At 40.3% G+C, this 496,593-nt stretch overlaps 11 protein-coding genes across 30 annotated transcripts; 2 read left to right on the forward strand and 9 right to left on the reverse strand.

The window, feature by feature from the left end:
• Positions 1 to 5,250: 5,250 nt before the first annotated feature.
• SNRPD3 (small nuclear ribonucleoprotein D3 polypeptide) lies at positions 5,251 to 9,517 on the reverse strand. Of its 3 annotated transcripts, none has more exons than XM_074920954.1 (4): positions 9,446 to 9,517; positions 8,171 to 8,320; positions 7,262 to 7,454; positions 5,251 to 6,423 (listed from the first exon to the last, which is right to left on the reverse strand). In XM_074920954.1, the coding sequence occupies exons 2-4, from the start codon at positions 8,294 to 8,296 to the stop codon at positions 6,362 to 6,364; spliced, it is 381 nt and encodes a 126-aa protein (XP_074777055.1). In that variant the 5' UTR covers positions 8,297 to 8,320; positions 9,446 to 9,517; the 3' UTR covers positions 5,251 to 6,361. The 3 variants fall into 3 exon arrangements, with proteins under 3 accessions (XP_074777055.1, XP_074777054.1, XP_074777053.1); XM_074920953.1 differs by lacking the exon at positions 9,446 to 9,517 and adding an exon at positions 9,128 to 9,410; XM_074920952.1 differs by lacking the exon at positions 9,446 to 9,517 and adding an exon at positions 9,099 to 9,409.
• Positions 9,449 to 19,318, forward strand: GUCD1 (guanylyl cyclase domain containing 1). 2 transcript variants are annotated; one of them, XM_074920951.1, is made up of 7 exons: positions 9,449 to 9,712; positions 10,003 to 10,008; positions 11,571 to 11,655; positions 13,123 to 13,288; positions 14,047 to 14,138; positions 15,728 to 15,969; positions 16,437 to 19,318. In XM_074920951.1, exons 1-7 carry the CDS (start codon positions 9,676 to 9,678, stop codon positions 16,526 to 16,528), a joined length of 720 nt encoding a protein of 239 aa, XP_074777052.1. In that variant the 5' UTR covers positions 9,449 to 9,675; the 3' UTR covers positions 16,529 to 19,318. The 2 variants fall into 2 exon arrangements, with proteins under 2 accessions (XP_074777052.1, XP_074777051.1); XM_074920950.1 differs by lacking the exon at positions 10,003 to 10,008 and having other exon boundaries at positions 9,452 to 9,712.
• An 863-nt stretch (positions 19,319 to 20,181) lies between these two features.
• Positions 20,182 to 48,373, reverse strand: UPB1 (beta-ureidopropionase 1). Of its 3 annotated transcripts, XM_074921124.1 has the most exons (11): positions 48,189 to 48,299; positions 39,675 to 39,777; positions 36,908 to 37,079; positions 35,295 to 35,382; positions 34,495 to 34,589; positions 33,056 to 33,217; positions 28,907 to 29,076; positions 25,479 to 25,560; positions 24,594 to 24,636; positions 23,341 to 23,495; positions 20,182 to 20,505 (listed from the first exon to the last, which is right to left on the reverse strand). In XM_074921124.1, the coding sequence occupies exons 2-11, from the start codon at positions 39,686 to 39,688 to the stop codon at positions 20,422 to 20,424; spliced, it is 1,065 nt and encodes a 354-aa protein (XP_074777225.1). In that variant the 5' UTR covers positions 39,689 to 39,777; positions 48,189 to 48,299; the 3' UTR covers positions 20,182 to 20,421. The 3 variants fall into 3 exon arrangements, with proteins under 3 accessions (XP_074777225.1, XP_074777223.1, XP_074777226.1); XM_074921122.1 differs by lacking the exons at positions 39,675 to 39,777; positions 48,189 to 48,299 and adding an exon at positions 37,770 to 37,870; XM_074921125.1 differs by lacking the exons at positions 36,908 to 37,079; positions 39,675 to 39,777 and having other exon boundaries at positions 48,189 to 48,373.
• Positions 48,374 to 61,434: 13,061 nt separating this feature from the next.
• ADORA2A (adenosine A2a receptor) lies at positions 61,435 to 91,186 on the reverse strand. 3 transcript variants are annotated; one of them, XM_074921290.1, is made up of 4 exons: positions 91,084 to 91,186; positions 85,792 to 85,953; positions 74,420 to 75,302; positions 61,435 to 67,339 (listed from the first exon to the last, which is right to left on the reverse strand). In XM_074921290.1, exons 3-4 carry the CDS (start codon positions 74,767 to 74,769, stop codon positions 66,379 to 66,381), a joined length of 1,311 nt encoding a protein of 436 aa, XP_074777391.1. In that variant the 5' UTR covers positions 74,770 to 75,302; positions 85,792 to 85,953; positions 91,084 to 91,186; the 3' UTR covers positions 61,435 to 66,378. The 3 variants fall into 3 exon arrangements, with proteins under 3 accessions (XP_074777391.1, XP_074777390.1, XP_074777392.1); XM_074921289.1 differs by lacking the exon at positions 91,084 to 91,186 and adding an exon at positions 88,333 to 88,431; XM_074921291.1 differs by lacking the exon at positions 85,792 to 85,953 and having other exon boundaries at positions 91,084 to 91,157.
• Positions 91,187 to 104,800: 13,614 nt separating this feature from the next.
• SPECC1L (sperm antigen with calponin homology and coiled-coil domains 1 like) lies at positions 104,801 to 172,111 on the reverse strand. 4 transcript variants are annotated; one of them, XM_074920672.1, is made up of 16 exons: positions 172,004 to 172,111; positions 156,574 to 156,763; positions 150,952 to 151,111; positions 148,437 to 150,070; positions 146,437 to 146,644; positions 139,559 to 139,632; positions 138,857 to 139,032; positions 136,878 to 137,041; positions 135,127 to 135,218; positions 128,007 to 128,097; positions 126,095 to 126,178; positions 124,019 to 124,175; positions 120,466 to 120,568; positions 109,284 to 109,400; positions 108,418 to 108,477; positions 104,801 to 106,276 (listed from the first exon to the last, which is right to left on the reverse strand). In XM_074920672.1, exons 2-16 carry the CDS (start codon positions 156,724 to 156,726, stop codon positions 106,187 to 106,189), a joined length of 3,363 nt encoding a protein of 1,120 aa, XP_074776773.1. In that variant the 5' UTR covers positions 156,727 to 156,763; positions 172,004 to 172,111; the 3' UTR covers positions 104,801 to 106,186. The 4 variants fall into 4 exon arrangements, with proteins under 4 accessions (XP_074776773.1, XP_074776774.1, XP_074776775.1 ...); XM_074920673.1 differs by lacking the exon at positions 172,004 to 172,111 and adding an exon at positions 171,493 to 171,553; XM_074920674.1 differs by lacking the exon at positions 172,004 to 172,111 and adding an exon at positions 171,342 to 171,408.
• A 3,686-nt stretch (positions 172,112 to 175,797) lies between these two features.
• BCR (BCR activator of RhoGEF and GTPase) lies at positions 175,798 to 282,215 on the reverse strand. 3 transcript variants are annotated; one of them, XM_074921554.1, is made up of 25 exons: positions 280,567 to 282,215; positions 280,065 to 280,446; positions 272,287 to 272,309; positions 231,711 to 231,850; positions 221,479 to 221,583; positions 220,775 to 220,960; positions 217,039 to 217,146; positions 215,242 to 215,302; positions 214,265 to 214,317; positions 213,784 to 213,924; positions 203,764 to 203,885; positions 202,376 to 202,544; positions 200,863 to 200,982; positions 199,885 to 199,960; positions 199,222 to 199,326; positions 198,353 to 198,427; positions 197,082 to 197,179; positions 196,276 to 196,407; positions 188,627 to 188,686; positions 188,394 to 188,503; positions 187,444 to 187,583; positions 185,834 to 185,968; positions 185,135 to 185,240; positions 183,939 to 184,101; positions 175,798 to 183,571 (listed from the first exon to the last, which is right to left on the reverse strand). In XM_074921554.1, the coding sequence occupies exons 1-25, from the start codon at positions 281,582 to 281,584 to the stop codon at positions 183,482 to 183,484; spliced, it is 3,918 nt and encodes a 1,305-aa protein (XP_074777655.1). In that variant the 5' UTR covers positions 281,585 to 282,215; the 3' UTR covers positions 175,798 to 183,481. The 3 variants fall into 3 exon arrangements, with proteins under 3 accessions (XP_074777655.1, XP_074777653.1, XP_074777654.1); XM_074921552.1 differs by lacking the exon at positions 272,287 to 272,309 and having other exon boundaries at positions 231,711 to 231,895; positions 280,069 to 282,213; XM_074921553.1 differs by lacking the exons at positions 196,276 to 196,407; positions 272,287 to 272,309 and having other exon boundaries at positions 231,711 to 231,895; positions 280,069 to 282,213.
• Positions 282,216 to 288,388: 6,173 nt separating this feature from the next.
• RAB36 (RAB36, member RAS oncogene family) lies at positions 288,389 to 303,414 on the reverse strand. Of its 3 annotated transcripts, none has more exons than XM_074921234.1 (12): positions 303,341 to 303,414; positions 300,686 to 300,838; positions 299,880 to 299,968; positions 298,638 to 298,726; positions 296,031 to 296,096; positions 295,222 to 295,323; positions 293,483 to 293,547; positions 292,839 to 292,890; positions 291,395 to 291,476; positions 289,686 to 289,776; positions 289,023 to 289,142; positions 288,389 to 288,793 (listed from the first exon to the last, which is right to left on the reverse strand). In XM_074921234.1, exons 3-12 carry the CDS (start codon positions 299,946 to 299,948, stop codon positions 288,729 to 288,731), a joined length of 801 nt encoding a protein of 266 aa, XP_074777335.1. In that variant the 5' UTR covers positions 299,949 to 299,968; positions 300,686 to 300,838; positions 303,341 to 303,414; the 3' UTR covers positions 288,389 to 288,728. The 3 variants fall into 3 exon arrangements, with proteins under 3 accessions (XP_074777335.1, XP_074777334.1, XP_074777336.1); XM_074921233.1 differs by having other exon boundaries at positions 303,270 to 303,358; XM_074921235.1 differs by lacking the exon at positions 296,031 to 296,096 and having other exon boundaries at positions 303,270 to 303,358.
• A 982-nt stretch (positions 303,415 to 304,396) lies between these two features.
• Positions 304,397 to 408,394, forward strand: RSPH14 (radial spoke head 14 homolog). The gene is made up of 6 exons (XM_074921252.1): positions 304,397 to 304,595; positions 306,336 to 306,438; positions 306,636 to 306,754; positions 405,369 to 405,594; positions 406,934 to 407,067; positions 408,047 to 408,394. The coding sequence occupies exons 1-6, from the start codon at positions 304,397 to 304,399 to the stop codon at positions 408,286 to 408,288; spliced, it is 1,023 nt and encodes a 340-aa protein (XP_074777353.1). The 3' UTR covers positions 408,289 to 408,394.
• On the reverse strand, positions 314,339 to 388,787 carry GNAZ (G protein subunit alpha z). Of its 3 annotated transcripts, none has more exons than XM_074921251.1 (4): positions 388,227 to 388,787; positions 362,717 to 362,879; positions 361,598 to 362,424; positions 314,339 to 316,399 (listed from the first exon to the last, which is right to left on the reverse strand). In XM_074921251.1, the coding sequence occupies exons 3-4, from the start codon at positions 362,318 to 362,320 to the stop codon at positions 316,055 to 316,057; spliced, it is 1,068 nt and encodes a 355-aa protein (XP_074777352.1). In that variant the 5' UTR covers positions 362,321 to 362,424; positions 362,717 to 362,879; positions 388,227 to 388,787; the 3' UTR covers positions 314,339 to 316,054. The 3 variants fall into 3 exon arrangements, with proteins under 3 accessions (XP_074777352.1, XP_074777350.1, XP_074777351.1); XM_074921249.1 differs by adding an exon at positions 385,099 to 385,234 and having other exon boundaries at positions 361,598 to 362,879; XM_074921250.1 differs by lacking the exon at positions 388,227 to 388,787 and adding an exon at positions 387,504 to 387,610 and having other exon boundaries at positions 361,598 to 362,879.
• Positions 408,395 to 418,163: 9,769 nt separating the features above from the next.
• On the reverse strand, positions 418,164 to 447,530 carry SLC5A1 (solute carrier family 5 member 1). Of its 3 annotated transcripts, none has more exons than XM_074920883.1 (15): positions 446,874 to 447,530; positions 444,605 to 444,676; positions 436,897 to 437,001; positions 434,505 to 434,564; positions 434,045 to 434,149; positions 428,644 to 428,749; positions 428,344 to 428,424; positions 425,699 to 425,919; positions 424,598 to 424,733; positions 423,860 to 423,967; positions 422,643 to 422,793; positions 421,862 to 422,030; positions 419,608 to 419,823; positions 419,205 to 419,304; positions 418,164 to 418,387 (listed from the first exon to the last, which is right to left on the reverse strand). In XM_074920883.1, exons 1-15 carry the CDS (start codon positions 446,958 to 446,960, stop codon positions 418,164 to 418,166), a joined length of 1,941 nt encoding a protein of 646 aa, XP_074776984.1. In that variant the 5' UTR covers positions 446,961 to 447,530. The 3 variants fall into 3 exon arrangements, with proteins under 3 accessions (XP_074776984.1, XP_074776983.1, XP_074776985.1); XM_074920882.1 differs by having other exon boundaries at positions 419,199 to 419,304; XM_074920884.1 differs by lacking the exon at positions 423,860 to 423,967.
• Positions 447,531 to 484,576: 37,046 nt separating this feature from the next.
• On the reverse strand, positions 484,577 to 494,358 carry YWHAH (tyrosine 3-monooxygenase/tryptophan 5-monooxygenase activation protein eta). 2 transcript variants are annotated; one of them, XM_074921179.1, is made up of 2 exons: positions 493,935 to 494,358; positions 484,577 to 486,013 (listed from the first exon to the last, which is right to left on the reverse strand). In XM_074921179.1, exons 1-2 carry the CDS (start codon positions 494,028 to 494,030, stop codon positions 485,366 to 485,368), a joined length of 744 nt encoding a protein of 247 aa, XP_074777280.1. In that variant the 5' UTR covers positions 494,031 to 494,358; the 3' UTR covers positions 484,577 to 485,365. The 2 variants fall into 2 exon arrangements, with proteins under 2 accessions (XP_074777280.1, XP_074777279.1); XM_074921178.1 differs by having other exon boundaries at positions 484,577 to 486,022; positions 493,944 to 494,354.
• Between the last annotated feature and the right edge of the window lie 2,235 nt (positions 494,359 to 496,593).

The following is a 496,593-nucleotide window of genomic DNA, read 5'->3' on the forward strand; positions in this document are numbered from 1 at the left end:
GTTGTGTGCCCAAATCTGTCTGCAAATCCTGGTCTGAAACTCTCTGTGGCTTGATCTCCATCTGTCCTTGTGAAGTAACAATGTCTTCACACCCTGTAACAGTTTGTAACAGTTCTGTAAAGAAAAACACATGAAAGCAACAGTTGGGCACTTTACAGTATGGAGCCACGAACAAGCTAAAGGGACAGTTCCATGTCCCTGCAAATCCAGGCATTCCCATTGCCTTCCTTTTGCATCACCAGCACGGTGGTATTGATATTCCCACTGAGTGCTCTGTCCCACTCCTGTTAATGTTTTAGGCACTACAGGACAAAATGTGAGGAGTTTTGCCTCACAACAAGCAGTTGTGCTCTGAAGTAGATGTATTAGCATCTCCCCACTGAGCTGGAAATAGGGCAAACCCGCAACCAGACAACAGATTTTAAGTCCCTAAGCAAGGGAAAATGAAGAACAAATTAAATGTTCGCTGCAAGCAGTTCATTAAGCAAAAGAACAATAATAGTGTTTTTCTGCCATTCTTTTCATTTCTTCCAGCATAACTACACATCTTCTGGATACAATCTGTTTCTTTGCCAAGGCTTCAGCATTCTCCCCTGAATTAATGATGCTGGAAAATCTCCACTTTTCATAGACTCCGATAGTCTCTGCTGAGCAGCAAAGGGCTGCACAATACTTGCTTATGCAATGACTGGTCCTGTGCCAGGAATAATAGCCTGTCTACTAGGAACAACCAATTCACACAGAAAACCAAAATGCTTTTCTCATTAAATGTCTGAACTAGGTGGAGTGAAAACACCCTGAACCTACTGGTCATATTGTACACTAATGTCAGCCTCCACGCTGAGTTAAATAATCCCACAGCCTAGTCTTTGAGGAATAGTTGGCATGAGCAGAGAAGGGTGGCACTTCCCTATTCATTACCTCCAAAGTACTCTTGACACTATCAAGAACTGTTCTTACAGGATCAAGCAAACAACAGGACACTTGAAGCAGTTAAAATGCAACTTGATCTGGGAAAATACTTGCAGACAAGCACTGCTTTGGCTACTTCAGGACCAGCATGGTGTAGTCATATGGTAGTTGTTCTGTCCGCAGGTGTGATCTGTCCCTGAGTGGATGAGGAGGTGAGCAGTATCAGCTCACTTGCAAAGTAATCTGCAGCACACTGCCCATATCAGCATTTGTTTCAAGGCTATTTTTGACCATGCTTTAAATGTGGTGTATCTGTATTTCCTCCCAAAGAAACACTGGAGGCAGGAGGGTCCCATAGAGTTAGCTTTATCTAATGTGAAAGGAGAAAGACCAGGTCTTATTGTCTGAAATCAGTTCAGGTGCAATAAGGTGCAAGTCCGGATATAAATTTTTGCCTGTCAGGATGGAAACATCAAAGAATCCTGTGAGAATCCTTCCTCCATTTTGACCAGTGGCTGAGAAATAAACCACCAGATCATTGACACTTTCTTGTAAACCTCAGAATTCCACCCTTTGCTACCTTACCAAATCATTACTCCACTGGGCAGTCAGCCTTCCATCCTTGCTCACATTTTACTGGCAAGAGGAAATAGGACATCTCTACTTTAAATGAAAACTCACTGTGAAGCCTAACTAGCAGAGATACACACTGGAGAGTTACCCCGAGCACCAGAAATTCATGTTTTCCACTCTGTTCTGCCCTTCTAGAAGAGGTTTTCTGGAGGGCATGGGAGATCTAGGGGCCACATCCCTTTACTTCTGCCTTTCACTGGCAGAGATTAAGAGGCTGCTGCCTCTCCCACAGTTTCAAGAGTTGGTATAAACCAAGTTCTGAGGCTCTGGAGAACAGGGCTTTTAAAATGTGGCATGTAATTGCACTCAGAGACACCATAGCTTGCCACTTATCTACATGGCATCCCTTTCCAGCCTCTCTCACTCATAACAGACTGATATTTTGCAGGGCACCCTTGGAAAATGAACTAAAGAAAAGTACAGCTTTAGGATCAAATATGTTATGTACACCTGGAGAGCAGAACTGCGTATGTATAGGATGAAAGCACCCCAGTGGCTAGTGAGGAAAACTCCTACAGTTCTGTGCAAAGCAGTTTTTTCAAGTGATACTTTCTCCAACCATTTAACTCTTCTCTGCTGTTAGGGTCTCCCCTGTTCTTGTACCAGAGCACAACCTTGGTGTTGACTCAGGAAGACTGGGTGAATTTCTACCTGCACCTCTCCACACATCATTTTGCATGGCTGCAGCGTAGCTTTTCTGTCCCACATAAGTACTTCAAAGGCACCTACATTAATGATATCAAAGAGGCAAGTTCACGTCAAAGCTTCAGGCCTGTAGCTTGTCTCTCTGTCAAAAGCAGAAAGCTATAGTGAGCTCTGAACCCACTGAACAAGGAAAAGCTTACAAACCCACACACAAAGCAATGGCAAAGGATGAAAAGAAATGCTGCAATCTGTGACCGAAAAAAAAGGTGACAAATAAGGGCAGATGTTAAAACCAGACAGCTGCATCTATCCATCTCTCCGTCACAGAGAAACAGATTGCTTAAGTTGCTGAACTCAAGGAATCTGCACAACCTACCTAAGTGCACATGCCCAACTAGCCAAGTACCAGGGAAACACACAGCATCAAGCAATGGCTGGAATCACCTGGGTTATCCCAGCACTTCGGGAAAACTGAAGAGGAAAAAAAATAAGGTGTATTTTTATGCTAAAGTTTGTAATAGCACTGAGTTGATAGATTTTATAGCAGAAGTCACCTTTCTTATATTTTTTGCTTCCAGAGGGTTCTGATTTCTTTATTTCATTCTCTTACCGACAGAGCCATCTAGCGGATAAGGCATTATTTGTTAAAAGGAAATTTTGATTTACCGCGCTGTAAGGATCGCTGGTAGGCTCTTCAAAACAGCCTGTAACAAACTAGCATATCAGTTAGTCTAGTCACAAATTGCTAAGTGCTGTTTGTCTTGGCTGGGGCTTAAAGGCCCACCAATGTGAAACTTCAAACTTTTCAACGCTAATTCACAATATCTTTCTGAAGAGGGTAAACAGTTCATCCTAGACTCAGACTTAACCTGAATTCATAGCGCAGAGCTTTTCGTTTATGCAAAATCCAGTATCTTCTTCAAAGCTGATGTGGATTAGAGATGTTACATGTTTTAAGTAAAGCTTAAAAGCTAAGGCAACACTGGTTGGAAAAAAATCTTTTTAGAAGTTTCATTGCTGTGTGCTCAGCAGACAGTCGCAAATACAGGTGGTGAGAAACATCAGAAGGGGTAGACACTTCTCAAAGCAGATACACTGCCGTTTGTTCTATCAACTCAAATCTACTGGGGAGGGTTATTGTTTCTTTCTGAAATTCATGGCTGTCCCCCTGCCCTCAGTGCTGTGGAGGGAACAGAAGCTTGGCATTGCACAGGAACTTTAAAAAGAAATAGAAAAGGTAAGACAATTATAATTAGTGAAAACAATCCCCAACAAACCTGCTACTGCCAGGCAGCTTTAATTTGCTTATATAGGATATAACCATTACACTCTTTAGGGTTCCCTTTAGCGTTTCAAAGCCTTTGCCATTCCAGTAGCTGTCTGTGGTCAAGTGTGGTGCCATTTCTCCCCGCTCTCTGCAAAAGAAGCTGACATCTAACCTTCAGAAAAGGCTACATGCTATTCTGCAGTCAGAAGGAAATAGCGAGATGCAAAGCCAATGGGCCAGATTTGGAGTCTTGCCAAAATGTTGAATCTCTTCCAAAAGATAGTTTTAGTCAAGTCCCCCATCTGTGGCTTACTTCCTTTTTCACATATTAATAGCTCTTTCTGGAGGCTTTACAGAAAAAGTCAGCAGAGCTTTGAGGGCTAGGAAGTACCAGACAGTCCCGGCAAAAAAGATGTAACCTCTTGAGGAAACGGTGAGGGTTGCCACAAGGAGACCCTATAGAAGCCAGACCCAAAGGAGTTTTGGCAAAGTGATTTCTCTTTGCTCAAACTGTGAGAACACCTCTTGTCTCTCCTGTTACTAAACAAGGTAACTGTAACTTCCTTTGTCACCCACTGCAAGTTAGCCATGGCCAGGATGACACCCTTTAGCAGAGCAGTTTACCATCCTTAAACACACACTCCATCCTATACTAGTTTCTATTTATGGCAATTAACTCTCGCACTAATCAGGTTCCAATTAGGTGTTTGCTTTGGAAGAGAAGGCAGTTCCAGCTGCTGAAGAAACATCCTATAAAACCTTGCAGCAGATACTCAGAAAGCAATCATGTATTATGCCATTCCTGTTCTGCCTGTTCGTGGTAGCATAACCCCCCTGTAAGAAAAGTCTGACTTGATTAGCAACGTAATCACAAGTCTGATATATTAAAAGCAATAAAAGACAGTCAGATGTCTTATTTGCAGTATGCTATTTCAAATAGTCATACTACCTACTAGGGAAGAGATCATCTCACCTACCACCATACAGCAACATGCAAAGCAAGTGGCCGTCAACAGAAATGCCTGGTCTTACCTCCCACCCCATTTCCAGAGATCTCAGGCATTATCAGGGGATACTACAAGCACACACTTCAATTTTTACCATGAAGCTCATGGTACAGCAACAGGATGAAATTATCTTGTGTTGAAAAAAATGTCAGTCTCGGGGGCATCTAGTATAATGACTCAAAATGGACTTGAGCTTCATGTTGACTTTAAGATGGTCTTTCTCAAATCAGTCTGGTGAAGTTTAGAAGCCTTTGCACGAGGAAGAAATTCTGTTTCCTCTCCCACAGTAAGAGCTAGAACCAAAGTATTAAAGAGTTCCAGAAAGTACAGCTATTACTCCTAGGGATAAGGCTGTAGTTTCTATACAGACCAGTTCAGTTTTACTTGCCTGTATCTTACACAGGCACAGGCTCAGAGGGATGTGACCTGATCAACTATCAGTCGTGATTCTCTTCTGAGTGACTGTCAATTTGAAGAATGACACATTTTCACAAGAAAGTGTTTAGTATCATTGCTAAAACCCCAAATTGCTCATTTTAAGTTGGAAACACCGTCTTCAGGAAAGCATTACTGATACATGAACATGACTCACATGCCCTATTCTGAAGCACAGGGATTTATGAAAACCATCTTGTCTTTTGGACAAGTTCCTTAGTCTAGTCATAAGATGATACCACAGTGCTTTTATAGCTAAGCTCAAGTGTATCTTTAACACATTTTAAGAAGGTTTCTAATGCAAGTATTTAGGATTACTACCCAGAAGAACATGTAGCAGGGTTCTCCTAGTGATGCGAGACCAAATAAAGCTTTATTTACAGACAATTCAACAAATTAATACATTAGTTCAACTGTCATGTCTGCACACAAGGGATTCTTCACAGCATCAAAGCATGACTAGGTATTTTGTAGATGTACAGACTGACAACTGATTGTATGCAAATACGTGATTAGGTACAGAAGCATTACATTTAAACATTTCAACGATTTAAGTCAGTAAGAACAACCACACCATACTTTTAGCAAAATAAAGTTACAATTACATTTGGCTTCCTGCACATCAGCTGATGATCTATATGACTGCATATAGATATTAAGACCAAAAGCTCAAGTTGATCCTAAGTTTTGTTCAAAACATTAGCATTTGTACTGAGTTGTATTTAACGCATAACCATTTATAAAACTTTCTCCATACCCCTGCATTACCTTTCAAATTTACAATACATTTCAAATTCATCCTTTCAAATGCCTATTTTATAGTGTGTCTTCTTTTCCCAGGCAGAGGGAAAAACATACTAAGAGAGTTAGAACAGAACTTTTCACTGCAAATATAGACTCAGTCTATCAAAGTTTTGTGTTCCTAATAAAAAATTCTCCCTGTATCCAAAGAGAAGAATAAGAAATGCAAGAATACAAACTCAATGTACAGATCTGAAGATAGACCTCTATCTGTTCTAGGTCCACATAAAGTAAAAGAACATAGTGCTTTGCTTCTCTGGAAGCTGCTGCCTCAGTTTTGCTGTAATTTCCATAAATGAAGCTGCTAATATGACTTTAAAACACAATATTCAAAAATTCTTCATCAAGAATGACTTATAATTCTTTAGAGAATGAATGACAACAGGACTAAAGAAGAAAAATGAAACATGACAATCTTTAAGGGTCAATGCATCACACAAATACAAAGTAGTAAAATCTAGATATAAAGTCCATTACTTTCCAGACAAAGCTATTTTTAAGTTTGAAATCAATCTATAATGTATTTGCCCAAGAGAAGTCCAGTCATGTAAGAGCAGACAAGTTTTTGTCAGAAACATTTATTAAACAAAACTGATACCAATCCACATGTAGTCAAGTTAATACCCCCTAATAAAAAAAAGAATGTTGGTCAAGACCAAAATTATCTTCGCTTCTGGAAGATGTTGCCACGGCCCATACCACGGCCTCTTCCTCTTGCAGCCACTGAAGAAAGAAAACATCAGGGATGAATTTGACATAACCTCATATTTATCTCAACAACTGACAAGAAAAACAAACAACACTCAAAGTCTCTTGCTTAGAAGCAAGGAAACAAAGCTATCCTATGAAGTTCAGAAAGTGGTGTGACAGCAAAAAGTTTTCTGCAAGAACCAGAACTAATGGTTACAGTCCTGCTACTTAGAAGAGATGCAGTGAATATTCATACACTTTGTGTTCCTAAGCTGACACACAAATCTGTGTAGACCAAGACACTTAAAACCCCACACTCTGCCAAGGTTTTGCAACAGAACTCAGTACATTTCAGCAGATGTTACTCCCCCACATAACTTTACTGCATTTGCTAAAGTTAACCAAGGACTTTGGGTCCTGTGATTATTACTCCATCTTGTTATAACTAGATCATTCCCCTCAGGCACAGATGACAGTGAACTACAGAATGGCTAATAATTACAGCTTCCCAGTAGTTTATTATCTGCATTTGTTTTTCTACAAAAGCTTAACGAGAACACGTGAATCCTTCCAAAGAGTGAGTGCCCACAATCACTGGAAAACAGAAGATGAACTTTTATATAAAGCCTCAGTTTAACAGGACTACTCACTGTATCTAAACTATTGTAGCATCAGTATTACACATTCAGATAATTGAACAGTTTGAGTCCTGACTCCCACCATAAGATGAAAAACACATGAACCAGCAATCTTTCCAGTTCTTACAGCCTGCACTTCCTCAGTGACAGAGATGACAATTTTCCAGTTTTTCTACAGTAAAAGGTGGCGGGGGGGGGGGGGGGGGGGAACACCACAAGCAAATTGTACACACCTTGAGCTTTGAGAATAGCTGCTTTTCCTCGCCCAGCTCCAGAACCCTGGTTTTTATTCTTCATGCTCTTTAGCATAGGAGCATTTTTCAACATATCTGGTAAAATAAGAAACCGTATCTTGCTACCTCTGATGTACACCTGCTCAAGCTGTGCCACTCGTCCATCTCTGTATGTCACTGTTATGTTGGACATCTGGAAAGCAAAGATCAGTCAGTGCTCACAGAGGCCTCTAACACGGTTCTGTATTCCTATTTCTCTTGCCTGCAGAAAATATAGCCAAGATTGAAGTACCAAAGTCAAAGACTTTCCAAGCATGCTGCTTTCTCAAATGGAGCTGTGACACAAGGCACCCAGGACCATTTAAACATACTCCTAAGCCTGCTACTACTCAAGCAGGCCCAGGGCTTCTGCTTTCTCCCCAGACTGAAAATTACTTTTATTAGCTTTGTTTTTTCATATTGAATCAGTTTTAATAAAGCTATTCTAGTCCTAGCTATTAATTTTGATTTTGAGAATGACTTGCCTAAAGTCAACACAAATTAAGCCCTCTTGGGATGCCTAAAGTAACATACATTAAGAAAAGCTTAAATTTCTTAAATTGAGGTTTGTCTGTTCTTACATTCAGTGACTTTAAATAAAGAACACCAGCAGAAACATTGTTCACAGAACAGAATCTTAAGAACCCTGACATTATTGACAGGAATGCCCAATGCTACTCTAAAACTGGAAAGAGTAAGCTCTGGCCTGAATCCTGAATCCATTTCACCATAGTAAGGTAGTAGTACAACCTTCTTTCTCCTAAGACTAAAAAAACCTGTCTTTTAATCACACTGCCAATAAGCTAGCTATCAGCCTTTCCAGGCACTGACCAGACAGCCTTTTCTCCACCATTCTGAAGAGAGGCATACCTGACAATTCATGTTGTCTTCAGCTTCAATAAGTTTGCCTCGGTAAACTTCTCCTGTGTTGGTCTCACATGTCACAATATGGCCCTCAGCCTCATGTAGGACTTTAATTGGCACTCCAATTGACATGTTTGCAGTGCTGTGGCTCTACACCTGAAACAAGAGAAAAAATCAACACAATCACAAAGAAAGTTGTAGACTAAGTTTTATCTACACAATCTGTGATCTTCCCCGGGGTAAAGCACCGATTTTCTCTCTTGCTCAAATACACCATATGTTTTAACAATGCATTAATAAAATTCCTCTAGAAAGATGTCCGTGGGAAAAAAAAAAAAAAAAATTAAAATATCAGCAAAAGTGAGTCTTTTCCAGGTCTCTCCTGACCTTGGAAATTCAGTTGTAAATACCAGATAACAGATCACTTGTACAGAGAGGTGCACCTCAAATACAGATAGCCCTAGGTGCATCCCATAACGTACAGGCAGTCTCACTGCCCACGAGCTAAGCCAGACCTGCGGGTAGCACAACCGCACTCGCAGACCGCATCACCTACGCGACAGGCCCTACTACAGGGGAGGCCAGCCCACGCCACACGCCGCAGCCCCGGCGAGCGCCCCGCACAACCCTCCTTCAGTTGAAGGCCGCCAGCCTCAGCCCCACCCCAGAGACAGAGTGGGGTCCGGGCCCGGCGGGGGGACCCATGCCCGAGCGGCCGAGCAGAGCCCCCGAGGCCTGCGCAGCCCAGCGGCCGCCCCACCGCGGCTTCGCCCCCTCGGGCCCGGGCGCCCAAACGAGCCCGCAGGCCCCAGAGGATGCGGCGCAGCTCAGATGCTTCCCCACAGCGCCCGGAGAGCGAGGAGGGCCCTGCCGCTGCCGGGGACACGCCGGCCACCGGGGAACGCCGCTGGGGCCCGGCGCTGCCGCCGCTTACCAACCGCCAGAGGCCAGGCCCGCGCTCACCCCTAATGGCCTCCTCCAGCTTCCCGCCGTGCACCGCGCGCCGGAACCGGAAGTGGCGCGGGGGGGCCCGGCCCCTTCCCGCCCCTCCCGGCCCCGCCACCGCCAGGGCGCCCGGCGCTGCCGGGCCGCGTTGCCTCGGCACCACGGTTCCGCCGCAGTCTTGTCCCGCCGGCCGGGGGCAGCCCCGTCCCGCCGGCGGAGCCCTGCCACCGGGGCAGGGCTGGCTACCGGCACGGCCCGCTCTTCCCCGCCCGTCTCAGGTCGCGCCCCGGCCCTCGGTCCCGCGTCCCCCGCCCGCCATGACATGCCCCTGCCCACCGGCACACCCGACTGCCGCCGCCCACACCGCCGTGACGGCGCGGGGCCGGCGCCCCGGGGCCCGGCCCCCCGCAGCCCCCGCCTCCGCCCCCGCCCCCGGGGCTGGAGCCGGAGCCGGAGCCGGGAGGAGCCAGCGCCGCGCCGAGGCATGCCGGGCCCCTGGGCCGCGTCGCCGCCCGGGCCGGCTCGGCGGGGCCGGCAGTGAGCGGGCGGCAGGCCCCGCTGCCGCCATGAAGAGCCCCCGGGAGGCTGGGGAGCCGCCGCCAGGTCAGTGCGCCCCGCCGCGGCAGCGGGGCCGGCCCCGGCCGCAGCCCTCCCTCCGCGGGCGGCTGCTGCTCGCCTCCGGGGAGCGCGGGGCGCCGGGCGGAGCGCCCCGACGGCGGGGTGGGGGCCGGGCTGCGGGGGCTCCGCGGCGGGGTCTGCCCCGGCGGAACGGGCTGGGCGCCGTCTCGGACTGGGGTAGGGAGGCCTGGGTACGGCCCTGCCCGCGGCAGGCAGCTCTTGCTGTCCCCTCGGGAGGCCCGGGCGGCCTCCGCCGTGCTCCCGGAGCTGCGAAGCTGCCGGTTTTGCCAGCAGCAGCAAAGTGGAATGACTGGCTCCGTCTGTCAGTTCGTTGCGCCGAGGGGCTGGCAAAGGGGAGCGGTGCCTTCAGTGTTATTTGCAGCCACAGCGTATACGGGCTCGTATCTTATCTGAGGACTGCTGACAGTCATCACTGAAAAACTCAGGGTGGGCTGGGAAATAGGATGCCTGGAAGCTGGACATCCAAGAAAATTGTTAACCTTTGAAGTGTTCATGTAGAAAACATGTACCTCTTCAGTTAACCTTGGGACTTGACAGAGGCCCTGGGTATTAACAAAAAGGGAACAGAATCATAATATGCCAAGAAAAAATGACAACAAAACAGATCCTGGTTTGAGGAGAATCTGGGAACTGTTTGTTTTGGGGTTTTTTTTAGGATACTTTAGATTAAGGTGCTCTTGATTAATTGGAAAGATTGAATATACCAATGGGTGTGCCCATCTTCAAAGTCACAATTAAACAGTGGCAAAACTATGAAAAAATAGTTGTTAAGAGTCCAGAATATCTGTATTGGCTTGTCCCTGCAGCTGGCTGTAGCTTTGTTAAAAATAATACAAGATTACAAACAACATTATATTAAGTTTTATAAATAAAATAACAGCAAAACTAGACCAGTCCACATGATGTAAATGCATTTTTATTCCCGTTTTAAAATGTAGTTGACCTTGTGTTAACAAAACTTTTCAAAGGTCTTTTCTTGATCAAAGGTAAGATTATTGAGAAAAGCTCTGATTAACTCACTTCAGTCAATGTTTAAGTATCAATAACAGGCACAAGACTTCTCAAGTCCTTCAGGTGGTAAGGGTGTTTCTGACAGTGAAACCACCCCATTGCCAACCCTATACAAATAAAAACTGAGGCGGAGGAATGGAGTTATTTGTATTCTGGGCCTTTTCGGTAGAGATTTTTCTTTTTTCCTCTCCCTTTGTTGAGTTATTGAGGGAGTTAATACAAAAGGCCAACTGGTGCCATTTGTGAGCTTTGTTACCTGAAATTACTCACATAAATTACAGTCCCTGAGGAAAAAGACATCTGTAGAAGAGACTTGTATCTGTAGGGCTTTTAAGAGATCGATGCCTAGAGATCCTGGTTGTGACTGTTTTCTCACAGTTGGTCTGACTCCTTTTGTGGCACAAAAATACATTCAGGCACAAGAGAAAGGATTAATACCTGTGCCTTACCTGCTATTATTTAGGAGGGTATATAGCTTACTTAGGGGCTGACAGGTATGTCACCCCACCAAAAAGAAAATGAAACTTCCAAGGAAAAGGGGGTTGGCCATATGGCAGAGCGATCCAGGTATGGAACAGTAAAGAAGTATGATATTAAACCGAATGCTTAACTGTATAAAAATACCAAACCTATATTCCCCTAAGGAAGAAAAAAATACCTGCCAATCAGATAAAGTAAAAAGTTGTTTCTAAGTTTCAGCCACTATAGTGCTGAGAAGAAGCTAACTTTTAATGCTGAGGTATGGAAAAAACATTCCTGTATGGATTGACATCTTTCATGTTTTACTCACAATGGGATGTTTTCACTACAGTTGACTGCATCCAGCTGAAAGTGCCAGTCATTCAGCAGTTGTACCACTGGGACTGTGGGCTAGCCTGCTCCAGGATGGTGCTTCAGTAAGTGACTGTTTTGGTTTGAACGGGTGGGAAATCCCATCCCATGGGAGAGGGGTAGCGGGAAGCAACGTCCGGGGAGAAGAGGTGTGTTGAAGCAGCTGTGAGTTTAACTTGGTTTTATGAGAGCTCATATTCTCAGGTACTCTTGGAGAATTACTGCTGCTTGGGCCTGGCACAGCTCTTCAGCAGGAGCAAGGGAAAATAGAAACTAAGAGGAACTTTAGATCCTTTTGAATAATTGACTGTTTTGACAGATGCAAAATACCTGATCAGCTCGAAGAACTTTGCAGGTTGGCATGATAAAAAGTTATTCCTCTTTCTTGTTGTTAGAATTCAGAACTGACACTTAGCACAGCAGTTCACCTGATTCCTTTCTGTGTTTTCAAGTGACGGGTAGGTGTACCCCAGTTTATGAGTATATGCTCCCTCTGTCCTGCTGAGCCCACAATCTGTGGGATGAGGTGGTTTTGTTCCAGGAGTAGTTTCAACTTCAAAACAATGCACTGTATTGCCCTTTGGGGTTTTTTTTGGTTTTGTTTTGGTTTTTCTTTTTTTTGAACTAGTAGCTGTCCTGCTGAACTCCTCTTTCCTTCCACAGAGGAACATGAGCTTAGGTGCAGGAGAGATACCTATTTAGATGTCCACTTAGTAGATATGAAGCAGAAGATTTTCATTTCTCTCCATCCCTTCTGCCAAGACGTTAGTCCGTGTGCTGGTAATTTCCCATCTTGACTACTGTAACCTCTGCCTCTTTATTCCCTTTACCTCTTTGCCACTCCGGGCTGCCCAAAACTCAGCTTGCAAGATTAATCTTCTCACCCTGCTGATCCGACCTTGTTTGCCCTGCATCCTCAATTCCAGTCCTGTTTTTTTTCCATTTACTTCCATTTGTTTTCTGACGTTCAGAACTGTCACTGCCTCTCCCCACCCCTTTGCAACCTGTCCCAAGCTTCCTTCTGACTTCATCTTCCCTTTATTGCCTTTTGTGCCATCAGTGCCTAAGACAAGCTTCCTTTGAATATTTACCAACTTCCTTTACAGTTCCTCCTTTTTAAATCCATCTATTGTGTGAAGCAAGTTTTAGTCTTTAACACTTCTGTGTTTGCTCTAATATGCTTGTACATTTAGACTGTAAGCCCTTCAGGACAGAGTTCTATACTTGCTTGGTATAGCTTGCCTATTGTACAGCAGCTGTACACTTCTAGCACTATAAAACAGTCAAGATACCCATACATTTCCAATTTTTAAAAAAGTCAGAAATAAATCCAGTTAAATATTCCCTACTCCCTTCCCTTCCCTTAAATTTGTGGCTCCTTTGTGGGTTGGGGTTTTTTTGTTTGTTTTTTTCTTAGCAAAGCCCATTGTTTCAGTTTGTACGTCCTGTGATGTGGAGGCTTGGGCTACAGCACACATTTTGCTTCTTCTAAGATCTGTGCTTCTCTTCCTCTGCCTTTCCTAATACTGTAGGTACCTGAATCATTTGGACAATGATGAATTTCAGAAAGCCATCCAGGAGCTCCAGTTAACAAAGAGTATCTGGACTATTGACCTGGCCTACCTAATGCGGCACTTTGGTGTCAAGCATAAATTTTGCACCCAGACGCTTGGAGTGGACAAGGGCTACAAAAATCAGGTTAGTATTCTTATCTACTGGAAGACATCAGAGGGTTGTAAAAGCCCTGTGTGTCACGCTTTAAAAGCTCTGTTTTGTTACTGACAATTAACTACAGTTCCTGTTAACAAGGTTTACCTTTTGCCAAAACTGGCACAAATCAGTTCCAAAGGCGAGGCTAGATGTGATCCCACATATTTTACAACTTTGTTTCCATAATATGATTTTTTTAAAAAGTTTTCACCTAACGCTCATAAAAGGTTTCAGCCTGTTTGACAGCCTTGGAGACTGAAGCCCTCTGTTTATCTACAGAACAGGTACAGCCTGGGCAGCAGCAGTGCTAGCTTCCACACTTTCCCCACCACCGTGCCTCAGCCCTGACCTGGAAGAACCACCTCTAGAGGTGAGAGGGGAACTCAGCCTCCATGTCCATTGCGAGCTTGACCTCTTCAGAATTGCCAGCAAGGGGGCCAATGAGTGCCTATGGTGGCAATGGCTTTTCTAATGCAAGCTCCTGCCCAGTACAAACCAGAAAGGCTTCTTTCATGTAGGCAGCTGAATAGCCACTGGATGGAAATTACAACAGTAACCGACCACAAGTGAATTTAAACTTAAAATTTAGAGCAGGAATCCTTATCCTGTTATTAGTGAACTAAAGGAGAGATCTCTTATCCCATAGCCAGATCTCCAATTTACGCAGGCCCTTGCTAGCAGGGATTGTAAGTGGTGGATTACCTAAGGTAAACATCATTCCAGTTCATAACCTGTTATCTCCACAGTCATTTTACAGGAAGCACTTTGACACAGAAGAGAATCGAGTGAATCAGCTCTTTGCACAAGCCAAAGCCTGCAAGGTGCTGGTGGAGAAGTGGTAAGCTTGTTTTCTTTCCTGTCTCTTGGGAGATTCTGTGGGTGCTATGCTTTTCTTGGAGTCACCAAGCTAAACTAATAAGAGAGACTGAAATCAAGCCCTGAGCCTTTTCTGTGAATTACAGTGTTTCTACTATACCCATCTCAAAAAAACCCCCGTGGACATCAAGAGTTAATAATGAAGTTTGAGGAAAAATAGGCATGACACAGAATAAGTGATTTGAAAATGCTGACAGGAGTTGACTATTGTTTATCTTTTGAATTTGATTATCCACTAAGATTACCCAGTAGGGAGTGCCTTACAGCACTCTAATTGGCCATTGTTGGAATTAAGGAGAGTGCTACATGGGCACATAACCCACTGTTCCCAGAGCTATGCAGACATTATAGTTCTTTGTTCCTAGACAGAAGCACAAAGAAGAATCTAGCCTATGAGCTTTTGCTAAGGGGAAGATGAAATAAGGAACCTCTTCAAAAGAACTGCAAACCCAGGAGAAGGGGAAAAAATGCAAAATTCTTTCACAGCTGACTAATCTACATGGGACTAAGTGTCCATGTTCAAAGAGTTGCATCCCTTTTTATAGGGAAGTTAGGTTTGGATCTTTGTTGTTGAATTTGGCTAAGGGATTAGGAGTAAGAAGAGGGGGTACAAGGCAACCATAACAGCATTTGAATGCTGCAATGCAGCTTTCATTTAGCATTGTTAAGTGTCCTTTTAAACATACACAGAGTCTGTATGGCACCATCTGCTTAACTAGAGCTGTGGCAGGACAGTCAATCCATCCTGCTTTAGCAGTCTTAAAATCGTGGCCTTGATCAACAAGGCAGGGACAGAGTGATATCAACCTGTGCAGCATTGAGGCTTGTGGCAAAGAGGAGAAGCAACACTGGAAAAAGATTAAAAAGCATGAGTTCAGTCAGGTAGTGCACAGCACCCCAACATCTGGAACGTATCCAGGGGATGAGTTTCTAATGCATATGGAATACACCATCTGCCTCAGTGAAGGACAGCTTCTAACCGATGAGATTCTAGGTTATGTTTGGGTAATACTCATTCTCTGTAAGAGGTACTATAGGAATGAAGCCTCAAAAGCATCAGGGAGTCCAAAATTGGAGCTGGAAGAAACGTATTCCTGTGTGACAGAGGCAAATTCGGGCAAATCTTAATTTGGTTGAATGATTATACAATCTTTATCAACTGAGTAGTTAAAAGATTTGGTGCTTCAGAGATAAGCAGGAGAGAACACTTCACTTACGATTCTCCCACAACAGAAGTCTCTCAAGTTATGAGCTCCTTTAATACTCTTCTCTGGGGCATCTGATACATTCTGAGATTACATTTATAATAATGCACAATCCAGAGCTGTTGCTTTGCACTTACAGTAGCAGCAATGAGATCAAAAGGCCTTGAATGACATAGGTTTGTCAGGCTTTGTCTGTAGCGAAACCAGCAAAAAACTGGACCTGTGATATAAAAATAACCACGCCAGCTGGGTGTTGCAAGTACTGTCCATCATCATGCACTTCATTGTATACCAGTCTCTTTCCTAAACTTGCTAATAAGCATGTCTGATTTTTTTTTTTCTGCAGCACAGTAACTGTTCAAGACATCCAAAACCACCTGTCCCAAGGTCATGTAGCCATTGTCCTAGTGAATGCGGTCCTGCTATTGTGTGATCTTTGCTCAAGTCCTGTCAAATACTGCTGCTTCCTCCCCATTGGACAGAAGTGCTTCTGCAGGAATCCTGACTACCAGGGCCATTTCATTGTGTTATGTGGCTACAACAAAGCCTCAGGGAGTATTTACTATAACAACCCTGCCTATGCTGACCGTGAGTAGCCTTTTGGGTAGATTCTCAGCCGTGTTACTAACATGTCTGTAATACAAAGCCACAACTGTACTTCCCCTAATATACATATATTTCAAGCATTACTAACCAATTTGTCAGAAGGGGTTTTGCCACATTAATTAAATTAGTGCTGCATTTTGTGCTGTGGTTTACTTGAGGCATTGAGATACACATTCTAGCAAACTTGTTTGGCTTTCAGATGGGTCAATGAGAGATGTTGAATTGTTCAGAATATAACAGGATGGCCAGTTTAATATCTATTTACAACATTGTCAGTGAGCACCGCCTTTGAGATAAAAAGATCTACCTGAGTAAAGCTGTAACCTAAGCTATAGGTCTAGTCTGTGTACCAGTTACTTTTCTTTGTAGAGGCTGCTAGATCCAGTATAAAAGCCTTTCATGAGCAAATTCTTCTGAATTTTTACTACCACTTTGTTCCTTCTTAACAGGAACATGCTGCACCAGCATCAGTAACTTTGAGGAAGCCAGGACAAGTTACGGCACTGATGAAGATATTCTGTTCATCTACACAGACAGCTGACACCCACACCTGATACTTCTGGTCCTTTCCTGTGCAGCCTGCATGGCAGCTGGCTGCTTGTCTCAGGACTCCCCCTGCAGAGACCGTGCTCCGGAATTGCAGTGGGATCTTAAACAAGGGAGGCTTTATAGACATTGATAGGACTATACTGCAATGCTGTCTTTACCTTTTTTTTTTTTCCTGATGACATATTTGATTTTGCAATGTATGTCTCACTTTTTTTTTCCCTTCCTCATTTTCAATATTGCACATTTGACAGCAGTTTTAAAATACACGCCCAGGGCCTGTTCACTTTGAGCTTATTTTCAAATTAAACACATGAGAAAAAAGCACCAAATTAATGAATTTTAACCCTTGGTAATACATGCATAGGTTTAGGTAAACAAAACCAGGAAAAAAATAATAGGAAATACCTGTTTCTCTCTCTGTTAAAGCATCAAGGGCTGATCTTCATCCTAAATCTAGGGATTTGAGGTTCAGCAGGATGTTATGGAAGGAAAAAATACTGACTTAAGCCACTTTTAAATAACAAAAATGCCTTGCTGGCTTACCAATAGAATCACAGAATCATCTAGGTTGGAAAAGACCTTGAAGATCACCTAGTCCAACCATTAATCTCACATTGACAGTTCTCAACTACACCATATCCTTAAGCACTATGTCAACCCCAATAGTGTCTTGAAGTGTAGGAATGAAACATTTACTCAAGGAAACTTCCCACATTCACCTTACACAGTTTTAGCATTTATGCCACTGCATAAAATTTTGAATCGTAGCGATTGGTATTGTTCCTTGTACTACAAACTCACTCTCGTTTGGCTAAATCCTCTAGGATGACTGCTCAGAGCTCTGTATTGCCCCAAAAGTTTAAGTGAAGACATTTTATTTGTACCTAAAAGCCTATTGCTTTTTGCAGAAACCTCTGAACTTTATGCCACCTACTTGTGCCAGTTTCTGCAGAATCCATTCTAAATATAAACTTGTAAACTTATTAAGCAAATACAGAAAATGATCATGCACAGTAATGGTATACATTTTTGTGTAAATTGTAAATACCTAACAGCATATACTGGTTTGTAACTAAAATGCTGAATCATAATTTGACTCAAATTTTGCTATTGGCATCAGTTCAGTGACCTTTTAAGAAGAGCTGAAATCAATTAAGAAAAGAGGGAATACAAACATCGCTTCGCTACAAGTAAAAAAGCAGGAACTCAGATTTTCTGACTTGTATACTACAGCTATATTTGGATTAAGTTGAATTTACCGTATTCAGACATTATCAACTGAAATTGTTAGCAGTCCCTTCATAATCCTTCCGTGTATTACCTGGCTTTTAATTACTTTGCTGATGAGCACTGTAAAGTGTAGGAAATAGCCACCTATTTCAGATTCATCCATCACAGCTTTCTGCAAGTCTTGATCTCCAGTTCTGCCTATGTTGAGGTGGGTATAAAAATCGATGTTAATAATGATGTAAAGCTAGCAAAATTTTATTTTGCACTTAAGACAGAGATCTCACACCTTTGGCATGGCTTTAGGAGAACTGTTAGAGTTCTAGAACTGTGTGAAATAACTGTGTGAAAAAAGGACATTGTTATTTAGTGGTGAAAATAATGGGAATCACTTTCAGCACGGTAAATTTTTCTAAGAGAAAACATCAGTTATCTTACTGAAAAGTATCTGGAAAGTGTTCAGTAGGTATGCATAGTAGAATCGAGTGCTTCTTTGTACAAAGGCTAAAAATAGAAACACATTTAAAATGCAGTGTTCTGAACAAAGAACAAGAAATTTTCAGTGTATCAGGTTTTTTTAATCATTGCTGAAGTTGGAATACGTTTTGGCATTTATACTTGCATAACTAGTAAAAATTTGGATGTGATTTCTGAGCCGCAGAACCAGATCAGTGCCACTAGCAGAATCCCAGAAAAAAGGTACAAACCCTATTACAGAGAACGCCTTCCAACTCCTCTGAAGTCACCAGGTGGCTGCCAATCTAGGAATTTTTGTTTCCAAGTCTAAATTCACAATGTTTGATTTAGAGAGATTATACTAGCTATGTTAATTAGTAACAGGTATGTAAACTACAGACTGATAGAGTACTTCCTTAACCCGTGCATTTTCAGGTAGGTAGTTCATTCAATACCATTAAACTGCCACAGGATTTATTTTAGAGCAGGCTTGGCTAGGTAAATAAAAATAATTCTTACAAAAGATTTGTAATTGCCATTTAGCCTCTTACAGGTTCAGTTACCAAATGCAAATCTTGAGCTTATACATAAAACATGCATTTAAGGGCATGCTAAATGTTCTGAAGTGCACAGATAGGTGTTACAACGTTGACTGTTAAACATTTGGTACCCAGGGTTTAAATACTTTAACAAAACTGAAAAAAATGATTAAGCTAATACAGACAAAAGGGGAGTTCCACCATTGCAACAGGATCTCTTATAGCTGCCAAATGGAAGATAGTTATGAGAGGTGAAAACACAAGAAGCAGAAGCCAAGTGAAAAGACAGAGTATTTATATGACACAAAATTCAGATTAAAAAGCAGCTCATTGCACAAGCATTCAGAACATCTGCATATTCTGAAACTTTGTTTTCCATTACAGGATTGTCTATAAAAATACTCATTATGAAAATGTTTTGTCACTTTGTTTCCTTTATGATGTCAATAGCAAAAGAAGGGGTATTTTACATGCAGGGATTTTATACATAAATATATTTTTATTTGTAATTAAGCCATTCTCAATAAAGGTTTAAAGTCACAGATAACCCTGTAACATAATGTAGCAAGTGCATTTATTAACTAGCTTATTGTGGAAAATAATTTGAAAATTTTTAGAGGATGTGTTATATTTAACTATAAATGACACAGTTGAAATTGTAATTTGGAAAAAAATTTAAGAGTTCAAGTATTTATTTCAGCTCTAAATTCATAGATGCTAGGCTGTAAATTGTATTCATTCTGCACTTCCTGAACACCTGCTGCATCACCTGAATCATACAAAACAAACTTTCAATACACGCTAATAGCTGAGAACAGCAAATGTATTGCTATCTATATTCAACACGTGTTTTGTGAACTCTGCAACCACTGACTATTCTACTGGAGTGCAGCTCCAGGGAAGCAGTTTTTGATACCCATTCTCATCCCTAATAGCATCTCTGTGGCTTCCTGTTCACAATCGAAGTATGCAACTGCACCAGCCTTGCCTGCATTTTAGCCAGTGTTCCTGTTTTTGCCTCACAACCCAGCACTGAGCGTCTGAAGCACTACTTTTGCACCTTGAAGGAGCCCAAAGATGCTCATCCAACAGTGGTTGTAATATGTTGTGTAAAGGGAGATCGAAAGAACCAAAGTGGTCTTGCTTTACAGTACCCACAGATCTTCAAAGTAGGACATGCTGAGACATTACTTAGTTCTAACAGAACTGCATCAAATAGTTTATAAAGAAACTTATGAAAACAATTTATGCCTCCTTTTTCCAGAAATTATGCATTTGGATAAAAACTTTAAAGCAGAAGTAGATGCACAATGCAAAGCTTAGATAAAATTTATGTCTTCTGAACTCATCATTTCCATCAAACTATATCGCAGTACACAGTACTAAATAAACTGCATCATCACTTTATATCCGTGTATTCCTACTGGATATATTTCTAGTAAGGAACAAAAGTTTGGACTCAGTGTAAATGACAAAAAAAACCCACACCCAAGAAGCCATTTTTCAATTATTTTATTTAACACGGTTTTGAATCCTATTATTTAAAAGTTACAGTTAATTAAAACGACAACATTAAAATAACAGCTTGTGATCCACAGTAAAGCTATCATTCAACAGTACCTTTTAATTTGTTAGTAACATTTGATTGTAATGAGATGCTCTCTTACTCTTTGATTATATTGGGTACAAAATAAGGCTGGACTGCTTCAGTGAGCTTCTCTGCATACATTTCATATCTACCAGTCATCTGGAAAAGAAAAATCAAAGCCTCAGTTCTTTCAGTGAGCTATGAAAGTACTTCATTAGAAAATATTTACATCTCTCATTTTTTTATGACAACACATTAATTGCCCCAAACAGTAAAACCATAATTCACTCAAAATGCAAGACCTCCAGCACCTTAGCACAAACATACTTTTATAAAAGAACCTGCATTGCGTGCCTAAAACTATTCTTCTATACCAAAAAGAGAAGTGCACATCTCCACTCTAAAAATAAAACTATAAAATGAACACCTTCCTGATTTGCAGCTCTCCTTCATGGACAGTCATGTCTGCTGACTAATTACTTAATGCTATTCTGGTTATCCTGGATAGCTGAAAGTTGAACGTGAAAGGTGGGCTGACTTTCTTATGCATAAACAATACTGGGTTTTTTAGGTAAGCTATGTCAATGAAGGCAAAGGAATGTATCTGTAATTATGTCTTCATATTATGTCCTTGACAACAGATGAACCCTGCTGCCAGCAATGTTTGCTTATGTGCCACTGATGGTATTTGGGTTGCTCACTTTATCCATTAATAATACAAAATATTATCATTGCTTTGGGTGATACAGTAAGCTAGGAGGCTGAAATATAGCACTTCACGTAGTCCTATCATCCTCTTCTGAAGTGCAGTCTACAACACTGGCTCTGAGAGGGGCTAATTGCTTCTTTTTTACCAGAATGTAATGAGGACAATATGTTTAACTATTTTGCTGCTGTAAGTTTAGCAAAGCCATTCTGCTTAATATCCCTTTCGGGCATCACTGAATGCAAATAGCAGATACCAGAGCAGGTTAAAATAGCTTCCTACTTGCTATCAAGGGTTTCTGTGGTGGATAACCTCTGACTTCGTACTTCCTCATTCCCCTCATATCAAGAACTACCTCTCTCTTGGCCACAAATGAAAGGAAAAGGAAATAGATATCCCCTGTCACATAAACAAAATTCACAGCTGTGCCTTATGTGCCAAAAGACCAACAATAGCAACCCACACCATCAGCTAAAACTAAGGTGCTGAAAGTGCAAGACTTGAAGACAACAAAACATAAGCAATTCTATACGAAACAGCTAAAGGTAAGCGTTTTGCTTTTACTGTTTGTTTTTCCTAATCAATATAATTGCTTTTGTTCGGATACCCCTACTAAGCTGTTACAAGCAATGCTCCATGGGCTTCCTAACACACTAAATCTCTACTCTGCTATAAAGGCCTCAGATTTCAGTGGCAAAGCAAAACTAAATGCCTGACTGATTTAAAAAAAACCAAACCTGGGAATCTCTTAGCACCATTTAATTCCACAATGAACAACCATATACCTACCACACGCATCTATAAAACAACAAATGCATTCTGTCCAGAAGACAACCTGAAATTACTTTTTAACTTTAGTCCCTATATATGGATTGGCAGCATTAGCAAAGAAATTCAGCTCTAGCTAATAAATGACTCTGTTTTAATTTAAAAGTTTATTCAACATTTCAAATCCACAGAATATTTGTATTTTTACATCAAAATGAAACCAAAACACATTATATATTGCACTATAATGTAATGCACAAAGTGGTTTGAAATAAACCAGCTCTAAAATAAACTTCTGCTTGCAGTAACATTATGTGCAAAACCTGACACTCCTTGCAAATTATTACTCATTTTAAATACTAGATTATCACTGAAGAACTTACATATATTATGACAGTTGCTAGTCAAGAGTTGTGTTCTACTTTGTTAGGATTCAAATCACGCTGATCTTAAAAGTGGACAGGAAAAAATTCTCATCTCTAGCAGTACTGAGGACTACAATGAAAGACCTGTCTCGACAGAAGTAAGCAAGACGTTTTCCTCATCAACAAAGCCTATTTGAGAAGTTGCAACCTCTTTTCTCCTTTTGTTTGCCTCCTTTGTTGTTCCAACAGAACATTTGTGAGGCCTGTTGTAAACTTGATCAGATTAAAAGAAGAAACTAGAGTGTTGTTTGTTTGTTTAAAATAAAAATAACCTGGTCACTCCACTAAACCAGTATACAAGATAGCACCCCACATAGCCTGTACTGGCACAGCTGAAGGGTGAGCAAACTGCAGTGTTGAGGTGGAAGTTTCTTAACACTGCTACTGGACAAATTAAATCAAATTACGCCCTCAGGAAAGATGATCCAATTTAGCTTTATATCAGAATATGAAAAATAGTAGTAAGTAAGTTTGTTCAAGTCATGTGGAGAAGCTTGCAGCTGTCTTAATCTGATTTAGATAAATTCAAAGTTTGTTAGTATGCTTCAGAGATGAATGTACACAGTACTTTGTCTGCGGCTTCAACATGTCCACAAATTCAAAGAATTAAGACTGCAAGAAGTTTGGATTCAGAAAGTTCTCAGATGCTTAAAGATTCTTGTGGTTTTGGGTTTTCACTATATTTCACCAAAACTGACACATAAGGCCTATAAGAATATAAAGAACTACCATATTAGGTCAGATCAGAGGTCCATCTCAACCAAGTGACAAATGCCTATATACTTTGCATAGGGAGAGTGCACACAACTTTCCCTAGCAGTCCTCGGAGCTCCTGGCAATCCACACTTAAGGACCAAAGGCTGTTTTTCATTTAAAAGCTATTGGGCTAGTTTCCCTGAATTTGGCTACTCCTTTCTGGAATTCATTTATTCCTTTGGCCTCCAGAACATCTTTAAATTAGTTCAACAATTTAAGCTCCGGACTGTTACAGAAAAAAAAGGCTGACTTTTAACTATTGTAAGATTATAAAATCATTATGAAAGCTTGTTTGTTCTAATATCATATGTAAGTTTGTTTATTTATAAGCAGGCTTACCTTAAAATTCCATTTGTCACTGACTTGTCTGCAAAGATTCAGATCCATCTCTACCACCAAAAGTCCATCCTGAGTGCGAGAGAGTCCTGGGGTCCTGCTGCCATCTGGTGCAGCTACGTAACTTGAGCCATAAAAATGGCCCAAGTCATGGTGTGCTTAAAGAAATTTTTAGAAAGAATGTAACACCATCTTCAAATAAGCATAAAACTTAGCATGCAGTGTCCCTGGCTCAATTTCTTGTGGATGCCCACTCACTGTGCTTTAAGCAAGATCTCCTGAAGAGTCACAGCACAATCCTAACGTAACTGCAGTTTTGACCAACAGTTACTTTCATGCACAGTACAGCCTTCACTTATATCAAATTAACAGGAAAATACTCACGGCATTGCCTTTTAAACAATGCATGATTACGCTTTCCCATTAAAGTCTCTGAAATTAAGTAAAGGGTTTGCTTTCATTGTTTTTTTTTATTTAGAAATTAAATTAATTCTAATTGTCAAATCATACGTTTCCAAAACAGCTGGTAGAGATGCACCCATTCAGTTTTCAATACAAGGTCAGAAGTGAAAACACTGGGATCTGAGGCACGGAAAAAATCTTACTTCATATTGCACAGCTCTTGAGTTGTGCCAAAAATCAGCCCATCTGTTGTACTACTAAGCAATGGATACCACTGACCTTTTTCATGCAGCTGCTACAAATAATTAGCTCAAAAACTAGCTAAAAAAAGGCTGAGGCCCACTCCAGATGAAGCCAGTGCAGGACAAATTAGAGTGTTTCAACATACAAGTGAAGTGCATACAAGCAAGTCTCATGCTCTTCTTTGAGAATTCTCAACTTCAACTTCAGGTAAATCTGTGAAACGGGGCAAAATGGCTTGGCTGGGGATTCAGGCTAGGGCTATTACTCTTAATAATCTTAAAACTACAAAGAAAATGTCATGCATGTACTGACAACACAGGCTAATTTGTGTGATTTCTGTCCTCCAGTCCTACAATGCTGCACTGACTCCAAACTTCTCAGTCCTCTGAAAGTATATAGAAATCTTAGGTATGAACTTCTGGTGACCACGTACTGTGGTACCATCAACTTTCATAGGAAGTGCTTCTTCTCTCCAGCTTACAAAACAGCAGTCTTAAGTAAGCTAGCAACCATAGCTGTCATGGGGTAGACACCTGCAGGAGAGCTATTGTTTCTTCAGCCTTTCTAGTTAACAATTATTAGCAACCACCAAATGTGATTTCTGAACATACCTTTTCCACCATCTCCAGAAGTAAAGGCATTTTTGTAGTATTCCTGTGAAATAAAAGCAATCTGTAGGTGGCAGTATAAATCCATTTAATTCAAGAAATCCTTGCTAGTCTACCATACTTAGTATGGAAGTTTATATACATCTATTAAGATTTTTTTTCTGTCATACTATCAGCGCTGTCTCAAGGGAGTCATCAAAAGGGCCTAGTTCCAATGATGGACAGGCTAGAAAACAAGATCTTTTTGTATCACTGCCTGTTGTTCATATGCTATGGGGAACATGCCTGGTATCAGTTTCAAGGGTCTAAAGAGGCAAAAGAGACATTTAACCAAACACACCTTTGCAGATCACAAAAGGTGGCAAATGTATCCATGTAACAACCAGAACAAGTCTGGATTTTTGCAGGGAACCTTGTAAAAGAACACAGATGTAGGACATTTGGACTAATTTGAAGGCAAGAACAGCCTATTGTGTGCAGTATTAATTTTCATTATAGAATTTCAGCGTCCAGAAGGAGGTACTATTTGTACAACAGCAAGCAGTTGTATACCATTGACTTGAGGATATTTCATTTTCAGTCACTTTGGCTGAAAGAATACTGATTTCACCATAGAAACTAGAAGAATTAGCAAAAGGGTGGGTGCCTATTACAAAGACAGCAATTGAAGAACAGGAAGCAGCTGCAACCAAAAAGTAGGCTGCCAGCAACAAGGCAGCTCTCAATCTCTTTGCCTCTGTCCATCGTCAAATTATATCAAAAACACTAATACAGTAGTTTACAGGAGAGGAATCTATGCATTCTAGTGCTATTCAGTTCATTCCCTGGAATTAACTCATGCCACAATACCCAAATTATGAAATGAAGTAACAAAGTGATGATACATACCGTGCCTACCCTGTTGATGGGACATGTAAAGCAGTGATTAGCAATGGCAGCATTTCTTGCTTCAATTGGCCACAGTGACTCACTGCAGTACACAAAAGAGGAGGCAGGTATTCACTACTTGTCTACTTCAGAGATAAATTTAGATTATGATTTGTCTCAGACTGTACATTTTCTGTCAAAGAAGCCGAAGTTAGCTGCTAAGAGATGATCTTGCTCTTACAATCCAAAATCTCCCCACAGATTCAGCCAAGCACTATAATTATTTTCAGGTAAATACGGCTTTGTCATGACAAAAAAAAGAAACAAAAAATTAACATATCTCAAGATTTTCAAAGCAATTAAAATATAAAATGTTTTACTCTCCAAATTATGCAAAGGATTTACACACGTGCTTTCATATTCCATTAACTTTCAATATACCAAACATTATTCTGCAGCAAAGCTGTAAGTGATTCTTACAAGATGCCTCCTTTTTTCCCATAATGGTCCAGGAATGGCTTTTGCAGCAGCGAATGAAAAAAAATAGTTATGGGAATAATAAAAAAAATGAAAGGAAAAGAAAAATCCATTTCCACCAAAATTTCCTATTTATGTTATTTCAACCACAGTTTTCATAACACTCTCCAGTAAGTCATTTTCACACAGTGGGTTGATGAAAAAAAAAACATGTTTAACAAAAGCATCTCAATAATTTCCCAATAATTATCTATTAAACCAGTCACTAAATTTATATAAAACCAAGAACTAAGAACGAGTAACAAAAATTCCTTCTCTTTTACAAGCCTCTACCTCTTTTCCAAAGGGGATTTAATTCTAACTGATGTTTAAAACTGAAATAGTTTTTTTATTAAAGAGTTCAACACACAGGGATCAGACTAGTTAACAGGAGGAGGTCTGAAGTACTCAGAGCACCAAAACAAAGGTGATACAATCTGGCCACTCCTGTGGCAGCCGTACCTGCCAGATTTTGAGTACCAAGACAAGGTTGCATGCATCTGAGTCATTAATCTCCCAGTCAGACTCAAGAATCTTAAGAGGTGGTCACTGGACTGATTGAAAGGACTTGGTTTATTGCCTCTTTTCTCAATAGCTTTGAGTCTGACAGCCAGCCCTTCTAAGAAAAAGGCATTTTATTGAAAACCTCTAGAAAATTACAATTTCACAGAAGAAGAGAGACAGGGAAAAAAGGCTACAGCTAAGAAGTGACCCCTGAGACAGTTTTTTATACAGGCCTCAAGAGTCCTCTTCCTGCAATAAAAATTATATGCTTAAAAACAACCAAGTGAAAGCCAGTAATTAGGAAAGCCTGAAGCACTCAGAGTACCAATGAAGTCCTCTATGACAACAGAGTAATTTCTGTTTGCTCTCCTGTTAATGGGCTATAAGTGGACAAACATCACAAATATTATTCCAGTAGTGACATAAATGCCCCAAAAGCATTGTTTTCATTCAACTCTTTTCAAAGGACATTTTTCAACACTACTCAACCTAAATAATCTTGTATACCAAAATCTATTAAAGGCAGCTTGAATGACAGAATACTGCATCTAAGCTACAGTTCTACTCTCCTGGTTTGTAAATACATGGTTCTTTGCATCTGAACTGGCCATGGGTATGAAAATTTTATGCCTCCAGTCAGTTTTTCACTATTTCCATCCTATTATGAAAGCTCAAGGTCCTCAGAAATTTCTAACTGGTCAGCAACAAAAATTGGATTAATGTCCTTGGACCTTGTTACAGAGACAGAAAACCTCCAAATTTACACTAAACAGGAAAAGAGGATTGGGTGAATCCCGAAGAAATGGAAAATGCTAAAAAATATATTCCTTGTATATTTCTAACATCTTGTATACCCAGTGAGCAAGTCTATATTGCCTGAACATTTCATACATTAAGATTTACAAAACTGACACTAGAAAAATCTGTTCCTCTAGGTTTAAAGAGACAAAAATGAATGTATTCTGCAGTTAGTCCACGCACACAAGCCCAGCTGAAGGGAGAGCAAAGAGAAATGACAAAGAATTTTTAGTATAACAAGAGAACAGTATGCATTCTTTTTTTATTTGCTACTGGACATTTATATTACAGTATCATCAGTGTCAATGAAATATGCTCCTGTTAGCTTCCTAAAACTTATTTTTGGAGCTGGAAACTCAAAGACAGTTCAGCTAGCCCAAAATATGGTTTTTTTAACTCACAAAGGAAATGTTTTTGTTCCAAAGAACTCTGCAAAGCCGCTTTCCCCCCTCCCACCCCTTACAAAGCTAACCACCTATAGTGAAAAGGGTTAAAAATATTAACATTTATAATTAAGCATAAGCTACCTCAGTCATATGTACGTAAACATCATAAAATACTAAATTACTTTTCAGAACCTAATGTTATCAGGAAAAGAAAAAAAAAAAAAACAGAAAGGAAAAGCACAGTTGTTCTATCATGCGTTAAGCTGATGTGTAGACACATTCTGGAATCCCACACCTCAATTTACAGACAGTCTAATTTGGAATTTGAATGTATTGAGTAGTACAGCAAATAACAGAAAACAATGAGAATGAAAGGAAGGCATGGTGATTTTGTCAAGAGTGGTATAAAGAACCACTGAAATCATTTCTACAAGGTTTCTATCTAAAGACAGCCCCCCACTGGCCTCAAAGAAATGCAATTGTTTTGTATCACATTATAGTATCCCAAGCAATACACAGCCTGTGTCAGATTACGCTCTGGAAGCATGTCACATTCAGAGGTTATTATATTGAAATGTGACTGATGCTCATAATGTAGAGTCAAAGAATATTCAAGATCTAATCCACAAATTAATCATTATGGGCTAGCTAAGAAGTGTATTTCTTAGCTCACTGAGCTGGTTTTCTTTTTTCTTTTAGGAAATCAAGTCAGTAGGGTGCAATTAATGTAATCTACAGAAGATTAATCTCAAGGAAAATAGTTTACACTGGTTCAGTCTGGTTCAAGAGGCCTGATAATCAAAATTGCCAACAGTTTTTAAAAAAAAAAGTTTCTGAGAAAAGGGTTTCTCAGCTTGGCTCTGAAAACTGCAATTTGATACTATACTTATTGGCTCCTATGTGGACGATGTAAGTTGGCAAGCTAAGCCTGAATGAAATTACTACTGTCTATCATAAAGCAAAAATATTACAAAGATAATATAAATAAACTCTCAGTAGTTTTCAGAACACCAGCTGGATGCTGGTTAACTCTGTCTCAGAGATGAAAGATCTGGAGATGTACAACTAGAATTCTGGAAGAGAATTAGTGACTGTGAGCAGGCCAGTAGCTCAAAACTCCAGATGGTGAAGACTGCATATTCCTTTGTGAAGGCAAAACAAGGAGGTGATACCTCAGGTTCCAAGACCTCAGAGGTTCAGTTAACCCAGAAAGTGTGCAACGGCCTAAATCAGTTTGTATTTTACCTGAGCTTTCCAATAGTGGCTGAAGGGTTAAAGATGATCTCTGCTCCATTCATACTAAACATGAGCCAGTTCAGAGGATGATGGCGCCCATAGCAGATATTCACAGCAATTGTTCCAAACTGTGTCTGAAACACTGGGTGTCCTGTATTTCCTTCCATATAGTAAGTAGACTACAAACAAAAAACCACAAATGTAGACATCTTAAAAAGTGAAAAGAAATACCTCCAACATTGCTTTGACACATCCCAGTTTCTGATTGGCTGCTTCAGGTCATTAGACCACAAGCAATGACAACAACTTTCATTTAGTACATAGCTGCACTGTGATGGGTGTTCAGCAAAAAGTGGCTCTCTTAGGCTGCTGAGATCAAATTCAAGCTTCTGTTTCCCTTCGCGCATACTACACCTAAGCACTGTCTGAATTTGACAAACACTTCTATTAATGCTAGAAACTTCTATAGAACCTTAAGAGAGATTCACAAATTGCCCAACTACAGGCAACTCTCTCAGTACTTTCATTGCATAAGAAAATTTTCCTAAATCATTACGATCCTTTGATTCTGATAAAAAAGATGAACACTGTTTAACGAACAAATAATTCCTTTACATTCACCTGACATGCAGTAATTTTATGAATGCTATAAGGAAATATCAGTGTATAGCTAAGACTGGTTATTTAAATTTCCTATATGCCTATTGCTCTAAGCAAACACAAGGCTTGAAACTACCACCAGGAAAATCACAGTATAAATCTAGAGAACACTCCTTAAAGAAACTGGAGCCAACTGTTGGCTTAAAAGATCCCATTTACCATATGCTGTGACCTTTCATCTTAACATATCAAACATTTCTAAACAATTAGAAATGCCCTAGTTCCTGTAAAAGGCACTAGTAAAGAGAACGATAGGGCACTGTTTAACAGCTATCAGAGAGACAAACATTCATGGAGATACTCTAAACGAAAACCAGAAGTGGTTCTTCCCAGATAAAAGAAAAAGGTATGTGGGGAGTCACTGACAGTTGCCTGCTTAGTGCTCAGTGGTAGTCAAAAACCCAAGAAAGTCTCAGACATCAATAGTAAGGGTATTGAAATGGAATAGAAAAGATAATTTTGCTGGTTTATAAGAATTCTGTGTGCCAATTGCTTGAGTACTCTGGGCAATCCTAGTGTCTGCATCTCAGTAAGGATCTACTAGAGATGGAATAAGCAAAGGCAACTGAAACGATGGAGGGGATGGGGCAGCTCCCTTGTGAGAAGCAACTGAAAGGGCTCTTCAGTCTGCAGACAGGAGGCTGAGAGCGATATTATGAATGAGATTTACAAAATCACAAAGGCAGTGGATAAGAAATCCCCAAGCAGCAGCAGCAGCAGCGGGTATTGACTGAAATTGCACTCCTGTACCTCTTTGCAACCAAAGTAAGTTTTTTCATGCAGTAGGCTGTGCACTTCTGAAATTTGCTTCTTTGTGAAAGCAGGTATTATCACCAGGTTCAGAAGGGATTTGACAAGTCACTGATAAAAGAACCACAGATAAGAAATAGACAGGAACATGCCACCCAACATCCCTAATACAATGACTGTGGATACCAAGGGAGCACAGAAGTTGTAGAGTGGACAGACTTATTCCTAATAGTACCTTTTTGTGACTATTTCAGAGACAGAAAAGCAAGGTATATAATCCATCAGCCTGACCCAATTGGGTGTGTCTCTTACCATATAAGAAAGGTGTGTTGTAAAACAATTCCCTTTTTATTGAAACAATCTGAAACTACCATTGGTCTTGAAGGAAGCAGAACCACATCAGGCCTAATGCAAGTACAGTTACAGCTGTGGAACAAACTAGGCCCTCACGTAAGTGTAGGAGAATGGAATGATAGATATAGGGAGATCATCTTCTGAAGCCAAGGACCAGAGGTTCAGTATGCTCAGTAAAAGTGACATCTCATGTTCCTTATTTATTATCAGGTCTCATGAAACTGCACAATGCCTTAGGCAGTGATTTTATCTCCTTTCATGTCTGTAGAGAGCACACCATGTGGTGGGCACTCACACAATCCTTTCTCAAAACAATTCTGCTGATTGAATATATCTCCATTTCTTTTTCTATTCTCAGTTTTCTTTTATTACAATAGGAGAAGAAAAACAAGAATGCTGTTGCTTCAGGGAATTCATCAGTTCTTATTTCTCTATTCCTCACCAGAGGTCACAATCATCTCCACAGCAACAAACTGTGATGTCTCAAGAAGGATTGATTTTTGTTTATTTATATGCCCTCCCACACATGGCTGAATGTTGCAGACCAATCTCTTTCCCCTTTTCATTTAGTTCTCACCAATTCAACAAGGACAATTTTAACAAGACTCCTTTCCCTATCTGCTCTACAGAGACAATCTACAAAAAATAATTTAAAATTCAATGCTTCCTTGGGGGTTAATTTTGTTGATAAAGAAAACAACATTAAAGTAATGGAGATTAGCATAATCCTTCCCTGTAGTCTTAGTGGTTTCTAAAACTTCTCTATCAGAATTGTTCAGCTCAGAAGAAAGGACCTAATGCTCTGTTAATAAAACTAGCTAAAAAGAGAATGCTGTTTTAGGTAAACAGTACTTGCTTCTATGATGAGGTAGATGCAACAAGAAATGTCAAATCATTATAGTATACCTGCAAGATATACATAGATTGTTTTGAGGTAATTCTGGCATTTAGGATTTTAAGAACTAACTCCTTTTAGGAGCTATGCAAAACTCTTCGTGAAACTATTTATACTTCATGTGGAAAAGTAAAAATATTTTCTTTTTTTTTGGTGCCTTTCATTACAGCTTCATAGCTGGAAACAAGAAGTTTCTTGGAATCTGTTGATGTTCCACAAAACACTGTTTGGAAAACTGAAAGACATCGTATTTTAGCACAAGCAACGGGAATTTATTTTTTGATTACACAAGCCACAAATCAAGAATATGGAAAGTAACCAAAATTCATTTTTATTAGTGCTTCTATTTTATATGGGTTTGTTAGTTACTGTTTTGATAGCTAAAAGACAGACACGATAAAATAATATTAAATGTAAAAATAACTGTTAAAGATAGAAGTCAACACTGGTGACTGACAGGCCTGTGCCAGAAATCCATTGTGTAGAAACCTATTAATAGCCTCCTCTGAAGAAACACAAACCAGTCTGATCAGGTCTGGGAACTCAGGTCAAAACTTCCAGAGGTCTTTGAACACAAAGTTTCAAGACACAAAAAAACTTTTTTAATTACTAGAAAAGCAATTTGGATTCTGAAGCCTCAGTTTAGTGGCTGGGACATTCAGATAGAGAACAAAAGCAAGTGCAGGTGTATAGCAGCTCCCAGTGCTTAGAAGAAACGCCTCTGTTAATGACTCACTTTAGCTGACAAGGAGAGATTTAGTTAGGTAAGACAATGTATTTTTAGACTTTGGTTAATTTTTAATCCTGATCTTTCTGCTTGTCATAATTATATGGATGGATAAACACATTTCAGAACTACCAGTTTTCTTCTGGTGTTGCCTTTCCTAACAGCTCAGTTTCTGAACCTGATTCTGGCGGACAGCCTAAAAACTGCTGAGGGCTTCAGTGGAAGTAATGTGATTAGTAAACAGAAGATGCCATAAACCAACTATTCAGTCAGAAGTGTAATGAATTAAGGGATTCTGCTTAAAGAAACATAAGCAAAAGAACTGTCATTTCCAAGACAACCTCACAGAAAAACAGAGATCAAGACCATAAATAATGCTCACACCTGAACCATGAAACAATTGCCGTCCAAATTAAAATAAGTTCAACATGCACCCATGTAAAATCTAAGCCAATCATGCATAAATAACATAACAAAGCTGTGACTTAAAAACTTTTGTTTTAAAGATCCTTGATACTTTTGTAGTTTCCATCAGGCCAAGAGTACATGACAAAATTCAATGTTATTTGTCATTTAAGAGTCATCACCTTCTGTTCTTGATAAATTAACTTACTATAATTTCACCTGAGAAGAACTGATTTGACACCTAATGAACAACATTTTCTAGAAAAACGTTACATTTCCTGCCAACATGACTTTGATACAACACATGCTGACATGAACAAGAACTGCAAGGTAAGACTAGCTTGATAGTCACAATATTGCATCTTACCTCATTGAAATCTCCAATCCTTGGAATGTGATTTTTCCTACTTTTGCCAAGGACAGCTCCAGAATTAGAAATGACCACTGCAGCATTCCACAGAGTTCCCCCGTGGATTTCATCTCGCTCCAAGATTGGAGATACCACAACCATATTGTATTTCCTTGCCAGCTATACAAATGAACACAATTTTTCTGTTACACACAAGCCTGCATAATTTTCACTTTTTGTTCATAAAGAAGGACTAAAAAAAATTTCCATCTAGTACATTACTTGACTGTTACCAAGGGCTAATGCTTAACTCACACTGGCATGGCAACATCACTACAGTTCCTTCATCAAAGATGGATACATCATCCCAGAGAGCTTTCCACCTGAATCCTTCGACTGGAAATGCAAAGTACCAACAGGAAAAAGCATCCTAACAGCAATGGTAGAACGATGAAGCCAACCTCTATCTACTCACAGATATAAGAGCAGATAGCTCCCATTCCATTCTGGTATATACCACATAAAAAGACACCACAGCTAGCTGAAAATAGTTATTTAATTTTTATTTTTTTTTTAAGTAAAATAGCAGTACATGTTAACTGTAAATGTTAAATAAAATAGGTGTGAGAAGTACAGCAACTTCTGATTGCCAGTTTACTAGAACATTGTATCTTCCTACAGATCACTTCTCCAAACTTCCACAGTGTCATTAATTCCATAGTGAGAAGAAAAATGTAATTGCCTTACAACAGACCAAAGATATTATGCCGTCTACAAAAACTTAATAGGTCAGTGCATATCTGGGCAAATTTGACATCAAAACAGTCTTTTGTTGTTTCAATCACTTGTAAAAGAAAATAACTGAAATTCCTTATTAAACAAAAAGTTGCAAAACAAAAATAAACTCTGCCGCCCTTGAAATTAATAGTTTCTAGAAAAATAAGAGCCAGACAGTAACAAATCCCCTTGGGTCCATAAAAAGCCCTTACATTTTGTGTCATTTCACAGGAAGATGCAAAAGATTTGCACTGAAAGTGTTACCTGTTCAGAAAAGGCTACCTATTCTTCTCACACCTTCATACAAGATTTGTTTAATGCTCAACTGTTCTAGGCAAAAAACACCTTTTAAATGGAAATTAAAAATATCTGTATGAAGAATCATTCCTTCCTTGCAAAATTCAGCAGTTAAATGGGCAGTTTCATATGCCACCCATGGTAAATGGTAGGCTAAAGTAGTTTAAAAAATAAATATTGAGCACAGTTGCTGTTGTCCATTTCTACTTCACTCACTATCATAATATTTGTCAAGCAAGTTGAAAATTTATTTTTTATGATTTCAGTTTTCTCAGTGGTACAAGACCAGTACATAAAGAAGAAATCCACGTTAATCAGTGGTAGCTATGGGCTGGGGTTGGAGGCTGCATGTGGGATTTTTTTTTGCTCGGTTGTTTTTTTACCTCTTGACAGAATTTTGTTGTTGGCCCATCCTCTGCTGACTCAGCAAATTCAGTCCAAGGAAGCTTCTCTCTTGTACAAAAAGCAAAGGGCATGGCTGGAAAACACCAACGCAAGACCAAATTTACAAGAATGTTCATGTCACTCAAGAAACGCACACTGTTTGCATGAATACAGTTAAAAAATTAAACACTTTAGAATGATTCAATCATTTTCATTGCAAAAGCTATTTAAAAATATTTTTAGCAAGGGCAAGGAGTTTTGGGCCCACACAGAGCAAAACTGAAGAGAAAGAATGCACTTAGTGGAGTCTTACTGGAGGTGAAAATATAAAGAATTTCACCCCAGTCACTAGTGTACACTTTCTGTGAATAAACATTTTTCAGAAACATTTCACAGACCTTCATTTTGAGTTTTTCCTCTACTAAGCTTCAAAGACTCTATTTTAATTAAAATTAGATTTTTAAAATTTTAATATCTGTCTAGAAAAAAAACAAAGTTTTAGGAGAAAAAAATGAAGGATCACAAAGGATGACACGAAGAAGGAGCACACCTACAAATACCAGTGTTGCAGCATACACCAGTCTTCATTATACCAGACTTCATGTACATCTTTCCTACAGTTCTGTTAACTGAGACCCTCTGCTTTTTCCTTTAGAAAGCAAATCAATAAAGTCCACTGTTACATCTTAGAAGATGTCTGCTGTTTACTTACAAGACATAGTTCTAGTGCAGGATACCTGTTAAAATAGAAGGAACTTGACCTCTTGACAACCTAGAAGGAAGCACAGAAAATACTCACTCCAAGCCTCCTGGAAACAAACTATGTTGACTCCACATATTGCAGCTACTTCCACAATCTCCTCAATTCGTCTGTGCAGTGCAGCCACCTGATTGTGAGAAGTGTTACACTATAAATAACCCACTTGTATATTAACAGCCTGGTTTTGCAAGCTTTGTTTACATTAAATTTATCTTGTTCTATACTTAGTCCCATTGCTTTCAGGGGGAATAACTCAAGAAGTTATAATCCCTGAACACTGATAATAGAAAGAGTTAGATATGGATTTTTAAAGGCATTTAGAAGCTGAAAATAAAGAAATCAATCCAATGGAATTCTAATACCATGGTTACAACATTTAAATATATGGCAACTCACTGCTGACTGATTTGCAAATAGTTAAAAACCTTAACAGAATCAGCAAAAATTATAATTTTGCTGCTCATTGTAAACAACCTACTGTATGATCTCAAGTAAATCTGGATTCAAAGTCAGGTACTCAGAATCTTAAAACATTAGGTAAGGACAGCCTATTTCCTCGGTTATCTCTGAATCTTGCTCACACATGTGGGTCTTGGACATTCTCTAGAAGTTACTAACTGGAAACTATTTCCTAAATCCCTCCGTCCTAAGAGCTAAATAGATTATTACCAAGAGAAAACATCAAATCATTTATTAATTAGTCAAAAAACATTAATTCAAAGTACTTTTTTCTTGAGTATTCTACTTAAAGATAAGCATAGGTATAGCACTTTGCATTGATACTTTCAGGTGTCAATGTAAAAAAAAAAAAAAAGGATGTAAGACAAGTCAACAGTGACCTACAAACTCAACGACTGTATACTGATTTACAGAAATAGTTAACTAGTTATTTATAAGGTAAAATCATTAATATAACTCTGTCTTTTCAACGGATGCTACAAAGAATCCACAAACTTGATTAATTTACTGAATTAACTACCTTCATTTGTGACAGGTAATCTTTTACAATTATTTCAGAAATGTTCTCTCCTGTCACTGTAAAAAATTACTGTTCTAGGAGATTTTATAAATGTGGTATTTTCTTTCGCTTTTTAAAAGCTACTCTGAGGAGGCTATTTCTATACATATGTGTCACCTCACTGCTTTTGTGTCCAAGATGTTAAGAGATGATGGCCACCTCGTAATAAGATTTCATTTATTGCTGTACAAAGAATAATGAACACAGCTTTGTTTACTCTAATGGATTTCCCTATAATGGAACATTTCTCAATTAAAACAAGAACTGCACCTGTGGTTTCCATGGGTTCATCATCTCTTTTGATTTCAGGTAAATGATTTTCTGTTTCATTTTGGAGGCAAAGGATTTTCATGTACAAAATCAGTGACTAAATATTTAGCTTTGGAAAAACTGCAAACAGGTTGGGCAATTCACTAGGTAAACACAAGAGATGTTTCTGAGAAACAATAAAACTGAATGTGTCATTTGAATTTCTTATAGTATGCTGTATTGAGATAGTGATGGGTCCCATATTGCCAGACAATCAGCAGACATTTCATGATGGAGCTTCTAACATCAACAACTGAACTGTGTTATTTCTCAGTCCAACAGAAGAGGAGTTACACACAAACGGCCCAGATCCCAGTTTGTGTACCTGGACTGCCACTGCTGTTTCTGTGGGAAGTGGAATTTTATTCTGTACCAGTCCCACTCGAACAATACGTGGCCTCCTCAACTGCTCTGGAGCAGCGTCAAATCCATAGCCTTGTAGATCAAAATCTCTTTCCTGAGCTGCTGAAAGAGCAGCAGCTGGCAAATCAAGTTTTCTGGATTGAACAGGAAACAAAGATATTTCAGGGTGAGATGTTCTCCTTTTCTGCTCTGAATGCAATGAACCAAAAGGATCACAAACACTGTCCTGCAGAGACACCCAAGCTCTCATGCCCCAATACACAACTACCAGACGAGGGTACAGTCCGACGGTGGCCAGGTCACGTGCAAATCCCTCTGCTCTTCTCCACGGCAGCAAACTCCTCCCAGTGCCTTCCACTATGACTGTGATTTCCAAACACTAATACCTCGCTACAGAAATCAAGGACCACGTATGTCCAAATTTTAATCTGCCACCCCCAGATTATATACACTTTCCCTACAATGTATTTTTCTTCATCAGATCCCCACTTTTCCAGCTCCCTCACCCCAAAGCCACGACCTCCCTAGTCCCCCCACCTCTAAACCATCCCCCTCAGGTCTTTCGCTCCAGCCAGCCGCCTTCTCACACCACTTCTCTACCGCCCTGCTTCCCCAACTTGGATGACCTCCAAGCTACCCCAGTTTCCTCACCACAGCCTACCCTCACCGCAGTACCGCATCACCACAGGACCTACCCTTCTTCTTCCTTTCAGGCCAGCCCCGTACCCTGCACACTCCTCCTCAGACTGACTCCTTCCCCCTCCCTCCCGGGCTGGGCATCCCCGCGGAGCCCGAGGGGGAGGAGGGCACCGGACGGGACGCACCTCGCCTCGCCCCCGTAGAGGACCCGCTTCACCTCGGCGAGGTCCTGTGCCGGGATGTGCCGCTCCAAGCAGGACTCCAGCGACTCCAGCGCTCCCGCCATGGCGCGCTCCGGCGCGGGACGAGGCGCGCGGACCCTCGGGCACACGCGCCCGCCCGCGCGCCCTTTACCCCGGGCGGCCGCCGGGCCCCGCCCCTTTCTCCTCAGAGAGGTTTTGGCGGGCGCCGCTCCCCGCCGGCGCTGCGAGGGCCGCCGGGCTTTCCCGCCGTGGCGACAGAGGCCGGGAGGCCGCAGTCGGGCCGGAGCCCTTCAGCTGTCGCAGGGCCGGTTGGGTTGTGTGCCTGTGCGCTGGCGGCTAACCCTGAGATGCCCCAAAGGGTTAAAGAGCTTAAATTAGAGGTTCAGTCCTCTACAGCTCCCTGAAAGGAGGGTGCAGAGAGCTGGGGATGAGTCTCTGTAACCAAGTAATAAGCGATAGGACAAGAGGGAATGGCCTCAAGTTGCACCAGGGAAGGTTTAGACTAGATACTAGGAAGCATTTCTTTACAGTAGAAGGGGTTGTTAGACACTGGAATGGGCTGCCCAGGGCAGTGGTGGAGTGCCCATCCCTGGAGGGGTTGAAGAGCAGGGTTGACCCAGCGCTGAGGGAGCTGGTGGAGTTGGGAACTGTCAGGGTGAGGTTCATGGTTGGACTGGATGATCTTCAAGGGCTTTTCCAACCTGGACGATTCTGTGGTTCTGTGAAATGTGGCAGTTCACGGCTACCTGCCACTTCTGGACCAACTCCTCACCCTCATCTAAAAGCAGAACACCTTTAGGTGCTTTTTATAACAATACCCTTCACTAAAAGGCTTAGGAATAGGAGGTCATCAGATGGCAGTGGATATGTGTGTGCCCATTTTAGTTACAGTAAGACTGAACAGGAGCCAGTAATAAAAAATAATCTTGTATTTAACATGGATTTGAGGCCAAATATAATTGGACGTTCAACCCAAAACCAATGTTAATGTCAGACAAAGGATTGAACAAATTAAGACCTTAATCTGGGACCAAAAATGGTCTAAATAAAGGATATTTCTGTCTGCAGGTACCAAGTGGACACCCCGTTTAAACCAGTTATTCCCACTGAACTATTGTCTATGTCTTCTTCAAAACGCAGCTGAAATTCACAGCATGGCAACTGGTTTTCTCATTCAGATGAAGCATTAAGTCCAGGGATGGCTACACTTGTCTAAATATATCACACGCAGTTTAAGCACTGCTTTATGTATCTTCTGGAGGATGTAACAACATTCAGCACTTAGCATTCGCAGTTGTTGGGTATTTTGAGTTAAATATTAAGCCTTTTATGCTAAATAAAAAAAGAATGTCTGGAAGAGAGTGTCTAATATTTAACTTTAAACAGAAAGTGTCCAGGGATAGTCTGGTTTCATCAAGGCATTTTGAGATATGTGATTCTTTTGCTCTAATCCACCCTTTTTAACCCCAAAACTTGCAGCGATACTCTGTATGCCAAGTGCACCAAGGCAGGCATGCTGCTCTGCTACTTTGTGAGGGGCAGGAACTCTTTGGAGTAGCTCCTAAGGAGTGGGGTAACTCTTTTAGACAGCAACTGGGGAAAATCCTTTAATCTTTGGGGGAATTTTCAAGATAACCTAAAAGCAGGGATGATAGTATAAAGCAAAAAATGGTGAATCCGAAGGAGAATCAAACTCCTCATTATTTGAAAGGAAGGAACTTTTTAATAGTCTGGATAGATAGTACAACGTGTAAGTGTTTGCCCTGTACTCATCAGTGTAGCATTTCCCTGTTCATGTCCAAGGGCCTAAAAACCTGTTCTTAGGAATTATTTTTCTTTCCCAAACACATTTCTGAAGGGCAACGATAAGCCGTGACTGATACTTACATGGTATTTTTCATCTGATGATCCTAATTTGCTTTAATGGCCAATTTTAAAGGTCCATATCAGTAACATCTTGGTCTGTTCATGGCTGGCAGATCTTTAAACACTGCAGAATGGGCGATCAATGTGAAAAACAGCTGACAATACAGGAGGGAAATTCAGAGACCATGTAAGTTCTTTTCTGTATCAGCATACCCAGGATGTCAACAGATAAAGCATTTCTGGAGGATTCGTAGAAACAAACAGAAGGGCCTGAGTTTCTCTGGGAACTGTGCAAGTTATTTTCTGCCTGGACTGCAAATTAAAGGGAAAAACAGCAGGTCTATTTTGTATCCAGCTCCTGAAGAAGGTCACATAACTGAACTTTTCTCTTCAAGCTTCTATTCTTAGTGTGAACTTTCACTGACTTCTCTATTGGTGCCTTGTTTGTTTGTAATTTAGTAAATTGTACTACATGTAGGAAATGGACTTCACGGCAATAAAATTGAAGCCCCTGAAAAGAATACTCACAAACAGTCGAGACCTGAAAAAACAGTACATTTCCTGTGCACCATATCAACCATCCTGCAACAACGCAGTGAGGTTCAGAGTGCGTGAATAGGAAATGACAAGCCTAGAATTACTAATAATGATGAAAGGAGATCAGGCTATTCCATAGGGACTACGCGTATATAAAGGTATAACTCTAGCCAATGCAATAAACCTTCAAAGCACAAAATGTTAATGTTGAGCAGGAAAGTAACCTAATAAAGGAAGATGCCTTCCATATCCCAGACAAAGCATATTAGAGAGCTTGGGTTTAAGTCTAAATGTTCCACCTCAGTCATTCCAATTATCTGTTAAGTATGATGCTTGAATCCAGATCCCAGTTCTGGCTTTGACTTCTTCAAACCTCTGCATGTAAACTTCTTCCCAGTTCTGCATTACCTGGACCAAGTAATTATTTCGGGAAATAGCTGAACCTTTTGATATGAACCCAGGGTGTAATAATTGGCTTAGAGGAAGATAAGTATTTTAGGGAACAAAAGTTCTTCAAAATGAGGGAAAATTCCTACAAAACAGTTCTGAAGTGTGTGTGCTTTTCATCTCTATTGCCCTCAGTCAGGGTGGTCCAGAAAGTCGGATATGGAAGTCAGGACCACACAGTATAATCTGAACTGAAAGCAGTTCTTGTGTGTTTCTGTGTTGAAACCCTGTGTTGCACAGATACCATCTCAGAGCTAAAACTGGCATTTGATAATACTGGTCCACACACTCTGTGCTGCAAGACTGTTCCCAAGAGTTCCTGTAAAAGCCCACAATAGCACCCTGGCATTAGTCAGAAGCACCCTGGAGAATAAATTTAAGAGACTAATATCTAAAGTTCAGGCTAAAATTGGGAAAGACCCAAGAAAAGATTTAAACAAACAAACAAAGTCTTTCCACTGTAACCCAAGATAGGAGCAAAGGCTGAACAGCATCACGTATCAGAGCCAGTAGGCAGGACTGTAGGCAGGACTGTAGGCAGCATTTTTGTCTTTCCTTCTTAACTTAGTGGTGTGTACATGCACTCCCTCTGAAACACCCAGCTTCTTACAAACCCTGCTACTATCATGCGAATCATGTTTCCAGACACTTTCTTCTCCTGTTGTTCCTCGAAATGGGTCACACAGAGTTCCCCAGAGCAGCTAAATAAATTCATAACTCATGTCCCTAATGCAATATCTGTCTCAGATCACCCACAGGGTCATGCTGCTTCTTATTAACACTTCTCAAGGGATTTAGGTGGACGTGGACCCAGGTGTGTCCTGCAAGGCCACATGATATTGATGCTCTGTCTAAGCTTGCTTTCTAGATGCTGCAATACCCTTTAAAATGACATTCGACACTATCCTTTTCCAGTAGCCACAAAATAAAGTACTGAATTGTACTGCAAAATAGACCACCGAAATAGATCTTTATATTGCTTCACCTCAAATACCAATTCCCTGGCTTCATATGGAGATACAAAACAAGCATCTTGGAACACACCTGATTCAAAACATTTTGAGTGTAATAGACAAGCAGTGAAGGACAATTAGCATAATAAAAGTTGTAAGAGAGGAGACAGGTCTAGAATATAGAGGGAAGATACTTAATACACAGCTAAAAGAAGGACAGTTGGTAAACTTCCTTTCTGTCCTGCTTTCGTTTATACATTGAGACAAATGAGCTTTAAGGGTGCTGGGATATAGGAAAACCAACATTCTCTGTTTTAAAGTCACTCATTTGTACCATGACCTCTTGCTAATAACACTTAACTTTGGTGGGGTTTTTTGGAGTTTGGGGCAGGGTTTTTTGCCCTTACACTGGTTACAGACAAAGAGCTCTTTTTCTAGTTCTACTTAAATACTTATGAGCATTCTTATCAGTTTTAGAAATGGGTCTGTACATAAACTTAAGCCAAGGAGAAGTTGAGGGTTTTGATACAGATGAAAAATTCGGTCTGCATTTAGATTCCCTGCCTTTTCTGTGGACTCTGCAAAAGCCACAGGTACAATCACCTGTAGAGTAGGAGAGGCAAATTATAAACCTCATACAGTTGGCTCTGTGTCATCTGCTTTTGGCTTCCTGCTGTTCTCAGTGCTGGGTGAGGGGAAGTGGCTGAAAACTGTGGAAGTTTATTATTGACAGTACATCTTGTTTGCTCTCAGGCATGCCTGGAACCAAAGCAGCCCCTAACTAGCCCCAAGTTTGTGGAGTGAAATGTAAGTTTTCAGTCACCTTCCCCTCCCTCCTCACGTCCCTCCCACAAGAAAAGCCCAGCTCACAGTTTTCAAAGAGTTAATGTACCTTTGGAAGAGTCCTTCTGTTGTTAGTGCTATTGTCTTTCTAGCTAGAAATATTCCCTGTGTTTGCTTTGACTAAATCACACCTGGAAACATATATTTAAACCAGAAGAGAGTCACAAATTGACCATTTTTGCCAATTAGAAATTTAATTTTTCCTTGGAATACGGCTATCTCCCTGGTGCACAGGAAGTGCATTAAAGAAGTAATAAACACTTATAAAACACATTTAATGACCTAACATTTAAGAGCAGCATTCTTGTTCATTACTGTAACTTTCTGCTAAATTACCACCACCAAGATTGCTCATGGGCTCAAAAGGTCAGTGTTATTTTTGCTGTTGAAATCGTGGAGTCTGGGAAACAACTGTGTGTAAATTGCTGATAAACTGGAACAAAGACAGAAGAGAAAAACACTGAACATATAAGAATGCAAGTAAACCAGCAGGAAAGGAGGGGAGGGGAAGAATCTCACGGACAGTTTATTAAAAGAACAAAAGAATAAAATCTGGCGCATTTGTTTTCCACGGGTCCAGGAAGCCCGGTCTTTAAGCACCTACTATAAATAGAGTGTTCTAATCCTTCATCAAAGTGGGTAGTAGTCTATACCAAAATGAATGAATTTTAGGTGCAATCTGGGAAGAGGAAGATGTTCCTCCCCTTGTAGTAGGAGAAAGATCTTTTGTTTCAATCCTTGCAGAAATTAGATATTTTGAAGTGTAAGATCTGGATAGATGAGGCAAACTCTGGAACACGATATTTCTATACTGCCAGATTCCTGTCAAGAATATTGTTAGAGAATGGAATTAGCAAATATTTAATCTGAGATTGAATAATCTGATTTTGAGAAAGATGGTCTTGAATTTATCACATGGCTAACTTGAAAATCCTCAAGGAGTTCCCCTTGGAGTGGAAGCTCTGTGGATTCTATGAACTTTGAAAAAGTGTTTGATAGGGTTGATATCTTATAGAAAGTAATGGGAATTTATATGAGATTCTGGAAAGGACAATTTTCAGTCATTTAGCTCTCTATAAAGGATTTATGTGTAAAGTAATCCCAAAAAGCTATCTCAGTGCCATCCAAGTTAAAACCAAATGCAAAATACAGAAGCCTTATATTGCCCTTAAAAAAAAAAAATCACAAAAAAATTACTTCATGCAAAAAACTGTAAATTGTTTCAGGCAAGATTATTAGATGGCCCAAACCCCATTATTTTCTAGGTGAGACAGCTTTGGGTAACAGCTTGGCCAGCAACGCAGTAGCATTAAATGATTCAATAAACCACTGTGGCTCTCAGCTGTGTGGGTTTGGGTTTGAGGTTATTCAAAGCAACTCAGCAAGGGGGCTGTTTCTACGGCCTGCCCACTGAACGGAATGCCACATGGGTAACTTTTAAGATACACTGAATGTTCTTCAGGCAGGTCAAAGCCTGCACAGGGCAGTCAGTGAAGAGCCACATTAATCTTTAGTTTCACACTTGCCAGCACAAAAGGATTAACAACATCTACTAACAGTCAACATCTTGCATATCTGGGGAAGCATTCAAGCTGTGAACCAAGAAATTATAATAAGGTCTGTCTCTGTCACAAAGCATAAGACCCTTCCTACCACTAGGATTATTATGGAAAACCTGTTTGATCTCTACATACAGGCACCATCAAAATAGGACCTCCAGGGCCAATTGCATGGGCTGGCCCAAAGACATTCTCCATATTAAAATGCTTCCCTGTCAGTCTCTCCCTACAGCTATTTAACTCACGGTTCCCACAGACCAGAAGTAACTAGGGCTGCAGTGTGACTTGAGTGGCAGGGAAGGGAAGAAAAAAGGGGGCATCAGTGGGATCACAGTGCTGCAACATGACGTGGGAGCAGTTTTGTGCTAAGAAGTGGAAAAGTGGGACTCAGCCCTTCAGCTGAATTTGCCCAATGAGCTGATGCATACCCCCAGACACTCAGGAGCACAGTCTCGAGATTTAAGGCATTCAGGGGTTTTATACACAGGAACTTATGTTGACACCCAGCCTGGAAACTTCTGCTTCAAAATATTTTGATCTGCCTTAGAATTTATTTTGAAGTAATATATTCTTATTCCAAAGTGAGAATATCCATACAAGATGCTAACCAGAAGTAATATTTCACTTGAACTGCAGACTCCACTGCAATCCAAATCAGTTGCCCAGTGTAAACAAGCCCTTTTTTCAGAGAAGTGGGAAGACAACAAACCATGCCATCTTTTAAGGACAGCTCATGGAAGGGACACTGTGAAGCCTCAATGGCACATTTGTGTAGCTGAAGGCCAATATCTGGCTGACAGCAACATGTGAAATTGGGCAGACGGTTGCAGCCGCACTTGGCAAACAAATAGTAGTAACCTAAGCATGACACTATAAATGATGGTTATTGAACTAGTGTCTTCTTGAAAAGGCTAGATGCTGGCAAAAGGGCATGAGGAAGACAAAACAGAAGTTTAATTAACTTAACAGGAAAGCAAAAATATCTTAGATAAAAGGAAAATCGCAATTTCTGAGCCAAGTATTTAAAGGGTTCTCAGACCTTCCCAGGCCAAAGAGTGTCTGTATGTAATGCTGACTTCCTTCCAGCTCTGTCTGTGCCAGAAATAACTCTTCAGTGGAGTATATCTCATTAGTGTACCTTTTACCAAAGCCATTCTTGCAAAAGAAAGGGAGACTTGCTGCTGACATGCTGCTGGCAAACGAGGAAGAAGGAAGCTGCATTTATGAAGAGTGTAACATACTCTACTGTCCTTCTGCTTGAGCACATACGAATGCTTGCTGACATGTGCGCTCTCTCTCCTTTAAAAGTCTTTAGCTCATGCCATCACAAGTCAGCAAGCATTCGTGTGCCAGGGCAAGAGTGGATCTGCAGTGACCAAGGGGACAATGGAGGACTGATTGGTCTCTTCAAGATCTTAGGTATCTTCAGCATCTTCAAATGCCTTGATAGCAGTTTACATTGCTGATACTCTTTCGTGTCATGTTGTTCCTAATCACTGCAGCATGAACCTGGAGTCATCAATTGTGATGGTCACACAGCATACTGATATCTGGCCAGCTGGGTTGTAAGCACAGAACAGACTTGCATGTTGCCTGAATACACAATAAGCAACTTTTGACTTGAGAAAGGCGCTAAAAGAATCATATTGCCTATATCAGTGGTTCTCAGCCTGTGGTCTGCAGACTCCTGGGCGGCCACGATGTCATCACAGGGGGTCCACGAAGGCTGAAAGCAGGGGTGGGGAACGTCCAGCCCAGAAACATTTGGTCTGGCCTGCGGCAAGCACTGCACCTCCTTTTCCCACACCCCCCTCCCCTCAATGCTCCTCTCATACTCGAGGCCCCCACCCCCCCATGTCACACTGTGTCACTATGCTTGGTGGGACCCACTTTAACTAGGCCGTTTTTCTCTTGAAGACATTTTCTCAACCCAACAGCCCTCTTTAGGGCCACAACAGGGATGAAGTCTGTTCCTCCAAGTGGTGGCCCTGGACCCATAAACAAAAATATATGGTGACTGAACACAGACAAACAAGAGGGGAGGTGAGAAAAATTGTAAAAACTTTTAATCAAATTTTAATGTAGAAATTGGCATCAAATTTGGAATTAACACATTAAAATACCATAAAATGGGCCATTTGAGCAAGAAGAGTGTTGATGCTATTATTTTAAATTCATAGGCATTCATTGCAATGAAGATATTATAATAGGAGTGTGTTGTGCATTAACAAATCAACTTATTTCCCCTTCTCTCCAAATTTAAGGAACCTTCATGAGAAAATTGAAATAAGTATTTGGTGCAGTCTAGTGCTTTAAATCTTGAATTAAGTCTTGGACTGTGGCCACAAAAGGTATTTAAAGGGGGTCTGTGGTGAAGGAAGGCTTGAGAACCCCTGATCTATATGGTTATGCATTCATCCACCAACTGGCTGTGGTTTGCCTGACGTGCTCCAGTTCAGGATCTGAGCTTTAATTTAGAAAGAAAAATACATTTCTATCTTTTGCAGTTTCAGTGAAAATAATTCACATGTTAATGGAATGGAGCAGATGAAATAGTGTCTGCTGACATCCACAGAGAGCCTGAAATCAAAGCTCTGAGAAGAGTAATTACCTTCCACCCAGGTATCTGACTGGGCTCCATGGAGAAGGAAGAAGGAAAGACACAGACATTTCATTGCTGGACAGCAGTCTATAGATACTGGAATTTAAACCAGTTGGACAGAGATGAAAAGACAAGATGGATTGGAAGCACAAAGGCAGCAGAAAGAAGGAAGGAAAGAGATTGTGGAGGACATACTGGTGGAGATAATTTTCCTGCTGAGCAATAGTTAGTGTACAAATAACTTCTGAGGAAATTTCTAACAGTAACTGTAGTTTTTTGTTTGGTTTTCAGGATTTTCTGTTTACCAACTAGACTCCATACTGGACCTCTGGTCCAACCTCACAGCAGAGTACTGTGGGTCCAGAGGAGAATACAGTACTAAATTTATAGCCCCAACTATCATTAAGAATGGAATGTAGTCCTTTCCAGGAATGAGTGAGACACTCCTCCCACAGATGAAGAGAGGGGCTTTTATCTTTTTCCTTTTAGACACAAGGCACCCTTCTGCCCCCCCCCCCCCCGCATGCATATAGCCATTTCCTGAAACATTTCAAATTTGTTTTCCTTACGTTATTTGTGTCTACAGCCACCAGCTGGTCTGTGTCAAAGCCGATATGTTCAACATATTATTCCATTATCCTATTAGGTTGAATATGTCCTTCCTCCCATGAGAGCTGTTAAGATATCAGCCTTACAGAAAAGATATAGCTTTAGTCCCAGTGTTACCTCCTTTCTTCTTCTGAGTAACACACTATCCTTAGTGATCATATGGCTTATAGCTAACTTTTTAGCCTACCTTGATATTTTGTGTTCATACATGCAAGAAATAACACTTAGCCATTTAATATCCAGATCTGTCACTGAACAAGCCTCACACATGTATTAAGTGTGTGTGTGTGTAAACTCTGAAGGCTTGAAAGAGACATTGCCTGATGCTTTTTTTTTTTTTTTTTTTTCAAATGACAACTTCCTATATTGTATTAAAGATCTCTAGAATTTGAAATGATCACTTCTCCTCCATCAAGATACCAGTCATATTTCCAAAACTGCTCTCTTGATCTTGAAACGTCTTGGAAAACATCTCCAATTCAGGTCAATGACATTTAAACTGAGGAAATGGTCACCTTTGGTTTTCCTCTGCAGGCTCCTCATGCCCCTGGGAATGGGAGAGCAGAAATTCCTGGCTGGTTTCCATGACCCCAAGGACTGAACATTCCTTGCTTGAGGAGCCTTCCCAACCCCTGCAGCAACTACAACCAAGGCAGCTTTTGTCAACAAAGATTACTCAAAAGATGGCGTTTAAAGTTGGTAGGGGTAGAAGCAATGGGAGAAGAGAGAGAGGAAAGCACCACCAATAGGGATGGAGGCAGCCAACACACAAACAAATGAGCCTAAAAAGACATGTAGGATCTCCTGGGAGAATACTTAAATTCACTAGAACAATATAAGTACTAGCTCTTGCTTTTCTCCAAGAAGCAACTCTGGGTGAGAAAGACCCTGAACAAGGGGTCCTTCTTTCTACACACCAGAAGGAAGTGTTTTTGGAAACAATACATAGCCCTCTTCATTTGCATGCCTGGAGATTTCCACTTACCTCCTGCCCTGCATTTTCACAGGATCTCAGAAATAACTGGTGAGGGAACAACCATCCCCAGAGCCATGTGAACAGGAGGGAAACATAACACACACTCCCTGGACAGATCATCTGCAAGACATGGTCAACTCACAGATGTAAGAAAGAGGAGCACAGGGAATGAGTGACTGTGGCAGGGGTGTGTGATGGATAACTGGGGCATGCGGGGATAAAGAGCTGGGATAGCACATTATCCCATAAACTGCTAGCCCAGAGCCTCCTTACCAAATCAAATCTCTAACTGATCAAACAGGCTATTCATAGCACTCGGTGACAATAAAGGAGCTTTTTTTTTTTCCTTTATCAGTGGCAGAAAAAAAAAGGCACTACTTGGCAAAAGGCAACGCTACAAAACATCTTCCCCCCAACACACACACTACTTGATTCATCTCCAGAGCAAAAGGGAGCCTGCAAAGGCTTCATATCCATGTTTTACTACCTGCTTACTCACCTTTTACATCTTTTGTTCCACAATGGGAAGCAGTCACAACCATGTCACTCACAAACATCCCCGGAGCTGAGTAAAATAAAATAATTTTTAAAAGCCTCCATCAAGCCAGCTGTGCCCTGGGAAGCCCCTCTAGCACAGCCTCCTTCTCCTGTGTTAATCAGAAAAATCAGTGAAGAGCACATATATGCTGTACCTACCCATCCATCTTCCCCTCCTCACCCTGACTCAGCAGAGCATTGTCAGACACTTCAAACAGAGGTAAAGGTGTGTGAGTAGGGTCCACATGGCTCCTTCAAGAGGCACCAAAATTCCTGACTGTCCCAGGAGGACAGTGTTCATCTCTATTACTGCTGTATCCCCTCCAGCTATAGTTTTTTTATGATCCTGTAACACAAGGGTCATATGTTGTCCCCAGAGAGGTGGGCAGTGGAAGGTGAAAATTAACAGATGTGCACCTAAAACATAGAAAGCTAATGAATAAACTGATGCTAGGACAGAATGGTAGAGGTTAATATCAGTAGTTCCCATGGAGAGTGGCTGGTGGATCACCATTTACAGATGATGGCAGAGGGGCTTTTAAAGATGTTCACGCCGAGGAGCAGTCACTGTGAGCAGCAGCAGTTCCCAACAGAGGAGAGCAGCAGTGGTATGTTATTGTGGGATGGGACAGCTGGGGGATGCCAGAGTGTCTCTTACATGTGCTGTGACTCAGACCATACTCAGCCTCTTTTCTAATACACAGGGGTGCCATTTTTCATTTCCTTCCTTGCTGGATTGCTTTTGTCGCCATAAATCCAGATGTTCAGGCTTCAGGAGGGAAGAAGCAATTACACCAAAGGGCTGCTCAGCATTGCAAAACAACACCAAGTTAGGCTGTGGTCCTGAGGAATTGCAACACTTAAGAGATTCCCTTGGACATTGCATTCAGTGTACAAAAACGTGATACGCTATCACATCTGCTGGTCCATGCTTCTCTGTTCATGTTATGTGCTTGATTTCATGTTAACTATTACAGGTCTTCAAAGCTTTCTTCTAACACAGTGTAATTTTCCACTGTAGGCAAGTCCTTTTTAGAAACCACCACCAAACTGCCTGGGAAGCTTTGTGTACACAAAGCTGTAGTTTTTGGTGAGGAAGTTCTCCCCAGATTCCTCACTTCTTACAGGTACAAAGAACCATTCTCTAGTCATGCTGAATCACAAGATCTTGAATTATCAGTCCTAGAAGAATGCTTATTTACAACACAGTCATTTAGCAGAATGATGGAATAAAAAGGTGAGAGAAGCAGCAGCATAAAAATACCCTCTGACTGACCACAGTTAGTGCCCGGACCTGAAGGCACAGATTACTGGACAGAGGCTGGAAGCAGCAGTAAGAGTTGCCTGCAAATGGTATTCATGACGATTGTGCAATTTAACCCAGCTATCATGAAGATGGATGGATGTAGCGTGCACATGTATTGCTGCCTGCACCAAACAATGGCTAAAGCTGGGCAGAGGGAAAGATGACATAGTGCAATTTGCAAATAATTAGTATGCCTGTGGCCTTTCTTCACCTTTCCATCTCCTTATGCATTAGACAAAATATTCCTGTCCCAGGCAATAACCCTTCCCAGTTCAAACCTCCACATCCCACGCTTTCCTCCTGCCTCTGATTTTAGCTTCCCTCACCCATGTATGCTTGACCTACTCCTATGTTCTCACTTTCATACACTCAGACAAAACTAAAATGACTACCATTTTGTCTCTCAGCTGCCTGCTTAAAATTCACAGCTTCCATATGGTCTGGATGAACTCAGACACATGGTCCAATTGGTGCTTGCTTTTTCTGTTATTCCTTTGTCTTCTTTCTGTCTAATTTTTTTACATTGTATTCTTTTTTAGCTTGTTCAATGTGTACAGCTGCTAGCAAAGCAAGGGCCAAACTTAACAGCAAAAGAAGTATTTAAGACAATTTCCCTTCTTAAATGCAGAGAGCTCAATTTAACCCACAGAAAAAATCTCTTTGATGGTTCAGCATCAACCAGACACAGGAAGCACTGAGGCGGCTACTCTTGAGCCTTTACAGAGAACTGGAACACAGTGTTTTCCATTCACGCTATGGACTGTTCTGCCACATCACCTCACTGTTTGATCCTTGACAAACAGAGGGAAGCATTGAAAGTCACCTAATACCCAGCCTCTCAGGATGACTTACCTTGTTTAACAATGAGCCCCTTGGGTTTATTGAGCTTCCACGTCTTGTACATGCTGGGACATGTTAACAGTTTAACTGAGGTGAAGAAAAATAGCACTTTTATGAGTTGCCAGGCCAGTGAACAGCCAGAGCGAGAACATCTTGTTGCTCCTGACCAGAGCTGCTCACCCTTCAGGGGCACCTAACTGAAGTACCGTAACAAAGGATCGATTATGTTACAGCTGAGAAACACACTGATGTCTTCCTGAGCACAATTCCAGAATGTTGTCTGCATAGAGAGAGAGATGAGGGGAAGACCCTCCAAAAGAAAAAGATAGCCTCATAAACATGAAGTGAGAGGCCATACTGACCCGTTCAAGGCAAAGAGAAGAGTTTCCACCCAGCTTGCTGCAAGCACTCTGGCAAGACACTGTCCAGTTCAACCAGCCAGAATGTTTCCAGGCTACACCAGAACAAATAAGGACCTGGGTTAATAACCTTAATAAGGCCAACTTTCAGAGTAATTTAGAGGCACTTTTGCTCTTATGTTGCTTAACTGCTTTTAAAAATGCTTTGTGCCCTCTTCCCACCAGACTTCTTAGCACCTCCCTAAGGGCCTTAGACCTAAAGCTGCATCAAATAGTGTCACCCTAGGGAGGAGTATCTTGGTGAAGACAGTTGAGTCTCCATCACTGTCTCATTTAAGAGTGGGAAAACTTGCCTGAAGTAAATGACCAGAGAACTCAACAGAACAAGCTGCTTTACAGACCTGAGCTTTCTACCCAAAACTGGACAGGGTTTTATTCCCTCTGGCCTCCCACAGGATGACACAGCACAGGTGTTACCTAAACAGGGTAGACCTCTTGCATGAGTGTCCCCCAGTCTAGTCCATCCTCTGCTGAACACCAAAACTGCAATGTCTGTCCCTTCTCAATGGTATATTACACTGGGTCCAAACCCAAATTCATGTGCACACACAGGCTGCGACCACAGCGCCGCAGAAGCCCGCAGAGATACTCACAGGGTGCTCTCAGATGCACTGGGCCTTGCATATTAACAGCAATAATTGTATTTGATATGGGTCCTTTACAGAGTCATCTATAGGCTGGACAGCTTCCAACATCATCTCCACCCTGGCAAAATACTTAATCTGAGTGGGGACCGAACTAGTTGGGAATCTGAAAGCTCACAGACAGCAGAGGGAGCTCTCACTGCTCCCTGTCCTCCAGCTCAAGCATTCTGTCCGAATTAAACAACCAAAAATAAAATTGACCCTCAGTGGTCATCAGGAAAAATGGAGGTACAGCTATACACACACTGCACTTGCAGTACAAATGCTGCTGAATTATTACACCAAGTTAGATGCCCAAATCTGGGGCTTCAGAAGGTCTGTGTTTTGCAGGTTTTCCCTGATGTACATACAGCCTGGCCATTAACAGCCTGCACCAAGCACATCAGGCACAAAACACAGCAATCAGAACACGCATTTAGTCCAGATTCTGGTTTGTATCTAGAGTTCCACTGGGGATGTGGAGATGGAAGCGAGGTCTGGACAGGTCTGCTGGAGCTACCAATTTTGGTTTCACCTTTCCTGCTGTGCTGCTGGAAACCCCCATGAAGGCTCCCACCCACCCTTGCACTGGGACAGCCTCCAAGTGTTGAACATGGGGGCAACACTCAGCTCCCCCATGATGTGTGAAACCCCTCAAGACAGTCTCTAGAGACCAGACGGTCATTTTGTGAGCTGAATCATATCAAGTTAGCTGAAACATTTCTGTAAATACCAAATGTTAAGGAGCTAAAGAAAGAAACAGTCAGAGGTGAAATGTCAAGCTTATGCTATTGAAATGCAAGGCAGATGCTTCCTAGTCTGTTTACTGGCACATTACCGGTGGTTTCTTGTCTGCAGTTGACAACACAGGGTTTCTGTGAGGAAAAATCCAAGTCCCCAGGCTTCAGAAGTTACCTTTTCCTCACCATGTGCTTCTCAAGTTAGAGGAACAGCAATTGCCTCTACTCTGCAAACAACAAGCTCTTTAAACAGCCCTTTTCTGCTCCCCAGCAAGCAGAAGGAAATGCTGTAAGTGGAAAGGCTTGGTGCTGCCCCTATTTCCTGATTCCCAACACCAGACAAGAGCACAGGAGTCTGTGAACAAGGAGAATTTCCCAAAGAGAAAGTGTCACAGAAGGAGTGAGGCTGGAGGCCTTCCTTCCACTTGAACAGCAGTGCTGTCTCCATTGGCTGAAACGCACTGCATATGTAAAGGAAAAGTGCATATACTGAAGATTTAAGTTGTGGTAGCACCTGGAAATCTAGGATGAAGCCATCATCTGAGCACTCACTCAGGGTAACTTTTAGGAACAAGGATCTACTGAGACCAGCATGTGCCAATGGGATGGACACAGCTGTGCCAGTGAGCAGCTGGAAGGGAACACGGAGAGGGCAGCTGGTGGGAGTCCTGGGACACGGGGCAGGTGCTGGGGCTGCTGCAGCATGGGGAACCTGTTGGCAAGGGACAAAAAGTGCTTTAAAGCCAGTGGCTAAGCAGATCTGTTAGGATGTGATTCTTAGGTGAAAGGTAAGAAAGAGGAAGCCAGGAAGGCAGAGGTTACAAAGCTTTTGCTCCCCTGAGGATGAATATAAAAATGCAGAAGTAGGCATGGAGTGGAAAGCAGATCTGCCAAGACAGCAGATGCAGGCAGAGCACAGAGCAGGTCAAGGCCCAGGACTGTAGGTACCGCTGCTGTGATTCCAGCACGATCCTTAGGAGCAAGCAGCCCAGGCTCTTGCCCACCTCTCACCCTGGGCCCCTCTACCATATCAGTAGCAATATCTCAGGTTCATGGCATAAGTGCCTACAAACTGTAAAGACTTTCTGTGTCAAAGACTCATCTGGTACAAAGAAAAAGGCAGTGTCTGAGTCAAAACCTGAGACTACCTCGGTGGCACTTGAGAAGTGCAAAACACAAAAGGGAATGTGGACTCAACTGAAAGAGCAGTCACCTCCACAGCTCTCATCTGCAGCCTCTTGGAAATTTCTTACTAAAAAGGTCCCTGCTTGCCTGCATACCTCCTCTTCACCCAACTGCTCAGTCTCTGACCTGGATTCTCCCATGGTGGTAATCTTTGCTCCCTCTTCCCTTCTCTCTGCGATATAGCTCCCTCAACGAAAAAGCAGGCAATCTGCTAGTATATCCTGGGATGTCAGTGCAGAGAGATGACCAGCCTCAGTGCCTCTCCCTCACACACCACAGCATGTGGCTTTTCGGGAAGCAGAACATCAGGCAGAAGGGAAGAAAACAGAAAAGAAACAAAAAGCAAAAATGAAAAAGCAGAACAGATGCACAAGATGAGATGGAAAAAATACCCCCAAAAAGTAAGGAGGAGAGAAGCACTGCAGCCACCTTCAAAACACAGCACAGGTAGAAGCTGGGGAGACAGGGAGTGTAAACAGACACAACACACTTGGCATTTACAGGAACAAAAGGGTTTTCTTCTATACCTCCCATGATCTCTGCCAGCAGTCCTGCCCTCTTCCCCCCACCCACCCATGCAAATACACCTTCAATTACCTTACCTCAGGAACATTCACTACAGGAAGATGCCCTGAGTGTATCAAATTAGTGCTTTACGAAAGCCCATTCAGGAAATATCTATGTGATCCTTATTCAGTTAGCAGGAGGGGATGGAGTCGGGATGGCAACCGAGAAGGGGGTTTTATGCAAACACGTGTCTTGGGACTGATGGGCAGTGCTCTGCAGGCACAGTGCAGAGGGACCACATCCTGCCAGCTCTGTTGTGAGTACTGATGCAGCCTCGCAGTTGCTTTTGTGGACCAAACCCATCATATTTTAGTGTCAAAAAATTTCTAAACCTAAATGGAAAATGCTGGGATGAACAACTGGGCCAGGAGGGGACATCCCATTTTCATCTACATGAGACACCAAAGACAATGAGCCTCAGATGCCTTTGGAGGGTGTTTGAACTTCAGAGCTTTGGTGGGAACTTACGGCATTGTAACAAGCATCCAAGTCACTTGGAGCAACAAGGATCATAGCACTCCAAAATGTTCCCCCTGTAGCTGGGGTTGGGAAGAGGTGAGATTTCCATGTGCAATACACAGAGGACTTGACTGCTGCAAAATCCACCAGTCAACTAGCTGAAACAGCCCACGACACACTGGTGCAGCCCTTCAGCACATTTCCTTAGGTGCTGTACAGAGATCTCATCCAGAAGACACAGCCACAGACTCAAGAGCTCTGCTTCTTGAGGCAAGGCATAGCAGAGTTTAGGAACATGGTATCTCACAGAAATGCCCCATTCTCCTGCTTGTGTTGCCCCAGGGAAATGGGATGTAACACACTGCCAGCAGCTGTGAGCAAACAAGATTGTCCACACGGCAGCTGTAAGGCGAATGGGACTGGAGAGAGATAAATTCCTGTCTCTGACAGTAGCTAATGGGCTCCAGGCAGACTGGCAGCTGCAAAGCACCCAGTTCTCTGCCCTTGTTCAGCTGACCAGGCACCTCTGGGACTGTACTATGAGCTGGTGAAGAAAAGAGGCAGAACAAGTCTGCTTCGATCTATTTTTATACTGCAGATCCATCTGCTCCCCTCCACAGCTGGCCAGGCCTGGAGCTCAGCTTAGATCCTCCCAACAGAAGCCTCTTTATCAGGCATGGGAATCCCCCACCACTATCAACACCATTTGGGTTGGATTGCCCAGGCAGAGGCTATTTTGGGCACCACAGGTGGCTTCCCCATCTTGCTGAGCACAGGGATGGAGCCAGCAGATGCCTGGCCACAACACTACCCAGCCATCCCGTCAGGGGTGAGCGCTGAGCAGTGTGGAGGCTCTGATAAGCCCACAGCATCTGGGGGGATGGGACACAAAGCAGAGGCCAAGAGGAAGAATTCAAGAAATGGGTTTCACAAGTGAGCCAGAGCAGTTTCCATCGACGTGGGAGACCCTCAGAACTGCTTTTGAGACCAAAAACCAACCAGGTGGAGCAGAGCTAATCAGCAAAGCACTGACCCCACATCTAGACCCAAGATCTTCCTTCCAGTGTCCTATTGCCTAGAAAGCAACTCCTACTCTGTCTGGGCAAAGCAGAAACCTCCTTTTCTCTCCTTTCCTCTCTGTCCAGGCAGTAACCTCTTTCTTTGTGTTAAGGTTCAACATCTGCTTGCTCCTGTTAGAGAGAGCTCTAAACTCTGTGCTTCCCCCTGACACACACACAGCAGAAAGCTCTCCCAGCCTCTCCTTTCTCTGTTATCTTACTGCAGGGATGCTATTTCCTCTGTTTATTTTTATTGTCTGGCTTGTTGGCCTGGAGGGTCTCACCTGCTGGAAAACTGCCATTACTTCTCCATCTGCAACAGTGACCAAGGATTAGCAAAAAAATAGCCTTAGGTCACTTCTAGTTTCCTTAGGATGCCTGACTATCAGCAGAGGCCAAAGGCCACAGATGCTGAGAGCGAGCAGGTTCCTGTGCATCTTACCTGGAAGCTGACATCAGCAGATGCATCTCTTTAGGAAGCAGAGCAGGGACACGTGTTTTACAGCACTGGGATTCATCCGGTGTAGAGAGAACACAGCCACCTGGAAAACACCAAAATCATGGCTATATCCACAAGGACCTCCCTTCAGAGAGAGCGGACGTGTCTGTGCAGCAGACAGCGCGCAGCCTCTTCCAAGACCTGTTTGACACGCTGGCTTCAGCCTTCGGTGTCATCCACATGTCACTGACATCCTGACCCCAGGATGCAGCCTCATGCTTTTGACGGGAAGAAAGCATTAAACTCTCCCTGGGAGGATTGTGTGTCCCACATAATGCTTCCAAATCAAAGGCTGATCGAAAGGTCCTCCTGCAAGGGAATCAGAGACTGCTGTTAGCATACAGAGAGCACATCCCTCCCTCCAGCCGCACAGTGAAAATCTACAGCAATGTTGTTGCTACAGTTCTGTTGAAAGTCCAGGTAATGCTGAACTATGGAAAGGAACAGACAGCCCCTGCATCTCAGATAAACTTCTTGTGCTTCCCGGGTCTGGCATACAGCAGGAAAGGAGGGATCACCTGCAAATATAGAACTTAGGGTGGAATGGAACTTGCATAGGAAGCAAGTGCTCGGAGAAAGCAAAGCTATAAAGGTTTCTGATTAAAAGCCTTGATTCTCAAGCATTGGCTCAATCCATAAGGAATAGGGGAACTTGAGTTTAATTTAGTTGCAGATGAATGTTACATGGGTTAGTTCTGCAGACTGGAAGGCCTCAGTGCAAGTTAGGGATATTACTGTATATTTCCTCTGGAAGGAAATCAAAATGCTATTTCTCATGAATTCAGAAAGGACACAGCTGTAGAACAAGCAGCTGACTCTCAGCTTTAGTTGTGGCATTAAGTTACCAATGGTGGGAGAAAAGACTATTTCTGTTTTTCTAGCGCAACCTTTAGCATTTTGAGCCTTCTGGAATTAGAGGAGGATCTTGAGGAGGGTCTAAGATTTTTTTTATCTCCACCCTATTCTGTTAGTGCTTTTGGCATGAATATAAAGAAAGGCAGGAAACATTTGGAATACTGGACTGCTCCCAAATGGCAGGCACCTCAGAAATGAGGCAGCCAGTTGTCCTTTACTTGAAGGTGCTGAGTGCTCATGTAGCCCAGCACCCCGGTGCCAGTGCTGGGTGCTGTCCTCCTGAGACTCTGCCTTGGAATCAGCCATAATTTTTGTGAATTAACTGCAGCTCTCCCCCGTATTCTTTCTGGGGAGCAAAAACATTAGCCCTCTTCTCCCCAGTGTCTTTTGAGTCTGCAGAATGACTCCACAATCCAACGTGTTACCGTCACAGAACAGCTTCAAGTTTAGCAGCACGATTCCCAGTTGTCTGCAAAGGAGCCCTGTAGATCACAGCCCCTGCCACCGGGACTAGCTGAGAAAACCTGACTGACTGCTCACAGTTCTGGCTATCACAGGAGATGGTATGGCAGGGATTCACTCGGCAGCAGGCAAATCTCAGAGCTACCATTCCTGTCACCTGCAAAACTGGCCACATCCTCTGCATGATGGAATTGTTTAATATCACAGGATCCAGCGTGCATGGCAGGGCTGCTCAAAAGACATTAATACAGGAAGCAATATCGTTCAATGCAGACTTAAATGCTTGACAGGTTATACAGTAATGTGAAAGAATGGGAGTCCTCTTTGCCCCAAGATTCACACCACTGCGAACAGCTCTTTTTCTTTTTCTTTTCTCAGTGGTAAAAGGCTGTATCATCATGGATTCAATATGACCTTCATCCAACCTGGATCAGCATGGTTGGAGTTGCTGGGTCCAGTGCACCTGCCCTGCAGAAGGCTTCAGCATCTGCCACTGCTCAGCCCTTCAGCACACCTCCAAAATAGGAACTGGGCAAACAAAGCCAACAGAGTGCATTGCTAAGCAGAACATTCTGCCGAGTCCCAACACCAGGACTGCGTGTTATAGGGCACTTGCCAATTCCTGAGTCAACTTTATTTATTATACACTAGAAAGGTCATGACGAATCTCAAAAGATAAAATCTGTGTCTGTCAAGCCACCTTCCTTATTTTCATTGGCCCAGACCCTCATGTTCCACACCAACAATAACAGGACATGGGTTCAAGAGGCACCATGAGTGCAGCTTACCCTGAGATGGCCCAGGCTTGTTTTGCATTCTTTGTACAACTGATCCAGGCTGCTCAATTCTCTTTATTAGGACGTCTTTTTTTTTTTTTTGCCCCTGTATGCAATCACCACACTGCACAAGAGCCTTGCATCTCTGGGAACGTCAAAGCACAGGCACAAACTTTCACAGCCCAGATGATGCCAAATGCCCAGATGATACAGCTGCAAGTTCTCCAGCAACATGAAGTATCCAACTGAGATATGCTTAACTCCCATTTAGAAGTCCTGGACTAATACCAGCCCAAAAGACATCCCCATGACCTTACCAACAGCTGAGGCAGCAAGATACCCCATGCACATGGATTTTCTCCACTGTCATTATGAGCTGTTATCTAATCTCCTTGCCTTAGGTAAGGCAAAAAAATCAGAGCTGCCCAGGGCTCTGGGTAAATCCCTGGCAAACAAAGCCTGAGCAATACCAGCTCCAGTGCTGTCAGTGTCCAAGCTAGCAGGTTTAAAGACTGCCCTGGGCTCTGTAGAATTTGCAGTTGCCTCTCTGGATTGCAGCTGGACCCTCCCAAAAACCGCAGTCCCAGGTTTGGAGTTCAGTGCAACAGGCTGAGACCACACAGTATGGATCTGCACTCCAAATAACCTCATCTTTACACAATATATTCTGAACTTGCAGATTGAAAGCTCTTTTCCCAGTCCTTGCCCTTCACTTGCTGAAAAATCACCATGCTAGGCTCAGACCCAAACTTGGCTTAGATAATTTTCTTTGACATGTTGCAAGGACTCCCAATTCTTGAAATGAGTTTCTGATTCTCTGAGATCTGGGTAGTACTTTCCTGGTACTCTGCAGGATCTCAGCAGTGGCTACTGTGGTCACACAGCAGAGAAATAATAGCGCTTGTAAGAGTGGCACATCTTACAGCCAAACCCCCTCCAACAGTCTCACCCACTGGGTCATTTCTGAGGAAACATCTCCAGTATTCAGAAGTGCCCCACTTTTTTCTCAGAACAGCACTGGAGAAGGTAAATCAGGGAGGAATACAGCTCCAACCTCCAGTGAGTCGCATCATCTAACCTGAGGTGCTTATTTGCAGGATCAGAGGTGGATTCCTCCCAGGATCACTCTGAGCTGGCAGAATTCTCTCTCCCTCCCCTGAGGGAACACACAAGGAATCTCAGTCCTCGCTTGGTCACTTCAGCCAAATGCAAGACAGTGGGAATCTTTCCTGTGAAATTAAACTGTGAGGTCCACAGGGCCTCAGAAAAGGTGCTCAGAGCTTTTAACTCCCTGAAACTTCTTCAAACACATGATGGTCAAAAGCACAGCAGGCACTTACATGTACTATTCTCAGCAGCAAAGGCTTCCTGTTTGGGGGCAGAAGTGACAAGGAGGATCCTGCTGCTTTAAATACTGTGAAAAGCTTTTTAGCCAAAAACATTATCCACCCATTAGTAGGGAAAACACCATCCTCCACAGCCCCATCCTACTTCACAATTCAGAAATGTCATCAATTCTCCAGGGCTGCAGGAAATATTACAATATCGAGCTATAATATCGTCAGACAGCTCTTAGTCTACAGCAAAAGCCCTGCAAAGTCTAGTTTGTCTGGGTGACTAAGCCAAAGTGCCGATCTTTGAGCAGAGATTTCCAGATCAGGCCAATTGTGTTGCTAAACTGGGAGGTCTCTCTGTTCTTTCAAGTACTCACTTTCTTCCCGGGGCCAGGTACGGTCATTGTTCCCCCTGGGCTCCTGCAGATGCCCATTGTTCCTCTGAGCTCCTGGCCTTTGATGCTGCAGAACAAAACACCCAGTGTTTGTGAAAGGAGGGAAAAATCAAAAAGCTTTTCAATTACACAGTTGGTTGACCAGCTCGGGCACAGCTGGCCCCAGAGCACCAGGGTGCCAGCACCTCACCACAAACTGGGGCCTCCAGCCCGGCTGCAAAGGGAACCAAAAGAGGGAATGACCAGTAGTTGATGGTTATCTGGTGAACTTTCATTTCATGACTTCCCAATTCCAAATGCCTCGGGATTGTACAGAGTTTCACTAACCTCCTCACACACACATTTAGTAGCTGCCAGCTGGAAACAGCTGGAAATTATTCCTGCTTTATTCTGACAGCATTGCTCAGAACTGGCTTGAGAGACACCATGGCAGCATCTAGATTCACTGCCTCCGTTTCCACACAAGTTTGGCTGACATCAATCAGGCTGGGGCTAGCTCAGCCTGAGAGGCATTGGCAGAACAGGAGAGAAGTCTGAAATTGTGATGGTCTTACGAGGAGGTCTGAGGTGCAGTGGCAGGGCCATGTGGACAGGGAGCCAGCAGGCTGGGATGCCCCAGTCACACTGGCAGAGTTGTTTCTCGGTCTAGTTATGGACCCTTCAGGTCCTGTTACACTGTTCCTGACGCTGCAGCAGTTTGGGCAAATACAATGCTCTACCTTGTGGTCAGTAGACAGCTGTAGACCTTTTCTCTTATTGCCCAGACGACATATCCCAGGATGTCAGAGATGTGAGGGGTCTTCGAGCCCATCTGGGTCTGTCACCTTAGCCCATGCTGGTATCTTCTGCAAAAGAATAGGCAGCGCCAGGGACAGAGCTCTCCAGAAGGATCAATCTACAGAAAAAGCTAATAAAATAATAAGAAAACACTTGCACAGAAAAGAGACAGCCAGCCAGATCTTCCTGGGACAAAGGCACTCACACTCTCTTTTACAAATATATTTTATTATTTTAATGCTTATTAAGAAATGTAACCAAGACAGACTCAGCAGCACCAGCGGCTCCTCACTGCCCAGCAGTCTGATGACTTCACAGATATGAAAACTTCACAGATTCAAAAAAACCTTTGGTCAACGCACTTTAAATACATTGGCATGCACAGATTCTTCCCCCCCCCCCCCCCTTCCCTCCCCTCCCACTGGTAACTGACAAACGAGGTAAAACAACAACTATATTCATAAAACATTTAAATTAAAAGAGTAATTGTTTTATAGTGACAGCGTGTGCAGCAGGGTGTTCATAGTGTCTTGGTTTGCAGACCACAGAGACAACCGCTCCACAGGACAGGGGGCAGGAACAGCAGCTCCTGAGACAGAGTGTTGGAAGCAAAGGATGTTCTCAGATCAACAGGTTCCAGTCTTGATTTTAACACATCCTTGTGTGAACAGTCCCAGCAGACAAGACAGACAGGGAGTTACACACAACACTGCCCCAGTTTGGGGATTCTTAGTCTGTCAGGGTTAGTCACCTCTCATGCAGATGAGGAACTGGTGTGATTTTAGTTACTCTTGATGTGTTTTACTGTAAAGGAGGCCAAAAGCTCAGAGCTAGAAAGAGAAAACTCTCTGGTATGACTCAGTGCAGTTTGAAGCCCAAAACAAACTGGGAGAGAACTGACTACTAGGCAGCTAAACTTAGCAAACACCACTAGAGAGTATTCTAGCGTTTAAATGCATTGCAGCACTGTTACAGCATGCTCATCCTTCCCACAGAACACGGCTGGATTTATTTGGTTTTACATAGGGCTCATGTTCATGAAGCAGAAAGGCTTTTGTTACACCTGGACACACTCCTGAAATGATACAATGCATCTGAAAAGAAAATAATCGATAAGAACCACCTCTACCTCAGCCACATATAGAGCATATGAATTCAACCCTCGGCACACATCAGGCAAGGTTGCCCCTCTGCAGTGACACCAGGAGAGCCGTAAGATGTATATCCTTTACTGAGTCCTCCTTCAGCAAGTCATACCTTGGTCTCATGCCAGCACCGCTCCCCTGAGACCATCTGTGCAATCCCCAGCACGTCCCAGCACATTCCTGCTCCCCTGAAATCCTCCCAAACACCAACCCTACAAATGTTCCTCCACCACCACCACCTCCTATCTAACCCTAACCCTCCAGTCTGCTCCCACACCTTAGAGAGTTTGTGACATCCACCAGAATCCCCTGGAGCCTCTTTGCAAGGAATGATCAAGGATTCCCACCACTCCATATAACTCCCAAGTCCATCTGCACAATAAGCCTCCTGGTACCAGCTGGGATCAGCGGCAAAGCCTTCCTGTGTACAGTAACCCCAGCTGTCCCACCATGCCAGATTGCTTCTCTGTTCAAGAGCTGCAGCTCAAGCTTGCACAGAAGTTTGAAATATTACTGATCCAAAACAAACTCTGCAGGACAAAGCTGTAAAGTGCATTTATTTGCACATACAAAAAGCAGCGCCCTGTTGAGGAGAGGGCCCCAAGAAGAACTCTTGATAAAATTACTCCTGGCAATGGATCAAACTTTACTTTCTCCAAAACCCCGTAAAGCATACAAACACTGGAGTCTAAGAGTCTTCAGGGAATGGTGAAATTCATGGAATGCCCTCACACCAAACGAGGCACCACATCTCTCTATGGGTCTTCAGCCATTTTTAGTAAGAAGTTCCAGTACAATGAAATTAGTCTTTTCTTACTCCAACTTTTACTCTCTGGAGGCACTTCACCTTGGATTCCCAAGCAGGTCTTCTCCAGCCACTCCTGATGGTCACCTAATTCTTTCCTTTGTCTTGGTACCATCTTTGTTTATTCAGAGCAGCTATATTTCATTAGCTAAACATTCTCCAGCTAGAAGGAAAATGGGGATATGAGTGGTGAGGTTAGGAAACAATTATTTCACTTTTTCTCTAATGCTCCCTGCCTTCTGCTGTTTGGAAGACGGATACTTTTCTCAAGAGTGCAGAGCACTGCCAGGAGAAGGAAACAGCACATTTCACTGATGGGACCCTACAGCTACTTTTTTTTTTTTTTTTTTTTTTTAAAAAAAAGCAAGCCTTGAAATTATGATCCCTAGGAAACAAGAAATAAGAAATCCAAACCTCTGTTCAAAAGCCTCATGCTCCCTGCTACAACTGCTTTGGAAACATCTTCTGAAGGTCCATCTCAGACATGTGTTTGCCAGAAGGCACACAGCATGTGGTGCAATTGCCATCCTTTCCTTCCTGTGACTACAGACTTCCAATTCTATAAAAAACACGCTGCCTCCTTACCCCCACTGCATTTCCTCCTGCACACATCCCCTGGCCCCTTCACACACCCTTTTCATTACAAATCTGGATCACTAATATTGAAAAGGACTGGACACACTTAGGGGGCATCTCAAACAGCAACAGACCTAATCTCAAGACATCTGGAAACTCAGTAAGCTCTCATGGTGATCTGATTGGGAAGGAAAGTTTTCCAGAGGGACAGTCCTAAGTTTGTCACATCAACATAGATCAACTTGATTCTTGTGGCAACCAAGCAAGAAGCTGCCATAATTGAGTGCGAAGAAGCTCAGGAAACAATAGAAAGCAAGCAACCCACATCAGCCGTTGAAAGTCTGATGCAATGTGGCATAAAACATCCCTTTACAATGGCAACTAAAGCTCAACAGGAGACACTTCTACACTCGCGTGTGTTCCAGCACATGAGCAATGCTGGTATTTTCCCACACTTCCTTCCCTGCTCTGCTTCTTTGTGGACCTAATTGTTATTGACATGAATACCGGATGTAATCTTGTGTTATTCTTAGAAACATTTCAGCTCCCAACTGAGGCCTGAAGAGATCAGATCCCCATTTTCCTGAGTTCCTCTGCCACTGTGACAGAAGGTCCCTCCCACAAATAATCTACAGAGGAGCCATCCCACAAATAATCTACAGAAATATTCCATCAAGAAAAATTAACAAGATCCCCAGTCACCCTACAGAGGAACTACCTATGACGTCAGTCACGGGGAAATGGCTTAGTGTTTGTTAATGGTGCTGGAGTGATAATCCACGCCTCTGACGTTAGACTACGTGGAAGAGCTGTGCCAAGAAAGCAGCAATTCAGTTAAACTGTGAAGTCCATTGTTCCATAAACTTGCCTGCCTTTCTGCTAAGAATTGTGGTGGCAACCACATCTTTTTATCTACCTCACAGTAAGCTTTGTGCTAGCCTGGAACAGTTACATACTTGAACACATTCAAGCATTATAAACTACTCACCTTCGCATAGGGAGACTGGCAAAATGAAAATTATCCTCAAATAAAACTGACTTTTCATTTTAATAGTTCACAATATTTAAAATAAACACAGAATAAGAACACACAAACCTTAACCTGCTCTTCCTCAAATATCAAAATCCAGTTCCCCTTTTCTTTCTGAAAAGTACATTATTTGGCTTCGGAAATGTTAGAGGACAGATGCGAGGAGGAGCCAGGTTCGGGGGATGATATTTCTGATGTTTTCAGCTAGGGAATAAGCCTCAGATCCCTGGAATTACCAGACTTTTAGTTTTCCAGTAGGCTCATTACTGCCTGTCTCTCCAGAAGGCTGTTGGTATTGGACATGGATTATTTGTCTGGAAACAAAAACTAGACAATCCTTAGGTAGAATTCAAGCTGATGTGGCATTCTGCTGTCCTTGAGCTACCAGGCTTCATAAGCAATACAGAAAATTATCCAACTGCTGTGAAAACCTCTAAAAACAAACTACATCAGTACATATGCTTTTTGCAGCACAGATTTGCGTGTTCTTTTATAAGATATTACTACTGATGCCTTTCAGCTTCTCGGAATAGGAGCATCTTCTAACCAGACAAACCCAGCTCCATTGGCCTCTGCACCACAGGGACACATTGAGCTTCACAGTAAAGCACATCAGGAAAAAACCTGAAGTCACAGGAGAAAGCCATAGGAGAAGAGGTGTTTAAATAATAAATTCCAAAAGTAAGTTTCAGGTATGTGTGTGTGTTCCTCCCTACCCCAGGAAATTAAAAAAAAAAAATCCCACAGCCTTTTGAATGAGGATGAAAACTACCAAAATCTGGAAAATTAGCTCTCCTCACACATATTTGGCGCCATGGACGGCCTCTGCATTCTAGGAGCTCAGGAGGACAAGCACAGAGACGGGGGGGAAAGCAGACAGTGCCCACCAGCCTACAGACAGCTCACACACCCAATAGCTCTTCACAGCACCTCAGGGCATGACGGTCCTGGTGACACAGACCACAGTCGGCCTGCTTGTCTACCACCTGCAGCACCAACCCCTGCTAACAGCCCTTTTGCTATGGGAAATCCATATTACAGACTCCGTTTTCATTATTTGTTAGATGAAGTGGAGAGCTATGAGGTTATATTTGCCTTGTGCATCTGGAACATTGAGCGTTCAGGGAATGGATACAAGTTCTTGCCCATCTTTTATAACTTAACATAAAGTAATCTTATCAAGACAAGAAAAAAAAAGTGTTTGAGCAACCCGTTGCAGTATACACTTTGAAAACATGAACTGAAAGACCAAATGCCATGGTCGAAGGTATCCAAAGTTCCCAACAGGTAAATCCTTCCCTCTCTGCGCAGCTGCTGGCATCCTTCCTGACCAATAGATGTTGCTATCCCCCTTTTGCTTGTTGCAGGCCCAAAGTACTAAAAGGCCCCTTCCCTGTTGCTCTTTGCAATTCAGTGAATACTTCCAGCCATGCTTTTATTTCTGTTGGTAAAGACAGCATAACTGACACACAACCACGGATACACGGTACAGCATTATGTCACGATACGCCCTGCATCGGCAGAGTCTCCCAGTGCTGAACTCGGAATGCCATCTTTGACCTTGGCACTGCTTTTGGTGACAGGTCAGTGATAGGTAACGTGTCCCTCCTTCCTTAGTCCGTTTCAGTGGTCTCTTGGCTTTTCTCCAGTCTAGTATTTAGGATCACCCCAACAGTCCTGGGTAGGGACCCCTTTCTCCACAGCGATCTGAATACACACCTTTCCCCCCGCCCCCCAACCTCCCTTTCTGCCATGGCAGAGGTCACCAATGGAAAAAAAATAATTCTACCAGGAAGACACTGAAAGTCTCATCAGGAAACATCGGCTGCTGCAAAGGCTGCTCTTTCCAGATCTGAGTAAGACACCTGGGCATCAATTAGCTCTTCACTGTGAAGCTCTCTGTTCATGCATGCCTCAGAGAGAATCCCGTTTTTGCAGGAATGTGGGATATGCCCGTTCGTCTCCATGTCCAGAGCATTTCCATTCTGGTGCCATTCCAAGCCAGCTTTGCATTTGTTTAAGTTCTGCTTTTCAGGATCCCTGTGGATCTCTCCATTGGTGTATACCTCTAATGCATACTCACTGATTCGTATGCTGGCGTTCTCTGCGTCCCCACCATGAGTGGAAGTCCTGGAGCTGGCTGTTCCTGCCTTGAATGGCTCCTTCCGGCCCAGGATATGCTGGCTGATAATTTTACGAAAGGTGTATCGGAACTCCCTGATTCGGTAGGCATAAATAAGAGGATTTACAACTGAGTTGGCATGAGACAAGATAATTGCCAGATACATCAGCCAGAGGGGAGCATGTGCACAATTTGGGCAAAAAAGGGTAAAGCAGTTAATAATATGTAGTGGAAGCCAGCAGACTGCAAACAACCCAACAATGATGGCTAAAGACTTAGCTGCATGGACTTCCTTCTGCAAAGTGGAGCGAGAACGTTCCCCGTGTACCATCTTGTTCTCCATCTGCTTGAGCTGTCGTCGGGCTGCCATGAAGATTTTCAAGTAGATACCAAACATGAGGAGGAGGGGTAAGAGCACACAGGCAAAGAAGTTGTAGTAGACCATGTACTCCATGGTGACCACAGCCTCAAAGAGACATGCCACCATGCTGTTGCTGCAGTTGATGGGAGAGGACCTATTGGAACCCAGCTCTTCAATCTGGGAGCGGTTGTGCCACCCTAGCATTGGTGTCAAGCCAATGATGAAAGATAATACCCAGCAGATGGCAATGATACCTTTAGCTCGAGAGCCAGTCACCAAGCCATTGTACCTATAAAGCAGAGGAAAAGGGAATTACATCAGTATCATTCAACAAGCCCCTGACTCCCAAGCAACTTCCCAATGGCCCAGAGGACAGGAGACAGCAAGGAAGGGCACCTGCTTCTTCAGAGGGGCCTTTGAACTGCTGTGCAGAACCCACACGGCACAGCACAGCAAGGACTCCATGGTGACATTGTATGCCACCTAGTTCCCTCTCCTTCCCTTTGGGCACTGAATAGGTGACATAAAAGTAGGGAAATTAATACAGTTTTCATCTGTGTTCCTTCGCTTCACCAGCCCACTTGGTGTCATGCATATAGATCTTGCAGCCTGGATAATCAACAGCACTGCTCTGACCCTTGGTGATGAAGACCACCATGGCTCTCTTGCTGAAGGCTGATGTAGTTCCTCCTTTCTGGCAAAGGAGCAGCCTTGTAGCACGGAATGGTTTGTTTGAATTATCAGCCAGTTCCCAAGGCCTCACAGGTTACTGCAAGTCCTGAGCTGACTCCACCAGTTCTCCTCTCTGAAAATGTAAATCAGGGCAACAGTTTAACATTTCAATGCAATTTCCTTCCCTTGGTAACTCTTAGCATGGAAAGTAGATGGCCGGATTCCCACATTGTCCAGTGTGGGTCCCACACTGTACTTGACCCCGTGTCTCTGCGATCGGACAGCGGTAGCACTGGGCTCCCAGTGTTTACCCAAAGCTCCTCCTCCCTCTGTCCCCAGAATTCTCTCAGCAAACAAACATTTTAAAAAAATAATCCAACAAGCCATAGAAATCTTTCCATCTCTCAATGAAGTAGTTACTCCCACAGGTTCATGCTCCTATCCCCATGCAAGTTCAAGACAGGGGAGGAGAGAGGCTTTTGCCAGGTACAGTACAGAATGGAGATGCTGCGCGTGCTTTAAATCCCTGCTGATAGGCCTTGGAAAAAAACTGGCTCCACAAAAGACCCAGCAGCCTTGAGTCTCCCTTCCTCAGCTGCATTTCAACATCTGAAAAGAGGGAGTGGATGAGGGAGCCAGCCACACAATTCCCAGTACCCAAAATACACTGAAATCCTCCTTCCAGAAATGAGGGAGGGATTCAGCTGATTCTGAGAGATAAAAAGGTTTCTCCAGCAAGCAGGGGATCCTGCTCAGTGCTTAGGGGATGCTAAGGGCACAGCATAGATGGTAGCAGGGAGTTGCTCACATTCAGACCTCATCAACACAGCAAAACAGCATCTGTGCTTTGAAAAGTACACTCAGGGACCAAGAGATTGGCTGAAGGCACTTGAAGCTTGGAAAAACAAAAAACAAACCCTCAAAACCTTGCAGCCCTGGAATTGGCTACATCTTGTCAGAGGAATTTTGAAATTGTGCAGCTGTTATCCCACGACTAGAGATGTCCCTTCCCTTCCACTAAAAATATATTCATTACTGCTCCAGGCAAACACGCCCCCACTTCTCCCTCCCTCTTACCCTCTGGGGATTCCCATGCAACAAACTTTACAAGGCTTAGGAGCAGCACTTAACCCAAGCAGCTGCCTGCTTTCCAGCTGCAGTGTACTGTGCTGGCAGTGGGAACTGCCAGCCTATCGGGGAGTGCATTTCCATAATGCCTTGCCCAGGATGTCCGAGGGTTAATGCCAGAAAGCTCACAGCATCTCCTGACATAGCGTGTGTCACTAGGTTGGCCAGGTACCCACTGGGAAGTGTGAGTTCACTTGGGAGAGCTTAATTTCTGGGATCCACATGAGACACCTCTGGCTGACTTGGCTGAGGCAGGGTTATTGTCCAGATGGACTTTCTGGACTCGTTCCTTTTGTCCACTTGGAGATGTCACCAGGCCAGCGTTGAAGAGTTCGTGCACCTGTCTGGCCAAAGCTAGTCTCTGTATCCCCAGCGCTGCATGGCTCCACGTGGCAAGCTCAGGGCTTCCAGGAAGCATCACATATAATGTGAGTTGCTGGCACCTATGCAGGAGACAGCCTGCTGAAGGGAGCTGCTCACACCTACAGCCATGTTCTGCATAGCTGGCGGGTGACTTTGTAGCATGTCTGGTGTGTCCAGACAGCACTGGATTATCTGTGCACAAACAGTTCCTGTGTTTCCTGGAAATACTCAACTTGCTACACAAACAACAATTTCCACTAGTGAAGTTCCAGACAAAGAACGTTAGTGCAGAGCACAAGGACACTGTCAGTGGAGGTGGGTGTGGGTCAGAGTCACCTGACTCCTCTAGAAAACAAAATCCACTTTTGCTAACACATGAAAATGGGGAAGTTTTCCCCAAAATAATTTCACTTGCCCTGTTGCTCTCCCAACCATCAGGCTGGCAAACTGATCCCAGGAGAACAGCTGCCCCTGGTGAATGTACGACTCATCTGTGCTGGCCAGAGTATACATGGCTGAGGATGTGGCACTTCTGGGTCCTTGGCCTAAGCCTTGTGTCATCGAGACAAGGATTCCTGCACAGAGTGCAGCACCTCACCAGTCCGAGTCATACACTCTGAAGCTGAGTGGAAGACAGAGCTGGTATAAGAACCACAGGGTCCTCACGTAGAAGTTAAAATCCTTCCATACATTGCATGACATGTAGCTGGCCTAACTCATCATCACAGCATCCAACCAGCCTGCTGCTTGTCTTCCAAACCCACCTCTGGCTGACAGCACTGCACATCCTGGCCTGGTGGCTCTGCCAGGAGTGGAACACATTTCAGCCACCTTTACTGCATCACACCAGAAAGCCTCTGCTCAGCGGTGGGTGCACTGGGCTTTGATCTGAATTCCAGCAGCGCTCAATGGTTTTTAACAAATCACTAAAAAACACTGTTCACTGAACACATCCGCTCAACAGCCCGCACCTCAGGCAGCTGCAGTCACAGGGGGCAAGACAAAGGAGGATATTCTATCCCTATTACATGTACCTGGAAATGAGAGACACTGACAATCCCAGATCATCCAGGAAATATTGTGGCAGAGCAAGAAACCAAACCCAGATCTTCTCATGCTCCATGTGAACAAGCCTTTCCCAGAAAACTCAGTCAAGAAGCTTTCTCCCCTATTACTGGCTGCTAAGTGATAGTAGTGCTTGTCTGTGCTATGGAGACAGGGTAAGGTGGGATCCCACAGCTGGGCACAGGGCTCTAAACAGCAGGAGCAATAACAGCACCTTTCTTATGCCTGTGGCATGATCAGCTTCCAGACTAAAACATTGGTAAGTGCAAGTTCCACTGTGGCCTGTGAAGCCATAGACAGCTGGAAGTGTTGTGGTGGAACATGGCTACTTTCAAAGCCACACCCATGATTGTTCAAAGGAGGAAGTGAATTATTCTTCTCTCCTATTACGCTGAATCTGCCCATAATCTATTTGACACAAACATGAGCACATGCTGGAAATGCTTGTCATAAAGTCAAAAGGTTTATGGTGAGCAGGGAAAGAAAGAAGTCTGGATATGGCTCAAAGTGACAATAAACCACTAAATCCCTGATTCACTGATTCAGATGCTCATATATGACTATTTGAGAAGGCAGCCCTAGAGATTTAAAGCAACAGCTGAAATACTGTTCTCAGCACAAAGGTCCCCACCGCATCCTATACTTTGTTCAGGGTTTGTGTTCATCTCCCCTATTCTTTCCACTCCAGACTTTGAGAAGCCAGTTCTTCATGTCCAGCTCCCATAGCCTCTGGCAGAAAAGCATCCCAATGCCATCTCAGAGCTGTAGTTTCAATCACCAGTACATGGGATAAATCTGTTCCAGTGTCCCAAACGTCAGGGAGATGCACCTTAGTAATATTTTCCCAGAGAAACATGCTAGTAGCTTAGGCACTCATCTCCAAAGCAACTCTCAGCAGAGGAGAAAGTCTGAACTTCAGCAAGCTACTGTAGCCAGCACTGTATGACCTGCATATGTATTTATGCCACGGGTGAATACTTAAATCCAGCATACAGAACAAGCAGCAACCTGAGAAAAGTTTTCCATTTGGCTGCATGAGGAAAAATTTCTCTTCTCTTTCCAGTGCATCAGAGCTACCTGTCCTTCACCATGGGAGTATCTTTACCACAAATGCCTGCACAAGAACACGTGGCTGGGCACTGTGCCCGTGGAGCATTTGCTGGCACCAAAGAGCCTAGAAAGCCACAATTGTTCTTGGCCCATGACTTCATCCTGGAGCTCAGACTTGCAGCCAGTTTTGTTTAGAACACCCAGGGGTTTTGTATCAGTGTGCACAGGTTTTCAGGTACCTGCCACATTAGAGACAGTTTGGATTTTATCCTAGACCAAACAATGGCTCAGACTCACTTCCTTGGGAGTGCTTTATTGCCACTTGCAGAGCGTTACCTTTATATAAAACCTGGCAGAATTCAGCAAAGTGTTGGAGAAAGTTTATCAAATTCTACACAGTGTTTTAATCATTTGAAAGGTAGAACCCATAAGATATTCACAAATATTATGCATTTTTAAATTTTACCTATAGATGTCTTTCCTTACTGCAATTTTTGGAGGGAGAGTCTTTTATCCACAGAAAAATCATTCCAAAGGTAACTCTAATAATGTACTGACATGTCCAAAACCAAGCCATATCAGAAATCCCACTCTTCTGCCTCCTTAATACTGACAGTTTACTTGTGTGAGAGTACACATCCACCCATGTATCCACTGAGATATGTGTTTACCTTCCTTAGGACAAATCAGACATGAAACAGGTGGAAAAAAAAAATAAAATCAAAAATAGATTTGCCCGTTTCTGGTTTTGCTGGAGTGAAGGAAGTCTGATTTATTATTTTTTTTAAGAGCATTCATCTAATGAATACTAGGAATGCCTGGTGTTACCTTGAGGAGGAGAGAAGAGGCTTTCCTAGACATTAAGGCATGGGGTGGAAATGCTGCATCTTTAGTGGCAGAAGTTTTCTTGATGCATTTTTGACACAACCAGATATTAGAAAAAGAAAGAATTGGGGATGTGAGCAATCTGAATCATATCACATTTCCCTTCTCAGCTAATCAGCTTTCACTTTCTCAGCATGTCTGTGGCTATAAATCTAAGACTTATTCATCCATAAATTCTTAAGGGGAAACACAATTGACAAGTTCTTTGCTCCTACTGTAGAAGGACAAATGAGCAGAGGACACGGAGGGGGGGCAGGAACCCATGGATCTACCTGCAGGTTTCTGCATCCAATCAACTCCACTGTTTCTGGGGCAGAAGAGGGTGTGCTCTGTTTTTTCAAAAACAACATCGCAAAACCGGTACCTTGCCCAGCACTGATGATGTCTGATTTTTCTAAAAGACTCTTTACCTTGGCTATTCCAAGAACTTAAATTTTCAAGACAATATAGTTACAGTGGTAACCCCCAAAATGGGCAGAAATCCAGATTTTTAAATCCTTTTTCTGGCAAGTCATCCTCTAGCAATAAGAGCGCTTAAACTGTCAGCAAAAGCTTTCAGAGTTAGCTCATGTGAGATGAACTAAAGACATTAGCCCTTCTCAAAATAATTTCAGAGGCAAGCTCCCAAGGGCTACTCTACCTATGTTTCTTTGTACCATTTATCATTATTTTGGTTTATAAAGTGAAACCATCTCTATGTAGAACTGCAGAAAAGTAGACATAGTCCAATTTATAGGTAACTAATTTCGATAGAGTTTTCTCTGCAATAGAATGGAAAAGTTGTTCCTTACAACTACATCAAAAGTAGAGGCTGTAACAGGTACAACTGTAGATTTAGAAACCAACAATTAATGGTAATGTTATAGCAGCACAAGCTTGCCAAGGCAAGGCTTCAGGAAAGACTATGCTGCACTGGTCCACATGGAAAGGTAATCTCTGCAGCCCTAAGGAAAATAATGCTTTCTATTTTTTAATGGCAGGTTTGTGTTAATTGACATAAGTGCTGGATGATCAAAATATTCACAAGAGACAAAACTAAATTGCACAGGTCAACACATGTGATTTAAGCTGAACAGGAGTGAGGATGTCCAAAAATTCAAACTTGGGAGCACAACAATCAGAAATTTGTTCCATTTTTGCAGCCACATTTGTTGTTCAGCATAGGAAGCATGTCTCTCCATTCCTGAAAGCATGCTGCATCCTCCTAAGGACAAGGCAGGAAAGAAGGAGACTCCTACACTTTGCCTGCACTGGCCTCTCCCGGAGCTTCTTCTACATCTTTTGGGCTTACTAAATGACTCGGAAGCACTGTCACATAGCATTCAAACCCAGCCCACAAAACGCAATGCTGCTTTGCACCCACAGTCAGATGTATCCCGTCACAACATGCTTCTGGAAAACTGAACCGAGTAGCAGCCTCTCTGCATGTGGCAAAACTTCCCCTCATCCTACGTCAGCATCCCTGGTTGCACACAAAGTAGCAGCTAGTCATACTCAGCTTTCAAGCTGAAATATTGAAACGTCCTTTTCTTTCTTTAAACTCTGGAGTACAGACCACAGAAACACCTTTGGCAGCTGTGGGTTGAGACAAGCCTCTGCCTTGACCTAATACATACGTTGCTCCCAGAGGCAGTGCCTAAACCAGCCAAATGTTCCTCAGGCCCACTTCTTCCTAGCCTGTTGCTTCTCCTCCTTTCACATTTAATGGACGCCCAAGAGAAAACCCCCATCCACGCTCTCCACATCCCTGCTGCTACAGCTGCAGACAAGCCCCCCATTCTCCCCATGGAAAGGAGACAAGTTGACTTCACTCCCTTTCTGCCCTCCACCATGTGTTGCTTTAGCTCCACTTTCCCACAGTGATCCTTCTGGTGCTGTTGGCTGCAGCTCAGAGTGCAGGTTATTGAGGTTACTGCACAATCCTGTCTAAATATGGAATGGCAGCTCCCAGGCAGCGCCGTCGCGATGCCATGGGCACACACCATATGAGGACAGAGAAGAACTGGAAAAAGAAACAACCAGAAAATCCAGCAGCCAAGGCAGCCTTCTAGACCTAGAAAAGTTAATGGTTTTTTCAAATTACAGGAGAAGTGCTGCTCCTCATTTAACCTTTTGTTCCTCAATTCATCTCCAGATCCCTTGTTTTTACTGATGTCCATCCCTCGCCAACCTAGCCCCCTCCGCCCCCAGCCCAGCCCGTGCCTACCTGAGGGGTATGCGGATCGCAATGATCCTGTCGATGGCGATAGCAAGGAGGCTGAAGATCGAACTCTGAGTCAAAACCAGGACGAAGCAGGCAATGAAAAGGCAGCCATAGAAGAAGGCACAGAAGCCGGTGCTGATGGTGATGGCAAAGGGGATTGCCAGCACGCCCACCGCAATGTCAGCAGCAGCCAGGGACACCACAAAATAGTTGGTGACGTTCTGCAAGTTGCTATTCAAATAGACTGCCCAGCAGACCAGGATGTTCCCCAGGATGGCCAGCACTGCAATGACCAGTTCCAGGACGATGTAAGCTACGTCTGAGAGGAAGTCTTCTTTCCCATGTACTAGCATGGTGAGAACGACCAGGCCAATGTGAGAACGTGCCAGAAAAGCTCAGCGTTCATATCTGCAGAGCACTGAACAGCCAAGACACCTCAAAGCTGTCAGGGGTCTGAAGAGCACTCAGCTGCCAGCTGGTGAAGGTTGCTCACACACACCCTTTTCTCCCCATAGCTGTTCAAGATCTTTACAGTAGCAGATGTCAAGAAAAAAAACCAGGGCTTGCCAACTCCAGCAAAGTGGATTAACCAGATGCAGAACAATTCAAACTCCAGCAGACAAATGGACAGGAGAATATCTCATGTAGACATACGCTGCTCCCCAGGCCACAAAGTCCAGCAGGCAATACAACACACAAAGTATGGCAGTCTCACATCAGCTGCAACTTTTGGTTCCCGTTGACAATCATACTGCTAGTCATGGCTTCCTGTCATCCACATACCTACTAGCAACATCCTCTGGTTCTTTTTCACCTTTTCCCACTAGGACATGGGAAAGACTCCTTTCAGTTGAAGCAAACATTCAACTTCTTCACTTGTAGTTTCCTTTAAAAAAAAAAAAACAAAAACAAACACCAACCACACACACTAAGTAATCAGCTCTACGGAGGAGATGGAAAAAGCAAAATCTCATTAAAGTGGCATATTAAATTGATAACGGATATTAAACAGACCTAGAAGAATACATCATTGGCAAAAATCTCACATTTTGTCTATCCTGAAAGCTGCAGGGCCAAACCCAAGGTTCAGGAAGGCAGTATTTCACAGTGGTGATGAGAAACAAGGGATGTTTTGTTTTCAAGGCTACCAACTGAGCTGGCACTTCAGCAGCTGCTCAATAGTCTGCCCTGAAACACGAGAGCCCCACTAATTATGCCTTGGCAAGTGCTGTGGCTGCACAGAGGAAAGGTGGAGGAGCTTTTTTACATACACCTGTCTCCCTCTGATCACAAACACGAGACTTGAGCCATGCTGCCCACCCTCATGTACTTTGCCACAAAAGTGTGCTGCACCAACACGCTGCTCTGCGGTGACACGAACCTCCATAAGGGAGTTATGTTCCTGGCAAGTGTGGTCACCACTCTGTTGCCATACCCAGTCTTTCCTCCAAGTGCACAGATACTGGAACGTGATCAACAGGAGGGAGAATAGTTTGAGGTATGTCAGACAGTGACATCTTTGAGGGCTTTCCTGCTGAGTACGCACACACTCTGCATGGGTCTTTGCAGGTCCCCCTCCTGCAACATCATTGTTTTTATTCACGTAAATCTTTATCCTGTAAGCAAACCGTTTATTTGTTATACCTGCATTGTCCATAGTGTTTATTGCATCTGCAGATTCGGGTCAGCATCATTCTTCAACTACAACCAGCCAGAAACACATCCACCATGAGGCACCTCTCCCAGAAACACACACAGGCACAATGCCAACGTTATCTCTCAAGTATACACTCATGTTCCTGCAGTATCATGCACGCAAATCTGGGACTAAAGTGGGTGCCACTTGCAAAGCAACGCAGTCCCTACAGCTGCCATTCCATATGAACAGATACACATCATCTATGTGCTTACATGTCTCACTCGCAAGCTAATCTTATGGGTCACCTCATACCTCTGCTTTCAGACATGGGTGCACTATACCACGGTTTCAGCTAAAAATATAGCAATGGAGAATAGTTCCCTGAGCTTCATGAGCCACAGTCAAGAGGTAATTGTTTGCTGTCCTACACTGTCACTTCCAGAGTGGGTTTTAAACCTTATTTAGCAAAGTTTAGCAGTAAGATTTTTTCATTAATTTAAGAAAATATCTACTTGAAACATCAGTGGGTTGGGGAAGAGAGAGACACAGCATTAACTGATAAATCACTTGAGCCCAGTTTCAGACGCAACGTGAACCTCCAAAACAAAAGATTTTGGGGATTCCATCCACAGGTGATCTGGTGTGGTCTAACCCACCAGGGTTTCATGCCTTCACAGTTCACTCCGTTTTCAAGTCAGAAACCTAATTTCTCAGGACAAAATAAAAGGGTAAAGACAGTGATAATAAAAGAAAATATGATTAACTTGTGATTCACATCTGATCTCAGGAAAATAATCTAATTTTAGACCTTTCATTGATTTAGAGCTCTATTGCTAATGCTGCATTTGAGAGGAAAGTGAATGATTCTTGGTGGTTTGGATGTGCTTCAAAACCTAGCTTTTCTTCCACCTTCAGCAATCTTGCTTATGTGTTTTGTTTGGTTTGTGTGGAAGAAATCAACAGAAGAGATTAGTTTGTGATCTAGCTAATAAGAGGAAGATAAAGATCATCCATTTAATCTTTTCTAAAGAACAAAAAACCCCAAGATATCGCTGTATTGTCTATTTTCCTTTAGCAAAAACTGCAGCTTTCCACTAACCTCTTAAAGATTGCTTCTACTTGCTTGAATTTCAGGGATGTCAGTGATATGCTCCTACACTGCTCTGCTAGAATCTCATAGTCCATTACAAACCCCAACAGGTTTGTTTCAAGGCAGTGATACTGAAAATTTCCCCCTGCAGCCTGACTTCCAGGGAAGGGGATTAGAATTAATATAAAATAGAAATAAAGAAAATCTGGAGGGAGAGAAAACAGAAAGGGCAAGATAAAAAATAAACCACATCATGCATGTGTGTGAGCAAGAGAGGGGGATAAAAAGACAGGAGAAAGGTGGCAGGAACAAAAACCCCCAACCAAACAAGTGAAGAAGTGGGCAAAACAGGTCCATAAGAGAAACACCGTACGTGCCTGTCAGTTGTATGACACACGGCTCTGCCTGAAGGCTCTGAAGTGGCTGCAAGCTCCCACGTCCCTTAGCATCACCGCAGCAGAGACAGCGACGGGGTGAAAATCTGGCAGCAGAGAAGGGAGCGTACATGCCCCCATGTCCTAACATGCTCACGCATTCCCATGCAGGTCAAGCTTGTGACAAAACTCCAGTGTCAGGACAAGTTTAAAAAAATTAACGAATTACTGTGACATATTTGGGCCAAAACTGCTGCTATGTAAAATAAAACCACCATAAACACCCCCACAAGCTACTCTGAGATGAAGCCAAAAGGCCTGAAGAAACCATTTTTTGGAAGGAGCCAGCCTAGGAACTGGTCAGGTTAATCCTGATGCTGAGAGGATTGAAAGTCCTGCTATGTTGCTCTTGCACCTCATATTCATACCACATACACCTCAGTGAAGAGGATCAAAGCGAAATTACTGGGATATTCTTCCCCATTTCAGAACTTCCTTTTGTAGTATTACGAATTCATATTAATCACAGATGCGTTTCGTTTCACCTGACTTTTTCAATGGCTCATCTCAAACTCATATTCCAACAAGACTTGGAAAGAAGTAACAAACCTACGCTGCGGAGGTCCCCCACATACTAATTCTTCAGCACAAAGACAAAGCTGGAATTGCCTACAGCTCTGCATGTATCCTGAAAAACCATGATGCTGGAATCTGAAGTTTAATGACCACATCACATACTGCTTTCTGACACAACAGAGCTTTTAACCTTCTACTTCAACTGTTCCATGGTCTGATGTTAAATTTGAATTTTTTATTTCTGAATTTGTTTAGTCCCTTGTTCCTTATCCCCCTTCACAAACAGTGGCCTGACTCTTCAATCCAAGCCCGAACCATTTATTCCAAAGCAATCCATGAGATATTATGTCCAGAAGAGGACAACATGTCCTTCCACCCTCTGCTCTCAGACGGGCCAGAAAACACTGAAGGGAGTTCTGCAGAGCCAGCACATCTCAGAAGAGAAATAACCAGAGCTGAGCAGGTGTCCCAGCCATGACAAAACAACATTTTGTGTCTGCTTCAGCACCAGTGCTTCGGCATTAACTGACATTAGAAAAAGCACTTAGCCACAAAACCCCAGCACATCAGAGGCCTCACCTGCTGCTTACAGAAGGTGCCACAACCTGGGAGGTTCCCGTGTTCAACCTGAACTCACCCATTTCACCTCATTCATCTCTTGCAGTGTCAGCCTGCTATAGCCTTCACCTAACATGATGACAAGTCTTTAATTGTAGAAGTATTTGCAACTTGCTTTAAAACAAGAACAGACTCAGTCTTTCTGCTCATACAGCTAAAAATTTCCTGCACAGGGACAAAATGAAATACAGACCACCTAGAGAAGAAGACTTATATCCAGAGGCAATACAGGATTTATTACAGAATCATCTACTTCACGGAAGACCCAAAAGCTCAGCAACCAGGTTTGACAAGACAAAATTAATTAACAACCTGCTTTACTCACCAGGGAAGTGTATATTTAACATCTCAGGCCCTTGAGGGATCAATATTGCAAGCTTCTTGAAACTTAAGAAAAATAACCTGTATCATACAACCTGCTGGACAGCTACAATTAGTATTTCTTCTTAAGCCTGTGTTTTATTTTGTTAATTGGATTAATTCCTTCTTGATACCCTGGGCTATGTTCCGGCCTTTTCCCCATTATTAAATAAACCTTTTTTGCCACTCACAAACCTGTGCAGCTGTTGCTCTGCTCGTTTTTAGTGACTTGGAACACTCTGTTCTCTCTTGTATTTCAGCCCCAATGAAAAACTGCTCCTTGAAAATTCAATAAAGTTTCTGAACAGCATGTTCCCATGAGGCAATTCACCACTAAAGCCTAAGCAAGCTTTTGTTTGGCATCTCCAGTTGGCTTTGGACTAAGGTGTTGCCCCTTCACTCTCCTGAGTGCCAAATGCATCAAGGTGAGCCCTTGGCCACTGCTTGGTTCACATCACCCACGTCAAACAAGCTCACTTTCTGCTCTTCGCCCCTTCAGGCTGAGTTCAGGCATCCTGGTTTTGGTTGCCCATACTCTGTCACACTGGTAGAGGGAATATGCTCCCTCTATCCACGTGCTAGGATGACATATATGACAATGCCTGTGACACTTCAGTTTGACAGCTACTCTCAGATATTAGCAACATCTCCAGAGGATCAGCAGCCCTCTGGGCACCCACAACGTCCATGGGCACGTAGGTGACAGGCTGCAGCTTCCCTGGGCTCCGGAGAGGATTGGTTTCTCCTTATCTGCTTCAGGATGGAGTAAGCAAGGCAGCAGGTAGCTTGCAAGGCCTTGGGGGAGTCTTCATCAAAGCTCGCTCCACAGATCACAATCTAGCATCTCCTTTTGACAACATGACCCATTCCAGGTACCAGCCATGTACCGATTGCCTAACTCCCTTAGGGAAAACCCTTGGATTCACACACGGCTGTACACAGAAAAATTGTGCTGCTAAATCATTTGTTTCCTACTTTCTAAAGCCTGGAGGGGCAGATGCTTGTCAAGTTTTTATCCTCTCTTTGAAACCCCTTCAGCTCTAAGAGAATCTCCCTATCTTTAAAATCAAAGACTCTTAAGAAATCTTGTCTCTCTCCATTTCTTACAGGATCAAGTCACAATAAACGAGCCAATGTGCTCACAGGCAGTACACAAATTTGCAAAACAACTCAGGCTGTAAACCATAATGAAAACAGCTGTCCTTTCGGGGAGAATGATAGGGAAGGCAGCAGTAGCGCTTTTCTGCGTTGCTCCATGCTTTCCTTTCTGAAGTTTGGTATTTTATATATACTTCACATGGAGCAGCTTCCCCCTGCCCCTGACTGCTCACACGAAGCCAGTGCACTTGGAGCTGTCAGAGCGCATCCTCGCTCCTGCCTCCTATCGAGGGATGAAGAGATGTGGCTGGGCAAGGCAGGAGAGAGGAAGGAGGCATCACCCATCCCAGACGCATTTTTTCTGGTTCCCCTATTTGCTTTATTATTGGCTGCTGGCTAAATGATCTTTTAGGTCATCTGCTTACAGTAATAGGAGGAAATTAAATATTAATAATAGACTATTTCCCTCTAGACTGCTCTTTGTTAACAAAGGATACAAGTGAAACAAAGCAGGCAAAATTATCAGCACACCATGCTCTTGCTTTTCAGGTACCTGGAGCACTTGCAGTTTCCCTCAACCTTCCCCAGAGTTACAGATGCCCAGTGTCCTGCACATCTGCCTCTGTGGACACCCATATGAGTGCAGAACATGGTGATGTCTGGAAAGCCTTGTTCTATCCAGGGGCTCCACATGGCAGTCTGACCCTTCCAGAGGATCATTTTCAGACTTTATCCAAAACATCATCTGAGCCCCTGACGCTCTGACTGCAAAAAATGCAGGGCCAAGGATCTTTTGAAGCACAGAGCTTGTCTCCATTTGGGGAGTGAAGTCTTCCTCCAGTGTAAACCCTACAGTGGGGTAACAAGGTTCCTGGACTGGCTTTGCAAATTCTCCAGAAATGCTGAGTAAAATGAGGGCTTCAGCTTTGCTAAACCTGGTCTAATCTCCTCCTATAGGAATGCTGCAGCTCTCCAACATTTAAAAACTTCACTCCAGGCAAAAGAAGCGTCTCTTCAGAGATCTGTACTGCCCCTGATCTTTGTCTGTCAGTTCAGAAATGGAGAAGAGGGACAACATTTCTGCTTTATATTTCCATCTCTGCTGCAGTCGAGGCCAAAAAAGAAGGCTGTGCTCACAGCAAGAACAAGCATGGTGAATCTGGGTGTAAAGTCTTTATTGACTAGAGGATTACTCAAAACACCCATACCATTGCAGTGACAGCAACAAAAAGAATCATAAAATCCTATCCTTCAAGCCTGTCCCATGTCTTTCTTCTCCTCCTGTTTATACCCCATACAAAAATCACAAAACAAAAACACCCAAGAAGTGTAACCCCACTGAACAACAAGAAAAGGTCGTAACACAGATGGGCTGGCTAACAGGAATGGCTAATCCAAACCCACTATTTCAGCTTTGCCTCCTGCCCTCCAAGTGCAAGAAGTAGATTAATTTTTATTGCAGTAGCGGAAGAGAAGACTGGAACAGAACGCATTTGACCATTTTTTTTTTCCTAAGTGGATGTTATAAATGTTTAAAAGCAAGAATAAAACCTCACAGTAATTATTCCCATTCTAATGGTCACAAAAAGCCAGGGAGGGCAAAACTAAGTAAGGCTGAATGACCAGCAGTTAAATAAGCCAGATCAAACAAACAAACAAAAGGGAAAAGACTCCCCTGTGCTCACTAGAGTAAAGTCTCACTGGGCAGCAGGCATCATGATATATTGCCAAAAGGCATGAAACATGTTGGATTTTGGAGCAGACCATTTGTAGCCAGGATTGATGATTTTGATTTACCTACAGTGGCATTTCCAAAAAAAAAAACCAAAACCCCAAAAACATTTGGATTAGCTTTTATAAGACAGACATGTAAAAAAGCATAATTAAAACCATGTACCATGGCCAGAAACAAGTTACTGCCAATATCATCCACAATGTCTCTGAGGAGCCAGTTTTCCTTTCCTGTGTGAGGGAAGAACTCAAAAGAAAACTTTGCCTCCCCACAGCCCTACTAAAGCCAGCTGTGTTCATACATAAGGAGCATTTCCTTCAAGAACAAAATAAGAGAAATGAGGAAACAGGATATCAAGAAGAGGTAACCCACTGAGGAATACAAGCAAGGGAGGAATTTGCCCTGAAAATATTTATCATATTGCTAATGCATCCATACTAGTATATTTTAAAATAAGGCACTAGACTTCTCTCCAGATGTGACTTCACCTCCCATTTCTATGTGAAGTTTCCAGACAGGCAGTTGAGAATCGGGTACATCTGTTAATTTTCCTGCATTTTTATCCAGTTGTTCCCAAACTCTATTTGCCTCCTCTAACAACAGGCCCTGCTCGCTCTCCTCCGAGCACCATCCTTCTGCAGGGTGCAAGTAGTGTGTGCGTAAGCTCTGCCAGTGAAACGAGAACTCTCTCTGCTCCAGTGCAGGGAGTGCTGCTGAACCAGGCAACCAACATCCTATTGTCTACAGCTGAAGGAATATAAGTCTTGCCATCTCTATGTAATTTAAAATTATTCCCCAGCTGTCCTTCCCTATCCTGATGAAGGCACTGTATGACTTGAACAGAGATGAGCAAATTCTACCTGCCTCTGAGCCAAAGCAAAGCTGTCTCACTGCATTAGCTCATCCACAGCTCGTATGCTGACCCCTCTGAGAGAGGGTTATTACATGAAGCTCCCATTACCACCCAAGTGGTTTGACTCATACCCACCCACAGGATGAAAAGCAGTCAAGCCTCCACTGGGTTGCTAACACAGCTCATCACATCCTTCCTCCTCAGCTTGCTCCCTCCTCTTATCAGTTTAAGCAGTGACACAGCAGCAGCACTCAGCCCGAGCTCCACAAGCCTGTCCCAACACCCCCAGAGCTCCCCCATCCTCTGCCCCGTGCAGCCCACCTCACTGACTGCCCTTGGCTCCGTACGGGCTGTCCACTGCAGGCTCAGTCACAGGGATCGACCACGTGCTCCCCGTGCCCTGCAATACCGCCCAGTTTTGGCCAACGCAAGAACCTCTATTTCCCCCCACGCCTCAGGGTGCTTCCTGGCCCCTTGCACCCCTGGGCTCTGCACCAGTAGGTTTTACCCAAACCATTTCACCTCAGTTTGTCAATCAGCTATCAGTGAAAAAGCATCTAGAGTGACAATGCTGTGGTGTGTGTTCATCCCAAAAGCAGGCAAAAGCCACAATAACACATTTTCTGCCTCTAGTTTGTTTCCAGCAACTTTCCCTCTTCCATTTTTTAAGGTACTTACCCTGACTTGCTAATGGTTATTTGATCTGTGTCACGCCTCATCATTCCGATAGTGTTTCTGTCTCAGTCTCAAAGCTATTTAAGACATTTTTAGGACTCTGACACCCCCTGTGGATAAGGAGTTGACGCTCTGATGATGTCGTAGGACCACATGCCCTTACTTTGTCCCTCCCTCTTCTCTTTGCTACGACTTGCACCATACTTCTGTTACTTTTGCAAAGTGACTTGCATTTTCACTATCACAGTCAGTCACGCCAGGCCTTTCTGGAGGTACTCAAAGGGACTTTTTTTTTTTTAAACTCCTTGATTATAATCTGATTCATTAAGAACTCTCCATTGTTACTGCTTACTGATCCCAAAGTCTCAGTGTTTAGCTGGTGCTCTGAGGACTCTAACGAAGCCCTTCCTTCATTTCCTAAGTCCTTGCACTGTGGTAAAAGCACATCCGCTTACAAGTACCAGTTTGTTACCTCTGCCCACTTCCTCCCCTGACTGCTCAGGCCAGAGACACTGATGGCGTGGGATGAAGAGAGCACGCAGCTGCTGGTGAAAATGACATTTCTAGTCATCAGTTTCTCTCCTTCTACATCAAACCACTGCACTGGAGAAGCAGTAGCCATTCGTAAATCACTTTAGAAAACATTTAACTGGCCTTGCTAGCTGTTTATAACTCAGCATGCTTGTCTAGAGGAAGCAGAAAGGCAAGGAGAGCAGCAGCAAGTACCCCACCGCAATAGAGACATTTCCACCATGCTTGGGAAGCGGCCCTTTTCTCCTATGGAAACTTAGGATATTTTACAGTTTCTGCACAATAAAAGATCATTAAAAGCTCCAGCGGTAAAGAAACCTGCAATCATTTCTCAAATGCATGACAACCATGATCCTCACACCTTGCTGAACAAGGATAAACCAAAAAAAGACTCCCAAGGCAAATTCCTTAAGGACTGTGGCATTTGACTCCAAATGCAAAAGATGTTACTCAAGCAGAGACAGATCCCAGGGAGGTGCCCAGAACAGACGTCCCCAAGACTTTAGGATGGTTTCTCTCAATTAGACAGTGTCCATCTCTCGCCTGCTGTAATCATACAGCTATGCTGATCTGCGGCTACATGGAGGGAAAGAAAGATTTCCCTTTAGGAACGGGGTAGGAAAGACAACAAAAACTGTCAGTGAATCCTCTTTCCAGTCTTCAGCCCACGAATCCAGCTTCTTACCTTTCTATATCCTGCAAGAGCTGACCCCCTACAGTCGTACCAGAGAGAAAGAATCACATAGCTACATCAAATCCGCCAGAATCCTTGATGTCTATGCATGTTATAACCCTAAATGAATCATAATGGTTAAGCAGAGTTTGGATCAGCATTTAGCAAGACATAAGATGACATAAGCCAAAAGATTAATGCTTTTAGGTGTTTGACAAAGTTAGGTGCCTCAATTCTAACAGGTCTAGCTAAAGAGGCCTGATTTCTAGGAGGGAAGCACTTTTTGGAAAGAGGGTATTTTAAGGAATCCCTGACTAAATGGCCATTAGCACAGGTAATTTTTTTTTTCCCAAAAATCTGGGCTGCAGAACATTTAAGAAATTTTTAAAAGTCCCCATGCTTCCCCACACATGCTCCAGGAACTGTAATGGTGCTGGTGCCAGCCCAAGTCAGTGTGATGTTAATATTTTCCATCGTCCCATTGAACCTGGGCACTGATCTGTGGATCAGACGTATGTGGAAACTGTAATTATTCAAATCAGTTTCAATCACGTGCCTCTCTTCTGAAGACTGTAAAGAGCCACATACCTCTTAGATGTCTTTTATCCTGGGAAATGTTTCCTGTGGAAAATCCCAGTTCATGCCCATGTATATGGATCCCATAGTGCAACCAAAGTTGTTATCACCACAGAATAGGATATTTAACAGCCTACATTCCTTAACTCCTTAGCCTCAACAACTGATTCATACCAGGATCTGACAATCCTATTCTGGAGAAACCTCAACAACCAAAATGATATGTCAGTTTGTAGAGGACTTTCCCAGTACAAGAAGTGGGATGTGGGTATTGGCCAGTGTTACAGAACAGGCAAAGAGAATAGAAACACTTACGTGCCCTTAGGAAGGAAAAATAAAGGGGGGAAAAAGGGGAGACAAGAATCAAGAGGAGAACATAGTAGTCTAAAACCAAACCAAAATATTTCCAAAGAAGCAAAACCAGGAGAAAAATGGGAGAGACCCTGAGATCTGAATACTAAATGAGGAAAGAAACCTCTAACAGGGAAAACAGTGCAAACCTCACCACTACCAAAGGGACGCATTAAAAGAGCAGAATGAGACCAAATTACACTTCCCTCTGTTCAAGAGCATTACTTACTCAAAAGCATGAGGGACTCTGCCCCGGGAGATGGGCAGACGTGACCCCCAGCTGGCCTGGTCTCAGCTGAGCTTCAAACGGCTCCACCAGTGAACGATCCCTCTCCTGCCCTCCTTGAAGAGCTGCTGAACAAGGAGCCACAACTGCCGCCGTGAGCGTCACCTGGGATAAACATAGGGGACAGGGAGATAGAGAATGCTGTATCGCTGCTAGCAGGCAGATAAAACAGCCCCAATCTGTGAGCACTAGAGGCCTCTGAGAATGCCTGAGTGCCTTCCACCCTGGATTTGAATGCAATCCCAAATGCTAATCAACATACAGACAGGAGCCCAGCATGTCATTTGTCACGTCTCCAAAGCTCCAGGAAAACCCCCCTTTCCTCTCCTTGTATCAGAGAGGGACAGGAAGATTCCCTCATCCTCTGTATGCCTTTCCCTCCCCCTGTCCCTGGCTCAAACCATCCCTGCAAGAGGTTTCACTCCCCGCTAACTTCTCCATTCTCCTAGATGCATTGTTTGCAAATGTTCCCTAAAAATGCTATGTAAAGTATTCTTTATTCTTGTTTCAGGTCTTTCCACATCCCTGTGTAACACCTGGACTTTATCTTGATACCTATCAGATAGTGATAAACCTACTGCATGCAACCCCTGACTTATCACCCAAGATAAATACAATTTGTCTTGTAGCTGTCATTTCTTTTCAAACCCTGCCTTCCACTACCACATCTGTAGTTGTAACAAACCTATATGGGCTTGAAATGTGTGACTTTTTTTTTTTTTTTAAAAAAAGAAAAAACACAAAAGAAACACCAAAAAAACCCCAACCCATCAGCTAGAGACCCAAAACTACATAAAATTTCAAGCGTGGCCTTCCTGGCACTAGATTTATTGCTGCTTTGTGGGCAAGGAGGCTCCAGTACTCCTGCTCTTGATTATTTTCTACAATGGCATTTGCATATGCTTTACATAAGATACATTGTATATCATGCTACCTGGTAATTTTTGGTTTTAATGATCAACCAACAGGCCCAATGATGAAAAGCATCCTTTCTCCAGAACAAGTCATAAACTGAACTGATAAGGTTTGAGTTAGTTGCTTAAATATAAGTGAATGGTGAGGTCTGAAGTGCTCTAAGCTATCACCTGAGCCTCTGCTGTCACTTTAGGAAGGCACACGCCTCCCTCAGGTCCTGTCCTTTTCTCTGCCAGCCCCATGGAGATGTCTCACATAGCACTAGATGTCTGTTTATAGCACCCATATCAAGCCCCAGGCGTCCGAACAGGAAGGGACGAGGCTTGCACTCAAACACATGCCACAGCACGGTTAATGCTTTTGCCTAACAGCAGTGATCACCCTGAACACGTTCAGATTTCCAGAAGCCATCTTGTGGCATTTGGCTTTTCTCTGAACTCTCCTGAGCACTTAGTGGCTCTTCGGCTCTTTTCATAACCTCATCGCTGTGAGTTATCCAAACAACTCGCTCCTAACTCTGCATCACCACAGGGAGCTGTAGCACAGCTTTACCTACCCAGTCCCTCCCATGCTACTGCGGATCTCCAGCCATACCAGGCACAAGGTAGTCAGGCTTCGTAGGATTTGCTCCTTACAGAACACAGCTTGAGGAGTGAGAGAGATCACACCTTTGTTCACTCACATTTACCAGCTTTCTGAAGCACTTCTAAATACTCCTTGCTGATCCTCTGTGGGTTGCCCACTGTGGTCAGAATGAGAAATGAGTTACAGCAAAGAAGGTTTCAGCTGGACATCAGGGTGTTTCCTGCACGCCAGGAAAGCAAGTAACCTCCTCCACCTCAGATCTTTAGCAGCAGGATGGAGAAATAGCTGTCAGGAATGGCAAAAGCACAGCTGATCCTGCCTTTGGGCAGAGGCATGGATTAGATGACCTCGAAGTACCTCCTGAGGATATTTTCCATAATTGAGAGTTGTATGTGCCATCTGTCTATTCTGATCTACAGAGATTTACTTCATGAAAAAAAAAAAAGTGCAATACAACCAATAATTACTCCTGACACAGATGCAACCTTTGTGAGGGGAGATACATCTTCCAATTCTATAGAGGACATTGAAGCCTCAGAGGTTAAACCACCTTCTGTGTATCTGTCCAGATCCTCTTGCCCGCCCAAGGCAGAATGCTGCTGGTTCTTCGCCCCTAACAGACTAACCCTCAATATTCAGCTACACGAACATTTCATTAAGTAGGCAGCCTTCTCTGCCTTTCTAAAATGAGCAGAGACACAAGGAATTGGTGCTGTTGTGCTCATGTAGCTTCACCAACGCTGTTCAGGTGCACTGATGCAAAATCAGAAGGTGATCCATGAGGCAAACAAGCTTAAATACCAGACTCTGATGAAAAGGAGTAACTCTCCATTGACTTGAGAGAATCCTCCCCGATTCCTTGACATGCAGCTTAAGATCTCTTGGTTTTTAGTTTAGAGTCCAACAAAAAAGAAAGCTTTAATAGCCTGTCTCCATTTCCAGATGGAAAGCACACAATGAAGCAGGTCCTAGAGAGTTACTCACCACCCTGATCAGATGGAGAGAGTGAACAAGAAGAGCTGAAATCTGTTCAAGCTGAAGACAAGGACAAACTTTGCAGGACACCAAGAGAGATGCTGATAGCAGCCTCTGAATGGAAAACACCTCACTCCCAGCTGCGCAGAACTTCTAGAGAGCTTAGCCACACTGAGCCTTGTCCCATCTCACGTGTGAAAATGTGGGCGGAAATGTCAAACCGAAGCGAAGAGCTGAAATATAGTGAAAATAAATGTTTTGGTGGAAAATCTGTGAAGCCTTAAGCATCCTATATAGATAAGAAATCATACAGCCATCAGTCACCCAGGCAGAAAGGAAGTGGTAAAGGGGAAGATTTTCCCTCCACACCAGACAGAAAAGCTGCAGGCTCAGGACCGAAGGGGATGTACTCGGCCAGCCAGCCCCGATCCTTCACAGAAACACAGCTGAAAGGAAGAGTTAAGATTCAAAACAGTCCCTCCAAACCTCCTGCTGGACGGAGCTTTTCCCAGTAGTTCTCAAAAGGGCTTAACCACATGGCTCTATATAAAATCCATTATTGAAGATTAAACAAAAAAGATGAATAGCTTTCAGAAGTTGATTACATCCAAACGCAATAGTGCCAGAAGCCCTTATGGAAACATCCTATTAAAATATCAGCAAAAATAGAAATGCAAACACAGAAGACCTGGCAGGAGACTTTTCAGCTCAGACTTTTAGTGCCTTTTGCACTCGCTGATATAAGGACAGAGGCTAAAAACATCATTACCGGGCTGATATCCCCTGACCTGGCACAGGGTGATGCCGATTCTATTTTTTTTTGGTATAAAAATGCATATGGAAAGAAGAACAGGTTAGGAACATGTCTAAATAACATAACTTATCACCTGAACATTAAAAAGAGAACTGTTTGCCTTGTTTTTTTCCCCACAGCCTGGAATAGGTCATTTTATTTTATATATACACATACATGTTTGCAGTTTGTACCCACGTGTTTTCTCTACAAATTCAGAGGCCCATAGCTTTCCTTGTTAATTCAGAATTTAATCCATTTGGCACATTAGACAGGATTTCATTTTCATAGTAATTTTGAGATACGTGATTACATTTATATCGACTTTTTTATTGAGATTCAAAATAAGTTATTTCTTCCACAGATTTAATTCAATTGAAATATTTCTCACATCCCCATTGGTCACTTTATCTAATCTTTTTGTACTTCACTTGGGCAATATGCTCTGGGGGGTATCTCTAACAGCAGGAGCTGGCCATGCTTTCATTCTCTCTGTTAGTTTCTCTTGTGCAGAAGAATGAATTTATCAATTATTACAGTTCTTGAGTTACAGAAGTCTGAGACTTACGAGCCAGATAAGAAACCCGAAAACAAATACATCCAAAGATCGAGTTATCTAATAGTTGACCATCTGTTTAGGAAAATAATTTTAAGTAGTTATGGCAATTCTATTAACTGCTATTTACTAAGTGAGTCATGTTGTTCTCTTTAAATTAACCCTTCCTGCCTCCTCTGCGGGCCTTCTGCCCCAGGCAGTTTTGAAGAGGGTGCTCACCCTCCTTTACTAGTTTCAAGCTGTAGCAAAGCCTGCGATATCCACACTCAAAACTTACTCCAAGCTCATGGTGCACCAGGACATACAGGAGCATTTAAGCAACTGTGGTGCTTCTAGGTGGCTCTTAGACCATGCAGCCAACCATGCAGGAAAATCTCCTCCGGGGAGCACCCCCTGCGAGGGCAGCCCACAGCAGAGCCCCCACAGCGGATCGGGCTTTCCAGGACAGGCCGCCTGCACCTCCCTGAGGGCAGGTCACCCCGCAGCCCTGCCCGTCGGGGCACAAACCTTCTCACACGTCCTCCAACAGCTCCGGAGACAACCGGCACCTCGCAGCCGGTTCCCCTTTCCTCCGCCTGCCCTCGCCCCCGGCACCGAGGCGCTAGGCCCCGCGGACACACTCGCAGGGTCCCAGGGCACAGCAGAGGGGACACGGCTGACACCCTGCTGCTGTCGCTTGGCCCGGACAGGCAGGGTGGGGGCGAAGGAACGGGCTAAGGTTATGCACAGGTTTAGTGCCATCTATTCAGTCCTTGCCCTCTTCCCCTCAGCGTGGCTGTGAAGCGCATGGAAAACTGTTCAGTTCAACACTGCAGAGAAGTTTGGGGGCTGCGGGGTGCTCCCGGGGAATCGCTGCTTTATCATCCAGCACAAATACCAGTTGGAGGGCTAAGAGGAGGGCTGGGTGCAGGGGGGCAAAGTCCAGCTCCTGATGTTTGAAGGAAGATCCGTGGAGCAAACCTCTCGGAGCGCTGGGGTGTGTCGGGGACTGACAGTTGGGAATCAGCCCGGTGTGAGGGGCAGCGGCTCCACGGCGGAAAAGCCGCCGGAGCCGCGGTGGGGGGAAGCGGTGGCAAGGAAAATCCGAGCCCATCTTGGGGCAGGGGTCAGGCAGTACCGAGAGGCCAGCGGGCGGCCACTTTTAAAACTCGCGGGAGAGGCAGCGGAGGGACCGGGGCTGCCGCGAACACCGCGAGGGAAGTCGAGCCGCCCACCGCCGGGCTCGGGATGCCCCAGCGGGGCGCCGCGGCCGCCCGCACCGCCCGGGCGGGAGGAGGCGGCGGGGCGAGACCCGCGAGCCCTCCCCGGCCGGCAGCTCCCGCCGCCCCGAGCGCCGCAACAGCACCGGGGCAACAGCACCGGGGCACCCGCCGCACCGGGTCTCCGCCGCGGCGACGCCGGCATCACCCACCTGCCCTCGGGGCTCCCGCTCCGCTCGGCTCCGCGGGGCTGCGCTCGGCCGGGAGGCGTGTGCCGGCGGCGGTGCCGGCCCGGCGGGCGCTGCCCGCTCCCGCCCCGCCGCAGGACGCGGCAGCCGGAGCGCGGGGCGGCGGAGGCTCCCCCTGGAGGGCGGCGGGGGCGGCGCGGCGGGGCGGGGGGGCGGCGGCGGCCCCTGCCCCGGCGGGGCGAGGAGGAGGCGGCGGCCCCCGCCGGTCCCGCGGCCGCAGGAGCCGCTCCCCAAGGGCGAGCCGTGGCCGAGCCGGTGGCGGGCGCCCGGCAGCCCCGCGGCTTTACCTGGCGGGCACCGGGCACCGGGGGCGGGGGGGGGGGGGTTCGCGCCAACGAGGAGAGCCCGGCCCCGCATCTGGAACGGCGGCTGAAAGAGGGATTGCCACTTACTTCGGAAGTCCAGCTCTTGTCTTGAGGGACCTGCAAGTGAGAGAAACGGGCTGTGACTGTGCGCGATCCGCACCCAGTGAACGTGGGAAGGGAGAGGGAGAGGAGGAGAGGGAGAGGAGGAGAGGGAGAGGAGGAGAGGGAGAGGAGGAGAGGGAGAGGAGGAGAGGGAGAGGAGGAGAGGGAGAGGAGGAGAGGGAGAGGAGGAGAGGGAGAGGAGGAGAGGGAGAGGAGGAGAGGGAGAGGAGGAGAGGGAGAGGAGGAGAGGGAGAGGAGGAGAGGGAGAGGAGGAGAGGGAGAGGAGGAGAGGGAGAGGAGGAGAGGGAGAGGAGGAGAGGGAGAGGAGGAGAGGGAGAGGAGGAGAGGGAGAGGAGGAGAGGGAGAGGAGGAGAGGGAGAGGAGGAGAGGGAGAGGAGGAGAGGGAGAGGAGGAGAGGGAGAGGAGGAGAGGGAGAGGGAGCCTTCCTCCCTACACTGTTTTAAGCATCTACTTCTCTCCAGGCTGGAAACCCACCCAGTGGGTTTTGGCCTACAGCTGTACGAGTGACAGGGCGCAGTGCTGCATGGAGGTACCCTCAAAGGTACCTACAAAGAGAAACGTCCCCTTTCTTCTCCTCTCTGCTTAGCTGTCATTACTGCCAGGGGAAGGGAGATCCTCTGCATTACTCTTGAAAGTGTTTAAAGAGTTCTCAGTAAATATATTAAGTATTTTTTAGAAGTTTCACATTTCCCACTGAGCAGGTCTCTGTGGATCCCACCAGTGTGCACACACGAGTTTCCTGGCCGGAGTCAGGCCCGCGGTGGCCCTTGGGGCCGCGTGTCCCCAGCCATCCCCTGTTCCTCCGCAGGAGCAGACTTGGGGAACAGTCATGACTCATCTCCCAGCAATTCTGAAGTGGGGAGAGAACCTCCCAAGAATTTGAACCCGCTGCTCTTTGTGGATATCTTCTATGTTTTTTTTATTTCTATTTTTCAACTTTACATTTTAGCAAGTAATTTATCTACACTTTCCTATTGGTTGGACATTACAAACAGGAAAAACCACCAGCATGACTCCACACTTCCCTCCAACTCCATGGCAGAGCCCAGCCTATGAAAGACCGATTCACTTCAACGACAGCCAGCCCAGGCCCCTCTGTGCAGGGCCTGCCACAGCCTGATGCTTGAGCCACACAACAGAAGTTTTTATTTCAGGATTCCCAACCCCAGAGATGCTTTGCTCACGCCACATCTGCCAGAAGTGGATACACATTACTTTGACCCACAGGCAGCTGGCTTACCCAGACTTCTCTGGCAGCAGGACCATCAACAACGTTTGATTTTTTTTTTAGTGTATCAATACAGTAGGAAAGAAGTAGGAGAACTGGTGCCACTCACTCCAGAAGCAAGTTCAAAACCTGTGAGCATATAAGCATTAAAAAGACAGGAGGGCAGGCTGGTACCCGGGCTGCCTCAACCATGCAGCTATGAATTAACAGAGCAGAGTGGAGGCCAAAGTGCTGCTCCAAACACAATGGGAATCCCATGGGGAAAAAAAAAAGTAATTCTTCCCAGGAAGTTACAGAAAAGGCTGGAGTAACCTACCACACAGTAAGATGTAATGATTTTAAGGACCACATATATTGACTAGCCAAGTTAAGAGAAAAAGCAAAAATGGGAGACTATGAGAAATTTATAAGCCTCATCAAAACATGCTGCAATATTGATAAATTTAGAAGTGCTGCCTGCCTACATGAAGTTTGTCAGAGCTTTTTGAAAAATGCTGACACTAGAACTGAGCACTGTTTGCATAATGGTCTCACTTTTGCCCTGTACAAGAGGTAGTGTTTGTGCACTCCTAGTTGATGCTCCATGGTATTTTATGTTCTACAACTGTATTTGAACAAGAGGGGCAAGTGTCATGCTGTAGCAATTAGCTGTCTGCCAGGATCTGCTGCATCTGTTCAGCTGCTCCTTTCCAAGGTAGCGTTCCCTTTATTGTAGAGGTTGCCTCTCATCTTTGGCCCACACCCTCTAAAACATCCAAATGTCTCTCTCCCACTGAAATCAGTGAAAGCTGGGAAGCAAAATACTTTCAAGGAGCAGGGAAGCAGTTTCTAAATATGATTTTGTTCCTCAATACATTAAAAACAAAGTTGCTGAAGTCAGCTCCCTTTATTAAGCTGTCAGGCAGGTTTCTTCCAACCATCCCATCCTCAGCACATCATCTTACAGGTTTCCTGAGTCACAGATGTTGAACTAGAAATGCTTCACTGGATGTTTCTGTTCACAGCTACAACTCTTTGATTTTTGCAGCTAATCAGTTTTAAGATTACTTGATGTAGACTATGTGCTTTTTCTTGTAAATCAGCAAGTCATACAAGATCCAAAGCAAATGTCCAAGTGCTTTCACAGGGCTGGCTGATAATGGCACCCTGAGGAGTTCCTAATGTTTCTTAGAAATTACTTTTTTTCCATAAAAGCATTCAGATACCACTACCAAAGCCACCAAACCACTGGTTCTCTCCCTCACCAGTCATTCCAGTTTGGATGGCGTATCAGGTCCTCATTGTCACCTACAGATCTTCTCTGTGCAGTTGGAAATTCTGCAGTGTTTCGAGATGTTAAAAATCAGTATTAACACGTGCCAGAGCAAGTGAGCCAGTATCTCTATTAATTTTGCATGCTCATGTCTCACTTCTGCACAAGTAAATGTGTTTATAATGAGCAGCTGCGGGTTTATGTCCTGTTTAGCAGTTGGATAGCTTTCATTACTACACTAAGATCTGAAAAGATCTATTGCATTTCTTTTGAATTAAGAAATTAATTGGTTTTCTATTATTTTTATGCTATTGTCTCTGTCAAGTATCAGAACTGCACTGTTCTTCAGATCATATTTCTTGTGAATATTCAATGTGTATTGTCCTTACCAGTAGGTATTTCTACTTATGCCATCCCTTGCCAGCAGCCAACAATGACAGTAAATTGACAGTAAAGAATACAATCAGCTTTTATATTTTTTCTTTGTTTTTATAATATATGGAGGGGTGGCAGTACAAGAGAGTGCTAACTTCCTTTCCCTTCTTAGTCACTCATGAAGGAAAAATTAGCATTATTGTGACTGTTGTGGCCAGTTACACTTTGAGAAGGGACTACATGCAGAAAAAGGTAGGAAGAAACTACCTGGAAGCTGAACAGCTTCCAGCAGCCATGGGGAAGGTACTGCCACACACTTAGGGCTGGCTGCTGGCTCAGGCTGTGAACTGAAAGAAGTCTGGGACTGCTAGGGAAGAAATTAAGCTTTCTGATTCTCCTGTGTACAGCCAAGAAGGGCTTTTCATTCCTGAAAAGCAGAGTTACAGTAATGTACAGTACACTATCTCCTAATTGAACAAGCCAAACTCCTCAATTTTGGGCAGCTGAAAAGTGGTGATATGAGACTATTTGCACTTCTCAGACTTAACAGCTGAGCTCAAGTAGTAAATTCTAATCAATTAGACTGTGTAGAACAAATCTTGAAATGCTTCCTTCAAAAAGATGAGAGCAAAGTAAATACGAACTTCACATTTGAGACCTACTGTGAAACTTGCCCTTCTCCTTGCTGATACCGCACAAGCGACAGTCTGCTAGGGCACGTCACTGATGCTGCTGTAAACACAAAACAGACTCATATAATGACTATAACCAAAATCAGCCTGCCACTCTGGTAAGCAGCAAGATAGTAGGAAAGTCATACCTATGTACTGAGGCTTCCATGTGAAGGACTAAAAATGATCAGTTTTTCTAGAACAGAATTTGGAAAAACTAATGTTTTTTAAAATAGAAAAACCATTTTTCTTTATGAAAGAGATTACTCTGTTTTGGAGCTCTTCTCCATCATGAAACTTTTCAAACCAAACTGAATCATCTGATACATGCTAAACTATATTTAAGGGATACATAATTTGCAAAGAAGCATCAAACTGAGTATTGCATTAGCACAGGACACTTCAAATGATATGTTCTGACTTTCACATAATCCCACAAATACTGCCTGAATTTCCTCAAAAGCAGAGAAAAGCACTTGTGTTAGTCTAAGAGAAGGGATGGAGGTGGGGTTACTTGAGGTCCTTTGGAAACACTAGCAAATCCTTCAACGTTAAAGATAGATTTATATATAAATAAAAATCTGTATGTTTGTATATATATGCAATTATTTCTCTCACATTGTTCAACATTAAATATTTGTTAGCGATTTTAAAATCAACATTGGGGGGAAAAAAAAAAAAGCAGCTAGATTTTCTGAAGAGAGTGTCCTTTAACAAAGTTACACATGCAAAATTTTGCTGGAAATGCCCATGGCTAACAACTTGACGAAGGACACTCCTCTGGGCAAAAGACCAAAGCCTTCTCACAAACTGTTCAATACCAGCATAGGAGGAGTTCAACTTCTACCTAGGCTTAAGGAAAACAAGCTAAAGTCAAGGTAAGATATGTGCTTATAGGGAAATGCAAACCATATTCCCAACAATGTTTAAATCCTGCCATTTGCACTTAGATCATTAAAAAAAAAAAAGGAGGATTTTCAGTAATTTCATGTCATGAGTTGGACAAGTCCCTCTAAAAGGCACTGCCCAAACAGACCGTGGCTTCATTTCTCTAAATGCTATTCAGCATGACAGACTATGAGATGGAGTTCAATCTAAATTTAAGCACTCTCTGTAGACTATTAATAGAAGAAAAACTGGTAGCATGAATCATCATGTGGGAGCTGCAGAGCAACAGCTATTTATTTTCTATAATATATAGAAGTTACCTTTATACAATAAATGAACTGTTGGATTTGCAAGGCCCAGCAGAAGTCGTCAGATGATTCTCCTTCACTTACACTATTCTCATTTTATTCTAAGGAGCAGTGAGAGGGCAACCCTTATTTAACTTGACAAAATACACATTTTGTATAACCAAGCTCTGTCACAGCACTGCTCCCCACCACTCCCTGCTAGAGAATAGTGAGTGCTGGAAATTCTGGTGCAAAAGGATGGAACTTCATAGGTTTATAAAGTTAAGTTAGTGTTTTAGCACCCTGTTCCAGTGCCAGTATAATATCTGTACCTTGGGCCAAGAGGAAAACTACAGCATGCCTTCCCTTTACGTTTCTCCCCCGCTGGGACAATATTCCAGCTATATTATTTTGTTAGACCAGCTATTTGGAGAAAGATTTTTTGGAAGGACCGAGCACCTAACAGCTCCTGAACTGCCAAACTGTCGATGCTCAGCACCACTCAGGATCATACTCTCCAATGTTGCCATTTTCTTTTCCAAGGGATAGCACTGGGGATGTGCACTGCAGGCCGTACCCTGGGCTCTACTCCATCGTGGTTGATGGGACTCTGAACGTGGCCCACAGAGACACACAGTGTTAACACACTGGCATTTTGGTGTTCTGTGGGATATTTATTTTTGAAAAATATTATATTGTCAACAGCTCAGTGAAGTTGTCTCCAGACTGTTATGTCTCCTCCTCAAGTTTCTTTCATTTTTAAGAGCTTAACTTTTAGGCTTCTGGCATGGGGAAGGAGCCTAAAATGGTTTAAGAAAAGGAAGCATAAACAAGGGAGTGAGTTATGCACAGCACTGGAGAGAAGCACAAATATTTCCTCACACTATATAATCAATGCAAATATCTAGCAGTAGAAATACGGTGATGAGACACTACTGTGTTCAACCCTATTTTCATAATGAGATTAAAGTGGTTCCAAAGAACTGAAAATCCTGAAGGGCAAAGAAGATCTAAGAAAAGTTGACAACATATTTTTCAAACAGGGCATTTCATATACAGAAGTTCAGTTCTACAAACAGAGTTCAGTAAAACCATAGTGACACAGAGGGCAATGGCAGACAAAGACAAGTGAAAACCTTAACTTATTCAACTTAAACACCCTTATGGAGCTAGTTTCACATTATTAACAAAATTATCTAATAAGAGTTGGAAGACTATCCATGAAAAAAACCTTTGGTTAGGGAATATTATTTCAGTAGATATGGGAAAGAAAAGTTGCAGCTCTACAGACTCTGCAGAAACTACTGTTTTAGCATACCTCAGGCCTGTGTCTGTTTCGCTGCTTCTGTCTTGACCTTCTGATTGCCAATTGCAGGTGTACAAGTCACTTCTAAAATGCTGTCATACACTTGCTACAGAAGAGAAAAACATCTATTTTCTGACATGAGTTTATTACACTGCACTCTTAAAACATTTCCTTTTTAAAGAAGTATGAAAGCTGAAGATTCATGCTTAAAACCAGGATATAAATCAATTTTGAGAACTAAGAAAAGATTTCTAAAACCACTCAAATTCAAGGAGACTTTCACCCCAAGAAAGGAGAAGCGAGACTTTTTCTTGCAGAACAACATTACTGAGACAAAGACCTTTCTGGATTGCTGAACAGTCAGAAAACACCACACAATCTCAAAAAAAATATGTAAGAAATAGGCAGAATAAAAATACCTATACTAGTCAATGCATTTAAAAACAACATTTGCAATAAATAGGAGCTCAATCCAAACCTCAGGATCTGATTTATTACAGAGCACTTGAAATTAAAGTTCTAAAACAGCATTTGAAAACAATTATCGTCCAGGATGATTGAGATCAAATCAGATTTAAAGTGTTCTAGTCTTTATTTCCACCTGGAAGCTTTATTTTTAGGCATTTGCTTTAAATACTATGAACTGTTCTGAAGATTAAGTCCCCAATCCCTCCCCAGCCCAATTCCTTTAGAGAGAGAGGGAGCAAGTGAGCACATACAGGTACAATTGCCTTACTCGGGCTGGGTTAAGTAACATTCTACATAAATCTAATCCTGCAATGTATTACATAAATTGCCTAAACTGAACATACTCTCTGTAAGTCCCTTTTCTGCTATTCATATTTAAGAGTAGGACAATACTGGCTAAGCAGATGCCTTAAATATGTACTTCTCTCTCTACAGTATTCACCATTTTATTGTTTAAAACCTTTTGGGGGTCGATACTGTAAAGGATGCTGGTATACCAAAAGTGACATGGCTTCCAAAAAATCATAAGGTTATATGCATGCAAATCATTCGCATGCACTTCTCATCCATAGCATATAAACCTCTGCAAACTACTTCCTGTAACATTTACTCCTGAAAACTCATGGTGCCAGAAATGGCATTAAAATACTCCCTTTTGTAGTGGCTTCACTCAAAAAAACAAACACACATTTTGCTCTTTGCAATCTTTATTTCATGAATAATTAAGAAGAAAACATGGCAACACTGGCAAATTGAAGGCATACATACTAAATACTCATACAGAATACATTATGGAGAAAGTAAATGCCCAGATCTTTAGTGGTCCTTGCAAACTAAAAGCATATTGGTCCTCCAAAAGGTTTAGCTTAAAATACGCTTGCTGACCTTTCAAGTTCCAATGATTAACAGCTTGTGCCTTTCAAACCAGAAACAGGGTGAAATAGAATTTGAACATACTTCCAAATTCTCCTCAAATCTATATTTCTCAGCTCTAACCAGAAGCAAACAAAATTATTTTTTCCTCCTTATCTTTTAAATATATACACTCATACACCACCCTAAGTATTCAACACGCAAGCACTCCTTGAAAAGTGTTCAGTTTTGTTAAGAACCTGCAGATGTACATATATGTATACACACATGTATATAAGTGCATATATATATGTACATACGTACATTTATGCAAAACCTCTCTATATATGTAAAATGTCCATATATGTCAATGTGTGTGTGTGTAAACCATTTGAAAGGGTTCTGGAAAAAAAGTGCTTGTTGTCTAGATCAAGATTTACTAACCCATACATGTACTGTTAGGTCAGTCTAACAGTTGTGTTTCAAGAGAGTATAAAACAATACAAACCAGAAAAGTTGGATGGATGATAAGAGTTTTTAAGAATCACTGCTTTTTACATCATCTTTAAAGGCCACGGAAAATGAGCTTTAAAAATAGCTATTTAGGAAATATTATTACTGGCTGCAGTGTCATCTCAAACGAGGTTAGTCCTTATCCAATACAGTGCTGTGAAGTTAGACTGAGACCTCAGTAAGATTCCGTTATTTCATGGAGTCCAAAGTTTGTCACACTCACTGTTCTGTCAATTCTGCCTCACACCTGAACTGAAAGTACCCTGGAGGGTACCAATTAATGCCCTTCTGACTTTGATCTGGAGAGTTGTCCAATATTAAATGGGATCGCCGATTTCATATACATTGCACAACTCTTGATCATTACTGACCTAAAATGAACTTACAGTCTGGAGGCTAACTAGTCTATGCTTTGTTTAGTAGTGTTATACTTTCTTCCCATTAGACAACATACAGAAAAAAATATTTCTGTTCAAAAAAACCCCTTCAGATATGTATAAAAGTGCTACTTAAAAATAGTAAAATTGACTTACAATACACGTAAAAACAAGTTTCTAACAAACTGAAATGTTGTAAGTTACAAGGATTAATTACTTGAGTATGTTACATGTACTTGTGCCTTCCTTACTGAACTGATTCCCAAGTAATCATCCTAATTGAACATATGCAATAATTGGAAACCAGTAAAAGCCTCCAGAGGAATTTCAACAATGGAACAATAACAACAAAAAAAGAGCCTCTTTCTCCCCATTTGTTGAAATAGTGTTCAGAAACAAAAAATTGACTATTCCATTATTGCAAACGCAGTCTACTGTCAGAACAGGTCAGTTCATGAACTGTGGAACCAGGACTGCAAATGGCTCCTCTGCAGCAGGAAATGTCCACTGGGCTTCCTAACTACCATATAAATACACTAGTTACATGCAATTAAAATAATACATATATCACTAGAATGAAAATGCATGTGATACGCTGCTACACTGGAGCAGAGTAGGTTTTAAGCCTTGACTTCCCCGAACAACTTGTTCATATTCTTGAACTCTATGCAAAATACAAAAGCCTTAGAAAAGTGCAACAAAACTAGCTTCATTCCATTTCCATAAATACAATTGCATAAAAATATTATTAAACAAAAGCATACTTCCCAGTGGAGAACAAACGTGCCACATTTCAGCTCTGATTTTGGCTAAACTGAAGCCCCCTGAAAATAGGGGATTAAAATGAAACCAGCTTAATTGCATCAGGCTGCTGTAATATTCTGCCAAAATACCCTACCATTTTGCATCCACAAGCTCTGCTGGAATTGATGGGAAATTTATGTGCAATTCTGTGGCAGACAGTGGCCTAAAGGTTAGGGACATTCCAAGTAAAAGCTAATGTCAGCTGGAAGGAAGTAATTTGATATTCATATTTTTTTCTGAAGTTTCAGTGTGAGGAAATAATTCTGTTATCACAGAATTTAAGGAGGCTAGGATAATGACCTTGTCAAACTGAGTTCAAGGGTGCTGCATCCCAGAAACTGGCAAGCACAAATACACAAGGAAAAAAAGACACTCGTATCAATATCCTAACAGAAATCAGAACTGTACAAACCTTGATCTTTTAAGTTATTTAGCATTAATTATCAAAAGCATACTTGCTACATATTCCAGATGCTTAACATCTTGGCTTTGACAATTACGGTGTACTACAACACTGATACTGAAATCAGGGAATACAACAGAAAAAAACTTAGATGGATGATGGAGTGGGAATGCTCAGCAAGGCAGACAGTCATTTAAAACCCAGTCAGCCACTGTCCTTTGAAAGCAGAAACACTATTAGAGATATCTTTCTAAGTAGGGACAATAAAATATTTTTAGGAGATGTCTATGAACACTTAACTCACCTAAGGAGTTGATAATTTGGGGGCAAGAACACCTGATGGACACCCTGGGGTGATGCAGGCTATATGGGGAATAAGGAAGTTGTGGGAGAGATTAAGCAGCTCTAACATGTTTTGCCAATCAACACACACTAACTTGGGAAAGCACAGTGGCAGGTCCAGAACTTGTGGATGATGACTACACTTTAATACCACTTCTCACCACATAATTTCTCAAACTGGTTAATATTACCAAGTATTCATAACACTAATGCTAGCTTAAAGAAAGGAATTCCAGAAATAGAACTTGGCAGAACATAAAAATAAAACAGAAATAAATATTTACCAAGTCAAGAGAAGGATCACAAACAAACTATATAGTTAAATCAATCTGTACATGAACACTACTATTTTAAAATCCTGTTTCTTAGGCCACCTCAGCAAGGGTCTTATTCACAACAGGGAAAAACAGTGTAGAGGTGTACAGCTGGATTTCCTTCCCATAAGAATTCTGCCTCTTAAGAGCTCCTGCTTGATGCAGCCTGCAGTTAAGCTGTGATTGTATTAGTTGCAAGAGGCAAATAAGAAGTCACCACATGAGTCACATGAGCACAGTTTTAAAGGCTTAACTTTAGCCTATGCATAGCTTCACACCAGCCATCCAAAGTGAGCAGCTTTGGAAGATATTGTCACATACCACCTGAAAACCAGACAGCATTCCTAAACCAGTCACAAGCAGAACACAGAAAGTAAGAAAACCACCTAGAAGTTCTCCGTATCTCCAACTTCCAAATAATCTTGTTTAAAACTAGACTATAATAAAACTTGTACCCTGGGCCAAAACTGTACAGAGATAGAGTGAATTGAGTAAAAGTAATTTTTTTTGTGATGCAAAAGATGCAACAGAACCCAAATGTCTGAAGTATTGAATCAGGGAACTGAAAGAATAGATAAGAACTTAACATTGAGATCATTAATGAGATGCCAATGAGAATTTTTCACCACAACTACAAAATTCTTAAGGCAGATCCTCAGCAGTTTCAACCACTATACTGCATCATTAGAGCAAGGGCCACACTTATTTATCCTTAGGCATGTAAAACCAGAGTACAACTGCTGCCAGTGATATAAGCGTGAGTTTGCACCAATATATTAAAGCCGAGTTCATTTAGCTCTGGCAAATTAAGTGGCTGCTACAGCATGATGATGGACATTACAGAAAAACACAAACAGCGGAAATATTTTACAAAACCAGAGACAAAAAATTATCAGAAATGCTACATGGAACTTGAGGAATATATTTTATGCAAAAGATACGAAAAATTTACATCAGAATATGCTGTAATTAAATACTATATTCTGGATAACCTATCCACAAGTACAATTTTAAGAGGGAAAATTTCACTCACAACTTTTCAGAAGCATGAGAATGAGAGATCTTTGTGAGGGCCAGAGATTCACACCAGAGATACTAAATTAGTGTTTAAATATAGAAGACAATCAAATCAAACTCAATCAAGCAAAACTAACTGAAATCCAAATCAAGTGTAAACTATTCTAAAGTCACCTTAGTTCTGTTATTGTTAGATACTCTGTATCAAAATCTCTCCGGCAGAATTTCACTGAATAACCAAAATCAAATTTTTCCTCCTATCCCTTCTCTTTCAGTAAAGAAAACCCAAACTGTTCCTTCGGTTCATTGCTGATGATGTTGCATTAGGATGACAACTAGCCAAAGTGAATACATATCTGCTCTAAACTGACCTCTCTAATCTATGGAGCTTTTCAGTAAATAGCATCCAGAAGATGATATAGCTGTATCTGCATCGGTATGTTTGACAGCTCCATCTTTTTGCCCACCCAACTCCTACAGCTGGCAATGAGTAACCCTGATATACTACAGCACAGGCAGTTGCAAGGCACATATTAAAATGCAATAATATAAATTGATGATAAAATATTTGTCCTTTTTTTAGTACATTCAGAAATACTTCCTGGATTAAAAAGAAAGTAAATCAGCATAAACTTGTACTTTGTACGTACAAAAAACCCCAAGCTGTTTCAGGATTAACTATGAGTAGGAACCAAACAGAACAGTATCATCCACGTCCAGAAGGGCTACAGCTATTCTTCCTCTTGAGAAATTAAATGTGGTTTGAACCTTCAGAAAAAACACGTTGTAGAGTGCAGCAGGGCATTATGTTTGTTTAAGATCTTCCATTGCTTCATTATCTCCACTCGGACACGTCTGCAGCATCTTGAATGTAAAGGCTCAGATAAATCATTATAAAGAAACTCTTCATGAAGCCAAATATTCCTTTACAGATAATGAATTCAGCAGAAGTTTATCAGACAGATCACGCCAAGAAGAAGTTTACAGAGCTCTGAAGTTCAAAACATGATCATTTTTATAATTACTAATATCTTTTCCCTCCCTCTCTATGAAGACTAGCAGCTTATCTTTTTAACAGAAAGTATCTAGAAAATGTGATTTTCCCTTTTTCAAAAGGTTATGCCATTAGTGTTATTTCAGTTAAGGACTAATACAACATTTCAGGTAAATGAGGTTAACCATTTGATGAAAAAAAAATCATCTTAAAGCTTAAATTACCTTAGCAAAATAGGTCATGAGTGCATTTAGAGCAACAAATGCTATTCTTTTCATTAGAAAAATGTTTTCTTAAAATCTAAGGCAATGAATACAATAATCATAGAGAACGATGTCAGTTCAAAGAACGAATAGTTTTTTAAACAGAAATTGGCAAAACCTAGAATTTTGTAGTAGGAGATGGAACAGGAGGCAGCAAGTGTGTATTTCCAATAAGTCTATTCTTATTGAAACTTATTTGAAGAAATGAAGTAAACAAAAATTTCTGAATAAATATACGGAAGAGGAATTTTATTTCAGCCTTTTATTAAAATCTGTTACTGAAGATTTTTCACTTGAAGCCTCTCTTGCAACAATTGTCTTTAGTTTACGTTGGCTCTTCAAATGCACTAATTAATAATCTGAGGGTATCTAGCTACTTTTGGGGTTATAAAGAATTTTAAGAATGTATTAGACACTGCTGCTCTGAAAACTTCTCTAAAGGCCCTCACCATGGATTAAGTAATTTTTGTAATTCTCACAGGCACATATTAATGAAAGAGTACATTTTTATACAATGCTAGGTGCTACAGACATGCTGAATTATTACTCTTCAACATGGGCTATGTTCTTCAGATGTTAGGTTTTTGGATTTGGCAATAATTTTGAGTTAAATCTGTGCTTTTATACCATGATGAAGTTTCACAGATGCCAAGCAGTTGCATTCACTGAGTTAACATCTATGACATTCAAACTGTCCTTAACAGTCATAAGCACACCACAGGAATGGCAGATTAATTTTCTTTATAACAGGGTTACTGTGTAGAAAGAGCATGTGCTTATAAATAGCAGTTGTTACAGAACTCACTTCTAAAGTAGGCTTCTGCTTAATATTAATGAGATGTTCACCTGTGGCTTAACTGCTGATAAGTATTCAGAAAAATAAGAGGCAGAAGCAATGACAGGGTGAAGTCTTCCCTTGATTTGACAAACAATATTACAACAAACAGCTTATGACAAATGGATACATGAAATCATTCTGAGCCATCAACATTCTGCACAAGTGCCAGGATGTATCAATTCAATGATCACTAAGGCACTTACTTGAACTCTGTTGCCCGAGAGCTGTTACATGAATTCAGGTACATTTTAGGAAAATAGAAGTTGGGCAGACTAAAGTTTCTCAGTTCCTTCCTTGTGACAGTGAGTCATTTCCACGCAATATTCGAGACTACTGGGTGTACACACATTACATCAGTTCCTCTATAGTTCTTGTCAGAGAATGTCTCACCTCCTGTCAGTCAGATGAGGATGTGCAAGATCAATGAAGAACACACAGAAAACATGGCAAAGCTGGATTTTGAGACAAACTACTTCATTATTACATCTTATTGAAAATCTCTGCAGAGGAAATGCTATCCCAGTCCCAAAATTCTACCACAGAAATCCACGATGTATGCTTGTATTGCTGTAGAGTAAAGCCTGGTGTGCTATACAGGTAAAGGAGGAAGAGGGGAAAGAACAAGCCATACAAAGGTTGATTATTGATTCATTTCTGGTATAATGGAAGCACAGGGAGTTTGGACAGATACCTTGAAGTAGAGAGTACCCTGAAAACCAGGAGCTGTGTGTGCTAGACTTCACAATCCATAAGATAAAGTTGGAAGCCACATCACTGTGACAGAGGTAGGCTTATAATGAAGCTTGAGAATGAAGAGTTCTTCTGTGCCAAATTTTTCGAGGTATTGAGAGCACTTTTCCACTCAATTTGTCATTATGGAATAAAAGCTTGTTTTCCTAGAATATTGTGCACACTTTAAAGGTGGGAAAATAGCTGTAAAGGCAGTAACTAAATTACCATTAAGAACTCTACTGTACTGGGATGCCATATGCTGAGGGTAGAATATTCAGACTCTGTGGTATGAGGATGCTACAGAAAGTTCAGTAATACGATGCCATGTTATCCTCTTCCTTCTCAAAGCTTTATCTGTACATTCAGTCTCCTATATGCTAGAGGATCCATTCATCTCACTCTTCTATGAAAGAAAGCTTCAGGAAGTCTGGCTGGAAAGGCAGCACATAAGTAGTCCAGGCTCTTTAGGCTACATAATTAATCTGAATAGCTTAATATCTTGGGTTACTCCAAGTATTGTGTCAAAAAGTTCTTGCTCTTGTTTCCAGGCTTAGTAGCTGAAGCAATCTGAGGCAATCCAGGATAGTGTCACTGAAGTTTGAGGGGACTCAAATGTTGCCAGTTTTCAGTGAAATGGGGATTAGCATTTCAGCAAGTTTTCCATCTGGTAGCTCATGTTGGTTCTATCCCATGGATCTGCTGAATTATTATGGTTTCAGGTTTCAAAGTATTTGTAAATTGCTGTAACATACAGCATGACATTCTGCCAGTCTGGACGCTCAGTTCGCACCATTTCATTGATGTCCTGTCACAGAAAACAGATTGATCAAAATCAGGAATGATAACCTTGTAATGTGATAGCGTTTTTACAAATTCCTGGGAATGGTAAATCTGTAAAGTTTTGACAATTTAAAGCATTGATGAAGAAAGCTCTGTTTTCTTCCATGTATCTTTGTATTACTTACAAAGTGTAAACAGCTATGAACAGCATATCTCCAGATAGTTATTCTGTTGATTTAAGATTGAGATGTCTAATGCTGTGCATGCTTGAGTTGCCCCCCGCTTAGTACAGTTAGTAAAGTAGTCAAGACTTCAGTGTTCACATACCCCTACACCAACCTCACAAGTCAATACAATCTATCTAGGAATGGTGAGTCTCAGAATCAAGTCCCAGAAACTAATCGAAGCTGAAGTTCAAAATTTGTATCAGAGTAAGAGTCAAGCATCAATAAATAATGAATCCCATTTTACAGTAGACTACTGAACTTTAGATTATATATAAATTTGAGTAAAGATGCAAGGAAGAGGGATGTTTACTGCCAATTTGGGTATATCCAAGAGACAAAATGATCAATTTGTGTCTGATAGGCCAGTTGACATGTGTTTCATACTAACAGTATACCAGATTGTCCATGAATAATCAGAGTAAACAAAGCCTGATCTACCCTTTTCAGCACATGTACAGAGGAGAACAGTAATGTAGTTTCTAATAATTTTTGTTTACTGTAAGGGTCTGTATTTTGTAAGCTTTGGGTCCAGGAACCTCCAGAACTTAAAAGAGAAAGTCATTTCTTTTTAAGCTTTCCATATGACAGCAGCTGAACACTTTCTTATTCAAGGAACAAATAAATTCCCCCTACACTGCCTCTACTATTTACATACAGTAGTATTCACACCCTTTTTCACCCTCCAGCCATTTAACATGGGAAAAAAAAAATCCACAAACTTATCCATCGTGCACACTGAGTATGCAGGCATGTAAATAGATACTAAATCCTTAGGATGGATACAATTTGCACTTCCATTCAATTTGCTTTTTTAGAGTATCTGTAATTAAGTACATTACGAAAAGAAAGGACAGACACCATATAGACTAAAGATTAATTATGTAAGAATTACTGCAGTTATTCTTCACAATCTATTTCTTACATCAGCACTTCACAAGAAAATTCCATGTTTCAAATCACTGACAGAGTCAAAGTACAAAAGCCCAACAGTTGCACTGCCACTGTCAGCAAATACAATCCTGGAGGGGTAGAAGTGCTGATAAGGAACAAGGAAAGTGTTATTTTTAAAAATGTCTGACTTTGTTGTATTATTAGTTGCTAACGATGGCAACTTTGTTAGAATTTAGGTTACAAAAGTATCACTTAAGTATAATTTCTGATACTGGCAATTTTAGCTGAATTTTTGTGATTACTCACAAGGGTTTGGGATACTCCCAATTCCAAACCTTCAGAAATCTTCCTTTTTTTAGTAAATACTATGCTATTGAAAACTAATATTAAGCTAAAATTTGTGTAAGAAAGCCTATAATAAACAAAAAAATGAAAAAAAACCCCTTATATTTACAATTATGACAAATTAGAAGTCTAAACTTAAGTAAATATTGACTCTCATATTACACTGAGCGAAAGAACAAAGTACATAGCTTGATTTGCACCTCCAGAACACCAAAAAACCCAAATAATTTGAAAGTAGGTCAGACAGGAGAGAGCTAATGAATTCTTGAAGATTGTATCACATCACTATTTCTCAAATTACTCTCATACAAATCCATTGCCTTTATTATTATTTCTTATGATATTAGATGAGTTTTGGTGAATCTTCCTTTTACAGCTTAAGGGTTTATCTGCTATAGGCTATCATGCTGTTGCCTTTGTTGCAGCTGCTGGACTACAGGTCTGTATCTCAGTCACTATTTAATGCAAAAAACATGTAAGCTTAAACTGTTGATGACAGCGGCTTTATTAAACAAAGCCAGTGAGGTAGGGAGTATCTTTTACGTTTTTCAGTCAAGTATGATACAGGGGCAATAACCTCTAGCTGAGCTCATCTGCTGCTATTTTTAAGGATAAAGCATTAAAACCTTTCAAAAGTACAAAATAGAAAAATTTCATTTTTATAAATGGGTCATAATTCATTCAGTATGCATATAAAACTCACCAGAGTAGATTTGATGCCAACACTTTCAGCTGCCTGAAAAGCCAAAGTGAAATTTCTTCTCTGCATGAGATATAAAAACATGTTAGAAACCAAGGAAATACTACCTCAAACATAATAAAAGTGATATTAAGAATGTTCATAGTAATGCTGCTACTTTTGCATCAAATTAAGTCTATAATTTGACTACAGTAATATAGAAATGAACATGTCCTAATATAATCCAAAAATTTACAGAAAATGTTTATTCATTCCTCATTCAAAAGACAATGCTGAAAAATGATAGTGAAGAATGACTGAGCTAGAAAATGCTAGAGTAGATAATTTATTATTTTAAAAGCATAAATAAATCTCTTCATGTATTAATGAAACTTTTTTTTGATGTATTATCATTAATAATATATCTCCAGATAACACACCAGTAGGTATTAACTGTAGCACACTAGAATACATCCAGACAGACTACTCTGCAGTCTAGCTTACCTTTATTTGATACATCTCACTCGAGAAGAGTCACTTATCAGTGTAAGAAATTAGGATGAAACAACATCCTTGTTAAACCCTTCTTGCTTCCAAAAACTGAACTGAAAACACATTCGAACTGTTTGGGTTAAATAAAATGCCTCAGACTTAAATCTATGAACTTCTGTTATTTTTCTTATATCTGATACAAAGTTCTGTTTGATCCAAAGATCTCATAACATTAAAAGGTTATAATAAGAACAGCAGTAAGGTAGTCTGAAGTTTTTCAATTAAGGTTCCTAGTAATACTGGGGTTTTTTAGAACTGAAATTTCTTCATTCTTCTTTATTAACTCATATTAATTATACAGTCTCACAATCCCAGGAATGGGATTTTTAATGTCTTACCTTGTCCTGGCTGTTTAGTTCTTGATAGGGAATATGAGCTGGGAGGTAAGTATGGAGGACTGCACAGAAAGCCAAGCCATCATTCCAGCTACTGCTGAAGTTTGTTATGTCAATATTCTTGAAGGGAAAAAAAAATACAAACAATATTAAAATCATAATCTAACAAGTACTAGTTCTAAGAATCCACCAATACTTACGGGTGTGGGGGGGGTGGTGGTGGGGGTATTGTTTTTTTGTTGTTTTTGGGTTTTTTTTAGAACACATTTTAAGTAACCAGCAGAGAAAGTGAACAGCCTAATACTGAAGTTCTGTGGTAAGAAACCCAAAAGCACTACTACAGAGAACAACAGAAACATTTAGTGATAAGAAAATCAGTTATCTTATATATTAATTTCAGGTAATATTAAGCTCTGTCCCCCCTCCCCTGCCCCCCCAAGTACAAAATGCATGTGTTGAAAGGTGTTAAATACGCTAGAGAGGGTAAGAGCATACACACCAAGATAGAAAAGCAAAGAAGTTAGAGATGTACACCTAAAATCCCTGCAACAGAAAGTATCTCTGTTATTCTAAGATTTTACTTTTCTGCTTCTACTGCATTAATATCCAGACAAAATTCCTAAGTGATGAGGACAAATATTTTCTCATCTAAACAAACAGTTTCTATACAGAAATATACACAAACAAGATCACAAACTAAAATTAAAGTTCATTTGGAAATAAAGATGTTCCAACGGATTTATCACTGACAGTGTCAGGGAATCATTACTTTTGGGATTGAAACTGAAACTGAAAACTGCAGTCTTGCACTTCTTGATCTTTTAACCAGTAGGAAACTCAGTGGCACTACTGGTAATGCATCTCCTGAGATTATATATATTATTGTAAAAAGAGTCAGCCAGGTCCAAGTTATGAACAAGATGCCTCAGTGACCTTTTAAATTATTGTATACTTGGCTGTTGGCAGTCAAACAATGGTGAAGAGGCTAAGTGGATAGCAGTCAGTTTAAACTCTGATTAAGAAACAGCCAGTGACAACATGTCAGAGTTTATCTTTTAGACCTTTATGGAGAAATATAAATATGGTTTAATATCCACCTCACTTAACTGGGCTGAAGCAGAAGCTAACCAGCTCCCCTACTTAATTTATAAAATTTTAATGTAGCAGGGACCTTAACCTCCAGTCACAGAACTGCAGAAACAATCACACAAGTCAACCTTTCACCTCACAGCAATTTAATAGTCATCACCTGTCTCTGACAAGACTCAAAAACCCATCATTCCTAATGCAGAAAACTCCACTCAGAGTCAGTGTTACTGTGCCACGCAGGCTGAGAACAAAGGCAGTTGTATTTCTTGTCAAACCAATGACTTGGATTACAAGTGGAAAACAACTGCAATCCCCTCCAACAGAGGAAAAAAACAAAACTAAAGGCAATTTCTAGAAGAATGTGAGGGAAATCTCTATTTCCTGCTCAGCTTTAGCACTTTTTATACAAAGTCCACCAAATGCAGGTTCAAACTCTGATGACGTAAGCGTACGTGCTCAGGCTCACAATGCCCAAGGCAGTGGTCCGAGCCTCGCCTGCCGTCCTGCTGCCTGCTTGCAAACGGAAATGTCATTGTTGGAGACCCCCAGTCTGTGGGAACATGTTCTTCACACAGCTTCCTCAAGCCACAGGGGTGGGAAAATTTAAAAGAAAAAAAAAAATTTAAAAAAACCGAAGCTCTCCCTCCTTTCTCCTCAAGAGAGGCAGGAAATTGGATTTAAATTAATGCTTGGTTAAAACTTATCCAATGTTACTTAAATTAGGCAAGCAAATGCAACACACGGACTTTAAGGAAAAAAAAGGAAAAATAGCAGATTGTTAAGGCAAATAAATTTTTACTTGTGTCTGCTTAAAAACTTACTTTTTGAAAATTTATTTTCCCTACCCCATAACCAGCAATGCCTCCGATCACATCTGTATCAATAAGATGGATAAAGGCAGGGAGAGGAGTTTCTAATTGTCACAGTCATCTGTAATAAGCTAGCTATAAAATTCAAATGTGAATGATCCTGTTTCCTTTGCTATACAATCTCTTAAGGGAGAAAAACTCAGTCCTGGTTTTCATCCTTTGCTGAAATATTCTCCCTCCTTCCCCAGGATGGCCAAGTGATATGGGAAGGAGAGGGGAAATATATATGTTGGCATTGTCACAGTTAAGTTAAACACACATCTGCTCAGACATAGATGCATGCAGAGACTTTTTTAAATCATACTAGTTAAAGCTACTAAGAGCATTAGCAAATTTTTAAGTCTCAGGACTGCAAGGATAGAGAGATTCCTTCTTAAAGTAAGGACTGAAGCACTGCTGAATCTGATCAACAGTTTCTAGCACACCAGTTTCTAATCTAGTGAGTTAATGCTGCATATATTTTCAACATTAGTACCTGTTGATTTGCTATTATTGCAGAATATACTCTATTTACCATAGACCAGGAGTCCATTAAACCAGTCACTGTACAAATAAAGTTTGATGGTACCTTGTCTCTCAGAGCTTACAATGCCTTTTTCATCTCCCAGATTGCTCCACACATTTCAGAAGAAGCACAGCAATATTTATCTGAAAATTTAAGAGTCTGAGCCTAAGCACCAGCATCACTGAAGCACAGATGAGATCCCAGAAGGGTACACAGCCTTCAAAGTGAGAACAGCAGCTTATACTGGAAGTGAGGGAGCACAGAGAAAGGAGATGCATCAATGCAATACTGTTAAAACAATCAGCTGAAACAGTGACCTTTGCAACAGTCAGGATGGACATCAATAGGCAAGAATGCATTAGTCAAAAATAGAAAATAGGATGCTGCAGTGATGAGTATGAGATAATCAGAACATGCACCTGAGGTTTGACCCTGTGGATGAAGAAGGCAGATTTGTGCTCAGAATATATGAAGAAAGAAATTGCAAGGTATGAAAGAGTCTGGATGCACTAGAAAATAGACCTACAGAATGACTGAGGCTGAAGACAGAACTGTTTACTTGATTTAAAAACAGGAGCAATGCTCACCTCCAAAATCTAGAGACATTTTTCATAGTTTTATAAGTATACTTGCTCACCCCAACAAGTGAGCAAGAAAAACAGGATAAAATTGTGCTGAAACCAGTAAATTAAACTAAACCAAGAGAATGTCATCTTCCTTTAAACATTATAGTTGTATAAACTAAAAATTTCACTTTAAATATTAGTAGCCTGCATAGAATGTTGAATTTTGAATATAAACATTGGAAAAAAGGGCCACTTAAAGTTCACTCACAAGTTTGTTGGTTCTCAAAAAGAACTTGGAATATCCTATTTTTCTAAATCGTCCTGTAGGGTCCAGCTTTTATTATTAAGACAACAAGTAGAAAACAAACCCATCACCCAAGAATCTTAATGTATCCAGAGAAGCTGATTTAAATACAGCGGAAGGAAACAATTAAAAGGGAACGGTTTCTGTTTCCAATTGCTCTGAGCATTATGAATTATTATTACCTCTCAGACTAAAAAAGTATAATATTGGTCAGACACTAAAAAACAAATCTAGAAACTCGACAGACTGTCATTTAAACTGAAAATTTAATTTTTTATGTAGGGCTCTGAGCACATAACTGGCACATTTAAATACAGCACAACTTTATTTCCCAAATGCTTTTAACTACTTGTGGTTTTTTGAAAAAGCTTGGTCAGTATAATGAAATCAATCTTGCATTAAGCTCTTATTTCTCAAAGAATTGACAGTAAACAGAACATCAGCCTAAAATCTCTGAAATAATTTCTTCTTTGTTACTGCTTTTATTAAGTAATTGGCTCTATTAAGAGAATTCTGCTGGAATCTAATCCGGAATTTTTCTTCAAGCCATTTCAGACCACAAAATATTAAAGCAATTGAAGGATATACTTTAGGATAAATTGTCAAATGAGAAACAAGCCTTTCTAGAGATAGGTGAACTATAACAAGATTTATCAGTCCTTGTCTATTAATGTTTAATAATTAGGGTAGAAGTAAAGTCACATCTAGTGACTAGAGATTTTTTTTTTAAAAGGCAATTCTAACAAAAGGAGTTAAGTAACAGGCTGTTGCTGTCAAAAGATCCGTGGAAGATATTTTCCAACCAGGAATAAAAAAAATAGAGTTAAAAATTTGTAAGAATTTTCTAGAGACGGAGCAGAAGAAAGTAACATTTTACATAATCAAACAGACCAAATTCTATAGTCCATTCTACAGCCATGACAAAGAGGGGGAGAAAAGATGGTAGGGGAACACCCAGGTGGATCCACAACTAAAACCCATTTCAAGCATGACTCAAGCTCCTATTAAAGTGCAGAGTAGGAGCAGTCACCACAAAGTGAGTATTTCCTTGCACTCAGAGGAAAAAAAAAAAAAAAAGAGTAAGAAGATTCTTCCTGAAACAAGGTTGAAATTCAATAGGAACAAAACGATCCATCAGCTTAGGCTGAAATACAATAGTGGTTAAAAGGTAAATGAACTGGATTTGAACATGAATCAGAAGTGCATCCTTGGAGTAAAGAAGGCAAATCTATCCTGAGCTGCATCACTAAGTGTGCAGCCAGATCGATGGATGGGATTCTTACGCTCTTCTGGGCCCTTGTAAGTCTGCAGCTAGAATACCATAGAGAGCTTTGGTCCCCCCAGTTCAAGATAGTCACTGAGAAATAAAAAAGGGTCCAGCAGAGAGTTACCATGATTAGATGGTTAGAGAACTTGACAGACGAAGAAACGTTGAAGGAATTTGGTTTATCCAGTCTAAAGAAGCTAGAGAAAAGTAATCAGTCTCTTCAATTTCCTAAAAGGCAGTTACAAAGGAAGGAGTCTTCACCATGAAACAATGAAGCATTGGAATAGGTTGTCCAGAGAAGTGGAGGAATCTTCCTCACTAGAAACATTTCAGACTGCTTAACAGGGCTCTGCATAACGTCAGTCTAAGGCCTCTTCCCAACCTCTGACTTTTCTAGAATTCACAATTTCAAAGTGTTTTTAACCAGTTCAGTGTTAATTTTAAAATTGCAATAATCCTAAATTAACTGAGGGTCTTCTACAGTCAGTGAAAATACCTTTTTTTTCAAAAAAAAAAAAATCATCAAGAAACAGGTATTAACTATTATAACCCAGTGATTCAACTAACTTTTTTTTCCCCTCAGAAAACTCCACAGCTAAATAAACCCACAAACCAAAAAACCCCAACTATAGAAAACACAGTTTCTAACCTACAAAGTAAGAACAAAGTTATTTTAACTATCTCTTCGGCAGACATATCCACAGCTGTCTTCAATCTCCCTGAACTATGTATAGTACAATTTGAGCAGAGGAGCACGCTGCATAGCAGCTATTCCTCCATCCCTTGCTCTGCACAAGGAGGAAAGGTTCCCACACCCTAACTCAGTTTGGCTCACAAATGAGTTAGGACATGGAGAAAATAAAAACATGTGTTCATGTCTCTGTTGTATTAGTTAATGAAATAAGTGGGCTGAGAAAGCAAAAGCATTAATATGATTCTGTACTATAATATATATTAAACCATTAAAACAAGATTTGAAGTTTAAGTGTACAGACCTTGGCAAGCTTCTTCCCATGGCAGAAAATTACTATTAAAAAGCTTTTAAAAGCTTTTAAAGACACATACACACACAAAATAAAAGAGTATCTGTTTAAAAAATGAGAAAGGTAAACGACAAAACAACTCCTATCTATGCTCCATTAAATCTGGATTCACTGATTCTCAAGTCACAGATTACAGCTCAGGCTATCAGTACTTCTGACAGTAGGTGAGAACACAAAAGTATTTCTGGAATAGCCTTAACAGCAGTTCCAACTACTGCCTCTTCAATCCTAACTTCTGAAAAGGCAGCAAATGGCAAATATAAACCATCAAACCCCTTAAATATTGACTGTTAATGTTTCTTTCCATACCAAAGATGTTGTTTTTTAATTTCAGCACAAAATAGAACCATAAAAGGAGCAGTCATTCTCAAAAAAACACAGTAATAGCTTTGAACATTAACATTTGAAGCACTTACAGAAATACAGACAGCTTAATAATTTATTCTAAATTTTGTCATAATTAAGTCTAACAAGTTGACATTTCTCTTGTATCAGAATCCAATCCAAACAGAAAAAGGAAGCATGTCCTTCCTTAACTCAACAATTTTTGGCTAAAGCATCACAGCTTAAAGCAAGGAGAGAAGTGTTTTGGCAGCCTGACTGCTTTGATGAATCAACCAGACAGCACCAGGGAAAGCATGAACACTTGGGAATTATTATTTGAACACAAGCTTACATAAGCACATAGTCTTGTTCTCTTTTTGTGCTTTTCAAAAAAATCAATATAATATTTTGAGTAGAATATGATCTAGCTTAGTGCTGATAAAGATATGTGTATATAAGAACAGGTTTTAAAAAAAGCAACCCAAACCTTTAGCTTTGTTGTTCTACACTTACTGTTGAGTACAAATGAAAGCATAGCTTGATTTCAGGGTGCACTTAAAATGAAAGCACTGCTTGATTTCAGGGTGCACTTAGCATAGCATTAGGTATACATACATTCATACTGTTCAATTTTGTTGTTTATTGCTGCCATGTAGATAGGAAGTTTTACATTTTTTGTAAGACATGTAGCATGGATCTGTGTAAGAGGTAAAAATTAGGTCATCTTTCCAGAAAAAAGCAGCATTGCATGAATTAGAGGATAGGTACTACAAGGCTACATTAACGAGGTCCTCCAATGTATCTGTAATTAGGAAGCATGGAAAGCTTTAAGAAAGGTTAAAAAAACCTTAGTCTATTCTTGCTGCTATCTTGTGACAATTGCTTTTTTGGTGTCAGACTTCTGGAAGTAAATGATCTCTCAGAATGCTGCCAAAAAAAGGAAAATAAATTGAAATATTGCTATGGATAAGAACGGGTAAGGATGTGTGTATCCTGTTTATTGGTCCACTTCTTAACATGAAACATGCATGCTCACATCCTTTTTTGGGCTTTTATTACTTGTGTAGTCAAAATGAAAGTAGCTGTGTTCCAGCTAGGGTAAATGCTTCGTAACAGCTGGATGGGATTACTTTATGCTTTGAAGATATCTGGTATTTATGACAGTTTTATGACACTGCACATATTTTAGAGGAGCCAGGACGATTCTCTTCTCTCTGGAAAATGCAACACTTGGCACTGTACTCTGAATCAGTATGTCAGATCCTGAGCAAAGTGAACACGTGATCGAATTTCAAGTATTTTGATCATGCCTGTTCATCTGGAAACTAAAGGTGATTCTCTCCTCCTTTATCTAAATGCTTAAAAACCCCACCCTTATCTTAAGAGAACATCTTCCCTCTTTCACAGTTTAGGGATCTGTTCAGCCCTGAATATAATTAAACTCAGTAACTTAGTGAGTGCAGAACTATGTAGACTGAACAGGCTCTAGATGAAAGTTAATACAGAACCTGCCTGCTGTTAGTTCTGCAATGACCTTCGGAAGATCACCGTTCTCCAAACCTAAGCTTCAAGGACAAATTCTGCTTGCAAACAACGTTCAGACAGCATGTATAATAAAAGCTACAATATAGTAAGAGAAAAAGCCATATGGTTTTTTACATCAGTAAGAATTTCTTATTTTCATTGGCTATTTTAACCTTATCTTTATTGAGGTACTCTTTCAAAATATATCAGATTTGGAACACAGTTAAATACTGTTTAGCAACTACATTTCAAGAGATCTGTTCATTTATTCCCTTCCAAATTTGCTTGAATAAACCAAGAAAACTGCACAATGAAGTAATTTATTATAGTTTAACAAGGTTAGGTATTACCTTGTTTATCATAATGCATTCACAAAAGACAAAGTCTTAAGATACCTTTAAAAATTCTGCCATGTGGAACTATATATTTGTCAGAAGTGTAAAGCACAGTTTGGCATAAATGCCTGTGAAAGTGTGAAGGGCTTTAAATAAAATCCTTCCACTACAATGGGCTGAAATTAGAGCTTTGCCACACTATCATTTTTTAATTGTTTAGCAGTCACAAAGTTACAAGCTTCTAAAACAGAGATACTTAAAACTTTTAATCAAAACCTTGAAAGTAATTTCCTAGAGGGGATAGGAGAGTAAAGTTATTCTTCTTCCATTTAACTTGAGCAGACAAAAAAAATCCTAATGTACCAAGCAATTAAACAGCACTGTATTCTCCACAAGTATCTTGTGAATAAAGGAAACCTTCTCTCTATGAAACAGTACAGACTTAGGTGTGTTTTGTCATTTGTGTTTTTTTTTCCCCCTCCTTTAGTATTTTCAACACATGGAATAAAAAGCAGCTCAAGAACTACAGCTGGCCTACAAAGAATGACTTCCAGCCGTATGCCACTGCTCATTAATAAGGGCATGCCAATTGTCATACCTTGGTTTTAATATTTTAAGATACCGGCAGGTCACCCATAACTCTATACACTTGAAACAAAATTTTTGCAATTAAGATTTGTATCTGGCTATTTCTGTGACTACTATTTATTAGTTCATATATAAACCAAAGATTCAACTGTCCTCCAATATCCAGTGCAAAATACAATCCCAGAAATGAAAGGTAAAACAAGGCCAGGAGCAAAAAAGGCTGTTAGAAATGGGGCTTTAACTCCATGTGCATGGTTACATCTTCCCTATAAAACACCAACAGCTGAAATAATTTCCTGTAAATATTTTACATAAATGTATGCATAAAAACCTACAGCTTCACAGGTGAGACATCACCTCCAGGTGACAAGGAGAAAACAAGACCAGAAAAGTGACTGTTGTTGGCAACTGATGAAGAAGTAAACATGTTGGCAAAGACATACTTGAAAAATACTGGCTCACAGGGCTGAGTTTTACTTAAATATAGGTAGTTTACTTAGATTTGCATTAGAAACAATTTGATATAATATGAATAGGACAAAATTCCCAAAATAATTCCTCTGAAACAAAAGCCTTCTAAGATGCCCTTTTGCTTTTCCTTGTTTCCAAACTGCAGTTAAACTTTTCCAGGTCACAACTTGTCACAAACTCAATTTGCAAGTATTTTTCCTTCAACCTCTTATATTTGTAACTAACTAACTAACTAATAGGTAACATTGACTTAAATTGGTAACAGGATAGAAATTGGTAACTAGATAGAAAGTGGACCAACTGCTATTCCTATGGAGGGAAAGGCTGGGGTATTTAGGACTCCTCAGTTCTGTGTGGCTCACACAGCAGCTCTGAGACAGAAGACGGCTGGTTGGTCAGCATGCAGGTAGCTCTACAAAGCATGTGCTGGCTCTTGCCCAGATGCTAAGCCAAACAAAAGTAAACAGTGGCATAGAAGAAAGTAGAAGTTATAATGATGGGAAATGCTGGGGATAAAAGAGAACTGTAACAGAGTATAAGACACTAGGAGGAGCTGGATGTAAGAACAGGCACCCTGTCAGTACCTGGGTGACAGGAAAGGAGGAAGTGAGCTAGAGTACCTTAAGTAGAATTGAATGAGGAAGGGGGATGTTCATGATTCTGATGTTTGTTTACTGCTTGTCAGTTTTGAATCCACGTACTTTTAAAATAAAATGAAAACGTAAGCAAAGTTCCAATTAAAAAAAAAAATCCTTATCTGGTATTGATAACATTGTTGAGACACCAGAAAGCTGGATAAGCACTATTCACAATGAATACAACGCTAGATATGTTTAAAACTTTAGAATACCACTAACATGGTGTTCAACAGAACGAAATTTCAGGGGATGCTGCAAATAATCAAATTCTGTACAACAGAAACAAAAAATGAGTGTGCCTAAAGCAAAAGACATTCTTCACCAGAAACTAATTTAATATAACCTTCTGATATTATCTTACTCTTTCAAAAGAAGGCATGCACCGTTTCTACAGATGCTATATTCTATGGTTTCTCAGTAGCAACACAAGCAGAAAACCATATTACAATTGTTGAGGCAAGTACAGTAAGTCTCAAAACCCATTCTTCTACTAATGTTTATAAAACTCAAGTAATTATAAGCAGCAATCTATATAAACAAAAGCATGCCCTTGCATGTGCACACAACTCTAGAATAAGAAGTTTGGAATACTTTCTATTACTTTTCCTAAACAGATAAGAAAGCTGTCAAATTCATCTTTCATTTCAAGACAATATGGGAAAATATTTTTGCATTCAGTTTTAGAGGATTTATAAAGAAATATAACATCCTGCCTTTTTTAAAACGTGGGGAAGGAGAAAGGTTCTTTCCACAAAGAAGCTTATCCTCAGAAATAGCACAGTTTAGTACTAGACGTGCCACAGGAAGAGGGGGGAGGGCTTATATCACAAGCCTGTCCATTGTACTGAAAGACGACTTTTCCTATGGATGGGCGATCATCCTGTTATGCGGCTCTCAACTTCCTCCTGCATTGTGAGTCTCAAGTCATGGAAAGAGTAAAGTTCTTAAACTGAGGATTGTGTTGGGAACTCCAAACACTTTCAATACAAGTTAACCAAACAAATACATCATGGTCAGACTATTAACATCCTGGTTTAGTTTGCTGAAGCCACTATTCTTTTGAAAAAATAATGTAATCAGGAGAACTCTGGATAGTTATCTTGTTAGTTCTTTTGGCTTGTGATAACATTTGGACTAACTGAAAAAAAACCCTCTGGAACCGCAGTAGAAAGCCAAGTTCAAAATGCAAGACAATGCAACCTTCACAAAACAACTGTCCCTAAATAAAGACTAAATGGAAGCATGCTGAAGGATCAAAAAAACTCTAAACTAATTACCCACCCCCAAAAAAAAAATTCTCTGAAATTTGAGAAATGGTACTCTAACTGCATTTCGGAAACATTAAATTAAACCTTAAGCTGCTAAAGTTTCACTTACAGTTTCAAAAGTGCAATCTGTAAAAGGCTGTTTTAAAGTGCCTCCATAAGAGGTCAGCTGCCCCCTTAAGAAAAAAAGCTGTTACTGACATGGACTGAAGTGACTAAAGAGCTATTAATGTTAGTTAGGTTAGGACTCACAGCATGTGTTCCAAGAAAGAGTACAGTACATACCAGTGCCATTGCAATCTATGCAGTCAACTGTGGAGCAGCCTGGTTTATGCCACTGGCAGATTCTAATGTGTTGCAGCTAGAAGTATGCTACGTTAAACAGCTCTACAGTTACCTGATATCCTTCTGTTTTTTTCTGGCACCACTTCAGCAAGGCATTCCTCTTGGATCCTCCATATTCTCTTGCAAGGGCAGACAAGGGATCTTTCCTCTCTTCCCTAGGAACAAGGCAGAAGAGCAACTTAGAGCTTGTAATGTATATTTTGCAACAGAAATACATATTGCAAGAGTTCATAAAAAAAGGAGACAGTACTGTCACAATGAAAATAGTAGGGGTACAGCACTACTGACTGAAAAACAGGATACACAGAAATACCTGCAGAGATTTAATTATTTCAGAGTAATTTTTGCATTAGTGAATCATCTTTCTTTTTCCTTTAAACTTTGTTTTCTGCGTCTTTCAACCTCAATGATATTTTTTCTAAGCTTTCAGAAAATTAAAGTCACAACATGGTAAGTTCCAGCTTGAACCATTAAACTAACTCAAGTGACTTTATTTTGTATTTAGAAAGAGAATAAACTGATGCTATCGCTTTTGCATCTCATGGTTGATTACAAATGTCACCTTGAAACAACAAGTTTGCACATTAGCAGCACGGCGTTACTAACAGAACACTTGCCTGACATCTAGAGTTCTCAAAAAAGAGGAAGGTGATCTAACTAGGCTGATCTCCTATTTGATATACTGGCACAATAAAAGCTATCAATTAATTTCACTTCCAGTCTCTCAAGCTATCTTAAGTAATTTTTTCTTTAAGGAAAGATAGAAGAAGAAAACAATCATATGCAAGTTGGCCTTTTTTTCACAAGTCTTACATTGCAAGCATCTCTTTACCAGGCTTCAGAAATGAGTGCTTAGACTAAAACTTTTGTAGTGGCCTAGTTACACGATTCAGTATTTCTACAGATACTCTAGTGAACAGTCTGACAAAAAGACCAGGTATTAGACCATTATGGAGTTTAGTTACTGGATGTAAAGTGTACCACCATCTGTCTTGTTTTTACTAACTTCCATTTGGAAAATTAAAATAAGAGAGCTATCAGTGAATCCATACTCCAAAGATTTCCTCATCTGCCAATTTTTTTAGAGTCCTATGTAGATGTAAGCAAGATTCTCACAACATTCACAGAGATGATATCCTAAATTAATCCTTTTGGATATTTCCAAAAAGACATACAGATTGTATACATTCATTCTCAAATCTTCAACTCTTTGTTCTTTATAACACATTTGGTGACTGCAAAGAGGGGTGGAATGTGGAAATACATAGTATTTTCAGTGGATTCTCTGATGCACATTTACAGGTAGCAATTCTGCACGTTCTGCTAGGGGAAGAGAAAGCATCCAAGGAAGGTGGATTTCTTCATGCATGTGTGCTACCAACAGAACACCAGTGACTATTCCACGTATCAGCATCTGTCACTCAATGCATAAAAGAGAACATGTGCCAACATACAATGAAATGTTTTAAGACACTAATCTTAATTATATGTATTGCAATTTGCTTGGTGAGTCATCATGGAAATAAAGATGGCAAGATCTCCAAGTTGCTTACAAAGAGAACATTTGAAACATCCATGAAAATATATGCACAGTGAAACAAACAGGAAACAGTGTGTGCCCTTCAGCGTGAAAGATAGCAGTATGAGCCTTCAAACCTAACTGTTAATCGCAGAGAGATTTAACATGACAAGAAAGTTGCTAATTGTGTTTTTAAAAGATGAAATAAATTATCTGAACAGGTTACTGTATCTAAACTTCATAGGCACCACACAGCCAGAATTATGCTTCAAGAAATTCTGTACTTCAGTGCTTAAATCAGTACATATTTCAACAATCCAAACTGGTGTATTTTTTCATCAGTGATTGAAAGGAGTAACAGCAGGATTGCCTATTCAATCTACAATGAAGATTATGCAACGCTACGAGAACTTTAGAACAGAGATTTGGGACAATATACGAGAACTCAAATTAAAAGCTCCCCCTCTAAACATACTGTTTAGTCATGAGGGAGCTGTACAGCCTGTTCTCAAACTCCTGTAAGAGCACATAGTTTATATCAGGTTCTCACAGTTATGAAAACACTGCTGAAGAAAATAAATTAGCTTAAGTTGTATGGACACAATGAGAAATGGTTTGACATATAAATCTTACAAGTTAGTATATTAGGTCAACTGTATTCCAAATCAAAGAGCCAACAAAGTTTCAACTAGAACAGGGAACAGTAAACTGCAAGTATTTGTTTCGGTGAACTATACCAATAATATTTTACAACAACTTTCAGAAAAAGGTAGGGGAAAAAAGAGAAACCTGTTCACATAAGAGATTGAAGTCCAGCGAGATTCTGAGGATAGTTCCAAAGAGCATGCTCACCACTGCACACCCACTGCTGCACATTCCACTGCTAAATCTTTCGCAGTGCTTAGCATTGCAGTCAGGGCGGGTGGCTTAGTAATGATAACATAATTATAACTGTACAATTTTACCATGAAATGCCATGCTATTTGCTACAGTTTGCAGGCTGCCATCAATGCAATTTTATACATTACCAATTCAAAGTTCATATATAGGTGTATTAGTCTTTTTTTAAATTTCTGGATGAATTTGATCTAAATTTAGGTGCTAACACACACAATATTAATTGCTGCTGGTGAAGTTCCCACAGATCCAAACTCAATTTAATTTCTGCACAGTCAAAGGAGAGCAGCAGAGGTGTGTCTCAGCTGATTTCAGAGAAATAATTTTCAACAGCACTCACAGCTGTAAATAACTTCACAGTTTTATAATGTAATTATTACATATAGCAAATGTCTCAGAACATTAAGGGTTTAATATTTCTGCTTTACAAAAGCTTTGTCAGGAAGTCCTGTGTTAAATGGTCTTGAGAAAGTAATTTAACCTCTGTCTGCCAGTTTCCCAATCTATGAAGCAGGGCTAAGTACATACTTCACTTTAATTACACGAGGCTTAAATACTTTGAAGTCCTTTGACTGCTAACACCACAGATAGGAAAAGTTTTAAATTTATCACAAGCTTATCTTTTTATGTTACTAAAGAAAGTGGGTTGCCTGGCCATTTGTTACTTAGACTTGCATTCTGATTTCATCTGTGGGACAAATAATCCAGCCTATTCACACATGGTTATTTAGATGACTTGGCAGTGTCTGGAATCGAGACCTAGTCATGTTGCCTTTGGTCTTCAGCTGCTATTACAAAAGTTAAAGTTGATCATGTGGTCTCCCTGGGTCCAAGCCATTCTGAAAGATTTGTTCAACATGCCATAAGGTCATTTCTTGAATTTGACTTCATGGTATTTTGAACTGATATGATGCTGTTATTTAGTGACATGATTTAGCTTGGTTTTCTAGTGGAGCGTAAGTTTTGGTATTAATCTCATAAGCTCCAAAAAACCTAATTTCTAGTCTAACCTTTAAAACATATATTGAGCTGCAGAAAATACTTTCTGAAGCTCACAAAGATTACTGACAATTGTTATTGTATAGCACTACAGACTGCAGTCATAGTGCCAATATTACATACTAGATATATGCAGACAGATAGCTATGAAATCCACATATTTCAGTGTGCCACAAAAAATGGTTCTTACCTTATTCGACTTCTGGTTGTAGGGGTGACTGATGCTGTAGGAGAAGATGAGAGTGACAGCTGTGGTGAGGTGGTACCCATTGCCATAAGAGATGCTGGAGATGCTCCATCAGGTGCAGTGATATCCCGCTTGATTTCTTCACTACTCCTTCGAGAGACTAAGTGGGAAATGCCCATGTATTTATCATTAGCAAATATAAAAACTTTCAAACTTATTCTTGCTCTCTGACAAGCATTAGTTCAGAAACCATGCATAGAAACCTATGTTCAATACTAGGCTTCAACATTTTTCTTGATACTTCCCATTTAAGACATATCAAGGATTTAGAATGCACCACCAACAGTTACAATTAAGCCTGTATCTTGAAGCAAAGAAAATTTGATGAATGTATCTTAATGGAATATCGTTAACTCCATCTGAAGGATTTAATGAATGAGAAGGAATTTTAACATCAAACCATTTAATTTTCTCTAGTCCATGCAGTTATGTTGCTAAGCTTCAAGTAGTTAAGAAAAAAAACCCAAACAAACAAACCTGAAAACCAAATCCCAAAGAGTTTAGAGACGACAGCTGCTTTATTTCCACTTAATCAAGAATTGGCATGTATGTGATGCTCTGGACATTAATTAAATATCATCAACAAGTATACTGAAGATTGACCAGAGACCATTCAGCCACATTCCACAGAGCTTGATTCATTTAACAAAGGACAAACAATTTTTATTTTGAATGAAAGCACAAGCATTATACTCTGCAAAACCAAATTTGGAATGGTTATGTATTCTCTGCATGGAAGAGTTTCCAGTTAGAAGTATGAGGTTTGCCTTTTATACCTAAATAGTCACCATTGTTTATGTTTGTGCAAATCAAAGGGTATAACTCTCCACATGTATCAGAAACTTTTCTAATGACTTGGGGCAATTACATTAATTTATAAATACCAGACACAAGAAGCTGAGAAAAAACACTTTTGGGTAGACTTTTTTTTTTTTAGGACAAATCAGAATTATCCAAAACACATTTTCTTCTTGAAACCATTTACTAAAATACAGTCATTTAAAAAAGTATTTCTCTCAAATTAGTTCTGCCTAGTTTAGAGAAAGTATAATTTTCACAATACCACATTATTTGTGCTATAAATCTTAAAGATTAGGTTTTAGAAGCCCCTGCTGATACTAAGATGTCAGCTTGATAACGAACTAACACTGTACATGAACTTCTACTTAGCAAGTCTATTTTTAAAAAAAAAATAAAAATCAAAGTTAACATCAAATGTACAGCAACAACTATGAGTAATTCCAGGGAATATTTGTAGGTTATGCCAGTCACGAAATGGACTATTTAAAAGTGATTCACTGAAAACATTCTTTTGTTCTACAGAATGGGTAGCTTTGCTAGGTAATATGCAAAAATATTGACAGGAATTAGATAATGTATAACGATGCATTTCTTACTAAAGAACAATCCTCCTATTTTAAACCATTGACAATAATTCTTTCCACAAACAAAAATGGAATTGCTTAACAGAGAAGGACAGTACGTTTCTTTGCCTCACTCAAAAAAACCCCAAACCCCTACATCTAAGCAGTAAAAAGTAACAGCCAGGAACAGTTTCTTTCCTCACATAAACCTTGCACACCAAAATTATTTGTAATAATTATTTACATTTAATAATAATTATTAATTTTATTTGTAATAATTTTGGTGTGCAAAGGAAAAAAGACATAGAAATCAACTGTTACATACATGATTCATACTCATCCATCTGGTATGTTGGCGCAAGTTTGTATACGAAACAGTAAGGACACTAGATGAACAATTAAAAAACATCTCTTCAGTTCCATTTGATGCAATAAAATAGAATACTATATTACCACTGGACTTTAGTTTCTTTCCCCAAATACTTCACTAGAAAATATGAACATGGAAAAATAAGCTATTCCAAATATCCAAATAGAGTTTTTTTGACAAGAGCTTTATGGTCCGAAGAACAAAGTTCTCTTGACAAAGTAAAGTAGATCTGTAAGTACAATGTTGAAATGAAAGTTCCTAATAATCTAAAAAAAGTGATATTACCAGAAATAGATTTGGCACTTTCCATAGCAGGTACTCTTGGCAAAGATGCTGGCCTGCTGGTAGAAGATGTTCTCAACAAATGTTCTGGACAAAGACAAAGAAGGTGGAAGATCATTAACGAAGATCCCAGTTAAATTTAAGACATTCAGGTATGAGTCATGAACAGTCTACCAGTGCCCAAGTTTGGCTGTTTTAGTGAGAACTGATTTTATCTGTGTGAAAGAGAAGGCCTAAATTTGCTCATTACCAATAAAGTTCACTAATCCACTTGGCACTCGTCAAAAAAAAATTGTTTGTTAAACCAAAAGGTTGAACAAGGAATCCCCATTTAGCAGCACATGGCCAAAAATATTCAATATGCCATTCACAATGTGGATTGGTAGTGCAGATTGCTTTGTCCCTTATGTGATTTCCCCCCCCCCCCCCTTTGATTTGTTGGGTTTGTTTTTTTATTTTTTAAAATAAAAACACATTTGGGTTTTTTTACCTCCTCCATGCAGTGGAGTCTAAAAGGTGCCTTTACATATTGTACAGAAAGATTAGTTCTGCCTACTGCCAAAGAATAAAAACAAACTACAACAAAATTAATTTTCTGTAGCATCAAAACTATTTACCATCCTTGAAGAAATTCCTTCGAATAAAACCTTTAGACTGTAAACAAAAGGTTTACATACTCCCATGTAGAAACACTTAGAGGGCGCTAATTTGAATACAAAAAACACGTGAAAATGAAGAATGAGGATTAAAAAGAGTGAAACTCCATTCATTAGTTGAAAATGTGATATAAGAAACATACATTGCTACAGAGATACTTTAAAAATATATTTGGTTGTAATTAGGAATTCTGTCTGGCACACTCGCTCTTGGAATGCAGTCCTGCTCCTGCATTGACTGACTATAATGAAAACAAAAACCATGTACAGCATATTGCTCCTGTTTTGTTTAAGCTTATGTCTATGCATGAACTTTGTAACAATTAAGAATTCTAAACTATCTTCTTGGAAAGGCATTTCAATATTCCTAAAAATATCAAAGTTTCTAAAATTAAAACTCCAGCTGCATTGTACAAATAACCTCAATATGCATTCAACAAAAGCAAGAAGGAAATCTGGCACATACAGACTATTATGAAGTGCTACAAAAAAACCCCCCAACCCTTTAGAAATCATCAGACCTCGGGAATACCAAATTGAGAGGAAATATTCAGCCTGGAGTCATATGGGGATTATCTTGAGAAACATCTACAAAAAAAACCCTCCCTAAAGCAGGCATAAATCAGAGAGCTCCACCCAACACATGATAGCCATTCATTCTCACAGGAAGAGCACATTGTGAACAGCGTTTTGAGAGACAAAACAAAGTTCACAGAACAGTGAAATATTGGGAAACACATAAATCAACATTCAATTTAATTCCATTCAGTTTTTCATCTGGCGATTCAGTACTTAATAAGTTTATATTTTGTTATTCAATGCAATGCCAACCAACATCCTTGTTTCATTTTGGGGGAAAAAAAAAAACCCACAACCACACAATACATAATGTAACCCCAGAGGTGTGTATTTTTAATATCTGGAAGACAGCTGCAAGACATGTGTCTCAAATCATCTTATCTTGATTTTGCAAGTCATCTCAGTTTATGCCCAGATTAAAAACTGTCAGAACAATGCTGAGTTATCAGCGTGCAATCAGGGTTTTGTTAAAAACAAGAAAAGGCATCTTTATGATATGCCACCATGTCTGATGAAATATAAGTAATAAAAACTTGAACACAAGATATTCTATGAAGCCATTTTGATAAAAGTATATAATATGGTAATGCTTTGGATACTAAACTATATAATTTTTTAAAAAAATTATTAATAGCACTGCTAAAAACCAAGTTTGAATGAACTTGAACTTGAATCAATACCTTGAACAGGGATTTCTGCATAGCTTGGTCTTTTGTCTGTCAGAGTAGCAAGGGGTTTTGAAGCTGAGATCGGTCCACTTATAGAATGCCTCTGAAATGGACAAATACTTGTGTCAAACATAGTTTGAAGATTTAAAAAAAAATATGGAATTGCAGAATCAGTTTTCAAAACTCAGATATGACATTATTACTGATCTAAAAGAACAAAAAAGAAGAAACCTTTAAAAATACTTAGTGAAAAAGGGTGTGTACTCTTTACCACTTGCTTTTGCCAATCTGAATATATATAAACACACTATGCATCGATACTGTAACATTTACTTCTTTAAACAGAAACATTTTCCTTAAACTAATGTTGCAAATTGAGTTTGTGGCAGTTTTTGCATTAACTTTCACCTTCATTTAAATTTTGTTTGTACAAACCTGTTCCGGTTAAACTTGATGTGTTTATTTAAACTAATACAACCCCCTATATGTAGCCAAGACTTTAGTGCATAATTTCTGTTATTAACATACGCCTTTATAGCTTTGTGTCTTTTCCTGGAAAATTAGGATAATGGTGGATTAGGTGCAGTGACACAAACTACCCATTGCTAAGGAAAACCTACCGAAAATTTTTTTTTTTATTATTCAGAATGTCAATACCTTTTATGACCACTTATTTAATTGAGATGCTGTGAACAACTAGAGAGATAATTTTTTAAAGTATTTGTCAAATATGTAATAAAACACAAATATAATTACCTTTTCTTTCTTGGGTAACTTTAATTTCTGTTCTGCTCTAAACTAGCTACAAATTGATTTTTTTCAAGTTTTATGTAAAATGTTTAGCAACGCACGTCTTCTGGCAGCTTAAAGTGCAAGTACATGACGACAGATGTGTTAAATCCTGCACAAACCAATTTAGCATTGAAATAAGCATTTTAGCATCACACAAGTGAACGGTACAATGTAATAATCACCCTTACAGTTACTGATACTCAATCAATCCTGCAGACTCAGGGAAGGCTGTCCACAACTATTTTTTTAAAAATTAATCATTTCAAAGAGCCTTTTGCAACTTATAGTACCTCCTTACTCACACTGTACTTTCTATTAGTTTTCAGTATTTTATCACAATTGGTTGAGTAATGTGTTTATCCTGAAAACTCTTTCAGCTCTCCATCTGGACCAAGATTACGTGAGCCTTATCTTCCTAAGATGATAAGGGTCAGATGTTTCTCATGCCAAATCATGTAGGCAAGACAGACAAATTCAGAATTGTGATTACAAAAAGTCAACAACATATACTTTCCAGCATCCTTTAGCATGGGCAAGATTACAGGGCTACTTATTAATCATTTGTAGCCAAACTAAAGTTATGTTTTTGTGCTAAAAATCAAATGGAGAAAACAACTGCCAACATACAGCATGAAGAATTTAATCACTTTATATATCAAAAGTCCTGCATATACACTACAAAGATAACTCCTTTAAATATGGAGATGAAAAGTGACTGCAATTGTGAGCCGTATCAGAAGTACCTACAATAGCTTCCCATAAGAGCTGGTATTTCAAACTTGCACTACCTTTAAAGTTCACTTTACCCACTTAGGAATTTTTTTTTTTTTTTTTTTATGTGAAGGACAAGGACTGTACCAAAGTGAGAGCCATCTTGTTCCACACACATCCCTTCACTTTTCCCCAAGGAAACAGCTACAATAGTTAGATAATGAGGTTAAAAGGAAAAGATTTCATTTGGTCAAGTTTGGGATTGTCATTACAAAGACAGGATAGTATAGAACTTCAGCCAGGAAACCAAGGTATGCACAGTACAGGCAGAGTGCTGGATAACCATATACCTTTATCACTTTCTCAGCTTCCGGATATCACTTAAAAACAAACATCCTTTACGGATATTGTCAAAAAGTGGTCGTATTATTCAACTGATAACTTGCTGTGTACTGGTCTTGTCTCCTTGTTATGAAATGAACTGTTTGTCTTTTTGCTCCTGTTGACACTGCAGAGAATGCTTACTTTCACTGCTGCTAGTTCCTTTTTACATATCCTACTATTACAACTACCACTAGTAACATACAGAATCACAGAATGGTTTGGGTTGGAAGGGACCTTAAAGATCATTTAGTTCCAACCCCCTGCCCTGGGCAGGGACACCTTCCACTAGCCCAGGTTGCCCAAAGCCTCGTCCAACCTGGCCTGGAACACTGCCAGGGAGGGGGCAGCCACAGCTGCTCTGGGCAACCTGTGCCAGGGCCTCACCACCCTCACAGTAGAGCATTTCTTCCTTATATCTAATCTAAATCTTCCCCTCTTTCAATTTAAAACTATTACCACTCATCCTATCCCTACACCTCCTGATAAAGAGTCCCTCCCCACCTTTCCTGTAGTCTCTTTAAGCCCTGGAAGACTGCTCAAAGGTCTCCCCAGAGCCTTCTCTCCTCCAGGCTGAACACCCCCAACTCTCTCAGCCTGTCCTCATAAGGGAGCTGCTCCAGCCCCTGATCATCTTCATGGCCTCCGCTGGACTCACTCAAGAAGATCCATGTCCTTCTGATGTTGGGGACCCCAGAGCTGGACACAGCACTGCAGAGGAGTCTCACATGAGTGGAGTAAAGAGGGCGAATCCCCTCCCTCGCCCTGCTGCCCACCCTGCTCTGGGTGCAGCCCAGGACACGGTTGGCTTTCTGGGCTGCGAGCGCACGTTGCTGGCTCACAGGCAGTTTTCCATCCACCAATACCCCCAAGCCCTTCTCCGCAGGGCTGCTCTCCACCCACTCCTCGCCCAGCCTGTGTCTGTGCTTGGCATTGCCCCGACCCATGGGCAGGACCCTGCACTTGGCCTTGTTGAACTCCATGAGGTTGGCACGGCCCCACCTCTCCAGCCTGTCCAGGTCCCTCTGGATGGCACATCCCCTCCCTCCAGCGTGTGACCGCCCCACACAGCTCGGTGTCGTTGGCAAACTGCTGAGGGTGCCTCGATCCCACTGTCTGTGTCACCAGCAAAGATGTTGAACGGTGCCAGTCCCAACACCCACCCCTGAGGAACGTCACTTGTCACTGCTCTCCACTTGGACATTGAGCTGCTGACCGCAACTATTTGAGTGTAGCCATCCAGTCAGTTCCTGATCCACTGAGTGCTCCATCTGTCACATCCACATCTCTCCAATTTAAAGACAAAGATGTTGTGCAGGACAGCGTCAAAAGCTTTGCACAAGTCCAGGTAGATGACATCAGTTGTTCTTCCCTTATCCACCAGCACTGTAACCCCATCATAGAAGGTCACCAAACTCTTCAGGCACGATTTCCCCTTAGTGAAGCCATGCTGGCTGTCATCAATCATTTCCTTATTTTCTGGTGTACAGCTTCCAGGGGGATCTGCTCCATGATCTTATTGGGCACAGAGGTGAGTGACTGGTCTGTAAGTTCCCCAGGTCCTCTTTATTTCCCTTCATAAAAATAAGGGTCATGATTCCCCTTTTCCAGTCAGTGGAAGCTTCACTGGATTGCCACAACCTCTCAAATATGTTTGATGACATATAACATAGTGATGATATATAAAGCAGTGACTAATACACTGCAAATTAGAGGAAAATGAACCAGCCGAAGTTTATCTAGTTCTATATAGTAGTAGTAGTAGTGTACTAGTCTCTCAGAAAAAATTATCCTGAAATATTTTACAAGTGTTAGAAACTTTCTGCTTGGGCAAGCTTTTGCTGAATTTGCAGATCAGGCATTCCTCATTTCAGTTGCAAAACAAAATACATCTCATGTACAATCAAACATATACAGATCCTTTATAAATACATTTCTTCAACTTGAAATGCATCCTAAAACTCACTTAACTGCTAAAGACCATTTGTCCTTTACACCAGTGTTCAAACTCCTCAACACTAAACAAAAGGATCAAATGTTCATTGGTATCACATGCTTCTGAGGCCATTCATGGAGGCTACTAATGGGACAGAAACCACTATAGATGCTTTTGCAATCTGGGATCCTCTTATTCACCCTACATTGAGGTAGATCCTCTTACTCATTCTACACTGAGCAGAAAACAGTAGAAACTTTAAGGACCAGATTCTATGTGATGTATGAAGAAAGTTGTTCAGAGTTAAATAACATGTTTCTACATAGTAATCTTTGTATAATGTAAGTACAGTAACAGATAAAGATGCTAGGGTCATCAACAACTACCTTCTCACAGCCATTTCTAGTTTGAAGATAAAGTTTCTGGAAGATTCCTATGACTTTTGTAAGATGATTTTTTCATAAGATGAATAACAACTCCAGAAGAGGAACTAACCGAGACCAAAAAGTAGAGGATAATAAACACCTTACAATTCAAATTTGAGACAAAACTATGGCAGGATGAACTATTCCCTTAAACTCCAAATGATTTGCTTCTGACTCTTCATCATTGTGTCTGTTGTTGGCTATGGAAGGAAACATGACCTTCAACCATGACCCAGGTACCTATTCTTCATCACTTTGCAATTCAGTAGGTACTTCAGTAAGTACTTCATGCCACATGAAGAGTAGTTCAAGTACACATGGCAATTTCAGAACACACACAGTTATTTCTCATACTAAGTAGTTAAGATATGAAGTCTTTGACACAAAATTGCATGGAGCCTGAGAGTTTATATGCTCAAAGCAAAGCAGGACATTCAGTGATGGCCTGTAAATCTGAAACCAGTCCTCCAGCTATAAAATAGAAAGTATGCAGGGAAAGCAGTAGATCTGCTTCCTTGTACTAATAATCCTCCCTAGGCATCTGCTTTGGTCACTCTCAGTGGCATACCAGACCAGCTAAGCTTTGGGCTAACCCAGCAGGGTTGTTTTTACATTCTGAAGAACATTCTCTTCATACCTCTCTTCCTAAACTGTTTTGCAGCATTGCTAAGTACTATGGTAAATAACAACTATGTTCTGCTGCAGGCTTGGATCTGAAGCCAGAAAGGGGTTTGTTGGTTTGTTTTCAGTTGCAAAAATGTATCCAAGAATCTATCTCCTCATACATACACATATTACTGTAAAGAAAAAAAGAAACAAAACCTCTCCAAGACCGAGGAAATTCATGACACAGTATGACATAAAAATTAAGCGATAAGCATAACTTGGAGAGGGCACATGATGCATCTGTACTTGGAGAATCTTTTTTGCAACCAGTCCATTTTATAATATCAAAATTGTGCCACTTTCTCAGCAGGTATCTCTATAAATATTTCCCGTCATAGCATTTAAAAGCAACTGAGATAATGATCACCCAGAGATCACCCCTTCCATCTTTCCTCAAGATCCTAAACCATGGATAACTTCTGTAAGGTGGGAGCCAAGAGGACAACTCACATAGTGACTAGTTATTAAAGTCTTGCTTTTCAATTGCAAGAGAGCAAAAACCACAGAGAAAAAAAATCTGTATAGAACACAACAGTAGAAAACAAGGTAGTAACAAAGAAAAAGATGATGAAAATTCATTTCAATCCAAACCCCTTCTCCTCGAGCAGAAAATATTCTCTAAATGCAATTTACATAATTAAGGTCACAAAACCCAGTTGCCTTCTGGATAATTACAAATACTTTTCAGAAAACCACCTATCTTCAAAAAGACAATAGAAGCTGTTTTCATTTACAGACCCTCCCATTTGTTTTTCAGGCAATGTTTCCCACTAATGAGTATCCAGCTGTTAATGACTTGGTTCTATACCAGAAGTTGAATTCAAAATTCAAGTAATTCTGGCAGGTCAAGAACATCAAACAAGAGCTGTAAACCTGAGCAGGTTTGCAGTATTCCAAGAGATTACTTTGGTTCACGGTTAATTTACAGGTAAATAAAGTGAAATAAGCCTTAGGCTTCATCAAAAAGTCTTCTGTCTGCCAAAACTTTAGTCTAGCCCTTTAGAACATGAGATTATTTTCCTCTTCCTACAAGAGCACAGAAATAAAGAGAAATATAAAGACAAATCAACAGGAACAAAGCATTTGTCAGAGAACTTGTCACATTTAACTTCTTTAGAAAACTGCTGTCAAGAGTGACTGAGCTACAGAAGCAGCAGAAGCTCTCACAAAACCGATTTAATTCTTTCTCTTTGCTTTGAGGCTATTTGTTTCATGAAACCCACTCTTAAATTAATAAAAGCTGCACTAGTCTGAGCACAGGAGAACTGTCAGTCTGTTCCAGGTATTGTTCCTTGAGCACTAAAGGCCAATAGGGATACAGATCCTTCAGTTCCCACAGAGGATTTATTACCATAGCATTATGCTGACCTATAGTAAAAATCAAGTTTGGTACTCCTAGTTAGCAATATCTTGAAGGCAACATAAGAATCACTGATATTAAGAGTAAAACATATAGTACATTCTTTGATCTTTCTTTGTGAATCTGGAAAGAATCTGGTCCCATCTGCTTTGTCCTTAAACTTGTTGGCTTTTGCCAAAATCTCACTTCACACAGCTAGTGAGATAATAAAACCAGCAATGACCTATAAAGCTGAGCATTAGAGTACTGATGATGCAATCTTAAGAGTAGCTAGGCTCCTGCAGCAGCTGAATAATGGACAAAGCTTCAGAGGGGACAGGACAAAATACATAGTACATTCACCAACAAGCCAAACTCTCGGTGAGTACAAAATGAACAAAGATAATCAATTCACAATTATTTCATTCCTCTCTGGCCAGGTCTGATAGCAAAAGCCCATACAACATGGGTTACATTTATACTGATGACTGCTGACAGATTCTGCACAGATCTCAGTCCACTGCCTGAAGGGGGATTACTGCTGTTTCCGTGCCAGGCACAGGACTAAGAACTGACAAATAGCAACTCTAAAACTAAGGAATGCAGATAAAAGTTTTCCTCCCATGCTTCTCAGTAGCACAGGAATAGTAGTAGTTGTGAATATTTAACAAGAACTTTCAAATTATGCCAGATCTTGTATTTACAACATGGTTCTCGGTGAAAGGCTCTTTTGTTAGACTGAACATTTTAGTAATTACTTACTTGAGGCAACATTTTATCTTTATTTCCCCACAAAGTCAGCCAATATTTGTACATTACCACCTGTAGTTCCACATGCTCTTCTTTACAAACAAGGATTAAGTGCAGTCATAAACCACATACCTGCATAGGAGATACAGCAGCAGCTGGGGGAGTTTTCATGGGACTTGGGCTCAGGGGAGTGCGAGGAATCGTGGCAGCAGCAGGGCTTGGAACTAGCAGAAACACAGAAAAGAAGCCATCGTGAGCATTGCACTGTTTTGCAGTGAAACAGGAGACTGGCTGTTACAGCAAATTCTCACCCCGTACTTCACATTACTAGTTTTATCAGATCACAACTTTCAGAATTTCAATTAGTAACTGACTGCAAAATCGTTTAAAAGTATGCCTACACATTTACTCCTCTGTAATTACATTCATTTTCTGTCTTGAATATATAATTCACAGTAAAAGCATAAGTCTACTGGGGGTGGACAAGGCTAAGGTGCAGGGTACTATTACCTTGGCAGATGTAAATGATGGCATTACTAGTTCTATGACCTCCAAATAATTAAGGAGATGGTAGCAGGCTCCTGCCACTAAGAAAGATAAAGTTTATCACCTGCTCCTCCCTTCTAGTTTCCAATCAAAGTCCGCAGGTACTAGATATTATATCCCTGAAATTTTGGGATTAAACGACATGTTTAGAAATCTATGGAAACAGACAAAAACTGAATTGGTGAATTAGTCATCTGATTATTTAACAGCATGATCAGACGTGAATGTTGAGGAAGGCAGCAGATATTAGCTTGACATATAAGATTAAAAAGAAGGGAGAGGGTATTTATCATTTTACCAAACAAACTCTGGCACGAAAGCACCTTTATCCAGCAACAGATTATAAAAACCTAAATTAACACTAGGAAAGTAAAAAACTGTAATTACCTATGAACAAAGAGAACAAGCATGGAAATAGAACCATTTACAGAATCGCCAAATAACATGGAGATGTTTCTGTACCTTTAACAAATTTTCAGGTTATAAGCAATTAAAAGTAGATTTGCCTTGCACAGTATGGTACTGTAAGTGTCTCTGGCAATACAGTCTACTTCAGGCCACACCTTTTTGCATCAGAGACTTAAAGAGACATTGTGAATTACATTCAAAACCCAAAGACCCAGCAAGGGAAATATTTTAATCCATACAAGGTCTCACATGCAGTCAAAGCCAAAACCCATGTGTTTCTTATTTCAGGATAATTACTTCAATTCACATTCTGCTCATCTATAGAGGAGGACAACAGTACCTGTCTCTACAATCAGAATTACAGTAAAGTCCATTGTCTCAACAGTGAAATTCCTTTCATTTTAGAAAATATTCTCTGTATCTTTTAATAGGTGATACTGGCTGGACTTTATTTTTAACTTTCATCAGCACTTTTGACTGTAAGAATATAAATTATTAAAAGAAACAAATTCAGCTCTAGTTATTACATGGCTTTTAGAATGCTTAATTTGGCACATTAACTTCACATTTTAATAGTCAGGCTGAAATCAGCTGTGTTTCCAGCTATAATTATGTGTAATATGTGTTTATGTATTTCTAATACAAGGGAGCATTGAATCAAAGCATCTAATCTAGTATATGAGTCATTGGCAACGCGACAATAAAGAAAAAATAAAGACAAGACAAAAAAAGGATGCTTACACTTAACCACAGTGAATGTTCTGTTGTGCAATCCAGTTGAAGTTGGTTTGTTTCAGCCATCACTTATAGGTCATGACAGTACAACAAAATAACTTACCTTTGAATTAGCTAAGCCATTAGAAGTGTCCATGTCAACATATGCAAAATCCTAGCTTGGCACAGCCACTACACTGATTGAAAATAATTACCTTGGGAGGCACTGTCAAATGACTTGATGAGTGTTTTTACAGTAGGAGTTGGCTCTGAGGATGTGGATGATCTGCGACTCAGGCCCATTCCTTGTCTCAGAGCTGCCAAATCTCTCTCTACAGCATTCATGTAATTGTACACTCGACCACGTTCTTCCTCCTGCCTGAAATCAATACGCAGCTCATTTAAGACATTTAAAAAACATTTTTAACATGCAAAGTCTGAAAAAAATCAACACAAATTTGAAGCCAAATTAAAATCTATGGTCCAAACTGGTCATTACATTAATGAAGTTTTCTTTCCACTGTAATTTAGGAATAAATTATCAACCTAAATTACCACTGTAAATTCTTACTGTTTGTCAGCAAGAGAGCTTAAGCACCAGGTGAAAGGTCTATCAAATCAATACTTGAAAGTCTTTATTCCTGCTCCCATCTCTCACACACACATATAAACATGGATAAAAAAAATATAAAAATCTAGCCTTAAGGATTTCACCATTTCACATGAAAATAATCCTCCTGGAGGGGAGAATTTTGTTTCCACCTGCATGAACAGAAAGCAACTTAAATGCATACTAAGGAGGTAAGAATACATTTCTGGCATACATTTTTAGGCAGCATATGAATTAATTTTTTTTTAAAATTAGGTTTTTAGTACAGAATATTTATGGTGATTATTGTATGCAGTGTCACTCAAGAATTGTTTGAAGCAACCTTTTTTCTACAGTCTGCAATAATTAAATATTGACTGATTTTTGCTTCAGACAGTGTAACAGACTTTCCTAACACTTTCCCTCCAATACAGTAGCTACACCACTTCCAAGGAATCTGATTCAATTGTGTCTTTGCTCTTCATCTGCAGTAAATCAAAAGTGAAGAGATGCTTGTGTATAGATAATAATGAATATACTGACTGGAATCAGCTAGCCAATTCTACCTTCAAAAGTGCAACTGTAACCTCAAAGGTTCCCTTGCAAGCAGTAATTGAACAATTACAATTCTGGCTGAAACGTATTTACTAAGAACAGTTCATATTACTTAGTTTTGTGATCTTACTTCAGATAAGATATCTTAGACCCACCACTCATTCATCCAGGTAATCTGCTACTTTCAGTACAACCAGTCTGCTCTTCCTACCATCAGCCTTTCCCCAAGTTTCATAGCCTGCATTATCTCATCCTGCTGGATGCTGGGTTAAGTGTAATGTATCCTATAAAAGCCCATCCACATGGAAAAGAACTGTTTAGTATCTACATGTCACAAACATAATTACTGTAATTGGAAGGTACACGTGTATTCAATCCCTAGAGACTATGTAGTCAGGACTCAAGTGGTGTTGTCCAAGATGTTCCTATGCTATGGATTTGAGGACTTTAATACTTCTGAAAGACATAGAACACAGTTTCTAAATAACTCTAGCACCTAATTCAAGTCACAATGTATCACAGTTTCAATTTTTTAAATTAAAAATGTTTTTATACACAAAGCATCTCTAATTACTCCTGGAAACAATTATCAGTAGAAAGAAAACAGTACAAGTTATATGCAGAACTAGATGAAGGTTTTTCTCAGATAAAAATCCAGCTGTATTTTTAACCATACCAAAAGCTTTGGCAGCACTAATAAGTATTACTGATGGTACAGAAAGGTAAGCACTGCTTGTTTTTCACACTGAGGGGAGTTAAATCATGTCCAGCTGTTAAATGGGAAAAATCCTTCACTTCAACCTGCAGAAGCACCAAACTGAATATTCTTGCACGGATTAGGTAAACAGTATAAACAAACAAGTACTGCTCTTATAAGTTTACCTATTTAAACCCCTGAAAGCCTGAGTAAAAGCAGCTTGTGAAAACACATATCCTCACAGCGAGAGGATTTACAAAAATTTAGAATCTCAATAATAGTTAAGATACTGGATTTCCAGAATTGTACCTTCCCCTACAAAAGAGACAATATCCCTGCTGTCTTTTGCATACTTGCGTGACTTTATTTCCTCCAACTCTTTAGTGAGCTTCTCATTTTTCTCCTGAGCTTCATGTAATCTACGCTTCAGGTCTCCTATCTCTTCCTGGGCCTCAGACTTTATATCATTTGCTATAACCACTGCAGTCTGCAGATCAGCCTGGAACTGACGCCATTCTGCTGACTCCTCCTATAAGTAAATAAAACTTTAAATTGAAAGCAGCAATAAAAATTTTGAAGTCAAAACCAAAATTTATCCTTATTATTCATAGTTTCCCTATGTTGTTACAGGAAATAATTTATAGGCACGATAAAGGCCCTCATGTCTGGCATTAGGTACAACCTAACTTACAAGTTAAATTGAAGAAGTTTTTCTGGAAATAACTAGACTTTTAAGGTCGTGATTTTCTTTACTAGAAACAAAGAAAATGTTCAAAGTGAAGTGGAAAAAAAATTATTATTAAACTACACATCAGAAGACACAGGAATGTTTTCTTCTAAGCCCAATGCCACATCTTTGCAACACTGAAAATTTTTCAGAATTCTTTAGTGTCTGTAGGTTAGTAAATATATTCCCATATGATGCCTGTCTCTCAGAAGTAATTATTTTAATGGTATTATATTTAATCATATTACCTTTTCCACAGTTAAACATGCACGACTTATGACACATTCCCTGTTTACCTTTTTTTTTGAGTTCTAAGGTTTTAACCTACCCGGAGTCTCCTGTGAAGATTCTTTATCTCTCTTTCCATGTCATGCTTTTGGTCCTGAAGTTTTTTAACTGTATCTGGAAAGAAAGTAAAATTCTCTGTAATATATTAGTCAGGGATCTATTTACTTAAAAGAGTAACTGAAAAAACCTGTAAACGCTTTTAGAAACTTACACAGAAAAAACATTTTTATAACCAGTGCCATCTGGAGAAAAATACTATGAGCAGAAATAATTTGACATAACATGTCAATAGGTACATATTTCTCCATGACTAGTGAATGTGAACAGCATAAGCAAACTCAATTCTTAAACAAAATCCAGTCTCTTCTCTACCCTTTACAATCTTAAAATGACAAAGCAATAAGAAAGAGCAGATAAATTAGGTAGGTAATTTAACATGGATAGATCCTAAAAACATGGATGCCTGGGGGCTTTTCTCTCTTCAAACCTAAGCTGCAGCTACACGAAGCCTTTGATTCACAGTTTACACCCTGCTACAAAGCAGCTGACATTACACTCTCAGCCATGCCTTCAATGGGGATAAAATTCTAGTTGTCCCCAGGAATCTTTACGTTCTTGTCTATCAAGCTACTATCTGAAGCTGAAGCAAACTATATTTACAGCAAGGGACAAAAAGTCTATGAGATCATATTATGGAAGAGATGGTCCCCTAAATCTGCCAGCAGCTGCACAAAAGGGCATGCAGCTTGACCACTACCAACTCCTCATGTGGCATCTGCAATTATTACTCATTTCTTACTTTATTCAATACACAAGGACAATGTGATTGACTACTCCATTCTTACAACTAAGCAACTAATGAAGAACAACAACACAGCATAAATTTCTAATTAGCGTGTCACTTCACTGATGCTTGGATTCTAGGATGTTTTATTTCTACAGGGTCATGTAGGTATTTCCAAATTGTAAAAATGATGGGCCAACTGAACACGTTTTTTTGTTCAGGTTCATTATTCCAAGACCTGCTGTGAATAATTGTTTTTCCTGTATATTAGCAATGCTCTTTCCACAAAAAGATTGAAGGTGCCCAATATATTTACGATGTTCAAAATACAAAACCTTGACAAAAATATAAGGAACTACATAGTAAATGTAGGAATATTCAGAGGATAGGTACATATGTTCATAAAAACAGATAGATACAGTAAAGTTTTGTGGCTCTCATTTTCTAAGAAGAAAAAACTTTCCAGTTCTTTTATTTAGGTATCAGGTCTCAGGAAAACCATTAAGCCAGGGTTTATTCGAAGTTACTATTCTACCAGTACCTACCAATGTCCTCCCAAGTAAGCCTATACCTTCAGTTCTCCTGTTATTTCGTCTAAGGGCTATTCTTAGCAATAAAAGTGAGGCTATGGCAGGATAAATAGAAAACAGTAAGCATTACAAAAATGTTTAAATCAGATGTAACAAAGACTAAGAACAAATTTAAGTTGATTCATGCTAATGTGTACATTCAGGAGCTTCAACTATGCTCATAAGAACACTTCAATTTTTCAGCCATGGAATTCCTTTTGGTTCTTCTTCATCAGAAATTCTCAAGTTTTGCCTCAACAGTCCCAAGTACAGAGGCTTTTAATGCCACAGCTGATTTCTTTACAAGAATGATATAAACCTCAGTTGGCCTGAAAACATGACAACATTTCAGGCTTGGAAAAGTTGAAACACTAAAACTGGACAAACATTTCTGTATTTACCTCCTCCTCAGAAGACTGCACATTTTAAGATGTGACCAACTGATCTTTAAGCTTTGAAAATAGGCCTAACAGAGCAGACCACTCAAATCTTATACTACTATATAAGCAAAGCCCTCCAATTTTTAGCTTGTGTCTGTATACACAATTTGTTTGAACTAAAGTTAGCACCAAGATACCACCTTTAGGTCAAAGTTATAGAAGTCATTCCTGTTCCCCACCCTTTTTTCCCTTAAACACATTCTAAAAAAACCTACTGCAAACTAGGTAACTTTCAACAGTGATAGTAAGTCAACATGCCCTAGAGTTTCTAGTAGCATTCTGAAACAAAATCTAGCAGATTACCATTTTCTCTTTTAAAGACAGTTCAAAGAAAATGTGTTTTTAAAAATAAAATTTGCTCTACTACTGAAAGCAAGCTACAGTTCAACTTAAAAATAACCACAAACCAAAAACTATAAATGCATCCAGAGTTAAAGCTTGTGTAATGCCATTGTTTTGAGCCTTTGAGATATGAAATGCACCATTAAGTTTTAGTACATTTATGCTTTGAAGTAAAACACAATGGTCTGAATATTCTGCAGTTACTATAAACAATACAGAGCACTTTGCAGAAGTTGTTGGAAACAGCTCTCCCCCAATCAATCGAAGAGATTTCAAAAACAAAGAAAACACTACCAAATTGCAACTGAATTTGAAAAGTAGTGAGAAATTAAGACTAAGATACATGATTACACCTCTTACAGCCTGAACTCCATTCTTTGCATTGTATCAATTACAGCCTGAAAATTCAAGTAGTCCAAATAGGCTCATAGCCAGCATTTCTCTGTACAGCTGCCTTAGAGTATCCTTCCTTTCTGCATCCTCACAACCTCTATGATGCTTCTCTAGCACACAAACCCCTTCCACCTGTAGGTGATGCAATTTTTAGTATGATAGGACAGGTAGTTTTCTTCTACCATTATCGAGTCCCCTCCTTTAAGAAGCATAGACAAGAAACAGAACCAAGATAAAAAGGAGAGGCAACTATTGTTTAGGGTAAGTGAAGAACAAGGAGACTGTTCTGATGAATGAATAGGATAATCAAAAGTGGCAAACAAAACAGCAAGCTGCTTGTATTTTACTGCATGATTCAATTAAGTCTCCATTTTACAAAATTATATTGATTTAAATCACAGTTTGACAAGGCCTTGCTTTTTAAAACGTAGAAAAATTAATTATGGAAATGCAGGCTACAAATGGTAAAGAAAAGCATTACAACTAGGGCTGGAGGTAGGACGAAGAAACTAAGATATCATCTGAACTTTGTGAGGCTGCCAGAGAAAAAGTATCACTGTATTCTGTATCTGTAATTCTTACTAATTCGAATTAGCAGTTAGAATTTATCGCTATGAAATAAAACCGAGTATCAACATTCAACTGTTTAATTTCAATAGCCTCTAGGGGAAAAACAAAAAAAAAGGAAAAGAAGACTTGTAATATCCAGATATACATAGTAGTTTCAAAACATGACATTACAATTCCTGATAAGAAACACTAAAACAAGTAATCCCAACACAGGGTAATCCACAATGGGCATCTTGCAGTTTCTGTACTAGTTACATTGGTTTGCCTTATACTAGGCTAGTACTTTAATTTTTTAGCATAGAAATGGCTATCTCAGTATAATCACAGCTACCCAGAGTAGTGCCAGCATTACAGTTAATGTAAGAATTATAGCTTCCTTATAAAAGGAAGAGGCACTGGTTACAAATATACCAAAGCTCAGGAAACTTGCATATCAATCTTGCTTTTGAGCTCATCACACAGACAACAGGTCTACATAGCAAGCAAGCTGAATTTAAGGGTCCAACATTAGTCCCCCCAAGTAATAGCCATTAGAAAATTAACATTCAAGTGACTTTTTCAACACTATGGTAAAAAAGACCTAAATATAAATGTAGAAATTCAGTTTCACAACTGCTGTCAAGATCCTTTTCAAAGTGAGATACAGTAGAATTAAAAACTGTCAGTTCCATAAAAGAACAATTTACTCACTGAACATTAGAGATATCAACCTTCTTGCTCACCTACCTTTGTCTAAAAGATTTACTGACTTAGTCACAGATTAAGAGAATGGGTATGCTTAGCACATGTACCTTGTGCTAAATAAATACACAACGAATACTTTCAGTCTTCAGAAGAAACATCTGACAACTGATAAACTAACCTAAAAATATCCATTTTCTGCAAATCAGGAAAGAAAGTTCTCTAAAAAAATTTCCCCACAAACTCTTTATTAACTGCTTGAAAGAATAACGGTTTTTTTCCCCCTTAGTCATATAAAATGACTAATATGCCATCTTAGCTACCCGACTACTGGGAGTTTTCCCGGTCAGAACGGAAAAGCAGAGGAACCACGCCATCTAGCGCAAGGCCCGCCGGCCCTGCCCTGCCCCAGGCCCTCCCGTCCTCCCCGCTACCTACATACTCATCGCCACTACAGGCTGTTTCATCTCAGCTCACTAGGGAGGATATCAAACATACAGGTTAAGATTTCTTACACTTTTTCTTACAGAGTACTAAAGTGCTATGATTAAAACTCCTTACACCACCAGCAACAAGTTCAGCTGCTGCTGACTACAGCTCTGGTCACATCTGGATGGACATCAGAGACATACCGTATTTTTTTAATCAGTGCAATTTGCATCCCACTGTCCACATCAAAGAGATCCCAGTTTTTGCAGGCAGATATATTAACAGCTAAAATGTGACAATTCAATAATCAGATTACTGTAAAAAATGTTTCATTGTATGTTCATTATGCTTCTTTTTGGTGTTTGGAAAGCCCACAATGAAGCGTGCCCTCAGCAGCAGTGCTAGAGCACTTCACATTCCTATATTAGTATTTAGTGTTAATTAACCATGAAGTTGAGCGAACACTCACCACCTCATTTATAAAGCATCTGTCTCCTAACTGTAAAGTCTGTCTTTCATGAATTCTTTAAGTAATAGTTTTCTATCACTTATCATTTATCAGATATCTTGCCATCAGTTTCAATCACCCTGTAACTTTGCATTAGGCAAATTTTCTCCTTAAGGGGTGGGTTACATTTCCTCATATTTTAAAAATCTTAAATAAAAGCTGACTAAAGAAAAACTTTATGGATCTTTATTACACTTGGTTATTTAGGCTGAAAAAACACCATTTTTACAACTAGTGCTTTATATTACCTAAATTTTCCACATTTAAAAGCATAAGCACTGTACATTGGCCTGACAGAATATCAGAACTGACCAAAAGTCTGATCAGCATAACTTACTACTAAGATGTGCTTTTCTGTCATTTTAATACAAATTATTAAAATGATGTCTTTTATATGTTGTATGTACTATCTCCAAGTCCCAGATTTTCTGAGATGCTGTTCTTTGCTGTCACAGAGGCTACCACCAAGAAACTCCTGTACAGGGTTTCATTATGAATCCATAATGAACAGTGTTTTAAAGTGGTCCGAGAAAAATATGCTGTTTCTTCAGGTGTCATCCTTTCTTACCGCCACTAGATGTCACTGTCCCTCTTGCCTATAACTAAAATACTCATTTTTCTTCCCTAAAGGATCACATCAGGCCATCAGCTAGTACAGTTGAATTTTCCAACCTGTTTCAAGAGCAATGAGTAACCAAGACTGTCGCAATTTTTGTTGAAAATTTCTGCCCAGGCAGACCTCTGCCTGAATTTTTACCAGTTTAAGTGAAATATCTGAAAGCTGCTTTGTACCCCCATTGCAGAAGCATCTAAAAACTAGACCTGCCTTGTCATCAGGTATTACTAGGCAAATACCTAAATGTTTACTTGACTATGGTGTTGTTTTCTGTATTAATGTATTTCTGATAATGGAAAAAGCAATGCAAAGAAAAGTGTTCAACATTTTAAGACTTTGCTACAACATTACTTAAGGAACAAAGTCACAGCCACTGATCATGTGCCTCAGCTCCTGCTTTCAAGTAAATGTCTGTCTTTGGTTTTGGAACAGAAAGAGCAAGAAAAAAAATGCAGAATAAAAACCCAGAGCAATTTTGTAAAGAGAAACAGTGATTATCTTTCAAGATAAAGAAGGCTTGCTTAGGGAAACCAAGCTGACAGCCATATGTCTGAAGACACTGAGCTTCAGCTGAATAAACAATTTAGCTTGCTTAAGACACTATTTTTCCTTGATAGCTGACCAATTTAAAATCCTTTCTATTTCCCTTGCTGTTAAGAGGGATCATGCTTTGGGTTTTTTGCTATCTTGTTTAGTCTCTGTATACCGTGAAAGAATGGCAGATAGCTGAATTCTTTAAGTAGCACTGTGCAAATACAGCCTGCCAGCATACAGTTGCCCAAGTTCTCATTTAGATGGAGACTAATTGCAGAATTCCAGACTGTGGTAGGAATGTCTGAGCAGATCTTGGAGATCAGAGAGGGAACTAAGGCACAGAGAGCTAGACAAGTACACAGCAAACATGAATTTCATTATAAGCCCCAACCATTTCTTGTACAGTGGCAACAGTCAACAGATAAAGTTTTACTCTAACTTGCTTGAAGTCTGTCAGATTCATTTCTAAGTTCACAGATCAGTTTCATGATTTGAGCAAATATGCACAGAGAGATATATAACACATCCATATTGCCAAGTCAGCTCTAACACTTGTAACTTTTGGGGCCTTCATTCACCCATTTTTTCCACTAAAAACACCTTTCTTCAGATGGGGGAAATCATTAATCAAAAACATTCTCAAGCTACCTGGTAACTTCTAAAATTTGGGCACTCAAAAGAGAAAGTACTCTTAAAAAACACACCATCAAAACATTAGATCAATCATCCAGTCTCTAAAATGCACAAGGAGCACACTATTATTAAGTCTGTAATTACATATACTTCTACTTTGAAAAACAATTTGAAAACAGCATTATCAGATGTGATATTCTCAATTCACAGATTTTCATTTCCACACCATTACCGGGACTGGAAAAGCAAAGCCAACCTGATTTTTTTTTTCCCCTAGTGTATAAGGGTTCTGCAAAGCCCTGTCTGACTTGAATTCAGACATATGAAAGACAAGTGAAAAGATTTTCATTCTTACAGCATTCTACTTCAGCTGTTCTTCAATTACCATTTCTCTCACAATAGAAACCCATAACACTTACTCTCCAAATCAGATATGATGAGATTGTCATGAAGCTTCACAGCACGATGCTGCTCTACTTCATCCTCCAACTCAAAGATAGTTTCTTTCATGTCACTTCTCTCAGTCTCTTTTTCATCTAGTTCCGTCCGAAGCTTTTCTAGAGTCACATTCAGATCCTCAATTTGTTTCTTGGCTTCTTCTTGGAACACTCTGTATTCATCTTCAACCTGAAAAAAATGTATCTTAAAAACTAAAGTGGTTGCATTTTCAAACACACTTGTAGTTTTGTAACTACCATACTTACAATATATGTCTGCAACCATAAAAAAGTATGGGATAAGAAGTCAATGTAAGCCTTTAAAAATGTGTTGTTCTAGTGCAACTATTTTCCTGAGCCAAACTCTTATGCCCAAGTTGAATCTATGAGCATTCCCCAATTACTCTAACAGCAGTATCCTGTATTCAAGTGAAGCAACAATACCATAGTACCAAGGCTCTGATTTCATGAGCAGCTGATCCAATTTAACATCTAGCTGCCATGGAAAAGGGAGGAGGTTGTGGGGGGAAGCTCTTTATCTTTCTTCCTCTTGCCAAAAAAGAGCCGGCTCTCCTGTGCGCATCAATTTTAGCGTTTGGTGGACCTGTGAGATGATTCATTTCCTTAACCAAGTAGCAGGATTCACATTTGTATGAGAGTTGAAGTAGTTCCAAGAAGAGTCTTACAAGCTATTGAACTGAATTTTAAAAGTAACAGGGAAAGGAAGAGGTAGTAGACTTCTCCCTTTCAGGAGCAGTGAGGCTATTTTATCCTGCCTCTGAGACTGCAATGTAAGTAACAAGAGGCACAGTAACACATTAACCCAACAGCAGAAATAGGCTGTCAGAAAAAGAGAAATTAGGTTCTGCCTTCGGGTGGGTCACCACAGTCAGGCACCAATTTTAATAGACAAAACGCCCTGCTTTAAATCATGTTTCAGTATTTTTTATTTTAATAGCACTACCCAACTCAAATGACTAAAATTTTTTTTTCTCCCAAATTAAGGTTAATTCTAACTGGCTGGTGATCATGACTAACATGTTGATTTGCAACTAATATATAGTGCAGACATTAAGTTTGACATAGATTTTTCTCATGAGAAAGATATACCTTTACATGCATACTTAAAGTTATTAAAAATTTTTGTTTCTTATTTTTACATTAAATTATGGTAGATGCTTTTACTAGACATATTTACTAGATAAATTGTTGTATCTGAGTCAAAACAGCTGTTCTAGAACTAGAAATACACATTTCAATTCAAAGCCCAGTCAACACACAAGCTGCTCCTGGATGGATCATTAGTACAAAAACCCTATGCATATTTGCCATATTTAATAATTGTTTAAAAGCTTATAATTTTTTAAAATTTAAAAGTAAAATATGTATTCATTAAATTAGGTAAAAATGTCTACCTCAAAATTACTCATTTTTTGATTGGAGAGAGAAGAAACTTTTCTGCTTTCTTTATCATTAGTTTATTCTAAGTTAACTGAATGAATTTGAATAAGCTGAAACTTAAAATATTCTCTCAACACTTGTGAAAGGTCCTACGAGTCATCGACAGCTGGGTTATCACTTCAAGCTTTGATTCCCAGTACTTTCTCAGTGACATCCTCCTTCTACTAGTTCAGCACTAACTCCTTGAAACTCCTGCAGAAGGCATGTAACTTAATCACAAAATTCATACAGTATCTTAAATACTGTTCAAGTTTGGCCCTTGAAATATGTTGCAGTTCACATACCAACATTTTTAAAAAGTAACACAACGGTTACCCTGTGGCTGAATGTATCCATACACCTTTTTTAAAAAAGGTCCTCACCATTTTCATAACAGAGGTTAAAAGAAAGTAAACAGTCCTAACATTACTGTAATCCCATTAGCGTCATAATTAATCCTTTACTTCTAAAAGAACTACAGTGACAACAGTAAGTCATGGTGAATATGGGATGTTAAAATACAAGTTTGTTTTAAACACTACCTTAGCAATGGCATCTTGCAATCGATTGGCATCGTTGCGAGTGTGTGCCAGCTCTTCTTGCAGACTACTGGCTAATGTCTCCGCTTTTTCTTTATCCAGTCTGACACTCTCCAGCAAATCTTGTATATCTGATTTATCTCCAGAGTTGTGTATAGAATACAACTCAGCCACTTTCTGCTTTTCATGCTCTAACTGAGCTTTCAGCCTGTTCATCTCAATCTGGTCACTGGCTACTGTGGCTTTGTACTCCTCTAACGTAGATGCTATTGCTGTTTTGCTTTTCTGCTCTGACTCAATAATCCGTTCCATGTGGTGGTTTCGTTCTTTTAACGCCCCTATCATTTCTTGGGCCTCCTTGTTGTCTTGTTCTGCCATCTTCAAAGTGTTGCTCAAGTGCTGCTGAACACCTAACAGCTGCTCTCGCTCAAACCGAGCATTCTCTGCAAGGTCCATATAGCGCTGCTCTAACTCCATGTAGCGACCGCTTTTCATATCTTCATCAATTACATAGGAAATGTGGTGTTCATCTAAAAGGGACCGAAAATACTCGATCTGACGGCTGAAGTGTTCTAACTTGTCACTTTGCTGGCACAAAGATTCCATAAGGATTACTTTTTCCTCTCCAAGTCTTTCATTCTCACTGTTTAGTTCTTGTGTTATTTGTTGCAAATCAGCAAGCTCTTGAAGTGTGGCTTGGAGCTCTTCAGCTGTACTGTGTTGATTCTCTTCCATCTGATGTATCCGTTCTGTCAGACAAGCTACGGACACTTCACTTGCATTGCCACTGCTTCCCTTCCTAGATCTTTCTATACTTGGTACACCTTCAGACTCCGAAGATGATGGAGCATCTAAGGCATCATCACTTGATGTCAGTGGCTGATAAACTTCACTGCACTCACTGTCTAAATTATCCATGGAATTACTATGTTGGTTGTCCATCAAAGTGTTTTCATCCTGACTTAACAAGTCTTCCATTGATCCAGGCGCAGAACCTTCCACCGAAGATGTCAAAGTACCACCACCATCGCTGTGGTTGCCAGCTGTAATCTCCGGACTCAAAGACTGATAGCCAAAGAGTTTTTCAGAGTTGTCCAGCCTTTGTTCCAAAGAAAAGCCTAATGCATTTAGTCTGTCTTTTAACATGCGATTCTCATTCTTCAGCTGGTTGAGCTCTTCTCGAATGGCAGTGTTTTGTTCCTGTAACTGTAGCAACGTAGACTCTACATCAGTTGGCTGATGGACAACAATGGCCTCTTTTTCTTCAGATTTTTCATCACCTTCAAGCTGATCTTCATTAAGCCCCAGCTGAGCACGCATATCCCTTAGTTCATTCCTCAGATGCAAGATTTCTACATCTTTAGTTTTTGCTAATGTCAAAAGATCGTTCACCTTTGCTTCCAATGCAGCTTTGTCACTGATTTGATTGTCTGATTTGGACTTGCTCATTCGAATATCCGATTCTGGATTGGTGCGACTACGGGAGCGTTTTGCCAGTAGTGTATCATTGGTCCCTGGCCCAGTCAAAGGCAGCTTTTTGCTCTGGCTTAAACGAGAACGATCACGTATTCTTTCTCTAGAAGAGCTTGACTCTTTATTTCCAGATGAAGTGCTACGCTTAGTTGTGGAACTTGTACCTATATGTTTTTTGAAAGTTGGAACATTAATTTAAAATACAATATCTGTAACACAAGATTGTGTATTTTGTACCAGCAATACAGTGGCTGATTTTCTGAATCACACTGGTAAATACATTTCATAAAATACATATATACAACTTTAATCATGAATCAGTGAAGTTATACTTTAATTGATACATGCTTTACCAATTGCTATGCTTTACCAGTATTTTGAAAACAAGTTAGACCTTAAAGTTTAACATTTGTAAGTTTCTTGTCTTCAACAGCTTCTGATAAATTGTACAACTGCAGCAGTGTTATTCCTACAAGTTAAGGTTTTTTTGCATTTTCATCTCATTTCATGAAGATGAGGATAGATTATTAGTACTTTCTTTTCAGATGCTTTACAGCTTTGCAAGCAGTACTAGATTCAAAACATAGCAATGGAAGACAAGAAACATTTTCATCCATATTGCTAACACACTAAAATAATCTCACTTTTCTAAACAGTTTCTGAAAGCTCTCTTACTTTATTTCTATAAAGCAATACAGAATGCCCAAAATGTTAACTGCAACAAGTGATCACATCTTAAAGATTTAGTGCTTGTGGCATGGATTTTTTAAGACAAATGAAATGATTTTGACAAATTATGATTCTCTAGATTAATAGTATTACCTAGTTTTATATAGTAGTTGCCTAATTGGTACTGAAAAAATTAAAAGGAACACCCTCCAAAAAGGCAATTACATTATTAAAAAACAGAAAAAGAGCACAGGAGGTGTACGATTTGGCCGTGGCCTTCCTGACTGCTTCATTAGGCAGCTTGGATCCTCAATAGATAGTAGGAAAATAAAAAGCCACCCAACCACCATCTTTAAGCATCAACATATCCATTTACCTGCAATAGTTTTGGGTTTATTTTCCAGACTGTTCATGGTCGTCCCTGAAGCTGAAGATGCTGTTGAAACACAAGTGTTCTTCTTTGCCTTGACACCATTGGTCATTGTCACTCCACCACCACCGGCCATCCCTGCTAAGAGGTCATCATTACTCTTAGTCTGAAAGAAAGGGAAGAAGCAGCTTTAAGACAGCTGTCTGAGAAGTCTGCATAGCCAACACTTCTTCTGTTAAAGATTCCATCAGTTTAAGAAGTACATATTTGACTAGTCATGTGTCTATGGAAGAATGTTGAAAAGTACAAATGCACTACTGTGCAGGGTTGGTAAGCTGAAATTGAACTTAAGTTCCTACATATGATTGACAATAGAAACTGAGTCTTCCCCTCTCACAGACAAAATGATTAATGTCTCAATACCAAGGAGGAAAAAAAAAGTTAAGGAAACACAACACAGTGTAACACTTCTCAGTTTTGACTGAAAGTTTGCTTAAGCATAAAAATGAAGACAATTCTTAGATAGTTAAACCACCAAATATTAGGAAGTTTGTATAATGTCCTTCAATAGAATATGATAAAGCTTTTTTTGGCAGACAGGTTCACAACAAAAAGACCCAACCAAAGAACAATAAAAATCAATGCAACACTAATAAAATACCCTTTCTAGCTCAAAATACGAAGCTACAAATCACTAGAGACTACGACAATATTCAGGGGGAAGCCACCCTCACAATATATCCTTCCCTTGTTTTCATGCTCTTTACTAGGCACTCTCAGAGACAGGATGTTTGTTTGATGGACTTTTTGTCCAACCTCAGATGATCATTCCTGAAACTACTGTTAGCCACAAAAGGTGCCTGGAATGTGACACAGCAGTAAGCACAGGAGTCTCAAGAACCAGATTCCCAAACAGAGAATACATCTTTCTGAATAAAGCAAACTCTAGAAATAACCACATTCTTAAGTTTTAATTGGCAGACTTTACAACTCTTTAAAATGCAATTTTTCAAATGGCAAAACAAAGTATGCTAAACATTTTTCCCATTATAAGGGAAAGGAAAATTAAAAGAAAACAGCTGTGTTAGCAGCATTCCTTGAGTAACTATTATTCAGCTGGATAACACATTTGAAGTCTCAACAAGCATCCCAGCTAAAAGGTAGTGCTTAGGAATTAGCCAGTTGCTTTACATCATGACTTTCAAATTCCACAGGTTTATAATTCTAGCTCCCATGCATATTCATGTTAAAAACAATGTGCTGCACATTATGATTCTATACATTAAAAATGAAGGTACACTTGTTTAATAAGTTTAATCTCACTCCAGTCTACACAGTTTCTTTTTTCAAGTGTGAATTTCAGAACAGTTAGAAACACCGATCACGATACTGTGGAAAGGGCATGGATGGGATTTGTGCCATTTATGAAGAGGAGCTGCAAAACAAAAGGGAGCTTGGGAAGAGAACATATCTGTTCTGCACGCAATTGTTAGAAATACATATAATCTACAGACAGAAACAGGTTTTGTAAAGGTAAAATCCTCTAGGACAAGAATGCTTTTATCAAATCATTCAGGGAAAGGTATAGCCTTCTAAAAAGGTTTATAAAGGGCTGGATGAAAACACAGTACTCTGAAGCTCTAGTTTGATGTGCATCTAAGATGGCTTTTCTGCTGTGAAAAGGCCACTGTTGTTCTATCCCACTCTTCTCCATGTGCTTACGCACTGTGCTGTGTAAACTGAAGCCTTTTCAAAAGGCTCCTTCCTCCCAGGAGCCAGATCAGTTCCTTGATCTGCTGTGTCACACAGCCGTGCAAAACAGCAGATGCAATGTGAGTACCAATGGGAAAATAAAAATGTTGGAGGGCTACAAAGTCAACAAAGTCCACATTACTTGGGAGGAGGGGGGGGGGGGTAAGAGTTGAGCACAGACTAGTACTGTATGACAACCCTCCATTAACCTGTAATCTAACCAGATTTCATATCTCATCTAAACTAATTTTGTGGGCATGGGGTAGAGGTGGTGGGAAACAACCCTGTGATCCAACTACCACCTACACCAAGGTATTACAAAAAGGCATAGAACTGGGGTTTTCTATTTTGCTCCTGAATCTGTCAATCAGTCAGCAAAAGCAATAGTTCAAAAATGGACTATTAGCTGTCAGCATTTTTACCCTGTTGAAAGAGTGGGGAAATTAGATTAGGCTTTTAGACACTTATAGTACAAGCACATGTTATCAAGCCAAATAGGTCAAGATGTGACTCAGACTGAAAATAAAAAAAGCTAAGTAAAATACACACTTTCTGACATTAGTCATCTCCAGTCCTTGCTGAACAAAGGAATTTAAGACAGCCATTCTTCTTCCGACTTACCCATAAACTATTTCTAGTCTAGGTTGGAAGGCACTGCCTCCTCTGCAGCCAATTAGTAAACAGTTTCTCAAAACTGTAACACTATACTCTTGGCAAAGAAAACTATTTAGCAAAGCTTTGGAAAAATTACAAACCAGCAGCTCTCTTTTCTTAATGCTCCACAATAGCAACCATTCTTGACTTTAAAAATCAAAGTATTATTGTAGCATATATTTTTAACGGAAGAAAAATCAATGTCGTATGTTTATGAAACAGCTTTTTCCTCAAGGAAGAACAGTTTCTTCCATTTACTGAGAACAGTGCAATCCTTAGTATTAAAACAACTACATTAAAATAGAAAAAATTAGAAAAGATCATAATTAGAAATGCTCATCCAGAGCTATTTTGATTTTCTATATAAAAAACCACTTTGTAAGTATACAATTCATATTCCGCTTTCCCTCACATCTTTCTTTCAGTGCAATGAAATTTGAATGATCACCTCTACCATTCATTTCATCTTAGTTTCTCGACATGTATATCTTTCTTACTGCACCTCATTCAAATCTATTTTTTTTATATATATCTAATTATTCCTACCTGGGATCTTCTTTGATGGTTGCTGTTGCTTCATTTGAGTGCTTCAAACAACAAACTTCACAACAATCTGTAATTAAGTTACGGCATTTTGCAAACAGAATACTGAAACCTAGACACATGAATACTGAAAAGACATTCTAATTTTTAATATTCAAATGTTGGTGTCCAAGTCCTGGCTTTTCAGGGACACTGGATTTTGCAATTCATTTGTATGAAGTACAGCTGCAATCTAATTACTGCTGTGTTAGCATGATCACAAGCTTGTAAGCTAAAGAAGTCAAAACCCAACGATCTTAAAAATAAGATCACACTGTTATTTGCAGAGTATTTTTTCACAGATTAAAAACTAGAAGTGTCTGGAAATTAACCTTCTCCTGTAATAATGTGTGTAGGGTGCTGGGGGGTGCTGAACATTTACAGAAGTCCTGGGCAAAGTGGGAACCAAAAACCTACAAAGAAGTAACTGACAAAAAAGCATTCTGAAGCTGACAGGCAGCCCGACCTCTGGAACAGCATTCAGCTGTATAGAAGGGTGGGTCTCACTGTTTCTTCCTGTGTTCATTGTCCACATGCTTTGAAAACTCCACAAAAAAGGGACAAATCTATGGAACAATGTGTAGCAAAGCTGAACACTGGCCTATGGTTACATCATGAAGGGACAGAATAAAACCAGGCTATAATCACAAAGTAGCTTTCAATTTTGCAACATTATTACTGACTGAATTATGACTGGTATACTACTGTAAATGTATAATTCTACTCCTTAATATTCACCTTTCATTCAATATGTAATGCAAAGTTTTCTGTATCTATATGCACACTTATTTTGAGGACCAAATATATTAGTAAGCTGTGGCAATTAAAGTTATTTAATGACAGCTTTTTTCTTTTTTTTTGGTAGAAGAATATTAAATTACATTCATAACACACGCAGCAATTCATCAAGAAAGATGATCCTACAATCACTATGAGGAAAACAATGTGACAAATGCTTCAACAAGATCAAATATAATGCTATATAAAAATTATTTAAAAACTAATACAACCTGTTATTGATATTGCTTTCAAGACAGTTATTATAAATGTGACTTGCCAGTATCTGTAAGCTGAAAAACCACATACAACAAAGTTACAAAGTTAGTTGTTCAAGTAGAGAACACTCAAAGGGAAGAGTTGTCATTATTAGTAAGCCACAGCAGCAGCTTTAACAAGACATCCAACTGTATGAGTAAGCCTGGCTGTAACATAAAACTGAGATAAGTCTTAGTAATTAACAAAATTTTTCATTGTGCCTCAAACATCCAACTGTCATAAATTCTAATCCTATACCCAAACATAGCCAGAAGTGTTAGTAATAGAAGTAAAATTGTGAAAGCATACTGGGTCAAATTTCTTCAGTGTTAGATCATCCTCCTCCTTTATCTCACTGAGATGTATGACATAAGAAATTTGATAAGTCAACTACAAAGCACTTTTGTTTCCATATTCTTTGAGAGGTTCTAGAAATACAAAATAAGTAGTTTCAACTAGGATCAAAAGATTATTTAAAGTTAAGAAAACTGCAAGAAACATTGGATGGCAGAGAAAAGGGGGGGCACCAGGAGAAAATCTAGCTCAAACCTGGCTTACAAGTTCATCAGCAAAAGTATTAACTATTCTTCCATAAAAGAAAGCAAGAAGAAAAAAGAGAAAAGGAACACACCTTTTAACTTCAGTAATCCTGCACAGCTATTACAGAGAGACCTCAACCCTTACCACTTCTTTAATTTTAGGTCTTTATTTGCCAGTTATTTAAATGGCTTATCTGGCTTCCCACAGGTGACAGTGGTTCAGGTCCCAGTTGCAGACACCAGCCCTTCTCCTTGTTCTGTTCATTTGCTCCAGGGCAGCAGCAGGAGCACCCCAGCGCTGCAGGCTGGGCTGAAGAAGGGCGGGAGGAGGTGGGTCCAGCCATGGTTCCATGCCAGGAGAGGGAGGCAGACCAGGCAGGCTCACACCATCCATCCAACCCAGATGCGTCAATCCCAGGTGAAAGCTCCACACCAGCACACCTCTGTATATCTTATTTTTCTTGGTTGTTTAAAACTATGCTCTTAAATCCACTGCCATGTTTTGCTAATACAAGAGAAAACCTCTACCTTTGAACTTGTTCTAGGAGCAAGAATCAACTTGTGAAAATTCAGCTCGAGCAGCACTTCACACAAAGCAAAGGCCAAAACAGCTAGAAGAATGCAGCTGCACTGACCTGACATGGATCACTGATATCAAAAAGTTTCTCATGTTAGATACCTCATTAGGGTTTTTTTTCAGAATTAGTAAATAACTCTTATCAAATCCCATTAGTCACTGACGCACCATTCAAGCATAATACATGACACTACTAATAACATTCATCAGAACGCAACCTCCACTCCAGTCCTTTTGCAGAACAGCCAAGTTCTGCAAAGTATATTGCTTTCCATCACATCACACATTGCAATATGAAAAATACAGCACAAATGCCACACAAGGTCCTATCACCCTGCCCAGCACTGTGTAACTATACAAATGCCCTTCAGTTATCCACATAACAAACCTTTAGTCTAAGCTGCATTAACGACATGCCTTAGAATTCTACTCTTTTTAAAGCGTTATTGTAAAAATTCTAAATAATCAGAATGTTCTATTGGTTATTACCTTCAAAAGAGATGCTGATGTCCCGGTTTTAGAGAGTTTTGTTACTGCAGACACTGAGGAGCCGTTTTCTGGTTTGGCTTTTTCAGTTGTTTGAGTTTTATTTACTCCAGGCACTTTGGGCACTGAGCCAACACTCCTGCTTGCTTTCTTCATTCTGGGCTGTCTGTTTATGATGCATTTACAAACAAATCTACAAGCAGAAAGAAAAAAAATTTAAATATAAAATACAAAAGAAAAGCGGTGACTTTTTTTTATAATGCTCTATTTAAGACCAGAAGCCCAGAATAGCAATAAAGACCACAAATTAAAGCCAAACAGAATGCATGTGACTGACCAATGGTTTTTGCTTTTTTTTTTTACAAAGGAATTTTTACCAAGAACTAAGCACTTCCTACAGCTCCACTCCAAATTATAGCATTTTTTTTTCAGTTCTCCTTCCACAAATGGCAGTGAACCGCGGATATTTTATAAGTGACCCACGTTGCCGAGTTCACTCGTTAGCTAGCAAAAGAAAGGCTTATTAGGGCAGCAATGTTCTTTATTTCTGACTGTGGGAAGGAAAATACCGTGGGAGTATTCAGGCAGCAGCCTGACTACTGAATTTGAGAACAACACTGAATTTGAGAAAAGATTACCACCAGCTTGGTAACTAAAGTACTGAGAGTAACAGCAGTTGCAGAGAAAAAAGTCTTTTATAAAGATTAAGATAAGTTGAAAAATGTAGATTCCCTGAAGCTATTATTATTACAAATCACATTAATAAACACATGGGATTTTACAAAATTTAATACTTATCATATGATTATGAGGATTATCTCCGAGAAGTAACTACACTTAACCCACCGCATTCCACAGTCAGGACACTTCAGCATCTTTACCTTGCCTTCAAGTTTTCTCAAAGAGCAGACAACTGTCAACGCTGTCATTCCAACCACGAGCAAATAAATGAAACCCCAGAAAACAAAGCTGACTTTACTCAAACCAGGAGCAGCCGCAGCAGACGTGAACACTGCAGTTATCGCAAGAACTATTCTGAAAGACAACCTAAGAAAGGGTAGACTAGCCCACAGCCATAACTACAAAAAAGACTAGGCACACTGGGATCTTCTTCCCTCTTGCAGGAGTAAGATAGTTGGCAGCTGTTTTCTTCATCTGCCCTGAGTCAGAAAACACATGATGGAAGATTAAGAGGAAACTTCCACTCCCCTTTCAGTCTTGCAGATTCTGGGTGGAAGTAAGTGATTGGGTTTAGCTGAGCCCAATATCCTGCAGCTGATTAGAAACATGAAACACATCTAGTTTGTTTCCATCTCTTAAAAAGTGAAGCATTTCAAAGGTACAAAAAGCAGAATGATGATTGAGTGTATGCAACATGCGACACAAACAGTGATCAGGAGTACTAATTCATTTCAGCTAACAAAATTAACACCATACACTTAGACACGCTCCTTCCTCCCCATCACCACCTCAGCCGCACACAAGTATATTTCAAGTCCAACTTTGATAAAAAAGTCAGTAAAACTCCAGGAGTTTCAACTCTTCAGACCCCTAAGTGCTGTTAACAGAAGCAACAGGAAGTTTCATTTTAAGACACTTAAAATATTTGTTTATAACTTCCAGATTCCCTTTAGCTCTGAAAGCTGGCGTGAACAGACACAGAAAACTTTTGTTTGCTGTTGCAGTTTCATCATCAGAATGTCAAAAATGCAGCGGTCCTCCCATACGGCTACTAGTAATCAGAACGCCTTCACAGAAGATTAAATAACCAAGAGATAATTTGAAATGAGACACTCCTAAGAAAACCAAAACCCAAACCAGAAAAGTCCCATGAAGATAATGTTTGCTATACACACATAATTTTAAGTGGTACAACTGCCTACTAGATTCCAGAAGCAGATACTAATGTTTACAGGTAGGACCAAGTTGCCACACTTACATTTCTTACCTTTTTCATGTTTATGAATTGAATGCTTACTTGTGCTTTTGATCTTATTCAATTGAAAACTAAAACTGAAAAGACCAAAGAGGAGAGACTTGTTTAGTAAACTGCCATCATTACTATTGAATGGTATTTTTGATGTTCTACGGACTATGTAAAACAAGTTGTCCATAACGTGTTTGAGAAATAATAAAAATTTCTGTGCACAGCCGGTTGTGAAACTGACTGTATTTTTAAAATTACCTCAAAACAACCCACTATACGATTGCAACAAACCCAGTAAATCAGAAGTACGGCTTTTGACAGTTCATAGAGCTAGTAAACCAGTGCTGTAATGAAGGTTATGGTACTGGCAACAGTATGACTATCACACGTTGGGGCAGAGCTTAACAACCCTGTCTGGCAATCTAGATAAAGCAGTAGGCCCAGCTGGCCTGCAGACACCCAGCAATGGCCATTTGCAATACACATTTATCAAGTCTACAGAGCACATTTGTCAAGTCTGACACATCTGACAATATGCCAGATATACCCTACACACATGATCTTTGCATGCACAGTAGAAGACCAATGCATTTGGGATCTGCTTATTACAGCGACTAGTATAGTAACATAACCCACTGGATGTATCATCTCAAGAAATACCAGGTAATGTCAGCTTTTACAGTACAAACCATTTTTACTCTTACAAATATATCACAGAGGTCATCAGTGACAAAAGACTGTGTGAAGTCAAATGTTTCTCATCTGTAACGGTTTATAAAAAATGCATGTTTTAAAAGTGTTTTTGAAAACATACAACAATACTGCTTCAATTGCATAGCAAAATGATGTAAATAAGTGAAACTGAACAAAGAAACTAAATATAATCCTCACCTTTCATCACACCATTGCTTTAAAAAAAATCAGTAAATTTGACATTGAAAAACACTATTTGTGATTGACTGAAACTCAAAGGTAGAACCTTTCCAGAAACTTCAAAAACACTTAAGAGGACAAGGAGGGTTAAGCATCACTGTTCCTGTTTTACTTCCAGAGAAACTAAGCTCTAGTAATTACTTTCTTACTGAAAGACCACTGTGTAACTATAGTTTAAAAAATGAGAAAAAGATATAAATGAGTCCAACTTAACTTAAAATATGGACAGAACATTAATTAGTATTACAGGTTCCAAAAGCAGCTGCTCACTCAGGCTCCTAAAGTGAATTTATGACCTCTCAGTGCCAATTTCTCCTCTCACACCTCCTCCAGGAAGGAAGAAGAGGATGGGGTTTCAGCACTGAAAACAGAAGACATCAATATTGTTGAACTGTAAGTGGAAAAAGCCCTGCTTCACCGAGTTTCTCACAAGGCAGACATCACAAATAAAGACTACCTTTATGCTTCTAAAGATGACCACCACATTCCTTATGAAGACACAGTATTAGGAACCAACAATAAATCTGTCTCTGCTGAACACTAAATTTTAAAATAAGAAATAAAATACTCACTAGCCAAGTGATTTTTTCTGAAGATTAACACAGAACACTAATAATTCAAATAAGAGCTAAAATATTATTTCAGTATTATTTTTAAAAAGCAAATGCTGCATATAAAACTAGTTTATATTTTGTCCTAAGAAAAAGGATGGAATTACTGAAGACTTCCTTTCCATTTACATACACCTCCTGCCACCTCAATGGAAAAAGTAAAAAAAAAGAGCGAAGTAGAAACTTAACACTAAAAAGTTCCAGTGGAATTAGGAATTGTAACTCTACAAGACAGTCAAGAGAGACTTCTGGAGGTCCCTCATATCACATTATTAAACAAAACATTCATCTATCAACACACATAAGACGTTACTGGAAAACAGTTGATAAATGCTAACACTAGAGTACCAATTGTAAAATTAATCAGGATGGGAAAAAACCAAAACAAGTCCAAAATATCACATAGAAAACTGCATCTGAACTAAAATGTAACTATTCGCTCTAACCTGTACCCCTTCCCAGATGTCTCTCTTTCCACAGCACACATAGTACAGGAAACAAAAGGAAATCTTGTTCAGGAGTGTGCTCTCCTTGCTCTGGTGGAAGCATGTGAAACCAGTCCTGCATTTTATACCAACTGCAAATACATCTCCATAAATAATAATTTAAAAGTGTTTTGCCCAATAGCATAGCTCTGCTCTTTACTGTAAACTGATATGATACATCAACCCAGCCAACATGAAATGCTTTCAGGGTTACTCTTATGTACTCTTTAGAAACCTGAAAACTGAAGAGGAGGTGTGTATGATGTCTTACTGTGATTATTTTAATCTCGTCCATTATTTCATATACTTATTTATGCTGATATTGCTGTCACAAAAGTAAGGCTCAATTACAAGACTACAAAAAATAGTTTCCTGTGCCTATAAGAAGGTTAAGCAGCAAAGAAGGTATTAGCCTTTTGCCTTTGGTTGAAAACACAAAGTTATCAAGAGGTATTAAGCAGTTTTATCTATTAAGAAATTGTGAACTATTAAGAAAATTAAAAGATAATACTAAGATTATTTGTAAGAGTTCTAGAAAAACAGAAACAACTGATGCCACAAATTTGAGGCTACTGAGCAGTTTTAAAACATCAAATACCCAAGACAGGGGAAAATAGAAATATTCACATCTAAAAGCAATGGAGTCCGTACACTTTCACTCTCTATTTGCACAAGTTCTTTGGTTTTGATATATTTAGGCTGACAATTCTGCCCAAATAATTAGGGAATGACATTTTTAGGTCACTTATCCGGTCCCAAAAGGCAAAACTGTGAAGAAAAGATTATGAAATATAGCCTCTTCAACCCCCTGTAAAACACAGATTCAGAACTTCCCCATCTCTGCAGGCAAGACAGCATAGTGACCAACAACTTAACATCTGGGATATGAAATAAGCTACATACTAAGAGACAAAAGTTCTCTACATTTATAATGACCATGGCTCAAACTTTCAGCCTGTAAACTGCACAAGCACTCTAAAACAATGTCTCTTGCCCAGTAATTCCAAAAACATAATCCGTTAACCACTGGATTCCAGAAGCCCAGAGCAAGCAGTGCATTTGTTTTATTGCTTAAGATCAAGACATCAGTTTTAGTGACTTGAAAGTTTGCTGATGCTAGAGGGTTACTTAAGATACCAAGGATAACAGGAAACTGCATGGAATTACACAAGACCCTTATGAGACTAACCAGACAATAAAAACAGCAAATAAAATTAACACAGGTAAACACAAAGCAATCTATTTCTTGGGGAAAAGTAACTTCACAGCTTCATATATAAATGTGCTCGGGACTCATCAGTATTGCTCAGCAAGACTTCAGTGTTTTGATTCATAGCTTCATTAAACTATTGGTACAGTGTTTCAAATAAGGCAAAAAAAAGCAAAGCAATTCCAGGAATTATTAAAAAAACAGAATAGAGGACAAGCCAAAAAACACAAATAGAATTTTTTTATCATCTACCCACACTTTAATTGGTATGTGCAGTTCTGGTCTCTCAACCTCAAAAAAAGGGTTTCTTATAGACCTGAAAAAGGTTTAGCAAGGGGCAAAAATGAGATTAAAGGTATGTAGAAGACCCATGAGACAGCACACAGGGAATATGACAAAAGCCTATCAAATCTTGAATGGCATCGAGAAGGCAGACTGGGACTGGCTGTTAATTGTCTCTTCCACTGCTAAAATTAGCCACAAACAAATACAGTTAGAGCTAGGTTGAAAGTAAAAAAAATAAGCTGTATGTTTAATGCAGACTGAAAGAATGCTGTGGCAGTCTCCAGGGGAGACTGGACATGCACAAGGTAGAGAAATTCCCTAATGGATGCTAAATAGCTAAGCACAAAGGGCTCAGAAACCCTTCTGAGCCAAAAATAATTGCAGGGTGGGAAAGCAGTCAGGTAGGAGGGAAGATTTCAGTTTTGGTTGTTTTTTTTCCTGAGGCATCCGCTCACAGCCACGACTGGACGCAAAAGCACCAGGTGGGATGGATCCCTGCTCCAGTCAGGGCGGTGTCTGCTACGTTCTTATGCCATGAGGAAAATATACAGATGTCAATGATTTATGGGTGCTGGAATTTTAGAACAACGGCTGCAGGTAGTTACTTAGAGAGAAAAGGACTTTCATATTACTTTCTGCGTAAAAAATTCAAAACGGCTTTTACAGTCTTCCATTACAAGTTGTAGAATTACAAAAATAGGAATTTGGCCTTAAAGTTATGTTATTCATCCACTGTTTTCAAGCCACATTTGCTATTGCTACTTCTCCTTTAAACACAGGGGTGGAAAGACCAGAGATTTGGGCAAGAATTGGCTGTTATACACCTAAATTTCTCTACTCCTTCTTTGGAGAAAACTTCAGAGCTGTAACTGCTGTGAGCAATGTGTAACCGTTGCAATACTTAACATTCCAGACAAGTGACAGGAACATTTACAGAAGAACTCCTAAACTTAAGAACTGTGCTCTAAAAGCCTTTTCATAACAAATTAAATAATGTAGTCTTGTTTTCAAGCTCCTACTTTAAACAACCGCTATTTCAAAACACTACCGAGGAAAGAAAAAGCAACTGTTCATCAACTAAATCCAACTGATTTCTTCCTAGCATGGGGGAATCTGTTGCACGAGGAAGGTGCTCACTGTCCAAAACTCAGTTTCAGCACTAACTTCTACATTAAATGCAACTTCAGAAATTGTTTTGGTTTTAATTTCAATTGTAGTTTTGGAAACCAGAATAAAAGGTTAGGTAAATCTATACCTTATTGATATCCATCCTAGAGTTGATTAAAAAAAATATTCTAAGTGGGCTAAGTACCCCATTGCACACCCATTAGCTATGGCTGCTCACACTATAGACAAGAATACCATCCACATTACTATTATACAGGCTTTGTTTCACTGGTGTTGATAATACATGTCATGAAAAATATTCTTATATCTGAAGGCAGTCTGTGTGCCCCTCACAATGCAAGCTGAGATAAACCTCAACAGGCAGAATATGATAAAGGAAACAGAAGAGGGAATATAACATGCAGAATATTAGTACCATAAACATGGACAACACTAAAACCTGGGTTTGGCAATGTTGTCATTTTTTACTCCTTTTGGTAAATTTCACAGTTGCATCCAAATTTTGAGCCATGCATTAACAGATGATGTTATATATCCTACTTCCTGGATAGTAATTCCATCTCTGTCAGATTTTAAAGGCTTAAACAGACTTAGCAGAAATATCAACCTTCTCTGTAAAACCCGTAGGTTTATATTCCAGTAAAATATAACAAACTCTTATTTCGGCACTGTCGGTTTTCTGAGGAAAAAAAAAACACAATAAATTTCCCAGCCAAAGGACTGGCCAGCTTTAACTATAAAAGCAGCTAGTCTAAAAAGTCATACTTAGTTAACCACGTCAACTGAAAATGTTATATATCATCATTGCAAGCACATTCTAAAGCGTTATTACAAAAATCAGTAACCCTCCAGTTACAAAGGTGTATTTAGTGTCATATAACCCTACGTATATACTGCATTCCTTAAGCAACAATCATAGAGTCCTCTGCACACATGGAAATTTTCCTTGCACTGCCAGGGAAGTAAGTACTTTCAAAACCAGTGATGTATAATTTTAATACCATGTTAATACTATGGAATTTGGCAGAATAGCACAACAAAAGGTGCACAACTAACACAAGAGCTTCCTGCTGTTTCAAAATGACTAGCTCACCAGACAACATTTCATTGCAATGTACGCTGTCTCTGTCTAGCACAGCGGTTCCCAAAAGTGCAGGCTAGAGCAGGTAACCAGTGCTGACCTTTTCCCTTTTGTCCACTGAAAATGTTGTCAGCTGAAGTCTTGTATCAACAACTGCAGCAAAGTTCACAGGGAGAAGAAAGGCAGGCAGCAGCCTAGCTCCCATCAGAAAAAAAAGGGGAAGAGAAAGGATGTGCAACATGCTGTTTTCAGGAGCTAGACCAGCAGCTCTCAGGTAAAACCTGTAAGATAAGTGAAGAACTTCAACCAGGTGCCATGTTCACTCAAAACACTCCATTAGATCTTCAGTTTGTGTAAAACTCAAAGCCCCCAAATGATGTTTCCAGCATGTTTACAATGACAAATCTGTTCTTACCAGTTGTTGACTAACGTATTCTCAACTTGGGGACTTCCTATTGCCTGGTTTTCTGGAACTGGGAGGTGACTGGGTGCTCACTATGTCCACTTCACCACTAATCTGGTCTGGCAACATTCCTGAAGCCATTGCATCAAAAAAATAGAGAACAGGAGAAGCATACAGAGATACATCCCCTTAGGACCTTCCCGGCCCCCAGGTGCTTATAGCTGTGACATTCCCAGCCCCAGAAGGACTCTCCTGGTCTCAGTTGGACCAAGGGAATGGCCTGGAAGGGAATGGCCCATTCACGAGCTAGTTTTGCTAAAGGCTGGAGGAGGGAATTGGCTGCTGGGGATTGCTTAAGCCAGTCATGAAAGTAATTTAATTGTACCCTGTCACCAAAAGAGGCAGTCCCACCCTTTCCTCAGACCTCTCCCTTCTTTCAATCCTGGAGATCATAGTTCATTTTTTGATGAGTTGGTCTTTCAGTCAGATCAGGACTGATCTGACTCACCTTATAATTGCTAGATACTATGCAAAGGAAGCAGCGGGATGGTGAACTGGGAAAAAGAACGGCGGCTCACCCTTTCAGAGACTGTAGCCCCAAATTCGTTTGAATTCAGTCTCAGGTTGTTGGACACTCAACAACAGCCGTGATTGCCTTATTGGCATCCAACCACCACCACTTTCCAAGCCACATTATTCTGTGGAGCCACATGGTAAGATAGATGAGGCAACAGATGAACTGTGTCATTTTTAAGCAATTGACACAAGACAAAATTGGGCACTGACCACTGCAGAGGGTCTGAAGATTGGCTACCTATGGGTTTGAATTCTGTGCTCTGACGCACATGTTCCTTTACCTCCAAGACCTGTCTGCAGCACATTCATTACTCAGTTTAAATCCTTCAGGCTTGGCAGACAGACAAGAGACAGAACTGCATGCAAATCTTTCCTAAGAACCTTGGTATCGCTAGGAGAGGAGCATTTACCTACCCCAGTGTTGAACCCCAAGGACATACATTTGACTCATATAGGAAGAAAGTCCTTGGGACTGGATGGAGAGGCTTCCATCTGTAGCCACTATTTTTTTTTCCTCCCCCAGGAAAAAGGATAAGATGCTGTCTCTTCCACATTTTTATTCCAAGCCTTCTGGAAAAGAGTGAATCACTAACCATTTCTGGAATCCCTGTTTCCTTGGACAGTTTGGTTGCTGTGCAATGCAGGACTCTGCCCAGGATGGGGCCTGGGAAAGCACCAAGAGCCCAGGACCAGCACAGCATCCCTAACTGATGTGACTCTGATGTGCTGATACCACCATGGAATGCCAAGCGCCTAACGCTTTAGCACTTTCCCACTGTGAAACACTTTTACAGTATTTCTTTGAGAAGATCCTATACCTCCAGGTTTTGTGGTGAGCCATGTTTAGCTGAAGGCCTTGGAATAGTTTTCCCATTCCCTCCAGAAGAATGTAGTCTTTTTACTAAAAAAGGCTATGCTGAAGTCTTCATAGCTATTTTTTTTCCTTCAAATATCCTTTACTTACAACACTAATAAGTTACAGACTTAATGGAATTTTCTTCTCTAGATAAATACTATTTATTTACAGGTATATATAAGAAACATTTTCAAAAAACTGTCAAGAACTTCTTATAATGCATATTTGTATAATTCTATGATTTTAATATAGCAAATTTACTTCTGAATGTGAAATGCAAGTAGACTGAAATCTCACATGCACATTTGAAACTATAATCTCTACAACATTTTTACTATTTTTCCTGAGTGAGCTTTCGAACAGAATTTATACTGTTTACTAAGAATTTGAAAGTGTTGGGTATATTTCAGTCAGAGTTAAAATGCAAAAAGTAATAGGTACAAAGCCTAGAATATCAGCATACAGAAGATCAAACCATGAAAGCATAATCCAGAGCATATGGTATAAACAGCAGGTTTTGTTTCTTTGTGACAACTGATGCATAAATACAATAAATTGATTCCTGCCATTAATGACAACCTTTTAGGGCTGAAAATAGTGGTAACTTTATAAGCAGGAAACAAAAGAAACTTAGGAGACTCACACCAGATATATGAATAGATAGTGGTCCAAAGATATGGGACCAAACCCCTGTATTTTAAGTCCACAAGAATGAAGAGGCTGCCAACACCATGGAGCAGCACAAGCCACAGGGACCTCCGGCAGCTTCACTAGTCTTTCCATTAGCTTCAGTGTGTTAATATAGTACTGATTGCATCTGGAGCAAGAAAAAGAGCAGTGACCACAGCAGCAAAGAAAGAGGGATAGGCCACCCCTGAAAATCCATAATGCTCGCTTAATTAAGCGGATTTATACTGGTAAAGGATATTATCTACCTCAAAACAAGGATACTTCGCTATTAAATCAGGATTCTGGGTTCTATTCCTACATCTGTCCATTTTCTTCTATGGCTTTGACACAACCAGTTCATTGTACCTGAGCTCAGTTGTAACTCACAGTAGTATCTACCATAGCAAACTATCAAAATGTTTCGAGAACAGCTTGACAGCATCCTTAAACTTTTTCAAAGTCATAGGGATGCCCATACTTACAGGTTGAGGAAACCCTCTCCTATAGTTTTCTACAAGGATAGAAAGAAAAATAGCAACAGTTGTGGGGGAAAAGTTTATGTTAGAAAATATTAATTTTAACTTCTTAATTCTTGATGAAAAATTCTCAGTATACTCAAACGCAGTGATGTTGCCATGTTAAAGGATGAATCTCATATCTACAAATCATAAATCAAGAATAATTTGTTCTCAACTTCCAGCAACTGTACCCATTCAAGAAGGTCATTGTTTCCCAAAGATATAAGTGATTGTCCATTTGATATAAGTGAGTGAAGATAAAAAGTAGCTTTGTATGATTCTACCATTGCGAGGAAAGATCTTTTTTTGTCACAGAAACAAATAAAGGCAAAACTAGAACTTCAAGTGAGCAGAGTTACTCAGCCAAATTTGTGGTAGGAATTGTGTCTAGAAGGAACAGTTTTAATTATTTTTTTTCTTTTCCTCCAGAAAAGCCCATAGTCCTTCAGGGACTTGAAGGAAATATTTGCCATTAACTATTTACAATACTGGTTACTTCTTAGGGAAAAGCAAACTGAAACAGACAAAAGCGTGATTTGCACAGAAAGAAAGATTTTTCACTGCACAACAGATGCTACTTTAATGCATACCCGTTATCAAACCTCAGTGCCATTTAGCTTGCTAAATAAAAGAAACTTCAAGCTCAGGACAACTTTGAAACTCAGTAAAAGTAAAAAAAATAATAAAATAAAAAATCCTATGGCTAAACAGACAAAGTCAAGCTCTAATAGACCATTTTTATAAACTTGTCTGTGTCAGTTAAGACTTGTCAATACGAAGACTGCCAACATTTTAGCAATGAACAGTGAAATATGTTGAAGGAGCCTCTCCAGCACCAACCCTCACACAGCAAGGAAATTCTGTAACAGAAGTTTCAAGAAGGCTCCATCTGCCAAAACCACTGTGTGCTTTTAATTAAGAACACATATAGAAATGTATTAAGAACACAGAAACTTTCAAGGAGTGTTAAGAACGCCAGCCTCTTGGTCAAGCTTTCCACCCACCCCCCCAAATGTAGATCCCATAGGAAATCATTATTCACAGCAGGTACCTGTTCAGAACACGTATCCCACACTGGCTAAGTGACCAAAGTCAAGGAAATGTTTTTAGCATCAGAAAAATACCGATACTTTCAGGCTGATGTCATCAAATACATCACTCAAGTACTTCAACACTACCTTTATTATTTTTCAATACTATTTAAATAGTAGATGTTTGATGCTCAGTTTATTTTCCTGAATAAAACTGCATATATACCAGCTAGTTGCAGGTGATCATTAGCTTGGCTTCATTCCGGCAAACAGTCCTGGAAAATAAAATCAACTGAGGATCATGCAAGACTTACGTTTCATAAATGTCAAACCAAGTCTTGAAATAAGTAAAAATGAGTTATTTTCTCTCTCGAAATTTTGCTTAAGTGGCTTTACAACCCTTTAATATGTAACAAATGGCTAGTTCTAAATTATGGTTTTTAAAAAAATTTTGGTACTGAAATCTTGCAGATTGATCCCCTTTAACAACTCTTCTTTCACCTAACAACAGTTTATTCTTGTATTACTCTTTTCTGCAATTTGGAAAGCTACTAGTTCTGTCACTTAGCTGCAACACAGTGTCAGTTCTTTGCAAAATTAAGGTATCCTGAGATATTCACTTACAAAGATGAAGATCAAAAGTTGTAGCACCTTTACAGTAAAGTCCTCTTTCCCAAAGAAAATCATGCATGTGTGTGTGAAAACTCTAATGATGAATTATATGTTAAAAGATAGTATCCTATGATTACTTGCAGGCTGCATTAAACTGTTAAGTGCTCCAAATGGTGGCTTCTCTGATCATTTCAGCTGGAATAAGCTCAAAAGAAACAAGTAATATGTTCCTTGTGACTAGTCACTTAAGGCTATGATTAAGTATATAACTCTGCTTCTAACACACGTTTTTTCTCCCTTTTTCAGTATAAAGACTAAAAATAAGATCAAATGGGGTGATTTCTGAAGCCAGGAAGTAAAGCATAACTTTTCTTATGCTGTTTTTCCCACTGAGCAATAGAGATTTAGTCACATTAATAGCATTATACGCTTCTAGAACTGGATCCCAGTTGGCAAGACAGGCTCCAACATCGCAAGATCAAGGCAAGAAAAAAAGAACTTCTGAACTACGTTACTAAAAGATCTCATAAGGAGTTTCCATTGCATGCCTCCACCTTCTGCGAATATACTTTCCTCTTTCATACTAACAGAAAAGCAAAAATGGCACAACCTTATTTCCCTTCATCATATTTGTAAGCATATATTTATTCATACCTAAAATGTTAACTGTACATCACCTCATCTATTCTGTACAATTAAATCTTTGCAGTATAAAAATAACTATTCCAACATGCACTTAGAAACTTCTAAAACTCCTTGGCCACCCCTTACACTAGAAACTAACACAGGCCAGAGATCATTCTCCAGTCCGGAGGCAAACCTGCACTGCTTGCTTTGTGGCTATACAGCCCAAATCGCTTTCCCCTCTCCCCCATCCAGAAAGGGTGGCCATGTCCCAACTCTGAAGAAGTCCTGGCATTTGCCACCTTTGAATGATGCCCAGGTATGGCTTAGGAAAATGCTAGGTGGCCTAGCTAAGCCATACCAGCGGCTATGCTGACAATTTACTAGCACGAACAATCACATGCCAGACCTCAGCCTAACACTCGTGTCTTCTTTGATTCGCTACTATGTCCACAATCTCCACTGAAGAAAAAGTTTGCTCAAGCCTCTCCTCAAGCCTGACATGGAAGACGCCAAGTAGCATGCCTGGAAGGCCACAAAGATCACACTGTCCTAGAACACAAAGAGAAAGGGAAAATACCACAGAGCTGATAAGCTGCAAAACACAATAAAAAAGTACAGTCCATGAGAATTGGAAAACCCTGCACAGAAGTTTGCCCACTGTGACATTCCACCATCATCAAATTTTAATAAAAGTCCTTTATACTGCTAAAGAGAGAACACAGATCTTTTTCAATGATCACACCAAAACTCACATCAGCAACACACATTGACTTGAGCACATAGCACTGGGAAATGTGGACTGCAGTGTTTATTTAGATGACACTGTATTTGACAGAAGTGATACAATAAATTGGAAAGATTTAAATTAAGATGATTTGAGATGTTTTGCTCCCCACAATTACATCATGTATTCAATAAAGAAAGAAAAATAGACATGGGTCTTCAGACATAGAAAAACTTCTGAAACAAGTTTTCTCTTATTTCACATAGTCTACCAGCCTAGAATCTGATTTTTCCATTACCTGAAAATTAAGTGGCAGTGTTAACAAGAAACAAGAGACTACTGCCGTCTCAATTTTAATCTCAGACTGTTTACAGTGGCCAACTCTTTTCATTTTTGTTAGCAACTACCTAACAACAATCGACTAGGCTGGAGGGGGGAGGAGAAATTCTACTGAGCTACTACAGAACTGTATTGTGATCCACAGAGTGTTAACAGCAGCCACTGACTTTAGTTTGCCTACGTTTCAGCAGCCAAAGTCCATACCATTAATTAAGCAGGAAGCAGCAACAGAAGGTTTATGTTTGCTTTTGGGGTGAGCAGAGTTTGCACAGACTGCGTCCTTTGACAGAACCTACAGCTCTTCAGAACACTTTTCACTCAGTTTACGAGACCAATCTTCTGCTACAAGAGAGCTATGTTTTCCAGATCCTAGCACAGAGACACTTCATGCAAGCACAGGCGGTGAGATGCTGTTGTAGAGAGAAGCGTGAGGTTTGCTGAGCATCAGCACTGTATTGTTTTTCTCGCTGAGGACACAGAGTATAGAAAACTCTTAGAACAGGCTGGTGACTCTGATTTTGGCCCAGCTATAGGAACGTGCTTTTCTCCATCCCTGGCACTACCAGCTCATGTACGGCTTGCAAGCAGAAATAGTGTGAGGCACAGGAAGGCAGACTGAAAGCAGAAAACTGGAACTTGTAGGATCTTTCAGCTATAAAAATGCAGGAAAACTGCACTCCAGATAAACGTGAGACAAAGGTCCTCCCCACCGCACCAAAACCTAGATACAAAGGTGCTCAAGGGCAAGCTCTCTACCTTTCTCCTCAGGAAGCTCCCACACGCACCACACCATCCCTCTCCGCAGAAACAACCCAGCAGCGTAAAACAAATTATTTCACCGCGAGACGCAAACCCGGGCAAACCCGAGCTTGCCTCAGTAGCCGGGAACCGCGAAGCCCTCCGTTACCTCGCCGCCTCCCGGCCAGGCGGGCGAGCCGGCCTCCCCCGCGGCACCCCGGGGCGGCTCTCGCCGGCAGCGCCTCGAGGGGACAGTCACAAAATGGGTGACAGGGACGACGCAGCGCGCTCGGGCAGCGAGGGGAGGGAGGAGGATGCGGCCGCCGGACGAGCGGGCGGCCCCTGAGGCGCGCGGGGGGAGCCGAGGCGGGAGCGGGGCGGCTGTCACCGCCGCGGCCGGCTGAGAGGGCGAGCGGCGCGGCGGGGGCGACAGCGCGGCCGGCGGCCCCCCGGGGCACAGGGGGCGCAGAGGGAGACGGCGGCGAGGAGACCGAGCCCGGGGACGAGCAGCGCGGGAAGGGGCTCCGTGAGGCGCTGCGGCCGGCGGGAGCGAGGCGAGCGGCAGGAGCCCGGGACACAGGCCCTGCCGGGGCCTGCGCGGCCGCGGGCGACCCCCCTGCCGGGCGGGCGGGCGGGCGGGGGTCGGGGCTGGGCTAGGCTCGCCGGCGCTCGGCGCTTACCGGGCAGCCGCCTCCTTCCCGCTTCTTCGCGGCGCGGCCCGAGCCTCGGGGGACCGCGCCGGGCCGGGTCGGGCCGGGTCGGGCCGCGAGCGCCGCCGGCGGGAGGGGGAGGGGGCGCGGAGGGGCGCGCGGGGACGCAGAGACCCCTCCGCCCGCCTCCGCCCCGCCCCTCGCGGGCGGCGCCACCGCACTGCGCAGGCGCCAGCCCCGCGCCCCGGGGCCGGGGGGGGGGGGAGTGCGCGGCCACCGGCAGCGCATGCGCTGTCGCGCCCCCGCCCCGCGCGCCCCGCCCGGGCGAGGTTCCTCGCGCCGCAGCGCACCTGAGGGCGAGGGGGCGGCGGCGGGCCCGGGGGCGCTGCCCCGCGGGGAGGCGGCGGCGGCAACGACCACAACCGGTTGGGGCTCCCCTGGCGCCGCCTGCGGGGGCGGTGCCCGGGTAAACCGCCGGCGGGGCGGCGCGGCGGCTCTGCCCGCCCCGGCTGCGGCGGTGCTGAGGGGCTGCGCTGCCCCTCGGCTGCGGCGCCGGCGGCCTCGGCCCAAGGCCTGGGCTCCGCTCTGGTAAAAAAACGTTAACTTTTTTTTTTTTTCCCCCTGGAATAAAACCGTAGATTTTAACCGTCAGAGAAACCTTAAGGAGGGAACCCGCGAGTGTGCAGCAAAGCTTGTGGGTGAGAGCGCGGCGGCGTTAGAGCCGGGACTGCCGAGCGGCTTTCACCAGCGCGCGGGAGCGGGCGGCCGCCGCTCGAGCACTGGGCGCGCACAAGGCAGGTAGCGACACCCAGCCGGGGGGGCGGAGGGGCTGTGCGGCTCCTAAACCTCCGCCTTACGATACAGTATTAGTATAGCTTTTCATTTGAGCGAGAGGTAAATGTTTAAATGTTGTGTAGAATAGTTTTCTTAAGTTACAAGAACTGCCGACAAGCTTCCAGGTTCTAGCCTCCTTAAAAGACTACATGCACTAAGCGTTGTTGTTAGACAGGACGTGTGACTGTTGTTATGAATAACAACCAACTGCAGTTAATAAACCCAAATTACAGTGTTGGTGCTTTAGTGGGAGGTACAGCAGTCTGTATTTACAGGCATTGGCTGGAAAGTGCTATGAACACTGTAACTAGGAAAAGGTGCTGATTTGACATATCCCTATGAAAGTTTCCCCATCAGGGTTTCTGTTTAGCTCAGACCACGAGGTAAAGCCTCTCTCCCGGCAGCAACTCAGCTGTTTTATCAAAAGAAACACTTCAATATAAGATTGCATTACAGCTTCTCCCTTGAGGTACGTTCCTTCCTAGAATTTGTAGGGCTGCAGATCAGTGAGGGGGAGTATGATTTACAGTCCCCTTGTTATCTCGGGTAAAATTTAATTTTTAATACTGCAAAGCAAAGTAAATGACATCTATGTTTCATCAGAATTCCCTTTAAAACTGAGAGGATGTATTGTTCCAGATGTTACACCATAGTTTGGTTTAAATTGTGGGGAAAATTTCCTATTTAAGTGTCTTACAAAGTGAGTCATTTTATTTAGCTGTCCTTCCCAATCCATATCTCTGTCGGTCTGTCTGTTCTTAGCTGGCAGGATTCCCCTGCAAGCTGTTGCACAGCCACAGTGTATTTGTTTGACATTGAAAGGCTCCTTTATTCTTAAGTAATATTTTTGACGTTTGTTTTGTAACAATATGACCAGTGTCATTCCACTAGGTTTTCTGATCCATGATGTTCAACAAAACGTCATCCTGAGGTTCTACCTTTGCTTTGAATTTTAAGAGTTATTTATTACTAAAAAAGGGCATTTCAGTTACAATCATCGGCATTAATTCTGTATTAGGGATCTGAAAAATGTCTGCGTTTGGTTTGTACAGTCTGTTTACATGGTAGCCCACAAAGGAGCTCAGCTTTCTGTTTTCTAGCAGGAAACAGAACGTGGCTCGTTCAGCTCGATGAATTAATGAACAGGCTGTGAGCTGACAGTGCACATGACTGGTGTCCTAGTTCAGGAACTTGAAAGGTCACTGAAAAAACCTGCATAATATTGCAGCATTATATCCTGTAATGTGTGCAAGAGGTTTCAGCTGTCTACTAGGAAAACTTTCTTTGTGGTTATGTTCTGGATTAGATTGCCCAAGAGGATTACAGAATTTCCATAATTGGAGGCTTCTAACAAAAGAGCAGACAAATGTCTCTCGGGAGTGGGGCAGGTACAGCTGATCCCGTCTCAGACTGGCAGCTGTATCCTGCAGGGCTTCTGGGGAGCAGCTGCCTCAGGGCAGCCTGCTCCAAGCTTCAGGAAGCAGCATGAGAACTGCCTGGAACATGAATAGACACCTGCTCAGGTGTAGCAATTTGCACAGAACATCCATGGTTATCATGCACTCAAATGCTCTTTCTCATCCTGCTCCAGCCTTAAGTTTCATTTGTTCTTTCTTGTTACAGAAAAGTAGGGTACTGTAAGTGTTTAGTGGAAGACTTTGCACAAGCTTGCGCTCTGCAGTTCATCTCAAGCCAGTGGTGGTGCTCACTCAGGGTCTTGAAGGAGGGAAAGCAGCTGGGAGAAGCAGGTGAGAAGCACCAGCCTGGTAGTCAGTGAAGAGCTCGACGTGGTAGAAGCGTGGCTGTGTGAGCAGAGCTCCTGGTAGAGCTCCCACCTGGAGAAGGATGTGACCAACACAGGATTCTCCACCTGGGGCAGGGTAATCCTGGTTATACATACAAATTGGGGGAAGAGAGGCTGGAGAGCAGCCCTGCAGAAAGAGATCTGGGGCTTTGGGTTGATGACAAGTTCAGTATGAGTCAGCAGTGTGTCCTGGCAGCCAAAAGGGCCAACAGTGCCCTGGGGTGCACTGAGCACAGCACAGACTGTTGAGGGAGGTGACTGTCCCACTTGATACTGCACCGGTGCCGCCCCACCACCAGTACTGGGTGCCTCAATATAAGAAGGACATCGAATTATTTGAGTGTGTCCAAAGGAGGGTGAGCAAGGTGGTTAAGGGTCTTGAGGGCAAGACTTGCAAGGAGCAGCTGAGGTCACTTGGTTTGTTCAGCTTGGAGAAGGCTGAGGGGTGATCTCATCACAGTCCACAGCTTCCTCAAGTGGGCAGCGGAATGGGAGGTGCTGATCTCTTCTCTCTGGTGACCAGCAATAGGACATGAGGGAATGGAACAAAGCTGTGTCAGGCCAAGTTCAGACTGGACATCAGGAAAAGGTTCTTCCCTGAGAGCATGGTCAGTCACTGGGACAGGCTCTTCGGGGAAGCGGTCACAGCCCCAAGCCTGGCAGAGTTCAAGGAGCATCTGGACAACACTGAGCCATAGTTTTAGGCAGGTCTGCGAGGAGCAGGGAGTTGGACTCGATTCTTATGGGTCCCTTCCAACTTGAGATATTCTGTGATACCTTCCAGGCTCACTCAGAGGCATCTAGTACCATTCAATGTGGTTGCACTACAAAGCTATGCTTTTTAATTAAGTAAGAACCACTTAGCAGAAGAAAGCTATCTGAAAAGTATTTTGAAAATAATTATACAGATATACCACTGTTAGGAAGTATTAGTAATAGTCACTGAGTTTCCCCTTATTTTCCCAAAGTAGGGGTAAGCGTGACATTTTCTTCTTGACCTGTATCTTATTTCAGTGTAATTTTAAACACTGTAAGGTCAGCTACATTTTTCTCCACTTTGGATATTGCCATTGAAACATGTCATCTTTGTGATCCACACTGAACGAAAATCAGGTAGAGAACTTTTGAGCAGGTATCTTTTTATTATAGAGGTTTATATTTTATATTAAATTTAGACTATATTAAAACATACGTATACTTTAATTACATTAATCATTTAAATAACATTTTATTTAAATAAAGCACCAAGAAAGCTTGATTTAAATAACTGATTCAGTTTCCACATTGATTCCTACAAAACCCACCTACAAATTTCATGCAATGTTTGAAGAGGCCAGAGCCTTTCATTCTAGTGCGGAGGCCTGCACACCAATAAAGCATCCATGGTTTGAGACTGGCTCCATTTTGAAGCAGTACTCCTACAAAAGGGTTAACACGCATCTGAAAATGGACTGTTTTGCCCAGCTACTTCTCTACCTTACATGTAAACTATTTCCACATTATAGTTTAATTCAGCAATAACCCTGTACTAACCTCTAGATTTTAAGCTTTTCTCTTGTAAAGCATGAAATAGCTTTTATTTTGAAACACCAGTTAAATTCCATACCTCTAGCAAATTCTGTTGAATGCATTCACACATTCAATTTAATGTAGGCCCAGTTTTTAGTTAAATAAGACTAAAAGAACCTGACAAACATAGATACAGGAAATTTTATTTAACACTGTATACAAAGAAAGGCTACAGATGCCTTTTTTTCCCCTCCACATACAGTTTTTGGATCCCTTTTGCATACCACTTTTCTCAGAAAATTTAAAAAAAATTATCCAAAAGGACAGCTTTTTCCTCCCTTTTCCCCTCTCTTTAGGCCTAAACTGAGAGATGCTGAGCAGTACAGTTTCAACACCTTTCAATATTAAACTACTAGGACTAGGTTTTATTTTTTAAAAAGAGAGCACTGTAAGTTACTGAAGCACTAGCAACAGCAGTATAAAATGTCAAAACCCAAATTCCTAATATGGTAGTGTTAAAACAATGCTAACAATATTAACTCTGATGAAACCCAAAATTATCCAAACAAGTTGTTTGTCTTCTACACGATAATTTAGGACTAATTATATAATTATATTTATATTTAAATAGTCTTAATTCCTTTCCTTGGAATTCTTCATGGATTATAAAAACTTGTAATGCTAGAGGTAAGAACAAACTGCACAACTTACATAGGCAAGAGAAGGCTTAGTTTTATTTTATTTGCTGGACAGACACAGAAAGGACAACATTTCAGAGTGTCCATGTTTAAATTCACCCCTTCATTGTGGTGCTTCTTGGTCATCCAACACAACAATTTCTTAACCCTCTTTTTGCTGCCTTGGTTAGTAGTGATATCCCATCTCCTCAAACGTCCCTGCATAGGCATGTTTTATCCAGGATTCCAAATACATTACCCTTACTGAGTGCCTTCACAAGTTTTCATACGTCACTGTGAAGCCCAAAACAAGATTTCTCTTAGGCTGTCGGAAGCAGTAAAGAAGGGATTAGAAGATGCTGTTGTGACGAAACGTCCTTTCGCTGTGGGGGCTTTTACATGAAAAACTATGTCAAATGTAGTAGGTGGTAGATATGGATCAATTTTCAGCTATTTGTGTAACACCTAGAGTTAGTGTAGTCCCAATTTCTCCCAAAATGGGACTAAAATGGAGGAAATTTGAACTACTCTATGTAGATTGGCATTTGCTCATTCAATTAAGCATAGGAAGAAGGATCTGGATGAGGATTTTCCCATTAACTGCTTTCTGGGCCTCACTCAGACTGCCCCAGGGGCGATGTGAGCACCTAAGGCCCAAGACCAGCTGCTCACTGACGGGCTCTACCCTGTGGTCCTTGGGTTGGGTTGTCTGCAGAACGATGCCGCATTCTCCTTCCAGGCAGGAAGCTGGTTTGTACACAAGCCTCCCCTTTGTAAATCCACAGGGATGTAACGTGGCCTTGGCATAGAAATCATTCTGCAGATTAGAGAAATGGCTCATCTGTAGGATTGTCTTAGGTTCTCAGAAAATCTCGCTACCAGGGAAAGACTGCACAGTTACACAAATGAAAGCTCTAGTAGAAAATAACAAAGCTTTCCCCATTCTGATGAACCATGATTTGAACATGACTGATTAAGACAAAGCAGTAGAGCAAACAGTTCTGCTAGGCTTGGGTACTCTCTATTCATATTAATTCCCAAATATGCTTGAACAGGTGTAAATAATAGCATCTCACTGCACTTGCTAACCAGTCCTACATGAACCCAGAGCTTTAGCAGTACCCGGCCCATTCTGCACCAGAATTGCAACCATTTCCAGACTGGAAATATTCTATTTATCTCCAGGGATAGCTGTGCTACAAACTGAACCTCCTGGTGGGGTTGTTTCTGCAGTGCAGAATGATGTGCTTTCTGTTGGAAAAGGAGGGGGCTTTCCTACAGCAAGGTGAAACATGACAGTAGGAAATAAATGACATGGACAGTATTCACATGGTTCACTTGCATGGTTTTCTTCTAACAGTCTCCTGCAATTCTACTATGAGATGGTAACACAAAGAGAATCAACAGAGGAGGAAAACTAGGTCATTTAATAATTTTCTAATTCTTGGCAATAGCATTTATGTATCTGCTTGACCTGGAAGGCCTAAATCTAGTGATATGGTCATAGGCGGAGGAGAATCAAGATTATGTGCACTCAGGTCTGCTTTGGTCCTACTACTTCAACCATTTTGTGTTACAGCATGTTGTGACATTTTATCCTTGCAGCCTAGAAACAGACTTTTAGCTTAAAAAATAGTTTAACTTTCTGGTTCGTTTCACTTTTCCCTTCTTTGCGGTGGTGTTTCACCTACAGTAATATATGGACTGTATTGCTCCTCCTCATCTATTGCCACAACAGTGGGGAATAAGGTAGAAAACAAGTGCTAAGCTTTGCTTTCTTAGCACTGAACTGTGAATTTTCAGTGGCAAGAAAGGGGTTGCAGCACATCAGAACTGGGAGGCTACAAAAGCTAAATTCCTGGCGTTCCTATATTAATGTTTATTTACTGGCAAGACAGTCTCTGCTTACAGTTATCTAGGGCACAAGCCGCCTTCTGTAATGTGAAATGAGAACTTCTCTACTTCCACACGATGTGATCTGAGTGATGCCTAATTATGCTTCTCTTTTCCATTTGTGTTACCTTTATTCTCTAAAACCTCATTAAGGAGTAATCATTAACTGTAAGTGCTTCCTTTAGAGCTTCTGTTGATTTTGAGGGCAATCCATGTATTTAATTCTATTCAATCAGAAAATTCAGAGAACACACACGAACATTCACTTCATTCTAGTTCAGAGTGGAGAATTGCTAATACTAGTCTAAGGGTCCAGTATCTCAGTTGCACGTGCCTTCAGTTAAAGGAAGTGAATGTTATCAGATTTATTTTTCTGATAACAGTACTATGACAATGTTGGCAAAGTTTACAAGGAAAAACATACCTGGACTGCAAATTTAAGAGGGCATAAACAAGTGACTAACTACACCAAGAATTCGATTAATTTGATCATATCTACTTAGGAACTGCCTTTTCAGATTTTTCTTCTTCAAGGAACAGAAGCAAATCCCTTACATCTAGCATGAATGTACTCGCCTCCTGCTAGGTCTTCTTCTTAAAGCATTTCCCATTTCTTACTAAAATTTCCATAATAAGAATGCCACATCTGATAATGTTATCCCAGTAGATGACCAAGCACTGAAACAAAAGGATTAACCAGTGAGGAATCAGAGAGGGTTGTTTTTTTGCCATCAGATTTTAAACATTTTTAAAAGCCATGTTGGTCAATTTACATTTTATACATCCTTGAAAGAATGGCACGTTAAGATAAAAGAACACATTGTGATGCCTTCCAGTGTTACAAGGGTGACAAACAGATATGGAGATCCATGTATGCTTTAAAGAACAGTACATTGGTTTAAATAAACTCATAGAAAACTAACATAAACAACCGTAAAACAGATTTTTAATCAGGTAAAATGAATAAACTGTAAAAAGACTGCATCTCCCATAAACATACTCTGTGGTTCCACCACCTCGTGGCCAACAAAGAAGTTGCAGTTTTGCTCCGTAGGGTGCATGCTGATTGCCTTGTCCTAGCAACTGAAGGTCAGAACCAAGGCAGGCAGTGGGCATCAGCAAATATAGTCACCACACTGCTGTATTTTGCCCTTAGCTGATACATTGAAATATAGCAGCATTAAAATACAGCTTGAAATAGCTTAGCTACTACCTCAACTTGTTAAAAATTGTGCAAGAATAAAGAACACCAGCAGCATTTTAATGGATGTGTTTCAATTTGGTTTCAAACACTCCCCTCCCATACAAAGCACACACAAACACAAAGCTGAAACTGATCTAGTAACTGTTATTTCTTGACCATCTTTGAAAACTTTTCCCATAGTTTGCTTTACTTAACTTTTTAAAATTTTACTTAAAAACCTATTCAGTGTTAAAAACATCCATGATAATTCTAAAATAGTTTGTAAATGCCAGGAAACTGATGCTTATTCCTCTCTTTAAACTGGAGATACACAGACTATCCTAAACACCTGAATTTCTTTAGTTGAAAATATTAACGTTTCAGATTCCTGTTACTGAAAGCTACATTTTTAGAAAGGTCTCTCCAATACACTAGAAACTGAAAGAGCATAAACTCCCAGTGCACATGTAAAGGGTAATTTTTTACTAGTTTGCTCTTATATTGTACCTTTTTGATACAGAAAATGGAAGAGTTAGGTTTTCTGACAGAACTCGTAAGGGAATACGTAAGAGTAGAAATCAGGCGGCCTCTCTAAAGCCAGGTTTTGCAATTCCCTTTTTAAGTATGATAAGGCTTATTAAAAAAATAACAAAGTAAAAAAAAAAAACCAAAACCAACCAGCCTCCCTGGGAAAAGAACATAAAAGCCTTTTGGAAATACTTAATTTCTGAAAACATAAGACTATTTGAAAAAACTTAATTGCAAAATTAAATGAAATTCAAGAAATCAGTTCTCATATTTCAAATGAGTCCATGACTTCATCATCAGCATATCTTTTCCAGCCCAAAATTACCAGCTTTGGGAAAAACATATTCATACTTAACAGAAATAATTAATGGGTTAAGTTAAATTAACTTTTTTCCCTGATCCACATGCCTGCATGTTAGATAATGTTACATTAGAACTGAGCATTGTAATGAGAGACTAAAAGCAACCACCTGTAACAGTAACCAAAGCAAAAGCAATTTTCTCATGGTTACATACTATAGATCAGTACTTTAATATTAAAATCAACTTCTTATATAAATAAAAATAAAAAAGTTGGGCAAAAGTAAATTGGCACAGTCATTATGGTATTGCTTTCCAGTTTCAACACTGCAAATAGCAGCCACAGATTCCAAACACCAAATGGAAAAGGCTGTTACCCAACCACCTGGTGTAGTTTGGTTGGGTTTTTCCTTTTAAATCAGCAGCACTACTGCCTCAGATACATCAAACAACAGCTTGGAACGGGTTGGTGTGCAGCTTGCAGTAAAAGGATTGCTATAGAACTGCAATGTAAAAATGAGAACAAATACATAAAAACAAAACCAGAGAGTGTGGTTTACTGCTCTGCATGACTTTCCTGAAGTCAATGTTCTTCAGGATTGTGACTAATTTTTACCTTCAAAAGAGAAAAAAAAAAAAAAAAATAAAAAATCAAAATCTTAAGCTTTCAAGTTTCCTTGCCTTCATTCCCTCCCTCCCCCAAAAAAGCACCTCCTACTATAAACAGTTTTTCTGTTTTACGGGTTCAGAAGTTGGAATGTAGTGGAAATACATACAAGAGAGAAGGAATTTCTAGTTGTACATTACATTACAAAGAGGTTTGCTCCCAGACCTAAGGAGGGAGGGATACTAAGCAATATTAAATTCCTATAAGAATCCTTACAAAGCATGCAAAATATTGATATACTCACAAAATCGAAATTTATATTTGTTCCTTTTTGAATTTGCAACTTCACAGTACAATAATTTCTAATATTATGCAGCAGTCAATTACAAAGACTACAAAATCATTTCCCTTTAATTTTTTCTTTCCATTTGTTTGAAAGACTCCTTTGTTTTTTGTTTTTTTAATTGAGAGGTTGCAGATCACCCATCAGAAAATGTGAAATTCAGCATCACAGGGGTTGCTTTCTTTGTCATATTTTCCCTAAAATGATGTCGACAATCTACCAATCTTTCAAAATCTCCCTCCCTCCCCTTCTCATGCTGATTCCTTCCCTTGTCTACAAGCTGTACTTTTCTTCTCACCAGGATGATGATGGACTGATGCCACTAAATGGATGCTGCATACCTGGGTAGGAAGTAAAGGAGGCTGGAGTAGTTTATGAAAATGGAATTGCTCCCACCCCCCAAGGTGTTTGGCACAACTGCTCCACAGCCAGCGTACTGCGCTCTGGATACCAGCAATGAGATTGTGTTCAATTCTCTAGACAAATCCTGCTGCCCTTTACAGCTGCGTAGCCCTGAGGCAGGGAAACACCAAGGTTGTACTTGGCAAGACCTTCTGTACTGCTGTATGTAGTTCCAGAGACATTTCTTCACTGCTCTTATTTAAAATAGGGTTGGAATTTCTAGAGAATACACAATGCATGCTACTTGCTAGATTGTCCATAAAGTACATTCTGATACATTTCATCCAAGTATTTGTGTCTATCAGAAAAAGACTCTTGTAGAAGCAACATACAAAGCCTCCAAAAATTCAAGTATCAAAAAGAGATGTTTTGATAAAACTTTGGAGTGAGCCACCAGCCAAACTGACAGCCATTGAATTTTTTTTTTTTTTTTGTCCACAAATGCTTTAATTATTTTTGCAGTGATAATGTTTTTTTCTTCAGAGTGTTGGAAATTAACAGTTTTCCCAATTAATTTTCATTAAGTTTGGTGGGGTCTAAGGAATTTAGCAATCCTGCCGGGATAATATTGGCCCTGCTTTTTATATGCAAACAACACAATCTCAAACAGAACCCCTGGCTAATCCTCCCTGCTTCTCCTTAATTTGCTGTTACTTATCTATAGTGTAACGTCACTGGGTCTGGCTCCCTTAACCCCAAAAAACGCATCAGAAGTGCAGCAGAGGCAAGAGCAAGGCCTCTCCTTCCCTAGAGCTGTATAAACATTTGCAAGGGAAAGGGTGGATGAGAAAAAAAAAACAAACAACAAAACCAACCCCCAAACAAACCAACAGTTCTAGTTGTATGCAAAACTGTTTCATTTCTTTAGAACCCTGTTCAAATCAAGACTTGAATTTCTGAGGAGGAAATCTTAGATCCCAGACCCTTCCCTTCTCCTCTTGCAAAGCAATGCTAGTTTTGTGGCCTAGAACAGTACTTTAAAAACAGCAGTTATTAAAGACACAGTTGTGATATATCCTTTAACTCCCCCTCACCCAAAAAGGGGTATCCTATCAAGTGGTCCAGTAGAAATCTTGCAGTTCCTTTATGATAAATTAAATCCATAAAATGAGGAATACCTTCTGTCACATTCCCAACAAGAATAATAGCCACACTCTGTGGTGCATTTGTTCAAGTGTCTATTGCTCCTTCTAGTGGAGATTCTGCAGAGCTCCATCTCCAGTTCAGTTCTGGTCCTACCAATCAAGAGTACAGATTTTTCTCCTCAGCTTGTCTCTGGTTAACACACAGCAGAAGCACTGAGGGCCATAAGTCCCTAGGACAGGGACAGGCCAGCAATGTCTGAAGAAACACCAGTCGTCTTGTTCTCAGGTGTGGCAGATTTATGCTGAGAGCAGTTTTTTTGTGTCCTGTTGGTGTCCCAGGCACCTACACCTCTGTGGAAAAGAGAATGCTTTGCCTCTTGCTGTCTGGGGTAGGGATAGTCTCTAGCTGCAGGAAGTACAGAAGAACTTGAACCTGGAAAAAGAAAGAAAGAGGTAATAATAACACCCTTTTAACTCCTCCTCATCCTGGCTATTTGAGTGTTGGCAGACATGCCCACAGCTCTCCACAGGAACATCTTGCAGTTATGTATTTCTTTAAATACAGTGTATAGAGGAAAGATACAGAATGTGCACATCCTGACGTTTTTTCATGAGAAGCTGTATCGTACAGATGCAAACTGAATTGCCTAAAGAAATGCAGTTCTATAAACAGTCTAAAATGTCTGCGTAAGGGTGAAAGTTGTTTAAAATCCTGTCAGGAAAACACAAACGGATGGCGGAACCAGGCCATTTCCCAGATATTGCCTTCACAAGAGCCAGTGGCACATTTAGGATTTTACCTGGGACATGACTTCTAGTGACCAGCTATCAGTCATTGTGATAGGCTGCGTTGGGTTAGCGGGGATTTTACTGTCCTTCTCTGAAGGTCTGAGCAGTGTTGGTCCAAAGACAGTTGCAAGATTATGCAGGGACATCTTGTTAACGCTTTCCCTCTCAGCAACCCTGGCAGAAGAAACAAAGAACAAGGCAGATATTTATAAATACGTGAGTTTGGAAGTGTCCTTAGCTAAGAAACCTTATTTATTCCTTTTGTAAAAATTTTAGATACATTCATCAACCACTCTCCGTATGTGCCTAAATGAACTTTATATATAAGCAAATACCTTGATGTGACACAACCACAGTCTCCACGGACTCTACAGACATGATTTAAAACTTGGAAGAGGGATTCCTGCCTACTCTCTGGCCAGGCAGAAGTGGAACAGAAATAAAGGAATGTTTTTCATCCCAGCTTTATAAATGAGAAACTGGCACGAAGGTTAAAAAATTTACTCAACAGCAGACCAGTCTGCAGCAGAAACACATGTAAAACCCAGATTTCCTGGATTTTAATCCAGAACCTCAGTCACAAGATTATTTTTCATCTCTCCAGTGACAGCCTCTGGTATGTATAAAATACATATGTAAATTAACTCATTGTGCATGTGTTAAGCAAGCTTTCTGCATTACTATCAAACACATGGAAATACTCCTTCACAGGTACAACCGTATTACAAAGACATAGACAAGATCAGAAAGACTAGTCGAAGCAAGGAGTTGACAACTCCAGTTAGCAGATGTGCAAAGCTGCAATTTTTAAAAATACACTATTAGATTGCAAACACCTTCTGTGACAGGGCTCACAAGTCCTTAAACATGGCCAAAGCTTCACAATTTATACTAAAACCTTTCCTAATCTTTGTCTCCAGATGCAGGTGCAGTTTTGCAGTGATAGCGCACCAGGAATTTGCATTTGCACTAGACAAGCCCCAAGACTTTTGTTAGCCCTTTCTGCCACTTCTAATCCTGAGTGGGAATAGATTCAGGATTTAGTGCCTCACTAAGTGAGTATGAGACAACAGTTGTCTGATGAGCATTCATAACAAGTCATGCTTCTTCATTTGCGTGATTCAGCACAAATTCAAGGAAAAGGCTCCCCTTTCCAAAACAATGATGTTTACACATTAAATAGGTGTCTAAAGGATCCACAAGTTACCTCTTTAAATGGTCCAGAAGGAAAAGGAATGTCACAAGGTTGGGTTCTGGAAGCGATAACAATAGATTCAACATACAGCTTTCCTTGGCAACAGGATCTGAAAGTGCTACAAGACAGAAAATAACAAAACATCACCACAGGCAGTGAACAAGAATTTGACTGACTGTATAATTTCCCAGAAGAACAAATATGGATGGTCCCAAACGGACTGTAAATCCACCATAGGCTGGAAGGTCAGACTGCACATCAATACCCCACAAGACCTCTTTATGTCGCAGACACATAGAGAATCCTTTTCTCTCAAGCAGATCAAGCGCTTTCAGATTTTCAACCGTTATGATGGTTCTCCCCTACACCAAGCCAAGACAGGGTACACCCGCCCCCGCCAAGGGGGCGTCCCCGGAAGGCCGAATGGGCCAAACAGCACACACAGCCTCAACAAGCAGGCTGGCAGTCCATTCTTTACCTCCCTTCAGAAACCTGGGCATTGTCAGCTTACAAAAAAGCACAGCAATTGCCCATCTTCAAGTGCATAGGAAGATGTTGGCATTCCAGTGCTCGTTTCTGAGCTCCATTTCTCTTCCCTAACAGCCTGCTCCAGGCTTCTGTCCAACACTAAATATGTGGTTTGTATTGCTTTAGGAGCAGCCTCCTACAGAAGAGTTTCAGTTACCAAGGGTTATTTCTGCTACTACTTACCAATGCCCTCAGCAAAGTTGGGGTACAGTTCGTCTGTGAAGAGGGGTTCAGGCAGCTCCCGGAAGTACAGTTTCAAGGTGCCTGCAATGGCATTAACATCCATCTCGCTCATCATCACTGACACATCTTTGTTATCTGAAACAGGGAAGAGGGGAAGCAGAGTAAAGAAGCTGCTGGCCTTGCATCCGTTCTTTTTTTTGCCTTAAGTCTCTTTGTTTATCCTTTGTCTTTGCCAAAATAGCTGAGAGTTTTCCTGTTTACATTTCTCCAGTTGAAATGAGCTACCTTCTGACAACTGAGAAGTGCTGCACAAACAACTGCAAAGAGTTTATAGCTCTGCATCAAGTTGAGGGAACCTCACACTACCCAGGGTTAGTTATGCTGTGCCAGCGACCGGGGCCTTATCTGGTACAAGCCCTGCTTGACTGTATTTATATGCATTTCAACTTTTGTTAGCGACAACTGTTGTTATTCCAATTCCCTGCCTCTAACAGTTTAGAGTAAGAGACTCGGAGGCTGTCTAACTCCCCACTGAGTGTAGCTAAAGTACACAGGCAATACAGGGCTCACATTTCAGTTTTGTTACTATTAAGAACAACAAAACCACCCCCTTTCCCTAAAACAAACAGACCAACCAGCAGAGCCAGTGCTGGTTTCATGAAGCTTAGTCTAAACCAGCATTTATTATAAATGAAAAAAGTTGGTTTTCAAAATGTGAAACACCCTTACTTGCACTAGTAAAGATTTGGTAGCTTAGAGGGATTGAAAAGAATATACAAGAAGGAAGAACTTTGACAAAATAAATGAAGAAAAAGTGCAGGGAGGGTGAATTTGGGCAACTGGCACAGGCCTCATGACTGCTTGCATCAACAGGGAGCCAAGTGTGGTTTGAGCAGTCCTTGGACCATCATGTGGAGGCTGGAAGTAGGACAGAATTTCACTTTTTGTACCTCAGCAGCTTGGAGGTGTTTCATCTGCCTGATATTGGATGCCTTTTGGGACATACATAGCCTTTTTTTAAATGCAGGACCAGTAAGGAGCCCTTTTCTGCTCAAGATCAAAGAAAGCTTTACAAAGGTTGGTCAAAATGATCTAATTTTACAATCTGCACACACCAATCTAGACAGAGTTAAGAAGATAACTCAGGAGCCCTGACAACCAACTTCAGTTTTGTAAACACCCTTCCTAGTAAACCTGCATTGTTTTTGCTGCCTTCCTTTCACAAAGCATTCTTAATTTCAGGGACTTACATTAATTTGGAGACCTCACAACTGTGAGGAAATTACACCTTCCGATTGCTGCGCTTCCCCTGAGGAAGGCCTCTGCCATTTACAAAGATTTGGCAAGGCAGGCAAACCCACCATTTCATGTGTGCTGGGAAGAACAACAAATGCCCTATTTCTTGTAAGGATCCATCCCATCTTGGGTTATATCTGTAGCTGAAGAATATTCATAAAACATGCAGCCAGGGTTAAAATTACTCTTGTGTGAGAATTTCTACTTATTAATACTTCTTGGGGAACATAAGTTTAAAAACAGCATAGCCACCTGATCGGGGGCTCATGCAGGTTCTCACAGTGCAAAGGAAAAGATCAGACACAAATACTTACTGACATCAAAGGCAGCTTTCAAAGCCTGGATATCGGTTGCAACCCCAGAGACACGGTAGATGCCCACCTCCTCCATCCCACGCCGCTCTATCTCCTCCACACACTGGCGCACTATGTAAGGCACCTTCGATCTCTCTCTCCTTAAGAAAGCCAGACAGAAGAGTTCAATACAGCCCATGCTCTCCATGCTCGTTACCCCAGCCAGCTAGGGCTGGCTAAAATCACCCCAATGTTTTGCTGTGCAAAACTCATCTAGAAAATGGGGTCGGAGAGAGTCTGAGCTGGCAATCCAGACTGAGCTGAAACACTCCATTTAAAACTGGAGAGGGTTCTCTGTCTCAGCCTGTCTCTGGCTGTTCTGCAGCTGCCCTGAGCACTTGAGCTTCTGGCTGGATCCCAGTGCCCTGAAAGTCTGCGACTCCACACAGGTAACCAGAGGATTCCCAAACAGACCTCGGATACATAGCAACGCTGTTGCTTTCCAGTTAATGCAGTTCCATAGGGAGGAAGTCCCACACTTCCCAAACTCTATAACAGAACAAACAGGTTTCTTTGGCAAACGATTCATGACAAAAGATCAGGGGTTAAAATAATATGACAGGATCCAAAGAACTTGAACATTTCCGATTATGGAAAGGAAACATCACTGTTCATTGGCTATGGGAACCTGTGACCAAGTCAGCTAACTACAGAGAAAAGGGGTAAGGGGTATTTCCGGAACTCAGGGAAGTAAACACCCTGGGTTTCAAAGCCTGTGTGCACACTGGTTTTTACCCCTGAAAAAAAAAAGCAGCTCAGAGAATTTACAGCATCTCCTTTCTGCAGCCACAGCCATCTACACTACTACCCGAGTGGGGCAGACTGGACCAACAAATCTCGCAGTGGGTGCAACCCACGGGCCAGTTTGCTTTCCAAAAAACAACAGGGAGAAATGTGACCCATCAGCTCACTTGGTGACAATAGCGATCTTGACCCCAAACACCCCAGTCTGTTTCCGGGACGGCATCCTTTTCAGGCTAAACTCCCGACTGGTGAACTTCACCGACAGCTTCACTTCAACCTGAAGAGAAGAGAACAGCTGTTACCTTTCAAACATTTTCTTTTCTATGCTGCAATGAAGAGCAAAGAAATAAAGCACGTAAGAGGTACAGAAGCAGTGCTAACTTCTGTTTTCCATACTTACTCCATTCATTGAGATGACTGTGCGTTGCCAATCTTTGTCCTGCAATGCCTGTGGGTCCAGCTGAAAAACATGGAAGTTACCCATGAGCTAGGAACAGAGAAATCAGCTATCCTGAAAGGCTTCTGCAAGTGAGCACAGCACTACCACTTTCAGCATGTTATTTCTTTTCCACAGGAAAACACACATTCCAAGGTTTCCCAGGTTTCAGGTAATGGCACACTCAGATATTGTGCGGTTCTCTAAGCAGGGGCAGTGAGGACTCACACATATGGAAAATACAGCAGCATGGGTGCAGTGTCTGCTCAACAACAAAGGCAACCTCAGTGAGCAGAATCAGTGTTTGAAACCCAATAACCTCAGCTTTCACAGGAAGACAGACTGCATCCATGGCTGAGGCACAATGGGCACGTTAACAGACAGCCAAATTTGTCCCATTCCATACAGCCAGGAGTCAGAAAAGGGGAGGAGAAATTTCTGAAATAACTGATTTGAAATAGAGGAAACCGTCTCCCTCTGCAGTTTTCTAGAGATAGGTGAGGTTGAATGAGTGTGAAATTTCTGCACTGAAATACAAAGCCAGGCTGGAGCACTTCACAGCTCTTGGCCACAAAGCTAATAGCTTCCAGGAAGGACTACGTTCCACTGAAGAAAAAAAGACATAATGACCCTAACAGTGAGATCAAGGAAGAGAAATATGAAACGATCCACATAGACACAAGTAATTTTAAACAAACCAAACCCCTCTCATGACCTGACAGAGAAGAAATAGAGAAAATCGGCCCAGAAATCACAGAAAGTCGTTTTACTTCAACCTGCCTATCCCTTTTCATTTCAACTTAAGCATGGTGGCAGGAAGAACACCCGGCCCCGCTACTGCAAGAATTCATTAAGCAGAAACAAGTCCTGGAGCAAAGCCCTGATCTCCCGTTTTCAGCTTTGCTTTGAGTAGGCAGTTGTGAGGCTAGGGAGCAGCTGACTCAAGTACTCAAACATCCCGCAGCAATTCCAATACTGCCTGAGAGAGTCCAAACTCATCTGAACGTCTGGAGAACAGCACTCTGCTCCTGCTAGACTGGCAAAAGAGAAAAGAGCTGTCTGCATGGGGACTTGTGTCAGCAATCAGAACCAGCCAAAGGAAGCAGGCTTCCGTGCCTCCTGCGATGGCTTTGTAACACTTGGCTCTTGAACAGAGACACAGTAAGACCAGAAGGAGGCAACTGCACTAGACCCTGTGTTTTGAGTTTACTGTTGTTAGCAAACAAAAAGACACTCAATAACTAGAGCTATTTCTGCAGCACAGCTCCTCCCTCTCACAGAGTTCCATGCAAAAGCAGTTCTCTGACAGGCAGGGGTAAATGTTGAAACAACGGCAGCTGCAGTACATCCTGGGAGATTTCAAATGCAGTCATGCTCACACTCTCAAATCATCAACAAACTAGCCCAATACAGCTGACAGCTACCGAGACAAGTCCCCCTACATCCTTCCCCCTCCCCAAAAAAGTCAACCAGCAGAGAGAAAAATTCCTCCCTGTTTGCTCACACTGCAGAAACCCCAAGAAGCAACAGAGAAGCAAGTCAGGCCAACCTTATCTCTGCGCACTTTGTTACGGACGTGAGCCCACAGTGGGATGCTGCCAGCACACACATGCTTTCCTGTTGAATTGGATCGGTTCCTGTAGGTGCAACTCTGGCAGAAATTCCTGAAGACCCCTTGTAAGGAATAGTCAGTAACCAGTAGCTCCCACATTCTGGGACTGCACAAAGGTCCAGGAGGCCAGTGGGCAGCTGTGCTTAGCTTCAGAGCTTCAGCAAACCCAAATAACAGACTGCTTGCCAGGAGGGTTTGCTTATAACTCTGGCGGAACAGATCCGCCCCCGCCTCTGTGGCTGGCCAAGGTCCCTACAAGCTGGCCAGAATGTAGGTCGTTCTTCCCTGAATTTCCGTGCTGGAAGTTTGGTTTCTTTCAACAACAGCATTCTTTCCCAGAATCAAGAGGAAACCATTTCTGAAGTGTCTGGTTTCCTATGAAGAGCAAGCAACCATGCTTAGTATTCCTGAAAGCTCTATCTCCAGCTGCCTAAATAGTCATCTTGTTAAGCTGCCAAAATGGCCCTGCTGATAGACACAGCCACAGCTGATCCTCCAGCTCAGAAGCTGTTTTCCTTATGCACTTAGAACAGAGCCTCTGAGAGTGTATTATTTATAGCAGGGAGAGGCTGCTTAAGACTGAAGGGGAAAGAGGGTTTTGAGCATATGCCAAAAAAGTTAGAGTTCAGCAGGGTCCAGTTACAGTTTATTTAAACTAACAGGTATTACTGGTTATCTCTCAGTGATGACCACTGCACAAAATTAAAGCAAGTAAATAGCTAATAAAAAGTACAAGCCAAAGTCCTACTCTGTCTCAATATATCGTCTTATATATTATAAAATATCATATGGCTGCAAAGGACTACCAGAAGCCGTGTGCTGTAGCTCAGAGCTCACAGAGACTCTTCCTTGCTGGGTAACTACTGCGAGTGTACCTGCTGCCACCTCGTGCTCCCTTCCCTCTGGACTCTGTTGCAGGGCTGGCGGGACCCCCACACTCCCCACCTGCTGTTTGACTCCTGCTGGAGAACAGCTTGTATTGAGCAGAGACAGGGAGAACAAGCACCAGGGAGTGGGCCTGGCTGACCAGATCCAGCCCTGCATAAATCACTGGCAATAACAACAGCAATTAAAAACAAAAAATCCCCCCCCAGGTGCTTTTTAAATAACAAAGCAAAATGATGACAGCTAATAAAAGAGCAAAGCTTGAATAAGCTCTCAGCAACACTGAGTGAGACAGGAAGATCAGGTCTAACAGTCTGATAAAGTCACCCTAAGAAATAACAAGAGTCAGCAGGAAGCTAAGAATGTCATTTAGACTTTGAGCAAGCTTTCAGTCCTGGACCCTACAGACGACTGACCTTCTAAGGCCAGCAAGAGCAGGACTGGGAAAGGGCAGCTGGAGCAGACAGGGCACAGACAGACTGAAGACAAAGAGAGTTAGCGGGTGTGATGCTCCAGCATAGAGAGGGCCTGTGACAAATGGGGTCATGCTGTCTTCTGGTCTGGTTTGGAGATGAGCGACCTGGAAGAAGGAACACTGAGTAGAATAACGCAATCTACAGACAGTGTGCCAAAAGAAGGCTGCTCTGAGCGAGCAAGCACACAGCGCTCACTTTGCCAGCTCAAGCAGGGGGAGGCACTGTGAAATGGCTGCCTCTGCAGTAATTTGACAGTGAAATTTACTGCACCTCTAACCATTTCCTTCAAACAATTGCTTGGTTTGAGTGACAAAAGGACCTGTCCCATCTCCACTGAAACAGTGAAAAATTGTGTTGTTTCCATGACCTATGCAAATAGGACAGACCTGCTAAAATCCTCAAAGACTGTATCCCACAGGCTTGTGTGCACAGTCCCCACCAAAAGCACATCCTACACAGGAAAAATACAAACCAGTTTGTCTTTACTCCCCCAGCACCTCCAGTCCCCTTATGGCCTGTTCCTTGGCACTTACAGCAGCAAGTTACAGCCCCAAATTCACTAATAAATCAAGCAAATGCCTCTCTATTCTGCACAAAACACAAAAAACCAAAGCAGCGCAGCACCACAGGGATTTCTGAGTGCAAATCTCTGGCCCTCGTAGCAGCTTAGCTAAATCAAGACAGACAATTAGCGTACAGCAGTTGGGTGTAGCTGAGTGTGCAGAACACAGAGTGGTGAGGACCAGGGAGAAAGGCCAACTGAGCATGCTGGTCAATGGCAAATGCAAGCCAGGCACTAGGGAGGGTGTCTGTGCTCTGCCTTAGGAAACCAGAGCGAGCCTGATGATTATTCTTTTACACCAGAAAACATACAGAAAGAGAAAAAAACCAAAGAAACATCAGTAGAAATGCCTGGGAGCAAGGACGGAGGCAACCTTAAGGTTAGTGCGTTTTATGCCATTTATTCACATTACTTCCTCCCTTTATTAAATCTCCCTGGCAACTTTACACTCCATCAATTTTTAATTGTAACTGATGTGACATACATGTTGTCAGAGTCTCACTGCTGCTGAAAACTCCCAGTCCAGCCATAACCCCATTCTTCTCAAAGCTCCCCACTGACATGTTAATCTTTCCCACCATCACCCTTTAGACATGACCCATTGCCTTCTCCATTTCCACCCTATTTTCATTGCTGGGATACTGTTCCGCACGAGCAAACTGTTTAAATGAAGTTGAGTGTGTAAAAGGTTTTCTGAGTTGACACTTGGGAGGTACAGCATGTGACAATCTGTTTTACATGGAAAACAACCTAGATGTCTGAAATAGCCATGTGCACTGCTATGAGACATCCCAGATAATTAAGCAGATAAGAGTGATTGTTTTGCATGGCAGCAGAGGAATGGTGTTGCACTGCTACCACAGAATGACTGATCTAAGGTCATATCCTCTCTGATTTTCCAGCACTGCTGTGAGAGAGAAGGAAATGGTTTGCCTGAGCTGATCATACAGAAGAAAAAACAACAAAGGAAACAGCATTTCTAGGAGGCACCGACTGGAGGAGACAGATCACAGGATGAAGTATCAGTTTACTCGGGCAGTCTGTTCCCAACGCAGAGGCCAGCTTTGCTGACATATGTGCCCGCTTAGATGCAGAGTGTCAGGACCAAACAAAAGGCTGCTACACTCAAAATGTGTGGATGTGCTTGACACATGAAGTGCAAAATTCAAAGAGTGGAAGGGCCAGCCTCACAAGTGCTGAAGGTAACAAGAGAAAGAATAACAAAATTACAAATAGAGAATTCAACATGAGAAGAGCTGATGCTTACAACTGAACTAAGACTCATGTTTCCTCCTATAAGACGATGTCCATTTCTTCCTCCCCCAAGTCCCCTAGTAATTTCAGTTTCACAGTGTACCCAGGAATGGCACCTTCTCCCTTTATTTCTCATGCCCAAGATGTAACAAAAGCCTCCAGCCGTGCGTGCTGGCTAAAGACTGCACATCCAGTGCTGCCATTCCCAGAAAGTCTGATGAGGACTTCACTTCTATATTTACAGGAGGTTCTCCCATATTAAAACCTCATGGTTTCATTTTTCAGGGATAAAACTTGCAGGTTGGCAAGCAATGAAGCTCTTGCATGTAGCTATAAAAAGAGGTAAATAAAATATTCCATAGGAAAAGAAAATATGAGCAATGGGAGCTATTAAAATTCCTGCCCATTCCTGGAAGCTTCTGACCAATTTCCAGTCTTCCTTCCTCCAGTGCCATTATGTAACGGAGAGATTTAATAAACATTTCACAGCCAAAACAGTCCTCGTCTCCTTGATGCATTGTCTTTATCACTGCAGCTCAGAGAATTTGGTGAGTCAAAAATCCCAGCAGTGGGAAGCTGCAGATTTACAATAATACATGGCTTAACAATACATTGCAATTTAGCCAACACAGAAATTTCCCTGTTTTCATCAGCAGGAGGATGCAGACACGACTCTTCATGTTCCCAGAGTTTTTAGCTAAAGGGAATTTAGGAAAAAAAAACCTCATCCAACTTCACAGACCTTACCTTTACACAAGGCAGACTTTGGCTGAATAATGACAATGCAGTGACAACAACAACAAAGCAGAAAGCCCTAGATACACTAGCAACTGTAAAGTTAACAAAATTCAATGTAAAGGCACCTGGGAAAATCCTGGAACAAAATGAGTATGAAACCAGCGACTGGCAAAGATGCTGACAGCATTAACACAGCTAACCTTCAGCCACAGATTGTATTTGATTTTGTTGTTGCATTATTAGGATTTGAAAAATGGTGTTTGCTTTAAAAATAAAACTAAACCAAAATAAAAACCCTTAATAATACTTATCAACCCAGAATCTTACCAGATTATCTTATGAGTTCTCTTTGCATTATTCCCCAATGTTAAATAGTTGTGTGATGGGACAGAAATCACAGAGTTATGAGGATGTTCTCAGAGTTCACCGAGTGTCTTTACAAATTGCAAGGGGGATTTACTGCAAGCAAGAGAACTTTCACATTTGTCTTTTTATTATACAACAGAATGCAACTTTTGCACATTCATCAAAAAAAATTTTTTTTTCACTTTCCACTGTTTAGGTTTCTCTAAAAGAACCAAGATGCAATATTAAAGTGTCACCAAAGAGTATTTTTACTTACTAAGTATAAAATGTTTTAACAGAATGTATAAGTACTGTGCATAAAAATGCCCGTTCTTGTGAAAATAAGTTGTTAAAAATTTAAAATATTTTACTCATATTTTAATTACTCTATGTAAAATATTTGAAAAATTTAGAGGGTCAGTGATTTCAGGGTTTTCCATTATAAACACACAAATCTCCAGGGCATTTCAGGGCTGAAAACTTGCTCTTTTGTAGTTGCTCAACTCCATGGAAGGAAGATAAGCTTTTGTTAGCAGAAGGGACGTACACATTTCTGGTTAGCCTGAGACACATACATAGGAGGCACCCTGTACTAGCATTTATTGATTTGTACACAAGTTTTCTTTGTTTGGCAACAAAAGCTTTCCCTGAAACAGTATGGCAGCCTCAGGGCTGCAAAGAGGGAGAGAAAGGAACAGGCCTAATGAATCTCATTCAGACAATGAACCCTCCTAGAGTAAAGGTGAGATATGATCCTGCAGGCACTCTCAGAGCTGTTTCTGAAATCCCACAAATGGCCTTGACCTGTGTGACCATCACTCAGACGTTGGAGAAAGCTGTCATCCACGGCGTGATGAAGAGTGAAACGTAAATGAAGGAGAACTGGTGGTATTTTTCAGCATGCCTGGGCAGGGTCTCTGCTCTGTACAACTGCCAGTCCAACACAAAGAATATGTCCTTAGAGCAAGCATTTAAACACCCTCCTAAAGCCGTGGACAGACAGTGCAACAAACTGGAAGAAGAGGGGGAACATATGTTCTCCTTGTCGACCTCCACTGATGGCCTGGTTTCTCCTGCATGGAGATTTAACGCTTTATCACACAGCAGCTCCTGGGGAGCAGCATCCGTTTGCAATCATCACATCACCTCCCCTATTGTATTACAAATTTGCCACATAGACAAAGTGTCCCATGCTGATTCTCAGCGCTGGAAATCTCTCTCAGAGGCAGCCTGCTGTCATGGACACTATGCTCTGGACGTGGCAGTTATCAGAACAATAAGCCAAGGCCTTGCTATCACATCAATCAGCTTCCTGCACGTACAGAAGGTAGCATTTCTTCCACATGATTTACAGAGGGGAGATAGTGTATTCATTGTTTCCTCTTTTGTCACAAATGGAGCATTCTCAACAGTGCTCAGGGCTCAGTGACAGTGCAGTTACTATATACTGTGCTGGAAGTTTTGAAGTTAACAGGCAAATCATAGATCAAAATGTAAATTTTCATGAAAAAGCATCTGTTCCATAAGGATACTGAAGTAAGCATAGGGGACAAGGCAAGAGGGAAAAAGCTGTTGACTTCCCACCTGTGAACCACACTGTATACCTCATAATCTGGAGAAAAATCTCTAATGCTGAGACAATCAGAAGGCAGAAAAAAACCTCCCTGATGCACTCCAGGGTTCAAAAGTCCTGTTATGTTTTGCAGTAAGGGTGGCAGGAATGAGTTAAGCGCAGTCTTACCTGGACTTGTCCTTTCCCCATTATTCGATCTGTGCTCTCTCCATCCTCTTTGGTGAGCTTGGTTTTGTTGTAGCACTTTTCATAGCACAGAATCCGCAGAGTCTGCGAGCCTTCCAGCTCAATCTCAAACTCCTGCAGGGCACCAGGAAAGGAAAGAGCAATGAATACATCACAGCAGGACACTGTTCTCCTAATAATCAATCTAGCCTCCTTAAAACTCATCAGGAGGGAGTATTTAAGGACTGACCAAAAACTCCTCCCTAACAGAGCTGGTCTAGAAATAAACTGAAATTCTATTTTGTACATATAGTGGGGTCAAATCAGAGACTAAGATGGTGGACTCCTCAGTCGGGTTCCACTGAGTTTCAGCAAAGCATCATTCAGAGAAACAAACTCGCCCACCTTCCTTGTATTTAATTTTGCTCCCCAGCAGGTTTGAGTTGGCTGTGAAGAGGCAAAATGTCTATAGCTAATTCTTCCCCCTCACAACAAATAAACAAATCCACCTCCTTCTTTAACATACTTTCATTTGTCTTTAAGAAAAAAAAAATCAAACATGCATCTGTTTAAATGATGAAATGCTGGACAAGACTCATTTGTACTGAAACGTTTGTTTAACTGTAGCTAATTCCAGATAAAATCTGCAAGCCCGGACAGCCAAATGAACCTGGCATAAAAGTGTTTTCTGAGAGGCAGCATATGCACTGCTGAGGATGCAGCAAGTTCTTCCACTTGCGAGTTTTCTGCCCATCATGCACTGATGTTTGGCAGATGGAACAAGTCCCGTTAAGAAAAATCCAACCTACCTCATTCCAGTTGGGCTCCGTGGTGTCTCTGTAAACTCTGGTTTTAGCCTTGTTCACAAAATACCCAAAAGAATCCACCTCTAATGTGCAGTACAGATCTGAGCAGGGGAGACAGGGACAGAAAGTTTTGAAAGTTTCTAGACTCTCCTAACTTGCATTAATTACTTTCAGAGCATGTCTTCATTTGCATCTTCTTTGTATTAGTACCAGTAACACTATCCAGCACAAATCTCATCATCTGGGCCAGCAGAGTTGCCTTTATGAAGCTGAAGTACCAGCACAGCTGTATAAACGACCTCAGTATAGACAAGCCCTTCACCTCTACCAAGAATCAGGTGTATGCTATATCCAATATTTCCCAAAACAATCCACAGTGAGCAGAAGGTGCACACCAATGAGAAATGAAACATCCCCAGGTAGATATTGGCCCCCATCAACACATTAGAACCTGTTTCACTTTTAACAGCATCAGTATAACATCCCTCAGAGAACAGGGTAGCAGCAAGCCATCAAAACCTCATTATCTTCATAAATTGCTTAATTATGTGGTTTCTGGTGTTTCTGAAGAGCTAGTAGTGAGCTGTAGACATTGTCCCTGTTTGTAGGTTATGTTGTAAGTGAAGCCAGTGGTCCAGCAGGAGGAAGGTTAACAGAAAGCACGGACAGTCCACTCCTTTCCTCCCGAGGCTGCAGGTGCAGCTTAGATACGAACAGGCTCCCCAGCCACATGCCTAGGAAAGCTTTGCAGCTTTTCCTAGATTATCTTCACCAACAACTGAAAAGCAGTTTATTTCTACAAGTATCCTCTTCACTATTTTTTCACCTTTTTTGATCCTTCTGTCAGATCACTCCCCTGAATTTTAACACCTCTTTCTTCACACCAGTAATTCTGGATGTCAGAGAATGCTTTCCATTCTTTCATTGCAAAATGAAATACAGTTGAAAGAGTTCAGGATAAGGGCTGACTTGTATCTAAAACTGTTTGGTAATTAGCAAACACTGCTTAAAAAAACCACCAACAGACTAGGCCTTAAAAAATAAAGCTGCATGCTTGATCCTGATCTTTCTGAGAGTTAACTGAGCATTAAAATATTGCACTCCCCTAAATTTACACCAATACCCCCGTTTCATGTCCAGTTCCCTAAATCACCTCTCCTCCTCACCATCACCCCAAATGCTGCAATCCTAAACCAGTCCACACTGCGCTGTCACAGCACCTGAATTATCTAACCCCTATCAATACCTCTGTGTATTGCAGAACTGCAACTCACTTGAACTTTGCTTGAATCCTGTGGCAGAGTGGACAATGACGTTCAGGAATCCATAGAGACCTGGGGATTCATCATCTGTACAGAAGACCCAAGGAATTTTGTTACGTTCATAGAGGAGCCAAGAGTGAAAGACAGAGTGATGACATTGATATTACACAGGTTAATGAGCAGAGGGTAAACTGTCCCTAAAAAAGATGGCAGGAGCACACAGCCTAGCCATTTCAGCAAGAGAGGAGACTGTTCCAGGTTCAGTGTCGGGTTCACCTGTAATGCCTTCTGGCAGTGTGCATGGCTTTTACAGTGACACTTCTAGGGTCAGCAAGACAGCATGGAAGAAATTCAAAAGCAGAAGAAGTAAAATATAGAGGCTAAGTCTATACTAGCAGATTAAATGGTAATTTAGGATGGCCTCTGACAACAGTTTTGGCCAACTAGTGTCCTTCCAAAGGATTCTCAGGCATCGTTCCAAGTTGTCCCAGGTTAAGACTCCAACAGGCACACCAATCCCTGGCATGATGGCTGCATGTAAAGACCATTTAATAGTCAGTGAATATATATTGGAATATGTCCAGGAATATTTTACTCGTTTAGATGAAGCCATATAATTTGAGGCTTGTATTTTTACTGTTGCAGCAAGTAACACTGGGATGACAAATTATTCTTGTTTCTGCTGCTCTCTTTGTATGCTATCATCTACTTCAACTAAACTACAAAAGTTGGGTACATATGGTCTCAGCTTGTAACTCATCACCAGGTTGAAGTCTGTAGCAAAAACAGTAAGAGCAGTTCTAGGGGAAATGCACAAAGGCAGGCAGGGGTAGGTTTTCACTGCAGCTGTACCATGTGAAAGCATAAACCAAAGGTCTCACCTTCCTTATTGATAGTGAGGGGAATGTTGTGGACTGTCTGAAGCTTCACACAGGAGTTTGTCAGCATCTGGAGCTCCACTGATGTGAGTGAGAAGCTTTTAAAGCCTGCCAAGGAGATTCAAAGAGGGTGGAGTTAAAGCAGAGGCTGGCTGCACACACGGGATAGCTGCTCCCTGGGCAATGCTCAGCAACTGCAGCACAGTGCCCAGGTCTGAACTGCTGCTGGAACCTGGCTCTATTGAGGGCATATTTGCTCACTCTTTGGAGTTAAAGTCTCAGGATGGTTCACAGGAAACAAGGGGGACCCTTATTTTCTTGCAAAGCCAAAAAAACACCCATGTCAAAAAAAGACTAAGTTTCTTTGGACTGGATCCAGGTAAAAGGGTGCAGCTGTTCCCTCTACCTGGGATTGCACAGAGCTCTGATCTCCAGGGTAAATGGAAGAATTTCTCCACACACTTACTAAGTGGTCTCCCTACACATTCCCAACATGTTGCTGCATGCCCTCAGACAGGTGCAGAGACAGAAAACATCCATATACGCTGTGGATTTCAACACACATCTTTCTTTGTAGGGAACCCTGCCCCACACCTCATCCTCTGGAATCCTGCTCTCTAATAAGATCACAGTATTTGTACCAATGCCCAGCTGAGGGACACTCACATTTCTTCTGCTGCTCCCGGATGTTCTCCCTCCACTCTGCCCTTTCATAATCCGATGAAATGAGGAACGTGTAACTCTACCCAGGAAAACAGAAGAAAACGGAGTATGCATTAGTTTGACCGACCACTGAGAGCAGGCCTGCCTGCCTGCCTCCCACCCCCCTCCAGTGGAAATTACTGGATATACTGTCCTAGCACTCCTGCCAGTTGCCCTACATCACAGGTTTGTCAGTGACAGGCAGGACTCTGGACACGTGCCTTCTCAGCCATGTGCCAGCAGTACCAGCGTGAACTCCTGCAGCCAGAGCTTTCGCAGAGCTCCACCCTGCAAACAGCAGCTGCCTCCACGGCAGCATGAGGTCCCACGGCAGCTCTGGGCTATTCCTCGCGACGGGAAACCCAAAAGCCTCCAGCACAGGCCTGGACACGGACGCAAGCTGAGGAAGCAGTGCCCAGCTTGTGGATTTTCACTGAGTGGTAACAGGATCTTGTGAGAATCCTTGCCATGTGCATGGGAAGGCCACAGTGACAGGTTACGGCCAGAGCAGGGGATACCTCTGGCACACTGAGCATCCCACAGCGCTGAAGGAGACTGTTCACAACCCTTCAGCACCCCTGGTGCCAAGGGCAGCCTTACAGTCCTGAGGAGGCAGCCCTGAGTGCGCTAAGCCTCGGACTTGAGGTGGAGTCTAGAAGGCAGCTGCTGCAGAGCTTTATTTTAGGTGAAGAGAGCCATTTCTATGCTCTGCCAGGGCAGGTGCTGAAGTAGAGGATTAATTTCCAGCACCATTTTTTAAATGCCAGTGTTGCATACAAATCAGTCATAGCCTAATAAGATGTCATCATACCTTTGGTGTAGCACAGGTTAGGTGTCTGCTGCTGGTCTGCAACACCTCCTTGTACAACAGCACACACAGACACTCCCCCCTCCCCTTGATCTCTGTGCTGTACACTGAGGGACACCAGAAGAGCCACTCACCTTGCCGTTGCGATTGTGTACCCGGAAGGCCATGTTGGGTGACATCAGCAGTAGGAGGGATTCCTGCTCCGAGAGCTTCTTTTTCAACCTCTCAATGACCTTGCTGCCTTTATTGGCCCTCTGAAGGGTGGAGGAGAGAGGGAGACAGAGGACACATGTCATCCTCCAATGTCTGCCTCCATTTACGCTGACAGACATTTTAAGATCCACAGTCCCTTCTCTCTGGCTAGCCAAATGGCCCCAGGCAGGACAAATGCTGCCAAGAGGATCCACAGGGCTCCCAGATGCTCAGGAAGATGTTGCCTGCAGTATCTCTACACTCAGGCTTGGCTCTGTTCCCCAATTCCAGCTGCCCCAGACGAAGGTGCAGAACTGGGCCACTATCCCAGCTATACCCTGAACTTTCTGTTCCAGGGGCTGCAGCAGCATCACGTCACTGAGCAGTCATCGCACTGCTGGGGCCTCCACAAACATCCTTAACTAAGGAGACTATAAGGAATTTCTCTAGAAGATACCCAGACCTCTGTTGCCAAAATTCTCTCCTGCTAACCACCCACCAAATCCATTTTCAACAGAAGTCAGCTAAAACCAAGGTTTTTCTTGGATAAAACCCAGTCCCAAACCCAGCCGTGTGTATTGTTCAGCACTGATGCACCGAAGCATGTATCTTAGACACCTGCACCCTGTGAGTAAGAGGCTTCCACACTGTGTTCCTCCTAATATCTTTTTTTTCCAGGAAACCCTCTCTGAAAGCCAGCCAGGGCAGAGAGGCAGAAGTATGTTCTTTGAAAAGTGCGAAGGACAGTCTTCTCACAGTACAAGCAATCTTATTCATATCCTGTTCTACACACCAGCAGGCTTTTGGCTTTCAAACTCTTATTTCTCTTTTAGGTTGCAGGAAGGTTTGGACTCTAACACCTCTGAGAAAACATGCCTTGCAAGAAGAGAAGCTTGGACCAGAGACACCATATCTGTGTCAGACTGTCCAGTCAACATAATTGGTGTTCTCCATATATTTGCTGGAGCTTTGACACTGATGAAGTCAGAAAAAGCTTCAAAAGCATAACTGAGCTTGTGAAAATTCAGAAGCACATGGCTTCTGACCAAAACCGCTTGGCAGTATCATACTTTAACACCAGAAATCAGCATGCCACACTCAGTCCTTCTCATGTCCGCAGCATAAGAGCCCTGCCCTCCACACGGATGCTCAGGGATAGCAGCCACAGGCAGTTCCATGCAAGGGAGGAGCTACTGGGTACAACTACACTGTGTTTTTGTTTCTGCCTCCTCACAGGACACCATAATTCAAGCCATGCACTAGTATGAGCAATGATGAGCTGCAGAGCATCTGGATATCACTGATAACAGAGCTGCACCACAAGCCTCTGCTGAACAGTCTGTTTTAGCATAACTCTCCATGCCGTGCACCTCTGGGAATGCTGCTTCTGTCAGCACCTCATCTCAGCAGAGACACCGAGCCTGTATTTGGCATGCAGTGCTCAACCCCTTTTACCTTCTCACGCTGGATGTCATTCTTGATCTGGGATATCTTGATCTTCATGGCATCCAGTTCCTCATCAGGTACCAGTGGGATATTGGGCACTGCCTCAGACTCATCCACCATTTGGAAACTAAGGTCAGTGAGTGGGATGTACCATTTGCAGTCATATTGCTGGCTTTTTCTGAAAGACAGAAGGTCCAAACCTTTTACTATTACTGGTGTTTGGCAACACCCACTCCCCTTTCCCACAAATCCTTCCCTGCTATAGTGCATAAGATACAGAATTGGGCACAACTTGACTGTGACTCCCATACGGAAAAAGTCTGGCAAAGGGCTGCTTTCCAGCAAGAAAGCCTAGAAGGTCCCATAGGCAGTACAGCATGTGACAAGGCAACTTGTTTTGTTATCTAGTTCTTTTCATCCTAAGAAACCATAACAATCCTTCACAAACTGTTTCAGTCCTGCGTGCTCTCTCTCTGAAGCACCTGTCAAGGCAAAGTTCAAAAGCCATGCCATGCCTCTGACCTGACTATCTGGGATCTAAACCCAGCTCTCTCCTGCCTGAGCTAGGAGGAACAAGTGGGGCAGACCTGAGCCAATATGTATAAACCTCTGTATAATCCAAGCAGCAGAGAGAAACTACAGCTCGTAACTGCCATTCTCCAGTGACTTCACCAGGATAATCAGTTCATTTTTTAATGTTTCATGGGGTTTATTCCATCTCCACCTCTACTGTCAGGAACATCCACTCCGGGAATGACTCACTCTTTTGAAGGTTCATTCCTCACAAGCACGAGCTTCAAAAGGGGCACAGGCAACTTTTTGCTTGAGGAGGGCAAGAAGAACATTTACCAAATGAAGAGAAGCCCTCTCTGAGGCAGGTATGTTGGCAAAGGTTTCTCCTCACTCATTTGGGAAAAACGGCAACAAAACTGTTTGTATAGCTGCACATAGCTTGATACACATTTGATCACATAGGTTGATACATAGCCTGTTTATTGTATCTTTGCCATTTTTCTGCAAAACTGTTAACTGGCTGTAGCTGCAGAGCCAAAATTAATAACCATAGTAACAAAAGAAAGTGAAGAATTTCACATATTAAAAGAAAGAGGAAGTGGAAAAATGAACGGCATTCGTCCAGAATAACAGCAGCTACAGCACATCCTATTTTCCTAGGAAAGCTCAGGGCAGGAGTGGGAGAAATTAACCTTTCCTAAGGGATCGGGACTTGGCTAAGGTTTCACATACTACCTTGCTGATCACTCCTTGTCTAACTACATCTTGTGGATTATGGTTACCCAGGTCTGGGGTATTCATGATTCAACTAAAATTGCTTGGCTGAACCCAGGATTCTGCTGAAGCTGAGGTGCAAAGCACATAGCCCAGAAGGAAAACCTCACCCTCCAATCTGCTTCTTGAGCTTGGCACACAGGAACAGATCAGTAAAAAGAAAGACATGACGTAGCTTGCGAGCCCCCTCAACCAGCTCCACCATGAAACTGTCCTTCAGCAGCTGCCGATGCTGGTGAAAAAAACAGAAAAAAATGTTTTAGTGCAATATGAGCCCCAGATTTGGCACTCGGGCAACACATTCCTTAGACACGACTCCTACCAGAGCCAATTCAGTAAATCAGGCTAATTCAGAAAAAGGCTATTAAATGTTCCTTGCTGCATGCTCTGCTCCCTGCTGCTGCCCTCTCTCCCAGGGGCAGAAATGGCCATGCATCTCCTTTATTATCTGGTTCTGAGTCAGACTTCAGGCTTCTCTCCATCACCCGTTTCTGAGCCCAAGCATGATTTTATTGTCGTTGCCCAGCTTCTGTGTACTCAAGGGCCAGAATCACTAACAGCACATCATCCCCTCACAAACCAGCAGAGAGCAGCAAACACCAGTCTTCTCGGGAGCCACTTACCCAGACACTGAATTCAGCTTAAACTGCCCCACCGGGGAGAAGGAGCGAACACCTCCACGAACACTTCCACGCCCCATTCACCACAGCAGTTTGTCAACATCAACAGCCGAATGCCATTGCTGCTTCTTTATTACAAGTGCTGTTACGGGATATTTCCTGAACAAAATATGTATCTAGCAAACTTCTCAGTAGTCCCTTATCAGCCTGTGTTTAAATAGGACCATCTGGATATGCCCCAAACCTATGCCAGTTTAAATCTCTTTTACATATAAATATAGATATTCCCCAAACCTAGAAGATCTGAAGAAGCTGCACAACCCTGATGCTTTTATTCCTGTTTCTAGTTCCAGGGAGCTTTACAACCCCCTAAATAAGAGGAGCATGTTGGTAGGCAGAAGCATCGTTTTCCTAATTCTCTTATGGGGACTTCATAGTTGAAAGACAAAAAGGCTGGAGTATTGGCACAGAGACAGATAGCTGTGTGCTGCTACCAGTGACCAAGCCAGGAGTTTCAAGCCCTGTTCTACATTCAGGCCTTCTGCTCTGATGTCAGGATCAATGGCACTCTGAGTGCACATCTGGAGTAGACATCTCCCACTGATTTGCAAACAGAAGTCAGGGATATCCAACTTCGGGAGAATTTTATTCCCACCAATATGTATTAACTGCCGGTGTTGCCTTGTTTCACAGCCAGTACAAGCAGGAACCATCAGCTTCTCCACACATGCTAAGGTACTTTTCCCTGACCTGTACTATTTCCTTCCTACTCCAGCTAAGGGGATGCTCCCCTGGCACCAATGAGCCACACGCTACACATACCATATATGCCCAGACAGCATGTGGCTGGGGATAGGAGAGATCTGCCAGCACTGTCCCGCACTAACCAACGCCTCCCCCTGCTCCCTCACCGTCAGCCTTCTCCAGGTCCATGCTCAGGACTTGCCAGCACAACGCCCCCCCACCTTGCAGTGTCTCTGTGATCCCCACGCTGGGAAATGCATACATGGAAACTGTCCATTTCCAGGAGGCAGCTGTGCTCAGCTATGCAGCAGTATGCAACAGCAAAGCAGTTAACCTGAGTGAGGTCAGCACATCCAAACCAGAAACGATGCCTCAGTTTCTCAGGTTAGGACCCATGGGTTTTGTTTGCTGTGTGACTTAACAAGCCCTGAACACATTTACTGCAGAGGGTGTGGGAGTGCAGACCCCCACGCTGCCTCTCCTTCTGCCTACCATCTTTTCCATCTTGGCTCTTCAAAATGAAAACAAACCACATCAGTCCTGAGCCCAGCAGGCATCATGGCAAGGAACACAAGGAAGAGAAATGCCCTTGCAGCCATAATTCTTGTTTCCACACTCTGTCCTACAGCACCCTAAACTTCCTGATAAGGACTAAGAGTCTGTATTTTCCTGCGTGTAGCTGCACTAGCACCACAACTAGCTGTTAAAGCACACACAGCGTCAGCATCTCATCTTGGTGGTGCCTTCCATTACACAAAGGTCGTGGAAATCTGTGAGCAGCAGCAAAAGCTGCACCTTTCCTATAATGCCAGGAAGCAAGGCTGCTCCCTAGCAGACTGTTTCACCATCTCTGGGCAGGAGGAGATCTGGTATCCAGCAGTGATTGGGCTCATAAAGGCCTGTACATATGTTAATGTTTATTTTTAGGTGGGCGTGATCCTCCTGGCTTCTCCTCAGTGGTTTTGGAGAGAGCGCCTGCCTGCATTAACATCTCTGCTGCTGATGCACACTTCTGCATGCCTCCTCCTCCCACTTGGCCAACAAACCCCAGGTACAAAACTAGAAACACTGAGCTTTAAAAGTAAATAAAAAGGAGGAGGTATGCTGTCAGTAGCAAAAACACTCTCCACAGCTGCAAAGAATTTCATTAGGGAGCAATAATGAAGCAGGGAAAGATATTTTTTGAGCAAGCTGAAACCCTGATCTCAGGTTTCTAGATCTGATGCATATTAATTACACTGCAAATCAGCTCAGCTCCTCTGGGGCAATGAGAATAGCTACTTGTTCCCAACTCAACCTCTGCTCATTGTTCGTAGGTATAAAGATGTTCTCACAGCTCACTCATCTCTGCTACCCAGCAGGATGTGGCACTGTTCCTTCCCTACCTGGCAGGGACACAGCACGGTCCTGACCTGCCCTTCTGTCTCCCTCTGCCAGGCATTGGCAGTGTGTGAGATCAGCCAAGACCCCAGCCCAGCACCCTACCGAGCGTTCCTAGCTGAAAAATACCCCAGGCTAGTCCAGAGCACAAACTCAGCAGCCCATCCTGGAAACATATCTCTGGTGGCAGATACAACATGGCCAGCAAGGTGTGTCTGCACAGGAAATGGAGGGCACAGGCCCATGATTGCTGCTGGAGGACTGTGAAGGACTACTGCTCAGCCCCAGATCAGCCCCCTGGTTTTGGCACTATTCCAGTATCATCATACAGACCAGAGCATTTCGAAGACCAGCATGTCCTCAAGTGCAGGGGAAGCCCATACAGAGGCACCACTGACTGAAGACCTTTGTGTCAGGCCTCCAAAAAGTAAGAAAAGAAGAGCCCATCGATATTCCCTGCAGCAAGGCTACAGACCTCCCCACATGGCCTGCCTCCTCCAACCAGGCCACACCTTCTCCTGCCTTCTGAAGCTGCACCTCACTTGCTGCTGCACAGTCCTTGGCTGTTACCTCCAAGCAGCCATGCTCTCTGTCCCACATCTCCCTAAAACCCAAGCAGAAAGCTCAGCTATACAATGCCAAAACAGGGGTGTGATTCAACAGCCTTCATCCTTCCCATCTGGGACTGAGGTACCACTCGTTTGCACTGAGTTTATTTTAGCTAGCACTCCTGGGTACAAAATACCCTGACTGACATGAGACACAGTGCTACCATCAGGCAGCAAAAAGTCTTTGGCAGCATCATCTCCCAGAAAGAGAGCTGGGTGGGAAGAAGACAAGGCTGTACTTCCTAAGCTTGACTGGAACAGAAGTAAAGAGGTGAAAGGGATGAAAGCCAGTCAGTCACTCAGAGGAAACACTGGGCTTCCCAACCTTTCATTCTTCATATCTCCTCACTCATGAGCTACCAAAGCAAAAGCAAAGAGGTATCTGGGGAGGAGAGGACAAGAGAAAACATTTGTGCGTCAAGTCTCTCCTAACAGGGGTGTGAAGCTTGATACTAGATCCAACTACCAGCTTCTCTTGGAAAACAGGACTTTTGTAAGGGCTGGGCACAACAGGCATGCCCCAGGCTGCTCAGCACCAGTGGAGCAGAGGAGGAGAACTTTCAGCAAAGGGTCACATCCTTTGTTGTAAATGATTCATCTTGCCGGGAGGGTTCAGCAGGTCAGAGGGAAACAATAAAAGGATTTCCCAACTGGCTTACCAGATCTCTGCCAAACCCCTGGTGAGGGAGCACAGGGCACCTTCCTGGACCTCCCGACATGAGTCAGCCCATCCCACCCCACGCTGGGGGAGGCAGCAGCCCCCTCAGACAGGACAGGCCGGTCAGATGCCTGTGCCACCTCAGCTCTGCAGGCCTTTGGGAACCAAAGCCCACTTTGGTGAACTCCTCCCACCCAGGCTCAGCAATAGCAATTCCTTTGGTGGCCTCCAACATAAGGTCCTTTGGCTGGGTGACCCTGCTGTACATGACATACAAGAGCCTATGTGTGGGAAACAATCTCTCTACCTTGTTTCCAAAGCTATGCTGTTTGCTGAGGTTACCAAAAGTGCTAAAATACCCTGAAATTAGACATACACTACAGAAACACCAAATAAGGTGTCCAGGAAAACATAAGCTTAAGATCAGAGTGGCAGCACAGTGGCAGAGTGACCCCCTCGCTTTCACAGACAGCCCCAGGACTGTCAGGTGTCCAGCACAGGAGCTCAGCTCAGCTATAGAAAGATGTTCCAGGAGGCCCAGAGGAAAACTTCCTATTTTGTATCATAATAAGAGTGAATTAGGATTATCTTTAATCTCTCAAACAGGGCCTGGACTGACTGTTACTTTCAGTGGCTCTTCCAAAGCTCCTGTACCAGTGTGGTATAAGTCCCACATCTCCTTTCTAGACCCTGCTTTCCTTCGCATGTTTTTATCTGCTTCTCCCACCCACCTCAGTGCTCTGGACAAAAGAGCTCTCCCTGTACATCTTTCAGTGCTTGGATATCCTCTTTGGATTGTCTATTGCTGTCCTCCTCTTACCTCCTCTGCATCTCCCCCTCCTCTGCTACCAACCTCACGACTACCTGTATGCTCATCTATTCATCCTACAGTGTTTTTGTGCTGTTTGCATATGATAAATTCTGCTGCTGTCACGTACTGTTTAACACCAGGAAGCGTGGCCAGCTTGTCTGAGACACATTACAAAAAGTGGAATTTAAAAACCTACTTATGCAGAACCACAGCTGTACAAAAGGACGACTCCTCACTTGTGTGCCGAGGAAAGAGCTCATCCGATGTGGTGACAGCAGAGGCCTGCAGCGTGCGTGGGAGAGAGCCCTGGGAAGGACTGGAACATGTGTGATGCAGGAGGAGGAGGGTAAAAGCGGGAGATGGGTATTGGCATATGTCAGTGAGGAAGAGGTGGTTTGGCTTTCTGCAGAGCGTAGGAAGAAAATTATTCCTTGTGTGTGTGTGTGCTGGTGTTGCAAGACCAGCATTGCAGAATAAAGGGATGCTCTGCTTAGGGAGCTAAACTGGCTGTTCTTTGAGCATCTTAATAGCCTTGCTTTTTTCTTTCCAAAGCTTTTGTCACCAGGAGCTCTCTGACTCCAGCTGTAAGGCAAGAATGTGAAGCATCCAAAATAATTTTTGAGTGTTCTATTGCCAACAGACTCACAGAATCATCTAGGTTGGAAAAGACCTTGAAGATCATCCAGTCCAACCATTAACCTATCACTGATCGTTTTCAACTACACCAGATCCCTCAGCACTATGTTGACTCCTCTTAAACACCTCCAGGGATGGGCACTCCACCACCTCCCTGGGCAGCCCATTCCAACACCCAACAACCCCTTCTGGAAAGAAATGCTTCCTAATATCTAGTCTAAACCTTCTTCCCTGGTGCAACTTGAGGCCATTCCCTCTTGTCCTATCACTTACTACTTGGTTACAGAGACTCATCCCCCCCCTCTCTGCACCCTCCTTTCAGGCAGCTGTAGGGGGCCATGAGGTCTACCCTCAGCCTCCTCCAGACTAAACCCCCCCAGTTCCCTCAGCCGCTCCCCATCAGACCTGTGCTCCAGACTCTGCCCCAGCTCCGTTGCCCTTCTCTGGACACGCTCGAGTCATTCAATGGCCTTTTTGGAGTGAGGGGCCCAAAACTGAACACAATAATAGAGGTGCAGCCTCACCAGTGCCGAGTACAGGGGTCAGATCCCTTCCCTGTCCCTGCTGGCCACGCTATTGCTGATACAAGTCAGGATGCCATTGGACTTCTTGGCCACCAACATCTGCCCAAGGCCTCCAGAAACAGTAGGAACGAGGCCTCAAGCTGTGCATGGCTGCCTGTGTCTAAGCTTAGCTCACAGCTTTTCAAAGGCTTTAGTCTGCCGTTCTGCTCCCTTGCAAATACCCTCTGTCCTTTCCTTTCCCTAGCACACTTGGTACCAAGTTAAACGGGAGCCTAAGGCAATGCTATCCAGTCCCTTGACTGTGAGTTTAAAACCACATTTAGAAACACAGCAGAGCAGCTTGCCAAGCAGCCTCTTCTCTCCAGGGCAAGGAAAAAGGTACACAGTAGTATAAGCTGATCCAGCATGTGACCTAGTGGGCTTGATCCCAGAAGGGACTGCCCATCAGCCCTCTTGTGTCTGGACTGGTGCTGATGAGACCAGACACTATGACACCCAGCCAGCAGAATGACCCAAAACTCAAAAAGCCTTCATTTTTAGGCAGCTCCATTCCTCTACTGCGCTGTGGGATCACACAAATACCAGTGTGAACAGTTCAGAGAGGGTGGGACTGCATGGCCAGGGGCAAGGCAGAATGGCAGCCACTACCACTCCATTTGGTCTGAACTGTATTGAAACAACATTGTGCAATGAGCATCAGATGAGCAGCAGTCAAGAAAGGAACCACCATCTCCCAAACAAACTCTGTAATTTTCTTGCAGTTTCATTAATTCCTGGCTTTACAGAAACGGGCTGAACTGGCTAAAAACACAAGCCTTTACTTCTGGCAGGGAAAGATGACACAAGCTCTACAGTCATTGCATCCATTGAAAAAAACCAAACCCATGCAGTCCATATAGCTACTCCGTTAATAAGACTAGAAAAGTTCTTACTCCCTTCCTTCTGACACATAATATTGGCACATCCTTCACCTCAAAGCATTCATTGTCCTACTGGGAATGGTCCCTTGGGGAAGCAGAACCTTAAACAGGTTTCCTGTTTAAGCAAAGAGGATAGTGTTGAAGAAGGAACAGAGTGAGCAAATAAGATGCCTGCTCCGTGGTCCTAAAGGATGGAAGATTCTCCGTCACTCACAGTCTGAGTCAGAAGGTACAGTGCTACTCAGACCCCTTTCCCTCCGTGCATTTTTTTGCTTATTTAGAGGGTTGGCAAAGTTGATACCTGCAGACAATCCATCAGAAGTAAAAAAGTAAAACCACAAAAGTAGAAAGATGGGAAGAAAAGGAGGGAGCAAGAGAATGTGTCAGATCAGGTTGAACGAAAACAGACCCAAAAGCCCAGATAAGGCCTCCTGGCTCCCCTGTGTTGCCACGCTGAGGCTGGTGCTCTCCTGGCTCCTCCATACCACAGCCCTCAGCAAACCACAAAGCAGAGAAGACTAGCTACAGTCAACCTGGCAGGCAGCAAGGACCAAACGATGTGTTCATGGGCTTAACCACCAATACTGCCTTCCCTGCTGTAGCCCCTTCTGTCCCTCTGGTTCCTTTGTTCCCATCTCCTTGCAATACCTGAAATACTCATTCAAGCCCAGCAAATTAAACCAGGTCCACACATCACAGAAAACTTTATATGCCTAAGTCTAGAATTAGAAAAAAAACCTACTGAGCCAAGCAGAACCAGAGGGCTGGTGTGCAGGAAGAACACCTGACATCACACAGGAAGCCAGGTCAGACTGAGCTGATGCTCCTGGAGCAGGGAATCACCTTTTGCAAAAGGGAGGAATACTGTGCCGATGAGCCTGTACTCTCTCCTGACCTGCACTCCTCTCCTTAGCAGCCTGTCACTAGGGAGATTAACAACTGGCTGCTTTCCCCAGTTCAAAGCAATCCTGAATAAAGAGAGCTGGAGCAAGAGGCTGGCAAAGGAGATTTGACTCCTCCCCACAACACATTCAAAGGGGAAAAATATTCCACATAAAAGGCAAGGACTGGGAAAAAAAGATAACTGAGATCAGCACCTAAGCAATACATGAGGAGAAAGGGCTGTTTTCCCTCCTTCCTTTCCACCAAGGAAATTTCAATGGGAGGAAGACGAATAATGAAAAAAGCCATCAAAGCAAGCTAGTGATTCATTAAAATAAAAAATGCATTATGCATTGAGAGCAGTCAATTATGAGATGCAAACTGCACACTGTCCTGTCACCCTAGGGGAAGCACAAAGCAAGGCGAGTGGGAGGAAAGGATAAGTAGAAAAGGAAAGATTAACAGGCATAAACAAAACCCAGCTATGACCCCAAGCTGAGCAGCTTGTAGGAAGGAGCAGCCATCACTAACCCACACGGAGTAGCTGGGAGCAGACTTGTGTCTCTGGATTACTACACAGAGAGTGAACATACCTACTCTCTAGATACAGAGTGGTGTCAACTGGGGTATTACTGCTTTGAAAAAAAGTGGGATATTGGTGCCAAATGACTAAAGAAAGTATCTGCCATCAGATTCCCAGAGTGGAAGACAAACTCTAGGAAGCATCAGAAGCAAGTCCTTTTCTTCCCTGGGCTCAGTGCAAGCTGTATGCAGTGAACAAGAGCACAGAGGGTTCCCAGTCCGCCCCAGCACACTCACAGCCCCCCTCTCTGGGTATGTCCCCTTCTTTCCCTCCCCACATCATACATGGAGTCCCTGCAGGACCAGTGAGTATGTCAACAGGCCTGCTGACCCCAATCCTGGCAAGCCCCTGCTTCCTGCTTTCTAAGTTCTGACAAATACCCCACTCCAAGAAGAGATCATCAGGATCATCCTCCTGAGCCTGACCCGCTGTCTGGGCTCCAGCACGTCATTAGGATTCTACATGACACTTTTCAAAGCCTGTATCCCTCATTGAGATGCTGACAGACAACTGGAGAACACAAAATGCTCCCTCCCCTGCGAGGGGGCATTCTAGCTTGAGATTTCTGCTATGACTCGATCAGCATCTGCTTTAATGAGGCCATCTACTACCGCTGAGGCCCTGGTGACTGATGTCTGAGCTTCAACTTCAGCCTCCAATTGCTCAGCCCCTCCTTTTCTCAGCTGCAGACTTCCTCAGTTGACAAAATGAGACAATGAGCAAGACTTGCAGGACAAAGTGCACCAAATTCCCAGTACTCTGGCTTCTAGTAAATCTCTGTCAGCTGAAAATCAGTTTAACAGATAACAGCAAACATGTTTAACTGACAGGATTTGGGAATACATCATGAAGGTTCATGGTATCTTAACAATCTCCTGGGCTTTGTAAGAGATGTTTTTGCACAGGGTAATTTGGGTCACTTTTGATCAGCCAGTGTCTCTGGCATGCCACCGCAATTCCTCTTACACATACACTATCTGAGTTGCACCTCTCTTTTGTCCAATCTCCTACATCCTTCTCTCTCTCAATACTTCTGTCAGTCCTGGCCTTTCCTCATCAGGAAGGAATGAATTGCTTTCTAATGAAATTATGAGGCAGATGAATCAAGACCATTTTGCCACGCAGGACCTTTATTGTTGTGTACTTCTATGCCTTCCTTGCACAATATTCCATGCAGGCAAAGGAACTGCACATCTTGGAACTTTCTAGGTGTAGTCCAGCTCCTAGCAGAGCTGAGAAGAATTATATTACACCCTTAGGAGTCAATCACCTCCCTTAGCTTTCCCAACTCATTCCATCTGTTTTGCTTCCTAGTCCCATTTTACAACATTCTTCTTTAGAAATGAGAATCCAAAAACTGAGTTTTATGGCAAGAATGAAGATTCTGGAAAACAGCTTTTCCTGATATTTTATGATTTCTGATGTTTCCTCACCTTTTTCTCCTCCCAGGCTTTCTGTTTGGTTTCAGTTTGCACGTAAAACACAAAAGCATTTACTTCATAGCAATATGCATCATGGAAATTCTGTATGATTATAACAGTGCTAAGGACAAAACTCTAATCATACTTTTCCTCTGGGTTTCCAAACTGTTTTCTGAACAGAAAACAGAGAGGAGCTGTACCGCATCCTTTAGAGAACAAGGACACTGCATTAACTGTATCTTAGCAACAAACGAATTAATAGCATAACTTCCTAGTCTGCTCTACAGAAAAGGCACAACCAGTATTTAGAAACTGAGAACATAACGAAAGCAGGAAGACTCACCTCCCCCTTCTTTACAGTCATGGACTGCCGACGAGGAGTGATCTCTTCATTGATGCTGGAGAGGAAGTTCTGCGAGATCCGCAGAGCATCCTGCAGGAGTGGATGATCAGGGTGGCTCACTGGAGTGTGCTTGAGCAAATCCTGACAGCAGGAACACAAAGAACAGAACCATGAGCAGTGTTGGAAAGCAGAAGGGTCTGAGGGCCCCTAACTAGAGCTGTAGGACAAGAAGCTCCATCTTCTTTTTAGAGGTTACAGCAAGGCTTTATCTCTAGAGGAAGAGGATAATACCTAGCACTTCTTGGTAACACTACTGAAGAAGTAGCAGGGACCTGCCTATGGACTCTCTCCCCTTAGTGTAAAGGGAAGAGGCTCTTATGCTGCGTGACAGGTTTATTTTTGCAGTCCTGCAGCTCCATGGAAAACTTGAAGGGTGAAGAAAATAGGAAAGGGACCTAAAGCTTGAAAACCAGATACTTACATGCAGGACAAGTGTGCTGCGAGTCACTCGATCCACTGGCTTGTATAATAGAGCTGTGAAAAAAAAAGTAACAGGAACATAAAGAAGAGGAACCTAAACAGAGCCCCTATAGAGCAACTTGTCCAACTGAACTGAATGTACAGGCACAGGTTTATTATCCAATGAGCTACTGGAAAATTCCCTTCTCTAAGGTTAATGTGCTGTACAGCCAATAAAACACACACAAACACACAGTGAAAATAAACACGCTCCTCAGCAAACAGATGCCCACTTGTGAGCACACCCTGCACCCAAGGGGATGAGAAGCACACAAGGCACAGAACAACTGCACACAGCATGGCACACCTCTGACAATTCCCTGGCAACCTGCCTGGTCCCACAGGTTGGAATTGGGCCTTGTAATCTTACAGTTGCCAAGTAGGTCCCTGAAAGGTTGGCGGTGCATCCCTCCTTCTGGAGTTCAGCATGATACGTAGTTTGCTTCCAAATCCTTACAACAGGCCAAAACAGGAAGGGGATTGGCTTTTATATTAGTGAGTACAGAAGCTTCTTATAACATGATTGTCTTCTACTTATGTGCACAGAGACAAGCACCATGGAACCTGATCTTAACCAGGTTCTCTAGATGCTACCACAGGGCAAAAATCATGTAACAATAACTACTAGCTAGGATTGTGTTTGTGCTATCACTGGGTAGCAGATGTTCTCTTAAAATCACAGCAGTCCTTTGGCTAGCCTGGTTTTGCCCAAAGGGACTGATGAGGTTTTAAAGCTAGTCAGGGGTCTTCCCCACACATGCATGCAGCTTACTATGCACAAGCTCTGCTACTTAGCAAAAGGGAACTGATTTCCCAGGTAGAGCCAGCAGAGACTCCATAACTTTCCAGCATTTAAAAAGAAAAAGGGAGAGCGAAGGTTTGGCAACAACCTCCACACAGTCCTGACAAACCACAGTCTCCTCTGCATGGATCACTCACTTTCCAAGGAATTTTTCGTCGTCTGATCTTTAGATTCCTTTGTGCTTCTAGCCTTTAGATTCTAAAAGAAAAAGAAAACCCACGTAGCAGACGGTCAATCACCTTGAAATATCACACGGGAATGCAAGAGACTACCTGGTCCTCCAAGGGAGGGCCTAAGTGTGAATGGAAGACAGCCCTATCACAGTCCAAGTCAGTAACGGAAAAATGTGCTTTCCTTCTTGGTAAATCCAACGTTGCCATGTCACAGGCACCCACAGATCTCAAATACTAAGCAATTTTCTTAGGAGTACCTGTCAATAAAGATGCAGCAAAGCAGGGAACCACCTATAGCGACAGGGATGGTGGAAATTTTAAACCACCTGCAGGAGAAAGTCATGTCTGTAGGGATGCAGTCATTGTCACAGCACATATACACCACCAATAAATAAAGTACAGGACTGGGATTCAGTACCCACAGGTTATAAGTCCTTGTACCTGTACTCAGAGCTGGGTGACCGTGTCCCAGTCAGCTCTCATGGCAGAAGAGGAACAGTGCCTGTGACTTATATTTGCACACGGACTGTGAAGCCACATGTGTTAATGTGCTGAGCTCTGAAATCCTCCCCGGGACACAAATCCAAAAATATCATCACCACCATTCCAAATACAGTAGATACTAGCATGATTTCAGAATTATCCTTCAGAAAACAGCAAAACAGAGGGATAACATTTGCAAAAAGCCCAGGACCCTGGGGCCTTAATCTCTATTCTGTCTTCTAGGGACTACCATAATACTATCTATACATATTATTATTAATAAATGGGAAAGTCCACAGAACGTATTTTAGTACTGCAAGAAAAGTAAGCACAGGGAAAGCTATTTTACTAACAAGCTGACACCATTAGAGCACAGAAGTGGTCAGGCAAAGGACCAGAACCTAATGGAAATCCTCAGGATAGGAGAGAAAGAAGACATCTGCACTCTGATGAGTGCTTCCCTCATTTCACAGAGGGAACATGTTTTATTTTACCTCTTTATCATAAAAATCTAAAGAGACATGTAATATTGAATGTACTCAGGAGTTTTTTCAGAGCAATAAACTCACAGTATTATTCAGCTCTGATTATTTATCTGTTTATTTTTAAGAACACACATATGAAGTTCATGTTTTCTTGGCAACTGAGTTCTTCAGGATATAATCACCACAATACAAAGAGTCAATGAAACCATACACTGCAGGCAAAACTGGTGGCCTGGGAAGCCTGAAAAAGTATTAAAAATGCTTTGACACAAGGTACTCCTCTTAAAGAGAGGAAATCAGAGCAGTCCAGTGAATAATATTATAGAATATGGTTGACACACTTGCCTTTATTAAATAGAGAGCTACTCTCTCCTCCACTCCATGCCAGTGAAGCCTGCAATTCCACTGACAGCCATAATGCAAGCCATTAAGGGTGGCTTTTTACATCACAGTCAGCATCATCGTTAGGAGGAGAAATATCTGAGGAACTCAAACACAGCTTTCCCTTCTAGAAATGCATGAAGATGGCATAGAGCTGAGAAGTTCAAAGCAATGACAGTTTTTACAAGATTCCCTGGGTGAGGACAGCACATAAAGGCTATCTGTGTGATAACCTCTATTAGCCCAAAGTATAAATTGCTGTAAGAGTATGAACTGAAGCAGCAAGTCTACAGGAGCTCACAACTCCTCCAGAAGTCAGGGCTGCTAAGATACTTGGAGGATAGACAGGAGTGACATCGTAGGGTATTAGTCAGATCCAGACAGCTCGTGTGTCTGCATACCATGACATTACCTCAGAGATTTCAGCAAACTGAGCATTGGCTTGGCAGCATTTCTCTGCTGTCTCCATAGCAACTTCATAGTTATCCACAAAGGCCCGGTACACTCCCAGCTGGCTGGCCTGCAGGAAGCAAAACAAAATAAAATAAATGCTGGGGAAGAAGACAGTTTGGGATGGCCAGTCTCAGTATCTAATGATCAGGTCATGTTCCTTCACGCCAAAGAATCACAGGGAATGCTGAGCCGGCCCAGAAAGACATCTCTGACCTGTCAACCTTGCTTAACCAGCACAGGTGCTCCCATGCACCCCGTTCCATCTATGCCGAACAAGTTCACTTGTGAAGGATGTGGAAGCCTGTGAGAATGACACATCCTTATTACTGCCATCTATTTTTCCCTTCTGAACTGCCAGATTAGTATCTATTAATATTTTAGCTCATTGATGTAACTGGAGCTGCTGGTTATTTGCCACAAAATATGAATCAGACAGGAATGATTCAGCCCAACAGCACAAATGTGACCCCAGAAAGCTATTCGTTGGCTTTTGCATTATGGACACACTAGATCAAACCCAGATACTGCCCTATCTGCATTAGTGAACATCATCAGAAGGGCAGTAGAGTGCTGAAAATACAGGAGAGTGATCCAGAGCACAATCTCTTCGGAAGGCAGTGACTGCAGCACTACATGACAGAAAATGGTAGTTTTTCCAGCATAAAGAATATGTAATTGGTCCAGAAGAAGATGGAACAGGCCTCAGAATGCAGTAACAAGCTATTAATTATCACCGAGTCTTAGCACTGATCCCGCTTGCTGACTTAGGAATTGCAGCAATATTCATGCCAGAGAACATAAGATCCAGCCTGGGAAATCCCTGGGTGGCTTCCAAGCTTGTCTGGATTGCAGAGCTGGTTTTGTGTTGCAGAGCTGCACACGCTGTGCTGGAAACACGGCAGCAGCTCGGACGTGCTGCAAGTGCATGGTCAGTAGGGAGCCAACAGGTGGAGTGCTCTAAAAGGCTCCACTGAAGAGAAGTTTGTTACCAGAAGAGCTTGCACTTACCTCTATTTCTGAAACTTCCCTGACACTTCTGCCCAAGACATTCAACAGGCAGAGCAGTTAACTTTCCCTCGACAGTGCTCTTTTCCTCTCCTGCTCTCATAACCATTGTGTTCCCCATTCTCTATGGAGCTTTGCGCAGGAGGTGATGGAAGAGAAAAAGCCACTCGCAGGAGAACATTCCCTGCACAAATTTCTTAAACTAACAGAGGCTAAGAAACAGCGAGCAATTTCCTAGGGCACATTTTACTGAAAGATTAGGAACCAATCTCAACTCTCATACAAAATAATACAGTTATGACTGAAGCTGAAGGAAAATGCGCTCGCTTAATTCCAGGGATGACCTGGTCCCAGCACTGTGGAGAGAAGAAAATCTGTATTTGCCACTGGGGCACAATTCTGTGAAGAAGCTGCTGTCAGAATTACTGATCTTGTGCAGATCTTATGACGTTTGGGTGATGTCAATTAACATGGCAGAACTTTAAAGTTTGTCTATTCCTGTGTGGCTCTTTCATTTCCTGCTACTCCTGAACAGTCTTTCTAAGCTCTCATTTTCCTCCTCTAAACGTGCCATCATGAAAGCATCTTTTTCATTAAAAGCTGAACTTCCTATCAAAGCAATAATGCACACACACCATTTTCATGCTGGTCTAAGATTTTCTTTTTTAATTAGAAAGAACACACTAAAAATTAAACAAGCTTTGGTAGAAATAACTGGCTTTTGGTTAAATTTTTTTCCATTCCTGAAAATTATTTCTTATTTCTAAAATCAGTTCTAAAGAGTTTCTAGTTATAAGAAATATGTACAAAATATTTCCCAAAAATGAGAAACATATTTCTCTCCCACATGCCTAACATCTTTTTTTCTTTTTCTTAGTTTCAACAAGAAAAAGGTGGAATAACAGTCACTGATGTTGCAAATGGATCATACTTTGTGCCAGACCACATGAAACTGTAAAACTCCTCGCATGTACTATCTATAACTTCAATCTACAGTGCTTTGTTTTGTATGATATTAAAGAAAATTAATGTCCCCAGGGACCTCAGGATAATAACAAGGATTCCAGTTGTTTATCATCAGATTGCATGACATGACCACAAGCAAACAGTCTGCTCCAAAAGATTTGATGTACATCCTGTATAGATGTCTTGCAATGCCTGATGTTCTCATCTAGCTGCTTCCCATGGCCTGCCAGGAATTATTAGCTTTATCTCACCCAGCAAAGAGTTTGCAATTCCCACTGATACTGTACCAAACCCCCCAGAAACTGGAACATCTAAGCTAGCTCAAAGCTTCCTGCACTAGGGCAATTTGCTCCTTTGCTTCCAATACTAATCCAACAAAATCAATGATTCTGTCACAAACGCAGAAAAATCAGGGAAACAAAAACAGAGTGCCAGAAGGGCTTAACTCCTGCACCTGTGATCACCATCAGCAAGAAATGGTCTTAAACAAAGGCCTAAGTAGCTGTACAGCGAATCAAAGCTTGCTCGACCGACAATAGTGGTAAAGAATATATTCAGGTCTTCTATTAGTTGGTGCTATCTCCATTCCTGCACTACACTTTCAACGCAGTTTTCCACTTTCAGCAGCCTTCTGTATATTTGCTCCAGCAACTAGCAGCAGGTGGTTTTGTCTTCTTAAACCAGTTGCTCAAATTGCATACCACGAACTACTCACCAAGGCACCAACTTGACCCCTCCTGGCTAAAACATGCTGGCAGCGAAAAGCAGATTTCCATATTCTGATCTTGAGCTGCTGGCACGCGTGGAAAACATCATCTTCCAGGCCCATCTCCTCCTGCTCCATAGGGGATGGGGCTGGTGCTGGGCTACACAGCTGCTAACAATTGAGTGACCCTAGTAAAGCGCACTCCCCATCCAATAAACCCCTCACAGGAATGTCACTCCTACCCTGAGAATCAGAGGCACCTCAGGAATGCAGAGATTCTTTTATTTTCTAAAAAGGAAAAAACAGCTCCTTTAATCCTCTGCTCTCTGCACATGCTAGGGGAGAGGCTAAAGGGGCCAAAGGAATCTCCTAGAATGCGAACAATTTGTCATCTGGCTCAAACTCAGCAATTTTAATTCAGCCTCAGGAATATGCTGTATATGACTTTGTCCTATTCTGCACTCAGAGAATTTTGTTGAGGTTGCTTGGAGGATTCTCAGCAGCAGGGTGACTGCATCAGCATAGCAGCAAGGGGAATATCAAGGCCAGGATGGTGGTAGAAAAGCAAAGCCAAAGGTGATGACCATAAAACAGAGGAAATTGGCACAAGATAGAGCAAAGCACCACAGAGAGAAGTAAGCATGTGTGGGGGAGTGCAGCAATAATGAGAAACACTTAGCTGTTGGTGTTAAAAAGTATGTTTTTTAACACTGCCATTCTCCTGTCTTCCTCTAAAGCAAATGGTTTGAGGACACCGCAGACACCCTGGAGATTCGACATTTCTGCAAAACTGTATTTGTATCAGTAGCATAGCTTGCTGGAGTCTTTAATTAAAGGCAATGACACAGCCGCTTTTGCTGTAGGCCCTTCACTGCCGTGGCAAAGCTAGAAGCCTCTCAGCTAACCCAGCTATGGGCTTCCATCCCTTCGGTGTAAGCACAGTCACCAAAGAGAACTGTACCAGCACCTGTGAGATGGAGTGAGAGGTAACAAAATCTGGTGATGGCAGCTGACTCACCAACTTTTGGAAGAGGTCCCCCACACGTTGCTGGTGGCTCCACTGCTGCACTCGGGGAAAGAGTCCATCATAGAACTCTTTGTGGATCTCATAGAGCTCAGGCACTTTGAAGAATATTGTCTCAATCTGCTGACTAGTCAGCACAGGCTGAGAGGTGGTGGCAGCTGCTTTCAAAGGCTTCATAGGCTGAAATGAGGAAAGAAGGAAATTGTTATCATGCAAACCAAGTACATTCACCCTTGCCACATTACAACACATCCCTCCAGAGAGTTGTTTTTCATCCTATTCATAAGTGATATTTGCATTGATACAATTTGTGAAAGCTAGACAGTAACAAGTTCTCTCTTGGGGACCAGTCACCCCTGGTAGGTGGATTTTCCCAGGATATTAATGGTGTGATTAAAATCCCTTTACACTCCATTTCCTTAATGCCTGTCCAATTGTACAGCAATGTGTCTAATAATTAACACAAGATACTGAAACACAGAGCTCCTGGATACTACCACACTAATAACTCCCTAGTTGTGCCATATCCAGTTCTTTCTTTAAGCTTCTCTTTCTCTATTGTAGAAGAGGAGTAACAGCTATACTTTGCACACCACGACTTATAACCCATGGTATGTGAAGTTCTGGGAAACTGGATGGAAGCAGGACTGAAAACTCAAGCACCAGTGTTTGAAATGGTTTCTGCCATCAGTGCTTACCAGCAGCAGAGCCTCCAGGTGGCTCAGGTAGGTTTCCTCACTGGCTAGGATTCCTGACAGGACCCATTTTCTCATCTCCAGGCCTTTCTCCAAGTCTGGCTCACTCTACAAAGAAGTTAAGGAGAAAGAAAGAAAAAGAAAAAAAGAAAAAACAAAGAAGGAAAGAGAGGGAGGGTGGGGGGACAAAAAAAAAAAAAAAAAAAAAAAGAATGAGGATGGAGAGTAAAAGATATCATTCAGCTGAACACCACATATTTGGTTTTTTGGTTTACTTTCAGACTACAAAACCCCACCTGTTCACAGTATTCTGTTTCTAGAAATATACAAACATAAAACATTAAAGATATTTTTATTTATCAGCAATCCATGTCATGTAGATTATTTACAGGTGTTAGTTAGCTTTAGTCATCCAACTCTGGTGCCTCAATTAGGTGATCAAACTTCTTCATAAAATTCAAAACACAGAACATAAAACTCAGAATCTATCCACCTAAACAAAGCTTAGGGACCCTTGGTTATGTGAATTCACCCCCTCCTCCCACGAAGAGTTCTCTATGATCTTACTCCAAAGCCATATTTCTCTGTGCAGACAGGATCACTTCCCCTGTATCTACACAGATGCGCATGAATATACAGCAGTAACAGCCTGACATTACTGTTAAGATGGCTGTTCTTTCTCCCACTCTCTACTGTTCCCTAAATTATTTTTCAGTGCCAGCTAGCACAATGTCTATTTTTAGTTAGAGGATGGAATAATCAGCACTGCTTGGAACACACATGCTGATTTTCTTATTGGGATTCCATGAAGGAGTTCTTAACCAAAATAACTGAAGAAAGAAAGAAAGAAAGAAAGAAAAAATACATTCATGGGCAAATGTACACATCAAGGGAAGACTAACATCAAGTGTTAAGAGAAGCAGTAATCCCCTCTGTTGAATTTCATTTATCCTTCCTCTCAAAACTGTTACCTGAAAAATGTTTAACCTGATAAAGTGAAACTACTTCCATAAACTCTGAAAAAAATATGGCCAAACAATGAAGGCTATAAATAATGAGAATCACCCCCCTTTTACAGAATCTTATTTTCAGTTCTTTTTATTTCTGTCATTCACAAAAATGGCTTCTTAGAATTCTTGCAACCTTCTTATGTTGTTAAATGTCTCTAAGAATAGAGTCAGTAGTTGGCTCTGAAAGGGTAGGTACTTTTCAAGGGCTTTGGGTAGGTTGTTTGGGGCTCCATCCCACTCCTCCTAATATCCAGAAGACTCTTCAGCTATTGATTTCAGCAGCAGGAGGATCAGGAAACATAGCAGTATGCTCCACCCTACTGACTGAACATAAAGCTATATATTATATATATATATATATATATATATATCCCTATAGCTGACAAAAAAAGTGCCTTTTAGTTTAGGGTCCTATGCTTTGAACCCTGCAGATACATATATGAGGTTCATTATGAAGAGAAGGTATATTGGCCATAGGTAAGCTTACAGTAACTATCACATTCTGAGTGTGACTGTGAGCCCACGCACCGCATGAAGAAAGAAACGGATCCTCACGCTCCCAGATATTTCTGGATTCAGTCTCATCAATAACCATCCTGATTTTTGAACGCTTTCATTAAATTTCACAAGCTATTTTCTAGGCTAAAAGACCTTGCAGCAACTCCTTTATAAAAATTTTGTGAGGTGTCAAATACCACCATCACCTCCTAAATAAAAGCGGCAGACAGAAGCTGTTCTAAGGAAATGAGTAAAATTTACACGCACGTCAGGTAGTGCATGGAAAGAAGAACTTGTCTTTGCAACCCACCCTTCAGTGAGGTTCAGTAAGAACCACAGTGCCTTTTAAAATCTTGAAAGGGCATTTCAAAGAAGCTAGGGATTTGTAATTCAGCAGTCGTGTTCAGAAGATTTCAGAAAAACACCAGTGACAAACTACATGGTGAAATGAATGCTGCAACAGATTCTGTGCATTTACAGAGCACCCCGCCTGTTACAGCTCCAACAGAAATGTGCAACAACTGTATGACCATTCCTCATGATTGTTCTGTTAGTAGTCCCTGGGTGTCCGCCTCATGGACCATTTTGTAAGGCATGGTACATACATGTAATCAAGACAGACAGCCCCAAGATTTTTAACAAAGATCGTCTTCATCTGAAGAGGCTGGGATGTAGCAGCCCTGGTGCAAGAAAACCACAATACCTCTGGGTTTCCAAAGATTTTTTACAACGCTTACAAAAGAAAAATGCAGCATCACAAAGAAGCATTGAGAAAAACTAACAGTGCTCCAAAGTCCCCACTGCTGAGGATGAGGTAACTGGTCAATATTGACACAGCACTATAATTATCTTTAGCAGGTTCTCTTGGAAGAGGTGAGGATTTAAAAACCAGCTGGGTATGTTTGTAACATCTGTAAAGAGCAGCACACAACAACAAGTTATTTAAATGGTTCAAACTTCCCCATCATGACGGTGGCACAACAGTTTTCCTTATAGCACTGAGAACAGTCTTCCTCTTCACAAATAAAAGCTCTAATTTACAAGCCAGTTCTTGCTGGGCACCGTCAGCTGACAGAGAAAGCATTTTCTGCCCGAATGTTAATTTCCTCTCTTTAAAAGAGATGTGCTTTCAGAGAGACAAACATCTCCCAGGACACACTAGAGGCCTTCCTTCCGGGCCATTACCACAAGGTCACTTTGCAAAGTCCACAGTATTGTCCTAATCCTTTTTAAGAGGAACATTTTCCAAGCGTGATGCTTGCAAAACTCCAGCCTCGGATGCAGCCAGACAGGGCAGGGCCTGGCTGCTTTAAGCTACAGTACAGCAATTGCTGAAGAAACCCCTCAGGGGAGTTTATCCAACAATCATATATAGCACATTAAAAGGTTTCCAATGCGGTACCTCAAATTTACATACAGATTCCTCATATGTGAAAAGATGATCTCCTGCTGCTCCTGCTGCGCCAGGGATCAATACAGCACCACGGCGCTGCTGTCTGCATTGTGCTGCCACTCTCTATTCCCTCCTGAGAGCCAGTGCCCTGACAAGAGTTTCCTGCTGAGGGAGACCTTGTCTGACAATGTCATCTGGGGCTGCACTGCGCAGCAGCCCTTGCTGCTAGAGGAACATCTGGAAAACAGCCCCTGTGCTTCTTCAGCCTCAGGGTGCTTTTTAAGTTACACTTGTTATGAAATGTACTCCAGGACTGAGAAATTCACTGGGAGCTGGTGCCAACATCAGGAAGAAGAGGAGCAAGTTTATTATTTGGTATTACAACATTCTGTAAGTGAGGAATTTGGAACAGGCTCACCTGCTCACCCAAAACAAGAGAGAGCAATTAGCAGGCAGAGATAGTGCGAGACTGTCCTTCCACTCTCCCCTTACAGCATGCCAAGATGTGATGCACCCAGTACCCAAGGGCATTTTCTGCCTTGCAAATGCCCCTATCTGACAAAAAAGGGAAACAAAGAGCAATGCTGTGACCACAACAGCCTCACTGCGTGCTCCGTTTCTGCACTCCAGGCAGAAGGGCAGTTAAGAGAGGGAACATCCTGGGCATAGGTATCAAGTTCCCCACCAGATCAGGGAGACCTCCCAAGGCTGAGGACTCCTTTCCCTTACCCTGGCAAGAAGGAAGCAGTCAGAAATCTTTGAGCTGCTTGTGGCAAGGGAAGGAGCTGGCACCACATCTACCAGACCACATCAGCTAGGGCAAAATACACCTATTTATTAACCAAAGCGCAGATGGGATGTTCCCTGCAGGATGTGGAGGCAGGCTGTACTGGCAAATTCTAACCATCTGAGCAGGGAGTGCCAGGTGGTCAGCAGTCCATCCCATGCTTCCTACCCAGCTTAGTCAGTCCAGTTTTTACCTGTACAAGTCTGACTAGTATTTCATGTTCTGACTCTGTCCCTACCTCTTTGATGCCAGCATCCATTTCTAGCCTTTCTCTACTGCCCTCCCATCTTTTGGCTACCTCTCTACCCACACATTTCAGAATAATCTGTCTTACAAGACTATTACAGGGCAGCAGCCCGACCGTTCTTGTCTGTCTGCCATGGGAGCTGGGAGGACCCAACACCCAGCCAGCTCTGAACAAGCAAGCAAGAAATCAGTACTTTTCTCCCACTCCTCATGAACTACATTTAAAAAAACAAATCAAAACAAAACTAAAACCACCCCCACCCTCCCCTCCCCCAAAAAACCACCAAAAAACCACATGAAGATAGAAAGCAGTATAAAGGAAGTTCCACAGATAACTCATGTCTATAAGGTTCTGGTGTTTTCCTCTCAACTGGGTGGTGCTTCTTGCTGTTTCAAAGATTGAAAACTGAAAGATTGAGTCACAGTCATAAGTGCAATCTTTCGACCTGAACCGAGGCCAGTCAGAGTGGTTAGAAGCACTGAAGATATTAGAGAGTGTGCATACACTGGCCCTGAGCCATGGCTGTTTTGAATGTGTTTACAGCTTGTCAGCCTAAGTACTTCAGTTTACTAACCAGGTTGGCATTGCATGTTGTATTCAAGTACTGCAAGCCTGAGATTCACCAGCTCCAAGGATTAGACAGATTCAGCCTCTTCCTAACTCTGTTTAAAGAACTTGGGACTTTCTGGTTGTTTAAATTAACAGCAATAATTGTTTTCTTGCAAATGTTAGAACGTGGATTAAGAATCTAGAAACCACAACACATAAGATTTTGCAAAGTGGTTGCTGCCAGCTCAGCTCTGTAAAGAGAATCAGTGATTTAAAGTGGGCGTATAAAAGGCACTTTAACTCTCAGACCTTCCTTTGGTACAACGTGTTCATATGCTGTGCAATGAATGTGTTCAAAGAAGAGGTTTCCCGTAAGGACAGCAAAGAATCTCACAGAGAAGCTGACAGCCTGCAAAAAACATTCATTTCAATTTTTAAAGTGTAAACATCTCTGAAAGCTTCTGCTAAACAGGCTGGTGGTGTCTCATTGTCTTGGTGATATTAAACAGGGCAATTCTGTAATCAAGCCAATCATGCTCCATGCAGGGAGGGGAAGGAGCAGGGATAGGAGCCAACATTATTTATAACATCAGTACTGGTGTGCCAGCTCTCCTCAGGGAGGGCTGTACATCCAGGCAGAGCCCTTAAGGAGCAAAGAGTTGGAGAATAAAAAAAAAAAAAAAAAGTTGCATCTGTTGGGGGTGGCGAGGGGAAAGTGACAGTAAAACAAAACAAATAAACAGAATACTGAGAGGAAGAAAAGAGAATTTGAAAATTCTAGAGAGGGAAGGACATGCTAGCAACGGTAGTACCAAGCAGAGCAGTAATCCCATTTATTGATGTAGCTTCAAAGGTCAGCTTTTCTGGATGCCCTTGGGACCAAGCTATGAGAAATGTCCACAACCCGCTCTGCCACAGCTCTGTTTTTCGCATAGCTGGCAGATAGTGAGAACAAAAGAATCCGGCCTGAGGACTGGCAATGGCTGCCAATGCTGCGCCAACCATCTCAAGAGAAATTCTACCTAGAAATCTCCTAAGCACCAGCCAATTTCCCCTCCAAACAGAACATAAAGAAAGAGTTAATCACTCAGCTTTAGCACTCCTGCCTCCCTGGGTGTGATATACACAATTGGAGAGATCTATTTTGGCAAAAAACTCACCTTCTAAACTCTAAAGAAATTACTTCCCCTCATTTGCTTGGGGGGTGGAATCAGCTTTGCCTTTTCACTGGCTGCATCCACCTCCACAGAGCCCCACATGTCCTTGAACCTGGCTTTGCCGGTGAGCAGATCTTAAAGGCCTTTCTTATTTCTACTCTTCCCATCGCTGTAATCTCTCCCCACGTGAGTAGCAGCAATAAAATCATGATGACTGAAGCTTCTCATCCTCTCTCAATCTCTGTCGCCTCCAAGCCCCAAGCTACCCACTCCAAAACTCTTGGCAATAACTATTCTCTAGTGAAGGGTGTCAGTCACTAACTTTCCAGCTGTCCCAACACTTTCTGGTGGCCCCAAGAATACTGTAGCAAGCTCTCCCTTTGTCCTCTAACTTGATCCAGGTATCTTCACTTTTAACCCTAGCTGTGTATGGGAAAGACAGACACATTCTCTCCCTTTCTGGGAGTATATTATCACTACCTATTACACCTACTGTCTGACACCTGGAGCTACCAGTGCTGTCTTATTTGGCAAACATTTGGGCTGACGTTTTCCAAGACAGGTTTCCAGAATTTTTGGAGAGTTCAATCACAACAGTTCAACTGTTACAGAAAGCAATGTTCAGGAAAATTAAATCACTTCTCAAGTTAAATAAATAAACAACTTAAGCATTAGTGGAACCTATTTCTCCTTTTTCCTCTTTCCCCTGTAATCTTGCTTCAGAGCAACAAAGTTTGGCAAAAGCATTGGCTTTATGCCAGGACATGCATCAGCAGCTCAGCATGAGATTCTGGAAGAGCCAGAAGAGGGGGTATGACCTAGCTTGCTCAATGCAAACATTTGTTAAGGCTTCCTTACCACAAAAATGACAAGTCGGGGGAGGTTGAGATCCACACTACAAACACCCATGTTGATTATGTCCTCTCTGGGTCACAGACAAAATGATTACTGTGCACCTCTTGTCACCCTCCTTGGATAGCAACAGATGTTTGTGCAAAGGACACACAGGAGGTGGAATAAGATAAGAGGTGGCTGACATGGTACAGTTTGGAGGCAGACCAGCCAGTGTCTTTTAGTCTGCTGATATGATACAGGTGGTAGGGAGGATTGGAAAACAGATGCTAAATGGCAAGGTGTAGAACACTATAAACCTTCTGTAAGTCCACTGCAGCCCTCACTTCCTGGAACACAGAACATGAGGTGCTGAGAGCTGGTCACCCTACACACTGAGGGAACAACATGAAGCCACTCCACAAGTAGTCCAAGCGGTATTCCTTTGTTCTCTTTTAGAAAGAGATGCTGCTTTTGCTACTCTGCACTTTCACTGTGGTGGCCGGGCAGACCAGATGAAATCCTGATGCACTATCCAACCAAAAGTTATAGCTGCTATAAGGACATGGAAGCACTTAGTCAAACACTTGCCTGAAAAATACAAAGCCCAGAGCAAGCTCACAAAATAAGTCAAAGCAAAATGCCCTCAATATCCAGACAGCAACAGCCCAGTCTCCAAGAGAAAGGCTGGTCTTGTGGATAAGGCAGACAAACATCACACCAGAATGCTGCTATGTCTGTGTAATGCTAAGAAAATTAATTAGAATTACATCTGAAAAAAAAAAAAATCATTGTTTGTAATGTTTTCCATTTTCTGGGTGCCTGACTGGAGTGTTAACTCTTAGTTGCAAGTGAAATTAAAGGGATTTTACTTTAATGTGAAGAAAACTGCTTTAGAAATCAGAACCTGGTTTTGCAGAACATTATGCATCTCACATCAACCACATAAAATTAGCAGATGCTTTTCCTATAATCTGTCTGCCTTGATTACCTGTGGTTGGTGAACATACCATTCTCTTATCTCACAGGAACATTGCAAGGATAATTAAGACCTGTGCAGCATTCCAACTGTGTTTGGAGTTAATGGTGATGCCAAAAGGAGATGAGTATTTCTGTACTCCAAGCAGAGTTTGTACAGTGTCCTGTAAATGAGGTGTATACATAGATCTAGATATAACATATTGAGTTCAGTAAATATCATTCACTATATACACTGAACAATGTAGGACCCCATAGAAAAAATAGGACATGACTCTGTAATTTGAAGTTATCATACAGATTTAAGAAAAGGCAATAGGCCCAAGGAAAGGCTGAATAACCATAGTAATTTCTTAATTTCTGAATGACTTCACGATCTTAATGCTTTGTCACAGTGCACGTGTTGTTACATGCAGGTAACGGTTGATTTCTAGACTCTGGTCAAAGACAATCTAAAATTTTCAGAAGTAATTACAGGCACCTAAGAAAGAAATAAAAGGGCAAGGAAACAACTACAAAAGCAAATACATGTAAACAAAAATGTTTTCTGCTAATCAAGAGTGGTGAAAAAGAAAATAGAAAAGACATACATCCTGGCATTTCTGGTCCAACACATTTTATGTGCTTGGCTCAGCACAGTGTGTTTGACACTTAATTTTGTTACTGATGTCTTTTCCACTACAGCTGAAAACATAACTACACTAAAAGCCATCTAACAGCTCGCAATGACAGAGACTTTAACATGTTTGGGAAATACTGCAACCTTCTTGTCACAGACAGTCCTTCATGAGCTGCATTGTCATTTGTGGACTAATTACAGACAGGCTCAACTAAAGTGGTTGAGGTTCACGATTAAAAGTCTAATCTGTATCAGGACACCTCTTTCTTTTGGAAGCCAGAAACCATCTTTTTATAGACAGAGAGAAGCAAGCAGTCATTTATGTTAAAAATAATTTTTAAAAAGGCAGTCTCCTATCATTATTAAAGTAACTTTGAAATTAACTGCTGTTAAATGCTTAGGAAGCAGTATTCAAACAAATAAAGAACAGGATTAAATATCAGGTAGCGTTTCTTCCAGGCCTCCAGTCACAGGCCCTATGACAACTGGTTCTTTGAAGATAACTCTCAGCCATATATAGTCACATTGCATTTTTCCTTCATCTTGAGAAACATAACCTGGAAATCTCAAGCCAAAATTAAAACACTCTTGGAGCTTTTGAATTTACTAATGATCATTTCTTAATTCAAAAGGCTCTTACATATCACAAGAATTCTCATCTTGAGAGATGAAAAAGCATTTCAGAATTAACAGTCTAAGGCATAAGCAACTGACTAGATTCCATACATTATAGTCAAAATTAAGCAAACATCAACAATATATGTACTTGACAATGCTTTAAGAGATCTTGACAATGCATTTTTATAAATGAGAAAGAGCAAGAACACTGTCTCAAGTAGGCTTCTTAATCTAACATTCATCATAGAAAAAATAAGGAAGCATATGATATGAAACTAATCAATAGAGTAATAGAAGGACGTATATAATGAATGCTAAGAAGCAACAGTTTGTGAAACTTGTCAGACTCTTTGATACAAGATAAATAAGACTGTCTGATAAAGGTGAAGGTGCTGATTTACACGTACACTAACATCTCTAACACATCCATCTTCTCCCATGGCATCTTAATAGGACAGAACAATATAAAGCCAACATATATGTTAAACCACTTAAGTGACAGATTTCAAAGTGTCATTTACAATGTGGGAATTCAAGGTTGTTTGGCTACACTTTCTTGGAAATACAGTAGGAAGAAAGTGACAGTTGTCTTTGTGCTATTAAGCATTTTTATGAATAACTTGGGGCAACCAAATTTTGAAGATGACAAAGATACTCAAGGAAACAGCAACTTGGGACTGAAACGCTCTACAATCTAGGAAGCAAAAGGATGAAGAGAAAGAAAGGTTGAAAGTCAAACAGATTAATTCAAGCTGAAACCAAGACATTTTTGACTGTGAAGACAGCAGAGTCAATAGTTATTTGCCAAGGCAAGCAGCAGACTCTACCAAGACTATTGTAAAAACAAAAATAGAAATTTTCCTTAAGTTCCAAGTTATACCCATGCTACTGAACCTGAAGCAAAAATAAAGCAAGATAGCCTGAATGTCCACAGCAAACCACAGGTCAGGCTAGGTGGTCCCTTCTGAATTTTTTATCTACCATAATTGATTATATAGATATCTATTTAGTGAATAGTCAAATTTGTTATAAGAAGTGGCCATCTTCCACACAAAGTTACCATACTTCAGAGCTGGCCATTTGAATCCTCTTATTCCATTTTCACAGTGTGAGGGAAACAGATCTTATATGCTAGATACTTTATCAAAGCCTTTAACCTCCTGAAAATAACTCTTCCTTGTGAAAGGCAATGACAACACACATGCACAAATGTACGACATGTAGGATGGTTTGTTCCAGAGCCTGCTTTCCAAAATATCTGGTATTTAAGATAACTCCTCGACATCAGTTAATTACCAATTGTCTCCACTAAAATTCACACAGGGTGAAAAACTAAGGCTTAAATATCATATGCACAATACTCATCTCTGAAGCTTAGAAGCCTTAGTTTAGCTTTAGATATACCATATCAATCAGGCACTGCTATATTATGTCAGGTAATCTGCTCTACAGTGGTAGTTGTCCCTGGCTTTGCTCCCTGGTTAAGCAGTCTACCCCTTGCAAACCTACAAGGCTTTGCTGACTCCGAAAAGGAAGGAAAGGACTTACTGATTTTGTAGATTCCAGAGACCCTGAAGATAGGGTGTCTCGGCTGCCCCGACTCTTGGAACTGAGATGGGGTGAGGATGATGGCGAGTCATCAATATAGGGCATCATATCATGGTGTCGCCTCTGTTCTTCAGCACGGTCTGCATCGTACGCATAGCTAGGTGGTGTGCCACTGAACGAAGCATCTGTAAAACACAGGAGAAAAATCTGTCTGGTCAGAGTCAAGCTGGACAGAAGACAGGCCGGTCAACCAAGGCACTGCCTGCCTCCCAGCTATTATGATTACTTATCAGTGAACCCAGAGTCAGTGACAGATAAATATAGATCAAATGGAGGTGTAAATTTAATTAAACTCATGTTGTCACCAAACATTCACTTCACTCATTCTAAGTTCTAAAAGGTAAAGTCCTTTCTAATATCTGACATTGGTGTTCATTTAACTACAGCTTCTTCCCTCAGGTTTTCCTTCAAAAGCATTAGCATCAAAAGAAATTCTTTTGCAGGCTCCATAAAAGTTATGCAGTCTGGGTTTAGGAATGTGGTGGGTTAGGGTAACAGACCCTGTTTTTTCTGTAGAACAGGAACAGATGATGCCCCTGCCAGTTAGCAATCATAGATAATACATAGCTCAGGGAAGAAACATAACTCTTTCCAGACCTCTCAGGAACAAGAGGACTAGGAAAAAAAGGTCTTGCGTGTCAGGTGAACCAATAAAATCCTAAGAGGCCCTCTTCTATTGGCTGCCCCTCTTCCTCAATTTTGAGACTAACTTAAATAACCTAAACAAATGAACAAACTAAGACCTTGCTCCCTCCCATCCCCGCCCCTCCCTCTCCCCCCAACCCAACCAAAAAATAAACAAAAAAGGATGGTGGTATGAAAAGTCAAATTAGCTATTATTAGAGGAGATAGCAATGAAATTCTGCAGGGAAGATGAACAGTAAAATTGGTTCTGGTATCTTTAGTAGCTGCATACAGAAACTGTTTCAGCAAAAATCTATGTTAAGGACACACACCAAGCAGGTCCCTCTACCATAGGTTAAAAGGTGATTTACCTCTATGCACAAAGAAATAATACACAGAGGACCAAAATTTTCTTTCTGCACAGTGGCACCACTTCACACACATCTCGCCTAAGAGAAGCTGGAGACAAACTTACATGTGAGCTACACGGGCCTGTGAAGCACTTTCACCTGTCAATGCCCAGAAGTGTCCTGGGTGTAACAGTAATAGCCATGCATGGGCCACTGAAAACAAAAATGGTAGAGTTCCTCCTCTTTCAGTTACACGTCACAAAATGCCACCCTTCTCTCAAAACTGAAAAATAACCACAGGGAGATAAGCTAGATCCAGTTTTACAGTAGCAGGTAAGCCTTATGGAAGACAAAGCCACAAAAAAAGGAATAGCTTTTTTATCTGAGAAATTTTAAATTATGCATTAAATTCACACTTGAACACAAGTAGAACCAATTTTTACTTGTTTTCACAAATATCCAGGTTCTGTGAAAATAATAAGCAGCAGCTGCCAAGAATACTAATAATCCTGTTATACATCACCAAGGCAGGGTGGAGGAGTAACATTTTAAAGCCCACTTTCCTCCCTCACAGTAAACTCAGTTAAAGCATGACTCATTCCAGTAAAGGATGTGAACTTTGTGTGGAACAGAATAAAACTTGATCCATGTGGCTTATTCAGGAGGGAGAGCTGGTCTAGGGAATTTACGCAAACAATATACTGAAAATTCAACAATAAACTCACTGTAGAATTGAGCCTCTGTCTCGGTTCGTACCAAATACCACCCAGCTAAATAACAGCTGTATACAAGGACTTCAGGCTGCTGAAGGACCATGGCAATATTATTTTAAAAAGCTCAATGGGTTTTATGTCACTCACCTTGTGCACAAGCTCACAGAGTTCCTCAAAAGACTCATTAGATCATGCAAGACCACAGGAATGGGGGGAAAAAAGGAAAACAAATAAAGGGTGGTCCATATTCTCTGGAAGGGACTTTTGTCTAGATGTTAGAGGCTTCCAGAGCTCCCCAACCATTTAGAAAACACCCTATTAAGTTAATTTGGTAAACAGACGCTTGAAAGGTAGTTGTTGAAATAAGGATGCTCAGTCACAAACGAAAGAGATTTTTAGATATCCTGAAGTTGAGTAATGTCTACAATACCTGCAAACCAAACAAATCTCATACTGGAATTTTCAAAAACTCTTTGGCTAAAAGAATGTGGAAGAGAAGACAGCATGGCTCCCACCTTGCACTATCCAAACAGACAAGGAAACACAGAAAAGTAAAAATACTCCAGAAACCAGAATTCTAAGTACAAAGGAGGATGGGTGTCTCCTTGCACCTCTGCACTATTTATGCCATATAAAAAACCCAATGAAATAAACAAAAAATGCCTAACACCATATCACTTCAGTGGAGGAGTGCAGATAGCTGTTTTCCATCCAGCTGTCCCTTATGCTACTTTCTAACTCAGGAAGCTTGCAAGGTATTTACTGATAGTTTAACACTGGCATTAACCAAGGAGGAACATCAGTACTGGATGCTTATGTAGACTTCTTGCCTTCATGATCAAGCAAGGATTCTTTTTGCTTCAGAAGTTTCCTCAAACTTCTCTTGTCCAAAACAGTTTTACCCGCACACATGCAGTAACAAGACCATGTTGCTGTGCAGAAATTAAGGCAGGAGTATTTCTTTCACTCCCAATGCTCACTGTCAAAATTTATAGTTTGCTCTACTTCTGTTAATGAGGGAGTGAATGTAGACTAAAATATATTAGCAGAAAAGCTTGGAGTGAGTCACAGTATTTTCACTTTCCTCACTTTCTGCTGCTAAAAAGCAGGCTTCACACTTCTACCTTCCATAACATGTTCTGTCTCCCACTGCACAGGGAAACCTTTAGCTGAAACTAAAGGAAAGGCCAGGTGGAGGACTTGGACTCAGAAGAAGAGATTTATTCCTAGCTTTGCAACAAGATTGAGGCTACCTTTGAATCACTTTGTCACTCTAACCATAAAAATGAAAATAACGCATCTCAACAAGGAACGAATCTATCAGTGTCACAGACTGCCATGAGATCTGTGCATAGAAAGCTCCATACAGAATTTAAAACTTTATTTCTGTATCCTCCAGGGATCCTTCACACATTATAAAGCTTAGAAGTAGTTATAATCCCTCTTCTATTATTGCTGCATACAGCACTGAAATCCACCTATGGAGATTTTAATTATCTCCAAGGCAGAAGGACCTTCTTGCTTTTATTCTACCATTTTTCCAACAGAAGCAAAGCATTACCATAGCCAGATAAACTACACAAGTCTTAACATTAATAACAGAGGTAGACTTGTACCTCTGTGATTAGAGAGGCCACTGTTGCTAGGGAAACTAAATTATTCAGATCTCTTAAACCCAGCATAATGCTGCACAGACTGTTAAGGCTCTACCTGGGAGCAAAAAAACTAGAGCAAAGAGCTCACCTGCTCAGACACTTCCAGATGCTCTGGATGCTGCTATTGTAGATGGTAAGTAGAGACAACAGTTGGGCCCAAGCAAGAGCTCCTGGTTTCTTAGCCAGTGCCTCAGATAGGGTGCGCAATAAAAAGGTTCTTACTCTTCTTTTAGGGCCAGCCAGTAAGTCATCAGTAACTGAGCCATCAAAGCCAGAAAAAGATGAAACACAGGAACAACAGACAATTGCTGACAAGGGACAACTAAGGAAAAAAAGTAGGCATACAAGGATGACAAGCTCAAACATCATGTATTGAGAGAGCACCAGAGAAAGATACTGAGGACACTACTCCACGTGCGTCGTGTTTCTCACACCTCACCAGCAGGTCCCCTTTCTCCTCTTCTTTGGGTAATCTGTTAGAGATCCCCTCCCACAGAAAAGAGCAGCAGAATTTACAGAAACGAGCCCTCTCAGCACCTAAGAGCAGCTACTTCTACCACTGGCCCTCTGACATTCTCTTACAGTACCCCTCTCCTGCACCAGCAAGATCTTCAGGTGCAATGAACTACCTGGGACTACAAAGGCTCGTCATCAATTCACACATTCTGCTAAAAACCTCAAGCATTCACTTCTACCTTTGGTTCTGACGGCAATGGCCTCCCTGGCCTTGCTTAGCTCCAGCTTTTATAAGCCTTTTCCACCACCCTCCTCCTCAGTTATTGCTTCCATCTCCTCATCTCCTTTCTCACCTCTGCCCCCTTTTATTTTTCTTCAGGTTTTCTCAACCTTAATATCCCTTTTCTTTATTTTCTTGTTCTTCCCCTCTTCTAAACTGCTCCTCTCTCTCACTGCCTCAAATTTCACCTGGCTGAATTCACAGTTAGTCACAAATTCACTGGCACTCAGAGACAGCACAGCAACACTGTTCCCTTGTCCTGTTGCCTACACCCTTCCTGCTTGGGTGCTACATTCATTCTTTGGGAATATGAAATTAAGTCATAGAAATCAAGTCATAGATCTAACTTGAAAGCAGGAAGGGAAAAAGAAATTAACTTCTAAGTAAAAAGAAAGATTAGCTGTGTCTAATCCAGGGCCACACAATGGTTCAAATGCATGTGTTGTACTTTCACAGCATCACAACATCCATAGCTGCTTGAGAGGCTTAACAGCAGCATGCAGAGAAGCTTCCAAGCTAGCTGTGCTCCAGCTAATCCTGCTAAAAGAGCAGTGAAGCCACAGCAGCTCAGACCTGCCTGCCTAAGTAAATACCTAGAATCCTGTAGAGGGAGGGGGAGTTGCACCTCATGCCAAAGCCCCACATCACTGTGGTTTCACTGTAAATGGTACCAAGGCTAGCACAAGTTTGTAATGTCTGTACTCACTCCAAAAACATTCCTGCAGCTGCAGAGCAGAAGAGAGCTAAGGCAGTTTGCATCCTCTGACTGTGTGTTTCTATGCCAGGGAATGTGTGAGGCCATAGTTTGACAATGCAGTGTCCTGGCAGCAATAGGGGGTTAAGGTTTCCCCCACCAAGCCATAAACCACTGCATGGCCCTTTCCCCTCTTATCCCCTTAGTTCTGCAATCCCACAGATATTTATGGTCTAGAAAAAGAACTCAGCCAGCTCAAAGAAAAATATCTTTCACACTTCCCTTCTAAGCTGGATCAGCTCTCTGATTTAGTTCATGGCACAGAAACTCAAACTGAAAGGATGCATGCATGGTAGTTCAGGGGTGGGTATACTTAAAAGCTTGTACTGCAACTGAAGACATATTAGCAAAACTCTGCTTGAGTTTCCTTTAGGCTGAAGCTTACTCAATTCCTGGGATTTACACATGGCTTGTTTGGGGATAAGTTACCAGAATGCAACAGGTTTGCAGGGTTTTTTTACTACTTTTTTTTTTTTGGTAACTTTTAAGTTGCTAATATGCCTTACCAACCTTAGCTCCAGCTGTTACATACCACTGTTTGCTTGGTGATAAACAACACAGAATCATGTCATTTTATTTCTTAGTGCTGGCCAGGCTACTTGGAGAAGGATCAGGGATTTAGGCCCAGCACATGTAGAAATACATCAGTGTGTATGGGATGTAAACACAGTTGCCTAGGGAATACAGAAGCCCTTTCTAAAAAACAGAAGAGTTAAACTATGGAAAACTAAGCATCTTGCTTATTTCCTTGACACCTTCTGAATCATTGTCTCCAAAACCAGGAAATAGTGCTCTCAGTACTTTGTACACTTTTGCACAAAAATGAGATTCACAAGCAATAGTTATGCTGTCTACCTCAATCAGAACCCTGTCTCAAAACAGAGATCAAGTATCAAAAGAAAAAAAAAAGCTGTTTGCCATGTCAAATCCCTATGGCTTTATTCTTTTCAGATTGATGAAGAAATAAATGCTCAGCTAGGATGCTAAAAAGAGTCAAAACAAACTTACCTCCTTCATGTTCTGTATCTTTTCTCTATGTAAAGACATCTACATGTAAAGATGTTTAGTGAAACCTGAAGCCCCCACTCAAATACAAAACCATTTCATTTAACAACAAAAAAAAATCTCATTAGTTTGCAAATTCGTTCTTTAGTATTAGGCATGAAAACAGAAAGGCAAAAAAAGTAACAAAAGCTAGCTCCAAGCCTGCCTATGGCCTCAAACTGATTTTCTCCATTAAACACATGAAGAGAATCCAAGGAGACTCCTGCAAGACACCTCAACATTTGCCATAGAAGAAAAGTGTCCACAGAAGATGATCTTGCTTAAGACTGCTGAACAAGCTGTTTGGTAGCATGGGCTGCAGAAGCAGAATTGCAGTAAAATACATAACACAGCCCACCGACAGGAAACACCCATCAGCACACAAAACCAAGGCAGGGTTAAACAAGCAGTTTCATCCGATGCAGACAAGCTGCAGTTTCCTTTCTGCAGGCAGACATGAAATGGGCTCTGAAAGTGTGGTGTATGTTGTCAACTTGCAGTGAAACACTCTTTAGGGAATAGGACGAAAGGGAAACAGTACCTCAGGAAGGGAGATTTCTAAATATGTAGCTGGACACTGAAATTACAAGTATTGTTTATACAGCAACCAAAAGAGGAGTTCTGCGAATCCAAAACTTCAGCAGCTTTTCCTGAAATCACCATATCCATTTGAGGTTTGCACCCTCCCCAGTAATAGGTCATCTTTCTGCAGCATGTTAAGTGGCTGCAGAAACAAGTATGTGTCACATGTAAATTTTACCCAATGTTTCATTTTCTTTTAAGGGTGTGTTTGTGTGTGTGCATGTAAAGATTGAGAACTGCATCTTATTTTTGAGATGGAAGAAGGAGAAAGCAATGTACCTTGCATATGGAAGCAGCAAGACAGCTGGTGGTTCTCTCCACCCTCCCTCCCCCGGGTGATCTCAGGCCATAGACGTTAACCAGCCTCCAAGAAACTTCTGTCTCTAGCACAGATGAGCTTTATCCTTGTAGCAGACAGCGCCCTTAAGTCTTTAGGAGATGAATTAACTGCGGTCCACTTTTAATCTTTTAGGTGTGTCAAACCCAGATCATTAAACATCTAAAAAAGAAGATCAGAGTTGTTTAATCTGCCCATATATTCCATGAAAAGTTCATGCAGAGACTAGTGGACAGGTCTGATCTGTTTGTAGCAGTCTGTTACTGAGACACACTGTTGCATTTTGCTCTGCTGGGCGTTTTCCTGGGGATAGATTTAACATTCTCACAGATCTGATACCCATGCAGAGTGAGGTTCCATGATCCAGCCACAATACGAAAGCTAGGACTACTGAACCCATTCTCCACCTCAGGGAAGCCTAAGGTATCCTCACACAGGACAAAGAACTGCTTACTAAGGCTGTTAAAGAGTTGTCATCATGAGCAAAAAAATCAGGAAGCTAACCTGATCATCCAGGAGAGTCCATCTTTTACCTGACAACACTGCACTGTAGCAGGCAAATTCCAAAGATTTCCCTTCTGTCAGCCAGCACAACTTCCCCGCTGCTCATCTTTGCTTCTGACAACTCTGGCTTAGCAACCATGGAGTGCTACATGCTAAGGAGTGTAGACCAAGCTGTCATCCACACATTACACTCAGTGAGGCTTTGACACAGTGCATGCCACAGAGGTCAGCAAAGGAAGAGCAGCAGAGGTGTAAATTCCCTATCTCTCTCAGACATGTGACACTTGGATCAGTTTCAATCAAACTGAAATTCTGGGAAGGAAGGACAACCATTGCACACCACAAACTAGATGGGAGTCCAGCTAATGATAACAGCTGTGATTAGGAGGAAAAGAGGTTACATGTTTAAAAGATGTGGCCTTTCAAATACTGAGTGTCTCCACCACAATTTGTAAATTTTAGGATATACTACAAACACACTTTATGTAACTAACATTAGGAAAGAGTTACCTTCAGAAGGCAAGATGAATATTTGGTATGAAAGCTGACAATGCCTATGTCCTACTGGCTGCTACACGCCCTCCAAGGCACTTAAAAGGTTTAATCACCATCACTTAGGGCCCTAAACATCAGTGAGTAAACACATGCATATATGAATAAGGTATGTTCCCAGCATGACTGGCTGCAAATATGAAGCCAACAGGTAAAGACAGAGAAATTCTGGTCAGGCCAGAATTAAATACCTACCACCCATTCAAGGAAGAGTGTTAGAATACCTAACTCACAGGGCAGGTCACAGCCCAAAACAGTGAAACTCCTGTTACCTGTTTTCTTATTTTACTGTCTCTCCTAAATGTTTACCACTCAATCATATGGCACAACGTAGCACCCCATAACATGGATGAATACCTCTCAGACCCCTGCCTTGGAGAGAGCAGAAAGTGAATCTGCTTCCTTCCATCCCGGGTCTGTCTATGCCTTTAGATTCCTCTCCTGTTCTGTGTTTTCCCAGGCAGGCTGGAAAGGCTTCCATGTTCAGTTCATGTTGGCAGTCAGGCCACTGGATGTTCTTAGCAAAGTAAATCCCAGAGCAAACTGGAACACCTTTACAGTTTTCTTTTCCATTCCTTACTCAGGACTGTGCACCAAGTTTAGCTGTTCCCATTCACTCCAAGTCTAACAGGCAGAAAGCAAATTTAAGGCCTGGTCATTCAGAATTAATGACTTTTTTCAGTATAAAAATACATGGGCAGGTAGATACATTCATAAGTGATCTGATCTTTCGCACCAAAAGCACCAGGAGCTCTAGCACTGACTAGATCAGAGGTGCAAGCTGACTGAAATAGAGAAAAGGTCTTAATGAAAAATAAGGTAAAAAAACCCAAAACCAAACAAGTAAACAACAATGAACCACCCACAGTTGTAAGAAGAACCTAGAAGACAGACTATTTCCCTACAAAAGCAAGGGCTGCGTTATGAGAGCTGGAGTTTCAGGATCCAAGCAGTCTGCACTCTCTGTGTAGGTTCCTGTCCATGTCTCCCCTGCTGTCCTCTAACAGACATGTGCAGGGAACACAGCAAACCACAGCAGGAGCTGGCTAAGCTAAAAATAACTGGCTAAAGTGTTATTTTATAACCCAGAGCAGTTCCCTATTCCATTTTACTGATCATCTCCACACAATGCATCAACATAACAGCACAGAAGTGGGATGGAGCAAATATGACTCTTCAGGTTAGCACTACTGCTGTGCTCAAACTACAGCCTTTGTTTAACTTCTAAAAAAACCCCTAAGTAACAAAGCCTAAAAGGAAACTTCGTGTACTAACTACATTGGAACGGCTGCTTCTCTTTAATACCTCCTGCTACCTAGTGTGGCTCTCTCATTTGTCAGGTGAATGGATGATAATTCCAGCCACAGTCAGCATACTATTTACTATTTTGTTCTTCACAGTTGTCTCAGAGTTTTGCAGCCACTTCAAACAATGTTTGGCAACAGAAGTCTCCAGAGAAGCAGAACAGATTAGAAAACTAACAAAACGGACCAATTGCCACAGCACAATCTGTTAACAAAAAACCCCACGATGTATATATTCCATTTCCTGTATTTAACTAGCGCAGACCAAAAGTCCTGCCATGCAGAGAGGAAAGCATCTGTTAAAACAAGAGTTCAACTGAACTGACAGTTTCGTGTGAAGGGAAGGGAGGACCAGCCCTAGGCAGCAGGAGGTATTAAAGTCTATTCAAAAAGACCCAATAAACGTGTCTGATAAGAATACTGTTCCGTTTCTAGATCTTCAACCTCTTTCAGGATGAGTTGCTTTGGCTTTTTTCTTTCTTATTGTTTTCTTTTCTAACAAATGCAGCTAGATGCTAAGAAGCCAATAAAGCTATCCACCATTTTCTTGTTTACACTGTAAATCTAGCCATTGAGATCTTTCTCGTTACACTGTAAAAAATTAAGCTATTGATTTACCATCTTGGCCTAGACAAGCAACCCAAGCTAAATGCCTTGCTAAGGCAGATGGCTCTGCCTACACCACTAACAACCTTTTCTGAACACAGCTGCTGCCCAAGCTCAGTGTCTTCCTGTCATCTGGCTGGAGAAGAAAGAACAGTTTTGTGTCATTCACAACCGTGGCTAGGTAGTTGTAGAAACCTTTTTTTTTAATTAAAGAAGCTGGATGTAGAATACAGTTTCCTACTAGTATTAATAAACAACATCTACTTCCCATCTCTTTTACCTTGAAACTACTAGATAAGGTGAATGTAGTTGGGGTCACATGTCAAGGTTTGTTCTGGGCTAGTAAGTTCTCACCTGACAAACCATACCCCCTTTCTTCCCAAACTGTATGTTTCTTTTGCAGAATTTACTTTTAGAAGTGGAAGTTCTTCTCTAATTACTATGCTTGTGAAGAATAAATTTAGAAAAACATGACTCAAGAACAAGCAGCACAGTGGTGCCAGTCAGAGTTCTCAGAGAAGATGAAGAACAGATGAAAGACCTCTCAAGTTTGAGCTCATGGTGTACTCCATCAGACACCAACAATGCTGTTTTACACTTCAGCATCATTGACTGATTCACTGCTGTTCAGATTTCACTAAAATTTGGGATAAAAAGGAGCTTATTTTGGTAACACAGATGTGTTACACCACCATTTCATTAAGCCCTGCCATCCCACAGCATGAATGAGCCAAGAAGTGATTCTGAAGTCATGCCAAGGGGAAGCACTAAAATGCCAATGAGTTTCATCGAAAGGAAAACAGGACCACATCAGTCCCAACTAAGATCAACAGCCTATGTAGATGATGGTGTTCCCCAACAGCTTTCTTCTGTACCCAAACTTGTATAATACAAAGCAGAGCTCCTGCTCAGAGAGCAACTCTCAAAGCAAACGGTTTGAGTCCTCATGTCCAGCAAGTCACAAAGTAGTTTCATACAGTAACTCTGCACCAAGGCCAAGAACTGAGCTGTTGAGGCTCCCTAATACTTCAAGAAGAGCTGTAGATATGCAGAGGCAGAAAGACCCAGGCAGGCTCAGAGCCTGGCTGCCTGTGCAGACAGGTGTGACTGCCACACACACTCTTCAGGGGCACTCAGAAGCTCTAATTCGTATCAGCTGGTGAAGAAGATGGCAAAGAAGAAGGATGTACCTGTGAAAACAGCTCATTCTGCCCTAGAGAAGCCTTTGCACCATTGCCATACTGCAGATGATGGACGTAAGAATTGTGCACAGTGAGGACTCATTCCCAGGCAAGTCACAAAATAAATAGATTTTCAGGGGGGGTGTCCCCACACCCACTTTCCTGCACAAAACCTTCTCTTTCCGTAGTGGTGAAGGAACCTTGTTAGGGAAACACTCTGGACACAAACTGAAAGAAACCCAAGTGTATGTACTTACACACACAGCAGAAGACTGATCAGTTGTCCCACCTACCTGGGAGCAGGATTTGGCTGTGCCAGAATACAGGCTGTTCATAAGGAATCCACACCAGACTCCTACGGAGCAGTCTGCACAGCAGGCTAAGATTGTAAAAGATTAACCAGTACAGCATGGACAGTCATACAGAGCAGACACAGCCAATGGTGATGCTTGCTGTTATTAACACTTTAATTTCCAAACTCCATTGCTTAATAAAAACAGGTAAAGCATGTCTGAGCAGCTAGTGACACAAGCCAGGAGCAGACCTAGAATACGAGAAAAGAGACCCAGAGAAGCCAGTTCAAAACAAGAGAACTTTAAAGACAATATAGTAGCAAAAGAAACACTTTCTCCATGTGGTTTTAGAGTTACTTTCTCCTGTTATTTCCAGTGGTATGTGACTCCCAAGAGAGCCAGACAACTATTCCCCAAGATGAAGCACCGGAATTCCAGAAGGAGTGATAATCACAGTGGTCTGACACTGGCACTTAAGGCCTGCTTCTGATTTCAAGCCTGAAAAAACTAAATCTATTATTTACCAGAATTACGACCTACTTAGCAGATAATAGCCTGGGATATTCTCCCTCCCCCCTTTACAAGCAACATTTTGCTAGAGAACAAAGCATTAAAAAGGAAAGCAAGTGGGTGTAGCCCGAACAGGGGTGTTTTGCATGAGCCATCAGCCACCAGCAGTCCCGCCACATCGCCAACAGCCCCGGGCAGCCCCAGCAGGCAGGTGGCGATCGGAACCAGCTCCCACTGCGTCAGGGACCACTGAGCCGCTCATCCCTTTGCTCTCTGCAGCACTCACACAAGGGGCTTAAAAGCATCTTGTGCTCAGCCAAAGCAACGAGCAGGCCTGAATGCCTGTGACTGGCACCTCAATAGCGGCCGTGGAAACTCTGGCTATTAGATGCTCTGCATGAACTGTCATTTAAATCTTATTTTGACAGGAAAAAGAATCTACAAATCCAAAAGCTACTAAGAGAAGCTCTACGGAGGACCACCTACAGCTACAAAGAGAAAAACCTGACATTTATGAGAAAAAAAATTCCCAAATCCTCAAGCCGCAGAGCTTCCAAAAGTGTTTTGTGTGGGGCAAGAGATAACAGAACTTTCTGCCCAAATGCGTTACAAGTAAACATATGGTCTCAGCATCTTTGACCAGACACCTTAGAAAGAAGAGACCTAAAGGGTTCTTCCACCTCATTCAATAAAGTTAACAGAGGTGAGGAAATACAAATTCACATCAATTTCTATTACACTGGAAGCTGGTTTCACCCCACCTACCCCCAAACAACTGATTCAGGAATGGTGTCAACCTAAACTCCTTACCTCGTCCAGAGGCATGTCCAGAAGCAAACAAAAATCTTAGATGGGATAAACTGCTTACTGGAAGGGGATCAATTGCTTGACAACAGAAAAAATCCTCACAGTTATGCTCCCCCCACCAGAGGGAGAGGATCCAGGCCATGGTTTCTGACATGACCAGGCCATGGTTTCTGATGTGACCAGGCCATTTTAGAAAGGAAAAACATTAGCCACGCACAGATACTCTGAACTGAGAAAACTGTACATACAGCTAATCTTTGTGCCAGTAACAGAGCACACACCCAGAAGGATGGCTGCGCTCCTCCATGCAGCACAGCTGTAGCCTGCTGGCTGCTCTAAAGCTTAGCTGCCTCATATCTTCACTCCTTTTTTTATAGGAAATGTATTTATTTATTTTAATCTCGTCTTTCATATCGTGTTTGTAGGCAGTCAAATATTTTGAGTGAAAACTTCAGAGAAAAACCTAACCCTCGTTAAATGGAACAAACGTACAATCAGAAGCAAGTAAAACACAACAGGGAAAAAATAAAGGAACACTTGTACATCAGCACTATATTTAGATATTGCTTTACTAGGACTTTTACAGAAACTTGGAAGACGTGTTGTGTTGATGCTTGGTCCAGCCCTAAAAAGCTTCAAGCAATTTGACACAGCCCTGAAATAGAAGTTCTGACGTTTCAGACTGCAAGCTGCACAGAGCAGATACTGTTCAACAGCACAGTAACTGTTTTCTACAAAACCTCTGCATGCTGCTATGTTTCCTGGATTAATGCTTCGCTTTAATTTTCAACAGTGTTTTTAAACAACAACTACTCTGTTTGACAGACTCACGCACTTTTGATAGGTTTGAGATAACTGAAGAAATAGTGGGACAAGACAAGATTCCTGTCAATATTACTACAGTAGAAAGACAAAAATACTACTTGCTAGCTGATACAAGGAACTAGGTATCCAATGTGCCAAGCAGGGTATCCACTTGCATAAAGTGGAAAGCTGGTTCCTGCCCTAAGAGTAGGGTTTGGCCAGAATGGAAGACAGACAAAAAAAACCCCAACCCAAACTCAACCTTAACCTGAGATTTGTTTTACTTCCTCAGAGCAGTTCACGCTACAGCACAGATCTTAAATAGTTCATAAAACGCACCCACCCAGAACTGTGGACAGACATTTTATGACAAAAGCTGTGTCAATGGAAATCCTGTTCAGAACATCACTACCACCAAAAAACCACTACCACCTTCAAAAGGCTCCTTTTCTGTCCCAAATACTCATTTCTCCTCCTAAAACCAAAAACATTAAACATAGAAAATAAGGGAAGTATCTTGGGAAGGTGAATTAGAAGGGGAGTACTGGTACAGGACACGGGGTTGAATTTTTGGGACCACACCAGTACCTCATAAGACCAAGTAATTAATGAAAACAAGACTTGGACCCAAGCTACTTGAGCAAATTTTAGCTTAGATCCTTGGCCAAGAAGCTTTCAATCAAAAAAAATTTAGACCGTAAAAACAGCAGGTGTTAAAGATGCCACAGAGAATGACATCAAGTAGTAATGGAAGAAACACAGTTCACGTGAAAGAGATGACAAATATCTTCAGGCATTTTCTTCCTCTTAATAATCACAACCCTTTAAGCTGTTAGTTTCACATCAGCAATACAAGGGCTCGTGGACCACAAGTGGTTAGACACAAAAGGAGCTACAGGAAATGAAACATGCTTCTTCTATCCTAAAATAAAGATGGGCTGGAGCCCAGTACCAACTGATCAATTTATAAAGGGCAAGCTGCCTTTTAACAGCAGCCTGGTAGAGATGAAAAGTGATGGAATTGCCTCAATTTTGTTTATGAGCTTGTTTTTAACAGACAGGAATGACAGGAGAAGAGAAACAAAACAAGCATAACTCATTCCTTTTGCATATTACTCCTGAATTAACAGCCAAGAAAAAATGTGATGTTTCATAAGCACCTGCACTGACGATCCATGTGTATTAATGAATCTTAACATGCAGCCTTCATGAAGCTGAAGGCTGAACTCAGTGAGCAAGGTGAGAACTTCCTAGGTGAAGCCAGGATATCTTTGTGCCCACAAACTATCTCTCAAAGATGAAAGTACTCAATCCTCAGTTTTACGTAAGCAGCCTTCAACAGGAGCATGAGGATCCACACTCTGCCCAACTCTACTGCAAGATTAGATACAGATTCTCCAATGCCTATGATTAGCATCTGATATTGATAAATGGGAAGGAAATAAGAAGGGGGGGGGGGGGGCACAGCTGACCCTTGTCAATGAGTGGCAGTATGATGGTCTGGATGTCAACTAAAGGACTTGGTTGCTCAACCTTAGTCACTACTCAATTTCTCTAATAGTCAGTACAGGACCTTACAACTGCCAGGTCCTTCTTCCAAAGCCTGGAGATTTAAATCTTAAACTGAACCTGAAGTTAACTTGAAGTCATGCACACCAAATGTTCTGCCTCAAAGAGGCACGAAGGGTCACAGGAGCAAAGGCAGCAAGAGTCGCATGACCTGAAGTGCTCACACAAGGGACTATTTTAATAGAGTACCACAAAGTATTCCTGCTGCTGTCGTGTCTCGGTTACGAAGATTTGAGCCCAACATGTGAGCCTCCTTCTACAGCTGCCTCCCTCCCACAGGGAAGGATGAGCACTGACTGATAGGTCCCTAGCAAAGATCAGCCACTATTCCTTTTCAGTAACAGCTTCTTGGAAACCCATGGGACCTGGCAAAAAGCCAAGGGTGAAATGCAAAATTTAGCAACAGCAGGATCTGCAGCACAGCGCACAGACTTTTCTAAAGGGATTACTGGCTATCAGCCACTCTCAGAGGGGGCTCTTTACATGAGGCTGGCACTTCTCCCAGCAAAAGGTGTTGGGGAATGACACAGACACTAGGTAACAGAGGCATAACAACCCAGCATGGACTCACTATGGATGAACCCTCTTCAAAAGTCAGGAAAAAGCATTTACTGAAAACACAGGGTCCTGTCAGATGACAGTATTAACTCTACAGCTACTAGCAGTGCACCAAATGGTGCTTAACCCCAGAGTACCCCTTAAACACAGGCGCTTATGCCCCCCTCCTCCACCCCAGGCAAGTGGCACAAGTGGAATCAGTGTTTACCAGAGACCATTGCATGTCTTGGCATCTCATGAACCAGTCTCACAAGAACATTATTGATCGATGCTATTTTTCACCAGGTACATGTAAACAACCAGCACCTACTACTAGCACATGGGAGCACAGGCAACTATGCTGTGCCTTATAATGGGGAACGTGGAGGGATGTGCACTAGCAGGCATTAAAAAAGCTTGTGCGTTCAAAAGACGGGTGTTTAAAATCCATCTCGGAAAAAAATTGGAATGACCATATTGCAAAATAAGCTCCCCTCTGGATATACAATTTCTTATTTAAACCCAGACCCACCTTTCAGGCATACAAACAGTCCAGAATTAAAATGTCCCTCTCTCCCAGTAACAGTATTCTCTCTAATCTGCCCTCTAGATAGGACAGGCTTGCCTTTTCCCCACTGCTTCTCTCTGACCAGAATGTAAAGCTTATTCTTGCCTGGTATCCTCCAAGAACCTCAGACTTCTCTGGCTTAGCCCACAAGGTCTGCCAAGAAGTCAAGGCTGGAAAAGTTTTTGAATGTGAATATTCCTATTTCACTGTCCCAAGCATTTCTGTAAAAAATGCTACACCCTATAGCTGTACAGATTCCAGGATACCCGGCCTACAACACAGCAGGTTGCCCTATGCAGCTTAGTAAGAAACTCTGAAGAGGACACATCCAGGAAAGATTCTCACCTCCTTTGAATTCTGCTAATAATCCACTTCTCCTATGGAATGCTGTCCATACATTACTAAGATCCTAAGAATGCAAGAGCATGGGTCGAGTACACAGCCCTCCACATCTGGAGGCCTGCAAACAGTGGGAGGCCAAGGCTGCATCGTGTGCCAGGAACCTTTAGGCACCATGCAATCAACTCAGCTAGTTTTGTGGTTTAGTGCCTAGCCTCAAAACACCATGTTCCCATTTTGAACCTACCAAAAACAGCTCAACTAATGGGCCCAAATGCTGTCTATAAAATATATGTTTAAGGGAGGCAAGAATGGGGAAGGGAAAGAAGCCATAAATAAAAGCCTTTATGTCAGGAGTTACTCTCCATCAAGTTGTTGGATATTTTAAATCTCTCCTTCCCTACTGCACATGATTATTGAATTCAATATAAGGGAGGGAGGGAACCACCTCAGACCAGCCCCTCCTGCTTAGTTTCTTTAAATGGTAACAGGTTCCTATTTAGTTTCACCATGTGCAACTGAAAATTAGCGTAATCCACTACTACAGTTTCTTATTTTATATGTTTAATTGCTTGCAACACAACAACAGCTCTAGTCAAAGCTATTTCCCTGATCCCAGTGCTAGTCCTTCCCTCTTCTCATGCCAGATACAAGAAGTATTATACACAATGGCATCCAATGCCAAAACTCTTCCATTCTTTAAATAGCAGAGCCCATGAGAGTGATCCTACCAGAGCAAAGCTCTCAATCAGTGATGGAATGAGCTCGCACATGGAAAAAGAAGTGATATTTCTTGGGATGTCATTACTTGCAAGAAATGGATCACAGACATCCTGCAGTATTGTCCAGAAGAAATGGAAGAAAAGATTTAAGAAAAAGCTTAAAATAGAAGTTATAAAAAAGCATTTGCTTTAAACAGAAACCCATCAAACAACTTTTTTCTACACATGCAAACAATCCCAATAATTTCTGAATGCTCCTTCAGTATTCCATCCAAAGGATCACAAATTCCTAGCTACAGAGATTTTTACTGCATTAAAGGAATTGAAACCTTTTTCCTCCTTACATGGGGAACATATTTAATGTAATAGATTATACATGTATGTGAGTTAATGCCTCTCCTGGAAGTAGTTAGTGGATGATCCTGGTAACATAAGAATTATATCAAAATTCCACCACAAAGGATAAAACTAACTTACAGGGAAATAGCTTTGCACTGAGTGAGCTAGAGCTGCAAATTAGTAGGACTAAAGCTTAATTTAGGTACACTTCTGTCTGCAAGGGTAGGAACAAAAATTTAAACTGAGGAGAAAAAGAAGACTAGAAGAGCTGGTGACAAACTGAAAATTCAGTCCAAATACACAGGATGGCAAAGAGAAGGTGGCTTCTCTGAGAATGACAGCTGGAGAAAGGAAGTCCTGGCATGCAGGAAATTCAAGGCAGAAAGCACTTTCCATGCCTCCAGGACTGCTGGAAATGAGGAGTATTTCAGTAACTTAAATTCAATTGCTTATAATATTACAGCTCTCTGAATGCAATCAGACTGCTCTGGAAACTGGCAAAAAGCATCACGACCTCCAGTACCACTTGGGCAGTTCATTATTCATGAGAAGTTGCACAATGAACTTATACTTCTCACTATCTTGCATAGGTACAAAGTCGACTAAAAAAAATGATGGTGATTCACAGCAATTGCTAGAAAAATGTCTAGAAAACTCTCTTGCAAAGTTTGACAGAGTGGCACCACGGTTACTAAAACAATACAAGGCACAAAATCCTGCTGTATATCTAATCCCTTTGTGTTTAACCATCTGGACAGCAATTGCTTTCATGTAATAGGGATAAGCGACAGTATTTTAGAAATGTGGCTATTTGTCCAGCATCCAAGTTTTTTCATTACTTTCTATCTTTCTAAAGTGCACAGATGTGCTAAATTTATTCTGTTATTCATTACTATCAGGACATGTGACAGAAAGGCTAAGGAGATCAGGGTATTTTGTTCTGCAAGTGAACAGTTAGACTCTAGGAAGAACCAGATTAGTATCCAGCAATGTCTTGACTTCCTCCATTTTTAAACCAAGATAACATCTACTTATACTTGGAAGTTTAAAGTAAAGGTTAACAAAAGATATATATTTGGACATCTCTGAGCAGAAGTCAGTTATGACAGGTACCATTAACTCAACTTTTCCTAGGCTAGCCACTTGCCAGAAAGTACATACACAACAAATCAGTTTTAATAGCAGGGATGGTTTGGTAAGTGAATTAGGATAGTCTACATAGCTAAAAACCGAATTATTCAATTGCAAAGAGGGGAAATTCCAAGGTATCATCCAGGAGCAGCTTTCTGAGACAAGGAAAAAACAGACACCTTTAAGTTACTATAGAAACAAGCAAAATACACTGTCACACACAACAGCAGAACTCCAGAATTACATAAATTCAGGACCCCCAAAAATCTTACATATAACCCCATCACCGAGCCACAATGCACTATTTTGCAATCAAGCTCTTCTGGATGCCATGCTCTACTCCTCTTTCACCTTTCCTACTACCAATCCCTTAAAGCTTTTGCAAAGACATGAAGAAATGACTGCATCAGTCACAAATTCATGATGTTCATAGTTTTCCCTGCTATGCACTCCCTTCAACTGTGACTTCATGGATGCTAGTCCCAGCAGCTAGTCTTCAGACAAGCTTATACAGTAATCCGGCATCTTCTTTAACACTTATGCATTATTATTTTGAGAGCATAAAGGTAGGAAGGTAATTGTCTGAGGGCATCCCTCTCACACATTCTCCACTTCTCTTAAAACCATGCTCTGGAATACATCACATCCACTGTCCATTCCTGAGAAAGCTTAACCAAGACAAAGATTAAGCCAACTCCTGTATATATCCAACCACCATCCCTCCACTCACATACACAGGCTGTATAATCTGGAGTCTCACTGTCTACACTGAGCTGGAGCCTGCTATGCATGTTTTTACAGAATTACATTTCAATAAATAAATAAATAGGAATCTGTAGGATGACGCTCTTTGACCTCTAGCTCATATAACCAGACTGCTGGTCCAGCCTGAGTATCTTCCACTGCTCCAGGAGCTCTGTATTTGCAGCAGGAAGGCATCTGGGTCACTGCCATACCTCAGCAGACCACAAATATAGCTTCAGACACTTCACACCAATCCCAATTATTTGCGGTCTTTTTGTTTTCTCCAATCAATCATTCCCTTTAAATCAAATTCTGGGTTTTCCTGTTGTTAAGAACTGGGATTCACTGCTTCAGTCTGGCTTCCTCTAGGACACATGGGGAGGAGAGATAAGCCCTCCCTTTCAGTCAGTGCTGACCACAGATAAGCACAGGGGCTTTATTATTTTCCACCTGGTCAACCAGCAGAATACAAGCAAGGATAATCTGAAAACCTGACAAGTTGAGGAGTAGAAGAAGCAAATGCTCCTTCAGCAAGCCTCAGCTTGCTAACAAGGTTTAGGCAACAGGGCACGTTATTTTAGGCTCAGGAAGTAACCAAATCTTGTAATTCTACAGGAAAGAAAATCAGTTCTCCTCCCTAGCAAAACTGAGGGCAAAGAAGTGACGTGCATAATCATTTTTCGGAAAGCAACGCATTCTGGCAAAGCTTTTTAAGCCGGCCTTTAGCCACATTAATTCCCTTTAACACAAAGGCATTTGAAGAACAGTCTAACAGATGAGGAAGATTTGCCATCTCAACCTTTACAGGGAGGCATGGGTAGCAACATTTGAAAGTGTCAAAAGGGGACTGAGCAAAAAAGAGAGGAAGGATTTGAAGATATATGGTAGCTCTAATGATTTGACAAATGCCAGGGAATTCTGAAGTCCTGCCTCTTATTTTGTCCCAAAATACAATGGTGTTATTTAAGAAGGGTGTGTGGAAGTTAACTGGTGAACCTTAACTGTGTATGCTGCTGCCCACAGGCAGAGAAACTATACTCCAAAGAACACAGCAATGTAGAGTCTTGATTTATCACCTCAAGCTATAATGAGACAGATGCACTTTTAAAATTTGTTTTTATTTTATATCTTGTACCCATGTCACCCTGCAGATCTTGCCAGAGAAAAGCTTGTCCCTTAGAATAAAAAAGAGAGCATTTTGAGAAATACACACGCAGATTAATTGTATTCCTAAATCCATTTCAGCAACTCATGCTTATGTGCTGCATTCTCCAATGCTTTTAAGTTGTTGCCACATTCCTAAAGACAGTTATCAGCATAGCAATTGCCATTATTAAACTGGAGTTCCATCTTTAGACTTAAGATGAAATAAGGTCTCAGAAATGAGATAAAGGAAAAACAAGTCTGTACTATCAAACATTTGGAAATTCTTAGTCAAACAGCTGAGACAATGTTTCTGCACTAAAAGAATGTGATCCATCCATCAAAAGGCTGCCTAGTACTTTGTGTAGATTTTCTCTATGCTACCATTTCCAAGCCAGTTTCTCCCGCTAAATCAAATCCTATGTGAATGCTGGTCAGCACTGATCTTCAGCAGATAGTCCACACTTCAGAGACATTTCCAGTCTGAACTGTTGAGGTGATCCCCACACATAATCCACTGAAATATTTACTGAGGGCTTAAAAATTTATAGGTCTGTTCTCTCCCTCAGAAACTGTCTTTTTCCCCAATGAAAAATTTGAGATATTTGTGAGTCAGGAAAAAGAAATACAGAAGATACTGCTACTAAAAAAGGATTCTTATAATTCATTTGAGAAAATTCTTTTTACTGAAGCCCGTGGGACTATATGTCAGAACATATGGTTAGAAGAAACACTAAAAACATTAAAAGAAACACTAAAAATCAAATACTCCAGTGCTTTGGAGCATGTGCTCCTTGAGAAAAGAAAGTAATTTGCAAAATAATCCAATTTAAAAGATAACAAAACCACTCCTCCTGAAACACAAACACACAAAGCAAGATCTCTCAGTATGTACAAGCAGGCACAGCTAGGATCTGCAGATCATTTCACCTATTTTGATTCTTTATAATGTTTCTGTAAAATAAAGCACTTAAATAAGCAAATCCAAGTATTTTATTTAATCAATGCCCTCCAAGTGTGCTACAAGACTGCCTGTCCATTTAGAAAAAAGATACAGTATTTTATTTAAAATAGAACGAAGAAACACTCGTAATTAAAATAAGCAGGAAAGTACCCTTCAGTGAGGGAAAAGGAGTAGCCCTGGGGCAAATTACTGAAAACTGGTTTAGATTTGACAAGTTCCACAGTATGCTCAGGGGCAATACAAGCAGTACACTCTGTGGAGCATACACAGATAAGGAAGACCACACTACACACACATCAGTGGGTAACCTACACCATGCAATTAAATATTTAGGGAAATTAGGGCCTGCCTGAAGCTCTGCAGGAGCCCTTGCCTCCTTAGACTGACTGTGGGGGAAAAGGTATACATTAGCCATTGTAGACTCTGCCCTGAGTAAGGATAACTTTCACTTTCATGACAACGTTTTCATGGATCCTTGAGGCAGAGGAAGATGTGATGCTCCAGGTGACCAAACCACTCCACACAAGGCTTGCACACTTAACAAGCAGGAAAAAGCTATGCAGTCCCAAGACTTATAGGTCAGAGCTCTTATGCTGACTAAACAAACAAATTTACATTATATGCATGTGGACAATACTGGATGCCAAAACATCAGCATGTCAATGAATCTGATTGCATATCTTTTCCTGAAATGAGTTTTGAAGGAAATCACACTTCATGCAATGCACAAAAGCGAGGAGAAAAGGCTTTACTGCCAAACCACAAAATATTCTACACATTGTGATACAAGAGAAAAAAAAATACATACTGTGTAAGACATTTAAAGTGTTTGATAACGTCTGCACAGCATACTGTAGCCTCAGAACTACATCTTTTATAGCATATATAAAGGAATATAGCTGTCTTGCTTTTAGAACATTGTAAAAGCAGATTTCCTAGAAAAGGAGCCTCTAAACATTTGCTACAGTACAGTAAGTAAGACCAGACTGAAACAGCTACCCAACAGAACACAGATAAGGACATTATGTATGCACAAAAATGGTGTCAGCTACCAACTCGTACATGCATTTGTCTGCAATTATAGCTTATTACGACTGCAGTCATAACACAGTTATTCAACAAATTCTGAAGACATTAGCCTCCTAGAGAGTATGGAGTAGTTCTTCAGCAGCAGAAGAACCAGCTGCCTGAGGATTACTGCGGTGATAAAAACCTCTTTCCCTCTACATCACCTTACAGTGACAGCAAGGGCATCAAGCTGAAGCGACAACGGACAAGCCATGAGTCTGTTTAAGTAGACACCTGTAGAGTGCAAGGGCTGTAAAGAGATGCTTCTGGAAATGATTACCCCAGAGGCAACACAGACCAAAAGTATGGATGCCAGTTCAAATGAAGAACCTGCCTGATGATAGGTCCATGCATACTCAAAGCTTACAAATCACTACAGGAAAAAAGTGGCAACATTACATGCTTTATATGCTGCTTCTCCGACACGTGGAATTAAGAAATTGCATAGGTATTTTCACAGCCTTAGTTCTGATCACAGCAGAACTGCATTCCCAGAGAGGAGTGGACACCAAAAGGCAGGAAGGAGCAGCTCCTGGCAGAAGAGTTCACAGCTTGCCAGTCCAGTTGGGTAGCACTGTGGGAACATCACTCTGCTGTACAAGCACAAGGACTCTGGCCACTTGCTCATGTTCATGTTACTGAGGCCTTCCCAAAGTCAATTTATTTTAATCACCATTGCCTCATACCAGTTTTCAGCTTCAGTATGAAGCCTGACCTTGATTAAGCTGTAAAATTGGACTGGCAAAGAAATGCTACAGAAAAGTAAAGCAAAAGATGCAGATGTTCCACCAAGCTATTCCATCGATTTTCATTTACAAATCCAGCTTTGCAGCTAAAAGAGGACACAGGCTCCCATGAAAACAGTATTCCTAGTTAACCATAATCATAAGGGAACATACTGATTCAGTTGTAACAATATAGCTTTAAAACATTCTGGTACAAAACTTAAATAAATGGTGTCATACTCTGCAGACCAACTTTTTTTGAGCAAAAAGGAGTTTATTTCTCTTATGTTCACATGCAAAGATCAACACAAGACATGAACAGGATTTCAGAGTTGGTACTACAAGGCTTATCTAAATTACCAAGTTTCACCCAAACAATGCTTTAAATATGCCAGGCAGAGCTCTGAAGAACCTTCTTTTTCAGGGTTTCATAGATGTACATGACACGTAGATTTCTGAGGTTACAGTACATTCCCAGATACTTCAAACTCACGCAGAAAAACCATACTCCCCAAAACAAATGTATTGGCACCTTCTGGCCAGTATTTCCGTGGTTAAAGGATTAGGAATGTGAAGTGTGCTGGGACTTGAACTCTGGGTGTGGTTACCACTAAACTGAAGAAACGAGACAATGCAAGAATCACCTCAGTTTTGCCAGGGAGACCAAAAAAAAAAAATCCCAAATTAAACCCAGAAACTTTGGTAACAGATACTGTCATCTCGAGTGGCACTGACTTCAGATGTGCAAAAGTCACAGAACTCATTGTGCACCTGAAGACAGCCAGTCATCATTCTGTTCCTGTTCATTAGTAATTCCTTGACAGATGATGCGTGAAGCTTATCAGCAAAACCAACCACAATAAGAGAAAATTTCAGTTTCGTTTCATCTTCAGAGCTTTCAATGAATGCCTGTCCAAGCAGTAATTTTCTCAAGCTTTATAAATCCAAACTATATTCATGTAATAAGGTGACAGTTTTCTGCTTAAAACACAAGCAGAAAATTCTCTGTCGTGCTTTACGCTATGCTTAGCTAATTCCGTCCTAACTGGAGATAGCACACTCTCTGCAGTACTTAAACACAAGGACTATAGACAGAAAGTCTTTCTATTATCAAAGATGATTCCTCCTTTACCCCAGCCTTTACACAAAAGATTTCTTTGCATCTCTATCACAATCAAAAATAGTACCCTGCCTTCCAGACTCCTCTGCTTCTTCTCACCACCCTCCAGCCTTTCCTATCTAAACAAATATGGAAGAACAAAGCCTGCCTGTACACTTTAATTTACAACAGATTCCAAACTGATCCAAGTGCCTGCTAACCAGAGCTGAACTTGCAGACTCCAAGACAATTTCTGTCTAGGAAGAAATAGACTTTCTTGTGTAGAAGAATTCGCAGTGCTGTTCAGAATGAGTAATTAAAAATACATGTATTTCTAGGGCAGGTTTCTTATGAAAGGCTCAGAGCTACCTTCAGTAATCCCTTTGAAAGTGATGAATATTTACAAGTGATAGAGTACCACTGAGACAGTGCACAGAACATCTAACAATCAAACCAGACCCCAAAATCCTCCCCATAAAAAAAAAAAAAGAAATAACCCTTCTTTCAGACATGCACAACAGCCTTGACAAAGGCACTTGTACTCTAAAATAAATCCACATTTCTTTCACAAACAGATCTGTGCAGCTGGCAGAGGAAATCCCATCTTGCAACACTGGGCAGAAAAGGGCTGAAGATCCAAAGGCTTTAGAGCGTGTATGTGGCGGGTGGAACCCTTCCTGTTGCTCCTCACTGCAGCAGACAAAAATTCAGGAATTCTCCCGGTCCTCCAGAAAACAGCACCAGAGTGTTCACACGAACACATACAACTCCCTCCCCTTCCCAGCACCTGTAGCAGAGCATGTTTCTAAAGCACTGCTGAGCCATCAGCTGTGCCCACCCGGCAAGCAGACAGACATCTTTTGTGCCTCTCTCATTTGGCAGCTGCAGGGGAGCGCTGTGGGGGCTGGGAGAGGGTGTTCTCCCCTAACACACCCAGGGGACAGCATCAGCAAGCATGGAAAAAAGGACTCAAGAAAACGGGGGAGGCAATGGAACAAGCACAGATGCCCATGTACTGACGTCCTCCTTCCTTTCAACTCACAGTTATTTACTCTGAGGGCTAATTTTTAATGTTGGGGAAATTCCAAGTCCACCTAAGGCTGGAGAATTTAAAAAAGAAAAAGTGAAGCACAGTAGAATCTTGCCTGCCTGCAGCCTTTCCGGGATACGAGAGGAGAAAAGCCTGTCTGACAAAGAATTTTAGTCAGCCCCAGTAACCCACAGCTTCCATCACCAGCCTTTGGCAAGATCCAAGTGACTAATGACTGGAACAAACCAAAAGTGCCATCGAGCACTATGCAAGCACTGGCATGCTGCCGGAGGATCTCAGTCCTGCCCCAGAGCCAGGCAGCCAGCGAGCAGATACCATAACGAGCCATGCAACAGGCTCCCATACCACAGGCAACAGGTGGATCACAACAAGTGGCAAGTTAAAAAGCCACAGAAAAGGAGCAGCAGCTGAACAGGTGAAAGCTCTTGGCAGACCCCAGCTGGAACCAGATGCAGCAAGTTAGGAGCGTGGTGGCAGCAGCAAGTGAATCTAAGCAGCAGGAAAAGCTACAGTTTTCTCCCGAGCCAAGTCCTCCAAGTTCAGTCCTTAGAACATAAGAGAAAGCGGTAAGCAAAACCAGCATGGTAACTGTGGGAGGGACAACAGGAGAATCAATATAACATGCTTATATAACATCTACCACATTTAGTGGTAACACACTAAATATGTGTTGCCTTTTTAAAATTTTTCTGCACCTTCCTCTGGTTCTCTGTGTTCCTCTAGCTAAACAATCACTATTCCTCTAAAAGTCAAATGAAACTCAAACGTAGACATACCACACTCCTCTGCTCGGGCACTGGACCATCCTGCAATTTTCAAGCTAAGTATGGAGTTATACTCTACAGCACAACTCAGGTAATTAACACCAGCTCAGCTTTGACAGCACCTCCTGGTTTTTAATGCTGTCAGCTGGTCTACCAGCTGTTTTCTACAGGTACCCTTGCAAACTTAAGAGGCAGGCCAGGCAGAAGTTTGAGCGCTAAATTAACAGGGGTTAGATGTGGCAAATACATAACCAGCAGCACTTTGAGGAAGTCAAGAATGGAAGCAGAGCTCATAGAGGCCAGAGTGCAAGAGCCATCTTACATTGTTTACATACAAACAGTGGCTGAAATAGGCTGAAACTACCTAAAAATATATCCAAGTAAATTTCTCTAACACTGACTTAATTACAGTTAAAGAAACACTGCTGTAGATCCATACTCCACCAGCAGAAGTCATAAGAAAACAGGAAATAAACAGGCAAGTCATCCAAACTTTCACCTACCCTTATAGTATCACTTTATTGAGCCCAGACTCTGCAGCAACCAAGTCGCTGCCACATTCCACACAACTACCAGCCACCAAACTTCACCTCTTAGTTCATGCACACTGGTATGAGACCACTACTTCCATTAAGACAGGCTCCACTTTGGAACAAAAGGCTGATCCATATAACTTATTTTCCCCCTCTAACTATTACAGAGGAAATATTATACAGCTGCTGGAGGTCCCTTATTCATACAGATTTAAATAATAATAATTAAAAAAAATAAAAAGCAGCCATGCCCAGCATTCTTCAGGACAAGCATGCAAACCAAAAAGTTAACTGGAACAAGCAAACCCAGCCAGAGCTGCGGTGCTGTTGGCTGTCCCTGATGAAGAGAGCTGCCACAGGGTGGAGTTCAGACACACCCACAGCCAGTTCTGGTGTGGATTTGGTCTCCCTTTGCATTAAGTTCAAACCAATTTACAAAGGAAATCTTCATCTTCCACAAGATGATAAAAGTGCAAAGAGGCAAAGCATATCTCCCCTCAACAGTCTCCCACTTTGTTCCATTATGCCATGCCATCCTAAAGGGATCCCATTCAATTCAGGCTCTCTTGCATTACAGTGTGACAGGACTCCGTGTAGTCAGAAGACAAATTGCCTTTTACCATTCCCAGTAAGATGATCAGCAGACGGGAGCTGAGGAAGGCTGGACTGGAGCAGGCTTTACAAGAACCTTGTCTACCAGTTCTAGGTAAGTAGGCTCAACTGCTCCAACAGCTACACATCTAAGCACCTGATATTCATGGATGGCATGCAAGGGGTCTAAAGATTCTCCTTTCTGGTTCTTCATTTTCATTCAACCTCAAGAATTTCCCACTGAAAACCCTCCATCCAACATCCACTGAAAGCTATGGCATGAAACAAATTACAAGATAAATCACCTGAACTGGCAGGATGTCTCTATCTGACATCCTTTATCGAGCTTTGTGGTAACCTTGAGCCTTCAAACCTTGCCAACCAGCAACACGATGCCTCCTAAAATGCTCCACAGGCAGGAGAGGCTTCTGTTGTGCCTATCAAAACGCTTTCTGCCCACTCCCCGACAACAGTAACTCTGCTGTTGTGCAATAAAACTGTGACTCTCCCATTCCCTTTTACATAGTAGCAATCAGTGATCAGGGTGTAGAGGTAGCAAAGTGAGAAAAGTAGTCTGAAGCAAACCAGCTCCTGCAGAGCAGCCCCAAACTGCTCTAGAGGGCTCTATTCCTACAAAGATACAGCTAATACAGTCATCTCTCCTTCATCCCTTCTGCTCTCAAATAACTGAATGGCAATACAGAAGCAATGCTTGCTTTTCACAGCCAGAGAAACCAAGGGCCTCTGCAGCCTATAAACAATATGTGAATATAAATGACATCCCATCCAAAACTCACACTGTAATCAAGGCAAGTGGTTTTAAACCTTCTTTTAAAAAAGAAACAGAACACAAAGACAACACAGGGCTGGACCACAGCTCCCCCACTTTTAGGCCTTCCACTCCCTAGCAGGGACCACCAGAATGGCAGCTCCTCCTCCTTGACAAGCCACTAGCTGCTCCATGGGGCTGCCCCATGAAAGCAGGGGTTCCTCTATTTACAGTTTCTTCCCTCCCTTTCCCACCAGTTATTTTTGAGGGATTACATTTCCTGTTTTCACTGCTCTGCCTCCATTTGTCATTCATCACAGCCATTAAAGTAGGAGGGAAACACAGGGGAGCAGACCAACACAAAGCAAATCTTTACCTTCAGCAAGTAAGGGATTAAATGTCACCTCTTCCCCCCCCCCCCCCAATCTCACCTCTCTCGCACACCCTCCAAGATGTTATGTAAAAATGGCTTATCCTTCAGCATATACCCCAACTCTGACAGCTTCGATAGATCAGACATTTCAGGATGGATCAGACAGGCTACCTATTCATCCTGGTTTGTGACAGCTACTTACCTTCCCTCTGGCTGGACCATTCTGGATCACAGACAGCTTGTTCTGGAAAACCCTTTCCTCTATCTTGTAGCCAGAAATGGTGCCACAGCAGTTTTTAAGAGATGAAAGCACAGCAATATAACACAGATACTCTTTCTTGTTATGCTGTTAATTTGCAGACATTGTCTCCCCACCACCTCAGTACTGGGTGCACAATGTTCAAAATGTAATCAGATAAAAAGGAGAAAAAAAAAAAGTCCAGACAACAATTTAGAAGGATGCAATCCACAGAACTACGGTCCTTTCCCTTAAGCCTTAGTTTATGCATTCCCTGGCAGCAGTCTCACAAGCCTTCTCAATGAAGGCTGCACTTACTCAGATGCAGTATAGCTGCTACTCAGTACAGCTGCAGCTCTTTTGCAACTTATAGGAGTACAGTGACCCTTGGGAAGAATAAACACATGGGGTATCAAAGGTTAAGGGTAATAGAACAACTGGCTTTGATAAAAGACAGTTTTACTGTTTTAACACCTTTCCAGATATTTCAAGGTATTTACTCTCCCTTCATACATTCTTCTTTACTATAGCTTGACTCCCGTCAGTCATGTGAGACTCTCAAATGCATGTGCAATCTATGAAGGATAAACAATAACCACTTTAACAGAAGTGGAGCTAGAAGCACCTCCACTAAGTCCATCAGCCCCCTCCAGCAGTTCACAGGCTCCTATTCACGTGATGCACAGCTTCCCCAATCCGGTGCTACAGTTCCAACCTTCCCACCCTCCTCCCTCTCAGTCACATTGCACGGCCGCCCCAAAGGTGACAATGCGTTGTACTAGCAGCAGCAAAGGCTAGGGCGTGGAGGGAAAGACTAAAAAGCAAAATGTTGAGACAGGGACACAAAGACTCAGAAATAAAACGCATTTGGTTTTTGAAGACAGCTGAGGGTATGGCTCAATTATATGGCTAAGCTAGTCTAACGAGCAAGTGTGAGTTCGTGCACTATGAAATCATACACAGAAAGGATTCCTACCCAGATATCAGAAAGCAATTAGAATTTAATTAGCCTCAGGATAAAGAGATCAACACCAAAGCAGAAAATAATCACATGTGAAACTGAACTATGGATGGCGTGTACAGACAGGAGACCCGGAGAGAGAGACTGGAATGGTAAAGGGCACTGAGAAGGGAGAAAAACATCACAATCAAAAATTCTGTCAACAAAGAGGGAAGTCAGCATCTGAGATGACCACAGCCACTTCTGAGGAAGATACATTTCTGCTCCCAGGTGCTAAGCAGAAGTAACCTTAACTTTACAGGGCCGCAAAAATGAGCATCTCCGTGGTTAAGAAAAAAGCAACTAAAAGCATAGCAAAGGATCAGGAGATCCTAGACTCAATACCTGACAGCTCAGATTGCCCATCTGGGCAAAAGGGAGAATAACCCTGAAGATAAAAGCAATTTCTCAATGCAGAAATAAAAATCTCCCTTCCATTGCATTAGGAAGGGCAGAAAGCCTACCAGCAATAGCTCAACATAGGAGTCTGGTCCTCTCTAACAAACTGTGCCACTGTGAAAGTCATCACACTGATGCGTGTGCAAAGTATACTCTGGTGATTAAAAGCCCATGATGAGTAAAGGTGGTGCATACACAGGAGGGCTTAACATTGCAGGGTTATCCATAAGTAAGTCAAGAGAGCTGTGTAGGTACTGTTCCACTCAGATGATACATTTCCTGAGGGCTGGGTATTTCTTTTTCCTTTGAACACTACCACCTTATTTCTTGATACTAGTGTAAACAGACTCACCTCAAAGATGGTTTAGGCAGCTGCTGATTCAGAGTATTAAAATCTTAAGATTTTAAAGTTTTCCTTAAAGATGTGGAACAAGCAGAGTGCCCAGTAAAGAACCTTTTGAAATAATAATAATTTAAAAAAGCAAGTACAAAGAGTACAAATAGACCATCAGACAATGAAAACCTGGGCAAACCTGTTGCAAGGAAGATACTGAAAGTGTCGGAGTTCGCTAGTATACCACAGTCACAACACAGTTGCGTTCCTTTGCTGACTAAGTACACCAGCCTCTCTCACTGATCTTGCAAGAGAATGTTAATGAGACCTACCTGGAAGGCTTTAAAATTTAGAGGAGTACTGTTTTGGCAGGACCTTACTGGTTAGTAAACCAATCTGAAACACAGATGACCTTCACTGTAAATGCACCTTTCCAAGCAGTTGAAAAACAAACAACACATACACACAAAAAAAACCCCAAACCAAACATCAACCCACTCCCCAAAAAAAACCAATGTACAGATCTGCCTTTGGAGAAATGTAAATAAGAAAAGCCGGTTAGTCTAGAAGTCAATCCTGTAGCACAGGAAAACTGGAATTTTTTTAATTCCTGTCTCCTTTTTTGTTGCCAGCTAGAGGCTGAGTTGATTTCTTAAGCAAAATCAGGGGCAGAATAGACTGGACTTCCCCGAAATATTCTCCTGCCACAAAATTTCTGTACTGCAAAGTATCATTCAATTAACAACAGTTGCGGGCAAAAGAAGTGTCACTTGCACTGTAGATAAGTGAACAAAAGTTAAACCCCTGGATTCTACTGTGCTATGTGCTATAGAAACATTTGGAGAGAAAGACGAAGACAGAAGAGCTTCCTAGTAAGGAGTCTGGTAATGAGACACAAACTAATTTATAGCTTCAGTCCATTTACATACATTACTAATTAAAAAATAGCTGTTTGGTTGGTTACATAGAAGCAGCTGTGGTCACCAGTATGGTTCTTTATCATTCAAGTAACTGTGGAATAAGCCAACAAAAAGGCAGCAATAATGGAAAGACAAGATGGTTATGTGGATTTAACTAGCTTTTCCCTTTAGGCCCTATCCACTGCAGGGCTCCAGCAGAACTAGTGAAAACAAAGGTTAAACCATAGTTATCTAACGACCACAGATGGAGATGAGCCAGGATAAAGCTTAGTTAGCATTGATGTTACCAGCTCACTTCACAGATGAGATCTATGCAATAGAGACTGTGTTCAAGGTTAAGTTCTAGAACTAAAAACAGAAAAGTTCAGGGTCGAGATTCCAGACCTATTATCTATAGATTATCTTGGATACTTTATTTGGAATTATCAGTGCCTCAGTTTCCCTGGATGAACAGGCTCTTGATAGTTGAATTTATCCATGTTTCTGTCATACCAGCAGATCAAGAGCAGATAAGCCCACATCACTACAATAGTGCAACAGAAGATTTGGAAAGAAAATCCAGTTTTAATAATGTGTATACTTCCTCTTTTGTACAGAGTATCTTAGACTGAACCTTCTCCTCTCCCTGGACAGATATAGGATCCTTATACGCATTTTTTAAGCCAACCTCCAAACTAGTATTTTGTAATGTTAGAATGACAAGTTATCCTTTTAAAATTAAATAATTGACCCCAGTCACAAGTTTCACACAGATTTGGATATAATTAAAACTGTATTTCAATATACTTAAAACTAAACCCAAGATTTTTTTAAAGACAGGACTCCCAACATCTTAAGAACTATTCCTTTCTACAGGCCTGCTTCTCTGAAAAACATTCACCCACCCAATTTTTGCCTTATCAGGAACCTGCTACATTCCAAAGGGCTGTGCTCAAGGTTGTAACGTTCTTCTTCAGGCATTTTGCTGACTATTTCACTGCCAAATACAGCCCTTTGCAGGATGCACTTGTTTGCAAGAACTCAAAACCTGAGACATTACAACAGGGCTGCACAGTATGCTGACGCGAAGAGGCAGACTGCTGTTTACTTCAATCAAAGAGAAAAAAGTGTGTCACTTTGTATATTTTTAAAAACAAGAATTAATAATTGACACATCCCTTCACACAGTCCTTTGATCCCAAAGCAAAACAAGCTAAAGGGATGCATACAGCAGCACAGCTGCCCCCGGGGTGAGCCACTAGACAACCGCATACTGTGTAAGGTAGAGAACAGGCAGGAGAACATGCGTTTGCCCTTGTAACAGGAAAATAACTCTTCAAGTCCTTGCAGAGCAACTAGACTTTCTGAGTATTACCTGAGAGACCAAGTTGTAGTCAGCACGATGGTAAACAGTGTAAGTGGTTTGCTACTCCTAGTTTTCCCCTATAAATAGCAACCCCTCCCCACTGCCTCCAGCACTGCCTGACATCTCCCAGGCACACTTGGTATGCATACAGAGATATGACAGAATTTGACAGCAGGTTTCATTTGGAACCATCTTCAAGGACATATTAAACTATGCGGTTAAATCCACTTAAACACCCAATAGAATATCAGAATAAATATTGTTAAAAGGATTATGCTACATACTAGTGAATTTCTACAACAGTTGTATTTGTTGCGAAAGCCCTTTAAATGAATACGAGATAAGGAAACCATCTTGGGGCTGAGGCCTGATAAAGCACATAGACAAGATTCATGGGCCTAAGAGAAGAAACCATCTATTTTAAAAAGAGGCTCAGCAGAAGAGAACCAGACCCATCTCTGTTGAGTTGTTCAAACTGCCTCAGATACTAATCCTATTTCAGGAATATAGGGAGTGCTCTGGGCACAATGAGTCAGCAGGGTGGGGCATTTTTTTTCCATGTTTGTGGACTGAACAGGAACAGAAAGAGCAAAAGAAGCTGGAAGCCAAAAATCTAGCACCTGGCTGCTATACAGGCAGGAATTCAGCAGGATTAAGTCAGAAGAGCTCACAAATCTGTGCAGAGCCAGCACTCACAAGTAAAAATAGAAGTCTTATGTGGGAGTCAAGTAAACATCCTAAAGAAAATTTAAAAGAGAAACTGTAAAGATGTTTCAGTGCTGTAAGCTACCTATAATTTCCACTGATGACCCTTGCCCCCTCCCTGTTCTAGACTTTTTAAGCAAATTACACTATTTGACACAAGTTTTATTTGAGCTATTAGGTCAGGGCAATGACATTTTATATTTCAAAGCAAACACGTGTATGAAGGCCTAGCAACAACCTTTAAAACTCCCCCAAAAACACTCATCAAGGGAAAGTACTCACCTACTACATAGTTTTAAAATGTAACATTGCAGATGTCTCATTGCAGTAATTACATCATAAAAAATAATGATATCTTAGTCCATGAACACTCACACATACACTCCTAGAAACCAAATGTGAGTTACTTAAGGTGATTCACTCGACTCTAAAAGCTGTGCTGACCTGATATCTATACATCCTCCTTCCAGATGATTTATGGCTGAAACAATCTTATAGCAAAAGCTAGAGACTTTTTTTAGTCTCAGTAAAAAGGAATAATTGTATCTTCTTTTCCATTTTCTCCTGGCCATAAACAGTCAATGTATTTGCCAATGCAATAATTAAAGAAAAAAAAGTACTTACATATGCAACTGAAAGGGGAATCGGACACATGGACCAAGACATCATCTGGTCTGTCTCACAAACAATACTGACTGTAAACATATGTTTTCCCCCATTTCCAGTCCTAGCATTCTACTTAGATTTATTCTACAAAACAGACTCCATTTAAAACATCATCAAGGCCTTAGGCTGCCTTTTCTCCTACACCCCCAACAGCAGAAACAAAGCATCTGACCAAGGAAGAGGTACTCTGCTCAAAGGATACCCCAGACCTCCTGAAATCCCAAAGCAGTTGGCTAATCAGCAGTGAAATTGCTGAAGTTAAACATGACTTCTCAGCATTAACATTCCCATTGTTATTTGAATTAACAACCTCAGAGTCCCCACAGACTGGGGGTTTAAGCATACATTGTCTTTTGTGGCATTATACTCTCTCCCCTCCAACACCAACCAATCAGTTGCTGCTCCAACACAAACATTTGTGGGGAGGATGGATGGGATCCATGGTTAGAGGGGGTTTGTGTTTTGGTTTGGGGAGTTTTGTGATTTGTTTTGTTTTGTTTTGGCTTGGGGGGGGGAAAAATAAACAACAAAAAAAGCCCCACAGATAAATTCCCTGATCCAGTTCTCAGCATGAACCTACAAATGAACAGCTGTTGGCACAACTGACAGGGCAGCATGCCTCAGCATGAAGCACTATCACCAAAGACAATTTAAATCAAGACTTAGCCTCAAGGGGCATAATATGAAAATACTGCAAGACATATACAAATACATGTTGTAAGACAAGGCAGCCCTTGCTTCAAATTTTAAACAATTAAACAAAAAATAAAAGTAAAAAGTGGAAAAAAAAAAAGAGAGATCAATACATAAGCAGAACCAATCACAGCCATAGGCAGTCAAATGCAACCCAAATTTTGAGGTTAATTATTTAGAGAGGAAAGTGAATGAGTTAATAGGAACACAGAATAAAGAAGAAAGAAAGAAGTAGTGGAAGAAAGTATATGAATTGTAGATGTCAGTGAAAGGGCAAGCCTCAAGCAACAGAACTGATTTTTTTTTCCACTGTGTTTTGGTGGCTTTTAAAAAAGTATTTTCCTTTAACAGTTATACAGGGATATAAACTAACTTCTAAACACATACATATAGAGCAATTTAATCCATTTTCCAGCTAAAAGAAGTGTAATCCAGGAGAAATGCACTAAATTGAATTCTAGGACACTAGGGCTGACCAAAAATTCAGACAGAGGCCTGAGCTTCAGCATCTCAAGAGATTGAGCTGCGTACTTCCCCGTTAAAGCACTTGGAAATTTATTTGTGCAAATGACTATAAAGACAAAAGCTTGTTATAAACCAAAGGCTGTTTTCCTTTTAAAGTTCACTTTTCATTCTTTACATGTGTTTGAAAAAAACCCGCAACAACAAAAAAACCCAAACCTTCGAAATAACTGGTTTCCTTACAAAGAAAAAAACACAACCACAAAGCAACCAACTATCAACTACTACTAAACAAGCCTATTTGCAATGTGCATCAGCCCTACATGGCAAGTGCCTGTTAATGGAAAAAACAGTTTTAGCATCAGAATGTTTCTTTAGCCAGCTGTTGGTCTAAGTACAAGGAAAAGGTTGTTACAAGGGTTATGTGGAACTTTATAAGGGTGCTTGTATCTTTATACCAGTGCACACTGGCACATACATTGAAACCAGTCTGAAACACCTACATCCAGAATAAAAGATTTAAGTTCAAAAATTCTTCCTCTTCAGATTTTTTTTGCACACACATATATTCAGACTGCATTTTGCATAACAGATAATGAAGTTTCTTTCTTGTTTTAAGTGGAAATACTGATATTTCATACAAGTACTGAAATGGAGGACAGGCACTAAGTGTGGAAAGATACATAACACTATGTGCAGTATAAATTTTATTACATTTACGTATCGAGCACAAAACAAAGCAGAGCTTAGATCCCATTAGTACGTACTTTAGTTTGACAAGACATTGAGACGACACCAAGTTATGTATAGGTCAGTGCTCTAGCCTGAATAAATTTGGGGTGGCCAAGATCAGAGCTAGGGCACATTTGCCAAGTCACATTCAAACAGCTAAGATCACACCATGGTGTAGCAAAACTTAAGTTTGCTGCAGATGATCACCCAGCTGAAAGGAAGGCACCTTCTTCTGTTGTCTCAGACAATGTCTCCATGCACACTAAAAAAACCTTACCTAACCAAAACTCATTTTGACAGAGTCCTACCTCAGAGGACTGGACAAACCAAAAAAAAGCATATCTGATGCCTTGATGGAAACACCATTTTATTACTTTTTCTTGCCTTTTTGCCTCTTAAGATGGCAGTGGCAGAGTGGCGTTAAAAGAATGATTAAATAAAGTAAAAATGCTTTCCAAACTGCATTAGTGTTTCCATAGCACCCATCCAGGAAGCATGGCAGATGTATATGGACAGCTAACACAGTTCTCCAAAAGGTAAGAGAAAATTTAAAACAGAATTATGGTTTTGAACTGCCTGCCCAGTATAGCTTACAGACAGCTCTCAACATCTGCAGTATTCCTACTGAAACTGGACAGCATAAGCTGCATATACGTAAGTTTTAAAACATAACCTAAGCCTGTTAAAACCCTATCAGCTCTTTTGAAGTCTGAGATCAAGCCCACACTTCAAAATCAAGATATCTTGGGAAATTCTGGTTCAGGTAGTTATACAGAAACATAGAGCTAGTATCATGGAGCTCCAGTCACCACAAAACAGTCACTAGAAATCCCCTCACATCAGCAAGTCCTAGATCAAGTCTTTCCTGAGATACTGTTAGAAAACTCAAGGGTAGCCATTGGTGTGTCCAACTTACACAAAACAAAGAATAATCCAAGCAAAAAAAAAATCAAAATTCATTAAGCTCTCTCATTCCTTTCTTGCTAGTTATTCCAAACTCTACCTCTTGTCCATTAGGATAGTATTTTTTCCTGACAAGAACCCTGACACTTTTAGCAATACAGGAAAACTCTGGTAATGGCAAGTTGACTTCAGCTCTATGACTGCATATTCATATTTTTATCACCTTACCAGGTGGATTTTACTGGAGCTGTCCTTCAGTGCCTCACTCCCCTGGATAGGAGCTTCCTTTGAAGCTGAGTTTGGTGCATCAATACCTGCCTGCAGTCCATAGCACATGTATAGATACCTGCTTCTTCTAGGCACAGCCAGTTCTTTATTTACCTTAGGCAGTGCTAGATGTTCTCCTCTGCTGGGGTCAGCATTATCTCACCCATTCACCTCCGTGGTGAAACTTTTCAGTACAAAGCAAAATTTTTCAGTGGTGAGAGACACTAAACACAAACAGAAGTATAAAGATAGAATCAATGTTAAATTGCAGACATTGACATGGAGCTCTCAAGCTAACAGTGGGAGGTACTAAAATAAACATCATGATACTGCCAAACATCTACTGAAATGCTGCTGTGACGAGATTCATTGAGATGTACCCCTCATGCTGAGGTGGAGGTTGCAACAGGACCTTCTGTCTCCTCCATCTTCCTGGGATACATGACTCCCACCTTAATACTGTCTCCTCCCAAGACTTACAGATTCTACTCTGTTCCAGGGTGCTGCCCACTCCTACCCCCAGCAAGACGGACAAGCGCTACTACTAGAGAAGAAGCAAGATCATCTTTTCTTCCCTAATACTGAAGTAGATAGGATCAGCATCAGCTTGAAGTTTCTGATACGGTTTCATGGAAACCAGTACTCCAGTAGCTCCAAATCTTTAGTTTACTTTGACCATCAGTTTACTTATATAAAATTATTGAATTCAGTGCATACAGAAGTTGCAAAATCAATTTGAATTAGAAAGGGTCAAGTGATGTACATAAATCCTAGGTAAATATTTCTATACAAAGCAGTGTGGTTTCTCAACAACTGCAAATGGAAAGGCTTATGGGTTTGTGCAACTGCTCAGCTGTGTTGAGGAGAACCTTTAAGAAATTCAGCAAATCAAATTGAGGAAGTGACTCTCCAAAGACCAAATGGCTGCAGTGCCAGGTCTGCATTCTCTGGGCTATGTGTTCAAACATCACTTAGGAATACAGGAAAGTGGAAAATAATTTTCTTCAATATGCCCTGATCTAAATTCATAAGATATGAGAGCACCTGCACTCACGTGAAGCAGAAACCAGCCCTCATCTGAATTACAAGAGCATCAGACCATGTAAACAATCTCAAAATTGCAATCAGCCTCTCATTATTGTCACTCAGTACAGATCGATTCAACAAGACAGTCAGGCCTGTAACAATACTCCACCTGGAATACCAAAGGAAAACCAGAGAATTTTCTTGATCCTCATCATCAGATAAGAGCATGGGGGCCATCAGTCAGGTCTGTCAAAGGCCCTTGTGCTGGAAAAAAATTAAGTGCTGCATAAGCCTAAGACAGAAAGTGGTTCCCAGGCTCCCTGTTGAGGTGAACACACACTGACCCTTCTGAAGATACTTGAGGGCTAAATACAGTTCCCTTTCTCCCACATCAGACCCCTCCATCTGACCAGATACACACCCATCATGCAGTTCTGTTAGCAACATCTGCCTTTAGGTATCCTTACAATCACAGGTCTCCTAGAAAAGAAGGCAACAGCAGACCACATAGCACCCAAACTAGTGATATGATTGGCAGCATACTTCATTCCTATGGGTAAGTTCCTTAGCAAAGAAACTTGTGGAGAAAAGTGTGAACCAGAGGTTCACCCAAACAATTATTCAGGTGATTGTTAGCCCCAGCCTACTGCTTGTGTTAAGTGTACTAGTTTTCTATCATAGAAGCAGCTCTTGAAGGCCTTTGAGGAGCATGCTTACGTGAGCTGAGAGATACTCGTTCCTGCAAGTTAGGAAGCCAAGAGCATCTTTGAGACAATACTCTGGACTTGGCTACAGCATTCTCTTCCTGATATCTATCTACCCCATATATCAGGAGCTATGATGATCAATATTAGACTAGAGAAGTGGTATATGTCCCAAGGCTGAAGGAAGTATTTTCATCAAGACCACAAGCTTGTCAGATTTTTTTCCTTTGCAATTCAGATTTCACTCATCAGCTTTTTATTAAAGACAAACAATAAAAGTAAAACAAGTAACAGATTGTAAGATGTGCTGGAGTCACTCTTCACTGGAGTCATTGATGTGGTGGAGGCTGCACACCACCTATACAAGGCATCTTTAATCACAGCTAAGCATTGGGCCTGATATCCACCACAGGCTTAGACAAGAGAACTGTGATAGAAGTTTACAACAGGATGTTCTCTGCTGGATAATCCACAAATCCAAGCAGGTAATTAGTACAATTAGCAAAGACAAATACTTTCATCCAAATACCATGATTTCCTCAAAGATAGTGATAGAACATTGACAGATTGAGGCATTACTATGTTTTCTTAGAGTGATGATAGTGATTTCATCCCCATCAGACTGCAAGGCCCAATGACCACCTTAGGAGAATGTAAAGCAAAAGCATACAAGACACTCAGGGAAGGGAAGAAAACTTCCATGCTCAACATTCAAACAAAGGGGAGGGGCAATCTGCAGAAAAGGTGAAAGACAAGGGCAAGGGGAACATACAGAAGTCTTCCAACAGCAACCAACTCACTTTCTCAGCATATTATTTTCTGAAACTTCATGTGGTAATGTCACTGCTGACCATTATAAAAAAATTTCAGGAGCAGAGATAGGTTAGCAGGAAGCAAAAATGAAGATTACTATGAACTGAAGCAGTTGGATGCTCACAGTCACAGAAACACTTTCCTGTGCTTTGGCTCATACTAAAAATCATAATCTAATCTCTTTTGGGAAGCTCTGAGCCCAGCCAGGCTGAGAGGCTATTTACTGTCTTCCTGGGCAAAATCATACCACGCTACGTAATTGTAGACTGCAGCTGATACAGTTCTCTGTGTTTGTACGTTACACCTCCCTAGTGACCGCAGACCAATCACATTTACTTTTTAGCAGCTCAGACATGTTTGAAGCCTGATGCTCCAGGGAAGGAGGTATTTTTCTTCAGAACAGATTATTCTAGGAAGCTGCTGGCCCATTTTAAAAGAACACACAGATGTGACTGTAGGTAACAGAGTTTTGCTGGGCTTTGGAGGGGGGTTGTATTGTTTTGTTGGGTTTTTTTAAAAAATGTCCTAACAAGTAGAGCGTGCTCCAGTCTCACCTATATTGTGGGTTCAAAATGGGCACTCCTTACCTAACTTTTCAGCCAAATGAGTATATAATTTCTGATAACATAACAGCGGGCAGATATCCCATCAGAGAAGTAGCTGCATTTCAGTGTTGACTGTAGAATATTCCAGGTCCTTAAGTAAACAGACATAGTGAGCAAAGGCTGCACAGTGCATCTTCACACATCAAGGACAGGTCACAAACACAGAGAAGGTGCTGAGTCCAAACACGAGTTGCTCACTATTAAGTAACTACTGCAAAAGCTGGCTTCTTAGATTTCAGATAATACCCTGTGATCCACAGCAGCCTGCTACAGCTGTTACTATCTGCTGTCACAGACCAACCTGCAAGTAATTTGCAGCTTTTGGATGCTTTAGAATGAGACCTAAACTATGCAGAAACTCCAAAAGAGGATGGGATTTTTTAATATGTTATTTTTGAAAGAAGGTAGGTAGTGGTGGATTTATTCTCCCTAGAAAGAATTCCTCCCTCCCCAAAATACAAAAAACAAACAGAAGCCACAAGGGTAGGTGAAATGACTGCAAATAACAAAATAACAGAAGATAACAACTAGGCAAAGGGCCTGCAATACCAACAGGCACGATTCAGTAGTATAAACCAACAGACTGAACTAATTCACTCTTCCTACAGGGCATCATTGTGGATTCTCACACACATACTCCTCGTGTATTCATGTAGCCATGAGCAACTAACTCAGCTTCAGCTGCCACGTCTGGGCAGAGCTTTCTCTGAAACAGAGATTCCAATTACATTTGCAATAATCTGATTACTACATCAGCCATAACCTGGTTAAGTAAGGGTCTGAGATATACCATTTTGGCAGTTAGGAAGAAGACAAAAGGGAGACATGCTTTTGTTATTTTAGCAACAGGAAGATTTGCAAACCAAAACCAGATTTTGTGACAGAAAGACACCATGCTGGTTCTACGCAGGACAGTTTTACTGTTTAAAACACATACAGTACAACTCAAAACAAATTTAGAAAAGTTATGGATTTGCAAAACTGCCTCAGCAGTAGGACAGACCAACATTCAAGGATTTACTTACAGTTTATGGTTACTTTCGCATCCCATGTAATTTAAAGATACGATCAGGATAGCAATCCACTTTGTTATCAGAGCTGGCCAAAACTTGCTTTGTAACTTAAGACACTCAAATTGTTGTTTTGGAAGTACTTCATTCACATGCCGTTCACCCAAACTAATCCATGCCAGCGTTTCTGTTGTCACTTGCAGTCTACCCGCTATCTGCATGGCAAAGTTGTCATTCAACTTGTACTAAACACCATTTCTTTTCCTACATGTGCCAGCAAGAGATTATTAAAAGTCAATGATATTTCACCAGGGAAAGAAGAGGATCAGGTCCTTATTATTCTTTCCATGCTTATCTGACTGGGCAGAACAAATCAAAGAGGAGACAGTAAAAAAACAAAACCTGCTCGTCTTCGCCTCTCTGGGGGAAAGCAAGCTCCAGATAAGCTGTGCTTCCAATCAACAGTCTGATTTTCCTGAACAGCAATATGCTTCCCTATGGTAATTGAAATGGAGCAATTCTCCTCAAACAGCTTGCCAAATCTCACCTCATTAACCTTTATGGACTGACCTCCAAAATTCCTTGAAGCTGAAATACAGGTCCCCCTTGCCTCTGCATGAAAACTGTTTATCCCTAAGAGGTTGGGGAGAGAGGGAGGGCATTAGAGAGCAAACTGCTAAACCTACTAGAACTGGAAGCTGAGAGACCTGTTTCCAGGCTATTGCTGGAGCCCAAACCTTCATAGACTACTGTCCCCTTTGCTGGCCCATCTTTCAGATAGCCAGCAAAGCCAAACTTGGATTACAAATCACTCTTTCCCTCTCCCAACACTTCTCCTAAGAGTGAGTATCATTAACTATAGTGTGCTGTCCAGTATTCAAATAAGCATTTCCTAAACCATACTTGAAGGTTTATTTTGTAATTAAACCTTATTTTCCCCTCCTCTCAAGTCTGTTACTCAGGATGCCTACTTGCCATTCCACTCAATTAATTCTACTACCTTTGCTCACACCTCAGTGAAACTTTCTGGTGGCAGTGAAAAGCAAGCTGTCAATAAGGAGTGACTGAACACAGTACTTAACGTCTTATCCAAATATCCAAACCAGAGATATTAATGGAAGCACTTAGAAAAGGTGGTAGAGCAATTAATTCCACAATTTAGTAAACTCCTAGCTTTCTTTGTCTCAGGGTTAGCTTCAGTGAGCATAACTGCAAGAACCAAGAAGTCTGTACATAGAGTCATGTATACTTATACTAAACAGTGAAAGTCCTCAAGGTTAAAACCACACACCTGTGCAATTACTTTGCTAGAGGTGAGAAAACAGAGAAGACCAAAGCACCTTACTCCCCAATGTATTGAAATTTCACTGCTTTAAAGTCCACCATCTACATGCACAAGTAAATCATTTCATACCAGACCCATCTTCTCACCATGTTTGCCTGTTCCTCCACACAGCAATTAGTTTCATCACTCTACCAGCAAAGTCCTTTCATTAGTTCCAAACCCTAACCATGCTCATCCCCATCCTCAGCTCTTCATTCCCTTGCTCACCTTCGATTCTGCAAGGGAAAAACAGCTGAAAAGCTTTCTAATCCAGAAAAGGAAGCCAGTGCAAAAAAAGTACCAAGTCATCATTTTTTTCTACTTCTCTTCTTCTTCCTTCAGCCACCACCTTAAAGGAGATAGTGCACTGGAGCAGGTAATATGCCCATAGATGCTCCCAACTCTCCCTGCCGCTTCTCTCAGGGCAGGACCAAAATTTTGTACAAAATAGCAAACTGGGTTTTTTTCCTCTGAAACCATTTGGACAGAAGCTAACAATTGTTAAGCAGAATGGATGCACAGTTCACACATCTGTCAGCCCAACTGCTCTGGCCATGTAACAGTGCTTTTTCAGTACTTTGAACAGAGTCAGCAAGGGCCATAGGAACAGCTCACTGAGCCACAGACTTAATATTGTGGTTCTACTTGCCTACACACATGTTCAAATGAAAGGCATTATCATCTTGCTGCCTGGCATCCACTGCAATGCTTTAAGGATCTAGCCTCTAGCTCTGTGAAATCACCATGCCGAAATCATCCAGGGCCAAACTGTTCTGGCATACAGAACAGCATTCTAGTCTGTGGTCATCATAGTGTGGCTCTGCTGCAGCTTGGGCTAGCCTTGAGTTTTTACAACACTCCCAAACTTTAAGAGTGCACTAGTATGATATTTCACATGCCCAGGCACAGGTCACTGCCTGCCTGGTAGCCCTTATGCAGCAACAGCAGCTACACAACACGGGCTCATCTCTACTGCCAGAGAGACCACTTGTAAACTGTTGGTAATTATGTAGGATGACAAGCAGCTTTCTATCCAGCTCATTACTTGCAGAATTCATAGCTCTCTACTTAATCCATAGGAAAGCCCACAAAAATGGGCTTCACACAGACAGATCAGGTGACATCAGCACTCTCCAGGGCTTCCCAGTATCAGGCAACTATTACCTGTGTTGGTTTACACCCTCATTTCAAAGACAGGTGCTTTGCAATTGCAAAAGAACCTGAGCATTAGAGTGGGAGAAACTCCGTGATCTAGGGTGAACCAAAGAAAAGCAAATATAAAGTCTACCTGCATGTCATTATTTATGGCAGGCTGAGGTAAAGGTTAACAACTCTTTGTGGAAGAAGGAACAAAACAAACAGGACTGCAGAGTCCACTATAGTCTCTGGGGGCATAAAGCAGAAGCTCCAGAGATTCCACTAAATTCAGCTGGAGGGAAAGAGAAATCTGGCAGAGAGGGAGATCTTCACTTCCCCAGACTGAGAGTGGTAGCACAAGCATCTTAATAATCTCAAAAGCCACTAAATTGCTGGAAATCAAGCAGGGGGGGGCACACATTTGAACAGCATCTTGTCATCAGTGCTCCTAGGAAATCCACTGATCATCACAGCGAAGGGTTAAAAAGTAATAGCAGAATGAACTAAAACAACTGTCAAAAATAACTAAACTAAGCATCAAAATGAACTAAAACAAGAAAAAATTTAAACCTTATTCCTGACTCCAGCGTAAGTCACAGACTGACAGCAAGACCTGTGGCCAGCAGCTCTTAAAATTCATAATGTGCAGCTTGCTTGTTAAAGTTCCTACATTTCGGATCCTCAGAAGGAAGAATCACTATACAGTGGACTGAAGTCTGCCTCAAAGGAAAGCTGTGTTTCTAAACAGCAGCAACAACACTTGCGTGTTCCCTCATGAATTGTCTTTGTACTGCTAAAACACTGCAAAGCACTTTTCAAACTACATCTTGTAAAATCCACAGAATACAATAGTGGGTGGAAGAAGTACAGAATTCAGAAACTTGTCCAAGATCTCAAAATACACAAGTAACTAAGGAACAGACCCTTGCAGAAACTGGTACAGACCAATGTCCTTCCATGACAACATACTGCATGCTTACTTAGGGCTTTAAAATTTAGTGTTGAGGATTACCTCAGAAGCAGGAAATTCAGATACTTGCCTATCTGGTCAGGCATTTAAGACATACAAAACCTGAAGAATCTACAGCTCTCATTATGTGCTTTAAAACAGCATTCTGCTCAGCTGAGATAACAGGAATTCTGAGTCTTGCAGTTCACATGCATAGGTAAATTCCAGCACTCTTTCCTCTGTCCACATCAAACTCACTAAAAAAATATAGACAACACTCCATGCTCTTCAGAAAGGGACATTCAGCAATCCCATACTTAGCAGAGGCTAAAATAAATAAAACTTTACTCCAAGTGGAATTCAATTACATATAACCCCAAACTAACCTTATATTGAACACTATGGCTGTTGGTAGCTTTCCTGAGAGAGCGCCTGGCAGAACTCCCTGGAGAGCACTATCAAGTCCTCTCAAGTGAGCAGAAGTCACTACCGGGGCCTTTAAGAAAGCAGCTTTGTAGGTAAATATTATCTATGTGGACTCCAGATACACTTTCCACGTTGTTATGCAGATAGATAAAATCATTTCACAAACAGAGCGATGAGAGAGCATCTACTGATTTTATGTAGCAAGCTATAAAGCCAAACAACAACTCCAGAGTGCTCCTCAATTAATAAACTGTTATTAGTTAAAAAACTGACCCAGTTGAGGCCATCTAGTTAAAAAATTGGCCCAACTGAGGCCCTGTCACTGCATAATGACACTATGCAACTCTCCCCTTGATTATAAGCAGAAATGCACAACCAGTGGCTTTCTCTCTGCAACTAATGTTTAACAGTATACAGAATTTAAAAAAAAAAAAAAACAACTTTTCTTCCTCCACTTTCATAGTAAAAATATTCAAGCTTAACACAGAGTTAAGATGTGATTTTTTTCTATTCCCACTACAGGAAATTAGTGATACATAATTACTCCTAACATAAATATCTCTGCACCAGCCCATTAAGTACATTTGATAGAATGTACAGTTATTACCAAATCTCAACCCCAAAACTCTCATTCTGCTGCCTTGGTCTGATTTAAGGTTTTTGATAACCCATCTCCAAGAACCCAGATTCAAATTTTGGCTTGGATCCCATTCACTTGAGCACTAGATGACCTCCTTCTAGTCCTTTTTTTGTAAGACAAAAGTAGGAAATTATCACTCGACTGTGAACTCAGGAAAGAACTTGGACAAAACAGCACGTGTCCACTGGCCAAGCCCAAGATGCACTGGGATGGCAGATCCAGACAGAAAGCTCACAGCGCACCTGTCCACACCACATTCTGCATTATTATGGCCAGAGTCATGAAGAGCAAAGCCAGCAAGCATACAAAAATCTAAATGCACAAAGAAGCCAAACACTATTCAACAAACCCCACTTGATGCTAATTAACATTAAGGCTGGCCAGAACCTGCTGTGATTCAAACTTGCACTCTGTTCAAGCAAAACTTCAGAGAAGCCTGGCAGAACCAGTGACTGAGCCACAGGTGCAGGAAAAGCTGTCTGGATCAGTGAGCTGCTTTCATATCACATGGTGATGGAGAACAGTGAGCATCAGAGCACAATAGTTCAGAATGGTAGCCAGCCAGATAATCACACAGGGATCTCTCATGCCTTTTGTTTGTTTTATGAAAAAGAGGTTCTGCCAATTGGTTTCAGATCAAAAGTCTTCCTAAACGGGAAAGAAAGAAAATTCATATAAAATGATGCTCAGGAGGAATTAATCAGAATCCTGAAGGCATAAACCTTTTTGGTTAAGTAAAAAGTTGCCACCAGCTAATGTGCAAGACAGTAATGATTAGCCATCTGGTGAAGGTTCCCGCTAAGCTTGCCATGTTACCCCCTATGCTGAGGAAAGCAGAAGGTGGATCAGTTCATTCTCTCCTTGCCTGCAGTTGTGTGGTCATCCTTAGGAACAAGACACAAAGCTTTCCAGCGCAACCAGGAATTGTAACTGTTTCGACTTCAGCAGCCTTTTTTTTATTAGCACTGCATACCAGCTGAATTATTTAAAATAAAAATTACCTCTTGCCTTTTTGAAAGCTGAATTTATCCTCAAGCTTTATCAACCTTTGTTATTTTTGCCCCTTTGTTTCCTTCCGCAAAAATTGCAACTGCCAGGAGGCTTCCCAGTCATCTAAAGAGCATCAGTAAACAAGAGCAGAGACAGATGGCTGCAGCTCAGTTTAAACCAGCACAAGATTCAGCCTCTCCCCTGCATTACAAGTACTACCCAGAAGATACAAACATATGCATAAAACCGTACAAGAATGCAGTAGCCCCCGATAAAAAACAAGTATGTATATACGATCTGATAAGGAAGAAGCCACGGTGAGGGCAAGGTGCTGAGGTTTGATGTACAGTGAATATCCACTACAACCGTGCAGCCTTCCAATCAATGGGATGTAGAGGTGGCAGGGGGGGCAGGGAAGAGTTCTCCCTCCATTGTGGCTCCCAAAAGTACTGCTGGCAAAAAAACAATCAGCAGGGAAAGTAAAGCCAGGTATCTCCTTCCAGAAAAGTTACTCTTCTGAGAACTAATACATTGAACTCACACAATCTGAGAAAGTAACATCTCTGATTGGCCTCTCAATTCACTACTTCAGGAATTGTCACATTGACAACTAACGCCTTAGCCCCTTATGAAAATGACAGAGACAAAGAAAACCCACAGATTTAGAATGACAGAAGTCTATCAAAAATCATACTGTTTTCTTCATTCCTGGATTTGATTGTTTTTCATTTACTGCATAAAAGACTACTGGTGTTAGCATAAGACACTATTCACATTATGTGCCTGGCCTTACTAAACAGATTCAGATGTCCACATACATTCAATAAATCTATCTGAATTAACTTACTTCACCACGTGCCTCTTCCACCAACTATAAATTCACTGTGATTCCACAGGCGGGCCTGCATGCCTAAATGGCTTACATAAGAACGGGTCCAAACACTGCCTATTCTTCCCCAAACAAAAATTTTGACTCTGCTGAAATTAAATTAACAGCTGTCCCTCGGGGCCCCCTGATATTCCAAGCTCTTCCTTCACTTAGTGATAGCAGAAAGCCTCGAGAACAGGGTTGCACCATCTTCACTTCCAATCAGCCCTAATTGAAGGATGACACGAAACAGAACGAGAAACTAGCACTCCAATTAATACAGACAGGAAAAAACAAGATTGTGGAAGAAGCATCATTATTGGTAAAGCTCCAGCAAAGCCCTCAGGTTGTAGCATGTTGGCACACTACCACCTCTGAGGCAGAGTTCAACTACTCCTCAGCGCAAGAACACAAGGGAGGAAACGATCTGGTGGTGAATACTGAACTATTCTGGCCCCTTTTTACCTCAGTGTTCACACTTAAAAAAACTGATTAACATGGGACTCCAGTGATCCTCTCCAGAGAGGCCTGAATCAGCCCTTCTGATCTGTACTGCTAAAATGCAGTCTGATCTATACTTCTGCAGGCCCTTCCTAAAACAGCACAGCTACAAAACAAACACAGACTTCTCACATAAAACAGTTGCCCCCTTAGAGCAATTCACTCGGGGTCAACCAGAAAACCTCTCCCATTCACTTTCACAATTCCATTTCCTGCTCCATACTTTTAAAAGACTAAACAAAAAGCTGGTACGCACCTGTATCCCCATGGAAGCAGCTGTCCTGGTGGCATCTCCCAGAAGGCAAATCTCCATCACTCGGCCAGATCTGTCCTGTTTTTCGTACACCCACAATAGTAGCCTCAGACACAATGACCTGCTGCTGCCTGTGCCGTTTTTGAGACTGGGGGGTTGGTGGACTGCTACTGTCAAAGGACTGCTGAGAGTTCTGGGAAGGAGAACGGCTTTTATCCCGATACATGCGGTAAGTGGTGGGGCTGGGGGAGACATGGCTGGACTGCCCTGAGGAGAAGTCTTCCTCACTGGAGGTAAGGTTCTCATTAGAGCTACAATCAGGAGTATATCCTCCTCCAATATCTTCAAAACTCCTGGGGGAATAAGACCTCCTTGGCCAGGTGAGATGCTTTTCCTGGTCAGTTGTGCCCTGATTTCGCAAAATAGGTCCTTTCCCTTCTCCTTCCCCCATCATTCCACCAACATAGATACTTTGATAGGGTTGAAAGTCCATGGGCTGCCAAGGTGAGCGGTTGCTGCCGTTAGCATTAATCAGGTTATCTTTGAGAAACCTAGGGTTCAGTTCAGCATCCTCATATTCTCCATCATAACCAAAGCTGCTCTCCGAGGACCTTCCCCTGTAAGCAGGCCTCTGGAACTCACTGAAGCTGGGTACCATGTTAGAAGGGAGGGAGTGCAAAGACTTTTTGCGTTCCATTTGCATGGCTTGGCTACCAAGAGAGCTTATTTTATCGGAAACATCTTTATCGTTGACCTTTACTAGACCCTTCTCATGATGATACTCCATGTTCACATAGAAGGGCTTTTCAACAATGTCCTTGTTATCTCCAGAAGAATGTGAATTAACCTTTTTAATCCTCTCAAAATTGGACCTTAGGGCTGCCACGCTGGTGCTGTTCCCTCTCTCCTTCGAAATAGGTTCAAACGATCCCTCCTTCTCAGCAGATCCCACTAGCCGGCGAGTGGAAGCCGACCTGTGTTTTGAAGGAGAGCCATCTGTATCACAGCGATTCTCCGCATCTTCTACAACTCTCTTCAGTTTCTCTTCACCATAGTACTTACACCTGTCCTGCTCTGCCTCTCCGTGATGGGGACTGTCCGAAGGCGACAGGTCTGACCCATCACTCTGGGTAGACAGCTTCCGCAAAGAGGGTATCCTGGGTTTGAACTTTTCCTCCCCGTGGTGTGACTTGCTTTTCTCATATTCGTCTTGGTCAGCAGACTGGTGATGATGCAGGTCTTGGATCTGCTGCTCTGCACCCCCTTCAGGCAACTGAGAAACACGTTTAAAACCCCATCTCTGTCTATCATAGCTTTTTTTCTCCTTTGCCAGAAGAGTCTGCAGGTAAATCATGCGGAACCTCTCCTTGTTGACCTCCATCTCCAGTCTCCGGATAGATGCTTTGCATAGCTCCAGCTCCTGTTCAATGTCTCCCACAGATTTCAGCTCCATTTTAGGAGGCTCAGAGTCTGCAAACTGTGCTTTCCAAGCCTCCACAAACCCCACAGGGTCCACCATTTTGCATACAGGAGTAAGTGGAGAATACGGGAAGGAGGCTGGAGAGAGATAGGTGGAGAGAATAAACCAACCGGATCTCACATGTAGAAGCAGAAGCAGCTCCGGCAGGGTCAACTCGATGCGTGTCCCCCGCGGTCCACGCAGGGAAGCCGGGAGCGAACGGCAGTCCTCGGCGCGCTCTCCTCCCCGTCTCGCTCCGCTTTCGCCGGCCCCAGCCCCCCGGCCACTCGCTACTCCCTCCCCGGCATGACCGAGCTTTTGCTACTGAACAACGCTCCCACCCCGGCGATCCCCGAGCGCTTCACAGTGGGTGGACAAAGGAGCAGGCTCGGGGCGGGGGAGGGAAGGCGAAGATCGCCCCCCACCCGCTCACCACCCACCTCCCTCCTGCCGCGGCCGCCCTGGGCTGGGTCCTGCGCGCAGCCACGCCGCGGAGAGCTCCGCTCCGTCCTGCGCCCGCCAGCCCGGTGTTGTGCTTTCTCTTTCTCTCTCCTCCTTTCCCCCTGCCCCTTTCCCTGTCTCCTCCTCCCGGCTATTGTGCTGTCCTCCGGGCGCACACGCTCTCCGGGGCCTCCGCGCCGAGCGGCCGAGGCGGCGGCGCGTCCCGCGGCGAGCCCCGCCGCTACCCCCGGGTGCCCGAGCGCCCCGCGGCCCGGCGGGAGCCCCCTCGGCGCGGCGGTGGCGGCTGCCCGCGCCTGCCCATGGCGCGGCCCGGCGCTGGCGCTGCGGAAGGGGAGGAGAGGGAAGGAGCCAGGCGCGGCGCTGGGGCCTCTTAAAGGGGCAGCCCGGGCCGCGGCGGCGGGGGGCTGCGGCGGCGGGGGCCGTGCCCGCGGCACCGGGGGCGGCCCCGCGCCCCGCCGAGGCGGCTGCCGCTGAGACAAAGGCGGAGGTGGCAGACGGGCGGACGCTTGCGGCCTGGACGTCCCCTGAGAGAGACAAGACTGCGCCCAAGCAAGGAGCTCCCCCCCCGCGGGGGGTGGCCGTTCGTGCCCCCACACCCGCGCCCTCGGCCGCTGTGTGTAAACTCTGTGTTCCCTCTCCTGCGCTCGCAGCAGCGCTCTCCGCAGGCAGGGATGCAGCTCACCTTCAAAGGTCGCGTTTTCCCCCACTAATGCTGTGGAAGGCCTGTCACCCACCGCATCCTTCCTTCCTCACCAATAAATGACAGGTGGACCTCGGACATGGGCAGCTGGCACTCCAAAATCACGGTGCTATTAACAATAAAGGCGGCTTTGTTCGGGCGTTAGTCTCACCTTCCTCCTACTGCATTACCACAATAACCCAGTTCCACGCCGCAGCTCTGGATGAAAGGGGGCAAACGCTTTAAACAAAAGGCTGGCTGCTGAGTATCACTCCTGAAATCACAGGACATGGTCTCCTGTATTCAGAGGTTGGATTAGTACACGGAAAGAAAAAGTGGTAACATACACCTGAAGTTCCACCGTGCCTGCTTGGATGATAGGAAAAAGTGAGATACGTGTGTCTCATATCCCCCCTAAACCTGCTTCTTCCATGTCTGTGGTGAGGTGTGTATTTTCTAGCACATATCACTAGAAAAGAGGGTAGGGTATAGCTCCAACAAGAACTAAACAAATCCCCTAAGAATGAAAAGCACAAGTCCAGAGGAGTAGCTCTCTTATCTTTGAGATATGTAATGTTTCATAATCCATTAAACACTTTTTCTCTTCATGTTTTTTTATGCGCCAAACAAAATATTTTGGGGTATTTTCAGACATAGCACACATGGCTAATCATGTATTCAGTTTTGCATAGTTCATCCCTCTTGGTTTTTATTTCCTGGCTTCAACCTCTTTTCCTGCACTTGTTTCCTCAGCTTTTAAACACATAACAGGCATTGGCTGACCTATATGGAAAACAGGTTATCATCTAAATCATAATAAAATCTATAAATCTTCATAGAAATCTCAGTCTTTTACAGAAATAAAATAAATTGGCTTTTCACCTTTGATACTGCTTGCTATTTATTTGCCTGAGTGCCAGTTTAAACAACAAAATTCTGACATAGTGTTTCTAGTAAGATGAAGTTTAAGACTGTACTGACACAGTTATATAATGAGGTCTATTACATCATAGGGATATGTTCTGAATTCATACATTACTTTTACTGAAGTGTCACAATTCTGATTTTTTATGTCTAGATTTTCTTCTATTTGGGTTCACTTTTCTGACATTTGTGCCCTTTCTGGAAGGCATAAGAATTCTGATGAGTCAGAGGAGGGATTTCTGTATGCACACTTAACTTTTAGTGAACAATACTATTAAACATCTCCACCCTCTTTATCTGTTGGGGTACTACAACGTCAGAAGTTCCAGTGGGAATTGAAGGGATCTCTGAAGTTTTGCGTTCAACAGAGTATTACTTTTATAAGACACAAAATTTCAGTAAGGCTATGGCGGCAGACACAGATCTGTGATGTCAGCCTGAGAAACCTGTGATGAGGGGGCTAAACTACAGACAGGCCAGCCAGCATTTACCCTCTGCTGGCCTACGAGAGATTGCAAACCCCTTCTCAGCAGAAACGGAACTAGCACTACGGTGACCAGAGAGCTCCCTCTCGTGGGAAAGAAGAGCCAGTCAGCTCAGTCTGACAAACTCGAGCTTGTCACTTGTGACCTGTTTATTCAGCATAGTCCCACGAGAGAATCAGAGGTTTTGTAAGAAAAATAAAACCGGTACGACATAAGCAGAGTCTTTTTAAAGAGAAATAAAACATGATTTCAGATTATTCTGTGGCTGAAACTAAGAAAACATATTTTTGTAGCACAAAGCAGCACTCTCCGGTAGAGTTTGAAAAGGGTGGTAAGTCTTGAGAAGTCCCATCCAGTCTAAATCATTCTATGAACCCAGAAGAATGGGAACTCTCATATTAGAATTCAGAGAATGACAATTTCTCACTGTAAGAACAACCCTCTGGCCAAAAAAACTAAGAAACTGATCAACCATCTCCACTACCAAATGCAGATTCTGCTACCACTTCAACCTGCCAAACATTCCAACTTGCATGCTCAGAGGATGCAATACAGAGAGTAGTTCATAGCATTCATGCACCAGTGCGTTACACTGTACTCCCTAGAATGATCTCTAACTATGGATGAAAACCTGAAAAGACACAGAGGGGGACAGATTTATTCATGAAGAATGGACTCTGGTCGTACCACAACAGGATGAGCCTGAGCTGAGAACCAACAGGATTCAGAAAGATCCGAATCACAGGACCTATAAGAATATAATTTATATATTCTTATAAATAATATCCTAAGTGTCAAATAATCACTCAAAAGGCAGAAACAACATCATTAAAAATGAAAAAGGAAAGGCTTTTATAGTAAGAAATGAACTTCACCTGTCAGGTGACTGTTTCTTAAATGGCTTTTGATCCATTACCAGTTGCTTTGCTTGAGGAGATATGCATGCTTATTTAAACAGGAACTCATTAACATATTAACTTCTACTTATTAAGACAAGAAATAGCATAACATTGGTACTTCCTTTGGGAAATTACTTATTAAAATTGCTTTTTATCTTTGCTTCAGACTGCCTCCGAATTTCACTTCTCCAATTTCTCAGCTGTGGATTCCACAAGAAATCTGGCACTGCAACTGTTGCCATGATCACTGTGAAGACTTCAACTGGTATAAAAATCGTGTTCTAGCTTACCTATGTTTAGGGTTAATACAGTTGTTTTAACACCGTTTCCCACAATATTAAGACTTCTTCAAAGCCAATTATGTTGCTGACAGAACGGGTTAACGTGCATGGATAAAACATAGACCAGATACAAACATTTAAGAACTCTCAAATTTACATTTCTTTTTCCACCAAATTTAGTTTCCCTTGTGCTTTCCTAAACAATTTATCATTTGCAACACGATCCAAGATTCATTTTAGATGAACACTTATTAATACTGAGTTCTTTGCAGGGGAAGTCTCAGAGGAGCTAAACCCCCCCCCCCCCCTCTCCAAAACCAACCAACCAACCAAAAGAAAAAACAACAAAAAAAAACCCCACTAACAAAAAAACCCAAACAGTCTCAAAGCATCCATCATAGAATAGATGGAGTGATGGTTAATGACTGATGGAGTATTGCCTTTGTACATGAAGTTTTTGGAGCTCCAGAAGATACAAACTGTAATGACATCAAGCAATGTACTGAATCACTAGAAAAAACTGTCCCAGTTGATTTTTCAAGCAATGTGATTGCACTGTTGAAGAGATTGCATCTCTGATTTTGTACAATAATTGGGCATAGCAATGAAAGAAACACTTAGGAGATATATTTTGGGGGAAAAAAAACATAAAATGGAAACCTGATTTTTTCTTAATTTGTTACTGAGTCATTCTGCAGCTGTAAACACTAACATGTCTGCACTGAAACCTAGCACCTAGCCTAGAAAACATGATTTCCTGCAGTAGAGTGAACCATCTTTTCTACCCTCATTCAAACTCGGTAAACTTGAAGACCATGGCTATGCTGCCCACTCAAGTGCAGCACATGGTACAAGTGGAGTGTATATTCATCATCCCTGTGAAACAGATTTTGGAGATGAACAAATACACAGAGCATCATAGGTCAAAATATTACACATTTGGATAAATAACTCCTTACATACCCACACATATTCATTCTCTCCGCCAAATGCTACATTCGTGTCTTTGCCAACAGAATCAGCACAGTTGCCAAAGTCAAGACTGTCCAATAAAAAAAGACAGAGTTCCTAGATTTCTATTCATCATATTCTATGAAGCTGTTCTAACTTACATCATAAGAAAATAACAGCAGTAAAAAGGATGTTTAAGTCATCTTTTCTCCACTTTTTCCTATTTCTTATCAAATAATTGGGGGGGGGGGGGGGAGGGCAGAGAATCTAGAATATTTTCAGTGTGAGGCATAGATTTATTAACAAATGTCTTTATTATCTCAGCAGCTCATATCTGGAAGGTCCTTTTCTAATCAGTTTTCCAGACACTATTCTGCAATTTCTGCAGAATCTGTAGAATTCTGTTCTGCAGAATCAGTTTCTGCAATGATTGAATGAATCTCTTAAGACACTGTAAGTTGTAAATTTCCATAGGTTTTCTTCTTTCTCTCCATTTAAAATAGTTGCAGTATGAAATTTAGAGCATTATAGAAGATGTTCCTTTTCTTTTATGCTAGCATAGCATAGCATGTAATGCTGGATCTAAAAAGTATGGAGTTATAAGCTGCTGAAAGATATCTAGAGAAGCAGTCTTCCTGTTGTCCCACTTTGATTCTTTTGTTTATTCTTTCATTTGAGTGTTTATAGTAATTTTGAAGGACCATACATTTGTACGGTTTAGTGCAAGCAAAAGATTTACAGCATCTCCTTTATCTTTAGAGAAATACCACCAACTAAATACTCAGAACTGAATGTTAAAATTCAGTGACATACTGGAAAAAATTAGAGGGAAATAAAACGAATTTATTTCCCTTTCCCTTCTTCTGTACTTTTTCAGTTTAAGCCTAATTATCATAATTAATCATACAATTTCACAAATACTTGGCCAAGTATTTGTTATAGTAATTTCGGGCAACATTATTAGTCATTCAAATTTCCTGCAGTGTCATTTGTCAGCAGGAATGACTTTTAAAATGGGAATATCTTTTGGCATCAGTCATTCTTGCCCAAAGAGTGGAAGAGCATTGTAAGGCTGCTTTACTTGGATGGTACCCAGAGCTGATGTCTCCTCATTAAATAACAATTGTCATGTCTAAAGGACTAATTGCGCAAGGTTATGTCAAAGAGTATTTGAAAAAGCAAAACTGGGGCAACCGTTTTTTGATCCAGCCAGCACACCAAGCCACAGCAACATGTCTAGAGGGCAGGTTCTACCATAAACACTCAGTAATGACATCTTCATATGGCAAGTACCTTAGGACTTAACAAGCAAGTGTCTGCTTGGGAGAATTCCCATCTTTTCCCATCCCTCTAAACCCACATATGCCTACATGTCTTTTCAGAAAATGGCAAAACTATTTCTCTACCATTACTGCTTTTATTAAGCAGTGGAGCAAATTGCTCCAAGCATCTAGTGATCAAATTATCTTGTCCAGTAAAAGCAGATACAGTGAGTAAGAGTTCAGCAGCAGTATCAAATTTAACCTTACCAGCTCAGAGTGCCTACCCCAGACAGGGAGGAACAAGTTCATGACTGAGACTGCATATGGTTCCAGAAACACATTACATTGCTACAAACAAAAATACCCCAGTTAGAACAAAATGAAAAAGTCATTACTCTTAGCAGCAAAGTAGAACTGCAGTGCAGACAATATTCATTAAGATCAATCCAGAGAAGGATTCTGCATCCTCTTTGGAAGATGAAAAATTAGATTTCATGTATTTCATGCCATGCACCTATGTGACTATTCTTTCTTATTCAAGAGTGTGGAAAAGAATAACACTCTTGCCTGGTAACATTTTCAAAATATTAGACAACCAGAACAAAAAACCAAAGTTCCTACTGGAGTTCTCCTAGGCTCGGAAATATTTATATATTGGGCTCTGATTCTCAAGCAGAAAATGAAAAATACAGATTTTTCATGGATGGAAAACCACAGTGGAAACTGCACAGTCTGCATTTGTGTACTTCCATACCTGTTATTTAAAAAGATTTCTTTTGAAACAGTTTTAAAACGTTTGGAATGCATAAAAGCAAGTCAGAGTTATTTTATACCATGATCTCAAAAGGCAAACATATGGGTAGCACCCTTTATTCTGAACCGTCATTTGCTTTCTGCTCCCATGAGAATGCAACTTCACTATCTAAGACTTCTAAAGAATTATCAAAGTAAAATTATGTAACTTTTGACTACAAGTGTTTCTGGTGGACAGGTGAGCACATGGCACTGACAATGTCTTTCTTGCATTAAGACAAAGATGTTACATTTCCACTACACAGAGAAAGGTTTGTGTAACAATTGTACCATCCTGCACAAGTGAGCCTGCAGCAGCAAGGGGACTCTAAGAAAGAAAGTTTGGGTAAGCTTTTCCCCTCTCATTTCCAAAAATAAAGCTTTCTATTTCTGGTTTGAGAGCTTTCATTGTTGCAGGTGCTCTATGGTGGACTACAGAGAACATGGCACTTGCAGAAACAGTTGACAGTTAGCAGCAACTCAGGCTGACTTGAGTGTTGCTGTCTGGGATTTCCATCATTTTGTCTTCCAGTTCTGTAGAAACAAAAAGTTATAAAATCAATTCACAAGAAATTCTACCATCCAAAACTAAGGATAACAAATGCTGAATGCAGCCCTAGTCACTCCTATATGCTAGAACTCAGGTAGTATGATATGAATATGCTTGCAGGTGTTTGAAACAGGCTTTAACACTTGAAAAACCTCTCCAGTTCTTCAGACTGTAAACAAGGAAAATACACACAAAAAGCAAAACTTAACTTACTGATAAGGTTTCCTGTCCCAATTTGGACCATGTGCCCATCAGTTTTCTCCAGCTCCTTTATCATGGACTGTTCAAAGGCCAAGGCAGCAACTCGAGAAAAGAACTCTTTGACATTTTCCCCTAGGAAACAGGACAGAAATAATGTTTTTTTAAAAACTGCTTATCAACATGTGATCAAGCATAACAAGCTCATCTGTGAACAGATCACAGCTCAATACTGGGACAGAACAGGCTTCTCCAACAATCTGCCTGCCATACTGATCACTGCAGAGAGAATTTCTCATTTTCATACTCTGGAATACTGTACCCTCTATTGTACCTTTATTTTTAGTCAGCAACAGAGAGAATTCAGTTTGTGGTATAATCTTTTTTCACTGCTAATGTTGAGTGGCAGTGCACATGTGTATTTATGTAACTACCTATGAATTAAGCATGCTTAGACATTGCACAGCAGCTTGAGTACTCCTTTCATGCAGTGCAAGCACACATACAAACACCCAAATAAAATCAATCATTAATAAACCTGAAGTTTCCAATAGCAAGAAAAATTCAAGAACAAAAAAACCTGCTTGGGAATGGGGGGGATAAGGAACTTTAACTTCTTCCCACCTTAGCATAAGCCTTTGTGGTGATGCTATTTTTACATCCTTTGCAGTCACTTACCTGTTTTGGCTGAAACCGACCAGTATTCTGCCTGCATCTCATTGGCAAAGCGGATGGCATCTAGCTCTGTCCTTTCACACACAGCATCTGACTGCATAAATAACATGGAATAACTTTAACATAAGAAGAGTATTTGGGCTGGTAGTAACACAGAGGTACTGCTAGTACCTACATGGTGATGCTTCCAGTTTTCACAGGGGTCATTCTGGCCTTGCTTTAGAACTTGAGCAATCAGACGTGATTGCAAGAACATTCAAGCACTTAGTAATGCTTTTAAAATGGAAGTCTCCATCTCCCACAGCATTGAAACAAAACAACAGTTAACAAGTGTGACCCTTGTATCCAACTATACAGTGTGGTAGGGAGCTATAAAGACAACAGCCCAGTTACTGGCCTTTAAATTCTTGTCACCCCCTCATGCTCAGCAGAAGAGCTGCAGGACTGATTAATCACAATAGTTCTTTGTGTTTAATCTTTCTCATCTCTGTCCCAGATCCCTTTTTCTACTCCATCTATTTTTATTACATTGGAACACAATGACCCTCCTTCCTTTTCATTTTTGCTCTTGTTTATCTCTTCTTAAGACTAAAATTTCTTTCCCCTTCAATGGACTTTTCTTTTTTGCACTTAATTTTCAGGTATTTTTCCCCCTCTCATCAGTTCTCTGTGATCAACCATATCAGCATGTTGCTATTTGCTTTCAATTTCTAGCCCATTTGTGATAGATGATGCCAGTCATCTTTGTGCAGTTCTCTGTGCATCGTCTTACAGTGGGGAACCCCTGAACAGTTTAGAAGAATTCTAAAAATTTGGAAAGAATGATGTGATATCAAGCTGAGAAGTAGAGTGAAATCCAGCTGGGAAGAGACTGCCTTCATACTGAAGTAATACCTAGAACCCACAATCCTTTGCTTTGCTCTTATCTCCCTTTCAGCTGAAATTGTTATCATTCTAAAAACAGAAACTAACTTACAGTAAGGAATTCTAGTTAAGACAAGACTTCAGATCTGTGTCCTCAGAGGTCTGGCACATTTAGCTTTTGCTGTGACTCAGAAAAAAAGCAGCATAAGCAACACAAAGTACCAGAAAAACTGACACACACGCAGTTTTCTGGGACTTATTTTCAGTGAAGGGTAAGAAACAAACTGCATAAGTGATACTGTGGCAGCTGGGGGGGTGGTGGGAAATAAAAAAAAAAAATCCACTGAACAGCAGAAGCAGCAAGCTTGTTTTGAAATCTTTAAGTACTGATAGCTAGAGAAAGACAAACACGAGACTTGGAATGGTATAGGGTGCTTTGTATGCTGTTCTTTTGAAAATGATGTCACAATCAGTTAAATAAGAATTCTTCACTGTTCCTGAATAATGAACACACTGTCCCTAAAAACCAAACCAATAAAACTTCCAAGACCATTAGATACTCCATCGTTTTGTGCACCCCACTTTTCTTTGCCTTTTCAGTTGTTTGTATGTGCCTGAAAAATGTCATGCAGTGAATGGAAATAAGGATATTTCACCCATTTTTTCATAAAGTGTCTTCCTAAATTGGTTCCAAGTGTGCTGTTCTATTTACCTGTGATCCTATTTCTTTCTGTTTAGGTTTTTTTCTCAAGGTCTTTATCTCAACAACATTGTGTACAACTTGTAAAGGAAATCACTTGAGGAACTATGGGAAATCTGATTTCCTTATCTGCATTCAATTTACTTACCACCAAATCTTTTTTTGTTCCAACCAGAAAGATGAAGCTGGAATCTGGCTCATTCTCTCTCAATGCATCTTCTAGCCACTGTCTGAAATACAAAAGAGAAATAAGAGAACCAGTCAGAGGGACTGAGGAATATAGGAGAAAGTGACAGATAATAGGGACACAAGAAAAGTGAGAGGATGAACTTATGTGACAGTATCAAAAGCCTTTTTTTCTAGACAGAAAGAGAACAGGAGCTATTCCAACTCCTTTGAATACAGCCTTCCACTAATGAAAAGTTCAAACATGCCCACAGTAGAGTGCAAATTCAACGATGATTTTAGCACCCAGGGAGCGTATTTAACAGTATAAGGGAGGGGGCAAAGTTTTGATCGGGATAAGGAATAAGAAAACAAGAAGCAGAGGAAAAGATATGAACATAGCAGAATAGATAAAAACGGGAATAAAGAAGAGTCAAATAATCTATTCAGCATTCTAAACCAGCTCCCTATGAAGGCTGCGTGATTCTTGTCTCATAAGCTTTTATACTTTTGTTACTCTGGCAATCAAGTTCCTCTTGAGTCATCCAACACAAATCAAGGAGAGAAGGGAGTGTGTGCATGTGTGGGAAATCAGGTTCACAGGCTTCAATCATTTTCAGCCAAGCAGAGACACTAATATATATATATTATTTTACAAAGTCCTATGTAAATGAGCTAAGTATCACAGCAGTAGTGTAAGGAAATAGTCTAATACACATTCAAATAAGACAGAGTACAGGAGGTAAAGAAACATGTACCTGCATTACAGTCACAACACTATATTAGAAATATATACACTCTGAGCTGGCAACAACAATGTGGATCATAGATCCATGTAGGGTTTTGCAGCCTGCACTAAAAGCAGAACAAGTTTACTCATAACAATTAGTGTGCTGTTGTAAGCAAACCACTACATGTATCTGAACCAGTAAGTTTAGCTATATATACATATACTTTTGAGTTTTTAATTTTCTCTCCTCTTTTTGACAGCCTGTCTCCCAACAGAATCACTGCAGAAACTAGAAAAAGAAAATAATTTCAGGCTAGCAGTGCACCTAGAAAATGAGAGGCTCTTGAGACATGCATGAGATGCATCTCATCAATTTAATCATTTACATCAGATGCCAGCCTGTTATTCTGTTTATAGCAAATGGAGGAAAAAAAGGATGCTTTCGGGGTGCACTTCCTCTCTTCCTGCATGTCTAGTTTTGGAAGGATCAAGCTCTTTCAGAAGTGCCTTTTCTCTCCACTAACTATAAAGGAAGTCAAGGGCAAGTAGTTCAAATTTATGCCCTGCATTTTCTTAATTTCTTAGTTCAATAGAAAATACACTCATGATCCAGCAAGTGCTCAGCAATACAGGCTATTCAAGGCAATTAAACCTGCTGTAAAAGCTTTAAAGACTAAGCCAAAATACAGGAACTTACTTGGTGTGATCCAAAGTCTGAATATCAGCCAGATCAAACACTGTTATTATAACTGCAATAAAAGACAAAAACAGGAAAAAAATTAACTCAGAAATTGTATCAGAAGTCTCTCCAACTCATCTTGTTAAACAGAGAGAATGTCAACATATAAAGCGCAACAGCAGATGTAACAGAGATGGCAGACTATCCATTTGCTCATTCCTCTCCCTTCTCTGGCACCCAGTTAAGACTGAAGTCCTCAGTCTTCAGCCTTATTTAGTTTTAATTGTAGTCTGCAGTCTATAGTGCTATTACTCCTTTTATTTGGGGATCACTTTAATTCCTGCAGAAATTGTCTCTTATCAAAGGGAATGCCAGAAGTATCCACTTCTAACTTCACCAATAATCTTACCCAAACCCAAATTGTTTTCCCCCTAGACAAAACTGCCAATTTTTATCATTGCATCATCAGAACATTCAGAACTTGCAGGTGTGACAATTTATCAGTTCATGAGCTCTTTAGCCCCTTTTTCTCTCCAATAAAGGACAACCCATTTCATCACACTGTGTCTACAGGTACCTTCCCAAGAGCACATAAGCATATATGTTTCTGTATGAAGTACAACTTTCTGTCACAGCAAGGATCAAATTAATATTGTTCTCACCCTCTGCTCCTCGGTAGTAAGCAGATGCAATGCACTTGAACTTCTCCTGACCTGCTGTGTCCCATCTGTGCATTGGGTGAAAAAACGAAATTTCAGGTTAATGAAAACCAGTGTAACCTGAGTAAACATGCTAATGAAGCAGCAGATTGGTACAAGTTGGAGAAGAATGTGATACCAGAGAAGTGTTACCATCTGGAACATGTTATTCATTAACTGCTGACAGAAATACAGTAAAGCTCTATTATTTAATGAAGACATCTGAACTCTGTTTTTATCTTTTTTTTTTTTTAATACTGGCAATTTTGCAGACACAACTCAAATATTTGTATTCTGCATGGTAATACCCCTTTCTTAAAAACATTTTTTTCTCATCTATGTCAACTGCATGTATAGCTAGGGCAATTTAATTTTAAAAATTTTCTCTGATAATACTAGCTAAATCATATATTAGCCCATATTAGACTCTCGCAACTGCTAGACATGATATCTGTCCATACACTACAAATTGGAGACTTACAGCTCAGTCTACCAGAGACTAATGACACCATTAAAGAAAATCAAGAAAGTGCTTCTTATTAATGAACATGATATGCAGTCCTCTCAGTTACTGCCAGCACTGCAGAGGTTTGGGTTTTTGTTATAGCCTAGTACTGCCAGTCACGGATACTTCCAAGTTTAAGTTTATCTTGTATGGAAGTCTCTTAGCAAGAGGGGGCACTAGTGCTCATCATATGAAAATCTACCCAGCCACTGAAGATTCTGCAGATAGTGCAACCTGATGTTCAGTAGCTCATGAACCTTATTGCTTCAGCTGGCAAAGTACTGATGCATCACTCTAGATTTTTTTGAGGGACTCCAGTTTCAAAAGGATAGTGCCTGGCAGAATTTTGAAAAACACAATGGCACTGAAATCAGTGCAAAATGGATTTCTAAGTATTTTTCAGTAAGTCGCACTAGTTATCTATTTACATCAACGATATGTCAGGAAAAATGTGTTCCTCGGTGAAAAGGTTTTTAAGATTCATGCACTAAAATACTTCATGCAAAGCATCTTATTTATGATGGTCACACTAAAGTGTAGATGATTCCATAATACCCTCTACGAAACAGTATTGCTAGCCACTGGAAATACCAAAGGACAGCCTTCAGCAGAACCAAAGCAGGTGAGAGGAGGCCAGGATTCCCATGAGTCTGGTAAACAAAGCTGAAAATCAAAGATTTTAAGTTCACATTCTAAGAAAAATGCTCCAGTCTTTCTATGATTTGGGGAAAATCAATTAGTCTCTAATTAAGAGATGCTGAAATCACTGGACACCTTACTATTAATTTCAACAGTTGCAGGGATAAAACTCCCAGTAAAACCAAGTTCAGTGCTCATTGTGCCTACTAAATTAAAACTGCAATGGTGTAACAGTAGTACTGGACAAAGTCTGTGGCAAAAGCTTTCACTTCTCTTTCAAGAAGCTTTAGTACAAAAGGCCAAACTCCACTGAAATGCTGCAAGACATCCAAGATGACTTTTCATTGACAAACTTATTTTTTAAGGATGAGAAATCCAAGAGAATAAAATTTTTACTAAAACTGCAAGTGCAGGTACAGAACCTGTTTTTCAGTTCACATTATTCTTTGTATAATTTTATTATTTTTTTAAAAATCTTTATTCCACTATAGCCTGTAGCAATTCAATCTCTGCTGAGATCATACTATGTGCAATGCTTAATCATGCTGTTTCAACTTACATCTGGAGATTATATGGTACTCCACTTATTTCAAAACGTTCAATTTCAAAATCTACACCAATGGTCGCCTTGTAGTCTCGGTCAAAATTATCTTTACAAAATCTGCAATAAAAAAAACAGGGATGAAATACTAGTAGGACCCAGCTACAAACAACTGCAAAACTAACACTATCTGGGGTAAATTATGAAGAAAAGAATTAACTACCTGTGGAGTGGTGATATATTGCAGAAGCTTATATAAAAACAGCAAGCAACTAACTATAAAAAAGGAGATACTAGATAACAAAGTAGAAAGCATATACATCTAGTAAGCACTCAGGATGAGATAAGAATCAGAATTAAATGTCTTTCGACTGTCAAGGAAGATGATACAGTATCTTATGGTTTTAATTACAGAGGAATATTTTTTGGGTCATAAATAATGACCCAAATGATTAATCAATGAGATAAAAAACTTACCATATCTACTTAAGAATGTGGAAGAAATAATAATAATAAAACACAAACATAGACAGATGATCATAAGCTACAGAAATCCAGTGACCTGTTCATTGCACTTACATTAAAAAAAAAGTTAGACTGGAAAAAAAAAAAACAGATACAGAGAAAAAAGTGCCAGAGCATGATTTTCAGTGTTGGCATATGAAGCCTGTTTCACACTGTAGACTTTGTTTTGTCTTTTATTTAATAACAAAACCATGGTTCAAAACAGAACCATGAACTACTACCCTAAATGTACAGGAATGGAAACACCGTAACATTTATTTGAGAAATAGCAGAATTAAACCATCTGCTAAGATATACTGTACCTGTTGATAAGGCTGGTTTTCCCAACATACAGGTCTCCTACCACAACAACTTTGGATATTTTCAGCCTGTTATAAATATTTGAAAACATTACATGTTTTTAGTAGAAATTTCTACATTCTCTCTCTAAAAATTCTGATTTAGATCCTTAAATTGCAAGTGACGAGCACATATACCTGTGACTCCAGTTTACCTGAATGTCACAGTGATGCTGGATCAGAGTCTTAAATTGTAAGAAAGAAAAAGAAGGTCACCCAAAAACCCAAACCCCTCTGGAGCAGAAGTACTCCATTACCTTCTCACATACTTTTTTCTTAAATACAATCCAGTGGGACATAAATTCTATTAAAATTGCTTTGATTACAATTATATACATTTGGCAGTTTGCACATAAGACCATAGAGTATCTGCATCCTTTTCATTAAAATTAATCACGTTTCTCATTGACTTCAATAGTACAAATCGAGTCCTAAGTGCAGAAATAAGAAATTGCTGATAATAAAATAACCCACTGCAGAACTTGTCTCTGGGGAAAAAAACTCCACATGGTTAGAGCAAATACATTTTCTGACTATCTAGAATAATATTAATCTGAAGCTTGCTTCATGCAAATAATCCTCTTTGCTCTGGGTCCTCCCACAGAATACAGCAGATGGGCTTTAGGTGACTCAGCCTGCATTCTTAAAATTGAAATGTAGCGTATCTTTTAAGAGACATAGGTGGATAAATGAATCTAAGTGTATTTGTGGACCTCAACTTGGATTGACATCTCTCATGCACATGCTACAAAAATTGCTTAAGAGGTTTAATGTTCTTTTGTATCAAGTAATGGCTTTTTAAACAAAGGAATTCATTTTCTATTGCATACTATTTCTGGTTATATCAGGCTTCCATGTGATGCTGATTCCAAGTTATCTATCTAAATAGTCCAAATCTTGACTGGTAAGCTCCATGACTAATATTAAAAAAAAAAAAAAAAAAAAAAAGGCATTTTGTGTGCCAGTCAATGCTAACTGGGTGGGCACGGGCCCCTAAACTCCTGACATGTCTCTGCCTGATTAACTTACTGATAAAATACTGAATACAATCAACAGCCTTAAGAGAAAAGCAAAAAAGTCAGTGATGGTTTAGAGGTGTGTTTCCATTCATTCATATTAGGGAAAAAAACCTGCCTAGATTAAACACATTGATGGAATATCAAGAGTCTTAAACATAGCCATTAGCTACTGAATTCCCCAAACTACCTTTCCAAATGACAAAAAAATATTCCATTACTTGGGATAATGGAAAAGGAAGATAATGGTTATTCCTGTCAAGCTTTACAATTACTGTACAAAACACTGTCCCTCCTACCCCTGCCCCACCAAAGAATGACCTAATAATGATAATATTTAGAGAACAGTAACAGGAAAGTGGTCTAATTTTATTCACAAAGACAAAATGTAAAGCTTTTTAGCTATACTCTGTTACCAGAATAAATGAACTGGAGAGTTGTTTTACTCTGGAAATAAAAACCCAGATAGATCTTGGTTACAGAGGGGACAAAAATGCATCAAGTCACTAAAGCATGACTTGCTAGCAAAATTGTCTGGGCACTTATAACAAATTTACATTAAATTAAAACAATCACTATGCTTCTTAAAAGTAATAAACTCACTGTTGTCTCTCAGCTGGCTTCAATTTTTTTAGCAAGACTCCCTAGTGAAATGAATAAAAAGTTGCTTTTAAAGATGGTATCATGACAAGTCTTGTGGTAATCAACAACTCTAGATTTGAAAGAATAGTGAGCTAACTGTCAGTAGCTCTGCTTTATGAAAGATCCTTCACACTGGAACATCTATCATTAAAACATACAGCTATTTCTTTTAACTGAATAGTGATGATTTCTAACAGTTCAGCTTTCTTGCCTTGCTTCAGGAATTAAATCAGTACTAGTAACAGTTCTGGGAGACAGATGATCTGGAAAAAAAACCCCAAACTTAAAGATTATTACTAGGCCATAAACCAGTTTATTTGCATTTTTCACTGCTATATATTCACCAGAATTTTGCTCCAATTTTAAGGAAACATTTAAGAGAACTTCTCAGCATGTATACTACTAAAAGACTAAAGCTAGATTCTTATGTGTTTCGAGCAGCTTAGAACTGCTGGGTTTTTATATCCCTCCAAAGTCTTTATTAACTGCTAATTTGGAACCCCAACAGAGAATACAGCAAGGTTAGATCTGCCCTATTCCTTACAGCTGCTCTAGAATTTGGTTGCACTTACATGTGCAAAATTCAACACCAATTTTAAACAGTCAATCTTTTCAACTAACAGTTTAGTTCAAAGTTGCTAAACAACTATTTGTTGCTAAACAACTTCTCTATTTTTTCAACGCTATTTGTGCCTGCAGAAAAAGGATCTTTGATACTTACGGGAAGAAAAGGCACTTTATTCATTTACTGTCAAACAGGTCAGAAAACTGCCACATGCACAGGCTTAGCTGCCTTGAAATGTACTGGTGTGAGGAAAATGAGGAATGAGGGAGGCAAAGCCTGTGAAGGAAGCAGGCTATAAGGAGCTGAAAATACTTTCGTCAATGCATACTTGGTTTACTACAAACTTACCCAACTGTTCCAGTGCTCTGCTGACAAGCAGTCCTGACCTCTGCATGGAAGTGCTCTTTGAACTGCAGACAGGCCTCGGGTGTGTACCACTGAAAACAGGAGAGAACAGCTACTGAGATAACCTGTGTGATGTCTATTTTACGAGAAGTCAAATCAGCAAGGAAAAAACAGATGATTAATTCAATGAGTTTGTCAAGCACCTTGGCATAAGAAAGGGATAGCCTGGGTTAGAAGGCAGTAAAATTTCCCCACAGTTATGCTTGTAAAAACTCCTTTGGAAAGAGCCATCACCTGATGACCTTTCTGAGTGTCAGCGTCTGAGCACCGGCTAAAATTCCAGTCAAATACATTTGCTCATCATTCTGTATAATTGCAAGTACTTAAAATATCCCAGTAATCTAAAACACACAAGACAAACACAGATGGGAGCATACCACCAGCAAGTCATTATTACTATGAAGTCTTTTAGATCATTTACATGTGTAAAGCACTGTTTTTATAACTAGTTTTTAAATAGGCATTGGTTAAAAATGAGGAAAATGTAGTTTACCTTATATTTGCTTAAAATAACTGTGGTAGTCTTCATGAAATTAAAAGCAAAATATGGGGCTGAAATCAAACATAGAAAAAAAATGCTAACTCCCTTAAAAGAATCTTTTGAACAACTGAAAAACCATAATGGTAATTCCTTGTCCTTCCCTGTCCTTAACTCTTCTATTATACTTGATGTACAAAACTCTTTGGGGACATCAATGATCTTTTCTGTCTGTGTTTCTACAGTGCCTACTACATTTGATCTACTGATGACTAAGGTTCCTATACAAACAGAAAATTAAAATTGCCTCAAATTCTCCAACCAAAAGCTCTATATAGATCTAATTAGTCTTTCTGCATATTTAATATCAGCTATGGTTCTTATTTCCCCTCAGTCTAAGAACTCTTTAAGCATGTAATTATTAATGTTTGGTTGAAATAACAAGATAGATATTATAAAATAACACTTTGTGGCAAGAGTCACTTTCTGTAAAGGTTAAAAGAAGAAATGAGGATTATTATTAAAGATACCAGCATTGAATGGGAACATGAGGTCACATTCATCTGCAAAAGAAATCCTTAAACAATTTGTAATTTTAGCAGAAGACAACAACTGTATAGTAAAGTAAAATACTATTAGCACCAGGGAAAGATAGCTCAATGTAGCAGGTGCTACGCCCTGTGACCAGAGGGATAAAGAATGCTTACCTTGGGAAACTGTGAGATTATTCTGTCCCTACTCACTGGGGGAACCAAATGCATTAGGTTGGACTTCATCCTCCAAATTCAGTTAAATTCTACCAGACGGGAAATACATAAAGAGAAACACAGTATTCAGGAATTGCCTCGATACAGGGAAAATACAATTTTTAAAAATTGACAGTTCTTATAGATTAACCATCTTTTTCCTTTCAGTACAACTTGCAGGTTTTTTGACTTTGTGTTAAAAGAAAACACGTTTCTTATGTTAAAGAGACCAATCCAGTGTGCATAGCTGTAGCAGCAAAGAGTGGCTTTCAGAAACTACAAGGCACCAACTCTAATTCCATGGAAGGGCAGAGAACTGTTCACTTAGTTCAACGTGCTTGCAGCTTAGCCCTCAAAGGATTTTGTAGTGTTTAATTTAAAAATATTGCTCATCATTATTTGAAATGCCTCTGCACGAAGCACATTAATAGCTGTTAGGTGATACCAGATTTTGTTTGGTCAGAAGAAAGGAGGAAAGATGAAGCCACCACATTTCTTGGCATAACATCAAACTTTCATCCAAGATCAGCTCAGAAAAAAAATGAAATCGGTAGATATTCTGACTTGGAAAAAGAATAATGTTCACATGAAAATCACAAATCCATTTAGATCTCTCTCTTGAGACATACCAATTTGGTTATGCAATGAAACCTCGTGGGTTGTTGGGGGAGGGGACCCTTAATAGGGTACCAATTTCTTACTGGCATTCAAAAGAATGTTTCTAATAAGAACGTTCATCATGTAGCAAAGTGTAAGGAAGGACTCACCGTGCAGTAGCTGATGCAGCAGGATTCCAGCCACACAAACAGCTCAGCCTGCTGCTGCGTGGCCATAGCAACAGGCTTGCAACAGTTCCCTTCCTCCCCTTCTCTTCCAGGTTGGGAAGGCGGAGTTGGAGTAATTTAACTATACATAGGGCCCTAGTTTTAAAAAAAACAAACTGGTTTTAGTGGTCAGATTCCCTTGGTCATAATAAACCTTAGGGTCCCCTAATCCTGTATAAGAAAATCGTTCTATTTTCTTCAGAGATAGTAATATATATGGATACAAAGAGCAGGATTAACCCAGCAGACAAGGAACTAATGGAGTGGGGAACTGTTACAGTGCTAGTATAAAGCATTGTAGCAATTATAAAGAAACACCTGAGGGATTTTTTCAGAATTTCAACTTGATTTCATCTCAGCTTTAGAGTCAAGATATGCATGCCACTAATGAGACATTCTGAATTATATAAATGTCTTTCTAGTCATTAGTAATCTTGCTTTCTAAGGTACCAAACACTAAAGAAAAGGAGTAAGAAATCATACAGCTCTTTTGTATTGCCTAAGTATTGTTAATCACCTCATTAGTTTAGACAGCATTTAGAATGCTAGACTGCAATTTAGGATGCTAAAAGATTTTACTATTTATTTCATTAGGGTTTAAATTTCCAAATTTCAGGACAAAAGAAAGCTGTCACATTCTAATAGTCGTATTTTGATAATGCTTAAACAGGCTTGGACCTCTTAGCATCCAGGAAACAAGCCTCTCCCATTCCTGCAGCAGACTAAAAATGTTAAAGGGCAAATCAATGTGGACAAGTAATTTCAAACAACCAGTAAATATATAACGACAAAAACTACAGTTTTTACAATCCCACAGTAAGAATAATGCTCAAAAAAATTGCTAGTCCACTACTTAGAAGTAATGTTTTATTCTCATTTGTGAGGAATTGCTTTTAAATCACTTCAGGCACTGATGTGATCTCAACCATATTCAAACACCCACTTCCCCCTAAAGAATCCAGATTTGCAGCTGATGGGTTATTCACCAAAGAAGGTGACATTACAGTATTTGTTTATTACCATATGCATAGTTCTATTTATCATGCACTTGTGACTGTATAAAACCACAGAGATCTAGACCCTTTTTATAGTGTGCTCCTGTTCTTTTGTCAAGTTTGAATGATTTTTACAGCTATGTTAATGTCTTAAACTAATTCTAAAAACAAAAAGAAAAACCCTGCCAGTTGGTAAGTTTCAAACACTAACTTGCTTTCTCCATGTTCTCCTCGTTCTAGTTCAACACATACTAAGCATGTCATGTGTACATAGGCTGACTCACTGTTCATCTCCTAGAGCTCTTTCACAAACTAAAAAATCAATTCAACGGTCTCAGCAAATCCAAAGTACAAAGTACCAATGCAACCAAACAGAAACATTTTAAAATTGAGAGGTCATCTTCACTTATGTTTAGTGTATTTAATCTAAATCTCTCACACACATGAACATATCCCAATTGACAAATTAGCCACACCATTAGAGGAAAAAAGATGAATGATTTAAGAAATACAAAGCTGCTAAAAGTACTGAGAATGACCAGTACTGAGATCCAGATTTTCTCTTCTTACAGATCTGAAGGGGATTTGGTCACCAGGGAGGACAGAGACTATAGTGTCTCCATGGCATCACAACCCTCCTTACATCAATGTTGCCGGAAGAGTATCACCAGCAGATTCTGTGGATAGACAAAGGATCTGGGGAAGGTATTCAGAAGCTGTACATAAGTTAATGCCATGACCATTAACCAAGATCAGTATTCCAAGCTGTGGTGAAGGACAAGACAGAGCAACTCACACCAAAAGGATGAAAGCAGAGTTAACACTGAAGGATAAGAGAAGTCTCTGGTCTTCTCCTGCCCCTTCTACACCGAGAATTCACATTCTTCCTACTGAAATAGGTTGAAACTTTATGAATATATAGTTGATGGAAGTCTAATTGAATCCAGGAAAATAACCTCTACTTTAAGTAATCTGCTCTAAAATGTTGCAGAAAAAAGAATCTTTTCTGAAAAACACTTTTTAAAATAGTAATTTTCCTTTTATGGATTTTGAAGATCAACAAACCAGAATTTATTCCTGTGTTGTATTTTAATCCGGCTGATCTGAATGACTTTGGCTTTGTAAAATCCAGTTTAAGAATTCTGATTACAATTGTTACTCAAACATAGGCTCCTCTATTGGCACTGAGAACTAACCTTTTACAGCACAAGCTGTTCGGAGTTGGCTTTTTCCTGATGCCAGACCACATCTGAGAATCCAGAGCACCCTTAAATTGTGCTATCAACATTGCAATGATATATTTATTCTCCCTGTGTACCATCCTCTGAACAACACTCTACTTTTTAGCAGAATCATACTGAAAAAGGCAGCCAAGTTTTGAATACAGGTATGAGAAACTAGGTAACGGAAACCCCGGCTACACAATCTAGCTGATTATAGTGACATTCTGGAAAAGACCAGGAAAGCAAACCTAGTCCAAAGCTACTGAGCTCTCTTCAACCCCTGTACCTCAAGGTCCTCGCCTGCCTTACCTCTGCCATTAACTCAACCAGTATTTTATTCAATCTGAATTTCTTTTTCAATTTTGTTCAGCTGAAATTACTTTAAAAACGGAGGTGAGAACAGAGCCTCCCTCCATGCTTGAGCAGAGAAACGACGGGAGAAGGCCTCCAGGCCGCAAGCCCGCGGCGCCGTTCCGCCCATCTCCTCCGGCGCTCCCCGCCCTGAGGGGCCGCGCCTCAGCGCGGCCGCCCCAGCCCCGCTCCGCGACCCGCGCAAGCAGCGGCCCCGGCTTCCAATTCGCCAACTACGCTGCTGACGCTCCTCTCTCACAGCAACCACCGCCAAACGCGGTGTTTACGCTGTTGACGCAGGACTGGAACCAGTACGCTTGGCTGCGTACTTTTTATTCACGGAGCGGGGCGTACGCAAAGAGCTGGTCGCTGTGGCAACTAGAGCACGCGGGCGCGAGAAGCGGTGGCGTAGCTGGCAGGAGCGGTGGAGCGGGAACCGGGGACGGGCTGAGGCAGCGACGTGGTGGTGGGACAGGGCGCCTTTATTTAGTCTGTTTCTTTTGTTTCGAGGAGACAAGTGCAGTTGTTTAGCAGTTGTTTTTAACTTTGTAGCTGTTTTCTGTGCTGAGCAGTTTTCAGTACTGGAGTCCGTATGCTCCGTCCTCTGAGCCGTTTGCTGAGGGAAGGGGGAGGTCAGCCATCACCCATTCTTTAAAACGTTAACGAATTTTGAGGGCGGGTTTCAACTAGACCTCTTTAAAAATAATGCTTTTTTTAAAAAAAAAATGGGGTTGGTTTGCTTTGGCTTTAATATTTTGAGCCCCTTCCCTGGTTTGAGACATTGGACTATTTCACTTTAACCCTTTGAAAATACTCCGTCCCTCACCTTGCAATTCTAAGCTTTCTCTGGTTTTGTTTTACAGTGCTCAGTACAGAATTAAACCAGCTGATGACCATGAAAGATTCCAGCCTCTTCTTTCATAGCCTCCTAACAATGAATGTGTGCTAAAATAGCTCTTCGGAGACACAGAGCACTGTTAAAAGTCGGTAGTACATTACTTGGTACATTATCCAATCACCAGGTTCAGACAGTCGTTCTGTGGTATATTTAGGGATAGGGAGAATTCTTCCTAGGAAAATTTAGGATGGCACATGCTCGTATCTCAGCCAGCCTCCCCCCTGATATAGATCCCACAAAAGCTCCTATTGCGTTTGGAAGGAGGGCCCTTCCTAAACTGCAGGAGGAGTTACATTCCCCTGAGCTGCTGACTCAGCAGCGGGCATTGATGGCGCTCTGCGATCTGGTTCATGACCCAGAAAATGTCTACCAGGCAATAGAAATAGGTAAGTGATCTGTTGTCACAAGCTTTGACACAGTGGGGGAAAAAACCCACCGCCTCACTTTTCTGTGCTTTTTTCCTTGCAATACCTTTGATGACATGAAATGCCCATGAAAATTTTTCTATTTTAATCTCTACTTGTTTTAGCTTAAAAAGGTAAAGAATATTGTAATGCCATATACTTGACAGAGTATCCTTACTTTAGGATTTATCAATGTCTCACTACAGTTTTTATTAACCCCTAAATACAAAAGTAGTGCAGAATCTTTTTGTTCTTTTGCTTATTCTGAATTTTAGCTAATTCCTAACATAGGCTGATTAAAAAAACCCACAAAAAACAGTTTAATTAGTCCAAAGTTAGAAACACCCCCACCCCCTTGCCACTTAGTTAAAATTTCATTTGCTTGGAATCTTTTCTAATCCTGTTATCCACGAACCTTTCAGGAGAAAATAAAGGAGTGAATTTATGAATTTCTAATATCATAAAGCCACTGAATACATTTTATTTAGCGAGGGGAAAAGAAAAAGCTTTTAGTTATCCTAGAGCAGGAAAAAAAGGCAAAATCCACTTTTTTTTTTTTTTTTTTCCTTCATTAGACATTTTCTGCCACATATGGCATAGGACAGTGGTACCTTCCTGGAGTTTTCATGCTTGAGGTGCTCAAAATACTCATATCTCAGAACCTGTAATAATAACAGGCAAAACATCTGATGAACCTTTTAATATTTAAATAAGTTTTACAAGATCATTTGCAAAATTCTTGAAGTATCTTTTGCTATTCATTCCTTCAGCATTGGATTGTATGGCACATCCAGATACAACTTTCCCAGAGAGACAAAACGTCAGAGCTTTTTATGCAGAACTCCTCCTCAGAAGTATCTTAGCGATTGTAGAATTAGTCTATAAAAAAACCCACCCTGGAACTTCATGAGAAATGAAGATACCAGACAATATAACCAAATTTATCATAGCCATCAGGATTATACCTCTCAAGAGGTTTATCCCAGCCCAGCATTTGGAAGAATCCTAAGTTTGCATTTTGGAAAAAAACCCCATACAAGCTTATCTTCACAATTTTTAGCAGTCTGTTGTGTATCGACATAGCCGATTATGTAACACTGAAGAAGTCTTCTGCTTTGCCACTGCTTTCTCTCCATTTACTTCCTTCATACTTTTTTCTCATAAAAGATACCAATAATCATGTTCAAAATGTATTAAGTTACTGTTTGATTAACAGTAACTGATGAAGCAATGTGAGATTGGTGTTTGGGGGTTTTTTGGGGTCAGTGTTATGTGTGTATATACACATAATCATTAATGGTTCACCAAATTTGTTTCTACATGTGAAAAGCAACACTATGCTTTTACATAGCCCATGCTACACCTAAAGAAAGTTTTAAAAAAAATCATCAATCCTGCAAACATGTGCTTTCCTAAAAATATCAGTAGCTCTGCTGACTTGAGTTACTTTTAAAGTTATGCCACTTCATAAATATTTGCAAGATTAGGATTTAACTTGATACAGAAGTCAGCAGCTTGCTTGTAGCATGGCATTTTTGGCAGTAGGCCTTGAAACTTGGAACTTTCTTCCCTACTTGAGATATGACAATGAGAGTTTCATGGTCAGGACAAGATGAAAATTCTGATTGTTTGCACTTCAAATTATGAGATAAAAATTAGTATTGCTATTTCAAATTAATGCTGAAGGTGAGAAATGTTGAAATGTACTACTGTGTCTTGTAGGATTCTTGGATAACCTGAAGACTTTGCTGCTACATCATGACAGTACTGTCCGACAAAAAACAACAGAAATCCTCTGTATAATGGCTATGCATAATGTTGGCAGGTAGGTGTAATCCTAGAGTTTACCGAATTGAATGGGAAGTGATAAAAATGTTTTGATGAGAAATAAGAACAGAATTTCTAAGTTTTGGCAAGACAGGTTCAATGTAAATAAGAGAATTTAGTTAAGATTAAGCATCTTACAAATACACGGGAATTTTATTATGCTTAGTTAAATCTGTCATCCAATGTTGTTTGTAGGCAAGGGTTGATACAAAATGGAGTGATTTCTGCCCTCACTGAGCTCTTGGATGATCCAGTAGATATCTGTCGGAAGAACACACATCAGATTTTTGAAACGATGGCAAAATTATATGAAGGTAGGGATTTTTTCAGCATTAAAATACAAAGAGCAGATAGGTGAATTTACCTGATGCCCTATGTAATATCTTACAGATTTATTTTATTCCATTTTCCTTGAAAATCATATTTAAAACCGGTATCTTTTCTATTTTTGCTCATCTTAATTTTCTTGAATTAGTTTTCCTATGAGAATTTGTTCTTTGGGTTCTATCAGAAAACTTTAAAAGGTATCACTGTCATCTTTTTTGTTGGCGGAGACAACTGTGTTTTCTAGAGCTGGTTTTGCACTTCTAAAAACTTGCAAATTGTATAATAGTGAGAATACTTAGCCAAAATATAGAAAATGCTGTGCAGAGGTAACAAGTGAATTGCCCTGTGTTAGTGTAATACATTTGCGAATAGGCCTGCCTGGGTACTGGGGAAACTGATCCTGCTAGATCTGTTCAGTTTCTTAGGTCTTATGCAAGTTAAGGTTACCTGCTCAAAATACAGGTTGTGTGGACTGCATGCTTGAATTTGAATTTCAGAATGTTGCATCAAAAATTCACTTTGTCCTCTTCTGTTCAAAATGATGATCAGCTGCACTGGTTTCACAGCACACAGGGTTTGTAAAAAGTTTTTCTGGTGTTAGGAGGTACAAATTTTATGAAATTTGTTTTATTCCTTCCTTGCTCCTTGCAATTGCTTGGTGTAGGAGGAGGCAAATGAGCAAGTAAGGGCACCATCCATTCCACTATGTTTTCCACAAATTATATATTAATGGGTCTTTGACCTTAGGCTCATAGGCACCATTTCTTAAACATACGCTTTGACATTGCTTTCAGGTGGTGAATTTAAAAAAAAACCAAACAAACCTGGGGGTGATGCAAAGAACAATGAAGATGTTTGCTTTTTCTGATATTTTACTCAAATGTTATTTTTCTTTAGACAATATTGTTAAATGGACTTGGTAAAATAAGTTAAAAATGTGATAAATTACCCCTAACTTCAGATGTCAAATTGAGCTACTCATCCTACACTCCATGTATAGCAGGGAGAAAATTCAGTATCTAAAGGGACAAAAAGTCTGATATATCAAAGGTGCTTAGTTTAGGCTGAGAGGAGTTCTGCTCTGGTAACGTCCATTTATCTCCAGTGAGATAAACATAAGCTTGGTTGATTACATCAGAGTCAGGCATCTAGATTTTAAATGCTTCACTCTAAATAGAGGAATCCAAGTTGAGAATTTGTCTTTGACGTGCCAAAAAACTAGGTCACTGTACCTTTTATATGCTTTCTTTACATTTATTACGTATATTTGTAGTTTTCTAAATCTTTTATACACTAAGGGAATTTATGCTGATTTGTTACTTTCATTTCCAGATTCTATGATTATAATTTCAGTAGTTTTGTAATCTGAACATCAGTCTTAAAGTTTTCTCTTCCAGTTGATGAAAATTATTATTTTAACATTGAAATTTCAGTAGATATAAATTATCAATTAAAAAGCCATACTATTTAAATTCAGGAAAGTATCTTGTCTGAGGAATTCTGTTACATTACTGGTGCTTAAAAAAGAATTGAATGGATGCTTAAAGCCTTGCTGAGCAAGTATACATGAATTCTAAAAATATAAAGATGCATTTTTAGATGCATGCAACCGTTTTTAGTATTTCCACATGCATGCAACCTTTTTTAAAATCCTAAGTAATTTAATCCATGCAAAGGATGTTAATATGGTGGGCTAAACAACTTCGCAAACATCAGTATAGAAAACCAGATTTTCTGTTAATTTGATTTTACTAGCCATTTTACAGATTCTCAAATCAAATAAGACAGGGACTTGTCTTAAGTAAATTTTGACATGTCTGATTGCCTTCAAAGAATTCTGTCTCTTCCTTGTGTAGACAGACATGTACCATCCTCTGAATACGTAGATCATAATGACACTTATGGGAGAAGAAAACTTAACAGAAGTAAATAAATGTTGCTAAATATTTTCAGATCACTATTAATCATTAACCCTTCATCCATACTGGCTAAGGCCTGTTCTTAGCCCTTTTGGAAGTGCATAATTCAGTAATAAGCCTTGCTGTTCAGTCCCTGCTGTACTGAACTTTATTACTAGCTCCAGCCTTAAGATGCAGCTAGATCTCTAGTAGGCTAAGGCAGGAACTTACCACGTGTCTCCTTTTGCTGATGGAGTTTTCAGGTGTGTGCATGATGCCAACTTAAGGTGACTGGAAAGGTTTCAGAATAAAGATGGAAACTGCCTCGGGTTTGGTGACTGCTGTACATACCATTTTAGATATAAATTTGAGATTTACAGATGTAAAGTACAACTAATATTACATGTAAACACCTGCCTGCTTTTAGGTTCTGTCTCCCAAAACATAGAGCATTTACAAAGTAGGTTGAAAGTTTAGCTACATCAGCAGAAAACATTCACTGGAGGATGAATAAGGTTCTAGGGGGGAAAAAAGCAATTTAAAAAAAAAAAAAGCTCTTCGTGTGGCCCTGAGAGAAAGTGAGGGGTTTTTTTCAGCATTTGCAATTAGACACTTTCTAAAAAGCAGGGGCAAAACCAAGGTTTGTATAGAATGCATTTTATTAGAACTGTCATTTCTATTTAGAGACTTACTGTAGCAGTAAGCAATACTAGCTCTTGGTGGTGCCAAAACATAAAACGTTGCTTATTAAGAATTCCACATAAATCAAAATACATTACCCAAACCAGAGGATATATAATGGTACATCATGCTGCCACTCAGGTCTACTGCCATTGTGCCATCTTTGTCAGGGCAGGCATCCGAATATGTCATCTCAGGTCAGGAACCACTGATGGGAACTGTCACAACTGTAGAACCAGTTTGGTGATAATGAGGAAATGTGAGATTATACTAGACAAGGAGAAATCAAGTTGCCTCCTGGAGTGGAAGGATTATCCAACCCCCCCCTGCTGAGCTGAGAACTCAGCAAAAGCTGAGAGCCAGCTGCAGCCATATCTTTCTTCACAACCTTGCCTTTGATGAGCAGGAACCTCTGCCAGACAGACCAGCTTCCAAAATAATGTTACAGTCCCAACATAGCGAACGTTGCCTATATTTACAAGAAAGGCTGCAATTTTCCAAGTGGTGGTTGCTTTTCAGTGAGGCTCCTCTTGAGCTGAGACCGATACCAGTTTCTTCATTTTACCTCTCCCACTTCAGGTACTGGTGGCAATCAAATTAACATCAAGACTTGTTTCGGGGAATGGTTCTAGAGTTTTGTCTCCAAAAAGCAGGAAAGGGTAATTAGTAGTACGAAAAGAGGCCATTTAAATAATTGTAAAATTAGTTATTTGGTGTGCATCAGTGACTTCATTGCAATTTCCTTTTAAATGTAGGTAAGGAGAGTTACTTTATTAGGAAGCTGATATTTATGTCTGTTTTGAATATCTTTTTTTCCCATTCATTAATTCTCAACATTTAGTGTAATCCTAATATATTTGCAGTGATCATGCTCTGTATGCATGTAGGCCAATTTTTTCCCTATTTCCCCCCCGCCTTCTATTTATAAGAAATTAAAAATGTATGTAGAGGAACTGTTTACATCTGTGCAGCAAGCAGAATTTAATCTTTATCTTCTGATCCTATATTCGAATCTCTTAGAGAGCATGACGTGTCTAGCAGTCTCTTTATAGCTTGCTTGAGTCATACCTTTCTAGGTGAAATTCTCTTCCAAAGCTTTATTTCTTCAGCTATGAAATGATGCCAAATTTTGACCATTTCCTCTGCCAATGTTTGTGCTATTAAAAGCCTCCAAGACTTGTTCAGAATAGAAGTCCTTGACTAGATTAAGTTTGTCTTGCACAACTTTCTACAGACCAGATTTTCATACAATGCCCTTTGACAGTTTGGGGGGGAGAGGGAGGGAATAGAAGGAACCTACAATCATCAACCTGTCAGGTATGTACAGTCTAACATCAGTGGTATAGAAGCTGAGCTAGCATTGTCGGTGAAAGCATCTCTAATTACCCTTGGAAAAAGGTGTTTTTCTGAACCATGTATTATTTTTATTTAGATAAAAATATATATGTAAAAATATACATGCCTATATTTAAGGGTTGGAAGAAAACTCCTTGAGCACGATTGTGTTACTGTAGAACAGACTCATACAGATGGCTATTTACAAGAAAAACAGAAAGGTGCTAAAACTGTTTTCTTTGTTATGAGACAATCTGGGGAAGCATCAGGGAGAATAGCAAATATTTTCCAATAGTTAGTAAGAGTCACAAGGCCTGACATAATTCATTTGACACGTTACAGATTCAGAAATAGTCTCTCCCTGGTAAGTCAGCCTTCTTCAGCTAGCCAAGAAACTGCCTGTCTTCCTCTGCATTTACTTTACGCCTCACATCCAAATAATGGGACAGGATGTACCTTGTATCTGCTGGAGGAAGTCAGCAACCAATATACCATTCCACAGCTAGATTTGTGATGTTTTCTTGACCTGAAGTAATTTACAGGGCAAACAAAGCTCTATGTTCCACAGGAGATGAAAAGGAACATAAGCTGTACGTGCATTTGGCATGAAGTGCAGTTGTTTTTGTTAACTGGGAAGTGGTCAGTGACTCCAGTTAGCTCTATGCCAGGCCACCTGTTCTTTCTCCAAACAGGAGTAATTTAGGAAAATGTGGTTATTTTAAGCAAATCCACTTGCAGACTATTTTTGATTCCTAAATTTAAGGATCTATACCAGTATCCTCCAGGAACAGTGGGATCATTAAAAATCAAAAGGCAGGAAAATCCACAAAGATTGGGAGAACACCAAGGAGTAACATTTCTAGAAGAAACAACCTAGTGGCAAGAATTAATGGGCAGAAGAAAGACAAAACCACATAACTATATGTATTCAATAGAGGATAGAAGAGGGAAAAGAACCAGCAGCCAGAGAAAGTTAAGAACATCGGAAAAATTAATAGCAAAACTTTCATTCTTTGTGAAAACAATTAGTTGACACACAATACTTAACACCCCTTCACTAACGTTGTTATGCCAAGATAAATGACCTGGGCAATAACAACTGCGAAAGTAATTCTAGAAAAAATATCTTTCACTAGGATATAGTTAACACTGGAAAATTTTAATAATTCCTACCCATTATCTACCCTGTCTTTTATGGGTACTTAATCCTTTTAGACAAAGATTGAGGTGGATTGAATGTGGCAATGGATTTTTAAGCTTGCCAGAATCTCTATTTGGGAAAAGTCCAAGAGATAATGTTTCTCCTACTTTACTGACCGTAAATGTCCCCACTATTCCACCCTTGGAAAATAATAACCAAGAGGATCTGCGGATAAGGAATGTTTAAGGATACCTTTTTCCCTTTGAAACATGTTTTGCTGTTTGGAATGCAAATGATAAAAGGACAGATGGCATTCTTATTGCAGCAGATGGAACATCTCTTCTGTGAATGTCATTGTTGCCCAGGTGAAGTGAAATCCCAGCTGTATTAATGCACTTCTTTCAGGTGGCAGCGCGCTGCATCACTGATAAACCTGAGAACTGAGAAAATAGATGCAAATTTAATTGCATGATTTATCCAGGTGGATAATTAAGAGTCAAGGGATTTCATTTCAGCACCTTTGGCCCAGACTTTTTAGTTTTCATTTCCCTGTGCCTCAATTTTCTTATACAATCAGAAAATAGAATTACTTCTGTGTAAAACAGAATTTAACATTCTGAATTGTTCAGATAGAAAACAGAGTAACCATGAGTTACTCAGAATTCTAAGATCAAAAACATCATAGGAATTAAATTATTAGAGAGTTAATAGCAAAGAATTGCTATTCAGAGAATATGATTATGTGAATTGATTATTTAAACTTAATTATTTACTGCTTTATTCTTCCCCATGCCTATGCTTTTCTTAAGCCAAATAGGAACACACAACAGTGTTTCAATTTCTTTTCTCTTTCCCAAGATAGCCTTCATTCAGCAAAAAATGTAACTGACTCCTTTTCTTTAGAAATACCCCTAGGCCTGTGTTAAAATATCCTAGGTTCTCCACTTCTATTAGAGGTTGGTTATAATACTTATGTTGAAAGGACCTTCTTAGCTGAGTAAAGATTTATTTTTTAATATAAAATGTCTCTTACCCTCCTCATAACTGACTACACTTTTCATTTTAGTTTTTCTATCCAGCTTTCTTACCTTAAAGCTATGCTCTAAATGAATGCTGGTGTTTTCTTGTCACTTCTTTCACTAGTCTGAAATGGCCACAGTACCATGAAAGCTAGAGGTGAAGGAGGCATAATATCTAATACTCCATTCTTTGGAAAATGAAGCCCTGTCTCATTTTATACCTTTTTCACAATTCAACTGGTTAATAATAGGGTATTGTGCTATAGATAGTTTAGACTAGAATACTGTACAATTTCTCAAGTAAATGACAGCACTTCAACGGTAAACAAAGTTTAGAGGAACCTGTCCTAGCTCTGTGGACTGTACTAGCAATTACCATAGATAGCTGTTAGCAAACTCACCAAGTCAAGCAGCCTGACCGCAAATATTACAAGCAGGCAATAGTATCTTCTCATTACAAGTAAGACCTAAATACTCCCTGTGTACCATGACAAACCTTTTATATCTTCACGGTGCAGCCTCACTGGCTCTTTTGCCACTATTCTTCAGGTGTAACTGTTGACAGGGAATGCTTAAAGGGGCCCTGTGTCTTCAGTACAGGGATAAAATACCTCCTTCAAACTCAGACAGATTTTTTGCCATTATAGATTATGTTTGGACTGAAGAGTTTTGAAAGTCTTTACCCATGACTTGAGCCTGTGCTGTTTGTACAAGAGTTGCAGCTTTTCTTAACATACATCCAGACTTCTAAAGATTTCGGAGGATGTTCTAGAAGAACCTTGTTATAGTCTGAATGGGTAGAATTTTCAAGAAAACTTCAGTGAAAGACCATCAGTTAGATTTATATTATTCTTAAAGCCTAATTTAGATTTTTCTTGAAGCCTAATTTTTCACAAGCATAAGCCAATATAGAAGTTCATATTGATTTTGGAGACTTGCTTGAGGGCTCAGTAGTACAAAAATGTGAACATATTTTTCAAGGTTTATTCAATCTTTAAATGCAGGTTTAAGAGACCAGCCTCAGGCACTATTTAAAAATCCATATGTGTGCTTATACCTAGACATGTATTTCTAAGTATAGACATCAGTGCAGAGTACCTGCTTGTGTAAGACAGTATGCAGGTAGGCTTCTTATGTACATTGCAGATACTGTAGAATTTTCTTTCCTGATATTTCCTATAGATCTTGATCTATAACTTCTTTCCTAAAGTTGCTACTAACCATCTCCCCCCAAAAGATAACAATAACATGCATTCAGAATTTGTAAAGGTATTAAAAGGGAACACATCCCATAAATCTGAGTAGCTCAAGTGTAATTGTTTAAGACTGAAATTTACTGAATGTTGGTGAATAAACTGAGGAAAAAGATCTGGAGGAAATAAACAAAACACAGCAGTCTGTCATAAAGGAAAAAACACTTCACAAACATTATCCAATTAAGTAACCATCGTAACACTAATTAATGAACACACTACAGACACGTTCAGTATCATTTGAATTATTTATTTTTTTAAGTGGACAATTTAAATGTTGATGTTATTAACCATTTTGTTTTAAATTTCTTAGAGCCCTTGGCTGAGATTTCTTGCACTAATCATAGTATGTAGGGGGGAACAAAAGTAGGTTATTTTCCAGTGTGCATGTGTGTTTGTGTCTCTGTGTATGTATGTGCTTTACAATTATCAAACATATATTTACACACCAACTTTACACTGAAGTCTTTAAGAAGTCTTTTCTATGGCAGGGGAAAGAACCAACTGACCAGACTTAGGTCTATATGATCCATTTGAGATTTTCCAGTATAGTCCCACAGAGCTTCTTATGCATTCAAACTTTTGCCGGAATGCTACTCCATCCAGTAGTGTTTCTTTATGAGATGAAACCTGGAGCTGAGGAATGCATCTCTTCAGTTTCCTTAATTTCACTAAACTGTAAATAATTTAAATTATTAAATTGAAATATCAAGACATTTAGTTATTGTTCATATCGCTCATCTTTAACCTTCTAACAATACATCACATTTTTTAAATAATTAAAAAACCAACAAAAAAAAGGCTTTGGAGGCTATATACTACACAATCTCCATGGCTCCTGGTTCTTGGGAAATCTATTACAATATTACAATTCCCAGAATGTATTTGGAGCAGTGGAACAGAATTGGCTGTTGGCAACTTTCACATTCAGCAATCCAGACACTACAACAATAATTTAAAAAATTGCCTTGTGATTTTTTTTTATCTGTATTAAAAAAGGAACACTAACCTACTACTTAAATATAGTTTGTTTTTTGTGAAACACCACAAGATTTGGCAAAAAAAGATGTAAAAGAAGACTGTTTCAATGTATAAAACTCCTTACCAGTAGAAGAAACACTGACCTTAATTTGGCCTATTCATAGATTCATTTCATGTAGTTTTGCTGCATATTTGAAGCCTTAAAGAGTAGAAAGAGCTGCTAGTCAGTTTGGAAATCACAGAACAGTTGCGCACCAACAATTCCTTTAACAGGCAAGGTGTCCATGATAACAGTAAGCAGAAGTGTGTACATAGTATATGCTGTGAGTCATGTGCATGTGCATACATGATGTATATACTGTTTGGCTGTGTGTACCAATATTGTGGGTGCATGCCCATTCTCTACAAATTTTAGTAGTGTTTTGCTTAAACTCTCCTGTTCTGTAGCTTCTGGTTTGAACTAGCTTTTCTCCCCAACACAACCATTCTGCTCCACATCCCGCAAACTAGTTCATCTGTCACTCACACTCACCAGCTTTATATCTTCATGTCAGTAAAATTTTACGACAACTCAATGAGAATTATTTCTTACATAGAACATGATAACACTTCCACTGTAGGAAATGGAATGAAACAGATAGAATAAAAGTGCAGTGACTGTGGTGAAAACATCTCCACAGAGTTAGGCCTCAATCTCTTGTTTTTGTTTGGGGTTTTTGAGATGTTGAGGTTTTTTTCACTTGGGGGGGTGGGGTTTGTGTGGTTTTATTGGAGAGGAGGTTTTCACTCTCCAGAACATATTTGTGAAAAATGATGTAGCAGGTTAAGGGGGCATAAGAGGAGTGAGCTGTGTACATACATCAGATTTCCCCTTTTCTCTCCTTGGGCTACTAAGCATTGCCCCATTTCTTCCACTAGAAGTGGAAGTGGTTAGCCCCTTTTTTATCACTTCAGGAAAACAGATTAAGCCCAAGGGTTCTTAGCAGAGGCCAATATATTTGAGATTGTTCTGAATGATGACATCTGTCACTGCATCAAAGACAAACTGTATGTTACTGGTATCAGTGGCGCAGGTGAAGTGTGAGTAGATCTCCTTGGTCTCCTTGTTGCGATTCAAGTCCTCAAACTGGCGTTGGATGTAGACTGCCGCTTCCTCATAAGTGTTTTGGCCTTTGTATTCAGGAAAGCAGACTGTTAAGGGGATGCGTCGGATTTTTTCTGCCAGCAGATCTTTCTTATTCAAAAAAAGGATGAGGGAAGTGTTGATAAACCAATTGTTGTTGCAGATGGAATCAAAGAGACGCAAACTTTCTGCCATTCGACTCTGCAGGAGAGGAAACAACAGTAGTGTTTCAGTATAACCGAAAAGCACACCAAATACATTATTATGGCCATCAATTGAGCAAAATCTGCTTTTAGAAACAACTTTTATTTTATTTGGTGCCTCTCCATCTTACCTGATCATGAAATTTCAGGCATTTTAATTCACTTATTTTGATACAATACATTTCACCACAGATTACCTTTTCCATTATTTTTTAATATATTTGGCAACTATGGAGGAAAGTCTAAAACGGAAGATTTATGAACAACAGGTGTAACTTAGGAAAACTTGGTTGTGTTCAAACTTAGGTTAGCGCTGTAAAGAAATTCTTTAAATAAAAGGAATGAATAATTTCTAAGGATTTCACACTACAGAAACATTCTGCTGTTAGAGTTTTTTACGGGACTGCTGTAGCACAGTTGCAACATTGCATCATTAGGTGTGTAGATTAGTGCACCATACATACTCAGAATTTTTTCCTTGCCTTACTTCCCCACATTGTATAATGGCAAGCCTGAAAGAATACACCAGAAACACATTCTCCTATGATGGGACAACTTGTATATTTATAGGTGAAAGCTGAGATTAGCCAGATGTGTTTAACATCTTTCTGTCTGCTGCCCTGAGCAGGCAAACTCCATTTATGAACAATTTAGGATGACCACCACAATTACGTATTTGGAAATAACAATCCAATGCTGTTATAAACGGAAAGCAGAAAGGTCTGTTAGAAGTCAACGGCCGTCGTGAATTTTCTCCTGCTGGTACTGGGGCTGCCGCTGGAGCTGTCCATGGTACCAACGCTCTCGAAGGCTCTTTCTTAACAGGTGTAAACAGATGTCATGTTTTGAATAGAAAATATTCTAGATTATTAAAATAAATATCACTCAAATATTGTTAAAAGTAGATATGGAAAATATCTTAATCAGACATTTTTGCTAAGGTCAATGTTTCCCAACATGTTACAGCTTAGATCTTTATTTCTGTTAGGTTTCATTGGCACATCAGCATTATCAATCCTGACTTCAGTCAGCTATTTGTCTATCATGAAATTTTTTTAAGGTATGCACTCATATTTTCTATTTAAAGAAAAACACCTCTTTTAACCAAGTCATCCTATTCATATTTAGAGAATGTTGATAAGCATAGCATTTTACAATTAAGCAAAAAGGATTCGTTCCAATATTTTTCAGTACCCAGCAATGATTTTTTTTTAAATAAAACTATAATTCTTGAGTAAGTGGTCCTTTATTCTGTCCCGGTTCAGCTGTGTTCTTCTACTTCTGAAAGTAAGAAGATGATATATGACTGAAAATTTGGAATCAGTTCTTTCTGTACAGCAAACCTATTTGGGAAAAAGTGTTGAAACAAATATTCACAATAAACAAGGTACATTTTTAAAACTGGAGATTATATAGATTCTGAAGGTATCATAGGCTCTGAGACAGAAGTAATGTAGGCTGAAAAATTGAATTCTTGCTGTGATGTCTGTTTAATTTCTTTACTATTGTTTTAACTAGAAGAGTCTTTCAGCTGTGTGCCAGTTATTCTCCTTGAAAATTAGTATCAACCAATTTTTCAACTTGGTTATAATGCTTTTTGCTATTTTGACCTCCATGGGCCAGTTTCATAGCAGATTCCAAAGCCTAAGTTTTTCATCATTCCCATCTAATCCTCTTCAGACATCCCAAAACGTTTTTGCAATTTTTGAGCATCTTTAAAATCTCAGAACACTGTAAGGCATTTCTCCTTCTTGTAGACACAATTCGAACTCCATATTTGTACTAGTGAGATGAAGAGAGAAGAATCATTCACTGTTTATTACACAAAAAGTAATATGATTTTTTTTTTTAATTTACTTTTTATTCACTTGTATTAGAGAAGGAAAACGTATTGGTATTACTTCAAAGGAAAACTGCAACAGTATTGATCATTAGTTACACTAAAACAGTATCCTGAAAAAATTACCCCTTAAAAATGCATAATGCATTTCATGCTGAAACATGAGCAGACTGTTTTACCTAAGCATTCTGAATTACCTCTGGTACTTTCCGCCTTCTACTTATGTTCCTATTCCTTTTCATTTGCTATGGCTTGGTCAGAATTACATCTTCTGATCTCAGAGTTCCATGAAGGCACTGATTTAGTTATTTTAGTGAGTAATTCTGTGTTTACAGATTAAAACCAGAAACCCTTAGCAGTTTCTGGTCATTTCAAAAGCCTCAGCAGCACAGGGGTGCACCATGATGGTTGGCACAGCCACAGCAGGAGTATGTAGTTGAAATCTAATTCACAAGCCTCTTAAGGCAAACTGAAATACAAGGAAAGTTATAGAGTCCCTATATTTGGGCTCTTCTGTTTACTTCTTTCTTTGTAAAGGTGGGGTCATCTGACACTTGAGCCTACTTAATATACAGACAGATTTATAGGTGTAAAAATCTGGCTTTAAATTCAGTTTGACAGTTTAATTTTTATTTTCACAATGCAAATTCTGACACAACAGATAATCCCCTAAAAACATCATACATCTGTTACCAAATAATCATGCTTTTCTTTCCTTTCCTGAATTTGTAGCTGATAATAAGTCCATGCAAGAAACTTTCAGCTCAGTTGAAATGCTTTTGCTACTAATTGTCTGAAAAAAAAATATTTTAGAGCTAATATAGGGTTTTGGCCAACTCTCACAACATTTATGCCAACAGGATACTGCATTTGAAAAATGATGCGTTTATTACTGTATTTTGTAGTGAATCACAACATTGTCCCTCTACTACTGAATCCTCAGTTGGAGTCTGTAGTCCAAGGAAAAAAACAGAGAGTTAAAACCCTTTCAAAAACTGTGAAATGTAACAAACACATACAAGAGGACTGACAGTTTTAAATTATTGGAAACTTGGTGATCTCTTAGTGAACTGTTGTACCTGACAGTAAGAAATTTCTTCTTCAATATAACATTTTAATATTAGTGTAATATCTGAAGGTCATAAAAACTTTAGCCAAATTTGTTTTAATTAAAATGCATCTAAGTTATTCAGTTGTTATTTCTAACAAAAATGCAGGCTCTATTACACCAGTGCAAGACTATGGTTGCATGGTATAAAAGCATGATATACTTTGGGAAATGCACCTCCAAAATCCACTTCATGATTTAACTGTAGTAGCAAAAATAGGAAAATGTATCACTGAACAATAAGGAAATGTATCAGAAAGGAAAAGGCAAGTCTTCAAATAACGGTAAGATGTCATCCATGTAAGTATGGAAACTTTAGGGAAAGAGAAACAGGCAGCACCTACTTCCATATGAAGAACAGAAAACTAATTGAAGTTATTCTGAAATTGTTTTTTACCTGTTAACATGGAGACATGAAACACATAATGTTCAATCTCACCTTCTGCGTGGAATTAAAGGACAAACAAATCCAAACCTAAAAGAAAATAGTATACACGGCAAGACAAGGCCTTTAGAAATGTTAAGTGGTGGCTTATGATTTGTACAAGGCATCAATCACATTTGAAACAGCAATGCATGACACGTGTCTCAGGTTTTTATAGCCAGATGACATCTTGATATATCTGAAAATTGTGAACAAGAAGCAAGATGTCCACAGTTTAATATGAAGGCTGACACTGAATCTGAGCCTAAAGATACATAACGTATACACTTGTATACCCCTATCCTAACATAACAGGCTCACTTCTGCTCTCATCAATATTGTAAAACTACTGTATATATTATAGGGAAAGTGAACTTAAGATGGTTATGGCTTGTTATAATAAAAAATAGAATAAATTGTTGTACAACTCCCAAAGGAGATATAAAAATTTTCTATTAATGTGGAGGAAAAATAATGGTAGGAAAATGCATTCTTCTCTGCAGTCTCTTTTCCAGTTCAGGAATCCTGAGGGGAGTAGCTAGCCAGGTGGTTAGAAAAAATGTACTGCTGCAATTTCATAATTATACACAAGCTGGGGTATAAGCAATATAATGCCAATGCCTTTTCCAGACTGCCTTGTTGGAGGCTAATTGCAAATTCTTCTCTGAGCATGAGAACAAGGAATTCGTTGCTTAAGGGAAAGAACATGCTAAGGAACAGATGGCTGCTTCTGTTCTCCCCATAATTTGCAAACATACAAACTTCCCTGGTCATCCTCTGAAACAGTAGAGGTGCGCTTGGCAGGAGAGAGTTCCAGAACAAGTTTTCAAAAGGGTTTTCTGTTATCAAGATAGCAAGTAATTAGAAAAATCACCTGGTAAATTGACCCAAATTGGCATGTAGTATCTTTTCACAGCTTTCACATTAAACCTTTCTGGTCACAGCTGGGAGAGCTTTGAATGTAAAAATGAAAAATTATGAAGAGAGAAACTATCACAAATAAGGGAATTAACAGGCATTTGTACTAAATACCTAAGAACTTTATCTTTCAATCATTATTTGTCTTTCGTCATTATTTTAAAACTGGTAGGCATTTGGGGATTGTGAAAACCCTAACTAAATTAGTTAAAATTAACATTGTGTAAATCATAAATAATGATGAATAAAATTGGTGCAGGAATGGTAATGTTTGCTTTCCAGAAAAGTTAGAAAATCTCTAAATGTCAGTAAATCTCAGAAGAACCAGTGGAAGCTGTTGCTTTTTTTCCTGTTGAGGCTTTTCCTTGCAGCAGTGGCTGGCATTCAGCATATGCTGGCAGCTATGAGCTATTTCACAAAATAGCATGAACCTTTTCCTTCTGTTTCAATTGTGTTCTTTAGAGATCCATGACTTAAGACCTTCTAGAGAAAGCAGGTGAAGCTAAAGTATTTGAAGAAGTGGTGGAGTGGTAAAAAGGTAATTGAATCCATTGGATGTAAACATTGGGTTTTCCTTAACGTTACTATATAAAAAAAATGGAATCCGTTCTGAAATAATGAGAGTCTACAAAATAAATTGAAGGAAATACCACTGCCTAAGACAGTCATAGTCAAAGCAATTCAGGAATTCAAACTATGTTTGAATAAATACATAATGGAAGGCAGAGGGAAAGCAAAGGAATTTTGCAGAAGAAAATACAGATTATGCAGAAAGCAAGAGACAGTCTGGATAAATATAAAGAGATACTTTTTTCTTGTAAAAAAAGCCTCAATTGAGTGCTAGTTGAAAGGTCCTTCCTGTCTAGCAGTTAGGCAGTCCTGATTGAGTTCTGGATAAAAGAGACTTGATTTAAAAGGAAAAAGACGATTGTATGATTCATCTTTTGTTCAAAGAAAGATGACTTGTACAAGAATGCATAGGATCAGGTGGCTGTGGGTCTAAATGGGGAAAGATGATCATTTCATGGGTTATGAAAAATAATTACTTTCATCTAAAAATCAAAAAGAAGAAACTATCTGTTGGAGAGAAGTAAATAGACTTAATGCAATTCATTTGGTATATCTCTCAAATCAAGAAATTAAGAACCTGACTGAGGTAGGATTAAACTGGGATAAAACATTCTACCCGTGTTGTCCTATATATACCTGTTTCTAGCCTTGGCATCTCCCAGAAGGGACAAGGTAACCAATAGAGGTTTGACTGGACAGAATTGTTTTGCATTTTCAAACCCTTTCTTTCCAGTTCTAGGATCCCAAAGTTTTCCTGGAAAATGTTGGAAATTCTAAAATGTCATAATTAGAAAGGTTGACACAGAAGCGTAAGTCCCATTGTGAATTCATTATGAAGTGTTCTTAAGTCACTTAGCAGCTTAATTTATTCTACAAGCAGACTCATTATCCGATCACCAGAGTAATACATTACATCAGTCTAAAACCACTGCAGGAATTCCTGACCAGGTAAACAAAACAAGAAGGAGGTCAGGGTAACTAGAAGCAGCTATGTCAATATAGCACCTGTCATATGGATATATGCATGCACATGCCATCTATTTCTGTCCTTCTTACAAAAATCCCTTTTGGTGTCCTGCATACATAGGAGGAATGTGAAGTGCAGAAATATGGAAAAATAACATAGCATGGTATGTACAGATGTATACTTTATGCCACTGCAATAAAGGGAAATTGAAAGGGATGAGGAAAGAAGGTTTGATATTAGAGGAACGTTGAATCCCTACTATGAAATGAGCCTATAGAAGGCTCAGAAACATGGATGTTATGAAGTGGACACCCTTGTGTAATTTTGGATAGGAATATACATATTTATATGTCGAAGGCAAAAAAAAAATTAAGTGTGAAACAAGCTAGCTTCAGTTTTTTTAAACAGATTCATCCTCAAATCAGTAGAAAAAATTATACTGGCAAATAAAATTTGTAAACTACAAATTAATTCCTCATTATTTTAAAGATAATGTCCTGTAATTGTTTGTACTTACAGCTTGTATGTGAAAATGAGGAGAGAGAAGGCAGTAGTCAATATTTGATACCTCTTTTTTAGAGAAAAAAGGGAAAATAAACCTGACAAAGCGGTACTGCAGGATACTGTCTCCCTTGATGATTTCCTGTGGAGTATTACTACTGTCTTCAGAGAAAATTCTGCAGATGATAACTGAAACTGGCAGTATGAATGAGAATTACATGGGGACCTTTAGTCTTGGCTATTGTATAGGATGACAATGAAAACATTATTAATATTTTATCATGCATGATCTCTGTGACTGGAAAAGAACTGTAGTGTTACTAAGGCTTACTGTGGACTACACTAGACAAAGCAGATATAATTTGGAGTATTGCTTTAACAGGGTCCTGAACATTTGTCTTTGAAAATTGATCCCTGCAGCACTGAAACAGCGTGTCATGTCTGTCAGAGTACATGATAAGTTAAGCATTGTGATGTAGTAGTTACATATGGGTGCCAATGACAGACTAGGGTAAACCTCTCTTTAATACTATCTATCAAAACTGGTTTATATTCCTTGATCAGTAACAATACCGATTTGTTGTAAGTACTAGTAAGTACAGTCTCACACTAAGCTATGATTATACTAAGGAGAGTGCCTGAGCTGAGAAAGAAGTTTGACTGAATTTGTCAATTCAATTGTCAATTGTCAATATCCTGACAGGAGGATTAGATTTTGAGCCAGAGGATTTCCAGATAAAGGAACAGGACAAAAAGATACTTCTCCTAGGACTTATAAACTAAAGAGAACCTAAAGAAAGGATATATAGAAGAATAGAGGGAAAGGTTACCAAGTTCAAGGATCAGAAAGAGTGGGGCATTCAGCATTTAATAGAAATACTATAAGATCCAGATAAAGGCTACTCCAGTATGTCTGGCCAAGGTATTAAAGGCTGTTCCACAACAAGGAAGGGGGCAGAATAAAAGCGGAGAAATACATGTAGATTGAGTTATCTCTTGTGACTAGCTATACATATCTTCTAAACAAGCTGAGGTACAGGAAAATTATATTTAGAAGCCAGAAAGTGTGCATGTGATAGGTACTATATTTATTACTTTTCATAAAAGAATTACAAGTTCTAGAAAAAGGTATGTTCAGCAGAATAGAAATACAGGGCAGTCAGTATTGGTCCTGTGCCTGACAGAACAGCCACACAAGTCAACATTTCTGTGAAGGACTAATAAGGATAGATTGGCAAAAGAAATGCTACTGCAGTTGACACAGGCCAAAAGAAACTTCAAGTCATAATAGGCCAGCACAGTAAAACCTATACATTACATAGATAGTGTCCAGCTAGGGCAGTGCTGCCAGGGCTATAGTAGAAGTACACAAGATAAAAACCATCATGGAATATACCTGTTTTCACAGGCCTCAATTTAATCATTAAAGTGGGCAGGTAGCTTGTTTTTTTTTCTTAAAGGAAAGCTTTCTATGTTTCAGCTGCTCAGAAAACAACTGTTAACACTCTACTTTTACTGCCTCAAAGCCCAACAAAGCTTTACGCTACATGAGCCTCTTGACATAAGGTTATGAGACCTTGCATTGTGCTTCTCTGTGTATTATTTGGGGGGCAAGCAGTTTTAAAAGGACAAACATGCCAGAAAAGGAATATAAGAATACATCTTCAGTATCTTTAACAGTGCCAGAAAATTAAGATTTCCTGATTACAAATTAAGATAGTTTTTAAGTTAGTTCTAAGAAGCAAATTAAGCAGCATATAATCACAGAATGGTTTAGGTTTGAAGGAACCTTAAAGATCATCTAGTTCCACCCCCCTGCCCTGGGCAGGGACACCTTCCACTAGTCCAGGTTGCCCAAAGCCCCATCCAGCCTGGCCTGGAACACTGCCAGGGAGGGGGCAGCCACAGCTGCTCTGGGCAACCTGTGCCAGGGCCTCACCACCCTCACAGGGAAGAATTTCTTCCTTAGATCTAATTTAAATCCACCCACTTTCAGTTTAAAACTGCTACCCCTCATCCTATCACTACACTCCCTGATAAAGAGTCCCTGCCTAGCTTTACCATAGGCTCTCTTTAAGCCCTGGAAGACTGCTCAAAGGTCTCCCCGGAGCCTTCTCTCCTCCAGGCTGAACACCCCCAACTCTCTCAGCCTGTCCTCACAGGAGCTGCTCCAGCCCCCGATCATCTTTGTGGCCTCCTCTGGACCCACTCAAGCAGATCCATGTCCTTCTGATACTGGGGTTCCCAGAGCTGGACACAGGACTCCAGGTGGGGTCTCACCAGAGCAGAGCAGAGGGGGCGAATCCCCTCCCTCGCCCTGCTGCCCACCCTGCTCTGGGTGCAGCCCAGGACACGGTTGGCTTTCTGGGCTGCGAGCGCACGTTGCTGGCTCACAGGCAGTTTTCCATCCACCAATACCCCCAAGCCCTTCTCCGCAGGGCTGCTCTCCACCCACTCCTCGCCCAGCCTGTGTCTGTGCTTGGCATTGCCCCGACCCATGGGCAGGACCCTGCACTTGGCCTTGTTGAACTCCATGAGGTTGGCACGGCCCCACCTCTCCAGCCTGTCCAGGTCCCTCTGGATGGCACATCCCCTCCCTCCAGCGTGTGACCGCCCCACACAGCTCGGTGTCGTTGGCAAACTGCTGAGGGTGCCTCGATCCCACTGTCTGTGTCACCAACAAAGATGTTGAACGGTGCCAGTCCCAACACCCACCCCTGAGGAACGTCACTCGTCACTGCTCTCCACTTGGACATTGAGCTGCTGACTTCAACTATTTGAGTGTGACCATCCAGCCAATTCCTGATCCACCGAGTGGTCTGTCTGTCAATCCACGTCTCCAATTTAGGTGACTGACAGCTTTGCACAAATCCCAGCAGATGACATCAGTTGTTCTTCCTTTATCCACCAGTGCTGTAACCTATGTACCTGTGCTTGCTTTGGGATTGTGGTTTTTCAAAGTGTTGTACAGTATTCCAAGGAAACTGAATATTTCTGGAGTTTTAAAAAAATCTAGTTTAAAAATAGTTTCTTTTCAAAATCATATTAATTTAAAATCTCACGGTTCTTGAAAATATGTCCAAAGTAATATGAATATCTATAATTGTAAATATCTGGATGTTTATCCTTATAGTGAGTTATATATATGGTAACAGAAGCAAGCTTTTTTATTCCTGGTAACATTTTTCAATTTATTTCAATGCTTACTTATTGTTTTCAAGTGGGGTGGGTTTGTTTTTGTTTTCTTTCAGGCCTTTAGATGATTTGCTTAGCTCAAGGGCAAAAGGTGCATTTCAAGTACATATTCAACATAGCTGAAATGTTGCATAGTTTTACACATGAAGTGGTCCAGGACTTTAGCTGTCCTCATTTGAGACCTTTAAGCTTAGCATCAGCCTTTTGTGTCTGGGTAATAACGCTGCATTGACTTCCAAGGAGAGGCTGAGGGAACTGGGCTTGTTTGGGCTGGCAAAGAGGAGGATAAGGGGTGATGTAATAACAGCCTATAATTACTTGAAGCATAGTTACAAAGGTGATGATGCTAAAACCTTCCCAGCAGTACCAGATGAAAGAGTAAGCGGCAATGAACACTAATTGCAGTTTGGGAGGTTCAGATTAGGTATCAGGGGAAAAAAAAAAAAAAATCACTAGAAGACTAGCACAATTTGCCTAGAAATTTTGTGAAATGTCCATCTATAGAGCTTTTCCTCAGTCAACTAGATAAAGCCGTAGCTGGCCTGATTTACTGTTGGCAAAAGTCCATCTTTAGCTGGGCGATAGGATAAGTGACCTTCAGAGATTGCATCCAGCCTACATTTCTATAATTCCATGAATTGTAAAAACATATTTATAGATGAATCCATAAATGAATTTCATGCGTGCAGTTCTGAGCAGATTTCAAACTTTTCATCCCAAAGAGGCAAATTCAAGCATAAGGGCTATCCTTCTGATGGGAGAGAGTTACACTACACTGTCACTGTCCTGTTGGTGAAGCAGGATGAAAAGGAAGAAAAACAATGGAGCTGTGGCCTTTGTGGAATACCCATTTTTTATTGTTTTCTGTTCTTTCACGCTCTCTGGACCTTAAGAGTAGCCCCACAGCTATTAAAATACTGCAGAAACCTGCTTAAGAACTACATGAGAATATGCAAAGAAAAAGAAAAATGCTTATTCACTGTTGCCCACTATTGACTAACCTACTTTTGTGTAGTTTACACATAACTCAAGCTCTGGCTGCTAGATTATATTTAAAGAAACAATGCTTTTCATTTCACCTTTTTTAAAATGTGCAGGGAAAGGTGTTAATAGGGTGAATAATGGTTCCTGTCACCCAGACAATCAGCCTGAATTGAAGTGAAACAACATATTGCATACATAAGACTTTTTTTTTTTTTTAATGAAAGAACTCCATTATTTTTTGCCACTAGAATGCACTAGTAAACTTCATAATTTTGTGTAATAGGATAATGGCAGGGGGACAGGTTGCAAAATGTGGTGCCTGTGAATGTCCTTTTCTCTGGATAAGAAACATTTGAAATCTGAAACGTCAGTGACTAAAGTCCACACTGATAAAGTATGATATAAAGAAGGGAAGACTTCTCAATAAGGTTTTCATTTCAATACAATCAAGCCCAGCTTTAAAACAGGACTCTCTTCTGAAAGCTAATAAATATAAGTAAAATGAAGGATCATTTATAACAGTAAAATTAGAAAACATAGAGAAAACCAGCAATAATTATCACAAGTATGGAATTACTATCATAGGGGGGGAAAAAAAAAAGTTCTCTTCAGCCTGGAAAAAAAAAAATAGCTGAAAGAGAACACAGTAGAGCTCATAAAATCATGAATGATATGAAAATGCTGAATAGTGAATGATTTTTACACCTTTTCTTACAATGCAAGAAGAAACATCAAATTCAGTTATCTGACAGCAGACAAGTATTCCTTCCATGCAGTGCATAATTAAATGTAAAACTCTGTCATAAGGTGTTAGAGAATAGTAATAATAAAGTCATGAAAGTGTAATTGGGTTCAAAAAGCAATTAAAATAAAAGGGCACTTAAACAGAAGAATGTCGATGCAGTCCTGGGTTCAGTTATCTGGTAGGGTACACTGCAGGAAGTATCAGTGTGTGCTTTATCTGTTTCCATGTTCTTTCCTAAATATCCACCGCTGCCCACAGCTGGACACGGACTGCTGCAGATATTTGCTGTGACCTAGTACAACTGTTTGGTATGTTATGGCTGTCAGAACAGCTCATCCTTTTTTGTGAACTCAGCTGTTTCATTCTCTGTTGGTGAAAACTTCTTTATGTAACCCATGTAAAATTGCTAGTTCCTAGACAATTTTGTCTTTCCTGTTAGTCTCATCCAGTTTAAACAAAAAAAAAGACTATGTTTTACAAACTTCAGCATCATTTGAAGCACAGTGTTTTGCACCAAAAAGGCAGGCAAAGGGTCGTAGAAGTACTGACCTGTAGTTAATTTGCATTGTCCAACACCAGAGTGCATGAATGACAGGAGGATAATGATATTTTCTGTTAGACCCAGGAAGAAAAAAAAAAAAAAGGAGAGAGAAGGAAAACTGGCCCACACAGATGCTGCACCACTTTTCACTAGAAAAAGTTGGCTAGTGACCTCATTCTTCAGTAGTATCTGAACAATAAAAACAGCCTATTATACAATAAAAAGATAAATACCATTTTATACTGAGAAATTCTCTGCAGGGGAAAAAAAACCCTGAAAGTATTTCTCAGATTGCATAACATCTGGAGACGGATGCATGTTGCCCTCGCAGCTTAAGCAGGTGAAATTCTTGTAGGAGCACTGGCTTTTCATTTTATTGCATCTTTGAAGATATTTTAAGTAGGATGCTTACAGAGTTTGGTGCAGCTAGAGCTCTTGGGGGAACAATGGCTGTCTTCCCTTTTTATCCCATCTATGCTGCAAGATTAACATAGCATACTTCAGGTGGTTATTTCAGATCTTTTAGCAGCCTTGCCTATAATTCTAACATAGTTCTTGCCATCATGCTGGTCTTGAGGTTGCCTCCTAGTAACCTGGAAGAAATATAATGGCTGTAGGGCACATAAGTCAGTGTTCAGAGTCAAAAATGAAAAAGGAACAGAGAAAGCAAGCTAAATGAAAAAAAGCAAAGCAACATCAAATAGATGGTCTAAATCTGGGTCTGATCTTCACTTTTTTTACATAAACTGGGAGAATTACTGAGGAGTGCAAAAGCAGCATGTTTAGCAGCATGGAGAAAGAAAGAATCTTGTCTTCACCTTCAATAAATTCTTCTGGTTTTAAGCAGCTTTACTGGAATTTAGAGCAAATCAGTTTCAGGAGACTATTTCCATGAAGTTATTTTATAGTAACTGGAGAAGAATGGAAGGAAAGAAATGGTGATGAGTTCTGAAAAAAAATGCTTCTCCTATATTTGTAATGGAAGTTCTAGTCTGTTGGGTTGCAGACAAAGGAGTAAAAATTACTTTGGTTAAGCAAAACTGAATTTTAAAAAACCCAAACAAAACACATTGTGGTCACATGATGTAAGTCTCCTTGTTGGTACAAAGCACTATTGCTAAAGTTGTTCAGAATAAAAAAACCAACACCAACTTTGATGTGGAATTTGTGAAGCCTTTTGAGCGATCATTTCTTCCACTTTGTGTAGACACTGAGAATGATCCACACAGCTTTTCATCAGACCATTTTTGTCTTTTTTCTGATCTCTACTGCTCCAGTGCTAGGCTGTAGGCTCTCCTGGTGTCTCAGCCCTTACTTTTATCAATTTCCATATGTAGGTGGGTGCTCACTCAGCAGAGGGTTTGCTACCTCATCATCTGGGTTATCAAGCCATCTTCCTCCTTTTGACACTATTTCATTATATACTTCAACTGAAATGAGCAACTAAGTAATCATATCTACACATCCTAAATTTTTTCACCTGGCAAAAGGGAGAGATTCACTACTGCCATCTGTCCAAACAGATTTTGAGTCTGTAAAATAGCTGGAAAGACTCTGTCAATTAAAGGCAAAGGTTCAGTAACCATTTTGGTTTACAATTACACTGCTGTAAATTTGGAATATTTAATTTACCGGAGCACTGCAAAATTGAAACCATCAGAACATGGCTTTGCATTGCACCAAACTGCATTATGAATCTTAAGAATCACAGTGTTTTCCCCAGACAAGTACATTTTTGAATTTACAGTCACCATATTGTATACTGGAAGCGTATTAGAAAGAAAATTAAAATGTACAGAATATTAATAGCAAAGAATTATAACATTTTCTGCAAGAAATGCAAATATCTTTTAAAATTAACTTTTTTTAGACAATTTAAAACATTACAGACACATCATTTTCCACAGAAATTGCTTGTAACAAGTCTTTATAACAGAAAGGTAAGTTTACAATCACATTAAAAGTCTACTTTCTACCAGCTGTTCAACTTTCTCCTTTCGATCCCAGTTAGCACAAAAATCTACAGTAGATTTCTGACTTAACATTAAACACTGAATGAAGGTCAAGATTCATCTTCAGTGTTGTCAGATTTTTCATCACAGAGTATGAATGAACTTCCCAGGAACTAGGGACCACCACAATATAAATATACAGAAATACACAGTATGCCATGAAAAGAGAATGAAACAAAATTAATTATGTGTGGCATATATCACTGATATTTCTGAAGTTATTGCTAAAAATATCAGCAAGAACGTATTTATAGGAACTTACTCTAAAATGTAACAAAAAAAGGAAGGAACTGCAAGAACATCAAAATTACAAACTTAAATGCTTGTGTCAAATGCTGAAATCATAGTTACCTATATAGTGTTCCTCATCTAAATCTCATGTTACACAAGCACATAGTTTTTTTCTTCATTGAACCCAGTCTTATTCATCTTGCAAGGTGGACAATGTCCCGTGCTAGTCAATATTTTTCTTTATTGTCACAATTCCATTTATAGACTCATACTTTACTATAAATTTACTACATATGAACTGCACAAAAAACAGAATTACTGCTTTCTTCTCAAGCTTATAATTATGTATCTGAATATTTCATTGCCTACATTTGTTTCCACAGCGTGTCAGATCAAGAGGTACTGTTAAAAGCAATTTATAAATAGGGAATGATACAATCTATACAATGAGAAATTATAGTTAGAAGGACCCAGTAATTCTAGACATCCCTAATTTTCTACAACCTAATTTTTCAGCACATGTATTTTATTTAACAAAGTTCAACAGGTTTTTCAAGCTACCATTGATATTTCATGTAGCTCTGAGTAATCAGACTAACTACAAATCAAATCACAGGATCTCAGATTAGGTCCCTTTGAGAAAATGAAGGAAGAATGTGGTGGGATTATCTCTGAAAGTTTTCACTTAAGAAATTGATTTGGAACCAAAAAGGAACATGAACCTATGCCAGGATCTAGTACAGTTATTCAGTGTAGCATTCAGCTGATTTAGCCATATGAGCTTTCTCTGTCTCCTATAATCCTATATTCCATCAATTTCACATTTTCCTCCCTCTGCGACAGATGATGGCAGTGTTCCTACAGTTGACAGTCATTTATCACATAAACCCTCATTAATCATAGAAAAACCATTATATTCATTGAATGAGGTGAAAAATCCATAGAAAAAACCATTATTACTATAAAGACTGAATCAAAATATACAGAAACAAGACAGTCAAAATAAGGTTACACCAACAATATTCTCCCATTTACTAACTTTTGATTATTTGATTTTACCAGACCACTTAAATCCCAATCCATGTCATCCTCCACTCACGCTGCTTCACAGGCTAAACTTACTCTCAACTTTCTCACACTTCCAATTCTGGTTCCTCCTTAGACTTGTACATTCCAGATGAGAAACAGTCCTTATATAATTTTGTACAATTAGAGGCTGATCAGATCTCCCTAATGATGTTCTATTCCATTTGTATTAGCACAGGAATTTGCACAGTTCAAATTAATACAAACTTGCAAAGGCATGAGGAAAAAAACATATATCTGAGACAAGGGCCATGCCAAATATTAAGGAAATCCTGTTAAAATTGTTAGATTTTTCTTTTTTAATAACAGGTAAAATTTTATTTTCCCTTGGAAATGGATAGCTTCTTTTTAAAAAGTTCATCATACATTATACCACTTGCAGAAGGTCAGAGTTAGAGTCTTCTCTCCCCAGCTTTCTCATCTCTAAACTGGTACAGTAAGACTCCTTAGTTGTTTTGGGGTGTGCAAGTGCATGTATGTGTACCGATATCTAATAAAGGATCTTTGCTGTAACTACTAAACTGATCCGACTCTACTATTCTAAAATTCCTTGTCTCCTACATTGGGGAAAAGTTCTTGTGGTGCTTTAATCCTAGAATTTGCAGTGCTGGAAGATAAGGCTGTTCTTTTTGTATATCCAGTCCCAAATTTTATCATTCATTATATATGTGAATTCTATGTAGTCTGAATTTATTTTTTTTCTAAACTATGGGATTCCATAGATTTCTGAGTATATCACATAACTTATTTTTCTTTGCCACCTAATAATTAAAGCTGAAATTGATAACTGAGTTCAAGAGGGATGTCAAATGTCGCAAGACTAATTGAATTACACACAGTAAGGGCCTGTTCACATAGAAGTGTCTCATGGGTCTCTCCTGTTCTCAGGAGACAATAAAAACAGTGCTGTTAGCTTATTTAAAAAAAATTATCCTGTTGCTTACATTGTAATTTGTGGGATCACAAGAGGAATTATGGTTACATCATAGGCAGTGCTGGCAGAGTAATGACAATTTGGGTAACAAACAGAATAGACAACTAGGGGAGAAGAAAGGAAGCTGAGCATCTGATCTTTCTGTTATTACAGAATTACAAGTCATACTTTTTTTTTTTTTTTTTAAGGCTTACTCAATGCTTATAACAATGCAGTAGTTCTAGCAGCCTGCCTGATGTCTTTTCCAACAAACCAACTTTTAGTGTTGTGCCTGTAAAATAACTGCTGTCTCGTTGGTGAGCTCTTAATTAATGGATCTTGGATTGAATTAAAAAAAAAGACATTCTGAGAATGAGTTACACCAGAGGAAAGAAGAGAAAACCTAACAAAGTTACTAGCTTTTGCAGTCTTGAAGGGAATTCATTTATTTGCATGGCTTCTTATCACTTGTCCGTTTCTTTGATTTCTTAAAGTAATGTAAAATTATTTTCTCTTCAATCCATTAAAAGGGAGAAGGCTATATATTGGTTTTGGTTTGTGTACTGCTTCTCTATTTTCAACTTTGTGTTTATACATTAGGTCATAAAGCCTATAATTAATTTTGTACCCAATTATAAAAGAGAATAATTTTGGTTCAGTGAGTCCTGAACTCAGCCTGAGCACAGAGAACTCAAGATGCCTTGTCTTCCAACCTCTGTTTTCCACTGCATTCATTTTAAGTTCCTCTGCAGGTTTCTATCGAAATAGCAGAAGATATTCTTGGCATTAAAATATTCATAAAAAGAGGTAAAGAGATGGTTTTTGTGGTAGATGCTGTATTGCTGAAGCAGGCAATCAGAAACTAAGCTCCTTGTATGTAAATGATCGTATGCATAAGTGAATGCATTCTGGGGAGAATAGGCCCAGAATGTATTCTTCACAGGGAGAGAAGGAGGAATAGGTAGTATAAATCTGACCCACAGAGAAAGCAGGAATTTCTATCTGGAATGCAAGACTTCCCAGAAAAATGCAACATAAAATGCTGCTAAGATTTTACCATTAGAAGTTGAAATCTCTCTCAAGGGAACAGAAGATGATTTAAACTTACTACAGAGGCACATGTTGTACTAATTATCACATATTTTAGCCAAAATGTCTCCTCTAATAAAAAATGGTCTGTTTCTTGACACAGAAATTCTCAGGATGCTGGCAACAGCCAATGTATTAAAATCTTTAAACCCAAAGTAAAATCTGTCATCTTCATTAAGGAAATTTTATTTTAGATTTTCCAGTTCAAAATGGGCAAGTAACAATTAATTGCAGTTATTTAAAAATAGACAGAAACAAACTTTGATTAAAAATGGACATCTAGTTGTCCTAATAGTTGTACTATATGTGCTAGAAGGGCAGCGAACTGAACATAAGAATGATTCTTCTCATTAATCTAAACACATTAACTAATCATCATAGACGTAAGCCCACATTTACACATCAGGACCAAAGGTAAACTGTGAGCCATACCAGAAGGATGTCTTTACTCTCTCTGAATGCAGAATCATGCACTCACCTTTCCTCATTACAAATGTAGTAGGTTGGATGAGTCTGCCATTCATCCTATATGCCCTTGCAGTGGCATTACACAGGTAACATGAAAAGTCTGCCTTAAGCCCGTCCTGGGTGATTTCCAGCATTGTCTGCCACAAGGCCAGATAGGATTTATGGCAGGAGTCTGAATGCATACAGCTGGACTAAAGAGATTTCAGTCTGCTTACTGGCAAGGGCTCTTAAAGACGGTGTAGACTGACATTTTCATCACCTCTTGGCAGTCCTGTCTCTCTAGCACTTAATGGCATCTTGAGAAATATTCCAAGACATCATCTATTCCAAGACATTATCTATTCTCTTAGAAGTGGAAAAAATTACACTACAATTTTCAGCCTCAAGTCTGGCTGTAATGCTGCACGTGTGTAAGTAATTGTTGAAATGTTCAGGTATTTCAAGTACAACTGTATGACGCTAAAATTGTCTTGAAATTTTCCGTAAGTCAAATAACCCATATCACCAAATGCAGTTAAAAATCTTTGATCAATACGATATTAACAGTAAAGAAACTTTAGTGTGTAAATCCATGCAATGACAACCATGTCAGCACACCTACTTTAGAATTCCCCATGTTCAGAACTGTTTTTTGAAATTCAAATTGCTGCTATATCTAATACGTTTTTATATATATACATATATATATACACACACACACGAATAAATATTTATTTTGTAACATACTGAAATGGAACTTCAGCAGTAAGTAGTTTGACAGTGGATAGGAGAAATGGGAGAGAACTACTTAAAAATTAAAGGAAGCCATTTTCTTTGGCTGTAGTATTCAGGGAACAGCATATGAAGTGTCATTTAGACATAAAACAACAAATTTTCGAAGGTGATAATACAACTAAGACCATAAAAATTCTTAGATTTGTAGTGGTGATAGTCTAGATTACTTTTAAAAAAACTTTTTCAGCCTTGTGTTTCAATGGTGGTTTTTTTTGTTTGAATTTTTTTTTCAATAATATAGTTATTTACCCACTTGAATGGAGGTATAATACAAAGATAGAAATTCACTTTTGTGTCTTATTTCTGCATTAGCTATAAGGGTCTGAATAAATTGACATATAAATTTGATTTGCTTTACAGAATATTGAAGGAACAAATATAAAGTAAAAACTGCTTGGTTTCTAACAAACACCCTTTTTTTGGTCCTCTATGATATACTTATTTCTGACTTTCTTAGTGTATTAGCATTAATTAATACAGTGTTATACACTGGCACAGATGCAACCCTAATGTGAAGCAGCTGAGCAACCACAGCACTTACTCTGTACCTGAGTTCATTCACCATTTTCCAAAGAGGCAATGATTAAGGAATGTGTATATAGGGGTATATACACATATATGCATTTATGTATCTACTCGCTTTATGACAAGTTTCCATACTCATTTTCAGATTTAAACACTATTTCAGCTTAAATACTGCCCATGAATTTAATAAATGCTTGTTTCAGATGCCATTGTCAGAAATCCAGGTCTTAAAAGAATTACACAACAAATCATTCACACATTCTGGAGGACAGCAACTAGAGCTGGTTTCCCATTAACTAATATAAGTCTGTTCCTTTCAAACTAACAATGAACATGTTTATTAATTTGGCAAGGTTTTTGTCTTCTAAGCTGCACCGTTTAAAACTCCTTACAAATGAGATAACATCAACAAGTGAGCATCTGAGCTGGAAATCAAGCACTGTCACCAGCACAGAATGGGTCAGATCTATTATTATGCAGACCAATTTGGATTTTTTTTTTTTTTTTTTTTTAAAAAAGGGGGTAAACCTATTGAAATGAGCCCACTTTAGAATAATACAAGCAGAACAGGGCAGAGCATACAAAGAATCACACCTCTTTTTCCAGCTGGAGGAAATATTTGAAATTGTCCACCCTGATTTGAAATTTTTGTCATTATTTTGTCTTTATTAGACATTTGTTATTAGGAATCAATATGACAGTCACCCGATCCAGTGTACAAATGACAAGTTTTATATCTTGTTTCTGACCTAGGCTTTTTTTTCAAACCGACTTTAATTTGCATCCTAGCCTTTCTGCTAATCATAAGGAGGAAACAGCAGTATTAGCTTCTATTTCAGTCTCTTGTAGATTGTATCTCCTGCAAACCTAAACCTGATCACAGTGCACCAACATTTTATATGTACTATAGCATCAACATCATACCATTCAATATAAAATACAGTAGAGAAGCAATGTATATTTTGGCCACTCAGATCTGCAATGCTGATATAATAATGACCTGTTCTGTGCAAGAGTCATAAACTTTTGACAAGGAAATTACACTGAATCCCGAGTCTGTCACCATGCATTCCTTTTTAATGTTGTCTCATGACGATTCTTTTCGTTTGTAGTTGATGTAACAGTATTAGGCAACCTCAAATTACACCTATAGTTGGCAAATATGCCTTTGATCTCTTACTTCTTTGCAGTTGTTGTGACTCTATGCAGATAAACATGTATGTCTATCTGCAGCAGCATAACTTATTCCCATCAATAGTGTTATGATGACTTGGTACGGTGCATTTATCATATAGCTTAGAAGCATAAAGACTGTAATTCCTCACCGAGTTTTCCAAGAATATTCTTTTTTTCATTTTTTTTTTTAAGACCTGAAGTAGGCAGCTTTGAAAATTCAGTTTAACAATAATCAGAAACTACAATTTATGTCACTACCTTTTATCATGTACGTTATTTAAAAATTACTCTTGCTCAGGAAGTAAAGGAAGTGCCTTGGGCACATGCCATAATTTATCTAGGTATCATGGTAGACTCCACAGTAAAGGTTTATAATATGTGTCTATTTTATGCTACTCAACTTCAAAAGCTTCTAGAAAAGCACTGATACTCCTTGTGATCCTTGATTCCAGAGAAATGGTTACAAGAAAGCTTATAATCAGTCTCCAGAGATGGCAGTGGTATAAGAACACCCCTGCATATTTCATTATCCAAAAAAAAAAAAAAAACCAAAAAATCACTCCTGATTTTTTATCTCGTACCTTAGGGAAGACCAGTCATTTCACTAGTGAAGTGGACCTCATGGGATGAGCACTGATTTGCATCTAGATTTGAAATACACTTTAGGATAGCAATTTTGCAATCTTCATTTAGTTAGAACTAAGCTCCAGTGCCAACAGGCAGGTTCTGAAGACAGATTTTTGTAGTAGTTTTTTTGTTTGGTTGGGTTTTAAAGTAAGAACTAAGGGCACTTCTCAAAAAATTGATTTCTTTGAGTGCTCTCTTATTTACATCAAGATTTTTTGTCAATGCATTTTCTAGTTTAAATATTTATGTTTTGAAGAAGGAATTTAATTGCTTCAGTACAGAATGGCTTTTGTATTCTCAGAACAAGGTGACATTTCTTTGACTCCCTGTGGCCTTTTTGTTTTAAATTCCTTCTTGAGCAGAACAGCAGTGGCAACATTTTAGAAAGATGCATCACGCCTTTTTACTCAGGACACCTCCATCTAACTTCTATTTAACTGTCACCTCAAAGACTATTTATTAAAGGATTTCTTTACAACTATCATGGATCACTGTGTGGCTGAAACCTTGTTTAAGGCTGGATCACTGGATATTTTGTGGAATTTAATGTCTGAATGGTAAAGACCCACTTTGGACATTGAATCCCATGGATTAGCCAATTTAGCAGATAACAGAGAAAAAGTTATAGTAATGTCTGTGTTCTAGTGTGCTAATATGGTGTCTATTTGTTGGTTGGGTTTTTTGTTGTTTTGTTTGAGTGTTGGTTTTTTTTTAATGGATGCCCTATCTTTTTCACTAATATTGAGGAGAGGGGAAGGGCTGGTACATAATAGTTACTGAAGTATACAGTTTATTCTGTGACCATGTAGTTTGGAAACATGAACACTCAGTAACCTACAGTTTCTCTCCTTCCTCTACTAGTCGTCGGAAGGTATAATTACACTCAGGGTAGTAATAGCTCCAGTCTTGACTGCAGATTAAAACAGCAAGAGCTGTTTAAACAACATAACAGGATGAAGGTGAAAATATAATTTAAGCCTCTAATGTTTTTCTAAACTGGAAATTTTGATCTTGACTGAGAAAAGACCAAATATGTCCTTTGTATGCTACATTTCATTTTGCTATTAAAAGTTACTACACCATTTTCTCTTAGAAATGAACAGATATATTAACCCAATCTACATCTAAACATCCCCAGAAACAAACATACTTCCTGTATTTCCATGTCTTATTCATAAACCAGTATTTAAATCTGCTATTTAGTTAAATTTTGTTAGATATATTCTGCGTTTCTTTTTTTTTTTTGTGATATTGTACTTCATTTTATATAGGAAATATAGGTACATGACATTGAACTTCTCAATGCAGTCATCTTGCTACATTCAGAGCTGCTTCATATCAAGAACACATGGCTTTGATTCAACATCCTTGTTTTCTGGTATGATAATAATTGATCTTCTGTTGGAAGTGTAATGGAAAAATTCTGTGCGCATATGTTTCATGTGAGATTAGCTGCTGACCAATGATGAATTATAATGCCGTAGTATTAGGCTACAGCTCCCTGATGAGCTAACCTTGCCAGTGAAACTGGAAAAGGAATTATCCTACTCTTACAGTGCAGTGGAATGTGCCTCCATTATGCCATCACATCTGTTCGTGAGGTCACACTGTAAATGCAATCAGTAAAACTGATAAAGCAAAAACCAGCTCATTCTGGAGAAAGTGAGTGAGCAGCACATGAAAAAAGAAAGAAGGTTGGGAACTCTAAATTAGACTTTCTGCCAAGGCTGTGGTAACATCAGGCTACTTCTAACCAAACAGTAAATACATAGTAAAATTAACACAGGGTTAAAATCAGGTCTCTGCTATGTTTGTACAGTGTGGTGATAAACAGTATGTAAATAGTCAGCAAAGAGCACAGAAAAAATAAGAAATCATCTCACCTTTCTTCTCTTCCACCCACAAAACCAACAGGATTTCTTCATGCTTCTGAAAATAATTTCTGGGGAAGAAACAGCCTGTATTCCCACTCTCCCTTGCACCAACAGAAAGTGGCTACTTAAAAACTGAAAGGTTGTTTCCTGAGATCACCTAGCAGTGGTTGTGTATGTTGGCTGTCAGGGGCCAGATTCTCTTCCCCTTCCCCCTACCTTCAACATCTCAAGTCTGTATAATGGGTCCTAGTACAGTCAGCCAGATTTTGTCTCTTCCTTTAGCACCCACACTCCTTTTGATAATTCTGTTACAATATTTGGCAGCAGTTATGGAATAACTGTGTATGTCAGTGCATAGACAAAAGAAACAAAATCAGGATAAGATGAAAAAATATAACACTAAAAGGACTTACAGAATTGTAACTGAAAAAATACTTCACAACTCCAAATTATTTCATTAAAATTTAAAGTGTCACCTGTATGAAGCTTCCAACTCCTTTCACTTACTGCAAACAGAACATGTGATATGAAATGCAATTAAAATTTTAGGCCTTCAAAAAGACTCATACATTTGAGCTCTGAGTATATTTAATGTTTTAAAATAGCCGTAAAACCTTAACATTCTTTTAATCACATAAAATCTAATTGGAAGCAGGAAATATACTGACTTATCTATATTTTTAGTCATAACTCTTACTCCAAGTAACTATTTTGGTTATTTTAGTCTTTGCAGAGATTTGAATCCTGAGTATTACTGAAATTATTCTGATAGTATAAACAAGCATTTATATCCTAGAAGGTCAGTTTTTCTGATTAAAAATATAAGCTCCAGTCCTTAAAAGACCATTGCATGGTCAGACTCCACTGAAGTACTTTGACCCTTGAGAATAGAACACAGTATGTAACATAAAGACAATTTTTAAAAATCTATGAAAAACAAACTGAATATATGTAACGTTCTAAACATCAGTATTAAAACATTTACTATATAGAGACTTACTGTGGTTTTCATTTTCCAAGAACAGAAGTAATTTTAGAATATATGTATATAAAAATAAACACTTCAATACGTCAAGGGAACAGCTTTGTCACTTTTAGCAGTAGAAGTCAAGAGTGTTGTCTTGACTTGCCTGCATGAACTTATTTTCAAAAAAACCTGCAAATCATAAGGCAGATGACCAGGGCATACCAATGAAGTCCCGTCAAAATGTTTATTAGTCTTTATCTATAAAATCAGCATGGGGTTTGGCGTCTTTATCAGTAAATCCTTTTTGAAAGGCATTCAAGAAAAGGGTAATATACCAGTCTGTTAAACCTATTATCTCAGCTCTGCATGCAATATATACTGAGACATTTTTACACTACAAAAAGTGTTTAAATATCTGTTTCAAGAATTATTTTTTTTTATAAGCCATACACATCTGGTACTAAGAAAAGCCAGACAGAACAAGGAAGATTAAGCCATTGATGCAAGATGATAGAACAATCAAGAAAGAACAGTTAAGATGGGGGGTTTATAACACAGAGAAGGAACATTATAATACAGAGAAGTATAAGAATTGTTATTGTACAGTCAGTACAGATAAGCTGTTTTGACAGTATCCTTCTGGGAAGTTTAATCATTAAAATTTTAAAAAGAATACATAACCTTTCATATACAATTCTGTATTATAAAGTTGCAGTTCAGGCCTCAGCTCTAGGAAGTGGGCTCTGTAATGGAAATGCATGACAAATACCAACACTGAGTCAAGAGGATCACATCAATAGGGACATCAAGGATTTAGAAAAAGTATGTTATATGTGTCTAGGTCTGATGAAAAAAAAGAGACAGAATAGCAGGACATGAAACAACTATTGGAGATAAGATACCTTGAGTAAACATGTTAGAGGATTTAGACAGCAACAGCTAGAAGGTGCATTTGCAAGTGTCAGTCATATTACACAGCTGTTTGCAAAGGCTGACTTTTTTTTTTTTTTCCTAAATTTCTTTGTGTCACCAGAAATGCCACATGCCCTAATCATATCTGTAGTATGGGAAGGATGACACAGATACCACTTTGCATCTTTATTTTCACAACACTAGAGGTATTTTATGTCCAGGATTTATTACCTTGGAAAACCCTTCAGTTTCCATTTTACACTTTTGCATAATCATGCATTTCCCTATTGTTCAGAGGATGATCATCTTCATAACAGGGAGACAGTAGAATTAAAAAAAAAAAAAAAAAAAAAAGTCTAGCTGTTCCAAAATCACTGATCATTTCTTAATAAGCATCCCCTAGAATCATCTCTGTGAGGTAAACTGAAAAGGCACCTTGTCAAGGCTCTTGTGAAGGAGAAAGGGTTATAATTTCAACTCAGTGTGAAGATTTTACAGAACCTGCAACTGACTGAAATGATACCATTTGTAAAATCCATATTCAGAATAGTTTTCAACTAAATCTCTGACTAATCACTCACAGTTACCTTCCAGCGAAGCTATATGCTGTCAGTTTTGGAGCAAAAAACCCTAAAACATGGGACAGAACTCCTTCAGCAAAAATATAACTGCATAGATGTTAAACTGTCAGACTATCTATAAATCTTTCTGCCTCTGGTGCAAAAGTGAAAACTAATTTATGTGATCTAACTTTAAACTAATAAATAATAATTTTTTTTAATGGGGGGGGTGGAATTTTTTTTGGAAGGTTTTTATGCATGGGCAAAGAGTTCACATACCAGGCCATAAACAGTAGAAAAATATTGGCAAACTACCACATGCATGACTTACAAGTTCAATACATAATCATTTTGTTGAGCCAAGGCTTTTATCTTATATCCCATCTCCTCTTTACTGGATAGCTTCACCTTACTTGACATCGCACTGCTATGTAACTGATGCACTTTTAGCAGGAACTTTTGTCAATCTATGTCAACTAAAAAAAAAATGACATAATGGCGATATTACAAATTAGGGATTCACTTACTGTTCTACAGTCATGAATATAATCATATTGATGAGGAAGAATGGCTTTTTCTAGTTTGATAAATTAGTTTTTTATTCTTCATTTCTTAGCTGTATTATGCCTCATTTCTCCTGAAATGTCTTTATCTTTAATACATGACACACTAATGATTTCCATTTCTTCATTGTAAGGATTTGATACCATAATATAAACATGGCAGTGTTTCTGTTCACTTAGGCACTTGATGAACAAGTAACAATCAAATGAGAATTGTTAAGATGCATGTGAAATATATCTTGAACCACTATGCTGGATAAATGCATGATTACTAGTAAATAAAATTTAGAAAAAGTAGTATATGAGACTGGATTTTTACCACTAGCTGTATTAAAACATTCTCAAAGGATTTTCTTGATAGGGTGAATTTTCCAGCAAAAATATTGTGTAGAACTCTCTAATGAGGCTTTTATAGTGAGTTGTTATTGTCTTTTCCTAATGTTTTAGAAAACTAAATTAATTCCTTTTTGCTATGAGCATTATTTTATCTAGAAATCAACCAAGACTTTTATAGGACCTAGAGTAGGAAAATCTACCAAAGTATTATTTTCTAACATTATTTTACATTGTTTCTTATGAGAAGATGGGTAGCAGAACAGAGTGACAATTCACACCATTCTAACTGAAGGCATCATCTTATTTCACTTAATCAGTGAACAGGCAAACTGATATACTATATTAGGGCTTTTCTAAATTTATTCACAGGCTAATGCTTTTTTTAAGTGCACTTTAAAAGCATTAAATCATTTGAAAGGAGCTCAGTTACTATGAAACAGTGTCTGTTGTCCAAAAGAAAAGGAAAAATACAGGAAAATTAGCAATTGAAATTGGACATATACTTAGAAATTCCAGTTTGATTTAAAACCCAAACTTTTCCAGGTTTTTCTGTTGGGGTTTTTTTTGCACATTTAAGTTTGCATATAATGAAATCACCACCACCACCATCCCCCCCCAGTTTCTGTAAATAAGAAATTAAGTGGTTATGTCAGGCATGCCTTATTAGGAGATGATGTTTTAGAAGATATTGGTGGTATATGATATGATTTCTGTAACTGGAAGAGTGGAATATCAATTACAGATTTATATAAGCTTTGCCTAATGGACCAGAGAGAGATTGGTTGTAGACGTTTGGTGCATACAGGAAAACTATTCATAACGCCAGTAAGCTGTAATCCGTAATGAAAATGTTCAGTGGGAAAGGATTTTGAGAATACAGAAAGTGAAGAAAGGGGATTGATGAAATAATATGCAGGTCACCAGAAGCAGAGACTTCCCTACACAGACATGATACACTGTAAGACTGTGAATTGATAGGCTTGTTTCAATGCACTTTTCTGTGAAGCTGTTTACTTTCAAAGTGGAGCAATCTTGCATTGTCTGTTATCTTTGTAAATATGTTTACAGCCAATGGCTCCAGTGTTTCCTCTGGAATTGTGTGACAGTTCAATTTCTCCTTCCATTTATCTTACGCCTTGCTTCAACTTAAACCACTGTCCTACAAGTCCGCACCCTCTCATACTGTACAAGAGCTTCCCTACCTATATTGTGCCTGTACGCTGAGCAATACAACAAGATGCATATAAAACACGTTCCTAAACAGGAAAAGTCAGCTTTATGAATCAGAAAGCAAGATATCATCCAGGATCTATTTACCAATGAAGGAAACAATTGAGAATGTGCAGGATTAATAAGGAAAATTAATACTAATAAAAACTAGCTATTTCCTTACAGCAAATAATGAATCCAAAGAGCACAGAAGTACAGAAGTATTAATCAGGAAAGCAAAGTACAGAGAATTAAAATCTGGAGCCTGGTTTTGCTCATATTAAAATCAGTGGTAATAATATTCTCATTCACTTTGTTATTTGAAAAATATTGTTTTTAAAATGGAATTAGCATCTACAATACAGTCTGCTGGAATTCTACAGAATTTCCCAGTACTTATGCCCCAGTAAAACAAAGACTTCAAATATTAAGCCACATATATGATGATATAAATGTACCATTGCAAGACTGTTAACTACACCTTCTTTGTTAATACTTTTTCTCATCCAATTGTAAGAAAATTTATAGTGGATTATTCTAGCATCTCCTTTGGGAGTTCATGAAGTCCAGCATTTCTAACAATTTCTCTTATCCTTCTATCGAGCACAAGCTTTTCAGTCCTTGTCTTCAAACCATTGTTTTCACATTTTCTAAGATCGTGAATAATTCATTGTGATAAACATTAAAACACAAAAAAGAGCATCAAAAAAGCAGCTGTCAATAAATATTGGAATGAGGATGAATGCAAGAATAGGAGTAAGAATTAAATTTAACTGCATCCTACCATGTATCTCAAATCTGTTTCATCCCTGAAAAAAATATAGCAGAAATTGACTGAGAATCTGATTTCTGTCACCAAAAAAAACCCCAACTATGATTCTAGTGATTGCATTTAGAGGAGAAATCGTTCATATCCTACTGCCCTATGCTCTGACTTTCACAGAGGAAAATAAAAAGCAGCAGGTAACATTAATACTTACCATCTGGTAATAATGTCCTGAGTAGCTCATAAAACCTAGCATTCAGCCAAATGCAGATACAGAGGTTTGTCATGTCTTTCCTGAAACTACAATAGTGTGACTTTTGTACTTTTCTTTCCCAAATACACAGATAACAAATCTTATAGTAAGGTTTAGTTATACAGGATGACTTTAGCTGCTCTAGCAGTTGCTATGTCAAACCAGGGAAGTCTGACTCTACCTTTTGATTTTCCTCTTCTTATGGACGTAGGATCCTGCTGTTTGCCTTACAGAGATCTGGAACTCACTGGACTCCTCTGTGAGGGATATACTCAGGATTCCAGCAGAAAATCAACCACACTGAAATATTAGATCATTTGCTAGTAGGTTTGTGAGTTGTATCTGTTTAGCAAAGGGCCCAAAGAACAGTAGGGCTGGCACAAGAGAGAGCAGTAGGTGACTGAAGAGCTGAACAAGCAGGAGGGAGAGAATGAGACCTCCCTTTCTTCCTAAATTGTGAGTTTACAGATACTCTCAGCAGGTTTATATAATTTAATATATGCATTCAATATGCATTTCACCAAATGCATGTAATTCTGCTTTCCATAGTCTATGCTGCTTCAAAGAAAAAAATAAAAAAAAAGAAAAAAACACACACAGAATCACTTTATCAAGATGGGATATTGGATCTTTTGGTCTAACTCCCATTTATCAGAACTATGCTCACTTCCATCTATTGGGTTTTGCCTGTCCTAAGCCTAGTCATCTGTAGCTGACGATGGCTCTTGACTAAACTCTATCTTCCAGAAAAGCTGGTTCAGCCTCCTTCCTAAAAAATAAAATTTAAAAAAAAAAAAAAAAAGCAGCTATTTCAAGTAGGTATTTATCTGACCTAGCTTCTAGCCATTTGTTCTTATTTTGGCTTTCTCCTTAGATTATGTATTGCTTCCAATATTGAGCAATTTTTGCTCCTTTGGGCACTTATACACTAAGCAGGTACTTAGAAATCTTTTTAGCTAAACAAAACAAATTAACCTTTTGAAACCTTTTTAAATGCTGTAAGTCTCAGCCTGGATTTCTGGATAGCAGTGACAGCCAGATGCTCTGCAGAACACTGCCTCCAGGACATTTTAGGCACAGCCAAACTGCATTAAGTTTTGTTAGCCTTTCATTTTACTTTTTTAAAAATGTCTTTAACCTCCTTCATTAACCTCTCACATTTCCGATTAATTTTTATTGTTTTCTTTTTCCATGTATGGTTTGTTGGGGTTTTATTTATTTATTTCTAATTACTGCTTTCATTTGATCTATGAAGAACAGCAAAGGCACAATGCAAGCTGCTTTAGAACCATCCCTTTCTGTATCACTGCCAGGAGAATTCATACTATTGAACTACACCTAATACTGAAAGACGTTGTATTTTAGTCTGACAAGTCCATTCTGAGAAGTTCAGTGACATCCCTAGCCAGTATTATCAGGGCACTACTGCATAAACACTTACACCAATGGAATTCCAACTGATTTTGGCAAATATTAATGGAAAGAAACGCTCATTGCTATGTCACAGTTGCAGCGAGAAAGCTTGGATTGCTAGAAACTCTGCTAGCTTTGGCAGGACACAGCTGAAGCAAAGCTCATTGTCAACTGATATGACACTCTACCATGCCATGTTGCCAGGGAAACAGCAGCGGAAGAGAACATAAGGTTGTTAAACTGGAGGGGTTCTTAAAAAAAAAAAAAAAAAAAAAACCAGCAAAAAATGCTCAGCGCTAGGCTGTCCTGAAGTAAATGTAGTGTATGTATGACATACCATCATGTTATTCTATAAAATTAATTTAGTCATAAGTTTTCTCCCCATAAATGATAGACTGAAGGATTCTTGCTTCTAAAGGTGTAAAGAAATATCTGTTACGTAGATTTTATGCTAAACTGTGTTAAAATATTACCAATAATTTGGTTTTACTGATGATAAATGGCTGGCGGTTGGTTCCTGTTTGTAAAGTATGACCAATCAGTAAATAGTACGTAAAGGTACACAGAGAATGACTGGACTGTTTATTTTGAAAGCAAATTTTTTCAATCAGTTTAATAATGGAAAGAAAGGACAATATAAGGATTAAATATCTAAGAAATAAGTGACAGGAGTTAAAGAACTGAATTAATTGGAGTAGAGGAGTTATTCATCGTCTGCTAATTTTGAAGTATAATCAGGGGACACTGTCATTGGTTGACAGGTTCAAAATTTAACTAAGCCTATTAATAGCTTTAAGAAATGCATTTTGATACTCAAAAAATCTATCCCAAGAAGCAGGCTTAAGTATTTAGTATTGGCAGCACACAATCAAAAAACAAAAAATCCATGGCACATGCATATACTGCCTCATCCATTATTTTACATAAGGAAAAAAAAAAAAAGAACAGCCATCCAACACAAAGATCCACCTAACCCCAAATCCCATGTCTTACAGCGGCTAATAATAGATAATTTTGGAGGGGAAGAAAATTAATACCTGGGAAAATACAAATACTTCCCTAGCATTTTATCCCTGCTTCTCAAGATCTGAACTCAAAACTCTCAAGTTCTCAACTCTCTTGACATTTCGTAGGCCTTAATATATTTTTGTCTTTTATACATTTTTCTATTCCTTCTAAACTTGTGCAGAGCTTTGGTCCATTGACATACCCAGACAACAAGCTCCATAATTTCACTATGTATTGCGTGCTCTGCCTTTACCTTTACCTTGTTCTAAACATCTTAGTTAATAATGTCATTTACTATCCTTAGTTCTTAAAAGAGACAATAGATAATGATTAGAAAGCAGTTTCATGTATGCTAGTTGCCACTTTATAAGGCCATCATACTGCTCTGCCTTCTACATCTTCTTTTCATAGGGGAAAAATGTCCCCATCTACTATTTTTTTTAATTGAAAATATCCTGTACTTTAGGTCATGCTTGCTCTAATTCTAAAATACTCAAAATTCTGAAAGCAGACATGCTTTGTATTTTATACTGTTTTCTGTGTTTTCCTTAGTCCTTTCCTAACATTGCTTGCTTTTTTGACCGCTATTGAACATCGAGTTGATATTTTCATAGACCAAGCTGTTACAACTCCAAAATTTTTCTGGTATGTGCACCATATGATAATGAGTCAACAAGATGTCTAACAGTATATTTAAAGAAATTAAACTTCCTGTAAAAGCTTTGTCATACTGCCAGAAAAATGGCAGTTACCTAAGTGTTCTCAGTATTAGACGCCATTATGCTTAGTTAAAAAAAAAAAAAATGCTGAAATAGCAACACTGTAATGCAAGCATAAAATTATTTACTTGCACATGATTTCTTTTCCTAACACCCAACTTCTGTTCAAAAGAGCCCACTCTTGAAAAGCCTATGTAAATATACCACATACAGCAAACAAACAAAGCGATGATACTGTAAGGAATTTTTAATTTACACAAACAAAAGCACTAACACCACCCATCGTATTTACTCTGGATTAATTGCAGTACTGCCTGCAATGGGAACAAGGATGCAAGTGGCTTATATGCACGTCAACAACTGCAGGGTGACATGGGTCGTAGTAAACACACCTGAAAATTTACGCTGCAATATTCTGGGTTACCTGGCTTGCAGTATTCCTTGCTCTTACTTGAACTGTGCAAATGTTGCTCTTCTTACTGTGCATTGTTACATCAAAGCCTAACATATGCCTTTGAATTCATGACATTAAAGAAAAGCCTTTTTTAATTTCAGGTAGCCCAAAGCTTAAGCAGTTTCTTAAATTGAGATACGAGCTCATAATATCTCATTGTGTTTTGAAGGTTTATTTGCTTGAGCAAGTTCTTCTCATTTTGTGGTATCATCTGAATATACAAAATGCGATGGCCTTGTAATCTTTGATAAAACACCTGTCATCTCTGTTGAAGAGTCAAAACTTTATATAGTATAAGATCAGGTGATAGAAGGATTGAAATTAGAAAGAAATCTACTTAGTTAACATTAGCCCTAGTCTCAAACAGGGGTCAGTTAACACGTTCCAAACATTTTTGTCTATTTTCCAGTTTTACAAATAACTGCTTGTTTTTTCCTTAATTCTGGTTTGTGTAAGTTTGGTTTTACAGTTCCTAAAAAAACAGTATTACATCATTTCTATAAATATGATAATACTTAAGATAGGGACAACAGAACACTCTGCCAGAGTCCAGCATTCCCCTGGGTGATTTAAGAGTAGGTTTGTTCATTAAGCCACAGGAGTCAGTAGAACGGGGTAGATAACATGGCAGAATTGTTTTCTGATGACCCAGGCGTGCTGAAGCTCACTTGCTGGCAGTCAGATAACAGTGCCTGAACTCCAATGGAGTTTGTAGCACCATCTATCACATACTGAATTGTTACTAGGAATGACTTCCCAGGAAGTCTCTACATCCTGGCTCTACCCATACACCTTTGAATCAAGTGAACTCTCCATTCTTATTTCTGGGCCCAGTATGTTACATGATTTTGGACAAGTCATTTGAAAGTGTTACATGTATTATATTTATCCATATGCCTGTCTGCCAAATTCTTCCGTATTTATGCTGTTTTTCCTCCCTTGTTATGTGGACACCCTGCATAAAGAATAAACTCCTGGCTAGGAAGATTATTCCACCGGTTAAAAATGGCTGAAAGAGCAGTAAAACAGCAGCAACGAGTGAAAGTCACTAAATGTATGCAAGAATATAAGCAGATTCTACAGCAATCTGTCTAATGTACAAGATTATTTAGTATTTTAGTTAATGACAAAAAGAATAACTATACTCACATATAACACTACATTAAAACATACCAGAAACACCAGACAGGACAAAAGACAACAATATAGCAGAATTAGAATTAATTACAGCTGTATGCCAAGCCACTGAGATGTTTTATTGGTGCAAGTAATTCAATTCAGAGATTCTGCAGAATTAAGGGACATGGGATCCTCTTATAATCCTTACAAAGGAAATTTGAGCAAAATGAGGTTCAAGTTGGGATAAGAGTTTTGCATCCACAGAACATTTTGAATGCAAAAAGGAACAAAAAAGTTGTACTTGAAAAGGCTTTAGTGTAGACTGAGTGCCACTTCAAACTACCCCCATGAGTATTTCACTAGGTATGTTTCAGTGGTCAAATATTTCTATTTGCAAAACCTTATAGCTTAAAAAATACCCCACCATCTCTCCAGCACGTATAACAAGTACTTACATTTTCTTAAGTTGTAAGGTTTCTGTTAGGGGACTAGAATGGCCCCCTTTTACTAGTACTGTCCAACTCAACTAGAATATTCCAATAGTATAACCACCAAACGGTCTTGAAAGCAAATAGACAGCTATGAAGGTGTTCACTGTATTCATGTTGTTAATTTTGAAGTGTTTAGTATAAAAGGTTATTAGTATAAATATCCTATAAGGATATTAGTATAAGAGGCAGTGGAGAGAGTTAATAGCAAATTTAAAGTAAAAAAAAAAAAAGAGAGAGAACATGATCAAGAGGAGTCAAGGCCCAAAAACAGTCCCATAGCACTCCACAGAACAGGAATGCTCAGTGATCCATCCATGGACAACGCTGACATGACAAGAGAATTAATTTGACCTGCAACCCCGCAGCTCCAAGTCCTTCTGGAGGTGGCAGCAGCCAGCTACCATGAACTCCCTCTTATCCTCTAGTCTCACCTTATCTGTCCAGACATGGCAGTGTGCACAAAGAGAATGCCTGTGCTGCAGATGTCCAGTAAAGCCAGTCAATCCTAGGAACACATAACCCTTACTAAAATACACAGTAGAGGCATTCAGCACATGTCCAGAATTGTCATCTGTAGAAAGAGAGGAAGGACGCTGACCGGCTGCTGCCACAAAAAAAAAAAAAAAAAACCACAAACCACTGGCACGGCCAGAATGCACTACACATGCAATAGATCCGTTATATGTCGTAGAAGATGGCAGTGTTGCTTGAGATGCAGCTAAAGGCTGCACTGAGAGCCATGAAAGAAAAGGAGAATGAATTGACTGCATGAAGTTCTTTGCTTTATACAAGTGAGACACTTCTGTGCTACCAAATAAAAAAGACAGCTTTAAGACAAGACAGAATATGTAAATCTTTTGTTCAAGATGATAGCAGAGATCAGATTCTTAAAAACCACACTGGAAGACATTAGACAACAGTGAGAAAGTAAAAATATTTAAGTAATTATTAAAATATATATCTAAAATATTTTCAAGAAAATGAATACCTATTTTATAGAAGTGATAAAAAAGGAGAAAATTGAAAATATGTATATTTTCGTAAGAATAGATATAATTTTCTTATTAATTCTACCACAAGAATACATTTTTAGAAAAAATTTATTTGTTAAGTAGAGTGGATCGAGTATCCAGGAACTTATCTTTTGACAAGTTTTGAACTAGTGTTAAGGTTAGCGTTCTTATAAAGCCTCATTTGATTACATTCCTCTAAAAACAGAGATTACTTAGCAGTAATATTTAGATCTCTTCCAATTATTTTTCTATCATAAATCATATTTCTATTGTTCTTCTCCCCATAAAGTGAAAGCAGGTTAGTTCTTAAAAGTTTAAAGAAATTTCTACCTAAAATTCCAAAAGTGTACACACCAGGGTCATGGCAGGTAGCTGACATTCATGCTTCCATATGAACAAAATCCAGAAGAACTATAAAAAGCAGAGAATCAATGCAGAAAAACAAAGCATTCCTTACACAAGGCACCATCTCCAAGGACAGTAGCTATATAGAAGATAAGCTTATCCAAGGATCTTTCAGCATGAGAAAAAGGGAAATTTCCTGTTAAGGCATAGCGTAGAAGAATAAATATCAGTAAAATTACTACTGAAAATATCAGTAGTATGTCAGACTTATCAGCAACTTTTAATATCATGTAGGAATATGTTAAACGGCGTAAGTTGCTGAGCATCTACTGCTCCTCTATTATCTCCTTACACTAGAAGAATTGTCCATCAGATCGTACTCATCCCACCTTTCATCAGTTGTTTGTTCAGGACAAACCTTCCCTATTGTAGCAGGGGAAAGCCACAGCAGCCTAGTTTCTCTCATAAAATCTTTGTCAAAATTCTTTTTCCAAAGTAAAATGGTTTCAGCATCTGTATTCATCTCCCTGCATGTTTTCTCATTCCTTTAAAAAGAACCCAAACACACAAAACCCACCAAAACCCAAACAAAAAAACCACACCAAAACCAACAACCAACCAACACACACAGAATTATCAACTTTAGAAGGCATGACTTTGCAAGAACCATATTTATTCCTGGTATGTATTTTATCATGTTTCTTATTCTAGTGTAAGTTACTAGTTTCTCCCAGTTTTTTGACCTGTTAGACTAACAACAAAAGTTATTATTGAAAACTATTTTAAACATGATTACAAGTAATGTGATGTTAGTAGTAAAGCCTTCAAGACAATTACGTATTTGCTATTCACCTTGCAATGTTTTTCAAAAATGGGTACTTAGTATTTTTAGATTTCATACATGATTTAGCCTGATGTATTATTTAACTGTTTTGGTTTTTCTTTATTACTAATCCTGTCAAACCTTGTAGGGCTTTTGCTTTTCAAGACCACTTTCTGTGGTCTCTTTTCATGCCCTACAATTTTCTTCACTAAAGCTTGTCAAATGTTTTACGAGTTCTTCTGTCACCAACTTTCAAACTAGATAGTTCTAGGTAGTGAACATTACAAGAGAGATTTGCTCCCTAGCCTGCAGGAACAATGAGTGCTATGGCATTTCAGGAGTAAAATTTCAGATCAATCTTTTGTCTTCTTGCTCTCTAAACAGTGATGTAGCAACTTCACCAAATAACAGTAACCAAGAAAATTCTATCAGCCTCCATTTCAAGACACAGTATCTTTCTACATTCACAGGTAGAAGAGCTCTGTCTGATGTCTCTCTTCTAAGCTAGGGAGCCTTTTAAATTCACACATGAGGCATAGAATGTGAATAAATCCCCATTAGTTATAGTTTTTATGTTAACAAACAAAGCCAGCTGTCTTCTGAGTCAGTGAGGATTTTGGATACGCTGAAAAATATGTATTGGGAATACACGCTGAAGAAGTGTTCTAACATCCTGGAAGGTTTCTGGATTGCCACACCAAAGGTATAGAAAGCTCAGGTATATGTCAAATTACACTTGTATTACTGGGGTGTGGAGGAATTACAGAAGAATGTATTTACCTAAAATATGAACTTTTAATAATGGAACAAAGTTCTGAAAAATCCACTGCTACCAAAACTCACTCTGAAGTTGTAATAACAGTGAGTGTTCTCCTTCTTTGTTCCAGCATCTCTGCCAGTTTTTAAGGCTAATTGGACTCCACTTCTCTCTCCCGAGCTGGCATACCACAGAGCATTCTTACAGCTTCTCTCCACTTTTTTGTTCAGCACAGTTACAGAAATAACCCAAAGTAGCTGTTTTTCCAGATCAAGATGGAGTTTTTCTTCCTTTTTTTTTTTTGGTATTGACATGTTCCTATTCTTTGTGATTAAGCAGACAACATACAGTATTATGAGAGATTATATCAACATTTCTCTACCTTTTGATACATTCTAGAAGTGTTCTGAACATAACCTACATTAGTCTATTTGTGACACTGGGCTTCAGAGGGATCTTGGAACCTTACAATAAACTCAAGTGAATTTCCAAGCTACATACATGTCATTAATGTTTCTTAGAGTATCTCTTTTAAGATAACATTTAGTTTGTTGTGAAATTTGCATAAGAAGCCTACATATTTTTATCAAACAGGATTAAAAACTAATTGGAGACTGTAATTGCCTGAACTATGCCACTCTAATTCCTATGCTTTAAGTTTCAGTGAATCTAATCAATTTCCTCAAATTTTTGCTTTAATTCAAGAAGCATAAACTTAAGTTTTTCTTAGCAGAAATATTTCTGAGCATTCATGCTTGAAATATAGGTCCACATATTTTTGCAAAGCAGGAAATCTCAGAAAATACACATATTTTTACTTGCAAAAATTTTATACCTAACACTGATTACAAACCATTTCTTGAAAGTTACCTGAAAAATCACTTCAACTAATAGTATTTTTTTAAAAAGTAGTTTTGATAATAAAATGCTCTCCTAATGCATGTTGTGGTCATTGTTTTTTCTAAGCACAGAAAATACTTCTTTGCATGTTTGTATGATGCTAATAACTGGAAAAGCTAATGCACCAAATAAATTAATCACATTGTTCAGTAATGGTCTCATTTAGGTCCAGTGTTCTTAAAGAGTTTTCAACTTTGTATTGAATGATGTACAATGGTTAATTGTTCTTCTGAAGTTTAAACCTTTAAATGTCCAAGAAGCATATTTTCTAAAAGGTTAGGCCATGTCACATATGTCCCTCAACCCTAATAATCTGTGGCATTCCTTACTGTTCAAGGGGTTCTACAAGGACAGATGAAGAATTTGCTTTCAAGCAAGTGATTTTCAATAGAGTCATCTAGAGAGTATCACATAAAGATGGCAGTTTGCTATAGGAGAACCTTGTATTACTCTGGTTTACTCCCCTTCTAACTCCTGTATTTGCCTTGTTATAAGCAATGTTCTAATTTCACCTCTATCTTTTCTACGACAATATATTTGGGAAGAGGATCATGACTTTCCAACCCAGTTGAGAGAGGCTGAGAAATTCAGTTCCTTTCCTTCACAAACTGATTCTTTATCAAATAGATGCTATCCAGTTTATACAATCAACTTATCTGCCCGTGAAACCAATACGGACAGGAGGTGCTTTCTGCACATATTCACTAAGTTAAGTGGCTTTGCTATCAACCCATTACAATTCTCCAAGCGTCTGCAGGTGTCGTGTGTCCATATGTACTACTCTAGTGGCTAGTTTAACCCTGTAATTAGAAAGTAAGGTCTATCTACAGACTAGATTGATAGGCATTACTAGAATTAGGTTTGAGGGATTTTTTCTTTCTTTCTTTTATAGTTTGGGGGTTGGTAGTGTTACTGAATAACTGAGATTTTTACTTCAGTTCCATTTATTTATCTGTCAGTACTCATATCTCTCCACCCAAAGACTATTCTGAGTGTGAAGCTTATAGGATTTTCAGGAGCATTCTGCCACTCATGATGTCTTAGTGTTTCATCTACCTCTGTACTGTAATTCTCTGAATTATTTTTTTTAAAAATTTGCAGTAAAACACCTTACCTAGTCTAGGAGTTTTGAATACGGCCAGTCACAGAGACCAAAAAGAGATAGTTATATCATCTTTCAGGTATTTGTCATAGGGGGATTTGAGCCATCCCCTGCACTTACCTAAATACAACAGGGAAAGTTAGTCATCTAATTCAGACACGTCTGATGACCAACATTAGATAAATACTACTCAGTAGGTCCACTGCAGGAATGCTGCAGTAATCCAGCATTACTTTCATGTCATATTTTTCCAAAACAGGTAAAAGTCTTCCTGTTGTCTCTGTGAATTTCTTCGAATTAAGCCCACTGCTATACAGTGATAAAAATGCTTATTTATCTTCAGTTTTAAACACAGCTTTGTTTTAGGAATTAGTCTATCACCATTTAATAGATAAGCCTCACAGCAAAACTTCTTACACTTTTACAATCTGATACTGGTATCTTCATCCAGTCAAACCATGTCATTAGAATGAGTATATTTTTTATATTCCACAGTATAATGCATTATCATATTTGTGAACTTTTGGAGGGGCTTTGCAATTAATGGAAGAAATTTAGTAAACATACAGCCAGAATATTTGAGTTACTGTTAATACCTGAAATTACACAGAATATAAAGTTTGACACCAAGTCCAAAACATAGAAAATTGCTGTCCCATGTGTGGACATCCATATCAGAAGCATAGAATTACAGTAAACAATGTAACAAAAAAAAAAATATTCAGACTTGAAATAATATCTAGTAAAAAGAATTGCAAATTGGGAGTTGATCATTTTTTCTACACATGTTCACTATTTTACTGATATTTACATATTTCAGAAGATAAATGCTTGGATAGAAATCTTCAGGCTAGAGTCTTGATATATCACTATATAAAATTAAACTTTGGTAAGGGACTATATCTATATATATAACTTCAAGTGAAAAAGGCAAGGCTAGAATTTCATATGCAGTGCTGAAAGATTACACACATGAATGCTGAAGTCATCTAGGCTTTGCTCCCACACAAAGTTTGCTATGAAATATCTTGAAATAGAAAGGCTTCATGAAAAATGAGAGCACCTGAACAGTTTAGGTCAATCTGTTTCTCAGATTCCCAAGAGAGTTTGTCAGAAAGATGTTTGCTGACATGGTTTTTCAGCACTGATAATAACAAGTGCTAATAGAGCTATATATAACATGTGTCACAATTTCCCCCCTGTCCTGACTGTTAGTATTTCAGGAAAATAGCTGCATGCCAGAAGGGAATTTTGATAGACTGGACTCTCAAAAATCTGAAGTATCAAGAGAGGCAAATAAGATCCTTAAGTATTTGGCTTCTAGGGAGGAAAAAAAAAAAAAGAAAATTAAAGAAGAAAAAAAAGTTTAAAATTTTATTTACTTCATTAAAAAATTCCTGGCAGAAACAGGGTTTCTGTTTAAAAATTCATACATATATGACAGAGGGGTTTCCAGGTAAAATTATTATTAGATAATTGAGAGGTTCCATTATGACCACAACAATTTGCTTTGCCTACTGCAGTCTGAATTGTTTGCTGCAGTACTTTGTCTTTTTCATTAGCATCTTCCTTTTAACAAGATGCCATACTAAAAAAATAGCCTCAAAAAAGCCTAAAATTTCCTGTTTCCATTCACTTGTAATGGCTGTAAGAAGAATAACAAAAATTATTTAAACCTAAGTTGCCTGCAAGTAGTTTTCCTTTAACATTCATATTTATAAAATTATTGAACTACTGTAATTTTCAGAAGAAGCATTTATGTACAACCTTTACTTGGTAGCTCCAGCACCATATGAATCTGTTGCAACTACTGACCTTAGGAACTCTCAATCATACATTCATGTTTAACTCATTTAATTATTGACTTTAATATTGTGTCTTTGAAGAATTTTTCTAACACCTTAGAACCCTGTTGCAGCTATACACTAGAAGAAAGCGGAAAACTATCCATCAGAATGTATAGCAGGTATGAAGCACAAAACTTAGTGCATACAGATGGACAGATGGAGAGAGTTGCAAAAAAACCTGCAAGACTCCTTTTCAGGGTGAGGGCAGGAGTACTAACATGAGAGTATACAGATTATTTAACATTCTCTACCACATATTAATTTAAGGATAAATTTAAATAAAGATGAGACACTTAGATATTAACAGGAAACTAAGTGCAGGATGCAACATGTAAGAAGGCAAATATAATAATCACTTGATAATTTAACATTATCAAAGGCCAGAGATGACATCTTAATATGTAATAAAAGATAGAGTGAGTCAATCAGCTGCTAAGGACCATGAAAACCAAGACAAGTAATTTATTTGATATAATAGAGAAGAAATCAGCATGGGGATATAAAAACTTAAGGCAACCTTTTCAGAGTGCTGGTCAGGAATAATATTCTTATTGTAAGTCAATAGCATTCCAGAGGTATTTTACAAACCAATTTTGCAACTATCAAAAGAAGAGGCAGCTGTTATCTAGTTGAGTCATACTAACTAGGTATGGTGCATGGAAAGATATGGCTATATTTATGACAGGTATTAAAAAAACCTCATAAGACATTGTGGAAATGAAAAGACACAGATAACATTGGCAGATAACCCTAGATAAGCAGGAAAAAAATACTGTTATAGAGAGTGACTGAGGAAAGCACACAAGGCGGAGAAAAAAAAAAGTGAGGAATTATAGTTTTCACTATCTTGCTCTTTAGTATGTTCACATATGTTGAACAGACAATTCAAAACATTGGTTTGCACAAATCTACAAACTACTAAGTCAGGTGATTTTGTCTCTGCAAGTGATGCTACCCAAAATAAAGTGGAGTGGGAAAAAGACAAAAGCTCCAGAAAAACTCTGTCTTCCCCTTCTTTCACTTGTTTCAGGCAGCATAAAGTTTAACTTACTTTGTCTCTTAAATTTACACACAAAGGAAAAATTGTCCAGACATTTGATCGTTTTGGCATTATTTTTGTTCTCCCTTCTGCACGCTGGTGTCACTACAGTAATCTCACCCTGAACAGGTGTCACGAGTTAGCTATATTCAGGACCTACCAGTATGCAGAATTTCCTCATTTTTCCCCTCATTTTTTACCGTATTTGTCAATCATTATATTAACACATCTTCAATAAAGAGAGAGCTCATGCATAGCATTTATCCAGTTCTGTCAACAGGAAGCACAGAAGTTATCATATTCATATAGATTATTTGCTCAGCTTTCACAGGTTTTTTTTTTAATCAGCCAGATTCTTACACACTCTGTTAAGCAGTGTTATGTTTGACAGACAGCGGACTAGTTTTATTTAATGGTTCTCTTCACCACAGATACTACACAAGGATGCATTTTGGACCAGCTCAGTGTTGCATTACAAGTGATCTAACAGTGTAGGTACTTCTCATAGTTTATCTATCAGAGCTGTTTAACACTACTGCTTGTTCAGCACACCTGGAACATGCCATCTCTACACAGTAAAATTATGGATAAAGCATAAAAGCCAATGAAAGATGGGCCAAAAGTAACCTGTTCTTTATGATCATACAGGGAGGTTCTCCCTGAAATACTATTGGCGTCCCTCTCCTTTTTTGTCACAAAGGCAATACTACTATCATGTCAAGAGGAGGTTATGAAACGAAAGTCAGATATAGAAATCTGTTACAGTAGGAAGGCCCTAGTGCCAAGACAAGAATCTCCAGACAATAAAGCATAAATCTACATGTAGGATAGTGAATGGTGAATCAGCGTAGTACAGAGAAGAAAATGGAAGTGCAGTGCATAACCTGTAAAATCACTACAGAAGATAAGAATAGGGAAATATTTTATATATATGATAAGCTATACCAACAAAAAAGGGCCAGTTCAAACACTGCTGACAGGATTATTGAAAATATCATATCTCTGCAAAAATCTTTTAAGAGAGAATTCCATACACATAGAACAGCCTCAGACACATGGAGATGATGGTCGCATGACAAAAAGATACAGACAAATTCAACAAAGCTACTAAAAATTAAGTAACAATCTTCTTTTGGGGTTTCTTACCTTAAAATAAATTTCTCTGGTCTGATATTTCTCATGACCTAGTATAATTGTTTCTCAAACTTGTCACTTAGCTGCCTTCTGATAAGAAGCATCTTTGTAAAAGATTTAGTACTCATAATGCATATTTCATTTGTAGTAAAATTCAAGTATTTCTGAAGAGCTTTATCAAAACTCAGCTTGGGTGAATGTTCTTGACCGTAAGTTTTTTTCCCCCCAAAGAATCACAGAAAGTGCACACAAATGGGATTCAACAATATAAGGCAAGCTTGTAAAACAAAGGGAGTATTTTTGGAAACAATTTTGTAGTCTTCGTTTAAACCTAAGTATAATTGCTTCTCAAAGTTATCACTTAGCTCCCTTCTAATAACAAAAATTTTTGTGAAGAAACTGTATTAGCAGCCAAAAATACAGACAAAGCAATTAAAAATACAAATGAGTTGAAATCACTGTACCAATAACAATAAGAGATTATATAAAGCGATACATAAAGAACCCCTTTCCTACATGCACGGGATGCGAAGGAAATAGTTTCTTTGGTGATGATCTAGTCTTATGCTGGTTTAGAGAGAAGGAGGTGGTTGCAGAACCCAGAACTTGAAGAGGGTAAGACTTTTCTAAGAGGTATAGCAGTAGAAACAAAGAAACAGAAAGCCAAGTGTGAGATTTCTGGAAAGTTTTGCTCTACAGGTTTTGTCCAGTATTTGTTTCTTCCTGCTTTGTGCATTTTTCATACATCTTGAAAGGAAATACTAGCATCTTCTTCCAACTCTACCTCCGTGACAGCCGTCAGCTTCCAATACAAACTCTGGAAAATTATATCAGAAGTGTCACCTGTGGAATTATTTTCTCTAACCATTTCCATCTCATGGAGTTTCCCCACCTCAGTTGCTATAGATCCCTGCCACCAGAACTGTGCAGTACCCTAGGTCACTTGACAATATTTTAGGCTGTACCATGATTCTATGGTAAGTGATACCATATAAACAGCAGACTAGATAGAAGGCACTGAAGTTGTTTCAGGTACTGTTGTAGTTCACCTTGCCTCAGGGATCTGGTGAATGGCATGTGTTATATAAAATATGCATAATTTTGGGGAAGCTTTCACATTTAGCCATTAAAGCCATTGCAGTTACTCAAGACATTATCAAAACCATGACCATGTATTTGGCATCTTTAAAGAGCACAGGAGCTCTTGATAAACAATTGTTAATGAAAAAATTGGGTATGCAACCATGTTGACATTACACAAGTCCAGTACAAAGTAACCACAGTGAAGAAGGTCACAGTTGGCCCCCTCTCCAGGACAGAGGAGTAGAGCTTTTCTGGTTAGAGAAAATTCACGCAAGATCTGCATTGTGACAGACATCTCATGTAGAGCTTCAGTACTCCCTTCCACTGAGTCTGTCTGTGGAGGAAATTCCCTTTTCTCCCAAGCTGTTCCCCCATTTTATCATTTTAGAGAAGTCTATATGAATTGGCAATCAGTTGTGAGATTTTCAGGCATTCCTTAAAATTATTATTTTAGGGCAAAAAGGGAAAAGGCAATAGCTGCATACAAAGCAGTGTCACACCCATACAAGTACTAGAAGCTATCACACAGATGATACACCTCTTGCACATACATGTGTAGTATACTACGTCTGACACAGATATGTGTACTACACATAAATGGTGGGGGAGTGGTGTCAGTTAAGGCTGATTAATAATCCTCTTCCATAGACAACTGCCAAACCCAGATCATTGGACCTGGCTGAAAGATCCGTGTCTGTAGAGATCCAGTTAGATTTGAAATGTCATATAACAGTTTCTTGAAACAATGTGCTCCCCAACACCACTTACATAATGCACCTGCTGTAAAAGAACAAGGATTCTGGTGTTCTGGACTCCAGGAACTGATACTGGTGAACAAGATTTCTAAATCTAAAACAACTGAAGATGCTTAAAGGAGTACAAGAAAAGTGCAAGCATTTAAAAGTTAACTTTATGATATTGCAGTACAGATTTTAATTCTTCCTGAAAGACAGCTGTTTTAAAACATAAATACAGCATGTTTAGGAACCAATAGATGATAGAATCGTTATGGGTTCCTACTCACAAACTCCCATCTCCTAAGCATCATGTTTACAAGGCTGTCAAATAAGTTCAAATGAAACCCTATAAAGGTTAATTCAGGCAACCTGAACGTGATACCAAAACTCAGTTACATATACATAAGCTCTCATATATTTTTCCATAGTTACTGTATTTGTATGCTACAAAAAACAGAAGCTCAGAGCACTGAAGGGGATTAAACAGGAATAATTATTGATTGGACAAGGCAAATCATACAAACCATATAAACAAAACCTTAGAGTTCCATACTAAGTTTTTTTTAAATTAATTTAATCCCAAATTCCAATTGAAAATCCTGAAAAACATGGGGAAAAACCCTGTTACTTATAACTATTTTAGCTCCAAAATTTCTCTGAACTTGCAAAACATGGTGTCCAAATTAACCATCCCTGTACACCAGGCTGTCACTACTGTCTGTCTTTTTAAGTGATGTTTGAAGTAACACTTAACCAGGTAAACATTTAGCAAAAAGGCACACCAAAAAAAAAAAAAAAAAAATCTGCTGTCATGTGAAGAGCACTTCCATTTCCCAAAAGTAACATTCAATAAATAAATAAATCTGTCCAGTGGGGAAAACTATCCAAATAAAGGAATCATAGCTTCTGGGTTTTTACTACAGACTGGGGGTGTGGGGAAAAATCGCATTTGGGGCTGGGAACTCGGGGGTTACTGCCTTGGGAGGGTACAGAGGTAGGGGAGAAAAAAAAAGGACAAATACTGGAGAGGGGGAAAGGAAGAGAAGGAAAGAGCATAAGGAACAGAAGGTGCACTTACTGTTTGGTTATCTTCATACAGCTTCAAGTCATATCCGCTCAGTTCCACACAGAAAATTATTGCTGTAACCCCCTCGAAACAGTGGATCCATTTTTTGCGTTCAGATCTCTGCCCACCTACATCCACCATTTTGAAAGTCAGCTCTTTGAAGGTGAACTTATTTTCTACAATCCCTGTGGTCATGTCCCGAGAACGCAGAATATCTTCCACTGTAGGGATGTAGTCCAGTGCTGCAATCCTTTCTAGATCGTTTAAGTAGTATGCAGCATTATCCTCTAGGTGGTACTCATTGGAGCGGCAAAAACACTCCTGCACGCCAGGGTCTGCCCAGAGCCGTTTCATGACTCCCAGAAGCTCAGGGGTAATCTCACCTTTGCTCTCAGCCGGGCCTGTCAGGGCAAAAAGCTGCACAGCATCATACGCTCTGTCAGGATTGTGAAATTCTATCTTAAGGGTGGCTAGAGCCCGAATGATACGTGTGAGCGAGTCAATGGCATTATAGATAATCAGAGGTTTGTATTCCTTACAGGCTTCCAAGTTAAAGCCACCACTGTGAATTATTTTCATCTGCTTTACAATAGTACTCTTCCCAGAATTGCTGGTACCCAGAAGAAGGAGCTTAATCTCTCTTCGTTGCCGCTGACTTTCAGAGCGCAGGTGGCGGTCAATCCTACGGGACCGCCGCGCTGCCTCTTTCTCCTCAGAGCTTTGCCGACATCCCATGGTATAGCAGGCAGTTACAAAAGGGAAAGGTTGGAGATTGTCTCACTCTGTTTGCCTCTCTGAAAAAGATCTGCGGTGTCTTTCAGTTCTCGTGCCAGGTACACCTTGAATGAAAAAAAATATTTGTTTATCCAGTACCTGATGGACCACAATACCTGTACCACCTAATTCAGTCCCAGCAGGGGTGCAAACACATGTAGATAAGCAACCACAGAAATAGTCTCTTCAGAAGATCTCATGGCACTCCCCTCCCTAGTGCATAAACAGTGGCACATTCCTGTTAATGAAGGGACACTTCCCTTTGCCACAGTTTGGCTAGATCCATGAAACACTCTTTTCTGTTCTGCATAATTATTTTGCTGCCTTCTGTCCAAAGGTAAGGAGCCACACTTTCACCTTTTCTGCTCTAGCCCTTGTCTTTTAATTGTATTTTCTGGTTGCTGTAGTGATGCTGCTAGATAAAGCTGAAGCTCTTCTCAGTGGTGCTGTACTTGCTTTGTTTCTCTTCCCCCACTTCTTCAGCTGATCCAGTTCAGCTCTGTAAATCTGTGCTTTCCACCTGCCAAACAATGAGAAAAGAAATGAATGAAATGAGAGACTCCGCTCCCTTGCTGCAAACCACTCACTTTCTCCTCCTATTCTAGACTTTTTAAACCTTTTATTATCCCAAACAGAAAATACAGATGGAAAAATATGTGAAGAAAAGCAAAAATCTAAAACCCTAGCAAAAACATAGGGACAGCTGACGCTTACAGACCTAAGAAAATGTGGTTTCTGAACAATAGTAAATCAAATCTCCCTTTCAGCCTTCTGTGTTTTATTATCTAAACCTACATGAAAACAAACAGTGCTGAGCTGTGCCCCAATTTCTCCCTCAGCAAGAGCTTATGGCAGTGCTTTTCCTGCACAGTCCTGTTCTGACTGGTTTTCCTGAAGTAGAAAACGAAACAGACTCACTACTTTTTCCAGTCTCTCTATTTATATCAGTATCTTGTACTCAGACAGATGTCCTCCTGAGTATTTTTTCATCTTTTCTGTTTACACTGAACATTTAAATAGCTAATTTAGGAAGCAAAAGGAGGTGATTAACTTTGCTTCATGATTTTGTAAAAGGGAGAGTTACTGATCTTTCAGGCTACAGTAACGGATCTTCTTTCCCTTGGAGCACAGCACTGTTAAACATACTACCTGCATCCTGCTTAATCAATAAAGTGATGCTCTACCGCAGCAGACTTTGTGAGCTTCTTTCCATAGTCAAGCTAGGTGTTAGTAAGCTCCTCTCTTCCATTTCTAATACAGGAAATTCTGAGATGCAGTAGAAGCAAACAGGGACTCTAAGGTGAATATTTCACACAAAAAGCACAGGAAATGCCATCCCAAGCAAGGGCTGACAGCTTTTCAGTGACTGCTAATTACTCTTTCCCAAATTAGGGGTTAAGCCTACTAGTTGGAACTCTGCAGAAGGCAACAGCAGGAGGCAGTTACCACTCAGAGGGAAAACACATTACTAATAGCTGATTGGTGATAACTTGCCTCTTTTCTAGGAAGGACTTGCTGCTCCCACTAAGCTCTGAGCACAGTGGGCAGCAGGATCACAGATGTCACGGCTTCCTCGCCGTGTGCTGGTCCAGCCCACTTTGGCACCTATCTTGTTGTCTGTCTACTTGTGTCTAGAGGGTCTTCAGTGAGTATTTTTACAAACTACATGACACCCTCAGAGGTCAGTTTAAGAAAAATTTCAGAGCCTACTCAAGAAATACAGTTTCTACTACATTTTAGTAAGACTAAGTCTCCCAAATTCCATTTTGAAAGTTGCCCTAGAAGTCTTTGGAAGGTTTTCAAGTATGAACTTACTAGCATTTCAATGTAGATGTGGCAACGCGTATTGAAGAGGATGATTTTATATTACTAGGGGAGGGACAGAATGATCCAAGCCAGATGTTGAACCTCTAGCTTTTGTGAGAAAAGAAATTGAACTACAACTGCTTGTAACCTCAGGTACTTTGCTTTCTCTACGTCTTAAGCATCACAGTGGAAATTTTAGCGAACAAAAGATCTTTCAGCACTCCAAAATACTAATCTGTAATTAAGTATTTGAAATGGAGAACTGGATTTGCCAATATGTATTTTTCCTTTCCCCACATCACCTCTGTCATAGTTATCCTATGATTCACTTATATAGATATACAGCAGGATGGGGTAAGTCTGATTCCTATTTGGCCACGCTGCTTTGGTTGAAAAATATGGACTTATATCTACATGACTTCTATTTTAATGTGTAATGTGTATTTATTAATGCATAGACATTTACTAGTACATGTTTGGAAATTCTTAACAATAAAACAGTATCTAACAACTCCTGGTTTTTGTCTTGCCAAAAGTCATTATCATCCAGGGATTTCAGCAAGATCTGGCTTTACCCTTCCAGTAGCTGTCACCATAGTAGACCTTAATTATGTCAAATAATAGTTTAAGCTAACCTTTAAATAATGTTAATTGAGATATAGCACAGCATAAAAACTTCAAGGCAGGAGCTTCACAGATATAGATAAGGACAATTACACCAGCTGCAGCACTGAAGAAGGGTTATATGGTTAAAATAAAGAATAAAGATCAGCTTTTTGAGTTTCTTAGCATCTCACATTTACATGAAAAAACACATCATTCTTGGAACATTTATTTGGGAGGATAGAAGGGGGAAATAAATTATATATCTAGGATTTCATTCCTCAGGTGGTAGAAACAAGTGTAATGATCTCAGACTTCTGTTTTGCAAGAGGCATTACTGGTTTTCTGTTATTCGTACATTCTTTGTCACAGTGGGCTATCCTAAGCTTCTGTATTTTGTATAGCTTTCTCTCTGAACATGTTTAAAATCACTTAAAGATCTCTTCTAATTTATGATGGCCTGACAAGTGGAAATGTAGGGTCTATATGTCTGCTTTCAGATCCAGGTCCCTGCTGTCCTGTTAGAGCATCTTGGCATCAGGCAGGATCTTGGCAACACACTGAATTCCTTTTCAGCATTTTCCAGTACATAAATGTGAAGGTATCAGGGAATGTGAAACACGTGCTTATGGAAGGACAAACAGTTATGACAACAGTTGCTAATTCCTTAGTATCAGAGAAAAAAATATAAAGCATGGACAGAGTCAACGGATGACAGTTTTATGTATTTGTTTCCAAAGTTTCTTGCGATGTTAGCCTGGGACAGTTGAGCTTGCGATCACTCACTCTTAAATACTTTTGCCGATTCTATATATATCTTTAAATCCCTTCCTAACTCTAACCCTGCTTAAAGGGGATACATAGTTGAATCACTGCAGACCTGGATACAATTCATGACTACCAAGATGAGTCAGTACAGGTCAGAATTCATACTGGTGTAATGAGAGTAGCATTATATTTTAGTCAGAAGATGAATAGATAATTGTTGCAAACCATTGCAAAATTCCACAACTGGAACTCCGGGCACAAAAGAGTGAACACTCAAAAAACAGTATATGAAGCATACTGATTAAAATGTTCTTCGATACCCCACTCATTCTGGTCTTTCCTTAGATCTCCAGAACATTAGTAACATGCACATTTTCAGAACAGCAGCTTTTACTCAGTTCTGAAGATCTCCTACAGAGTATTTAAACTTCCTCTCTTAGTTCTTCCTCCTGTTTAAACCTACCTTCTCACTACATTCTTTTAATCTCCATGCTCTAACACATGTAAATCCATCCCAAATCCACATTAATTAACTAGAACAGGACTTCTACAGTAAGCAATTTCAAAAACTAACCATGACAATCTTATTCTTGGTTGCTCTAAACTAGTTATCCAGTCAGTACATCAAGTCATCTCTACACAACATTTCGGAGTGCTTATCTATCATCTTTGCCTATATGGTCCACAGTGTATGAACAGGCTTATAATTTAAGCATTTTAGATACCTTAAAGATGCCTGAATCCTTCATCCCAAATGCAATGTGTTGCTATTACTTGGTCTGAAATTCTACAAAAGAGTCTTAATATCAGCTGTATTTTTCTTACTTCCCTTTGCACATCAGAAGGACATTAGCACATGAAGAACAGATTAATCAGCAGAAAATTAAAATAATAGCATACACGTTAGTAGAATGGTAATTAGCACAAGTTTACTTACTCTAATGAATCAAAGATATGGAAAGAAACCACTCCAAAATTATGAGCTACACCTTCTTCAACTAATTAGCTTTTTCCAGTGGTCACAGAAGATGAAAAATAAGAGTTGAGAAAGCTGTTTCTTAATGAGTAACTTTCCAGCCACACAGAGAAAACAAAATTACTGTATTAGATATCAGGCCAAATTCTTATTTTAATTATATAAAAATTAGAGTTGGCTCCATTAACCATGTTTATTCTGACATCTTCAGAATATTTAAAACTGGGTTTTCCTTTAAGTCCTCATCATTGGAGGCTGCATTTTCATGTCACTGTTGAGATCACTGGTTGAATTCTTTGTGACATTTTCTACACATCCCTGTGATTAAAGATTAAAAATTTTTCAAGCACACATGGAAGTCCCTTGCCTCTCTTTCAAGTTTCATCCTGAAAAAAAGAGGCTTGCTAGAGACAAGAAGCAAGAGGATACATACTCCTTCCAAAATGTATCAGTACTTATGATAAATCTGGAAATTTTATGCCCATATAAGATAAGAAGATCTTTTTTAAACTTTATGTTATCCGCCTCAACAATCACTTATGACAAACACTTTGGTAGAAAGACATTTTCAAGAAAAAAATATTCTTTTCAGACAGCTTGTACGCTGTAGAGTATTTCCTAGTGCATATTTCCACAACACACTCAAATGCATCATTCCTATCCTACACTGTTTTACATATCAGCTCTTCTGCTTGCTATTCGTTAATATGTTTAACACAGAAAAGGATAGAGTAGGACCTCCTTATTGTAGGGAAGACCAGGAGTATGTAAACACTGTGTAAATTAGTTTTTCACTATTGAATTTCCTTTTTTTATATATGGCTATGATATTTGGGTATCACTATTTCAAGTAGGAATACAATGAGGTTATTCTATTGTTGCTTTGTAAAACAGAGTAGTAGACACTATTTTCAAATAGTTCACTACAGTAAGAAAGTTTGGTTTATTTAAATAAGTTTTCCCACATACATTGAAAAACATCTTCCATGTTCACAGTCGCTACTTTTAAAGTTCCGAAAAAGAATAACTTTACGAACTATTACATTAGTACATTTTACTGTCCTGGCTACATAAAGATTAACTTCCTTTCACCAGTTTTACTTTTTATTGGAACACAGTCAGAAAATAAAGCAGTCTAAAAATCTATGCTGTTTTTTTAGATGAGATTCCATATTAAAAATGCAGGTGTTTCATGGCTGTAAGTTTCTAATGAGATAAAAGTCTTCTCAGTTAACTCTAATAGAAAGCCCTATTGCTTCCTTTCTCTGTGCACATTTCTTTGTAAACTTTATTTAAAAAAATGTTATTCTTTGAATGACTAGATTATACTGCCTTCTCCTGACAGTTGAGGCTGCTCAAAACGTTAAGAAAATAGTTGTTAAATCTGATTATATATATGAGTTGTCCTGTCATGCCTAATATGGGTAGTTCTTCCCACAAGATAAAATTAACATGCCCCAAATCCTGAGCTAGTAGTGATCTATTTTGATTATCAAAGTAATGCTAAAAAGCTCATTTTTGATGTGGGAAGGATACTCGAGCAAAATTCTGCAGTGGTTTATTATATACATCTGTTGAAGCCCATGTAACTGAGCAGGTTGTTTAGTACTTGCATGTTCTTCTGTCTATACTTTTATAGCAAATAAAACCAGACATTATTGTTGGTTTCATATCTAGGCTTGCTCTTTGAGCAAGATAGAAGTGATGGGTAGGGGCAAACCGATCTGTGTTTTTGTAATCATAGACGCTTATCCCTTTTCTCAGCATATTCCCAAATAACGGGGGTGGGGAGGAAGGAGAATGACACTACAACACAATTAAATTGTAAAAATTTCCCTAAGGAAAGATCCAACTATTGTTTCTTGTTGCATTAGCTACTGGCATGTTATCCTGGAACTCAGAGTTACAGAATCTGCCTTGAAAGATGTTTGCCCGACCAAGGTTCTATTGAAAGGAGCTGGCTTCTAGGCTGAGAATAAAGCCAATGGCTGTTACTATCACAGTCAGTATAGAGTCTGTGCATACGGTATGCTGCTAGCAGCAGGAATTTCAGCTGGCATTGCAGCCACAAAGCTATATTCTCCCTCAAATGAAAGTGATACCAGTAGTTTCATAATTTAGCTTCACCACCACCAGCCCACACACACAAAGCTTTAGGGAGCCTAATCTTACTCATCTCTTTACAGTATTTCCATCCTAGTAGCCAGATGATACATAGAATTTTTCCCCAGTAGTACCTACTTGAAGAAAGTAAAATGAAGTTCAAAAGGTTGCAGCAAACTTTCCACAGCAGTTTTAGCTACAGTTGCCAGCAATCTTGATTAATTCAGGACTGATATTCTACTCAGTATTACAGAACACACACTAACAGAGGAAGAAACCAAAACCTTACCCAAGCTATACATTCCTAGTTTATTAGTTCTGATCGCTGCTTCTTTCTCTTTACTCATGTGAAAGTTTAGAGGTAGTGGATCTGCCTGTTTGAGCACTTACCCATGGAAAAGCAAATGCAAGCAAATCTAGCAAGAAAGAGCGCAGCACACATCTAAGACTTACAAGTGTAAGCTAACCTAATGTAATCATTTCCTAATGATTAGACACATCCACAGAGGATTCCAGTACTTTAACAAAACCTTATTTTTGCAGGTTTTAACTTTCAATCACTTCTTATGCTATTAATGAAAGAGAAAAAGACATGAGGGAGTATGTTCTATCAGGAAATACCCAAGGTAGTTTACTGAGGAAGAAGACAAGTGTTCTACTTAGTAGGGATCACTCTTCTTTTTTTTTTGAGAGGAACTGAGGCTAATAAGGAATGAGGAATTTAGTTCAGATTTTTGAACCCAGGAAAGCAGCCAGAAGGAGTCACAAACACTCATGCAGTATAAATGCAAGGTTGAAATAATTTCACAGAAGTTAGTTTACTGTTTAATGTATGGTGATTAAAGTGCATTTATTACAGAATAAAGTTGTTTTAAAACTGTGGCCATAGACATTACTAACATCCCCTTTAGACTATCACTGAAAGGAGGAGGAAAAAAGATGACAGAGGAAGAAGACAACTGGATAATTTTTTTTTCTTAATGCAACCTCTTAGTTGACAGTGCAACTTTTTGTTGCAGTTGGATGACGGTATTATTTAGGTTGCTGTTTTCCATTGTTTAAAGCCTTGGGAAAGTACTTACACTGAAAATATATCCATCAAATATCTATCTCTAAATAAAAGTTGGGAGAAATTTTTCATACAAAAAAATGGCTTGTCAACCTCTGAACAAAGCACCTGGGGAAAAAGTAAGTGCTGCTTCCACACTAAAAAAATTGAGAACTTCTGTTTAAAATCCTGCTATACCTTCAAATTCAACAGAAGATGAGCTTTATGGTATAGATTTGCATTTGCCATTCTCACAAAACAGGAAGTTTAATTTAAAGACTCTGAAAAATTTTAGTTTTAGCTAGAGTAGAGAAAGATTCCATTTCAAGAAAGCACTTGCTAGACAAAGGTAATTTGACTTTCCAGTCTAGAGGCTTAGGAAGAGGAACGAAACGATTTGATATTAAGGAAAACCAGAAAAAACATCTGCATCCATTAGAATGCCTGTCTCTCCAGAGCCAGAAGCATAAACCAAACCTGATTGTGAACTTTCTGCCTGCAGAATTTGTGGGAATCCCTGATACTCCCTCTCTTTCCACATATAGGGTAAGAATCTTAGCTTCAACTTGATAGAAGAACGGTACAGATATCAATAAGACCTCTTGGGACAGAATTAAGAATTTTTGTTTGACAGAAATCATTTGGGAAATTTTAAGATATCTTAGAAAGATATTAAGGATGAATATTCAAGTACTCAGAAGTTGTATGTACAAGTTATGGCAAAACTTTTAATTACATATTAAGGCACTGTAATCCCATCCAAAACAAAGGATGGGCAAGATCCAATAATCGAACAAGAAAACATAGCAGAGAAAGCTGTAGTTTTTGTGGCTTGTTACAGCAGTTAAAATACATATTTTATTAATTGGATGAGTGAAGAAAGAAGTGTCGTGATTTAATTAGCTGAATGTTTGGCTGGACACTACTGAATTCTACTCCTCTTTGTCATGGTGGTTCTTTGTGATATTAACTAACTCCCTTATGCCTATTTTCAAAGATGATGTCTGCTTGTGATTTTCATTTCTTAGATGCCCAACTTGAGATACTCTTTGTGATCAGGAAATGCACCAAGTTTTCAAGTATAATCACTCTCAGTGGTAGCTGTGTTTTATATATGTTCAAATATTTTAAAAGTAATCTTTTTTCACTTGATCCATCTTGATCTCTATTTAAGAAATAGGGCCCAACCTCTACACTAACGCTCCAAGGTAAATCCAAAAAATCAATTAATGGCTGTGCAACAGGTAACAAACTGAGAGTAACAGCAAAGTCAGTCAAGAAATTCATATTGATGGCACAGTCTAGCTAAAGTACATTACCTATCCAGAAGAGGACCACACACACAATAATCAAGACAGAATAATGGAAGCTGCTGAGTAAGGAAAGGGTTCTTAAAGGAAAGCCAAATCAAGTAAGTTATTTTTTAAAAATCACATACATGTAGGCAGGTATGTGTGCATGTTAGGGATAATCAAGCTTATCAAAGAAGGTATAAGGCCAAGGTTAAAAAAAAAATAATCAGAAATCCTCAGCCCAGGGCAGGGGATGAGAAGGGCACTGACCAGCACTAGTGCCATGAATGAACTCATTATCACCAGCACTGACTTATCATCCCAGACAACTGCTTCCAGCACACTTTCCAGAAACACAGTTCATAGAATGGTTTGGGTTGGAAGGGACCTTAAAGATCATTTAGTTCCAACCCCCTGCCATGGACAGGGACACCATCCGCTTGCCCAGGTTGCCCAAAGCCCCGTCCAGCCTGGCCTGGAACACTGCCAGGGAGGGGGCAGCCACAGCTGCTCTGGGAAACCTGTGCCAGGGCCTCACCACCCTCACAGGGGAGAATTTCTTCCTTATATCTAATCTAAATCTTCCCCTCTTTCAATTTAAAACCATTACCACTCATCCTATCCTTACACCCCCTGATCAAGAGTCCCTCCCCACCTTTCCTGTAGCCTCTTTAAGCCCTGGAAGACTGCTCAAAGGTCTCCCCAGAGCTTTCTCTCCTCCAGGCTGAACACCCCCAACTCTCTCAGCCTGTCCTCACAGGAGCTGCTCCAGCCCCCGATCATCTTCGTGGCCTCCTCTGGACCCACTCAAGCAGGTCCATGTCCTTCTGATACTGGGGTTCCCAGAGCTGGACACAGGACTCCAGGTGGGGTCTCACCAGAGCAGAGCAGAGGGGGCGAATCCCCTCCCTCGCCCTGCTGCTCACCCTGCTCTGGGTGCAGCCCAGGACACGGTTGGCTTTCTGGGCTGCGAGCGCACGTTGCTGGCTCACAGGCAGTTTTCCATCCACCAATACCCCCAAGCCCTTCTCCGCAGGGCTGCTCTCCACCCACTCCTCGCCCAGCCTGTGTCTGTGCTTGGCATTGCCCCGACCCATGGGCAGGACCCTGCACTTGGCCTTGTTGAACTCCATGAGGTTGGCACGGCCCCACCTCTCCAGCCTGTCCAGGTCCCTCTGGATGGCACATCCCCTCCCTCCAGCGTGTGACCGCCCCACACAGCTCGGTGTCGTTGGCAAACTGCTGAGGGTGCCTCGATCCCACTGTCCAGGTATTCAACGGAGATGTTAAACAGCACTCTACCTAGTTGGTAGGTCCATTAGGTTCTCATCTGCTGATTCTCACTGTGATTTTAGAGAAATATTCAGAACTGTGGTGTAAAACCTGAGCTCAGCTATTAGAATTGCCACTTAGGGATACATGGCAGAAGGAGGTTTTAGAAGGAGGTAGGGGAGAACCCAAAAGAAAATGACTTGCTGCTATTGCATGTAGTCATAGACCTAGATGTCATCTAGACGTAACTGATATATGATAGATTTTCTGCAGTGAGATGATAGATTCATAGGTTTACATATCACATCTTGTAAATTGTTTGGAAAACATCCAACATACTTTAGCAGGATTGAAATACAAGTTATGCTAGTTAGTGGTATCCACTAGTTAAGTGTATCACCCAGTCAAAATTTAGCATATAGACTTGATCTAAGTTTTAGGGATTCGTTACAAACCAAGCATTCAATTCCTGCTTTTATAAAGATAGGTTTTGATCTTGATCTTTAGTTAGTGGCGTTGAAGTTTGCACCATCTCAATGCAAAGATCAGATTGGAGTATAATAGAAGAACCTATTAGTTATTTTTCTTTTAACTATGCACACCCCACTTACTTCAGGAAGTTAGAAACAAATCATATAAAGCATTAATACCGAAATACTTGGTAGATATTTAAATCATCATCTGTTTTAGCAATATCCACAAACTAGCGTGAAACAGCGAGAAGCAGCGTCAACACAACCAGTACATAATACCAACTGATTCTTGAATACAGCCAAAAATATGACAGTTCTATTCTGAGTTGTGTTGCTGAAAATCTAGAGTAGTGTCCGTGACTGCATACGGAATTGCCTGTCTTTCACAGTGATTTAACTAAGACCAGAATCTGCCACAGCAGTCATTTTAGAGCTGACCTTTAGACTTCCATAAAGAATTAAATATTACACGAATATTATAGTGGGTCTAACAGTGGGTGTGCAGAAAATCCTGGCTGCTAGACAAGGGCAAGGAGAAATAACACATATCATAGCATCTGCTTTAGGGACATGCAAACATCAGACTCATTTAAAAATTTGTAATAAAGCAACCAACAAAATGCAGTACCCACTCAGTGTTTTGTAAGCACCTCAGGTGATGACAGTAGTGGAGGTTATGTCTTCATTAGAGTTGCTGTTTAGCTTTTATCATCAGTGTTACCATATGTGGGTGATTCATGAGCTAAGACACATATCACAGGGTTGCTGTTTCACAGATCTTACAGAGCTTAAGGAGATTATTACATTAAAAAAAGCTAGTAAACATGAGGTTTGGTCATTGATATAGTGGCAGATTTACTATCACTCATTCAACATTATTGCATACAATACTTTGTGAAGGCATAAGGAAATTTTGCTAGTTATCATAGCAAAAGAAAGGTAAAGAGGGATTTGAAACAGGAAAACAATGTAGCCTTGTAAAAGGAAACTTCTATTCTTGTGCACAAAAGGTCACATAACAGGGCAGAAATATGCTTGGTTTAGACTGTTCCAGTGACAGGCACAAGCTAATCAGAGGTCAAAATCAGAATCTCTGTAGTAAGAACCTGAGGGCCTGGGTACAGATAATGGTGTCCTGAAGACAAGAAGTTTGTTTAATGTGATAGGGAAAAGCAACCAGTGAAGATTAAAAGACTGAAGCTCAAGGCCAAGCAAAAGGCAAGAAGGTGCTCCAGTAAATGGGAACCATGGAAACAATAGATGAGTTTTATCTGTGATGATGGTTGAGAAAGCATCTTGGAGACTCTATATAGAAATGAATCACAGTAGTTCTGCTCGTGTGTTCTAAAGGACAGAACCAGAGTAGAGTCAAAAATTAAGGCAAAAAATTAGTGAATTCACAGAAGCTAGATAAGATTACTAGGATAAACGGAAAGGGTATATAAACACAGAAACTGAGAAACTTCAGTATCCATGAAAAAAAGAGGGAAGGGATAGCAATAGAGGAAGGAAAGACAAGCTGACAAGAGCAGATGGGCACATCTTACTATATCACACTGGCAGAAATCTATATAGATAATAAAAAAGGCCAGTGGGAAAGAACTGACTCAGAAGCTGTAAAGATGGCTCTGCACATATGGAATTTAGTTGCACTAGGGGGAAAAAAGAAAAATCAAAAATGAGAGAATAAATCCATGGTGGAAGAAGTCATCTGGGAAACAAAATATGGGAAACAGTTTCAGTAGAAGTAGTTAACACTGAATTCACAGAAAGGCTGAGCAAGAGTATGGACTGGTGATGTGATAGTTAAAGTTAGGAACTAAGCAACAGAAAATGAGTAATGTTTCACGGAGAACAAATCAAAAGATCTTTGGTGAATGGAAAAACAGAAAAACAGACATAGGTTGAATGAGTATGTGGGAGCAGCAAGTTCTCAACAGGAGATAAAAATCAAAAAAGGAATATAGAAGATTTGTGTGAAGAGAGAACAGCATAAGGGAGTTCAGAGACAGTAACTCAGAAAAAGAATGAAAGGAAAGAGCAACATGATGCAGGAAGAGCATCAAAAAGCTGGTCAAAATGGAAAAGAATAGGAGGGGAAAGCAGGACTGTGAAAGAATAAAGCCAATATTTCTCATGATTATCTAACTTTGGGAAGGATAATGAAAACCTGACAAACCTGCTGAAGTTATCAGCCTCACAACAAGCATAGATGTGGATTAAAATGATGTTCCTAATACAAGGAAAGAAAGGAAGAAAGAGTATGAATATCAGTATAAGAGGCAGGGCTATTATCAGGGATGAATTTGGTAGGTAGGGTAGAGAGCAATTTCCAGCCTTGGGCCACATATAAAATTAGTTATATGAACTATGTCAGAAGGTATCTACATCAGAACTATGGGTTTCCTTAACAACTCAAACTAAACATGATTTTTTCCACGGAAGTGGAGAAGAAGAGTGGAAGAAGTATTAGAACACAGCCCAGAGGAAAAAAAAAATAAAATCCCAAGAGTCTAAACAGAATCCACAGTGTTCTCTAAAGTGTGACTCATGGGAGAGGACTTGTATGCTACCAAGCACACATTACAGCTGCAGCCTACGCCTGGTCTCATTCTGCTTCTCTTTTGAAATTCAGAAGCTTTGACAGTCTTGCAATCCTGCTGCATGGAAGAGCTTCAGCAGGTACATGTCAGACAGCTGAGCCACTGTCATAGTTACTCTCTAATTCAAAGGACATGTTTTGGTTGGGTTTTTTTAATAAGATGAATATGAAGGAAGTTATCATGTTCTGATATGAAATTGCTTTGGGCCCCATCCAAAACACTTCTACTTAGCAAAACATAACCCCACAACCAGAAACATTTAAGTACAGCATTGTACAACCGCTAATTAGCTCCTGGTTTCAAAAGCTAAGCGAATACTTTTTTACAACATTTTGCCATCTAGATGAAGTTCTGTACAGACCTATATAAAGTAAGAGGTTTTTTTTCACTCGCAATAAAGCGAAAAGGCCTTGGTATTCTGATGCATTGACTTCTCTAGCTACCATTTTCCCTTCACCAACAACCCCCCCTCAAAAAAAAAAAAAAAGACCAAAGCAAAACACACAAATTGCTGCTACCATAAAAAACCTACCATCCTTTTCAAGGTTTAGCAGCTACTAGGATTTCTCTTCAGTGTCTCCTTTCCGATTCCCTCTCTCTGGAGGGATAATCACACCTTCCTTCCACCCCAGCTGCAGTTACTGCGGTTACACACCCACCGCCACAAGCCAGAGGGATCCGAGTCGCTTCATGCAGACTCTAACTAGGGATTATGAGAAGCTCATTACGTTGAACATAAGCGAACATTCGAGTGGGTAAATTCCTTTCATCAGACTTTAAAAATGTCTTTTAATAAGCAAGTTGGCTGCGGGTGAATAAGAGAAGGAGCAGGTTTAACTATCTGAAGGCCTGATTTACCCAGAGAAGGCAGGCAGAGCAGCAGTGCAAGCATCTCCAGCAATATTCTTTTGTGTGTTTTTCACCACTTACGCTCTGGAGAATTTAAGTTTCTAAATAATGTTAGGTTTTTCTCTCTTATTCAACCTTGGGTTTCTACTGAGAACAAGAATATTTCTGCTTGGCACTAAATGAGATTACAATATGAGCTAGAGGAATTTAAGTAGTTGTGGATAAACAGCAACCTGTAATAAGTGACACAATCATAGTTATTCCTCAGCAGAATAAATACCACTGTCATTGTTTAAGGTAAAAATTAGAATAAAATATCCCAAACCCTGTGAAGTGCTATGGTTGTGATCCATTTACCATAAAAGGGAGTGGTTTTGTTGACTTCAGTGGGTTTTGAGATGATCCTGTACCTGGTTTTGACCGGGATGAAAACAAACATAATGTATTTTAAAACACTGCAAGCAGGATACCTAACTGCCAGCAACATAGACAGTGTTACTGATGAAAATTTAGTATTTAATTCATGATTCATACTCTTGTATATGAATATCTACAGCTGAAAATTTTTGTAAGAATAGATATGAAATCAAATAGTCTATCTTTCAACTCTCCATTTTTATATGATCTCATCATTCCTGTACTACTAGTAGACTGAAGCATGATCAGTATCATTGTGTTTTAAGATTGATTTCTTCCCTGTACACACATGTTCCAAGCCTGGCTTCTGTTGGGATTCACTAGGTATGTTTGCTCATAGGCTAGTCAACCTTGTAAGAACAGAAGGCAAGTCTGACCACATAGATTTTGAGTCATACTATGGCAAATGCTAGTCAGGGTTTTACAGAAGGCTATACAAATTCTATCAGCATTGTAGATCACTTTCATATCATTTTAAGAATAGATTTTTGTCTATAACAAAAATAAAATAGTAGGTACTGTGTACTGTTTAATATTTCTTATTTTGCAAGTGCATAGATAACAAAATGAACTGTTAAATTTAAATCCATCTTCTAAGGAAGCTTGCATGGATTTTTAATCTGGGTATACAGTAACGTAGCAGTAAAGTGATTTAGATTTGGTTGAGTAAAGTTGTTGTTTTTCATCCTCCAGCAAATTTGTAAATAGTTATTTCTCCCCAAACCTGAAACATATAAATGATAGATGGATTTGGTTTTGTTAGTAGGGATAAACCAAAATCCAATCACATTTTTTCTTGATATTTTATTATTTTTCAGCTGTGCATTAATAATTGTACTACTACTACTACAGGTATTAGCAATTGTAGCTCCAAGTTTTGTAACACATACTGGTCATTCTTTTGGTGTCCTGTTAACACTGCGAGTACTTTTGTGTACATACATGTGCGTGTGGAAAGCAAGGGGAAGGAGGGTAATTACTGCTCCTATTCAAGTTTGTGTTGTATGTAAGGACATTTTCAGCATTCAAATTTTTTATTCCCTATAGTCCTGCAAACTCCATAGCCCTGCAACCACAGTTCCTGTACTTTTACTAAAACCCGTGACAGCATTTTTGCTAGTTCTTTAGACCTTAAATTCTGCCTGCAAATAATCTGTCTCTCCTGTTGTGCAGGTTCTCCTATGCTGAGGTCAGAAAAGTTTCCCTCTTGTAACACACCTCAAGTAGAATCGTTTCCTCTTCTTTAAGGTACCTAATTAATTAGCTCACCATTTTGTGATCCTTATTGTTTCATTCATTTTGTTTGAAGTAGGCTCTTGAATCAAATATGAAGAACTGATAGGTTGATTTATGATACTACATACATGATCTACTACTACTGTTAATAGCAATAAAACCAAGTTTTGCAGGCTTTTCTGCATGACGCAGCCCTAACAGCTTAAGTGAGAGTTTCACAAACCAGACGAGCGTATGACAATAACCACACAGTACAGGTTTAACAGCAGCATTTTAAATGGTTGCTCTTTTGTTCTTTTTACTCTCAGTGACATCTCTTCTTGACTCAAATAGTTGTGGCACTAAAATTATCTCAAAGCTGAAAGGTGCTAATCGAGCCTTTAGTTTATTCATTATTCAGCAACGGATCCTTAGTTATTAATTTCTCATATTACCAGAAAAAATTACTTATGGTAACTCTGTACCCTATCATTAAGATGGCACATAAATCTGAAATCTTACCACCGATAAGAAGCCATGGATTCCTAACTAGTTAGCATTCTGTAGTTCACACACGAGATACGCAGGAAAAAGGCTGATGATACTGTTACAATTATGAGAAACAGGCACAGATACGGGATAAGAAATAATATATATGCTAGAGGTTGCTCAGCATGCATCCCTACCTCAGTGGAAAGGTCATGCACAGGTTTCTCAGTGAGACTTATTAGGTCAAAACGGTACAAAAGCTATTGCAGCTGTATGAATTCCAGCTTCCAAATTCACAAAGCAGATTTACCAAGAGAGGGCAAATATCCACAACACATAGTAGAACAATAATTTATCTTAAAAACTTTGTTAGAAGAGTATGAGGACACTTCCGAGACCACTCAGATTACTCAGCTAGCAGGGATGAGATGGGGTGTTCTGTATTTTCAGTGACCTGTTCTCAGGTACCACTGGTTAATTATCCTACCATTTCTTACCTGATAACTACTTGTAGCCTTCCAGGATAACTGTGCTTAAAAGCATACTTTTTTAATGTTTTGGTTAGCTTACATCATACCTCAAAGACTTCTAAATTGATTTATTTGAGTCAGTATTGCAAGTAAGGAAAGATGACAAGGGTACTGCTCCCATACTGCTGTCTATGACTTTTAAACAGCTTCTGTATCTTCATTGTTGCAAGACGGAAAAATCCCACACCGAATGCATCTTAGTAGTAAGAGAATAACTCATTACCTAATATCAACCCAAAAAGCTACAGACATTCCAAAAAACAAGGGCTGTAAAATTTCTTACCTCTCAGCTCCAGGGAAACACCTGATAAATTATCTTCCCACCTCTACCAAAAGCACAGATGAAGGCAATAGTTAAAGAGCTCACAGCTGACTTAGCTTTCAGCCCAACCCACCTTGAACCAGTTTGAATTTTGCTTCAATTTCTTCCAGCTGGCAGTAATGCTGTTAAGATGCAATGCCACTGACAGACATGCTTACTAGCAGTCTCCTCCTCCCAAAGTGTATTTTGCACCAAATACTTAAGGAGGAATAAAGTAAACTGTTTGTGTCATCTCTGCTTGCTGAAGACTCCATGCATTAGGGAAATATCCAGTAACTGGCTTTGCTCTTTGAGAGACACAGGAATGTCACAGAAAGAGCAGAACAAGACTGTAGATTGTCATCATAATACTGATTGTGTCTCCTTTACTATTCTGAGACCTTTTTTTCCTACTTCTTAAGAACGAGGGACAATTTTGGTTTGTATTTCAGATTCATGCGTCTGTCATTAAGTAGTGTAAATGGGTGCCCTGTACAAAAATAATTTTAACTGTCCCTTCCCATCTTTTGTGTTGGTTGCAGGAGGGAGCTTATCCATAAGGGTGAAATTTCTATAGGCTTTTACAAAAAGTTTAAAGGAAGAGCCAAATCATGAAAACTTTGCACACTTGCATTATTTTCTGAAAACTTTTAATCTTGACATACAAGATTAAAAGATCTTACATTCTGTTCATCTCCACTTGCCTCTGGCCAATCCTAATACAAGCTGAAGAAATTATTTGTAGTGAAAAATAGTATTTCATATGGATTTTATAACTAAATAACTCTGAAAAAATATATCCTTTTAAATTACATCTTAGAAAATACAGAATTTATAATTGATGATTCTGACAAAACAGATGCAGACACCAAGTAAACATGATGTGATCTTAATGTAACTCCATCAAATATAAACCTTCACAACATAGGTAAAGGCAGATAGTAAACAATGTGTCTAAGAAAAATTCCACTTGCACATCATATCTCATAGCTGAATAAGAGCAGTGCTTCATGGACTGACAGCATTCCACCTGGCCTCCTTTAAAAAAAAATGTTTACAAGTACTTTATTATTTTCTTGAATTGACTTTTTTATGTAAGCTTTTGATGAGTTCTATGAAAAATTCTTGATGGATAAATCATGAAAACATAAAGTATCCAAAATGCAAAGTTACAGTCATATAGATAAGCTTTGATTAATCACAGACTACCTACATTTGGAGAAATGCAACACCAAGCATAAGATACTGTATGAAGATACCTAAACACTGTATTTGGTCAAGACAATAATACCTTCAAAATTCTCTCTGCTAATATTTTCATGTTTCACTATAAAGTAGAAGAAACCAGGTTAATTTCTGGGGACGACACACATTGCATGTATCATTCACTCTGACATGTAGAAACCAAATGCAAACATAGACAAAGCAAGTTCAAACTTTATTTTTAAAATACATTTTGAAATAATTATTTGCCTAGTGTTATTCTATAATATGTTGCTGCCTGGATAAGGTAGTACACTTTTAATACCATTTCTGTTAGTTGTGATCAAAAGACGGTGATATTCAGTAATACTTTTACAGCAAGAAGAAGAAGAAAAGTGTCTCAATTCTTTCATTCCCAAGTTTTTTTCAGTGAGGAATAACAAGTCATACCATCAGTAGAAGTTCCTGCATTCTTTCAGGATTTTAATCAAATTTAGCATTTCTTGATTCTGACAAATTTATCACTTGTCTCCAGTCAGCTCATTTGGGTAATCCTATTCAGAATAATGTAAGGAGGCATCTCCAGCCTAATAAAAACTCCTCGGTTCATACTTAGAGGCTGGGTATGGAGTGGGGACTCTGCTGATTTTCATGGACAATGACCTGTACTTTCCTACTAATGGAAAAGAATAAGAACTCTTGCCTTTTTCAGTTGGCCACTGCCCTGATAATACCAAATAAATTACTTTTTAAACATCTAAATATATATATTTTCTTGGGCAGGGTTTTTTTCCTGTACTTGAAAGACAGTCCTATAGGTGATACTAGGTAACTGTTAATTGCTTGTCTATTTTATAGGTCCTTTTTTGTTGAGTACTGTAAACTTCTATTTGGTCAGCCTCTTCCATTTGATTTTTATGAAAGACTGATGGAAAAGTATATAAGCAATGTAGATTATAGGATCATGAGAAAATACCTTATTGTCTTTGTACTCACTTGCATTTCACTTGGCTGAAATTCTCAAAGTGTTAATATATTAGTAGAACTACTCATGGAGTTAAGAAGGAAGGTAATTGCCCTGCTCACTGAGAAGTTCTCCCATCATTTATTAATTAACTCCACAGTACTTAAAGGTACTCCCAGAGTTCCATGTGACTGTGTGCACAACTTTCCCTTTAAAGCTTACTTTTCCTATAATAGGATCACCTGTTTCTTTCAGATCAATTCTTACAAATTATTTCCAAATTAGGATATTGCAGTATTTTCTGCTTGGGGTTCATTGCTTTCCAGTATCAGAAGACACAACTAGAAAAGCAACAAGAATTAGTCAAAAATACAAACTCAGACAGTCCTAGTCTTGATCTGAATATGGGATCAGAAGTTTAGTATCTGAATAAGGAGAAATGTTTTTTCATGATCCAGCCTTCATTGTAGAGCCAGGTTGGAGCTGCCTAAATCTCGGCATGAATTAGAACAGTTTCCAGGTATGATCCCAAGAGGCCACAATATCAATGCCTGTTCTTGGTTTCCTTGACTGCAGAAGTGGGAAAAAGGGTAGAGTTGCCAGGCCGACAACACAACAAGGAGAGAGGCTTCTCTCGTCACAGACCAGGGTAATATCCTCTGTAAACATTTAATTTTAGTTTATAACTCACTTGCACTGGCAGAGAAGGGGACTATAACAGAACCAATAATTCAGTTCTTTGTCTGTGTGGTAGGTTATTACTTTGTCGGTGGTTTAACTTCTATTGCACAGAATTGCACTGTTCAGGACTGGAGTGTACAATCAGTTCTCTTGGAGAAAATGGAGAATCGCAGTTTGCAGTGTTGAAAGTCACAGATTCCTACCTCTTGTTGATGCTGATACTTACACGTTCATTTGTTTAGACCACTATATATTTACTTGACCTGTGAAATCAAGGAATATTGTACTGATATAATAAGATGCACTGATGGATGCACATCACCCTAAAATCTTGCTGCATTTAAAACAATTGCTAATTGCTTGCATTAATACATTGTTGAAATTAGTAGCCAAGACTTTGTTTCTGTAACTTAAAAAAATATATATATAAAGTCTTCAGTATTCTATTTCTTTTTATGAGCACACTTGCAAAAAGCAAACTTGACACACCTATGTAATCACCGTCATGAGGCAAAGTTCAGATTTGCTTTTCGGAACACTCACAGCAGGAAACATAATCAGAGGACTTATGCACATCTAGTCAGGGAACAGAAACAATATGATAATAGAACAATTGTTCAAATTTGAAGTAGGCTAGCCTTAGAATTTTAAATACCAACGTAAATGTCACTGAATTACAAATTAAGGTAAGTTTATCTGTTCATGGACGTAAATGGATTGAAAAAGAGGTTAAAAACATCTGAAATGACTGATTAAGGTAGGATTCTACCATTACTGAGCAAGACAAAAGACAAAAGCTCAATAGGTTCTTAGCAATTGTAAGAATATATAAATATCTGCCCATTACAAAATGGCTTCTATTATAGCACCCTGACTGTGCCAAATTTAAAAGGCCAGGGACAGAAGATCTTCTTGCATCTTGAGAGAAAATCTTCATGCCAAGACCCAGTTGCAACAAAGGTATTTTGTGTGTCTCTGTCAACTCGGTGGCAGTACAGCAAGATGCTCCAGTGCAACAATGTTTATTCTGGTATGTTTTAGTTTAGAAAGGATTTGGTTAGCATCGTATGTATTAATTTATTGATGGATGCTTTAAATGATACAGAAAAAATTTTTGTGTAGTATTGATTTGAATCCTCTCCAATAGCATAAGCAATAGGGAAGGTCAACAGCTGGTATCCTGGACTTTATTTCCTCGTAAGACATCCAAACTGAAAAAAACACTCTAATTCACATATATGTGTAAATGGATATTAAATATCCAAATGAAGTCATATTTTGTTAATACATTCCAAATATTTCAATTCTGTTACTTGGGCTGGTAAATATCCAGAGAAGAAACTTTTTATTTAAAAAAACCCAACCTAATAATTCAAATTGTATTATTTTCAGAAGGATGTTCCCTTAGATGATACTTAAGTAACCTTATGAATCATACATATATTTCTCCCTTAAAGGAAGAAGTATAATTACCAGGTGCATACCCCATGTAAACAGTAAGCCACCCCCAAGCTGTGTTTTCGTTACTATGCCATGACACTTTCATCTGAGTTGATTACAATTCCGTTGAATTGTGTTTTTTCCTTCCACAGCACAACTGTGTCAACTGTATTTGTGCATCAACACTTGCTATGCTAACTGTATTTGCCTTGATGTGTTTTGTGAAGGTAAAGGTAATTATTCCACTGTGTCTTGATAAGGTTTGAAAATACAGAAAGCAGGCACACAAAATCAGAGTAGAAACACACTGGGAATGTATGACAGAATATTGCCTGAAGTACTAGGAAAAACTGGGTAAAAGATTTGGATTACATGTACTGTTTTAATGAAGTCTTTCCTCCACAATACAGTAGCACTGTTAAGGTACTTTTAGAGGAAGAAACCAGTGTGCTAGCCTAGTTACTATCAAAGAAAACAGGGTTGGTAGGTAGGGACTAGCAATTGTATTATTTCTTACAAATATTTGTGGTGAATCATGCAAGTATCTTCATAATTAACTCATTAAGATTGGTTAAACATCACAATATAGACAGTAAGAGTGGGATTCATCTGTCCGTATTTAGCCTGTGCATGTAGGTGGCTACCTCTGAGCCAGTCACTCAGTGCTTCCTTTGTAGGCAGTGGAGAGAGTCATTTCCAGAGGTCAGTTCATCCCAGACTAAGATAGTGGTCAAAAAATAGTCTGATTAACTGCATTATAGGAATCTCTTTTTCTCTCCATCAATTATAAGGGAAGCCTTAACAACTACTCCATATGTACACGTCCATGTCATAGGTATCTAAAAGTGGTGAGAATAATTCCTCCCAACTGCCAAATCCAGGGGATTACTATTTAATAAATCTACTGTAAAAATACCAGATTAACAAATTGTAGTGCCTAAGAAATTATTATTTGCTTTCTAGTCATTATCGTTCATGTATGTGGGCAAAATGAATACTTAGAATTTGAATTTAGTTTTTCAGATTTGCCTCATTTATGTTTTTCTATTGGCCAACATGATCACTGGTAATTTCAAAGGCTATTTCTCTAACATAGAATTGTCTGGAAATGTTATCACACTTGTCTTTTTGATGTGATGACTTAGCAATCCAGAGGAGAAACAGCCCTCTGGTATAAGGGGCTTAAAGAGAAAACAAGGGCAGAGAAAAATCGGATTTGTTGGGTAAAACTGTGTTCTCTAACGATACATTGGATGTCCAATACTAAATAATAATAAAATGGGATTCTGGGGAGAGGTTTCTGCTGAACCGTAGATAATGCTCTGAGCTACAGAAGTAAAAAAACACATGGAAAGCTGTTGCCTTCTGAAATTTTGCCATGTGTTTTGTTAGCTGTGATTTTAAATGTATTTAATAGTAACAAATGTTTGAAGTCTAGGTAATATAGAAATAATGGCCCACAGCACAGGATTAGTTCCTTCCATTCTACTTCACCAGTGCCCTTCTGTGTTAGTGGGAAGCAACTGTTGAGAAAGAAGAGTATTTTCTCTGTAGCTTTTATTTCAAGGGTTAAATTCTGTCCCTAATTACACTCACATAAAGCTAAGAGAACTTAAAATGCTAATATGTGTCAACTACAGATTTAATAACAGAATAAATAAAAGCTGAATTTAGCCCTTCTCTATCATGTTGCCTATTCCACATACCTTAAATTGCCAGGGGACTTTTGAGAAGAGAATCAGTTTTAGTTGTTTTGGATCAGTCTAGTTTTTCCCTTTTGTGATTACTCTTTCATCAATATGGTAGTTGAAATTTGGACTTCTTAATCACCACTCTTGGATTCTGGAAAGTTTAATAAAAATGTGAACTTTGAATATAACATACAAAGTGTAAGTCAAATTCTCCTCTCAAGCAGACTGAAGGAAATCTGTTGGAACTATAATGGATGTGGATTTATTCTGGATACTGATCACAAGGAACAAAGCTTAGCTTTCTTTTTTAATAAGAATAGGACCATTTTTCTCACCAATACAATGTAAATAACACAATTATATCTAAGTATAACAATATTTTGATTTTGAAGGGCTTTGGTTTAAAAGTTCTCTTAGATAAAATAGTTAATTGCTTGTGTAGTAAACTGATACTGCTGAAGACTTAACAGCATTTGTGGGAATAATACTACAATTTTCTCAGTAAAAAGAATAAGATTATCACTGATAATTTACAAATCGGAGTTTGTGGTGCGAGTAGAGTTACTGAATTTGTCATTGAGACTGTGACCTCACTGTAATCAGCTATAAAACTGTTCAACACTGTTGTTCCTAGAGGGCATGGGAGAACATGATCAGTGAAACTATGCATGCTTGTATTGAGCCTGGGCTCTCTCCCACTGTAATTAGTGACAAAACTCCCAGTGACTCCTGTGAAAGCAGGACCAAAACTTTAAACAGAAATAGTCAGAGCCAAATCTTATTTTCAGTGACATAAATCTGGAGAATCTCTTCTGAAATAAGTGGAATTACTGTGATTTAACGCAAAGGAATTGAGAGTATTTTTCTTTTAATTCATGGGTGGGGAGAGAGAAAAAGACATAATTCCCTTATATTGCCTCACCACTGCGTATCAACCAAGACTCTATCTGCTGTCAAAATCCTTATCTGCTTAAGCTGGAGAGGAAGAGCTGACTTCACCATTTAAGGATTTAAGATTTTATTGTCTACTGAATTTTCTGTTATCCTTATCCCTCTACTTATCCCCTTCCCCACCGCTTAGCAGGTAGATTCCTTAAGAAGGGACAAATTTCTGTTTCCTGGTTCTGTCTAGGTTTCTTAAAATTGAAGCTACCTTACTCCATCAATGTGTAATCTGAACTGAAACAACCAGAACACTTTCACTTTGGTCTTTCAAAACTACCTGGCTAGTTATTTTTAGATTATTAGAGTTAAATTGAAAGCCAAGGCCTGTAGCTGAAACACTGAGCCGTACTGGAGGCTTACTAAATTCAAGGTAATAGCTCCAGAAGAATCATTCAGCTCTGTTCACCAGTGGTCAATGAAGTGACAAGCATATAATCCTCAGACAGAGGTGTAGCATTCTTTATGTAGCATGCAGTTTATTCATCTCTGTAAGGTCCATTGTCAGAATGAAATCTCCATGGCCTTACACAGAATTAATCTGCTTTTCTCTCCTTATAAGCATGCATTACACACAGAAGTGGGATTCTTCTTTGAAAATGCAAGCCAGTGCTTTGGTGATAGGAGATATGATGAAGATTTTCCCCTAAATATGCCATATAACTAAGATGTTTTCTTTTGATTGGACCCGTCACTGGCTTCTTGAAGACTGGAACTTCATTCCTCTATACCCATAGGCCTAACCTGTAATGATGTCCTCTATCCAAGGGCAGGGATCTGTGCTTTTTGCATGATAGCTTCCAACCAAATGATTTGGTGGAGACAGCCAAGTTAATGGCAAAAAGCCTTCTGTTCTGCAGACCTGTATCTCTTCAGGTAGCAAATATGTGCCCTGTTGAAGAAAAGCAACTATTTCTGCCTACAACAGCACCTAAATCATCAGCTCAGACTTCAAATGTCTATACCCATAAAGTCTAAAGTCAGAAACAATTTCCCCTAAGGAGGTATGAAATACACACTCGTTTTTCCTCCTTCATGATCCACAAGTAGATGTTCACAGCACCGTGTTTTCCTACCTGACCTGCTGCTGTAACCCTTGTTGATGAAATTTTGACGGCCACCCCAAGGGTGTGACCCACAATGGCGTGAAATACAGAGCCAGAATAAAAATCGAATTGTGGATGAAAGTAATTACCCACAGTAAACGGGTATAAATCACCGCCATAAATGATATAAAGAAGTGCTGAAGGGAAAACTGGTGAATTTTTCTCAAATCTTGCACAGGAAAATGTTGTCAAGATAGGTCAGTAGCCTCCAGAATAAATACCGCAAGAACACATGTTAAACAGCTTCTACAGTGAAACAACCAAAACCAGATCAGATCAGTACTGTTAGCAGAACTTAAACTAACATCCATTTGTCTGTAGCTCTCTCGGCTAACACTGAGGGGTTGGGGGTTTTGTGTATGAGTCACTCACCCAAAATGCAAATGCAAAGGTACCAAACAACTTGTGGTTCACAACTGCAGATGGGAGCCGTCCACAGGTGCAGATTAACTGAACAAAACCTCCCCATTCCTTCACATGCATGGGCACACACGGAGAGGTAGAGTTTCCAAGCTCCACAGAGCCACACATCCTTAGAATGAGCAGATGTGACTGTTACGGGGGGGATTTATTACAGAAATTCAGCAGCTAGGAGTCTTTTCTGATGGAACGTTAGCCAGTCTGCATTTCCCTGGGAGGAGGTGCTACACAGCCCGGAGGTTCTTCTCCCAACAGGCGGAATCTAATGGATTATCTTTCTGAATCATTAAGAGAATGCAAGGGATCTTAGTAAGGCTCAGGTATCGGATATTAATGGGTTACAATCCAGGCGAGGGAAGGGAGATGACAATTTTGTGAAAAAGGGATCAAACTGAAGCAGCAGCTGATAGAAGGCCAGTATCCCCTGAGAAGGTCATTTTCACTGTATCAGCAGCCTGCCTCCCCTTACTATTTTTCCTTTACACACAGCGAAATATTTCTACCTCACAGTGACATTCATCTTTTCTTTCATCCAGCAAAAGCATAGCTTATTGTTTCAAAACGGCACCTTTTTCTTCTTGCTTTAGAAGTCCCTTTTTATTTTGGAAATACATAGAGAGGGAAATGTTCATGGCTAAACTGATTTAAGAAAGAAATGCGGAATATTTGACTCACCTCTTCAGCACCAGGCAGGCAGGCAGCCTCCACCTCCTCAATCCATCAGTCCAAGCGCTCGCATCCACTGACGCTTCTCCTCTCTGCTTTGGCCCTTTCTCACATCAGCATCTAGGGTTTGCGGCGAGCAGACACACCACGGCTGCAGGCGCTAGCCCCGCAGCCCAAGCAGGAGAGAAAACCTGCCCTTTCTCATTTTCTCCCTAGAAAATCAGCTGTTCTAAAACCACGGGATTTTTTAAAGGCGGTGACGGCAACACTTGTCCGGCGGCCCCCCGCGGGAGACAGGGAGGTGCTCGGCGGTCTCGCCGGGCGCCGGGGCAGGGGGAGCGCGGGGCTGGCTCTGGAGGAGGAGTCGGAGCTGCCAGCCCGTTTCCAAGCCAACGGCGGGGGGTACCGCGGGCGGGGGGGCGGCGGCGCGGCCGGCGGCGGCTCCGGGGCCGGCGGCGGCTCCCGCCCGGGGGGCGGCCGGGCCCTGCAGCCCCCGCGCCCCGCCCCGCTCCCGCGGAGGCTCCGTGGCGCGGGGGGGAGCGGGGCCGGGGCTCTCTGCCTCGCCCGCTCCGCGGTGTTGCGCTCGGGCGTTACATAATGGGCAGGCACACAGGCGTTCCGTTTCCTCGTACCGCGGCTTTGCCGAGCCGCACAAATGCGTTTATCTTCTCGGATGTGTTCAGCGGTTCCATGTTCCCTGCGGTAGCGCAGCCCACGGCTCTGTCGGGATCATGATTTTTACGATTAATTTCGCGATGCACGTTTTAGGGGGCTGCTGAAGGAGAGGGAACGAGCCCCACACATGTTAGAATGATGCAATCAAGGGTAAGGGGAGAAAAAACAGTTTAGTTACATGGAATTTATCTGTTCTTTCCACTTTTTCCACCACTCAGCTGCTCTCGGAACTGTACATATATTTTCCTCTGCTTTTCCCTGTCTGCCTTTCTCTTTTCCTCTCTCTTTCATTTGTGTATGTGTGATTTACTACAGCTTTTTTTAAGTAATGACAAGTAGTATCTTCTTTTATGTCTCATTAATGGATTTGCCCTATTTATATTTCACATTTTTTCGAGTGTCTTTTTCCTTCTGGCCATGTCACAATACTAGTCGCATTGTTGAATCTGCAGCCCTGATCCGAGAGCTGTGATTTCTCCCTACACTGCGAATTTTACAAACATAATTTGTTACTGATACACTTCTGCTGGAGACAGCAATAGAGACTTTCAGACATGGACAGAATGCAGACATTTTTTCCCACAATAAGGTTAACATTATACAGTGCAGAAAGCCTCTGATTCCTGTAAACAATATCGCTTCCAGTACTGATATTATCAGCAGAGTCGTAGCATTGATGAATTATAATAATGAAATACTTTAGAGTAAAACATAATGTAGCAACATTATTTTTCTTGCACAGAAATAAGAGCCATGAATCAGTATAGTATGTGAGGGAATTTTTCCTATAAGTAATGAATCTTGGGTCTTGTTCACACTAGAAGAGTTTGCCAGTACATCTAGTCTGGCAAAGTTCTTCTGGTAAACTCTGAGAATTTAAAAAAGAAATGGCATATACATAACTTGCATTGTTCTCCTAGCAAAATTATAATATTCAAATCATACATTTGCCCTGCTTTAATTAAAAAATATATATATATAGCGTCTACAGTTTTATTTTGAAATTTTAGCTTTCAATATATATACACATATGTCTTTTGGTGCATTTATATGATCAGGTAGCGGGCAATTTAAAAATTGTGATAGTGTTTTGTTTTTCAAATGTACTCTTTACTTGCAATTGCATAAATCCCTGATATAGTTATGCTGGCAAGGGAACAGAATAAAAAATTGTGTGGTAACTGAGTAGTCTAGATAATAGGATAAAAGAACAATAAGAAGGTGTACAGGTTTAATCTGCTATTCCATAAAGAACAAGTAGTTACTATAGAAACTGTCATATTACATGTATCTTCAGTATAGTACTTTATATGTGAGAAAAAGCATCTTCCACACATAAACCAACTTTGGCAGAAATAACAGCACTGACTACCATCACCCTGGGCAGGAAGATCATCGTTCACGTGCTCTCTACAGATTTCATCACTCTTAGGTATTTTCAATTGATATAACAAAATGCTTGCTTTCTTGCGGTTTTGAGGGAGGCACCGAACTGTAGATCAAATTTTGTCAGTGAAGGAATTACGAGCATGCAGTGCGTGAGTAATGGAACAGGTCTTTCTCTGAGAAGTTTAGCTGTTATTATTTCAACACCACAGAATGGGAGCTTGCTGTTGATTAATGGCAGAGTTAAAACGTAACTCATCTGAAAAATAAATCATCAGATATGTCTAAGTTTTCTTCAGTCTAACCTTGTCCTGCATCCAGAAATTCTCAATTAGGGCCTTTCAGCATGCATTAATTGCACTACATGTAGCTAAGCTCCCACAGGAATTTAAAGAGAAATATATGGCTCAAAAACATATACAGGTGATTAAATGCCAAAGTCAAATGGCATATAAAACCAGCTCTTTAGCTCAGTACTCTAAATGTTGTTCTTTTTTATATGGATAGATTGAAAACACACAAATACATATTGAAAGTGAATAGTTTACATTACTTTTTTTGCCTGGAAATAGTAAACAGTAATTTGAGAGAACCATGATGATCTGGGTGGATTCCTGCTGCCTCTTCCATGTCAGGCAGGTCACCATTTTTCCCATATCAGAGCAGGTTTTAATTTGAAGGGAGTAGCATTTGACTGTTGAGGTGTAACGTCTAATATGAAGCTTACTGGAACCCTTAACTGCACAAGTTCCACTCAACTTGCCAGTGCTACTCATTGACCAAAAGCCAAACAGCCTCGCCTGTTTACTGTTGCTTTCTGTTTGGGATCAATCAAAATAGATGCATTCGTACATGTTTAGTTTGAAGACAATAGTGTTGAAACAGAAATGTGCTCTTAAGTGGAAAATCCCATAGGGATTTTTCTAATCAATTACCCTTTATTATACCATGACAACATCAAAATATTTATATGCACCCATGCAATGTTCTTGGTGAATGTACATCTCCAAATGATAGAGGGTAAATTGCAAGGCCACATCTGGTCTGTAATAAAAATATAATAAAAGACATTTTGTATTTCATTCAATTTTCAACCAAACACCCTCTTTTTAACATGCAATTGTAGATCTGGGTTAGATATTTATAGACGGGTCTGTGATTCTCTTTGAGCATGAAGAACTGAACAGAACATTTAGAAAAGAATAAAAAGTCTGTATTTTTATTTTTAACCATTTTTCTCACGTGGAAGAGTCTAAAATAGCATCAAGTACAGATGACTGGGATCTGATATTTATAACTATGTGGCATATTGTTGCTTTGTATCAGTGACTGTGAGATGGAGGGGGAAAAAAAAAGTCATGAATGCACCTTCTAGCATGTGGTATCAGCTTGACCTCATTTGGCTTTATCATTTAGGATGAAAATTCACTTTCTACCAGAATTTCACCCTTTTACCTTCTTCTCACATCCTTTAAGTAACAGAGGATTTCACTTAATATCAACTGTTTACTATTCCTATGAGGTCAAATCATGGGAGGCATTTGAGAATGTGAACCCAGATAATGAGTTACAGCTAATACCACACTCAGCTAAAGGGAAGGACTCCTCTAGTTTTTCAACAGACAAAAATTTTTTAAGAGAAAAAACAACCAAACCCTAAAAATCTTAACTGCCTTACAGCCTTACATACCTTTCTTCACAGTTTTATTATGTACGTACTGTATCTACAATTCACAGTCATTAGCTCAACTGCTGAATCAGCAGTTGCCACTGAAGCCAAGTTTAGAAAAACAAGCATTAAATCCAGCAGCTGGTGGACAGCTGCTTGGAGGCTCGCCGGGAGCCCTGGAAGATACGCCAGCTTTCCTGTGCAGTTAGCTCTACACAGCAGTCCTCGCTTATCCTGAGCTTTGTGACGGATACATGGACCCCAACACCTTCAGAGCCTCCATGGGAAGAAAGCTACAGACAGAGATACCATGAAACAAGATAAATGAATGTAGTTCTTTGTAAAGGACCCATCCTTCAAGTTTGCATTCTTATGGGTTTTTTTAAAAAAAAGGAGAATTAAAGTATTATTTTTTTATTCTTCACTATTAAGGGCAAAGGATAAAGGAAAGCAAAACAAAACAAAATCCTCTCAAACTTTAACCCAAAAAGAAAGTGGGGACCATTTACTAAAGAATACAACAGAAGATCTGTGAAGTGTGAACAACAAACAAAATCATTCTTTGGGAATTATACCCAAGGAAATGCAATTAAACAGGGCCAGGAATTTTTTGAAACCAAAGCTTTTAAAAATAAAAGTACCAGCTTCAGATCTCCTAGTAAAGTGGTCTGAGCAACAGGCTATTGGTTGCTCTTGGGATACTCTCTTCCCTCCTGCAGTCTTCCTGTTTGAAGGTTTTCCACTTTGTAAGAATAATTAAATATTCATTGAATCAGTGAGTTGAAAGTAGGTCTATCCCACTTGAGGACAGAGGCAGGCATTTAGGCTTTGTTTAATTTTTACAATAACAAACAAAAAGAAGAAATGTATTGATTTCAAATATATTTTTTTTGTCACTGACATTCTTGCCAGCTGAAGAAGTATCAAATCAGGGCCTCAAAAGAATTATATATATTTTAATAGGAACTTAAAAACATAGAATGGTTTGGGTTGGAAAGGACCTTAAGGATCATCTACTTTCAACCTCCTGCCATGGGCAGGGACACCATCCGCTTGCCCAGGTTGCCCAAAGCCCCGTCCAACCTGGCCTGGAACACTGCCAGGGAGGGGGCAGCCACAGCTTCTCTGGGAAACCTGTGCCAGGGCCTCACCACCCTCACAGTAGAGCGTTTCTTGCTTATATCTAATCTAAATCTTCCCCTCTTTCAATTTAAAACCATTACCCCTCATCCTATCCTTACACCCCCTGATCAAGAGTCCCTCCCCACCTTCCCCGTAGCCCCTTTCAGCCCTGGAAGGCTGCTCTAAGGTCTCCCCAGAGCCTTCTCTCATCCAGGCTGAACACCCCCAACTCTCTCAGCCTGTCCTCACAGGAGCTGCTCCAGCCCCCGATCATCTTCGTGGCCTCCTCTGGACCCACTCAACCAGATCCATGTCCTTCTGATGTTGGTGCCCCCAGAGCTGGACACAGGACTCCAGGTGGGGTCTCACCAGAGCAGAGCAGAGGGGGCGAATCCCCTCCCTCGCCCTGCTGCCCACACTGCTCTGGGTGCAGCCCAGGACACGGTTGGCTTTCTGGGCTGCGAGCGCACGTTGCTGGCTCACAGGCAGTTTTCCATCCACCAATACCCCCAAGCCCTTCTCCGCAGGGCTGCTCTCCACCCACTCCTCGCCCAGCCTGTGTCTGTGCTTGGCATTGCCCCGACCCATGGGCAGGACCCTGCACTTGGCCTTGTTGAACTCCATGAGGTTGGCACGGCCCCACCTCTCCAGCCTGTCCAGGTCCCTCTGGATGGCACATCCCCTCCCTCCAGCGTGTGACCGCCCCACACAGCTCGGTGTCGTTGGCAAACTGCTGAGGGTGCCTCGATCCCACTGTCTGTGTCACCAGCAAAGATGTTGAACGGTGCCAGTCCCAACACCGACCCCTGAGGAACGTCACTCGTCACTGCTCTCCACTTGGACATCGAGTCATTAACTGCAACTCTTTGAGTGCGACCATCTAGCCAATTCCTGATCCACCGAGTGCTCCATCTGTCACATCCACATCTCTCCAATTTAGAGAGAAGGATGTTGTGCAGGACAGTGTCAAAAGCTTTGCACAAGTCCACGTAGATGATGTTAGTTGCTCTTCCCTTACCCACGAATGCTGTAACCCCATTGTAGAAGGCCACCGAATTTGTCAGGCACAATTTACCCTCCTTAATGTAGCCACTTTGGCTGTCACCAGTCACCTCCTTATTTTCCATGTGCCCTAGCTTAGTTTCCAGGAGGATCCGCTCCATGATCTTGACAGGCACAGAGGTGAGACTGACTGGACTGAGGTTCCCTGTGTCTTCCTTTTTTCCCTTTTTTAATTTTAAGAGGGCTTTGACCTTCCTATAACCTGATCTCTAGCTACCCAGACAGTTTCTCTGTACTCCTCCCAGGCTACCTGTCCTTTCTTCCACCCTCTGTAGGCTTCCTTTCTATGTCTGGGCTTGTTCAGGAGCTCCTTGTTCATCCATGCAGGTTCCTGGTGGTCTTACCTGAGTACTTTGTCAGGATGCATCACTCCTGAACTTGGAGGAGCTGATCCTTCAATACTAACCAGCTCTCTTGGGCCCCTCTTCCCTCTAGGGCCTTATCCCATGCTACTCTACCAAGCAGATCCCTGAAGAGGCCAAAGTCTGCTCTCCTGAAGTCCAGGGTAGCAAGCTTGCTGTGTGCCCTCCTCACTGCCCTAAGGATCTTAAACTCCACCATTTCATGGTCACTGCAGCCAAGGCTGTCCTTGAGCTTCACACTCTTCACCAGCCCCTCCTTGTTGGTGAGAACAAGGTCCAGCATAGCACCTCTCCTCCCTGGCTCCTCTATCACTAGAAAAAAATGCTACGATTGGATTTCACATTTCCTTGTGAAACTTTACACTTGATAATTCTACTTCATGTAGGAACCATAAGCTAGAGCTACAGTTTCAGAAGGCACTATTATTTGTCCCTTTTATTACCTTGTCATGTCTGATTAACAGGAATAAGAAATAGGTATTTTAAAAAGAAAGATTGAAAATTTTGTTTGAGGACACAAAGGTAATTCTGGAAAGCTATGGAAGAAGAGCTAGGGACATTCCAGTAGCTTTACTATGGGGACTTTAGATGCCAGAGCAGTTCTGTAAATATTTGGAATACTGCAGTGAGGTCTAAGTAATTAGTTTAGATAATATTATATCTATTCCATGTCAGACCTGCAGCTAATTTTGTATCTCCATAATCAATAAAGACATTACATACATAAATCTACCAACTGATGATCATTTCTTAAACACAAAGTAAATACACAGAGTAATAGCTTTACCCAGTTATAACTCATCAGTACCTCTTTTGTGAAGCATTTTTAGACAGAGAGGAGAAAAAGCATACAAAAGACTGGTCTGTGACTACGTTAGTGATAAGCTAACAGAAAATTGCATAAATGTGACTGCTGGTTTTTGTGATTGACCACTCTTTTGTAAAGTTTTTGCTCTGTCAATAGCATGCACAAGATCAAATAACAAATGGAAGTGACGTAGGAAGCAATTTAGCCTCCAGATATAAGTGTCTAAGACCATTTTCAGCTTTCAAGGCCTCCAGCTGCACCCTAGAAATGCCCAAGTGTCCTGTAGGTCTTAAGTCATACCCAACAGTCCTAAGTGATACCTCAGATACTAAAATGACATTAGAAACCTACATTTAAGCCATCTGAATCACTTTCTTACTGACTGGGTGATCAATTCAATGGGCAAAGCACTTTATGCTAACTTTACCTAACAACTGAACTGATAAACACTTTATCAAATCTCTCAATTAATGTAGTTTTCAGACTTCCAACAACATTATATTTAAAAGCGTATTAAAATGGCAGTAATCTCTATCAGCTGATTAAATAGTTTCTGGTATCTGTTATAATTGTCGCAAATGTGATTATCTGTTTAACAGCATTTTGAATACTCTGTATAAAATGTTCTGAAAGATAAGCACATCAGTAGCACCGTTGAAGTGCCTATGTTTAACGTGGCATGTTCACAGAAGCTAGACCTAATATTTTAGTCCAGGCTAAGTAGCAGGTTCATTTCATTGTTGTTGTGGCTTGGGTCCTACTGCACTAGTTGTTTTCCAGATAAATTATTAAAAAGTTTGCAAGAACACCTTCATTCATTCACTTTGAGAGCCTCATTCATGAACGCATCTCTAGTCAAAAAATATGTATGCACTTAAGACGTGCCTATTTGTGATAGACTTCTTTCAGACAATGTCTGTGATTTACAGCTCAGTGGAGGAATAAGACTCTCAACCCAAGAGCAACATTTACTGGGGAGGCACTTCAAAAAACAAATCATCCTCAAAGCAGCCCACACCTTGGTAGTCTTGTATTCAATTAAGACTTCAGAACCACTAGAAATAAAATATAGACTAACACATACTGGAAAACATTACTTTAGAATCTTATTCAGAACAGAATGCAATTTTCATTGAGCAGTATGAGTAGTTTTCCTTAAGAACATGGCTTCCTATAGAAGACATGGAATCTGCAAAGTAGCAGGTCTGAGTGGGAAGTAGAGAATCAGTTTGCCTTTCTATACAGCTCCACTCATGTTGTGCAACCATCTGGGCCTGTGGTTCTAATCAAGATGTGTTTCTTCTACTCCCATTTCAAACAAAATTGCCAAGCCAAACCATCTGAAGCAGGGAAGGATCTCCCCCGCCTATTGTACTGTATTCTCCTTTTCCTAGAGGTTTTATCAGTTCTAACCATTCAGTTGTGCTCGTCTTGGCACCAGTGCAAGCAGTGTAAACTGCAGGATAAAACTGACTTACTGCAGCTTTGCCAGCATGCCAGATCAGCAAATATAAGCAGTGGATTTGTCAACACTACAATTTTTCCAGTTTCTTCTTCTTCGAAATTTCTGTCAATTTGTTTTTTAAACTAGGAAAAAAAAAAAATCCTCCCACCCTTCGAACAGTGAAGAAAATGTAAAAAAAGAAGTGCTTATACAATGAGACTGAGCTAATGGTCCCTTTAACCTCCTCCTGTTGTCTTCTACCACTATTTGCAGTCTTTCAGTCTGTTCAATATTCAGTCTGTGCAATGATTCATATATTCAAAGCAAGTTTATGTTAATTTTCAAGATTAAATTTCTCAGTCTCTGACACATAATTAATTCTAGGTATTTTGTTCCTTTAAGCCTCTTATTTTCATTTATTGTTGACCGTAGTATAATCAAATCTGTGCAGGAAACTTTCTATTTCATATACCTCTGTTTCTGATTGATTGAGATTCAGTTAACTACAGAAGTTCAGAGAATATTTTCACCATCATAATTATATATCTCTCCTAAGGAACAAAATTGAAAATACGACTGCTCTTTTACATTGAAGTGTGCACGAGGTTAAATCACTAGTTGCAAAAGGTGAATGTTAAAGATGTTATAATGGCCATTTTGCTGTGTGATGCCATTTTGTAATGCAGAATTCCCAATAGGAAGTTAAGATATTTAACAAAACTCTTGAACTTTATTTGTGTTGCTTTAATTTTTTTGGCCTTCTGCCCCAAAAGAAGGAATATAATTTTTTAAAAATCTATTCACTCAGCAGAAGTTCTGAAAACTGAAAACTTGCAGCTGAGTTTCTCTCACATTAAGGGCTTGTAAGGCAGTTGGACTTAAAATTTTAAAACTGGTTTTGTTAGTGTAAAACATTGCCACAGTCCCTTGAAGGATATGTCTCCAAACCGCCAGGCATTTTTAGACACCACAGTAATATGATTAATACCAAGACTTATCTGTGGCTCCGAGGAAGCTGTCTGCTCTCGTACAGCCTCCCACAGAGGAAGCTTCCCTCGGCCTGCCAAGCCTCCAGCCTAGACCCCCTCCCTGTTTGTCTCTCCAGTGAAATCAGGGGAGAGGCCATTGGGTCTGCAGCGAGAGGAAGGTTAAGAGCCTCCAGCTTTCCCCTCTGAGCATGGCACCCTTGCTGGTGAGCTGTGGCCACCAGTTGAGCAGCAGCACCAAGGGAATGTGGTCATAAACTGGCTCTTCATGATTTCTGAGCTGTTCTATTGACCTGAAGAATTACTTTGAACAACTTTTTGCCTCCTTCCTTCCCATCCACTCCTTTTGCCCTGCCCAGCTAGACAATAATCTGTCTCTCACCCATCTTTACAACAAGCCTCTGTGACAGAGCAGACTTTCTCAATAGGCATCTCTAAAATGTACTACAATCTAAGTCATAATCATATAAACGTTTGTCAAACTGATAATGTCATGTTCACCTTACAGTATCAATTTCTCTAACTGAAACTACAGTAACTGTTAACACTTTCTATACTCTTGATGTACATGCTTGGTATAAAGTATAAAATCCAGTATTTGAGTTAGTGTTTGTGAATGTACCAGTCCAGGTTCTCTTCTGAACATTCTCTGTGTCATGCACACTAAATTCACTGTATTCTGTGGATGCTGTATTTCACAACAGGTACTTGTGCAAGCAGAATGTCAGCAGAGTCCCTTACGGTTAAGGGCTGCACTGGTCCCTTTGAGTCTCATCTTACAGCTACGTGTCTCCATTACTGACCAGCAGAAAAAAAGGACAAATTTTGACCTGGAAAATCGGAAGTGGGGTGGCAACTCAGTGGCTTAGGCTCAGCTTTTTGGGAGTAGTTATCTCAAGGCTTTAATTTTCTCTACAGTAATTGATCTGAGGACTTTGGCACAAGCAGTACATATGTCAGATTGTTTTCCTTCCTTCGTGCTTTTTGGCAATGTCTTCCCTGTAGAGGAAATCAATAAATTTCAGGATGACATTTCCTTCTTCATCCAAAAGAACAAGAAAAAAAACCACCCTCTGGGTTATTTTCAGTCTTTAATTTTTATGATTTTGAAAAATCTTTCTCTGAATGAAAGGTATTTTGTTAGAGGAAAAAAAAGCCAAGAAATTTCCTGATTTGTGTAACCAGTAATGCATGCAAGATCAGTTGAATGCATGTTATACATATGCACATGCATTCACACATGTAGGTATACAGGATGATCACGAGTCTATGTTGTTACAAATTTAGAAAACAAGATTAATTATATGGGAGGTGCAAGCAGCTAGAGTTCTTGCAAAGGGCAAAATGAAAACACTGCAAAAGGTATCAGTGCTTATCCTTCAGTGTGCAAGCAGACTATTAACAATTCGAGCTAGGAAAAAATTTATAAGCCAGAGTTACTTTGTAACTTCTATTTCACCTTCATTTTGATTGCTTGCTTTCTTGTACATGATAATGTATGAATACCATTATATTAAAAGAAAGAAAAGTTGCTTTCATTTTGGAGATTACCTTCTAACGCCACGTGAATGACCAGCAATCCACAGTTCATGGATTATGCACTACTACAACAAAGAGCATATTTCATTATTTCCACCATAGTGTTTTCGGTGATGTTACACTAAAGGATCTGACACTGACATCAGTCAGAAGTAGGGTACTTGTCTTGGTCAATTATTGATCTTACCCTGTAGATAACTCTTGTATAAAAACAGAATCCAAGATGTGTTTTTCAGGTTGGAAACTGTCTCTGTGTGAAACAAAAGTCTACTCTGTCTAATCCATCCCCAGGGTTTCTAGGGATGCTGTGATAAAAGACGTTCTGTAGACCAGAATTTTTAAGTTCTTTGGATGTTACTCCTCTTTTCATAGGGCATAAATGATTTAGATGGTTAAGCTCTTTGCTTTCAAGCAGAGGTCACAGGCAGTCTTATTTACTACCAAAATGACATTTTTTAAAAAAATTAATTTGTTTCTTAGATTTCTAAATTATAATAGAGAAACCAATGCAGATCTATTAGTTGTAGTTTCTATCTTAATTATTTTCAGCAGTGTTTTGATATTACGATGCTGAAGCAGATTCTAAAAACAAGAAGATATGCAGGAGTCTCTTTCATTCTTTAGTGAGGATTAGGAATCTCTTGTTTATCAGACCAATCTTTCCTGTTCCTTGTTAATCCTGGAAACATTTTGGATTTTTAAAGGATCCCCAGAGGCAGCCACATTTTGGGGCTCTCTCCAGTGTAGTGATGACTTTTTAACATTTTTATAACCTTAATTTCTATTATGTCCTTCATTAAGATAATATCCCCAGATCTCTAGTATTGGAAAAATTCTCAGTGGCTTCAAAAGAAGATCCCACAATACTTTTATAAAATTTACAGCTGTTGTATTTTTAGTGAGGATATGACAGACACTACTGTCAAGGCTGTGATTTCATCCCTGGTAAATTCCTTGGGCCGTCATAAGATAAATGCATTTAGCCAATGCACAGATTTGGAATGGTTTGAAATAGAGTTGTTTACTATTTCTGGTCTGATACCAATACCTGCAGTGTTTTCCTCCGTCTCTTAATATCCTAGTAGCTCTTCAGTTCATTTAAACGGGGACTTTACACTCCTCAGTCCTTTAAGCTAAGAGATACTCTGTCTCTAGGCATAGACATCCTTTGGGACACTACTATTTGTTCCTGTTAAAGTATCATTGAAGGACAGAGAATTACTGTTGCAAAGAAAAGAAAATTTTTCTGACTTTCAAAGATGTCGACAGAATTTTCCTCTTCAGTTAAAAGACTTGATAAAGCTGATGGAGTGTAGGCAGGTGAGTTCTATTTCATTTAATGTGGTTTTCCTCCTGCTCCAAACTTACCAGAAAGAAATTTCAGCCCAGTATTATATTTAATCTACTCCCTGACACAGCCTTAATGCTGGAAGCACTGAGACTTAAAATGCTGAATCTTAATGTTAAATTAGCTAGCACAGGCTTCTCAAACTATGCTCTTGTGACTGGTGACTCAGAAATCTTCTCAGAGAGCCTAAAGAATAAAATTTTTTCTCAATTTAAGCAGTAGTGATCAAGGAGTTATTGAGGAAGGCGTGCCAGGGAAGAATCTTCTGTGGTCATCTTGTCACTCATAAAAGAAACATTATACGAGCACTACATTTTTAGATGTATACAACATATGCTAGCACTTACTAGTTTAATAAACACTTTGTTACCTCTAAAGTGGTGCTAAACTATTGCAGTGCTAGCAAGAAGTCTGCTAGGTCTAGAAATTTTGTCAGGATCATTTGGCTACTCGCAGCGAGCTCCCACCCTGGGGTTTCACAGCCTCCCTGCCCTGGATGTGTTGACAGCACACCATGATGCCAGGCAGTATTTTTCCTTCCGATTGTGTCTGGCTCTGCTTTTCTTTTCCTTGTGTGCCCTTTCCTAAGTAGAAATGTTGTTACTAAGCATTTCAAATAGTTGTGTGAACATCGCAGAGAGACATCTGAGGTGTCAGCAAAACATTCATATTATATAGAATCTGTGTTTACATATTATTTTACTGTTATGCTACACTGCAGGTCACTTTGCGGCCATGCATGAGGCACATGCTACGTACTAAAACAAACATTTAAATGCCTTTGAATTGAAAACTGACAATTGTAAGAAAAAGGATTTGTAGTGTGATTTAATTGATTTATGTAATTGAAAACCAAACCAAAACACCACTGTTATGCACTATAAATGACTCCTTTGTCTTCTGCAAAATTTAATTTGTTTACATGCCCTGCAGCCATACTGAGAGAACAGAATAAATGGCAACTCCTCTTTGGGCCTATTTGAAAAAAAAAGAGTCAGGAAAGGGAGGATAAGAGTGGCCAGAGGGTTGTGAGAAGGAAGAGATGAGTGCTCAGATAAAAAGCAGCCCAAGGGAAGATTACAAGGTCTCAGAAAAACAGATCAATAGTGATGTCAACTATGCAGCTGCAAATGCAACTATCTGCATTTTGAAAACATTTGTCCCTGCTGCTTCGCTATGCCCAGGGTGTCTAGAACACTCTCTGCAATAGATAAATCACCTCTGAAAGGGCAGTATTTTAGTGAAGTGTCAAGATCCTGAGGATGCCACCACATTTTTCAGTATAGGACTACTAGAAACACCAGCTTACCTTCCCCTCCTATTGCTTGCTCAGTAAGATGCAAGGATCTGAGTCTGCTCTAATTTACAAGTAACTCTCAAACAACTTTCAACTGATTTTTGTCTCCTCCCTTTTCCGTTTTACCTCCCTAGACCTTTCACCCTTTGGTTCCCTTGGGAAAACCATGACGAATTTCCACCTGGAAATTTCAGTCTCAGTGTTAGGTAGTCTCTTTTTGTTGTCGTTGATGGCCTTTCCTCTCCACCCTCTTTCTCTTCACCACACTGAGACTTTTGACAAGGTCAAACAATTCATCTTTGTTTCTATATTTATATCTGGGAAGCTCCTTTTAGTAGCATGGTAGCACTTCAGATAGGACAACTTGACAAAAACAGTAGACAAGAAAGCTTTTGATACAGAGACCTGGCCTTGTAAAATAAAATGTATTTTAAATAAATTAAAACAGCCCGAGCATTCACACAAAATAAGCACTCACTAGTTACATGGGGATTTCTGACCACAGAATACATACTACTAAATGACTGCACAAAATAAAAGCTATCCTAAACAACTCTTTGTACATTATCTTTCCAGCTTATTGAAACAGAAGGACATAAAATGGCTTTGTTGTATGTTCTGCACTCAGGACTGCAGTGCAATAGCATAGGCTAGCACCAAAAGAAGACATGAAGTGCAAATGCAATAAATGAGGGATAACCGAGGTAAAGAAAGTCAATAAATGTTAATGGGAAGGAATAAACTCAAGGGCCAACGAAAGCAGTCCTGTCTAGTTGAATGTACGGATGAATATATTAGAAGTAAAAGACACAGACACAAAGAAGTGAAACCTGAATGCTGATACTACATACTAGCAATATGATGATAGAGTGATCAAGAGAATTGAAATAAGTTAGCGAGGAAGTCCTGAAAAAGAGGAAATTTTGGGAAACTATAAATGGAAGTTAAGATGATGAGTTAAAAAATGGCTATTACGTATTTGAAAGCAAGTGCAAAAAATAGTAATGGAAACCTGTCTGGGAAATTAAGAAGTGTATCTACCAGTATGAGCAAGGTAGACAGAATGCTATAGCAATAGTAGTTACAGAAAGATGGAAAGCTGAATCAAAGCAACCAATGGCTTCTCTTGGGTCAAGTCAGAACGCTGCCTACTCAGTTCAAGAACAAGCATTTACTTATGAAATGATACAACAAAATGCTTATGGTGTGACACTGTGCCAAAGAAGATTGTTATCAATGTGAATTAAAGCTACACAAAGGCTCTGGAGAAACATGGAGTTTAAACCTCAGTTCTTTGCTACTCTTATTTACATTTACATTCAGTGTGTTATCTTATCTAGAAAGAATGAAATTACTTTAAGGTCAGGTAGTCCAGATGTGGGTTTGGTTCAAAAGTATCACAGATCATCTGGTAAAGCAACTGTACAATAAATAGGTGCTTGCTTCAGGGAATGTCAGCTTCTAAGTCTATCATCTCCAATTCATTAATCTTCCTTTGAGACTGTACCTCCCAAATTTTGACTTTATACCGATTTCCAGAGCACCCCAGAATTTAGCAGTGTACACAGTCACTGTGTGAACAGGCTGGGCATCCCTATTTCATCCACACAGACCATACAGTTTCTTTTCATGAAAAATTTCAGAAGGAGTTTTTAAAGTTGACTTTGAAAAATCTTGTCTTTCATAGGCTATATCAAAAGACCATTGGAAAGCGTGGCTAAACAAATTCTGGATGTGATTTATAGTCATCTGAGACCACTTTCAGCCACGGAAGCAGTTCACTAGTGGGTTCCCTACTGCCTGGGACTCCATAAGGCATGGGGTATTCCCACCCATACCCCCACTGTTGTCTAACCCACTCATAACCCTTCTGTACCTAGAACCTACAACCCAAACACCTGGAATCCTTGTCAAGGCAGTTAATGCTGGGGGCTGGAGTCAGCTGTGCAAGCTTTGCTTCCTTCTCAGGGACCTCAGAGAGTCATTTTGCCAAACCAATAGTGGAGGTTTCCTTTATCACATCCTTCTGTGGGGACAGTATGAACGGGCTGGAGCTGAGCCTTCAGAATTTTCTTTGCTTCATTCCTGCAGGGCACATAAATGTCAGGTTGTGGGGTTTTTTACTATGCAAATGCCAACCTCCCCAGTCTAGTGATACACGCAGCCACAGCTTCAAAGATAACATTTTTTCACTTTCCTTTCCTGCTTTGACTTTCTGGCACAAGGAGAAATCCTTGTTTTTAAAATGTTGTTAGCCTTCAAGAGTGAATTGACTGAATCTGGTTTTCCTTATTATTTATTTGAATCCTCACAGCAACTGACCTTCAAGTGTAGCACGGGTAGTAAATGCTGTAATAATATCACCTCTAAGTGTTTCTTTGCATTTGCATTAGTAAAGTGGATCCTAATATGTTAGTAACATAAGAAGTTGTTCAATGTCAGAAAAACCTCAGAAATGTGTGCAACAGAATAACCTCTAGATTAGAATCATGTTTTTCACCTGATTGTCAAGTTGAGGGATGTCTTCCATGCACTACCAAGGGCCATTAAAATCTCATTCCCACTTGTCCTTTTATTCCTGACTGTGGAGATTCATCTGAAAATACCTTGATGACTCTTATCCACAAAACTTCCTTATCTAACCGTATATGAATCACATTGAAAGGAGTCACATTTCTCTTAGCAACCAAAGAATCAGTCTTAGCAACGAGACAGCTGGAGAATTTTGTTTTCACATAGCTACTCGTGGACAGTACGTTCTGCTTTCTGCTTTCCCATGGCATTGCTGCTTCAGTGTTGACTTAGTAAAGTGTAAGACGTGGTACAAATCAGACACTTGCTCATAGCAAAGACATCACATGCAGGACAAATGACGATCTTTCTACCTTCGATGCTATTTCCTGTAGGAGCTAGTGTAAGAGTACTGACTGCTGGAAAGCTCAAAATTTAAATTTTCCCTGTGACAGAATTACTACAAAGAGATGTGTGAGGAATCTGACAGTTTCCACAACCTTGACTTCCCCCACAGAAACCATAGTGACGAATCAAAGTATTAACTCTGAAGGCACGCATCTTAATCCCTCTTAGCATGTTGAGAACAGTTAGAAAGGCTGGATATAAGGTGACTTTTTTTTTTCTATATTTCCTTAGCAGGAATATTTTTGAGAGCAATATTATAGTGGGGGAAACTGGGAACATCAGAGCAATTGCCGCTGTGGTTATTACTTGGGCTGATGTCTTTACAGGACTGTTGGGGAAGCTTCCTGAGGAAGCAATGCTAAAATGTCATTTATGAGCAGAGCAGCGTTGTAGTAGTTTCCATCTCTCAGTCCCACATCTGTCTAAGGAACTGAGTTATCATACGTATTTGGAACCTATGAAGAAATTCAAAGTGAAAGTAGAAATAAACGCACTCACACCTCACCCATGTTCCTCCTCTGTCTCCTCCTGCAGGGGCTGTTGACATACTGCGTGCTGGTTTGATTCCCTTACTCGTATTCAAACTGGAGACTGAGCCAGATGAAATCCAGGAGCTAATCCTTGATACGCTCTCCAACTCTCTACGTGTGGAGGCTTCTGAAGCTCTAGCAACTGGTGCTGTTATTATCCTGAAGGAAAAGCTCACACACTCATCAGTGGCCATCAGAAGCAAAGCAGCTTGGGTTCTATTAGAAATTGGGTAAAGGAAAAGAAACCTGTCTATAATACTTAGCCCAAGAAAACACATTTCATGAGTGAATCGATGTCATTAGTTTACAGTTGTGTTCCACTACACAGTGAAGCTGCCACATTTCACACATAAAGCAATATCAGCCCGTATGCACACATAAATAAAAGACTTCTAAAAACCATAATTGCTATAAATCACTCAAGAAAGCAGAGGCTGATGAGGAAATGTCATTCCTTCTTCTATTTGTCTTCAGCATTAGCAGTGAAATCAGGATTTTTTCCTGGTACAGCACTGCTGAGAAAAAATTCTTGCATGAGCAATCATGAGAAAACAGGATTCTGACCACTATGGAGGTAGGGAGAAGCTCCCTTATTGCTTTGGATAAATGCAGTCTCTCAAAAAATTGAAAGTCCTGGGAAACTTTCAGCGTGATTGAGGATAGAAATAGTTTTCTGACACAGGCTGCTACATTCGCCAGCGATGGATCAAAAAAAGTAATCTTTATATTCAATTTGTGTATCAGACACTGGATGAAAAGAACAACTTCAGTTCACCATCCTGCAATCACAAAATATATTAAAAGTGCTCAACAGATGTTTAGCTTAAAAAAGTCTGCAGATCATGTAATTTACATACCAATCGGTGCAAAACACTTCCTAATGTCCTATAACAAAGCAAGGTTTTACAGGAAAAGAGTGTAGATAAAATGAGTCATAGAAAGAAAGCAAAAATGCAGCTAAACTGTGGACATCGGCTACCTTCTAGGTCCCTGCAGTAGCTGGGCCATGTTAAAATATTCCCCACATTAAAGATGCTGGAAAGAGGGAGAGAAAATTGACCTAGGAGAAGAATTAATTGCAGAGTCCTAATTTAGCAGGTTTTAAAATCCGTATAGGGTTCAGCCACGTTTCGATCTAAATTGCCATTAGGACCACCAGCACACTTAATCCTACATCCTGTTACACGCCGTTGCCCATCAATCTCCAGTATATCATACAAAGTAAAAACACCTCCAAACACCACCTAAAAATAGCCTAAAAGTTTGTTAAGACCACACACATAGGTTAATATGATATCATCAGTATTGTATCAGCAAGCAGATTTAATAGACGCCAGGCACAAACAGACATCCCCTTTCTTTTCTTTGTGGCTGGGTAGTGGTGCTTGCCATCTGTCCAACAGCCAGAACATTGTGACTCCGGAGAGAACAGAGGGGAGGACTGTGTCAGCACTGTTGTCATGAAACAAAGGAGGGCTGCGGGGGTCCGGCCATGGGGAGAGGCTGCGGGTGGCTGCATGGTTAGCAGACACAGTTCAAGAAAGCAACTTAACCATCTTTCCTGCACAGTACTCATCCAGAGGGGAAAAGCGTGCTATGTGAAGAGGTTACCCCGGTGCTGGTGAGCCTGCTGGAGGATTCAGATCCGCAAGTCCAAGCTAGTGCTGCAGGAGCGCTCATGTTTGCTACTGTTAAACCTCAGGGTGAGGAACAGAGGCAGTTCTGTTAGGATACTTTCCAGAAATCCAATTCTAAGGCAATTTAGTAATAAAACTTTTGCCCTGCCCCAACCCCCAAGCCCTCGGTTTCTGATAGTATGAAATCTCTTCAAGAAACTTTAAGATTAGGATATTTCTTTAGATCTGTCTCAAGCAACTGCTGTTCCTCAGCCACAGTGTCTAGGAGGACAGTATATTTCACATTTCATTCACCTGAAATAGGTCAGGAAGTTAGTTATCTACCCCACCTGCATCATTTCCCTCCAGAGTGCTGCTTCAGAAGGGGAACATCTCCTGTGCAAGCCCAGACCACACAGAGATCCCCATACCTGAAGCTACTCGGAGTCGCCAGTCTTCAACAGAGGAGCACTACTTTCTGGAAACTCTTTTTGTGGTTAGAGGCAGTTTCTCTCTCACAGCTGGGAGAGGAATGAATATTAATAAGATCTGTAGTTCTCCCAAGTAGCTTACATGACACTGAAAATACTAACTGCTAAATTTTCAGTGTGATGAATGAATAATTAGACATAAAAGACTCTTAATAACAGCAGTTGTGTTCCAGTCCTCCTCTGCAGCCATCCCCCTGGCTTCCAAAGACAACACAGGAATGGATCTCAGTGCCTGAAGTCTTTAAAAATAAAGAATGGAGGATGTTCTCAAGGGTATCTAACCCCCTTGCCCCAAAATAATATATCCTGTCATTCGGTGCCTCATATATTCTTAGATAAATTGTTGCAAATTAAATAATAATGTGCAAGGCAGATAAAGTTAACTAAGAAAGATTTTTTTTTTTTCTTAAAAATAACCAGCTGCAGCTAGCCTTGGTCTTCAAAAGAAAAACTTGTCCTACCTCTTCGTACTGTACCTTCAGAGCTGTAGCTGGGCAGGGCGTAGAAAGTAGCAATTCAAAAGCGTGTTGATTATATGTAATAACACATTTTAAAGCCAGTTTATTTCTCTACAGGGAGATTCTCAGCCCTAGCTGCTGAAGCCATTCCACCTTTACTGAAGTTGGTTGCTGAGGAAACCAGCAAAGCCCGTCTGAGTGCAATCAAAACCCTCACCATGCTGGCTGAGCTACCAGAGGGCCGCAAGACACTCCTAGATCATATAGATACATTTCAGCAGTGCCTGAATGATCCCTGTGAGGCAGTGAAAAGAGCTGCCAAAATTGCCATCAGCGTCATCAAATGGAAACCTTGCTGAAGACATGATGTTTCATAGAGATCTATTGCCCTCTGTTGTTGTCTGGCTGTAAAAGTTGTGTGATTACATGAGACCTTCAAAAACAAAACTCTTCCTCGGTTACTCTGTATCAGTTCCTCCTGAGAAGTCATTTGTCAGCAGTTTCACATCTATATTGCAGGTCACAAGCAGAATAATGGTGAAAAAGAAAAGTTAGGAAGTCTAGAATTCTCCACTAGGAGTTATTTCCTGAGTTAGAGATTTTCCTGTGATACAAGAAACCAATCCTTTTTGTTTTTCTTCATAACATTCTCTCTTTTTTTTTTTCTTTTTAAACCTCAGCCTATCAAAAATTAATGAATAGCTAATTATATTAGAAAGAAAGGTTCATAATTAACCTCTGTAGCAGCGTTGTCTATGCTGAGAAACTGACTTAATGACAGGAATTTCCATGAGTTTTGCTGCAAACACTTGAACAGATGATTAGAATCATTTAGAGCATCATCACAAGAAAACGCAGTGGCAATGTCATAGAAGGGCTTCCCCGAGTGAATTATGAGACTTTCTCAGCCTAAAATATAACCAAATACTTATCAGCACGGTTCTAACAAATGGAGTTGCCAGCAGTCCATGTGGTGGAGACAGACCCTGCTGCCCTGGGCTAAGAGCACCTCATCTAACCCTGTGATGAGATTTATCCATGTGACACTCCAATACCCTCAGCTAATGACTTCTTGAGGAGAGTTCTAATAGCAGCCTTTGCTTTACTTTGCAGCCCCTTCCGAGCCCTGCTCTTGCTGCACGTGTCAGCAGCCTCTCCCTCAGCCCTAGCTGTGGTGATTGCTCCTGTGTTTCTAAACTGGTGAGGATCCCAACAGGCAGGTTTTCTCTTTCCACGTGCTTGGACCCAGGCTGAGGGCTGCCATGTGCTTAGGGTAAAAGGAAAATAAGTCAGAAAGACTTTACTAGGGTAACCCTTGGTAAAGCTCCATTGAGGACAGACCCCACTGCCTCTAACAGATGAGCAGTCTGACCCTATCTGAAATTGCTTATAGGATAGAAAAGAAGTGCCTCTCTGTTTGTGCTAGTACCTGGTATTTTGTAGGTTTGTACAGCTGTAATTTATCCTTTGAGTACAAAAATTAAGAAATATAATGGAAATGGAAGGGCTGTGCTAGAACTGAAGCGTTTTGCCACTGTGGCTCACTTCTGGGAAGAAGGAAAGCTGATCCTAATGTTAGAGTCTAGTCCAACAGGAGTGAGACAAGATGATCTCCAGAGATCCCTCCCAACTGCATGCATTCTATGATTAATAGCTGTCCAAAGAGACAGATGAGGAAATAAACAGAACAGAGAACAGAAAATGTCTATTCCCTATTTTGGAAAAATCTGGGGTTTTTTTCTTTAAAAACCAACAATTTTTTAAAAAAACCTTTTACTTCATAGAATTGAGAATAACTGAGCAGTTTGTAGAAGCAGGCCTATCCAAGAAGACAAATTGCCTGAGGAAATAAGGTAGTTCCTGTGTTTAGAGCTGATGGGCAGTTGGAGTGATGGAAAGTTCAGTAGCATTTCACTCACTGTGTAGTCAAGGCAGATTACTGCAGATATGTTGCAAATTTCTCTGTCTGTAGTTCCAGGTGTGTAATTTAACACAAGGTCTGGTCAGAGAAATGAAGCAAGCTAACAGGACAAATCCTGGCCATTCTCAGCAGCCGAGAAGGATGTGATAGTGCAGCTGACTCAGATGCACAGGAAGTCCCATTTGTTTTCACTCGGGTTTTGCTTTCACGTGGTATTTTTATATCTACAAGTTACCAAGTTGTAGCTACGAAGAACCTACATCACCTGTATAAAGGAGTTATTTGTCATGGCTGCTTTTCCACTGCAGAAACCCACTGTCACACTGCAAACTGCATTACCCTTAAATAAAGTATTCTGTAGGAGTGATTAAAGTTAAAATGTTTTTCTTCCATAAACTAACCAAAAGGTGAAATCCCTCTCCTATAAAGATGTGATTTAAAAGTATTGAGCCAGTTGGATTCATTCCCTCTGTGCAGGATCATGGAGGAACCCTGCCTTTTAAACACACTTTACATACATAAGGCACTCACACATAATACATATTGATGCCAGAGTGCATTCAATTCTATAAAAGAGAGGCAGGCAGCTTAATAACATGCTAAATGTTCGGTAAAGGACGAGGGAACAACAGAGAATGGAAGTCTCAACTACACTAACAAAACTGCTGCAGGAAAATGCAGTAACAATGATCATTTTAGCTCAGTTCCAAACTTCTGTCACAGCTTTCCCCAATAATTCAAGTATCACACTTCAAAGACTGAGCAAAATAATTAGCTTGTTCAGATGCAGAAGTAAGACTGAACTGCTCTGACTAGAAGAAATTTAGTTGACTTGGACCTTAAGTCCTGCATCCTGAGCATCTGCCTGACCACTGCTTTAAAGGCAATATAAACTGCTTCCAGGTAAGACTCTATATGGTATCAATATTCTTGTCTTACACACACAATACAAAAATGGAACAAAGCTTTAACTGAACTCTGAAATCTTGATGCTAGTGCTAGCCCTTCCCCATGTCAGCTTTTGTCTCAGCAATTCTTGGGCACTATTACATCTGACAAAATATGATATTTCAATGACAACAGTAACTCCATTGGCTATATTGACCATGGACTGCATATATAAACAACAAAATTCAAAGGCTGCATAGAGAACAGCCATGCACCTTTTTTTTTTTTCACTTATAAAGCTGTATTTCCAGAAAAAAAAAGGAGTCACGGATATTATAATTCAAATTCACGTGCTCCGGTATGGTGCAGCTTGCTGTAACTTCTTGGAAGGCCAGTAGATGATAAGCATTTGCAGGAGCACAGCATGATACGTGACACCAGTGGCAGAGTTAAACAACCTGCGTGAAGCAAAGGATGCTACAGAGAACACGAGCTAATGCAGAAATAATCCCATTTATTGCAGAACACCCTTTTGTAGTCTGTGGCATTTCTAGAGCTGTATTATCTTGGTGTCCAAACGTTTGGTGTCTCCTACCAGGTTACACTGCAGGAGGCCAGTGCAGGAGTGTGCACAGCACAGGCACAGAGCAGCAAACCCCATCACAGCGTGGGAGACAAGGGAACAATAACACAGACCTACCTGCTAGAGCAGAGAAATATCACACTGTCTCTTTTGTAATCCTGACTATACAGAAACTGAATTAAGAGGTAAATTTTTATTCTACAAAATAATTTTTCAGGGTATATTAAAATGTAACACACAATTCCTCCAATAGGAATATGCTGATTCCTAAATCTGCTTCCTAAAAAGAGTTTCTCAGCCACAGTTTCACATCTGAATTGCCCCTTCGCATTCTTCATACAGACCTTTGAGATCTCACATGTAATTTAAATTAGCCAAACAGGTGAAACTCCTAACTAAATGTCCCAATATGTTGTTTGTTTGTTTTTTTTTTTTCCCTGGGAAAACAAAGATATGCTTTCTCTTTGTTATTTGGCAGGAAATAACATACCCTGTTTTATTAAATGATAAATAAAAAAAGAAGTATAATTTTATAGGGCATATACTATAGGCCACCCATAAATTTAGTAACAAGGCACAAAACCAGCACGTAGCTATCAAAACCATCCACCAGTGTTAACCACAGTTACTAAGATGTCCAATAATTTGGGGGATATGTTTCAGTGTATTTCTGACTCTCCCTGTTAAAGCAGCGACTATAAAATGGGAGATTACAGCTCTGAAACAGTAGTTCGTAAATCAAAGCAGTCAAGAATAAGCCCTTGGAAAAGTTTTCACAAATAGGGAAACGGATGGTGAAAAAAGGAAATATTCAAGCTGACCCAAAATATATTTGGAAGAGACAAAAAAGAACCCAGTGGCATGAATAGAAATTACAAGGTAAAAAGAACTGGGTAAAAAATACACAGCATAAACCTGGATTTTTAGGTTTGGAATCTTTGTTACTCTTATTCATTGTTAAGATGACTTTGATTTTATAATTTAGCAAATAAACATTTAATTAATTTTCATATCTAAAAAAAAAATCCTTATGATTAAGGCACTAAGTCTTAAAACAAAGAATAACAAGATGTACTGAAGTTGCAGTAACACTGACATATAAATCAGGTTGGAGTTAACCCAAGATGTCCTTGGGCCCTAGCAGTATTTTGGCCTCTGCCAGTTTTTTCTTAACTGCCGAGTACGGTGTTGCCCATAAGACAGTACACAAACCAAAAAATGCCTCCTAAATTAATTCTCATACTGACATTCTGATAAAACAAAAAGGCCACCTGTCCTAACAAGTCCAAGGGCAGGAACAGTCCAGGTCACGTTCCCTATGAACGTCACCAACAGGATGATGACACTGGTGTTACATGGGCAACCTGTAGCACCGATGGCTTTCTATGGGCATTATCCCCTTGCTCAAATTAGGACATGTTTTCTGAGCCAAGGCACAGAGCTAGTCCTAGAGACACGCCCGCTGGCTTTGCAGTTGGCTTGGTGTTGAACATTCATCCAACATGCGGGTAAGGACTAGGGAAAGTACTGAAATACAGAGCCTATGGGGAGTGCCATGGCCCTCCATAGCTTTGGAATGAGAGGCAACAGTCCCTAATTTGTGAGGCTAGAGGATTAGTTAGCACTCTAGGCGTCAGTAAAACAATTAGCTGAATCAAAGAAACGCAGCTGATGAGTGCTTCCCTTGGACTGACTTAGCTTTCAGTCAGGTATACTCCATAAGAAAGCTGCCACAGACGTGGTCACAAAAATGCTACAGATCCTTTTGAACTGCTTCGTACACATTATAAATATTTAAATTAACATGCCAGGATCTGGCACTCACACTATAATTAAACTCATTGTTTCAAAAGAAGTCCTGTGTATACAGCAAGTCTTATTTTTCAGTGCTATATGCTCCACAGGGCTCTACGCTACAATGACACTAGCACCTAGCCACATCTTTAACATTGACAAAAAACTGTCTTTTTAGCTTGAAGCTAACAATGATTAAGGCCAAAATACAATTAATGTGATCCTGGGTCAATACTGAGATTAATTCAGTTACACTCTACACAGACCAAATTTTCAAATCAGCTGCCTAACCATTCTCAGTGATACTGGGAGAACGCAGGGCAGCTGTGTTCATGGGAAATAACATCGCCTTGTATGAACCTTGTGTCCCACCCAGGCAGAGCTCATTTTGAATGCATGAAGGTTTATATTAGTTTTTTCTAACAACGTCCAGAAAGTTAAGAATATCACAGCTCTTTGTTCTTGCCACTACAGACTCATTTCCCTGTCCCCAGTTGCTTTCAGAAGTCCAGGAGCTGGAAAACATTCTGTCCTGATCTCAAAAATGGCAGCTTCCAATTCTATCTCTTCAAGTTCCAAATCAGGTAGTATTTTTTGCTTTTTAATTTTCCATTAAAAGAAAAAAATCGAAATCATATTAAAAATGCATAGAAGCAAGAGATTTTTCTAAGGACAAAATAAAGAGTCTGAGAAAGACAGATTGGCAAATTACATTAAAGCAGAATTGCAGAACGACTTTTCTGTGGCTACACACAAAAACTAAGATGCTGAAAAATTCAAGAGAAGGACTTATTTTTAGCAAAACAAAATTTGAAATTCGAGTGAAAACCATTGTAATAATTTAAGATACTTTGAATATAAGCTAAGTTTTTAAAGTTATAGGTTCTAATGCTGTAAACAAAAACAAGCGCACAGAATAAGGATGAGCTCACACTTATGTCAGCTGGAGTTTCTTCCAGCTGCCTTAAGAGAAGTAGGGGATCTGCTGGTACAGACCCGCAGGGCTGCTCTAGCCTTGAGCACGGCCAGGTGAGGACAAGAGCTCCAGGGGAATTCTGCTTTTTCACAGCTTTCCGTGGTAGATGACAAGATAGAATGTTCTTCAGGAGGGACAAAAAAGTCAACCTATTTTATTAATAATAAGAGTATATAATACTCTAAGAGAATAATAACCTCAAGCACTGTCTTTCAACAGAACAACGAGTAGCTACCGGAGCGAGCACAGTTTTACTCCACCCTTTCAGTTCGCTAGCACAGGCCCGCAATACCCGCTCCAGGAACAAGTGCCACGAATCACCAAGTAAAACTGGTTGGGGTTTTTTTTATTTCTCATCTTTCTTAGTGATGTATCGCCCTCTGTGGTTACATCTGTGATACTGCATTTGGAGTTAAACCAGGGAGGTTCTCTCTGCCTGCTGCTCTCTTCCCTCACTTCCTTGCCCCCGCGCAGTAACACTGCAGGTGCAGGACACAGAGACCTGCAGCTAGGACATGAGATCGTTAAATAAATTTAAAAGCCCAGCAGCCTTCCTCAGAACAGCTTTGCCCGTGAACAACCCTCTTCTGTGCAGCATGACTGTCTCTCCCCAGGAATACCGGCTTTAAATTCTCCTCCAGCTCAACACTTCAAACCAGTGAATTCAAGTGCTCTTCAAAGATAGCAACCAAGGCTCTACAGCTTTTCTCCCAGATGCCAGCCACCACTGGTGATACATACACTTATCATTGCTCCTCATCTTTCTGTCAGCTTTTACTTCATATAAATGTTCCTAATTTTGCCAGTTAAGAAAGTGGTCTGGGCGGGAGTTAAGCCAATTAGCAATTGCAGCTGCTGATGGTGCTCTGATCACAACAATCACTCGCACCTGAAGAACTCAGCCTTGTGCTATGTCCTAATTCACCATGGACAGACATTTTGCTTAAAACCAAACCATGGTTGCTGCAGATGTATTCGGAATTAAGCCACTGATCTTCCCCAGCATTTCAGTGCATGAGCTATTTTGATAACAAAATAGGAATAAAACCAAATTCTGAGTTCTAAGAACAGAGTGGTCCATGATCATTAAAAATTAACATTTGTGAGATACTTGGATACATTTGTTATGGGTGATACAGACAAATGAAAACATCAATAAAGAGTGGTTACCCTTTTTCAAGACTTGGCCTGAAAATTATGTAGTAATTCTTAAACAGAAGATCTGATTTGTCTAGCAAGTGTTCTTTATATATCAGAATTTAATTGGCTTACAGTGCTACTAGGTGAATTTTTTATTTTATTTTGTGCAGTTCATTTAAAACAATTCTGTATATCTAACTAAAGTCCACTAAAATAAGATATAACCCTATGTCTTAACTGACGGGATAAGGTAGAATGTCTCGGGATCATCTGAACTACTTGTATTATGCTGGACATGCCATGCATGTATATTTTGTTATTAGCCAGAGATATATCTGGAGTCTCTCCACTAAACAGAAGTATTTCAAATTTACAGTCAAAGAGAGGAACATGCATGTGCTCACTGTTCCTGTTTATAAAGCATGAAAATGCCCAGGAGAGTGTAAGCTACTTCTTGAGTTTTGTCAGAAAGTGTCCCACAAGAACAGCCCTAACTGAACAGTTTCCCTGAGAACTGAAGAAAAGTCACTTTCTTCCTTAAAATCATGAAACGGCCTTTGAATGCAATAGCTTCCAACCTGAGGTGGCATTTAACTATTAATCTAAACATTAAAAGTGTTATCAGCTGTTCACAATATCAGGAAGTTTTTCTATGCAATTCTACAAAATTAGAGGAGGACTCAAAGCAGCAGTCAAACTTTATGTAAACATTTGAACTCTGCCCTCTACAACATTCAGTTTTCAGACCAGAACAGAACCAGGTTGCTGAGGATGTACAGCGAACGTCCCTGGGAAAATGAGAGTTAGTTTTTCAAAATTCTTTAATCCCAGGGCGGAAAATGAAGTCACAGTGTCTGACTAACCAGAAGGTCATCTAAAGGCTACTCAGCCTGCCAGGAAATCACTTGTGTTGTTTGTCTTTATCCAAATGGCTGTACAGTTTCACCATATTTTTCTTTTTGTAACAAAGCATGACAAAGAGAGATCTGGGCAATCCTCATTAAAGTCTTCCTCATTTGTTTGTCATCCATTACTGTTACCCAGAGCCAAAATCTAGACCCCAAACTGTTTCACTCTTCCATCATATTATATAAAATCCCATCATTTTCTGGACACCAAATACTTCAAAATATACAAATACTTTAATACATACAAGTCTTCATAGTCCATTAAATATAATTAATTCCATGGTCTTTAAAATACTCTATCACTATAATAACTGTAAGAAAAAGGTTTGCACTGGTATCTATATAGTATTGATTTGATCTGGTCTATGCAAAACCTTTCAGTATACTGCAGGAACTCTACTAAAGAGCAGCAATTCTACAAGAATCCAGAGCATTTTGGTTTAGATGCAAATGAAGAAAAGATATTGACAGAAGATTCTGAAGTGAGAGTGATTAAAGCTGCAGGAGTTAGCAGCAGGGTGGTGTAGCACATGAGAGACTACTGGCCCCCTGTTTAGACACACTTATAACAAGTCCAGTGCATCCTGCTCGGAGAATCCCACTGAAATGCTTTGAGACAGTGCAGCATCCCACGGTACGTGTGCAACACGAACAAGGAACTGTGGTGCAGCTTGGCTACAGCAACCGATGGCTTCTTTTTACGCTTGATTCCCCAGGAAGCTGAATTAGATGATAAGATGATCTATTGTTTTTTGCTTTGAAGTGTTAAATCTGTCTTTTCCTGTATCTCCAGCTAGTATCAAACTTATCAAGTGGAGACAATCAGGCTGGTTTAGCCGATATCCCACAGTTGTGGCTATTCTCTTTCATGAACTGTCATACAGCATGACTTCTATTTCTCAATAAAATCTTCAGAAGGAAGAGTTATAGTTTTGCAGAACAGCAGTACAGAGCCCTCAAACGTACTTGAAAGAAAAATGCAAACCCAACACTCTGATGCTTTGGACTTTTAACCGTGTGCATGGATTGTTTTGCAGTACCATCCATAAAAAGAGGCAACACATTAACACCAGCTCCACAACACAGAGGCCCTACTAGTTGTGGACAGAGACTAACTTTGACATACCGAGTTGGGAATTCATCAGTAAGAAATAAATATATATATACACACACATACATATATATTTTAAATATATATATATAATATATATAGTGCATAAATATAACATATTGCATGTGTATATATATGTATTTTGTATAAAAAAGCTTCACATTCAAGTATAGATACATATTAAAATATAAAGAGAGGAGGACCTCCTGAAGTTAACCTTAGAGAATCTATTGTAAGCAGAATTCTTATTAAGATCATCGATACATATTTTCCCCAATTTCAGAACCCAATCAGTTCAGATGGTTGGTGTTCCACTGATTACTGAGAAACACAGCACCACAAAAAGTGGGAAAAGGGAAAAAAAGTTATAATAGAAAGTTAGATATAGCATCAAATACATCAATATATACATAAACCCTTTACTTAAGGTAACCCATGCTTGGAGGGTACAAAATTGATTTTTTTTTTTTAATTTGAATTCATAATATCGTCCCTCAGTGTGGGTTTTTTTTGTAATCAAATTATAATAGCAAAAGGAAAAAGAAATTTGAATGATCAGAGGAAGGGTTGACAATCAAGGTAGTTCACAAACCCTTACATGAAATGTGGCTCATGCAGCCTTGTTCTGCACCTAAAATAGAAAATGTATGACAAGTAGAGAGAACCTTGGATGGAAATTCTGAACCTTAATTAGCCCTGGATTGAATGTCTAAACAAAATATATCTCTCTTGAAATCCCAGAGGCCTTCATCTTTAGATTGTTGAAATTATGATCACAAAGTCAGTGAGTAAATCACTCTGAATTTTTACAAAAGTAGACAATGAACATACTAAGTGTTTCTAACTCTGTAAATCTACAAGTCATAGTTTTTGCTTGGCAACACAGTACAATTTCAGAACTGTAATCAGAGGTTTATGCAAAGAAGGCATGGCAAAACACAGCCACAGTCAATAGGATGATGCCGTTGATATTCACGACGTTTCTCCAAAGTGGCACTTCACTTGTGTCAGTCAGTTTCTTCTTCAATGCTTCCTCTTCCTCCTTGCTCAGTTTGGGTCCTTTTTGCTGATCTAAGCCACAGAACCAGTTGTACGCTTTCCTAAAGCATCCCAATTCTTCTTTACTTTCCTCATTAACTGGAAGGAATAACACACTGGTCATGAAATGTAAGCACAGACCACTGCATGCACTAGAAGATCTCTGTGACTGAGGACATTCCTCTATTTAATACTGCAGCTCTGATTTATCATCATATTTATATGGAAATATTTTAGTACAAGGCAGTGCAAGAATCAAGTTAATTTTGTGTTTTCACAGATCACCTGGAAAAAGAGTGATTTTCTGTATGTTGTAAGTGAACCTTTTGCAGCCTAGAGACGCGGTCTGGTATTAGAGAAGCAAAACATGCTGCAAAGCTTAAACTCCATTTTTTCTATACTTTCTACACTTTTAATTAAAAGACAGATAAAGGAACTTGAGGATATTTATGAAAAGCAAGTTGGTAGCAGAACCAGAAACCCAGCAAAGAGAGCAGGTGTTTTTGCCCAGATGGATGTCTGGCTTTTCTGTTTCATGGTACCTTGCACCAGATCCTCGTTCCTTCAACCCTGGCTACTAACTACTCTTTCCAAGTGAATTCTCGTTTCATTCCAAGTGCTAGAGTTGCATGTCTGCCAGTGTGCACCACCTCTAACCTAAAACATCTCCACTGTTTTAATCCTAGAACTGCTACCTACCTACCTAGACAACAAGATTCTCTCGCTTCAAATCTGATTTACACAACGCTTGATAGATTGATAAAAGGCAGCTTAGTAGCCACTTAAACATGTGGCGTTTGAGGTTCTGTTGTTGTGGGGAGGAAGGATGTCTTTGTATATCAAACATGTTAATGTTTCTTCAAGAAAAAAATAGGGGTACTCATAGTGATAGAATCTATAGATATTTAACAGTTACCTGATTCCTCATCTTTTTCATCAGCTTTGTCCTGCTCATCTGCATCAAGATCAATACGTTCTTCTTTGCTGTTCCGCAAAGACCAGCACAAGCGGTAAAGCTGCCGTGAAACAAAATGAGTTTATAAATCTACAGCCTCACTACACAGAGACAAATCAGTCCGGCCAGCACATGAACAAGCTATAAGACCATGGCACCCCAAATGTCTGTTAAGTCTACGATTATTAGGAGTCACTGAAGATTTGCAACAGATAAATGAAAACTATTTCCCTTACTTTCTTACAAGGACTATATGATGTGGGTAGATGACATTTCAAGAGGTACCGTACCAAGTACCAGTGTTTAAAACTAGTGGTTACATTGAGTTCCATTTCTTGAGAAGCAGGACTGCCATAATACTCACGTGTACATCAGGAATGGGCTTAGTCATGAAGGAGACTGCCAGGATGACGATGGCGGTAACCCCAAACAGAATCATTGCAAAGTAAAGGTAGTGAATCCCGCAGATGATGAACGGGCAGTTGGAAGGGTTCACACAGTTGCCAGTTCCATAGGCAAACTCTGCAATCATTCTGCTGAGCCCAGCCAGCAGCCCAACCATCAGGCCCCAGAAGGCACCCTGCAGACAAAGCGACAGGAGTTACCACAGCGAGTAACTGCAGGTGTGGAAATAAGCTCTAAGCCCTGAGTAGTTGCTGGAGGGAACATGAGGTACTTAAGTGTTATGTTGCCTTTAGCACAGGGGTTTTAACCCAGACACTTTCAGTGACTGTATTTACAGCTCAGTATATTAATACAACTGAAAGCAGCAATGACCAGCAACTCGGAGAAGCAACATGGAGAACACCTTATCCAGTACATGTCTCAAAGTTCACCCGTCTCCACATGATGCTCTCCTTATACAGGACAGGCTCAAGCCACAGACTACACATCCCAAGGGTTCTTCTCATATCTTTTTATCTCTGAGGGCTAAATCCCTGACAGTTCCAGCATGATGAAACCATCTAGCAAGTGTGTGTCATTCCTCCTGAAACATGTGTCTGGTTTATCTTCTAGGGATCTTGTTAGTAATTAGTTAAAAGTTAATGTCAATGTTAATATGGAAGATAAAACGTAGATGTTTTACTGCTAGCATGTATTATTCTAGTCCAAAGTATAAAAGACACACAGGTATGCCTGGGCACAGATTGAAATATGGGAAATTCTGTTTAAACATGATTTTTTTGTTGTTTTCCTGTAAGGGTGATTAAACACTGGAACAGGTTGCCTAGAGACACTGTGGAGTCTTCATCCGGGGTGGTATTCAAAACCCAATTGAACAGGATCTAAGGATCCTGCTGTTAGTCCTGCCTCTGAGCAGCGGGGGTTGGACTAGTCCAGAGGTGCCTTCCAATCTTAACCATTCTCTGAGTTTGTGAAGTCAAAAAACTAATAATGGTAACATAAATCTATAAATCCTGATTAAAAAATATTGCTGGGTTTAAAACCAAAAGTTTTAATTATTCAGTGGTCAAAATTGAAAAAGGGCTTTGGAGTAGGACAAGAGAGTTAATTCAATTTCTGGCAGAAAGAAGAATGGTTCTGAGCAAGAAATGCTGATAAATCTTATAAGTAATTACAATATTAGAGTTTACCTTACGCAAGGCTCCAGTTCTCAGAAGCTTTGATATTTGTCTTCCCTATTTCCCCAAATTTAAAAGGTCGTGTACACAAACCCATGAGGATTATACTGAATTCTTACTCCGGTAAAATTTCAGCTAAAGTCAATGACAGATTTCCACGAAGGGCACAAGGATTTAATCCATTTGTGAGGTTTAGCCATATTGAGATAGGTAATGGAACATCCCTTGTGTGTCAAACGGGCTTTTCTTCCATATACACACAAATAACCACTGAACTGGTCTCAAGACAAAACAGTGAAAAAAGAAGTTTTGGTGATATTCAGAAACCTTCTCTCTCTAGGCTTTCCCATTGAACTTACCCTTCTTGGAGCAAACCTGAGCAACGGGCAAGTGTTGTTATTCCTAGTATTATAGAAAAGAGACTGAATTCCTGAGTATGGAGTTTTCAGAATGTCTGAGACCCCAGTGACCATGACTGGCCTATGCTTCCATCAAAGCCTGTGACAGACCTCCTGCCTCCTGAGCTAAGTACAATATTTCTCAGTTCACTGCTCTACGAATCAAAATCAGTGATTCCCAGACTAGGTCCTAAAACCCATGTCAAACAACGCATGGAACAACAGCATGTTTGTTTTAAAGGACTGTTGACAAAATATATAGTGGTCAAGAGGAAAGTGAAAGGTGATATGTTTGGTAAAGCAGTTTGGTGACCAATATCCTAAAAGATTATTTTCAAATATATCTCCACAAACTACTCATTTGACGCACTCCCTTGGCAAATGGATAGAAAACCTTAGTTTCAGAGCTATCTAGAAATTCCTAGTTGACTCTTTATTTATCAGATTAGCAAAGAATTTTTTTTAAACTCATCTCTGAAATCTCAGGCCGTAGGGTATGGAAACACAGAACCCCTGGGCTGTAGTGGGATTAAAATAAACAGGGAAAAGTTGCTAATAAAAGACATCAAATCAAAAAAACAATTCTCCCAATGCCTAAAAGAACATGCAGCATGCCTGCTTCCTAATTTGTACATACCTGCTCATTGACCCGCTTGCAGAAGATAGCAAGCAGGAAGACAGCAGCAATGGGAGGACCCAGGTAGCTGGTAATTGACTGAATATAATCGAAGAGCTGCCCATTTTGAGCTGACTGCACCACAGGAACCCAGGCAATGCTGATGCCAATTAAAAGTAACATAAATGCCCTGTAAACACAGCCAGATATTCAATTAGTCACCTGCTTAGAAGCATCTAGCAGAAAGAAAAAAACAGCAATTAATCAATAATTGAAATATCCATTTTGTATTTCAACCAGCATAATCAATGATAATGGCCAATTACCGTTGAACAAATAAAAAAAATCCAAGTTGGATATTGTGTCTGTCAACTGTTGGTCAGCATACAGCTAAACATGCAATCAAAATGTAGAAAATCACTTTTTTCCTTTGTTTGTTATGTCTAGAGACAAATCAATAGCAGATCAACTGGAACTAGTTCATTGATGCTGTAGTGTGGTGTAGCAGAAAGCCTGTGAAGATATTTTAAAATAGTTCCCTTTGAACAGCAGTAGGAAGTGTTGAGAATTAGTTTAGCTACCTCATGCACCCCTGTCAATTCAGTTGGAAGCAAGGCTGGGCTCTTTCCAGACGGAAAACAGGGTGGGACGGGTTGTCTGGCCACGGGAGGCCGGTGCTGCCTGCCCGCAGGCTGCCAAGGCAGGATTTCACCCAGGCACCCGCGGGAGTTTTGGAGGCACAGGGTAAGGCTCCTAGAGCTGGCTGGGCCTCTGCAGCTGGGCGAGACTCGGCTGCTCTTACCTTCCAGCTAACATAAGCTCTTTCTCAGATGGTTGTGATCGAATTTTGGTGTAAATGTCCATCGTAAACAAAGTACTCGCACTGTTAAAAATGGAAGTCAGGGAGCTCATGAGGGAGGCCAACATGACTGACAACATCAGACCCCGCAGACCTGAAATACAAAGACATGTGAACTGGGATGAGCATTCAGTGGAAAGTCTCAGTACGTGGCACCATCCATCGTGCTTGTCTGACCCGCTCAAGTCAGGCAGCTGTGTGTCTGGCACATTCAGGTGCCTCCCTGACGTTCTCTTGCAATGCAAGCAGAGTGATGTCTGCTGAGCTTTGGAAAAGCTATTTACAGCACTGATAGGGCAACTCTTGAGCTTTTAGAACATACTTTTGTGAATGCTGTCTGATTAAATGCTGAAATAAAAAGAAAAAATACTAAGCAGACTTTCCCCAACAGTTATAAAAATATTTTCTCTTGTTTGCAGGCAAGTGCTTGCTTGCTGGTGATATATTTGTAAACCAGTTGTTTAGCCAAAAAAAAAAGTTTCTTTTACTGTTCAAAAATCAGAGTAAGCCACTCTTCCAGATGGTATGATCTAATCAACGCAGTATGGGGAAGCACTGCAGTATTTTAATAATACTATGTACAACAGTTATAATACCATGAGGAAGTACTAAAGATATCAGGGAAGGACCATGGTCTGCATATCATAATCTGTCTTTCCAGCCTTATGAACCAGCTTTGTGGTTTTCTACATAAATTTATCTTCGGTGTATCCATAGTCCTCTCCAGAGTGGTGCCTTATTCTCTCACCGAACAGGTGTCCTACAGGACAATGTGTACATAGAATATTTTCTCCTCCCACCTGGGTGGGTTTAGCAGAAGGACTGCAGGTGTATGCCTCCGACTCAGAAATCCTGGCAGAGACAGTTTTTTATGAATCATTGGCAAAGTAGGTTATTTTTTACCTCCACAGAAAGGGAGCCCAATTACCGTTTCATCACCCAGTATTTGCCAGCTGAGAGCTGACAGTGTCAGCATGTAGCTATTCTGCACCTACAGCTACAACTGATAGGGACTACCCCTTTGATTACCAGTACACAGTTCTAGCAAGAATTTTTGACCTAAATCTGGAGTTTGGCCTCCCTCTATCACCTGTTTTTACAGCCTGGCAGCCTCACCTTTCCTAAAACAAACAAACAAACAAATACAGACAGTGTCTTACCATTTGGCATAAGCTCCACTACCATTTTTGGATAAGCAATATTTGTACAGCCAACAGCAGTGCCACAGTACTGCTGGCAGACTTCAGGCACGACACAAGCCACCACATCTGAGGAGAGGATAACAAGACAGGGTTAGACAAGGTTGTATAAACAACAGATTGCTCACAAATTAATTAATTGCTTCTAAAATTTGTCTATGTGTTGAACTGATGGACTGACATGCTTGATATCATCCTTGGTCTGCTGGCAGGGAAAGAGAGCAAGTACAAAAACAAGCAGAGGAACACTCAGACCCCTCCCTCCAGCCTGAACATCTCTCCTCTGCCTGCTTTAAACACGCTGATGGTCAGAGGGAGGTTGGAGTTTCCCCCACGCTGCGCTCAGGGCTGTCCATGCCCAGAATAGTACTGTCTGCGACTGATGGCCCTCTTCCTCGGATTGCCATCAGATTATCAGTCCTGGACAGCATTTTCCACTCATTCAGCCAGAGTGGGGCTGTGACAAACAGACAGCTGGGGAGGGACACTGTGGAATTTCTCTCCCCTAAAATGGAGAGCAATAGCATTAGCAGAAACCTGAGATCAGGGAAAAGGGAAGACCTGTGACTCCTTACAGTGTATGTGCCTGCACAATCTAACAGGTGTTTTGGAAGGGACAGAGAACAGGACATTGAGAGAGATTGGCAGTGACACATGGGCAGCAAGAAGAAATTTGCATTTCTGTATACATACACGTACCTGTGTACAAAATTCGGCTGATCATTCCAGGCATCACTATAATAAACATGGGCAAGAGTTTCAGGTATCCACACATGATACAACCAGCCTTCACATGGGACATGTTCTTGCCAGAGAGACATCTCTGGACAATAACCTGTCAATGAGACACAGCAAGTATGTGTGACAACCAAGAATAGCATTGCCATGAACACACCATGCCAGGTTCTGGATGCAAGGTAGTTCTTAACCTCTGTGATAGTGAAAGAGCCTATTTAAAATTTCTGTCACTAGGAAAAACAAAAATGACATGAAAATCAAAAGATATATTTGAAATAAGTAAAGGAAACTATCATTTATCCAGTGTATGTTTAAGAGTATGTTTCTCACAAGATGTTCTTAAAGCAGATAGACTAAAAAGCCAAAAAGGAATAAAATATTTACATGAGCAATAGATACAATTACATCTGGGGTTTTTTTCATTTGTTTACATATTGTGAATATTGTCTTTCTCACAATTCAGAATGCAGACAAATCACTTGCTAGAGACTGGACACATTCTCACATCACAGTTGCAGGAGCACATTTTCCTCTACTCATGTCAGTGTGATCTCTTGGGGAAACTGGACAGTAGGTTTTAGGGAGAAGAAAGGAGGCCTGGGGAAGACTCTCCAGACTGAAAGACCTGATATTTAAAGGACATCCTCCCTGGACTGGGTATGCAAAGGTGAAAGCCGCACAAATAGGAAACAAAATCAGATTACTGAATGGTGAATCATATCTAGTCCCAGACTAACAAGAATCATTGGATACATGGTTTCCTAAATTCACATTACAAACTCTCTGTTTTTTTACTTATGGTCACACACAAAAAATGAGAAAGGAATTACAGACAGTATCTGCTGGGCACAGTGCAGAAGGACTGAAAGAACATCCGTTCCATTTTCTCACATGCGGGAAGGGTTTAGAAACCAGAAACTGAGAAGTGACTGATCAGTCTTGAAATAACTGCCATTTCTGTGACCCAGCTTTGAATTACAATGGGGGAAGTATACCCCTAGATCACACCAGACTGCAGAGTTCTGTGTTCAGCATTTCCAAGGCTTATGGCTTCCACATTACCTGATCTGTGCACCAGTACCACAAAGCAAGGATGCTCAAACCAAAGACGAGTCCTGGCCATGGCAGATCTCCAGTGACGGCATCTCGGAAGATGTGAAAGGAATCCTTCCGAGGAGTGTAGCACTCGGCCTTAATCGTAGTATTCCCATAGGAGATATTGGATGGAATTGCTTCCATGTACTTCTGCATGAAAGCATCATACCCTCCTACTTCAGCAAATGCTGAAAAACAGAAAGTAAAAGTAGCAATAAAGTATTCAGTACTGAAATCTCAAATAGAGCAGAGAATGTGAGGGGTAAAACCTCCTCAATATGGATGTAAAAGACCCCTAGCCAGTGTACATCAGCTTCTTAGAAAACAGTATACAGCGTTTTGTGAGTATTCACACCAAAGTGACCTTTCTATTTAGGTTTCTGTATAGCCTGCAAATGTTGGTTTAGGCTCCACATCTCTTATACGTGCCTTGCCAAGAAGTGGAATGAAGATACATTATTTCCACACAGGGTTAACCTAGGGAGCACCTACGGCAGGGTCTTACCAGGTTAGGTCAGCCTGAAGTTATTTCTGTGATAACAATGGTGGGATAATTACATTTCAGTGAAAGACCTAGCTAGAGGAAAACCAGGTGCTGAGTAACTAGAAAGATAAGGAAAGGACACTACAGATTCATGGAATCTTATCACTACTTCTTTCTTTCTTATGACCTCTTCCTATTAATACTGTTTAACAGTATGGTTTCTACTTTAAAATGCATATGGGCTTCCAAACACAGGCATTGTCCCATTCATAAACATTCAGTTCATATCTTTTGTCCAGCTGGCAATATAATGACAGCTGTAGATCAACTACAAGGCTTACTTAAAACATTAAAATGTTTGGGTTGTTTTAACAAAAGCTACCAGCTAGAAACAAGATAAAAATGTGCAACATGACCAACAACTCTCCACTTTGAATTGGAAATTTCATGCATTAACATCTGAATATCTACGAAATTATAATCTTCTTGAAACAAGATGCTCTCTGAACTTCTCAAGAACATCATCATCATCACCTGCAAACATCTCCGCTTTTACTTTGTTAGCCATCATGAGTCCTGTTCTATCATGGGGTGCTGTATTACCTTACACATTCACCTGTGCTTTGGAGATGGAGCGATCTCAGAGACTAAAGGGCTTGGCAGCATGTTTATTTTCATTCCTGATAAACAGGTATATGAACCAAAATATGCTGGTTAAGATAACGATTCCACATTGCAGGGTCTGTTTCCACAGCCACCATGGGACTTGTGGTTGACCTGGTTACCCAGAATATGGAGAATGCTGAGGTACTCAGTGACTTTTTTTGCCTCAGTCTTCACCAGCAGGGGCTCCAGCCACACCACCCAAGACACAAAAGGCAAAGGCAGGGACTGGGAGAAGGAAGAACCACCCACTGTAGAAAAAGATCAGGTTTGAGACCATCTAAGGAAGCTGAAGGTGCATAAGTCCAAGGGACCTGATGAGATGGATCTGCAGATCCTGAGGGAACTGGCAGATGAAGTGACTAAGCCACTATCCATCATATTTGAGAAGCTGTGGCAGTCTCACGAAGTTCCCACTGACTGAAAAGGGGGAAATATAACCCCCATTTTTAAAAGGGGAAATAAAGAGGACCTGGAGAACCACTGGCCAGTCAGTCTCACCTCTGTGACCAGTAAGATCATGAAGTGAATCCTCCTGGAAGCTCTGCTAGAGCACATGGAAAATGAGGTGATTGGTGACAGCCAACATGGTTTCACTAAGGACAAATCATGCCTGATGAATTTGGTGACCTTTATGGTGGGGTTACAGCAACCGACTCTCATCTACCTGGACTTGTGCAAAGCTTTTGACACTGTCCTGCACAACATCCTTGTCTCTAAACTGGAGAGATGTGGATGTGATGGATGGAGCACTCGGTGGATCAGGAACTGACTGGATGGTTGCACTCAAAGAGTGGAGAGCAGTGACGAGTGACGTTCCTCAGGGGTTGGTGTTGGGACTGGCACCGATCAACATCTTTGTTGGTGACACAGACAGTGGGATCGAGGCACCCTCAGCAGTTTGCCAACGACACCGAGCTGTGTGGGGCGGTCACACGCTGGAGGGAGGGGATGTGCCATCCAGAGGGACCTGGACAGGCTGGAGAGGTGGGGCCGTGCCAACCTCATGGAGTTCAACAAGGCCAAGTGCAGGGTCCCGCCCATGGGTCGGGGCAATGCCAAGCACAGACACAGGCTGGGCGAGGAGTGGGTGGAGAGCAGCCCTGCGGAGAAGGGCTTGGGGGTATTGGTGGATGGAAAACTGCCTGTGAGCCAGCAACGTGCGCTCGCAGCCCAGAAAGCCAACCGTGTCCTGGGCTGCACCCAGAGCAGGGTGGGCAGCAGGGCGAGGGAGGGGATTCGCCCCCTCTGCTCTGCTCTGGTGAGACCCCACCTGGAGTCCTGTGTCCAGCTCTGGGGGCACCAACATCAGAAGGACTCGGACCTGGGCAACCTGGGCTAGTGGAAGGTGTCCCTGCCCAGGGCAGGGGGTTGGCACGAGATGATCTTTGAGGCCTCTTTCAACCCAAAGGAAGACAAAAAGAACAAAAAATAATTTCCAGTTTAATTCATCTGATTTACTTACCAAATCCCATGAGAATAAAGGATCCCACTACCATGATAAATGTTTGTAAGGTGTCTGTGTAAATCACAGCTGCAAGACCACCTAATGGCAAAGAAAATTCAAGGCAAACAGGTTAGCCCCTGTGTAAATGCCTCAGTTGGAAATCTTTTTTTTTTTTTTTCACTTCTCTCGCCACCTCTCAAGACCACTGTAAATCACTCCCCTTTGAGGTTTTCATTTCTCCTCTCTTACCCACCTCCCCTATTCTCTTTTTTCTGGCTTCTCTATCATTTAATTTATCAGACTGCTTTGCAAACTCACCTGTGATGGTGTAAAGAGCAGTAATAGCAAGCAGAATAATTATGGCCAAATAAAGATTCAGCCCTATGGCCAGCTGTATAAATACAGCTCCAGAGAATATGTCTGCCTATAAAAGAAAAAATTACAGATTAAGCAATGTTTAAATTCATGATGATGGCACATTTCACATTCATGACGCAGGTACTGAAATACACAACTCCCCCCCCCTTATAGCACTGCACACGCACCAAAAAAAAAAAAAATCAGAAAGAAAATAGAGGCCATTTTAGGACAAGTGCCAGTCTCCTCTCAGTGCCATGCTGCTTTCAGCACAAGAATTCTAACACCTCTCAAGGAATACCCAGGTCTTTTTCAATGGATCATTTTAGGTAGACAGAGTCCCCTCACTACTCTGTTCTTACATACTGAAAGAGATTAATAACAAATTAGTTAAAGCTCAGGTTACACTTGCTACTATGTGCAGGGATAGACTCTGTGACACCTACAAGGCATGGCATGGTTCTCTTCATTTAATGCTGATCTATAAATCTCTTACTTTTTCTTCACTGCTTGCATACATGTGGTATAGCTAGTCTTGCTGGTTCAGGACAAATGGTGATTAAAGGCAAACATCTTGTATTATCTCTATTTTTAAGTTCCTGTCAGAATAATTGACATCAGTTGGCTAACAGAAGAGACCTTTAGCTCTTGCGTAAGACAGGAATTATTCAGGTTTCAGAGTTACACTCTGGGATTTTAACCACACTAATCAGTTCCTGATTTAGAGATCATTTGCATCAATGTTATTTATCCAAGTTTGCAATCAGAATAATCTACCCCAGTGCACTTGTAATGCATCACTGTAAATGATGCTTTCATTAGAGGTTTACATCTGTACCTGTCCTTGCTCCCGTCTCCAGTCCCACCTGCAGCCCCCCAACACCATCTATATGGGGATTCCTGTCATTTAACAATTCTGCTCCCAGGGGCATTCAGCAGGCTCGGGAGCTGCAAAATGATGCAGGAACTGCCCATGTGCAGGGTCTGAGAAATAAAGATAACCACCATTACACGTGCCCTGGGGTAAAGCAGGGCCGCTGCGAGGCGGCACTCGCTGGAGGAGCAGGAGGTTGCTCAGGCCAGGCTGGGGGACAGCCCCAGCCTCTGATCACGGGAGAGGCACTCGCACCACTTCTGTCGTCGGCTGGGCCGAGGGAAGGCAGGGCAGGTACACTAATAAGCAGTTACGCAGTCTGGCAAGCTGGGAGATGCCAGATGAAGAAACTTTCTTCATTCCGAAGACACTGAAACCAAGACTGCAGGGTATGAGCTCACCCTTGGTTCTCTCTGGAGAATGAGGAAGATGGATGGAAGATGGATGGATCTCTGCAGCAAGAGGTCCTCCAACCCTCCCTACTGCCCCGACATGAAGCAGTGTGAATCACAGCAGAGGTCCCACCCTCCCAACTCTGCCTCTAGAGCAGCTTGAGATGATTTGATTCCTTACAGGTTTTAGTTTGGAACTGCAGACCAGGACATTTAGCCCTTAACCCCAGTGGCAGTTAGACCATACCCTTTGTCCTTTCTCTCTATGGGAATATTTTTTGCCTACCTTTTCACACCACTGACCAGCTTATGTCCCAGATCTTTCTTTTATTGCTCTTGGCTTTAGTTTAGCCTACATAGCATTAAATATTAATGCTCCTAAAATGACCCCCAGAAAGAAATGTATAGTTAATTATTTAGCATCCTGAGCAATACATCAGCTTCTTTGAACTGCTGAGTTACCTTCCAACTTCAGTGCTCCTCCCTCCCAATTAGATTATTTCCTTTCAATATTTCCTTGTTTCTCCATTAATATTTTATGGGCACTATTTAATCCTTATCTCTAATAGAGTAAATCTTTCCTTTGAATTCCAAACTATCTCTCCAAAGCCATCCACAGATCATGCAGGAACAACTGGCAGAACACATACCAACTGAGTGAATCCAGCTGCCATGTTCCTGTGGGAGTCAGGGCAGTGGCACATACTCTTTACCCCCCTACATCATGCAGTCCTAAGAGGAGGTTATCCTTCTACCTCCTCTTCCCTCCGGGTAAGTCTATACCCACACATTTACTCCTGAAATTATGCCCAATGAATGTAAAGAAAATGCTGTAATACATTTATAAATTTCAGTTTACAATTTCTGATTTCTTCAAAAACATTCAGGTCTTAATTCCCTTTTGTCTTGTCATATTTAGTCAATTACTCTCCATCAAATTTTATTTTTACTAGGTCATTTTCTTTGGCATCCTGACCAATATCAGCAACAGTAGTGGCTGATGAGCTCATTACAAACCTAGACTCTGAGAGGTGCTATAGGCATTACTCACAAAGTACTGCATGCTTAGGAAGCTTGTACAGGTGAGGGTCCTGTACAACAGAAATACTTTGGGCTTGAAAATCACATGTGTTCTGATCCCAAAGATCAACACCTTGCAGCATGGCCTTAGCTGGCAATTGTCTGGCAAGTGGCTGATTAGCCACACAACCAGGTGAGAAATCAATAAAAAAATACAGAAAATGTTCAGGAAAAGAGAGAAATTGTAACAACCTTGTACAGAGGTGTGCAAAGGGAATCTAATCATCCCAGGGTGGTGGGCACTGTGCCAGGAATTACATGACCTGACGTATTATATTATTGTCATGGTTTAAACCCAGCCAGCAGCCAAACACCACACAGCCACACACTCACCCTCCCCTGCCCCAGGGGGTGGGGGAGAGAATTGGAGGAGTAAAGGTAGGGAGACTCATAGGTTGAGGTAAAGTTAATTTGATAATCGAAATAAAATAAAATTAAATTAAAATAATCATTATAATAGTAATAATAGAATATACAAACAAGTGATGCCCAATGCAATTGCTCACCACCTGCTGACCAAAGCCCAGCCTATTCCCAGCTAATGATCCCAGAGGAAAGAAAATCCCAAAACTGCAGTCCAAGAAGAGAAAGAGCCCCAGGTTCCCAGCCTATCCTCATCTATATACTGAGCATGATGTTGCATGATACAGAATATTCCATTGGCCAGTTTGGATCCAATGCTCTGGCTGTGTTCCCTCCCATCTTCTTGTGCACCTGCCCACAGGCAGGACATGGGGAGTTGAAAAATTCTTGATTTCTTAGCAACAACTGAAAATATCAGTATACTATCAGCATTCATCTCATACCAAATCCCATGCTGAATCCAAAACACAGCACTATTCTAGCTACTAAGAAGAAAAATTAACTCTATCCCAGTCAAAACCAGAACAATTGTCCATTGGAAAGCATTGTAATAATTACATTATTAAGAACATTAGATAATATTTTAACACATCAAGGAAACAGCACACGAAATAACTACACCAGAAACAAGATGCCACTGTTCTACAAGGATAAGCAGCAGTATCACTTCTAGTCAGACTGATAGGTGTGACTGCCCATTAAGGGCAGGGCAGAAACCCATCCTTCTATATCAAATCTCAATAAGCCTCAAAGATCACAAGGGAGTGTTTGTAAAGGCAGCAGTCAAGGAAGTAAAATGCAAATTGCCAAGCCAGCTATGGCATGGATTGTCAACACATGGGTATGTTTGGGTATACAACGTGCATCCGGAAAGAGAGACCTGTGATAGCTTCACGTAGCATGCATAGCTCTACACAGCACAAAGAAATTATCTACAGGCCAGGATGGAAGAGCCTTTCCCTTTCTGCTTCTGGAGCTGGTTCATTTGGAGACAGTCTGGGCATGGTGTGGCATAGCATGGTATAGAAAAACCTACTCTGATCTCCTCTGAGAGTACCTGAAACCTTCAAGGACTTTGTTCTGCCTACTCTGAATAAGATCCATCAATAAAGATTCTAGGCATCTAGGCAAATCCTGCCCTACTGAATATAGTGACATAGGACAACAATGCAGAAGACATGTTTGTACATTTGTGCATGGGACAGACACTGTCAGACCTGTTCTGGGCAAATGAGGGAAAGAAGAAATGATTAGAGAAACTTGTGCACTGAATTTTTCCCCTGCAAAGCACAGGGGGAAAATCTCCATGCCAATTCCCCACATACATCTGGATTAATTGGGTTGATGGGAAGCTGGGATGGGCCACTGGTGGAGCAGGGCCTGAGCAATCTGCTGCTGTATAGATCTCTTGATAATTTCTTTGCTCCTAATAAGAGAGGACCACAAGAGCAGGAGAAGGTGCTTCCGCCTCACACCACACTGGAAGCTTAAACCTGTCATGCCTGGAAGCAAGACACTCCAACTGAAATGGGGTGAAATCCCATGACCAGATCTTTAGGCATGATAGAGGATGGAAATAAAAGATAGACAGTAAATTCAGAACCTATGTAACACCTTGATGAGCTCGTTACAAACATGTGTTGCAGAATAGGACTGTGAGTCATCCGACTGGAAGAGTTTCTCAGCTGCTAGAGCTGCCAGAACTCTGTGTCATACCTGGGTTTTCTGATTATGGCAGTTAAGCACAACAACAGCAAATTAACTAATCCTTTTGAAATATATGGAAATCCAACTCTGAAGGCCAGCTCCACAGTACCACCCTGTTTAATTTATAACCTTTCTAAGGATCAGTTATCGTCAAGATGTGAGAATGAGAGCAAAAGGCCAATCTTTTAGCTTAAATTGCACTATTATCACTCAGCTCCCATTCAGAGGGCAAAGAGTAATCTGCCATGGCAACTTCTGCAAAACAACAGATTGAGGTATGCCTGAACTGTGGACTTCTTTAGAGGCTAGATAGTTTCGAGATATATGGAAAATACCAGCTCCATTCACTACTCCACGGCAACAGCAACACAACCACTTGATACGCTTGCCCATTAAAAGAATGTCTCCTCTTCCCTCCTTTCACCTCAGTTGTTATAATTTTCCTCCCAGGCATTTCCTCCTTCCTTATTTTCTAATTCCTATTATTCTCTTTTTCTCCATAGCCCTCTTGCTTTATTCCCTCATCTCTGTTACTGATGGATGTTCACCAGAGGATGCCAAAACAGATAAATATGAAGTCTGGGGACAAAAATTCCTTGCTACATGTTTCACGGATCCCTAGGGTAATAGACTGTCTTCCTTCACTCTGACATGTTCTAGAGGAAAGCATAAGTAGAAGTAAACCTTAAAACCTAAAAAAGAAAGAGAAAGCACAACAAGCATCAAGGGACATTGTCAGGAAGGAAAAAACTAATTGCAGAACAGATCTGAATAGACAATCTCACTAGATAAAGAAAACACAAAATTGTATTTTGAGAGTTCTTAATTCAACCAAGGGCTCCAAATCAGAAGCAAATGACCAGTTGTGTGAGCAATATTGTAAGTGGGAGTTTCTTTTGTTTAGATCAATGTATGATGGAAGAAATGCTGTAAAAGTTTTACTTACTGAGATCTTTGTGAAAATATACAGGATCAGAGAAAGAACTGACAGGTAGACCTGAATCCGTTTCCCACCAAAACGCTTCCTCAGATACTCTGGCATTGTCACCACCTGTGGGGAGTAGAGGAGGTTTCAGATAATGGGGAATAGATACAAAGCAAATTAGGGGAATTTTTTTTGCTACTCTGATACTGTAAGAATGGAGTGCAAAGGGAGAGGAGCTGCAAATGCAATTGCAAGGAAGAGCAGCTCCAGAAATCAAAGGAGAATGAGGAGAGAGTACCAAGTACTTCTCAGCTCAGGTCTCAGAACAGAGAATCCTCGCTTTTCAAAATTACACAGGCATAACATAGCATGGTTCTGGCACATTCAGATCAGGTGCCATTCATAATGGCTTGGCAATATTCAAGACCTGATCCACAAACATGAGCAGCAAAGAAAAGCATAACGTACTGGTTTGACTTACCCCAGCTTTGACGTAGATGGGTACAAAAAGCCATCCTAGAACAACCACAAGTATCAGAGCCTGCAGGCAAGACAAGATCAGCTGAATGAGCCTTCTCTCTCTAGATAGCACTCCCAAAGAGCAGTTATCAGACCCAACAGCAGCTAGAGACCGCTGAAACCACATAAATGTGGGTACTGCAGGCGTGGTGGGAAGGAACTGCTCTGTCTGCCGATTTACAGTTGAAAATTTGGGAATGACATCTTGACCAAAAAATTTGTCAGGTATTACGCAGCCTGGATTTCATGCTAGATGTCCCAGAGAAGCACACATGTTAATAATACATTTTATAGAAAACCAGCTGATTTCTGCTCACAGGATTGGCCTCTAGTATCAAAGCACCACTCCACTAGCCACACCAGATTACCCTAGCCCTCTCCAGAGCAGGCCCAGGGAGCCTGGTTTAATGATGGTTACAGTGCAACCAGCCCGTAAGACTACTGCTTCTGGGGTATATTAAGGAAGGTGAAGCCTGCTCCCTGAGACCAATCTGCTAGCATCGTGATCCCAGAGCCACTAATGCAGGACACTTTCCCGCTCAGATTCAGGTATCCTGCCATGGTGTGTTGTGACATCTGCAAATCCAGGTGCTGGGAAGAGTAGCACTTCTTTTCATTATTATTTTGATCATTTACTACCTTCTGCACAGGGTCTCTAGGAGATGGCCATATATTTTACAACAGTCCCACATACTGTACAGGATGTACCACATGCATTCAGTAAAATATTTCATATTTCCACATCACCATTTCATAATATATGTTGCGTTACCATGTGTTTTTTGTGAGCTACAAATATTACTATATTGCATTGTCTCAGTTTTCTGACTGAAATGGCTAGCAAATACTATTTGATACAGAGTTTTACAAATTTAAATCAACAAATATAGAACAAAATCCTGCTCTCAGAGCTGAACTCTGCATTTACCCTGTCCACTGGGATTAGAGGGCTTTTGTAACTCTAGCTTTGAGGTTCTGCCCTGAGATCAAAACCCTAAAATGGACAAGAAATACTGGGTTAGCTTCTGCTGTCATACTAATACAAATTAGAAATAATTTCAGTGGAATAATAGAGATACACAAGCACGGTAACAGTAAAATTTAGTATTTCTTTCAAGGGGAGAATCAGATTATACAGTCAAGAGCAATATTTTCACCATGTCTATTAACCTGTACACCAGTCCCACCATGTCATAAGTAATGAACTATGCAACGTATCTGCTCAAATATAGACATGCATCATTGCTTCTCCCAGGAATTTAGGTGTTAGAGGTGGATGTGGTTGAAGAAGGATATGGGTCCTAGAGTTTGGAATACCATGACATTTCAAGCAATGCTTGTTCTCTTTTGATTTGCTTACTTTTGGTACAAAGAGAAGAGAAATCAGGTTTGTTACAGGACTAGTGTAAGCAAATTAAGGTGACAGATTATCTGTGCACATTTCATAGAGTTCATTTTAGCCTTTATCCTTCTTCTTAAATATTTATATCAGATGAGTATTTGCAGCAACCATCTACTTGCTAAGGAAAAAAAAGGCAAATCCCTCAGGGTAGTCTGCTTCTTTCTCTGCACAGAATTATATGCAAGGAAAGTATTGACCTATGCACGCTCGTTAATTCCCTTTGTGTCATGGTATAATCCCTTCCATGAAGGTGAATTAAGCAGAACAAGGGCATTATTATCCACACCCACCACAGAGCCTGAGAATACAAGGAAACAAGGAAGTGGACTGAATTAGCTCATGTGAATCCCCATGCTGTTGCAATTAATACCACTCCTGGTATCCCCAGTAGTTCACTGAAAGTCAGCTTGGGTATCTCTACCCTATACTGCAGCCATAAGCAAAACACATACATAATTAGAGGAAAGAGAAAGTAAAGAAGAAAAGATTTTTGGAATACAGGTTATTTTGAAGGATGTCCAAATTTTTCTATTGCCTTTCAAGGCCCCTTCAACTGTTTCTACATAGCAAAATGCTGTACAAAATACCATGGATTCCAAAACTGATAAATGCTTCCCAACATCCTGAAGTCTGAAAGTGCTCTTTGTAAATACTTTTAAAGTAATCAAAAGATATGTATAGAGAAGAGAATCTACAAATTTATTCGGTTTAAAAGCTCTCTAAAAAGCCTCATTCAACAGAAAAGGTTCATCTTCTCCCTGTGGTCTGGACAAGGACCAAGGAAGATGAGCTAAATTGTAGATTCCATTGGCACTTACTGGTCTGTACAGAAAACAAGCGTTGCCAAGCACAAACTTTGACTGTCCTAAATTATTAGGTAATGTTAGTTTGATTAACCTCTGAAGATAATCCTGATGTCACAAATAGGTTCACTTAAATGCATGCCACTTACATTCCATTCATATCCTCCGATGGCAATTCCTCCAGCTGCTGCTGTTCCTGCTATTCCCACAAAATGTCCACTGCCAATGTTACTGGCAAACAGAGAAGCACCAATCTGGAAACAGAAAGAACAGTATTTGGCTCCTAGGTCCTTTCCTGGTAACGTGAAAAAAAATCGTGTTTATTTGGAATTTTGAACTCATGCCTATCTATCATCAGATAGTGATGATGAGAATGATTGACAACTGACTTCCTGGACAACTTGCAAGATTCCCCCTTATTGTTCCCCCTCAAACCTGATAATCGAGCCATCATATCTACAACAATAAGAATAGGATGTTGCATAGAAAATCTTCTTCTAGTTGAGTCAAACAGTTTATTACACCAATATAGATTTTAAAATATTTGCAAAACTTGACTAACTGACATTTGAATGACATCCAATCAGGGAAGAAGACCACGATCTGTCTTGCTCAAGGAGGAAACGATAAGTGCATACCCACTTATAAAACTGGCACTCCCTATTTCATATTCCACAGTCTGTGGAATAATGTATCATTAGTGAGAGTTGTACAGACTTTGTACTTGGTTCACATTTAGTTAAAAGATACTCAATTACTGAATTAAAGTCTGAAAGCTGCATGGCAGAAACATCTGCTGAGAAAGTGCAAGTGAAAGATACAAACAATAGCAAATCAAGGAGTTATATTTAAGAAGTGCTGGATCTCTAAGTCCCCCAAATATTGCACTGATCATACAAACAGAACATGGGGAGAACATAGGAATTGATGAACTGGGAGAGATTTTTAAAAATGAAAGTACACCAGATTACAGACAGGCAGGAGCCGTTCACAAAAGACAGACTGTGCCAAAAGAACAAATTACTTTTCAAATAGCTCAAACAATTGAAAAGATTAAAAGGTATGAGCTTCATTCCCTTAAAATGAAACCATTAAAGGCAGCAGAAATACCTAACAATAATTTACAAGGTCAGGCATTGAAGGATGTAGGGTGAGAACTCAAGCATAGAAAAGAGGTTGGATCGGGTATTGTAGGCAGAAGACATGTGAGCTGCAGTAGTTCCGAGATGAACATTTTTTTATTCACTTCTATTGTTTTCTTTATGTCCTCTGAAAGCTACAAATCAAAAAAGGAAACGGGGTTGAAAATAAAAGAAAAGAATATGGAAAGTAGGCAAAAGAACCTCTGCTGGCCAGGTTCTAATGCTCTCATCCGAAGTGAACCTCTCATGTTGAAAGATACCGAGGTGCTTAAAAGTGTTTTTTAGATACATGAATATGGAACCTGCACATTCTCCTCACATAGTTCCCAAGTACAGGTGGTTGGAATATGTTCAGAGTCACCTTAGAAAAGGGAGAAATATTTCTTGTCTGCAACTCACTGGGGGATTTTTAAGGTCCTAAAATTTATATAAAGGGAGTAGTTACAAATTTCCAGGTCTGCAGTCATTGCAGTGAGTTCTCTGAGTAGCAGTAAAAATTAAGTCCGTAAGAGCACAGGGACAATTGCCTGAGATTCGTGAGGATAAAATGAATCTCGCCATAGAAATCCACTGCTGAAGATCAGATTTATTTTGTAGAGCTATGCCATAGCCAGGAATAGCAACCATGCACTTCAACTCACAGTCCTGATCTCTCATAACAAAAGAGATTTCCCCCCTGCCCCATTTTTTATGTGCAACATACAAATAAAATTTACCAGACAATTCCACTCTTTCTATTCCAAGCTTACTTTTTTTCTCCTTTCCTCAGATTGATCTGCTGATTTTTTCTAGTCTTTTTGCAGACAGACTGTTCTTTTGCTGTGACAGGAAATTTATGTCACTAAGTTCACTCAGTTCTGGAATTTTTTTTACACATTTCTAGAAGTCGGTTTGTGCCCTACAGAAATGTAACCAGTTTGTCATATGACAGATATTTCTACAGGAATGATAAGTGTTGCGACAAGCATTAGCAAATAAGCCAGAGAGATCACTGGTAATAAAGAAAACTTCTTCTTCTAACCTGTTTGTGACAGCAACAGTGTTTTCCCAGCAATGATCCTGAACAAATACCACTTATACCAAGCATTAGCACTGTTGTCCAGTGCTTTCCCTGAAGATGAATAATTAAACTTAAATCTAGGTTACTAGAAACGCAATCACCAGAAAAGATTAACCACATTAATCTCTGATTTTATTTCATGCGTTCCCTCTCCCGTTTCAAAAGCTTAAAATGCACTGCAAGCAGATCCAAGTAACAAAAGCAGCTAATGAAGAACTTTAAGAACTGACAGCTGTAGTAAGCTTTGGCTCAGTGCCTGAAACCCCCGGACTTACTGTAGCTTTCATTGACAATGCTGCATTTCCAACTTTACATGGAGTACAATTGTATTGAAAGAAAAATACAAACCCAAATCAAACCAAAGCAAAATTACCAGCATCTTTAGGGCCAGCACAAAACAATGTGAATGCAGATACCACATTCACTTTCTAATTTTTCTTCTCTGAATTAGGGAACACCCAGTGCAGCAGAACAGCAAGGTCAACACATATGAACAATGGACGAAATTTTAAAAATGTTTTTAATTGTTATGTATCCATGGAAAGGTAGAACATGGTTTCATATCTGGGAAAATCCATATTACCCTTAAAACTGCAGTGTGGTTAAAGCAAGAGGAGTGTTTATCAAATATGCTTGCACCCTGCTAGCTGCTGCTGTCAGAGGGGAAAGAAATTTCCAATCCACTTTAAGGATGAGGGAAGAAGGCAGATGGGCTCTGGGCCCAAGCTGTCTTGCTGGAGAACTTACTGCTGTGGGGTTTTTGTACTAAAAGTCTGATAATTGGAATTGCTTGATTCACCATTGGTAGATGCTGCAGTACACCTATGCATGATCGAAAGAAAGCTGGCCTGAAACTGAACCATGACAGAGGGAAACACTTTTCTAGAAGTGTTAACTGTTCTCAGTGAATGTGTTAGCGAATTGATTTTAAAAACAGATCTAGGAGGAAAGTAAAGAAGAAAGTTGATTGAAAGGAACAAAAGCTTTTAAGAGGGAAAGAGAGGACAAAAAACTGCACTAACCTGAGGCAGACGTGGAACATTAACTGTTTAAAAATCTTTTAAGAGGTCATGTTTTAACAAGAGTACTCTGTTCAGGAAAAGTACCACCACACAGAAGATAGATGATGATCACAATGTTTTTTCCATGTTATTCATTAACGGCTTCACCTTGCTCCTTTCATTAACTTGAGGATGCGCTGACATCCTGGCACTTGCTGTTCCAAATCATATACAATGTACTTTGCAAATCAGTGACCACCGCAGAGACATGTGCAGACTCCACAGCTTATGGCATTTCTCCCTCACAGGACCTGTTAATACATATCCTATGCTGCCCATGTTCGCTTTCCTGTTTGAAAGTGTTAGCTCGCTATCAAACTCTCTTGCCCAGCCCCGAGCGCCCCTTGCCTGTGGCCGTTAGCCCCTCACAGAGAACAGCAGAACCTCCCTCACGTCAGCACGAGGTCATGAGCCTTGCCCTGAGGTATCACTCCTCCCATGGGGCACCTGCAGGAGCTGCTTCTCAGACCCCTCTTCCCTGGACAAACTTCACATTCTTTGCTTGAGAATTACTCCTTGACACTGTCCATGCTTTTCTTTAACTCACAACTCTTCCCTGCAACATGTGACTTTACCCTGATGGAAGGATGATTTCTCCTACCTGAGTTTTCTGGGATCACCCTTAATCGCTTTTCCAAAGTGCTTACAATGAAATATACCTGCAACCCTTTCAAGGCTCTGATACCCAAAGAAAGAAGTGTGGGGTTTTATTCTGCTTTCCCAATTACTCTGCAAACTCCATATATTGCATTATTGTCAAACTGCATTTACACCCTTCCCAATTCGCTAGGCAAGTTAGGTGGATGCACAATACACATCAAATAATGTGTCTCTGTCTTCCAACAAGCTCAACGGCTGTTGGAACAGCAGTCACAAGCAGGCTGATCTATACTCCGTCCACCTTTGTCCTCTGAGACAGAAACAACACCTCCCAGATGGGTGGAAAATTCTGACGGATTCTGTAGAAATCTGTTTCACTGAACATTTCCTTTTCTACCAGAACCTTGCTTTGATTACTTTATTATTGTTTTAATCTGAAAACTATTGATTCCACACTATTTTTAGCATGGAATTTGACAAAATAAGTTAATTTCTTGTTCTACTTAAGAGAAGGAAATACAAATCTTATTTATACCAGAGTTGTCTTTCCTGTCTCCTCACAGCAGTGTCAGGTTCAGCAAGTGGGGAGAATTCTGAGAATATGTAAAACTTAACTGGATGCAGAGATCAGAGAAATTATGTCAGTGGTCAGTCCTGATAGCCATGAAAATAAGTCATGCAGAAGAAGCAAAAATCTGCTTTAGTTTTTTGCTTATTTCTTACCTGTCTCACAAAGATCAACACATATGTGACAACAAACGAGCTGAGTTATGTTTCTGTTTAAAGTGTAGTATGCCCTTGACTCTGCATGCTTCCTGATTACTCTTCAATAAATCTTTCTAACCACAGATGGACTTCAGATGCCCAGCAGATACTCTTAGTGCCATTAGCATTTGAGCCTCAGGAACTGATGAGGTGTACAAGGTAACCCATAATTTTGTGCAGACAGCTCTGTCTGCAGAACTACAGAACCTGAACGACAAAATTCAAAAGCAGGACAACTTCAAAACTTAAGGGTTTTTTTTAGAAATTATGCACGAAACCTGTTAATCCCGTGAGAGCGTCTGCTACCAAAGTTGATGTTCTTCAGGAACAGGTACCTCATTTCCTACAACGGTAGAAAGTATTTGGCTGAACCTAACTCCTTCATCTAACAAAAGCAGCTGAAGTTTGGTTTGCAAGGCCCACTGTTACAAAGCTGTCACTTTCCTTGAGCTTCTCTGTGTCTTTTTTTGAGCTAGTTATGAGAATTTAAAAAGCCATATATGTATTTCTTGAAGATATTTCCCTCAAAGCCAAAGAGACTAGAACCAGTTTCTTGAGATTCTGCTTTCAGTCTCTGTAAAAAGACTGTGGAAGGATCACAGTATTTCATACCAATTTCAATTTATGGCAATCAGTGAGAATGTAATTATATACCTTGATCCCTAATTAACTATGGGAACTACTGAGCTGGCTCATCCACTGCACAAGGGCAGTGATTTCAGTGAACTAATACAGAAGTGACCTATTACCTCTGCAGAACAGCCTGAAAAGACTAACTATGGTCTTCGTTCTGCAAAATACTAAGCAACCTTCATGGATTCTGCTGGAGCCAACAATCAGAGCCAAAATTGGACAGATTTGGCCCAAGATAACTGTCTTGCTCCCACTTTATACATTGAGAAATGGAATCACTACCAAGCAAAGTGACTGACAAACATGAAAAATGTGTATCAAAAGTGGGACTAGTCTCCAGCCCTTGATTGCCAGTCTCCTCTAGTCTACTAAACCACAGCTATTATATCATTTAAGTGAATAGAATCCCTTATCCCTTTCCCAGGCTTGTCAGTAAGAGGTCCTAATACACTGCTAATGAGCCTCTTTCCCTGTGGGGTCAGAAAAGCCATGGCTGCCCTGTAGAGCATAGAACATAGCACAACCACTGAAAAATAGAATTAGATTAAGAGAATTAAGTTTATGACAAGACTGTGGAAGGGGTTTTTAAAAAAATTTTTCTCTATTCCAGAAAGCAATTCTCCTGAAATTGCAAGGAAGAAATCTGATAAATAAGAGTCCACTTACAAAACATCTTCCCCCACCCAGCCTACAGTCTTTGCAAATGTATCTGGGCTTTCCAGAACCATGACATGGTCCTGACACAGCACTGAAGAGAAGTCAAAGCACAGAAGTAGTCCAAACACACACACACACAACATTAGCTGTTGCAGAACTGAGATCACATCTTTGACGGAACTTTCTATACTTTCATTGGTTTCCTAGTCATTTCAGCCCAGTTTGCACTGGGTGATGGACATCCTATTTACTGCTAAACTGTGGGAATAGGTGTTTTGGAATCTCTTTTTATCCAAGGCAAACTTTCCAAGGTGGTGCTGCTGACATGGTATTTAGTTTGTGGTTTGAGTGCTTGCTGTTTGTTTATTTTGAGTGATACCAGGAAGAATAGCAAGAAGGGTTTATTTTTATGGTGCAGAAAGACACTCCTGGCATTCCAAAGGGAAGGATCGAAGGGGTGCTCTGGGACTCCACTGATGACTAGGACTCATCCATGCTGAGCCTGCAGAGTTTGGGGAGGAGAGAGAGATGATCCTAGCAAGCACCACTGCATTGTGGGGTCATCCCTTTTTTCTCCCCACTGGAGGAAGGGAGCTTGCTGAATCTGTTGGGTTTGTGTAGGTAGAGAACTCAACAAGATAATCTTCCCTCGATCTTAGGGGAATCATAAATTCTCAGTGCCACTGCAGCAAGACAGAAGGTTTTTATGGTGAGTCTTTCCTGTCTTGCTTCTTCCACCTTCATTTACATCTGCACAAAAGAGTATTCATATTCACCCTTGACAGAATTGCACAAGGTTAAAACCAGCCCACTGATTAAAGTAACAGTTAAGCAGAGTAATCTGTTTGAGTTTTTTCTCTCCCCCTAGAATTATGTAATTTGTCTTAAAATAACGTGGAAACTTTCTCTTTCCTCAATCTTCCAATGGAACCTGAATTTTCTTACATCTACTATACCAAATGAGGAAATCTTTTACTCCCACTGGCCTTTAATCTTGTTATGTCATTAAAGAGGCAGTCCTAATCGCTTCTAAAGGCAGAGAGCAGCTTTCTGAAGCACAAGACTGAAAGATGTATTGGTATTTCTGCAGCCTACTTTGAGAAAATTCCTAAATTTTTAGACAAGAAATATTTGCTGTCACTCTCCCTGATCCTATAACTGAATACATGTGGATGGAATCTTGATTCAAAAGTGTTTATGAAGTGCAAAAACATTTTTGGAGACTGAATGCAATATCTAGAATGTTGAGGATTTCCATTCAAGCACATGGAAGCATGTACAACACAAGTAATACAGAAAATTCAGGTTTGTCTAAGTTTTCTGCTTTTCCAAGAAGTCACATTAAACAGACAATATGGTCTGGAAGAAATAAATAATTGTTTCTAATATTATTTCTGCCAGACTCCCGATGGATGGCTATGAACATGTTTTGTGTCTGTGACTCCCTTTCTCCACCTTGGAAGAGAATACAGATCCACAGAAGGCAAACAATGTAAATCACAGATAATCTTTAAATAAATGTAAACTATGTTTTACTAATAACTTATCATAATATTTCCAGGATTTTCTCTTTGTACAGTCCAGAACTTGTTACCAAAAGTGGAAACAATAGTGAAATATGAGGAAAAATGTCAGGAAATTAATTCTTCTCTGCAGTAACCTCAAAATGAGCCAGCTTCGAGTGCAATTAAAGTAATAAATTCAAAATATTAAAAAGTTTTAAAGCAGGCTGAAAGGCAAAGCATTTGATGGCTTTTGTTGTGCAGTTTGCCGTGTGTCACCATGGCTAGAGAAAGAGTGAATTTACATGACATAACCATCACAGTCTCAACAACATTGTAGAGACATCTAATATTTAAGGAGTAGACATGGTCATATGGAAGTGGATGCACATACACGTACGTATGTTTTATATACACACACAATATATAGCACTCACCGGCCACCAAACCATGCTTCGTCCAGCCAGGAAAAATCCACCTACTGTCCCTCGGTTGGTTGAATACATAGCCTGGGGGGAAAAAAAAAAAAAAAAAAAAAAAAAAGAGAGAGAAATTGAATCATATTTTAAGTATAATGGGCAAGCTATACACAGACTAAGAACAAACAGCTAGAATGAAGGGATAAAATATATGGGGAGGGTAAAGTGCAAGAAATAAACAGAGTGACTAAAAGAGCAAGCTTATGATGAAGAAAATAATACAACTGAACAACAATTCTTGTTTCTAGGTCTATATTAACCATTCAAGCTTCATTGCTTCACCTTTCATTACGGTGCAAAATGTTAAAATAAAATTAAATTTAACCAAAAAATGATCACTCAAATAAAAGCTCACAGGAACACTTCATCAGGGTGCAATTCCTTTGATTTCAAGTATCAAAAAATACTGTAAGTTGCAAAATCATTAACAGAAAATGTGCAGCTTTTTTTACTCAACACTACTGAGCCCCAGCAGATACTTGCAAAAATCTGTTTTCTTGTTGTGATATCAGCATTGTACCCACTTCTCTCTGAAGTTCAAACTGAGAAGCCAACTAAAATTTCCTTTTCACACACTCATTTTGAATTTGTCAAGGGATGAGCTATAGAGGGAAGCTTCCTCCAATTTTTGTTAATGACCCTGACCTGAGTATTGGATTCCCATTGTCTCCTTTGATGGACTTTGAACAGGCAAATAAAGAAAGACTTGGTAAATTTAGCCAGATTATTTTTTTTTTTTCTAATGCAGAAGAAAGGAAGTAAATACAGTAGATTTGCATTTAACTACACACAGCAACTGAATAGATATTTGTCTAATAAAGAGGACATTGTTGCAGGAAAGAAAGGTTCCAGGAATTATTCAGCACAGAATTGCCTGACAAACCACAGATCAGCCCTTTTTGTCACAGACCTTTAATACAAAGCTCAACTACAGCCAGACTTCCGTGGCTCCCTACCCCAAGACAGCAAGGTGTTCAGGTATACTCGGGGCTTCAGATTTTTTGCTACGTTTTTGATGTCTCCTACCATGGTGAAGAGGTAAAGAAAAGGTTGTGTCCATTTTGTGTACAACCTAAATTTTTGGTGCTCTTCAGAACATTGCCAGGCTGCTAGAAAGGGAGGTTTGTTTTGCAGCTGACTTCTCTGCGCTGTGAAACGGCCCCCTGGGATGCTGCTGGCAAGGAGAGGATTACTGAGGGACGGTGTCTCCTCTCCGCTCCTTAATGGTCAGGTCTTCGGGTGACCAGGAGAGCTTGCCCCGGGGAAACAGAAATTTAGTGACATTCCACTGTTTACAGCCTTGTAGCTCACAGCATTGACCTATTATCTTCAACCGCTTGAGCACGGAGGTTACCCCAGCAGGCCAGTATCTGCCGTTCTCCATCGGCTGTGGAAGCAGCGGGCATTGTGTTGGGATCGGGCATGAGCTCTCCCTTGCAGCCCTCGGCACAGGCAGCATCGCGGCGTGAGGGCAGAGGGCACCGCTCTGCCCAGATCACCAACAGAAAGTCATTGCCAGCACTTGCCACCCCTGAAACTCTTCCTTCCTCATACTCTCAATGGCACTGCACCCTCTACTCAAGGTCCTGCTGGCAAAAAAAGCCCCGATAATGCTGCCCTCAAATGGCACCTGCAGTGTCGGCCCATCTCAGCCCTTCACTGACAGGGATCTGCCGTCCCTGGTCTGTCACAGCCACGCTGCACTTGTACTGTTACACCCCCGTGCTGCCCTCCCGCATGTTGACTTCACCTCCCTTCTCCTCCCTGCAACTCCCTCTTCTCAGTCCCTCCTCAGGCATCACCCCACGCCGCCAACTGTCACCGCAGTCCCTGTGCCCGGCAGTGCCAAACGCCTGCTCGCCTCCAGCCCGCCTCCTCGCAGGGACCCTGCCTGGCCTCATCTTGCTGACCAGATCTCTCAGCTCCTTCCCCACACAAACCCCATTACTCCACCTTCCCCACTGGTGCCATTTCATCCACCTAAACAGATGCCTCCCCGGGTCACCATCCCCTTTCCAGTAAATATCCACATTTTCCCCACCATGCACTTATTAACTATCTCAATTAAGCACCAAAATCTTTATACAATTATACATTTTCATTTACTAAGCCATTTTCTCAAGACCCTATTAAACTACCTGCTTATTAAGTAAAATAACAAAATAAAATAAAATAAAACAAAACAAAATAAAATAAAATTAAAATTAAATAAAATATCCCAACCTACCCATAGTCCCACTGCCAGGACTACCAAAAAATAGATGACAATAACAGAGATGTCTGCAGGATTGTTGATCCTTATGTTGGATTCCATCCTGGTTGCTTCTCTGGCTTTCTTCTTCTTTCTCTCCTTATGTGCTTCTTGCAGAGTTCAGGTTAATGATAAACTGCTGTCATCCCTACGTCTTATATAATAAATAACTTCAGATTCACTTGTCTCCCGTGGGACACAAGTTGAAGCTGCTGCTTTTCCTTGGACAACAATTCTTTCCCAAATATTGCTCCTCTGTTACAGGTGCTGCAGATTTCAGAGTTCGGTCCTGCTGCCAAAGGTGCTCGGGGTTTTAACATCCATGAGCAGATGTCTGAGAAGGAATGAGCACGGAAAGGAGTGGCTTGGCTGCAATAAACCTGCATATTTACCTCACTGTGTGTGAATGCTTTTTTTTTTTTTTAAGTGGTTGTACCTGTAAATCTAGTCATGGAAGATGTAGTTCTTTTAGATGATGATGGTAAGTAATTATCTGTGAGGAGGAGTGACCTGACACCTGGGGAAAACCCAGGGGTCCAGGAGCTGGGACAGCCTCTGTGTCATCTCTCAACTCAGCAGCATTACTCAACGGACAAACAGCCCTGTTTCTGGGAAGGAGACAAGTTGAAGCTGCTTACATCTCACACATGGATACAGGTACAGATGCATGTGAACCACAAGACTTAGATCCAGAAGCTTTACTGTGCTGAATTTCAGGGTGTTCAGACCGTGGTGTTGGTTCTCTCTATTGTAACTAATCAGCTTCACATCCAGGTAAGTTCAAAGTTCATCAGAGCTTGGGTCTTGATCTCCCTTTATTTGTTCCTCTGACTTCAGAATTAAACTAAGCAAAATAACTGGTCACAAAGATGTAGAACACACTGATTATAGACAGATCTTTACAGCTCTTAACAAGGAAGATTCCCCAAACAATGCCTGTGATCCTCTGAGCTAGAAGAGGTCAGAAAAATCCCAGATATTTAGAACAAGAGACACAGGTGCCAGGCACACTTCTGGGCTCTGAGGATATCCACAAGTCCTATTTCCTGCTCAGTATTCAGGAATCATTATTCATTTACAGCTGACCAGGCTGCGTTTTGGGAGTAAAAATGTTACCCTGAAGTTCCACTGAGCAGAAGAAGCAGTACAGTACATAGAAAGCACAGCAGATTTGACTGATCTTGCAGTGGTTATTCCCTCAGGAGCTGAAATTGAGGTATGGAGCTCTGTTTGTTGGCAATTAATTTTTCTCAGGTAAACTACCCTTTGGTAATTGTGGGCTATAAAAAGCATCAAAGTCTAAGAAGCTATAATAAAGTGTGGCTACTTATAAGAATAAAAGAAAAATCTCACTATTGTTTGAGCACCTATACTCTTAAAAACGTCCTGTCTTCTGATAGTTGAGGCATCTCTCCCAAAACACATTCTTCAGTTTGTCCTACAGAACTGTGAAGTGTTAGCTTTAAATCCAACAGAGAAAAAATTAACCCTGGAAGCTGCTGAGCATCCAAAATTCCCATTAGCTGCAACCTTCCCTGCTGTGTATTTCAGAGGAAAATAAAAGACTTATTTACTAACCTTAATTATCAGGAAAGAGTTTGCCTAAGATAGGCTGTAGATGGCACTTCTTTACAAAGATTGACATAGATTCCTATGAGTCCTTGCAACTAACAGAAAGTTTGGCTTTCATTAATTCCATTTCTGCATCATTCTACAGAAGCCAAGCAAAGAAAACATTAGACAGGAGCTTATCTACTATAACATGCCTTATGTTCTCATCCAGACCTCTGTGAAAAGGATCTGAGGCTAAGAAACACCACAGTCTCCTGCCCACCGCTCCTAGTGTGGCCACATCAACAAGACACCAAGTTTTGAAACAGTAGCAGAGAATCAGTGTCTTCAAAATAATAATCATGCAGTTCCTATCTTTATATACAGTGGAAACAAACTTAATTCTGTTTTCTCTCTAAAGGCCACACACCCAAACCAAACATTCTCCTCAAGACTGTCAAAAAGGGGGAGGCAGCTTTGTCAAGGCTCTTAATATCTCATCTCCACATCCTCATATTTGCAATACAAGAAAACTCTTATAAGCATTATAGTCATCAGATTGTTGGTGTATTAAATGAATCACTTCCTTAATTGAATGCATATAAATGGTCTCTGAAAAGTCAGCCAAGTTTCCAGAGTTGGAAGGCTGAACCTACCTTTGTATTAAAGCTCTCAAAGATAAGCATGAGTAAACCTCGTGATGTGAAGAGTGAGCTTCTCAGTCAGGAGATAATGATAACCTCTTTCTCACACTCAGCTAGCAAAGTGCTTCAGTGGGTGCTCTCATCATCCTGAAGTGTGTGGTCATGCAAGTATAGTGCTCCAATACTAGAGAAAATGACAATAATTTGATATATTGAGGAAATTTCTGTACTCTTTCCTGTGAGCCAGGCCAATTCATTTAAGTAAAAGAGATTTTAATGCAAGTGAGAAAAACGATTAGTTTAAGTAACACAACACAGTGACAGTGATCCATGGATTGCTCCCCTCTGGATGAAGTCTGATGACATGTAGCTTATCATGAATATATCTGCTCATCCCTGAATAGACAAAACAGTCAATGGACAAGAGAACAAACAGCTACAGAATGGTTGTAGTAACTTGCTCAAAATCACATACCAGATTACGGATGGAGACCAAAGAGAGTTATGTCATGGATTTGCATACCCAACTGTATAACTGCAAGGGCTGACAGAGGCACCACTGTCCTACGGGGCACAGGGCAGGTACAAGAACGATGTAGAAGCTGCAATTGCTCTCTTGCATTAGAAAATGGGGCTGTAGCATAGAAAATTTGAGACTTAGAGCCCTTGCTGCCGATTTGTCTAGTCTCTTAAAAACTTGTGTGTAAGTCTCCCTCCTGAAGATGGCAAATGATAAAACAAATAGTAAAACAAACAAACTACAAAGAAAGAGAAATATGCATTAGTATGCAAACTACCTCCCACAGAGGAAATCTAATCTTTTCTCTGACATTCCTCTAAGTTTCTTAACAAAGCAAGCAGGTCTCTTTTGGGGATGCTCTTCAGAAATGCTGATTTATACACAGCATCCTTTGTACAATTAATAAAGGACAAAAAACAGAGAAAAAATTGCAGTTATTTTACTTGCAGAAGGCTATATACTACTACATTAGTTAAGTCTCTCCTCTTCTTTGCTGGTTTCCCAGACACACAGTACAAACTTAGTGAGGGAAGAGATCATACTTACAAGTGGACAAAATATAAATTCAAAGGCTCTCAGCAAAGTTTTCCTAAAATGGTCCTAATAATAGAGGACGGCAGTTAGCGTAGGAGTTAGGAGGATTATTTAGCACCTTTTGTTTGATGTCACAAGTTCTTTTTCTTTTCGTGCAATCTTGCTTAAGTGAGAAAAAGTTGGGTCTAATTAGAAGAATTAGCCACAGAAGGATGACAAGAACGTTGAAAACTAAAAAGTAGAATCCATAGAAGAGGAATTACTAAAAAGAAGAAAAATCCAAACTCCAGTAGGTATGACGTAGATGAAAGAAAAAAATCAGTATGAAAACAGGTGCTTTCCTAAAAGGTTATCAGAAAGAAAGCAAGGTCATTCTATTCTTATTCACTTACAGGATCAGATCAAGAAACCTAAAAAACCTACATAATTATCAACAGACAAAAAAGATAACAAGATGAAAGTTAACACTTTCTAGACTAATTTTTTAATTAGAATCTCTATGGAGGAGAAATATCAGAGGACATGAAAATGGGTTTATATGAGGACAGACCAACAGAATTGAAGCAAGGAAATACATTCAGTTCTTCAGCAGCTGATTAAATTATCTCTTTGTAATCACTAAGTACACCCAGCACTGCAGTATATAAGCATTGCCAGTGTTATAAAAACAACAGTCCAAGGACTGTACTCTTCCTACAAGATAGGCTAAGACAACAAATAAGTTATCTTTATTTTTGTTTCATTAATGTTTTATTTATTCTTATAATTCGGGAGATTAATACGGGAGGATTAATGGCAAGAGATGGGTTCAAATTTTCCATTCGGACTAATAAAGCTGAATAGCAGATTAAAAAATACTCCCCAAACCAGTGTAGACTGTCATCAGATTTAGCCACCTGACAGCAGGCTGGATTGTTCCCCACAAGCAACTTCTTCATTGAGTAGCATTCTCATTAAAATAGAAGTATGATTATTGTCTCATAGACTATATAACATACAATGTATTTATTATCCTCATGATCTAATCACATGTATATGTTAGAGGCTTGCTAATCCTTCTTGGGACCTTCCTGCCTTTCCCCTAAAACAACGTTTCCAGAAAAATATTTTTTAGAGATGAATACATGCTGATTTGTCACTTCTACTATAGCCAATATTATATAATAGAAAGAATTATCCAGAGTGGCTACATAATCATGATCACAACTCCCACAAACTTTGTTGCCACTCATGTTTCAGAGATGCTTTAGGGAAAATATCTCCACTGCATACAGGAGAGAACTGAACAGGAGATGAGCTGCTGATGCCCCTTCCACTGAAATAATTCTCCAGTTTTTCAGGTGACCTAATGAAAACCCTAGTTGTTCATACTCTATTTTGCTCAAAATAAATGTAACCACTCTTGAATAACAGATGGGCTCAGCCCTTGTGGGTATGTTTTGATTGCCCTACAGCCTTAAGCAGCAACAAATATATTATTATTATTTATTGTATTTGACAGGTTAATTTGATTAAAGAAATCTAAGTGGAGGAGGGAAAAGGTCATAATCTACTAATGCAATAACCTAATATGTATGTCAAATTTGCTCTACAGGGTCCCAGCAGCTCTTCAGTTAAGCCTCTTGTTTGCACAGTGTTTGGTTGGAAAATTGAATGAGGAAAAAATCTAAATAATACTGAACAAAATACAATCTGAAGCTTTGGAAAACCAGTAAGAACAGAAAACATTGTTGGAGAGAACCCAGGGAAAATATTCTTTAAGGAATCTGGACTGAAAGAGATAGCATTCGCATTTGGCATGAACATCTTTTTGCTATGGGAGTAATAAAATGATCAGAAACAGGGAACAGTGAGACATGGGAATCCCTGGTCAGGATAAAAGAATTGCCTGGAAATGCTTCCCTATTAGGGGGAAGGAAAAACTAACAAACAAACAAAAATAACCCAACGAACAACAAAAAAGTTCATACAGACATTACAGTTGGAAAAAAAAAAAAAAGAAATGGAAATAGCAAACAAAAAGAATGTAAAAAATATTATAATATTATTTGAAAACAAAAAATATTGATAAATTAGCAGATACAATTTTGCAGAAGTATCTTTTGGTCAGGCTGAGTTCTGACAATCTAGAACAGAACAGAGGACACGTGTTATTTTGGCATGAAATGGAGATCTCTTCTGAAGTCATTTCTTATTGATCTGCCAACTTATAAAATCTCAGAGCCCAAAAACTACTTGTTCTATAGTTTGAATCTTTTTAATCAACTTAACACTAACTATTGAAGTTATTACAAAGCTACTGCTTCTGACATTAGGGCAGCAGCCTACATCTATTTCCAGGAGAAATGCTGGCCTAATCTGGTATCTTAGAAAGTCCGAAAACTTTCCTAGCAGATATGAAGAGTAGTGTAGTAATGAGCTATGTATCCTGAGCTAAATGAACACAGGGTATAAACTAATGAAGCGTTTTCTTACTTTAACAATCACTGAGGGCAAGACACGGACAGGCTTCATAAAAGGTTATGATCACAGGAATCATTCTAACTCTGTATCACATCTCAAGATTCTGGTACCTCTAACTGAACTCCTAGGGCAACATAAATGGAAGTAACATTGCACTGACTGCTAGAGTGAGGCAATAAAACAATTCCAAGACAACCATGTCTTTCCTTTTAAAAGACTCGCCCTTCAAATTCTAAGTTCTGTGGAAACTGGAATTTAAGACATAAATTAAACTATAACCAAGAATGACATGAGAGGCTCAGCACAGCAGAGATTAATATATCTCAGTAGCTGTAACAGTTATCAGTCTTACTCAAAGCTTTGATTTAGACTATATGTTTTTGCTAATATATTCTTTTTATTCCGATTTTGACTTTCTATTCCACTTAATGATGGTACATATCTGATTAAATCAGGTCATGAGTTTTATAGCTAGCCTGGTGAACAATCAAATTCAAGTAGCTACATTCATTCTCTTCAAAATACTTCACAACACCTTCGGATAGTGTGCGAAGTGTCAGCCACAGCAAAACTTTGTGAAACCTCAATATACATGAATTTTATAATTTTATTTGCGCTGTCAAAATAGATGCAAAGATTTATGGAATGAATTTAATAAAATCATTCCTCATTTAAATCTCCCCTTTAATCAGTGTGATGCAGTCTTTGGATAAATTTTAATTATTATTTTGTAGAAAGCTGAATGTTACTAGACAGAATTTTAGTTCGTGGACCTCATAGATTAATGGTTTTGTACATTAGATCTATATAATTTCAGTTTGTGGTGTACATGTTTACCGGTACACATAATGTGTGTATTTATGTGAGGATTTTTCCATGTATATCAGAAGATCAGTGCATGATGCAAAGATGACATATTAGTGGGTGTGGATAATTTCCAGGATTTTGGCTGAGGCATAAACTGGTCACTTACATTTTTAAATGAGTGTTTGATGTCACCAGCACATTAAAAAAAAGAAAAACACTTGATCTTTACAGGTGCTGTGAAATTTGTTTCCCCACATTGTGACGTAAGGAGCTAAACTAGAGAGACGGACAAACAGATAATTAAACATAGTAGTCCTTTTATGGTAAGAAAACTCTTCAAAATGTCTTAAAACAAATCAGCTCTCCCAATTTTGACACTACTAAATCCCTCAGGTAGACAGGTTGCTGATGTTTTAGACATCACGTTTAAAACTGTGCTGAGAGCGCTTTTAATTTGAAACAGTGCTTAAAGCAGAGGCGACAGTCAAGAGGACATTGGCATTCTCAATGTTATCACACTCGTTAAAGGGAACAGAGAGGCCGATAAGAATGCACTACTCAGACACAAAAAGGAAAATATTTAGGAATACACTGGCTTCAGAAGTCGTATCTTTCCTGTTATCTGACAGTTCAAAACACCAGAAAGCCTGACTGACTGGATGAGCAGGTATTCCCCAAACCGCTACAGAATGTAGAGAATACAGAGGATGAAAGTGATGCTCAGTTATGGATGTTCTCCATCAGAAGAAATATTCTGCAGGCAGAAAACCTCCTGGAGCTTTCTGTGCATTCCTGAAACAGCTATCCTAGGGTTAGCATTAGTAACTAACAAATCACCATTGTATAATTCTTTCTTTCTCTTTAACAATGTCAGGCTCTTGCTCCAACATTTGTTAAAAAACTAGCCTTTCTACCAAAACCAGTCATCAGTTATATGTCATTCAACCCACTGCACAATCTGTAGCTGAGATCAGTACACATTTATTATCATATACCAATTTATTCAGTTCAACAGTGTTGAATGCTAACACTGACACACCCGTGTACAGGATAATTACACCAGTATTGAAAGGAGGGGAGAAAAACTCTTGGAACACTTTTCCGTTCCTCCCCACCCCCTCAAAAAACCCCAATCCATAAAAGTTGTCATATTGGTTCCATGGGGGTTCAATATCTTGAAGGATATGACTAGCGATTAGGAGTGGGAAATCAATAAGAGCCTAATAAAGAACACTTTTAGCAGCAAGATGTATCAACTTCACCTATTTTTCAAATATTACTACTGACAGAAAAAACTCCGATGGGCTTTGATAGCTTTTGACAGCCTGTTTAACTGCCAGAAAGCTCAAGGCCCAGCATGATCTGTAATGGATACATGGAATAGGTCATAACTAAATCAAACTTATTCAGCAGCTATACTTATTCTGCTACCTAGACTTGCAGTAATAATTTCTATGCTTTTCCCCCACACCTTTGCTACACTAATGTGGTATGTAGAATCCACGTGTGGGGAATCTATCAGAAATAAGGACCATTGAAGAAAGCTTTCAATAGCCTAAGACATACTAAAGATCCTCAACGTGAACTGGGTGGTAACTGGGCAGGGAGGCTAAGCACTGATGACAGGTTCTCTATACTTGCTTGCAGCAAGAGAAGGCGGGCAGCTTTAAATTACCCTTTACTTTCACAATACTTCAGGTGTGGAACTTCTGTGATTCAGGTGCAGTTGCAAAGTGTAGTACACTATGTTTAAGAAGGGTGTGTAAAATTTGGAACATATTTTTCAGTGTCAGTTAATAAGTTTCTTATCATCAGGGCATTGCTTACAGAAAACTGTGTTGAAGACTGTAAGACTTACCTATGTAGATCAGGTTGAGCACTGAAGTGACCCCAGATAAGAATGTACCTTCCATTGCCATCCAAACAGATCACATCCAGAGGGACTACATAACTCTGGAATACAAACTCACAATCTACTCTCAGAGATTAGTCCCAGAATAGCAAAAATCTAACTCCTTAAATGTTGGTGATCCTCATTTAAACTCATGCAAAAGAAGTGTAAATGTTTTGGGAACATCATGCGAAGATCACTGATAGAATGAGAGATTCACATTCCAGGACACTCTGGGTGTAGCCCAGAGGGACAATTAGAGTTTCCATCTGTGCTCACAGATAAAATTTGATCTGAATACTTTAGAGGGTAAGCAAACCACACATTTATAAAAAAAAAATAAAATAAATAAAATTGAGAACTACACAAATCAGGCCCTTTTGTTGTTAGGAGAAAAAACATCTGTGTAAATAAACATGTACATCTGCTGGAAAACCATAGATTTGTAACTTGTTGGAATTCTCTCCATATCTAGAAATACTCATTTTTACACTGTATTTCTACTTAGAAAAATTCTAAGAGTAATAGAAGTTGCTATAAGAAAACTGAGTCTCCAAAATACAAAACACATCAAAAGCTATTTTTACGTGTTCATTCATTAGAAATTATCTCACTTGACTGAAATATTACTTCAGATGTACCCTTCTCAGAGATCACAAGGGGTAGAGAACACTAATCATGCTTGTACAATCACAGGACACCAAACTTAGTAAGAGTGGCTATTATTTTACTACTTGTTAATGATTCCTTAAGAAGTCAGAACAACTGGCAACAATAGAAAGGAGACTTATTTTACCACGTAAGACTCTTTTCATCATGCTCAGATGCTTCAGTGAATCTGAACATAGGGTGCCTCACACCGTGTCAGAACTGAGGTGACCCTTATGAGGAAATCACTGTTAAATAAAATCCATCAAGACATGATTGATTGTTCAACGTTTTGGGGACAGGAGGAGGCAACTTTCATTGTCAGAGGTGACAAGAGTAAAGCTAACTCCCTACAGCTACACAAAAAGAAGCCTGCTACTAATACTCATGCATCCATAGCAACGGCCCAACGAGTTTCCACATGGCTGGTGCCACCTCCCAAGTTGTGATGGCAGGTTTTAAGTCCCAAACTTCTTGAAAATAGCTCAATGACAGCTCCAGGTTCCGAGGCTTCCCTTCTCACTGCTCAGTACCTGCTCCATGCCAGTTGCTGCTCTGCCAAATAAGCATTGGTCTCCCCGCCCAGCAGCATAAATGTTGTCTCACGTTCCAAAATCCTGCTTCCACTTCTGTACACTTCCAGAACAGTCCTGTACTCTGGAGACTCCTGTCAGACCGAGACACTATTTAGATTGACAAATTAAAGGCCTTCGGGCTTCATTTGCATGTCTTGTCAACATCCGGAAAAAGGTCGAGTAGCGCTGCCTTTTCCATCCCTTGCATCTCCCCTTCGGCCTTTTTTTCACTGGATGTATTCCCTGATGAACAAGAACTTGCATTCTCAGCAAAGGCAGTCTGCATGCATCTCTGTGCCAGCTTTCAAAGGAAAAAAGCAGGTTGTAGGACAGCTGCTAGACTGTTTCAGGCTGCTTTTTGCTACAGCCTGCTAAACTGTGTCTGAAGGGTTGATCAAAAATGGCACAGTATCCAGGCACTCATGAAGCACAAGTGTCCTCACAGTAGCCCAGTGTTTTCCCTGACATTGAAACTGGAAGAAGCTAATCTCAAAGAATAAATTTCTCCACCAACATTACATTATATAATGTATGTTGATTTCTTACTTTATAGAAGACATGGATATCAGGACATGGCACATTTGAGGACATCCTTTTGTACACTGTGCTAACAGCTAGCACAAATACTGCACCTGTGCTCTGTCAGATACGTACAGCCGTGAGTGAGATCGTGTTCACATGCCTGACCCACATCAGACTTGAGCTGCTAGTGATCCAGCCTTACTGCAGATCAAACTTACAAGAGGTGTAACTCCTCCTCAGAATACCAAGGCAGAATTTTCTAAGTCTTTGACCAATTTGCTCCTCTAGTTTTAATTTCTGATACTGAAATTGGATAGGAGCACACTGCAAAACAAGAATTTTCCTTATTTGAAGAGGAACAAGACCCAAAATTCATGTCCAGGCCACAAGGGACAAAAAAGGTGACTGGGATCAGCTGTTGCAGATTTACCAAGGGAAAATTTTGCCTGATAAATCTGACTGCTTTCTACAATAAAATAACTGGTTCTGTGAGCATGGAGTAGCAGGCTTTTGATATTGTCTCCCACAGCATCATTGTAGCCAAACTGGTGAGGTATGGGCTGGATATGTGAGTTTAAAAGGTGGGTTAAAAACTGGCTGCACCATCAGGCTCAAATGTCAATGGTTCAAAGACCAAGTGAAAGCTGGTTACAAGTTATATTGGGTTCCATACTGTTTAATATCTTCATCAATGACCTGGACCTTGACAATAGGACAGAATGCACCTCCATCAGGTTCAGAGATGACACCAAATGCAAGAGACCAATTCCTGTGCTGTGGAGGACAAGGCTGCCATTCAGAGAGACCTCAGCAAGGTACAGGAACGGACCAGCAAGAACCCTGTAAAACTCAGCACAGACAAACACAAGTTCTGCACCTGGGACAGAATAAGTTCATGAAACAGGTTAGAGAATACTGGTGAGAAGCAAACTCAACATGAGTCAGCAGTGGCAACATTTTTCTGCCATGGTGAGGGCTAAGTGCATAGAGGGCTGCATCAGCAAGAGCACAGCTAGCAGGATGGAAATGAACCCTGCTTTATGCTTGTGAGGCAGCACCTTGAACACTGCATCCACTTTGGGGCCTTTCATCACCAAAGTAATATTGATAAACTGGAGAGAGAACAGTGAAGGGTCACTAAAACGGTTAGGTGCCTGGACCACATCACATGAGGAGAGGCTGCAGGACTGGGTTTGTTTAGCCTCAGGAAGGGAAGGTTTGGGCGAGGAATCTTAATTGTCATCGTAAAATATGTGAAGGGCAGTTAGATGGAAGGCAGAGCCACTCAGAGGTACGCAGTGCAAGAACAAGAAGCAATGGTCGCAGATTGTAGCAGGAGAAATTGTGACTGGATCTAAGGGGAAAAAATTCAGTGTGAGTGGTTAAGCTCTGAAATAGGTTGCCCAGAAAGAGAAATCTTTGTTCTTGGAGGTTTTCAAAACCTGATTGGACAAGGCCCTGACCACTTTGAAGGTGGTCCTCCCTTCATGGTCTCTGGAGGCTCATTGCAAACTAAGTTATGTTATCTGGAGATCTCTGACACGTCTTGTTCTTCAAAGGCCATCTTGCTACGTAAGGCTGTTGGACAAGCTCATTTCTGCATTCAGATGTGCTGTCATAGGTTCACAAACCAGAGTTTTGACGCACATTGTCACAATTACACCACTGAAAAAGTCAATGGTGTTATGTACTCATTTCTCAGTACTCACTTACTGCCAAATCCTTGGGGTTGCTGTCAGGCAAAGTCCCATAAAACCATGAAGAAAGCAGAGGATACTGCAGTGCCACTACTTCATTGTGATTTATCTGAACAGAAACTGCATGTGAGCTAACTGAAACTACATTAGGGCTGTGGGGGCAAAGTCTGGAAGCTCCCAATCACTGTTTGTTCAGTTCTTACACAGACCTCTCTTTGGAGTTGCAGGTATGGTGCGTGAATAAACTCTGAGCAAAGCTGACAATGGACTTCACTAATTGACTACGACTGATTTATGACACCAAACTGTTGGTGGATGACTTGGAGCCTGAGGCTACATATCCTAGTACTTCATTAGCCTTACCTCACTATAGTAAAGACAGCAATGTTAATTCTCCTTTCAAATACAGAAAGTATGGTTCAAAATCAGTGGAACAGCTAAGAATAAAGCCTTTGACTTCCCTTTGACTTCTTGATCCTAAAAACTGAACAAGGGTGACCTTGAGTTATCAACAATAACACAGGCCAGCCCTGGGATCCTGACTGTCTGTGATCCTGGATAGCACTTAGGAGTGGCAACTGTTCAGACCCGTCAAAAACTGAGCCAGTTTCAGTTCCACCCTAATTTTTTTTTTTTAAGAAATGTTTCCTGGAATACAAACACAGTCGAAGTTTGGCACAGAGTGCCTGTGTAGATGCAGTGGATTCTTCACAAGAAGTTTCCAGGTGCTTTGCAGTATTAATATGAAAGAAGTAAAGAATTCAATGTAATTACTAGAAAGAGAAGGATGAAGAGGAAGAAATCAGCTTCTAGACTTTAAGAGCAAACTGAGATTGACCATAACACAAAAAAATGCTATCTATAATCACATTTTTTGTTAAACTTGTTGTGAGTTAGCTAATTATAATGGAATACACATATTAAATGCAGGGAAGTCAGATTTAAAATTACTAAAATATAAAAACTTAAACCAGTAGGAAATACTTCTTTATTCCCTTTTCCCACTCCTAATTTTTATTTTCATGTTCCAAATAAACCTCTTAGAACATGTAGACCTGATCTTTTTTGCTTGGCAAAGGCTTGCCTTTGCCATGAATCATAATATACAGTAACACGAGTAGGATAAACAGGTGCACAGTGGATTATCAACACAAGAGAAGAAAACATACCCAGTCCTGCATTCTCATTACCCTGGCCATACTTAGAGCTCAGTGAATTGTAATTCTTCACCTTTTCATTCTCCAGTTATGTCATTTCCATTAGCTAGGAGACTGCAAGGCTATTTCATGTAGCATTCATGACACTAATGGAGAAAGTAGATGTTAACAGCTAATATTTTTTTCTTATGAATTATGTTTCTAGGGCTTAATGGCTTATGTTTCCTTGGCAACAAACACATCATGTGCTTTTTAATAAGGTTTGCATATGAGCTGTGTACAGGACCGTGCCAGAGATCCCAGCTGACACGGTTTCTAAAACATTATGAATTCAGAAGAGTAGATCTATCCTTTGACAAAGCAAGGACCACACTGGTGATTTGGCAGAAGAGCGAGACCCTTCCCTAGTCTATAAAATTGCTCAAACTGCAGTCTCCTGCTTTTAGTATCTGTAAAGTTCATACTGCACATATGTCAGTGGTCAGTCCTTATTCAAGCAAAGATTATCCTCACTTATTTTACATCGGTGTAATTTCATTAGCTTCCTGGTTAACCACTTAAATATTCTACAACAAAAAAAAAGCAGGATGATATTCTAGGAATTAAATTTGTCCAGTAAGGCTGCACTGTTATTTATCCTGAAGAAATCTTGGAGAAAAAACAAGCTGCTTCTTTTGTTTCAGGTTTTTCTACAGAACAGCTTGTTACAGGAAATAGGCTGTAGTCTTTTTCAGAACTTCAACATGTTTTGTGAAAACTACTAAAGATCACAAGAGGATATCCCACATCCACAGAAAATAAGCCTTAAACTACATAAACCATACTGAGGAAAAAACAGACTCGTGATGAATATCCACAGGCACAGCTCACTCTTATGACTGAAGTCAGCAGAGCTCACTAATGTGTCACTCTTAAGTGCCTCTAACGTTCTGTTTCACAACAAATATAAAAGCTGCATGTACAAGTCTGAAAAGAGAAACATTAACAAGGAGTTTGTCAGAAAATTATTGTTACTGGTAAAATTTTGAATTATCCCATAATGTTATTCTGAGGCTGTAATTGTACATAGGTTTCCTCTCCATAAAAAGAAATAATCTTATGTTAATGGATTTCCTACTAAAATTTTCCATAGCCTTCTTATGTATTAAATATTGGAAAAGGTAGCCACCTCTTAGTTCTAAAAAGTTTATATATTGGAGTTCTATACTCTAATACATAAGCAACTACTGCTTTCTCCTTCCACTCCATTAACAGTTTGAAACATACTTTGCAAACTGCCGGTCCTGACAGAAGGAAGAAAACTCATCTTGCAAGACTTCCCAACCCCAGTGAGACTTGGACTGGGATAGTTTCAGTGATGGGAGAGGAAGGCTGTTGGCCACAAAAGGATGTTGATGCCTACCTCTTTAACAGACACTGACCAGAAACACTCATTGAATGCACTGTTTACAAAATACTGATAAACCAATCACTTCTTTGATTGGGCAATGACTTTATATCTTCCTAGTACTTTCATCTTAAATGCAATGAAAGTGAAAGGCAGAGAATTCTACTTTATTATCATACACAATCCAGTGCTTTCTGATTTTGTTATGCATTCCAGAAAGAAATAATTTTACAAACAGTTCACACGCTTGCAGGTGTTCACATCAAGTTTTGGTTTTCACACAATCATTGTTTATTCACCACACAAAATAAAGTTTTTTTTATCAAGAGGATACATGAATGTCTCTCAGTGGAATAAGACATACATTTGGAAAGAAAGAATCATGGAAGAACTGTCTGCCTCCCCAGAAAACTAAACCTGAGATTATAAAGATGGAAAAAACCGCAACAAACCTTGTGCTAGGACTGCCCTTTAGCAGGGACTGAACATGGGAAATGATGTTGAAAAGGTCACTTTTTTTTTTTTGTTCATGTCCCTGCAAATAAGTAATGTAATTGACACCATATAAATCTTGGCTGACTCCAATCTTCATAACACTATAAAAACAGCAACAGGCAAAAAAGGGTGAAACACTGAACCTCTAACACAACATGCCAGATAATTAACTTGTTTATATTCTTAGACTGTCATTCACATAGTATCTGATGTAACTAGTACAGAGTACAACCACGTGATCCATAAGCACCTTAAAACATTTACGGGCGAGTAATCCACGCCATGCTCGGAGTTAAGGGAGGCTGACATCCTTCGGCATCAGTACCAAGAACAAGAGGAAAGAGAGCTCTGCAGAGTTAGAGCTAGATTCTGCATTCTGCATCGTCACTGATACCTCCAGACACACAATAACAAGACTAACTTATTAACTAACCTATTAACTAAGGTAAAGTTAAATATGATTGAACAGCTTATCCTGTGTTACTGAGTCTACTTGTGAGTCAGGGACAGAAGAGAGAAGCAGAAGGGTGCTAATGATCTGCTGCATGGAGACAGGTGTTGTCTCTAGAGCTTCTATGGAAAACAACCAGATGAAATTTCCAGTGCTAAGAGATGCTTCAAAAATCTACAACATGAGAAGAGAAACACCGATGCAGTTGTAGAGACATCCACTCGCACAACATGGAGAGACTCGGTAAAATAAAAAGAAACGTCCTTTCCTGGCTTGGAAGTTAGTTTTGGTGCTATAAATCTGCAGAGAGGTTCTCTGGATGAAGCTGAAACACATCTCGCTGACAGGCTTGGAATGTTCCTCAGAGAGGATACCACAGATCCTTTATTTCCCCTTCACATCTTATCTCTTGGGTTTTGATTTATGTTCCAGAAAGAGAAACTCTCCTCTTCCCATTGTTACAATTGGCATTCATTTGTTTGGCTTGTTTATCTAAAGCAATTGGAAACTTCAGAAAGAAACAATTCCAAACATAGAAAAAGAGTGCTCCGTTGTTCCATCTGAACCAAGAAGCACAATTAAAGGATTGTTAAACATGCGGAAACAAGATCTAATAGATAGGGAGGAAAAAAGAAGGTGGAAGCAGTAGAAAAATACACAATGGAACAATTAGTATGAGAGACATCTCTACAAATCATATTGAACAGAATTTAAATTAATTAATAAGGTGTGTACTGAACCACTACAGGTGGCATAAGGAAGAAAAGAAGATAGCAAAACTGTTACATCAGGCGAGCTTGTGTAAACAGGGAACCCTGTTTAATTTCTCTCCTGTGTTCACTCACATCACATCGGACTAGATCAGTGTAATCAGGACTCCCCAACTGCTATTGCACCAAGCTGAGCGTAACTGAACATCAAGAATGTTAAAATTGCCTCTGCTTGCTACTTCACAAGATGTAGAATGATACATGATTTGTGTCAGCAATAGCGCGGCCAGCAGGGACAGGGAAGGGATCTTACCCCTGTGCTCGGCACTGGTGAGGCCGCACCTCAGTGACTGGGTTCAGTTTTGGGCCTCTCACTACAAAAAGGCCATTGAATGACTCGAGCGTGTCCAGAGAAGGGCAACGGAGCTGGGGCAGGGTCTGGAGCACAGGTCTGCTGGGGAGCGGCTGAGGGAACTGGGGGTGTTTAGTCTGGAGAAGAGGAGCCTGAGGGGAGACCTCATCACCCTCTACAGCTCCCTGAAAGGAGGGTGCAGAGAGGGAGGGGGGATGAGTCTCTGCAACCAAATAGTAAGCAACAGGACAAGAGGGAATGGCCTCAAGTTGTGCCAGGGAAGAAGGTTTAGACTGGCTCTAAGGAAGCATTTCTTTCCAGAACAGGTTGTTAGACACTGGAATGGGCTGCCCAGGGCAGGGGGGGAGTCCCCATCCCTGGAGGGGTTGAAGAGTCGGGCTGACCCAGCGCTGAGGGATCTGGTGGAGTTGGGAACGGTCAGGGTGAGGTTAATGGTTGGACTGGAGGAGCTTCAAGGTCTTTTCCAACCTGGACGATTCTGTGGTATTCAAAACCAACATCGACACTGTACAACAGAGCATCACAAAAGTGTAGAAAGGCAACTTCTATAAAGCTTGCAAACTGGTACATCAGTCACCATTTCACCAGTGAATGTTGCTGTCATTGCATCATTCAACCATTGGAAATAAAGCATTATTCCCAGTTTAACAAAGCAGCCAACACAGAGCAACTTCCTGCTTCAGAATAGAATTGCTCTCTGCTCCATCAGTGACACAAAGGTAGAAAGTATGAGGCAGCCATGATGCCTCATTACCCAGGAACTGAAAAGTAAATTGATTTCCGTATGACTCAACTTCTCAAATCTATACCTACCCTCCCCTTCCTCCTGTACACACAGAGAAACTTTTCTTTCTTTAAAATAACCAATATTATATCCAAATTTAAGGAGCATCATACTGTGCTTAACATGGTATATTTTTCAGAGGAAAACAACCCTGAAACATTTTCTGCCTGCTACTTTATCCAATGAAAATTTTGTCATCAGTTTTTGTGAATCTGGTCAGACGATTGTGGTGCAACAGTTTTGTATTCATGTTCTTAGTGAACCAGGAAACTGGTTCTAAAATTTGATGCCAATTTACAATTTGAATCATGTCTATCAACTCAACATCACAACATCCCTGTGCTTACATATATGCTTCATATGCTTCACCTCCCTAGAAGGTGAAGGACATAAAAAATCATCATTTTCCCAGGATATGGCACTGTCCAGAGTTACAGCGACATCATGCAAGAGGCAACAGAGGCCACTGTAAGTAGATTCCTAATAAAACTAAAAATTGTCAGTTGACTAAATACTAGATTATTAATAACTTTCTGAGAAAACTGAAGCAGCAAGAGCACATGTATCGATTAAGAATGACAGTAAGTAACTCCATCTCAGTTCAAAGGTAGTAAAACTAGATTAAACACAGACTTGCACGTGTGAGTTACCATCTGCTAAGGCTCTAGATGGTATGTAGGCCATAAAGATACTGACAGCCCAAACACTCTGAGGATGAAAGCACGCACATCAGCAGTGGAATGTGCTCCTGCATGGTCATTCAGAGAAAAGCACTTATTCTGCCTTTATCTGCATATATAATATGATGGACTGACAGCATTTTTTTAAAAAAAAACAAACCTCCAAGAAAATCCTTTCTATTAAATGATTACCAAGGGCAGCTTCAGATATTGCTGCTCCTGCAAATGAAGTAACAACACAAGGAAAACAATAAATGCCTAAAATTTTACCTCTGGGGTCCACATCATTTCTTAATCTGCACATCCAGCTCAGTTAATCCCACTCAACAGTAGCTTCTGATGGCTGCTAAGGTAGTTATTTGTCCTGAGAAATAACAGACTAGAAATAACAGTAGTTATTTGTCCACACAAATGATGAATTTCTGACACAGGCTGCAGTGTTCCTAGCATTCACAGATCTGTTTCCCCACATTCACAACACTCAAGGCAGAATATATGCTGCCTAGAAGTAGAGAGCTGTTTATTTTCAAAAAAGCACAGGAATACACACACGGAGGATCAATTTACTTATATAACCTACAGTATCATCAATGGAAGATACCTTGAACTATTTTTCCTTAACAGTAGAACAACCACTGCAAATCTAAAGTCTATACTTCCTATTGGTCTTGTCATTTTAAAAATAAGAACCCCTAAAATCCATTCCTGTGCTTTGGTTTTTGAACACCATTCCACTCCCTGCCTTAAACCAAAGAGCACTTGGCGTAGTTACTGTATAAATAAATTAAACACGCAAACAACATAGCAGCTTATCAAGCACAGATATTTCAAGAAGACTAATGGTAACATAAAATTCAAAAGATGGTGTATTCTACAGAGTTAGTTATGAAGGCCAAAACGGAGAGCACGTCAAGCTCTCATGTGCACAACTGAAGATATTTATCTCAGTGTAATAATGATCCCAAAGGGCACAGATTGCAGGTAGGCAGGGGCAAGGTGCTCTGACATTATGTCCTTTTTATAAAGGCACTGTACAAAGTAACGTTTATACAAATATAATTAAATATATTCAAAATACAATTATATTTAATATACTTAGTAATTTAATTTAATAAATATATGTAAATAAAAATAAATATAGCGAAGTGTATTACCTTCATATAGGATTATACTATATACAAAAATTTATACAGGTTGTATAAATTCCTTTTAAATTATTCCTTTAACTAATACACCTACTCTTACATATAAGCTTATAAATTTAATATATACTTTATAATTTATATATAAATTTACAATTTATGTCTAATATAAGCACATCACATTTATCTGTAACACCACTGTATCAGGTCCAAAGGCACTCTGATATTATTACTTTTAACAACACTATCATAAATAAGAGTAACAGAACAAAACCTATTTATTATCTGTAAATTTTATGGTTTGGAGTGTTTTTTGGGGGTTTTTTGTATACTTTTCCTACAAAGCCTAACAGGAATAATAAATAACAAAATGACAGAACAACCATTCTGTGCTGTTTTTTCAACAAAGAATGAGAGGAATCACTCATTAAAGAGAGAAAGACAGGTTGGGAAGTACTGTTAGCTGGCCTACAGGTACGTGTCTCCAGAAACAAGTTTGTTCCAAAATTCTTTAATCAGACACTTGAAGGTGGTCAGACATCAGGGTGTTGCTAACACCATACACAGAAGCCACTACTGTTCCTTGTCTTCTCAGCCACCACTAGACGAGTCCGTCATCCCACTAAAGGGCAGATCAGTCCTGACCACAGCAGCGCTCCCAGGCGCGTAGGGAGCATCGGCAGAGACCCTGAGCTACTGGAGCAGCCTAAGTAATACTGAGGGAACTTTTCTAGTCCCAGTCCTAACATACATCATGTCTCAGTGGATATCTGCCCCCCTCCTCTTTGGTCACAAAGTGTAAAGGGGCAGTCCTGAAGGCCTCTGAAGTCTCTTATTGAAAACACTATTTTATGTCACAAGTCACAAAATTGGCTCCCCATTAGTAAAAGGTTTGTAGATTCTGTACTTTAATTTATACTACTACTGTTGTCTTAAATACTATATTTTAGAATAAAACATATTGATTCAAGGTTGGCAGACAATTGCACATCTTTCATATGTAAAACTACAGAGCACGTAAAAACATTTTTGTGTTAGCCACTTAATATCACAGAGAAACTACTTTTATTTTAATAATTAATAAATAATAAAGGGGGGGGGTGTTAATTAACAAGACTTTGGATCTCTGAGTACAGTAGAGTGAATACTGTGAGAATGAAGTTCTCCAGTAGATGGAAGCATTAGTCAGCAAAAGCTTTGCTCCTGGAGCTCTGAGGATTGTCCTGCAGCACTGCAGGCTGCCTCCTGCTACACAGAACTGTGGAGATAGCCCGAGGGGTTGCCGCTGGTGGAAAACAAATCTATAATTCTTTATCAGTGTGAGATCTCCAGTATTGCTATATCACAACATACAATTATTATTTAAGTATTTACAAAAATCTGAAGTTGGTGAAAGATCAGAGGCACGTAGCTGGGATATGAGTCATGAACCTGACTGCGGATTCCAGGTAAAATTTACCAAAACCCCATAGGTTTTACCGACCTTTCCCCATATCTCCCTGACAGTTAAACAAACACAATCCAGCTTCTTGCTTTCTTCCTCATATTTTACCAATAAATGTCATCCAAATGTAAATGTGTAAAATGTACTTAAATACAATAAACTCGAGTTGCCGGGTATAGTGCTGAAATAAAACAAACCCAAGGTCAGGGGTCATTCTGAAGCTCAGTTAACAGGAAAAATAACACCCGTGGCCATTAACAGTAGGATCAAATATTCCTTCAGTTACAGATTCAATAGCATCCCTTGCTAGTCACTGTGAGATTCTTCCAGTTCGTTAGAACGCAGGAAAGTTGCATGATTACTGACACATATTTCACAGTGATGCAATTCCCTTAGCTCAAGATGAACAAAGCGGCCTCATTTGCAAACACCACTACTGCATGTTGATTAACTAAACACTGTGATCAAGTTAGAATTGAAGGATTTACACACAGGTCTGAAATAGAGGTCAGTGATTATTCATGTTTCTCACCTGACTGTTTGGAACCCCTCAACACTGACTGGCTGCTGTTTTCCACCTCCATTAGCTGTTCTGTCTCGTTGCCATCTGATTTCTTATAACTGTAGTTTTCTGCAGCCTTACCTAGTTACACATGTGAAACACAATTTTCTTTTATAGTTACTTTGGCACAGAGGCTGAGATTACTTTGTGCAGTATGCTGAACAAATAAACAGTTAATCAAGTAGTATTTTTAAAGCATAAGGAAATGAATCCAAGATTAAACACTACTAAAACATTTTTACTACTTCACCCCAAACATCAGAAAACCCAACCCCTACCCCTTCATCTCCCCCCAGAACTAATTCTGGAAATTCTGTTTCCCACTCAATGAAGTTATATTGTGTCTTCCAGCTCTTCACCTAGTTCTGCTAAAACTGAGATGCTATCCCCATTCCAGCCTCCTCCCAAAATTACAGGAACCCTGGACTGTAATCAGCCGTTCAGGCACTCCAAAACACCTCAGTCCTCAGTTATCTGGCCTGCCACCAGCACTCCCCATATCTTCTTTGATAGCATCCTTGTTTTCAGCTCTACAATAACTGTAAGGTTTTTAGCCCCAATTATGATTTTCAACTTGAGGAGGACCCCACACAGTGGGGTCAGAGAAGGGCTCATTTCACAGTTAACTAGTGAGAAGCTTGTAACTACAGTTTCTAGTGAACTCTAGAGCATCTGCAAGGGTACTGAAAGACTCTTGATATGTGGGGATAGTCACACTTACATCTGCATAATCTGACTAATATACCTTAGACTGCAAAAAGTGTGGAAAAGCCATTTTCATAAAAGCTTATTTCTCCACAGAGCAATTATATGTATGTTTATATACATGCACAAATGCTGCCAAAGCTACCGATCGGCACATCACACAGAGACTTAATAAACACACAGTTCTAACCACTATTTACATTCCCACATCCTTACATGAATCATCATCAACCTCACACACATGCTTACACATTGTTCTACGCACTCAATAAAGGCTAACAATCTTGTTCTTGCATGCCTTCCTTGGTCTTTAATAGCTGTCTCCTACCTTTTATTTAACCTCTGCTTCACCTTTCACATTGGATGTTTCTTGGAACTCCTGGAATTATTAAAACAAGACAGCTACATTTCTGCAAGGATGAAACAAAAATTGGGAAAGGCAGAAAATAAGTGGAAAACAAATTACAGACACACCGAGCCTGGTGCAGATGAAGCAAGCTCAGGCATGTGGCATTCACTGTCACTGTATCTCTGACATCTGCTGGGATAATAACTGGGCTGGGCTATTTATCATGAAACAAAAGGAACCAAACAGGAAAAATCAAACAGCAACAGAAGATGGAAACCTATCTTACACAGAACCACAGGACAACTTAGCTTTTCCCCATTTTATTGTGGCTTGATGTTTATGGTAACAGTCAACAGTAGAAACAGGTGAGCAAGATCACACAAACCAAGGGGAACCAGCCCCAGTGGAGCATATTATATCAGAAAAAGAAATGAGGTCTTTGAATCACAGGCAGCCCTCCCTGGAACATAAAAATATAAATAAACATCTCTTCTTTATTGCCATTAATGGGAACATTTCCTGGCACTGGTCAGATGACAAGCCCTTTTTTCCCAGTTACTTCAGCCAACACAGTAACCATGGCAACTGTCTCCAGTGCAATGACATCATGTGGTTTCCTAGGCAACTGTTCCCAGTGCAATGACATCATGTGGTCACCATGACAATGCTCCATGAAGCCAGGAAGAAAGTATTTTAAGTCAGGGAGGACAAAAGAGAACCCAAGGAAGAGCAGGATAAAAGATAATGGAGGTGAAAACATGAGCCCTATGAGAAGGGTATGCACAAGGGAAGGGAATAGATGGACAGAGTATAAAGAGAGATAGGAGATGGGAATAAAAGAGAAATTTTGAGAAAGTTAAAAAGTTTTAAAAAAATCTTAATTCTGTTATCTACTTTAATGATACATTATTTAGGTCAGATGGCTTAAATGCTGATTTAGTGGACAGACTTTTAACAATCCATAAGAAACTGCCAGAAATCTCCCGAGAGACACCAAGTGAAATCACACCATACAGAATATACTAGGTACTTTTTCTAATATAAAGTACATTTTCTAATCTATTTCTATTCTCTGTCTGATCAATTACTCAAGGGCTCTGTCACAGCAATGCAAATAACCAGATGTTACTGTCATGCCTGTAGAGGGTTTGAGGAGAAGATTCCTTTGCCCTCTTCATTCTGTGCTTTGTACTTTAAGACAAGATAACAAGAACCTGGTCAACTGACAAACGAAAATGTGTTTTCCATTGATTGAAAGCTCCTTCAGATGCTCACCAAGATGGAAGTAAAAAGTCTCTCTTCCTTCTTTGTAATTTTCTAGATCTTCTTCCAATTCTATTATACTTTCAAATGTTTGAATTTGCTGAAGATAAATATATTTTCTGAATTCAATTGTCTTTTACTTCCAGACAGTCTCAGCCAGCAGACAGTTACTACCAGCTTTCTGTTAAATGGCTGTAAAACCCCTGGGAAAAAGCTTCTTGGCAATGAAACACTGCCATTATTGATACATAGTGTTTTATCAGTGCACACAGCCTTGAGTGAAAGATAAAGTAGCAAAAAGCAGTGTCTTTTGAGGACAGCTTGGAGTCTAAAAGTTTAGGACAATGTTCATGAGGAAGCTTCCAGGTCCCTCACAGTATTTTTCTATCCAGCTTTTCTATCCATCTTCACATATTCTCTCTTAAGCAAAACCTTAATTTAGTTTAATTAGCACAATAATTGCCCTCCGCCATTCATTTCAGAAGGAGTTAATGTAGAATCAGATGTAGCAATTGTGATTGTAACACAGCAATTAAGCAATGCAACTTTGTTGTAGCTGTGACATCTTCTACTAAAAGGGACTAATTTTTTACAGTTGGGGCTAAGATGATGAGCAGAATCTCAAAACTCATTGGCAGTGGTGTCCGTCAGCTCAGCTGTCTGTACATTTCAGCAGAAAACAGTAATTTTCTAGGTGAGGGATTCTGTAGTTTGTAACAATGAAACATGTTTCTACTGGGAGACCGCACGCAGGTTGTTGCTGTTACTCAGATAGCAACAACGCAGTTAATATGCCAAGCACTTTCAGAATCTGTACAAAGACAGGCATTAGGGTCCGTAAAGCCTGACTCCTTCAGAGCAGTGCATTTCAAGAGGCAGCCTTACTGCAGTAAGCCTCAAAGGAGTTTCATTGCAAAACTCTGCAGTCATCAGGCTGGAAATGTTCCAGGTGCTTAATCATACACAGCAGAGTGAGAACTGAGAGAGAAGAAAAACTCGGTGATAAGCAGCACTAGGAAGGATGTGGTGGCCGAGGGAGAGAAACAGGAAAAGGCGAGGAGGAGAGGAAAGGGAGAAAAAATACCTCATGCTGTTGATGAGCAGAAACACAAACACCGGAGAGAGACATAAAGCAAGCCAGCGTCAGTTCCCCAAAGTTATTCTTCAGCCCTCATAGTCTTCCTCCCTAAATCAAAATATGTTCATGGAACAGCTAACTGTGCACATCTCACACAAAACCCAGGCTGAGCTGGGCATTCTCATACAGTCAAGAGGTCCTACCCACCAGTTACACCTTTGTGGTGTAATTACCAAAATGGATTTTTCAGGGAGTAGGGGAGGAAGGAAATCTTGTCAGGGTCATCACAAAATGAAGGAAGAAAACCTATAGAAGAAAACAAGTGGGAAATAGGTGGTGGGGAGGATTGTTTAGGTTTGTGGGTTTTTTTCAGGCTGAGCTGTGATACTGAAACATCGGCATTAATTAAGTTATGTTTCAGGCTGTGATCTTATTTCAAAAAATTTGGAATTTTTAAGAAACAGTGGCAAAATACAAGTTGAATTGCTAATGCCCTGCAGTTTTTCTGATAAACACGTTTAATGAACAATGATACATGCCAACATTAAGTCAATATGAAATGCTGCAAGTTGACTTAAAAGAAAGGGGGAAAACAGAATAATAACTAATGGCCAAATGAAAAATAAAAATTTAAAAAAAAAAAAAAAAAGAAGAAAAGACATCTAGCAGCTGTTTTAAACTGTGTTCCCTTAAGTCATAAAGAATAATATGTACCAATATCTAATTGCTTCATTACCACAGTAAGTGTTATGCTTTACAATTGCACATACAGGTGTTCTGCATTCATTAAAAATAAGACAAATTCTGCTGTCATTAATACAAGAAAATAAAGCTCACAGGTGATAGAAGAAAGAGTAAAATGCAGCTCACCAATATGGACATAGTAATATAGCAAGACATAACAATAAAACCTTGCAGACAGCTTTCCCAAAAGTTGTCAAGTGCTTCAGCTCTCAGCCCAGTTTAACCCTAAAAAATGTCATTGAATTTTTTAAAATATAAATGTGACGTAACAGAAGGAAAGGACCCCAAAATAAGTCTGGTTTCTACTAAATAAGAAATAAATTGTAAGAACAGAATATATATATATGAGGAATTAGAATAACTGTTGAACAAAATATTCCCTGGTTATTCTTGACTTTGAGTCAGCCCATCCACCTGCTAATTAGCACCAAGACATTATTGTGATTACACCAGGATAACAGGATGAATAATTCATAATACCTTACCCAGACATCTGGCATGTTAGTGGTTCTTAGTTCCTAACCCCAGGATTCAGCATAACTTTTATGGCAGAATTAACAACATACATACACATTTAATGTATTTAGTAAAAAAAATAAGCAATTGTTTTAAACACAACTAACACTGAGCTACTAAGCTCAGTTAAAGCTGGACTTTACTAAGCTAAAAATAATAGTTAATTCCGTCCACTCTTAGACTAGTCAAAAGTGACATATTATGGCACCAATACTGTGTCAGGTCCCTCAACTGTTGAGTTTTTCATTCCCAGTAAAATGTCATGGACAGTTTACTGTAAATTCCAAAATTCCTACACATCTTCTGAGGACAACACAGTGCAATGAAATCTTATAGGACAAGTCATTTAATGACAGAGTATTGGGGACAAAATTCTAACTTCACCTTCCTCAGAGTTTGCCTACAAAGATAATTTTATCAAAATGGCTGCATAAGATTTAGCATAATAATGTGATGGGGGGGGGGGGAGAAACTTTTACAAAATAAAAGAAGATTAAAATAATTATTTCTTACTTTAGTTTTAAACAATTGAACACTGAAATGAAGGTCCAGACATGACAAGCAAGCCACCTAACAGATGGTTGGAAGGATGAGAAAATATTTAATGGAGAGAACTACTCCCACCATTGGGATTTTAACTTTCCCCTTCAGTGAAACAATGTTCAGCTATCAAAGGAGAACAAACAGAACCTTCAAGATGAGACTTAGATGAGCAGTTTATGGAACTTGCACCTTTTTTTCTCAGCAATATTAAACATTAAGTCAAAATACAGCTAATACTGTAACAAGTAGCAACACTAATATTCTATCAAGAAATCTTATAATTTGCTGATAAAGTGAAATTTTTCCTCCCATGGTATTTTCCAAATCAGTCTTATCTGGAGCTACTAGAAATTTTAGATGTGAGGTTTTATAGGTTGCCTTCCATCCCAGTGGCTCATAACAACTTGCAACATGAGGTATTTCCAAAGTTAGAATACTATTTATTATTATTAAACAATTTTAAACACCTGCAATTAACAATGTTCATTGCACTGTTGCATACTTCTCAATGTGCAAAAATGAACATTATTAATGGAGAAAAAGAGAAGTGCAGGGCCAACCTCAAGGCAAGGGAGCCTCAGCTGTGAAAACCAGGAGAATGAGTCACCAGTAGTACCAAAGCGTTCTCATCTACTAACAATGCTGGACTGTGATGACACTGATGGCAGCCAATGTCTCAACTTCCCAATCCTTCCACACTATTTTACAGCCCAGAGACACTTAACAGGACTTTTTTGAGAAGAGGCAAACCGCAGTCCTTAAAAAGCGTGAGGTGGCACAAGAGAACAAGAAGAGATGGTCCTGCCCTTTAAGGAGATGCTGGAATCTCAAGAGAACGACACCGACCCAACATAGTGGCCCAGCAACAACCACTTGGAGAGAGCAGTGCCGTTGCCTGCCAAAGGCGGGCTTGGGCCTTCTGCTCCCTTCTCTGCATCTGGGGCGCAGACAGGAACGAGGGGATGGCTCCAGTACAGCTCCGGCTGCTATGGAGCCAGGAAGCCACTACAGATGGTCCCCAGCCGTGCTGGGCTGTCGGGGCATGGCGCACACCCCTCCGCAACACCCTCCAAATACTCGCTTTTTTCTCAGCGACATTTTAAAGTCCTAACACCCCTAATTCCCAGACTCTCCTGGGCAGGTATCTCACCGCAGTAACAAGGATTATACTTCAATAAAAAATAACCACTTGGGATTTGGGTTTTTTCTGTGATTTAAAAGAAGGTAAAGTTGTGGGACAAACACAAATTTCTCACTGCAGAGAGAGAACATTCTTCATGTTACTCAGCAGGGAAACCAGTTACTCAATTATTATGTTACTACACACATTTACTCGTCTCTACCCTCTGCAAAAGTCAGATGTTCTTTTGTGATGCTGAGGACACAGCAACAGTCAGAAAGCCTGTTAGCAAAATGCTTTTCTTGCCAACCCCCTACAATTCCTGCTTCCTTCCAATGTGTGCGTTACGTGCTTGGGAAAGAAACCAACGTTTGACTGAGATCCCTCCTCTTTCAGTAGCCTCTGCTTGAGAAAACTCTGAATAAAGGTCATTCCTCAGATGTTCAAACAAGGATGCAGTTCTCCAAATGCCATAGATTTTATATACAATTACTGCAAATATAACTGGGTTTCCAGCACAATGTCACTGGAAGTCATGTGGACAGTGCGTTTTGATCTGTTTCTTCCCTTAGACATATTGTTAAACCAGATAATTCTTCAGAGATGGAAGAGTTCAACTACTAATAGATTAAATTCTAAAGTAGAGTCAATCACATTATCAAATTATGTGAAAATAGCTCATACTAATTTAAGTACATAATTGTATGTAAGCGATTTCTTAATGATTACCTGCATGAAAATGTATTCACTGCTGGAATACTCACAGTGCCTTGCCCTAATGCACTCTGGGGTTTACAAATACCCAATTAAATAATTAAATGAAAATAATTCATCTGGTTATAATGCTTCAGTTAGGACCATCCAAACTGATTTGTAATCATTAGTTAAAAGCATTTACACTAAAATATAAGATAGCAAGTAACACCGAGGATTCAGGAAAAAATTAATGTGTACTTGAATTATATATAACACCCACAAATAATATATAATAAATATATAACTATATATATAGTTATGTAAGAATTAGATCACCATTGCATATAGTAAAGAGTTATAATAAACATATTTAACCTTGTGATTAACAACAAAATGGAAAAAGTACTTATAACTGCAATAAATGGAAAGTTACACAGCTCGCTCACAAAGCTATACACAGTCATCACTGCCTGCAGTTTACAATTGCAGAAAACCTAATTCTCGTAATAAAAAGCATCTTGCTGACAATAGCCAAAAAGTACTGATAACTACACTTATTCTAAATTTTTAAAGAGGTTGGAATCCACACTTATCCTAAATTTTTAAAGAGGAAGGTATTGCTTCATCACTCACATATTCTCAATTCCCAAGCACATTTGCCCTACAGGAATGAAAAATCAGTATTTTTCTGCAATTTTGTTCCTAAAAATTCTATCTGTTTCTCAAACAATTTTTAGTTCCTTTTATTCCACCTCTCTCTCCTTCTCAGCTGATCCGTACATCTACTGTCCCATGAATCCTTCTCAATGTTCAAAGTTAGCTGTGATATAGCAAAAAATCTGATAACATATAACCCAAGTGGGGACTAGTTGGGGGAAAAAGACAGAATTTATGTCATTAAAAAACACATACACAATACATATTTTTTAATATTTAGATATAAACAGTTCTTCTCCATTTCCCCAGGCTATAAACTCTTTGGGGCAAAGTGCTTTACAGTATATTTATAGTTTAAAAATATGCCCACCCTAACTGTACCTTAATCCCAGCAAAGCACTGATATTAAATATTTTCTCACTTGATTGCACTTATCATGGCAGAGAGACCCAGTGTACTAGATTGTTTCCTCCAACTTGAAATATGTGTTATCACTGTGCTGTATGTTAATTGTATTGCTTTCAGTATGCAGCTTTCATATTTCTAGGAAATATTTAAGCACATAATTAAACTACCCTAAAAATAAATCTTAAATATTCATGCAAATTTAGAGCTGACAATTTATTCTGCATAATTGCCTGATTGAATTAATTTATACTGCAGCAACTTGAAATCCATTTGTACAAAATCTATTTGTACAAACATTCAATAAATATCCCTGTGTAGAAAATCTTCATAGTTTTTCATAGTAGCCATTTTATTTTATTTTTCAGTGAGTATAATTAGCTGATCAGACTTTATTATTATTATTAGCTCATTGTGTATCAGGCCTTGTGCATAGGGCTTAAAACTTGCTGATATCTCACACAAGTCATATGGCAGATAAACTACCTATTGCCAATTTCAAAGAAAGAAAAACCAAGTCATTAAAATTGATACAATTCACTGAATCAATTTTTTTAAAAAGAGATATTTACTAAAAATTGAGAATACATATCAAGTACATATTGTATTGTGATTTTTAACCCTTGTTCACATGTGTAACTAAAGAGTTAAATTTTATTTTTATGTAACGTCAGTTAATATAACAGCAGAAGGAAGTACAAGGAAAACAACAGATAAAGAGAGTGTGCAATGAGGAGAAAACACGCTGAGCTTATATACACAATTTTTTAGTGTATTTATGACTAGATGGTATTTATACCTAAACCATCACCATTTTTTTAGTTGAATAGCACGCAAACAACACCAAACTCATTAAGTATCCGAAGAGACCAGCACACTATACATAAGAAAGAGATAAGGCAGTCTGCGCTGAAAAGTACAGTTTAAACAGATGAAAAGGAGATTTAAAAAGAGGTATAGATATAAGCAAAATGCAGAATGTGCTACTGACTGAATGGTACTGGTTTTTCAAATGGTATTTAACTTAAACCTGGAGTAGAAAGAATCTGTATGTTGAGACTGAAGCTCCTATGTGGATTTCTTATTGTTGAAGTAAGGGCACAAATTCATCTTTTCCCATAACTGAGCACTAATAGCACCTCTTTGCTCATGTAAAGGTAGTCACTTTGTACATGAAATCTGATGGAATTGAATCCCTTTGAGTCTTCTATTTGTCTATAAAATTTGGTTCAAATAGACCAGTGGTTTCCAATGTAAATTCACAGAGTATTAAACTGTAACAGTAGCATTGCATAAGCTTTGGGGTTTTAGGGGCTCAGTAGTCTCTATTTGATGTCTTTAATGTATTAACAATCAATGGAAAAAAAAGTTTCTACATATTGAGAAGTGGAATCTGATAGGACAGCTTCCTTCAAAAAAATTCTTCCTGATTCTGACTTCATTTACACGAGTGAACCTTCACTAATTACATCGTATTCCACCAATGTCCACCAATTTAAGGACCCTTCAAGCTCTCAAGGAACTATAAGATACCTACATATACTTTATTTACTACTTTTACTTACTATATTTAATAGTTGTATGTCAGTAACAGATTATTAGAGTATTAAATCTGTAAACCTTCATTGTCAATCCTCTAAGTTTTCAAAGACAAGTTTTGAAATTTATTTCCACAGTACTTTTAACACTATATCTGAACAGCTGTATCAAATCCATATTAAGGAAAGTAACTTTATGCAAACACAAACCACAGTTAGAATAATAGGTCTTTATAAGAACTACTTTATTTTGTGATGACTCGCCTCCTAGTTTTTGACTTCCAGTTGTAATGCTTGTTTTTCAATAAAATTTTCAAAATGTTATCTGTTCTTAATACAAAATCCAGTTATATGGAGCGAGACATTAGGTTGTTTGCAGTTCTCTCTCTTTAAGATACCAGTTTATACATTTTTCAACATTAAATATGTATCTTTCAATATAAATTATGGAAAAAATCACCCAGTAAGATAATTCGGATCACAAGTAAAGACTTAATGTCATTGGAGAACAGGAAACAGAGAACTGGCACAAGAGTTAACATTTTGCAGAACAATTAAACATGCTACTGTTTAAAATTAGCTTTCTACCACATGAGTATTATAATTTTTAAAAATCACCCTATTATTTTCAGAATACATAGAAATTTATTCTATATTCTTCTATATTATCAGAATATCAAGGAATTTGATGGTGACCATACTCTAATTCTGAACGTGTGACCCATTCTTGAGTGAGCAGACAGACACTGAAAAATTACACAGGAAAAACTGTGCTCCACTTGCCCTATATAATTTGAAGTAAGAATGACAATGGCAAATATAGGCTCAGGGATACAAAATGAGAGAGCTCTATTATATGGTAAGATTAGTAACCATTGAACATTAGTTCTGCAATTAAGAAACAATGTTGCAATATATTTATTTTTAGATATTAAAAAACTACCCAACAACTACAACTTTCTTCATAAGCATAGCAAGAGATCAACTTTTAACAAAATTCCACCTTATTTCCTCAGTCAGGAACTCCCTTTCCATCTATCAGATCTCTCAGAGTAGATTCTGGGCAGAATTTGCATAATGTATGTATTTTTAAATATACTTACATTCAAGTATTTGCAAATGAAAATTTCAATGGGATATTAAATTAGCATGTGGCATGGAATAAGATATCCTGAAATTCAGATTTTATTCTAAAAACTCAGTCTAAAACAACAAACAAAAGGATGCTAATTTCAGCTCTGGAATAATTTTTGCTGAAAGCTAAAATAAAAATGTTTTAAGGTGGGTTTTTTTGAGGAGACTAAAGGAATGGCTATATAGTCCAAAAGATATTAGTTCCCCTGTAAATAACATTACAGATTGAAAGCCAGAGTCTACTAAGCATGCTGACTCAACTCTCTAATCGCAGAAAGTAAAATTATTGAAAGGTGATCAAAGATGAGAAAAAGACAACAGCCCATCCTACATTTTTTTTTCTCCTGTTGCTAAGCAATTATTGACTCCAATATTTTATCAGTTTTGTTTTTTCTCTTTTTTTCATCAAGAACAATAATAGTGAGAGCCTAATATTTTTTCGTGTGCTTAACAAGCAGAAGACAACTATTACAGTAATAATAATCTAGAAGTTTACCTGTTCTAAACCAATTTATAGTCTTGAAACAGGATACATTCCTTGTTATTCATGTTTGACATTTTATTACTCAATAGAAAAAAATAGAGAATTAGATTACAAAAGGACTTTGAAAAGTTTTCCATGCTAGCATGTGCTTTCATAGAAACCTTTTTTCCAAATTTATCATACTCTCCTTAAGCTTTCTTGTCTTACCTGCTACCAAGACATTATGTGAAACAGATCTTTTCTGAAGTTATTTTATAATATTCCAGTGCTTAATCTTGCTCTTTCACATGCAGAAGACAAAATTCCTTAACTTCTAAGGTCTCTTGCCTCCTGCAATATTTCCAGAAATATTTTACACTTACCTATCATCTTCATATTACGTAGACACAGGCATAAAAATCAAATGAGAAGCCTGAATAATCACACGTACAGATTATTTTCTTACAGACACGACAAGGGCTGTTAACAACTATATAAAATAACAGTTACCTGTGACTAGTTTGGGAAAGGACTTGCATCAACAAAGTTCTTGCTGGCTTGGGGACATGCAGGTAAAGGTAGTTGCAAGTCTGGTTTTCCTTATTTCTAACAGATGGCCCAGTTCCTAACACTGACTAAATATCTACCTGGCCTGACCTCTGTGGTTGGAATACATTTTCATTTATCTCAGACATCATTAAGACTCAGAAACTAAACTATATGCATCTATGTGGAACTTGTTTGGGTTTGTTCAGAACAAGATCTAAACATCCTCTATCAATTATGTGTATAATTAACTTCACACTCTTCAAAATGTGCCAGATTTCAACGAGTTTCTTCAATGAATCTGAAACATATCCAACAAGTCTTTTCATGTTGTTGCATTGGTTTTTAGTTGATTTTTCTTAGGAAGCTATGTTAAATTAGTTCAAATATATAGTGTGGACAGAACTAAAAAACAAAAATGCAAAGCATTGAAATATTGTTCCTGTTTTCTCTCTGTCCTTACACTCAAACCGGTTTGTTGCAGGATTTCAGGTTGGTCCCACGCTGACAGAGAATATTTGATACTGTATATTGACATCGGTTCTCACCCTCTAACTTTCATTATTATTCTTAAGCCATTCTCATCTGTGACTTAAAATACAACCACTCTTTTCACCCAACCTGAAGTGTACTAGATTATTCTAGATTTTTCTAATTATATAGCAGCCTATAGCAGCTGCTGAAAGAAGCCAAAGGAGTAGGTCAGGAAGCTCCTTTGGAAACACATTTGGCTCTAGAAGTCAGTCCCCCCAATTTAGTTGTAGGTCACAAGTGTGAGTATTAGGGAAGGAAAACCATAAACAGGAGTTATATACAAAGGAAAGGCAACATGGAAAAACTATTTTCAAAACCATACTTATACCAAAGTATAAGTGCTTTCACTAGAAAAAATGATTATTTACCAGAGTAACTGTGGTCCTTTGATGTGTGTTACGCATGGAGATCTCAATCTCATTACTCTTCTTAAGGTTTCTGCTTGCCTAAAAAGTCAGCGTTCTTCAGTGCTATGGCTTACGTCATATAATGAGCCCCTTATTACATACAGCCTGAGAAGTTTAGTTTCCCATAGCACGGGCACATTTGTTCTATTGTGGGGTTCAAAAGGGGGGTGTGTGGTGTGTTCTCTAACATATGAACGCCATCATTTCTATAAAATTTGAATGTATTTGAGCAGATTAGGACAAAAACTGAAAGTACCTCTGTCCCTATAAAGACCACACTATTAATTTAAGGTCTGGCTATCCCTTAGCTTTCAAGCTTATATAGTATCACATCAAATGCTGCTTTACTATTATCAGCCATCAGGTTGCTAAAATTTCAAGGATAGTCATATACCTTGCTAATATTATACCAGTACCCTCAGAGTGACTTAACCTTTCAACAAAGTTTGCGTGTGAAGGGCATGGAAAGATCTGTTCTGGGTGAGAGTAATTAATGCTCAGATGGACTTTCTATTGGAATTACTCCTGCTTCAAAGAATGTTGTGAACTTCAAGTAAGCACTTTTGGTAAATAAATTTGGTGTCTTCAAACAATAAATTAGGTGTAGCCTAGGATTTTATTTATTTTAGAGACTGAGCCAGAAGACATGACTTGGAGGTCACCTAAGAGAAATACCAATGCCAAAGTATCTGAATCCTACGGTCCACTGAAGAATATTGCAATAAACAACATGTGCTATTCATCTGCTTTGGTTTCCTCCAGATCACTGCTACAATAAGGATTACCAAGAAGCATATAGCAATCTCAGGGCCCAGAAAGTTAAAAAGCTTTTGAAACGAAAGCAAGAATATGGATTGTATTGGAACATTTCTTTTTCTTGCTCTATAGAACACTCTCTACTCACTCCTAGGAAAAAACGATCACAAAAACACACTCTCTGTGCCATTGGATCATTCACTGACAACTGGAGAATTTGGGAGAAGTATCTGCTGTCCTACTGAAAATCTATTATACTGTATTGCTAATGGAAGAAAGTGGTGAAAGAATTTGACTTAGAAGACTTCCTGAGACTCATTAGATGAGCAGTCATCAACTTAGGCAGAGCAACCATGTCTGTCAACACTTGGTTTATGAACCCCTAGCAAGGACAGAAATGGTTTTTATGCCACAGAGCACCCAGAACAGTAAGACATTTGTATTTAATGAACTTCCTTAAAAAAAGTACAGATTATGTGAAGATTTAGCTAAATAATTCACCTTGTCTTCAGGGAAGCATCCAGTGCTACAAAGCTAAAAGGCAGATTCACACAAAATAAGGGTACACCTAAGTGCAGCCAGTCTTTCCACCGTTTTAACAAAGCCAGATCTACTTTTCAGATCGTGTCCTTGTGCACACAGAGTTACTTGCATACACCAAATAATTTCACTCACCTGACTTTAAATTTAAACACCCTCAAAAGAATTTGATCTTCACTCAGGTATACTGGGATTGTATCTTGAATAATCTTAAATCCACAGGTGGCCCAGCACAAACATATGCCAACACTTGCAGGAAAACCACCTGTCAGCTGTTCCTCATGACGAATGTCAGCTCTTCCATGTTTCAGAGGGTGACAGTCTCTAAACTTGAGAGAATCTTTTCCTGTTCAACAAATTCTACTTTGCTAGGAGCACTTGATAACAAGCTGCCTACATTTGACAGTTCACTGACAAATTCTGTGTCATTTTGGGGAGTTTTATGTCAGGACATTCAATTAGGAAGCTCTTGCTATTCCTAATTCTCTGTGATAGTTCCTCTGAAAATGCTGGCACAAGGTATGAAATTCTTAGAAGGCAGTTGCTGCTTTCCAGCCGTGTCTACTTATGCTATTAGATTCCAATACCTGGTACAACACCTAGGTAATTTTGACGTATCGATCGTCTCTAGACAGGACAAGCATACCAAGTCCGGTACGCAGTACCCTGCAGTTGGCATTCCTGGTTTGCCATCACCTCCAGGATCATTCCAAGGGCCTCTACATTCACAAGCGGCCAGAATGCTTTCAGTCAGCCTGAGAATGCATGACATGACAGTGATTCAATAGACGATGAAGGAACTGCAACTTTTCACGTAATATGTGATATAATTCCTAATATGCAACTATCTGCTTACCTGTTGATACTTATGGCTGTAACAGATTTATCCACTGAAATTTATGCTACCTGGGAGAAGGGAATCTGCCCTTCCAGCAGAGTCAGTAAGCTATTTCAAAATAGAATTTCATACTTTGATACCCAGCAAAGATTTACCCACGTTAATGGCAATACAGTTAACCACAACCACCTGATTGTTATACTTTATAACCTTTCCTACCAGAAATTATTAAAGCACCCAGGAACTGCGCCATTCTACAGAATCCCTTTGGTCTCCACTGTGGCTCTTATGCACCAGGTCAATAGCTAACCTTCAGCTGCCTAGTCCAGAGATGACAGAGACCTGCTCACTCGCTTGCAGACTACACTATGCTGTTTTGTGACAAAGGATCTGCACAAGACAGTAACTAAAATGAAAAATGGCTCCTTAGCTTTTGAATTAACAGAAGGATAGTGCTAACTCTATGAATGGGAAGGAAATAATCCTAGCAATTGCCAATGTTATTAACCAGCCAGTGTTTCAACATAAAACAGCAGTCTTATTGTCAAGTTTTACCTTGGGTCCACAGGGAGAGATAAGCAGATCTGAGGGGGAAGGAAAAGGTCGTGTAGGCATCTAGGGGACAGGTAATGCCCAAATGGATATTACTGGCCAAAAGACTCCTGCAAGGTTTACTTGAAAAAACGGAACTGAAAATCAGGGACTTTTGTATACTGTTTGGTGAAACGGGAGCAAATAAGAAAAAGTGACTTCCAGAACGGGCCCTGGCAGACAGTTGCAATCTAAATTAAGTACACACTTCAAACCACTCTAGGAGGTCAAGCACCTCAAGATTATACCATGGCACAGCATCAAGGATATGTATTTTCATCTTTTTCAGATGTTGCATTATCATCAACTTTACTGATGTACTAAAGCTAGAAATATCTAGGTGATGACAGAATATATAAATGCACATAAATTTACCATTAAAAATTCTAATTCTCCAGATACTTAACAAGTGTGCTGCCTTAAAAAAGTGTGAGTTGTTGTGGGTATTCAGACCAGTAATATTTATTGCACAAATCAAAGAAAAATATATTCATATAAAAGAGAACTTAGATGACCTTTCACCTAGCTCAGGTGCCAGTAGCAGTCTGGATGCAGTGACACGTAACAGCTAACTTTTCCTGCTTCTTACCATACCATTACAGAAGGATGTACAGAACTACTAAATATACATATACACTAAATGTTGGGAGGGTAAAAAAAAAAAACCAAAACATAAACAAGAACATAAGCTTGGGGACTAGACTTCATTCAGCTAAAACAGAAAGGCATCCTTTAAGAACAAATACTGCTCCTGTTTTAAACAGGTAAATATGAAATAAAGTTACTGGGATTTGCATGTGTAAAGGTGATTTGGTGGTTAGCACTTCAGAAAAACATGTTTTGAAGTTACACCTGACAGAAGCAAATACTAGTCTCTACACTGGCACAAAAATTAATGTTCTTGACAGTTTTTCAGCTCCTGAGCAGAATTGCATTACAGCTGCTCTACTACGAAAATAACTAAATATACCACCTTTGGTGGAAACTCCGTGTTAACACAAGTGAGCAGTATCACATCTAGATGGCTGTAGGTGGGGGGGGGAGGGAGGAGTCTATGTGTGGTTTGGGTTTTTTTCCTTCTTTCCAGCATACTGGGTTATTTTGCTTGTTTGTTTAGCATGTGATAAAATTTCTCATCAAACTTATGATTAATATATATTTTAACCCATCAGTGATGTTAGGTAACTCAATCTCTGCTCTGAACAAAAGACAGGACAGCTTATGTAGAGATAACATCCCCGAAGCAGCATTTTATTTTATTCATTTAATTCCAAAACATTTAATTTAGAAGTCTGGCATCTCAGTCATCCATCTTAACATGGGCTAATATTGACAAAGTGTTGTCAGAATACACAGACAACTAAACAGCCAAAGAGTTTACAAAAAATAAATTCATGATTCTTCAAAACAACTGCAAAAGGTTACAAGTATCAAAACTCTTAGGTAGATGCACTGCATTAAAAGAAACTGTGCACATAAGTTAGAGGCAAAAAACCAAATTGCTACTGAAACCTCACATTTCAAACAGTTTATTGTAAACTGATGAACAGGGTTGCCATTTCACATCAGCTTAACTGTTTTCATTGACTGAAAAAAATTTGGGGTGGCTAATTTATTTTGCATGCACAAAATGTACTGCTTAACAGAACTGTCAGCTCATTTCAAATGGAAAAAAAAATTTAACTGGACTCTAATTATCTTCAATCACTTTCCATTATTCTTTCCCATATTTTCCAATCAACAGGCAAACTAAAAATGCCTCATTTACTATGCATCTTTCTGCACTGCTCAAGTGCAACTAAGATAAATAGGGCCAATAAATCAATCAATCCATCAATGCCCACAAAGACTCATCTGAAACTGCTTCTTGATAAAGTGGACAGCAGATCTGAACAGCTGTACAATACAGATATGCTTAGCACTAGATATTTAGTGTGACTGTGGCAAGGAAATATTGGTGATGATGGGGATGGTGAAGTGGATGAAAGAGGGATTGGAGGAAAGCTTTTTAATTATTGCCCTCTCCTGCTTCTTCATCTTGCTGATCACTCGTCCACAGAGTGAGGTTATCTCGAAGCAACTGCATGATGAGAGTGGAGTCCTTGTAGGAATCCTCATTTAGTGTGTCCAGCTCTGCTATGGCATCATCAAAGGCTTGTTTGGCTAAAAGGCAGGCCTGCTCAGGAGCATTCTGGATTTCATAGTAGAACACTGAGAAATTGAGTGCCAGCCCAAGCCTAATTGGGTGAGTGGGCTGCATGTGCTCTTTGCTGATTTCAAAAGCCTCTTTATAGGCAGCTTCTGAGGCTTCCACAACACTGTTCTTCTTCTCTCCAGCAGCAACTTCTGCCAAATAGCGGTAGTAATCCCCTTTCATTTTCAGATAAAAGACCTTGCTCTCATACTGGAAGTCATTGCAGTTCTTGATCAAGTATTTATCTAGGAGAGCCAAAACATCATTGCAGACTGTCTCAAGCTCCTTTTCTATCTTCTCCCTATAGGCTTTAACCTTCTCCAGCTTCTTCTCATTCCCATCTGCCATAGTCTTCTGCTCTATGCTGCTGATGACACGCCAGGAAGATCGTCTAGCTCCAACTACATTCTTGTAGGCTACAGACAGCAGGTTTCTATCCTCATTTGAGAGAGGCTCATTCAGCTCAGTTACCTGAAAATACAAACAAAGGTCAAATTTAAAGGGTTTGTCTTAGAGAAGAGAGTGCAAATTTCCTTCAATACTTCCATCATGAAGTGCGAGATTCAAAATTCCTTCTAGATCCCAAAATTCCTTCTAGACAGGAGTCAATTTGTAACATTGAAAGTGGGTATTTAGCAGCCATTGCAAAGTACATTCACTGAATAAAAGTGAGTCAGGCTTGTGTAACAGAGAAGCATTCACAGAAGGAAGGCTCGGGTTTTTTAGGAAGTCTGCCAGAAATATAATATGTAGACACCACACTTAATGATTCATTTAAATGTACCTAGAATACCAGTTTTATGAATCTGGAACACAGCACAGACACCGGAAACTGGTGCAGTTCTTGCATTTCTTTCTCCTGCTGCTTGCTCTCATTCAACAGCAGAGATGGAAGCGCTGCAGTCATTATGCTTAATCTCTGCATAGTACAAATGGAATTAGTGTTTCATAGTATCTTTCAGTCACTTAGGGAACAATTATACAACATAATACAGAAGTTATCCTGATTTCTGCTAACTGGTGGCTACAGACAAATTTCAAGGATAGGACATGAAAGAACCTGCATAGAAATAAAACAGAAAACCAAGGGAAAAAACCCATTATCAGCTCTAAATTCCTACTACACAAAGCTGAGACAGAGAAGGGATAATACTTCTAATACTATATTTAGGCCTATTTCACTTGCTGTGTTAATTTAGGGAATAAAACCTATCAGACTTCTAGTTGGTTGTTCTACTTTTGCAAATTTGCAAACATGAAATTAAACTCACAGGAATTAAAATGAAAAATGCAACTACTTTAAGCATACTGCATTAAAAGAAGTCACCAAATTTCTAAGGATATGTACTCCGGTGTGAAAGTAAACTTGTCCTTGCTTGGACACTGCTTATATAATTAACAATTTCTTTTCAAATGTGCATATTTACACTGCTTGACAGGGGCATCAGAATGTTCACAACTTTATACTATTCTGAGACTGCTGGTGTAGTCAGTGTACTATCCAATAAATGTGCATCTTTCCACATCTAAAAAATAATTTATATAAATTATAACTGTTACAGTGAGAGCTGACTTCCAAATTTAGGTTTTGTTCTTAAAATATTCTATGTCAATTAGTTTTATCTCCAAAATGCCTTTTCCCCACAGCTCAGGAACCCCAGCTCCCAAAAGACATTGTGCTGCCTGGCCTAATACAATAGAGACAACCTGCAGAGGGTAAAATGCACAGGAATCAACACTAATGACATCTTCATCATCTTCTGCACAGCTTCCAATCAACATCCTCCCAACAATCCCTCCCTCAACAATCTCTACCATGACCCATCTGTATCATCTTCTCTAGTAAGATATTAACTCCCTCAAGATATAAAGGCTCAGTTAAGAGCTTTTTATTCCCTACAGTCTATTAGTATAGCACTTTTACAAAAATAAAATAAATCCACAAAGATTAATAATCACTTAGTCATTCCTGCACTGCTGGAGAACTTTGCTTGAGAGTTCTTTGCAAGTTCTCACACACAGTGGTTGACCTAAAGGAGTCAGTAATGTTTTGCTAAAACTTAAACATCATTTGACCACACAAATGCTTTCCCACCCACCTGTCTTCATTATCTTTATAGTATTAAAAAAAAAAAAAAAAAAAAAAGTTACTATACTACGGGGCTATATTACCCACAAAAATAAAAACTGAGTATAGAAAAGCAGACAAGGCACAAAAAATAACTGAGCATGGGACTTAGTGGAAGAGGACAATAGTAATAGAAATGCCATCTCTTGGCTTTGCCATCCAGACTCCACATGAAAGAAATTAAATCTCCAAGACTGCAACTGCAGCTATTCTAATTCTTCACCTCATCCTCCACTCACCGCCTCTGTTCCTTACCCTCAGCTAACTGCTACCTTCATGTTCACCCCTTTCCCTCCGCTTCAAACTAAATAACAAAAAAAAAAAGCAGTAATCCTCAACCTTGTTATAATTTTTTATACCTCCTTAAGGTGATTTCTTAAACTTTGTAATATAAATTTTTAGAAACAGATGTCTTCTGTGTATTCAAAACACCAAAACAGCATTTTTACAGTACGTAACAAATGCCCTGGGAACCATCAAAAAACTTTGAGTATTAAACCCTGAATTTTTACTACTATATAGCTAGTGTATTTACTTTAGGAGAGATAAATTAATCAGTGTTTTTTTCCAGTTGATTGTCTCACTTCCATTTTTAATTGCAGAAGATGCATCACACACCCACCCTGAGAAAGCTGATTTATAAAGCCCACTTGCACAGGAGCCATTGCAATTGCAGATAACCTACACCTGAAAAGCCTTCTGACCTTCCCTAACCACAACCAAAATTCAATGCAAGTGACAATAAGCAGCATATTTGCAGAGATTTCTGAAGATCACATTAATAGAGGGAGGATCTTGTGAAATCAAGCATGAACTCTGCTAATCTTTGCTGGTCTTTACTCAACATTCAGTATTAAAAGTAGGTCTATAGTACAATCTTTAAAATGCAGTGTAACTTTTGGAAGCATCTTCCTACTATATTTAGACTAAACCTAAACTGGCTAGCTGTTGCATCAGTTTGGGCTGAGTCAATTTGCTAACTATCAATAAGTACCAGACCAACAGAACTTATCCTGACATAGCAAGATTGAGGAATAGCAGGGAATACTCAAGATACATTCACATAGAGCACAACACACACCAAAAAAAAAAAAAAAAAAAAAAAGAAAAGCCATCTCTCAGGACTAATTGTAGAATAAGAATGTTAAATAAGAATGTTAACTTCTTAACCAAAATACAAAAATATCTAAGATAAGACCAACAGACTTAATTAAGGGATTATTCCAGATCCTCACTGGACTGCTGTATAATTTAATTCCCAAGACTAACTTAAACTCACCTTAAAACCATACCTTAAAGTAAAAAGGAAAAATTGACCAAGCAGCTAATTCAACATGCTTAGGAAATGTTTACTAACTTTAAGATGCATCAGAAGTTACTGATGCAATCTTGGATAATCAGCAACTACCATCAACTCAATTATTCCCTATCCTAGCTAAAAAATGCTGATACTCTATGCAGATATACCTCAAAAACACATCTACCTCCCTGGTATAACAGCTATATTGCAAGAAACTAGACTCAAAGGAAAGCATGTGACCTTTATGGAGCTATCAGTTGTTTTATCTATTTCTGATACATTAGCAAAGTAGGTAAGAACAGATGTTTCTCTTCACATGTGGGGATGATATACAGAAAAATTTCCTTCAGCATTTTATGTTATTTCCTTCTATCTTCCATTCTCCCTGTAACCTTTCTTTAATAGAGAAAATCTTGGACTGCAATAATTTGCTTTTACAATTTTAGACACAGACATACTTTCTTATAATGGTCATTAGGGAAGTCTTAAAAGATGAAAAGCCATTTGTAGTATAACTTCAGAATAGTATTTACTTACTATAGATTACACTATACTTTCCTTATGCAAACACACTTCTCTCCCCTCCCACCTAAATTTGGGGTTATGTTCAGTCCTGAGCCAGACGATGCAGTGGAACACACAGGCTATGATACGCTAGCAGTTTTCATTCAGACTGTCTGCTTTTTGTAGTGAGAATACAGTGTAAATCATTTATTTCTATCATACTTACAGATATCTCTACATACTTATTCCTTATTTGCTTTACACCCACAATGTTCTTTCACAGGTTACTGGGAAAAAAACGTGAGTATGTAAAAGGAATCCCAGCTATTACCCTGGAATTCCTAACTACACATGCTGATGAGTGTGACAGTACTGTATCAGCTCAGAAATTACTTCCATGTGTGCGATCTCACATAGGCCATACCAAGCTGAGTTATTTTCACATGGAAAACACACCGAAGTGAAGGTTCCACAACTGACAGCGGATTCTATGATGCTCTGACGGATTATTTAGTAGAATTTGACCGAGGTCAACCAAATGTATGTGATTATACTTCTGTTTTGTTAGCCAGAGGATATAAGTTACAGCTAGAGCCAGTTCTTAACAAGACGTTGTAAAAAATGACTATACCTGAGCCAGTATAAAGTCAGGTTTAATTATTAAAACTCTCCTGATACGAACTTATACTGTCCATAATTTCTGAACAAATAGAAACCAGACCAATGAATTTAAACAAGATCAGTTTCCTGCATCATGTTGCTTCAGTGTTTTATATCAAGGATTGGCAGTCCTATAGCTCGATTTACTGTATAAAACCCAGTAAGGAAGTAAACTCACAGCAGGGGAGGACATTGTTTACATTAAAGGCATCTCATTCCCCCCCTTACACACACATACTTCATTAACCCAAAATCAGACACTGATGTGAAAAACTCAGTGATGCAATACTAAAAATATGGAACATCCCAAACGTTTAAGCCCATTTATCCACACAGATAAAGCCTATAAATTAAACTAGAACCTCAAGTTATTTTGTTTAAAAAAAAAAACTTTAGATCATTCCAAGACTTACATTTATTTCACACGACTAATGCTAATATTATACATCTCACATAACTCAGATTCATCTTACCAGTTTTAAGGTGTATATGACTTTCTACCCACTATGTAACCATACTCGAAAAGCAACATAAATCAGTAGAGGTCCTGAGCACTACGTATTAGGATTAATACTGTCTGGAATACGAAGGGTTTATACATCCAAAATGTTTAACTATTTCTGGAATGATCTAAACCCAAATGTACCCAATGCTGTATTCAAGACGCTAGGGTATCTGTTCCATCAAGTAAGAACCTTTAAAATTTACACCAGAAGCGCATTTTTCCCCAGTGTGTCAAGAAGTAATTTTTTACCTACCGTGTAGGGTTATCTCAAATAGTTGGAATCCTGGAGCAGCATTTAATACAATGAGAATGACACACCCCTTGGAAGAATGCCATTTAGTAAAGGCACATTTATATATGATTGTATTTTCTATTAAAAAATTTGGCTGGAAAAAAGTAAACTAAACTCATTAATTTATAACAGCAAACTAAGTGTAAGTTTCAGTTTCCTCCCCTGTCTACACATTGTAAGCCAAAACATTAGAATTATTTTAAGAAAAAAGTTTAATAGCAACAACAAAAAATGTATTATTGAGCAGTTAAGATGAAACTACTTCATCTGGCTTTTCTTTAAAAGAAGGAACCAATAGGACTGAAAGATAAGTGTTTCTCCAGCTTGATGACAACTGAAATGGCAGTCTTGTCATACTTTTTTTTTTTCCTTCAGTGGCAGTGTCAATAATCATGCAAATATGCATTTGCTAAAACAGACTTTGTTACTTTGTTTTTAGGAGTAGCTCTCAGGCTGTCGGCTATACTGTGTATTGTGTAAGTGTGGTGATAAATATCTAGAACTGAAATTAATAATTCAGAGATCTTTTTACATTGGAAGCACACTGCTTTCATACAGGACTTTAAAAAAACATCAGACATGTTATATTCATGTATTTTACAAAAATTTTTAAAATAAACTTTTCAAATCATGATATCCTGCATTGAGAATAGATTTCTGAGTTAGAACACTGATTTCCTGTTGAAGCAAGTCTGACATCTCTGGAGTGCAAGATTATTTGAATATTATTCTATATGGATAAAAACTTCTCTTAATAGCAGTTATTTGCAATCACTGAAATAGAAGGAAATATTAGCTGTGTGAGAAGACACAGCCCACATAACATTTCATAGGAGCTTATGTTCAGACCTACAAAATCAACTTCAAACACTGAAGAGCATTCTGGAATTTACCATGTTCGAGTGAACACCTGTAATTGAAAGCCAAGTAACCAACAGCTGCTACATTATAGGCATGCAACATATATGAACAGCTTAAACAAAGAAACTGTTGCCTTTTAAATTCAGCTTTACTTTTTGTATTTGTAAAGTATCTATAATGTAATGTTTCATAAATGCTTAAGACTCAGCTCACTTACAAAGTGTTCTCAAGCTCCCAATTACAGCAGCTCATCATTATACAACTCACTTGAGAGCAAAAGCAGCATGACAGAGCAGAATACCATGACTCAAGATGAATGAAATTACATAGTAATTAGGACAGTCTAAAAAGACAACTGAACATACACACTAGTTATATGGACTTTATTTACATATTTCTGGATGCACAGCAACTGCATTTGGTTTGTTCCACGTATGTTCAGAGAGCCATGCATATACTATAGGTCAGTGATATTTGGAAAAGTAGAGTCTACGAACTACAGCTAGAAATACTCTTCTAGAGCAGCAGTGGATTTTAGTGATTTCTCCATTTCATCTTTTAGAATTAGCAACTAACAGATTAAAGAGATAGAGAGCTGTTACTACTACATATGTATCAAGAATTCTAGTGATATGATTAAAATACAGCTTATTTTAATGCCTAGTGCCTCTGATATTGAGATACACAGAACTATTGCTGCTTTAGAACTGGATTGGTCATAGTGCTTATTATGACACAACTGCAAACATGAACAAGAGCAGCAAAATGTGTCGTCTTACTGCCCTCGTTTAAGGGAGGCAACATACATCACAGCCCTCAAATGAGGCTAAATGGATTGATTCTTAGAACAGAAATGTGAACTCCATTTGAAGCTGCTCTTTCAAACTAAAATCATCTTGTGTCTTTAAACAGCAGTACTCTCAAGGGAAATTTGATTCCTCTTGGGGCCTCTGGTGTTCACAAAGGACAGATCAGCAAGAACAAACCAATTGTAATCAGATACAGCAAAGACACTGCTAAGCATTTACCGGCATTAACATTACCCTTAACAGTCAGATTATACGAATACTTTGTTTTTAAAAGAAGGGACTAGACATATAAGTTTGATCATTCTGCAGTTTTATTATGTATCAGTACAGACAGGTCAGTACAAGTAATGGTCATTGCTTGGTTCTGAAAGGAGCCGAGCCGCGACTGTAACTTATTGTTTAAGCACATGTCAGTATTCAACTGGGCAAGGAAGGCACTGAGAGTTTGTTACCCTACAAAGAAGAGGCAAAAAGGCAACGTTAAAGCTTGGGAAACGCTCTCTGTGCACTGGGTAGCTGTTATACCCGGATGCAACTCCTGTACCGTCTTTGAGTCAGAGTCCTGGTGGCTGTGGGTGAGGCCTCTATTCGTGCCTTTTATCGCGAGGCAAAGGAAACGTCTAGAAAAGGAAGGGGCTCCTTTTGCCGCGCGCCGCTTCCCCAGACACCCCCCGCCGCAGCGGCCACCCCACCCCACCCGCTCCCCCCAAGCGCTTGCGCGTCCCGGACTCCCCGAGAAGGGGAGACGCGCCCCAAGGTCAAAGCCGCCATCCCCGCCCGGGGGGGCGGCGCGCGAGGACGGCCCCCATCTTGACCGGGGGTCAGAGCAGGGACCCGCCGCTGCGCTCCCGCCGCCACGGGGAGAGGCGGGCAGTATTCAAACGGCTGCACCGCGCGTCGGATTGGCGGGGCCGGGGGAGAGAGGCGAGAGGAGGGCACGGGGACAGCCACACCCCCGGGAGCGGGAGGGCTGGGAGGGAGCCCCTGCCAGGGAGCGAGGGAAACCAGGGAGGAAGAGGATCGATTTCGAAAGAAAAGGGGGATCTCGGTCCAGTTGGGACCGGCTACCGTCTGTCTCGCCTCTCCCCGAGGCAGGTAGTAACGGGCACCGCCCCACGCGGCGGCGAGGTGTCCCGGCGGGATGGTCTGGCGCTTGCTCCCGCCCTCCTTTCTTCACCGCGACGGGTGGGACCTGGCGGCTCGCATCCTCCCCGGGACCCAACTCCGCCTCGGACCAGCCCGGACTTCCTTCCCCTCCCTCCCTGCCGCTGCCCACCCTTCACACTCCTCCCCGGTCAGGACCCACAGCCGCCACGCTACCAGCCCCACTCACCGACTTCATGGCCGAGGCCATGTCGTCGTATCTCTCCGCCTGCTCGGCCAGGCGGGCTCGCTGCAGCAGCTGCTCTCGGTCCCCCATAGCCGCTTCCGTGGTGGCTGCCGGGCTGGGCACGCTCTGCGCCCCTCGGAGAGAGAGCAAGGGGGAGGGGGGCGGGGATGGACACACGCGGGCGGCGCGAGTAAGGGGACCCGGAGGGAGCCGCCGCCTCAGCCCGCCCGCCGGCCGGCCGGCTCGGACCGCTGTGCTGGCTCGGCCGCCGCTCGCCGCCGGCCGCGCGTGCCGGGCTGCGCCTGGCGCTCAGGGACCGCGGCAGGGCGGGCAGGCGCGCGCTCGCTGCGTCCCCTCCGCGCCGTGTGCGGCTCGCGCCTCTGCGCCCGGCTCGGAGCCTCGCGCTGCTGCCGCCGCCTGCGCCTGCGCGCTGGGAAGGCAACGAGGGGGCGGAGCCGCGGGGACTGCAGGGGAGGGGAGGGGGCGCCGCTCCCCCGCGTTCTATTTCTAGGTGACGTCACTTGCTATAAATAGCCGTCCCGGGGCGCCGGCCGGGGCGCGCATGCGCGCTGCGAGTGCTGCATTTTACTGCTGCAAAGGTGGAGGTGGGCGGCGGGCGCGGGCATTGCGGAGACGGGCACGGGCCGCCCCGGGCCCCCCGCCCGCCCCACGGGCCGCGCCGCGGATGGAGCGCCTCGGGACGGGCTCCGCGGCCGCGCCCCGCCCGGCCTCCCCCCGCCTGCCTTCGGCTGACCCCCGGCCGCGGCGCTCCAGGGAAAGCGGCGGGGCAGGGCAGGGCAGCCCCCCCCGGCCGCGCAGCCCCCCCCGGCCGCGCTTCCACGTGTCCGGCCCCGCTCTGCGCCATCGCGGCTTTGTGCTGCCGTGGCCTCCCTGCGCCGGCCCGCGCTGCGCCGTTTGCACAGTTGTGTCTCAATCCCGTGAAATAAACCTATCTCGCAGCCCAGCTGCTTCGAAACGTTCCTAGTCGCGGGGGTGGTGTAGGCACGGGCCAATTCTGCTACCTTGCCTAAGAGATGCAACTAAATTCAATTTTACTACGTATTTTAATTTGTAACAGTCGAGTTCCTCTTCCATAAATTGACAGAGTACCGGCCTTACATCAAAAAACCCTGCCGAAGGAGAAGCGTTGCACAAACGACACAGCTGCTGCTGGTATCTGCAGAAATGCTAGCACCCACGTTACTCATCTCTTACGATAAATCGTAGATTAACTTTGTCTGTTCAACCCGCAACCGGCATTTAAACATCACTGCCCTGCTGTACGCGCGGGAGCTGCCCTACCCCAGGCGAAGGACTCGCTCCCCATCACGGCAGGGGCCGGCGGAAGCTCCCCTCCGCCGCGGCCCCAGCAGGGCAGCTCGCCGGTACCGGCGGAGGCAGGGGCTGCGGCTGCTCTTGCTCCTCACTGTCCTCCCGCTGTCCCCATCGCTCTCGCGATTGAGTAAATCCAGTCCATTGTGTCAGCCAAAAGTTTTTAGCCTTTAACATTGCTGGCTTTTGTGCATTAAGCTCTAAAGCCCTTTAAAATGAATGCTGCAGTTAAGTTTTAAAAGGGACTAGATGATTATTACTGATTTTCAAAGAACATAAATACTATGACAAATAAGAATAAATGGTAATATATATATATAGCAAGCTATAAACTGATTGCCAGAACATTCAGGAAATAGCTGTTTGCAGGACTGTGAAGCACAGTTGTACATACGTACCAGCAGCTGAATGGCGCCTCTTTCCTAACAGGATTTCATTTTCACTGTTTCTAAAAGAAGGCAGTGACACATAAAACCTGAACGGGATGGATCCCAAGGATCAGCCTAATTCATTATCATCATTAATACAAAATTTGCATTGATTTTACCTAAGGATAAAGCTTTATCTATGAACAGCAGGAATGTGTTCTTGAATACGTATGATTCAACGAAAAAATGCAGATTTTAATGTACCTAATGCTTATGCAAGAATAGTGAGAGATGGGCCAATCCCAAATGCCCAGTACACTTCTCCAGTTTGGAAACTTTGGAGTTCTAATAACTTCTTAGTAAAGATTAGTCAGGCTGCAAAGTGTTCCAATAGTTCTGAAAATTTGTAGGGTCTACCTACCAAAAGCTTTCTAGTCTCGTACAGCAGTTTCAGACTCCCGAGGGAAACAGATTACAAAGTATTTTTAAAACCAGTTATTCACCCACTGAACCAGACAATCTGCATTAATCTGCCAAGTATACGTGGATAACTCTGTACACGCACAAAAACATTCTCATTAAATGCTTCTGGGTTTGTTTAATTGAAGCTTCTGTATAATGGCTATTTCTCAGTCTAAAGCATCTCAAAAATTCTTAACCTTGAATCCGTAAGGTCACACATAACCTCATTGCTCTAAAATCAGATACATGTCTAAATCCAGAAGTTGCAAGGAAAAATGCTAAAATAAGGCAACCTTGCATGCAGCATTTCTACAGCCTGACTGTAACCTGAAGAAAGTGAAGAGATTGCATTTCACACATAAGGTCTGTGGGAGAGTACCTATATCCTCCTGTGCGCACGGTGCCTAGTGGTCTGGATCTTCAGCCGTCACAGTGGCTCCATGGACCTACAGAGGTACAAACAAAACCAAATTAGAGCTCACGCAATGAGT

Source organism: Athene noctua, chromosome 17 (assembly GCF_965140245.1).
Source record: "Athene noctua chromosome 17, bAthNoc1.hap1.1, whole genome shotgun sequence".
Classification (NCBI taxonomy): Eukaryota; Metazoa; Chordata; class Aves; order Strigiformes; family Strigidae; genus Athene; species Athene noctua.

Excerpts from the sequence above, each read along its gene's own strand:
- YWHAH (XM_074921179.1), bottom strand. The coding sequence starts at position 494,030 with ATGGGGGACCGAGAGCAGCTGCTGCAGCGAGCCCGCCTGGCCGAGCAG. Across the intron at positions 486,014-493,934 it reads CCATGAAGTCGGTGAGTGGG|CTGAATGAGCCTCTCTCAAA; the intron begins GCTGGTAGCGTG and ends CAGGTAACTGAG.
- RAB36 (XM_074921234.1), bottom strand. The coding sequence starts at position 299,948 with ATGAAGTCCAACCTAATGCATTTGGTTCCCCCAGTGAGTAGGGACAGA. Across the intron at positions 295,324-296,030 it reads AAAACCAGCCTTATCAACAG|ATTTTGTAAAGATAATTTTG; the intron begins GTACAGTATATC and ends TTTTTATTGCAG. Across the intron at positions 293,548-295,221 it reads GTACCATATAATCTCCAGAT|ATGGGACACAGCAGGTCAGG; the intron begins GTAAGTTGAAAC and ends CCCAATGCACAG.
- SPECC1L (XM_074920672.1), bottom strand. The coding sequence starts at position 156,726 with ATGAAGAAAGCAAGCAGGAGTGTTGGCTCAGTGCCCAAAGTGCCTGGA. Across the intron at positions 146,645-148,436 it reads TGCAAGATGCCATTGCTAAG|GTTGAAGATGAATACAGAGT; the intron begins GTAGTGTTTAAA and ends CATTTTTTTCAG. Across the intron at positions 137,042-138,856 it reads GAGGAAATAAAGTCACGCAA|GCAGGAGGAAGAACGTGGTC; the intron begins GTATGCAAAAGA and ends TATTGATTTCAG.
- RSPH14 (XM_074921252.1), top strand. The coding sequence starts at position 304,397 with ATGGCACATGCTCGTATCTCAGCCAGCCTCCCCCCTGATATAGATCCC. Across the intron at positions 306,439-306,635 it reads GCTATGCATAATGTTGGCAG|GCAAGGGTTGATACAAAATG; the intron begins GTAGGTGTAATC and ends TGTTGTTTGTAG. Across the intron at positions 405,595-406,933 it reads TGGGTTCTATTAGAAATTGG|TACTCATCCAGAGGGGAAAA; the intron begins GTAAAGGAAAAG and ends TTTCCTGCACAG.
- SNRPD3 (XM_074920954.1), bottom strand. The coding sequence starts at position 8,296 with ATGTCAATTGGAGTGCCAATTAAAGTCCTACATGAGGCTGAGGGCCAT. Across the intron at positions 7,455-8,170 it reads AAGACAACATGAATTGTCAG|ATGTCCAACATAACAGTGAC; the intron begins GTATGCCTCTCT and ends TTTGCTTTCCAG. Across the intron at positions 6,424-7,261 it reads AGCTATTCTCAAAGCTCAAG|TGGCTGCAAGAGGAAGAGGC; the intron begins GTGTGTACAATT and ends TTCTTTCTTCAG.
- GNAZ (XM_074921251.1), bottom strand. The coding sequence starts at position 362,320 with ATGGGATGTCGGCAAAGCTCTGAGGAGAAAGAGGCAGCGCGGCGGTCC. Across the intron at positions 316,400-361,597 it reads TGTATGAAGATAACCAAACA|AGTCGAATGGCAGAAAGTTT; the intron begins GTAAGTGCACCT and ends CCTCTCCTGCAG.
- GUCD1 (XM_074920951.1), top strand. The coding sequence starts at position 9,676 with ATGAAGAGCCCCCGGGAGGCTGGGGAGCCGCCGCCAG. Across the intron at positions 11,656-13,122 it reads TGCTCCAGGATGGTGCTTCA|GTACCTGAATCATTTGGACA; the intron begins GTAAGTGACTGT and ends CTAATACTGTAG. Across the intron at positions 14,139-15,727 it reads AAGGTGCTGGTGGAGAAGTG|CACAGTAACTGTTCAAGACA; the intron begins GTAAGCTTGTTT and ends TTTTTTCTGCAG.
- UPB1 (XM_074921122.1), bottom strand. The coding sequence starts at position 37,870 with ATGGCGGGAGCGCTGGAGTCGCTGGAGTCCTGCTTGGAGCGGCACATC. Across the intron at positions 37,080-37,769 it reads CTCTACGGGGGCGAGGCGAG|AAAACTTGATTTGCCAGCTG; the intron begins GTGCGTCCCGTC and ends TGTTCAATCCAG. Across the intron at positions 20,506-23,340 it reads GTGACAAATGGAATTTTAAG|ATGACTGGTAGATATGAAAT; the intron begins GTAAGCCTGCTT and ends TTTCTTTTCCAG.
- BCR (XM_074921552.1), bottom strand. The coding sequence starts at position 281,584 with ATGGTGGACCCTGTGGGGTTTGTGGAGGCTTGGAAAGCACAGTTTGCA. Across the intron at positions 188,687-196,275 it reads TGGGGAAAGGACAAGTCCAG|CTGGACCCACAGGCATTGCA; the intron begins GTAAGACTGCGC and ends CATGTTTTTCAG. Across the intron at positions 185,969-187,443 it reads GAAAGCTGCCTTTGATGTCA|ATAACAAAGATGTGTCAGTG; the intron begins GTAAGTATTTGT and ends TCCCTGTTTCAG.
- SLC5A1 (XM_074920882.1), bottom strand. The coding sequence starts at position 446,960 with ATGGAATCCAACATAAGGATCAACAATCCTGCAGACATCTCTGTTATT. Across the intron at positions 434,565-436,896 it reads TCGGAGGATATGAATGGAAT|GCTCTGATACTTGTGGTTGT; the intron begins GTAAGTGGCATG and ends TCTTGCCTGCAG. Across the intron at positions 424,734-425,698 it reads GGTACTGGTGCACAGATCAG|GTTATTGTCCAGAGATGTCT; the intron begins GTAATGTGGAAG and ends TCTCATTGACAG.
- ADORA2A (XM_074921290.1), bottom strand. The coding sequence starts at position 74,769 with ATGCTAGTACATGGGAAAGAAGACTTCCTCTCAGACGTAGCTTACATC. Across the intron at positions 67,340-74,419 it reads GCGATCCGCATACCCCTCAG|GTACAATGGCTTGGTGACTG; the intron begins GTAGGCACGGGC and ends TCTGCTTTATAG.